Genomic DNA, 576716 nt, shown 5'->3' with positions numbered 1-576716 from the left:
ACAGTTTTATTGGTCCAGGCACGGCTGCTTAGAGGCTTTGTTTATTTACCTTCCCCTTCACATTTGAATGCATCTCAATTACCCTGCTTTGATGCTATACACACTCTTGCTATGATTGACAGCTCATCCCCATATCAAAAGGAGATAAGTGTTTTCTGTTGGAAAAAAAGGAAGTGAAAGCACTTAGCTCATTTTGATATGGTGAAGAGCTATTACTCATGAAAAGAGTGTTTCTAAACATTGTGGTTTGCATCAATGGAGGGTATTTAAGCCTGAAGGGAAAGATAAACAAACTCCCTGCATATCTGTGTCTGGACCAATAAAACTGTCAATCACTGGCTAGTGAAATGTATTGCTGTGTGAAAGTGAATGGAAGATTTGCATTTCAAAGGCTGTCCAGGGATTTGAAGTCCTTTGACTTGTACTTGGCATTCAAGGAAGCCTCTGACACTTTTAACAGCTGCTGCTTTAAACACCTTTGGCTGAGACAGCAGATGTTAGGGAAGGGTAAGTGAAAATGTAGTGATTTCTCCCTACTGCTTGGACTCTGTAGTTTTCAGACAGGGATAGCTGATGTGGGTTCCAGTTGGGGGTTCCCATGGGGAGTCTCTGATGGTTGTCCCTGATGGGAGTCTCTCTTGGGGGTCTCTGATGGGGGTCTCCGATGAGGGTCTCTATTGGATGAGTCTGAAGGGGGAATCTGATGGGAGGGTTGATGCTGGGGGTCTGATGAAAGAGACTAATGGGGGTATGATGGAGGTTTTGATGGGGTACCTGATGGGGGGATTAGGGAAAGCAGTTGGATCACCCTCATATGGACATGCTGTTGGGAAGGGATGTGATTTGTTATTCCCTTGGTGGGGGAGAGGTAACTCCTATCTTTCAGAAGACGGGGGTGGGGTGCAGGATTTGCATTGTGCAGGGGAGGGGGCCCTGCCGCCAGACCTCAGTACTGGGCACCTGCTTAAAATTGCGGTCCAAAACCGAGATTGCAACAGAAACCAGTGAGTTCTCCCCCATGCATAAAATAGTGTGGTGAAGGGGAGAGACTCGCATACTGGGCCCCACTCATAGGGCCAGCGGCCAGTAGCGATTCTTCGTTGGTGGGAGCACTTAGAATGGAGAATCGTGGCAATAAAGATCTTAGAGGGTTTGACATGGTAAATGTTAAGATGGGAATGTACTAGAGGGGGAATGGGGGAGCCCGTATCTTCCAACAAAGCAGGAGGCATTCATGCCAACTCAGTCTCCAGGAGCCCCGAGGGAATTAAGTCTCTAATTAGCACTGGGAATCCTGTCGCCAGGGCACCTGGATGTATGGGGTTCAATTACTTGCTGTTGTTCCTCAGCAGGACAGACATCATCCTCCCGAAAGCTGCCAGCAGATCAGAAGCTGGCAGCTCCCCATTCCTGCAGCACCACAGGAAGTGGTGGCTGCTGTCAGTAATACACTTGGGCCTTCACCAGGAATTATCGTGGGATCCCGAGAGAAACATAAGTGGTGAAAGTCACAGGGAGCAGTACGCCAGAGGGATGGGAAGAGGACCGGAAGCAAGGCGAAAAGGTACTTCTCATTGAGCCCTCCACTTCCAGATGGGGGAATGCTTGATCAGGCACTGTGTTTTTCCACCACCCCCAACTATAATTAACTCATCAGTGTTTGTTTATTGGACTTCTTGTATGGCAAGTCCCTTGCCCGCCACTAATTACATACTAGTGGCAGTAAGATAAAGGGCATCAAAAGACCACGATTTACCATTTTGCTGCGGGCTAGCAAGAAGCCGGCATAGAGCTTGCACCTCTAGCTGCTGATACGGCCCCCAGCACTTCCGGGTCAGAGGCCACGAATGCGCACTGCAGCGGCCTGCAGCGGCTGCGCCGTGCTCCATGGCTGACTCAGCCCGCGGACCTGGACTGGCAAAAGTAGTGCCCCCATTGGCCACTCGCGCACCCTGGACGACATTGCCCCCAGCCCCGAATGAAGCCCCCCTGCCTGCCGATCCGCCCTCCCCCGACTATGGCGGCCTCAGACTGTGTCCGCGGCTGCCTCGCGAGGTTCCTGTACGGCTGGGACCATGAGAGTCCACGTTGTCGGGAATTCTGCTGGTCGGCAACGGAGCATCGCGGGGCAGGCCTCAGGCAATGGCCTGAGGCGGTGGATACGCAGCATGGCATACTCTATGAGTACGCTGATTTTCGGAGGGCAGAGAATTTAAAAACCGGCACCGTTCCCGATTTTGGCGCCAAAACGGATTCTCCTCCCCATCGCCGAACGCGATTTCGGCATTGGGAGGCGGACAATCCAGACCGAGGCCTTTAATGTGATATTAATTGCCCACTTAAGGGTATCTGAGCGGACAGGTCAACCACAAGCCCTGGACTTAATTAGGCGGAGGTGTGGGGTTCCCAATTACACCTTGCCTCTCGATGAAATGGAAACCCCGCTTCAGAGCTTACCTCTTGGAGGGGGTGTACTAAATTGCACCCTAAGAACCTGTCCCCCTGGAAGGAGAGTCTAAAACTAGGGGGCATAGGGTTGAAATTTCCATTCAGACTACAAACTCGTGCCCATTTGGAGTCCACAACCCAATTCATTCCTCAGTGTGCCTGTTGGGAGTTGGTTTGCTAATTGGCTGCCTCTGCACTCTCCTTCCCTTCAACAAGATCCTGTGGTTGGAGGTGCAATCAGAGAGCATGCAGCACTAGATGGACGGCAGCTCCATGGGAGGGGTGGGTTCTGCCAAAGTGAACTTGCCTCAGCACAGAGGTGTCTGCAAATAAAGTGACCCGCCCCTTCCACAGGTGTGGTCAAAATTGTCAGAAATTAATGAAATGAATGAAAATGAAAATCGCTTATTGTCACAAGTAGGCTTCAATGAAGTTATTGTGAAAAGCCCCTAGTCGCCGCATTCCGGCGCCTGTTCGGGAAGGTTGGTACGGGAATTATGGAGCCAATTTGCAGAGGGATAGGTCCTACAAGCAGCAATGTGATAATAGTCAGATCATCTGTTTTAGTGAAGTTCGTTTAAGGATCATTGTTGGTTGAGACACCAAGAGAACTCCTCAGCTCTTCACTGAAAGGTACCATGGGATAGTGGATATTCATTTGGGGTGGCAGATGGGCCTTTGTTTAGCATCTCATCCAAAAAACAGCACCTCCAATAGTGCAACCTTCCAGAACTATTCCACTGGAGTGTCAGCCTATATTTTGTCTCAAGATGTGATATTCAGATTGAGATATTCAGAGTTGATGGACAGAGATTGTTCCCACTCGTGGAAAGACTGAGAGGCAGAGAATACAGATTCAAGGTAATTAGCAAAAGAGGGAATGGTGACTTGAGGAAAAACGTTTTCACGCAAAGAATATTTAGGATCTGGAATGCACTGCCTGAGAGTGTGGTGGAGTTAGGTTCAATCGAGGCATTCCAGAGGCCTATTATCTTTTGATTTGATTTGATCTATTATTGTCACATGTATTAGCATACAGTGAAAAGTATTGTTTCTTGCATGCTAAACAAACAATGCATACCGTACATAGGGAAGGAAGGAGAGACTGCGGAATATAATGTTACAGTTATAGCAAGGTGTCGAGAAAAGATCAACTTAATACGAGGTAGGTCCATTCAAAAGTCTGATAGCAGTAGGGAAGAAGCTGTTTTTGAGTCGATTGGTACGTGACCTCAAACTTTGATATCTTTTTCCTGACGGAAGAAGGTGGAAGAGAGTACCCCTGGGGTGCATGAGGTCCTTAATTATGCTGGCTGCCTTTCCGAGGCAGCGGGAATTGTCGACGGAGTCAATGGGTGGGAGGCTGGTTTGCATGATGCATTGGGCTACATTCATAACCTTTTGTAGTTTCCTGCGGTCTTGGGCAGAGCAGGATCCAGACCAAGCTGTGATACAACCAGAAAGAATGCTTTCTATAGTGCATCTGTAAAAGTTGGTGAGAGTCGTAGCTGACATGCTAAACTTCCTTAGTCTTCTGAGAAAATTGAGTTGTCTGAAAAGGAAGAATGTGCAGGGCTATGAGGAGAAGGCAGACAGTGGCAGGAAGTGAATTGCTCACTCAGAGAGCCATCACTGATACAATGGGTCAAATGGCCTTCTTCTGTGATGTATGCATTCTATAATTCTGGAATGGACCTCAAACCCAGAACTTTCTGACTCACAGGTGAGAGTGCAACAAGCTGAGCATGTGGGTTGACAATGAGCAACTTCATTGAAAACTGCCTGTGAAGAATTTCTACCCCTTTGACTGTTTTTAGTTTAGTGAATCATTGTGAGGTTCACTTAAATTTGAGGCCTTGTCAGTGACAATGAATGTATTCCACAGAAGCTCAAAGCATAGCTTCTACTTTCTACTTGCAATTTCTAATTTAGCTTTTCCTATATCATTAGCTCGCTCTGCCTCAGCCCACAAACAGCTTATAATCATCACAAGATTTGAGGTTAATTCTGACATGTATAAATAAACATCACACAATCTCACCAGTAAATCACATTCAGGTGGCTTTATCAATAGGCGATTGTATGGCTTCTGCCTCTGGCATCAAAGTCCAAATCTAGTTCTGACCTATAGAATAGCTTCCTCTATGTGCTGGTTCTAAAGGGTTCAGATTAAACTAAAAGCAGCATACAGTAGTCAGTGCAGTGTGGGCACTGCAGATTCACCAGAGGCATGCTGCATATACGACAGGCATTCTAGCTTTCTAAAATCAATTAACAAGTCTCAACTCAGTTGCTAATGATTCCCTAAGTGGATATTCTCACACAACCAGCTCCAGGGTGGCCAACGGAAGTGATAGAAAAATACCGCACACGTGCATAAGAGCAAAAGCACTGTTTTGAGATAGAGACAGGGTGCATAAAGTAAAGAGGGTTTTAACTTGCACTAAATCAGGCTTTGGCTGAGCTGAGGGTGATTGATACAGCCACAAAAATATCATACTCCCCAGTACCAACCAACATCCCTCACTTTAAGAATTACAAAATTCACAAAATCAGTAATAAAACATAGCCTATCCGGCAATTGTTTAAATAGAACAAGCTGATATAAGTTTATAACAAACTTGAAATTATTGTTAATAATAATCCAATAACATTTTCGTCAGACTTTACTTCACAATTGAATAAAGTGATTATTCATCACAATAATCTGGAGGAGTGCACAGAATACACTTACAATTTGTAAGGGAAGGCTTATGGCAGAGACGTCGAGGGCTCTTAACTTCTCCAACTGTGACCTTTCTCGTGCAAGTGCCCTTTCTCTTGTTCCTTCTCCTTCGTTTTGTCTGCCAAGCACAAGTCAGCTGGATGCCATGAAGATAATTATTTTGTTTTGCCACAAGCCTGATTCCATATGGACAAGCCAAGATTTGCCAGCTGGACTGCCGCCCAAACTAAACCGTTACCATTTTCTCTGAAAACCAAATTCTCATTTCATGCAAATTTCATAAACAAAAGCATGGAAACCATATTATGGCTTCCTGCTTTAACCTTTTCATACACTTCAAGCAATATTTTGTGTTATCTTCTCTCCAGGTGTCTTTCATGGTTATGTTATATAGGTGGAGGTATTATCCTGAGCTTGCTCTCTCGTGCAAAACATGTGGGTGCAGTTAAATAGCTATGTAACCAAATGCTCTATTAATATTAATCAGGTAGAATGCTAGCCAGCAACACACGTGCTGTTCATCAGCCATTGACCTAAGTGGGAGCCTGGAAATACTGTATCTGTGCCGCTATTTAAAGGCCGTGTGCTTCTGTTTGGTCTCCCAGGTCAGTTTGCTGCATTTTCCTGCTGCTGCTTCTATAGCTCTTCTTGTCAGATTAGGATTTCCATTTCCATGAAGGAACAAGAATAATGCCAGAAGTCTTTGAACTGTTCGTAAATGCAAGCATTTTGAAAAAAAATTAAGATGGACATAAACCGTAAGATTCTACTAACAAAATATCTCCTCCAAACCTTTTTGCAACATTACCTGAAAGAAACTGATGAGCCCTTTAAGTATTACTGGAAGTGGCCACCTCCTGATTTGTATTGGCCATGATTAGTGGGTGGGATCAGGAGGCAATGGTGCCAACATGGGCTGAGATTAAAATGGTTCAGTGATCCTCACTGAGCCAGTTGACCCCTATTCATGTATGAGGCCCCTGCCTGTTTCAGGTGGGACACCAAAGTTGCTGAAACTTGGTAAGCGTTCTTAGCTGACACACTATTTTAGTCTTGGGCAGTAAGGACACAAAAATCCCTTTACGGTGTGTTGATGGAACAATGGTAAAATTAGCAGCAATCATCACTGACAATTTTTTGGGAGTTTGTTCCCCTCAACTTCGATCTCGGTTAAGACCTCGAGGATAGGAAGCCCCAGCCGGGCACACTGTTGGAGTTGGAATGCCCTACTAGTGGAAGCAATTGTCATAATATACATCAGTACATTATGGTGCAATCACATACACACACTGATGGACATGCAGTGGGACCAACCAGCATAGACAACACCGCAGCCAATCACCAGTGAGAGCACAAGCACTATAAAGACAGGGGACAGGAGAGTTCCCGCTCATTCTAGCAGCAGCCAGCTCAGAGCACAGAGCTCACAGCCTGCATCACAGACATTCACCATGTGCTGAGTGCCTCACCATAGCTAGTGATAGGAAAGGGTCCACAGTTAAGCTGGTATTGCTTATACCCACGTTTACAGTATGTTAGCACAGTTGAACAGTTAATAAAATAGCGTTACACCACTTCCAGCATTGTTGGCTTGTTTGTGAACCAGAACACCCAACACGACAGCAATGTCACATTAACTGTAAATACAATGTATAAATTAAGGTTATGAAACATTTTTGGATCAATATAACAATATAATTGAGTGAAATACCAAAAGATGCAACTGCAGTGCACACTGTGGTTCTATTTTTAAGCAAGCTCCTAATGCATTGACACCAATCAGTTAACTTAATTGTGGTGAGAAATGTGTTTAACATTAAAGCTACCAAACAGGGATCATCTGCTGTCCAAATGCACTGTTTCTTATTCGGCAGGCATTGTACTTTTATAGTTGAGCTGGAAAGAAGTCAAACATGTAGCAGGTCTACAAATGAAAGATATACTGAGCTGGATTCTCTGTTCCTGAGACTAAGTGTTGGCGCTGGCGTAGGATTCGTGGAGTTCCACAACAGCAAAACTGGCACCGCACCTGAACCGATTCAGCAACGATTAAGAGGCTAGCACAGCCGCCGCATGGAACACATTCGATTCCAATGAGAAATGGTGCCAGATTCGCTGGACTGAAACTCAGGAGGCCGACAAGCTGCAGCCACATGTACACACTTCACTCCCCACACACACACACCATCCCAGCCAACAAGATGGCAGTGTTCTTGTCGGATGGCCTGATTTATATTACAAAAATACCTGTAGCTAAAGCTATAAATGATTTATTAACATTAACTGTGGGTCAAATATTTGCAAAACAACAGATGAATAACAGTCTGAACATTCACAAGCAATCCCTCTCCCAGCTCCCTGGTCAGTCTGAGATCACCTGACTCTGACATTCAATTATATCATAGTGGTCAGTTGGTGAATTACAACACAACCATGATATCACGACATCCCCTTTCTATTGAAGAAATAAATTAATACGTCATCAGTATATTTACATGTGACATCATTACCCTGTGAGTCTAACAGTATTAATTTTTTTCTTTAAATTGTTTAAAACTGGTTTAACAAATATATATATATATATATATATACACACAAGAACAGCAAGCATTGTACGTACAAATAGTCCAAATCTACAAATTGAGTCAATCAGGTTTTCTTCTGACTCTGGGTTGATACTGGGGCTGGTTTAGCACAGTGGGCTAAATAGCTGGCATGTAATGCAGAACAAGACCAGTAGCGCGGGTCCAATTCCCATACCGGCCTCCCCAAACAGGCGTCAGAATGAGATGACTTGGGGCTTTTCACAGTAACTTCATTGAAGCCTACTTGTGACAATAAGCTATTATTTATCATTAATTAATCTTCTCAAAGTTTCCCTTGCTGCTTGTCGTGTTAATCACCCCGGGGTAACACGGACTGCAACTGGATGCAGTTGTACTTGAAAGTAGACGCCAAACTGTGATGTTGGTTCAATACGCTTTACTGAACTGTTAAGCAGTGCACACAGTTCGCTGTGGGTTTGACACTCTACTAATCTAAGCATGCTTGCTATAACTAACTAGACCAGACTAGCTCTGAGCCACGTGTAGAAGGTGCTAACTGATATCTACACCCTGACTGGCACTACAGTTGTCACCAGTGGAAAGAGGCAGAGTGCTGATGCCTCGTGTGTTTTATAGTGGGAGACCACCCTCTAGTGTTCTGCCTGGTGATTGGTTGTGTTCTGTCCTGTGTGTTGATTGGCTGTACTGGGTGTCTGTTACTGCCTGTCTGTATCTCACTATGTACATGAGTGCATATCATGACACTGCTCAGAACTTGTAGATTCAATGTTCTCCATGACATTCTCATGTTCAGGAACTGCTGAACTATCTGACACTGCAGCTGATGTTGATTCTGATGTAGATTCATCATCCATCACATTGTTGTGAAAGCCTTCTCTGCTTTACAAGAGCGTGGAATGAGGTGCTACTTCTTCAAGTACAATGACTTTTCTTGACCAATTGCCTGAATCTTCTACTCTCACAATGTCGTCACTCCTCACAGGTGGTTAAGTTCGTGACACTCTATCATAGAACTGCTTTTCTTTTGCTTTAATGTTTTGCATTTCCTGCAGGACACTGCAATCTCCTCCTTCTTTGCCAAGTATGGAAGTGTAGTATGCAACCTTCTATTCATGAGTAACCCTGCTGGCGATCTACCATGTGACAATGGTGACGCTCTGTAACTCAATAATGCGATATATAGATCAGATTGGCTGTCCATTGCCTTCTTCAACAATTGCTTGAAAATAAGTATACCTTTTTCAGCTTTGCCATTGGCTTGTGGGTACAATGGGCTTGACGTGATTGAAATCGTACGTGACTGCGAAGTGTTGCCACTCTTTACAGCTAAAACAAGAGCGTTGTCACACAGGACAACTTGAGGAATTCCGTGTCTAGCAAAAACTAACTTGGTATGCAGTATTGCACTGCTTGCCATTGTGCTTGACAGTAGAGCCATTTCAGAAAAGTTTGAAAAATAGTCTATGACAGGGGTTTTCAAAGTGTGGGTCGCCGCGGGTGAGTGTCAGAAGGGTCGCGGAGGCAGGATGGAATTGCTGTTCGATGCACCCACCAGCCACCAGTGCAGAGTTTCCTAATAGCAGCGTTCAGAAGCCTGCAGGGAAAATCCGACCTAAAACGTCAATTCAGTCCTCTCCTTAAACAATGACACTGAGGACAGATTTGACAGTTAGGAATTCAACCTTATTGCAACAGATTCATGTTTATTAATTTTGCCCCTTTAATTATTTTAAAGAAGTAATTTCAGTGCACTGTAATTGGATTCAGGGACATAGGAGCTGATGGACATACGTTTATCAGGAAGATCATGCTGGAGTAAATGTAACTCGGGAAGTGAATGTGTGTCAACCACTGTAGGTGCGAACAGAATGGGGCTTCATAGCTTAAAATCTTTCCCTAACCTGTGCTCAGCATTTCTGCCTCGAAATGTAATAAAGCCAGCCACTGATGAGTGAAGGTTGTTTAAGGTGGCATTTGATTAACCTACCAAATTGTAAAAGTACAGGAGGCAACTTCTGTATTGAAGGGCAGGATTGGCAAGATCATAAATATTGTAGTTAATCAATGTATTTGTCTATTGATTAAGGGGGAGAGTCACCAATTCTCATTAAATGATCGAGGTGAAATTACACATTGACTTGGAAGCAAATTTATGTGGTCCTATCCGAAATTATGTTCCAATTGTTGAATACAATTGACCATTGGAACTGTTTAGAAAGATCTACAAATGGGATTCAGACTGTTTTGTGATTCTGCACTTCTGTGTTTTAAATCCCTCCACACCATTGACCACAAAAACTGTCATTCCCATCTCTCCCTATTTTAATTAAATGCCTGCCCATTTGTGCTGATTTCACGTGTCTGTGAAGGCAGACGTATTCAATTGCACAACTCAGCCAGCTAACATAACTCTCAGCGGATTCAACACTTGAAATATGGAAGACACCATGTCGCTGAGCAAGAGGGGACAGGATGACTGAACAAGGATATGCCTTTACTTTCTCTTACCGTTCATTTTAGCTTTGAACAGCGTTTCAAAGTTCAGTGATAAAAAAGAAATGGCTAAACTTTTCAGGTCAATGGCCTTCCATCACAGCCATCAAGTACTGCCTAATCTGCTGATTATTTCCAGTACTGTCTGTTTTAAATTCAGGTATTTTGCATTCTGGGGGTCCATTAGTTCAATTATCCTGTCCTCACTCGGTGTTGACATAAGTTCAACGCACCAGGGGCTAGTCAATAGTGATTAAGAACAGGAAAACTAGATGATTTTCTTTCTTTTCCTTGTCTGGGGAAAGGAAGCGTTAGTGTCCCAATCATGGCCTAGATTCAGGGAAAACTGGGGAAGCGAACGGGACATGGATTTCGAAGGTCTGCCAGCATGGGTCGCGAAGTTTGGCCCGTTAGCAAAAGTGGGTCCCAGAAAAAGAATTTTGAAAAACACTGGTCTATGATAATTAAATAATCTTTCCCTTGTAGGTGAAAGAGATCCATAGCTACTTTCTACCATGGTGCAGTAGGTAAATCAGATATTTGCATTGGTTCTCTTGTTTGCTTGCAATGATGCGTCTGGCATGTGTCACAACAACTGACCGTCCTGTCAATATCCTGGTTTATACCTGGTCAGTAAACAGAGTCATGAGCTCTCCATTTACACATCTCAATCCCGAGATCTCCTTCATGCATTCTCTTAAGTACATCCTTGCGAATAGATTGAGGTATGACTATAGTGTTCAAACGAAATACCACTACCATTCCATTAATGATACTGAGTTCAAATCTTATATTGTCAAACTCCATACATTGACCTCTGGGCCAGTACGAGTTGATGTTCCACATCACCTCTTGAAGAGTTTTATCCTTCTTGGTCTCTTCTTTAATCTCAAATAGTTTTGTATCTGATACTGGGAATTGTGTGGAAGTAAGATTAACATGCAGATCTACATCTTCAACAATTTCACGACTAATATTTTGTACTGGCGCTCTCGATAATGCACCTGCTAAGAACAAATATTTGCCTGGCGTGTAGATGAAATTGAAGCCATAGCTCATCATCAACCTCGGAAACATTTGGTTGAAAATTTTCTTGATGTTGTTAACCAAAGGATGATGATCTGTCTCAACTGTGAAAGTTTGAAGTCCATACACGTAGCCATGGAATTTCTCCAAGCCTACAACAAAACCCAGGCATTCTTTTTCGATTTGAGCGTACCTCTGCTCTGTTTCCGTCATAAATTGTGATGCATATCCGACTGGTTTCCAATTGTCATGCTTGAGTTGCAGAAGAACTGCTCCTCGACCATATTTTAACATGTCTATTGACACTTTAATCTGTTCAAATGCGAGAACTGGTGTGGTGGTTCGTGAAGTCTTGAGTTTCTTCCACTTTTGCTCATGTTGCTCAGTCCAAGTGAAATCCGTTGTCTTGTGCAGGAAATCACGTGTATGTGTTGTTTTTACTGACAGGTTTGGAATGAATTTCCCTATAAAATTGATCATACCCATCACTCTTAAGATGGCTTTCTTGTTGCGTGGTTTTGGCATGTTGAGAATTGCTTGGATTTAGTCCTTGCCAGTTTCAATGCCATGCGATGAGAGCTTGTCACCTCGGAATGTGACCTCAGTTACTCCAAATTGGCACTTTTGCTTGGTGAGCTTCAGCCCATTCCTCCTGATGCTCGTTAGAACTTTAAGCAACCTTGTATTGTGCTCTTCTATGGTGGAGCCCCAAATGATAAATCATCCACATACACACATATACCTTCAATGCCTTCGATTATGTGCTCCATATGTGTTGAAAAATTTCTGATGCCGAAATTATGCCAAACAACATTCTCAGAAAGCAATACCATCCAAATGGCGTATTAAAAGTGAAGTACTTTGTTCCTCTAGCTTTAGCTGTCAGAAACCTTGAGATGCATCAAGTTTTGTAAAGAATTGTACACCAGCTATCTCAGATATGCTTTCCTCATGCTTTGGTATTTGATAGTGTTCTCTTTTGATATTCTTGTTAAGACCTTTGGGATCCATGCATACGCAACTATCGCCATTCTTTTTCTTTCCACATACCATGGAGTTTACCCAGTTGGTAGGTTCTTTTATCTTTCTGATTTCTTTAAATTTTGTCATTCTGTCTAGCTCCTTTTTGAGGTGATCCCGAAGAGGTGCAGGTACTCTTCTTGGTGCCTATATCACAGGTTTTGCATCCTCTTTGAGTTGTATCTTGTAGGTGAATGGTAGTGTACTAAAATCTGTGAACACATCGCTGAATTTGCTGATAATGTTCTGAGAATCATTGGAGTGTTGACCCAATCTTTTGTGGATGCTATATAGCAACTCCATTATACCTAATTCTTCACAAGACTGATCACCTAATAATGAATCCAAGCCCTCAGATACAATACAGAATGGGACAGAATAAACTGAGTTCGTCACCATCACACTCAGGTCACAAGCACCATAACATTTACTGCTTGAACCATTATAATCTCTCAGAGATATTTTTTGATATCTTCTAATTGGCTGAATTTTTAGATTTTTTATATCAGCCATGCTGATTAAATTGGCTTTGGCACCAGTGTCTAACTTTAATTGGAGCAATGCACCATTCACTTCAAGTGGTAGCAGCCATTTGTCCTCATCAACCGCATTTATTTAAATGGAGTATCAGTTTGCATTTTTTTAAGTGCAGAAAAATGTTTTGATGTCTCCAAAAAATTATTCTTCTCTGTTATTACTCTCGAAACAATGATGTTTCATCACTGGAGACTGTGTCTTCCACTGCGCTGACTGATCTGGGGTTGAGCTCAGAGTAACAATTCTGAGCAAAGTGATTTTTTTCCTTTGCATCTGGAACAAAACTTGCCAAACGCTGGGCACTGCCTTAATTTGTGCCTTTGACCACATCTTTTCACTGAAATACTTCATCCTAATTTTTAACCTGTTTGTTGACGTGTGAGGAGCTGCAGGAACTTTCCTGCCTTTTTGGGGAGTTTCCCATCTTTTTGGAAAAAGGCGGCAACGAGAGGCCTTTCCTCCAAGAAGACGCGGCCATTACTAAGAAATATTTTAGAATGCTGCGCTGCTAGCTTGTGAGCCTGAAAAATCTTAACTATTTGTTCCAAAGACAGCTCCAATTCCCTCAACAACCTCAGCTTATTTTCATTCACACCAAACACAATCTGGTCCTGAATCATGGAAGATTGTGCCACAGAAAAATTAGAGGTTTTAGCTTTTAACTTTAAATCAGTGATGAAATGATCTATGGACTCTTCTGTCTTCTGTAAACGTGATCTAAACACATAGCGTTCATGAATTTCATTCTTTCTGGGGATGCAATGTTCATCAAATCTTCGAATCATATCTCTTCATGGTAATTGTCCCGGAGGTTTCAACTTCCAATGGGCAATTGCCCTGCTCCTTGGTGTAACAATACATGTATTGTCAGGAATACAAAGGGTTAACAATAAGATGTTAATACTTCTCACCACCAGATGGAGATAAGGGGCAGTTGTATAAATAGCGTGTGACTCCTGGGATTCTGGGAGAAGGCGGATAGGTGTGAGATAGATTAGGTGCATAGCATAGAGTTCTGTTGTAAGAGATATCGTATTGTTTTATTTAATAACTTATTCCTTGTTGACATGTTAGAATCTATAATTTAGTAGTGTAAATAAATCAGCTTTGTTCAATAACTCACCTTGATGTTTTTTGTTAATACTACGTTCCAAAGGCATCCTGATAGACCCAACAGAGAGCATCAAACTTGGGACCCTCTGCGAATGTCTCCCACTGTGAGTTGGGAGAGATGCAAGGCACTTACTTGAATCGAAGGTGCTACCATGGGCAGGAGTCAGACCTCGTCATACGATGTGGAGCATCAGAGCTCATCACAGAGCAGGTTGTCATCATCCTCCATACTGCCAGTACACATGAGACCTCATGTGGCCCCTCATTTGCATCTCCTCGTCCTTGGCTCATCGGTCGGTTCGCTCTCCATCCTGGGCGGCTGCCACCTGTTCCTCTGTGGCACGCTCTGTTAACGCATGCTCCGCTGTTGCATGCTCCCATGCTGCAGCTTCCTCCTCGAGCAGCGCCAGCCCGTACAGCTGCAGGGCATCCCCCAGGGTTGCGGTGACTAGCAGTAAGGCCACCATTGCTGGTTGAATTCCAATATCCATTGTCTGCAGGGGGCGAATAGGCCGACATGATAACATAGTGCATACTCCTGTGCCCAACCAGGTCCAACACGGTGCCTCCGGTTGGCACTTCGGACTCTGACCCCGCATGTCCTAATGCCATCCAAGCATCACTGGCCCCATCAGTGCACGGCACGATGAGGGGCTCTGGCTCCTGTCCATGATGCCAGGGGTACCATCGGCTGGCACTGCCCTTGCCAGGTACGCTGCATGGCCCCTGCCTGGCACCCACCGGCTGGTGGCGGCCGGGTAGGGGGGCACGGTGGTGAAGGGGGGATGAGGGATTTGGGCACCCATACGGCAGGTGTCACTCTGCAGAACCAGGGGCCAAGGTGGGTGGTCAGTGGGTGTGCAGCAAGATGGCTGCCTTTTAGGTAATGGCAGACCCAGTCCTGTGGGGGGTTACCCCAACCACTCTGCCTTTTCCCCCATCATGCACGCCTCCCCCAGCCCTGGCATAGCCCCCCTTCCACCCCAGCCAGCCCGGCCAGCGTGGATTGGCCATGATAAATTGCCCTTAGTGACCAAAAAGGTTAGGTGGGGTTACTGGGTTATGGGGCTAGGGTGAAGGCATGGGCTTAAGTAGGGTGTGTCATGATATGCACTCATGCACATAATGAGATACAGACAGGCAGTGACAGACACCCAGTACAGCCAATCAACACACAGGACAGAACACAACCAATCACCAGGCAAAACACTAGAGGGGCGTTTCCCACTTTAAAACACACGAGGCATCAACACTCTGCCTCTTTCCACTGGTGGCAACTGTAGTGACAGTCAGGGTGTATATATCAGTTAGCACCTTCTACACGTGGCTCAGGGCTAGTCTGGTCTAGTTGGTTATAGTTAGCACACTTAGATTAGTAGAGTCAACCCACAGCGAACTGTGTGCACTGCTCAGCAAGTTCAATAAAGCGTTTTGAACTAACATCAAAGTTTGGAGTCTACTTTTAAGTAAAACTGCATCCACTTGCAGTCCGTGTTACCCCAGAATGAATAACACGACATGGTACCAGTAGTCTACTTTATCTAAGTGGTTTACCTCGAGTGATTCAGTGACGACCAGCAAGTGCCTTCCAGCGACATGGAGCAGATCCAGGCCCCTCCACAGCTCCGGATCTCCGGCAATTTCGGTGCCAACTGGCGGGCCTTCAAGCAGAGGTTCCTTCTCACATTGAGGCCTCAGGCCTTGAGGATGCGTCCGATGCCAGAAAAATTGGGCTGCTCCTATCAACTGCGGGGGACCAAGCCATCCAGATTTTCAACTCACTTCCTTTTATTGACGGCGAGGACAAGACCAAATTCAAGACCGTGTTTGGGGTGCACTCCGATTCTTTGCGGGATCAACTCCTCAAAATTAAACACATGACCCTGCCAGTCGCAATCGAGACGTGTATAGTGCATGAACAGGCGAGAAATCGGTACTCCCGTTTCAAATCGTCAGAACATGAACAACTTGCCTCCCACGAGGCAGAGAGTGTACAGGCCATCGCCTGGATGCAGCGCCTCAGTATCGATGAAGGCGGCGATTTAGTGCGCTTTTCCCGTAGCCCCACGCATGCGCAGCACGAACGGGAGAACGAAGCGGCCAAAGTCCAAACTGCGCAGGTGCGAACGTCGGCTGACCGCACTGTGCATGTGCGACGACGCACGGAGCATAACGACGTCAACGTCATGACGTGCCCAAACTGCGGCACCGTCCACTTAAAGCGGCAATGCCCTGCAAAAGGCAGGCAATGTTTAAATTGTGGGAAGCCTGGACATTATGCAGCCTTGTGCAGGTCTGCACCACCAGTCAAGGGCCAGCGATCACATTTTCAACGCAAGCGCATTCAATGTGTCCAGCAAGGTCTACTGGATTCTGATCTTGGTAGCACTACGGATCCAGAAGACGACTGCCTGGAGGCCCCATAATGTGTGGGCATCATCACTACATGGGAGTATACCTCCTCAAATTCAGCAAGACGTCTATCTATCCTCAATGTGGATTCCGCGGACGAATGGCATGCTGTCATATACGGAAATCAATGCAGCATCCAGTTCAAGCTGGACACTGGTGCTTCTGCCAATCTCATCTCTCAAGCTGATTTTGACCGCATTAAAAAGCAACCCTAAATTCTTCCGCCAGCCTGCCAGCTCCTCGATTATAATGGCAATGCCATAACTGCACGAGGATCTTGTCATTCATTTGTCTCCAAACAAGACCATCAATGCCACACTGCGATTCAAAATCGTCAAGCCTTATAAGGCATCCCTGCTCGGTGCCCATGCATGCAAGCTACTCAACCTCGTACAGCGAGTCCATGCCATGTCCTCTTCCAATGTGCATCTTCAGGCTGACATTGATGACATCCTTGCACAATACCCGGATGTGTTTAGTGGAATGGGCACTCTGCCATACTGCTACAAGATCCTACTCAGGCCTGATGCCACGCCTGTAATCCATGCACCACGCCGGGTGCCAGCTCCTCCGAAGGACCGTTTAAAGGCACAGCTACAGGAGCTCCAAGACCAGGGCATAATCTCCAAAGATTATGGTCTGTGTGAAGAAGCCCTCAGGAGAGTTGCGGATATGCATAGATCCCAAAGATCTTAACCAGAACATACTGAGGGGATACTACCCAATCCCGAAGCGAGAGGAACTGACCAGTGAGATGGCACACGCCAAATTCTTCACGAAGCTAGATGCATCGCGTGGTTTCTGGCAGATACAACTTTACGAGTCCAGCAGGAAGCTCTGCATGTTGAACACAACATTTGGCAGGTACTGTTATAACCGTATGCCGTTCGGCATTGTGTCAGCCTCTGAAACCTCCCACAGGATCATGGAGCAGATGATGGAGGGCATTGAGGGTGTGCGTGTCTACGTAGATGATGTGATCATATGGTTCACGACCCCCGAGGAACATATATCTCGTCTCAAACAAGTCTTTTGACGTGTCCATGCAAACGGCCTCAAGCTGAACAAGGCCAAGTGCTCCTTTGGCATGTCATCCATCAAGTTATTGGGGGACCAAATATCCCAGCAGGGTGTGTGACCAGATTCGGACAAGGTCAAGGCCATTAACGCCATGAAGACCCCGGAAGACAAAAAGGCGGTGCTCCGCTTCCTCGGTATAGTGAACTTGGGAAAATTCATTCCCAACCTGGCCTCACACAACGGCTCTCAGGCATCTGGTGAAGAAGTCCACTGCATTCCAGTGGCTACCCACACATTAAGCAGAGTGGCTCGAGCTAAAGGCAAAGCTCACCACGGCTCCGGTACTGGCGTTTTATGACTCGGACAGGGAAACAAAAATCTCCACGGACTCAAGCCAGGACAGCATTAGTGCGGTGCTCCTCCAGAAGGAAGACTCCTCGTCCTTGGCTCCAGTTGCTTAAGCGTCAAGGGCCATGACTCCTACTGAACAGAGGTATGCCCAGATAGAAAAAGAGTGCCTGGGCCTCCTAACTGGCACTGTAAAGTTCCATGACTACATCTACGGCCTACCAACCTTCACAATGGAGACTGACCAGAGACCCTTGGTCCATATCATTCATATGGACTTGAATGACATGACGCCCAGGCTTCAGCGCATTCTCCTTCGACTCTGAAGATACGATTTTGTGTTAGTGTAAACACCAAGCAAGGAGCTGATAATTGCGGATGCCCTGTCCCGCTCCATCACCTCGCCCTGTGAACAGGTTGACTTCATCCGCCAAATTGAGGCACAGGTGCAGCTGTGTGCCAGCAACCTCCCGGCCTCAGATGAAAGAGTGACCAGCATTCGTGAAGAGACTGCCAAAGACCCTCTTCTGCAGCGTGTCATGCAGCACCTTGCAAATGGCTGGCAAAAAGGGCAATGCCCTCAGTTCTTTATTGTGAAGGACGACCTGACAGTCGTCAAGGGGATCCTCCTCAAGCTAGATCATATCGTTATTCCTCACAGTCTGCAGAGCTTCGTGCTCAAACAAATCCACGAGGGACACCAAGGTGTCGAAAAGTGTAGGCATAGGGCCCGGCAGGCTGAATATTGGCCTGGGATCAACCAGGACATATCCAACATGGTCCTCAATTGTGTGACCTGCCAGCGTTTCCAACCTTCTCAGGCAAAAGAAACACTCCAGCAACACGAGATCGTGATCTCTCCGTGGTCCAAGGTGGGAATCGACCTTTATCACGCCAATGGGCGTGACTATGTGCTCATCATAGATTACTTCTCAAATTACCCAGAAGTTGTGAAGCTGTCAGACCTCACATCAAGGACAGTCATCAAGTCCTGCAAGGAGACATTTGCCAGGCATGGTATTCCACTCACTGTCATGAGTGACAATGGTCCCTGCTTCCACAGCCAAGAGTGGTCCAATTTTGCCAAGTCGTACCAATTCAAACCATGCCACCGATTTGCCTGTGCTATCTCCGGAAGATGCTGTTCGGATCAAGCTACCTGATGGAGGCTGGTCAGCTCCAGCTGTTGTTGTTCGACAGGCTGCTCCCAGATCGTTTGTCGTTCGTATGGCTGATGGCTCCATTGTCAGGCGCAACAGAAGGGCACTGCGCAAAGTTGCCTGCCCACCACCAAATCTTACTTTTCAAGATGGTGTTATGCCTCCTCCGGACACCTTGTACCACGAGGACACCAATCTGGCAGCAATCCCGCCTGTTAAGGCGCCGTCGTCCCCACCTCCACCTCTCAGGCGGTCGACGAGGATCCGATGCAAGCCCCAAAGATTGGACTTATAGACATTTATCTTGTAAATTTTGTTCTGTATCTGCACGCTAGACACCTTTCATGTACATGTTCATTCACTCGCCATTGAATATAAATAATTATACATGTACATACAGTCGCATATGCTCCAAGCAACCGACAATTTTTTTTTAAAAGGGGGGATGTCATGAAATGCACTCATGCACATAATGAGATACAGACAGGCAGTGACAGACACCCAGTACAGCCAATCAACACACAGGACAGAACACAACCAATCACCAGGCAGAACACTAGAGGGGGGTTTCCCACTATAAAACACACGAGGCATCAGCACTCTGCCTCTTTCCACTGGTGACAACTGTAGTGACAGTCAGGGTGTATATATCAGTTAGCACATTCTACACGTGGCTCAGAGCTAGTCTGGTCTAGTTAGTTATAGTTAGCACACTTAGATTAGTAGAGTGTCAACCCACAGCAAGCTGTGTGCACTGCTTAACAAGTTCAATAAAACGTATTGAACTTACATCAAAGTTTGGTGTCTACTTTCAAGTTGCAGTCCGTGTTACTCTAGGGTGAATAACACGACAGGGTGCACTTTCCAAGGGCCGGTGCAGACTCAATGGGTGGAATGGCCTCTTTCTGCACTGTAAATTCTATGTTAGAAATTATTACAGATTCAATTTCAAGCCTTCTGCTGCTCCTGGTTTGTATGTATGTATGTTTGTGTGTAACTGAACCATACACATACATACCTTTATCACAAGAACAGGTCAAAGGAGGATGGAGGGCAGATCATTGAAAAAGCAGCTGAAGATGTTTGATCCTAGGACACTACCCTGAGGAACACCTGCAACGATGCCCAGGGACTGAGGTGATTGATCCCCAACAACCTTATCCTTTGTGTTAAGTCTGACCACAATCAGAGGAGAGATTTCCCCCTGAATCCCATTGATTCCAATTTTGATAGGGTTCTGTAATGCCATACCTACTCAAATGCTGCCTTGATGTCAAGGATAGTCAGTTTCACCTCACCACATATTTGTGGAAGATGAAACAGAAAAATAAATGAAGATGCTCATTTAGAGATGGGCTAATTTTAGTGAACTCTGGCCCAAAAGTTAAAATTCTAAATTGGGGCAAGGTCAATTTTGATGGTATTAGACAGGAACTTTCAAAAGTTGATTAGGGGAGTCTGTTTACAGGCAAAGGGACGGTGAGTGAGAGTCTTTCAAAAGTGTGTTAACCAAGGTTCAGAGTAAGCACATTATATTTAGAGTGAAGGGCAAGGCTGGTAGAAGTAGGGAACCCAAAAAGGAAAAGGAGGCATGTGACATTCATAGGCAGCTGGGATCAAGTGGATCCCTTGAAGAGTATCGAGGTTGTCAGAGTAGAGTTAATAGAGAAATCAGGAGGGCAAAAAGGGGACATGAATTTGCTTTGGCAGATAAGGCAAAGGAGAATCGAAAGAGCTTCTACAAATACATAAAGGGTAAAAGAGTCACGAGGGAGAGAGAAGGGCCTCATAAGGATCTACAAGGTCATCGATGTACAGATCCACAAGAGATGGGTGAGATCCTAAATGAATATTTATGATCGGTATTTACTGTTGAGAAAGGCATGAATGTTAGGGAACGTGGGGACATAAAAAGTGATGTCTTGAGGAGTGTACGTATTACAGAGAAGGAGGTGCTGGAAGTCTTAAAGCTCATCAAGGTAGATAAATCCCCGGGACCTGAGGAAATTGCTGGTCCCCTAGCAGAGATATTTGAATCATTGACAGCCACAGGTGAGGTGCCTGAAGATTGGAGAGTCGCAAATGTTGTGCCTTTGTTTATTAAGAGCCGCAGGGAAAAGCCTGGAAACTACAGACCAGTAAGCCTAACGTCTGAGGTAGGTAAGTTGTTGGAAGGTATTCTGAGAGACAGGATCTACAGGCATTTAGAGAGGCAAGGACTGATAACGGACAGTCAGCATGGCTTTGTGAGTGGAAAGTCATGTCTCACAAATTTGATTGAGTTTTTTGAAGGGGTAACCAAGAAGGTAGATGAGGGCAGCGCGGTCGACATTACCTACATGCACTTTAGCAAGGCCTTTGACAAGGTACCGCATGGTAGGTTGTTGCCTAAGGTTAAATCTCACGGGATCCTGGGAGAGGTAGCCAATTGGATACAAAATTGGCTTGACGACAGAAGACAGAGGGTGGTTGTAGAGGGGTTTTTTTCAAACCAGAGGCCTGTGACCAGTGGTGTGTCTCAGGGATCAGTGCTGGATCCACTGTTATTTGTTATTTATATATTAATGATGTTGATGAGAATTTAGGAGGCATGGTTAGTAAATTTGCAGATGATACCAAGATTGGTGGCATAGTCAACAGTGAAGAAGGGGGGTTATCTAGGATTGCAATGGGATTTTGATCAATTGGGCAGTGGGCCGATGAATGGCAGATGGAGTTTAATTTAGAAAAATATGAGGTGATGCATTTTGGTAGATCGAATCAGGGCAGGACTTACTCAGTTAATGGTAGGGTGTTGGGGAGAGTTATAGAACAAAGAGATCTAGGAGTACAGTTTCATAGCTCCTTGAAAGTGGAGTAACAGGTGGACAGGGTGTGAAGAAGGTATTCAACATGCTTGGTTTCATTGGTCAGAACACTGAATACAGGAGTTGGGATGCCTTGCTGAAGTTGTACAAGACATTAGTAAGGCCACACTTGGAATACTGTGTACATTTCTGGTCACCCTATTGTAGAAAGGATATTATTAAACTAAAAAGAGTTCAGAAAATATTTACTAGGATGTGCCTGGGGCTTGATGGTTTGAGTTATAAGGAGAGTATGGATAGACTGGGACTTTTTCCCCTCGAGTGTAGGAGGCTGGGTATAGAGGGTTATGGGCTAAATGTGGGCAATGGGGACTAGCTTAGTGGTTTAAAACTGGGGACTAGCTTAGTGGGTAAAAACTGGACGGCACGGACAGGTTGGGCCGAAGGGCCTGTTTTGACGCTGTAAACCTCTAAGACTATGTGAGTCTGAAAAGAGATCTGGCCTAAATGGACTGGAATCAAGCTTTGGCCAGCTAACAGACAGTAAATCAGCAATGGGAGGTCTTCAAGAGAAGAAAGTTCTGATACAGTTCTGAAGCATTGCGCTGGTCAAGGAGACACAGCCTGAGTGAGTGAGACACAGACAGAGCGAGAATTTGGTCATTTGGTGCAGTGAGGTAATTCGGTGAAGAGTGGGAGAAGGTGCTTTTTCCCGACTGTTTTGTTCTCTCTCTTTCTCCGGGCCTAATTTCGGGAGCCGTTCGGAGGAGGAGGAGCAGTCTCTGTGAGTATAAAAACCTAACGGTAACTTCCTGTTTTCCATTTTTTTCCACCAAAAGTGACGTCAGAGGGAAGCTGTGATCTGATTGGTATATAGCAAATCTGCCCCAAATTAAAAAAAAACACAGCTAAACTCGTAAACTTAAATTAAACTAATTAATTAATTAGTGATGGCTGGTCAGGTGATGTGCTTGAGCTGCTTGATGTGGGAGCTGGCAGATCCCATTGCGAGCTGCAGCGACCACATCTGCAGTAAGTGTTGGCTGCTCGAAGAGCTCCGGCTCAGAGTTGATGAGCTGGAGTCTGAGGTTCAAACACTGAGGCACATCCGGGAGGGGGAGACTTACCTGGACACTGTGTTTCAGGAGGCAGTCACACCTGTCAGAGTAAGTAGTTTAAATCCTGCCAGGGACAGCAGGGTGTGACTGCAAGTCAGGCAGGTAAAGGGAACCAGCAGTCAGGAACTCAGGAGCCTCAGCCCTTGACCCTGTCCAACAGGTATGAGGCACTTGCTCCCTGTGTGGATGGCGAACAGGGCTGCAGGAAGGATGAGTCAGCTGACCAAGGCACCATGGTTCAGCAGGCCATTCAAGGGGAGGGAGTAAATAGGCAAGTTGTAGTTGTAGGTGATTCTATTATCAGAGGTATAGATATTATCCTTTGTGAGCAGGATAAAGAGTCCCGCATGGTATGTTGCCTGCCCGGTGCTAGGGTGCGGGACATCTCTGACCGGCTTGAAAGGATATTGGAGAGGGAGGGGGAGGATCCAGTTGTTGTGGTCCATGTCAGTACCAACAACATAGGCAAGTCTAGAAAAGAGGACCTGTTTAGAGATTATAAAGAGCTAGGATTCAAATTAAAAAAACAGGTCCTCAAGGGTCATAATCTCCAGATTACTGCCCGAGCCACGTGCAAATTGGCATAGGGAGGCAAGAATAAGGGAAGTTAACACGTGGCTGAAAGAGTGGTGTGGGAAAGAGGGGTTCCTTTTCATGGGACACTGGCATCAGTTTTGGGACAGGGGGGGCCTATACCGTTGGGATGGTCTCCACCTGAACCGAGCTGGGACCAGTGTTCTGGCGAAAAGAGTTAATAGGGTGGTCAATAGGACTTTAAACTAGAGATTGGGGGAGGGGGGGAGGGAAAGTTGGACTGGGTAAATAATGCTGCCAGTGGACCCAAGGAAAGGGAATTCATTGAATGTATACAGGAGGGCTTTTTGGAACAGCTTGTGATGGAGCCCACGAGGGGACAGGCCATTCTGGACTTAGTGTTATGTAATGAGCCAGACTTGATTAAAGATCTTAAAGTAAGGGAACACTGAGGAGGCAGTGATCATAATATGGTAGAATTCAATCTCCAATTTGAAAGAAAGAAGGTAGAATCAGATGTAAAGGTGTTACAGTTAAATAAAGGTAACTACAGGGGCATGACGGAGGAACTGACGAAAATTGACTGGGAGTAGAGCCTAGTGGGAAAGACAGGAGAACAGCAATGGCAGGAGTTTCTGGGAGTAATTGAGGACATAGTACAGAGCTTCATCCCAAAGAAAAGAAAGGTTATCAGAGGGGGGATTAGGCAGCCATGGCTGACAAAGGAAGGTAGGAAATGCATCAAAGCAAAAGAGAAAGCCTATAATGTGGCAAAGAGTAGTGGGAAGTCAGAAGATTGGGAAGGCTACAAAAACAAACAGAGGATAACAAAGAGAGAAATAAGGAAAGAGAGGATCAATTATGAAGGTAGGCTAGCCAGTAACATTAGGAATGATAGTAAAAGTTTCTTTAAATACATTAAAAACAAACGGGAGGCAAAAGTAGACATTGGGTCGCTCCAAAATGACGCTGGTAATCTAGTGATGGGAGACAAGGAAATAGCTGAGGAACTAAATGAGTACTTTGCGTCAGTCTTCACAGTAGAAGACATGGGTAATATCCCAACAATTCAGGAGAGTCAGGGGGCAGGGTTGAATATGGTAGCCATCACAAAGGAGAAAGTGCTAGAGAAACTAAGAGGTCTAAAAATTGATAAATCTCCGGGCCCAGATGGGCTACATCCTAGAACGATATATAAAGGAGATAGCTGAAGAAATAGTGGAGGCGTTAGTTATGATCTTTCAAAAGTCACTGGAGTCAGGGAAAGTCCCAGAGGATTGGAAAATCGCTGTTGTAACCCCCCTGTTCAAGAAGGGAACAAGGAAAAAGATGGAAAATTATAGGCCAATTAGCCTAACCTCGGTTGTTGGCAAGATTCTAGAATCCGTTGTTAAGGATGAGATTTCTAAATTCTTGGAAGTGCAGGGTCGGATTAGGACAAGTCAGCATGGATTTAGGAAAGGGAGGTCGTGCCTGACAAACCCTTTAGAGTTCTTTGAAGAGATAACAAATAGGTTAGACCGAGGAGAGCCAATGGATGTTATCTATCTTGACTTCCAAAAGGCCTTTGATAAGGTGCCTCACGGGAGACTGCTGAGTAAAATGAGGGCCCATGGTATTCGAGGCAAGGTACTAACATGGATTGACGATTGGCTGTCAGGCAGAAGGCAGAGGGTTGGGATAAAAGGTTCTTTTTCGGAATGGCAACCGGTGACGAGTGGTGTCCCGCAGGGTTCAGTGTTTGGGCCACAGCTGTTCTCTTTATATATTACCGATCTAGATGACGGGACTGGGGGCATTCTGGCTAAGTTTGCCGATGATACAAAGATAGGTGGAGGGGCAGGTAGTATGGAGGAGGTGGGGAGGCTGCAGAAAGATTTAGACAGTTCAGGAGAGAGGTCCAAGAATTGGCTGATGAAATTCAACGTGGGCAAGTGCGAGGTCTTGCACTTTGGAAAAAAGAATAGAGGCATGGACTATTTTCTAAACGGTGACAAAATTCATAATGCTGAAGTGCAAAGGGACTTGGGAGTCCTAATCCAGGATTCTCTAAAGGTAAACTTGCAGGTTGAGTCCGTAATTAAGAAAGCAAATACAATGTTGTCATTTATCTCAAGAGGCTTGGAATATAAAAGCAGAGATGTACTTCTGAAGCTTTATAAAGCATTAGTTAGGCCCCATTTAGAATACTGTGAGCAATTTTGGGCCCCACACCTCAGGAAGGACATACTGGCACTGGAGCAGGTCCAGCGGAGATTCACACGGATGATCCCAGGAATGGTAGGCCTAACATACGATGAACGTCTGAGGATCCTGGGATTATATTCATTGGAGTTTAGGAGGTTGAGGGGAGATCTAATAGAAACATACAAGATAATGAATGGCTTAGATAGGGTGGACGTAGGGAAGTTGTTTCATTAGCAGGGGAGACTAGGACCCGGGGGCACAGCCTTAGAATAAAAGGGAGTCACTTTAGAACAGAGATGAGGAGAAATTTCTTCAGCCAGAGAGTGGTGGGTCTGTGGAATTCATTGCCACAGAGGGCGGTGGAGGCCGGGACGTTGAGTGCCTTTAAGACAGAAGTTGATAAATTCTTGATTTCTCGAGGAATTAAGGGCTATGGAGAGAGAGCGGGTAAATGAAGTTGAAATCAGCCATGATTGAATGGTGGAGTGGACTCGATGGCCCGAATGGCTTTACTTCCGCTCCTATGTCTTATGGTCTTATGGTCTTATGCTCTAGACACATTTCTCTGAGGAAAAAAGAAAGGGCATCCAAAGTTCAAGTTCCCTGGATTTGCTAAAGAAATTCAGATTAAAATCAATCAGAAAAAGGGGGTTTATGGTAAATGTCAGGTGTAGGGATTCAAGCTAAGTGTAGAAAGTGCAGAGGATAAATGACGAAAGGACAATCACTACCCCCATCTCATTCCTTTCACCGTTCTCCTTTAACTACCCTCCGTTTTCCATTAACTGCCCTCTCAGCACAGACTCCTCTCCTTTAACACTCTATTCACTTCCCCCCTCACTTCAATACAATCTGAGGATATGAGACGATTAGCAGCACCCCCACCCTCTGCATGTTTTCCATCTCCTCCCCTTTCTATCCAAGATCCTCAAAGAGACTTTGCTTGCTTTCAAAAATAAACTTTAAAATAATTACAATCACTGTGAGGAAACACTCGCCCTGCTTCACTCTACTTTTATGGTGCTCTCTCTGGCTGTCGGTCTTTCTCGGGATCAGAGATGTCATTCATATTATTCGGTTTTTGCGTTGGAGCAGTTTCAATTCTCAGACTGCTGACTACAAACATTCCAAATTTATTTTACATATTTACAGTTATGGGAACACCCAACATTATCTCTTAATTGTACTCATTCTCCTCAATACTCAGATCATATGAGTGTATGTGATTTCCTTCCACGACACGGCAGACTGTTACAGTTAAGTCTTGGTGGGACTTTGTCTGACATTCTCCATTATACTGCAGCTCCCCCCAAGTCTCTGTCTCTGTCAACTTCCTCTGACTTTGCTAGTCTTTCATTGCTTCATTCTCCTAGTTATTCTCAACAGTTCAATATATTGCAGTCCTCTCGGAAATGTAACCTCTTTTTTACTCCCCACATCAGATTGTGACAATATGTATATTGTAAGAATAATGAAGGGTTAACAATTTATTGTACCAACATCCAACCACTAGATGGTGATCAAGCGCATACACCAGAAACATTCCTCGTCACAATGGATGTCTCGGTACTCTACACTAGTACCTCCCATGATGACGGTATTGCTGAAACAATCTCCAGACGCAATTCTACGACCCTTCCGCTTCGTCCTGGATCACAACGTCTTCACCTTCGACAACAAGTTCTTCATCCAGACACACGGAATAGCCATGGGGACCAAAGTCACACCTCAATTTGCCAACATCTTCATGCACAAGTTCTAACAAGTCCTCTTCACCGCGCAGGACTGTCAACCGACGCTATACACCAGATAGATCAATGACATCTTTATCCTTTGGACCCATGGCGAAGAATCACAGAACGACTACACAATAACATCAATAAGTTCCATCTCACAATCAGACTCACCATGGACTACTCTCCAGAATCGGTTGCATTCTTGAACACATGCATCTCCATCAAGTACTTCGATTTAACGCAAGCCCACGAATAACCTCACGATGATCCACTTCTTCAGATTCCACCCTAAACACACTGAAGAAGCCATTCCCTATGGACAAGCCCTCCGTATACACTGGATCTGCTCAGAAGAGGAGGAACATAACGGACATCTACAGACGTTGAAAGATGCCCTCGTAAAAACGAGATATGGCGCTCAACTCATTGATCGACAGTTCTAAAGTACCACAGCAAAAAAACGCACCGACCTCCTCAGAAGACAAACATGGGCCACAACCGACAGAGTACCCTTCATCGTCCAGTACTTCCCCGGAGCGGAGAAACTACAACGTCTTCTTTAGAGCCTTCAACATGTCATCGATGAAGACGAACATCTTGCCAAAGCCATCCCCACTTGCCTTCAAACAACCGTGCAACCTCAAACAGACCATTGTTTGCGGCAAACTCTCAGCCTTCAAGAGAACAGCGACCCCGACACCACACAACCCTGCCACGGCAACCTCTGCAAGACGTGCCAGATCATCGACATGGATACCACCATTACACATGAGAACAACACGCATCAGGTACTCAGTACGTACTCATGCGACTCGGCCAACGTTGTCTACTTCATACGCTGAGGAAAGGATGTCCCGAGGCTTGGTACATTGGTGAGACCATGCAGACGCTGCGACAATGGATGAACAGACATTACATGACAATCACCAGGCAGGAATGTTCCCTTACAGTCGGGGAACACTTCAGCAGTCAAGGACATTCAGCCTCTGATCATCGGGTAAGCGTCCTCCAAGGCGGCCTTCAGGACACACGACAACGCAGGATCGCTAAAAAAACAGAAATTGATAGCTATGTTCCGCACGCATGAGTACGGCCTCACCCGGGACCTTGGATTCATGACTCAATACATTTAACTACATTTAACACCCCCCCCCCCCCCCCCAACCACCTGGCCTGGCCTTGCGAAATTCTACCAACAGTTCTGGCTTGAGACAATTCTCACCTCTTTAACCTGTGATTATTCCTCTCTCCAGTCGAACCGACTGGATCTGTAAAGACTAATTACCTAAAAAGACCCACATTCAAAGTATCATCTTGCATCATTGGCTTTGTCTTTATATGCTGTGTTTGTGTAACCTACTGCTTGATGAAAGAGCAGTGCTCCGAAAGCTAGTGATTCCCAATAAACCTGTTGGACTTTAACCTGGTGTTGTAAGACTTCTTTTGGAGATCTGAAAAGAGCATTCACAACAGCACCTGTTCTGTCGTTCTTTGATCCCAAAAGCAATACGAAGATCTCGACAGATGCCAGCAAAGACGGCATAGTCGCTGTGCTGTTATAACAGACAAGTGAAGGGCTATGGCAACCCTTGCATATGTCTTGAGAGTGATGACACCAAACCGAGCAGCACTATGCGCAAATTGAAAAAGAGTGTTTGGGTCTACTCATGCGTATGGACAAATTCCATAAGTGCATGTATGGGTTACCCACATTCACAGTTGAAACTGATCTCCGTCCTCTCGGCTCAATTATAAAGAAGTATTTGAACGACATGTCTCCACGACTACAGAGAAAGGTCATGGAGCTTGAAAGGAATGATTTTGAGCTAGTCTACACGCCAGGAAAGGAGATAGTTGTAGCTGATGCACTATTGTGTACAACTGATGATCTAGGGAGGACGACATCGTACAGATCATTGAAGCTCAAGCAACCCTCATTGAAGAGAACCTACCTGTGTCTGACTGCAAGTCGAAATTGATTAAAGAGGAAACAAGTAAGGACAAAACTATCCAACGAGTGTTAAAGTACATGCGGGATGGTTGGCCCAAAGGAACTACCAAATCATATGAGCAGAATTAAGCAGTGTAAATGGGTTCCTGCGCAGGGAAAATCATATCGTAATACCGACTTCTTTACAACAAATGATTCCCAGCAAGGTGCATGAAGGCCACCTGGCGATGGAAAAATGTAAAAGAAGAGCTTGTGAGTCCTTGTATTGGCCAGGAATCAACGATGACATTAGCAACCCAGTTGCACCATGTAAAACGTGTCAGAGAACCAGTCCCATCAGCAGAAGGAAGTACTGATTATGCACAAAATCATCACAACTCCATGGTCGAAAGTAGGGGTTGATCTGTTTTTCTTTCAAGGCAATGCATACTTGTTAGTCATTGACTATTTTTCGAATTATCCTGAGGTAATCAAGCTGCCCAACTTAAGTTCGAAGGCAGTCATCAAGGCTACGAAGGAAATGGCATGATATCCCATTCATCATAATGAGCAACAATGGACCGTGTTTTGATAGCAGCGAATAGACTGAGTTTTCCAAACATATGACTTCCAGCATGTAACCTCCAGCCCACTTCATCCACAGTCCAATGGAAAGGCTGAGAACGGAGTGCATGTTGCCAAGAAGTTACTGAAGAAAGCTTGGGATCCCAACAGCGACCACCAACTTAGCTTTGTTAAGCTACAGAGCAACACCACTTGCGACAGGATACTCACCAGCACAGTTGCTGATGAATCGAAAAATATGAACCACGTTATCGTCTCTTACTACAACAAATCCTGAAAATGAAGACACAATCCAAAAAATCAAACGGAATAAACGGAAACAACAACAGTGCTATATTAGGACAGCAAAAAATCTATCCCCGCTAGAGCAAGGTGATACTGTCAGAGTACAACTTCAGAATGGATGGTCGAGCATGGCACATGTCATACGCCAGACAGATCCACATTCCTATGTAATAGTAACGGAAGAGGGCTCGAGCTTAAGGAGAAAACAGAGAGCATTTCTTAAGGTAAAGAAGACTCAACCCACATTTCCAAACATCACAATAGATACAGAGCTACTCAAAGCAACTCCAACAGAATGTCAGGAAGACATCATTTCAGCAGCAAACACAACAATAGCAGCATTGGAACAAACACAACTGCAAGAAAAGATTGCACTAAGAAGATCCACATGTCTCAGAAAAAACCCCAGACTTAATTTGTGGGGGAAAAAAGAAAGAAAAAATTGTTAACTGATGGGCAATAACAGTATGAAACCATGTGTAGCCTCAACAAGCATCATGTACTGTAAATATGTGGCTGTAAATATGTTTAAATGCATATCCAAATAACTTCAAAGAAAGGGGGATGTGACAATATGTATATTGTAAGAATAATGAAGCGTTAACAATTTATTGTAACAACAGAGAACCACTAGATGGTGATCTAGTGCATACACGTGGATCATGTGATACTTTTGATCCAGGGAGAAGGTTGTTAGATGAGGTAGAGAATAGTCGCGTTATCAGGAGCTCTGTAATTAGAATCATAGGTTTAGTGAATCTGTAATCTTATATATCTCAGCAAGAAAGTCAAATCTATTTAGTTGTAGTGTAAATAAATTAGCTTTGTTCAAAATTTAGCTTGATGTTCTTTGTGAGACACTACACCACAAAGCCATCCTCATTTAGAAAGCAAAGAACATCACACAGGTAAATGTTGTTTTTAATTCTCTCTCCATGTTCTCTTCCTGTTCTCCCATCTCTCTCCTTCATATTCTTTTACATCGATAGGCATGCACAATGTGTCTTCACAAGTCACCTGTATCTCATTCTCCTCTCGTTTGTAGGGAATAAGATCTGGGGCTCACTTTGGGCAGCACGGTAGCACTGTTGCTTCACAGCTCCAGGGTCACAGGTTTGATTCTCGGCTTGGGTCACTGTTGATGTGTTGGGTGTTCTGTATCACATACAGGTCACCAACACTTGAAATAATGCAACACTATTTTATTGAATCATTAACTGTTTAAACTTACTTAGACTGGGTTAATACGATACTAGCTTCAACTAAAGACCTTTGCCTTGTCCTAACCAGTCGATGCACTCAGCACATGGTGAATGTCTGTGTTGCAGGCTGTGAGCTCTGTCCTCCTAGCTAGCTGCTACTCGAATGAGCGGGAACTCTGATGCCCCCTGTCTTTATAGTGCATGTGCTCTCACTGGTGATTGGCTGCGGTGTTGTGTATGTTGATTGGTCTCACTGTGTGTCCATCAGTGTGTGTCTGCACCATGATATACTGGTGTATATTATGACATCCCCCTTTTATAAAAAATGTACCTGCGTGGCAATAAATAGTGTATGGTGAATGTTCCTGACTACGTGTGTGCGAAATATTTACAGGACTATGTACATAAAAACTAAGCTATTTACATGGGAAGGTGTCTGGTGCAGAAAAACAGTGTGTCACAAGAATAACGAGATGAACACTATTTACAAACCACTTGAACGATTAAACGGAAGAACAGAACAAATCAGAAAGTCCATAAGTCCACAAAGTTCACAAATTAAGTCTCTGAGGTGGGCGACAAATTCTGGTTGACCGCCTCAAGGGTGGGTTGGGAGCCGACGGCTGAGGAGCGGGTTGGACTGCATCAGAGTGAGGAGGATGTAGAGTGACTGGAATCTCTGCATAGTCCAGGTCAGGGTCAACAGGAGGGCATGGCAATGGTGGAGGATCACGTAGCGAGCGCAGAACGAGACGAAGGGCACGTCGATTGCAGCGCAGAATGGAGCCATCCGGTAGACGAACCAGGAACGAGCGGGGAGCCACCTGCCGAACAACCAATCGGTTGCAGACCAGCTACCATCCGGAAGATGGAGGTGGGCGTTGTCATCTGGAGCCAGAGCATGGAGATCAGCTGCACGGGAGTCATGAGCCGTCTTGTGCTGTGCACGAGACAGATACATTCGTTGAAGGACCGGAACGTGGTTGAGGTCTGGGACGTGAATGGACAGCACCGTCGTCCTCAGGGTGCGACCCATGAGCAGCTGGGCTGGCGACAGGCCCGTGGACAGTGGGGCCGAGCGATAGGCCAGAAGGGCGAGGTAGAAATCGGACCCAGCTTCGGCAGCCTTGCAGTGGAGCCGTTTGACTATGTGGATGCCCTTCTCCGCTTTGCCATTGGATTGGGGGTACAGGGGACTGGATGTCACATGCACAAAGTTGTACCTGCTGGCAAAGTTGGACCATTCCTGGCTTGCGAAGCAGGGGCCATTGTCCGACATCACACTGAGTGGGATGCCGTGTCAAGCAAAGGTGTCCTATCAGGCATGGATGACTGCAGATGATGTGATGTCGTGTAAACGTACCACCTCCGGGTAGTTAGAAAAATAGTCTACAATCAGGACATAGTCCCTGCCCAGCGCATGGAACAGGTCGATGCCGACCTTGGACCATGCGGTCGTGACCAACTCATGGGGCTGTAGCGTCTCACGTGGTTGGGCCGGCTGGAAGCGCTGACAAGTGGCGCAGTTGAGCACTGTGTTGGCGATGTCATCATTGATGCCGGGCCAGTACACTGCCTCTCGGGCCCGTCGGCGGCACTTCTACACGCCAAGGTGGCCCTCGTGTAGCTGTTCCAAGACGAGCTGGCGCATGCTGTGCGAGATGACAATGCGGTCCAGTTCCAGGAGAACACCATCGACCACCGCCAGATCATCTCTGATGTTGTAGAACTGCAGGCATTGGCCCTTGAAACACCCGACTGTTAGGTGGCGCATGACACGCTGTAGCAAATGGTCAGCCGCTGTCTCGCGGCGAATTTGGTCGAGGCGTTCATCCGTGGCAGGTAGATTGGAGGCCACGAAGGCCACATGGGCGTCAACCTTGGAGACGAATCCCGCTGGGTCACACGGAGTGTTGACTGCCCTGGAGAGAGCGTCGGCGATGATTAGGTCTTTGCCCGGGGTGTACACCTGCTGGAAGTCGTATCGCTGGAGCTTGAGCAGAATACGCCAGAGGCGAGGCGTCATGTCGTTCAAGTCTTTCTGTATTATATTGACCAGCGGGCGATGGTCGGTCTCGACGGTGAATTGGGGAAGGCCGTACACATAATCATTAAACTTGACGACACCGGTCAAAAGGCCCAGGCACTCCTTTTCTATCTGCGCGTAGCGCTGTTCCATGGGGGTCACGGAGCGTGACGCATATGCAACAGGGGCTCATGATGAGGCCTCATCGCGTTGCAGGAGCACTGCCCCAATGCCGGATTGGCTGACATCGGTCAAAATTTTTGTCTCTTTCACTGGATCAAAAAAAGCTAAGACCGGGGCAGTGGTGAGTTTGGTTTTGAGTTCTCTCCATTTGCGCTCGTGGGTAGGAAGCCATCGGAAGTCTGTCGTCTTCCTGACCAGGTTCCTGAGAGCCGTGGTTAGAGAGGCGAGGTTAGGGATGAACTTCCCTAGGAAGTTGACCATGCCCAGAAATCGGAGGACCGCCTTCTTGTCCTCTGGCGGTTTCATGGCTGTGATAGCAGCCACCTTGTCCGCATCCAGCCGCACACACTACTGGGAGATGTGGTCCCCTAGGAACTTGAGTTCTGTCTGACCAAAGGAGCATTTGGCTCTGTTGAGGCGTAGGCCCTGCTCCCGAACGCCGGTTGGGAGAATCGTCTGGGCCACCAAAATTTCCGGGGACGCCGGTCCGACGCCCTCCCGTGATTCTCCCAAGCGGCGGGAACGGCCCGGTCGGGTTTCGGGGGCCGCAGGCCGGAGAATCGCCGGAGACACCGAAAATGGCGATTCTCCGGCACCCCCGCTATTCTGAGGCCCGGATGGGCCGAGCGGCCAGGCCAAAACGGCGGGTTCCCCCCGGCGCCGTCCACACCTGGTCGCTGCAGTCGTGGGCAGTGCGTGAACGCTGGGGGGGCAGCCTGTGGGGGGGCGAGGGGGAATCCTGCACCGGGCTTCACCTGGAATGTGGGGTGGCCCGCGATTGGTGCCCACCGATCGTCGGGCCGTCCTCTCTGAAGGAGGACCTCCTTCCATCTGCGGCCCCACAAGATCCATCCCCCATCTTCTTGCGGGGCGGACTTAGAGAGGGTGGCAACCACGCATGCGCGGGTTGGCGCCGGCCAACCCGCGCATGCGTGGATGACGTCCGTTATGCGGCGCCGGCCACGTCATCTATGCGGCGCCGCTTTTCCGCGGGCGACAAGGCCTGACGCGTGTAGATGACGCAGCCCCGATCCTGGCCCATTGTCAGGGCCTGAATCGGTCGGGACCGGGGCCGTTCCGCGCCGTCGTGAACCTCGACGCCGTTTACAACGGCGCAGCCACTTCGGCGTGGGAGTGGAGAATCCCGCCCAGTGTCTTTGACCTGTGCCGTCAATGTATAGGAACATAGGAACAGGAGTAGGTCATTCAGCCCATCATGCTCCGCCATTCAATATGATCATGGCTGATCAGCCACTTCAATGCCTTTTACACCCACTATCCCGACAATCCTTTATGTTATTATGAATCAGTAATCTATCAATCTCTGCTTTAAACACACTGAATGACTGAGCTTCCACAGTCCTCTCAAGTAGAGAATTCAAAGGATTCGCAACCCTCTGCGTAAATAAATTTCTCCCCATCTCTGCCCTAAGTGGCATCCCCCTTATTTTCAAATTGTGCCCCTTGGTTCTGGACTCACCAACCAAGAGAAACATCTTACCTCCATCTACCCTGTCTGTTCCTTTAAGCATTTTATCGGTTTTAATTAGATCACATCTCATTCTTCAAAACTCTAGAGAATACAGGTCCAGTTTGCCCAATCATGCTTTATAAGACAGTCCCGCCATCCTGGAACAAGTCGGGTTAACCTTTGTTTCACTCTCTCTCCAACAATAATATCCCTTCTTAGGTAAGGGGACCAAATCTGCACACAGTACTCCAGATGCGGTCTAAACAAGCTTCTCTACAATTGAAGCAAGGTCTCACTAGATCTGTACTCAAATACTTTTGCAACAAAGGCTAACATTCCATTAGCCTTCCTAATAACTTGCTGCACCTGTATGTTAGCCTTCAGTGACTTCTGGACAAGGTCCCTTTGTACCTCGACACTTTCTCATTTCTTACCATTTAGGAAATGCTCTGCACATCTGATCCTTCTACCAAAATGGACTGCCTTATATTTTGCCACATTATATAAAATGGTAGGAATCTAATGTCCCACAACCTTCTTCCCTAGAATATCTGGCATAGAGTTAATCCAGCTGCTGGGGTGAAGCTCGATAATTCAAGAGCACTAGTTGAAAATGCTCACTTTTTTTCATTAAATCCTTTACAGTTCAGGCACCTCTCTACACTTCTCCAGTAGCCTTTGCAAGCCTTGGCGTACACGTTGTGTGGACAAATCTAAATCTTTCTGGGAATTCTTGAAATTCTATATTCGGGAATTATGGACCGTTATTTGATATTACAACATCAGGAATCCCTGGACTGTAAAAATGTACTTCAAAGAAATTACCACTGCTTCTGATGTGTGACCATATAATTTTTTCACTTCAATCCACCTTGAGTGGTAATCTATTACTGTTACGAACATTTTCTCTCTCTGCTGTCTCTGCGAGGCGTGGGATCTCCCGGCATCAACTGGCCGTGCCGCACTGCTTTTCGGACACAACACAGCCGGTAGATCGCCCCCTAGCCACCAAACTGTATAGCGTGCTCTGGCTCGGCACTTAAGTGATCCTGCTGCAGGCATTGTAAGATATCAAGTCTGAATTCTTTTGGGATTACTATTCTATCATTGTTTAACAGTAAATCATTGATCACCATCAGATGTGTTCCCTGCTTGAAGTACAGTCGCAATACAGTATCATGTATCTGGTATCTATGTTGGGCATCCTCTAATGCAAAATTCTCTGATCTGCTTACATTCTGCATTTGACTTCTGAGATTCTCGAATTTCACCCAATCTTTGTGTAGTTGCCGGTAATTAGAGCAACCTTGACCTCTTCCACAAATTCAATATAATGTTTTTGAATTCTCTGTTTCCATGCATGATGATGCACCTGCTGTGCTCTGTTGTTTCCCTTGAATATATATCAAATGAGTATCAAACCTCAGCAATCTTCATTTAAACCTTGAACCTTTGATGGCATCGCCGCAAGCTCTTTCAGGTTCATTAGTGAGGCTAGAGGTTTACGATCTGTTTCTGTCGTAAGACATAGTTAGCAATTTTTTGCATGCACACATGGCTGTTAATGCTGCTTTTCGGAATACTGCATATCTCTTCTCCCTATAAAGTTCATAAGCACAATGTAAAATCACTGCAGAGCAGAAGGAGGTGATTCGGTCTGCACTGATCCTCCGAAAGAGCAGTCCACCCCCTGCCCACCTGCCCCACACCCCCACAACCCCATAATGTAACCTACACATCTTTGGGCACTATGAGGCAATCTAGCTTGGCAATCCACCTAACCTACACATCTTTGGACACTATGACGCAATCTAGTGTGGACAATCCATCTAACCTACACATCTTTGAACTGTGGGAGGAAAGTGGAACACCCGGAAGAAACCCATGCAGACACGGGGGAAGGTGGAAACTCCACACGTAGTCATCCAAGGTCGGGATAAAACCCGGTGAGGCAGCAGTGCTAACCGTTATGCCACCGTGCTAGGCCAAATAATCTGGTCCATGTTTTTTATCTCCTGTGGAGGATGCATCCCTTGCTTTAATTGTAGCTAGCTGCAGATTATATTGTGCTCAAATCTCTGATGACATCAACCTCTTCTTGATTTTGAAAGTTATTTTTGATTTGTTTCATCCCAACACCATTCATTGTCTTGGTGTAACAATTGGCATAATGGCTCTGTTTAATTTGTAAAAATGTTTCTCCTTGATTCACCATTCACCATTGTAACTCTGTGTTGTTCCTTGGAGTAAAAATTATCTTATGATTCTGGTCTACAGTGGATCAACCTTTATACCTGCTGCACTCACTGTGTGGCCAGGAAACCTGATTGTTTTCACCCTAATTGGTTGATAGAAACTTATTGGCTCAGAGTAGACAGGAAGAAATATTTCCTCTTGGTAGAGGGATCAATGACTGGGAGCATAGATTTAAGGTAAGGGGCTGGAGGTTTAGAGGGGGTGTGAGGGAAAACGTTTTCACCCAGAGGGTGGTGGGAGTCTGGAACTCACTGGCTGAAAGGATGGTGGAGGCAAGGACCCTCATAACATTTAAGAAGTATTTAGATGTGCACTTGAGATGCCAAGGCATACAAGGCTGTGGGCCAAGTGCTGGCAAATGGGATTAGAATGCTTAGGTGGTTATTTTTGACTGGCGCAGACACGATGGGCCGAAAGGTCTTTTCTGTGCTGTACATCTCTACGGCTCAATGTCTCTATGGTGCAATTTAAATTCAATTCATAAAATCTGCAATTGAAAACTAATCTCCATGGCAGTGACCATGGCAGCCTTCATTGATTGTTTTGATAACCCATCTGCTTCATTAATGGCCTTTAGGGATGGAAATCTTTCAGCCTTACCAAGCCTGGTCTGGACTGGCCTACTTGTGACTCCGGGCCCACAGCAATGTGGCTGAATCTTAACTGGCCTCAGTTCAAAGGCAAATAGAGATGGACGAAAATGGCAGGCTGTGGTAGTAGAGGTATTACGGTACCTGATAGGCTGGAGCACCATTGGTGGAAACTGTATGCTTTCTATTGGTTAAGATGTATGGTAGCTCCACCCTGCTAGGCGGGGTATAAGAGCCCGTGCTGCCCCAGCAGCCTTCATCCTGTACCTGAGCTGCTGGGGGAAACATCAAGCTAATTAAAGCCTTCAGATGGACTACAACCTTGCTTTAGTGGTCTTTGATCTTGCATCAATTTAATAAGCTAGTTTTTTTTTAAAAAAGGATGGAGCTCCGAATCAAGCTGGAGTGTCTGCAACTCAGCCCCCACGCGGCGAATTCAGCAGCAATCTTCAAGCACTGGCTGGCGTGCTTCAAAGGGTATCTCGGGACGGCCGAAAACACACCCACGGGAGAGCAGAAAATACAAGTCCTGCACTCAAGAGTGAGTCCGGAGATTTACACCCTCATCGAGGAAGCGGAAGACTTCGATGCAGCAATAGAGCTGCTAAAAGGACATTATATTCGCCCAGTAAACCAGGTCTATGCCCGGCACCTGCTTGCAACAAGGCGACAAACTCCTGGGGAATCGCTGGAAGAGTTCTACCGTGCACTTCTGGTGTTGGGGAGAAACTGCAGCTGCCCGTAAGTTTCGGCGAGCGAACACACTGGACTCTTGGTCCGGGACGCTTTCGTGCCAGGTATGCTGTCCTCCCAAATCCGCCAGCGACTGCTAGAAAAAGACACTCTGGGTCTCAAGGAGGCACGGGCCCTTGCCGGCTTCCTGGATGTGGCCTCCAGAAACGCCCGCGCTTACATTCCCGACCGCGTGGCAGCCCCTGGGCAGCGTGGAACCCCTCCGCAGCCGACCCCGAGACATCCCCCATTCCCCCACAAGCCTGCGCTACAAGGCGGCCTGGCAACCCCGGGGGGGGGCCCGCTGCTACATTTGAGGGCAGGCCAAACACCCCCACCAGCGCTGCCCGGCCCGGGCCCCTGCAAGGGATGCGGCAAAAAGGGCCATTTCGTGGGGGTATGTCAGGCCCGTGCAGTTGCCGCGGTCTCCGGTGGCGAATGCGGACCGCCACCACAAACCTCTACACGGTCCCCGTGCGGCCAGTGGTCGCCGCCACCTTCCTACTCCATGGCCACGTGCGGACCCCGGGCACCGCCATCTTGTCCCGCGGATGCCACGTTAGAAGGATGGGCGCCGCCATTTTGTGCACCCCCAGCCATGTGCGACCAATGGAAGCCGCCATCTTGGATGAACCCTGATGCACGATCAATGACCACTAAAATGAGGTTGTAGTCCAACTGAAGGCTTTAATAAGCTAGATGTTTCCCCCAGCAGCTCAGGTACAGAATGAGGGCTGCTGGGACGGCAGGGGTTCTATCAGGGCGGAGGTATTATACACTCTAGCCAATAGCAAGCATATAGGTTCTACCAATGGTACTTCAGCCTCTCAGGTACCGTAATATCTATAATACCACATTCACCCCCTGTTAAAAAAAAGTCCGGCGGGGGTGGTGGCCAGCAACTACAAAACATAACAACATGGTATAATTAGTTATGGAGCTACCGTAATACCTCCGTACAGTGTTTAGTAACTATTTACATGTCTGGTCGCTATGTACATTTGGTGGTTTATATTTACAGGTTACGGTTAAAATGAAGCAATCAGTCGATCGGGGGCCCTGGCCGTCCTCTGTGATCGTCGGAGCCTCGGTGGTGACTCCGGTGGAGGCTCGGGCGTCTGTGACTCCGGTAGCGTGGCTTCAATCTCCATGGCAGCTTCGGCACCCCTAGACGGCGCTGGTGGGGAAAGCAGCTGACCTGAGAAGGGAGCGCGTGCGGGGGGCGTCGGTGGGTGGGGGTGCCAAGGCAGGGGCGGCGGAAGGATCTATCCTCCTGTGAGGTGCTGCGGTAGAGGAGAGGGTGGGACTGATTGCTGGAATGTGCGTGGAGTTCCGGCAGGCGCCACGTCCCGTAGGGAGACCGTATCTTGTCGGCCGTCGGGGTATGCCACCTAGGCGTACTGGGGGTTAGCATGGAGGAGATGGACCCTCTCGACCAACGGGTCCGACTTGTGCGCCCGCACGTGTTTTCGGAGCAGGATGAGTCCGGGTGCTGCCAGCCAGGTCGGGAGCGAGATGCCGGAGGAGGACTTCCTAGGGAAGACAAGGAGACGTTCGTGAGGTGTCTGATTGGTGGTTGTACAAAGTAGTGACCGGATGGAGTGGAGGGTATCCGGGAGGACTTCTTGCCAGCGGGAGACTGGGAGGTTCCTGGACTGTAGGGCCAGTAGGACGGTATTCCAGACAGTTCCGTTCTCCTTCTCTACCTGTCCGTTACCCCAGGGGTTGTAACTGGTCGTCCTGCTCGAGGCGATGCCCTTGCTGAGGAGGAATTGACGCAGTTCGTCGCTCATAAAGGAGGACCCCCTATCACTATGTATGTAAGCGGGGAACCAGAACAGTGCAAAGATGCTATGAAGGGCCTTGATGACGGTGGTGGTGGTCCTGTCGGGGCAGGGGATGGCGAATGGGAACCGGGAGTACTCGTCAATCACGTTCAGGAAGTACGTGTTGCGTTCGGTGGAGGGAATGGGGCCTTTGAAGTCCATGCTGAGGTGTTCAAAGGGACGGGAAGCCTTTATCAGGTGCGCTCTCTCTGGCCGGTAGAAGTGCGGTTTGCACTCCGCTCAGATTTGGCAGTCCCAGGTGGCTGTCCTGACCTCCTCGATGGAGTAGGGCAGGTTGCGTGTCTTGACGAAATGGAAAAAGCGAGTGACCCCCGGGTGGCAGAGGTCCTCATGGAGGGCTCGGAGGCGGTCCACTTGTACGGTGGCACATGTGCTGCGGGACAGGGTGTCAGGAGCCTCATTTAGCTTCCCGGGACGATACAAGAGTAGGTGGAGAGTTCAATCCTCCACTGCAAGATCTTGTCATTTTTTATCTTGCCCCGCTGTGCATTATCGAACATGAAAGCCACCGACCGCTGGTCCGTGAGGAGAGTGAATCTCCTGCCGGCCAGGTAATGCCTCCAATGTCGCACAGCTTCTACTATGGCCTGGGCCTCCTTTACGACAGAGGGGTGGCGGATTTCGGAAGCATGGAGGGTACGTGAGAAGAAGGCCACGGGTCTGCCCGCTTGGTTGAGGGTTGCCGCCAGAGCTACGTCGGCCGCATCGCTCTCGACCTGGAAGGGGAGGGACTCGTCGATGGCGCGCATCTTGGCCTTTGCAATGTCTGCTTTGATAAAGCTGAAGGCCTGGCGGGCCTCCATCGACAGGGGGAAAACTGTGGATTGGATCAGGGGACGGGCCTTGTCCGCATAGTTGGGGACCCACTGGGCGTAGTAGCTAAAAAACCCTAGGCAGCGTTTTAGGGCCTTAGAGCAGTGAGGGAGAGGGAACTCCATAAGGGGGCGCATGTGTTCGGGGTCGGGGCCTATAACTCCATTTTGCACTACGTAGCCGTGAATGGCTAGACGGTGGATGCTAAACACGCATTTATCCTTATTGTATGTTAGGTTACGGATGTTTGCCGTCTGGAGAAATTTTCAGAGGTTGGTGTCGTGGTCCTGCTGGTCGAGGCCGCAGATGGTGACACTCTCAACTGCTACAAGACTGTATTCATCAACGGGCACGAGACATCCTGCCTAATCGACACTAGGAGCACGGAGAGCTTCATACACCCCGACACGGTAAGGCGCTGTTCTCTCCTCATCCACCCCGTTAATCAAAAAATCTCCCTGGTCTCCGGTTCCCACTCAGTGGTGATAAAGGGGTTTTGTGTGGCAAACCTCACAGTCCAGGGATGGGAGTTCAAAAATTTCCGTCTCTACGCCCTTCCCCACCTCTGCGCGGCTACACTCCTGGGTTTAGACTTCCAGTGTAACCTCCAAAGTCTAACCTTCAAATTCGGCGGCCCTATACACTCCCTCACTGTCTGCGGCTTCGCGGCCCTTAAGGTCGACCCGCCTTCCCTGTTTGCGAACCTCACCCCGGATTGTAAACCCGTCGCCACCAGGAGCAGACGCTACAGTGCCCAGGATCGGATCTTTATTCGGTCAGAGGTCCAAAGGCTACTGAGGGAAGGGGTCATTGAAGCCAGTAACAGCCCTTGGAGAGCTAAGTAGTGGTGGAAAAGACCGGGGAGAAGCATAGAATGGTCATCGACTACAGTCAGACCATCAACAGGTTTACGCAGCTGGATGTGTACCCTCTCCCCCGCATATTCGACATGGTAAACAGGATCGCACATTATAAGGTCATCTCCAAGGTGGACCTCAAGTCCGCCTACCACCAGCTCCCCATCCGCACTAGTGACCGCAAATACACTGCCTTCGACCTCTACCACTTCTTAAGGGTTCACTTCGGTGTCACCATTGGGGCCTTCGGTTTTCCAGCGCGAGACGGACCGAATGGTTGACCAGTACGGTTTACGGGCAACATTCCCGTATCTCGATAATGTCACCATCTGCAGCCACGGCCAGCAGGAGCACGACACCAACCTCCGAAAATTCCTCCAGACCGCAAAAATCCTAAACCTTACATACAAGAAGGATAAATGCGTGTTTAGTACCGACCGCCTAGCCATCCTCGGCTACGTAGTGCGAAATGGAGTTATAGGCCCTGACCCTGAACGCATGCGCCCCCTTATGGATTTCCCCCTCCCTCACTGCTCCAAGGCCCTGAAGCGCTGCCTCGGGTTTTTCAGTTACTACGCCCAGTGGGTCCCCAACTATGCGGACAAGACACGTCCCCTGATCCAATCCACAGCCTTTCCCCTGTCGATGGAGGCCCGCCAGGCCTTCAGCCGTATCAAAGCAGACATTGCAAAGGCCACGATGCACACCATCGACGAGTCCCTCCCCTTCCAGGTTGAGAGCGATGCGTCTGACGTAGCTCTGGCAGCCACCCTCAACCAAGCGGGCAGACCCGTGGCCTTCTTCTCTCGTACCCTCCACGCTTCCGAAATCTGCGACTCTTCAGTCGAAAAGGAGGCCCAGGCCATAGTAGAAGCTGTGCGACATTGGAGGCATTACCTGGCCGGCAGGAGATTCACTCTCCTCTCTGACCAACTGTCGGTTGCTTTCATGTTTGATATTGCACAGCGGGGCAAGATAAAAAACGACAAGATCTTGCGGTGGAGGATCAAACTCTCCACCTGCAACTACGAGATCTTGTACCGTCCCGGGAAGCTAAACAAGCCTCCTGATGCCTTGTCCCGCGGCACATGTGCCACCGCACAAGTGGACCGCCTCCGAGCCCTCAACGAGGACCTCTGCCACCCGGGGGTCACTCGCTTTTTCCATTTCGTCAAGACACGCAACCTGCCCTACTCCATCGAGGAGGTCAGGACAGCCACCAGGGACTGCCAAATCTGCACGGAGTGCAAACCGCAATTCTACCGGCCAGAGAAAGCGCACCTGATAAAGGCTTCCCGTCCCTTTGAACGCCTCAGCATGGACTTCAAAGGCCCCCTTTCCTCCACCGACTGCAACATGTACTTTCTGAACGTAATTGACGAGTACTCCCGGTTCCCATTCGCCATCCCCTACCCCGACATGACCGCAACCACCGTCATCAAGGCCCTCCATAGCATCTTTGCACTGTTTGGGTTCCCCGCTTACATACATAGTGACAGGGGGTCCTTCTTTATGAGCGACAAACTGCGTCAATTCCTGCTCAGCAGGGGCATCGCCTCGAGCAGGACGACCAGTTACAACCCCCGGGGTAACGGATAGGTAGAGAGGGAGAACGGAACGGTCTGGAAGACAGTCCTACTGGCCCTACGGTCCAGGAACCTCCCAGTCTCCCGCTGGCAGGAAGTCCTCCCGGATGCCCTCCACTCCATCCGGTCGCTACTTTGTACCACCACCAACCAGCACCTCACGAACGTCTCCTTGTCTTCCCCAGGAAGTCCTCCTCTGGGACCTTGCTCCCGACCTGGCAGGTAGCTCCCGGACCCATCCTGCTCCGAAAACACGTGCGGGCGCACAAGTCGGACCTGTTGGTTGAGAGGGTCCATCTGCTCCATGCTAACCCCCAGTATGCCTACGGCCGATAAGATACGGTCTCCCTACGAGACCTGGCGCCCGCCGGAGCCCCACGCACACCCCAGCCACCAGTCCCACCCTCCCCTCCACCAGGGCACCTTACAGGAGGATCGGTCCTTCCGCTGGTCCCTTCTAGGCCCTCCCACCCACTGACGCACCCTGCACGCACTCCCTTCCCAGGTCAACCGTTTTCCCCACCAGCGCCGTCTAGGGGTGCCGAAGCTGCCATGGAGATCGAAGCCACGCTCCGGGAGTCACAGACGCCCGAGCCTCCACCGGAGTCACCACCGAAGCTCCGGCGATCACAGAGGATGACCAGGGCCCCCGATCGACTGATGGCTTCATTTTAAATTGTAAACTGTAAACTGTAAATTTAAATCATCATTAGTAAATAGCTATCAGAATTGTAAATTGTTACAAAACGCTGTACGGAGGTATTACGGTACCTCCATAACTAATTATACCACGTTGCCTTGTTTGTAGTATTAGGCCACCACCCCCGCCAGACTCTTTTTTAACAGGGGGTGAATATGGTAGGAGAGGTATTACGATACCTGATAGGCTGGAGCACCATTGGTGGAAACTGTATGCTTTCTATTGGTTAAGATGTATGGAAGCTCCGCCCTGCTAGGCGGGGTGCCGCCCCAGCAGCCTTCATTCTGTACCAGAGCTGCTGGGGGAATCATCTGGCTTATTAAAGCCTTCAGTTGGACTACAACCTCGCTTTAGTGGTCATTGATCGTGCATCACAGGCCTTGTCAGCAAGGCTCACACCCCGTGGAAAGATTAGCTGACGGGACATTCAGGAGCCCGGACTTCCTTTCTCGCTGCCGATTTGATTCCAATGGGTAGCGAAGTGATTATGGCTTGTAGACGATGCCTATGCTGCAGCTCTCAAACTTAGGCTAACCAGAGCACCTTGGAGGGGCCTTGGCCCGTCTGCCCGAAGCCAATTGAGGATTAAAAATTGACCACTGACTCTCTCAGCTCACTTAATGTGAATATACCTGAGTATATTTGACATGTTGCCCTGCTCCTACAAAACGCCTGACTGGCACCAAGGCTGAGCAACATACTTATATATTTTGGTTATCGACCTTTCACCAAAAATCCTAATAAGCAGCATTATATTGGCTGTAGCTTTAATTAAACTAACTGAAAGATGAAGATTGGGCTACTTGTCACACTTTTGTTCACTGTGAAGTTCTTACTTACACACATTAAGTTTGTGATTCGCATGCTGTGAAAGCGTTCTAATAACTACTCCTTTAAAGTTGTTAATTCTAATAAGTACTTTTTCCTACTTAATCTATTAATGTCAAATTATTTCAATTGTCCCACTTCAATGTTTTCTCTGATTTGTCGAATGATTTGAACAGCGGCTGAGGAGAATATTTTGGAAACTAAATAATGTTATCCAGCAGTTCAGCAGGCAAAATGTGCACTGCTGAGTATAAACATATGGGCCGCAATTCAACCAAAGGATTTCCAAGGGTGCGATTCTCCGGAAAGGATTCTAAGTGTGGTAGTGAGTGGGAACTGCCCTGAGCTTCCTGGTGCTTGGCTTGGCGACGTTAGCAGCTCAATACAATGTTAATTGGTCCACTTAAGGAGGCCCTACAGACTTCATACTGCAAATGAAGGCTCGCCAGCTGATTCGCCGGGACCGCGCTCGCCAGCCCCCCCACTAACAAGGTTTAGCACCGTGAGCTAAACAGCTGGCTTGTAATGTAGAACAATGCCAGCAGTGCGGGTTCAATTCCCGTACTGGCCTCCCCGAACAGGCGCCGTAATGTGGCGACTAGGGGCTGTTCACAGTAACTTAATTGAAGCCTACTTGTGACAATAAGCAATTATTATTATTAACAAGGTCAAGCAGCACTTAAACAGCACTTGCACAGCCAACCCCACTCAGCCGAGATAACCGGTCCCATAATTTGGGGATGCAGACCTGGGAAGGCTCTTAGATGCGCTCGAGGCCAGGAGGGGTATCCTGTTCTGTTCCCCCAAGGGTCTCGGAGGGTGAGCCATGGATCACCCAGTGCCAGCTGGGATGAAGTGGCAGTGGCCATATCCCGGGCAGCATGACCAGGAGGACAGGCCTCCAGTGCAGCAAGAAGGTCAACAACCTACACCGGGCCACACATGTGAGTTGGCACCCTGCCCCCACAAAAACTTCCCACCCCCCATCGCGCACCCCGCCAACCCCTCCTTCACACTCAACCCCTCCTTCACCCCCAATCCTTCCTTCACCCCCCCCAAACTCTTCCATCACCCCCAACCCCACCTTCACCCACCCGCTCAACCCTTCCTTCAACTCCCCAACCCAACCATGGTGAACAATATGTACGGCTAACGATGCCCTCTCTGTGCCTCCATAGGAGAAGCTGCCCGACCATTGGGGAAGGGCCCAGACTGGTGGCGGGGTATCAGACATCAGGATACTCACCACCTTGGAGGAACGGGCCTTGGAGGTTATGGGAGTGGCTAAGGACTGAACGGTCACCAACATGGAGGTCAGTGCACACCACAGAGGTGAGGATCCACCAGGCCCCACCCAGAGGACCAGTCAAATGTGAGTTGCTAATGCCATACAGACTGACCCATCCCTCCCACTGCCTATGCTAATGGGTTGTGCCACATTTTCCGTAAAACCAGCAGTTCCTGTCATTTTATATTTTCTGGTTTTGGCACGCCGCGATGGTACAGTGGTTAGCTCTGCTGCCTCACAGCACCCGGGACCCAGCTTCAATTCCAGCCTTGGGTCACTCGAATTTGTATTTTTTCTTTGTGTCTGCGTGGGTTTCCTCCGGGTGCTCAGGTTCCCTTCCCCAGCCCAAAGATGTGTAGGTTAGGATTAGCCATGTTAAATCTCCCCTTAGTGTTGAGGATGTGCAAGTTGGATTATGGGGTTGCGGGGATAGGGTGGGGTGGATGGTGGAGTGAACATGGGTAGAGTGCTCTCTCAAAGGGTAGGTGCAGACTTGATGGGCCGAAAGTCCTCCTTCTGCACTGTAGTGATCCTATGATTCTATTCTTTGATTCTATGGTCAGCTTAATGTCTCATTAAACGTCATTATCTGGATCATGTCCAACAAGGTGGGTGAGTTGGGCAAGATTTTGCGCCCGGCGCAAAGCCCGATTTGGGTCTCTCCCGCAGTTCACCCGCTGGGTCATGCAGTGGTAGAATTGCATCCATAATGTCCAATGCTTTTGAGAAGAGTTGAAGACCTCAAGTTAAAAAACTTTAATGAGATAGCAAAAAAAGATGAGAACTTAAAAAACAAAGGGCATGATTCAGCGGGCAAATTTCAAAGTCCGGTTTTGGGCATGTTGGGGGGGGGGGATTCTCGAAGGCTGCAGTGTCGACATTAACACTGCTATTCAATGGCACTTGGACATTTTCTGGGGCCTTGGGGAGTTGCCCCCCATCAAGGCCACACGTAGGGCTGGATTTTGCCCGCTGCAAGATCACCACGGGCGGGACGGGGACCATGTAGAAGTCCATTGACCTCGGGAGGGAGTTTCCAGTGGCCGGGCAGGCATGGCCGGAGAATCCCGCCCTTAGGAAGTTTTCCTGCACTGGGAGCTGAGCTCACCAGAAAGACCAGCTCTTCAGAGATCAGAGCGCCATTTTGAAAAGCTGCCCCGATCTCCACAACCGCACTTTCAGGGACCCCCTCCCACCTTCAACCTTTTTGCAGTCCCTCAAACCACCCGCCTCATTTCCCCGCCCCCCCCCCATGGGCATGGCCCTACCAAGCCCTGACTGTTGGCAGTGCCACCCGGGCACCCTGGCAGTTCAATCTGACATTGCCAAGATGCCCAGGTGGCACTTCCAGGATTCCAGGCTGGCAGTGCCATGGTGCTCAAATGCCAAGGAGATTGCCATGATACGACCCTGCCCTGTCCAGGGGTTCCAAAGAGGTCCCACCCCCCCCACCCCCAATCGCCATCACGCCTGGTCCACAATTGTGAAAAACAGTGCTAAATGGTGTCTGGTTGAGGCCTCACAGGCACAGCTATTTAACTCCTGAGCATTGGGATATTTAAATGAAGCTAACAGATCATTATCCTGATCACACGCAGTGTGGGTGCAATCCAGATCACCTTGGGCGCTGTGATTTGGGGGACTCATGTGAGGTTTAACACCTAACGTGGAGCCCGATTTAGGGCTCTCCCGCGATTCACCCTTCGCGGAGCCGGGAGCGGCGCGGTGGGAAAATCACGCCAAAAATTATCCCAAGGCATGATCACAAAAAAATCAATGCAGGACTGTAAACAGAAATATTAAAGGCAGTGAATGGAAATGTGGAATGTAAGAGGTTAGAGGCATAGGGGGACTTCGAGAGGGATTTCCAGCACTCGAGCTTGAGGCAGTTGAAGGCACATCTACAACATTGGGCTGTGATTATTTATGAGCATTATACACAAAGCACCAGAATCAGGGGAACAGTAAGGTTAAGGGGTTGTAGAGCAGGAGGATGTTACAGATATAGGAAGTGATGAGGTCATAAAGAAATGTATATTTTAAGGTAATGGGAAACCAGACATTAACATAAGTCAGGAAGGACAGGGGCGATGGATGGGCAGAAGCTATCCATCATAGGATGCAGGCAGAGGAATTTTGTGTGAGCTGAACTTTACAACAGTAGAGGGAGAATGGCCATGAGTGTTTTGAAATAGCCTGGATGTGAGTAAAGTATGCATGAGACTTTTGACAGCAGATTGGCCTGTCGTGCATCGAGGAGATGTAACAGAGTATGTAGGTTGGCTTGGTGATGGAATGGTTATGATGGTAGATGCTCGGGTTGGGTTCAGTAAAATACCAAGTTTACAAATGATTCGGCCTGAGACAGTAGTTAGAGAGGAAAATGGAATCAGTGAGAAAGGTCTGCAGTTTGTGGCAGACATTGACTATGATGGCCTTGGTATTTCCAATGTTCTTGTAATATATATTTATATTAGCATTTTACCACTTTTACAAATAATGCAACAAACTCTCAAAACTGGTCCTGTAAAGCATAAATACTTCTCCATGCATGAATACAAAAAAAGACAGGAGAATGCCACATAATTGGTTTACGTTATCATGATTGATGCCTCCATTTTTACAAGGAAAGCTAATGAACGATAAGCTGGAGGATGGGGGTGTAGCCATCTGGAATGGCCACTTACAACCAGGAACAGGGAAGGTCGCAAAGCATAGTGGGAAAAATGGACAATGCGAGATTCAGGCAGGCTCAGAGCCTGGAAATGTATATTTGTGAGTGAGGAATGCAGACGGTATCAAAACCCCCAACCGATTAGCATTTGATGGACCGATGAGCATTTGCTGGCCCATCTCCACCAGACAAAGGACTAATACTTGAGCGACCGATACAGTCCCAAACATTTTGGCGCCATTCCCTGTACTAGGGAAGCGTAAACAACAGGGTCAATGACTGCCTGCGACACGCCCAGCCATCAAGGCACCCGCCTATTTATTGGTTCAATTCGAACATAGCGATCAGGGATCACCCAATTAGTGAGGTCCACACTGAAGGACCGCCCAAAAGAGCACGAAAACCCCCAAGCATAAGAAGAGAGTCCACCATGTGTTCGGCCTTTCTTGGGCCTGGCGCCCTGTCAACGTCTACTTCCAAGTGCAGCACCACCAGAAGCAAGTCCAAGTTCAACGCCCGCTACCAGACAGATGAGCCCAGCTGAGCAGCAGTTACTTCTACAGACTCGATAGATCCAGAATCGAACAACGGCCACTGTTCGTCTGACCTAAGCCGGGTGCCTGAAGTTAAGTACAGGTTGTCATAGTCGATAGGTGTAGTTTAACTAGTAGCGTTTATGTTGCGTGATTAATTGTGTGTGTAAATAAAGTACCCTTAACCTTGAACTAACTAACTGGTGTTTGCCTCTTTGATCGATAGCCGGTTGAACCTTGTGGTGGTATCATTTGATACCTGGCGACTCTGAGCAATAAAATATTAATATCCAAAGAAAGGAGGACAACTTCACTGACTGCCATATTTACAGTAGGTAAAAAAGGCAACAGTTATTGGCGACATCTGACGGGACTCGACTCAGAAGTGATTGTGTCACTCCGAGAGAACCCACAAAAGCGTTTGAATTAGAAATCCAAATTAGCAAAGTAAAAGAAACCACAAGCGAAACCAGTATCGATCAAACCTCCAAAATTCAGAAGTGTGTAATTTGCATGCGTACTAACAAAGGGATATAAGGTAACCTCAATAGATTTTGTTGCGTGAAATTTTCGGGAGTTGTGTAAACCGGAAAATAGCTTGAGCCGTACCATGTTTACACCACCGCTTTATTCCCCCTTGGTCCAAATTTCCGGTAAGAGACAGAGATAATCGTTGGGATGGCAATGAAGACAATGGAACGCCTTATGCATCCACAAGAGCCCGAGGTCGCAGCGACCAACAGAGCAGAACAGTGTCCCATATGGGAGGAAGAGATTAGGAAATACCTAAAGGGATGGCTCCGATGGTCAGAATTCTGCACGAATGAGGAAACATGTCCTGGCAGCATAGGACAGACTTGGTGGGACAGCCTGACCGAGATCCACAAAAAGTGTTTGAGTAAGGTTCGTAAGCCGATGGCAATCGTGTCCTGCTTGGCACACTTGCGAGGCACAGAGGAGGTCATGAGGACGCTCCGTAGAGAGCTTGAGGAGAAGGGGAGAAGTAGAGAGCGAAACATTAGCGAATGTGAGAGAGTAAACGAGTAACTCCGGGAGCAGCTAGCGGCGAAGGACAAGGAGATGGATGATGTTAAGAGGGCACATCAATCTTATTTCGCCCACCTCAGCAGCTTCCAGATTCAATACGATAAGGCCTACCAGGACACACAATGTGCTGTACTGGTAAGAGAGGAAACAGAGAACCAGGTAGAACAGTTGAGGAAACAATGCGATGATTTGAAGGCAGCCCTCCGAGCACTCCACAGTTCCACGGAACAGAGGCAGAGTTTGGTGGATCATGCCAAGTGCAGGCAGCAAATTGCAAGATTGCAATCACTGATATCTGTTCAGAATGGGTTCAGAGATACCTTTGGCCCACAGCTAGATCAGGAAGATGGCCCCGATTGGCAGGAACTCAGTGAAACGGCCCAACAGTACGTGAACGGACAGAAAATCAGAATAGAGCCCCCCAGGCCCCGAAAAGGAAAGCACCGCACCACCGACTGCACAGGCAGCACCCAACCCAATGAACCCCATCACTATGCAGCGCAGGGTCACCACGGAAGACTAACCCGATTTTGTGTACACCATCCCACTAACCATCACCCAGTTAAGAGATGCCCGCAATAAAATTGAGACTTTCCACCCCACATCAGACCCACACCACTTTTTCGAACTAGTTAAGCAACAGACCCTCATGTATGGTTTGGTCGAGCAGGAAGAGGTAAAACTCATAGTGATGAGCCTTGACCATCAGTTAGTTCAGCCCTTCCCGACCCACAAAATGTAGGAGGAGGGTGCCTCCAAGACATGAAAACAGCCATTTTAGATGCCATTAGCTACAATAGAGGAGATCCGGTAGAAGGACTTAACTGGGGCAGACAGAAAAAGGGATAGCATCCAACAGCATTTGCTGGATGCCTCTGGACCCACTTTACCACTGTACTCGGTGAGTTAGCCCATTTATCAGCAGATGATACGGCCAAATGGACCCGTACTCTAGTATCCCATGCCACAGAGGCAGGGCAAAAGGCATGTTCCAACTACGACCCCTCAGACCCGGCACACAATGAAGTGTGGGTACTGAAGTGATTATCCAGAGCTTGGGAGCAGTCCCTTCAGAGAAAGACAGAGCAGGAAAGAATAGACGCCACAATGAATCCAGTAAGGGCACACCAATACACCGCATGGGTAAATTAAGGCAGAAGTAACACACAGCACCCTAAAGTGCAGGAATGTTACAATTGCGGACATGATGGACATTATGCCTGAGAATGCAATGCCCCCCGAAACAGCAACAGAATCAGCACACAAATGCCCCCCGAGAAACAATGCCAGACCATCCACAGTGTTAGTGCTCGAGCAGATAATTTGGCCACAAACGGCACCGATTGATGGTGTTCGGGTCCCCAACGTGGGTCTGCGATACCCTTTGGGATAAGTCCGGAAGACCGGTAGTTGCAGGCACAGTCCGGGGACACCCAGTAGAGTTCCTTTGGGGCACAGGAGGGTCCCGAACCATGTTAAACTCCTCCGCGATGTACCAGTGAGATATATGGCCCACTATGAGCACCATTACCCTTAGTGGCTTTACAGGTCACCTCCAGCAGGGACACATCACAGCCCCTGTGGATGTACAGATCGTTAACATTAAAACGAAACACTCGGTCGTTTTGGTAGATTTACCCCTGGCAGCAGAACACATCTTGGGAATAGATTTTATGAGTGCACACAACCTTTCATTCGACCCCGTAAATAAATGTGTGTGGAAAATGGCAAGAGCAGCAGGCGCCCCGCCACGCTCACAGTAGGAGACTACGCACACAGAATTAGCTCAGTTGGAGAGTACTGGTTTGATCCACAATCCATTACCACAGGCAAAACGGTTAGAAAAGATTTGAAAAGACATAAAGCATTGTTTGCCCAGCACAAGCACGATTGTGGGAAAATCCCAGGAGTGGTTAACATTACAGGTCCCGATCCTAAGCCCCAGAAACAATACGGCTTTCCCCAGCAAGCCGAGGGAGAGATAGCTAAAGTAATCCAAGGATCTATTAAACCAAGGAGTGATTCGACTCGTAGTATCAATGAACAATGCCCTGATTTGGCCCGTACGGAAACCAAATGGTTCATGGCGACTGACCATCGATTATAGGGAATTAAACAAAGTGACTCCATTAGCAGCCCCCACCGTTGCCATGAGTCCCGAGACCATGTTGAAACAGGAACTCCAGTCAAAATATTTCACGGTTTTGGACATCAGCAATGGCTTTTGGTCCATTCCATTAGATAAACGTGCCAGTATAAATTTGCGTTCACTTTCCAGGGACAGCAGTACACGTCGACGTGCCTTCCACAAGGCTTCCACAACTCCCCCTCCATTTTTCACAAACGGCTTATCAAAATTTTCCCGACCTGAATGCCTTGTTCAGTATGTGGACGACTTGCTCCTCCAGACTGACATCAAGGAAGAGCACATTTTGCTTTTTTCGGAATTATTAGGACTCCTCACAGAAATTGGATGCAAAATTAACCCCAAGAAGGCCCAAATTCTCCAGGAAAAAGTCACATATTTAGGTACGGTCATCACGCATGGTAAGCGTGAAATAGAACAAAAATGGATAGATTTGATTATAAAATTGCCCTTGCCCCAAAATGTTACAGCACTCGGTCGTTTTTAGGACTGGTCGGTTGCTGCAGGAACCACATAGACGGTTTCGCCACAAACGCAGCCTGACTTTCCGAGCTCCTTAAGAAACAGGCCCATGGAAATGGCTTCCACAGCACACGGATGCTGTGGATGCATTGAAACGCGCCCTAAGCACAGCCCCCGCTTTGCAAGCCCCAGATCCACACTCCCCATACACGATAGAGGTAGCGACCACCGACCGAACCCTTTCGGCCGTACTCCTGCAGGAAAGGTACGATCGTTTAGGACCCGTAGCCTATGCCTCATGAGTTTTAGATCCAGTAGAGCAGGGTGTCATGTGAGAGTGCGTTTAAGAAATGGATGTTTACTCAATGTACCTTTAAGAAAATGCAGTGATGTCAGTGTGTGGGTGGAGCTGGGCTTTAGATCAGCCATTTTGCAGTTTTTAGTTTGGCAGTTTGAAAAGAGCTTGGCAGTGTCTGTGTTTGCAGTAAGCTGGATCTCTGCCAAGAAAGACTATCTCTGGAAAACGCCTCTCCCATAGCAATTGGGGGCTCGTCCGGGATAAAAGTCTATCTATTGGATTGGCTTTTGTGAACTTAAAGACAGTGAAGGATTGTTGCATTTCGGTGTGGGATTTTAGTTTAAGTGGGGAGAGTGTTGTGCGCAATGGCTCTTTCAGAGGCTCAGAAGTTTTTGGGGGTGAAGACTGTCACACGCAGTACTTTACAGACAGAGATGTTACAATTGCGGACATGATGGACATTATGCCTGAGAATGCAATGCCCCCCGAAACAGCAACAGAATCAGCACACAAATGCCCCCCGAGAAACAATGCCAGACCATCCACAGTGTTAGTGCTCGAGCAGATAATTTGGCCACAAACGGCACCGATTGATGGTGTTCGGGTCCCCAACGTGGGTCTGCGATACCCTTTGGGATAAGTCCGGAAGACCGGTAGTTGCAGGCACAGTCCGGGGACACCCAGTAGAGTTCCTTTGGGGCACAGGAGGGTCCCGAACCATGTTAAACTCCTCCGCGATGTACCAGTGAGATATATGGCCCACTATGAGCACCATTACCCTTAGTGGCTTTACAGGTCACCTCCAGCAGGGACACATCACAGCCCCTGTGGATGTACAGATCGTTAACATTAAAACGAAACACTCGGTCGTTTTGGTAGATTTACCCCTGGCAGCAGAACACATCTTGGGAATAGATTTTATGAGTGCACACAACCTTTCATTCGACCCCGTAAATAAATGTGTGTGGAAAATGGCAAGAGCAGCAGGCGCCCCGCCACGCTCACAGTAGGAGACTACGCACACAGAATTAGCTCAGTTGGAGAGTACTGGTTTGATCCACAATCCATTACCACAGGCAAAACGGTTAGAAAAGATTTGAAAAGACATAAAGCATTGTTTGCCCAGCACAAGCACGATTGTGGGAAAATCCCAGGAGTGGTTAACATTACAGGTCCCGATCCTAAGCCCCAGAAACAATACGGCTTTCCCCAGCAAGCCGAGGGAGAGATAGCTAAAGTAATCCAAGGATCTATTAAACCAAGGAGTGATTCGACTCGTAGTATCAATGAACAATGCCCTGATTTGGCCCGTACGGAAACCAAATGGTTCATGGCGACTGACCATCGATTATAGGGAATTAAACAAAGTGACTCCATTAGCAGCCCCCACCGTTGCCATGAGTCCCGAGACCATGTTGAAACAGGAACTCCAGTCAAAATATTTCACGGTTTTGGACATCAGCAATGGCTTTTGGTCCATTCCATTAGATAAACGTGCCAGTATAAATTTGCGTTCACTTTCCAGGGACAGCAGTACACGTCGACGTGCCTTCCACAAGGCTTCCACAACTCCCCCTCCATTTTTCACAAACGGCTTATCAAAATTTTCCCGACCTGAATGCCTTGTTCAGTATGTGGACGACTTGCTCCTCCAGACTGACATCAAGGAAGAGCACATTTTGCTTTTTTCGGAATTATTAGGACTCCTCACAGAAATTGGATGCAAAATTAACCCCAAGAAGGCCCAAATTCTCCAGGAAAAAGTCACATATTTAGGTACGGTCATCACGCATGGTAAGCGTGAAATAGAACAAAAATGGATAGATTTGATTATAAAATTGCCCTTGCCCCAAAATGTTACAGCACTCGGTCGTTTTTAGGACTGGTCGGTTGCTGCAGGAACCACATAGACGGTTTCGCCACAAACGCAGCCTGACTTTCCGAGCTCCTTAAGAAACAGGCCCATGGAAATGGCTTCCACAGCACACGGATGCTGTGGATGCATTGAAACGCGCCCTAAGCACAGCCCCCGCTTTGCAAGCCCCAGATCCACACTCCCCATACACGATAGAGGTAGCGACCACCGACCGAACCCTTTCGGCCGTACTCCTGCAGGAAAGGTACGATCGTTTAGGACCCGTAGCCTATGCCTCATGAGTTTTAGATCCAGTAGAGCAGGGTGTCATGTGAGAGTGCGTTTAAGAAATGGATGTTTACTCAATGTACCTTTAAGAAAATGCAGTGATGTCAGTGTGTGGGTGGAGCTGGGCTTTAGATCAGCCATTTTGCAGTTTTTAGTTTGGCAGTTTGAAAAGAGCTTGGCAGTGTCTGTGTTTGCAGTAAGCTGGATCTCTGCCAAGAAAGACTATCTCTGGAAAACGCCTCTCCCATAGCAATTGGGGGCTCGTCCGGGATAAAAGTCTATCTATTGGATTGGCTTTTGTGAACTTAAAGACAGTGAAGGATTGTTGCATTTCGGTGTGGGATTTTAGTTTAAGTGGGGAGAGTGTTGTGCGCAATGGCTCTTTCAGAGGCTCAGAAGTTTTTGGGGGTGAAGACTGTCACACGCAGTACTTTACAGACAGAGATGAAAAGAAGACTGTTGGGTCTGGCAAAAACATTGCAGTTAACATTACCTGACAAAATGCGAAAAGATGAGGTAATTATGGCGGTGGTTAAGCATTTAAAGTTGCCTAAGACAGAGTTTGACTCATTGGAAATGGCAAAAATTCAGTTACAAATTAAACAAATGGAACATGAGAAAGAATTAAAGCAGCTGGAATACAAAAGAGATAGAGAGGAAAAAGGAAAGGAGAGAGAAGAAAGTAACAAAGAAAGAGATAGAGAGGAAAGGGAAAAAGAGAGACAGTTTGAACTTCGGAACATGGCTCTGAAGCATGAAAATCAGTTAAAATAGGCAGACGCAAAGGGACACGTACAGTTGGAGGAGATGGATGAGGATAAGGAGACAGAGCGTTATAGTCAAAGACGTGGTGGGGATCTATGTAAATATGTCCAAGCATTGCCAAGGTTTGACTGGAAGGAGGTAGAAGCCTTTTTCATTTCATTTGAGAAGGTAGCTAAACAAATGCAATGGCCACAGGACATGTGGGTATTACTGATTCAAACAAAGCTGGTAGGTAGGGCTAGTGAAGTGTTTACATCACTACCGGAGGAGGTATCTGGAACGTATGAGGCGGTGAAGAAATCCATCTTAAGTGCTTATGAGCTAGTGCCTGAAGCTTACAGACAAAGGTTTAGAAATTTAAGGAAAGAATTTGGTCAAACATACTTGGAGTTTGAAAGGCTCAAACAGAGTAATTTTGATAGGGGGATAAGGACTTTGAAAATAGACCAAACGTATGAAGCTCTCAGAGTAATTATACTTTTGGAGGAGTTTAAAAATTCAATTCCTGATATAGTGAGAACTCATGAGGAAGAACAGAGGGTTAAAACTGTGAGATGAGCAGTGGAAATGACAGATGATTATGAATTAGTTCATAAATCAATGATTGGTTTCCGACATCAGTTTCAGCCGGTGAGGGATAGAAACTGGGGACATGAGAAATACTCAAGTGGTAAAGGTAAAGGTGATCTGATGGGAGACAATAAAGAGAGTGTAACTCAGATTAAAAAAGAAATCCAGGTGGGTGGAAAAGAGATGAAAAGTTTCCAATGTTTTCACTGTAATAAACTAGGCCATGTAAAGTCACAGTGTTGGTGGTTGAAGAAAAGCACTGGGAAGGCTTATGTGGTGAAACAGGATAAGACAGTGGGGTTTGTTAGAGTGGTAAAGGAAAGCCCAAGGGAAGCGAAGGAAGAGCAAACGATTGTACAGCCTGTTCAAGAAGTAATTGCTAAGAAGATGTATTTAAAGAATTTACTTGTGTGGGTAAAGTTCATTCATGTGTATCAGGAGGAGCAGGAAAATAAGTCACAATTTTAAGAGATACAGGGTCTAGTCAATCTTTAATGGTAAGAGATGAGGAATTATGTAGTTTGGGAAGAATGTTGCCAGAAAAGGTGGTGATATGTGGAATTCAGGGTGAGAGGAGTAGCCTTCCATTATATAAGGTAAGGTTGGAAAGTCCAGTGAAGAGTGGTGAAGTGGTAGTAGGAGTAATAGATAAACTATCTTGTCCAGGAATACAGTTTATCTTGGGTAATGATATTGCTGGATCGCAGGTGGGAGTGATGCCTACTGTGGTTGATAAGCCAGTGGAAAATCAGACAACTGAAGGGTTGAAGGACGAATATCCTGGGATTTTTCCGGATTGTGTAGTAACAAGGTCGCAAAGTCACAGGTTAAGACAAGAGGAGAAATCAAAGAGTGAAGATGAAGTTGAAGTGCAATTATCAGAAACGATTTTTGATCAGATGGTTGAAAAAGAACAAGAACAGGTGGAGGATGAGGCGGATATTTTTAGTTCAGGAAAATTGACAGAGTTACAACAGAAAGATGTAGAAATAAAACGGATATATCAGAAAGCATATACGAAAGAGGAATCTGAGAGTATACTAGAGTGTTATTACCGTAAAAATGATGTCTTGATGAGAAAATGGAGACTTTACATATGCAGGCGGATGAAAAGTGGGCAGAAGTTCATCAAGTAGTATTGCCGATAGGGTATAGAAAGGAGGTGTTGCGAGTTGCACATGAGGTACCAGTGGGAGGTCATTTGGGAATAAGGAAAACTCAAGCTAAAATCCAGAAACATTTTTATTGGCCTAGACTACATAAAGATGTAGTTACATTTTGTCAATCATGTCACACATGTCAAGTGATAGGGAAACCTCAAGCAGTGATAAAACCAGCACCCTTAATACCCATTCCAGCATTTGGGGAACCTTTTACGAGGGTCATAATTGATTGTATAGGACCGCTTCCTAAAACAAAAAGTGGGAATCAATATCTTTTGACGATAACGGATGTGTCTACTAGGTTTCCAGAGGCCATTCCGGTACGTAATATTACAGCTAAAAGGATTGTGGAGGAGTTACTTCAATTCTTTACTAGATATGGACTACCCACAGAAATTCAATCGGATCAAGGATCAAATTTTACTTCAAAGTTATTCAAAGAAGTTATGGATAGCTTAGGAATCAAATAATTTAAATCAACTGCGTACCATCCAGAATCGCAGGGAGCATTAGAAAGGTGGCATCAGACATCAAAGACAATGTTGAGGGCATATTGTCAAGATTATCCAAAGGATTGGGATAAAGGAATTCCATTCATATTGTTTTTAATTGGGGATGCACCTAATGAGTCAACCAAATTTAGTCCTTTTGAACTAATTTTTGGTCATGAGGTATGAAGACCACTTAAATTGATCAAGGAAAAATCGGTGAGTGAGAAATCGGAAATTACACTATTTGACTACGTGTCAAATTTTAGGGAACGATTAAATAGAGCAGGTGGATTTGCTAGACAACATTTGAAAGTTGCACAAAATGTGATGAAACGTGTAGCGGACAAGAAATCCAAAGTTCGTAGTTTTGCCAGGGGGATAAAGTTTTAGTGTTGTTACCAGTGGTAGGTGAGCCTTTAAAAGCTAGGTTTTGTGGACCGTATCAGATTGAAAGGAAATTAAGTGAGGTGAATTATGTGGTAAAAACACCAGATAGAAGGAAGATGCACCGAGTGTGTCATGTGAATATGCTTAAAAGGTACATTGAAAGGGAAGGAGAGAAAAAGGAGGTTTTAATGATTCTAACTCAAAGTGAAGAACCAAATCCAGATGACTGTGAATTTGACATACCTCAAATTAAATTGGAAAATGAGGATGTTCTTAAAAATTGGGATGAATTGTTAAGTTACCTTCCAGAGGAAAAACAAACTGACCTGAAAGAGTTATTGATATCACATGGGCAAGTTTGTAGAGATAAATTTGGAAGTACTAAAATGGCTATACATGATGTAGATGTGGGAAATGCTGTTCCTATCAAACAACATCCAGATAGACTTGATCCTTTAAAATTGGTACAGGTTAACAGAGAGATTGAGAGTATGCTTAAAAATTGCATAATTGAAGTGGGTTGCAGCCAATGGAGCTCACCCATAATGATGGTACCTAAACCAGATGGTACCCTACGGTTGTGTGTGGACTATCGAAAGATGAATGCAGTTACAAGAACGTACTCTTATTCTATCCCACGTTTGGAGGATTGCATTGGGAAAGTGGGACAATCCGCTTTTATTTCCAAATTGGATTTACTGAAAGGTTACTGGCAAGTACCTTTATCTGAAAGGGCGAAGGATATTTCAGCTTTTGTGACTCCAGTTGGTATATACCAGTTCAAAGTTATGCCATTTGGCATGAAAAATGCCCCAGCAACATTTCAACGGTTAACTAATACAGTTGTTTCAGGATTACCGAATTGTGTCGTATACATCAACGATCTGGTAGTTTTCAGCCAGACATGAAAAGAACATTTAAAACATCTGATGGAGTTATTCGATCGACTTCAGGAGGCGGGTTTGGTGATAAACCTAGCCAAAAGTGAATTTGGAAAAGCCCAAGTCACTTTCCTTGGCCATACAATCGGACAGGGTCGATTGGTCCCACGGTGTGTGAAAACGAAAGTTATTGGGGAGTTTCCGATACCCTCGACACGACGGGAAATAATGCGATTTCTTGGTATGAGTGGATTTTACCGGAAATTTGTACCAAATGTTCGCAGTGTGGTCGGCCCGCTGACAGACTTGCTCAAGAAGCGTAACAAATTCCAGTGGACAGCGGAGTGTCAACAGGCATTTGACGGCCTGAAGGCTGTGTTAACCACTGCTCCTGTGTCAATCATCCCAAATTATACCAAACCCTTCAAAGTGGCGGTTGATGCGAGTGATGTGAGCGTAGGTGCGGTGCTTCTACAAGACGACGATGAAGGGCTAGAGCAGCCTGTTGGTTATTTTTCAAAGAAATTGAATTCCCACCAGAAAAACTATTCGACGATTGAGAAGGAGACGTTGAGTTCGGTGCTGGCTTTGCAACATTTTCACATTTATGTGACCAGCAATCCATCTGACACCATTATATATACTGATCATAATCCTTTGACGTTTTTGGAGCGATTCCGGAATAACAATGCAAGACTGTTTCGCTGGAATTTATTGTTACAGCCATTTCATTTTAAAATAGTACATGTGGCAGGACGGGAAAATGTGATAGCCGATGCTTTGTCACGAATGTGATCAATTGAGAAGCTTTTCGGTTGGAGGAAGAAGAACAAAGAAAAATGGACTATATTGTTATACCTGTTTGCGTGTGTTGTTTTTTCTTCAAAACGAAAACGTATATTTACTGTTTACATTTCTTAGTGGATGGTGCAAAAATGAAAAATGAAGCTGTTGTAGGGAAAAATCCCTTGTACCAGTGCAGTCAAGAGGCCGAGTCTCAAGGCAAGGATCAAAGCGTTGTTCTTTATTGTACAATTACTGAAGCCTTCAGGGAGACCCACGCAGCCAGCTCAGAAACAGTGGCTTGGTCCACGTTGATCTCAACAATTACACATTCGTCTGGATTTTTATAGGAATCCAAATTCGAGCGGGAACATTTGCTCATACATAATAGTTAAAGGGTAGTTTTGATTTAGATCGCTCAGACAGGTTTAAACTGAGAATATGCATCTTTGTCAATTTGCATCTGTATGGTGTGTGTCCGTGTTGATGAGATTATCTGTGCTCGCTCCGGTGTCCCTCCCTTGTCAATTTGCATCTGTATGGAGTGTGTTCGTGTTGATGAGATTATCTGTGCTTCCTCCGATGTCCTTCCCTTCTCTAATGTGTTTTTCCATTATCTCCCTGATGTGTCTCCTTAATTAAATCGACCTCCGATGTCTGTGGCTGTGCTATGATTTTGTTTCTGTGTTTGCTAGATGAGGTGTTAATGTCATCTTTGTCCTGCTATGTGTGTGGGGGATGCTAATCTAATCTATACATTTCTTTTACTCCTTCTATTCTGGTTTCTTTGCCTGCCTTGGCCATTTTATTAATATATTATTTCATTCTTTCATAAGTCTTTGCAATACAGTTGTGCCATATATCCCACTGCCAGGGTCTTGACTCGCAGATATCCCGATCTCCTGGCCATGGGGCCATTTTAAGATGCAGCTTTGTGCTATTGCTGGGCAGAACAAGTGTCTTCCATCAGTGCAGAAGGGGATATAAATGAATGTCCATCCGGGTGTCCCTTCTGCATTGTGGGCAAATTATATTATAAACGGTGCCAATCAGTCCAATAAAACAGTTTCATAAATGTTAAATGGTGCCAATTAGTCCAATAAAACAGTTTCATAAATGAAGAATGTTTGATGAGATGAGATAAAAATATGGTCTTGGAAAATGGCCTACTTCAAAGCCATCTTGCAGTTGATGGTTTATTGTTTTTTCTTGGGGGGGATGTGTCATGTGAGAGTGCCTTTAAGGAATGGATGTTTACGCAATGTATCTTTAAGAAAATGCAGTGATGTCAGTGTGTGGGTGGAGCTGGGCTTTAGGTCAGCCATTTTGCAGTTTTTAGTTTGGCAGTTTGAAAAGAGCTTGGCAGTGTCTGTGTTTGCAGTGAGCTGGATCTCTGCCATGAAAAACTATCTCTGGATCATTTGGGTGATTTAAACTCATAATAGTAAAGCCTTTAACCTGATGTGATTCTGTTTAAAGGTGTTAAGTCTCTTGGAAGTTTGAAGGAACATTTTGAGGAATTATTTACTGTTGCAATATTTTTGGAGTTATCTTTGAAGTAAGGGGTGTTAAGAGATCCAAAGTTTATTTAAGATGTTAAGTTGAGTTCATGGAATAAACATTGTTTTGTGTTTAAAAACCCACGTGTCCATAATTGTAATCCCACACCTAGGGAACAAGCCGTGTGCTAGGAAAAGCAACAAATACATTAAAGTGGGAGGTTGGTTGAACTCCATGATACATTTTGGGGTTCTGAAAATGCCTCTCCCATAACAAGGGATTCTCAGCCTGCGAAAGTCATCTGCTTGCAGTTTTCTGGGCGTACAGTACCTCTCGTACATAACCGGACTCAACCCCGTAACCATTCTGACCGAGCACACCCCGACACAGCTTTTATTAGACAGCAGACTAAAAGACGGCACAGTAAGCCAAATTCGAGCAGCGCGATGGACCCTACTCCTACAAGGACGCGACATTACCGTAAAACGGACAAAAATGAACACGTGTATGGCCGACAATTTACACTATGCAGGAACCCCACATGAGTGCAAGATCATAGCACCCAAGTACAGCACAGGCCCCTTTGTTCCGAAGTCGGTACCAAAAAAGACAGGCATCCGTCCACAGACGGCCCAGCCCACAGGCAAAGCTTTGAAAATGTATGTAGATGGCTCCTCCACAGTCCTTGATGGAAAAAGAATCACAGGATGTGGGATTTATGCTTTAGAAGAGATCGCATTAAAGTTGCCTGGACATTTAGGTTCGCAGGCAGCCGAGTTAGCAGCCATTGCTTACATTGTGCAGCACCCAGATTCGTTCCCGACCCCAGCAGACATATATTCAGACAATTTGTACGTCTGCAACAGCCTGACAGAATTCCTACTCCTGTGGGAATCCAGAGGATTTATATCCGCCGACGGAAAACCCCTACCCTCAGCGTCATTACTCAAACACATCCTCCAGACAGCGAAAGATAGAAACTACGGAATAGTCAAAGTTAGAAGTCACCATCGTTCCTCCCCACCCGCTATTTTTTAAAAGGAAACTTCCCAGCTCCCTACGAAAAGTTTTTTAATTCTTTACCGATCCATGAGGGAATTGTTTTAAAAGATGGTATTTATGTAGTCCCCACCCAGGATAGGAATGAGATCATTTGCAAATTCCACGACGCACATGGACACCAAGGGATAGATTCCACCCTCAGACCTCCCTGCTGGTGGCCTGATTTAAAAACCAACGTATCTCATTACATTGAGAATGCTTGATTTGCGCCCAGAACAACCCGGACAGATATGCGAAGAAAGGCCAGCTAAGACACACACGTTCTGCAAATGGCCCGTGGACAAACTTGTAGTGAAACTATATTGGTCCCCTCCCCCCCCCCCGACCCCTGCAGAAATGGATACAAATATGTGTTGGTCTTCATCGACACATTACGAAATGGGTAGAAGCTTTCCCTTCACGAATGAATACGGCTAAAGCCACGGCAAAAATTCTAACTGAGCAAATTTTCACCAGATGGGGACTCCCCCATAGTATTGAGTTGGACCAAGGTTCGCGCTTTACGGGCAGGGTCATGAAAAATGTCATTACGATTTTTGGCATAAAACAGAAGTTTCACATTGCCTATCACCCACAGTCCAGCGGCATTGTGGAACACATGAATTGGACACTAAAGGCCATACTTAGAAAGATGGTACAGCAGCATAATATGACATGGGACACAGTGCTCCCATTCGCACTGATGTTTATTAGAAACACTGTGTCGAGTTCGACAGGTTACACCCCCCATACTCTCATGACCGGACGACCCATGAAGGGTACCTAATATTTATTTGGACTTGATTTGGCCAGCCCCGCAGTCACCGCCCTGACCCATGAGAAAGCGGTCCACAACATGTTGGAGAATATTAAAGCAGCACAGCTCGCTGCAGCTGTTCGACTAGGCGCTAAACGAAAGCAGAGTAAAGCCGACTTTGATAAGACAGTACACCCGACAGAGTACACAGTCGGACAGCAAGTCATGATCTCCCTCTACAACCCCAGCTCATTCCTCTCCCCTAAATTTTCAGGACCCTATTCAATCTCTGACAAAGTAAGCCCCTCAGTTTATAAAATCACATATCCTAATTGAAAGTCAGGATGGTTCCATGTAAACCAGCTTAAGGTTTATGGAACACAGTGCAGCCACTCGCACTACCTCTCACTGGGAATGGCAGACAACGGAGACCCGCCCACTGACAACGCAATCCCGCCCTCCCCCAGCAGTAACAGCAAATCCACAGACATGACCTTGACCCCGCCCCCAGAGTCAAATTTCACCCTAACGCTTGATTTGGCTGCTAGTGACAGCGATAGCGACAGCACAACTGATGCCCTTGATAGACCTGAACAATGGAAAAACAGACCAGGCCCCAGTCACTACGACCCCGGTGACACCAACCACGATATGTTCAGCCCCTTGGACACAATTTATTTGCCGCTACCAGAACCTGACCCACCACCCGACGATAGCGACACCCCCCTTGCCCCTACCACCCTACAGAATCCGAAACATTGGCACCATGACAATTTATGTCGTCTGACAGGAATGATGAGATGGACCCCACATCGACACGCATTGGCACTAAATTTCCAGGCATGAGTTTGGCACCTGGGAGATGGCATTGACTCAGAGTCTGACTCCCACCATGGTAACCCCTTTGAGACCCTTTTTGGAATGGAACCTTGAGGTGTCCAGAAGATGAGAGAAAGGAACCGGTTGAGATTTAGGGTGTCCTACTCCCTAATGGAACCTGCCCGCTTTCTTCTTTAGTTAGTTTTTTTAATGTTGAATGTTCTCTCTCCAGTACGATTTTGTGTGTCGGCCTCACAAAAATTTCTTGATGCAGTAATGACTACTCTTCTGGCGCCATATGGCAGTTAAAGAGACAGGTTTGCTGAAGTCCATATATCCTCAAATTTTTACCGCTCTTGGAAGGTCACTCAGGCAGTGGAGTAATGGCATTTATCCCCGCCCTGCCTGAGGACCTCCTATACATTTGGTCAGCAAAGCTCAGGTAGTGGAGCAATGGCACTGATCACGGCCCTACCCGGGGATTCCACCCATTCTTGCCCTGCCGCGGATCATACACACCCCATTTGGAGAATTGTTTTCGAAATTCTTTTGCTGTTCTTTTTACATCTGTGGTTTAAAGAATGCACTTTTGCCACTTTCTGGCAACCCTTCAGTTTCTATCCCCCCACCTGCTATTTACATGTTCAAATCACTTGGTTGAAACGAGTTTGCAGAGGATGGAGAAATTGTCCGCCCACTCAGCCCATCAAACACAGGCTGCGAGAGTGCTCGCACTGTGACAGAATTTTTTTTCAGATGTCTAGTCTCCCAAATGGTTGTTTAAAAAAAAAATGAGGAAGTCACATATGGTGACGATTCTAAATGGGAAATTGACAATAAGGAGAAACAGACAGACAGATGAGATATTAACCTACAAGATAATAAATTATATTATGCTTGTACCGCCAGGAAGATACGGAGATACCTGAAGACAGAGAAATGTACGGACAAGATGAAGACGAACCTGATGATCTGCATCATGATCGTCGCTGGATCAATACAGACGGTATCGGAACCCCAACCGATTAGCATTTGACGGACCGATTAGCATTTGATGGCCCATCTCCGCCAGACAAAGGACTGATACTTGAGCGACTGATACAGTCCCAGACATTACGGCGCCATTCCCTGTACTAGGGAAGCGTAAACAACAGGGTCAGTGACCGCTTAGGACACGCCCAGCCATTAAGGCACCCGCCCATTTATTGGTTCGATTTGAACATAGTGATCAGGGATCACCCAATTAGTGAGGTCCACACTGAAGGACCACCCAAAAGAGCGCGAAAACCCCCAAGCATAAGAAGAGAGTCCACCATGTGTTCGGTCTCTCTTGGACCTGGCGCCCCGGAAACATCTGCTTCCAAGTGCAGCACCACCAGAAGTAAGTCCAGGTTCAACGCCCGCTACCAGACGGATGAGCCCAGCTGAGCAGCAGTTACTTCTACAGACCCGATAGATCCAGAATCGAACAACGGCCACTGTTTCTCTGACCTAAGCCAGGTGCCTGAAGTTAAGTACAGGTTGTCATAGTTGATAGGTGTGGTTGAACTAGTAGTGTCTATGTTGCATGATTAATTGTGTGTGTAAATAAAGTACCCTTGACCTTGAACTAGCTAACTGGTGTTTGGCTCTTTGATCGATACCTGGTTGAACCTTGTGGTGGTATCATTTGATACCTGGCGACTCTGAGCAATAGAATATTAATATCCAAAGAAAGGAGGATAACCTCACTGACTGCCATATTTACAGTAGGTAAAAAGGCAACACGGGAGAAGAGGATAAAGCAATTAAAACGTGACAAAATGGTACACACCTTCATGTGTAGAAAGTTCAAGGAGGTGCCATAAAACCTAGGGAAAACATTACAGAAGTAAGTCAGGCATTACCGAACCTATATATTTGAGATAGTGATACTATACTTTTTGGAATTCATCCAATTTATGCAAGTTAGGAACTCCATTGAGTTACATTCCATGATAATTTTATGGCTATTCCAAATTCAAGGATATTTAGCGCAATCCAGGAGCAAAGGTTGGTCTTCCGTGCCATAAAAGTTAGGATATTATACAACCTTTTTTCATTAGCATCAATAATTCTCCTGTCTGGGATCCCCAGAATTAGGAACAGAGGATCAAATTCTAAGACCACACCGAATATCTTCTCAAGATCTTTAAGTGCACCAGAACAGTAGGATTTAATTCCAACACAGGACCACACAGAATGTATGTAGTCTCTCACGATTACCTTGCATTTTTGGCACAGTGAGGATATAGAAGAGTCAAACCAGTGTGTCAAGCTTGGTGTGATATGCAGACGGTGTAATATTTTTAACTGAGTCTTCTTCATTCTATTACAGCATGAAATTCTATTGCCATTTTTCCATGTGTTACTCCAAGTCTCCTCATCAATATGCACTGCAAAGTCTTTTTCCCAAGACCACAGTTTCCAATATACACACACAGGACCTGGAACATCGTGTCATAAAGCTTGCTGAATACTTTCTTAGGTTCTATGGATATCAATATTTTTTCCATTGGGGAGGCAGAAGCATGAAGATGCATAGTTACCTTATTAAGTGTAAAGTATCTGAATTGCAGATATTTGAAAACGGTGTATCTCGGGATATCAAATTGCTGACATAGCTGTTCAAAAGATGACAAGGAGGCACCACTAAACAAACACCTCTATCCCACCAGATATTAAATCCATGGTCCATAAGGCCTGGTGGAAAATCCAGGGTCCCCTGTGTCGTGTTGGGTGTTCTGATACACAAATGATCCAACACGGCTGTAGATGGTACAACTCTGTTTTATTGTCTAAACAACGGTAACAACTAACTGCTGGCTTGGGTACGTGCTTCACCAGCTAACCTGTGGACCCAGCCTTATCACTATCTTAGTGAGGCACTCAGCACATGGTCTATGTCTGAGTGGCGCACTGTGAGCTCTGTGCTCTGAGCTATCTCCTGGTAGAATGAGCGGGAACTGTGGTGTTCCCTGTTTTATAGTGCGTGTGCTCTCACTGGTGATTGGCTGCGATGTTATGTGTGTGTTGGTTGGTCCAACTGCCTGTCCATCAGTGTATGTGTGATTTCACCATGATATGCTGATGTGGATATCATGACACCCTGAATGGTAGAGAGAGTGGAAGTTAATTTTGATCTCCCTTCCAGCTGATAGACCATCCTCCATGCTCTTAGAGTATTAATAATTGTAGGATTTTCACACTTGACAGGCCCAATCTTGAGGTCCCAGTAAAACAACAAGGCCTGCAAGATGTATGCAGATAGACCTGCTTCCATATCAAGTCAAATGAAGGAAGGGTCCTCTCTGGCCCATTCCCGTATGAATCTGAAGTGAGAAGTTAACTGATACATTTTAATATTCGGCACCTCTAATCCTTCTTTGAGTCAGTTTGGTCAATTTCAAGCAAGGTTCATTTTTGTTCCATGGAAAAGAAAATGCCATTGATTTCCTTTAGGACCCTTGCAGGCAACATGATTGGCAGCATCTGTAAAGGATATAATAACCTAGGCAATACATTAATCTTAATCAGTGCTCTCCTGCGCAACCACGATATTGGCAAGCTGGACCAATGCCGCACCCAGTTCCCCTTCAACATTAGATGCTCCTTGCCATCTAAATGAGTTTCTTGTCACAAATTGTGTTAACTTTCTTTTTTTGAGGACTTATATTCTCTTAATAGGATATTGTACACCCGTAATATTCCAGGAGCAAACGTTCAATGCAGCTACTGCTCATTCAGCCAACAAAATAGAGGTTAAGATTTTCGCGCCACGTTCGGGCATCAACTCCAATTATACTAGTGTGATGAATATAGAAATTGATATCTATTATATTTTATATTTGTGGCATAATGTTATTAAAAACGTTGGTTTAAAATACATACAGGCAGTACGTCTGCTAAAGCTGTAATTAAAGAGACATAAAAGGTGAGGTTATCTTTTCTTCCAACCACTTACTTGGTTATAGATAAAGACCTAGTGAAATAGTGTTTTGGTTGTTGGAGGTTCCATGTAGATAATATATGAGGGATTGTATTTATCCCTAGCTAAGCAGGTCATGGAACTTAGTGGGATGCAGATGATTTAATTAATTGGAAGAGCCAGGTCTGTTCATAGTTTTGCAGTCTGATACAGGATTTTAATTTCAGACAGCAGTTTTGCCAAATGAAGCTAGATGGAGCAGAAGTGTACTGAATATGCTTTGAAAGAATATCTCTCCAAAGATCTACACAAGTAAGTAATCTTTTTTTGTTAACTTTATTTATAAGTGGCATTTGAATTGTATTGGATTTCTTACTTGGAATTAGTAGCAGGTGTAGATAGTAAGTTAAACTTTTTCCTTTTATTTCGAACTGATTATTGTAAAGATATTTATTTGAGGTAAATGTGGTTAATTCGGTGTTAAAACTAAACTTTGTTTAAACAAAAGATACCTATTGATCAGATTCATCACTCCTGGGGTGAAGTACAGTGGTTAGCACTGTTGCTTCACAGTGCCAAGCCCCAGGTTCGATTCCCGGCTTGGGTCACTATCTGTGAGGAGTCTGCATGTTCTCCCCATATCTGCGTGGGTTTCCTCCGGGTGCTCCGGTTTCCTCCCACAAGTCCCGAAAGGGAACTGGCTGTTAGGTAATTTGGACATTCTGAATTGTCCCTCTTTGTACTCGAACATGCGCCGGAATGTGGCGACTAGGGGCTTTTCACAGTAACTTCATTGCAGTGTTAATGTAAGCCTATTTGTGACAATAATAATTATTATTATTAAGTATCCTGTCCTCACAGTTTTACAAATTGCAAAATTGTTTGGGGTTCTCGCCCGGTATCCTAACAAAGGTTGAGGTCTGGTCTGATATCCTAACAACCAGAGGCACCAATGACACATTATAATATATTTTTTATCAGATATGAGGCTTCCCTGTAGCTTTGCAGGAACCAGTTAATGATTCTTTAATCACAAAATTTAAAAGAAGATTTGCGAAGTCATTGGTTCCTGACTGATCAGATGTTGTTATTTATCATATTAACAGAGATGTGTTGGTAATGAGCACTACAACGAATGTTTTATCCTTAAGAATACCAGGGACTTCCATTAGTGGGTATTTCTCACTGCATATGAGAGCGTGGGGGGCATTCCCTATAAACTTTCCATCATTACACCCAGGAATCATTCCCCTCAAAAGGGAGAAGATAAGATAGGCCACAATAATGAAGAGTACCGATACCCTTCCTGCATTCTACCTTCACTTATTATGGCTTAAACCACTTGCTCACCTCCCGGCAGTGGCGGTATCCTTTTATTCATCATGATTAAAACAAGGAGACCATAAAACATAGACCACCATCATAAACATTTGGATAAGAAGAAGGAACGATGGATATTTATCACACAACCCTGGTACCATACCACCTACACAGTACATCTCTTCACTACAAGGAGCATGCTGAGGGGTGTTTTCCATTCAAACCAAATGGAAGTCCCTGATATTCTTCAGGATAAAACATTCATTGTAGTGCTCAATTACCAGCACATCTCTGTTAATAATGTAAATAACAACATCTGATCAGTCAGGAATTATAATGACAAGGGATAGAGTCCAGAGCTTACAGTGAACTGCAGATTGTTACTCACAGAAGCCAAGGTATTAACCAGATTGTCGAATGTTATTACAGAATTGTCAAATATCACCCTCCGTGTAACATGATAAAGCAGGACACAGTTCACTCTAACAGCCTTGAGTTATTTTCTAACTTCATCGAAGCCTCTGTGCTTCTGCTGCGTCGCCGCCAAGAGATCTTGGAATAAAGAGAGCTTCACTCCCTGTAGAGCAAGGCCCCGTTACACCTCACCACTTCCAATACTCTTTGGTGATCTCTGAAGTTCTGAAAACGCATAATTATGGACCGGAGTGCTGATTTCCCCTCGGCATCAAACACCGAATACAATGTGCCCTTTCTAACTTAATATGCCCAGCTTTTGTGTCCAGTTTAAGAAAACATGGCAGCCAGCTTCCAAGTATTTAATAGGGAGCTTACCCCCCACTCCTTCTGGCAAATTTACAACCCATGCATTTTTCCTTCAGCCTTGGGTCTCCAGATCATACAGGAATTCTGACACACCTGTAGCTGATTTTACATATATTGCAAGCGGGTCTCAACTGAGGAAGTTACGTTTCGACTGTAAGGATTCTCTCCTCTGTTTCATCTGCAGTTCAACCTCACGAGCATCAATGACTTTAATATTATTTGTAGTCATCAGATGTAATGCCTTCGAAAGAGCTGGATCAAGAGCCCGTTCCAGGATCAAGTCGCGACATTGAAGAGTCGGCTCCATCCCAGTTGCTGCCAACTGCTCAGTTTTGTCGACGGTTTTCTCAGGATTCCTCAGCATTTTGTCACAAATGCTTAGCCATAAATCTTCGAGAGACATATTATTGAGTATTCACTCCCAGATTAGGTTGCTGATCAGGGGCTGTTTAGCACAGGGCTAAATCGCTGGCTTTGAAAGCAGACCAAGGCAGGCCAGCAGCACGGTTCAATTCCCATAACAGCCTCCCCGAACAGGCGGCGGAATGTGGCGACTAGGGGCTTTTCACAGTAACTTCATTGAAGCCTACTTGTGACAATAAGCGATTTTCATTTCATATGGGCTGTGTTGAGCAGCATGGTGGCGCATTGGTTAGCACTGCTGCCTCATGGCACTGAGGTCCCAGGTTCGAACCCAGCTCTGGGTCACTGTCCGTGTGGAGTCTGCACATTCTCCCTGTATTTGCGTGGGTTTCGCCCTCACAACCCAAAGATATGTAGGGTAGGTGGATTGGCCACACTAAATTGCCGCTGAATTGGAAAAAATTAATTTGTGTACTCTAAATATATTTTAATAGTATGGGCTGTGTAAGCATGATAAATGAGAGGATTGAAAGTTGAGTAGCACCAGAGCCCACTCAAATACTGCTTTCCAGTGCTTGCATCACATGACCCCCCCCCCCTCTTTCCAATGTTTAAAGAGGTGCGGCATTGGAGGAGAATAGTGTGGTAGTTGTGTCAAAGGTTGCCGAGAGGTCAAGGATGTACCATGGTCACAGATACAGGGGGTATAATTAACAACTTGCGTTGTCGTAGGTGCAAAATTCTAATGAATTCTAGAGAAATTCAAATACATAGTTGTACAAAAGATGGACTGGATTTGGGAGGAAACATGTTCAAGGATTTGGGAGATAAAAGAAAAATTGCTAACGGTTGCAAGGTCAAAGGGATTGAGGGTATGTTTTTGACGAATGGTGATGTAGGTTTTAATAGGAAGGGTGACAGTGTTAGAGGAGAGGTGAGCATTTACAATGCTATTATTAAGAAGTAACGTTCACTAGTTTAGTAGGAATGAGGCCGTGAGCAGGAAATGGGTCTCATGAATAAGATCATCTTGAGGAAAAGCAATTGGGGGATTGGGTGAGAAACTATTCAATGGACAAAGTCAAATGGATACATCTAATTATGTTCTTGTGCGATATGAAATTTGTTTTCGCTTAAAATATGACTTTGGACAAAAGTCATTTCAGTCATTGAGAAAAATGTACATATGATTTTATTTTGGGAAAGCACTTTCAGTGATTTGTTTTTAGAATAAATGATACAGCATGATGTGGCAATAACAGAGAGCCTTTGAAGATCAGTGGTTAGATTAACAGAGGAAATCCCATGAAAACATCTGCAGAACACATAAGGAAATGTAGGGACTAGGGAAAATTCAGAATTGAAAGAAATTAGTATAAGTAAGAAGATTGTATGAGAGAAATTAATAGGACTGAAAGTTAATACGTCCCTGGGACCTGATATTATGTATCCCATAATGTTGAAAGGAATTGCCTTCGAGATAATGGATGCAATTGGTGGTCACCTTCCGAAATCCTGTCTTCAAAGCCTGGGGTTGGTTTGGCCTTCTGAGCACCTGTCCTATGTTGTCCTGTTCCAAATGTTGGTCATGGGGGGTTAGAAGTGGCCGGGTCATCCACTGACACCCCCCCCCCCCCCCCACACACACACACACACACAGGTTGGAGCCTAGGTTGGTGACCGTCAGGGGTTCTGTGAGATAGCATAATAGAAGTAATGATGTCTTGTGCTTCGATCATTGGAATCCTAAGGAGTGCTCATTGATCCTGATCCTGCCTTGTCCATGATTATTCTTTTCTTTGTACGCCAGTGAAGAGGTCTTTATCATGAGGACTGCCCTGCATCTGAGCTGTTATCTTGGACTATGCTCCCAGTAGATCATGTTGCTATCTGCTCGATGGCTTGATGTTGACAAGTATAAGTGTATAACGGGGGTGAGATGGCCTGTACCATTGTTTTTTCTGATTTAATGAGTGCATAACATGAATATTGCATTTCGGACTTGTGTGCAGTCTTTATCCTAAATTTCTGAAAGGAAAGTCAGCAAAACGAGCAAGGCAAGGGGTGGAAGGTTGGGGTTGGAAGGATTAGCTTGTCCTTGCTTTGATCGAGGAAGGACCCCCAGCTAGAGCTAATCAGTTTGGGGTTTAATTTTATCTTTTCCTTTCAATTTTCTTTTTTGGGGCATGATGCACTATCAATTACGAGAGTAGAATGTAATCGAGGCTTTGTTACACAGAGATGTGTGGCCTCCTACAGCAGCTTACGAAATGGCTGCTGTTCGGAGAGCACACACATTTATACTCGGCCTCCTGGACGGAGCCAACAGGTAGGGATCTACCCCCGTACCTGTAGTACAGGGGCCTTACCGTAATACCCATATATACAATATAATACAACAGTGGTGACTACCACATTCACCCCCTGTTAAAAATGAGTGCAGCGGGGGTGGTGGAAAACTATATACATACAGATTGGTTTTAAAATTACAGGGTTGGTTACAAATTTAGATGATCTGTCGTTGAGAGCGCCGCAGTGCTGGTGGCGTCTCAGGCGTCGGCTTGGTCTTCAATGACTCCGGGAGCGTATCGAAATCCTCTTCATCCCCGGATGGGAGCAAGGGGAGGACGGATTGTCCTGGAGCGGCGATGCGCTGGGGGAGGGGAGGGTGGCGCCGGGGCAGGGGGGTGGGGGACCCAGCTGGTGCCAGATCCCTGAGGGAGACTGTGTCTTGGCGGCCGTCGGTGTACGCTACGTAAGCGTACTGCGGGTTCACATGGAGTAGCTGTACTCTCTCAACCAACGGGTCCACCTTGTTGCGCCACAGGGGCTTGCAGAGGAGAATGGGTCCTGGAGCTGCCAGCCACGTTGGGAGCTAAACCCCGGAGGGGGACTTCCTGGGGAAGGCAAAGAGACGTTCATGGGGGGTTTCGTTGGTCGCGGTGCACTGGAGCGACCGAATGGAGTGAAGTGCGTCGGGGAGGACCTCCTGCCAGCAGGAGGCTGGGAGATTTCTGGACCGTAGGGCCAGCTGGACAGCCCTCCAGACCGTCCCATTCTCCCGCTCCACCTTCCCATTTCCCCTGGGGTTGTAGCTGGTCGTCCTGCTCGAGGCAATGCCCCTGTTGAGCAGGTACTGGCACAGCTCCTCGCTCATAAATGAGGATCCCCGGTTGCTGTGGACGTAGGCGGGGAAACCGAACAGAGCGAAGATGGTGTTGAGGGCTTTGATGACGGTGGCAGACGTCATATCGGGGCATGTGACGGCGAAGGGGAATCGGGAATACTCGTTGACCACATTAAGAAAGTACGTGTTGCGGTCGGTGGAGGGGAGGGGCCCTTTGAAGTCCACGCTGAGGCGTTCCAAGGGGTGGGGGGCCTTCACCAGGCGCGCACGGTCTGGCCGGGAGAAGTGCGGTTTACACTCCGCGCAGACCTGGCAGTCTCTGGTGATGGCCCTGACTTCCTCGATGGAGTAGGGCAGATTGCGGGCCTGAATGAAGTGGTAAAAGCGGGTGACTCCCGGGTGACAGAGATTGTCATGCAAGGTCCGGAGTCAGTACACTTGTGCGCTGGCACATGTACCTCGGGATAGGGCATTGGGGGGCTCGTTGAGCTTACCGGGGCAATACAAAATCTCGTAAATGTAGGTGGAGAGCTCGATCCTCCACCTCAAGATTTATCATTTTTGATCTTACCCCGCTGTGTGTTGTTAAACATGAAGGCAACCGACCGTTGGTCAGTGAGGAGAGTGAACCACCTGCCGGCCAGGTAATGCCTCCAATGTCGCACAGCTTCAACGATCGCTTGGGCCTCCTTTTCGACGGAGGAGTGCTGAATTTCGGAGGCATGGAGGGTGCGGGAAAAGAATGCCACGGGCCTGCCTGCCTGGTTGAGGGTGGCGGCCAGAGCGATGTCTGATGCATCGCTCTCGACTTGGAAGGGGAGCGTCTCGTCGACCGTGTGTATCGCGGCCTTGGTGATGTCGGCCTTGATACGGTTGAAGGCCTGGTGAGCCTCGGCCATCAGTGGGAAAGCAGTGGATTTGAGTGGGACGGCCTTGTCCGCATAGTTTGGGACCCACTGGGCGTAATACGAAAAGAACACCAGGCATTGTTTGAGGGCCTTGGGCAGTGGGGGAGGGGGAGTTCCATGAGGGGGCGCATGTGGTCAGGGTCGGGCCCTAGAACTCCGTTCTGAACCACATAGCCGAGGATGGCTAATCGGTTCGTGCTAAACACACACTTCTCCTTGTTGTAAGTTAGGTTGAGGAGTGTGGCGGTGTGGAGAGATTTGAAAGGTTAGCGCGTGGTCCTGCTGGTCGTGGCCGCAGATGATGACGTTGTCCAGGTATGGGAAAGTGGCCCGTAGCCCGCACCGGTCAACCATTCGGTCCATCTCCCATTGGAAGACCTGGTGACGCCGAAGGGAACCCTCTGAAAATGGTAAAGGCGGCCGTCTGCTTCAAACGCAGTGTATGGGCGCTCCGCCTTACAGATGGGGAGCTGGTGGTAGGCAGATTTCAGGTCCACTGTTGAGAAGACCCGGTACTGTGCAATCTGACTGACCATATCAGATCTGTGTGGGAGGGGGTATGCGTCGAGCTGCGTGTACCAATTGACGGTCTGACTGTAATCAACGACCATCCTGTTTTTCTCCCCGGTTTTCACCACTACAACTTGGGCTCTCCAGGGGCTGTTGCTGGCCTCGATGATACCTTCCCGCAGCAACCACTGGACCTCAGACCTGATGAAGGTCCTGCCCTGGGCGCTGTACCGTCTGCTCCTGGTGGTGACGGGTTTGCAATCTGGGATGAGGTTTGCAATCAGGGAAGTCGGGTCCCAAACTATGCGGACCTTAAGGGTCGCGAGGCCGCAAACAGTAAAGGGTGGTAGGGGCCTACCAAATCTCAGGGTTAGGCTCTGGAGGTTGCACTGGAATTCCAGGCCGAGTAGCAAGGCAGCGCAGAGGTTGGGGAGGACGTAGAGCCGGAAGCCCCTGAACTCTACGCCCTGGACGGTGATGGTAGCGATGCAGTACCCCCAGATCGCCAAGGATTGGGATCCGGAAGCCAGGGAGATTCTTTGGTTAGCGGGGTGTACCGCGAGGGAGCAGCGCCTTACCATATCAGGGTAGATGAAGCTCCTGGAGTCCCGAAGGCAGGATATCTCGTGCCCGTCGATCTTCACCTTTGTCGAAGCGGTAGAGAGGTTGTGCGGTCGAGACGGGTCGATCGTGACCGAGGTGAGATGCGGCTGGTCGGCAGCGGTTGCAGGCGACCCGATGAGGGCTCGATGAGGTGCCCGACGGGCAGGGGGCCTGAGGCGGGTAAGCTGGCGGCGCCCACGGGCCGCACGTGTCCTGGGGCAGGCAAGATGGTGGCGCCCTCGGGCCGCATGTGACCTGGGGCAGGCAAGATGGCAGTGCCCATTGGTTCTGAGGCAAGCGAGATGGCGGCGCCCATGTGCCGCACGTGTTGTGAGTGGAGCAAGATTGCGGCACCCATGGGCCGCACGTGGTTAGAGGTGAGGAAGATGGTGGCGCCCACTGGCCGCACGTGGGGGGTGCCGGGACAATAGAGGCGATTGAGCGGGCCTGGCACTCAGCAGCGAAATGTCCCTTCTTGCCACAGGCCTTGCAGAACGCGTTTCGCGTCGGGCAGTGCTGCGGGTGTGTTTCGTCTGTCCGCAGAAGTAGCACTTGGGTCCCCCGGGGTTGGTTGCCTGCCGCGCGGCGCAGGCGTGGGGTTGGCTGAGGGCAGTCGCTGATGGGGTCCACGATGGGGAGCTTGCTGTCGGTGTCCATGATGCACAGGTGAGGGTGGGCCGTGCAGTCGGGGGCATAAGCCTGTACGTTGCGTGAGGCGACCGTGAGCGAGAGCGCTAGTTTCTTGGTCGCCGCGAGGTCAAGCGTGACCCCTTCTAAGAGACGCTGGCGGATGTAGTCAGACTTATGCCCGTAACAAACGCGTCTCTCATTAGCAGGTTCGAATGTTCAGTGGCCGAAACGGCCTGGCAGTTACAGTCTCTCACCAGGGCGAGCAGGGCACGCCAGAAATCTTCCACAGACTCACCGGGAAGTTGGTTCCGCGTAGATAGGAGGTGCCTGGCGTAGATCTTGTTGGTCTGCTGAGTGTAATTCTCTTTCAGTAGCGCCATGGCCTCTGCGTAGGTCGGCGCGTCCTGGACGAGGGGAAAAACATTGGAGCTCAGCTGCGTGTACAGAATCTGGAGCTTCTGTGCTTCTGAGATCGGGTCTGGCGCAGACCCGATGTATGCTGCAAAGCAAGCTAGCCAATGTTGGAAGTCCTTTTTGGTGTTGTCTGCTTGAGGATGCAGCTGCAGGTGGTCTGGCTTGATGCGGAGGTCCATCTCTGAAAAATCTCTGTGTAATAAATTGAAGCACTATCAATTACGACGAGACAAGAGTAGAATGTAATCGAGGCTTTATTACACAGAGATGTATGGCCTCCTACAGCAGCTTGCGAAATGGCTGCTGTTCGGAGAGCACACACATTTATTCACCGCCTCCTGGGCAGAGCCAGCAGCCAGGGATCTACCCCCGTACCTGTAGTACAGGGGCCTTACCGTAATACCCATATATACAAAATAATACAACAGTGGTGACTACCACAGGGAATCCATGCTTTAATCCTTTTTGGGCCCAGGCAGATGACATGTCATTGTGATGAGGACTGGGTTTAGCTGATTAGTGTTACAAGTTAATCATTTCTCTCAATATGGGTCGCCCTCTTTGGCCATTTTACCTGATGGGTGGAGTCTGGTAACCCGGGTCTTTATTTCTCACTTCTTGCTCTTTTTGTGATTTTCCTATCTCACCGAGGGTCTGAGATTTGAGGTCTGAGTTTTACTTGAATGTGTAGTAACAAGCCGGCTCTTTGTAGTATTGTAATCATATGATGGTTGTCTGTTCTGTCCTCGGCCATGATAGGGGTTGGATTGCGTGGTGGGGTAACATTGTAATGTAATTCCTCTCTAGCCCTGGGGCTCTCATGGTCTTTTCTCCTCTGTTGATTTCCTGTGAAGTGATGGTTTGGTGTTACTGTTGTTGACAGTATCCTGTTTTGGTGCAGCTATGTCCTGTATCAATGAAGGAAACATGTTGGGGATGTTTGTAATGACTCCTGTTATGTATTGTACTGGCTTTATATTGATGCCTATGGGGTTTTTTCTCTTTTTCCTTGTTTTCCTGCGATGTTTGTAAAAATTTGAACATTTCAATCAAAATATACTTCTAAAAAAGGGACAGAAGGAGATAACAGGGAACTACAGATCTGTTAACCTTATAACAGTAGCAGGGAAAATGCTGGAATCTATGATAAAGAATGTGATAAATGGACACTTGGACAATCATGATTTGATTGGGCATAGTCAGCATGGATTTATGAATGGAAAAGCATGTTTGACGAACTTGTTGGAGTTTTTTGAGAATGTTATTAACAAAATTGATAAATGAGAGTTGATGGACTTAGCATATATGGATTTTTCAGAAGGCTTTGGATAAAGTCCCCCACAGGAGATTAATTAGAAAAATAAAAGCAAGTGGGAAATGAGGCAATATACCGGCATGGATTGAAAATTGGCCAACAGGCTGAAAACAGAGAGAAAAAACAGGTCATTCTCATGTTGGCAGGCTGTAGCTCGTGGGGGACCGCAAGTACATGGAACCAAGCTGTTCACAATATATATCAATAATTTGGATGTGGGGGACCAAATGTGATATTGCCAAGTTTGCGGATGATACAAAGCTAGGTGGGAAGGTATGGTGCGAGGAAGATGCAAAGCAGCTGCAGGAAGATTTAGACAGACTTAGTGAGTGGACAAGAACATGGCAGATGGAATGTGATGTGAAAAAATGTTTGGTGATCCATTTTGGTAAAAGGAACAGAGGCGCAGAGTATTTCCTAAATGGTAGGAAATTAGGAAATGTCGATGTAAAAAGGGAACTGGGGGTCATAGAATCATAGAATTTACAGTGCAGAAGGAGGCCATTTGGCCCATCGAGTCTGCACCAGCTCTTGGAAAGAGCACCCTACCTAAGCCCACACCCCCACCCTATCCCCGTAACCCCATCTAACCTTTTTTGGACACTATGGGCAATTTAGCATAGCCAATCCACCTAACCTGCACATCTTTAGACTGTGGGAGGAAATCGGAGCACCCGGAGGAAACCCCTGCAAATAAGGGGAGAACATGTTGACTCCGCACAGTGTCCCAAGCCGGGAATCAAACCTGGGACCCTGGAGCTGTGAAGCAACTGTGCTAACCATTGTGCTACCGTGCTGCCCATGGTCCTTGTCCATAATTCAATTAAGGCTGACATGCAGGTGCAACAAGCTATTAGGAAGACTAATGGAACGTTAGTCTTTAACACAAGAGGTTGAGTACAGAAAGTGAGGCCTTGCTTCCATTGTATAGAAGCTTGACTAGACCGCACCTGGAGTACTATGGGTAATTTTGGTCTCCTTACCTCAGAAAGGATATTTTTGCCATAGACGAACCGCAATGAAGGTTCACCAGACCTGTTCCGAGGATGGCGGGATACTCTCATGAGGAGACATTGGGCAAACTCGGCCTGTATTCTCCAAGGTTTTGAAGAATGAGAGGTGATCTCATTGAAACCTACAAAAATACTTAAAGGAATAGACAGGATAGATGGAGGTAAGATGGTTTCCTTTGTTGGGGAGTCCAGAATAAGAGTGAGAGTGAAGCTACTTAGGACCAAGATGAGGAGAAATATCTTTACACGGAGGGTTATGAACCTTTATAATTATTTACCCAGAGGGCTGTGGAAACTCAGTTGTGTATGTTTGAAGCAGAGATTGATAGATTTCTGAATACAAAAATGTAAAGGGTTATGGGAATAGTGTGCAAAAGGCATTTAAGTGTCTGATCAGCCATGATCATATTGAATGGCAGAGCAGGCTCAATGGGCAGAATGGCCTCCTCATGTTCCTATGTTTCTAGTTGCTATATGGACATTCATAGATTTGAATTCCTGTATTTACATTTACATAGCTGTTTTCATCTCAAAATCTCAAGATGCTATAAGTTAAAATGAATAATGGTGTGATAGTTTCACTGCATTGCTGTTCCTGCCACATTGCCATCTCCACTTCTGACATGTCTTTCTTTAATTCTTTCATGGATGTGGGTGTTACGGAGACCAAAACTGCGGGCAGGCCAAAGTTGCACTGTAGAACCTGCTCTGCAATGCACAAGTACAATGGTAGAGCACAGAGCTTCCATCCCATGTGGCTCAATTCTCATGTTAAGAGAGAGCTGGCAGAAGTGCTGCTTTTCTCCTCCATTCATAAAATTTGAAGTGTAAATTATACTCTGCCCAGTGCAAAGCCCAAGAGATGTGTGCCTCTCTGATAGAAGAGATCTTACCCTCTGCACCTTCTGCACACTCAGCTGCTGGTAAAGTGCGTACACCCAAAACCATCTGAGAATTCTGTGTTCCTCTGATTCTGCCACTTGTGCTTTCCATTTCACCCCCTCCCCCACCACTCCCTCGCCCTAATATCTGTCCCCTGCCCCAATATCTACAAGCTCCCATTCATGGCTCTGCTTTCTACCATCTATGCTCCACTCTCTGGAATGTCCTCACGAAAGCTCTCCACTTATAACTATCTCTTTGACCAAAACTTGCAGCCATTCTTTCTAATATCTGTTTCATTGGCGCAGTGTTCATTTTTGTCTGATCAAGCTTCTGTGAAGCATCAACCTTGAGATGTATACGATGTTAAAGGTGCCTTATAGATAAACATTGCCATTATTTTTAAGGTCAAAGTTTTCTGTTTTCCAATGCGAACTGATTTGCTGCAAATTTCCAGTGTTTCGTTTCTTTTTCTTGCGATCTCGTGTTTGTGTTTTATCATTTTAAGTCTCCGATTTATTGTTAACTTCTATTCTCCACAGTAAAAGAGTAACTTTCTATGTGTATCCCACAACTTATAAAACAAGATATATCACAATGCTCTTCAATAAATGTGCATTGTTTGATCCATCACTATATAATTTATTTATGTTACCTCCTTATTATATAGAAACAAGTGAGGGGATATAATACCCATGTGATGCAAGGTGGCGCCGGAGCGTGACAATTCTCTGCGAGCTCTTCCCCATAGATCCTCTTCCTACATCTATTTTAACCATACTAACGATTTAAAATTTAATTCTAACACTAACCATGCTCTTTTATGTTTACTTACAGGCCTGGAGATCCTCCGATGTTCATGGACCGGCCCACTTGACCTGACACGACCTAGCAGGACTCTTCCAGTGACCCGACCATGATGGACTGAACTGACCCTACTGTGTAGCACTACACTCCATGCTTCATCTGATGTATGTGTATATGTATTTACATTTTACATTGTGTATTTATCGTATGTCCTATGTTTTTCATATTTGGAATGATCTGCCTGGACTGTACGCAGAACAATACTTTTCACTATATCTCGGTAAACATGACAATAAATCCAAATCTAAACTAAAACCTAAACCGTAGGATAATGTGGCCATACAAGGAATAAATAGATTACAATACAGTTGATCATTGTGAATACGTTTTATTCAATGAAAAAAATATGGTATAGGAAAAGTGAAAAAATGCTACGTGTTCAGAATTCCAGCAAGACCTTAGTTAGGGATTATAATGAACACTCAAATATATTCAAAGAGTGTCACATCCTCAGCACCTAACTGGAGAAAGCATCAAAGTAAATGTTATTACTGGTGCAGAAACATTTGGACATGTTTGTCTTTGCTTTCATGACCGCCAGGTCTGGCCTAGAATAAAATTGTCAACTTTCACCTTGAGGGGGCAGCACGGTGGCGCAGTGGATAGCACTGCTGCCTCATACCACCGAGGTCCCAGGTTCAATCCCAGCTCTGGGTCACTGTCCATTTGAATTCTCCCCGTGTTTGCGTGGGTTTCACCCCCACAACCCAAAGATTTGCAGCGTAGGTGGATTGGCCATGCTAAATTGCCCCTTAATTGGAAAAAATGAATTGGGTACACTAAATTTATTTGTTTTTGAGAAAAAAAAAACTTTCACTTTGATGCTGAACTTCGGAGGAGCTGCCCAAAGCCTTAACCCATAAAAACATTGGTGATATTTATAATCCCACTTTGGGTGTGTAGGAACGCTCAGACCATGGTTAAAAACAAATCCTTCATTACATTTGACATTCCTTTTACATTTAATTTATTCTCTCAAATTTGATGCATTGCTGGCTGGAGTCCCACATTCTACCCTTTGCAAACTTGAGGTCATCCAAACTTAGCTGCCCATCTCTTAACTTGCAGTGAGTCCCACATCCTTATCCCCCTTATGCTCACAGATTTGCATTGGCTCCAAATGTCTCAAATTTAAAATTCTCATCCCAGTTTTCATTCTGTAATTTCCTCCCTGCCCAAAAACTCTGCAATATCTGCACCCCTCTAAATCTGGACCTTTGTGCATTCCCAGTTATAATTGCTCCACAACTGGTGATCGCGCCTTCCGTTACTCCGCCCCAAGCTCCCGAATTCCCACTCTACACCTCTCTGTCTCTCTTCCTCCTGCAAGACACTCTTTAAAACTTACCTCTTTGAGCAAGCTTTCAGACATTTAGCCTACTATATCCTTCTCTGGCTTGGTGTCATACTTTGTTTTATAATGCTTTTTTGACGTGCCTTAGGGCGTTTGATTAGGTTAAAGGTGCTAGATAAATATAAATTGTTGTTGAACCATTTCATCAAAATTAATAAACGGAAAATTGAATCATAATCATGATTTGTTGAAGAGGTTGCTACAAAGCTAAATGGCAAGATTACTTTGTGACTCATGCAGTGTGTATCAAGCGAATGAGTGGCACCTATTGGAAGCATAGCCTAGTCACCAACATTTTTACGCAGCGCAAGGTCAGAGATCCCTTACTTTCCAACTAGTTTCAGAATAGCATTTTTCTTTGGCAATCAATGCATTTGGCGATGGGGAGGGGGTGGGTTAGGGTTAATACTGCGGATCATTTAACACAAATACTCTCTCACAAGTGACTTTCTACTAATTCTTCTATGCATTATGCAACCGCTGTTTAAACCTGGACATAGCTGACCAGTGGCGGCGGGTGCCCGCGTGGAACAGAATCCCCACAGTGAATCAGACCCCAGGGTCTGGAGATCGCCGGCAAAAGTCAAAGTGAAAGACTCTCACTCGGTCGCTGAATGGCGCTGTTGTCAAATTTCTCCTCCCTAGCCTGCACGCTGTTACCGTCTGTGTATCTCCAGTTTGATACACATCAAGCATTGGGGGGGGGGGGGGGAATAAGACTTTCTTACAGAATTGGACTACATAGGGAGCAATTTTAAATCATTAAAATCACTATTCCGCATAGGGCTGGGGAAGAAGTGATCACACCAGTTTTGCACATTTGTTGGCAGACACGCTTTAAGTAAGTGGAGAGGATCCTCAGATGTTCAGAGGTTATACCAGCTACCCTCGAAATCACTATCCCCTCAAAGGGTGGGAGAGGGATTTTGTGTGTGTGTGTGGGTGGATGGGGGGTGAAATATAACCCACCTTTAAATAGTTGGATATGGACTGCTGACTAACTGCCTCCCGCGCTGTATTTATGTACACACACTTCCCGTGAACTTATCCCTAGCGTTTCCCATAATGTGTCACATCGGAAGCCGGACTTGGAGAAACAAACATGTTTATCAGAAATCATATCCTGGGGCTTATCAAATAAACTGCAAGCGGACTGGAATATTAATGTCCGTTACCGCTCTTCCGATTGAAGAAAGGGAAAGGGAGGGTGAGAGGGGGTGAGGAAGTTCCTGGTATCCACGCAGCGTTGTCAGTCAGAGTCGGTCTCCTCATCATCCGGGCTGACGAACATAATGCAATTCAAGGAGTGCTTGGTCGGGAATGATGAATTTTTCGAATAGCGTTAACACGTTTCCAATTAAAGAAACGCCAGGGTAATCCGGTGGGACCGATTACATCTGCAAATAGTCAGTAAAAGGCTGGGAAAGATCTAACTAAAGTTTCCGAACAATAGGTTGCCAAGTGGACTTTTATTGTTTACCACCCACCTCAAGTCGATAATATCATATTGAACTACCACATGCATCATATACTATATAAGGGCCTGCGCTTGGAGGCACAGCTGAAATGGTGTAGTTTATGGAATAAAGTGCACACCAGCAGAAATTATTTATTGTGTGACCAAGTTTCTACCTTTTCCGAGCGGTGACGGCTACAAGAAGGGAGGACGCGAGTTGCCAGGAGAGGCAGCTGGCTCTATATTGCCCGGTTGGAAAGGTAAATAAATGCGTGGAATTATTTATTGTTTTTAAATTTCAGATTGCTATGCCGCGTTTCAGACTTTGGGGATGTGTTGCTGCGGGTGTTGCAAAGCAGAAAGTGCTGGTCGCTCTCCACCCACCCACCCGGTCCCGGATTTCCCAGCCGCCCCTTTGCGAAGTGTAGGAAGAGCAGCAGAATTCTGCTCACTTTTGCCACTTTTACCAAATGTGCATCTATTTTAAAAGTTTAGGCGGGGGTTGGTGGGGTGTGTGGGGGGGGGGGGGGGGCTGCTGTGGCCATTTAATGTCCATCCCCAATAAGTTGCCACCCTCTGCCGTCGGCTTTTAAACCACAGGAGAGTTGGTTTGCCAGTCCGGGGAAAGCAATAAAGTGCTATCTGCAAATGACAGTGAAGGGCGCGCTGGTGAATGGCTCTGCAATAACGGAGCGCTGATCTAACTACAACGCTGCTTGGAGATCACCATGCCGCTCTCTTTCCTCTTCTAGTGCTACCGAGTCACGGCCGGGGGAGGCTTTAACCTGATCTCAACAGCAATGAACGGACTGAGGTCGCTCTTCTTCGCTGGACTTGTACTTCTGGTGATCACAGCTGGATTTTGCCAGGAGAGGACAGATCTCACAGAGTTAGGGGAAAACAAACCCCTCTTTAACTTGATATTGGAAATCATCAACCAGTTACAAAAACAGCACGGGGAGCAAACCAACGAGGTGAACTATTTCCCGCAAGGTGTCGACTACACTTTTGATTCTCAGGAATTGCCTGACAATGATGTCTACCATAAAGAGGGGAGGGTTGGTGAGTGCCTTTGCTCCATTCCCTCAGTTAAGATCGCGCATAATGGATGGCAATTCATTTGTCCTGTATTCAATAGAACCGGAAAAGAGTATTGAGTTGCCGGATCCGCGGTACGGGCTATTGGGATCTGGGCACGGGTTGGCACAACCGGTTGTGGCCCTGGTGCCCCTGGGAACGCGAATGGTCAATGAGTTGGTTCGCTTTCGCGCGAATGTTGCTGGTTTAGAGTAGAGGGAGAGAGGGCGCTGGCCCTGTGGAACACGGAATGGCAATCCAAGCAGGATTCAGGGAAGGAACGAGACCAGCAGGCAGCTCATTACAACGACTGGGCTGACCGTCTGCTTTTCAGCGGATGAGAGTGTGAGCCATTGTGTTCCCTAACCAGGGCAACGCCACATACTCTCTCCTGCTTTGTCTATCCAGACTGGTCGACATGAGGACATTGACCAAACTGCCCCCGGACTAATTGTTTTCCTCTAATAATGCCACTTGTGTTAAATGTGTTCATCTGCTGTGGGCAGATACAGAGGGTCACACACACGATTGGCGATCCCTCCAAAATATGAGGCAATTAAAACACACAGTCGGCTATAATAACATTGGGAGCGACACCGTGATCCCTGTCATTCTTGACTTGGAGCCATCGTTCCGAATTTCACAAAAAATAACTGGAGCTGTGGGAATTCTCCTCACATCCGAACCAATGTACAGCTCTTCCACTTGGCTCTTTCGCGCGTTCCTGCACATCTGGCGGGGGCGGTAATGACGGTCAACAATTTATGAAGTTGCTGCGGGAAGAACTACCCGAGACCGTCCTTCCCACACACACGTCTCAAAAGAGCCCGCGCAGACAGCCTTAAAGCGCCCTCTCCGACTGAGCAGGATGGCCAAGTGTAGTGGATGTGTGTGTTACCGTGCTCACAGCAATGCCATTAATCTGTATGTGTTCTCCAACAGAGATAGTGCCCAGAGATCTGAGGAAGATGAAAGACAAGTTTTTAAAACACTTAACAGGTAAAGGGCTCTTACCCTTCCACTGTGCGAGTCCTGTGTGTGTGGGGGGCGCAGAGGGCGATTTTAACACGTTTCTGACTTTCTTTCCAGGTCCACTTTACTTCAGCCCCAAGTGCAACAAACACTTCAATCGGCTGTACCACAACACCAGGGATTGCACCATACCAGCATGTAAGTGCGTCTCAGCCAGCCACAATTGTTACAAGTTACAATTTACCTGTTACAATTAAAACCCTGTTACAATTTACACTCAAACTGATCGCTGCAGCCATTCGCCTTTATTTGAGTTTAGCGGTTGGCAATTTGTGGAAAACTCCGCGGCGCTGGATATCTGCAGTTCAAAGCAGAATCTGCAGGAAACTCAGCAGCTCTGCGGGGGAGAGAGCTAGCCCTTCATTAGGACGACTTGCTTGCTCATTACTCGGGCGGGTCACGGGACCCAGGCTGTGGAGTTTGTGTTATATAGAAGCTGCCTGGGTAGGTTTTTGTCCAGCGGGGACACGGTTTGTATTGGTTTGGGTGCAGGTGTCACAGAGAGGCGATCCTGCCCCCACTCCTCAGCCCCAGGCCCACTCACAGCAGCCCATTGACAGCACTGACACCCCGAGGGGCGCCTTTCCTTTGTGGGAGGCAAGCACTTTATTTAGATCAACATTTAAGCTGTGTCAAGTTGACGTGAATCTGCAGTTTCTGAGGGAGATGACAACGCAGCTCAAATAGAAGCACAACTAGCAAGTGGGGGGGGGGGGGGGGGGGGCAGTGTGCCGTTAACAGCTTGCAGGTCTTAAACTTCAGTGAGCGCCGGTTCTAGGGCGGGGGAGGGGGTTACCACGTGGATGCAGCGAAGGCAGAATGAAGTGTAGGCTGCACCGAAAGGACTGTGGCGACTTGTTGCAATGGGCTCGATGCAAACTTTCCTCAGGCACCCCCCTCCGCCAGTTGTCAGGTAAAATGCAGCAGCATGCCCGATCGGATCAAGTTGAGGGCTGGGGCTCAGTTAAAGGACACACAACCCACACTTGCAGTGACAGGCGCTCCAACCCCATTCGGCTCATGTTTTAGTCCATGGACCGTCATACTCGAAGAATCGGGATTTTAACCGCCCTAAAGTTTTCTTTAAGTTTAAAAATACGATGAGCATGAAAATCATGCCACAATCAGACTGAGACACCACCGTTGAGCGAGTGTTGCCGTTTTGCACTGTTTCTGGGATGTTTTTAAATGCAGACAGGTTACAAGACCAGGTTGGACAACTAGAATTGACATTTCTGGTTACGTGCATCCTTCTGGATTCAGGCAAAGCCTCAATACCTCCATAAATAGATCCCCGTGGAAGGAATGCAGATAACAGTATAGTCAATTTCCACTGGTTTTACGAAATAAACACGCTTGTAGAATCCAGCGATTTATCAGAGGTCAGGGGGAAACTATTCAGTGCTGTGAAAGATCGAACCGCACTCTTTCCAAAGGAGATACTCAGGCAGAGAGGGCACAGCGAGTGCATTTCGGATCGTGTTTCTATCCGATGTTTTGCAATTGTCTGACCACATTCTCTTCTTGTAGATTATAAACGGTGTGCCAGACTGCTCACAAGATTGGCTATCAGTCCGATGTGTGTGAAAGGCTAACTTTGATTACTGGTAAGTGTTATTAACTTACTGACACCCTGTGATATTGAGGGGAGGAGGGGGGCGGGGAGCTTTACAGCGAGAGGAGGTCATCCGAAAGTTTCTGTTGTGATATTTGGGGGGGATGAGGGCTGGAGGGATTAAGAGGTCTCTGCTGGAGAGGGCTGCTTCAGAAGGAACTATTCCGTCAGTGAATGCATTTTCTTACCACCACATGTCCATCGCACAGTTCAAGTGTAGCTCTGTCATCCAGCCAAAAATCGATTAGCTGCGAAATGCAGCACTTTAATTCACGTCCATTCCAGATAGATCTCACATCGTTACCAGTAAAACACACCCTAGCTGCTCACCCTGCACGTTTCTTATTCACGTTGGAAGTTCCGCTGTGACACACTTCAAACATCTTTTGGGGGCCATAATCAATCCAGATGGGTTTTTAAATGACTCCCAATATTTGATCACTGCTAGATGCTCTAAAGGTTGTGAGTCCTCACTCAAAACCCGTGCCTCGCTTAAGAAGGAATAAAGCTAGTTTTGCTCTCTTCTATTTACAACTGAACCAACATTGACATTAATTAGATTGTTGCTCACAATGTAAATCGCGGCAGTGTGAACGGTCTCTTGGCAATGTTTTGCCATCTTTCCTGGTTTACTGTGCGAAACGCGGCCATACCAATTGCCATGGCTACGACTTAATTGGAGATGAATGGAGCTGCCAGCAATCGGCGTCCACATTATTTTGCAAAACTTCATAAATCAATACGGCGGCCTATGAAAATGAAAGAGCCAGCCCTGAGTAATTAACTTCCCACTAATCGGCGGCACACACGAGTGCTGAAATGCATGGGTTAGGAAAAAGATACACAAGACACCTAAAGAACCTGTATCCCAGGAGGAAACTGGCAGTAACCACCATTCACATTCGGAGCAAAATAACAGGCGTCATGTACACACGACTTACTTCCATTCGGGCAATTTCCCGTACCAGCCTCCCCAAACAGGCGCCGGAATGTGGTGACTAGGGGCTTTTCACAGTAACTTCATTGAAGCCTACTAGTGACAATAAACGATTTTCATTCATTTCATTGCATTTCATTTCATTCATTTCAGGCTCCTGTAACAAACACCCGGCAGATTCACAGGGTAAATAGGAGGTAGCATTGCAGAAATACAGATGGTCATACTGTTCGAGGAAGTGCATAATTCAGTGCGAAAACAATAAGTTCCTTTCATCATTGATTAATCATTCTCTCCATTCACTCAGCTTTATGACAGAGCAGGGATAGAATGTTTCGGCTGTCATACAGAACTGGACTCCCGGTTCTGATTTGCCTTGGTGAGTTCCACCAATGAGTCAATATTTCTACACCAGACATTTCTCCTTTAGATTTTTAAAACCGGTTTGAAGTTTCTCGGAATGCTATTCTTCCCTTAAACATTCTGTCCGTCAGGAGGGTGCAAAGGGCCGATCATGAATTTTAGTTGCAATAATTATATGGCCATTAGTCTGAAGGAAATATTATTCAAATGTAACACCTGGGAATGTTTTCCCTTAATCTGCCACGCCTCACCTTCGTGTAACTGTGCAGCTGGTAAAACCCACCCACCTTCGGCAAATTGGCTGAGGAGCCAACAAATTAGGAATTCAAAGCTTTACATAGGAATGCAATATTTAACCAACTCCTGCCATTAAATAGCTACAATGGATGGGCAGAAACAATATACCATACTTACCCGGTACTTTATGTAATGGAACTGTTAGTATAAAGCACTAAACTGTGGCTGTTATATTTATTTTTTGTTATCAATATTTTTATTAAAGTTTGCATTTTTATACTGTACAAGAAATGGATGAAACAGTTATAATTTACAATTTACTCATTGATCCTTTTCGGTACGCACCCCCTCCCCTCTCCTCTTTTCTGCTGTCTCCAGGTCCTTTCCTAGGCCCTTTCCTTCACCGTAGATGGTTTGTTTTGCCGGTTGTTTAACTACTTTAGCATTGTGAGGGACCCTCCGGTCCCCATGTCGGTCTCTCCCTGGGTTCCCCTTTGGCGTTTCCTTGGGTCTGTTCCCCCTGTTGCAACAGCCCCCCACCCCCCCCAGTTCCTGCCTGCTACATTAATGGCACTCGGGGAAACTTGCAATCCACTCATGCACCACAGTAATGTGGGACTACATGAGGTGGAAGGACGGGAGCAACAGAAGTCTGATCACATAATTGGGCATTCTAAAGGTGCACTCTATTTAATGGAAGTGAGCTCTGCCATTGAGCATTTACAAGAAACAAAAACAATTACCCAACGTCACATGATGGTGAAAGGCACCAGAATTTGCCATCATTTTCACAACATAAAGAATTGAGCACACTCTTGAACTAACCTGGAAAATGAATCAGATCATGGACAAAAATGTAACTAGGGCAGCACGGTAGCATTGTGGTTAGCATAATTGCTTCACAGCTCCAGGGTCCCAGGTTCTATTCCCGGCTTGGGTCACTGTCTGTGCGTAGACTGCACGTTCTCCCCGTGTGTGCGTGGGTTTCCTCCGGGTGCTCCGGTTTCCTCCCACAGTCCAAAGATGTGCAGGTTAGGTGGATTGGCCAAGCTAAATTGCCCTTAGTGTCCAAAATTTTGCCCTTAGTGTTGGGTGGGGTTACTGGGTTATGGGGATAGGGTGGAAGTGTGGACCTTGGGTAGGGTGCTCTTTCCAAGAGCCGGTGCAGACTTGATGGGCCGAATGGCCTCCTTCTGCACTGTAAATTCTATGCCTATGTAACAATTTTGCACAACTTGAAAATGACTCATGTTACTTAAAAAAAAATCCCTGAAAAGTACACAAAATGCAACAATCTTGTTTTACAGGTGACAACATTAAGTTAAGATATCCCCAGAACCAAGAAAAGTGCCTTGGAAAACAACAGGGAAACACATTGATCTCAATACCTTTATAACATATTCCATTGTGAATAAAGATTTATTTTTGCAAACTGATGGATTACCTCCATAAAACTCCTTAATGTGCATTTTGTATGTTGTCAACATTATTTCTGTAATTCTGTACATTCATATAAATAACTGCCAATGTTACAAAGGCTGAACATTTAAGAAAATAATAACACTTCACTGTTTTCTGTGTAATGCTGCCAAAAATTGCACAAATGCTTTCTTGTTCAACAACCGGTGTTTGGAACATTCTTTTGTATTAAATATTGAGACACTCAGATACTGTTCAAGACAAGGCTAATGTATCCTAAATTTACTGTAGGATTTTTTCATGCTTCAGAGTGCTGGTTATCTTTGCTGTCATATGTAACGCTTATGCAGTTTAAAACCATTTGCTGTGTCATAACACAGCAAAATATTGATATAATAGAATGCTTGGGGTTGCCCTCTACTCCAAGAGATAACTTATGGTTTGCATGACATTTTTCTTGCCTTTGTCTTTACAAAATTTAATATTTTAAAACTACACTGTTAGGTTAGTACATTGTTGGTTATGTTTACATTCTCTGAGCTGAAAAAAAGAAGTTTGTGAGCAATTATCTTTTCTCTAACACAGTGGAGTGTCATTTACACAGAAATATACAAGATAATGTCATTAGTCACTGTACATTAAGATTTATAAACATTCCAGCTAACATGTGCAATATGTATATATTGTAAAGACCTGAATATATATCAGTTATAAAATAAAGTGTTTGGTATTTGACACAGACTAGACTGAGTGCTCTTTGTATACATTCTTAGGTTGTTTCTATTAGATTTTAAACAACTTTTTCCAATCATTGATTCATGATAACATATGTCCGTTTTTGTGAACTCCAGACAGATCTTGGTTTACCCAATCATTGCACGTCTCCAAAGGTAATGCAGATAACGAAAGTGCACAATATTCATTTGGGAGGCAATATATATGATGTGATCGTATTCGCCTGTACAACATTTAGGATGCGTCATTCTGAATAAGTGGTCAAAATCTACTTATAAAAAAGCCTGATGAAAGCAGTTCCCCAAGAGAGGATGACACTTTGGAGTCATGTTTCATAGTCTAATTTTAGTTCCAATACTTGATACATTTGTATTTAATAGCCATTTTCAATTCTACATTTCTGTCCACTGTCACATTCTGAATCAATTTAGTCTTCTGCTTTTTACATTTTACCATTATACATCAGATTATCAGCTATTATTGGAACCAACATTAATAATTAATAATAATGGTTAATAATATCCCAGTCAAATTGCATGTCTGGTGTGATTTTTAATGAAGAATTAGCAACAAATATGCAGTAGAATGTTGCTTATTCCACAGAAATTTAACAATGGTGATGGGATCACGTGGAAGATATAATCTTGCATTGCCTCAGCTTGGTTTTGTTAATAATAATCTCACTTATTGAGTCACATGGTTGTTGGTATTTACCCACTTCAAGACTTGAACATGGAGTTAATGTTGATTCAGTGCCGCATGTAAGGAAGGGCTGGATTCTCAGAAGCACCATTCATGGATGATAAATGATTGCATGTTTAGGTGGTTTTTAACAAGTCCATTGCACTTTTTGAAAAAGGGAAGGGAATTCCAATGATCTATTCAATGTGCCTTTCTTGGTCAATCCTCAAAACAGATGAACATGTATCTTGTTACTGATTGTGGGATCTTGCAATGTATGTAGTGCTTAACCTCCCCATTCGTCATTGTAGTTTAAAGTAACTCATGTTATGTGATGCATTTTGAAATATTTCTTGGAGTTGTGTTGAGAGGAACTATGTAAAAGCAAGTTTTGAAAGTTACGCAGCTAATCCACTGAAAAGTCAATGCTTAAAACTTTAAAGAGCAAAGTATGTAAAACTACTCACCCACCGGCAGTACTACCATTTGATTTCTAATAACTGATAAGAGATAGTTATCCCATCAGCTCTTCTCAATCACCAGAGATCTTATAGGCAATTAAGTGCTGAGAATGAGCACGCCATTATTGCCTTTTTAAACATCACTCATAGAATGAGTCATAGAACAAGGTCAGCATTTGTTGCCCATCCACATTGCCCTTGAGAAGGTGGTGGCGAGCTGTCTTCTTGAACATCTAGTCTACACATTGTAGGTACACCCACAGTGCTATTAGGAAGGGAGTTCCAGGATTTTAAAGACACAGAATGGTGATATGGTTCCGACTTAAGATGGTGTGTAACTAGGAGAATACTTGCAGGTGATGCTGCTCCCTTGCATCTGCTGCCGCATTATCACAGGTGATCAAGGTTGAGGGTTTGGAAGCTGCTGCAACAGGAGGCTTGGCAAGTTGCTCCAGCCCATCAGAGAATGGTGCACACTGCTGCTGTTGTGTGCTGTTAATGGAATATTTAAAGTGGTTGATGAGATGTCAATCAGGCAGGTTTCTTTGTCCTGAATGGTGTTCAGCTTCTTAGCGTTGCAGCCACACAAGCGGGTGGTCCAGCACACTCCTGACTTGTGCATTGTAGACGGTGGACATTCTTTTGGAGTCAGGAGATGAGTTGCTCACTACAGAACTCACAGCCTCTGACCTGCTCTTGTAGGCACAGTATTTATCTTGAGGTGAAGGACAGTTACTCTCCCCTCATCTCTTCAATTCAGCTTCTTGGCAAAAGGATGTATTTGGAACTGGAGCTGACCAAGCTGGCAGTTGTACTGAGTAAGTGATACTTCATTGAATTATGGATAACATTTTCAATCACTTTGCTGATGATTGAGATTAGTCTGATGGGGTGGTAACTGGCTGGAGTGGATTTCCATAGAATCCACAGAATACCTACAGTGCGGAAAGAGGCTAATTGGCCCATCAAGTCTCCACCGGCCCTTCGAACAGCACTTTACCAATACCCACTCCCCCACCCTATCCCCACAACACCCTTACCTAACCTGCCCATCTTTGGACAATAAGGGGCAAATTTGCATGGCCAATCCATCTAACCTTTTACTAAATTCATTTACAGGATGTGGGTGTCGCTGGTCACGCCAGCATTTATTGTTCATCCCTAGTTGCCCTTCAGAAGATGGTGGTGAGATGCATTCTTGAACCGCTGCAGTCCTTCAGGTGTCGGTACACCCACAGTGCTGTTAGGGAGGGTGTTCCAGGATTTTGACCCAGCAACAGCGACAGTCAGCAACAGTCTGAGTCAGGGTAGTGAGTGACTTGGAGGGGAACCTCCAGGTGATGGGGCTCCCAGGTATCTGCTGCCCTTGTCCTTCTAGATGGTAGTGGTCATGTGTTTGGAAAGTGTGCTTATGGAACCATGACGAGTTCCTGCAGTGCATCTTGTAGATAATACACATGGCTGCCACTGTTCCGTGGTGGTAGAGGGTTTGAATGTTTGTGGAAGGGGGAGCAATCAAGTGACTTGCTTTGTCCTGGATGGTGTCGAGCTTTTTGATTTGTCGGAGCTGCACTCATCCATGAAAGTGGAGAATATTCCATTACACTCATGACTTGTGCCTTGTCGATGGTGGATAGGCATTGGAGGGTCAGGAAGTGAGTTATTTGATGTAGGATTCCTAGCCTTTGACCTGCTCTTGTAGCCACAGTATTAATATGGCTAGTCCAGTTCAGTTTCTGATCAATGGTATCCCAGAACATGGATTGTGGGGGATTCAGCAGTGGTAATGCAATTGAATGTCAAGGGTCGATGGTTAGATCCTCTGTTGTAGGAGATGGTCATTGCCTGGCACTTGTGTGGAGTGAATGTAACTTGCTACTTGTCAGCCCAAATCTGGATATTGTCCAGGTTTTGCTGCATTTGGACATGGACTGCTTTATTAGTGGAGGAGTTGTGAATGGTGCGGAACATAGCAATGGTGCTGAACATGTATATCTTTGGACTGTGGCAGGAAAGCAAGAGCACCCGAAGGAAACCCATGCAGGAGGACCCATGGGTAGAACATGAAAACTCCACACAGGCAGTCACCCAAGACCAGAATCAAACAGTCACCCAAGGCCAGAATCAAACCCGGGTCCCTGGTGCTGTGAAGTAACAGTGCTAAACTTTTTGTGGATGTGACATAACGGATCAAATTTCCACATTGTCGGGTAGATGCCAGAGTTGTAGCTGTGCTGAAACAGCAAGGTTAACAGTACAGCTAGTTCTGCAACACAAATCTTCAGTACTGCAGCTGGGATGTTATCAGGGCCCAATGCCTTTACTGTATCCAGTGCGTTCAACCACTTCTTGTTATTTTGTGGGGTGAATCGAAGTGGCTGAAAACAGGTATCTGTGATGCTGGTGATCTCATCCACTCAATACTTCTATCTGTAGGTCATTTCAAATGCTTCCGCTTTGCTTTTTGGACTAACAACCTGGATGCTCATGAATGAGAATGGGGATATCTGTGATTCCTCTTTCTCCATTAAGTTGGTTAATTGTGCACCACCATTTATGACAGGGTGTGACCGAAATACAGAGCTGAGATCAGATCCATTGGCTCTGAGATCACTTGGCTATCTAGCGCATGTTGCTTCAGTAATTTAACATATAAGTAGACCTGTGTTGTAGCTTTATCAGTTTGGCACCTCCTTTGTCGGTATGTCAGGTGCATCTGGCATGCCCTCCTGCACTCTTTATTGAACCAATGTTGGTCCCATAGCTTGATACCATTGGTAGAATGAAGGATATGGCAGACCATGAGGTTATAGATTATGGTCAAAAACAATTCTGCTGTTGTTGATGGCCCACAGTAACACAGAGATGCCTGGTTTTGAGTTCCTAGGTCGGTTCTGAATCTATCCCATTTAGTACTGTGCTAGTGCCACACAACACAATCGACGTGAAGATACAACTTCATCTCTACAAATACTGTACAATGGCCACTTACTGTCATGGACCCGAGACAAATAAAATTGGTGAGGATGAGGTCAAGTATTTATTTTTGCTCTTGTTTTCCCAATGTCTGCCTTAGGCCCAGATCATTCCTTCAGGACTGAACCAGCAGTGGCTACTAAGCTACGTTCAGTGATGGATATTGAAATCCCCCACCCAGAGTACATTCCATGCCCTTGTCACCCCCAGTGCTAATTCTATTTAATGTTGAAAATGGATTAATGATTCATCAGTTAAGGAAGGGGAAGGGTGAAAGGTGGTAATCAGCAGGAGGTTTCCTTGCCCATGTACTATCTGATGCCATGTGACTTCATGGGGTCCAGAATCAATGTTGAGGATTCCCAGGGCCTGTCCATATACAACTGTACCACCACCCCTGGTGGCCCATTGACTGTAAGGTATGATGTTATATTGTATGGCTGTATAAGACTGTTGCATGATATTTCTGTGGGACAGCTCTCCTAATTTTTCTCCCCTGATGTTATTGTGGAGAAGATTGCTGGGTCACTTGGGTAGAACATAGAACATAGAACATAGAACAATACAGCGCAGTACAGGCCCTTCGGCCCACGATGTTGCACCGAAACAAAAGCCATCTAACCTACACTATGCCATTATCATCCATATGTTTATCCAATAAACTTTTAAATGCCCTCAATGTTGGCGAGTTCACTACTGTAGCAGGTAGGGCATTCCACGGCCTCACTACTCTTTGCGTAAAGAACCTACCTCTGACCTCTGTCCTATATCTATTACCCCTCAGTTTAAAGTTATGTCCCCTCGTGCCAGCCATATCCATCCGCGGGAGAAGGCTCTCACTGTCCACCCTATCCAACCCCCTGATCATTTTGTATACCTCTATTAAGTCTCCTCTTAACCTTCTTCTCTCCAACGAAAACAACCTCAAGTCCATCAGCCTTTCCTCATAAGATTTTCCCTCCATACCAGGCAACATCCTGGTAAATCTCCTCTGCACCCGCTCCAAAGCCTCCACGTCCTTCCTATAATGCGGTGACCAGAACTGTACGCAATACTCCAAATGCGGCCGGACCAGAGTTCTGTACAGCTGCAACATGACCTCCCGACTCCGGAACTCAATCCCTCTACCAATAAAGGCCAACACTCCATAGGCCTTCTTCACAACCCTATCAACCTGGGTGGCAACTTTCAGGGATCTATGTACATGGACACCTAGATCCCTCTGCTCATCCACACTTTCAAGAACTTTACCATTAGCCAAATATTCCGCATTCCTGTTATTCCTTCCAAAGTGAATCACCTCACACTTCTCTACATTAAACTCCATTTGCCACCTCTCAGCCCAGCTCTGCAGCTTATCTATATCCCTCTGTAACCTGCTACATCCTTCCACACTATCGACAACACCACCGACTTTAGTATCGTCTGCAAATTTACTCACCCACCCTTCTGCGCCTTCCTCTAGGTCATTGATAAAAATGACAAACAGCAACGGCCCCAGAACAGATCCTTGTGGTACTCCACTTGTGACTGTACTCCATTCTGAACATTTCCCATCAACCACCACCCTCTGTCTTCTTTCAGCTAGCCAATTTCTGATCCACATCTCTAAATCACCCTCAATCCCCAGCCTCCGTATTTTTTGCAATAGCCTACCGTGGGGAACCTTATCAAACGCTTTGCTGAAATCCATATACACCACATCAACTGCTCTACCCTCGTCTACCTGTTCAGTCACCTTCTCAAAGAACTTTTTTTTTTTTTTTTTTCCCTTCCCACAGTCTGCACATTTCCACAGTTTCTCCATGGTGAGGGCACTTTATGTCTCTTCCGGTTGAAGCTTTGTCCACACAAACATGTGTTTAATTTCTCCCTGCAGTGAATGATGTGATACTTTTTTTGAGGCTGTGTAACTGGTTAAAACTCTCTCCACAGTCAGTGGACTGGAAAACTCTCATTGGGGGTGGGTCTCGGTGCTTTTGCAGTCACACTTCTCCTTCCAAATTCAAAGACTGAAGATATTGGGCTCTTAATGAATTAAGTGACTGTCAGATTTCGATGTGATGTTTGGTTTGAATTTTCTGTCGGTTAATCCTCCACTTCCAATATTCTGTAAAAGGAGTTTACAAAAGTCATCACTGTCAATCCAGGGTATAAATTCTGAACAGACAATTCTCGTTTTTCTGGAACATTTTTTCCTCTCTTGTTCCCCCAAAGCTGTAAATCCCCGTCCCACACACTCTCCCTCCTCCCTGGGCTGAAATCCAAACCCATCTGCACCATTTCTTTCCTCCACTCCCAGTTTTCTTCCTCCCTCTCCTCTGCCTGGGTTCAGTTCTCCAGCTCGTGGCTGCAGACTGACAATAAAATCAATGGGTCTTATTGGGGGGTTTGGGGTTCGCACCATTGTCCCCGCTCGCGGCGGCTCTCACTCAGCCTCTGGAAGCCGCACTCCAAGGTAGTTTATGCCTTCATTATTTTGGATGCCTAGGTCGATTCCACGTGGCCCAAATGTTCTTATTTGGCTTTTATGTCAAAATTTGATACAGCAGGCTTACATGGCCATTTACAGAGGTCAGTTAAGAGTTAATCACATTGCTATGGGTCTGGATTCAAATGTAAGTAGCTTGTCCAGGTAAGGATGGCCGATTTCCTTCCCCAAAGGACATTAGTGAATTAGGTTTTTATTATGACAATCTGATAGTTTCATGATCACTATTCATAATGACAAGGTTTATCTGTGCTCCTCTAATTCTGGCCTCTTAGCGTGCTCAATTTTAATTGCTTCATCATTGGTGGCCATGCCTTCAGTTGCCTCGACTCCAATGCCTAGAATTCCCTCTCTACATACCTCTGCTTCACTTGCTTCCTTTAAAATGCTCCTTAAAACGCTTTGACCAAGTTTTTGATCATCTGATCTAATATCGCCTTCCATGGCTCAGTTGTCTAACGGTCCTGTGAAGTACCTTGAAATATTTCATTATGTTCAAGGCACTATATAAATTGTTTTCATTCTTGAATTGAATTTATGTTCCACCACATCTTCAGAGCAATTGTCTTCAGCTGTTCCAGGAATATTATCAATGTTCCAACATGCACATAAATTCGCAAAACATGGAACTCCATAATCATCAGGGAGGTTCATAACATAAGAACACCTTTAATGTTCTTGATTTCCATGTATAATCTTCTTTGCCGGTCGGCTTAAATTTAGCTTGTTGAAAATCGAACCTGCAATCTCCTTTGCGACTGGGAATGCTGGTGGAGTCAGTCTACTTTTTGTGACTTGAGTCTGTGAAAGAGTGCACAGAAACTCCATAACTATTTTAATGGTTTATTCATACACTTCCCGTCTTTGCCAGAGGGGTATCTGTTGCCCATCATCTGTCCTAATGGCTGCAGTTTGATATGGTGATTATTCCTGAAACAAAATCATTTAGGAAGACAATAATATGCTATTTTAATTGCACCCTTGTCAACATGCTCGTATTTTTTATTCAACTGGCCAATTAAATAAAATGTATTTTGTTTTAAATTTAGAGTACCCAATTTTTTTTCCCAATTAAGGGGAATTTAGCATGGCCAATTCACCTACCCTGCACATCTTTGGGTTGTGGAAGTGAGACCCACACAGACACAGGGAAAATATGCAAACTCTACACAGACAGAGACCCAGAACCGGGATCGAACCGGGTCCATGGTGCCGTGAAGCAGCAGTGCTAACCGCTGCGCCACCGTGGTGCCCTTGAAATGTATTTTGTAACTAGGTAACAGTTTTTCTCCAAAATATAACAGACGGACATTGTTGGACCTGGGGTGTTCCATGGAAGCTTCAGGCATTTTCTATTTCTTTAAGTCTCTGCACAATTGATAGATTTGTTTCAATTTGAAAGATGGATTTCGAATTTCCTTTCTTCTACTCAAACTTCATATTGAGGGAATATATCCTCAGTTCATCATTATAGAAAAACAGAAAATACTTGAAACACCTAGGAGGCGGCGTCTGGGGAGTTAACATTTTGTCAGAACTAGAAAAGAAGCTGTAACACATTTAAGCAAGTCCAGATAGAGGAAAGATGGGAAAAGATGGATTTGGGGTAGTGGGTGGAAAGGGCAGCAAAAAATAAAGGGGAAGATCATGGTCATCAATTATTTTGAGGCCACTAAGAGTAAGACTCGAGGCAAGGGTGGGTGGGGAGGTGATGGTGGACAATGTGGAAAAATAATTTCATGTAAAGGTATCATTAAGGGATCTATTATTAACTGTTCCATCTTTACTGCTTTCAATGTGAGGAATAATTTAACTGCAACTGTTACTTTTGATAAACCTATGCTCTAGGTTTATAGCCCAGACTAAGTTGAGACACTGTTTACTCTGAAATAAAACAGAAAATGCTGAAAAAGCTCTAAAGGTCAGGCTCTGAGGAGCAATAAACTGTTAACGGGCCAGATTCTCCGATTCTGAGGCTAAGTGCAGAGGATCCGTGATGTTTTTTGTGGGAGGAAATCGGCGGCGCCCCCTCACCGATGCTGCGTCCGGTGAAGAGCTAGCAGCTGCGCCACGTAAAATGCCCGGCCTGCAGGAAATAAACGGCCAGTGAGTTGCCGGGTCCGTGGCCGCGCCGGCGCACGGCGACGACCTGCAGCGGTTGCGCCTACAACATGACGCCGGCCGTGCGTTGACCCGACCTGTCAGATAGTGCCTCCCTGGACACCCCCAGACCACCCCCACCAGTCCCCCCAGCCCTCGCCGAACATCCCCGGCCAGCAGCACGGCTCCCGCCAGACTGTGGTGGCGTTGGACACAGTCCGCAGCCGCCATACCAGGTTCCCGCACGGCTTGGACCACTCGTCCCCCACGGTGTCGTGAACTCGGCCCATCGGGGGCGGAGCATTGGGGAGGGCCTTCAGGTGCCATCACGGCGAAGCTGTTTCGGAGGGGTGGATCATGCGAAACCTGCGAAAAACAGGTGCTGCCCCCGATTCCGGCGTAAAAATGGATTCGCTGTCCAATCGGCGATTACAAAATCGGTGTCGGGAAACAGAGAAGCTCGCCCAACAATTCAGGTCAATGACGTTTCGTCAGAAGTGACAATTCACCTACCCTGCACATCTTTTTGTGTTGTGGGGGTGAAACCCACGCAGTCACGAGGAGAATGTGCAAATCCACACAGACAGTGACCTGGGGCTGGAATCGAACCCGGGTCCTTGGCGCTGTGAGGCAGCAGTGCTAACCACTGTGCCACCATGCTGCCACCAATTGTAATTACTTCTTGAAACATACAACGTTTTGCCCTCAACTACTTCCTGTGGTAACAAATTCCACAGGCTCACAAGTCTCTGGGTGAAGACATTTTTCATCATCTAGGTCGTAAATGGCCTATCCCGTGTCCTCAGAATGTGACACCTTGTTCTGTGAACCCCCACCATTGGAAACATCCTTCTTTTAAAAAAAAAAATTTTTTAATTCAAGGTTTTCATAAAATATCAAAAACAAAATGAGAAAGAAAAAAGAACCCAACAGGGTTCAGTGCAAAACACAACCAAAAAAAGCTACCCCCCAAACCCCTCCCCCCCCCCGTACATAAATAATAAATTAACATTAACACCCCGACTTAACACAACAGGTGTATACACCCCTTCAGACCTTGCAGTGTAAATAACATAAACAAAAATAAAGTAAACCCCCCCCGCCCCCGCCCCCGAGCTGCTGCGGCCATTGACCAATGTCTATCGTTCTGCCAGAAAGTCTAAGAACGGTTGTCACCGCCTAAAGAACCCTTGTACCGACCCTCTCAAGGCGAATTTCACCCTCTCCAATTTAATGAACGCTGCCATATCGCTAATCCGGGATTCCACGCTTGGGGGCCTCACATCTTTCCACTGAAGGAGAATCCTTCGCCGGGCTACCAGGGACGCAAAGGCCAGAATTCCGGCCTCTTTCGCCTCCTGCACTCCTGGCTCCTCTGCCACCCCAAATATTGCGAGCCCTCAGCCCGGTCTGACCCTGGATCCTACCACCCTCGACATCGTCCTCGCTACGCCCTTCCAAAATTCCTCCAGCACTGGGCATGCCCAGAACATATGGGTGAGATTTGCTGGGCTCCCTGAGCACCTAACACACCTGTCCTCACCCCCAAAGAACCGGCTCATCCTTGTCCCGGTCATGTGTGCCCTGTGCAGCACCTTAAACTGTATGAGGCTGAGCCTCGCGCACGAAGAGGAAGAGTTCACCCTCCCTAGGGCATCTGCCCACGTCTCCTCTTCGATCTCCTCTCCCAACTCCTCCTCCCACTTACCTTTCAACTCTACCACCGAGGCCTCCTCCTCCTCCTGCATCACTTGGTAAGTTTCCAAGATCTTCCCCACACCCACCCACCCCCCGAGAGCACCCTGTCCTGTACTGTGTGTGGCAGTAGCCGCGGGAATTCCACCACCTTACCTGTAAGTACCTGAAGGTGTTCCCTGGGGGGAGCCCGTACTTCTCCTCCAGCTCACCCAAGCTCGCGAACTTCCCGTCCACAAACAGGTCCCCCAACTTTCGTATCCCTGCCCTGTGCCACCCCGAAAACCCTCCACCTGTTCTTCCTGGGGCGAACCGGTGGTTCCGCTGTAATGGGGTCCACGCCGAGGCCCCAACTTCCCCCCTATGCCGCCTCCACTGCCACCAAATTTTGAGGGCCGCCACCACCACCGGGCTCGTGGTATACCTCCTTGGAGGGAGCGGCAGCGGCGCCGTTGCCAGCGCCCCTAGATTCGTACCCACACAGGACGCCGTCTCCAGCCTCTTCCATGCAGCCCCCTCCCCCTCCATCACCCACTTGCGCACCATCGTCGCATTGGCGGCCCAGTAGTACCCACAGAGGTTGGGCAGCGCCAGCCCCCCCCTATCTCTACTCCGCTCCAGGAACACCCTACTCACCCTCGGAGTCCCTCGCGCCCACACAAACCCCATTATACTCTTGTTAACCCACCTGAAAAAAGCCTTCGGGATAAACACGGGGAGGCACTGGAACAGGAACAAATTCCTTGGGAGCACCGTCATTCTGATTGACTGCACCCTACCCGCCAAGGACAGCGGCAACGCGTCCCACCTCTTGAACTCCTCCTCCATTTGCTCCACCAGCCTTGTAAAGTTAAGCCTATGCAGGGCCCCCCAGCTCCTGGCCACCTGGACCCCCAAATATCTGAAGCTCCTCTCCGCCCTTTTTAGTGGGAGCTCGCCAATCCCCCTCTCCTGGTCCCCTAGCTGAACTACGAACAGCTCGCTCTTCCCCATATTGAGCTTGTACCCCCAAAAGTCCACGAATTCCCTAAGGATCCTCATTACCTCTGGCATTCCTCCCACCGGGTCCGCCACATACAGCAGCAGGTCATCCGCATAAAGCGACACCCTATGCTCCTCCCCACCCTGCACCAACCCCCTCCAGTTCCTCGACTCTCTCAGTGCCATAGCCAGGGGTTCAATCGCCAGGGGACACCCCTGTCTCGTCCCTCTGTGCAACCGAAAGTACTCGGACCTCCTCCTATTTGTGGCCACACTCGCCATCGGGACCTCATACAACAGCCTAACCCACCTGACAAACCCCTCCCCAAACCCGAACCTCTTCAGCACCTCCCACAGGTACCCCCACTCTACCCTATCGAAGGCTTTCTCAGCGTCCATCGCCACCACTATCTCCGCCTCCCCCTCCCTCGCTGGCATCATGATAACGTTCAAAAGCCTCCGCACATTCGCTTTCAACTGTCTCCCCTTCACAAGCCCCGTCTGGTCTTCATGGATGATCTGCGGCACACAATCCTCAATCCTCGTGGCTAAGACCTTCGCCAGCACCTTGGCATCTACATTTAGCAAGGAAATCGGTCTGTAAGACCCACCTTGCAGGGGATCCTTGTCCCGCTTCAGGATCAAGGAGATCAGTGCCCAAAACATCCTTCTTGCATCTCCACTGTCTAGTCCTGTTAGGCTTCTATGAGACCGCCCCTCATTCTTCTGAACGTAAGTGAATACAATGCTACCTGGTTCAATCTTTCCTCATATATCAGTCGTACCACCCCAGGAATCAGTCTGGTAAACCTTCTCTGCACTCCCTCTATAGCAAGAACATGCTTCCTCAGATAAGGAGACCAAAACTGCGCACAATATTTCAGGTGTGGCCTCACCAAGGCCCTGTATCATTGCAGCAAGACATCCCTGTTCCTGTATTCAAATCCTCCCGCAATGAAGGGCAGCATTCCATTTGCCTTCTCTCCCACCTGCTGTACCTGCATGCTTACCTTCAACGACAAGTGTATGAGGACACCCAGATCTCAATGCACATTCCCCTCTCCGAACTTATGACCATTCAGATAATGGTCTGCTTTCCCATTTTTGTTTCCAAAGTGCATAACCTCACATTTACACTGCATCTGACATTCATTTGCCTACTCACTCAATTAGTCCAAATCACACTGAAGGATCTCTGCAACCTCCTCACAGGTCAATGCAAGCATTGAAACAAAAGATGAGTCCAGAAGTCCTATCTGAATAGTCACAGTAGAATAACAGATGAGGAGGGGAAGCTTGGAAAACCTAGCCAAGGGAGGAGGCTCTCATAACAGGGAATGTGGTCAGTGAAAACAGGTAGACTCCAGGATGTTGATGTCGAATAGAGGATCCTCTCCCTTCCACCCCACCCCCCATCCCGAAAGATCAGGAAAGGGCTCCTGCCAGTAAACTAAATATTGCAACAAAGTTTCATGTCTTTAAGAAACACTACATTATTAAATACTGTATATATACAAAACCAGACATAAAGAAAAGCTATGTTTCAGTTTGCAGGAAGTGAGGGTTTGTTATAGCTTCAGTCTGAGGACAAAAGAAATATGAGAGTAATGACCAGTCTGAGATGGAGAATAAGGGTTACACAAATGGTCAGTGAACAAATACAGCTATAAAAGAAAAGTAGAAAAAGGGATTTAAAAATGAAGGACATAAATAACTATTAAAGACTAATTAAACTACCGATACAGCGATGTACAGAGAATCCAAAATAAAATAGGGGAACTGGACAGGGAAGTGGGTGGCATAGTACCATTATCATGGGATAGTAATCCAGAAACCCAGGGTAATGCTCCAAGGACCTGGGTTCGAATCCCACCATGGCAAATGGTTATAATTTTAATTTCCAGATATTTAATCTGGAATGAGAAGTCTTATGATGACACCATTGTCGGTTGTTGTAAAATCCTATCTGGCATCCTTACCTGGTCCACGACAATATGTAAGACGTGACTCTTGGAATGATCTCTGAAATGGTCAAGCAAGTCACTCAGTTTACGGATAATTAGGGATAGAAAATAAACGCTGGCCCAGCCAGTGACGTCCACATCCTGCGTCGGAATTTTAAAAAATCTGTAGTGAGGTTCCAGATGTAGTAGTAATAATTGAAACATGGCTACACAAATAATAGGACTGGCAACTAAATAATGTTGGTTATAATATAATCAGAAAGATAGGGAAGAAAGAGACGTGGTGATGAGAAACAACATAATGACAGCAGAAATAAAGGGCATGACTAATAGAAGGTTAAAAAGGGAATCCATATGGATTGGGATAAAAAGTGATCAATTAACACTAGCCGGGGCACACTACAGACTAACAAATAGTGAAAAAATAGCATAAGACAATATATGTAGTGAGTAAAGTATGTAAATAATAATCATAGCAGATTAACTACCCGCATGTAAAGGCACTTGCAAGAAGAGGTAATAAAAGGGGTGAAGGAATTGAGCTTTTACAAAGTAAATCGTTTGTTAGCATTTTTGCATATGCATTATTCTCGTATCTAAAAAGGCCGACAAGAGAGGGAGTACTGCTAGGTCTAGTAATGGGAAATGAATCAAAATAACTAAGTGTAGGGGAATATTTAGGTAGTAGTGATCACAGCACAATAAGGTTTAAGATAAAGGATGAGGAAGACTGAGGCTAAAGTAAATACGAACAACAAGTCTGATTTTAAGGGGATGAGAATGGAATTAGGTAAAATAAACTTGAAAAATTGACCGATGAACCAAAAACTAGGGCATCAGTGAGTAACATTTAGAAGAATGATCAATCAAGTCTGCAAAAAATATATTCTACTAAAAAGCTGGAGCAAACAGCCAGTAATGACACATCATACATAAAGTGATAAATAAGAGAAAAACTGAAACAAAAATATAAGATATTAATTAAGATTAAGACCAGAAAAGCAAAAATGAGAAACAGGAATACAAAAAAAGACAAAAAATAAAACAATTAGGAAGGCAAAGATGGGGAATATACAGTAAATGGCAGAAACCTTTAGTGTATTGATAGGCAGAGGGACCTGGGTGTACAGGTGTACAGGTCACTGAAAGTGGCAAAACAGGTGGAGAAGGTAGTCAAGAAGGCATATGGTATGCTTGCCTTTAGCATCCGGGGCACGAGTTTAAAAATTGGCAGGTCATGTTGCAGCTTTATAGAACCTTAGTTAGGCTGCACTTGGAATATAGTGTTCAATTTTGGTTGCGACACTACCAGAAGGATGTGGAGGCTTTGGAGAGGGTATAGAAGAGATTTACCAGGATGTTGCCTGGTGGAGGGCGTTAGCTATGAGGAGAGATTGGAGAAACTTGGTTTGTTCTCACTGGAACGACGGAGGTTGAGGGGCGACCTGATAGAAGTCTACAAGATTATGAGGGGCATGGACAGAATGGATATTCAGAAGTTTTTTCCCAAGGTAGAAGAGTCAATTACTAGAGGGCATAGGTTTAAGGTGCGAGGGGCAAGGTTTAAAGGAGATGTACGAGGCAATTCTTTACACAGAGAGTGGTGGGAGCCTGGAAGTAGATACGATCGTAACTTTTAAGGGGGGTCTTGACAAATACATGAAATGGATTGAAATAGAGGGATATGATCCCCGGAAGGGTAGGATGTTTTAGTTCAGACGGACGGTCGGTGCAGGCTTGGAAGGCTGACGGGCCTGTTCTGGTGTTGTAATTTTCTTTGTTCTTTGTTCTTTGTTCAAAGGGTAACTACAAAATTAAATCATCAAGAATTACAAAAAAGTAAAGTATTCTTCTTCAGACACATAAATAACATAGCAATGCAAGATTAGAGGCAGGAATAACCCTTCAAATCAGATCTGTAATTCAATAAGATCATGGTTGATATTCTAACTCAACTCTTCTTTCCTGCACTGTCCTGATAGCCCAAATTCCCTTAGTACCCAAAAGTCTATCGACCTGTGTCTTGAATATACAGCTTATGTAGCCACAGCTTTCTGGGGTATGGAATTCCAAAGATTCACAATAACTTTGAGGGAAGGAATTTCTCCACATCTCAGTCCTAAATAGTCAACTCCAGTTTGACACTGTGACCCCAAAGAGGGGGAATGATTTCTCAGTATCTACCATGCCATGTTCCTTAAGAATTTAAATGTTTCAATTCGGTCACCTCTCATTCTTCTAAACTTCAGGGAATTTAAGCCTAGTCAACCCCGTGTCTCTTCATAGGACAATTTCCTCAGCCCAGGAACTAGTTTGATGGACTTTCATTGCAGTCTCTTGAGGGCAAGTATGTCCTTCCTTAGTTAAGGAGACCAACATTGCACACAGTCCTCGAGATGTGGCCTCTCCAATGCCCCATCTAATTGTAGTAAGGGTTCTTTACCTTTTTACTCCTATCCTTTTGGAAGAAAACTAACTTACTATTTACCTTCCCAATTGCTTTCTGTATCTGCATGTTAACATTCTGTGATTCATGTACAAGGACACCTGGATCCCTGTGGATGCAAACATTTCCCAATCCCTTGTCATTCAAAAAATATCCTACTTTTTTATGTTTCACACCAAAGTGGATAACTTCATGATTCACCACTTTGCATTCCATTTGCCATCCTCCTGTTATCTCTATATTCCTCTGCAGCCTCTTTGCTTCTGCCTCACATCTTAGTTTCCCATCATCAGCCAACTTGGATACATTATACTCAGTCCCCTCATCAAAGTCATTAATAGAGTTTGTAAATATCTGAGCTCAAGTATTGATCATTGTAGTACCTCACTAGTTACAGCCTGTGAACCAAATTTATCCAGGGCTGGATGCCTCGGTCGCTGAACTTGTGTTCGGCGATCGGCTGGGGAATCAATGTTCCCGACTAAATCGGGGGCAGCGCCGCTTTCGCGATGCTCCACCCCCTCCAAAATGGCATACTCTGCGAGCACGCTGCACGACGTATCGACGGCCTCAGGACGTTGCCTGAGGCCCGCGCCCTGATGCTCCACCCACGACCGTCCGAGTTCCCAACGGCATTGGTCGCGCGTGGTCTCATCTGTCAGGAACTCGGCGTGGCAGCTGCAGACTCAGTCCAGCGCCGCGAAAGTCGGAGGAGGGCAGGAGGGGACTTTATTAGGAGCTGGGGGGACATAGCCCCAGAATCGGAGAATCCAGCCCCCTATTCCTATGCTATGTTTTCTGTCCATTAACAATATTCAGTGCAGGTGAACGTATTAATCCCCATCCTGTGAATACTTATTTGGGGAAATAAACGTCTGTGCGGAAGCTTATGAAATGTGTTTTGAAAATCCAAATACACTATTTCCACTGGTTCACACTTTAGCTATCCTTTTAGTTTCATCCTCTGAAAAATCTATATGATTTCAGTTTCATAAATATGTTTTGACTCTGCTTAATCATATTATGATGTGGAGGGCCTGCCCCCATTTCCAACAGGTAGAATTTTTGCGAGGGAGTTGTAGGTGAAAGTGGGTGGGGTATGATGCACACCAAAGGAAAATCCAATCTCAGCATTTTCATGTGAGAGTACCTTTAACAAATGGATGTTTCAGCAATGTACCTTTAAGAAATGGAGCTGATCATATCACTGAAGTGATGTCAGAGCGTGGGGGGAGCTGAGCTCACTTCTGCTTTTGGTTTCAGTTTGAGGAGGCAGTTGTGAGTTTCTGTGTGTTTTGCTGAGAGCTGCAGGAAGAAAACACAGAGCTGGTCTGTTGATGTTTGCAAATCCAAAGATTATAAATATATTGAATGTAACCTCATGTCTGTTGTTGAAGGTTTGAAGTCTTTTGGATGTTTAAAGGAACAGTTTGAAGGATCATTTAGTGTTATAGTCTTTTGGGGTTATCTTTGAAGTAATGGGTGTTAAGATAATCAATGTTTGTTTTTAACAGATTAAATTGAGTTCATAGAATAAACATTGTTTTGTTTTAAAAACCATTTGTCCATAATTGCTGCATCACACCTGGAGAGTACATTGTGTGCTCCCCACACCACAATCTATTAAAAGTTGTGGGTCGGTTGAACTCCATGAAACACTTTGGGGTTCTGTAAACCCAGACCCAAAACAATTGGGTGCCCGTCCAGGATAAAAGTCTATCTATTGGATTGGCTTAGTGAACTTAAAGACAGTGAGGGGTGAGCATATTGTGGTTGCTTTTCAGGTGTAGTATTTTAGTTTAAGTGGGAAGTGCGTTGTGGACCATGGCTCTTTCAAAGGCTCAGAAAGTTTTTTTTTAGGGTGGAGACGATCACACGCAGTGCCTTACGGACAGAGACCAAAAGCGGTCTGTTAGATTTGGCAAAAACATTGCAGTTAACATTACCTGACAAAATGTGAAAAGATTAGGTAATTATGGCGGTGGTTAAGCATTTAGAGTTGCCTAAGATTCAGTTTGGTTAATTGGATATGTCAAAAATTCGGTTGCAAATTAAACAAATGGAACATGAGAAAGAATTAAAGCAGCTTGAATACGAAAGAGAAAGAGCGGAAAAAGAAAGAGAGAGAGGGGACAAAGAAAAGGAGAGAGAAGCAATGAGAAAAGAAAGAATAGCCGAACAGAACAAAAAGAAAGAGAAAGGGAGATACAGATCAGGGAAAAAGATAAAGAGAGAGAGTTTGAACTTCAGAAAATGGCCATGAAACATGACAGTCAGTTAAAATTGGCAGACGTAAAGGAAAACGTACAGTTGGATGATAGTGATGAGGATAGTGAGAAAGAGCATCAAAGTCGAAGGCTTGGTGGGAATCTATTTAAATATGTCCAAGCATTGCCAAGGTTTGCCGAGAAGGAGGTAGAAGCCTTTTTCATTTCATTTGAGAAGGAGCTAAACAAATGTAATGGCCACAGGACATGTGGGTATTACTGATTCAAACAAAGCTGATAGGTAGAGCTAGTGAAGTGTTTGCATCACTACCGGAGGAGGTATCTGGAATGTATATTGTTTCCATTCATATTGTTTGCAATTGGGGATGCACCTAATGAGTCTACCAAATTTAGTCCTTTTGTACTAATATTTGGTCATGAGGTATGAGGACCACTTAAATTGATCAAGGAAAAATTGGTGGGTGAGAAATCAGAAATTACACTATTGGATTACGTGTAAAATTTTAGGGAACGATTAAATAGAGCAAGTGAATTTGCTGGACAACATTTGAAAGTTGCACAAAATGTGATGAAACGTGTAGCGGACAAGAAATCCAAAGTTCGTAGTTTTGCCAGTGAAGATAAAGTTTTAGTCTTGTTACCAGTGGTAGGTGAACCTTTAAAAGCTAGGTTTTGTGGACCGTATCAGATTGAAAGGAAATTAAGTGATGTGAAATATGTGGTTAAAAACACCAGATAGAAGGAAGACTCACCGAGTGTGTCATGTGAATATGCTTAAAAGGTACTTTGAAAGGAGAGAAAAAGGAGGAGGTTTTAATTATTCTAACTCAAAGTGACAAACCAAATCCAGATGACTGTGAATTTGACACACCTCAAATTATATTGGAAAATGAGGATGTTCTTAAAAATTGAGATAAATTGTTGAGTTATCTTCCAGAGGAAAAACGAACTGACCTGAAAGAGTTATTGATAGCACATGGGCAATTCTGTGGAGATAAATTGGGAAGTACTAAAATGGCTATACATAATGTAGATGTGGGAAATGCTGTTCCAATCAAACAACATCCATCTAGACTTAACCCTTTAAAAGGTTAACAAAAAGATTGAGAGTATGCTTAAAAATTGCATAATTGAAGTGGGTTGCAGCCAATGGAGCTCACCTATAGTGATGGTACCTAAACCAGACGGTACCCAACGGTTGTGTGTGGACTATAGAAAGGTGAATACAGTTAAAAGAACAAACTCTTATCCTATCCCACGTTTGGAGGATTGCATTGAGAAAGTGGGACAATCCGCTTTTATTTCCAAATTGGATTTACTTAAAGGTTACTGGCAGGTACCTTTATCTGAAAGGGCGAAGGAGATTTCAGCTTCTGTGACTCCAGATGGTATATATATCGGCGATCTGGTAATTTTCAGCCAGACGTGTAAAGAATATTTCAAACATCTTATGGAGTTATTCGATCAACTTCAGGAGGCGGGTTTGGTGATAAACCTAGCCAAAAGTGAATTTGGAAAAGCCCAAGTCACTTTCCTTGAGGAGTTTTCGATATCCTCAAGACAAAGGGAAATAATTCGATTTTGTGGCATGAGTGGATGTGATCGAACATTTGTGCAAGAGTTTTGTAGCATGATTGCTCCACTGACGGACTTGTTGAAGAAACGTATAAAAACAGTTCAATGGACAGCGGAGTTTCAACATGCATTTGACTGCCTGAAAGCTGTGGTAACCGATACTCCTGTATTGGAGAATTGCAAGGGACTCTGTGATCAGATTGAACTGAAGTATCTAACTTTAAAGAGAAATGCCGAGGCGTAGAGGAATGGATGGATCGTGCAGAGACTTTCTTGTCCAAAGAGACTGTCAATCGGGAAGGATTTTGGTTGGAGAAAGAAGAACGAAAAAAGAAAAAATGTACTCTATTGTTATACCTGTTTGGGTGTGTTGTTTTTTTGAACCGGTAAAGTGTTTTTACTGTCTGCATTTCTTAATTGATGGTGCAAAGGTGAAAAATGAAACCACCTTGAAGTTGATGTGTTTTTTTTTCTTACGGGGGAGGTGTCATGTGAGAGTATCTTTAAGAAATGGATGTTTAAGCTATGTACCTTTAAGAAATGGAGCTGATCATATTACTGAAGTGATGTCAGAGGGTGGGGGGAGCTGAGCTTACTTCTGCTTTCGGTTTCAGTTTGAGGAGGTAGCTGGGAGTGTCTGTGTGTTTTGCTGAGAGCTGCAGGAAGAAAACGCTGAGCTGGTCTGTTGATGTCTGCAAATCCAAAGACTATAAATATCTTGAATGTAACCTCATGTCTGTTTTTGAAGGTTTGAAGTCTTTTGGATGTTTAAAGGAACCGTTTGAAGGATTATTTAGTGTTGTAGTCTTTTGGGGGTATCTTTGAAGTCATGGGTGTTAAGATGTTCAATGTTTGTTTTTAAAAGGTTAAATTGCGTTCATAGAATAAACATTGTTTTGTTTTAAAAACCATTTGTCCATAATTGCAGTATCACGCCTGGAGAGTACGCCGTGTGCTCCCCACACCACAATCTATTAAAAGTTGTGGGTCGGTTGAACTGCATGAAACACTTTGAGGTTCTGTAAACCCGGACTCATAACAGCATGGCCACTTTTGAGTGCAGTGCTGACCCCATTTTGACAAGTCCAAGGGCCTTAAGCCTCAGCGTGCGAGACGTAGACGTAAAATGCTCTTCAAAGTCAAATAAGGTCTGTAGAACTGCCATGACCTTGATCGCTTCTGAAATATTCAGGACAACATTCCAGACAACTGAGGCGGACCTTCTAACCAGCCCACATCATCATTGAATCTCCCCTGTGGCTGCCCATCCTCTGCTTCTGGGGTCAGTGGACCCAACTCCACTCTCCCTCCACTTCAACAATCCCCCATCTCCCCCCACCCGCCACCCCCCTCCTCCCCTCAGCAAAACCCATGCAATTTGGTTTCCTTTTTAACCAAGGCATTCCAGATTCCAGCAGTTGGGAAAATTGCCTACTCGAGCTACCCACCTCAGTAGCGAAAGTCTGGCTCTATATCATTGAGCAAACCTTTCCTGTCACCCCTCCTAATAATGTCCCATGTAACTCAATGCCAAATTTTGTTCTGGGCACCACATTTTAGGAAGGATGTGAAGGCACTTGAAAGAGAGCAGAAGAGGTTTATAGGAAAGGCTCCAGGGATGAGAAACTTAAGTTATGAAGATAGATTGGAGAAGTTGGGGAATTTTTCCTTGGAGAAGAGAAGGCCGAGAGGAGATTTGATAGAAGTATTCCAAATTATGAGAGGTCTGGAAAGAGTAGACTTGGCCAACTAAAAATAAAATGGGTGTCCAGCCCACTGCCTTGCCACCCTCTCCTGACCTGTCCCTTATATTATGCTGGGAGGAAATAACCTCAACCAGCCCACCCAGCCACCCTTAGGCCTATTAAGGCCCTTAAGTTGCCAGTTATAGGCGACTTAACGGCCTATTTCTGCCTCTGCCAACATATTATGGTGGACGGGGGGAAAGCGGGAGTAAAGTGGCCAGCCCATTACTTTCCAAACTTGGGGTAAAAGATAGTACATACCTCCTTTAGGGGACCCATTTGTCCATGAGGGGCAGCCCACCTCCCCAAGATGGTATTTCCCCCCCCCCCCCCGCTATTGTGCCTCCTGGCCCTGGCCTCTCAAACTGACCCCTCCCCGAGCATAAACCCTGGACCTATAAGTCTTCCTGTTCTCTTCACGTTAGGATACCCTTGTAGTTGGAGCAGCGGCCAATAATGTGGTCGAGTGCTGCTGGGACTACACTGCTGATGGTGAATCAGATTGGTTGACAGCTCTTGAAGCCAGGTCTTCCTAACCCTGAGGGGCAGAAGTCCCATTCTCCGCTCTTTAAGGCCGCCCACCGCATATTATCGCTGCGGGGCAGCCTTTTCTAAAGTTGGCGAGCTGTCGACTGACCTTTCAACTGGGGAAGGAGTGAGAAATTCGTCCCCCCACCCCCCCCCCCCCCCCCCCCACCCAAAACCTCCTCCCACATAGAATTCACCCCAACGTTTCACGTCAATCATCTTTCCTGGGAAAGCATTTTCCATTTTCATTCCAAACAGATAGGCGCCATGCTTAGGGAATCTTTCAATGTTGCGAGCACCGTCTTTCTCATGTGTCCCCATCTACACTGTCAGGTGAACATAAAAGTTCCCAAGCAGAACTGAATGAAAAGTTGAGGCTGTTCCCCAGTGTCCCTTCAATATTTCCCTTCAACTGGCAATGTATCCCACTGCTGTTTATAAGAGCCTGCTGTGTACAAATTGGCTATTTTTGTTTCTGGCATTACAACAGCACCAACACTTCAAATTCAAAACAATACAAAAAGTAATATTTAAATTTTGAAAACAAATCTGTGGAAATGTTAATACAGTGAGAGAGTGGTGAATCTCTGGGGCAGGTTTCCTCGGGCATAACAGAAATAGGGGGCTGGATTCTCCACTCCCAGCCCCATGTTTCTCAGTGGCACACCGCACACTGGCGGTGGGATAATAATATTTATTTGTGTCACAAGTAGGCTTACATTAACACTGCAATGAAGTTACTGTGAAATTCCCCCAGTCGCCACACTCCAGTGCCTGTTCGGATACCCAAGGGAGAATTCAGAATGTTCAATTCACCTAACAAAACACGTCTTTCGGTACTTGTAAGAGGACGGAGGAAACCTACACAGACACAGGGAGAACGTGCAGCCTCCGCGCAGACAGACCCAAATCGGGAATCGAAGTTGGGACCCTGGCACTGTGAAGCAACAGTGCTAACTGTCATAATATACACCAGTATATTATGGTGCAGACACACACACACACACTGATGGACATGCAGTGGGACCAATCAGCATACACAACACCGCAGCCAATCACCAGTGAGAGCACACACACTAGAAAGACAGGGGATAGGAGAGTTCCCGCTCATTCTAGTAGCAGCCAGCTCGGAGCACAGAGCTCACAGCCTGCAACACAGACATTCACCATGAGCTGAGTGCATCACCTGGTTAGGACTAGGCAAGGGTCAACAGTTAAAGCTGGTTAAAGCACAGTTCAAGTATGTTAATATCGTTAACCTTATAATAAAATAGAGTTGCACCACTTCCAGTGTTGGTGACCTGTTTGTGATCCAGAACACCCAACACATCACTAACCACTGCTGTGTATTCACTGCTCCCGCCACTTGACAATGGGATTTCCCATTGAAGCCACTCCCCATGTTGGGGATGCACTGCTGATGGGAATAGTGAGTCACAATGGCCGGAGAATTCTGACCAGGTAGTATTGATTTATTCAAAAGTAAATTAAACAATTTTCCTTCAGAAATAATATTTTGGCACACTCTCAGCAATTTGAGGCAATGGCATGATAATTACATCATGTCTCAGAGCAATAGGTCTATTGTGCTTAAGGTTCCAAAAGATTTCCACTCATGATGATTTTCTTGCCTCATATCTGGGTGTATTCTGGGTTAATTGGCAGAGATCACTTGCTATGAATATTCAACAACTCTATTATGTTATATCACACAACTGCCAGATAGAAGTGAATTAGATTAATCTAAATCTTTGAACATTGATTCTTCCACACCTAAACTCACTCAACTTCTTCAGGACCCGCTTCACAGATACACTGCACTCCTTTCAGCCACCCACACTCTCAAAGCTTATTCTCCCCCGCTCCCCATCAATTCAACTTGATGTCCTTTTCCCACTCTACCTTAAACAGACACTCTTCCATCCACATACAACCATGCTGGCACTCTCTTTCATTCCCCACCACAAAGCCTTCTCTGATTTTTTTCTCCCTTGTTTCCAGATTCTGCCGTCTTCCCTCTAGCACTTATTTCCAATTTTATTGTCATTCATTGATACCCTTGAAGTGGGAAATGGTTCAGAAGGGCACTTGGCACAGAAGATGGCTGCCTGACACAGAAGATGGAGACACAGAGAATAAAGCAGACATAACTGATGCCTGGAGCCCAGCGGGGTGCCAGTGGGACAGATAGGAACAGATCCAGGACAAAGGGAGCCAGGCAGGAAGATTAAGAAATACATAAATGCGGGACACCACTTGAATAAAGCTGACTTCAGCCAAGGTGTACACAATGATATGCTAATACGAATGTCTTGGGCCATTTCCTAAAACAAAGGGACAATCGATACTGCTTTCCTGCTGCTACCTGTAACCTGCAAAACCTCTTTAACCATAACCATGTGTAAATGGCAAAACGCTTACAAATAGCGATGTACAATCTATAAAATGGTTAAAGATAACAAGGTGATAATTGTTTTGTATCTGGGCTCATTGTGAACCCAAAGTATAAAATGAATGACTGCCATTCAAACCGGGAGAATCATGGCTACTGTACCGCGGGGTACGTACGCTTCCTCCCGAAGCTTCGTGTAACAATAAACTGCACTAATTGGACACATCAAGTCTGACTCATGAAGTGGTTGATTTTTCCCACAACATATTGGCGTAGTCTGGCAGGATCTTACTTCTGATGAGTTCCGATCGAAGGCCTCGATCAGAAAGCCGGGGTAAAGATCGTTTCGAATCTGCAGGAGTCAGACAGGTCAAAAGGTGCAGTTTAAAATAAGGTACCTATTGTGATAAGCATAGTGATATACGTCTTGACTGTATAGTGACATGATAATAGATCAGGTTTGGTACTAACTGCTGATAGTATTAAGGATTTGTGGCTTGTGCTGATCAACAAACAGACAAGGTAGTGCTGCCCCAAACGCACAGACTTAGACTGGCTGTCAAGAGGAGGAATCTCCCACGCGAAGGTCAGGATTTGAAGTGGGTATTGAGGCACCAAAGTCACTAAGGATTGTGAAGCACAAGTGGCAGAAATCGGCTAACCCCGAACTCTGTAGTGGCGAACAAACGCAGAGTTCTTGTATGAAAGTAGAGCATAAGTTGGGTACTGGGCTGTCCAATGTCTTATTCGCGGTATGGAAAAGGAGCTGATCAACTCTGACCTAGAGCCGAACTCCGGTGGAGAAGCACGTTGCTGAGGGGGTAATAGTGGACACCGTGAGTATAAATCAAGCCCTGAGTGACGGTAACGATAGCGCGGCGCTGGAATAGTAATAGTGGCTGGGGGGTAGTGAAGTCCCTTCAGTAGAGAGCACACTTTGCTAGGACGCAGCTGCGGCCGTACAGACGGTGCTAGGGTAGTAATAGTGGCTGGGGTGTAGTGAAGTCCCTCCAGTAGAGAGCACACTTTACTCATAGTAACCGGGGGTATTGAAGTCTGCGAGATGGCAGGCACTAATATAAAAAGGGGATCTGCAGGTTCTCTTATCGAGACATATATGACAGACAGATGAAGATGAAGGACGGCTGGGACACTTCCCAGACCTTAGAACAACAGAGGAGTTGGATAGACAAAGAGAAGAGAAACAAGACTAAAAAGACATTGATAATGTTAGTACATCAGTTAGCAGGACTAATTGAACAAGTAGGCACCTCTACTGAAAAGTGGAAGGAAGACAAAAAGAAGATCAGGGAATTAGAATCTAGAGTAAAGGAACTGGAGAAACACAATCACGTGTTGAGAGAACAACAAGGGAGGGGGGAAACTGATCCCCGACCCCCTTACGAGCCCACACAGCAGGGGCCAACCGCCCCTCCGGCAGGGTGGGGTGCGTTAGAATACAATTTAGCGCCAGTAACCCGAGGGGGAACAGATGCGCAGCCAAAAGCGAATTATAAACCCTTCACCCCAGGTGAGAGACAGCAGATAATGGCTTCCCTGGGCAAATTACAACCTAGAAGCGCAAACACCAAATTCTGGGAAGAATTAGACACAATCTGGGTAGGACAGCAGTTACACCTAAGAGACGTACACCAGCTGGTCAGGGCAGCCTGTCCAGCAGATAAGTGGAGGCAGGTAGCTGGCGGACCCGCCACTCCTGCAGCCCAGGATTATAACGGGGGACGGTGGGCACATGTCGTCGCTTTAACAGCAGAGATAGATGCACAGCAGGACCCCTTCGCCCAATTTAAAACAGAAATCCAGAGAGTGTTAGGGAACGTTCCCACTAACTGGAGCAAGATCACTACCACAAGTCAGCAGAAAGGGGAAGGAGCTTCTGAACATGGGGAACGATTGTTCCACGTGTACCAAGAGTGCTCAGGGCAAGGGAACCCATGCCGTGGGGATCGGGCGTTCATCCAAGCTTTTAAAGATGGACTCTCTAGTGCCCACCAGGCTATCCTAAAACTGGGAGTGATTATGTCCCAGGATTACGAGTTGGTAGAGTGGGCTAGCGGTGTACAAGTAGAGGAGACATCCCAGGTCAGAGCAAGACCAGAAAGAGTAGCAACCCCCAGTAACGGGAACTGGGCCAAGCCGAAACTGACCTGCCACAATTGTGGCCGGCAAGGGCACTATGCGAGGGATTGCGGGGCTCTACAGAAAGGAGACAGACCAGGGGACAGTGGGAAGCATTGCAGCCACTGTAATAAGTATGGCCACTCAGAGGCAGTGTGTTGGGAGAAGCATGGGAGACCCCCGACCGGATCCAGGACCACCACAGAACCGGAGGGATCACGGAACCTCCGACGTCAGCAGGACTGACTGTCTGCAGCCCCCACTCACAAGGGTAAAAAGGAGGGAAGAATTTATGTGTCTGCGCTAGTAGGGGGCAGACAATGTGAGATGCTAGTGGACACAGGAGCGTCCATATCTGTTACCAACCTACCCTTACCCCATACAAACAAAATGATTCACCTAACCGGGATAGGAGGGAACAAAACACCCGTCTACCTGAGTGAAACCACGTTAGTAGAAATACATAATTTGTATATACCCATGAATGCCAAAATAACGAGGGTACAATAATGGGAAATGATTTAATGAAGGAATATAAAGTGTTAATAGATTGTGGAAAGGGAGAATTGATTTGGCCAAGACAGGACGGTCGGAAAACTAAAATAGGGAAACTTACAAATCACTTGGAAACCATAAGGTCAGGAAGGATTGACAGAGGTCAATCCACGCAAGTAGCTGAACTAGTGGCACTCACACAGGCACGAGAGTTATCTGAGGGAAAAACCGTGAACATATACACAGATAGCCGATATGCATTTGGAATTATACATGATTACATGACAACATGCGGAAGGAGAGGGTTCATAACCACTGGCGGAACCCCTGTCAAACATCAGCAAAGAATTAAGGCGCTATTAAAAGCCAGTGAGAAACCCCGAGAAGCCGCAGTAATCTAAATTAAAGCGCACCAGAAGGAGCCAGGAAGAGACAACCTGGATTGGTTGAATTTCAAAGGAAACCAAGCAGCTGATGCAGCAGCACAACTGGCTCTAGAACAAAAAACGATTAGCGAGCTACCAATAGCAGCTACAGAACCAGTAGAAGATATAGATATTAGGGAATTACAGGAGAACACCCCAAGTGAGGAGAGAGAGAGATGGGAAGCGCAGGGTGCAGCCAAAGGGGCTGATAATGTTTGGAGACGAGAGGATAAGGTGATAGCACCGGAATGCATACAAAACACCCTATTGGAATTACACCATGGGCTCTCGCATGTGGGTAGAGAGGCCATGATAACCAGCTTAGGAATAGGATGGTGGTGGAAAGGGATGGGAAGAGACGTAGCCCGACACTGCCACCGATGCGTGATATGTGCACAACACAACTCTGGTAAACCCATAAAAATTAAAATGGGACACCAACCCAGACCCAAGGGACCCTGGGAACACCTGCAAATGGATTTCACAGGGCCACTACCACAATTCCATGGAAAAACTTATTGTCTGGTCATCATAGATCAATTCACCCGGTGGGTAGAAGCATTCCCTACCAGAAATTGTACTGCTACCACAGTAGCCAGAATATTGGCAGAGGAAGTAATCCCTAGATGGGGAGTGCCCCTACAAATTGATTCGGGCCAGGGGACACACTTCACTGGGAAAGTGATGAAAACAGTATGTAAGCTGATGGGGATAAAACAAAAATTCCATATCCCCTATCATCCACAGAGTTCTGGGATGGTGGAACGTATGAATAGAACACTTAAGAATACATTAGCTAAAGCCATGCAAACATTGTGAAAAATGTGGACAGAGGTATTGCCCACTATACTAATGAGGCTAAGTGCAACTACAAACCGGACAACCGGATTAACCCCTTATGAGCTAAGGACAGGACGGGCGATGCAATTACCAGAAAGCATCATAACAGGTGGGACCGATGTAGGTCCGCTAAAAGACAGAATCAAGAGATATGTTTCGGAACTGAGCACCCAGCTAAAAGGGATGCGCAAATTCGTAAAAGACAATCAGGAACAAAAAGACACACAAAGGGACCTTGAAATATTCCCTGATGTCTCAGCAGTGGGAAGTCACGTCCTAATAAAAACACTACCTGTTAAGCCAGGATTTGCCCCAAAATGGAATGGGCCATATGAAGTCATAATTAGTGGAGACACCTGTGCCTGTATTGACATAAGAGAGAATGGAACATGGAAACACGACCCAGCTAAAATTGTATAAACCTGAACATGAATGAACTAATCCGATTGCTTTCCCCCAAACACAGGAGGAGACCGCGAGCGAACGACCAGTGTACTCGGAAAGTGTAGAACAATTCTGTAACCAAGCATACAGACAGATTATAAACTATAGTGTTCGAATTGATACTTGCTCATTGTAAAAATGTGTGTAACCACAGATGTGATTATGATACTTTGCTTTGTCGTGACTGTAGATTTGACTGAGCTAGAGGATAATCTATTTTACAAAGCCCACATAAGCTTACACGGGAATCGAACTGTATGCTACCCATTAGCGCAGTTGGTAGAAGCCCTATTTGTAGCCACCCCTGGGTGAATCCCGAGCAATTTATATACAGTTGATACATCAGGTGCACCCTGTAAGGGAGAAATCGAAAAGTATAAAAAGGGGATACAGGGGAGATGTGTGAAACTTGTAAATCCCACCGACTCTGGGGGCGGGGAGCTCCAAAAGGAGGGAGCGAAAGCTGGTCAAGATACAGCAAGCTATCCGCTTTGTTTTACAGGGCAGGGATGGGGATGTGCCTATGCCCTGGTCCCCACAAATAATCCTGCATACAGACGCAGTGCATCCGCCAGCATTGTCGGGTTAATAAAGGACAGTTTACTTGCACCTGCAATGAACTAAAATGCATGAACATAACCGCAGGAAGACAGCTCATGTGTGGGCAGTGCAATGGGACTCACGTAAGCTCAGCCACATGGACATACCCGTTTGATACTTACCAGGTGGTGGAATCTAACGGGGGGTCAGGGGAACCGAGAAATTGGGAATACAGGCAGACTCTTAACCAGGGCACTACATGCTACCGGGCAAAGGAGGGATACATCTTCCTCTTCAATGGAACGTACGCGACAGAAACACTACATCTCCCAGGCCTTTTTGCAGTGGGAACCATAGGACCACTCACCGTACCATGCCCTCAGAAGGGACATATTCGGAGAAGAATAGTGACCCGGGCTATCAGCAAGGAATTCTGCGCTGATTGGGAAACCCCGGGCACATTAGGATCATCCCTGGGGTACCGGTTTCTCGGGACTCTATCTCTGGGGGGAGCAGCAGGAGTGATTAGTGCTAAGAACAGAAATGTAATTGTTTGTGGATTAACAATCTTGGGAAACAGTACCTCAAAAGCGCTAGAGGCTGTCAATGAAGAAAGGGCTGAACACAGATTATATGCACAACAGACACGGTATGCAGTAGACTACCAGTTAGCCCAACAAGGGGGAGTGTGTACAATCATAGGAGATAAATGTATAACCTATGTCATAGACAAATCCTATAATATTACAGAGGCCATTCACAATATCAGGGAACAACTGGATAACTTCAGACAGGGACCCACAAAAGGAAGTAGCTGGCTAGAGTGGCTAGTGGGAAATACCTGGGGACCCTATTATATACACGGACTGGTCATGTTCATATCGGTCACACTGGTGTGCTGCCTTAGCTTTGGGTGTCTAAAAATCTGCTGTAGTACCTAACAAAGGTTGTGTCAGGACCCAGTGTCACCCTTAACGAAACCAAGATTTTCCCCGAAGACTCCAGGAGATGCGGAGAAAGACGGGAAGTTGCGGACCTGTACCTATGAGTGGAAACGTGGTGTTGGTCTACGGGGCTGTTGGGGCGACAACAGCTTGGATCAAAAGGAGGGGTTGAAGTGGGAAATGGTTCAGAAGGGCACTTGGCACAGAAGATGGCTGCCTGACACACAAGATGGAGACACAGAGAATAAAGCAGACATAACTGATGCCTGGAGCCCAGCGGGGTGCCAGTGGGACAGATAGGAACAGATCCAGGACAAAGGGAGCCAGACAGGAAGATTAAGAAATACATAAATGCGGGACACCACTTGAATAAAGCTGACTTTAGCCAAGGTGTACACAATGATATGCTAATACGAATGTCTTGGTCCATTTCCTAAAACAAAAGGACAATCGATACTGCTTTCCTGCTGCTACCTGTAACCTGTAAAACCTCTTTAACTATAACCATGTGTAAATGGCAAAACGCTTACAAATAGCGATGTACAATCTATAAAATGTTTAAAGATAACAAGGTGATAATTGTTTTGTATCTGGGCCCATTGTGAACCCAAAGTATAAAATGAATGACTGCCATTCAAACCACGAGAAAGGCTGGCTACTGTACCGCGGGGTATGTACGCTTTCTCCCGAAGCTTTGTGTAACAATAAACTGCACTAATTGGACACATCAAGTCTGACTCATGTAGTGGTGGATTTTCCCACAACACCCTCTATTACCATCCAGTCCCCAGCTTCATGGTCATCCATTCCACTTGCCCATTTACCATCTTCCATTTCCCTCATACTAGTTTCCACAATAGAACATTGGATAATCCTCTGGAACAAATTCTATCTCCCTGTGCCGCTCCCAATAACTAGACAGAATACGGTCCCTATACGCGGTAAAGCAAAATGACCGTTCATGCAAGAGTTTCTATTGACAGTTCGAAATACCAATCATTAGTGTTGAAAACAAGTTGGATGAAAGGATGCGTGCCTGGTTAACTACCAAAATCAGGATAAATATGATTACTGAGAGTTGGTGGAGGGGAAGCGGGAAGTGGGCAAGAGCCCTGACTTTATCATAAATAGAAATTCCAGTGATTAGAGGGATTCAAACATGGAGTTCTGAGAAAATGGGCATTGAAGGGACAACACATTCAAAGATTTTGGAGGGAAAAGATGTTTGGAGATGGGCACAGTAGTTTGCTGGCACCAGTGGGACTCTGTTCATCCATGATCTGTTTAAATGGAGGGGCCAATTGCCTATTTCTTTTGCTATGTCCCTTGATATGAAGTATTTGTAAGAGTATATCTTAAATACATTCAGTGACTTGGCCTCCACAGCCTTATGTGATAGGGAATTTCACAAGTTCACCAGAAGTTAAGAAATGTCTTCTTATCTCAGTCCTAAATAGCTTAACCCATATCCTGAGGCTGTGACCCCTTGTTCTAGAGCCCCCAGCCAAGGGAAACATCATCCCTACATCCAGTCAGTGCCACCCTGTCAGAATCGTGTACCTTTCAATGAGTAAGGACTGCTTCAGTGTCTGAGGAGTCACAAATGGTGCCAAACGTTGTGCAGTCATCAGCAAACACATCCACGTCCGGTCTTATGATGGAGGGAAGGTCATTCATGAAGCAGCTGAAGGTTGGGCCTTGGGTAATACCCTCAGAAACTTCTGCAGTGATGTCTTAGGACTCGGATGATTGACCTCCAACAACTACAGTCCTTTATGCAAGGTTAGCGGTTCCCAACTTTTTCCTTTATGCGGACTATAGACCATCATCAAAAGATTTTGCGGATCACGATGTATGTCAAACATTATTTTTCACATAGCCTATGGCTGATGGCAGTTAAACCTATATATCATTGGGTATTAAAAAATGTAGCTATTTCTAATAGTTTATGATGCGCACTCACAAATACATTGCCGATTATATCACACAAAGATGTTTGTGAAGCAAATTACATTGCGAACCACTGTGCTGGGTAGAACCCAACTAATAGAGGGTTAACCCCGATTCCAATTTGCTTCAGTTTTGCTACACTCGGTCAAATGCTGCCTTGATGTCAATGTCAGTCACTGTCACCTCACCTCTTGTGTTCTGCTCTTTTGTCCATGTTTGGAGCAAGGCTGTAATGAGGTCAAGAGCAGAGTGCCCCTGGTGGAATCCAAACTGACCTTTGGCGAGCAATGTATTGCTGAACTAGTGCCATTTGATAGCTCTCTCAAAGACCTTTTCCATCACCTTGCTGATGATTGAGAGTAGCCTGGTGGGCTTGGATTTGTCCTATTAATGTGAAATGACATACCTGGGAAATTTGCCACTTTGTGTGGTAGATGCCAGTGTTGTAGCAGGCGTGGCCGATGATAATCTGCTGCAGGTTTCCTTGCCCATGTTTGACCTGATGCCTTGAGACATTGTGGCGCCCAGAGTTAAGTTTGAGGATTCCCAAGACAACTCTCTCCTGATGGTATACTCCCGTGACACCACCTCTTGTGGTTCCATCTTCGAGGTAGGACGCGACATACCAAGGGATGGTGATAGTGGCATGTGGGGCATTTCTATAAGGTGTGAATCCACGTGTATGACTCAGGCTGTTGCTTAACTAGCCTGTGGAACAGCTCTCCCAATTTTGGCAAAAGCCCCCAGCTGTTAGTTTGGAGAACTTTGCTCGGTGGATGAGCCCCTGTCATTTTCAGTGTCTAGATACAATTAAATGACATTGGGCTGGATTCTTCCGCCTCACCCGCCACAAGAACGCCACGGGCGAGCCATGGACAATGGAGAACTCCATTGTCCTCGGGGTGGATTCTCCGGTCGCCGGGAGGACGCGGCTGGAGAATCCCGCCCATGGTCTTTAGTGAACATTAACAAACAAAAAACACAACAGTAGTTCCTCCAAAGCTAATCATTTATGAAGTTTTCAAATGTTTAATATTTGAAAATTATCCTTATGATGTGAAGTAGATTCAGAAGACTGTTTTCTTTTACTGAAATGTCAATCAAAATGGAAGAGGGAGTGGCTATGATTAACATGGACAGCAACCAATCAGAAAGAATCCAATAGTTCAACCTAATCTTTCATTGGGTATAGATCATTTGAAAATAAAATTTAAAAGTTCTTCTATTTTTTGACTGCAAAAACATCTGTTTGATAACTAATCATTTTTTCTATATCTGTTTCATATATGTCAGCAGAGAAGCTACAGGGCGGCATGTGGTGCAGTGGTTAGCACTGGGAGTGTGGCGCTGAGGACCCGGGTTCGAATCCCAGCCTTGGGCCACTGTCCGTGTGGAGTTTGCACATTCTTCCCATGTCTGCGTGAATCTCACCCCCACAACACAAAGATATGCAGGGTAGGTGGATTGGCCACGCTAAATTGCCCCTTAATTGGAAAAAATATAATTGGGTACTCTGAATTTATATTTAAAAAAAACAGAAGAACAGTCAATCACAATTTTCTGTTAAGGAAATTGGCTGTTAATATATGAAATGTGGTACTTAACTGAAATAAAACTTTGTGAAAAAGGTCAAAAAAAGCTCTTGAATCCCCACAAGGAGGAGAGGCACATTACTGATTGAATTCATAAACCTTGTGATGCACGCTGCAGGTCCTCAGCGAAGGAAATGAACAATCCCCTTTCAAATGTTCTGGTAGAAAAACCATTGTCAAAACTCAGGCTTTCAAAACAACCTGAGACCTTGAAGCAAAAAGTTGTGCTACAGACTTACTCAAATTAGTCATTCAATTTATAATCAAATACTTAAAAAGAAAAAGAAATAGTTATATTTATATAGGGCTCGATTTAGCCAAATAGGAACAAAGTACCCGAGCGAGCGTATTTGACCACCTGTTTCCCGGCTCTCCCCGTGCCGAGAAATGCATGGCTATTCAACGTGACTCGCATTGTATCAAGGGTATCCAGTTGGGGTGGGCGGGTTAGGGTTCCAGCACGTCCGGCACGGTGCAAGCCGTCAGCCCTGCGCGACCCAGCAATTCTCCGGCCGTTTTCCGCGCAATCTGTGAATGGTTCACATGGCACCAGTGCTAGCCCCTCACCAATACCAGAATTAGTGAGGGATTCGCGCTGATTTTTCTGGAGTGAACCACCCGTGGATTCCCCGTTGGCGCTGGCACTTAGCCGCAGGTATCTAAACTCACCTGCTCTCGGGAGCTCTACCGTTCCTTCAGTTTCTCCATACTGGCAAACGCTTCTTCCAGATACAAATCCCTCACCTTAAGCAGCCCCACTTCTCTCCACTTTCTATACATGCCATCTATTCCCCCCCCCCCCCCCCCCCCCCGCTCATAGCTGTGGATTTTGCACAACGGTGTTAACACCCACATCCCCTCTGTCCTAAAGTGGCTCTTCAGCTGGTTCCAGACCATCACCATGGTCTACACTATAGGGCTCTCCGAGTGTCTCCTTGGCACCATTGACAATGCCGCTGTCACCATACCCCTCAAGCTGGACTCCCTGTTTGCTTGCATGACTGTGTACCCACAGCTTAAAGAAACATTCAAGGTAACTTTATGTAACTTGCATCTGGGCTAAATTCAGAGAAGGCCTTTTTTTTTTGACTCACAAAAAGGTCAGTGTGAATAGGGCAATTTTACCTGACGAATGTAAATATATTTCGATATACATTATTGGTGGATAACTTTGCCTTACGTTTTACTATTAAATGAAGAAAATTATTCCCTCTGTGCGAAAGCTTAAGTACTATAAACAAATATTGAAAAATGTTCCTCTCTGTAAAGGAAACATATGGTAACAGATAAAACTGTTGTAATCTTCTGGAACAGTGAATTAAAACAATTTTAGGAAAAAGATTGAAACAGTCTTCGAATTGGTCTACCTAAAGTGCCTGGTACAATAAGCGAGGTCAAGCATGAAGTTTTGATACTTTGTTTGCAGGTGTAAGAGCAACAAATATGATGGACTTTGATGGGAAGGAAATGATTATCACAGAAACTCATGCGTTCAAATGGGTCAGATGTGAGTTTGTAACGGATAAAGTTCAGGTCTTACAAATAAATAAAAGCTTAAGCTTCCAGGCATCTTTTATTAACCATGTCAACATCAAAGGTTCTCCAATTGAAACAACAAAATGGAAGTGGAAGTCAAAACATTATGGGCCCAATTTTCCCAAAAAATGACTAAGGGCTGGATTTTTCAGCCGCGCCCACCGTAGGACCGCCACGGATGGGACGGGGAACATGTAAAGGTCCGTTGACCTGAGGTCGGAATTTCTGGTTGCTGGGTGGGAACGGCTGAAAAATTTTGCCTATGTGTAATTTTGGGCGGTTTTCGCAGGGTGATTCCCACCGATTGTTTGGACATGATCCAGATCGCTATTCACCCAGACATAGTCATTTTTTTCAGAGCTTGGGGAGATCCCCACTGAATCATCCCAAGTTGAAAAAAATTTCTGAAGTGGGGAACAAAAGACGCCGGCAAGACGAGCCGTTAAAGAGCTCAGGGCGCCCTTTTTATAGGGTGTCCAGACCTCAAAGTTAGGTTGAGACTCCCCCACACACCCCCAACCTCAGACATCGCGTCTCCACAGTGTCTGAGAATCCTCCCCACATCTTCCACCCTCAGGCATTGTGCCCCCACAGTGTCTGAGAATCCCCCCCCCCGCCACCCCATCCTCAGACATTGCGTCTCCCCAGTGTCCTTAAGGAAATTTGGCATGTCAGCTACGACCCTCACCCACCTCTACAGATACATCATAGAAAGGATTCTTTCTGGTTGTATCACAGCTTGGTATGGAGCCTGCTCTGCCCAAGACCGCAGGAAACTACATAAGGTCATGAATGTAGCCCAGTCCATCACGCAACCAGCCTCCCATCCATTGACTCTATCTATAATTCCGCTGCCTCAGAAAGGCAGCCAGCATAATTAAGGACACAACGCACCCCGGACATACTCTCTTCCACCTTCTTCCATCAGGAAAAAGAGACCAAAGTTTCAGATCACGTACCAACCGACTCAAGAACAGCTTCTTCCCTACTGCCATCAGACTTTTGAATGGACCTGCCTTGTATTAAGTTGATCTTTTCTCTACACCTTGCTCTAACTGTAACATTATATTCTGCAGTCTCTCCTTCCTTCCCTATGTACGGTATGCATTGCTTGTACAGCATGCAAGAAACAATACTTTTCACTGTATACTAATATATGTGACAATAATAAATCAAATCAAAAAGTCTGAGAATCCCCCACACACCCCCGCCTTTAGACATTGCGTCCCCCCAGACATGGGCAATACCCCCAACCCTCGACCCCGGAGAGGCAACCTCCTCCCAACACCAAATGTCCACGTGACCCACACTAACCAGGCATTAGGGTGATCCGGCCCCGCCCCATCCATCCTCACCGGCGCTGGGTCAGCGCCCCCCACCCATCCCAAGTAAGCATACTTCCCTCCCGCTGAGGGCCCCCCACCTTTAAGGCCACTCTCCCTTTCAGTCCCCCCCCCCCCATGCTCCTGCTGAGAGCCCACTCTTCACCCCCCCACCTTTCATAACCCCCCCTTCATACTCTTCATCGACCCCTTCATCACCCCCCCCCCCCACCCTTCATATCCATTCTTCACACCCCCACCCTTCATACATACCCTCAAGAGTCTAATCTCCATCATCCTGCCTTTCATGGGCATAGCTTCCCTCAGGCTCTGCCCTTTGGTAGTGTCCCATGGCACCCAGACACTGCACCTGGCACCCCCGCAGTGCCAGGGGACCAGCTTGGCAACATCAGGGTGCCAGGTTGGCACTGCCTGGTTGACAGGGGCCATGCCAATTGACCTGCCCAGTCCCTGACCACCGGGGGGGCTCCAATGGCCTCCAAGCCCACTGGTGTGGCCAACACATCTGGTTTCTGTTTTTGGAGATCAGCATTAATTCACAGCTGCCTCAGGCTGCGCGAATGGGGCCAGTGAACCCCGGGAGCCGGGAAACCCCTGTCTCGAACTGGCTGCACCTATTTGAATGAGTTTAATGCCTCATTTGAATATGCTGAACTGGATTACACCTCACCGGGCACGGCAGGTTTGGTGCATTGCGCTCAATGCTCAGCACCCAGCGCGAGTCCCGTTTTTGGCCTCTCCCGCTATTCACCCGACACAGCGGGATCGCTGCTGGGTGCAACTTGGTGGGAAAACTGTGCCATTTGTTTTCAAGAAGGAGTTAGATATAACTCTTGGGGCTAAAAGGATCACAGGATATGGGGGACAATGGAAACAGGTTATTGAGTTGGGTGATCAGCCATGACCATAATGAATGAAGTAGCAGGCTCAAAGGAGGACAGAGATCAGGAGGAGGGACTGAGCAAACAGAAGAAAACTGCTTGCCTCTCACAGCAGTTTACGCCAGGTATTGGAAGGTTTGTCAGGGAGTTTCAGCTAGGGTGGCCACTGCTGGAGGCCATGAATACTGGACATCAGATCAGCAACCCTGGAGCACGGGGGATGACATCCTTGTAGGTCTCTCATTCATAAGCCCACAATTTAAAAATCAGTTTTTCTGAGTATAATGTCTTGAAATGAAAAATGAAATGAAATGAAAATCGCTTATTGTCACAAGTAGGCTTCAATGAAGTTACTGTGAAAAGCCCCTAGTCGCCACATTCCGGCGCCTGTTCAGGGAGGCTGGTACGGGAATGTCAAGTCTTAATGTCAAGTGAAAAAATATTGATGAGAACAGCAAATTAAATCACACTGTTACCTGGCTAGTCATTGTCTTTTAGACTCCTGTCTTTTGCAAATTTAGTTTAAATTAGTTTAGGTGCAGGCCTCTTTAAATAATCTTTTGTCCCAACTCTAGTATGACGGACAAAGGGGCGCCCAGTAGCGGATAGTAGGCAGACCAGCTAAAGATCAGACTGTTCGCTATAAGACCGGACAAATAGCTACCCTAGCTTCAGCTCCCTGGCTGAAAGTATGAAGCAATTTGCTTCAGTTTTTGTGGTGCCACCTTGCAGAGTATCAGCACTTAATAGTCCACTTTGGTGAATATGACCATTTCTGAGGACAATGCAGACACAAGGCCAACTTCAACAAATACTCACAACACAAGTCAATTTTCACAGCCTTTGCAGTTTCTGTGGGAACTAAAATGTGTGTCTTGAAAACTCGGGGTTCAAACCTATGCTCTGTATTTGAGGGATAGACGTCCACCTTGAAGAGATTGGTGAAACATTTTGACATGGGATTTGAAAGCATTATGTATCTTCTGCAGTCTCTCCCCTCATGTATCAATGGAAGTGGTAATCTCAGCCCCTTTGGGAATGACAATGACCCTCTCTAAGGATATCAGCTTTGTCACACTTCCTAAACACGAAAGTCAGCTGGGCCAGACTGCTCTGGCAGCCGCTTAACAACCAGAGTAACATAGAAACATAAAAGCAGGAGGAGGTCATCCAGCCCTTCGAGTCTGTTTCGCCATTCATTATGATCATGACTGATCATCCAACTCAATAGCCTAAACCCGCCTTCCTCCCATATCCTCTGATCCCCTTTGCTCCAAGTGCCATACCTAATTGTTTCTTGAAAACACACAATGTTTGGCCTCGACTACTTTCTGTGGTTACAAATTTCATAGTTTCACCACTCTTTGGGTGAAGAAATTTCTCCTCATCTCTGTCCTAAATGGTCTACCCTGTATCCTCAGACTATGACCCCTGGTTCTTGACACCCCCACTATCGGGAACATCATCTTGCATCTACCCAGTTTAGTCCTGTTAGAATTTAATAGGTTTCTATGAGATTACCCCCTCATTCTTCCAAACTCCAGTGAATACAATCCAAACAGACTCAATCTTTCCTCATACGCCAGACCCGCCATCCCAAGAATCAGTCTGGTAAATCTGTGCTGCCCCTGCTTACTATAGCAAGAACATCCTTCCTCAGATAAGGAGACCAAAATTGCACACCATGTTCAGGTGTGACCTCACCAAGGCCCTGTGTAATTGCAGCAAGACATCCCTGCTCCTGTACGCGAATCCTCTCGCAATGAAGGCCAGCATACCATTTGCCTTCTTTACCTCCTGCTGTACCTGCATGCTTTCCTTCAGTGGCTGGTGTACAAGGAACCCAGGTCTCATTGCACATTCCCCTCTCCTAATATATGGCCATTCAGATAATAGTCTGTCTTCCCATTTTTTGCTGCTGAAATGGATAACCTTGCATTAATCCAAATTATACTGAATCTGCCAATCATTTGCCCATTCGCTCAACTTACCCAAATCACACTGAACGATCTCTGCATTCTCCTCACAGCTCACCCTCCCACACAACTTGGTGTCATCTGCAAATCTGGAGATATTTGTTCCCTCATTTAAATCATTAATGTATTAAGAATAGCTAGGGTCCTAGCTCCGATCTCATTATTCACTTCCACTAATTTGAAAAAGGCCAGTTAATTCCTACTCTTTGTTTCCTGTCTGCGAACCAGTTTTCTATCCATGTCACTACACTACCCCTAATCCTATGTGCTTTAATTTTGCAAAAGCCTTCTGAAAGTCCAAATAATCCGCATCCACTGGCTCCCCCTTGTCAACTCTACTAGTTACAGCCTCGAAGAATTCCAATAGATTTCCCCTTCATGACTCCATGCTGACTCGGTCCGATCCTGCCACTGTTTTTTAAGTGCTATGTTATAATATCTTTGACAATGAATTCTAGAATTTTCCCTACTACCGACATCAGGCTTACTGGTCTATAATTCCCTGCTTTCTCTCTACCTCCCTTTTTAAATAGTGGAGTTACATTAGTTACTTTCCAATCTGTAGGAACTGTGCCAGAGTCTATAGAATCCTGGAAGATGACCACCAATGCATCCATTATTTCTAGAGCCACTTCCTTAAGTACTCCGGGATGTAGATTATTAGGCTCCAGGGATTTATCAGCCTTCAATCCCATCAATTTCCCCAACACCATTTCTCTACTAATATTAATCTCCTTCAGTTCCTCCATCTCAGTAAACCCTGCGTTCCCCAACATTTCTGGTATCTTATTTGTGTCCCCATTTTGAAGACCAAAGCAATGTACATATTTAGTTGCTCAGCCATTTATTTGTCCCACATTATAAATGCCCTGTTTCTGACTGTAAGGGTCTTACATTTGTCTTCACCAACCTTTTTCTCGTCACGTACCTATAGAAACTTTTACAGTTCAATTTTATGTTCCCTGCAAGCTTACTTTCGTACTCTATTTTCCCCTTCTTAATCCTTCTTTGCTGAATTCTAAACTGCTCCCAATCCTCAGATCTGTTGTATTTCTTTGTATGCTTCTTCCTTGGATTGATTACTGTCTCTACTTTCCCTTGTAAGCCATGGATTGGCCACTTTTCCTATTTTACTTTTGAGCCAGGCAGGAATAAACAATTTTGCAGTTTCCCCATGTGCTCCTTGAATGTTTGCCATTGCCTATCCACAGTCACCACTTTAAGTAACATTTCCCAATTGATCATAGCTAACTCACGCTTCATATCATAGTAGTTTCCTTTATTAAGATTATTAGTCTCAGAATCAACTACTTCACTCTCCACCTTGATGAAAAATTCTATTATATTATGGTCGCTGATCCCCAAGGGGTCTCGCACGACTAGATTGCCAATAATTCCATTCTCTTTATACAGTAAATAGGCTAAATTAGTAGCCTATTTTGAACCCATTGAGCATTAAAATATGGTAAGACTGCTCTTAATGCTGATTTGTCTAACAGTGGTTTGTATTGGATGTGATGTGCAAGGTGATGTGGTATGCATGTCATTAACAGGTAACCTTTAACCACATTAAATAGTTCAGTTGGCACACACCAGAATGTTGGTGCAGTTGCACTTAACCTTTATCTCTAGGTTATCTGCTCTGTCTCATTAATGTCTACATCAGTGGAATAGTCCTAAAATTGCTAATTATCTCTTTTCTTACCAGCATCGTTAAAGCACTCTTTACACGCCACGCTTCTGTATTATGAGTGTTTTACAGTTTTATAGATTAAATGCGGGGGATCTGAGCTACTCATCCATTGAAAAGAGATCCTTCAACCAAAAATGTTTGAGAATCACTTCTATATTTTCTAGCAAGTGTAGTCCTTTAGGGGGCAAAGGTTAAACATTATTCTGGAAGCTGCAACACTGTTAAGTAGATTCTTGACATCAATCTTCAAATCCTAGATTCAATTATTTTGGCTCAATATTCTATAATGCAAGTAGCCATCAGCAAAGGTAATGGAAAATAAAGGTTTCTGAGATGGTTGTGACCTTCCCTAGAATCCTCACAGAAATTAAGAGGGAAACAAGTGAGAACTTGGTTAATATTTTTGTAAATTCCGGACATACTTTCACAGGCCACGGAGAAAGATGCATTTAACCACCCATTTCAGTTGCATTTAACCACCCATTTCCTCAACATCTTTTAAAAATAAATGTATGAATACACTTTAAAACATAACATTTTAAAGCAATACAAAATACTACATATGTTGGAAATCCAAAATAAAAACAAAAATATCTAGAAATACTAAACAGGCTTGTCAGCATCTGTAGAGAGAGAATCAGTGGCCCTTTGTCAGACTTTGATGATCGAGGTTCACTGACCTAAAATGCTAATGCGGGTTCTCGCTCCATGAATGGCGCTTGGTATGCTGAGTATTTTCAGCATCTTCTGTTTTTATATAAGAGTAATCCTGAGAAGAATGATCAAAAATCCCAAAGCATGACAACGGTTTTACAATTTTAGGACACCCATTCCTCTGAACAAAGCCCTCTGCAACTGGGTGGTAGTCACCACTGATGTATATATTAGGTGATTTGTGGTAAGGCCCTGTACTACAGGTACGGGAGTGGTTCCCTGCCTGCTGGCTCCGCCCAGTAGATGGAGTATAAATATGTGTGCTCCCCATACAGCAGCCATTTCGCCAGCTGCTGTAGGAGGCCACACATCTTAGTGTAATAAAGCCTCAGTTGCATTCAATTCTCGTCTTTGTGTAATTGATGGTGCATCAATTTATTACACTAAAGTTTTCAGAAGATGGACCTCCAAACCAAGCCAGATCGCCTGCAGCTGGATCCGCAATCAGGCAACGCCAAAAAGGACATTGAACATTGGCTAGCCTGTTTCAAAGTTTACATCAGGTCTGCACCAGACCCAATTCCGGAAGCTCAGAAGATTCAGATCCTCGACACGCGGCTGAGCTCCAACGTCTTTCCGCTTATCCAGGACGCGCTGAACTACGACGAAGCCATGGCGCTACTGAAATAAAACTATGCTCAGCGGACTAACACACTTTACACCAGACACATCCTCTCCACGCGCAGTCAACTCCCTGGTGAGTCAGTAGAAGACTTCTGGCATGCTCTAATTCCCCTAGTCAGAGACTGTGACTGTCAGGCCGTCACGGCCACGGAACACTCGAACTTGCTTATGAGGGACGCTTTTGTTATGGGGATAGGGTCAGATTACATCCACCAACGCCTTTTAGAAGAGGCCATGCTCGACCTCGCGGCAACCAAAAAGCTTGCGCTCTCGCTGATGGTCGCCTCGCGCAACATCCAGGCCTACACCCCCGGCCACGCGGCCCACCCCTCCTATGCATCGTGGACTCCACAGATGCCCGCCCCATCAGGGACCCTACTCAGCCAACCCCACACCTGTGCCACGCGGCAGCCAACCAAACCCGGGGGCCCCAAATGTTACTTCTGTAGGCAGCCTAAACACCCCCGACAATGCTGCCCGGCCTGGAGCGCCCTTTGCAAGGCCTGCAGCAAGAAGGGGCACTTTGTGGCGATGTGCCAGGCCAGTTCAGTCGCCGCTATTGTTCAGACCTCCCCCCCCCGTACGGCCAGTGGGCGTCACCATCTTCCCCTCCTCGGACAACATGCGGCCCGTGGGCGCAGCCATCTTGTTCAACCCCCACCACGTGTGGCCCGTGGGCGCTGCCATCTTGTCCTCCCCAGGACAAGCGGCACCATCTTGTCTCCCCCACGGCACGTGCGGCCCGTGGGCGCTGCCATCTTACCAGGACCCATGCCCCCCGGGCACCCCATCGTTTGTCACCATCGACGATCAGCCGCGTCTCGCCTCGGTCACGATTGACCAGTCTCGCCCACACAACCTAGCAGCCGCCTCTACAAATGTGAAAATCGATGGGCACGAGATCTCCTGCCTGCTGGACTCCGGGAGCACCGAGAGCTTCATTCATCCCGATATGGTAAGGCGCTGCTCCCTCGCGGTTCACCCCGCCAATCAGAGAATCTCCCTCGCCTCCGGGTCCCACTCCGTGGCGATCTGGGGATACTGCATAGCCACTCTCACTGTCCAGGGCATGGAGTTTACCGGCTTCCACCTCTACGTCCTCCCCAACCTCGGCGCTGCCTTACTACTCGGCCTGGACTTCCAGTGCAACCTCCAGAGACTAACATTGAAATCCGGCGGGCCCCTACCTCCCCTTACTGTGTGCGGCCTCGCGACCCTAAAGGTCGACCCACTTTCACTATTTGCAAACTTAACCCCAGATTGCAAACCCGTCACCACCAGGAGCACACAGTGCCCAGTGCCCAGGACAGGACCTTCATCAGGTCCGAAGTCCAGCGACTGCTTCGGGAAGGCATCATCGAGGCCAGCAACAGCCCCTGGAGAGCCCAAGTGGTAGTGGTGAAAACTGGGGAGAAGCACAGAATGGTCGTGGACTACAGCCAGACCATCAATAGGCACACGCAGCTCGACGCTTACCCCCTCCCATGCATATCTGATATGGTCTATCAGATGGCACAGTACCGGGTCTTCTCAACTGTGGACCTTAAATCCACCTACCACCAGCTCCCCATCCATAAGGCGGACCGCCCATACTGCCTTCGAGGCAGATGGCCGCCTTCACCACTTTCTCAGGGTTCCTTTCGGCGTCACCAACGGGCACTCGGTTTTCCAACGGGAAATGGACCGAATGGTCGACCGGTACGGGCTGCGGGCCACTTTCCCGTACCTTGACAATGTCACCATCTGCGGCCACAATCAGCAGGACCATGATGCCAACCTTGCCAAATTTCTCCGCACTGCCACTCTCCTCAACCTCACTTACAAGAAGGAGAAGTGTGTGTTCAGCACGAACTGCTGAGCCATCCTCGGCTATGTGGTCCAGAACGGAGTTCTGGGGCCCGATCCCGACCGCATGCGCCCCCTCATGGAACTCCCCCTCCCCAAGGGCCTCAAACGTTGCCTGGTGTTCTTTTCTTACTACGCCCAGTGGGTCCCAAATTATGCAGACAAGGCCCGCCTACTCATCCAATCCACTCTTTGTCCCCTAACGGCCGTGGCTCACCAGGCCTTCAACCGTATTAACGCCGACATCGCCAAGGCCGCGATGCACGCAGTCGACGAGACGCTCCCCTTCCAAGTCGAGAGTGATGCACCAGACGTCGCTTTGGCTGCCACCCTCAACCAGGCAGGCAGGCCCGTGGCATTCTTTTCACAAATCCTTCATGCCTCCGAAATTCGGCATTCCTCCGTCGAAAAAGAGGCCCAAGCCATAGAACATAGAACATGGAACATAGAACAATACAACGCAGTACAGGCCCTTCGGCCCACGATGTTGCACCGAAACAAAAGCCATCTAACCTACACTATGCCATTATCATCCATATGTTTATCCAATAAACTTTTAAATGCCCTCAATGTTGGCGAGTTCACTACTGTAGCAGGTAGGGCATTCCACGGCCTCACTACTCTTTGCGTAAAGAACCTACCTCTGACCTCTGCCCTATATCTATTACCCCTCAGTTTAAAGTTATGTCCCCTCGTGCCAGCCATATCCATCCGCGGGAGAAGGCTCTCACTGTCCACCCTATCCAACCCCCTGATCATTTTGTATGCCTCTATTAAGTCTCCTCTTAACCTTCTTCTCTCCAACGAAAACAACCTCAAGTCCATCAGCCTTTCCTTATAAGATTTTCCCTCCATACCAGGCAACATCCTGGTAAATCTCCTCTGCACCCGCTCCAAAGCCTCCACGTCCTTCCTATAATGCGGTGACCAGAACTGTACGCAATACTCCAAATGCGGCCGTACCAGAGTTCTGTACAGCTGCAACATGACCTCCCGACTCCGGAACTCAATCCCTCTACCAATAAAGGCCAACACTCCATAGGCCTTCTTCACATCCCTATCAACCTGGGTGGCAACTTTCAGGGATCTATGTACATGGACACCTAGATCCCTCTGCTCATCCACACTTTCAAGAACTTTACCATTAGCCAAATATTCCGCATTCCTGTTATTCCTTCCAAAGTGAATTACCTCACACTTCTCTACATTAAACTCCATTTGCCACCTCTCAGCCCAGCTCTGCAGCTTATCTATATCCCTCTGTAACCTGCTACATCCTTCCACACTATCGACAACACCACCGACTTTAGTATCGTCTGCAAATTTACTCACCCACCCTTCTGCGCCTTCCTCTAGGTCATTGATAAAAATGACAAACAGCAACGGCCCCAGAACAGATCCTTGTGGTACTCCACTTGTGACTGTACTCCATTCTGAACATTTCCCATCAACCACCACCCTCTGTCTTCTTTCAGCTAGCCAATTTCTGATCCACATCTCTAAATCACCCTCAATCCCCAGCCTCCGTATTTTTTGCAATAGCCTACCGTGGGGAACCTTATCAAGGAATAAGAAGGGTGCAGTCACAATGTTGGGGGTATACTACAGGCCTCCCAACAGCCAGCGGGAGATAGAGGAGCAGATAGGTAGACAGATTTTGGAAAAGAGTAAAAACAACAGGGTTGTGGTGATGGGAGACTTCAACTTCCCCAATATTGACTGGGACTCACTTAGTGCCAGGGGCTTAGACGGGGCGGAGTTTGTAAGGAACATCCAGGAGGGCTTCTTAAAACAATATGTAAACAGTCCAACTAGGGAAGGGGCGGTACTGGACCTGGTATTGGGGAATGAGCCCGGCCAGGTGGTAGATGTTTCAGTAGGGGAGCATTTTGGTAACAGTGACCACAATTCAGTAAGTTTTAAAGTACTGGTGGACAAGGATAAGAGTGGTCCGAGGATGAATGTGCTAAATTGGGGGAAGGCTAATTATAACAATATTAGGCGAGAACTGAAGAACATAGATTGGGGGCGGATGTTTGAGGGCAAATCAACATCTGACATGTGGGAGGCTTTCAAGTGTCAGTTGAAAGGAATACAGGACAGGCATGTTCCTGTGAGGAAGAAAGATAAATACGGCAATTTTCGGGAACCTTGGATGACGAGTGATATTGTAGGCCTCGTCAAAAAGAAAAAGGAGGCATTTGTCAGGGCTAAAAGGCTGGGAACAGACGAAGCCTGTGTGGCATATAAGGAAAGTAGGAAGGAACTTAAGAAAGGAGTCAGGAAGGCTAGAAGGGGTCATGAAAAGTCATTGGCAAATAGGGTTAAGGAAAATCCCAAGGCTTTTTACACGTACATAAAAAGCAAGAGGGTAGCCAGGGAAAGGGTTGGCCCACTGAAGGATAGGCAAGGGAATCTATGTGCGGAGCCAGAGGAAATGGGCGAGGTACTAAATGAATACTTTGCATCAGTATTCACCAAAGAGAAGGAATTGGTAGATGTTGAGTCTGGAGAAGTGGGTGTAGATAGCCTGGGTCACATTGTGATCCAAAAAGATGAGGTGTTGGGTGTCTTAAAAAATATTAAGGTAGATAAGTCCCCAGGGCCTGATGGGATCTACCCCAGAATACTGAAGGAGGCTGGAGTGGAAATTGCTGAGGCCTTGACAGAAATCTTTGGATCCTCGCTGTCTTCAGGGGATGTCCCGGAGGACTGGAGAATAGCCAATGTTGTTCCTCTGTTTAAGAAGGGTAGCAAGGATAATCCCGGGAACTACAGGCCGGTGAGCCTTACTTCAGTGGTAGGGAAATTACTGGAGAGAATTCTTCGAGACAGGATCTACTCCCATTTGGAAGCAAATGGACGTATTAGTGAGAGGCAGCACGGTTTTGTGAAGGGGAGTGTGGTGTTGGGTGTTCTGACACACAGATGAGCCAACACAGTTGCATATGGTACAACACTTCTTTATTTAAACTCACTATTTACAACTTGGTCTTTGCACTCTGCACGTGGGGGGCTCCCTGCTTGTGGTGTTTCATCAGCTCTTTCTGTTCCCTTCTCCCCAGACCTCCTGACCTCCAGGTGTCGTGCTCGTGCTTTTTATGTGGTTGGTGTTCTTGTCTGTGATTGGTTGTGGTGTTGTGTACTCTGATTTGCCTGTTAGTGTGTCCATCATGATGTGTGTGTTTGAATATCATGACATCCCCCCTTTTTACAAAGATATGTGCCTACGTGGTAATAAATATGATCGTGACGTGAGTGCATCTAAGAGTGTGTGTGTGTCGTGTGCAGCATGTGTCTATGACGGAACTATGTACATGGGGCGATGTCGAGTGCGTCACATGAATCCAGTTGTACCATAACATAACAGAAATGCGAACGAGAGAAGAAGAAAAAAAAATTTGATCAGTTGTCCAGTCAGACGACATCTGGAACGATAAACAACAACAGGTTATCATGTAAAATTGTCCAACTTATTAAACATATGAACTGTATTATAAGTCCATTCTAATGGGTTTGCGACGAATTCGGGTTGACCGCCTTAAGGGTGGATCAAGAACCACCGGCTGCTGTGCAGGCATGGCCATGGGTGGCGATGGAAAGGGCGTGATGTGCGGCAGCTCCACAAAGTCATCCTCGGAAGCCTGTTGAGGATCTGGCGTGTTGTGTGGCTGTGAGCGTGGAAGTCGGCGAAGGGCGCGCCGATTGCGGCGACGCACGGAACCATCCGGCATGCGAACCAGGAACGAGCGGGGAGCCACTTGTCGGAGGACTTCGGCCGGTGCTGACCAGCCACCATACGGTTGATGGACGCGTACTTTGTCTCCGGAGGACAGGGGGGGCAGGTCCGTCGCTCGTGTGTCGTACCGACCTTTCTGGCGATCACGCTGCAGTTGCATGTTCCGAAGAACCGCCTCATGGTCTGTTGTCGGTGCCAGGACGGAAGGTACCGTCGTCCTGAGGGAGCGACCCATTAGTAGCTGCGCTGGCGAGAGGCCCGTGGATAACGGGGCCGATCGATAGGCCAGCAAGGCAAGGTTAAAGTCCGATCCGGCATCAGCCGCCTTGCACAGGAGCCGCTTTGCGATGTGGACACCCTTTTCAGCCTTCCCGTTCGATTGTGGATGCAGAGGGCTGGATGTCACATGAGTGAAACCATATGCTGCGGCAAAGGACGACCATTCACGGCTGGCAAAACAAGGTCCATTGTCTGACATGACAGTCCTTGGAATGCCATGGCGAGCAAACGTTTCCTTGCAGGCCCCAATGACTGCGGACGACGTCAGATCATGGAGAGGCATGACTTCCGGGTAGTTTGAGAAGTAGTCTATAATAACAATGTAATCTCTGCCGAGCGCGTGAAATAGGTCAACACCCACCTTCGCCCAGGGGGACGTCACCATCTCGTGTGGTAGAAGTGTTTCCGGAGGTTGCGCTGGCTGAAACCTCTGACAGGTTGTGCAGTTGAGCACCATGTTGGCTATGTCTTCATTAATACCCGGCCAATATACCGCCTCCCGGGCCCTTCGTCTGCATTTTTCGACGCCCAAGTGGCCTTCGTGTAGTTGACGAAGAATCATCTGGCGCACACTGTGTGGAATGACGATCCTATGCGATTTCATAAGGACCCCGTCTATATTGGTGAGATCATCTCGCACATTATAAAACTGGGGGCACTGCCCTTTTAGCCACCCTTCCGTCATGTGGCGCATCACTCGCTGCAGCAGAGGGTCAGTCGCCGTCTCTGCGCGTATGTGGGCCAGACTAGGATCATCAGCTGGCATATTTGCTGCTGTCAGAGTCACGTGTGCCTCAATTTGACGCACGAACCCCTCTGCATCTGGTGGTGTGCTCACTGCTCGGGAAAGAGTGTCCGCCACGATGAGTTCCTTCCCCGGAGTGTAGATCAGTTCAAAATCGTACCTCCTGAGTTTGAGTAAGATGCGCTGGAGGCGAGGAGTCATGTCGTTCAGGTCTTTGTTAATGATGTTGACCAGGGGGCGGTGGTCAGTTTCGACCGTGAATCGTGGCAGGCCATACACATAGTCGTGGAACTTGTCCAGTCCAGTTAACAAGCCCAGGCATTCTTTTTCGATTTGCGCGTAGCGCTGTTCGGTAGGGGTCATGGCTCGTGAGGCATACGCAACCGGGGCCCATGATGACGTGCTGTCTTTTTGCAGGAGTACCGCTCCAATACCAGATTGGCTGGCGTCTGTTGAGATCTTTGTAGGGCGAGTCGTGTCAAAGAAGGCCAGCACTGGTGCCGTGACCAGTTTGTGCTTGAGCTCCTCCCATTCCCGCTGATGCGACTGGTGCCAGTTGAATTCCGTCGATTTTTTTACGAGATGGCGCATGTTTGTTGTATGAGAAGCCAGGTTGGGAATGAACTTCCCAAGGAAGTTGACCATGCCCAGGAATCTTAAGACAGCCTTCTTGTCAGCCGGTCGTGGCATGGCTGTGATGGCGCTAACCTTGTCTGCATCGGGACGGACCCCGGACCTTGAGATGTGGTCCCCGAGGAATTTCAGCTCCGTCTGGCCGAAAGCACACTTCGCACGGTTGAGACGCAGGCCATTTTGCCGTATGCGGGTGAAGACACGTCGAAGACGATGCATGTGTTCCTGCGGAGTGGTGGACCAAATGATGATATCGTCCACATATACACGTACCCCTTCGATGCCTTCCATCATCTGTTCCATAATGCGGTGGAATACTTCAGATGCCGAAATGATGCCGAATGGCATCCGGTTGTAGCAGAATCTGCCAAAAGGGGTGTTGAATGTGCATAGTCTTCGGCTGGCCGGGTCCAGTTTGATCTGCCAGAATCCTTTGGACGCATCCAATTTAGTGAATATGTTGGCTCGCGCCATCTCGCTGGTGAGGTCTTCTCGTTTCGGGATGGGATAGTGTTCCCGCATGACGTTGTTGTTCAGATCTTTTGGATCTATACATATACGGAGCTCGCCAGAGGGCTTCTTTACACAGACCATGGAGCTGACCCATGGCGTGGGCTCCGTGACCTTGGATAGGACCCCTTGGTCCTGAAGAATCTGCAGTTGTGCCTTGAGGCGGTCTTTGAGAGGCGCAGGAACCCTGCGAGGTGCGTGAACGACAGGGATGGCGTCCGGTCTGAGTCGAATCTTGTACGTGTGTGGCAATGTCCCCATGCCTTCAAAAACCTCCTGGTTGTGAGCGAGGAGGGAATGGAGATTCGCGTGGAACTCAGCATCCGGGAAGTCGGATATCTCATCTGGAGAGAGAGACATGATGCGCTGTACCAGGTGAAGGACCTTACACGCTTGTGCGCCCAGTAACGAGTCCTTTGATGAGCCCACAACTTCGAAGGGGAGTGTGGCCGTGTACCTCTTGTGAGTCACCTGTAGCTGGCAAGATCCTATGGACGGGATAACGTTCCCGTTATAGTCAACCATCTTAAGCCGGGATGGTGTGATGGGTGGTTTGACCTTCATGGCCTGGACTGCAGAGTAAGCAATCAGGTTGGCGGATGCGCCGGTGTCCAGACGGAAGGCGACGCGCGATCGGTTGACCGTCAGGGTGGCACACCACTCATCGTCTGGATTGATGGCATTGACCTTGTTGACATCAATGACGGCAACTCGGAAGTCATCCTGGTCATCTGCATCACTTGATTGGAAGTCTTGATGCGTGGGCTGGACGGTCCTGACTCGTGTGCGAGGTTGTCGAGGATGCGCCGGATCCATGGGTTGAGCCGCACGACAGCGGGCTGCGTAGTGGCCTATCATGGCACATCTGTTGCACTGTCGGTATTTTGCAGGACATTGCCCTTTTAAGTGTAGACCTCCACAATTTCTGCACGTCATGACGTCACGGCGTTCGTTGCGCCACTGCGCATGCGCAGTGCGATCTTGTGGTGGGCGCGCCTGCGCAGTGCGTCCCTCGTTGTGGCCGTTATTTTTGGCACGCACCTGTGCGGGAGACCGCGAAAAGCGCGGGAAGCGGCCGCTGTCGTCCGGGCCGTGGGGCGGGAAGAAATCGACGGCCTGGATGCGTTCAACGTCGTGGGCGGCCTGGCTTGCCGATTCGACGGCTGGGGACCCCCTCCGTGCCAACTCGGACGCCTGAAATCGGGCAAAACGGCAGGTAGCATTTTCATGGAGGACACAGGCTTCCACAGCAGACGCTAAGGTGAGGCTCTTTATTTTAAGAAGCTGCTGGCGTAGGCCACTAGAGGCAACGCCAAAAACAATCTGGTCCCTGATCATGGACTCTGTAGTGGTGCCGTAACCGCAGGACTGCGCTAGAATCCGGAGGTGCGTCAAAAAGGGTTGAAAAAGCTCCTCCTTACCTTGCAGGCGTTGCTGAAAGATGTATCTTTCAAAAGTTTCGTTTACTTCAGTTTGAAAGTGCTGGTCCAGTTTGAGGATGACCGTGTCATATTTGGCCTGGTTTTCGCCTTCTTCGAACACCAGTGAATTAAAGACATCGTTCGGGTGGGGGCCTGCGTAGAAGAGGAGCATTGCAATCTTCGAATCATCCGAGACATTCTGTTTTTCGGTGGCACGGATGTACAGGTCAAATCGCTGCCTGTAGAGCTTCCAGTTGGTGCCTAGGTTCCCCGTGACTTGCATCGGCTGCGGTTTGCCGGTGTGGTCCATGTCCAGAATGGCAGGTTAGTAGGCAGGTATCGATCCACTCCTGTACCATGTGGTGTTGGGTGTTCTGACACACAGATGAGCCAACACAGTTGCATATGGTACAACACTTCTTTATTTAAACTCACTATTTACAACTTGGTCTTTGCACTCTGCACGTGGGGGGCTCCCTGCTTGTGGTGTTTCATCAGCTCTTTCTGTTCCCTTCTCCCCAGACCTCCTGACCTCCAGGTGTCGTGCTCGTGCTTTTTATGTGGTTGGTGTTCTTGTCTGTGATTGGTTGTGGTGTTGTGTACTCTGATTTGCCTGTTAGTGTGTCCATCATGATGTGTGTGTTTGAATATCATGACAGGGAGGTCGTGTCTCACTAACTTGATAGAGTTTTTCGAGGAGGTCACTAAGATGATTGATGCAGGTAGGGCAGTAGATGTTGTCTATATGGACTTCAGTAAGGCCTTTGACAAGGTCCCTCATGGTAGACTAGTACAAAAGGTGAAGTCACACGGGATCAGGGGTGAACTGGCAAGGTGGATACAGAACTGGCTAGGCCATAGAAGGCAGAGGGTAGCAATGGAGGGATGCTTTTCTAATTGGAGGGCTGTGACCAGTGGTGTTCCACAGGGATCAGTGTTGGGACCTTTGCTGTTTGTAGTATATATAAATGATTTGGAGGAAAATGTAACTGGTCTGATTAGTAAGTTTGCAGACGACACAAAGGTTGGTGGAATTGCGGATAGCGATGAGGACTGTCTGAGGATACAGCAGGATTTAGATTGTCTGGAGACTTGGGCGGAGAGATGGCAGATGGAGTTTAATCCGGACAAATGTGAGGTAATGCATTTTGGAAGGGCTAATGCAGGTAGGGAATATACAGTGAATGGTAGAACCCTCAAGAGTATTGAAAGTCAAAGAGATCTAGGAGTACAGGTCCACAGGTCATTGAAAGGGGCAACACAGGTGGAGAAGGTAGTCAAGAAGGCATACGGCATGCTTGCCTTCATTGGCCGGGGCATTGAGTATAAGAATTGGCAAGTCATGTTGAAGCTGTATAGAACCTTAGTTAGGCCACACTTGGAGTATAGTGTTCAATTCTGGTCGCCACACTACCAGAAGGATGTGGAGGCTTTAGAGAGAGGTGCAGAAGAGATTTACCAGAATGTTGCCTGGTATGGAGGGCATAAGCTATGAGGAGCGATTGAATAAACTCGGTTTGTTCTCACTGGAACGAAGGAGGTTGAGGGGCGACCTGATAGAGGTATACAAAATTATGAGGGGCATAGACAGAGTGGATAGTCAGAGGCTTTTCCCCAGGGTAGAGGGGTCAATTACTAGGGGGCATAGGTTTAAGGTGAGAGGGGCAAGGTTTAGAGTAGATGTACGAGGCAAGTTTTTTACGCAGAGGGTAGTGGGTGCCTGGAACTCGCTACCGGAGGAGGTAGTGGAAGCAGGGACGATAGAGACATTTAAGGGGCATCTTGACAAATATATGAATAGGATGGGAATAGAAGGATACGGACCCAGGAAGTGTAGAAGATTGTAGTTTAGTCGGGCAGTATAGTCGGCACGGGCTTGGAGGGCCGAAGGGCCTGTTCCTGTGCTGTACATTTCTTTGTTCTTTGTTGTTCTTTGAACGCTTTGCTGAAATCCATATACACCACATCAACTGCTCTACCCTCGTCTACCTGTTCAGTCACCTTCTCAAAGAACTCAATAAGGTTTGTGAGGCATGACCTACCCTTCACAAAGCCATGCTGACTATCCCTGATGATATTATTCCTATCTAGATGATTATAAATCTTGTCTCTTATAATCCCCTCCAAGACTTTACCCACTACAGACGTGAGGCTCACGTGTCTATAGTTGCCGGGGTTGTCTCTGCTCCCCTTTTTGAACAAAGGGACCACATTTGCTGTCCTCCAGTCCTCTGGCACTATTCCTGTAGCCAATGATGACATAAAAATCAAAGCCAAAGGTCCAGCAATCTCTTCCCTGTCCTCCCAGAGAATCCTAGGATAAATCCCATCAGGTCCCGGGGACTTATCTATTTTCAGCCTGTCCAGAATTGCCAACACCTCTTCCCTACGTACCTCAATGCCATCTATTCTATTAGCCTGGAGCTCAGCATTCTCCTCCACAACATTATCTTTTTCCTGAGTGAATACTGACGAAAAATATTCATTTAGTATCTCGCCTATCTCTTCAGACTCCACACACAATTTCCCATCCCTGTCCTTGACTGGTCCTACTCTTTCCCTAGTCATTCGCTTATTCCTGACATACCTATAGAAAGCTTTTGGGTTTTCCTTGATCCTTCCTGCCAAATACTTCTCATGTCCCCTCCTTGCTCGTCTTAGCTCTCTCTTTAGATCCTTCCTCGCTACCTTGTAACTATCCATCGCCCCAACCGAAACTTCACACTTCATCTTCACATAGGCCTCCTTCTTCCTCTTAACAAGAGATTCCACTTCCTTGGTAAACCACGGTTCCCTCGCTCGACGCCTTCCTCCCTGTCTGACCGGTACATACTTATCAAGAACACGCAGTAGCTGATCCTTGAACAAGCCCAACTTATCCAGTGTGCCCAACACTTGCAGCCTACTTCTCCACCTTATCCCCCCCAAGTCACGTCTAATGGCATCATAATTGCCCTTCCCCCAGCTATAACTCTTGCCCTGCGGTGTATACTTATCCCTTTCCATCATTAACGTAAACGTCACCGAATTGTGGTCACTGTCCCCAAAGTGCTCTCCTACCTCCAAGTCCAACACCTGGCCTGGTTCATTACCCAAAACCAAATCCAACGTGGCCTCGCCTCTTGTTGGCCTGTCAACATATTGTTTCAGGAAACCCTCCTGCACACACTGTACAAAAAACGACCCATCTATTGTACTCGAACTATATCTTTTCCAGTCAATATTTGGAAAGTTAAAGTCTCCCATAATAACTACCCTGTTACTTTCGCTCATATCCAGAATCATCTTCGCCATCCTTTCCTCTACATCCCTAGAACTATTAGGAGGCCTATAAAAAACTCCCAACAGGGTGACCTCTCCTTTCCTGTTTCTAACTTCAGCCCATACTACCTCGGAAGAAGAGTCCCCATCTAGCATCCTCTCCGCCACCGTAATACTGCTCTTGACTTGCAGCGCCACACCTCCCCCTCTTTTGCCTCCTTCTCTGAGCTTACTAAAACACCTAAACCCCGGAACCTGCAACATCCATTCCTGTCCCTGCTCTATCCATGTCTCCGAAATGGCCACAACATCAAAGTCCCAGGTACCAACCCATGCTGCCAGTTCCTCTACCTTGTTTCGTATACTCCTGGCATTGAAGTAGACACACTTCAAACCACCTACCTGAACACTGGCCCCCTCCTGCGACGTCAAATCTGTGCTCCTGACCTCTACACTCTCATTCTCCCTTACCCTAAAACTACAATCCAGGTTCCCATGCCCCTGCTGCATTAGTTTAAACCCCCCCAAAGAGCACTAAAAAATCTCCCCCCCAGGATATTTGTGCCCCTCAGGTTCAGATGTAGACCATCCTGTCTGTAGAGGTCCCACCTTCCCCAGAAAGAGCCCCAGTTACCCAGAAATCTGAATCCCTCCCGCCTGCACCATCCCTGTAGCCACGTGTTTAAATGCTCTCTCTCCCTATTCCTCATCTCACTATCACGTGGCACGGGCAACAACCCAGAGATAACAACTCTGTTTGTTCTAGTTCTGAGCTTCCATCCTAGCTCCCAGAAAGCCTGCCTGACATCCTTGTCCCCTTTCCTACCTATGTCGTTCGTGCCAATGTGGACCACGACTTGGGGCTGCTCCCCCTCCCCCCTAAGGACCCGGAAAACACGATCCGAGACATCACGTACCCTTGCACCTGGGAGGCAACATACCAAACGTGAGTCTCTCACCCTCCCACAAAATCTCCTATCTGTGCCCCTGCCTATAGAGTCCCCAATTACTAATGCTCTGCTCCTCTCCCCCCTTCCCTTCTGAGCAACAGGGACAGACTCCGTGCCAGAGGCCCGTACCCCATGGCTTACCCCTGGTAAGTCCCCCCTCCCATCGTTGAAGCTGTGCAGCATTGGATGCATTACCTGGCCGGCAGGAGATTCACTCTCCTCACTGACCAACGGTCGGTAGCCTTCATGTTTAACAACACACAGCGGGGCAAGATCAAAAACGATAAAATCTTGAGGTGGAGGATCGTGCTCTCCACCTACAACTACAAGATTTTGTATTGCCCCGGTAAGGTCAACGAGACCCCCGATGCCCTATCCCGAGGTACATGTGCCAGCATAAAGGTGGACTGGCTCTTACTCTGCATGACAACCTTTGTCACCCGGCAGTCACACGTTTGTACCACTTCACCAAGGCCCGCAATCTGCCCTACACCATCGAGGAAGTCAGGGCAATCACCAGAGACTGCCAGGTCTGTGCGGAGTGCAAACCGCACTTCTACCAGCCAGACCGTGCGTGCCTGATGAAGGCCTCCCACCCCTTTGAATGCCTCAGTGTGGACTTCAAAGGGCCCCGCCCCTCCACCGACCGTAACACATACTTCCTCAGTGTGGTCGATGAGTACTTCAGATTCCCCTTCGCCATCCCATGCCCTGATATGATGTCTGCCACCGTCATCAAAGCCCTCAACACCATCATCGCTCTGTTCAGCTTCCCCACATACGTCCACAGCGACAGGGGATCCTCATTCATAAGCGATGAGCTGTGTCAGTTCCTGCTCAACAAGGGTATCGCCTCGAGCAAGACGACCAGCTATAACCCCGGGGGAAACGGGCAGGTGGAGAGGGAGAATGGGACGGTTTGGAGTGCCATCCAGCTGGCCCTACGGTCCAGAAATCTCCTGGCCTCCCGCTGGCAGGAGGTCCTCCCCGACGCACTGCACTCCATTTGGTTGCTCCTATGCACTGCGACTAATGACACACCCCATGAACGTCTCTTTGCCTTCCCCAGGAAGTCCACCTCCGGGGTGTCACTCCCGACTTGGCTTGCAGCTCCAGGACCCGTACTCCTCCGTAAGCACGTACGACTCCACAAGGCGGACCCGTTGGTTGAAAGGGTACAGCTATTCCATGCCAACCCGCAGTATGCCTATATAGCATACCCCGACGGCCGCCAAGATACTGTCTCCCTCAGAGACCTGGCACCAGCTGGTTCCACACACACACACACACCCCTCCGACCCAGCGACACCCTCCCCTTCTCCGGCGCACCCCACCGCAGCTCCCGTCCCAGGACGCCCGAGGATTTCGGCATGCTCCCGGAGTCACCGAGGACCAGACTGACACTGGAATCGCCGCCACCATTGCGGCGCTCCCAACGGCAGATCAAGGCTCTGGACCGACTGAAACTGTAACTTGATCGGGACTCCATTTTTTTCTCTGTAGTTAAAACATGTACTTGTATATAGTTCTCCACCCCCCCGCCGGACTCAATTTTAACAGGGGGTGAATGTGGGAGTCACCACTGATGTATATGTTAGGTGATTTGTGGTAATGCCCTGTACTACAGGTACAGGGGTAGTTCCCTGCCTGCTGGCTCCGCCCAGTAGGTGGAATATAAATATGTGTGCTCCCCATACAGCAGCCATTTCGCTAGCTGCTGTCGGAGGCCACGCATCTTAGTGTAATAAAGCCTCAGTTGCATTCAACTCTCATCTTTGTGTAATTGATCGTGCATCAAACTGCCATGCCTCTGAGTCACAAGGTTACAGGTTCAAGTCCTATTCCGAGGTTTGAAAGCAAAGAAATCAAGCCTGACACTCTGGTGCAGTACTGAGAGAGGTGTCATCTTACAGCCGAGATCCTGTTCTGCCTGTTCGGGTGGATGTTCAAGATCCTATGGCAATATCTCGAAGATCAATGGGATCATCCTGGCCAATATTTACCCCTCAACCCACATCAACTTAATCAATGAATTAGCAATCGCCGTGTGTAGCAGTTTGCTGTGTGCAGATTGGCTGCTATATTTCCCACATTACGACAGAGATTACACTTCAAAAGTACTCATTGACTATAAAGCGCTTTGAGACGTCTGGTGGACTTTACAATTGTTATTTAAATGCAAGATTTATTTTCAATATAATAATAATATTTTATTGTCACAAGTAGGCTTATATTAACACTGCAATGAAGTTACTGTGAAAAGCCCCTAGTCGCCACATTGTGCCATCTGTCCGGGTACACAGAAGGAGAATTCAGAATTCTCAGCCAGTACGGGAATTGAACCAGTGCTGCTGGCCCTGTTCTGCATTTCAAACCAGCTGTCTAGCCCACTGAGCTAAACCAGCCCTGTACACATGTCTGAAAGGTCACTGGAGTCAGGGAAAGTCCCAGAGGATTGGAAAATCGCTGTTGTAACCCCCCTGTTCAAGAAGGGAACAAGGAAAAAGATGGAAAATTATAGGCCAAATAGCCTAACCTCGGTTGTTGGCAAGATTCTAGAATCCATTGTTAAGGATGAGATTTCTAAATTCTTGGAAGCGCAGGGTCGGATTAGGACAAGTCAGCATGGATTTAGTAAGGGAAGGTCGTGCCTGACAAACCTTTGAAGAGATAACAAATAAGTTAGACCAAGGAGAGCCAATGGATGTTATCTATCTTGACTTCCAAAAGGCCTCTGATAAGGTGCCTCACGGGAGACTGCTGAGTAAAATAAGGGCCCATGGTATTCGAAGCAAGGTACTAACATGGATTGACGATTGGCTGTCAGGCAGAAGGCAGAGAGTTGGGATAAAAGGTTCTTTTTCGGAATGGCAACCGGTGACGAGTGGTGTCCCGCAGGGTTCAGTGTTGGGGCCACAGCTGTTCTCTTTATATATTAACGATCTAGACAACGGGACTGGGGGCATTCTGGCTAAGTTTGCCGATGATACAAAGATAGGTGGAGGGGCAGGTAGTATGGAGGAGGTGGGGAAGCTGCAGAAAGATTTAGACAGTTCAGGAGAATGGTCCAAGAAATGGCTGATGAAATTCAACGTGGGCAAGTGCGAGGTCTTGCACTTTGGAAAAAAGAATAGAGGCATGGACTATTTTCTAAACAGTGACAAAATTCATAATGCTGAAGTGCAAAGGGACTTGGGAGTCCTAGTCCAGGATTCTCTAAAGGTAAACTTGCAGGTTGAGTCCGTAATTAAGAAAGCAAATGCAATGTTGTCATTTATCTCAAGAGGCTTGGAATATAAAAGCAGGATGTACTTCTGAAGCTTTATAAAGCATTAGTTAGGCCCCATTTAGAATACTGTGAGCAATTTTGGGCCCTACACCTCAGGAAGGACATACTGGCACTGGAGCGGGTCCAGCGGAGATTCACACGGATGATCCCAGGAATGGTAGGTCTAACATACGATGAACGTCTGAGGATCCTGGGATTATATTCATTGGAGTTTAGGAGGTTGAGGGGAGATCTAATAGAAACTTGCAAGATAATGAATGGCTTAGATAGGGTGGACGTAGGGAAGTTGTTTCCATTAGCAGGGGAGACTAGGACCCGGGGGCACAGCCTTAGAATAAAAGGGAGTCACTTTAGAACAGAGATGAGGAGAAATTTCTTCAGCCAGAGAGTGGTGGGTCTGTGGAATTCATTGCACAGAGAGCGGTGGAGGCCGGGACGTTGAGTGTCTTTAAGACAGAAGTTGATAAATTCTTGATTTCTCGAGGAATTAAGGGCTATGGAGAGAGAGCGGGTAAATGGAGTTGAAATCAGCCATGATTGAATGGTGGAGTGGACTCGATGGGCCGAATGGCCTTACTTCCGCTCCTATGTCTTATGGTCTTAAGAGTTGGCTGTTGTGACCAGAGTGGCTTTTTGGCCAAGAGTAAGTTCGAAAACAAGAGAGATTTTGATCTCTAATCAAAGCTTTGAACCTACTCATGTTTTCCCATCAGAGTAAAACCACTGGAGTACTGGACACAATGAAGCGGCTAGTGCATGATTCCCATTTCATTCCTTATGCTCTTGTATTAAGCCTACATTTTTTTTGTGCTCAAGTGCTAAGATAACCTCATAAACAATGGGATGTAAGAGAACAAATGTTAAAACGTCACAACTGTATTACTAATTAAGCAAAATTGTACAGTGTGGAAAGATCGAGAGAATGAGGAACATTCAGAATAGCAGGAGTTTATCAAATGTTACATGCTGACTCAACCAATCATGAATCACCACTATCCAACATTTATAATCTCTTAACAAAATTACTGAACACAGAATTAATCACAAATATATATGATCACAAAAATGCTTAATGAACATTAACTTTTCACGGTGGTGTAAATCACATCTAAGAATTTCTGCAGAATATAAGAATGGAGACTCCAGGAAATGTAGGTGGTTATTATCAGAAGTAAGAGTCAGTTTATTGTAATAAATAATTACCCACCTTGTGTAGCTTCTTCATCCATCAAACAAAATATACTCTCTGTGCAATTTAGGAATAACGTTCAAGCTCAGAAAGATTCTCGGGAAATCCTGCTGCACATGTTTTTTTATTAATTTACATGATGTGGACGTTGCTGGCTAGACCAGCAATCATTGCCCATCCCTAATTGCCCTTGAGAAGGTGGTGGTGAGCTGCCTTCTTGAACCACTGCAGTCCATGTGGTGTAGGTGCACCCCAGTGCCATGAGGGAGTTCCAGATTTGACCCAGCGACAGCGAAGGAATAATGATGTATTTCCAAGTCAGGATTGTGTGTGACTTGGAAGGCGAATGTCCAGGTGGTGATTTCCCACATATCTGCTGCCCTTGCCCTTCTAGATGGTAGTGGTAGATGCAGATAGAAATATGATGTTGCAGGTAGGTGATGCGGCACAAGATCTATTTCGGTATCATATAATGTCTTCGAGCATTATACACTATGGTTCCTTCATTTTGAGCACAAGTTAAAACAATTCATTTAACATTAACGTTCTCACTCCATGATGTAACTTTATTATAAGGGATTTCGAAGTAAAATTAAGAAAAAAACATAAATTATTTTGTTCTGCGACTATATGTCATTTGACTCACAACCACACAACTTGTTTTTTTCTACATGGAGTTATTTGAACATCCCCTGCAAACATGGACAGATGTGAGATACAATTTTATCCTTTTATCAGGCTTCAAGAGCTCGAGAAGTATGAAAAACATGGGACTACAAAAGTATCACATTCTGCATCAAATGTTTTCCAAAATAATATTCATATGGTGTTTTACTGTCATCAAACCAAATTATGTTTTTAAGACAATAGAGTTTCCCCAAAATATTCAGTTCCTTGCTTTATTTTTGCCACTAAGAAGGCCACGAGGGCCCTCATGAGACACTTGCGAAGAGTTACTGAAAAGAACCTATTATGGGCCAGGGTTTAGAAAACTCCAAAGTATATCATGGAGTTCACCTGACCCACAACTTTTAATAGATTTTGATTATGGGGAGCACAAGGCCCACTTTACAGGTGTGCTGCAACAGAGGTCTAAAATATGTTTAAACAAAAACAGTGTTTATTCTATGAATCCAGAAAACATTTTATAAAAACACAGTAAACATCTTATCAACTACCATTACTGATAATCCCCACAGATACAATACTCTGTAGGTCACCCTTAATAACTTTCCTAACAACATCCATAAGTCAAAAACCCTTTTAAACAAAGACAGTAGGTTTGCATTCCTTACAGAAACAGGTATTACTTTGAAATCATCAAGTGATTTGGAGACATTCTTTAGTAGGCACAGAGCGAGAGAGAACACATCCTTGGTTTGAATGCAGCCCCCTAACTGGAAAGTGAAACTAAAACTCAGAGCCAAAAAACAGCTTCCAGCTCAAACCAAAAGTAAAAATCCAGAAACACAGCTCAGCTCCACCCACACAATGACATCACTGCAGCTATTTGATGAACACACTTTTCTTAAAGGGACCCTCACATGACAAACCACAAATTTTGGACGTGCTTTTTGTTTGTACATTTATATAGGGTTTTGTTATTATATTTTAGTATCTCACTTTTCAATTTAACTAGCTTTAGCCTGTACACATTGTCTGGTGATGTGCTATCTTCACCTTTGCACGTGGAAAGAGAAGATATTGGGCAGAATCAGCTGGAATACTGAATACAGTTCTGGGCACCCACCATAAGGTAGATGCGAACGCATTGGAGAGAGTTTAGAAAAGGTTTACAAGAATGGTTCCAGGGATGATAAACTTCAGTTATCAGGATAGATTGGAAAGGTTGTGACTGCTCTCCTGGAGAGAAGAAGGTTAATAGGAGATTGGACAGACATGTTCAAAATCATGGGGGTGGGGCTGGACAGAGTAGATAGCGAGAAATTGTTCCCGCTCGTAAAAGGGCCGAGGACGAGAGGACACAGATTTAAAGTGATTTGCAAAACAAGCAATTGTGATGTGAGAAAACACTTTTTTACAAACAGTGGTTCAGGTCTGGAATTCACTGCCTGGAAGTGTGGTGGAAGCAGTTTCAATCGAGGCATTTAAGAGGGCCTTAGATGATTATTTGAATAGAAACAATATGCAGGAGTACGAAGAAAAGGCAGGGAAATGGCACTTAAATCATGTTGTTAGTTTGGAGAGACGGCGCAGACACTTTTTCTTTTTGAAAATCTTTTTATTGGCGTTTCTCATATTTATAAACAGTTGTTGCTTATATACATTACATTTTTCTTGCCCACGCTAATTTGCTTTATTTTACAGAGGGTTTGTCCTTCGTTTGACTAACTGTACGTACATTTTGCTGCCCTCTGGCTCGGTCTATGATATCCCCCCTTCCTCCCCCCCCCAACCCCCCATTGGGTTCAGCACTCTTCATCTTCTCTTGTGGTTTACCCATCCACCCCCCCCCTCCCCCTGGTTGCGCAGTCCTTTGGTTCTTCATCTTTTTTTTTCACTGGCTTACTCCTTGTTACTGGCCTCGAACAGGTTTTGGAACAGGCTGACGAACTGCCCCCAAGTATTCAGGAAGTCTTCCCCTCAAGTGGCGTACTTAATCTTCTCCAGGTGGAGGAATTCCGAGAGCCAGTCTGCAGCTTTGGGTGGTGCTGCCAATCGCCAGCTGAGCAGGATTCTCCGGCGTGCGATTAGGGAAGCGAAAGAATGGCCCCCTTCGCCATGTGTAGCTCTGGCTGCCCCGATACTCTGAAGATTGCCAATATTGGGCATGGCTTCACCCTCACCCCCACAACCTTGGACATTGCCTCGGAGAAGGCTGCCCAGAACCCAGCACGCTAGGGGCAAGCCCAAAACATGTGGGTGTGGTTGGCCAGGCCCCTCTGGCACCGCTCACATTTGTCCTCCACCTCCAGGAAGAACCTGCTCATTCGGGTTCTGGTCAAGTGCGCTCTGTGCACCACTTTGAGCTGCATTAGGCTTAGCCTTGCACAGGAGGAGCTGGAGCTCACCCTGCTCAGTGCTTCGCTCCAGAGTCCCCATCTCACCTCTGTCCCAAGGTCGTCCTCCCATTTTTGTCTGGTCCCGTCCAGTGGTGTTCAAGCTCCGTCCAGTAGCTGTCCGTTTTTTTCCCACATAGCCCCCCCCCCCCCCCCCCCCCCCTCTCGCTGCTTGTGCCTATCAGGTCCTTTAGTAGTGTGCTTTCTGGGGCCCCGGGGTACCCTACTGTCTTTGCAGAGGAACAGAGGAAGTGCTTTATTTGGAAGTGTCTCATTTCCTGTCCTTTTGCTCGTTTCCACTTCCTCGTCGGTTCGTTCAGTGTCGCCAGTCTGTGCCCTATGTAGAAGTCCCCGACCGTCAGTGTGCCCCCGTCCCACCTCCATCTTTTGAAGGTGGTATCCAGCATGGCTGGGGGAATCTGTGTTTGCCGCAGATGGGGGCCATAGGGGACATTTTGGTTATCCTGAAGTGCTGTCTCAACTGGGTCCACGATCTCAGCATGGCCGCGACCACTGGGCTTTTTGTGTACCTTGTTGAGGAGGACGGGAGTGCAGCTGTAGCCAGGGCTGGGAGAGTCGTTCCATTACAGGATGCCTCCTCCATTTGTACCCAATCTGTGTCGGGTTCTTGTACCCATCCCCTCACTCTTTCTGCCGTTGCTGCCCAGTGGTAGTATTGTAGGTTCGGTGGAGCCAGGCCCCCTCTGACTTTCCCTCTTTGCAGTGTCGGTTTGGGAATTGTTTGGGCCCTGTCTTGTTCCTCTCTGTAGCTGGAAGTATTCAGAGCTGGTGGTGTTAGTTCGGACACTCGCTTTGGGAGCCTCACCCAGGCGGTAAATCCCGCTCCCAGCCCAACCGTTCCAGTACCTCGAGGAGGTAGCTCCATTCGACTGTCAAAGGCCTTTTCTGCGTCCAGCGAGACGATCACCTCGGGTATTCTCTCCCCGGGGGTGGGGGGGGGGGGGGGGGATTACACATTCAGCTGCCACCTGTAGTGAGCTGTGAGCTGCCTATCCTTGACAAAGCCCGTTTGGTCCTCTGCAACCACTTCCGGAACTTGGCCAGGACCTTTGCGAGTATTTTCGCATCCACGTTCAGCAGTGAAATGTGTCTGTATGATCCACATTCCATCAGGTCTTCATCATTTTTGATTATCAGTGAGATTGTGGCCTGCGCTAGCATTGGGGGCAGGGTGCCCCTTGCCAGTGAGTCTGGGAACATGTCCCTTAGGTGTGGGGCCAGGACTGGTGCGAATTTGTTGTAGACGTCCGCCGGGAACTCGTCAGGTCCCGGTGCCTTCCCTGTCTGCATGGAGCTGATGCTCTCCATGATTTCTCCCACATCTGTTGGTGCTTCCAGCTCCCTCTGTCTGTCTTCCCCCACCACTGGTAGTTCCAGTCTGTCTAGGAACTGTTTCACCCCCGTGTCCCCGTGGGGGGCTCGGAGGTGTACAGCCCCCGGTAGGTCTTGAATGCCCGATTGACCTCCTTTGGCTCTGTTACCAGTCTGCCTCTGCTATCCTTTACCTGCGCTATTTCCCTCGTGGCTGCCTGCTTTCTCAGCTGGTGAGCCAATAGGCGCCAGCCTTGTCTGCGTGTTCGTAGAAGGCCCCCATGTCTGGCGGAGTTGGTACACTGCTTTCCAAGTCAATAGCAGGTTAAAGTCCATTTGCAGCTTTTTCCTCTCTGCCAGCAGCCCTAAGGTCGGGGCCTTGGAGTATTTTCTATCGACTTCCAGAATGGAGTCCACCAGTTGTTGCCTGGCCACCCTCTCTTCCCCATCTCTACTTGCCTTGTAGGCTATGATCTCTCCTCTGATCACGGCCTTCAGTGCCTCCCAAAACGTGGAGGGTGAGACTTCCCCGTTTTGGGTGTTACTAACGTAATCGCCTATGGCCTGCGATATTTTTTGGCAGAAAGCCTTGTCGGGCAGGAGGTCCGTGTCCAGCCTCCACGTGGGGCGCTGGGCCCAGCCTGTCTCCAACCTCACATCCATATAATGTCGACCGTAGTCGGAGATAACGATCGCAGAGTAGTCCATTCCCATGATCCCTGGAAGCACCGATTTCCCCACTGCAAAGAAGTTGAGAACTCCCTTTCTCCCGGGTGCAGGAACCTCCATGGGTCCACCGCCCCCATCTGTTCCATGAAGGCTCCGAGCTCCCTAGCCATGCCAGACGTTCTGGGATTTGATTGGTCGGTCAGTGGGTCCAGCACGCAGTTAAAGTCGCCCCCCATAATCAGTTGGTGTGTGTCAAGGTCGGGGATTTCCGCCATGGTCTTCTTTATGAATTCTGAGTCGTCCCAGTTGGGAGCATACACATTTACCAGTATGACCGGTGCCCCATCCAGGACACCGGTGACCATGACGTACCTTCCCCCTGGGTCCATAACTGTCCTGGTTTCCGTAAACCTTGTCCTTTTGCTAATTAATATTGCTACCCCCCTAGCATGAGTGGTACGCCTGTCCCACCCAGCCCTTCCTTACCAGCAGTCAGTCCTTCTCCCTCAGGTGCGTCTCTTGAAGGTAGATTATGTCTGCTTTCAGGCTTTAGGTGGGCGAACAATCTGGATCTTTTCACTGGGCCGTTGAGTCCCCTTTTATTCCAGGTAACAATCCTGGTGGGGGGTTTCTGACCCCCGGTCCTGTGAGATCACCCATACTTACCTGGTGGACGCGCCCCTGCACTCCGGGGTTTCCCTTTGCTAGGGGGCCATCCAAAATGGCCAGGGTCGTCGCTGTCATCATTGGGTCGGGCCCCAGCGCTCAGGGGGTTCCCTTTGCCCAGGGGACACCTAATGTGGCCACCAGCTGTGTGTATGCCACGTGGGTGCGCCCCTGCGCTCCGGGGTCTCCCTCTGCCCTGATGCCCTCACGAGTGGCTGTTTGCGGCACCCTCTTGGTTCCTCGCCCTGCTTCATGCCCGCCGAGGCCTATGTCTATACTGCTTCACTATCTCACCCTTTTCTTTGCTTCTCTTTTGTTCTGCGTTCTCCCCCAGACTCCTCTCCCCCCCGAGCCCTGTCCCTTTGTCCCCCCGCCCCGTGTTTTACCCCCCCCCTCGACGGTGCAGACACACTGGGCAAAATGGCCTCCTTCTGTGCTGTAACAATTCTGTGATCTTCCACTCCCATCAGCAACTGGAAACTTGGTGGGAAGGGAAACTTCAGTTGGCATGAGGCCAACAATTAGTTTCTCGATGGCGGGATGAGCTTTTGTAATTATGTTCTCAGGACTTTAACAATGGTGGGAAGCCCTTTTGCATGCATTAACAAGTCATGCATGCTCACTGAAAGGCCAGCTAACCAGGATTAAGATCACCCTCCAAATTAAGTCCCCACCAGTCAGAAATCAGAACACTCACATTTAAAACTGCATACAAATGACATGAACCTTGGCAAGGTTGCCTTCTTCCCGATTGAAGTGAGTAGTCGCTTTTTTGGCCTTCCTGGGGTCTGCTCTCAAATGTCACCCACTTGATTAAGATTGGGTACAGGTAGGCCAAACTGCACGAAGACTGGACATCGGAGGCAGGGCCAGCGTGGGAGGATGTTTGTGGAAGGAAGACAGAATGTCCTGGGGAGGGAGTGAAGGAATACAAGGGTGCAGGGATGTGGGAAGGAAGGGTCTGGCTGCTTGGATCTATTGGTACTTTATTTGGTGGGGGGCTGGTGGGAAGGCGGACAGCGGTTTCCGGGTAGGAATGGTGGTAGAGAGATGGCCCTTGACGGCAGAGTTGACGCTGTCTTGGGGTCAAACTGAGGGTACTAGGCAACTGAGGGACCAGTGAGGGGTGGGGGAAGGTGGGTGGATGGGGGAGTGGGATGCGATAGGATGGCAGGTCCAGCGTAATAGTTGGGTAGCTGAAGGTTTCAATGGGGGCATCATGGAAATGGACGATTAGATGATATAGGTGGCTCAGATAATGGGAGGGGTCAAGGTGAGCAGGGGGACAATAACAGATAGGCTCAGATGGGAGGGCAGGCACGTGGAGTGTGACAGTTATAGGTGCAAGGCTAATGGGGAGAGGCTCAAAAGTGACAGAGGGGAAAGGAATGCTTACATTGGGTGGGCCAAACGTGATGGGGAGAAGTTGGCTGGTGACAGGAGGTGGGGTGGGGTGGGACGGTAAAGGATGATGGAGCAAGTCTGGAATGTTATATATTCTGTTATATAACAATGGAGTTTTGAAACAGCGATCCCTCTAAGTGGGAGAAGGATCTTTCCTGGTGGATGGAGGTCAAAGTCAGCACAATTAGCCGATTAAAGACACACCCTAACCATCTGAGGCAACTGAATGAGAACCAGGGGGCAGCACGGTGGTTAGCATTGCTGCCTTACGGCGCCGAGGTCCCAGGTTTGATCCCGGCTCTGGGTCACTGTCCGTGTGGAGTTTGCACATTCTCCCCGTGTCTGCGTGGGTTTCACCCCCATAACCTAAAGGTGTTCAGGGTAGGTGGGTTGGCCACACTAAATTGCCCCTTAATTGGAAAAAATGAATTGGGTACTCTAAATTTATTTTTTAAAAACTGAATGAGAACGAGGCTCAGTTGTGTTCTCACTTTGGTGAAGCCGACAAAGGAGCAAGTTTTGCTCTCTAACTCATGGATCTCATTTCATCGAGATCCCAGCAGGTTCTGAAGCTTCCATTCACTCTGTTTGATTTGCCTTCTGCATCTGTCAGAAGCAGGGATGAAAGGAGGGAGATGGATGCTTTCAAGGGGCACAGCTGGTGAACAGTAGCCAACACGTGGCCCCAAACCTCTATCCTCCCAGGTGAATGATTATGGCTGACAAGGGGTCATATGGTAAGTCTTTCAATGCTGTCAAGGCAATGGTCTCTGTTTAACGTCTCCAGGATAATGGAGGCAGAGCTGAATAATGTCCGAGTGTGGGTTCTCGCACGTGACTGCAATCACAGTGGTCAAGGAACAATGTCACCATGCACAGCCATGAATGAACGGTCTCCTTCAATTGGAAGGAGTGGGATTGCCATACTAGATGGAAGCCAGTCACAGGGCTTAGCACTGTCCTGGTGCTTCTAAGGAGGCGGCAAATCTGAAAAGAACATGCTCACTAGATTGATTACTGCAATTCATTCACAAATCTTCTGAGGCCTAGATAACACAGATTTCAGGCAACCCTCTCTTGCTATGTGCTTTCATCCAGATGAAGAGGAGGATAAATTGGCACAATTGGCACAGGGTCAGGAGGAATAACAGCCTGAGTGGCAACGGACATTGGGCTGAATAGTGGCCATCATTGACCTGATCATGGGTTTATTGCGGGCGGTACACCTATCTACAGATGAGAGAAAGGCAGTGCAGGAGGTGTCTTCAGCTGTCCCAGAATGTGTTGCTCACATCTGCCAGCTTCTCCATGAGGATCTGTGTCCACAAGAACATGGAGGCAATCCCATACTGATGGCATTAAGGGTCATTGCTTTCCTAAATATCTGTTCCAGTGGCTCCTTCCAGGGCTCCACTGGGGACCTGTGTGACATCTCCCAGTCAGTGACACACAAGTACATCTGGGCGGCGTCAGCTGCAATCTTCAGGAGAGCCCACTAATTTGTTCAATTCTGCCTGGATCCCGAAAACCAGTCTCCAAGAGCGTTGGCTTTTGCAGCAATAGTAGGTTTCCTGTAAGTGCAAGGGGCTCTTGACTGCGCACATGTTGCCTTGAGAGTTCCCTGGCAGCAGCTAGTCACATTCATCAATCGGAAAGGTTTGCACTTTTTTTGATGTGCAGCTGATATGTAATCACAAAAGACAAACCCCTCCTGTTTGTAATTGAATTCCCGGGAGCTCTCATAACACCTATATTCTGAACCAGTCCCAGGTGCCACAAGCTTTTGAAGGACCTCAGCGCTTGCAAGGCTAGCTCCTTGGGGACTGGAAATATGTCCAAAAGACGTGGCTGAGGACCCCAGTTCGCCATCTGAAGAGTGGAGCTGAGGAGAGCTACAATGCCGCACATACTCTACAAGGTCCACAATTGAGCAGCTGATAGGCCTTCTGAAGATGAAATTCAGACTTGTGAATTGCTCAGGAGGGGCTCGCCAATATTTCGCACAAAGAGTGTCTCGCACCATCATTGTCTGCTATGCCCTGCACAACATTGCGCTTCAAAGGGGGATGTCTAGGCTGAAGGAGACATGGAGGACCGAGAAAGGAAAATAAGGACCACGAAGTGGGTGGCGATGATGAGGGCCAGGATATTGCAGAGGACATTGCAAGGCTATGACATCATAGAATTGGGGTTGGAAAAGATGGAGCTGTGACTGGTCTCAGTTGTGCACCTTCCACAAAAGATTTAGTGAATGCCCAAGAAGACTCCTTAATCACATCAATGGGTTACTCTATGGGAACATCTAACAACTGCAAACTGGAGGCACCCACACTTGCTTTCTGGGGGCAGTTTTATATCGTCTTCAGCACATGTATGGTCCTGCTTGTCCCCGGCAAGCTCAGCGGCCTCTTCCTCAAAAGGGATGAGGATGTGAATGTCCAGAACGTTGTTTCCATCCTATTGTGCGTGTTCTTGTGCTGCAGAAAGACAGGAGGATTGTCACCCAATGGAGTGTCACCCATCCAGTTTAGGAGGATGCATGCCTAAGGCAGCTCTTGAGCCCTGCCTAGTAGTGGTTAATAAACAGGATGCACTGCAACTGAGAAACTTTGAGAGCAGGAAGTGGCTGGCACACATTCAGTGCACCCATGTCCCATCTGCTGCTGAGTCCTGTAACACAAACTGCTGTCTGATATCCTTGTGTACACTTACACTGCCGGTGCCCTTAGGAGTGTCACATTGTTGTGAGTAGATGATGCTACATCCTAGCAGAACAGAGCAGATTGTCCATCCTTTTCCTGAATTGCCGCCTAGTTCTTTTGTGAGCCCTAAGGGTGTTAACCTCCAGTACAATCTCCTCCTTGACTCTTGTGGTCAGACAGGAGGGCCGCCTGCTGCCATTCTTGGGAAACAGCACTGCCCGCCTTTCCTGGAAGACAGGGAGGAGAACCTGAAGGGAGACTTTGCTAAGCTATGGGGCAGATGCTGCCTGTTCTGTGACATTGTGCTTGATGCAGAATCTGGTGCTTCTGGATTGCAGAAAGTGAATGGCTGTCCGGGTGCCCTTTAAATATGGCATCTGGGTTGTTGACTGCAATGAAGTAATTTTTTTTGTTAGCATTACAGTGCAGAAGGAGGCCATTCGGCCCATCGAGTCTGCAGTGGCCCTTGGAAAGAGCATCCTACTCAAGCCTCCACCTCCACCCTATCCCCGTAACCCCAGCTAACCTTTTTGGACACTAAGGGCAATTTAGCACAGCCAATCCACCTAACCTGCACATCTTTGGACTGTGGGAGGAAACCCACGCAGACACGGGAGAATGAGCAGACTCCGCAGATAGTGACCCAGGCCGGGAATCGAACCTGGGACCCTGGAATTGTGAAGCAAGTTCTAGCCACTGTGCTACAGTGCCACCCAATGGTGGGGGGAAGTGTTCAACCTCATGAGCTAATGATTTCCTGCCCACTCTGCTGCGAGAATCTGTGAACTTCTTATGGATGCATATGTAATGAGCTGAACAGGGGAGGATCATGCATGGTTAGCCAGAGCAGAAAATACTTTCACTTCTTTGCCCGCCATCAAATTTACACTCCAGAACGGAAAGTTCCAGCCCTTGGATATTCTGTGTTTCTCCAGTAAGTGGTTTACCACACAATTTGGATTAACTGTTTAGCCTGGACAATCTAACTTGTCCGTGGCACCACTAAGGATGCTGATTTCAGTTCAAAGCAGATTGCTCAGTTCATAAAAACCATCAGCTCGCTGTGAAAACAAGAACAGGGGCGAAATTCTCCGGAAACGGCGCGATGTCCGCCGACTGGTGCCCAAAACGGCGCAAATCAGACGGGCATTGCGCCACCCCAAAGGTGCGGAATGCTCCACATCTTTGGGGGCCGAGCCCCAACCTTGAGGGGCTAGGTCGGCGCCGGACGAATTTCCGCCCCGCCAGCTGGCAGAAAAGGCCTTTGGTGCCCCGCCAACTGGCGGGGAAATGACATCTCCGGGCGGCGCATGCGCGGGAGCGTCAGCGGCCGCTGACAGCTTCCCATGCATGCGCAGTGGAGGGAGTCTCTTCTGCCTCCGCCATGGTGGAGACTGTGGCGGAGGCGGAAGGGAAAGAGTGCCCCAACGGCACAGGCCCGCCCGCGGATCGGTGGGCCCCGATCGCGGGCCAGGCCACCGTGGGGGCAACCCCCGGGGCCAGATCGCCCCACGCCCCCCCAGGACCCCGGAGCCCGCCCGCGCCGCCTTGTCCCGCCGGTAAGGTAGGTGGTTTAATTTACGCCGGTGGGACAGGCATTTTAGCGGCGGGATTTCGGCCCATCTGGGCCGGAGAATCGAGCGGGGGGGCTCACCAACCGGCGCGGCGCGATTCCCGCCCCCGCCGAATCTCTGGTGCCGGAGACTTCGGCAACCGGCGGGGGCGGGATTCACGCCAGCCCCCGGCGATTCTCCGACCCGGCGGGGGGTCGGAGAATTTTGCCCCAGATGTTGAAAAAGCCTGACTTACAATTCCCACCCGCACTCCAACAATCCTTGTATGGATTGGATGCTTATGATCACTGCTTGGAGAAGATTTATTTTTAAAATAAAGATGACTAGAAATAGAAAGCTTCTTCAGTTTGCATTCTCCAAACACCAGAAGCAGAACAAGTTGGCACCAATTTGGGAGGGTGGGGGTGGGGTAAGGAAGCAAGCTCCACAGTGAAGAAATTGTAACACCAGCTGTCAGGATCAATCTGCTAAATACAATGTCATATGTCACAGTTACATCTAGATGGTAATCTTTAGTAAAAGACAGGACCAAACTTAATGAAGAAACATATAATCGTGCAATGACGGGTGGCGGGTCAGAAGATTGGACAGAATATAAAGAACAAATGACAAAAAGATTACTAAGGAGGGAAAAGTTAGAATATGAGAGAAAGCTAGCTAGAAATATAAAGATGGAAAGCAAGAGTTTCTATCGATATTTAAATTAAAAGCTAAGTGAGCATTAGACCTGTACAAAGTGAATTTTGGAAATTAATAATGGAAAATAAAGAGATGGCAGATGAATTGAACATATATTTTGCATCAATCATCACTATAGATACAGGTAAAATCCCCAAAATAGCTTTACATCAGGAATTGGAAAGGGTCGGGGGAAAGAGAAGGAACTCAGGAAAATTACAATCACCAGGGAAGTGGTATTTAGCAGATTGTTGGAGACGCAGGCTGACCAATCCCTGGGTCCTTACGGACTTCATCCTAGGACCTGAAAAGAAGTGACTAGTGAGATAGTTGATGTGTTGGTTTTAATTTTCCAAAATTCTCTAGATTCGGGCTGGATTTCATTAGGTTGAAAACTATAGGTCAGTTAGCTTAACATCTGCCATAGGGAAAATACTGCAAGCTATTTAAAAAAAATGTCATGGCAGGGCACTTTAACCAATGTATCGGATTTTTTTGAAGGAGTCATGTGTGCTGTGGATAACAGGCAACCAATGGATGCACTGTACTTAGATTTCCAGAAGGTGTTTGATAAGATGCCATTTCAAAGGTTATTGTGGAAAATAAAAGCTCATGGTGTAGGGGGATAACATGTTGGCATGGGCAGAAGACTGGCTCGCTAACAGAAAACAGAGGGTAGCCATAAATAGGTATTTTTCTGGTTGGCAGGATGTAACAAGTGGCGAGTCACTGGGGCCTCAACTTACAATTTGAATAAATGACTTGGATGAAGGGACAGAAGGTGTGGTTGCTAAATTTGCTGATGATACAAAACTAGTTAAGTAAGTTGTGAAGAGGACAGGGGGCTACAGGGGGACGTAGTCGGTTAAGCAAGTTGGCATAGAACTGGCAAAGAGTATAAAATGGGAAATTTTCCATTATCGCTGGAAGAATAAAAAGCTTATTATATAAACAATGAGAAATTGGAGAGTTCTGAGATGCAAAGGGGTCTGGGTGTCCTAAGTGCATGAATCACAAAACAAGTAATTGGGAAAGCTGATAGAATATTATCATTTATTGCAGGGGATTGAATATAACAATGGTGGCCACTTTTGGAGTACTGTGTACAGTATTGGCCTTATTTAAGAAGGATATAAAATGTAACAAATCAGTTCAGAGAAGTAATACCAAACTAATACCAGGGCTAGTTGTCTTATGAGGAAAGATTGGACAGGCTAGGCTTGTATCCATTGGAGTTCAGAAGAGTTAAGACGTCACTTGATTGAAACATACAAGATCCTGAAAGGTCTTGACAGGATGGATATGGAGAGGATGATTCCTCTTGTAGGAGAATCTAGAACTAGGGGTCACTGCTTAAAAATAAGGGTCCCCATTTAAGACAGAGAACAGGCTTGAAGGACCTGGCCAAGGAGTTGGAAGGGGCCTGTGGCTAGTGGAAAAATGGTGGAGGGGGAAGGGTCAGTACAAGTAGCAAAGCCTCAGGTGGAACAATTGATGGCCTTTATTAAGGAAGAGTTCTGCCAGTGCAAGGAGATGCGGAAGGATAATTTGAAGGCCATTGAAGGGGCTGTGGCACCTGTGAAGGGCTCGATGGAGAAGGTGGAAAAATGTTTGGAGGCACAAGGGTTGCAGATCTGAGAGATGGAGAGGGTGATGTTGGACCACAGTGCTCAGGTGGTGGCATTAGAGGCGGAGCTCTTAGGAGAACTTTGTAAATGTTAAGAGCAAAGATGGAAAACAGTTCGAGAAGGCAGAATCTGCAGATAGTGGGCCTGCCTGAAGGAGTGGAAGATGCGAGTGCCACGAGGTACGTTTCGAGGATGCTGGCGGGGCTGGAGGCGGAAGGGGTGCTGGACAACGCCCAAGAGTGGATAGAGCGCACAGTTCTCTGAAGAAGAAGCCAAGAGCTGGGGAGCAGCTGATTGTGAGGCTCCACAAGTTCGTGGAGTTGAATGTTCGCGCATCAGTTACGAAGGCAGGCTGTGTCCAGGGAAATCTTGAAGATACGCACTGGGGCAGGGGAGGTGGTGCCTGTGCTGGGGAAGATAAGCCGAGGTGTTTAGGGATTATTGAGGAGCTGTAGTAGTGGTTAGCACTGGAACTGCAGCACTGGGGAACCAGGTTCGAATCCTGGCCCTTGGCCACTGTCCGTGTGGAGTTTGTACATTCTCCCCATGTTTGCGTGGGTTTCAGCCCCACAACCCAAAGATGTGCAGGTTAGGTGAATTGGCCACGGTAAAAAGGTTTGTAGGGAGTTCCCCAGGTTGCCGAGGTACACCCAGTTGGAGTGACTGCTGTTTCCGGATGTGGTAGGGGAGGCTAGGATTGGAGACATGTACTGGTGGCTGGGAGAGCAGAGAGGTGTGCAGGTGGTGAAGATTAAGAAGTGGGAGTGGGAGCAGGGAGGGGAGATAAACTGGGGAGTATGGAGTGAAGCGCTCCATCGACATGCGACATCCTCATGCGCAAGTATGAGCCTGATACAGTTCAAGGTGGTACACAGAGTACATATGACTCGGGCAAGAATGAGTGGGTTCTTCGAGGGGGTGGCAGACGAGTGTGAGAAGTGTGGGCGGACACCAGCGAACCACACACATATGCTCAGGGATTGTGAGAAGTTGGAGAGATTCTGGATGGGAGCGTTTGCAACGCTAACAAGCATAGTGGGGAAGGAGGTTGAGTCGGACCCTTTGGTTGTGATATCGGAGAAGCCGGAGCTGATGAAGGGGAGGAATGCCGACGTTGTGGCCTTCGCCTCTCTGATTGCCTGGAGAGGAATTCTTTTGCAGTAGTGGCCAGTAACTCCACCTGGGGTGGCGGCTTGGCTGGGGGACTTGTATGACTTTCTTCGGCTGGAAAAGCATTAAAGGGATCAACGGAGGGCTTAAGAGGCAAGATGGGGGATGTACGTCGCCATGTTGGAGGAGCTATTCGTCGTGGGTGCGGAAGAGGGGGGTGAAAATGGGAAAAATTTGTACAAACTGCATAGTTGTGCGTTGGGAAGTTTAGTCTCCGAATTGTTTATGTTTTGGAAACTTTTATATAAGTTTGGAATAAAATACACTTAAAAAAATAGCAATAATTTTAAGGAAGGTCTTAAAGGAGGAAAGTGAGGCAGAAAGGCAGCAAGGTGTAGGGAGGGAATTCCAGAGCTTGGGCCAAGGCAAGTGAGGACATGGTCACCAATGCAATTAAAATCGGAAATGCATAAGCGGAATGCAGTTTATGAGGGATGTGAGGTTAGAGGAGGTTACAGGGATAGGGAGGAGTAAGGCTATGAAGGGGTTTGGGATCAAGGATAAGAATTTTAAAACAAGACTTTGCTTGATTAAGTCAGCGAGCACAAGAGAGTATAGTTAACGGGACTTGATACGACTTAAGGGGCAGCAGACATTTGGGTGACCTCAAGGTTATGGAGTTTAGAATATTGGAGACCAGCCAAGTGGATTGAATTTAAATAGTCGAGTCCAGAGTTATGGGCATGAATGAGGTCTTTTTAAAAAAAAAAATTGTTTAAAGAGTACCCAATTCATTTTTTTTAAATTAAGGGGCAATTTAGTGTGGCCAATCCACCTAGCCTGCACATCTTTGGGTTGTGGGGGCGAAACCCACGCAAACACGGGGAGAATGTGCAAACTCCACACGGACAGCGACCCAGAGCCGGGATCGAACCTGGGACCTCGGCGCTGTGAGGCAGCAGGGCTAACCCACAGCGTCACCGTGCTGCCCTTGAATGAGGTTTAAGCAACAGATGAGGCAGGAGCGAAGTTGTGCAAATTTATGAAGATGGAAAAAGGAGGCCTTAATGATGGCATGAATATGAGGGTGGAAGCTCATTTCAGGATCCGCTGTGACACAATGGTTGCAAACAGGCAAGCTGAATCCCACACTGTTGCTAGGGAAAGGGATGCAGTTGGTAGTTCGGAATTGCGGTTTGCAATGGAGACCGAAAACAACAAGTCTTCATAGAATGTACAGTGCAGAAGGAGGCCATTTGGCCCATTGAGGCTGCACCGGCTCTTGGAAAGAGCACCCTACTTAAGTCCACACCTCCACCCTATCCCCGTAACCCAGCAACCCCAACTAACTTAATGGCAATTTAGCATGGCCAATCCACCTAATCTGCACATCTTTGGACTGTGGGAGGAAACCGGAGCACCAAGAGGAAACTCGCGCAGACACGGGGAGAACGTGCAGACTCCGCACAGACTGTGACCCAAGCGGGAATCGAACCTGGGACCCTGGCGCTGTGGAGCCATAATGCTAACCACTATGCTACCGTGCTGCCTCAATCTTCTGTTACAATTTCTGTCGAGACCGTTAACTTTTTAAAAATAAATTTGAACTTTTGAGTCAGTAGCTGAAAGGGTGACAAGATTTCACGTTTTAAGACATTTATTGTAACAAGACTAAAAGAACCTTGACTAACTAACACTGGACGGGATTCTCTGTTTCCCATGCCCCGTATTTCTCGGCAGTACACCATTTGCTGATGGTGGGATGTTCTACTCTCAGCACTTGTCAATGGGATTTCCCATTGAAGCCAACCCATGCCGCCGGGAACCCGTGGGTGGGGTGGTGCTACCGGCCGGAAAAATAATTCCCAATGGCCGGAGAATTCTGACCACTATCTTTGTTGGCAACTTATACTTTAAACCACAAAACAGAATACATCCCTTATTTTTAAACATAATCGAAAAAGTATACTTCAGATATGATTTACGCTGTCTTCCAGCCTCTAGATGTTCTCTTTCCTGGACCATGGCAGACAAGTCGGTCTGTGATATTCAGTGATGTTTTAAGAGCCTGCAACCTGATATCATAATGGCTTCATCTGTACTGACCCCATCACCATGGCAACATGAATTACATGAGTCTTGAACTCGGGTAAAGATTCTGATTAATTATCCTTGGGAGCCCAACACTTTCGTCTTGGAACTAAATGGATAGCTTAAAGCATGGTAGCATAGTGGTTGGCACTATGGCTTCACAGCGCCAGAGTCCCAGGCATGGTTCCTGGCTGGATCACTGTCTGTGTGGAGCCTGCACGTTCTCCCAGTGTCTGTGTGGGTTTCCTCCACAAGTCCTCAAAGACGTGCCATTAGGTAATTTGGACATTCTTAATTCTCCTTCTGTGTACCCGAACAAGCACCAGAATGTGGCGACTAGGGGCTTTTCACAGTAACTTCATTGCAGTGCTAATGCAAGCCTACTTGTGACAATAAAGATTATTATTATAAGCACAGCTGTTTACAAGCCACATTCTCAAACATTTTCTGGGACTTTGGAGGCTCATAATCTAGCACATAGGATGCTGCCATCATCTCCAAGTATCAACGCGATGCACCCTCTTCCTGGTAAAACTATCTGGCCCCCCCTTTAATCTCTAACAAACTATCCAGACTTGCTGTCAGGCAGACTTCAGAACAGATCATATACAAATCCCGAAAGACGTGCTGCTAGGTCAATTGGACATTCTGAATTCTCCCTCGGTGTACCCGAACAGTCACCGTAGTGTGGTGACTAGGGGCTTTTCACAGTAACTTCATTGCAGTGTTAATATAAGCCATCTTGTGACGATAATAAAGATTATATGATACACTTCATTTTACCTCAAATTCAAGACACATCCAAAACATACTACAGTATAAACCTCATAACATGACTCTTCCAAATTATTAATTGGGTGTGGTAGTGTGTGCACAGATGCAAAAATTAATGGTCTTCATTTGGATGATGTCACCAAGGGGCAACATGTACATGAGAAATAGGATGGGACCGAGAATAGATTCTTGGGGGACACCTGAGGCAATGGTGAGGGAGAATGAAGAGAAGCCATTGCAAATGATTCTCTGGTTACGATTAGAGAGATGAGGTGAGAGCAATACAACCCAGCTAGATGATAGTGGTTTTGGAGGTGGGTGGCATGGTCAATCATCCCAAATGCTGCAGCTAGGTCGAAAAAGACGAGGGATGAAATTTCACCTTTGCCACATTCAGATGGGATATAATTCTTGAACTGTTTCAGTACTGTGGCAGGAGCATAAACCTGATTGGAGATATTCAAAAACAGAGCCCTGGGACAGAAATTAATGGATATGCGAGGTGACAGCACGTTCAAGGACTTTGGAGATTAAACAGTTAAAATGTCTTAATCTGAGCCATGTAATGCTGAAAATCCTACTGTGTAACCACACTACACTCAGCATATATATGTAGTTCTGTGGAAATTTATGATTCGTACCAACATTTATCAGCTTTATTTGCTAATTTCATGGGGTCGGTTGGCTAAGTTCGTGCTGCAGAACGACACCAACAGCGTGGGCTAAATTCCCATACCAACTGGAGTTATCCATGAAGGTTCTGCCTTCTCAACTGTGCCCTGGTCTGAAGTGTGGTGACCCTTAAGTTAAATCACCACCAGTGTCAGCTCGTTCTCAAAAAGGGGAGAGCAGCCTATGGCCCTTGGGTGACTATGGCGATTTCCATTTCATAACCTTAAAAAGAAAAATATTTTTTGACAGCGCATCCCGAAAAAGACAATCTTTAACTAAATCTTCTTGAATTCAATTCTCTGTCGTTGGCTGGGGCAAATGTTTTTGATGACCGAGGAATCTGAACAAGTTCCTCACCCCGTTTTTGCTGAAGTACAGCTTAAACGATTTCACCAGAACAAAATCCACAGAATATATTCAACTTCCTTGAATTTCTTTGCTAGTTTCCTAACAGCAGAAGTTGGCTCAAAAATCTTCAAAATCACTTCTAAAACAGGGAAAGCACACACGCTCTGTGAGCAAAATCCTCTCAGTTGAGCGAAGCAGTTGGCTTAGTTTAAAGGCTTTTCAGCCTGTCGCTTTTAAAGCCTCATTAAATCCAAAAGTTGTGCTCATGCCTTGCAGACCCCGGTGAGTTTCAGATACCCCGGGAAAGCTGTGCTCGAGCAATTAAAGCCAGAATCCAAAGTTGAATGCCCAATCAATTGGTTCTTTTAAATGTATTTTAATTGCAAATCCCTCCCCCCTCCGCTCCTCTGTCACCAGCCCAGACCAGGCCACCCCTCACATCCATCCGACAGAACAGCAAGGCAGGCTGTAACATTGTGCACAAGTGTTTAATGTGAATATGTGAATACATATCTCTATCATTAAACTGTCTCCTGCACCCATGCCAACTTAATGCCAGTAAATTTTGAATTGCTTCTTTAAATGTTTTCCACTTTAATGGCAGTAAATAAACAGGGGGAAACATTTAAAGAAGCAATTCAAAATTGATAAAAAACTCAGCAAGATCGATCTACCCATGGCTTAATCATTAAAGGAAGAGTCTCATCAAGTTGCAAAGGATAGTAACAAATCGGAGGATTATAAGTGCTTTAGAAACCAGCCAAGGACCACCAAAATGTTGATAAAAAGGGAAGGAAATAGAATGCATAAATTATCAGAATATTGAAACAGATTGACAGAGCTTTCAAAAGTATAAGGAAGAAGAGGGTAGCTGAAGCAAAGATTTGTCCCATAAAAGCAGAGACAGGTAAAATTATTATGGGGAATGAGGAACCAGCAGAGAATGAACATAGTGTGTCTTGCTACATTTGTACAGGGCTTTGATAAGACCACATCTAGAGCTTGTGTGCAGGTTTTCTCTCCATATTTAAGGAAGGACATATTTACATTTGAGTCAGTACAAAGCATAGACTACGAGAAGGCATTTGATACAGAGTCCAACGTCAGAAATTAATGGAGTGGAGTCCAACGTCAGAAATTAATGGAGTGCTCAAACAGGAAATTGGTAGAAATGACAAAAGAATAATTCGGAATCTTTATGGGAATCTATCAAGTGATGAGACTGGATAGTGGCTGGTCAGAAAGCTTTCCAATCAAAAGTGCACCAGGGACATGTCCTCATCTGCTTTCCTCTTTTGAGGTGGAGACTGGTGACGATTTAATCGGTGGATCACCAAACCTCAGGCAAGAGGTAAGGTTGAGAAAGCGGAGCCTTCATGAATTGCCTCAGCGAGTACGGAAATTGAACCCGTGCTGTTGGCCTCTCTGCATCACGAACCCACGGTCCAGGCAACTAAGCTAAACCGCTCCTTTTTAAACATCTACTGTTGTACAGACTGGAGACTTCCCCAATACCCAACACAGGATGGACATATAATCAAGGTTACAAAAAGCCACCACACTGCCACAATGAAGCAGGTCCTACAGTTTAATTCAAATCAGGAATGCAAAGCCACATAACGTCCTGTCCAATTGCAAGGTCTTTCTTTCTATGCCTGTGCCCGGCATGCTTTCTCCAGAACTAGGGTGCACTTCTAAAAATGATAGAAGAATGGAATTACGAAAAATGACTTGCAGAAAATTGCCACACAAAGGAAGTAAAACTGCCACAGAAAAGTAGCATAGTGAAGAAAAGCATTTTATTGTAGATGGCATCAATCAAACCAAATATCTGCTAATATAAGATCGTGTTTTCTCACTGCAGTTCAACATCATTTTGGATCAGTCAGGAAATTGGAGTTTTAATTTTAAGGTAGTTCCAGCTTTCATACAATAATTACAATTTAAAAAAAAAGTATAATTGTAAAGGACAACCCTTTAGCTATTTTGAAATGTTGTGGAACATTAGGTTAGTATAATTCAAGATGGTCACTATGCAACTATAACAAAAGATGTAGTATATTATACAGTGAAGGAGGTATTCATAAACACTAACATCACAAATTTTGTCATGCACATTTGTTCATTATTTCTGAAATACAAATCAATTTCTCCACCATGAGAAAATCAAGTTGACAGCAATACTCTTGACACAGTGCCATACTGTCCTGAAACTTCTCACTGGTAGTCCCCAACAGCAGACCATCATTTACAAGTTTGAATGGTGAATTTTTCTTTAAATTCATGTGGACGAATCCACATTCACTACGGAGACAAACAAATCATCTCTCCTGTACATTGTAAATGAAATATTCTAGTTAATGCAATTTTTAAAAAACTATTTAATTTAATTTTCAGAGATGAGTTTTCTGCAAGGTTGAAACCAGTGATATTGGCAAGATTTGTAATCATTTAAAATTATTTTTCCTAACACATGATAGAACAGTCCTTTTCACAGTTATGTGGAACCCTCAAGGAATGCTGTGCAACATCTTAAACACTGTTGGTATACGTCTTCAAAATCCGCATCATTTCCCTGGGAATAAGAAAACAAATTAAGATTTTTTAAAAAACCGCCAACAGACTCATTCATTATTAGCACAGAAAGTGGGAATAGAAAATACTTCCACCCTTCTGCATTTTTGAACATTTTAAACTCGGTGACATTTATAAATTCTGTATATAAATAAATTAGATGTTTTCACTACTTACATAATAGGGGTCTTGTATGATAAGGTGATTTTCTGGGTCAAATGATCCAAGAAGCTTTATTTCGGACTTGTAGTTCTTCACCTTGTCAGCCATCCTTTTTAAATCTCTGAAAGTTTATCAAATAAAAACTTGGTTTCTTCTGCAGGTTTAAAATGGTTCATTTCAACAGTTTTAAGTTCTCCCCCACCCCCATTCTTTAATATCAGAAAAGAAAAAATGCAGCACAACTTCGCAAACACTAAAATTGACTTTTGATAAAATGGTTACCTGAAGAGTTAAATCTTAAATTAATCATACAATTTGCCACTGAATAACAAATCTATTACTTTCTTTTTTTCCTGGGATGGCAGGACTGACATACGGAGGAGAGATTGAGTTAGGATTATATTCGCTGGAATTTAAAAGAATTGGGAGGGGGGGGGAAGAAAGATGTCTATAGGAACCGATAAAATTCTAACAGGACTAGATGGCATAGATATTCCCGATTAGGGTAAGGGAAATGGGCATCCAGAACCAGGGATCACAGTCTAAGGATGCAGGGTAAACCATTCGGACTGAGAAGAACATTTCCTTGCCCGGAAAGTGGTGAGCCTGTGGAATTCATTGTCACAGAAAGCAGTTGAGGCCAAAACATTGTATTAGAAAGGGATCAAAATGTTATGGAGGGGTGGGGGGGGGGGGGGGGGGGGCAGGGAAAGTGGGAAAAGGTTAGAGTTGGATGATCAGCCATGATCATAATGAATGGTGGAGCAGGCTCAAAGTGACAAATGCCCTTTTTACTGTATTTAAATTGAATTGCATAGTTATTTCAAGGTTAAAATGCAAGATAATGAAGGCTTCATGCAACCATAAGTGAAATACAGCTACTGTCACATTCTGGAATTCGGCCAGTGGTCAGGGACAGGAGTGTGAGACTATTATAGAATCAGATTTTACAGTGCAGAAGGTGGCCATTTGGTCTATCGAGCCTGCACCGGCTCTTGGAAAGAGCGTTCTTCAGCCCACGCCTCCACCCTATCTCTGTAAGCCCACCTAATCTTTTTGGACACCAAGGGCAATTTATCATGGCCAATCCATCTAACCTGCACATCTTTGGACTGTGGGAGGAAACCAGAGCACCCGGAGGAAACCCACTCAGACATGGGGAGAACGTGCAGACTCTGCACAGACAGTGACCCAAGCCGGGAATCAAAGCTGGGACCCTGGAGCTGTGGAGCAACTGTGCTAACCACTGTGCTATGATTGAATTAGGTCAAGGGATCCAAGAGGTAGGGTTGCAGAAGCTTCAGCCCTTGTCCATCAGATTCAAAATTCTTGCTCCCAATGTGGATGAGAGTGGGCACTGTGGGGGGCCACAGCATCATGGGGATCTATTCAAGTTAGGGGGGGGGGGGGGGGTAGAGAAAGAGGGAGAGAAAGAGAAAAGGAAAGACAAATCCCCAAAAGGCAAAATTAACAGATCAAAAGGCTCAAGTTTTCATAACAGGTCCATAGCAGGAGGGTTGAGAATATCCTGGGGGCTCATTAATTGGGGGAGGGCGATTTCCCATGTGGGCTTGGTCTGGTGATTAAAATAGTTACGCTGTTAGCATCCAATTGACAAGGTCCTTTTCAAATCCCCCAATAAACAAAATTAACAGATCGACAGGCTCAAGTTCTTATAACAGGCCCACAGCAGGAGGGTCGAGAATATCTTGGGGCTGATTCGATTTTCCGTGTGGGGCCTGGTCTGGGTGTTTAAACGCTGAAGTTAGAAGTGGTTTTATTTCTTCTAACTCGTTCAGAGTAACTATAGGTGTAGAGCTGGCAGAACCATCCGAAGTTGGTGATTTAAATCACTTTGTTGGATGGTTGCCAGCGCAGTACAATTGTCAAAGGGGAAGTTCGCACTTCTGGACAATTGCCGGGTAAAGCCTTACCTGGGAACTTCCGAGGGCGATTCCCCAGCTCATCTCTGGGGTACCTCCGAAATGCGCTGCTGGGGAGCCCGGAGGTAAAGGACCAATTGTGTTTTTAAACATATTCTGTTTGAGTGCAAATATCAAAGAAGTTTACAAGTGGAGAATAAAGTCAGAAAATGCTGGAAACATGCAGCTTTTTATTTCAGATTTTCGGTACCTACAGTATTTTATTTCTGTATTAAAGTAGGAAATTAGAGACAATTTTATAATTTGGTAATACTCATCACCGCAACTTTGCTCCTGTTGAGATGCGGAATTGTTTTCTAAAATTGTTTTCTTGGGTCATTCTCCATTCCTAAATGCGCTCAAGGTGGTGGTGAGCCGTCTTCTTGAACTGTTTACAGTCAATGTGGTGTGTGTACACCCACAGCACAAGTGCTGTTAGAAAGGAAGTTCAAGGATTGTGACCCAGCCACAGTGAAGGAACTAAAGGTGTCTGACTTAGAGGGGAACTTGCAGGTGGTGGCATTACCATGCATCTGCTGCCCTTGCCCATCTAGGTAGTAGAGGTCGCAGATTTGGAAGGCTCTGTCGAAGAAGCCTTGGTGAGTTGTTGCAGCGATCTTATCTGAGACACACTGCTGCTACTGTGTTGGGGGTGGAGGGAGTATGGTGTGCCAATCAAGGGGGTGGAGGGAGTAAATGTTTGTGGGTGCTGTGCCAATCAAGTGGGCTGCTTTGCCTGGACGATGTCAAGCTTCGAGTGTTGTTGGAGCTGCACTCGTCCAGCAAAGTGGAGTGTATTCCATTACACTCCTGACTTGCGCCTTGTAGATCAGGCCTTTTCAAAGTACGGGTCGCGACCTGCGGGTGGGTCGCGGGTGTATGTCAGAAGGATCACGGAGTTAAGGGTCGTGCTCTGCACTTTAGTTAAACAGGGAAGTGTGGGGGGATTCGGGTATATGGACACACAGACCTATCCCTCGAACAATCCAGTGAAAGTGAGGGAGTGTGAGAGAGAGGCAGAACTGTGACAGAAGAGATGGGGAAAATATCGAAGCAAAGGATAGTCAAGGAGTTCACTTATTCAACCACGTGCAAGTGAATGTCTTGTGCTTGCTGTGCGCCGCCTCACTTGCTGCCCTTAGCCCAACTCCTGACTTGGCCCCACTCCTGACTTGTTGCAACTGCGAGTGAGTTGCTGTCACCAGAATCCATTCACCTGGTGTTTTATTTTGACCCACACTAAAGTACTAGCCCCTCAGCACTTTGAACCATACCAGAAGTGGAGCCTAGAAATACTCAGTGACATAGCGCCCCAAATCGGTGACCTCCGCTTCGCAGAATGATAATGGCAGCAGGTGCATGGTAACTTGAAGATTGCTATCCAAATTTCATGTTTATGTCTAAACTTTGGAATGGTGGCAGGAAGGATAATATTTTGAGCACTGAAGTAGGAAGTATTTTTTAAAAAGTATCCAATTTGTAAATATTTCATAACCTGTAATGGGTTTTCTGATATCTGAGTGCAGTCTTTCAACCTTCACAAAAAAAAGTTCCTTTGGTTTCTCACAATTGCTAGGCATGTGGAAATGCATTTTGCTTGATTATCGTTGGAAGTCAAGAGGAAATTTTACAGAACTTTCTCTACAGAGTTTAACTTTGAGTCCACCGTGGAGTAGTGTATCTGAACCTTCCTTCATAGCATTTTTTTGTACTGATAACACAAGGCTAATATACCAAGAGCTACTGCAAAGTGATTATGAACAGGAAAAACAGACGATTAGGTTTCGGTCCCTTACCTGGGGCAAGAAAACTTTAGTATCCCAAACACTGCCTTGACTCAGGATAGACTGGGCAAACGAACATGGCATGGGCCCCGAAGGTCAGCCAGCTGGCAAAAGTGGGCCCCGAAAAAAGTATGAAAACGCTTGTTGTAGATGGTGGACAGACTTTTTTTTGGGGGGGGGGGGGGAAAAAGAGAGTCAGAAAGAGAGAGTGAAACTCCACAGAATTCCTAGCCACTTGATCTGCTCTTGCGCAGCCAGAATATGTATATATGGCTCGTCCAGCTCAGTTTCTGGTCAATGGCAATCCCCAATATAGTGATAGTGGGCAATTCAGTGAGGGCAATGCATGGCACAGTACTTAGCACTGCTGCCTCAGTGCCAGGAACCTGGGTTCAACTCTGGCCTTGGGTGACTGTGTGGAATTTGCACGTTCTCCCAGTGTCTGCATCAGTTTCCTCTGGGTGCTCTGGTCTTCTCCCACAGTCCAAAGATGTGCAGATTAGGTGGATTGTCTATGCTAAATTGCCCATTAGTTGTACAAAAATATGCAGATTAAGTGCGGTTACATGCATAGGGTGGGGAAGTGGGCCTGGGTGGGACGCTCTTTCAGATTCAATGGGCCCAATGGCCTCCTTTTGCATTGTAGTGATTCGATGGGATTGAATGTCACTGACACTTCGCAGCCCAAGCCTGAATGGTGACCATGTATTTTTCCCACATTGTATTCCATCTGTCAAATTTTTGCCCACTCACTCAATTTGAGCAGTATTCCCACATTTCCAGATAGATGCCAGCAATGTTGCTTAACGAAGCAGCACGGTAGCATAGTGGTTAGAACAATTGCTTCACAGCTCCAGGGTCCCAGGTTCGATTCTTGGTTTGGGAGTCTGCACGTTCTCCCTGTGTGCACGTGGGTTTCCTCTGGGTGCTCCGGTTTCCTCCCACAGTCCAAAGATGTGCAGGTTAGGTGGATTGGCCATGCTAAATTGCCCTTAGTGTTGGGTGGGGTTACGGGGATAGGGTGGAGGTGTGGGCTTGGGTAGGGTGCTCTTTCAAAGAGCCGGTGCAGACTCGATGGGCTGAATGGCCTCCTTCTGCACTGTAAATTCTATGAAATGAAAAAAGCAGCTTGGCTAATGGTGCAGCTAGTTCTGGACCACAAGTCTTTCGTACCATTGCTGGAATTTAGCCAGGTCCCAGGGCGTCTAGCTTTTGCAGTATCCAATATCTTCAGCGGTTTGTTGATATCATGTGGAGTGAGCCAAGTTCGTTAAAGACTGGCATCTGTGATGCTGGTGACCTCAAAAAGAGGCTGAAAATGGTTCAGCCACTCAGCACCTCTGGCTGAAGAGGCTGCAAATGCTTCACACTGGTTTTTGTACTGATGCACTGGGCTTCTCCATCATTGAGAATGGGGATATTTGTGAAGTCTTCCTCTCCAGTATGATGATAATAATAATAGCTTGTCACAAGTATGCTTCAATGAAGCTACTGCAAAAAGCCCCAAGTCGCCACATTCTGTGGGCACCTGTTCGGGGAGGCTGGTACGGGAAATTGTTTAACTGTCCATCACCATTCATAACTGGATGTGGCAGGACTGCAGAGCTTAGACCTGATCCAATGGTTGTGAGATTTAGCATGGCAGTGTGCCACATAGCATGATGGTGGGCACCCGCAATGTGAAGACAGAACTTGTCTCCACAAGGACTGTGGCGGTCAGTCCTACCGACAGTGTCATGGACAGATGCGTCTGCAACAGATAGATTAGTGAGGACAAGGTCAGGAAGGTTTGTTAGTCTGCAAAGCTAAGACTATGTCAGGCTGTTGGTTGGGTAATCTATGGGATAGCGCTCCCAATTTTGGTACAAGTCCCCAGATGTTAGTAAGGGAGAGTCAACAGAGCTGGGTTTGCTGTTGCCATTTCTGGTGCCTAGATTGATAGGGAGTGATCTGTCCGGTTACATTTCTGTGTCCGGTTACATTCTTTTTCATAAGTTTTATAGCAGCTTGATAGCCAAGCTATTTCACAGGGCAGTTAAGAGTCAACCACATTGCTGTGGGGTTGGAGTCACACGTAGATCAGAGGGCAGCAGTTTTCCTTCTCTAGAAAAAAAGGAAATTTGTCAGCCAGGTGGATTTTCACAGCAATCACTATTACGGAGACTAGCTTTTTAAATTTCAGAATGTATGAATGGAATTTAAATTCCACCAGCTGCCAAGGTGGGATTTGAAGCTGCAACCCCACATCAGCCTAGGCCTCTGGATTACTGGTCTGGTGACATTACCACTGTCTCGTCAACAAAAATAAACCTTTATGATAACTGGAGGCTGTGCATCAAGCATCATTAATAAATAAAATACAATAAATGTAAACTGAAAGTCCAAATCATTTAATATCAAGAAACAGAAATCTCAATTGAAAATTTGAAGCACACTTAAACTAGGACAATGGTTGACAATAATATTCTACTCACCTCAAATTGCTTTCATCCATACATAGCATGTAATCAAATGTTAAGAAATCATTCTTGGTTACCTAGGAGTTTAAAAAAGCTTAATGTCTGATTCTTTTTAAGTATTATGTACTGTAATGGAATCATTAAGTTGATTATCAACAGATATGTTTCAAGGAGTCAACCCGCAAAAAGCCAGTGATAACATTTCAATTTGTAAACTAATTATTACTATCAACAGGCATTGCTAAGCTAGAATTAATGAAAAACTATTCTGCATCATATCAAGCCAATGCCAGGTAGATATTTGCATCATTTTCACTCATGTTAGAAGTTATCAATTCACGTTTCACCTCGAGACTGAATCTTGGCTGATACTCCAGTGCAATATGGAGGGTATGCTGCATGTCCTCTTTCAAAGGAGACGTTAAAGCAAGAACCTGTATTTTATTGGGACAAAATATTCCATGGCACAATTCAAAGAGCAGAGGAGTTCTCCTGATCTCATGGTCAACACTTGTCCCTCAACCAACACCACGGATTGTTTAATTGGCCAGATCTCATTGTTGTTTGCCGTGCACAAATTAGCTGCCGCCTTTCCCTGTATTATAATCGTGACTACCCTTCAAAAGTAACCAATTGGCTTTATAGACTGTCATAGAAAATGCTTCATGTGCAATTTATTTCCTCCTTTCTTTAAGATGTTATTACAGACAAAAACAAACATACTAAAACTGTGCATGAATAGTGGTTAATCTCTTTTTTCATTGGCAGTCCATCAGGACAGAGGTGTGGGTCCTGAGGTGACTAAAGAGTCCAATGCTGGACCTGCGCACACTATCACAAACAAATAACAAATTAAATTCTGATACGAAGAGTTATCCTGTTCAAAAGCATCTTTTTATTTTTAAATTCCTATATTGCACTCTTAGTTTTCAAGAATATAACATCAAATGCCCACTCAGCCTTCACAGTTCAGGTACATAAACAGACATTGTGGCATTATGCAGTTTCTTCCTGTGTAACATTCTGCCAAGGAAATCAACCCATCTGCCACTGAAAACAGACATTCATGCTTTTGTCACCTCGATACTCAACTATTTCAATGTTCTCATGGCCAGCCTTCTTTCCTTCAAAAACGTTTAAAAATACAAAGTCACTGGCAATGGTAATGAGACAAAAAAAAACCAAAAGATGTGTCTAGGGGAGACGTGAATAGAAAGATCTGAACAGATGTCCAAAAGCAAAAGGAGATGAGAGGAACAAAAAAAAAGCTAAGCTACCAAAGAAATAAAACAAAATGGGGGCAGAGATTCCGATCTAAAACTGTTGAACCCAATGTTGAGTCCAAAAGGCTGTAAAGTGTCAAGTTGAAAGAGGAGATGCTGTTCCTTGAGCATTCTTTTGAATAAACAAAGATGCTGTCATTGCAAATATATACATTTTTAAATATACAAGAATGGAAATTATATGCCAAGTCAAGAATATATCTTTCTTAAAACATGGCTGGAACTTAGCTGTTTCAGCAGCGGCCCTGGAAATGGGCAACTTAGTGGCAGGGACAACTGGCCGACTACAGTTATGTGGCAGTTGGCCAAAAGACAGAAGAGGTGCAGGCTCCCGGCCAATTATGCAGGAAGGAAGCTTCTTAAGACAGTGTCAGGTGATGGCATGGGAGGTCCAAACATCATCATGCCTGCAGTGACAGGGCAGCAAGCTTTGATATTTCAGAGGCAGCTAGGACTCTGCAGAATGGACATCCAAAACCTTCTTCTCTGCCACTTAATCCCATCACCCAGACCTCTAGTGATTATTTGTCCTGATCAACGTCAAGAAGAGAATGCCCAACTTGTACATGGCTAAACCAGACAAACGGATGGCACCATGGTTCTGTGTCTGCCTGCAGGTTCTCCTCCAGGCTGCCAGGGAGCAGCAGCCTCCCTGTCAGACCAGGAAGCCTGGATGGAGATTGCAACGGGGTTAGCAGCCATGGAATCTACAATCGTAATTCAGATGCAACGTAGATCAGAGCTTCATGACTTCCCCTCACCATCAGGGTAGGTTTGGTGGGATAGTTAGAACATGTGACTCTCATGAGGACAACAAGCAATGACTCACAACTAGGTCAGGCAGACAAAAGAAACCTAAATCTCAGGTGTGAGAAATTGCAGGCTCTTTCCTCCATTGTTGTACAAGGGCTGTGAGAGAGAGAAGGTGGATGGGACAATTGGAAGGTCCATTATCTGTCAGAGAGAAACATGCCAATAAGGGCATTAATTGTCCATCGAGTGGAAACTCATTGTCCCTCTCTGTCACCGGAGAAAATACAATAGAGAACAGGCAACGACGGGTGTATCAGAACGTCTACAACTGTAGAAAAGGTTGTTGAACTGGTCGGAGAGCAGGGGAGCCAAGCAATTACAGACTTCAAAAAGAGTGCAGAGAGGCAAGATGAGGAGGCCTTGAGCTTGATATAAACCACAATGCAGAAAGGAGACATGTCTGAGGGATGGGAAAAGCAATTGTGAACAAATTTAACCTAGTTCTAACTTTAGTACAAGACTTCATATTCCTGAGAGAGCCTGCTCCATCATCCATGGCTCTGCAATGCATCACAGGGCAGGAGGGGAGAAAATTGCTTGGACATCCTTCTAGGTGCCCCTCCCATCTCCAGTGATAATAATAATAATAATCTTTATTAATGTCACAAGTAGGCTTACATTAACATTGCAATGAAGTCACTCTAAAAATCCTCTAGTCGCCACACTCTGGCACCTGTTCGGGTACACGGAGGGAGAATTCAGAATGTCCAATTCACCTAGCAAACACTCGTGGGAAGAAACTGGAGCAGCCGAGGAAACTCACGCAGACACGGGTACAGAATGTGCAGACTCCGCACAGACAGTGACCCAAGTCGGGAATCGAACCTGGGACTCTGGTGCTGAGAAGCAACTGTGCTACTGTGTAGTCAAGGAGGTGCCATTGTACAAAAGGAGGAGGAGTACCAGTTTGTTTCTTCTGGGGACTCTTCTCCACACTTCAAGGGTAATACTAGTGAGGCAGCAAACTCCAGTGGCAGGAGATTATAATGAATGACATGGGTCAATACAGGTGTTGACTGAGCAGACCATAGGTTTGCTGCAAATGAGATTCCACAGCCTGGACATGTTCTGGCAGAGCTCTGTAGTATGCAGCTCAGTGGCTGTCAAGGAGTATCATATTCTGCGATGCTTTGCCCATCATTATCAGCAGCCATGTCTTAGTGGATAGCCCATGTTGCCCAGAATCCATCTGTGAAGTAGCCACAAACTACTTTGACACCTGGTAGTAGAACGGAACACAATCATTATGAGAGCATCCTGGGAACCAAGGGACCGTCTCCTGTGGCCAAACACCAATTGAACGTTAATGAAGTGGAACAAACTCCTTTCTGTTGATAAATGCCCCAGGGAGCCCCGATTGCCACACGTGTAATCGCGACCCCCTGAACTGGTGATTGCACCGAGGCTCAAAAATATTTCTGCTCGGCTCTCTGGAACAGGGCATGCGTGTCAGTGATGAGTGGTTGCCAGTGAGATGCCTCACAAATCCCCAGTGGAGCCTGCGAAGGAGCTGGCTGGCATTGGAATTTAATGCCACTATCACAGGCTTGAGCTAACTCCAAATCACAGTACACAGGCCAGGGGCAGCCTCCCAAGAAATCGGCAATTGTTGCAAACATAGTTTTGTTGACACTGGAGGTGGTTGAGGCGACACCTGTATACTCTGGGGTGTGGTACTGATCTTCGTCTGACTGAGACCCGATTGGTTCACATTTAACCCAACCATCCTCAGTTTGAACCAGCTGCAGGCTCTGTCCATTGATGTCCACCAGCCATTTGTGCATGTAGACCCAGTTCTAGCCCTTCTCTGCACTGTTCCTGCTCCATTCGGGTTTCAGGAACACAGAGTGGACAACAACCACCTCCGCCCAAAGAAACACAAGCTGCACTAGAAGGGATGTGTCTTTGTTTCGGAGTTGGAGAATCACCGCAACTATTTCAATTAAATGTAAACTTTTGTTGGCTCCAAAAGCCCCGACAAGGGTAGGTTCCCCACTTGGCCTTCAGAAAGCACAGCTAACCGTGTTTGACTTCCACAGTGGTCAAGCTCTTACAGCCAGTTAAATCTGGTCTTGTCCTCCCCGTGATGACTCTGGCACTGACCCTTCTCCCCCTCCATGGTGAATCACAGCATCCTTGCCCCTCTTTGAAGAAAATGGCTGAGTTGTAACAGGGAGCTCCAATAGCTCCCTTTTGCTTGTTCACTGCCAGCTTTAAATTGCTGTGGAAACAAAGGCCTACAATCCCCATATGTCTCACACTAAATTTAAATCATAATGTTAACGAGCGATAATGATATAAAAAGACATTGAAATTACCTTCCCACAGCTTGGTGAGGGTATTGCTATCCTGGTTCCTCGCCATTGGCAGGATAATTCGGGCCTTTCATTCCGAAGAACTGACATAGCACCTCCCACAAGATTCAAAGATGTGCGTATGGCCATCAATGACAGAGCAATGATTGGGTGCACAGGTCAGAATTAGAGAAACACAGATTTCTCAGAGGGTTGTGAGATTACAGAGATAGGAAATGGCATAGTCATGGAGGGATTTGAAGACGAGATGAAAAATTTACAATCAAGATGCTGCTCGACAGGGAGCCAATGTAGGTCAATGAGCACAGAGGTGATTGGGGATGTCCTGTCACGAAAGCGTTTTCAAAAAATTTAATAGATTCCCTTTGGGTCGAATGTCAAAAAATTACGGTTACCAAAAGGTCTGCAGTCCAGGAACCTACATTTAGCTGAATCTTCAAATATATAAACCATAATCCTGGCTAATTTACAAGACCTCCACTTAGATCCTTCCCACATGAGCACAGTTAAGATTGTGAATTGTGCAGCGAGGAAAAATCATTAATAATTTCCTTCACTTAGAGATACTACAAGCTATTATACACTACCATTGTGGCATCCTATAAAACAGAGGTTTTCCTATTTTTAAAAATTTGAACAGTCAATTTTAATATTTCATTGTTTCCAGTTTTTAATTAAAGGAGTAACTGACTGGATAATCACTTTGAACAACCTGCGAAACACTTGATTCCTCCCCGTGCATTACCAGTCTGAAATCAGCAGTAGTTATAAAAATCAATTAATTTGATCACTCAGAATTTCAGTGGCTGCCTTGCAGTTTGTTTAAAGATTATACCTGTAGCATGGTATTGTAGCCACGTAAAATGGCTGCTTCCCGATTAATTTGGCCAAAACCCGATTTAAAATGGCTAACCGGAAAGGCTGATGGGAAAAGCAGGTAACAAGACACAAACGGACAGCTGCAGGCAGAATATCATATTCGGCTCTGGGAGAGTCGGCCCAGATCAATACTCAGGGCTATTAACAGCCCATCAACCCAGACATCTGCAGTTTAATCGGCTATCCCCGGCGCCTGCAGTGGCCAAAACAAAGGCAGGTGAACGACCACCCCCGATCGGGGAATCGCCTCGCAATTGGACGTATCGAACCCAGTGATTGGGAAAAAGTCCAATCACTTGGGACGCAGGGTCAAGGGCCGCCCCAGGAGGCGGGAAGCCCCTGGGCCCTATAAAGTGAGGGGCCAAGTTCAGATCGCTCTCTCTCCCTTCTTCGCCTGCTCGAGACCTTCGCAAGACCATCCACCGGCAACTGTAAGTTTGAATCCACCGATCGCTATCCGATAAAGACTCCTAGCCATCGACCTGTATCAGCCTTTTGAATCCCGCGGGCCAGATCCGATTCGATAAGCCATTCGTTTCCCTGACCTGGTGGGCTCTTCCTAAAGTTAAGTATTGGCCAGTAGTGATAGGTTTATTATATAGATAGTAGGATTATTGTATAAACATTACTTGTTGTATATAATAAATGACCGTTGATTTCAATCTTACTAAGCGGTGTGCTGACTTATTAATCATAACTTGAACTTGAACCACGTGGCGGTATCAGAAAGATACCTGGCGACTCGTGAGCAAAGGTGACGTAATCCGAGCTAATAAACTAAGGCTAAAAAGAGCAACATAATTGGCGACTCCGCCGGGACCCGACATAGAAGTGGAAAACCACTCCGGGAGAACCCCAACAATTTGAATTAGAATCCAATCGGAAACAAAAAAAAAAAAACCCCACAAGTGTTCAAGCGGTTCTGGTTAATAATTCACAATTCGGAAGTGTGTGTATGCATGCGGAACAAACAGGGTTATAAGGTAAAACTGATAGATTGTGTTGTGTCAAAACTGTCGGAAGTCTGTATTTTCAGAAATTAGCGCAAGCCGTACCCGCATCTACGACACCACCTTAGCTCCCTGTTCCAAATTTGAACGTTAACGAGCAGATAAGAGAGATAGCCATGCAGGCAATGCAGCGCCTCATGAACCCCGAAGAATTTGCGGTCGCAACAATCAGCAGCGTTAGAGTGGGACAGTGTCCCATTTGGGAAGTGGAAATTCGCAAATTTCTGCAGGGCAAAGGATGGCCCGTGTGGAGCGGTTTCTGTAATAACGACGACTCAGGTCCTGGAAGTATAGGGCATACTTGGTGGGAGAACCTGAGTGAGATCCATAAAAAGAGCTTAGCAAAAGCGCGCAAGCCGATGGCAATCGTGTCCTGCATGGCACAATTGCGAGGCACAGAGGAGGTCGTCAGGACGCTCCGAAAGGAAATAGAGGGCATACATCGTATGAGTAAAATCGATGTATGCGAAATGGAAAAGGAAAACCTGGAATTGAAAAGGCAGTTAGAAGCCAAGGACAAAGAGGTGGCTGACGCCCAACGGGGTCACCAGTCTTGTCTGGCGCATTTAAGCAGTTTTCAATCCCAGTATGAGAAGGCTTATCAGGACATGCAGCGTGCCATCCTGGTTAAGAAAGAGACGGAGAAGCAGGTGGAGACACTACAGAAGCAATGTAGTGATCTCAAGGCAGCCTTGAGAGCACTCCACGCTGCAACCATGGAACAAAGGCAGAGTACCTTGGACCATGCAAAGTGCAGAAAGCAAATTGCAGACCTGCAAGCAATGCTTTCTGTCCAAAAGGGATTCCAAGACACCTTTGGGGAAGGTTTAGACCAGGAAGACGGCCCTGATTGGGAAGAACTGCAAGAGACAGCGCAGAGATATGTTCAGGGAGCATGCGCGCAGGGAAAACCCCAAAGGAGGAGAGCACCCCCACCCCCCACACAGCAGATAATACAGGCTCCCATGAACCCTGTAACAACCCACCGCACCGCAACAGCAGACGAGGCGGAAGTCTTATATTCCACCCCCCTCACAGTGACCCAATTACGGGACGCGTGTGCTAAAAGCGCACCATTCCTCCCTGCTTCAGACCCACACCATTTCTTTGCCACCGTCAAACACCAGGCGACCATGTACGGCCTGGATGAAAAAGAGCAGGTAAAGCTCACGGTCCTCAGCTTCGACCCATCGGTCGCAGCAGCCCTTCCCGACCCACAGAATGTAGGAGGAGGCACCCTTGCAGAAATGCATACCGCGATCCTGGATGCGATCGGGTACAACCGGGGCGACCCCGTAGACGGTCTAAATAAATGCAGACAGAAAAAGTCTGAACACCTCACAGCGTTCGCAGGACGCTTGTGGATTCACTTTGAAGCCGTTTTCGGCAACGTAGACCGTGCCCATTTGTCCGCAGATAATATGGCCAAATGGACCCGCACCCTTATCTCCCATGCCACGGAAGCAGGACAGAATGCCTGTAGTAATTATGACCCCTCGGACGAGGCTCACAATGAGAAGTGGGTGGTCAAAAGATTGTCCCGCGTTTGGGAACAAGCGGCTCACGGTAAATCCGCAGCTAGAACCCCTGAGGCAAACCAAGCCGCCGCAGACGTGCAGGCAGTAAGAACCACTCTCCACAACCCCGCCTGGGTAAACGAGGGAAAGAGCAGCCCAACCGCAAGAATGCTACAATTGTGGACAGTTGGGACATTTTGCCAAAGAATGCAAGGCCCCTAAAAAACCACAGAGAGCCCAACAGACAGGCACTCTCAATAAGAAAAAGGCAGAGCCCATACATAGCGTTAGCGCCCAGTCTGATTAGACAGACTTGACCGGAACGAACTGACGGTGTACAGGCTCCCCCAGCTGGGTCTGCAATACCCTTTGGGATAGGTCAGAACGACCCGTAGTTGCAGCAAGGGTTAGGGGACAGCCGATCGAGCTTCTCTGGGACACAGGAGGGTCCCGCACAACCTTAAATTCCTCCACCCTTGGTAAGGACACGTGGCCCACCACAGCCACTATCACCCTCAGCGGCTTCACAGGCCACTCACAACAGGGTCATATCACAACCCCTGTACCCATCCAGATCGGAACTATTAATACAAAACACCCCGTAGTGTTAGTCGACCTGCCCCCAACAGCAGAGCACATTTTAGGGATCGACTTTATGAACTCTCACCACCTCTCTTTCGATCCAGTCAACCAGTGTGTCTGGAAGATGGCGAAATCCACTAGAGCCCCCGCAACACTCAATATAGGGGATTATATGAACAAAATTAGCGCAGTAGGCGAGTTTTGGTTCAACCCCACCACACTCAGCACAGACCGCCAGGTTAGGGCAGTCCTGCAAAAGAACAGGGCAGCATTTGCAACCCACAAACACGACTGTGGACGGATGACCGGTTCCGTACAGATAATCGGACCGGACCCAAGACCCCAGAAACAGTACGGATTTCCCCTAGAAGCAGAGGGAGAAATCCTAAAGGTCATAGAAAGCTTATTAGAGCAGGGTGTCCTAAGATCGGTAGCCTCGACTAATAATGCCCCGATTTGGCCAGTAAGGAAACCCGACGGATCATGGCGCTTGACCATTGATTATCGGGAACTCAATAAAGTCACCCCCGCAGCAGCCCCCACCATTGCAACAAGCCCCAAGACCATGCTCAAACAGGGACTCCACGACCAATATTTCACAATTTTGGACGTCAGTAATGGGTTCTGGTCCATTCCATTGGCAAAGGCGTGCCTGTATAAATTTGCCTTCACTTTCAGAGCGCAGCAATACACGTGGACATGCCTGCCACAAGGCTTCCACAACGCCCCCTCCATTTTCCACCGACAGCTGGCAAATGGACGAGCAAAATTTTCTCGCCCCGAATGTCTGGTACAGTATGTAGACGATCTACTACTGCAGACAGACACAAAGGAAGAGCACATTGAGCTTCTGTCCGAACTCCTGGAATTACTACACTCCATTGGCTGTAAAGTCAACCCCAAAAAGGCCCAAATATTGGAAGAAAAGGTGATATATTTGGGTACTATCATCACACACGGCAAACGCGAGATCGAGCACAAAAGAATTGACTCGATCGCTAAATTGCCCCTTCCCCAAAACGTTTCAGCCCTCCGGTCGTTTTTAGGACTGGTTGGCTACTGCCGAAACCACATTGACGGTTTCGCCAGCAAGGCAGCGCCCCTCTCAGACCTCCTAAAGAAAGGAGCCCCCTGGGAATGGCTTCCGCAGCATACAAATGCTGTGGAATCATTAAAACAGGCGCTCATAGCCACCCCCGCACTACAAGTTCCCGACCCGCTTTCCCCATACGCCATAGAGGTAGCGACCACAGACCGCACCCTTTCAGCCGTGCTCCTGCAGGAACGGCACGACCAGGTAAGACCCGTCGCTTATGCCTCCTGGATTTTAGATGCTGTGGAGTAGGGATTCGCAGCCTGTGAGAGGCACCTGCTCGCAGTTTTCTGGGCAGTCCAGTACTTCTCATACATTACCGGACTGAACCCCATCACCATTTTGACCGAGCACACTCCCACCCAACTTTTACTAGACAGACGGCACCGTCAGCCAAATCCGCGCTGCTAGGTGGACCCTTCTCTTACAAGGACGGGACATCACAGTAAAACGGACAAAGACTCACACATACTTACCGGACAATCTACAGTACCCCGGAACCCCCCATGAGTGTGAAATCATCTCGCCCCACCATAATACAGGTCCCTTTATAGCTAAAACACCGCCCAGAAAACTAGCCACTCCATCCCAGGACCCCCCCTCACCCGGACACGTGTGACCCCATTAGGATTTATGTGGATGGATCTTCCACGATCCTGGATGGGCAACGCATAACAGGTTGTGGGATTTATGTGGAGGATGCGTAGGGACGCGCCCTCGAGGAAATCGCACTAAGATTACCCGTACACTTAGGCGCGCAGGCAGCAGAGTTGCGGCCATCGCTTACATTGTAAGCACCCAGATTCCTTCCCCAGCCCAGCAGACATATATTCAGACAGTCTATACGTCTGCAACAGCCTCACTGAATTTCTGCCCCTCTGGGAAACAAGAGGATTTGTTTCCGCGGATGGGAAACCCCTCCCCTCAGCCCCATTACTCCGCCATATTCTGGAAAAAGCCAAGAACAGGACTTTTGACATTATAAAAGTCCGTAGCCACCATCGTTCCTCCCCCCCATGAAATGTAAAAGCTGACGCGCTGGCTAAGGCAGGATCCAGGCATGGGTATTTTTGGAAGCCCCCCAGAGAGCGCCCCAGTGAGTGCGCCAGTGAGTGCAGTTCAGGTCGCGCAGACTAGGATCGAAGATCTAGTAGAGGCCCAGAAGCAGGACAGCGCTCTCACTGAAATCGCGAAAGGGAAGTTTCCAGCCTCATACGAGAGGTACAGAAATACAATAACCACACATGACTGTGTGGTGCTAAAGGACACCCTCTACGTAGTTCCTGAGCAGGACAGGAATCAAATGATCTGTTTATTCCATGATGGTCATAGACACCAGGGAATCGAACCCACCGCAGCCCCCCTCAAACAGCTTTGTTGGTGGCCAAGTCTCAAGGAAGATGTATCCCATTACATTGAGAATTGCCTCAGCTGCACTCAGAACAACCCAGATAGATATGCCAAAAAGGCCCATCTCAGCCACACCCGACCCGTTAAAGGCCCCTGGACTAACCTCCAGATCGATTTTATAGGTCCATTGCCCCCCTGCAGGAATGGCTATAAATATGTTCTGGTGGTCATAGACACTTTTACAAAGTGGGTGGAAGCATTTCCAGCCTGCACCAACACCGCGAAAACCACCGCCAAAATCCTAACCCACCACATCTTTACAAGATGGGGACTCCCCCGCAGTATTGAGTCGGACCAAGGTTCTCACTTTACGGGACGGGTCATGCAGAACGTCCTCACGATATTTGGCATAACCCAAAAATTTCACATTGCGACCACCCTCAGTCGAATGGTATAGTGGAGCGCATGAATCGGACCCTAAAAACCACCCTTAGAAAAATGGTCCAGCAGAACAACACCACTTGGGATTCGGTCCTCCCCTTTGCGCGGTGTTTTTGCGTAACACTGTTTCCACCTCCACAGGTTTCACCCCACACACCCTCATGACCGGGCGCCCCATGAAAGGGACAGAGTACTTGTTGGGTTTAGACCTGACCAGCCCTGAAGTTACGGCCCTCACCCATGAGAAAGCCGTTGAACAATTACTTATAAATGTAAAAACGGCTCAGTGAGCAGCCTCTGTTAAACTGGGCACTAAAAGAAAACAGAGCAAGGCCTGTTTTGCTAAGGCAGTACATGCAACGGAGTTCAATATAGGACAACAAGTGATGTTGTCCGTGTATAACCCCAGCACATTTCTGTCTCCGAAATACTCGGGTCCGTACTCCATTACGGATAAAATAAGCCCATCGGTATACAAAATCAAATACCAAAATGGTAAGACTGCATGGTTTCACATAAACCAGCTAAAGGTTTATGGAGAACAGTCAAACCACTCCCACCACGTCATGCTTGACGCAGCAGACCAAACCCCGCCCACAGCCAACGTAACCACACCCACCCCTTCTACGTCCAGCCCAGACACGGACTCGCCCCCGACTCCACCCACAAACTTTACGCCCCGCCCCGGAACGCTCACAGATTGCAGCAGCACAGACAGCGACTGTGACGACTGCCACAGCACGCCTCCCTACTATCCTGGTCCCACACCCAGCAACTCCGACTTCGACTCCAGTGACCCCTTCCTCATCACTTACTTAAATAAACCACACCAGACCACCAAACCACACGGACGACCCCGACTTTGTCCCCAACCAACTCGACCCTACTCATTGGCACCGCGACAACTCCTGCAGACTCGTCTGCAACGACGAGGACGACCCCAACTCACACCACACAGCCCTTTCCACCCTAATTCACTCCAGAGTTTGGCACCCGGGAGAAGGTGACGACCTCGGGTCTGACTCCCAAGCCGCCAACCCCTTTGCGACCCTGTTCGCAACAGAGAACTGAGGTGTCCACATGATGATTTAAAGGAGATACTTGGTGAAAAGTGTGGTCCTTCCTGATGGAACCTGCAGAATGTTTCCGTTGTTTGTATGTTTGTTTAATGTTGTTCGTCCAACAGGAGAATGTTCTCACCGCCACACACCCATTCACCTGAACTTTTTCCCCACTGACACCCACCGCGGCCACACGCCCATTCTGCCGAAACCTCTGAGGACTTGCCTCAGACACCCACCACCGCCACATGCCCATTCGGCTGATACCTCTGAGGACTTGCCTCAGACACCCACCGCCACCAGACGCTGGTTCAGCGGAACTCACTTTTCAGCTGATACTTGTTCGGGTATCAGACGCCCGATCGTAACTGCTCTTCTGATTTGATGGAAGATTCAGAACAGCAACCCCACCATGATGACTACATTTTTGTGGTTGCTCAGGCAGTGGAGAAACGGCGTGAGACCCCCCCCCCCCCCCCCACCGGTTGGTCAAAAACACTCGGGTAGGGGACATACGGTATTGGTAGCCGTCCTACCCGGGGACTCCATCCAAATCTTACCCGTCGCGGCCCATATGCACCTCATTCGACCTTTTCCTTTCAAAAACAGTTTTATTTATTTAGGCAACCTTTGGGTTGCTGCCAAATGCTATTTACATCCTAGAACATTTGGATGGTAAACTTAGCACTGGCCCACCATTGGGAAGTGTGCCTAACATTTGTTTTGAAAAAAAGAAATGGGGGAGAAGTCACATATTGTGACCAATTATAAGGGTTTAATTGGCCCCAAGAAGGACAGACACACTAACACACCGGATATTAAACCAAGGTAGTTACAGATACTATGCTTGTCTTACAGAACTTCAGAAGCTCCAGGACCGGAGAAAAATAGCGAACACAGAGAAAGAAAAGAAAGAGGACAACCATGAGGACTTCGGTCATCATGCTCAACATCTTTTTGGACATTTGGTTGCGCGGGAACGCGGACCCCATTACTCCAAACCCCCCTGCTGTTAATGTTTCACTCCCCCACAGTACCGAGGGCCCAGTCACCAGCCACGCTGCATTATCCTGGTGTGCCAAGTTCATAACTTGGTACTCCTTATCGTACGTCATTGAGGCACTGTTAGCATTGGCTATACTCAGCTGTGCAGTACAGACCATGCGCCTCTGCAAGTGGAAAAGGAGAGTGTACCGCGCTCGAACCCCAGTATATCGGATCCGATCCCCGATATTCGGCTATGTCCAGACCCCAGCGACCTATAAAGAATAAAGAGTATTCACTTGCGCTATTACTGTAAATAAAGAGATGTACAAAACATTTCATTGAAAAAAAAAATGTATGATCCTGAGCTTGACTGCCAAGCCAGGAAAGAGTATATTAAATGTTGTGATTGTTGTTGTATGTTTTAGGAAGATAGGATAATGCAATCTTGAGTGAGTATAGAGTATTGAGGTAAAATTAGAGGTTCCCAGTTTTACTTTTTTTGATACATGCCCCTGCCTGACAGAGCGCCCTCAAGAATTGTTTAGGTAAATTTTTGTGCATAGCTAGGGTCAGAATAGTGGCCATGTAGGAGGTGCCCCCCCCTCCGGTCAGGGAACGAAAAGGACAAAATTTATGCGATCTTTCACGCTTCGCGTTAGGATCACAAGGCGGGAATGTAGCCACGTAAAATGGCTGCTTCCCGATTAATTTGGCCAAAACCTGATTTAAAATGGCTAACCGGAAAGGCTGATGGGAAAAGCAGGTAACAAGACAAACGGCCAGCTGCAGGCAGAATATCATATTCGGCTCTGGGGAAGTCGGCCCAGATCGATACTCAGGGCTATTAACAGCCCATCAACCCAGACATCTGCAGTTTAATCGGCTATCCCCGGGAACAATTGCAACATATTAGCAATCGAATATCGGGCCAGACCTGTCGGCGCCTGCAGTGGCCGAACAAAGGCAGGTGAACGACCACCCCCCGATCGGGGAAAATCGCCTCGCAATTGGACGTATCGAACCCAGTGATTGGGAACAAGTCCAATCACTTGGGACTCAGGATCAAGGGCCGCCCCGGGAGGCGGGAAGCCCTTGGGCCCTATAAAGTGAGGGGCCAAGTTCAGATCGCTCTCTCTCTCCCTTCTTCGCCTGCTCGAGACCTTCGCAAGAACATCCACCGGCAACTCTAAGTTTGAATCCAGCGATCGCTATCCGATAAAGACTCCTAGCCATCGACCTGTATCAGCCTTTTGAATCCCGCGGGCCAGATCCGATTCGATAAGCCATTCGTTTCCCTGACCTGGTGGGCTCTTCCTAAAGTTAAGTATTGGCCAGTAGTGATAGGTTTATTATATAGATAGTAGGATTATTGTATAAACATTACTTGTTGTATATAATAAATGACCGTTGATTTCAATCTTACTAAGCGGTGTGCTGACTTATTAATCATAACTTGAACTTGAACCACGTGGCGGTATCAGAAAGATACCTGGCGACTCGTGAGCAAAGGTGACGTAATCCGAGCTAATAAACTAAGGCTAATAAGAGCAACATAAAGTAATCAGAGCTAATAAACTAAGGCTAAAAAGAACAGTATGTCACCATTAGATTACAGGAGGTGATTTTGTATTCCCATTTATAGAAAGAGAGAATTAAAGACACACAAAAGGTGTAGCCATGATTAAGCACTAGAGTTATATCGTGTCATGATTTTCAGGTTTATTTGGTGGATAATCCTTTCGGTCAGCGTTTTGTCATCATTTCAAATATGGAACTAGGATTTTGCACAACATGGTGTGGACCTTTTACGACCCAATATCTCAATAAACAGTGTTATGATCAGACAATTGTTACAATAAATATATCAGCAGTAATAATACTCTGTAAGTATCGCCGCATCAATCTTGGTCATCAGAGGCAGACTGACAACTTTCAATCAAACCTTTACATTAAAACACATGATGAACAACATACCAGTTTTCACAATGAGAGCAATCCATTTTCTACATTAGTTGATTATGGAAAATTAAGTTGCAACACCCCATCATAAATGTACATTTACTTTTCCGACCTTTCACTGGAGGTATTCAACACTGGTTCAGAACTTCTTTAAAATGCAGGAAACTTTCTGCTGGCTCCCTGCTGGATAATCATTCATTCCAGCTTGGGAGAGAGCAAGAGACATGTCACCTGATCATGTCGACAAGATGAGGATCCACTGCACTTGCCCATATTAGCCATTAAATTCCCCAGAGCAGATTAACTGATAAAATTGATTTGTTACTTGTGTAACAATTGAAAATTGAATTGTTTCAGTCAAGATCTGAATCAATACTTTCTTGTAACAAAATTCACTGTAACTATTACAAAGAGGAAACTATTGAGAATCAAATTTCTGTACATTAGATATCTTAAAAATCAAAATTCACGATTTACAGCAAGTAAATTTAAATCACCATATATTTAGACAAGCAAGAATTGACGTGTTTCATTAAAGGATCAACATTATTTGTCATATACACAAACATTATTTGTATTATCTTTGAACACATGGCATGCTTATGTCCAGATTTAACTGTTCTTCAATTAACATGATATGATTGCTAAGTGTGTCCTTTGTGCACAGTTCATTGTGCACCTCTGCTGGGATCACGCTGTTGCTCGTCTGGACCCTTCTCAGCTTTCTGGAAGACTAGTTTCCTTGCCAGTCTTTTGTGTCTTAGTCTTTTGACATGATACGTCCTGAAGACCGATATACATGTTGGCCATGCATGCGTCTTCAGCTTTTGTGTTACCAACTTCTTTTGTTTCTTTGCGTGAAATTTTTTTCTGCCGCATAGTTGTGTGCCTTTTGGCCTGTCGGCCACATTGCCAATGTTTTCTTGCTTGGAGTCATTGGTGGGACTCAGGGTATTCCCCACATTCCTTTTCCTCGTTGTTTTTGACAACAATTTTGTGACTGCTCCTCTTTTGGCTCTGGTAGCACCCATCTTGCCACTGGCCTGCGCCATGGAAGCAGTAGTTTGAGGGGCATTTACAGAGACGTCTTGTGCTGGCGTGCTTCTGAGGGACTGTACAATGGTGCTCAAGTCTGCACCTTCAACGGCTGGCTGCAGAGCCTTGCACTCTTGTATCTGGGTCGGCTTGCACTCTGGTGTCTGGGTTGGATTTGCAGTCCCAGCATTGGGTGTTGTCCCTATATCTTGAGCCCCCAGGTGATGGCTCCTCGGCACTCGAAATTACAATACAGAGGTCCTCTGTATCAGAGACACCAGGTGGTGACTCATCCCCATCTTTCGATATTATATACATATCGTTTATCGTCGTAGAGCTGCATACAGATAATGATACACTGTTACCAGACATGGCTGTATCAACTGTTGTGCAGCTGCATACCGATGCTGCCAGTGGCTTATCCTCGCCTTGTAATATATTATTTATACATTATCCGTCGTCGCGGGATTGCATATAGATACTGACATCTACAAAGTCTGGGCGTCCCTTCTGATCACCTAGTCATTCCCGCCAAACCACCGGCGTAGCGCTTCACAGGCTCCCTCACTGAGTTTGCAATAACTCCTGCAAAACAACCTTACCAGCGTTTCATATTCATCCTCCTCCGGCTCATCCTCCGAATCTTTACTTTTTTCTTCGTTTTCATAAGTATCATCGTGCTACTCATCATCGGAGTCAGTATCATCTGCAAAGATTTCTCCTGTAAAGTACAACATTGCTCATGGAATTGTGTGTTCACACAGGAGGCGACCGACTTCAAAGTCAGCAGCGTGTCTTGCTGCAGAACCTTTATTCAACATTCCATGCTGTGGAGCTTCTGGAGGACTGAAGAAATTAAAGAATGAGTCATTTGGTACAATTTTCGTAACTGTTTTGGAGTGCTCCGACGATTATGCTTCGGCTTCATTTTAGTGGTTTTCAATGTGACATTTGTTCCTTTCTTCCAGTCGATCTGGCACCCTGTGCATCCTGTGATTTCTGGTTTGTCACAGAATGAGAATTCACACTCGTCAGGCCGCGATTCCGGCTGGTATGCTTTCGTAATTACCGAATTTGTAAAATACTAATTTGGCTCAAACTTAAACTCCAGAGTGAAGCGTATTGGCTGTTCATGCTCTGATCATTTACATCTTGTAGATGCTATAATATAGGCTCATCATGCTCCTGTGTCATCCCACTGAGTATATACGCTTTCTTGAAGACCATTCACCAGAAATCTGGAATTCCCTTTGGCTTTCCCATTGCTTCATCGGATTTGTTGTCTTCCGCCTGGACTTTTGCTTGCTTCTCATCGAGCAAGTACAACAGTTTATCTCGTTGGCCACTCATTGTCTAGACCATGCAGCCGCTTACGACTATTCTTATACGTACATAAAAAGCAAGAGGGTTGCCAGGGAAAGGGTTGGCCCACTGAAGGACAGGGGAGGAAATCTATGTGTGGAGCCAGAGGAAATGGGCGAGGTACTAAATGAATACTTTGCATCAGTATTCACCAAAGAGAAGGATTTGGTGGATGTTGAGTCTGGAGAAGGGTGTGTGTGAAGGGTGTGGAGATAGACTGGGTCACATTGAGAAGCAAAAAGACGAAGTGTTGGGCATTTTGAAAAATATTAAGGTGGATAAGTCCTCAGGGCCTGATGGCTTCTACCCCAGAATACTGAAGGAGGCAAGAGAGGAAATTGCTGAGGCCTTGACAGAAATCTTTGGATCCTCAGTCTTCAGGTGTTGTCCCAAAGGACTGGAGAATAGCCAATGTTGTTCCTTTGTTTAAGAAGAGTAGCAAGGATAATCCAGGGAACTATAGGCCGGTGAGCCTTACGTCAGTGGTAGGGAAATTACTGGAGAGAATTCTTCGAGACAGGATCTACTCCCATTTGGAGGCAAGTGGTCGTATTAGCGAGAGGGGGAACGGTTTTGTGAAGGGGAAGTAGTGTCTCACTAACTTGATAGAATTTTTCGAGGAGGTCACAAAGATGATTGATGCAGGTAGGGCAGTGGGGGCAGTGGATGTTGTCTATATGGACTTCAGTAAGGCCTTTGACAAGGTCCCTCATGGTAGACTGGTATAAAAAGGTGAAGTCACACGGGATCAGGGGTGAGCTGGCAAGATGGATACAGAACTGGCTAGGTCATAGAAGGCAGAGAGTAGCAATGGAAGGATGCTTTTCTAATTGGAGGGCTGTGACCAGTGGTGTTCCACAGGGATCAGTGCTGGGACCGTTGCTGTTCGTAGCATATATAAGTGATTTGGAGGAAAATGTAACTGGTTTGATTGGTAGGTTTGCAGACGACACAAAAGGTTGGTGGAATTGCAGATAGCGATGAGGACAGTCAGGGGATACAGCAGGATTTAGATCGTTTGGAGACTTGGGTGGAGAGATGGCAGATGGAGTTTATTCCGGACAAATGTGAGGTAATGCATTTTAGAAGGTCTAATGCAGGTAGGGACTATACAGTGAATGGTAGAACCCTCAAGAGTCTTGAAAGTCAAAGAGATCTAGGTGTACATGTCCACAGGTCATTGAAAGGGGCAACACAGGTGGAGAAGATAGTCAAGAAGGCATACGGCATGCTTGCCTTCATTGGCCGGGGCATTGAGTATAAGAATTGTCAAGTCATGTTACAGCTGTATAGAACCTTAGTTAGGCCACACTTGGGAGTATAGTGTTCAATTCTGGTCGCCACACTACCAGAAGGATGTGGAGGCTTTCGAGAGGGTGCAGAAGAGATTTACCCGGGTGTTGCCTGGTATGGAGGGTATTAACTACGAGGGGAGGTTGAATAAACTGGTTTTTTTCTCACTGGAACGAAGGAGGTTGAGGGGCGACCTGATAGAGGTCTACAAAATAATGAGGGGCATAGACAGAGTGGATAGTCAGACTTTTTCCCAGGGTAGAGGGGTCAATTACTAGGGGGTATAGATTTAAGGTGCGAGGGGCAAGGTTTAGGAGGAGATGTACGAGGTAAGTTTTTTTTTTTTTTTTTTATACACAGAGGGTAGTGGGTGCCTGGAACTCGCTGCCGGAGGTGGTGGAAGCAGGGACGATAGTGATGTTTAAGGGGCATCTTGACAAATACATGAATAGGATGGGAATAGAGAGATACGGACCCCGGAAGTGTAGAAGATTTTAGTTTAGATGGGCAGCATGGTTGGCGCAGGCTTGGAGGACCGAAGGGCCTGTTCCTGTGCTGCACTTTTCTTTGTTCTTTATTCAGTAGGATGTCATCACTTTTCTGATCAGACTGCTCTGGTCCTTGGTTGAAATCTGATCAATGTGATCAATGTAGAACTGTTTTCTGGGGGCCTCTCATCAACTGCGCTAATTGCTCGGATTTGGCCTACTGCAGGACACGAAAAACATTATTCTGCGAATGGATTTGTACAACCACACCTGGAACATACTTTTCCATAAGTTAGACATTGCCCTTGGCCATGTCGATTGGGGCGTCACGGCAGCACAGTGGTTAGCACTGTTGCGTCACAGCGCCAGGGACCTGGGTTCGATTCCCGGCTTGCGTCACTGTCCGTGCAGAGTCTGTACCTGCACGTTCTCCCCGTGCCTGCGTGGGTTTCCTCTGGGTGCTCCACTTTCCTCCCGCAGTCCAAAGGTGTGCAGGTAAGACGGATTGGCCATACTAAATTGCCCTTAGTGCCCAAAAAAGGTTGGATGGGGTTACTGGGATAGGGTGGAGGCATGGGCTTAAGTAGGGTGCTCTTTCGAAGAGCTGATGCAGACTTGTTGGGCCGAATGGCCCCTTCTGCACTGTAAATTCTACGATTGCTACATTTCTGGCACAAGATGGCGGTTCTGGTCGGCCGCTCACACGGAGGCCACGCTTCTTATTGAACTGCGTCACAGTGCTGTTGGCACTGATATCTTTCTGGTATAAGTTGGCGGTTCCGGTCGGCCGCTTAAACTGGCCGCCCACATTTCTTATTGAACTGCATCACACTGCTGTTGACGCTGGCGTCTTCTTCCAAGTAGATGCCAAAATGTTTTGAGCTGACGGTACTGATTTGCTGTCCAGCCAACTCATTCGCACAGCAACTCTTAATTGTATTTTCCAATTTCAGGTCTTCTTACCGCAGCAATCTCCCAAGGAGCTCGTCATTTGATCTGCCAAATACTATTTGGTCGCAAATCATCGAACAGTTTAGATTGCTGAAATTGCAGGACTGTTCCTTCAGCCTCATGTCGGTAACAAAACTGTTGAAAGATTTGCCTGTTTTTTGGGTGCACGTACAAAATAATGTATCTTTCAAATGGTTTTTTCCCCCCAGAGAGCAATGCCGATCGACGTATTTTATTACTTCATCGTACCTCTTGCTTTCCTCTTCGCTATCAAAAGCAAAGGTATTGTAGATTTCTATTGCTTGTGAACCTGCCAGCGTGAGCAGCAACGCAATGCACCTCTCGTCAGGCTGTGGCTGCAGGCCAAGGGCTGAAACATAGAGCTTAAACTGCTGTTCGAAAACACGCCAGTTTTCATCCAGGTTACCAGTGACTTGAAGCTGCTGGGGTGCCTTAAAACCTTCCACCTCGAACTTCACCATCGTTTATTGCATTGCTCTACCCCGACTGCTCTCCCGCACTCGACAACATAATTTGCATGTTATTGCTCTCAACAACCTTTTTAACCATTCTTCTTTATTTAGTTATAACCAGAGTAAACCTAATCAGGCATCAGTGGATATAGTTCTCCCAACCCGCAGAACGTGTGGTAATGCATCCTCTCTAACATGGTCCAGCCCAGGAGGTGAGAGTAATTTTAACTTTCCAGGACAGGTGGGCTTACTGGGGTTGAGAAGTTTAAAACAATTCGAACCCATCCACTTCTGGTTTTAATGGAGGAATTAAATCTCTGCATTGTTATCAGGGCCAAATCTTTAGTTTGTGCCAGTTGATGGCTGTGAAAGACTTCTACACCACTTGATATTTTACAGAATCATGAAGTAATAAAAGCACAAAAAAGTAGATCATACCAAGTTTTAAAATCGACAAAACTACTATTTGCCTTGCTAGATGTTTAATTTGCCTTCCATTGGCAGAAAGCCACATACTTCAATTTATATCTTTATAACCTATCAATAAACCGATCTTTAATTCCTCACTTGTCTGTGCATACTGTTATCCCATGATAAATTTTCAAGACATGTATAGATTGTAGTTGTCCCTTTTTCTGTCAATTCATGATCAGACATTCCTCAAGATACTTAAATCATGACCATGTGAGCTGTCTTGCATGAACATTTCATAAATAGCACGGGCTGGTCAGCTGTTGCTAAAAGGCAACACAAGGATATCTATATAGGTTTTGGAATTTGATTTTTTTGCAGATCTTAAAATTGTCAAAAAGTAACAAAAATATTATATTTGTGAATAGAGCTAAAGCAAGCACTTAAAGATTTTTGACTGTTAAAGAGATATAGCTTCCAAAGTTCAGACATGTTAATAGCAAATTTTATGTAACATTTACAATATCATTTGTAACAATGTAATAGACAGCACCCACAGTTGAAGGTTTGGGAGACATTTTTTGGACTATGTCAAATAAACATCTTTTTTCACGAGGCACGTGTGATTTTACGGATTACAAGTTGTTCATTTGGAAAATACAGAACATCTCATTATAAGTATAGCCCTATGATACAGAAATTATATATCTGTGGAGCGGTCTCTTATAAAACTCACACTTTACATAATTGAAATACACAAAATAAAAATTCCTCCCACCCTTGCCTAGTTATTAAAGTTACAACCACTTCCAAAAAAATGTTGATCTTGACTAATGCAGGTGTGAGTTGTGATTTTAGAGTTCCATTTGTACATGTTCAGGAAAAACCACAGAATAGGTGTGTTGTTATTCACTAAACTAATTTGTCAAACTGCTTTCCACAACAAGGCTTCAGCTTACTTCAACTTTAAGGCATACTGGACTGACAGGCACTAAACAACTCAACTGTGTCGGTCCTTGGGGAAAGGAAGAATAATGTCATCAGCATGTCAAAGATTTACATTAATCCTGTTGAAATGCCACAGAAAATTAAGTTACAGATGAATAACTCATAAGATGAATCAAATGTAGCAGTAAACTATGTAAACGGAGATAATACAAATGTAATAAACCAGTTATCAACAAAACTACCAAATGTTAATCATGTACAGAAGGAGGCTATTCGGCCCATCGAGTCTGCACCGGCCCTTGGAAAGAGCACCCCACTTAAGCCCACACCTGCGCCCTATGCCCGTAACCTCACCTAACCTTTTTTGGACATTAAGGGCAATGTGGCATGGCCAATCCACCTAACCTGCACATCTTTGGACTGTGGGAGGAAACCCACACAAATACGGGGAGAACGTGCAGACTCTGCACAGACAGTGACCCAAGCTGGGAATAGAACCTGGAACCCTGGAGCTGTGAAGCAATTGTGCTAACCAGTAATATTATTTTGGTGGTTAAGGATTCTTATCATTAAAAATAAAATTGACAGGTTTAGCCCAGTTCTTATACACTAAACATTGCAGATCCAAAAACAATATTCATTTGTATCAGATTTGTAAAATTGTAAGGTATTGCCCACAGAGTCAGCGATTTCCCCGAGATGATTTTTGCAAAGTAATTATTCAAGACAATTTAACAATATAAAGCTGATTAATGCAAGCATTACTTCCAAATTATAAACAATTTAACTTCCTGAGAGACAAATAATTAAAATACAGTGAAGCACTTGGAAATAAAAAAAAGTTTTTTGCTGCCAAGCAAGAAACAGTTAGGTCAGGTTTGTCTCTCATTTGCGAGGTAGAATAGGTTTATATGATTGTGTTGTGCAACAAATAATTTTTCTTCTTTATTCTTTCATGGGCATCACTGGCAAAGCCAGCATTTGTTGCATATTCTTAATTTCTCTTGATCTGAGCAACTTGCAAGTCATTTCAGTGGACAGTTAAGAGTTGACCACAGATATCATGGTTTAGAAGCAGATTTTTTTCTTTGAATGACAATCGTAAACTAGATGAATTCTTATAACCATCGATTATAGTTGTCATGGTCACTAGCTTGATTTCAATTCCAGGTTTTATTATTGAATTTAAATGCCTCAGCTGCCGTGGTAGGATTTTAACCCTTGCCCCCACAGCATTGGTCAGGGCCTCTGTAGTGCTAGTCCACTGACATTAACACTGTGCCAACTACTGGGGAGACGGTAGCAGATAGATTTGAGGAGCAGGCACTGTTATCCTTGGAGGAGAGAGCTTGAGAGGAGATTTGATAGAGGGTCCAGACAGAGTAGACAGGGAAAAACTGTTTCCATTGACAGAAGTGTCAAGAAGTAGAGGGCACTGACTTAAGGTGATTGGAGCAACCAGTGACAGGAAGAAAATCTTTTTTTTTTTTAATGCAAAGAGGTTCGGATTTGGAAAGCACTACCTGAAACTATGGTGGTGGCAGATCACGGTTTTCAAAACAGAATCAAATTGTAAGAAGACATAAAATTTGCAGGGCTACAGGAAAAAGAGAGTGAGGGAGGCACTAGGTGAACTGTTCTTGCAAAGAACCAGCACAGGCATGACAATCTGAATGGTTTCTTCCACGCTGTATAACTATTTAATGAAAAATAGCGATTCAATTATTTGAGAATGTAATGTTTAAAAGCACTTAAGATTTGCCCAAGAAGCATGTTAACTTGTTCTTCGAAATGACATAATTTGATGCAGCAACCACCCTCTGTAATTACACAAAGGTCCAATACTGAAGGTGAAAACAATTCAATTCAAAATTGTATGTACTTAGTGATGAGTCAACTGAACTGTTATGCACCTTCTAATAAACAATTGAAGACAGATAAAGCGATCCAAGAGCAGACATTTACCTCCTGTCGTGGATAGAAACCACGACATCCTGGTAGAATAGAAAGATAGAGAACACAGAATAAAATCCAAAATGGTCATATCCCATCTTCATCCATCGAATTATATGTAACAGGCTCGAGCAATAAAGAAAAAAAAAATGTGTAGGTTCCTGAAATCAGATGCACATACAGTATGTTGTGATTTCCAGCATTTCTTTGGCATCTTGAGAGAAAGCGTGTCTGCATGAGAAACAGGCTTTTTCCAGTCTGGTTTGGAGTTGGGAATGCAATTTTTGGCTAGTCGGATTTCGTGCTCAGGCACCCGAAGAGTCACTAGAGAGTGCATCCCTGCCCATCACGGCAGCCTTGCAATTGTTCAATGCTCAAAGGTGCATTATTTTGGCTGGGGAGGAAGTCTCGCCTTAGTGTTGCTGGCCAATGTGATTAGTCGCCTAATGTGAAGAGGGTCCTTGTGGGAGGGAGACCCCAACCTCTTCATGCCCGAGGCTTGGGCATGCTGATGGTTGGGCATTTTCTCCATGCCTTGCCCCTGTCGTCTTCCTGCCAGTCTCAATATGGAAGCCAGGTGGGCCTCAACTGGGATGAGGACAGGCAGGCAGCCCCAGTCCTTGTCCACTTTCCACAAAATTGTTGCCAGGTCGCAGGCAGACATGATGAGAGCAGGAGGGCCATCTGGGAAATGTTATGGGCCACCCCTGCCAATAACCCCACCGGCAAGGGACTGTAAAATTCTGTCCATTGTTTCTTCGGGCAAGACTAATTTGTAAGAGATTTAGGACTGAGGTCAGGAGATTTTTTTTACTGTTACATGGGCAGTGAGGCTGGAAAATGCATTGCTAAATTTCAACTATGTCAACATTAAATAATGGGGGAAAAAATGTTGGAACAGGCCAGGCACATGGGATAGGGGAGTACTCTTCTTTTGGAAAATAAACATCACCATGGACCGAATGGGCTGAAAAGCCTAATTTCCTTGTATTTTCTAAAAGATTCAAAAGGAATAAGACAGCCAACTCACATTTATAAAACACTTTTCCATATCTTTCAAAGTAGCCAAAATTGCTTCATATAGTAGAGTTAATTCAGTTCGTTATTTTGGTAAAAGCCTGATAAAAAATTTAAAATGTACACACTTTAAACATCTTGGATAGTGAAGATACTGATTAATTAATGTGGAAAGTTCTTAAAAACATGGATATGCAATGATCTTACCATATGAAAAATTGCTTCACTAGGTGTTAAAGTAACAAAGTGAAAAGAAAGACTTGCATTTGTACAGCGCTTCTTATGACCACCTCTCAAAGCACTTTACAGCCACTGAAAGTACTTTAAGTGAAGACAATATTGTAATGCAGGAAATGTGGCAGCTAAATTTAACCCACAGCAAACTCCCACAAATTGCACGGTGATGATGACCAGATAATCTGTTTTTGTGGTGTTGATTGAGGGATAAATATCAGCCAGGAGAACAGAGATAAAACACCACATTCTGGAGTGGTCAAATTAAGAAACAGAATTTGGAACTGAAGAGACAATGGCATTGTAATAATATCACTGGACAAGTAATCTACAGGCCCAGGCTAATGCTCCAAATCCTGTCACAGCATATGGTGGAACTTAAAATTAATGATTAAATCAGAAATATAAAGCTAGTTTCAGTAATGGCGACCGTGACAACTCCTTGATTGTTGAAAAAAACAAAACGCCCATCTGGTTTATGAAAGCCACTTAGAGAAGGAAATATATTGTCTTTACCCAGCAAGTGACTTCAGACCTACAGCAACCTGTTTGACTAACTGCCTAGCAAGCCACTCAGTTAGGGGACAATTAGAAATGAGCAACAAATGCTGGTCTTGTCAGCAACACCCACAGCCCATGAAAGTATTTTTTAAAAATCTCAATTTTTAAAAAAATTAAACAGTACTCAATCAATTTTAAGAGAACAGATGTACAAAAATATCACAAATTTGCCACTGAAACCCAAACATGAATGATTCATGCAAACATGAATGAGGAAACTATCTTGAAAATCTGTTTCAAAATAGGTTAATTTTAGAGATGTAACTGGGAATTACAATCTAGAATGAAAACCAGACAACAGTATTGTCTTCTATTAATTTGTGTGTATACTCAATTACATATTCAAAATCTCACAAATTCTCAATGGTATTTTCAGTGACACACTGAAGAAAAGTAAAAAGAAATTAATTTGTGAAGTACAGAGAAACTCTCCAGTAGAAAATACCAAAGCCACAATAGCTACATGTACAACTCTTAATTATCCATCCCATCAATCACACATGGAATCTGACCAGCAGCCAGAATTGCAGTTAAATTTTTAATTTTATCGCTTAAATGGTTACAGAACACCCCTTCACGTCCACCCTATCCCCGGAACCCCACCTAACCTTTTTGGACACCAAGGGCAATTTAGCATGGCCAATTCACATAACCTGCACATCTTTGGACTGTGGGAGGAAACCCACGCGGACATGGGGAGAGCATGCAGACACCACACAGAAGAGTATAGTATATTTTGTATCTAATATAAACAGGGCAGCGTTTCCACTAATTAAATCAGCACGATTTGAGTGCAATCAGCTCAAAAGATCTCAACATTTCTGCAATATTTTTTGCTGGTTCAATCCACTTTGCCAACATCCCAGCTCATAGGAATCACTTGTTACCCTTAAAATCTATTCATGAATAAAACGTGTGCATAAATAAATGAAAATGAACTAATCATACGAATGCTCTTCAAGGTACATGACAGTGAAAATATTTCAGAGAAAGAAATCACCATCAAATTTTACACTAGCCAGACTGAAATAACCACTCACATTAATTAAAATCAATCCAATTTGTTACGATCCTCGAATAGACCAAAAGAAATTTGATCTTCCAGGTAATAGCTGAATAGATAACACAACTACAGAACTGAACTTATACATCTTAACACAACCCACTCTCAGATATCTGACACACCTGTCTTTAAGTGGACATTCAATTCTCCCAGAATCTGTCCAAAAGCCCTGAGTGTTTATTTGTAATCTTCTCATTTTTCCAGTTGGGAAGCTTAATTCCATAACAATCCTTCATGGTCCACGTTTTCCCAGGAGACATCTCTTTTTAGCTGACCCTAGGCAAATCACCCAGCTTAGTTTTAAATCCTTACGAATTTGGTCTTTATATTTAGATGTGGTGAACCATAGAGACGTTAACCACTCGCTTCTCTCTCCTGGACTTGGGTAGACTAATGGTGTCTGTGAATTCTCAGGGATATTTTTGAAAACCGTTCCATTGTAAAGCCCAAGTCCATGGCAACTCAAATGACATGTACCTTGTACCCAGGTAGAAATGCTGATCAACTATCTTTCAACTTTTTGGAACTAAATTGGCTGTTTATGGCACAATATTCCCAGTCTATCAACTATTAGTACACATGCTTCTGTCATGGTCTCAACGTACACCTTCTTCTCAGTAAAATAATCTAGGCCCCCTTTAATTCCCAACAATTAAACCACCCAGAGGCTTGCTGTTTGGCAGACTTCAGAACAGATCACATAACCCTGTTCATTTTACCTTACAAAAAGTCCCATAATATGATTTTACAATCCCCATAATAATGTTCTTAAGGCCAGGACAGCAAAATGTTTGCAGAAAACAGTCCTTACTATTTGATCTTCAGCCTCATTCTGTGAAATCTTCTCAGTGGCTTTTATTGGAACACCATCCCCAGATACTCAAGACCTGATTGGCATTACTCAAATTTAGGAATCCATTATGATTGCTCACATTGCTATCTTTATTTGGTTCTAAATATGGCGGTCAATATGGTCACCTTCCTTAATCCTAATTAAGTTTGCTTTAGAGTCGCCAGGTATCTTTCGATACTGCCACAAGGTTCAAACACGAATACTGATCAAAGAGCAGATACACCAGTTAGTTAGTTCAAAGTCAATATTATTTATTTACACACAGTAATATCTACTCATGCACAAAATACTACAAACTAAACTATCTCGAACGCTAACGCCTATACTTAGCTTCGGGTGCCCACTCAGTCAGAGGTACGATGGCCGTTGTTCGGATCTGAGGCTGCTGGGGTCGAAGTGGTACAAGAGAACAGCTAAGGTCGTCTGTCTGGTAGCGAGCGTTGACCTTGGACTTACTTGCTTCTGGTGTAGCTGGTGGAAAGGTCTCTCCGCTTTGAGAGCCGATTCCAAAAGAGCGATTCTTTCTCAGGGCGTTCTTCTTGTACCCGAAGCGGCTTTGCACACTTTTGGGCGGGCCTTGAACTTGGCCCCAATTAATTGGGCCGTATCTTGTCCACTCGTATTGATCATGCCCAATAAAGGGATGTGTGCCCTGATGGCTGGGCGGGTCCTATGTAGCCATTGGCCTTGCTTTGTTTACGCTTTTGGTTTGGGGAACTGGCGCCGATATCTGGAGCTAGATCGGTTGCTGGAGTGTCTTTCCCTTGTTCCCGGAGATGGGCCATCAATATGCTAATAGACCTACAATTTCAGTCTCGTCTGGGAGCTGCGGTTCCAATATGCATACAGGCTCTGTGCCTGCTTGCTTTCTTAGCATTGTCCATAGTTCCCTACAGTCTTTGCAAACATCCATTTTGTATTCTGGAAGTGGCCACCCCAGATGGCTACATGCCTCATGATAAATTTTAAATTTGGGATTATGCAAATTCATCTAGGTGGAAACCGTGGTATTTTTAAAGGATAGGTTTGCAGACCACAAAAAGGTACAAACACACAAGAGCTTTACTGGAAAGGTATCTTCTCTATAGGCTGCTGGACTAGACTGACCGTTAGCCTCCCAAACTGCTGATGATGTCATCAATAAGTCAAGTTCCCGTACCAGCCTCCCCAAACAGGTGCCGGAATGCGGCGACTAGGGGCTTTTCACAGTAACTTCATTTGAAGCCTACTTGTGACAATAAGCGATTTTCATTTTCATTTCATTTCATGTGATCAAACTTAAGTGACCTTGTTCCAACTGGGAACAAGAATACACAACAGAAGCTTAAAACAGATTTAGTACAAACTTGATACTTATACTATTGTGCTTTTAACAAACAGTGCACCCTCTGACTGACTTTAAGCTGTCACAAAAGGTTTGTGTGACAAGTTATGATGCGTCAGTCTTACTTTGACTGTCATAAATGCCCATTGGTGTGTCAACGCACCATTTGAAGATACATGTGCTAACTTTAGAATTACATTGAGAAGTTGATTATTTACTTCAAAAGTAGCTCCAGTCAGAAATAAGCTTTTAAAAATCACACATGTTTATGTACTGCAAGATATAAAAAAGATGATCAGGTGTTTGACCATCATGTAGCACATTCTACAGAAAACAGAAATCAGCCTGGTACTTTTTCCAATGTAAAAACATATGCAACAAGAAAAAGGTAATTTGCCTCTTCACACTCACTTCTCCAAAAGTGCCAAGATTCCCTACAACAGGAAATGCTGTAAGTATGTTGCAGTTTTCAGTATCTGAAGGCTGTCATCTGAATGTATCACTAGAAAAACAAACCTTTTCCAAAGAAGGTGCACTCCAAAACATTAAACTGAAATGTTCTTTCAGATGTAGGCTGCATCCTGCCACCTCTGTTCATTCTAGACACATTGGGCTGGATTCTCCGCCCTGCCACATTTCCGTTTCACCCCACCGGCTGGATGCTCCGTTACGCCTGCCGGTCAATGGGGTATCCCATTGTGGGCTGCCCCACGCCGTCGGGAAACCCCCGGGCTGACGGCAAAACGGAGCATCCTGCCAGCGGAGAATCCAGCCCCTTGTGTATGCTGGAAATCAGGGCTTCTATTCATCTTCCAACTTTCCTCTCTTATGGACCCAGTTCATTAAATCTCCTGAGGAATCTCCGGAGGTGGATTAAGCTCTGTAACACCTCTGCTTAACGTTTCAAGGAAAGGAAGAACTTGCATTTCTATAGCATTTTTCCACATTCTCAGGATATCCCAAAGCAATTAAGTTTTGGGAAGTAAAATCATTGTTGTAACATAGAAATTTTGCAGCCAATTTGTATAAAGCAAGTTCCCCCAAAAAGCAATGTGTTAGTGACCAGAAGTTGTTTCAACAATGTTGGCTGTGGAATAACAATTGACAACACCAGGGATGACTCCCTTATTCTTATTTTAAATAGAGCCTCAGGATCTTATACATCAACCTGATATAGATGCAGCCTTTTAAGTCTCATCTGAAAGATGACACTGCGAGTATCAGCCTATATTTGAGTTCAAGTCTTTGAACACCTGACTCAGAGGCAAGAGTGCTATTTATTGAATCATGAGGGCACCATAATCCAAGTCAACCAGCATTACGCAATTCTATTTTTATCAAGCACATTTAATGAGTATGCAAAGAGTAATTTGCACTAGAAATGGTGAATATCCAATGTTATTATTGACATTAAACAATCTAGAACATTAAAAAATAGGACATTTCAAAAGTTAAAAAAGGCTGGTTTGTCTACCTGTCTTGCCTTATGTGTTGTCTCAGTGCCATGCTGTCTTATACAGTTTAGAGCCCTTGAGTCTGGGGAGTTCCCAACATTGAAGTCAATTACACCAGCACTGTCTATCATCCACTGTAATAAGAAAGAAAATTGATAGCCCACAATAAAACAAATAAAAACTGGGATACAGTACCTGTCTGGCAATATGATTCGTGGTAATGCCATGTTTCATCAGACACCTCTGGCCCCGTTGGTCAGCAGGATTCCCTATTTCATACGTTGATGTTGCTGCACTGTCTATTTTCCACTGGAAGAAATACAAGTGCCATGCTGTTTGTTTCCCCATGCAGTCAGTTTTAATGATGTTAGCAATTATATGAATTAAGATTTTAAAGTGGTATTATTTCCCAACTTCACGAGAACCAAGCTTCAATATAATTATTGCATTAATTTGGTGAAAGTCCAAATCATTATATTTTCATTCAAATGCAGCAGCTACCACAATAACAGCATCATTGTTGAACTTGCACTTAAAATCAGTTGAATCATTGCAAACTTTGTTCAGACAGGATTGTGACATGAATTTCTCACTTCAAAAAAAACATTAAACGGTGATTTGGTGTTGTCCCAACATAACTAGAATATACCTGTGTCAATGTGCCAAAGAATGCTGTTAAGTATAAAAGTTAAATGAAAATTTTGAAACTTTTAAAACATATTTTCTAGCTCTAGAATCACAAAATACAGAGCTAAAATGTATTTGAACTAATTTTTGTAAAGCATAAATGAGGCGATACAAGGAAACATATTACGGTGTTCACTAAATGTAAACCACGGACAAAAAAGGTGAAAGATGCTACATGAAGTAGTCAACTGGCAAATGAGAAGTAAAAAAGCTTTGCAAGACCTTGAATTCTTTTTCCAACATTAACAACAGCAAGGATAGACAAGAGCAATGTCACGGACGTGATTATACATAATTTTGAAAATGTGATCTTGGAATGAGAACTTCACTGTAAAAGGTCAGCATTTATTGCCAAATGTTATTTGTCCTTGATCAGATGATGGCAGGCCTCTTTCTTGAAACACTGCAGCTCATGTGGTGTACAAACACAGTGTTGTCATGGAGGGAGTTCTAGGGTTTTGACCCAGCGACAGTAAAGGAAGCATAGTTTCAAGTCAGGGTAGTGACTGGCTTAAGGGGAACTTGGAGGTGGTGGTGCTTCCATCCATCTACTGCCTTTTCTTCTAGGTTACAGAGATTGTGGATTTGGAAGGTGCTTATGAAGAAGCTACTTCAGTGCATCCTGTAGATAGTATACACTAGTATGCCAGTGGTGTAGGGAGTGCATGTTTAAGGTAGTGAATGGGGGCAGATCGTGAGGGCTGCTTTGTCTTGTGTAGTGTGAAGCTTCTGGAGTGGTGTACTCACCCAGGCAAGAGAAGAGAGAGTATTTCAACACACTCCTAATGTGCACCTTGTAAAACTCCTCTCAGCTCACCAAATTACTCCCCTGAAATGCTCACCACAGAAATCCCAACCACTGACCTGCTCTGGTGGTTACAGTACAGTGTGTCCAATTAAGCTTCTGGTCAAAAGTAACCAATAGGGATGTTGATGGCGAGGATTCAGCAATAGTAACACAATATAGCCTTCCCTTCACTGTCACGGAGTAAAAATCCTGGAACATTCCTGCCTAATAGCACTGTGGGTATATTTACACCACATTGGCTAGAGTGGTTCAAAACTGCAGCTCACCACCAATAGGGGCTGGGCAATATAGGCTGGCATAGCCAGCGACACCCACATCCCAAGAAAAATAAAATAAATAGCTACAAGTCAGGTGTGTGGCTTGGAGTGGAGCTTGCAGGTGCTTGTATTTCCAAATGTTGCCCTTTTCCTTTTCGCTGGTAGAAGTCGTGGGTTTGGAAGGTGCTGTCAAAGAAGCCTTGGGGGAGTTGCTGTACTGTGACTTATAGGTGGAACACACTTTTGCTACTGTGCGTCAGTGGTGGAGGGAGTGACTGCTTAAGGTGGTGGATGGGGTGCCAGTGGGCTGCTTTGTCCGGATGGTGTCAAGCTTCCTGTGTTGTTGGAACTGCACTCATCCAGGCAAGTTGAGTGTATTCCATCACATTCTGAACTTGTGACAAGCTCTAGTAAGTCAGGATGCAAGGTATTCAATGGAATTCCCAGCCTCTGACTTGCTTTTGTAGCCAGTGTGTCTATTTATGCTTAGTCCAGTTCAGTTTTTACAAACATATGAAATAGGTCATTCAGCCTCTGATGCCTGCTCCACCATTCAATATAATGGCTGATCGGTTTGTGTTGAGTTTCACATTCCCCATCTACCCGCAATATCCTTCGCCCAAGAATCTATGCCCTCTGCCTTCAAAATAGTCAGTGATCCTGTTTCAACCACCTTTTGATGCACAGTTCAAAAGTTACACAACCCTCTGCAAAACAAATCTCCTAATTTCTGTCCTAGAAGGGCAATCCCTAATTTCAACAGTGTCTCTTCCCCCTCCCCCCCCCCCCCCCCCCCCCCCACCCCCTCCCCCCCCCCCCCCCCCCCCCCCACCCCCTCCCCCCCAAATGTGTCCTGGACTCAACCACAAGAGGAAACATGCTTTCAACATCCACCTTGCCAATACGGTTCACAAATCGTTTTGACAAAGTGTCATCCAGACTTGAAACATTAGCGCTGTTCTCCTTCCACAGATGCTGTCAGACCTGCTAAGACTTTCCAGCATTTTCTGGTTTTGTTTCCTTTCAGGATCTTATACTTCACAGAATCTCTGCAGTGCAGAATGAGGCAATTCAGCCCATCGGGTCTGCACTGGCCCTCTGAAAGAGCACTATAACCAAGCCCAATCCCTCACCCCATCCTTGTAACCACCTAGGGACAATTTAGCATATCCAATCCACCCAACCTGCACATATTTGGACTTTATATATTTAAATCATGTCACCCCTCACTCTTCTAAACTCCAGTGGAAACAAGCCCAGCCTTTCCAACCTAACAAGACAACCCACTCATTCCGGGTTTCAATTTCATAAACCTCTTCTGAACTTACTCCTTTAGATCCTTCCTGAAGTAAGGAGACCAAAATTGCATATTTGAAATGTGGTCTCACCAATGCACTGTATAACTGAAGCTTCAATTCCTCTTGTAATAAAGGATAGCATTCCATTAGCCTTCTTGATTACATGCTGTATCTGCATACTAACGTTTTGTGACTCATGCAATGAGAACATCCAAATCCCTCTGCACCTCAGAATTCTGCAGTCGTTCTCCATTTAAGTAACACTGCTTTTGAATTCTTCCTGCCAAAGTGTACAACTCCGCACTTTCCCACATTATGCTCCACCTTCCAGAATTTTGTCCACTCACTCAACCTATCTATATCCATCTGCAAACTCCGTATGTCATCTTCATAACATACTTTCGTACCAATCTTTGTGTTGTCTGCAAATTTAGCTACTATGTCTTCGCTCCCTTCATCCAAGGCATTGATTGATGTAAATTGCCCCAGCACAGACCTCTGTGGGATTCCATTCAGACAACGATCCATTTATGCATACTCTGTTTTCTACCAGCAAGCCAATCTTCAATTCAGGCTAATATGATACCACCTATACCATGAACTTTTAATTCTTTCCAATAATCTTTGATTATGGCACCTTATCAAATGCTTTCTGGAAATCCAAGTAAGGTACAGGCTCCCTTCTATCTACAGCTCAAGTTACCCACAGAAATCCAATGTCGTTTAGAGAGCAAAGGGGTAACAGGGGGACAGGAATATACACAGGCAACAGAGTTTTGGATGACCTCAAGTTTTTGGAAAAATGTGGGACATCAGCCAGCAGTGTGCTGCAATAAGTGAGTCTAAAGATAATTAAGGCATGGAATGAGGGTTTTAGCAGATGAGCGAAGGCCAAACAAAGACAAACAATCCTTGAGAGGATCATTATCACTAAGGACGTAGTGATGGGCAAGCTAATGGGGCTAATGGTATACAAGTCTCCTGGCCCTGATGGAATGCATCCCAGAGTGCTAAAAGAGATGGCTAGGGAAATTGCAAATGCACTAGTGATAATTTACCAAAATTCACAAGACTCTGGGGTGGTCCCGGCGGATTGGAAATTAGCAAACATGACACCACTGTTTAAAAAAGGAGGTAGCAGAAAGCGGGTAATTATAGGCCAGTTAGCTTCACTTCAGTAGTAGGGAAGATGCTGGAATCTATCATCAAGGAAGAAATAGCGAGGCATCTGGATGGAAATTGTCCAATTGGGCAGACACAGCATGGGTTCATAAAGGGCAGGTCATGCCGAACTAATTTAGTGGAATTTTTTGAGGACATTACCAGTGCGGTAGATAACGGGGAGCCAATGGATGTGGTATATCTGGATTTCCAGAAAGCCTTTGACAAGGTGCCACATAAAAGGTTGCTGCATAAGATAAAGATGCATGGCATTGAGAAAGTAGTAGCATGGATAGAGGATTGGTTAATTAATGGAAAGCAAAGAGTGGTGATTAATGGGTGTTTCTCTGGTTGGCAATCAGTAGCTAGTGGTGTCCCTCAGGGATCAGTGTTGGGCCCACAATTGTTCACAATTTACATAGATGATTTGGAGTTGGGGATCAAGGGAAATGTGTCCAAGTTTGCAGACGACACTAAGATGAGTGGTAAAGCAAAAAGTGCAGAGGATACTGGAAGTCTGCAGAGGGATTTGGATAGGCTTAGTGAATGGGCTAGGGTCTGGCAGATGGAATACAATGTTGACAAATGTGAGGTTATCCATTTTGGTAGGAGTAACAGCAAAAGGGATTATTATTTAAATGATAAAATATTAAAACATGCTGCTGTGCAGAGAGACCTGGATGTGCTAGTGCATGAGTCGCAAAAAGTTGGTTTACAGGTGATTAAGAAGGCAAATGAAATTTTATCCTTCAATGCTAGAGGGATGGAGTTTAAGACTAGGGAGGTTCTGCTGCAATTGTATAAGGTGTTAGTGAGGCCACACCTGGAGTATTGTGTTCAGTTTTGGTTTCCTTACATGAGAAAGGACGTACTGGCACTGGAGGGTGTGCAGAGGAGATTCACTAGGTTAATCCCAGAGCTGAAGGGGTTGGATTACGAGGAGAGGTTGAGTAGACTGGGACTGTACTCATTGGAATTTAGAAGGATGAGGGGGGATCTTATAGAAACATATAAAATTATGAAGGGAATAGATAGGATAGATGCGGGCAGGTTGTTTCCATTGGCGGGTGAAAGCAGAACTAGAGGGCATAGCCTCAAAATAAGGGGAAGTAGATGTAGGACTGAGTTTAGGAGGAACTTCTTCACCCAAGGGTTGTGAATCTATGGAATTCCTTGCCCAGTGAAGCAGTCGAGGCTTTTTCATTCAATGTTTTTTAAGATAAAGATAGATAGTTTTTTGAAGAATAAAGGGATTAAGGGTTATGGTGTTTGGGCCGGAAAGTGGAGCTGAGTCCACAAAAGATCAGCCATGATCTCATTGAATGGCGGAGCATTAGGAGGATGGCCTACTCCTGCTCCTAGTGCTTATGTTACAGGAGATGGAAAGAGGCAGTCTGAGTAATGATGCAAATGAGGTTGGACGCTCATCTCAGAGACAAATGTGACCGCAAGATTGAGAACACACAGGTTAAATTGCTAACTGTCGTCAGGCAGAGAGATGGAAACGATAGCTCAGGAGCGAAGTTTAGAGTGTGGCACAGAAAACAATTACTTAAATCTTGCCAACATTTTAACTGGAGGAAATTTCTGCTCATTCAGTACTGGATTTCGGTTAAGCATCTGATAACTGAGCAAAAATAGAGTTGTGAAAGAGGTGGTGGTGAGGTAGAGCTGGGCATCATCAGCCTATATGTGAAAACTAGTGCTGTGCTTTCAGAAGATGTCATGGAGGAGCACTATGTAGATGAGACATAGGAGGGAGGGGCAAAGGATAGACCCTTGGGGGATACCAGAAGGAACTCTGTGGGAACAGGAAGAGGAGCTATTGCAAGTGATGCTCTGGCTGCGATTAGAAAGAAAATGGGGCAGTGGAGCAAAAGGATATTGGAATACTGATACACAAGTTGTTAAAAGTAGAAGTTTGATATAGCCATAAGGACTGCAAACAAAAGCAGAGAGATAACCTTAAAATGTATACAGAGCCCAGGTTAGGCCACACAGAGTGCACAACACATTTCTGATCTGCATAATACAAGATGATTAAAACACTGGAATAAGTGCAGAATAGATTTACAAGGATGTTACCAGAATTGGGAAGATGCAACTATGCTAAAAGATTGATTAGGTTGGGACTCTTTTCTCTGGGAAAAAAGGCTAAGAGACCCGAAAGAAGACTTCGAAACCCCGAAGGTTTCAAACAGTGTGGATGCGAAAAAACCTTTTCTAAATGTGGTTCAGTCCAGAGCAACTGGGCATCAATATAAGCTAGCTACCAATGATCAAGTAAAGAATTTAGGACAATTTATTTCTATAGAGAATGGCGAGGATGTGGGATCCACTGCCATATGCAGTGGTTGACACTATTGACACATTTAAGGGAATCTTTATGTATACATTTTATTTTTTTATAAATTTAGAGTACCCAATTCATTTTTTCCAATTAAGGGGCAATTTAGCGTGACCAATCCACCTAGCCTGCACATCGTTGGGTTGCAGGGGCGAAATCCACGCAAACACGGGGAGAATGTGCAAACTCCATTCGGACAGTGTCCCAGAGCCGGGATCAAACCTGGGACCTTGGAGCCGTGGGGCAACAGGGCTAACCCACTGCGCCGCCGTGCTGCCCGTCTTTATATATACACATGAGAAAGACTGGAATAGGGGAACAGTGGGACAGGATGGAGCAATAGAGTGAGTGGAGTTTGGCGTAATATGTTTAAACAGTGGCATTGACCACTTGGACAAAATGGCCCATGTCTTTGCTACAGAATCAATGCACGAAAATGCTTTTGGAAAACAATCAGAAATATAAAACTTCTATATTATTGTGATTTAAAAGTACATGATATGTAAAGTAAATAGTGTTGCATGAAAGATTGTTTTTTACATAACACAATATTCACTGTATCAGCAGTATGAAAATTAAATGCACGCTTGAGACCATATATGCCATTTTCCACTATGGAATAAAATCAGAAATCTTGCACGTGTTCACTGCTAATAAATCCACCAGTGCAGATTCAGCAGAGTGACAGCAGGGAAATAATATGAAGCACAATTAGTGACGCAGCAAACCTATGCTCTTGATTTGGTCACTTATGAAGGATTATTTATTTAGAAATTAAATAAGTAAAAAATGAGTCGGACTTACTTTGTTTATGATACCCTGGTCTGTTGCCAGCTTTCTGAAGATAGCTTCAGCAATTGGAGATCGGCAAATGTTGCCTTAAAAAAGGAGAGTTTAAAATATGCAAATGTTATATTTTGCTATCATAGGTCGCACAGTTTAAAGTATATAGAATTCCTGTACTTGAGAAGAGCTAAATAGATTGAGTTCCATGCAAATTTGAATTCTATACAGCTCCAATTGTTATGGATATTAAAAGTGCATATGGAAGAAACAACGTTTCTCAACAGAGGGAAACTTCTTAAGCAGCAATTTATACACTTCACTTTGCAGGCAGAATCACTGCATAAACCATATAACTTCACTCACCAACAACTACTGCCCTATGAAAAAAACAATATCAGCAGTGTCTCTTCAGCACAAGTCTACCTCAGACAAAGCCAATTGTGGTTTACACCACTTGTTTTTATTCAGATGTTGCCGGTTTGACAAGATGGAATTAGATCTTTTAACATTTACACCATCAGGTGACAGGTCATAGGAAAAGGAGGATGCTATTTAGTGCTTTCAATGTTTTTTCCAATGGATAATTCAGACCACAGCTGATCCTGTCCTTAAATCTATTTACTCATCTTTTATTTCTATCTTTTTATACTTAAAGTATTCAGCTATAAGCCAGAACCATTTAATGGAGGCATAAAGGAAGAAAGCATTTTTTTTACAAATTGAATCATCACTTGTCTGTGTAGCAGAAGGGTTGGTGACCAGAGGAGACAAATCCAAGGCATAAAGTTCAGAGAGGATGCAAGGAGATTTTTTTTTTTTTTTTTTTTTAAACATAGTAAGTTGTGATATGCAATGCACTGCCTGAAAGGGTAGTGGAAACATACTTATTAGTAACTTCCAAAAAAATTGGATACTTTAAAGAGATAAATTTGCAGGGTCTATGAATAACTTGAATTTATATATCATCGTTAACCACCCCAGGGTACTTTACAAACGTGTTATCAAAAAAAATTTGATACCGAGGCTCCCTGACAGGGATTATCAGGACAGATGACGAAAGCTTGGTTAAAGAGATAGACTTTTAGGAGCATTCTAAAGTAGAAAAGAGAAGCAGACAGGTTTATGGAGGCAATTCCAAGGTTTACAGCCATGACAACTTAAAAGGCATGGCCACCAATGGTGGAGGAATTAAAACGTGCTCAAGAGTCCAGAAGTGAAAAGTGCAGCTACCTTAGAGACTTAAGATACTGGAGGTGATGACAGAGAAGCAAATTAAGGGATTTAAAAATAAGGATGAGAATTTTAAAGTTGAGATGTTGTTTAACTGGGAACCAATGTAGGTCATCAAGCACAGGGCGTGAATGGGATTGGCAAGAGTAAGTAGGACACAGGCTGCAGAGTTTTGGATAACCTCAAGCTACGGGGGACACAACGTGGGAGGAAAAGTCAAGTCTCGAGATAAGGTTTCAACAGCATCAACAAAGGTGGAAATGGTTGGTCTTTGTGATGGTGGAGAGGACAGGATACAAAAAGGAGCTGGAGTAATTGGAACTAAAACAGAAAACACTGGACAATCTCAGCAGGTCTGACAGCATCTGTGGAGAGAGAAGGGATCTAACGTTTTATTAACTCCGTTCACTGTGCACAGATGCTGTCAGACCTGCTGAGATTGTCCAGCATTTCCTGTTCCAGCTTCCAGCAGCCGCCCTAATTCGTTTTTATCTTGGGAGGCATTGGCTGTTTGCACCAAAGAGTTGGCGGAGGCATGGCGGACCGAAAGGCCTCCTCCTGCTCGGCCTGATTCTATCAAAGGAGAGGCAATGTGGATTACCAGATGGAGTGGTGACAACGAGGTCGCAGCGTTTAAACCCTCTTCAGGGCGAGTGAACCTCTTTCTGGTGACCGCGGCAGGAGTGAGCCCAACATCGACCGGCCGGGGAGGGCGCCAGGCACCCGCCAGCCCGCCGCGCGCTATAACTGTCGTTGGCTCAGGTGACTCTGCGGGCAAATGGGGCAACAGCTTATCCCGAGGGCCGGCTCGAGCCGGGAGGGAGCACTGCACACACGCACTCACCCAGACAGACGAAGAGAACCGACTGCTGACCATCCGCCATCTTCACCGGGTCTTCGCGGGACACCGCGTCATCCGCTTCCGTCTACTCGCCTGCCTGTTGTGCCAGTGATACTGGGCTTCGCTCGCTGCAAATTATATATACATTAATTATTCTAATTTTCCAAACTAAGGGAACTGAGTTAAAATCCGATGCATTGTCGAGATGCGGAAGTGTCCTAATTCCTTGGCACATCCGCAGACAGCTGCTAGATAGGTCCATTGAGAACCTATTAGGAAGTGGGCAGGTGTAGGAGTTCAGGTGAATGTGCAGGAAGTCAGATTAGAATGACATTGTGATAGATCGCATTCAAAGTTTTAGAGGATCATTATATTTGAAAGTAAGTTTATTTTCTTTTGTTTCTCATTATTAGATTGGTACACATTTTGGGATAAACACCTTGTGTGACTTTTTGGTGCAACATGTATGTTGGGTGACAGTTCAGGCACATTTGTCATTGACATATGGTGAAATCATTTCATACAATCATGGAATGATACAACACTTGAGCCATTCAAGCCACAGTGGTTAGGTCGTTTAAAAAAAAAAAATCCAATTTATCTCATTCTCTTGCTGCCCGCACCCACTAAATTTTTCCTTTTCTAGTATTTCTCCAAATCCATTTTGAAAGTTATTATTGAATCTGATTTCACCACTCTTTGGGTGGGGCATTCTAGATTATAATGCACTCGGCATTTTACCCCCTTATCGATCTCCCTTCTGGTTCCTTTTGCCAATTAACTTAAATCTGTGTCCTCTTGTTACTGACCTTACTGTCTGTATTTACTCTTTGATAATTCCATGAAATCTACATTTAACCTTCCAGACTCCAGGAAGAAAAATATCAGTTTCTCTAATTTCTTCATGTAAGTGAAGTCTTTCATCCTTGGGGTGCAATCCTAGTAAATCTTCTCTGCATCTTTTCTAAGATCTTTCAAAGATGTGCTTAGAGATTCCACAATGATCTAGTTGGCTTCTAACCTGTGATTTCTAAAGGTTTAGCATGAGTACCCTGTTTTCACTTCTATTGACATAAGGCTCTCTGCCGTTTTGTTTTAAACAGCATTTGTGAATTGTGAATGTATACCTCCAGGTCTCTGAACCCTCCATCTTCTTTAAAATTAGACTGTTTAGATTATTTTGTCTCTTCTCATTCTTTCTACCACAATAAACCACTTTACACCTTCTAATATTTATCCTGAGAATCTCTAACTGCAAATTAAAATAATTTTGTTGTAGACATATAGAAGACACTTAGCAAACAATGTCTTTATGTAAAATCTATGCATTTAGAATCTATATCAAATAGATGATAGTTGAGAAAATTATTGACAACAAATTATGATTTAGAAATGTATTTTTGTACGGAGATATAGTGAAACAGATACAAATAAAAATTATAAGAAAAAAGCAAAACCGATTTGCTGAGAAGCCAATGATGCAGGGCTTTATCAACTTGTTTAAGTAATTAGATCATGAAAAACACCAAACTAAATGCTTTTATAATTCCTATGTTTTCTGATCGTGATGCTGTTAATTGTAAGTGCCTGAATATAGGAGGGATCACATTGAAAAGTGTGAGAAGATACTGGGTCAGCTGAACAAAATCTTGGTTTTAAGGAGTGCCTTAAAGGAGGAACGTAGTAAGAAGTCTTAAAACACCAGGTTAAAGTCCAACAGGTTTGTTTCATAAACTAGCTTTTGGAGCACTGCTCCTTCCTCAGGTGAAGGAGCAGTGCTCCGAAAGCTAGTGTTTGAAACAAACCTGTTGGACTTTAACCTGGTGTTGCAAGACTTCTTACTGTGCTCACCCTAGTCCAACGCCGGCATCTCCACATCTTAAAGGAGGAAAGTGATATAGAGAGGTAGGGAGGGTATTCTTGAGTATGAGGACTATACAACTGAAGACATGGCCAACAAGACAGAAAAACACACAAGGGAAGAAAGGACTGAAACAGTAAAAAAGCAAAAGTATTTGTTTCAGATGGGTATTTCCAGTACCAGCTCCTCTTCAAACTTTGCTTTCAGTTAGAGGTTTTCACTGTAGCTTCACTCAGGTTTTAGGAGTACGATACTCTCAGCCTTCCTGGAGAGAGAGGAAAAAGCAGGTCGTTGTATTTCTGTATCCAGGAGTCAAACTGAAACTCCCTGGGCGCGATTCTCCACTCCCACGCCGAAGTGGCCGTGCCGTCGTGAACGCCGTCGAGGTTCACGACGGCGCGGAACGGCCCCGATCCCGACTGATTCAGGGCCCGAAAAAGGGCTAGGATTGGGGCCGCGAGAACCTCGGGGGGGGGGGCGTTCCGCGAAGGCCGCGACGTCACCGTGCGACGCCCGAATGACGCACCGCTGCGTCATAAACTGCGCGAACCGCGCACAGAGGACCCGGAGGAGAACTGAGGAGATGGCTGAGACCCGAAGAGCCGCACCGAGGTTCCGGGATACGGACCTGGACACCCTGGTGGATGAGGTGGAGCGGAGAAGGGACACCCTCTGCCCAAGACTTGGGCATCGCCAGCCATCCAGTGCGGTGAGGCGCGGCTGGCGGGAGGTGGGCACTGCAGTCAGTGCTGTGGGGCAGACCCCCCGGACGGGGGCAAGACAGCGCATAACCAGCGGGAGCACATGAGAACCGGAGAGGGTTCTCCGGTCCTGCACCTCCTAACCATTCACGAGCAGAGGGCCCGGGAGGTCGCGCCATGCCAGGTCGGAGGCGCAGAAGCAAGTGAGAGAACCCTGCAAGTCCTCTCCACCCCCAACCCGTCATCGCCCCCCTCACACTCTGGCCACTGCACCCCAGATCCCATCCCCCCTCACACTCTGGCCACTGCACCCCAGATCCTATCCCCCCTCACACTCTGGCCACTGCACCCCAGATCCCATCCCCCCTCACACTCTGGCCACTGCACCCCAGATCCCATCCCCCCTCACACTCTGGCCACTGCACCCCAGATCCCATACCCCCTCACACTGTGCACCCACCACCACCATACACCCGGGCCACAGTGTCTAACGAACCCCGAATCTTTTATGTTCCCCAGGGCCATCCGCCGAACCTTTAGGGACGTCTCGCCAGGAAGCAGCGCAACGCCACCCACCGCAATGGCACCCAGGGACGCACGCCAGAGGTTGGCAGTTGGTCGGACAGGAGGGCAGACCTCACAGTCTGGGACACAGGACCGGGACGCTGAGACCTCCGGGACAGACATTAGTCAGGGGCACAGGGTGGACAGTAATGCCGAAGCCCACATCACGGCCACACACCCGCTGGATCGAACTGGAGGTCAAGACGACATGGCCCGCATGGAGCTTGCGCCTGGCCATGAGGGGGAACAATACACACCAGACTTCTTGACGGATGATGACCTCGAGCTTGCGGCACTGCTGTCTCCCACACCGTTCACCATCGCAGAGACACTCACCTCGGTTGGGCATATAAGTGATGAGGCTCCCGGGTCACGGTCTGGTGCGCACCCCACAGCCGAGCCGGTACAGCAGGTGGAGTTTGGAGCAGCCGAGGGGCTGGGCGGTCGGAGGGCAGCCCAGGCCCAGCAACCAGCTGCCACCCAGACGGTTCCCGGGTTCCTGGATGTAATTGACCCACCCGGACAACTGATGCGTATAGACACCCAGGGACTGAGTAACGGGATGAGGGCCATCTTCCAGGACCTGCACACGCAGCTGGAGGAGTCTATCCGCGTCCAGGAGCAGGGAGTGGTGCCGCTCATCGCAGCCACCCAGGCCGACACCGCACGGGTGGCGTCCGCGATGGAGGCAATGGGTGAAGGGGTTTTGGCCATGGGTCAGGTTCTGCAAGGTGTTGGGCTTCACGTGCACGCGTCATCCATGGCCCAGGAGCGGGCTGCCCTCTCACAGGTAACCGTGCACCAGAGCCAACACAACATTGCCGCCGCTCTCCGGGCCCTGGCTGAGTCTCGCCATGGCCCAGTCCCAGCAAGAGATGGCTCAGTCCCAGCAGTCAGTCGCGGAGAGCATAGACCGCCTGGCACACGTAATGGATGGCGTAGCGCACTCACAGGTTGAGATAGCACAGACCTTGGCAGGAATGTCGCACTCCCTGGGCCCCGTCTCGGCGAACAATCGGACCGTGGTCGATACCGCTGCAGGCCTCCAGGACTTGCAGCGCCAGGTGTCGGGGGTGCGACGGGGCATGTCTCCGAGCGCATCTCCGTCTCACAGTGAGGCCCGGGGGCCACCGGGCTCCCCGAGGGAGGAGGAGGTTCTGGGGCCCGTCCTGGTAGCTCCACCAAGGGACGTCCCGGTACACTCGGCCTCCCCCCGTTCCGTCCCTGGCGCATCTGGTGGGGAGCGGGCAGGTCAGGGTGGCACCACGCCATCCAGCACACCCGCAGAGCAGCCTGGCCCATCGAAGCCGGGCCACCCCAGGAAACGTGTGCCGTAGGGGAGCCATGTCGAAGGGCGTGATTCACAACAGTCCGCCTCCACTCCTGCTGTACCATCTGGGAACACACCTAGACGTAGTGGGAGGGCCCTTAAGGCAAAGTCGTTAGGCACATAAGAAGTTGGCACGGGTGCAGGCACAGTCTAGTTGCAGTGGGTAGGGCACCTATGTTCACCACACGAATAAACGCACTGTTAAATTTGACTTGCAAGACTGTGTGCTATGTCCGGTGCCAGGGGGCCCGGGAGGGTGCCCGATTGGCGTCGTGGTATACGAGCCGTTCAAGGTCTGTTCCGGATGTGGTGACCCTCCCCCCCCCCCCCCCCCCCCCCCCCCCCCCGCCCCCCATAATCGGACACCGTTGTCCTCGGTACACCGACGCCAGGCACCCCACACGGACATGTGGTGAAATATCCGTCACGAAGGCTGTGACCACCGGAGTGCAAGGTTCAGCTATAGCCATGAGTCAGACCTCGGCTGGCGAATCTGAGCTCACAGCTCATCGCAGAGCGGGCTGTCATCATTCAACATGGCACTGTTCACACCCGCTTACCCAATCATCAATGTTGTGCAATCCCGTAGTGCCGCAGTGGTAAGGTGATGTGGAATTGTTGCCGTGAACGCGGTGCGGGGGGGGGGGGGGGGGGGGGAGGGGGGGAGGTGGTGGGTGCTGTGTGGTGCCCGTGTACAGGACTGACGGTGCAAGTGGCAGTGTTCAGCGAATCCCACCCCCATAGTGCGTGAACCATGCGGCCACCAACGCGTCGCGTGCCTGCTGTCCGCGGCAGTGCCATCGCGCAGCCTCCTGGGCGTAACGAGCTGCCGGGCAGTGTCTGCGTCCTGCGCCCCTCCCCTCCATCCTAATGCGCCCCATCATCCTCCTCCTCCGCATCCTCCTCTTCCCCATCCTCCTCGTATGCGTTGGCTCCGGTGCCGTCGGGTCCTCCCTCCGACTCCTCCACCAGGGCATCTCCTCTCTGCATGGCAATGTTGTGCAGCGCACAGCAGACCACAACCATGCGACCGACCCTGTCGGGCCGGTACTGCAGGGCCCCTCCGGATCGGTCCAGGCACCTGAAACGCATCTTCAACAGCCCGAAGCACCGCTCCACCACACCCCTGGTTGCTGCATGGGCCTCGTTGTATAGGCTCTCCGCATTGGTGTGAGGCCTCCGTATTGGAGTCATCAGCCATGACATCAATGGATAGCCCTTGTCGCCCAGCAACCAGCCCCTCAGCCGGGGGGGGCATCCATCGAACATTGCGGGGATGAACGACTGTGCCAGAATGTAGGCGTCATGCACACTGCCGGGGTACTTTGCACACACGTGCATGATCTTCATGTGGGGGTCGCACACCACCTGAATGTTCATGGAGTGCGCACCCTTCCTGTTCATGACCACGTCCCTGCTGTCTGCAGGTGGGCGCATGGGGACGTGCACACCATCGATGACACCCTGGACCATCGGTATCCCGGCCACCTTGGCGAATCCACGTGCCCGTGCTTCCTGCTGTGTTCGGTCCTCGGGGAACCGAATGTACCTGTCCGCGATGGCGTACAAGGCGTCGGTGACGGCACTGATGCACCTGTGGACCGATGCCTGTGAGATCCCGGATAGGTCCCCGCTCGGCGCCTGGAAGGAACCGGTAGCGTAAAAGTTTAGGGCCACCGTCACCTTGACGGAGACTGGTATCGCGTGTCCTCCTCCCATTCCACATGGTGCGAGGTGCGCCACGAGCTGGCATATGTGTGCGACCGTCTCCCTGCTGAACTGTAGTCTCCTCCTGCATGTGATGTCCGGTAGGGCCTCGAACGACATTCTGTCACGGTACACCCTCGGCCTTGTTGGACGCCTGTGGCTCCCTGGCACCACCATCAGTGGCTCCTCGTCCTCCTCCTCCTCCCCCCCAAGCACTTCCTCTGCATTCCTCGCCGTCTGGCGGTCAATGTTCCCCTCGGCATCCCCCTTTACATTCGGGTCCTGAGCGCCTGCGGCCTACGTGTCGACGATGGGTCACTCCGCAGCCATCCCCTCTGCTGCAGCAGCAACTGCTGCATCTGCAGCCACTGTGGGCCGTCCGACTCTACGCTGCCGGATGGCAAACTCCAGAACTGCAGCGCCAACCACGGCAGTAAACATCGCTGTCTGGTTGGCATACATGGTGACCTGCAGGAGGGTGGTGGGGGGCAGAGAAACGACATGTTACACGGAGGTTCTTCCACACCTTGTCAGCCAGGCTGCATGGGATCCCTGTGTGCCCCGGTGACCTGGTCGCGCTGCAGATACGCAGCCAGCCTAACACCTGGTCACTGTCTGCGCCCAACGGTCACTTCACACCGTACTGCTCACCAGTGTGCCACTCGCCTGTGCCCATCAGCCACACGCACCCTGCGGCCGTGTCCTCGTCACCGTCCTGCCATATCAGGGCGGCTGACATGTGGCATCCGCGGATGGACAATACCATCCACACTCTCCCTCACCCCCCTCCCACCTGCACGGCGCTCCCTCAACCCCCCTCCCACCTGCACACTCTCCCGCATCCCTCCTCCCACCTGCACACTCTCCCTCACCCCCCTCCCACCTGCACACTCTCCCTCACCCCCCTCCCACCTGCACACTCTCCCTCACCCCCCTCCCACCTGCACACTCTCCCTCACCCCCTCCCACCTGCACACTCTCCCGCACCCCCCTCCCACCTGCACACTCTCCCTCACACCCCTCCCACCTGCACACTCTCCCTCACCCCCCTCCCACCTGCACACTCTCCCTCACCCCCCCTCCCACCTGCACACTCTCCCTCACCCCCCTCCCACCTGTACACTCTCCCTCACCCCCCTCCCACCTGCACATTCTCCCTCACCCCCCCCCATGCACACTCTCCCTCACCCCCCTCCAACCTGCACACTCTCCCTCACCCCCCCCCCCCACCTGCACACTCTCCCACCCCCCCTCCCACCTGCACACTCTCCCTCATCCCCCCCACCTGCACACTCTCCCTCACCCCCCTCCGACTTGCACACTCTCCCGCACCCCCCCCCCCCCCCCTCCACCAGCACACTCTCCCGCACCCCCCCTCCCACCTGCACACTCTCCCGCATCCCCCCCGTTGGCCGCAGCCTGCTCGGGGAAGCCGACCCGGTCTCCGGGCGCTGCGCTACAGTCCGCTCACCTCCTCCCTGCTCAGCGTCAGCCAGCACGACTGGCTGACGACTTTAAATAGCAGGTGTGCATGGCGACGGCATGAACTGGGGTCACGCCGTCGGGACTTCGGCCCATCCGGGCCTGAGAATAGCAGGGGTGCCAGAGAATCGCCGTTTTGGGTGTCCCGGGCGATTCTCCGGCCTGCGGCCCGCGAAACTCGACCGTGCCGTTCCCGCCGCTTAGGAGAATCGCGGGAGGGCGTTGGACCGGCGTCGCGGGAAATTCTGGCGGCCCAGGCGATTCTCCCAACCAGCATGGGATAGGAGAATCGTGCCCCCTGTCACTCTGAACCATTCCACTGAGACAGGATCCAATCACTCTACCGGGCAGAGTATGACCTTTTAGGCCAATTCATTTCCCCCCAGCCGATCAACCAAACTGAGTTCTAGTCCCTCTCTGTCTCTGGTGTCGACAAACCTGAAACTAGTTCAAACTATCCGAAACTTACAGAATGTTTTCTCTGGTAATTTCTGAATTCCTCATTCTCTCTGCTGCTTAGAACATAGAACATACAGTGCAGATGGAGGCTATTCGGCCCATCGAGTCTGCACTGACCTACTTAATCCCTCACTTCCACCCTATCCCCATAACCCAATATCCCCTCCTAACCTTTTTGGTCACTAAGGGCAATTTATCATAGCCAATCCACCTAACCTGCACGTCTTTGGACTGTGGGAGGAAACCGGAGCACCCGGAGGAAACTCACGCAGACACTGGGAGAATGTGCAGACTCCGCACAGACGGTGACCCAGCGGGGAACCAAACCTGGGACCCTGGTGCTGTGAAGCGACAGTGCTATTCACTTGTGCTACCGTATCTTTCACTGAAAGATACATGTCCATTAATCACCTATCAATCAAAAATGATAAAGCAAAATAAAAGAAAGGGGAAATAATGGAATAAACTGGAAGGACCATTATAAGTGGTTATGGACTCTTTGAAGTGGGAATATGAATTCCCGTGGTTGTTTTGATAAAGGATTCTACACTTGAATGAAATGTAGAAATAAGGCTTTTTGTGGTAAGAATGTAAATTCGTTTTTATGAATGAGAGGCCTCCCAGCAGCATGGAGGTGGAGGACTGTCATTGCCTTTTTCAATTCCTCCAACATAGTGTGTGCTCCATTTTTAGTTTACGAGAGTATGCCTTTTTTTGTACTCAATTTTTTATTTGAATATTTCCACTGTTGATCTTGTAACCTGTTTGCTATTTTTTCTACTAATGATTAGATCCTTCTTATCTTCTTGACCTTGTTATTTTCCAATGGCACACACCTTTAGCTTTCACTCATTGCTATCCTTTCCTTCTATTCAATTTAACTATCTTCGAGATTTCATTTCACATTTTTTTTTAAACCTTTGCCTCAATATATTTGTTCCATTTAATTGCCCCAACTAAGTGGGGTCAATTAGTCTTTCCTTTAGGAGCTTTAGGAGTATTCTTGAATGCAGTCTGTGTAATATATTCAACCAATATATTGATTTTTCCTTTGTTTAACTTGGGATGGTTAAAATAATCAAATGCTTTTGCTCTGCTGTACTTGCATGTCTCTCTGAACTGTTTACAGATCTCCACCACTATCTCATCTACACTGTTTGGTGGTCTGTAATGCACACAGAGAATTGTATAATTTTACTTTGTAATTATTTGGATTTTGCATTTGCTGCCTGAGCTGGTTTAAAAAAAAACGTAAACTGTTTCTCTCCACATCTTTTCTTAACAAAAAAACTGAAACCAAGGGTTTGCCATGGTGAGTTGAAATGTTTATTCATAAGCAAAAGCAGGAGGAGCCTCACAGTCATATTGATGGATAGCACATTTGATTCAGTGGACGAAGACCCTCCATTTCACAGATTTAAAGCAGATAACCTAGGTCAGTCTATGGTTGTCAATGTATGTTACTTTCTATCTGTGGCATATATAACCAGATGCTGTGTATGATGTTTACTAAGTTTAGATCAACTAATTTCAACAACTAATTGAAGGAAGGAAAGTCAAACTAGAGGGAATGAGCCAAACTTCAACTAATCAGTAAAATTGCATCCTTATTGTATCAGAATATTGATTGTCCTCATTGTGAAAACTGTGTACTATACATTCATGCAACTAACATAAAATAAATCAGTTATTGGTTTTAATGCACACTGAGGGTTCTCTGTTTTGATACAAGAAACATAATACCATTTAACTAGATATTATGTATTTTCTAGATTGTAATTGATAATCGCTTATTGTCACAGGTAGGCTTCAATGAAGTTACTGGGAAAAGCCCCTAGTAGCCACATTCCGGCGCCTGTTCGGGGAGGCCAGTACAGGAATTGAACCCGCGCTGTTGGCATTGTTCTGCATTACAAGCCAGCTCTTTAGCTCACTGTGCTGAACCAGCCCCTAGGTGTACTGACAGGATGGACCATTTATGCTTCAGATCCAGCACAAAACTCCAAACATTGTAGCCCCTTCCCATTATTTTCTTTTTCCTCTTTTCCTCATGGCTTTGTCACGTTTGCTTTATTTTGTTTCTGCATGCTGATTCCTTCCTTCCTTCCCTGCCACATTAAATGAAAGCATTTTCCACAAAGAAGTTGTTCTTTTTGTTGGGAAACTGGTTGAAGCTATATTCGGATGAATGTAGCTTTCTTTTTAAGATAGCTCCTATTCCCACAACTGATCTCCGTGCCAAGGAATGTTTTCACCCGTCAGTCTGTTTATCTGGAAACGATGTATCTCAAAAAATAATGGATGGATTTCAACAAAATGTGGTACACGTATAGAGTGTGGCCCAAGGAAGAACTGATTAGTTTTTGGAGAAGATACGGGTCCAGATCTTGCAAATTTTTTAAAGGATCCGTTAATTTTGGGAGGTCGGAAACATTGACCTTTTTTCACAATGCTGTGGGTTTTATTTAGAATGTTGTGGATTGTCTCAGCTGTTGTGGTGGAATTTGTCACAGCTGTCAAAATGCGAGCAGAGCTTTCAGAGCAGGATGTCAATTGGTCTAAAGCCTCTTTGGTGAGGTGGAAGCTCTTTTCAAAAAAAAAGATTTCCTCTTTTAGCTTTGTCGCAACGGAGCATCAATCAGTCAGAGAAAAGCCTCAAGGAAGAGCTGTGTAATTATAATAAATTTTGAGTTAATAGAGCTGTTTCTGCTCTCCGCTTGTTCTTGTTTGTTTCCTGCAGAGGTTTTTTTTTAACATTGAATTTTGAAAACATCTGAAATTTCCTGCCTCCCTGTCCACTCCTCTATCCCTACCTTTCCTCGCTTTCACTTACTTTTTAAGGTTCAAAGAACACAAAACAAAAGTTACATCAGGTCAATAATCAGAATGCTTTTCAAACGTTCTGTTTTTAAAACAAAGGCTCTAAATATGTAAAACAATGGCCCATTGTTTTTCAAAAATAATTTGAAGAAAAGCTCTTTCTCATAATTTGTCATGAGGTAAAGGAAAATATCCGATGCCATGACAGGTAGTGATACATCCGGAGACATTTGGCGTATTGTGATCCAAATCAACTCAGACTTTAGTCTCTGGGCTAAAATATAAAATCTAAGTACAGGCTTTTAAACAGGCTATGACCATCAAATGTTTGGAAGAGGTTCAGGCATGAAAAGCACAAACCATGTTTGATAGATGACTATAATTATGAAATTGTGAGATGTGTAATATTTTAGCTTTTTGTTAAAATCGCATTTTGACTATCAGACACATCAGTTACTGAAGGGAACAAAAATAACTTGAAACAAATTTTCAAGAAGTATTTTGAACAATTTGAGCTTGGTGGCTGGTTTCTACAGTCTCTGCGTAACTGGAAAATTACAGTTAGTGTGTCAAAAATGCCTAATTTGAGCACTATTTATACAAGGTACTGTCATTACTTGCATTTTGAATGAAATCTGCACACCACGCATCTATTTCAGGATATAATAAATCAATATTAAACTCACTAGTTTGACCATGTCTTACAGAATGTGTTACTGCTGTGACCGTCAATTCTAAACAAGCTAATTTCTGAATGACCTTGGAGGTGTGGTAGAGTTTTCCATTTCCTAATTTCCTCCCACTGTATTTCTTGGAGATTTATTTATATATGATTATGAAGGACATATCAATGTTACACTGAGTGGTTGTTTCTCCAGCCTGGGGATTCTAAAACATGGAACTCAGTAAAGTCCTAAAAATAGTTTAGTAGGGCATAGGTTTAAGGTGAGAGAGGAGAGATACAAAAGAGACCAGAGGGGAAATGTTTTCACACAGAGGGTGGTGAGCATCTGGAACGGGCTGCTTTTCCTTTAAAAGCAATCGATAATTACAGGAGAATTTGATTTGATTTATTATTGTCACATGTATTAGTATACAGTGAAAAGTATTGTTTCTTGCATGCTATACAGACAACACATACCGTATATAGGGAAGGAAGGAGAGACTGCAGAGTGTAATGCGACAGTCATAACTAGGATGTAGAGAAAAGATCAACTTAATACGAGGTAGGTCCATTCAAAAGTCTGCTGGCAGCAGGGAAGAAGCTGTTCTTGAGTCGGTTGGTACGTGACCTCAAACTTTTGTACCTTTTTCCTGACGGAAGAAGGTAACAGTGAGAATGTCCGGGATGCGTGGGGTCCTTAATTATGCTGGCTGCCTTTCTGAGGCAGCGGGAATTATAGATAGAGTCAATGGATGGGAGGCTGGTTTGCGTGATGGACTGGGCTACATTCACGACCTTTTGTAGTTTCCTGGGGTCTTGGGCAGAGCAGGAACCATAGCAGGAACCATACCAAGCTATGATACAACCAGACAGAATGCTTTCAATGGTGCATCTGTAAAAGTTGGCGAGAGTCGTAGCTGACATGCCAAATTTCCTTAGTCTTCTGAGAAAGCAGAGTCATTGGTGGGCTTTCTTAACTATACCATCGGCATAGGGGGACCAGGACAGGTTGTTGGTAATCTGGACACCTAAAAACTTGAAGCTCTCGACCCCTTGTACTTCGTTCCCATTAATGTAGATAGGGGCATGTTCTCTTCTACGCTTCCTGAAGCCGATGACAATCGCCTTCGTTTTGTTGACATTGAGGGAGAGATTATTGTTGTTGCACCAGTTCACCAGATTCTCGTATCTCATTTCTGTACTCTGTCTCGTCATTGTTTGAAATCCGACCCACTATGGTGGTGTCATCAGCAAATTTGAAAATCGAGTTGAAGGGGAATTTGGCCACACAGTCATAGGTGTATAAAGAGTATAGTAGGGGGCTGAGGACACAGCCTTGTGGGGCACCGGTGTTGAGGATGATCGTGGAGGAGGTGTTGTTGCCTATCCTTACTGATTGTGGTCTGTGGGTTAACAAGTTCAGGACCCAGTTGCAGAGGGAGGAGTTTGGAGATGAGTTTTGTAGGAATAATAGTGCTGAAGGCTGAGCTGTAGTCAATTAATAGGAGTCTGGCATAGGTGTCTTTGTTATCTAGGTATTCCAGTGTTGAGTGCAGGGCCAGGGAGATAGCGTCTGCCGTGGACGTGTTGCAGCAGTAGGCGAACTGTAGTGGATCAAGGCAATCCGGGAGACTGGAGTTGGTTCGTGCCATGGCTAACCTTTCGAAGCACTTCATAATGATGGATGTCAGAGCCACTGGATGAAAATCATTAAGGCACGCTGCTTGGCTTTTCTTTGGTACAGGGATGATGATCGTCTTCTTGAAGCAGATAGGGACCTCAGATTGTTGTAAAGAGAGGTTTAAAATGTCTGCGAATACCCCCGCCAGCTGATCCGCGCAAGACCTGAGTGCTCGTCCGGGTACCCCTTCCGGGCTAGTTGCTTTCCGTGGGTTGACCCTCGAGAAAGCTGCTCTTGACATCTGCAATGGTGATCTCAGATACAAGTTCATCAGAGGCTTCCAGGGTGGAGGGCATGCTCTCGCTGACCTCTTGCTCAAAGCCGGCATAGAATACATTGATCTCATCAGGGAGGGGTGCGTTGGAGCCGGCGATTTTATATGCCTTCATCTTGTAGCCCTTCATCTTGTAGAAGACTGCGTATAGAGAGATATGGGCCAAATGCGGGCAAGTGGAACTAGCTTAGTGATAGAAACTGGGCAGTATGGACAAGCTGGGCCAAAGGACCTGTTTCCATGCTATAAACATCTATGACTCTATGACTGAGGTGAGGGGAAATTATTTCACTCAAAGCTTTGTTTGTGAATCTTCGGAATTCTGTAATTCTGCACCCCGAAAGGATTGCGGATGCTTCAACATTAAATGTATTTAAGTTCGGGATAGACAGATTTTTGGTCTCTTGGGGAATCGAGGAACATGGAGCGAGTAGGAAATTGGATTTGTACCCCAATACCAGTCGCAATCATATTGAATGGTGAAGCAGACTCGGTGAAATGTGTGATCTACTCCTATTCCTTTCTTGTGTGGATCAAGCTTGAAAGTTTATATAAATGGGTTTCTGTTGTTGTGTATTCTTTTGTTTGAACTGATGTGACTTTTCAGAAATGTCTTCATTTAGTTGTCAGGGGTTCTCAACATGTTTTGCTTTTGTGACCTCCCACACTGCCCCCTCCCATGTCATAATCTAGACATCTCCCTTCGACATTCAATAGAATTATCATCAGGAGATCATTGTATCATAAGGTTGAGGGGGTTAGCTTTGGAAAAAGACAATGAATAATCCAAAGTAAGAATAATTGATTAGACGAGGATCAATTTCAGTGGGGTGAGAATGGATCAGCCAGGCAAATTGGAATTAAAGATTGGCAGATTAAACTGTAAAGGATTAATGAACTGCCTTTAAAAAGGAGATTGTTTGGGTATAGTTAAGGTACATTGCAACAAGGGAGAAAGATAAAATAAACAAAGTCAGAGCTTCCTGCGTGGTGAAAGAAATTGAGCCTCAAATGAAGCAGAAAAGTGTGACAGATGGCATGATAACAATAGACATGAGAACTTGGAGTTATATAGGGAGTTCAGAAGGGAAATGAAAAAAAGAAATAGGAAAGAGAGAGACTAACAGTTGATATAGATGGGAATCCAAAGCTCTCTACAGGCATATAAATAGAAAACATTTTGTGGAAAGGTGGGGGTAGGGGATAGGGCTGATTGGGGACAAAAAAGGGGATTTATGTATGGAGGCAGAGGGCATGACTGAGGTACAAAATGAGTACTTTGCATCAATCTTACCAAGGTGCAAGATGCATGCCAAAGTAATTGTGAATGAAGAGCTATTAGACTAGCTTTACTTAAAGTTACTAAGCCACCAGAACCTGATCAAATACATTTGAGGCTCCTGAGGGAAGTAGGGTGGAGATTGTGGCGTTATTGACCATAATCTTCCAATTCTCCTTGGATAAAAGGCTGGTGCCAGAGGACTGGAAAATTGCAAATGTTACACCCTTGTTCAAAAAAAGGGTTCAAGCTCAGCAACTAAAGTCCAGTCAGTTTAACTTTGGTGATGGGAGAGCTTTTAGAAATGACAATCCGGGACAAAATTAACAGTCACCTAGACAAATGTGGATAAATTAAGGAAAACCAGCATGGGTTTTTAAAGGTAGACGAACATGATTTTTTTGATGAGGTAACGGAGGGGATTGATTAGGGTCATGGAGTTGATGGGATGTACATGAACTCCCTAAAAGTATTTGATGAAGTGCCACATACCAGGCTTGTTAGCAAATTGAAAGGCCATTGAATATAAGGGACAATGGCAGCATGGATAAGAAGTTGGTGAATTGATAGGGATAGTGTGTGGTTGTGAATGGCTGTTTTTTGGACTGGAGGAAGGTATACAATGCAATCCCCAGGGATTGATTCTTGGAAAACAGCTTTTCTTGATGTATAGTAGTGATCTAAACTTGGGTGTCCAGTGCACAATTCCTAAATTGATTACAAGAAAATCCGAAACCTATTAAACAATTGGGAGGGCAGTAACAGGCCTCAGGAGGACACACTCTGGTGAAATGGGCAAATGCATTACAGATGAAATTTAACAAACACGAATGATGCATGTTAGTGCAAAGAATGAGGAGATATTAACTAAATGTGCAATTTTAAATGAGATTGCAGGATCAGAGAACTGGGGATCTATGTACAAAAATCGTTGCAGATGGCAGGACAAGTTGGGAAAACTTTTTGAAAAAAGCACGTGTGATTCTTGGCTTCATTAATAGAAGCATAAAGTACAGAAGCAAGGAAGTTATTCTATAACTTTATAAACACAGTTTAGGTCATGGCCACAGCAGGAGCATTTCAGTTCTAGGCACCACACTTTGGGAAGGAAGTCGAGTCTGAGGAGAATGTGCAGAAGAGATTTTCTCGAATGGTACCACAAATGAGGGACGTCAGTTTTGTGGAGAAGCAGGGGTTGTGTACCTTGGAGCTGGGAAGTGAAGAGGAGATTTAACAAAAATTTTCAAAATTATGAAGAATTTTGACATAATCGAATAAAACCTGTTTCCAAAGAAGATGGGTCAATAACCATAGACCCCAGAATTAAGGGGATATGCAATAGAACCAAAGGCGACATGAATTTTCTTTTTACATTGTGAGTTGTGATCCAGAGAGTAGAGGCTGAAATTATGTTGAAAGTGGATTCAATAGAAGCTTTCAAAAGAACATCGGATGAATACTTGAAGGAAAGGGATTTGCAGCACTGTGGGAAAAGAACAGGTAAGTGTGACTAATAGATAGCTCTACCAGCTGCATGAGATACATTTATGCTGTATCATTCTATGATTCTAACTTTTGGGATCGATCTGTGTTCAACAATGTATAACCTCTGAAACATCCATAATGAATACAATATTAAAATGTAAGTTAAAACCAATGATAAGTATTTGCTTCCCAACAACGAATGCTGCAGTAGACCTCAAAGCCCCGAGTAAATTAAATTTTGTGGTTCTGATAATCTTCTGTGCAAATAAAGGAAACTATTGAGAAGTAGTTTCAAAGTTGGTCTCATTGGATGTCTTGAAGTAATTTTGGGAGGATGGCTTTGGTTTATGTACTAGAATATATTTGGGATTAAATAAAAACTCTTCGTCCTATGTGCTCTCATCTCTTTCCACTGAGCCTCATATTAAGTGATTCTCGAAAAAGGAGAAAAGAATGCCAGTTAGTAATTTCAGCAAGCATAGTGACCATTGTCCGAAGCTGAATGTAACCGTTAGCAACTTTAATGTCTCTTTTGTCCTTGAGTTGAGCTTCTGATCCCTACTTTTTCCATCAGCGAGAGCAGCTAATTCCATTTCTGTAACTTCCCCCTGCTTCAGTTTATCTGCTGAAACCCTCACCCATGCCTTGGTTATCTCTACACTTAATTATTCCAATATTGTTCTGGCTGGCCTCCCGGCTTCCATCTTCTACAAACTTGAGCTTGTGTAAAACTCTATGGTCTGCATCCTAACTCTAAGTCACGTTCAACCATCACAGTTTTTATTGCTAACCTCCACTGGCTTCTGGTTGATTATTGCCTCTCTGTTTTAAAATTATCATGTTTGCTTTCAAATTCCTTTTGGGGGTTCCCTTCTCCCTATCTCTGTAATCTTCAACAAGATCTCTGTATTTATCTAATTCTGACCACATGTGCATCCCTGACATTTATTATTCCACCATTAGTGGTTATGCCTACAGCTGCCTTGGCATTCCCTCCTTAAATATCTCCGTCTCTCTACCTTTAGATGCTCCGACCTTTATGACCAGTCTTTTGATCACCTGTGTCGATATCTCCTTTGTGTGGCTTGTTGGCAAATTGAATTTATAATGCTTCTGTGTTGTATTGGCGAATATAGTAGCGGTGTCATATAAATGCAAGTTGTTAGCCCTTCTCACCTAATGTGGTCAAGCAACAAAGAGTTAAATTGTGAAAAATTAAAGGTTCTATTTAGGCACTATTCTTTAAGCTGTCAAATCAGTTTACCACAACTGAAAATCATTTATCCCCGACTGGTTTAATAAATGATGTGAGAGCAACAAAAGTTTGCCTCAGGGGCACTTGGGGCGGGATTCTGTGATCCTGAGGCTAAGTGTTGGCGCCATCGGAAATGCCATTGCATTTCTCGATGGCATCAACATGGCCTCAGGATCAGAAGGGCCAGCACGGCACTGGAGCGGGATCCGTGCATGCGCAGTGGCACCGGCGCCAACGCGCACAACGCAGTGGTACCATGCGCCAACACGCGCATGCGCAGTGGCTTCCTTCAACACGCTGCCCCGACGCAACATGGTGCGGGACTACAGGGGCCGGCTCAGAAGAAAGGAGGCCGCCAGCCAGAGATGCTGGCCCGCCGATCAGTGGGCCCTGATCGTGGGTCAGGCCACATCGGAGGTCCCCCCTGGGGTCGTGCCCCCCCACACCGAGTTCCTGCTGGCTGAGAGCAGGTGTGGACGGCGTCGGCGGAACTCGCTGTTTTTACAACGGCCGCTCGGCACATCGCGGTCCGAGAATCAGCGGGCCGGCCGCGAAGAGCGGCCCCCGACCGGTGCCGCACCAACCACGCCGGCACCAATGGCGCCAATTCTCCGCTCTGCGGAGAATCGCGTGCCAGAGTCGGGGTGGCGTGGCACGATTCGCACTGGTCACTGGGATTCTCTGGTCCGGGGCGGGCTGAGAGAATCCCACCCCCGATCTTTTGAGAGTAGCCATATAGTAGCGATGAGTATTTACATTACTGTTTACAAACGACACCTAATACAGAAATAAAATACTGCAGTTACTAGAAATATGAAATAAAAACTGAAAATGCCAGAAATACTCAACGGGTAAGGCAGCTTGGATGAAATTATACCATCTGGGATGGACAGTTGATGTGCCAATTTAATTACAAAAGTGATTGTTCAGAGTGGCCATTTAGGACATAACTCTGCAAGTTCTTACATATTGCTTCTATTCATACAATTTCTTATCTGGCTCCAACCTTTGTATTGATATACATTGCATTAAGTATGAATCTATAGACACCATTATTGATTTTCACTTAGATAATTAGCTCCAGATAGGTAGCGTGAGTTTGAAGGAGAACAAAGCTATTTCGTATATACACATGAACATCAGATTCAGTTCCTCTTTTCATATAGGTTTGCCGAGGAAAAGATAGCTTTAATTTTTCCTTCTCTGCTAAATTGTATAACTAGGCCAACATCTGTTGTTGGCTGGGACAATTATCCTGCAATTTGTTTTGTCAAATAAAAACCTAGTGTATTATGTCAAAACAATATTGTTCCTCCACCTTTCATAAATTAAATCTACGTTTATGATTTTGACAGACGTCCAATGCAAACATACTTATTCTTAGTTGCTTTGAAAGATTACAGAAATTACTTTTGGCTATCTGTATCACAGTATTTTTTTATTGTATTAAAATAAAATTTTAATTACTTGTTGCCTACGGTCGAGATGGTATTTGTGCTGTTCTAATAAAGGTTACCAAGTTCAATGATTATTTTTGCTAACATTTCTGTCGTTGTCCTGAGATTCACGGTGCTATTTGCTAACTACATCAAGTAGCTGTGTTAAGTTTAAGTTTCTGAAATTGACCATACCATTGTTCCAGTACCTTAAGGTGGCTCAGTTCCCTTCCATGTAAAGCCAGTTTGTACCTATTGAGATTTGCACATTTCTCAGGAAATGTAATTTTAGACAACCTGGATGCCAAAGAGGTTTTGTTTGGCCTTTTAAGTTGGATTTATTTCCAAGTGAAATTCGTAGCATTTATACATGATCTCTATGACACAAAAATGCTAATTTTTATCTAAAATGCCCAAGTGAATTGGCTTCATTTTCACTGTCACTGTGGCCTTTAAAATTAACTTCATTTTCAGAAAAATGAATGTCCGGAATGACAAATAACTGCAGCCCTTTCAGTTTGAGACACCTTTATAAGGCCACAAAGAAGTCCCCACCGAGCAGTCCAAAGAAACTTACTTTACTTACCATAACTATTATATACATCACATAGATCCCAACTGTGTCTGCCTTGCCGATGCCTAACTGGTCAGCTTCATATATCGTACAACTAGACATTGTTTACAGGTCCCCTGCCCCCTTACCGGAGGAGCTCATATTCTGCAAGGTTCACTGGGAAGTTAATTGTTCTCACCCTGTAAGGTACTTGCGGGTTATAACGTGTCTCCCCTCCACAAAGTCAGAACAACCCCCCCTACGTGTGTGGTAGGAGGGGGCCGGACTCCCTTTGCGTCTGGTTGGACTTTGCATCACACGGATGGGGCGGCGTGAACCTTGAAGGCGAACGTCTGAACCACCAGATCCGCTAAATCATTAGAAGCCCGGTGGTACGTGGCAGTACAAATGTGTGGTAACCGATTTGCCTTCACTCATGAAAGGGGTCCCGTGTCTGTAATGAGCACTTCTGGGAAGCCATGCATGAAAACGACAATCGCGACTTCTCAATGGTTGTCCGGGAGGTGGCCAATATCACCCTGTGGACCCCCAGCCATTTTGAATGGGCGTCCATTAATAGGAGGAACATTGAACCCTGAAATGGACTGGCAAAGTCCGCATGCATATGTGTCCACGGCTCTCCTGGCCATTCCGAAGGGTGAAGGGGCACAACCGGGAGGAGCTTCTGCTGCTCTTGACAGACGGAACATTACTCGGCCATCTTCTCAATGTCCACATTCAGGCACAGCCACCAGCATAACTGCATGCCAACATCTTCACTTTGTACACCCTTGGATGTCATAGAATCACAGAATTTACAGTGCAGGCCATTTGGCCCATCGAGTCTGCACCGGCTCTTGGAAAGAGCACCCTACGCAAGCCCACACCACCCTATCTCCACAACCCATTAACCCACCCAACACTAAGGGCAATTTTGGACACTTAAGGGCAATTTAGCATGGCCAATCCACCTAACCTGCACATCTTTGGACTGTGGGAGGAAACCGGAGCACCCGAAGGAAACCTATGCACACACTGGGAGAACGTGCAGACTCCGCACAGACAGTGACCCAAGTCGGGAATCGAACCTGGGACCCTGTAGCTGTGAAGCAACTGTGCTAACCACTATGCTATTGTGCTGCCCACATATCCTTCAATATGAACTCGACCTTTTTCTGGAACGATAATGTGCGTAGCCCAGAACAGTATACCATCCACTCGACTGGTAGCTGTCGATGCTGACCTCCATATAACATAACGTGTTGAACTTTTGTGAGAATCAAGTCTGTCGAGTCCATTCACGGATTCGAGAGCCGTGACGGGCATTGTGTCCATGACGTTTAGTGTGGCGATCACTATGTACGCCCGGGGGTGGGGGTGGTAAATGTGGGGCTAGTCAGTAAAGGCAAACCGCTCAGTGCATCGGCATTCGCTATCTGGGTCCCTGACCAATACTTGAAAGAATATTCGTAGACGGCCAACAGCAGGGCCCAGTGCTGGATCCTCGTGGAGGCAGTGGGCGGGATCGCCTTGTCCTCCTTAAAAAGACCAAGTAAAGGCTTATGGTCCGTAATAATAGTGAAATGGTGGCCGTAAATGTACTGGTGAAATTCTTTCACTGCGTAGACCACCTCCAGACCCTCCTTATTGATCTGCACATATTCCCATTCCGCTACAGCCAGCATCTGAGAGGCAAAAGCAATCGATCGCTCCTCGCTGTTCTCCATCCAGTGTGACAGGGTGGCCCCGATACTATAAGGCGATACGTCACACGTGATGAGTAAGCGTTTGGCGGGATCGTAGTGGGCCAGTGACCCGGCAGACGATAACTGCGCCTTCAGCTGCAGAAAAGCTGTTTCCTGCGGCTTCCTCCATGTCCATATTTGATTCTTTTTCAAAAAGAGATGGAAGTGGGCCAACGGGGCTGCAAGGTTCAGGATGAACTGGACTGGATTGGATTGGATTTGTTTTATTCTCACGTGAACCAAGGTACAGTGAAAAGTATTGTTCTGTGTACAGTCCAGACAGATCGTTTCATACATGAGAAAAAAATATAGGACATACATTAGTACACAACGTAAATACAGAAGCACAGGCAAAGGGTGAAGCATACGGAGTGCAGACCTACTTAGTAGAGAAGATATGTCAAGAGGTCAGATCAGTCCATAAGAGAGTCATTCAGGAGTCTGGTAACAGTGGGGAAGAAGCTGTTTTTGAATCTGTTAGTGCGTGTTCTCAGACTTTTGTGTCTCCTGCCCGATGGAAGAAGTTGGAAGAGTGACTAAGCCAGGTGGGAGGGGTCTTTGATTATGGTGCCCGCTTTTCCCAAGACAGTGAGAGGTGTAGACCGAGTCAGAAGATGGGAGGCGGGTTCACGTGATGGACTGGGCTGTGTTTACGATCTCTGTAGTTGCTTACAGTTTTGGGCCGAGCAGTTGCCATATCAGGTTGTGATGCAGCCAGATAGGATGCTTTCAATAGTCATCTGTAAAAACTGGTGATAGTCAATGTGGACATGTGGAATTTCCTTAGTTTCCTGAGGAAGTATGGGCGTTGTTGTGCTTTCTTGGTCGTAGCATCGACAGGTGGACCAGGATAGATTATTGGTGGTGTGCACATCTAGGAATTTGAAGCTGTCAACCATCTTCACCTCGGCACCATTGATGCAGACAGGGGTGTCAATGACCAGCTCTTTAGTTTGCTGACATTGAGGGAGAGATTGTTGTTGTTGCATCAATCCACCAGGTTCTTCCCTCCTGTACTCTTGTTTACTATTACTGATTGTGGTCTATGGGTCAGGAAGTCGAGGTTGCAGAGGGAGGAGCCAAGTTCTAGGTTTTGGAGCTTTGACATGAGCTTGGCTGGGATTATGGTGTTGAAGGCAGAGCTGTAGATCTGACTTCGGAAGCTGTGACGGTAGGTATGGCTATGTCCGAGGCTGCTAGGACAGTTGACAACGGTTTGCTGGTTTCCTGCTCAAACCGAGCATAGAATGCAATGGGTTCATCGGGGAGAGGTGTAGTAATAGTTAGCAAGAACTTGCCATAATAGTTATCAAGTCCTAAAAATTAAAGTTCTGAGGTGCCCGTCGGATGGGGGACTGCTGAGTGACATGCCCCTCAGACACGGGGAGAACGTGCAGACTCCGCACAGGCAGTCACCTAAGCCAGGAATCGAACTGGGACCCTGGTTCTGTGAAGCAGCAGTGTTAACCCCTCTGCTACTGTGCTGCCCATAAGGAATAACTGTACACTTATTTAATGAACTATGAATAAAGTATTTAGAGGGGACACAGGTGTGTGATTGTCACTGTGCAAAATCCACTTCTTTCAGCCAATTTCAAGCCCAGTTATAAGGGACCAATAGCTTCTGAGAAAAATGAATAGGCATCAAAGTATTCCTTATAAGCAAATATCTTAATTAACCTTTCTTGGTAGCAGTCGATTTGTTTCCACTTGCTAGCCACTTGTGCTACTGTGCTGCCCATCTTTGGATTGGATTGTCTGGGAAGTAAGGACTTGCTTTTGGATTAAAGCTCTGAACGTGGGGGGAAAATATCTGAAATGGAAAACAAAAAAATGTAACTAATTTCTCACGACTTACATTGTTCATACGAGCAGGTGAGGTAGCAAAGAAATGGCACTCAGCATTATCTAATATCGTATGAGTTAATTACAAAGGTCTAATTCTAAGCTTATTAAGTAGCCCACTGTTCCAGGCAGTTCAATAAGTAATTACTTGCTGCTTGACAATTTAAAAAGCTGAATTCAGCCAAGGTCGGGTCTTGGAAACTGTTTTAATCAGCTTTCAGTTCAACTTAAGGTGTTAAAATGTAATTATCTTAGCAGTTGCATCAAGCACCTCATAATTAATAATTAGAGGCCATTGCTAACTGAGATGTACTGTTTTATTGTGACACTATGTGGGTAACTTACCTCTTTCGGTTTTATTGTAGTCAGTATTTAATGGATAAGTTACATTCACACCAACTTACTTTGTGTCCTCCGTGTTAGTGGCAATTTTACCTTTCCCTATTCTTCCAATTTCGAAATCATCTCAGTCAAGGTCCTCTAATTTGGACAGATTTCCCAGTTATTTCCAAGTATGAAGGAAAGAAGGTTAACTAATTGAGGCATTTAAGATGATGGAATGTTTTGGTAAGATCAAGGGGAACTATTGCCTCCGGTGGAGGAGTACTGAACCAGGCACATTACCCTCAAATTGGAGTTAGGCGGACCATGGGTCAGAAAAAAGAACTTGCATTTATGTAGTGTCTTTCACAACCTCAAGATGCCAAAGCAGTCAATGAAGCACTTTTGAAGTGTAGCAGCACCTTCACACATGAAAAGAGAAATCTGTAACTCGCCCCAAAAAAGGCTGAGAAAATTGCAAATTTTAAACAAAGATTAATAGAGTTTAATTGGGTAAGGGTATTAAGATATACAGAATCAAACCAGGTAAATGGAGTTAAGATAGACATCAGCCATGATCTAATTTAATTTTTGGAACAGGCTCGAGCGCTGAATGACCCACAACTATTTCAAGTCCTTATAATTTCTTGGAACAATTGGAATGCTCAGAAAGCTATTTAGTTCTGTTTTGGAAATAGTACAAAGTACAATCCCACTATAATTTCTCCAAGCCTAATTCATACTCCATGTCATCACCCTGAGGGGATCATGGGCAATTATTTGTGAAGCTGTAACTGAGTCCTGGAGAGAGAGAGTGTCCAACACTGTTTCAGAATTACAATTTTTGTATTTATAACTTGCTCACATTATTTATATTAGAATGACCTGTTTGTGGCATGTTTGTAAAAATGTTAATGTTTAGACAAATAACAGATAAAACCATCACTGAGCATATGCAGGTCTTCAAAGGACTGAGTATAAAATGTTGTCACATTGTAAGTAGAGTATTAATACACATCAGTCAAAGAAGATATCAAACTCAAATCCACAATCTGCATTTTATTTTACCTTTCATCTGCATTCTGCCAGAAGGTGGTCAGAGGAACTTGTATATCTCCTGAGAAAAGAAAAGCCACGGTGAAGAATTAATTGCCCTATAGTGAATTTTAGTGCCCGAAGAGTAGAATTAGCCGAAACCTGGGAGTGTATTACCTTCATTATCACTGCTAGGTTGGTAGGGAACCTAATAAGTCCAGAGAAACAAATATGAAAATTAAAGACATTAGCAAATTAATATATAGAGGGAAAAGCAGAATTATTGACCAGTTGTGGAAGATAATAATAATCGCTTATTGTCACAAGTAGGCTTCAATAAAGTTACTGTCTAAAGCCTCTAGTCGCAACATTCCGGCGCCTGTTCTGGGAGGCTGATACTGGAATTAAACCCGCGCTGCTGGTCTTGTTCTGCATTACAAGCCAGCAGTTTAGCTCATTGTGCTAAACCAGCCCCTATGGTGGTAATTGGGCCTGTATCCTCTCGAGTTCAGATGAATGAAAGTTGATCTCATTGAAATGTACAAGATTCTGAAGGGATTTGAGAGGGTAGACATTGAAAGGTTGTTTTTGTTGACTCGGGAATGGTAAACGCGGGGGCACAGTCTCTGTATAAGGCACAATCATTTAGGATTGAGGGAAGTAGAAATTTCATCAGTCATAGAGTTGTGAAACTTTGGACGTCTCGAGAAGCTTGTGATAAGAACATAAGAACTAGGAATAGGCCATCTGGCCCTTCGAGCCTGCTCCGTCATTCAATAAGGTTATGGCTGATCTTTTGGTGGACTCAGCTCCACTTTCCCGCCCGAACACCATAACCCTTTATTTTTCAAAAAACTATCTATCTTCATCTTTATATTTCCATTGTTGAATAAATTTAAGTCTGGGATTGATGTATTTTTGCATTCTCAGAATCAAGGGATATGGGGAAGGGGTGGAAAATTCAAGTTGACACTCATGATCATGTTGAATGGTAGAGATGCTCTAGGCTGTGGGTTCTACTCTTGCTCCTATTTCTTGTGTTCTTGTCTCCTTGATGGAGTTCAATCGTCTCAGTCTCGGCATGGGCAGCACTGCAGCATAGAGGTTAGCACTGTGGCTTCACAGCGCCAGGGTCCCAGGTTCGAGTCCCTGCTGGGTCACTGTCTGTGTAGAGTCTGCATATTCTCCCCGTGTCTGTGTGGGTTTTCTCCGGGTGCTCCTGTTACCTCCCACAGTCCAAACATGTGCAGGTTAGGTAGATTGACCATGCTAAATTGCCGTTAGTGTCCAAAAAGGTTAGGAGGGGTTTTGGGTTACGGGGATAGGGTGGGAGTGAGGCTTAAGTGGGTCGGTACAGACTTGATGGGCCAAATGGCCTTCCTCTGCACTGCATGTTCTATGTTCTATGTTGCTGAAGGAGGACAGACCAGTCCTAGGTTTTGACATGTTCAGCTGCTTCGTTAATGACATTCCTTCCATTTGAAATTCAAATCTTTGGTGATGACTACATAGTGTTTAGCTCCATTTGCAGCTCCTTAGATAATGACGCCGTTCCTGCTTGCATGCAGCAAGACCTTGACAACATTTCGTCTTGGACTGATAAGTGGCAAGTAACATTCGTACCACACAAGTGTCAGGCAATGGCCATCTCCAACAAGAGAGAATTTAACCATTGCCCTGTGGCATTCAAAGCACTATCATTGCGGAATCTCCACCATCAAAATATTGGAGATCACCATTGACCAGAAAAGTAACTGGACCAACTCTATAAATACTTTGGCTACAAGAGCAGGTCAAAGTTAGAAATTCTGTAGTGAATATCTTTCACCTGACAAAAGCCTGTCCATACTGTACAATACAAAAGTCAGGACTGTGAGGGAATGCTCTCCACTTGCTGGATAAGTGCAGCTCCACAATGCACAAGAGACTCAACACATTCCGGAAGCTCAACACCGTCCAAGAAAAAGCACTCCACTTGAGGCCACTCCATCTACCATCTTAAACATTCACTCCCTCCACCGTTGGCGGGCCGTGGCTACAGTGTGTACCATCTGCATGTAAACTTGGCCGACTCCAACAGAGCCACCACTATCTCAGTGGGGATTGGGGTCAAATAAGGCTGCTTCATCATGGAAACGCTTATTTCCATTTTCCTCGCTGCAATACTGCACCTCAACACCTGTGCACAATCACCAGGCATGAAGATAATTGATAGAACAGACAGAAACTATTCAATCTACACCATCCTCAATCCTAAACCAAAGTCACTCCAACTTTAGTCATTGAGCCTCAGTATGCAGATGACGCTTGTGCATGCATTCACTCAGAAACTGAGCTCCGGATCATTCTCAATTCTTCCCTGAAGCATATTCCTAAACTTGGGGAAAATTTCGGTCCTCTTCCAAACAATTTCCACAGCAAAAAACCTCCCCCACCCCTCAATGTCAATGAAGATCAAAGATGAGAACATGGAAAATGTGGAAAACTTTTCATACTTTGGGAATTTCATCTCAACGAAGGCAGACATAGGTGACAATATTATTGCCTCTAATGTGCCAGCTCAACCTTTTGCTGACTGAGGAAAAGAGTATCTGAGGATCAGGATCTCAAACCTGAGACAAAGGTCATGTTTCACCAGTGAGCAGTGACCCCGCACTTATATGCTTTGGAGATTTGGACAACCTACAACAGGCATCACAATCCACTGGAATAGTGGCCTTTGCAAGATCCTCCGTTCTGGTGGCAAGAAAGGTGGACTAATGGCAGCGGACTCTCCCAAATCAAAATCCCCAGTATTGGGGTGTTAGTCACTCAAACATAGCACCACTGGGCAGGACATGCGGTTATTACTCCTTACACCAGACTTCAAAACAATTGCTCTACTCAGAACTCCGTTCTGGCAGGAAACTTCCAGGGGGATGGGAAATGTTTCAGGGACGTCCTCAAAGTATCTCTGAAGAGTTCAAACATCTCCGTTGACACATGGGAGTGGCTTGTAGGAATCTAAATGGAGAAGGTTCATTTGGGAAGGCTCCAAACACCATCGAGAATCTATGGGCGTGATTTACGGCCGGGCCCACCCGACGACCAGAAATTCTCACCCGAGGTCAATAGACCCTTACATGGCCCGTGATGATCTTGCGGCAGGTGCGGCTGAAGAATCTAGCCCTTTGTTAGAAACATGCTATGGCGAAATTATAGCTTCAGAGAGAGTGCACAAATCTCTAAACAATTCATCTACCGGCCCTTCGAGCACCACCTGCTCACCTGTGGCAGAGGCGGTAGATTGTGTATTGGACTATCGGCCATCGAACTGGAGTTGAAGCAAGTCATCTTTGATCCAGAGCGACTGCCAAAGAAGAAGAAATGCATCATCTACAAGATGCACTGCAACAACTTGCCAAGGTTGCTTCAAAAGAACTTTCCAAAACCTTGACTTCTACCACCTAGAAGGGCATGGGGACATCACCTGTAAGTAAGTTCATCTTCAAGTCACACACTATCCTGACTTGTCAACATCCCCTCACTGTATATGTCTGTGTCATATGCCAGAGGTTGTGGCTAGTTTCAAAGTAATGGCAGTGAACGCGGACAGTTGCATCATTATTATAATCACACAATACAGCTGACATGGTTAACATTGGTTTTAGGATAGGTTTTTCAAACAATTTTGAACGATCTTTCATGTATTGTTTGGAAAGGCATAACTGAAGAAAAGGAAATTTACATTGGTGTAGGAAGCATTTATCTGACTTGGAGCTATTTTTCAAAAGTGAATATTGTCATGCTGAATGGGAAATATACTTGATATATACCGGACTCATTGTCTTTCATTTGGGCACTAACCCTCTGTCCTACCTCACTTTTTGTTGAACAGAATCCGTTGATTTTGTTTTGTTTGCAATAGAATGGCCACACAGAATTTTCCCACTGTTTTTCCCTTTTTAAAGCTGCTTGTTAAAGATAATATCATTATATTTGCTAAAATAATTCTCTCATTTTTTTTCTGGTGTCAATTTCTCTGTTTGTTTTTCCACGCTCTTATTGCTTTCATAACTGATATAGAGACCATTAACTATTTCACTCTGTTTTCCTTTACAATCATCTTTTAACTTGACCTTATCCTTGATTTATTTCAAAGTAAACTTCATGCCATTATGGCCTCTCTATCCCACTTTACCCTCAATTTTGCCAGATTCCTCTAATCTTCACAAAAGCATAAATAATATGATCCTCTTTGTGTTGCAAAACCTCGTAGCTGGTAAACTCTGAAAGTGAGTTGAGAGGACAGCGCAGATCACTGCATTGAGAGCTTCTATTAAAAGAAGTAACATTTTGTGGATGAAAGTCAGTCTGTTAGTCTAAATCTTGGTAGAGGTCTGATATTGGGCAGCAAACATTGCAATGGTCAGGAAATGAGCGGTGGAGGAGTGGTCGGTGTGGGGGAAGATGGAGGCGGCCTCATGTAAAGGGACCGATTCGAGGACACTATTGCTGGTGCCCCTTCCGTTCTTGCCAGCCAGGTACTCCACGAGCCCGGTGATAGTATTAGCGTTGAGGGTGTGGAACTAATGCCGGCATCATTTTATAATGGAAGACATGTCCCTGTGGGCGTTGATTTGCCCCAGTGGATTGGACGCGAGAGTCCGGGGGTGGTGGCAGGTGTGGATAGAATATTTTAGGGATACATTTGTTGGAGGGAAGTTTGCAGGCCTGCAGGAGCTGGAGGGGACAATTCAGTTGCTGAAGGGGAATGGGTTCAGGTATTTGCAAGGAGTGGCCTTTATTAGGAAGGAGGTGCAATCATTACGACACTGCCACTCCCAATGCTGCAGGACGAACATTTGTCCAAGAGGGAAATAAAAGAAGGGCAGGGTCACGGATATATATGGAGAGCTGTTGAAGACAGTGAGTGCCCCGATGGTGGAAGTTAGGTGCAAGTGGGAGGAGGAGCTGGGGGGGGTGGGGTGGCGGCGCTGGGGACTGGAGTATGGAGTGAGGCTTTGCGGAGGGTTAATATGTCCTTGTTTTGTTCAAGACTATGTCTCATCCAGTTTAAAATGGTACATAGGGCCCACAAGACGGTGTCCAGGATGAGTCGGTTCTTTTCAGGGATGGAGGATAGGTGAAAGGTGTGTGCGGGGTTGCTGGTAAACGATGGCCATTTGGTTTGGTTTGGGCGTGTCCAAGGCTTGGAAGGGGCGGGATGGGTTTTGGACAGGATTTGCAGATTTGGTGTCAAAGAATTTGGGAGTAACGGTAGCTCTGAGTCCGGAGGTGGCAATATTTGGAGTGTTGGAGGATCCAGGAGTGCAGGTGGGGAGAGAGGCCGCTGTATTGGCCTTTGCGTCCCTGATGGCCCGAAGACGGATTTAGTTGTGCTGGTAGGACTGGGAGCTCCCAAGCATAGGGGCGTGGGTGAGTGATTTGGCACGCGTTCCTGCACTTAGACACAATCAAATTCACCATTAGGAGTGTAGAGGAGGGGTTTGCCTCGAGATGGCTGTTCGTCAACTAATTTGAGCAGACTTGAGTCATCAGCGATGGGGGTGGGGGGGGGGGGGGGGGGGGGAAGGTTTTAATTTTCTGTTCAGGTTGGGTTAAAAGTAAAAAAAGGGGTGACATGCGCCAGCGGTGGTGGAGGAGAGATGGTTGCGGAGGGTGGGAGGGGGTGCGTGAGGAGGTTGAGGTATTTGCTGTTGCAGCGGTTTTTGTTTGTGTTTTTTTTATTTGTTATGTATATATTTGAAAATGCCTCCCAAAAAATGTTTTTGAAACAAAATAAACACAGGGGGCGAAATTCTCCAGTATCGGCGCGATGTCCGCCGACCGGCGCCAAAAACGGCGCTAATCAGTCCGGCTTGCGCCGCCCAAAGGTGCGGAATCCTCCGCATCTTGGGGGGCCGAGCCCTAACCCTGAGGGGCTAGGCCCACGCCGGACTGATTTCCGCCCAGGGTACCCGTAATAAGTTCCCACGCATGGCACCACCTGCGATTCTACTTGTAGGAGAGGGTTCAGGGCATCCTAGTACTCTGCCACAAGACTTCCCACGCTAAAGATTGGTTGCAGTCTGCACCTAACCTTTTTATTGCCTTGTGTTCACTTAGCCGATGATGGTTTTTGCATGTATTCAGTTTTTGGATTTATGGATAAAGGAAACTCGGTCCATATTCCGTTTTAAACTGGTTAATGGCGCTTCACGGTCTCTTCGAACCCATTCAACAGTGGAGTTGTGCTGCCTAATGGCTTTTTGGAACACAAGTCTGTGGCACAGAAGTGTGCACAGTTTCATACATTTAATACCAAATAGGCAATAACTGCTAGAGAATGATTCATGTGGGAGATCTAAATATCTTTTGGGATATTCTTCTTCGGTTGGTATTAAAGCCACTGTTGAAAAGGACTAAAGGAAATTTAGATCTACATCATTGCCTTGGAAGCGGTTGGAATTAAAATTGGGTCTCAATAGTAATAATGTTCTAATCATTTGGTATCATTGAACTTGATGAGCACAGCATTTTCTTTTTGCTGTAACTTTGAGAAAGTTATCTATTGGGAAGGGACTATTGGTTTAGCTTACACCATGTTGCTATAAGGTTGGATATAGTTTTCAAATGGTTAATTCCAAGAGACACTGACTATCTATGATAATTACAGCCATTGTTTGGAATATGAAATAACCTGACTATCAAACTTTGTATGTTTTCAAATGAAATGAAAATCGCTTATTGTCACAAGTAGGCTTCAAATGATGTTACTGTGAAAAGCGCTAGTCACCACATTCCGGCGCCTGTTCAGGGATGCTGGTACGGGAATTGAACCGTGCTGCTGGCCTGCCTTGGTCTGCTTTAAAAGCCAGCGATTTAGCCCTGTGCTAAACCAGCCCCTGATGTCTAAATGACTATCAATCTTGAAATGATGGGGAGGTATGCACAACATTGCAGACCTCTTACTGTAATGCTAGAACGATCTTCATTCTTTGTGCCTAGCAGGGACTTTGGCTAAACAGTCATTAATTTACTGCACTCCCACTGCAAGGGAGGGAATTTCTATTTCTCGGTAAGGATTGGTGGGTCAATAAGCCAGTTTTCAGCACAAAATATGGAAGGGAGAAAGTGACAGATGGAAGGGAGAAAGTGTTAATGGTCAATTCAGAAATTGCTGACTTGTAATTTTTAGAACCAAAGAGCTGAATTGCTCACCTTTTCAGAATATGAAACGCGATGGGAAAGAGGTAAGTCTGGGTGTGAAAATGCCTTCTGTTCAGTAATGTATTTCAAGTTGAATAAATTAGTTTAATCTTCACCTCATGATTCTTGATTTCATCGGAGTCCTCGTCTGCTTTCTGAAAAAGAGTAGGAAAACCGTAGGATCCACTAAAGCAGCACGCATTGACCAGGCAGGTAGAAAACAAAGATGATTTATTTACAATATTATACTCTCCACTCCCCGAAGGGTTTCCCTTCCTGACCTGCTCTCAGGTCGGGGTTTATCTACTCGAGGTCTGTTTTCCCCCAATTAAGGGGGAATCCGAGCCCCCTCATTACCGGGGGGGGAGCTCAAATTCAGAGGTCACCTGGAATTTTATTGTCCTGATACCGTGTCCTCCTTCATGGTTATAACAAAAACAAATATTGAAGTATGTGATATTAGCTTTCAGTTCACATAATGAACAAAATTTATATTACCCTGGGATCAGAACAATATAATTTAATTATAAATTTGGCTCCAAAGGCACTCCATTTCTGAAGGTATATGGGTATGTTTTTAGGAGTAAGCAGGTGAGCAAAATAAAAAAATATCTACAGCAGATACAAACTTATCATGCTTTCAAAGACATAGTTTTTTTAAAAAAAAATATTTTATTGAAAATTTTTGGTCAACCATCACAGTACATTGTGTATCCTTTACACAGTAATATAACAATATAAATAACAATGACCTGTTTTATAAACAAAGAATAAATAATATATAACGAAAACTAAAACTAAATGGCAACTGCCTTGTCTCAGATAAACACTCTCCAAAAATATGATTTAACAGTCCAATATACAATTATTTATAGCAACGACCTATACATATTATACATATATATTAACAACCCTGAGAGTCCTTCTGGTTCCTCCCCCCTTCCCCCCCCCCCTCCTCCCCCCCCCCCCCCCCCCCCCCCCCCCTGGGCTGCTGCTGCCTTCTTCTTTCCCATTCCCTCTATCTTTCTGTGAGGTATTCGACGAACGGTTGCCACCGCCTGGTGAACCCTTGAGCCGATCCCCTTAGGACGAACTTAATCCGTTCCAGCTTTATAAACCCTGCCATGTCATTTATCCAGGTCTCCACACCCGGGGGCTTGGCTTCCTTCCACATCAACAGTATCCTGCGCCGGGCTACTAGGGACGCAAAGGCCAAAACATCGGCCTCTCTCGCCTCCTGCACTCCCGGCTCTTGTGCAACCCCAAATATAGCCAACCCCCAGCTTGGTTCGACCTGGACCCCCACTACTTTCGAAAGCACCTTTGTCACCCCCACCCAGAACCCCTGTAGTGCCGGACATGACCAGAACATGTGGGTGTGATTCGCTGGGCTTCTCGAGCATCTCGCACACCTATCCTCTACCCCAAAAAATTTACTGAGCCGTGCTCCAGTCATATGCGCCCTGTGTAACACCTTAAATTGAATCAGGCTTAGCCTGGCACACGAGGACGATGAGTTTACCCTACTTAGGGCATCCGCCCACAGCCCCTCCTCAATCTCCTCCCCCAGCTCTTCTTCCCATTTCCCTTTCAGCTCATCTACCATAATCTCCCCCTCGTCCCTCATTTCCCTATATATATCTGACACCTTACCGTCCCCCACCCATGTCTTTGAGATCACTCTGTCCTGCACCTCATGCGTCGGGAGCTGCGGGAATTCCCTCACCTGTTGCCTTGCAAAAGCCCTCAGTTGCATATATCGGAATGCATTCCCTTGGGGCAACCCATATTTCTCGGTCAGCGCTCCCAGACTTGCGAACTTCCCATCCACAAACAGATCTTTCAGTTGCGTTACTCCTGCTCTTTGCCATATTCCAAATCTCCCAACCATTCTCCCCGGGGCAAACCTATGGTTATTTCTTATCGGGGACCCCACCAAGGCTCCCGTCTTTCCCCTATGCTGTCTCCACTGTCCCCAAATTTTCAAAGTCGCCACCACCACCGGGCTTGTGGTGTATTTCTTCGGTGAGAACGGCAATGGGGCCGTCACCATAGCTTGTAGGCTAGTCCCCCTACAGGACGCCCTCTCCAATCTCTTCCACGCTGCTCCCTCCTCTTCTCCCATCCACTTACTCACCATTGAGATATTGGCGGCCCAGTAGTACTCACTTAGGCTCGGTAGTGCCAGCCCCCCCCCCCCCCCCCCCTATCCCTATTACGCTGTAAGAATCCCTTCCTCACTCTCGGGGTCTTCCCGGCCCACACAAAACTCATGATACTCTTTTCGATCCTTTTGAAAAAAGTCTTCGTGATCACCACCGGGAGGCACTGAAACACAAAGAGGAATCTCGGGAGGACTACCATTTTAACCGCCTGCACCCTCCCTGCCAGTGACAGGGATACCATGTCCCATCTCTTGAAGTCCTCCTCCATTTGTTCCACCAATCGCGTTAAATTTAACCTATGCAATGTACCCCAATTCTTGGCTATCTGGATCCCCAAGTAACGAAAGTCCCTTGTTACCTTCCTCAGCGGAAAGTCCTCTATTTCTCTGCCCTGCTCCCCTGGATGCACCACAAACAACTCAGTTTTCCCCATGTTCAGTTTGTATCCTGAGAATTCTCCAAACTCCCGAAGTGTCCGCATTATCTCTGGCATCCCCTCCGCCGGGTCCGCTACATATAACAACAAATCATCCGCATACAGAGATACCCGGTGTTCTTCTCCTCCTCTAAGTACTCCCCTCCACTTCTTGGAACCCCTCAATGCTATTGCCAGGGGCTCAATCGCCAGTGCAAACAATAATGGGGACAGAGGGCATCCCTGCCTTGTCCCTCTATGGAGCTGAAAGTATTCAGATCCCCGTCCATTCGTGACCACACTCGCCACTGGGGCCCTATACAACAGCTGCACCCATCCAACATACTCCTCTCCAAAACCAAATCTCATCAGCACCTCCCACAGATAATCCCACTCCACTCTATCAAATGCTTTCTCGGCATCCATCGCCACCACTATCTCCGCTTCCCCCTCTGGTGGGGGCATCATCATTACCCCTAGCAGCCTCCGTATATTCGTATTCAGCTGTCTCCCCTTCACAAACCCAGTTTGGTCCTCATGGACCACCCTCGGGACACAATCCTCTATCCTCATTTCCATTACCTTGGCCAGAATCTTAGCGTCTACATTTAGGAGGGAAATAGGTCTATAGGACCTGCATTGCAGCGGGTCCTTTTCCTTCTTTAGGAGAAGCGATATCGTTGCCTCAGACATAGTCGGGGGCAGCTGTCCCCTTTCCTTTGCCTCATTAAAGGTCCTCATCAGTAGCGGGGCGAGCAAGTCCACATATTTCCTGTAAAATTCAACTGGGAATCCATCCGGTCCCGGAGCCTTCCCCGCCTGCATGCTCCTAATTCCTTTCACTATTTCCTCTATTTCAATCTGTGCTCCCAGTCCCACCCTTTCCTGCTCCTCCACCTTGGGAAATTCCAGCCGGTCCAGAAAGCCCATCATTCTCTCCCTCCCATCCGGGGGTTGAGCTTCGTATAATTTTTTATAAAATGCCTTGAACACTCCATTCACTCTCTCCGCTCCCCGCTCCATCTCTCCTTCCTCATCCCTCACTCCCCCTATTTCCCTCGCTGCTCCCCTTTTCCTCAATTGGTGGGCCAGCAACCTGCTCGCCTTCTCCCCATATTCGTACTGTACACCCTGTGCCTTCCTCCACTGTGCCTCTGCAGTACCCGTTGTCAGCAAGTAAAATTCTACGTGTAGCCTTTGCCTTTCCCTGTACAGTCCCTCCTCCGGTGCCTCCGCATATTGCCTGTCCACCCTCAGAAGTTCTTGCAGCAACCGCTCCCGTTCCCTACTCTCCTGCTTTCCTTTATGTGCCCTTATTGATATCAGCTCCCCTTTAACCACTGCCTTCAGCGCCTCCCAGACCACTCCCACCTGGACCTCCCCATTATCATTGAGTTCCAAGTACTTTTCAATGCACCCCCTCACCCTTAGACACACCCCCTCATCTGCCATTAGTCCCATGTCCATTCTCCAGGGTGGGCGCCCTTCTGTTTCCTCACCTATCTCCAAGTCCACCCAATGTGGAGCGTGATCCGAAATGGCTATAGCCGTATACTCCGTTCCCCTCACCTTCGGGATCAACGCCCTTCCCAAAACAAAAAAGTCTATTCGCGAATAGACTTTGTGGACATAGGAGAAAAACGAAAACTCCTTACTCCTAGGTCTGCTAAATCTCCACGGGTCTACTCCTCCCATCTGCTCCATAAAATCTTTAAGCACCTTGGCTGCTGCCGGCCTCCTTCCAGTCCTGGACCTCGACCTGTCCAGCCCTGGTTCCAACACCATATTGAAATCTCCCCCCATTACCAACTTTCCCACCTCTAGGTCCGGGATGCGTCCTAGCATACGCCTCATAAAATTGGCATCATCCCAGTTCGGGGCATATACGTTTACCAAAACCACCGTCTCCCCCTGTAGTTTCCCACTCACCATCACGTATCTGCCCCCGCTATCCGCCACTATAGTCTTTGCCTCAAACATTACCCGCTTCCCCACTAATATAGCCACCCCCCTGTTTTTCGCATCTAGCCCCGAATGGAACACCTGCCCCACCCAACATTTGCGTAGTCTCACCTGGTCTATCAGTTTCAAGTGCGTTTCCTGTAACATAACCACGTCTGCCTTAAGTTTCTTAAGGTGTGCGAGTACCCGTGCCCTCTTTATCGGCCCGTTCAGCCCTCTCACGTTCCACGTGATCAGCCGGGTTGGGGGGCTTTTTACCCCCCCTCTGTCGATTAGCCATCCCCTTTTTCCAGCTCCTCACCCAGTTCCCACGCAGCTGTGTCCCCCCCAGGCGGCGCCCCCCCGCCCATCCCACCCCATGCCAGCTCCCCCCTCTCCCCAGCAGCAGCAGCCCAATAATTCCCCCCTCCCACCCCCCCCCCCCCGCTAGACCCCCCACTAGCGTAGTTACACCCCCCGTGTTGCTCCCAGAAGTCAGCAAACTCTGGCCGACCTCGGCTTCCCCCCGTGACCTCGGCTCGCACCGTGCGAGGCCCCCTCCTTCCTGCTTCCCTATTCCCGCCATGATTATCATAGCGCGGGAACCGAGCCCGCGCTTCCCCCTTGGCCCCGCCCCCAATGGCCAACGCCCCATCTCCTCCACCTCCTTTCCTCCCCCCACCACCCCGTGTGGAAGAGAGAAAAGTTACCACATCGCAGGATTAATAACATATAACTCCTCTTTCCCCCCTTTTTACCCCCCTCTTCGCCCCCCATACTCACCCCACCACTTTGTTTCAAACGTTCTTTTTTTAATAACCCGCTCATTCCAATTTTTCTTCCACGATAAAAGTCCACGCCTCATCCGCCGTCTCAAAGTAGTGGTGCCTCCCTTGATTCAAAGACGTAGTTAAAGAAACTTGTATTTAATTGTTTACATTTTGTATGTGTTTGTCGCATTTGTTAAAAGCCTGGTGGTCATCAAATATTACCCTGGCATTGAAAAAAAAAAAGTGATTTGCATCAGGGAATTATACACATCAATACAGAAACAAAATCTTAGGCGGGATTCTCTGATCCTGAGGCTGTGTTGACGCCGTTGTAAACACGACGGCGTCAACATGGCCTCAGGATCAACAATTCTGGCCCCTACAGGGGGCCAGCACGGCACTGGAGCGCCCCACGACGCTCCAGCTGCCGATCCCGGCATCAACTGGGTGCCGCAGGGTCCACGCATGCGCAGTGGCACCGGCGCCAACACGCGCATGCGCAGTGGCTCCCTTCTCTGCGCTGGCCCCGATGCAACATGGCAAAGGGCTACAGGGGCCGGTGCTGAAGAAAGGAGGCCCCCAGCCCGAGAAACCGGCCCGCCGGTTGGTTGGGCCCCTGTCGCGGTCCAGGCCACAGCGGAGGCCCCCCCGGGGTTGGAACCCCCTCTCCCCCACATGCCGCCCCCAGACTCTTCCACGCCGAGGTCCCACTGGATAAGACCACACATGGACGGCGCCGGCGAGACACGGGTTTGTTGTTACGGCCCATCCCGGGCCGGGAATCGGCGGGGGGGGCCGCGTAGAGCAGCCCCCGACCGGCGGCGCGCGGACCATGCCGGCACAATGGCATAGCGGGGAATCGTGTCCCGACGCCGGGGTGGCGTGGCACGATACACGCCGATTCTCCGGCCTGGCCCGGGCTGAGAGAATCCGCCTCTTGTGTTTGAAGGAAATCTGAAATAAGATCAGAAAATGCTGTCAATACTCAGCAGGTCTAGTAGCATCTATGGAGAAGGAGACAGAGTTAACCTTTTATTAACTGAAATCTTTCAGGAAATCAGTGATTTGGAGATCTGTGGAAACCTATTGTGAGCTCCATTTTCAGTCCCTCTATAAATGACATGCTGCAAAGTGCAAATAATTGTGTGCAATGAGGCGGCCAGCATGGGAAAAATTGATAGCAGTCAAAGGCGATCATAGACAAATTCATTGGATCATCAACGGGGTAAAAGATGTGGTTTAATAAAGATATAAATGTACAATATTGGTTAAGTTAGCAATTCATCGGAGAGAGCAAATCCAATTACAGTGGATGCAATCAATGTACTGGCTGCCCCTATGGGGAGATTTGTGGACACTTCTTGCCTGTAGAAACTGAATATTTTGAAGGTTTAACACAACTACATAATTGAAATTAGATCAATGAAATTAAGTGGGATTATTGAGCAAACATCAAGTGATGTCCATTTGTGGATTTTTGTGGTGAACTGCACAGAGTGAACAATAGACATCGCTGTTGGTATCACGGAATAATGACTGAACGCTGACAGTTTTGCATCAATACACAAAATTGCAGATTGAACAAAAGTAAAACCTGTACCAAAAAAAAGGTGTCCACTGTCAAAAAAATGGGAAATTCACTGAGAATATTTGTGAAGCGACAAAATTGCACCTTTGATGCACATGCTTTTCAGAATAGACCTGATATTGATCAGAAGTACTTTTTAAAATAAGCAAAATACCGCAAATGATGGAATCTGAAACAGGAACAGAGGATGCTGGAAAACTCAGCAGGTCTGGCAGCATCTGTAAGGAGAGAAAACTGAGTTAACGTTTCGAATCATTTTGGCCCTTCGTCAGAACTAAAGAGAGGGAGAATGTGTTGGATATTAAAATATAGCTATGCGGGATTGTACAACATGTAGCAATTTTAAGGACAAAATACATGACCTGGTTGGGGGGTTGGGGTAGGGAGGAGGAGGACCCAGTGCTTTGCAGTGAGACAATATATGTGTGGGATAGTTTTTTAAAAGGGTTTAAAATGGAGGAGTAAAGTCACAGTGTAAAGCTGCTGAACTCCATGTTGAGTCCTAAGGGCTGCAATGTGTCGAACCAGAAGATGAGATGCTGCTCGTCCAGCTTGCACCAGGCTTCACAGGAACGTAGCTGTAGGCCAAGGGCGACATAAAAACATAAAAAATAGAATCAGGAGGAAGCCATTCGGCCCTTCGAGCCTGCTCTGCCATCCATTATGATCATAGCTGATCATCAAATTCAATACCCTCAGCCCTCCATTCCCCCACACCCCATATCCTTTTATCCCTTTAGCCCCAAGAGCTATATCTATTTCCTTCTTGAAATTACACAACAGTTTGGCCTCAACTACTTTCTGTGACAGTGAATTCCACAGATTCACCACTCTGGGTGAAGAGATTTCTCCTCATCTCTGTCCTAAAACATTTTCCCCTTATCATCAAACTATGACCCCTAGTTCTGGAATCTCCCACCATCAGGAATATTCTTACTGAATCTCCCCTGTCTAATCCTGTTAGAATATTGGAAGTTTTGATGAGATCCCCTCTCACTCTTCGAAACTCCAATGAATATAACCCTCACCAACTTAGTCTTTCCTCACATGACAGTCCCTCCATCCCAGGAATCAGCCTGTAAAACCTTCACTGCACTCCCTCCTTAACAAGAACATCGTTCCACCAAAACTGCACACAGTACTCCAGGTGTGGCCACACCAATGCCCGATAAAATTGCTATAAAACATCTCTATTCCCAAACTCAAATCCTCTCGCTGTGAAGCCCAACATGTGGGTATGAAAGCAAGAAATACATTTTTGTACATTGAAAGGCATTTGACTTTTGCTCCACTAATAACCTTACATTGTCTATTTACTTATCATGAGGCATTATCCAGTTATTTCAGTTGCATAATATGATTTCCTGGTGCTGAATTTAAAAACAAAAACCCTTCATTTTTATTATGTGTCATTCAGCTCACTGAGTGACTGCTATGAAGTGTAAACGTGTTTTCAGAGTGAGTTTTTATGTTCCAAAATATTGCTAAAAGTTGTATTGGTACACCATTGACATCAACATGTAATGGTTTTGAATGTCTAATATTGACATGTTTTTCACTTTGAAGAGGCTAAATGTGTTGAAATGATATACAACAGGGTCTCCAATCGTATTTAATGATTTATATTTGTAATCTTCATAGTTTTACCATGTCTTGCATTGAACTAGATTGTAGTAATTATTTAGTTTATGTTCAAACACTGCCTTTAAAAGAAATAGAGAAAAAAGGTAATGTTGCAATGATTTATGCTGGGATAATTTGGAAAATTAATATGATGTGATTAGCGAATACACAACTGAGAGTAGGAACCATTTCCCATTTCCAATTCCTATTGCGTGGAAGAGGTATCAAGTCCATGTGAGTCATTCACATAAACTACACATAAGGTACAATGCAAAAATTGACCAAATATAATTTGCAAACATCTGTGGCAAATGCCTCAACAGACACTAATTTGTATTGTGACTGGGAAGAACCCATTAACATGATCGTGTCCAGGTGTGAAGACTAGAGGGAATGAAAATGTATTTGTTTTTTTTTAAGTTTGGTCAAGGAGTTCATGATGCATGTCACAGAATTGTTCATTGATCGCTAACTCATATGAAGGTCAAAACATGCACGATAGAGGGTATTAGATCAATTATGCACATTTCTTTTTTGCTAGTTTTCTCCCGTGCTTTCTCCCGTGCTATAATTTTGAAGGCATTGTTTATTGTTTGCAAAGGTATTTGTTGACAGTGCCCCAGCGACCATTATTACATGTGCGCCTTGGAAATATGTATTGACAAGCTATTCAATTTGCTGAAAGTTACACATTTGAGTATCAATCCTCTTGTGGAATTACACATGCACTTGTCCCTACATGCACTCTCCCTCTCTCTCTTTCTCTCTCTCCCCTCTCACTTTTTTATGGTGCACATACAGGCACATTTATACTTCTAGCAGATATAGCACATTGTAATTAAAAGAGAAAATTTGGTTGGTTCTTTCTTATTTTCTATCTCGGGTTTTGCAACCACCATAGAGTTGAGATCAACTAAACTCAATACAGACCAGGAAGATGCATTTCAAGCTGTCATCCGGCGCCTTTACAGCAGCCCAGATTTTGCAGTCAGGAGCGAGGCGACAACACTCCCCGCTGACTTTGAAGAAAACAACCCACACAGATCTAGTGATCTCTGTGTCATGGGTTTCCATGTGCATGACATCAGTTTTGAATGTGGCAGACAGTCAAGAGAATTTCCAGGCAACAGTAACAGTGATGTCATCAATCAGCGTAAACAGCCAATTACACTGATGTATTCTCACAGACCGGAAACAAAAGTTGAATTTTTCACGTTCAATTTAAATTTTACATAGAGTGAAATAAACGACTGGGATTTGCACATGGAACTAAGGTAGAACTTAAAATATCAGAAACTTAAAAATATTTTTATTACAATGGCGAAATTTAATATTCCAAAAATATAAATTTAGCTTTTCATGGTCAGTGATGCTGTGAATTTAGTTATGAACTTCTGAACTCAATCGATCAGTTGCAACGTTTTTTAGGTTTTTACAGGAAAGCTTACAACAAAAAATGAAACAGTCCAATCGATATCCTTAAATGGGCAGTACATACCCAATTAAGGGCCTATTCCCACCACCGTTCTGATAGACCTGCAGCACCAGCAGTAACCACTAGTCCTGCTTGTCTCTGCCAGTGTGCAGAGCTGCAGTACTCAAATTGTCCAGCAACCCCATGAGGCAAACCTCCCTCCCATGAAGTGGAAGGAATTCCTGCCTCTTAGTAATTAAAGGACCATCGCCCAAAAAATGAAAGCAAGGTGAGGCAGGCTTTCCCCAGAGATCTATACTTGCGTTTGGAGGCTGTCCTCAGCATAACATTGTGCTGAAAGGTTTTTGAATTTCTTCCTGCCTTTGAACAGTCAGATAATAAAGCAAAATATCAGACATCTAAAAGGCAATTTAATTTTCACAGCCTGAAGCTCCAATAAAAAAAGATACAAAAGAAGATGTCAGGTTGCTTAGGAAGTTTTCTATTTGTGAAGGAGGGTGACCACTGAAATTGTGCCCATTATTTCCATTTTTTTACACCATGCAAAAACAAGTTGTACCATTAAACTAAGGGAATCTGTCCAGAATTGTTACCTAGTTCGTGGAATAAAGCAGCTTAACATTTCTTTTGCCATTCTTGGGGCCTCGGCATCGCTGGCATTTATTTCTCTCCCCAGTAGCCCTAAGTTTCATATGGGTTGCTATCTTGCTAGGCCATTTGGAGTTGGTGGGACAGAAGGCACAATCAGCCAGACAGGATAAGGATGATAGGTTTCCTTCTCTAAAGGACATTTTTAACCCAGTTGGGTTTTTAGTAGTTTGATGGTCACTAGCTTTTAATTCCAAAATTCTCATATTAGAATGGTGGGATTCGAACTATGGTTCACCACGCCTCTGAATTACTCGTAACGTAACCACTCTATCAACCCTCTCTCTTAAAAAAGGAAAAAGAAAGACTTGCATTTATATAGTGCTTTTCACTTTGATGCACTTTGTGAAAAGTAGAACAGCTTTTTCAGCCATCTTTGCCACATTTGTTCCACTTCACCTAGATCTGGTAACTAAATTGAAAGAGAATATGGCATCATCATAAAGGAAGAATGGATAAGAATCTCTTACGTTGGTACCACATTCTGAAGTTTACTGACAGTATTTAACTTTGTTATCTGTGTTGAAAATGAAACAATTTATCAGCCCACAATGATTTATTCGATGTTTGTTTTTTATGTGAGTAACTAGCCACACTTGAGAAAGATTTTTGCTAATGGTATGTCAGGGTCATTGAAAATGAACAATAAAGGCTGAAACTATAATTGTTTTGACTCCCCGTCCCCAAATAATTATGACAATAACAACTATTTATCCCCTGCGGAAGCCTTATAAATTATAGCCAGGCTGAAATGATGGAATTGATTTGTGTACACGTATTAATATCTAAGAACAAAAGTGATTAAAAAAAAAAAAAAAAAAAAAAAATGTTTTCGCAACACAGCAAATGAATTGCATTTGAAGTGCAGACACTAACTGGAGAGAATAATAGTGACTAATTTGCACTCACGGCAAGGTCCCAGAAACAATGAAATAAATAACCAATGATTTCCTTTTTAGCAATGTTGAGGGATAACCACTGGCCAGGAAAAAAAAAGCCTTGTTGGCTTCTAAGAGTCCCATAGGATCTTCTAAATAGAATCATAGAATTTACAATGCAGAAGAGGCCATTCGGCCCATTGAGTCTGCACCGGCCCTTGGATGATCAGCCTACCTAAGCCCACACCCCCACCCTACCCCCGTAACCCAGTAACCCTACCCAACCATACCTTTTTGGACACTAAGGGCAATTTAGCGTGGCCAATTCACCTAGCCTGCATATTTTTGGACTGTGGGAGGAAACCGGAGCACCCGGAAGGAACCCACGCAGACACGGGGCAAAAAGGGCAAACTCCGGACAGGCAGTGACCCAAGTGGGGAATCGAATCTAGGACCCGGAAGCTGGAAAGCAAGTGTGCTAACCACTGTGGTACCATGCCCCCCCAAACAGATGGGGTTTTTGGTTAAGGCCCCATCTGAAATACGATACTTATTTCCAACCGTATAATCTTCCCTCTGCCTGAAGTCTCCATTTAAATTATGCGCTAAAGTCTTTTGAGGAGTACTTATATATTGGAATCTTTATATTCACCATTACATTCCTACAGTCTTTTTTAAAAGTTACAGATTTTGTTCTTATTTTTGTATTTCCATTTTATATCCTGATTTCCAAAGCTACAAAGGAAGGAAACAGCCCAAGAAAAATGTGTCTATCTGAAATTCATATAATCACACAGCACAGAATGAAGCTATTCAGACCATCTTCGAAAGAGCTATCCAATTTGTCCCATTTCCACAATAATAAATAAAAACAAAATACTGCGAATGCTGGAAATCTGAAATAAAAACAAAGTGCTGGAAAATGTCAGCAGCATCTTTGGAGCGAGAAACAGAGTTAAGGTTTTGAGTCATATGGCACTTTATTATTATTACTTTATCAGAGTTACAAAGCCAGAGCTCAAGTGTGGACAGGGGCAAACCCCTAATCTAGCTCCTTGCCTGCTCCAAAAACCAATTCAAATTGAATCCGATTCATGGTCCCCACAAGAGAGACATACCAGATCCAGGCATTTCACCTGAACTCACGCTCATCTTAGCCAAAAGGCCGATTGCCACAGAGAACACCTCTAGCAATCAGAGTCCACTTGTCAACCAATCAGTACTCTCATCAAATGGAGTATATAGTTCTTGTTTCCTTTGACATTAGTATACTTGGAATTGAGCAGTTAGTGCAAGATGAAAAGCTGCAACAAAATGGTTTTTTTTAGCAATACTCGAGTTCTGGACTCTTTACCAGTATTAGTAAGAAGGTTGTATTGGAGAAATTAATGGGATTGAAGGTTGATCAATCCCTTGGACTTGATAGCCTACATCCCAGAGCATTGAAAGAGGTAGCTATGAAGATAGTGAATGCATTGGTGATCATCTGCTAAAATTCTCCAAATTCCTGCTGATTGGAAGGTAGAAAATATCACCCCACTATTTAAGGGAGGAAGAGAGATTAAAAAAAACAGCCAACTATGGACCTGCTATCCTTACACCAATATTAGGGAAAATGTTTGAATCTATTCTGAGGGATGTGATAAATGGACACTTGGATAATAATGATCAGATTGGTGTCATGTGAGAGTACCTTTAAGAAATGGGTGTTTATCAAATAGCTGTAGTGGATGTACCTTTAAGAAATGGGTGTTTGTCAAATAGCTGCAGTGATGTCAGAGAGTAGGTGGAGCTGGGCTTTCTGTCTGTTTTTACTTTCGCTTTCAACAAAAGCTGGTGTGTGTCTGTGGATTTTAGTTTCATTTTGAGAGCTGGATAGCTGCAGGCAAAGCAAGATCTGTATAAGGATCTCTCTCTACAATCTAAAGACTGTCTCCAGATCGTTTGAGGATTTAAAAGTGCGAACTGCTCTCATTAGAGAATTTAAACCTGATGTCTGTGTTGAAGAGGGTATTTGTCTAATGGATGTTGCAAGGAAAGATTAAGGGTTACTTATAGAGTACTGTATTCTTTGGGGGGAGTATTTTAGTTTTAGTGTTTTAGTTGATAGTTGCTAAAATGTTTACTATGTATGTTTAAAAATGTTAATTGGATCCATAGAATAAACATTGTTTTTTGTTTAAAAAACTTTTAGTTCTCTGTTGCATCACATCTGTAAAGTGGGCCCTTGTGCTCCCCATAACCAAAATCTATTTAAAGTTATGGGTCAGTTGAACTCCATGATACACATTGGGGTTCTCTAAACGCTGGCCCGTAATACTGGCATATTCAACATAGATTTATGAATGTGAAATCATGTTAGACAAACCTGTTGGAGCTTTTTAAAAGATGTTATCAACCAAATTGATAAAGGAGAGTTGGAACTTGGATTTTCAGCAGGCTGTCGATAAAGTCTTCCCCAGTTTGCAAAATTAAAGCACGTGGCATAGAGGTAATAAATTGGCATGAATTAAGGATTGGTTAACAGGCAGAAAACAGAGTAGGAATAAACTGGTCATTCTTACATTGGCAGGCTCTGTTTAGTGGGGTACCAGCTGTTTACAAAATACATCAGTGATTAGGGTGTGGGGACCAAATGTAATATTCCCAAGTTTGCAGATGACACAAGGCTAGGTGGGAATGTGTGTTGTGAGGAAGATGTAATATGGCTGCAAGGGGACCAAATGTAATATTCCCAAGTTTGAAGATGACACAAAGCTAGGTGGGAATGCGTGTTGTGAGGAAGATGCAATGTGGCTGCAAGGGGATTTGGACAGACTTAGTGAGTGGGCAAGAACATGACAGATGGAATAGCATGTGAAAAAAATGTGAGGTTATCCACTTTGGTAGGAGCAGTAGGGTATTTCTTAAATTTTAAGAAATTAGGAAGTGTAGACTTGCAAATGGTGTCCTCGTCAATAAGTCACTGACAGATCACAAAGGCGCAGCAAGCAATTAGGAAGGCTAGTGTTAATCCTAATTGCAAGGGGATTTGAGAACAAGATTAGTGAATTACGTGCTTCAGTAACCAAGTATAGAACTTAGACCGCACCTAGAGCGCTACAGTTTTGGTCCCCATAACTTGGATATTGTTGCCAGTGAATGATTGTTACGAAAGTTCACCAGATTTTTTTCCTGGGATTGCAGGGCTCTCCATCGAAGAGAAATTGAGGAAATGGCCCTGTATTCTCTAGAATTTTAAAGAATGAGGGGTGATCTAATTGAAACTGAAAAATACTTAAAGGAATAGACATGGTAGATGCAGGTAAAATGTTTCTCTTGGTTGGGGAGTCTAGAACCGGAGGCACAATTATAAAATAAAGGGGAAACCATTTAGGACCAAGATGAGGAGATCTTCCTCACTCAGGGGTGAGAATTTGTACAATTCTCTGTCCTAGAGGACTGTGTTCAGCTCAGTCATAGAGTGTGTTTAAAGCAGAGATTGGCAGATTTCTAATATCAATGACACATGAGGATAATGTTGGAAAAAGACATTTAAGGTGATGATCAGCCATGATCATATTTAATGGCAGAGCAAGTTCGATGGGCTGAATGGGCAAATCCTCCTATGTTCCTATGACCCTTCTTTGGCTGTCCCACCCATGTCCTTTCCCCGTGGCCTGAAAATCTTCCCGTACGTATTTATTCAAACCCCTTTGAAATTTACTTTGGAATGCACTTCCACCTCCCTTTCAGGCACTGTATTTCAGATCATTATATCTCACCGAGTAAAAGAATTTCTACTCGGTTCGCTTCTCGCTCACTAATCACCAAAAATTTGTGTTCTCCAGTATTTGAACCTGTGGCACTAGAAATAGTTAATCCTTAATTACTCAAAACCCTGGATGCTTTTCAACAACTCTATTGAATTTTCTCTCAACCTTCTGTACAAAGAAAAATAACCCACTAATCTAATTTCTCCACTTTTAAAGTCCCCGGTACCACTCTAATACATTGCTCTGCATCTTCTCTAAGGCCTTGACATATTTCCTAAAATGTAGCACCATGGAACATGGAACATTCCACTGGATCCTAATGAGTGATTAGGTTTAACGTAACTTCCTTGTCTTTATATTCTCTGCCCTGTTTACAAAGCCAAGGATCCTGCAGTAAAATGAAAGCAAAATACTGAGGATGCTGGAAATCTGAAATAAAAACAGAAAATGCTGGAAAAACTCAGCACCTGTGAAGAGATAAACAGAGTTAACCTTTTGTGATGCTTCTTCAGAACTGCTGGCTTTTTGACCGCTGTTCTCAACTTGTCATGCCACCTTCAACGATTTCTGTACGTACATACCCTAGACCTGTCCATTCCTGCAACAATTTTGAAATTGTGTCATTTAGCTTATATTACCTCTCCTCATTCTTCCTATCAAACCGTATCACTTCACGCTTTTCTGCATTAAATTTCATCTGCCATTGACACCATCTTCTGATGGAGACATTGCAGCATCATTACTGGAAGATGGGTGTAATCACAGCCTGACAAGGCCACATAGGCAGTTTCAAAATAGGGAATGCATAATGAAAAACAAATTACAAGAACTGAATGTACCTTTATAATATTATCAACAATTTGCATCTCAAATAAGGTCTTTAGCATACAACATTCTAAGGTGCTTCACAGGATTGCAATTGGCAAGAAAAATTGTCACAGGAAATACTGCTCTGATTGACAAAGGGTCAATCGTATTACTGAAACCAAGACTCTTGCACTCTAAATCGTTTTTTCCTGAAACTTCAAAACCCTGCTTACTATATTGTCATGAAAAATTAAGTATTTTTATAGCAGATACGCACAATAAGCTCCTCCAAACAGCATTGTCATGCCAAACAGCATTGTAATGAGGGCATCCGTCAGACCCTGCCGATGGCATATGGCACTCTGTATTCAACATCATCTGTTGCCGTTGTAGAGGCCAATTAGCGAGTGCCAGTTGCAGAATTATTGATTTGAGGTTGACAATGTTTTTACCTTCCGATGGGTGCAGTTTTCCGCCACCTGGTTATTTATTTTGTCCTCTGCTTTTTCCATGTCCTCCCTGACTGCTCGTCTCCAGGCACTCTGGTCAGCAATGTAATAATGACTGGATAATCTTCCTTTTAAAGTGATGTTGATTGAGGGATAAATATGAGCCAAGACATTGAGGATAACTCTCCTCTCTTTGAAATAATGCATAAGATCTTTTGCATCCAGCTTAGATAGCAGACAGGGTCTCAGTGTAACTTCTCATCCCAAAGATGGCACCCTCAATTGTGCATCACTCCCCCAGCACTGTCGTGTCAGCCTGGATTTTTGTGTTCATGTTTTTTGGAGTGGGACTTGAACGTGCAACTTTCTATTTCCGAGGCAATAATATGACCAACTCTTTGGCCGACACTAATGCAAGTATTTTATTTTTAACAAAATATTGTGCCTTTCTGGATAGAGAATACCATTTAGGATAAAACAAGATACTGGAAATACTCAGCAGGTGAGGCACCATCAGTTGAGAGAAAAGCAGAGTTTTCTGTTCTCTCCCCACAGATCTGAATATTTTCAACATTTTCTGTTTTAATTCAGATTTCTGGCATCTGCAAAATATTTCTTTTGCATACCATTTAGGATTTTGCCAGGCACTTTACATTCTTAATTTAGATAAGAGTGAAGCATTTTCCACTATTGTTGCTCACTGCACACTAAGCACCTTAGTGTCACATCTAGCAAGAGATGGTGGACATGTCTGAAGATACAACTACTAATTTCCACCAGTACGATTAGTCCTGTTCAACCACAACCCCACCCTATCAGAGCATTCAGTTTTATAATAATTAATTTAAAACAAATTCTCCTAACTGTCACAGGCTTTCAGAGTTTGCCTTTGAGTGATGTGACACACTCTGCCAAACATTTTTTGTGGACCATGGGCTAAAACTGTTAGTATTTGTTTCAGGTGGGACCTTTTTGCAAGAGAGATCACAAACTCTTATCCCATCAATCTGAACTGAATTTGAATCCTGCTTCTATAATGAATTCACATAGTGTTCTAATCTGCCTATATCAGTACCATTGGTGCCCTTTAATATTGTGTGTGTCACTTTTAAAAATGACAGAAAAACATTTTAGAAACAGATGTTTGAACTTTTTTGTATCGGTATTCATTTTAAAATGAATGTTGATTTCAGTTGGGAATTTTTCAGCTAGGATGTAGCAGTTAATTGCAGTACTTTGTAAAAGAACGGCCCTATGGGATCTAGTGGTCATGTATGCTATTTTCTGCAATGCAATTCACCTCAACGTAATTATTAACTGATAAGCTGTGTCAAAGGGATTGAAGTTTTGATTGATTCATGAATTGGATCAATTTCTATAATTTGATATAACTAAATTACATTTAACTATGTTATGAGACAATGTTTCAAAGCAGAAAACTTTGAAATGTTTAGCTTTTACAATATTTCAAAATATTTTTCTGTGAATTTGATAAATGATGTATTCATATTAGCTGGGACACCAACATCTGTTTCACTCATAGTTAATTTTTTTTTTATCACTGCCTTGCGATCATAAATTGTCACAGTTCCATATACGATTCCAAATAACTTGATGGATAACTATTGTTAAAAAGTACTGTAAACCATGAAGCACCATCATGGTATTACATATTTTGCACCAATTTGAATTTTGTGTGTCAGAAGTAGTCTTAATAAAACGACTGTGTTATTTACAGTGAATCCAATTCCATCAAACCTCAAGTCTGAAGCCAAGAAGGCTGCAAAAATATTGAAAGAGTTTACTGAAATAAGTTCAAGAAATGGACCTGATGTAATCATACCAGGTTAGTAAAATATTTGTTTGATGCTCTGTTAACTGATCAGTGTATTTGAATACTTACCTGTATTCATTCGGAAACTAAAACATTAAGGTGCCCAGGGCTGGGTACTGAATATTCAAGGGTATTTGTGCCATGTTGAAAGTTATAAAAAGAAAGTAAAAGAATGTGGGTAGCTCTGTCAATAAAGAGTGTTATTAGTACAGTAGTGAGAAATGGGGCGGGATTCTCCCCTATTTGGCGGGGCGGGGGGTCCCGGCGGGACGGAGTGGCATGAACCACTCCGGCATTGGGCCGCCCCAAAGATGTGGAATCCTCCGCACCTTCAGGGGCTAGGCCCGCCTTGGAGTGGTTTGCGCCCCGCAAGCCGGCGGGAAAGCGGCTTTGCGCTACGCCAACCGGCGCTGAAAGTCCTCCACTGGCCGGCGCGAATTGGCGCATGTGCGGGAGCGCCATCCCCGCGCATGCACAGAGGGCTTCGCTTCTGCACCGGGAATGGCAGACCGGTACAGCCTCCGATGCGGAAGGATAGAGTGCTCCCACGGCACAGGCGGATCTGTGAGTCCCGATCGCGGGCCAGGCCACCGTGGGGGCACCACCCGGGGCCAGATCCCCCCACGCCGCCCCAGAAACCTCGGAGGCCGCCCACGCTGCCAGGTCCCGCCGGTAAGGGATCTACTCCAATTTACGCCGGCGGGACTGGCAAAAGACGGGCGGGACTTCAGCCCATCGCAGGCCGGAGAATTCGAGCAGCCCCTGGGCCCATTGAGTTGCGTCGGACCCCGCCATTCTCCGAGGCGGGCGGCGCGGCTCACGCCGGGCCGATTTGTGGGGGCCCGGAGAATTTGGAGGACGGCGGGGGCGGGATTCACGCCCACCCCCGGCGATTCTCCGACCCGGCGGGGGGTTGGAGAATCCCGTCCATGATCTTTATTCAGTAGCCAAAATATAGAATCACTTTCAGTGGAGATGAAAAAGAGCAAGGGAAATAAGTCATTGACGAGAGTGGTCTATAGGCCCCCCCCCCCCCAACAGTAACTACATTTTAGGACCAAGTATAAATCAATAAATAATGGGTGCTTGTAAGAAAGGTACTGCAATAATCATGAGCAATTTTAATCTTCAGATAGACTGGGCAAATCAAATTGGTAAAGGTAGTCTTGAGGATGCTTGTGTAAGAGTGTATTCAGCAGAGTTTGTTAGAAGAGTGTGTTGTGGAACTGACCAAGGATATTTTAGACCTGGTAATGTGTAATGAGAAAGGATTAATTAATGATCTTAAAGGATCCTCTTGAGAAAATTGATCACACCATGATGGAATTTCTCATTTAATTTGAAGGGGAGAAACCTGCGTCTGAAACTATTGTCTTAAATAAAGGCAATTACAAATGTCTGAAGAGAGTTGGCTAAAATGTACTGTCAAATAGGTTAAAAAAGAAGATTGTGGATATGCATTTTGTAGGTTTTGAGGTATAATATCGTTCTAATTAACCACTCGAGTCCAGATTCTTAATTTCTAACACTCTAGGCCTCAGTTGTGTTTGACCTACAAGGTACGAATAACCAGTATTTATGAATCGAGTAGAATTAATTAAGCAAGATTTCATATATACTTGACACGAATGAGTCGCGAATGGTGCTGAACATTGTGCATTCATCTGCAAACATCCCCACTTCTGATCTTATGATGGAAGACAGGTCATTGATGAAGCAGCTGAAGATGGTTGGGACTAGAACACTACCCTGAGGAACTCCAGCAGTGATGTCCTGGAGTTACTAACTGTGCCAACAACAATTACGATTTCCCAACTTTTAGCCCCAGATTCATTATTGCTCCTCTTTTATTCTGGAAATAGTCCAACTTAACCTCTTCCATTGGCTTAGGATGCAAGTCATCTCACATCATCCCACCTCTTTAACTAGTTACATATAGACTGAAGCCAAGCATTCATCCCTTGTTTCCTTAGATCGGTCAGGAGTTTGCATTCCATTGCAAACACTTAATACATTTCCTTCAGATACAGAGCAATCACATCTTGTTGTCAACGATTAACCCTTCATAAATATCAAAACCATTAAGTGCAAATATTAAAAACACATCCTGTCATAATATCAGAAAATAAATGTTTCCTTTTGGTACAGATCAATTAAAGCAATGTACGGTTTGCTGAAACTTAAGTTTTCATTCTAAGAACAAATTACTTTTAGAGATTTCTACAAACAGAATTACTGAATACAGATTCAACTTAAGCTGTAAACCAATAAAATGTTGTTTCTCATAAACAACACCAGCCAAGTATCCCAGCTGCCTTGACTGTCCATTTTCTTACGAACAGAAATTCAAACTAACCCATTGAAAAGGTGGTTCAGGAATAAAATCCATAGATCTTCTAGACCAACATTAAACCTTAAAAATTAGTAGCATTATCAAAATCTTACAATTGGCAGACATTTAATGAGATACTTTGTAACACTTTGACGCTGTGAGAAGGATCAACTATCCATGGTTTACTGAGGAAGTTAAGGATGGGATCAAATTGAAAGAAAAGGTATGCATTGCTGCAGAGATTAGTGTTGGGGCAGAAGGTGGGGAAATATTTAGAAGCCAACAAAGTATGACTAAAAACATAATAAAGAGGGAGAAATTGGAATGTGAGAACAAACTAACAAGATATATACATAACAGAAAGTAAGCTTCTAGAATTATATAAAAAGGAGTGCAGCCAAAGTAAATGTTAATCCTTATGATAATTAATAATGGGAAACAAGGAAATGGTAGAACCTTTGAATAAGTATTTTACATTTGTCGTTATGGAAAAAACACGAAAAGCATCCCAAAAATACTCGAAAATTAAGGGGAAAAAGGGAGGAAGGTAACTTGAATCAATTGCGATCACTGTAGAAAATGTATTAGGTAAAGTAATGGAACTAAAGGCTGACAAGTCCAGTGGATGTGATGGCTTACATCCTAGGATCTTAAAAGTGGTGAGTGCACAGATAGTGGATGCTTTGGATCTAATCTTCCAAATTTCTTTATATTCTGATAAGATCGCAGCAGATTGGCAAACCCAAAAGGCAGAAAGCAGGAAATTATAGACCACTTAGCTGAACATGTCTCGTTCAGAAAATGCTGGAATCCATTGTCAAGAAAGTAATAGCAGGAAATTTAGAAAATTATAATACAATCAAGCAGAGTGAGTATGCTTTTATGATGGAGATATAAGGTACAATCTTCCCTAAATTGCACAGTGTTGCATCAGATGAGAAAAACTGGTGTTTAGAAGAATGAGAGGTGTGTTTATTGAAACATAGAAGATTCTGTGGGGACTTGCCAGGGTATATGCCTGAGAGAATGTTTTGTTAGTAGAGGAATTGTCATGTGAGAGTACCTTTAAGAAATGGATGTTTAAGAAATGTACCTTTAAGAAATGGGTGTTTATCAGTGATGTCAGAGTGTGGGTGGATCTGGGCTGTCTGTCAGCTTTTTACTTTCGTTTTAGGCTGTTTGCTGCAGGGTGTGTTTTAGTTTCGTTTTCGGAGCTGGATAGCTGCAGTCACAGCCAGAAGGGGTATTAGTCTCTCTCTCTGTAATCTAAAGACTGTAAATTGATCCTTTAGTGAGTTAAAACTAATAACTGCTCTCAGCAGTGACTTTAACCTGGTGTGCTTCTTTTTAAAGGTTTTTTTAAAAAAAAGTCTTATGGATGTTAAAAGGACAGCTTAAGGATTACTTAGTGTTGTATTCTTTGGGGGTTGTATTTGAATTAATGGTTGCTAAGATGTTCACTGTATGTTTTTAAAAGGTTACCTTGAGTCCATAGAATAAACATTGTTTTGCTTTAAAAAATACTTTTCCATTTCTGCTGTACCATACCTGTAGAGTGGGCCGTGTGCTCCCCATACCACAATCTATTAAAAGTTGTGGGTCAGGTGAACTCCATGATACACTTTGGGGTTCTCTAAACCCTGGCCCATAACAGAATCTAGAACTAGGGGATACAGTTTCAGCATAAGGGGTCTCCCATTTAAAAATAAATAAATTTAGAGTACCCAATTATTTTGTTTTTCAATTATGGGGCAATTTAGTGTGACCAATCCACCTAACCTGCACATCTTTGGGTTGTGGGGTGAAACCCACGCAGACACAGGGAGAAGATGTCAATTTCACACAGACTGTGACTTGGCGCCGGGATCGAACACGGTGCCTCAGCGCCCTGGGCAGTAGTGCTAACCACTGCACCACAGTTCCGCCCATGAGGGGGGGGCTCCCATTTCATCGGGCGATGAAAAGGAATATCGTCCAAGGGTTGTAAATATTTGAAATTCTTTACCTTAGAGATCAGTGGATGGTAGATCATTGAATATATTCAAGATTGTGTTTGGCAGACTTTTAATCTACAAGGGAATTAAATGTAATGTAGGACAGGCAGAAAAGTGAAATTGAGGCCACAATCTTATGATCCATGATATTCTTGAATGGTGGAGCAAACACGAGAGGCCTCATGGCTTTTCCTGCTGTTATTTTTTATGTTCTTATATACCCAAGTCAGGAAGCATGCTTGTCATGGAGATCATATAGGATTTCCCCCCAAAACATTTATTTCCTCCCATATGTAAATTCATGACTGCTGTCAGCGCCAGAGCTACTGACGCTTATCAGGAACATACCCTTGGCAGGCTCAAATATTATCACGTAGCTGGATTCTACCAAGTCCAAAGTGGTGTTGATACCACCTATACTCTATTAAAGACCCCAACGGCATATGCCTTGAATTTCATCAGTAGGATAGATTTTTTGCAACAACAACTTGTATCCATATATTACCTTTAACATTATAAAATGTCCCCTGTCACTTATTGAATGAATAAATAAGCAGCTTGTTAGTGATGCTCATTCTGGTTTGCTAACTTACGAGTGTGCTGTTGTGTCATCGTTCTGTATGAGATTGTGATTCTTTTGTTCTCTGTCTGTAAAAGACACTTACATTTTTCGTCAAAGTAATGTGTCAGGGCAGTTGCTTGGAGACCAAGGCTACCCGCCTCAACCATGGCTGATGAAATCATCCCATCGTCAGAGGACAGATGGTGACAGCAGGTTTAGTTAAGTCCTGCATGTTACACACAGCAGTAATGAACAGATCTTAGGAACTCTGAAGTCTCATTTTCACTGTCTAGACAGCTCGAGACCAGCAAGCTGGATGCAGCATAATTTTGCATTTATGAAGGGATTGGATCTTACACTTGCAGAAGTTGAGGGAAAGAAGATGGAGTCCAACAGCATCCTGATGAACACTTAAGATACCCGGGTGAGCGAGGCGATGCAGCACCACACAAGATTGGGTAGAAACACATACACTGCTTACAGAAGAAAGGAGATGCTCTATCTTCAGAAACTATAATGTCATAGAATCCCTACAGTGCAGAAGGCCATTCGGCCCATCAAATCTGCATAAAACCTCTTTGAAAGGGAACCCCACCCAACCTTCGGACACTAGTGGCAATTTAGCATAGCCAATCCACCTAACCTGCACATCTGTGTGACTGGGAGGAAACCGGAGCCCCGGAGCATGACATATGTTGAGCCCTTACACTGTTATTTCAGTCAGAAATACTTCACATATTTTTCATGGTAAGGACATTCAAAACCATAATCAATCAAATTAAAAATGAACTGAACGTCTCCATTTAAAATAATTCCCAACACATCAATTTGCCAAAGAATTCCACATTTACTAATCGGCTTAATTTTGTTATTTTGCTATTACTTATGATTGTTGCTGGGCTGCACCAGTGCCTCATTGCGCCGAGGACCTGGGTTCGATCCCGGCCCTGGGTCACTGTCTGTGTGGAGTCTGCACCTTCTCCCGGTGTGTGCGTGGATTTCCTCCGAGTGCTCCGGTTTCCTCCCACAGTCCAAAGATGTGCAGGTTAGGTGGATTGGCCATTCTAAATTCCCCTTAGTGTCCAAAATGGCTAGGTGGGTTACCGGGATAAAGGGTGGAGGCGTGGGGCTTACGTTGGGTGCTCCTTCCAAGGGCTGGTGCAGACTCGATGGGCCGAATGGCCTCCTTCTGCACTGTAAATTCTATGATTCTATGATTTTGCCAATGGAACCTTTTGAGGAACGAAAGTATCACTGATGAATGAAAATGAAAATCGCTTATTGTCACAAGTAGGCTTCAATGAAGTTACTGTGAAAAGCCCCTAGTCGCCACATTCCGGCGCCTGTTCGGGGAGGCTGTTACGGGAATTGAACCGTGCTGCTGGCCTGCCTTGGTTTGCTTTCAAAGCCAGTGATTTAGCCCTGTGCTAAACAGCCCCTAAATGAAGTTACTGTGAAAAGCCCCTAGTCGCCACATTCCAGCGCCTGTTCGGGGAGGCTGGTACGGGAATTGAACCATGCTGCTGGCCTGCCTTGGTCTGCTTTCAAAGCCAGCGAATTAGCCCTGTGCTAAACAGCCCCTAATGCTGATGTCCTTAAGCTGGTTTTAATGTTGGCAAGCTTGGGCATCCATTATCTATTGGACCAAGGCCAGAAAGTCATTCCAGTGTTGTCATTCAGGAGGACTGGCGTGATCTGCATAACCTTGTTATTTATAATGAGAAACAGCCAACACAGGTGCCCATTCTTTAAAGCCGTTTGATGCTAGGCTTGGAGTGAGTTGGGCCAGTGATCTCCATGAGACCAAATGGAATAGTTTGAATTAAAGCCCTGGTGCTATTGCAAAAAATTAGACTAAGTGTGTCGTATCTGTCATTCCAGAAACAATAAGTACTCTTAGATGCTGCGGAAATTGCTTCAACTACCGTGATATCCAATGAGTTTTGAATATCGGACATGCTTCTTGCATTGTGTTGCCAAATACAGGTTTTGGAATTCCTCCAACTTATCCAGCACCTGAGAGGAGACTCTCAACACACAGGATTTATGCTTATGAATCATGATTTGTTTGAAGAATGGTTTCTTGAGAACTTGGTCCCCGGGCTCCTCTGCTGAGGCTAGTCACTGCTGCTTTTCCCCTTGCGCTGTCTCCTGCCACTGGGATGGAAGGTTGATTCCTCCTTATCCGTTCCACGTTCCCACTGCTTACTGATCTTGTTTGTTTCTTCATTGATGGTGTAGAGATGGGTCATAATAATATAATAATCTGTATTGTCACAAGTAGGCTTACATTGCAATGAAGTTACTGTGCAAAGCCCCTAGTCGACACAGCCCGGCGCCTGTTTGGTTACATGAAGGGAGAATTCAGAATGTCCAATTCACCTAACAGCACGTCTTTAGGGACTTGTGTGAGAAAACCGGAGCATTGCATATTACATTGTGATCTGCATGGGTATCCAGATTTTCATACACTTTGGACATTGTGGATTGCTGTTTTTGTGGTGGTTAAAGGGCACCTTATTCTCTGTTTACTGCTGCACCATCCTTTTCGGAGGCATTCTTTCCTGAGTGACAAGCTCTGGGGGTGGGGGTGGTTTAATTGCCTGGTAGCCACAATATGCAGGTGATGTCACTCAGCCTCCTTGCCTGAAAATAAGACTGGTTGACAGGCTTGTGTTGTCTGTGCCCTTCAGACAATTTGACTAGTTACTTTAAAACTCTTTTATCCATGTGCCCTTACTCATGAGACAAAAGAGTGAAATCGTAGTTCAGCCGATTTTACTACTAAATCTTATGATCCAAATTCTATTCACACAACAAACTCTAAATCCTTAAACTAACTTATTAACACTATAGTCGAACTGCGATTCAGATGCTACTCATGCAGTTGAACTTTGTCAGGCTACTCTGCTGTGTACGGCTCTTTCCTGAGCTCGACTGATTCCGATGACCTTGGGCGGGATTCTGCGGGAATCGGCGGGGCGGGCAACTGCGGCGCCGAGGAGTGGCGTGAACCACTCCGGCGTCGGGCAGCCCCAAAGGTGCGGAATCCGGCGGGGAAGGGGCTTGCCGCAACGCCAACCGGCGCAGAAGGGCCTCCGCCGGCCAGTGCGAGTTGGCGCATGCACGGGAGCGCCAGCGTGTGCTGGCATCAACCCAGCACATGTGCAGGGGGGGTTCATCTCCGCGTCGGCCATCGTAGAGGCCACAGCGGCCGACGCGGAAGAATAGAGTGCCCCAACGGCACAGGCCCACCAATGGATCAGTGGGCCCCGATCGCGGGCCAGGCCACCGTGGGGGCACCTCCCGGGGCCAGATCCCCCGCACCCCGGAGGTCGCCCGCGCAGCCAGGTCCCGCTGGCAAATACCTGGTGTAATATACGCCGACGGGACTGGCTGTCAACGGGCGGCCACTCGGCCCAACGCGGGCTGGGGGGGGCAACTGCCATCGGCCGCCAACCGACGCGGCCCGATTCCCGCCCCCGCCAAATCCCCAGCGCCAGAGAATTCGGCAGCTGGCGGGGTCGGGATTCACGCCGCCCCCCGGCGATTCTCCAACCCGGCGGGGGGTCGGAGAATCCCGCCCCTTGTTTCTGAACTCAGGGCCTTCTTTGCGACATGCTCTCTCCTGTCATTGCCGTGTCTTCTCTTCGCAGGGTGGAATTTTCACTCTGAATGGAGTCTTCACTGGGGGTGGCTTCCAGGTGTCTTTTCTGCACCTTTCTGAAAAGTTCTCTGCCTTCCACCCAATGAGGTTACTGGAAGCGGGCTGCAGCACCCAATGGGATTGCTAATCCCATATATCTAAGACACCAAGAGCCCCTCAGGGGTCCATTCTCATGAGTACGGAGTGCATGTAGCCCTTCCTATATATGGTATTAAGGGGCCGTTTAGTCTGATTGATACTGGACCTAAGGTGCTTGTGAGTCTGGCCGATACTAGCCAATACCCAAAATACTGATCTTATTTGGCCAAGGTCTATGATGTCCGGTCCCAACTTGTCCTAGGACAAGTTCAGACTTGCCCTTGTTCACCTCGAATCAGTGACTATTTTATTAGGCCTGTCTGAATTACCATCAGGCCTGGTGGTTCAAGCTGTGGCTGCTGTTGAATTTAGATTGTCCAATTCAGCCTAGATTTTGGGCTGCTGGCCATTTTGTTACACTTGGCTCCCAGTTAAGTGGAGAATGCTGAAGAGAAGCCGCAGCAGGCCGGGGGCAGAGAGAGCTAGAGGTCATTGTGGGGTTGGGGGTACGAGATCTGAGGGCCAAGAGGTACAAAGGTGGGAAATCCTGAGTGTGAAGTAGGATTGGATGCTTGAGAAGACCGGGATAGGAAATCCGAGAGATTGAAGGCGGAGGATGGGGTGGGTTTCAGACAAGTACACCAATCCAGCTGATAATTGGAAATGCCTCCTGGATCTAGAAGTCTTTACCTTCCTGGGACTACTGGAGTTCCCCAGGCCAAGGAAACCTGGCGATCCACAGTTAAATTGAAATTGTGGATAAAAATGAGGCACACAGCCTCTTTTAGAATACTATAAATTGCCAACCTGCTTTTGGAAGTGGGCTGATTTCTCACTGTCCTGTCTGGCCTTAGTTAAAATCAGAAGTGGGCAGGTTGGTGTTCGGATTCAGATTTTCAACACTTCAAAGACCCACCCTACCTAAACCTATGTAAAATTTAATCTTTGAGCTGAAGGGTGAGGGGTTAAAAATTGAATGGGGCACATCACGAGACACCTCACACCAGAAAATTCTGGGCCATTGTGACGCCGTATGGTTACTCTATGTCAATGGTAGGTCAAAAATAAAAGAGTGTTTATGTACATGCTCTCTGTATTTGCTCTGAAAATATGGACATTTATACTGGCAGAAACCTGGGGCGTCATTCTCCGCCGGCGGGAGTCTCCGTTTTGCCGGCGCCCGGGGGTTTCCCGACGGCGTGGGGCTGCCCCACAATGGGAAACCCCATTGACCGGCCGGAGTTACGGAGACTCCCGCCGGCCGGTCGGGGCAGAAATGTGGCGGGGCGGGTAGGAGAATTTCGCCCCTGTTATGTTACGGTAATAAAAGATATGGGGCTCGATTCTCCGAGCCCCTGCCGTGTCGCGAATTCTCCGCCACCGGATATTCGGCGGGGGCGGGAATCGCGCCGCGCCGGTCAGCGGGAATCCGCCGGCGATTCTCCGGTCCGCGATGGGCTGAAGTCCCGCCGCTGTCAACCCACGCCAGCTGCCGTGGATTGAACCACCTTTGGGACGGCGGGACACGGCGGCGTGGGCGGGCTCCGGGGTCCTGGGGGGGGCGCGCGGGGCGATCTGGCCCCGGGGGGTGCCCCCACGGTGGCCTGGCCCGCGATCGGGGTCCACCGATCCGCGGGCGGGCCTGTGCCGTGGGGGCACTCTTTTCCTTCCGCCTTCTCCATGGTCTCCACTATGGCGGAGGCGGATGAGACCCCCTCCACTGCACATGCGCGGGGATGCCGTGAGCGGCCGCTGACGCTCCCGCGCATGCGCCGCCCGGCAAAGTCATTTCCGCGCCGGCTGGCGGGGCACCAAAGGCCTTTCCCGCCAGCTCGCGGGGCGGAAATCAGTCCGGCGCGGGCCTAGCCCCTCAAGGTGAGGGCTCGGCCCCTCAAGATGTGGAGAATTCCGCACCTTTGGGGCGGCGCGATGCCGGACTGATTCGCGCCGTTTTTGGCGCCGGTCGGCGGACATCGTGCCGATTACGGAGAATCCCGCCCATGGAATGAGCATGTTTTATGTTGCAGTTACAATTAAATTGTTTTGAATATCTGAGACAACCATTGAATAATGTATAATCATATCAGTAATACAGATTGAATATTAGACCAGTCTGTTAATATTTTCTTCCTTTAGATAATTAATCTCAATTCGACTAATTATATTAATCGAGCATATGAGACAGCCCATGCAATCCATCCATTCTTGATTATTTCAACTATTGAAAAGATGAAGATCAGTTTACGTTCAGTTCTTGTTTATATCAGCCCTCAGGGTTGCTGAATTCTACATTCAAAAATTGTAGTGAACTCACCCTCACCCTTCTTTGCGACATGCTCTCTCCTGTTGTCGCCGTGTCTTCTCTTCGCTGGGTGGAGTTTTCACTCTGGATGGAGTCTTCACTGGGGATGGCTTCCAGGTGTCTTATACTCTCTCCCTTCTCTCTTTTGCACCTGTATGATATTGCATTTACCTGACCACTAACTGGAACTAACTCTGCGTTGTTCATTTTGAGAGTGTGGTGGGGGTAGGATCAATTGAGGCTTTCAAAAGGGAATTGGATCACTATCAGAAAAAGAAATAAAATGCAGGGCTACAGGGAAAAGACAGGGGCATGGCATTAGGTGAATTGCTCTTTCAGAGGGTCAACACATGCTCAATGGACTGAATGGCCTCCTTATGTGCTATAACCATTGTATGATGCTATTTAACAATGGGGCTTTGTGAAGCTGGTTTTGAAATTTGACTGAATGTTTTAGCACAGCATTAAATTGCTTCTATTAACTGAAGAAAGTTCACTATTGTAGTTGTTTGGAAGTAATTCCTGTGTTTCTTTGTCCCCGTGTCCTGTCAGGAAATTTTAAACATTTTGTTCGTATAGGGAAGGGTTGAGAGACAAGGCTGGATTACCCCATACTGTTCAAAATGAAGGGTTTTGAGAGGAAACTCCGGTCCATGAAAAGTATTTAAAAAAAGTCTAGAACATAGTCGAGAACATAAGCAAGTTCATAATTTTTGTTCTGCCTCACCAAAGTTTGCATGGCCAAAATAGTTTGTTTGGGAATTATGTATGAAATGGTGAACTTTCAGGCGAATGGAGCTTTTTTTGTTGGTGATTTGTTCAGCAATTGTCCCTAATCCTTTGAAGGTAGGAGTGTTTACAGGATGAATTTTAGAGTTATTTACGAAGTATATTGATCAACATTTTCTTTTAAAGAGTGACATGAATTCACACTTGATTTTCTGTTAACTTTAAAGCTCACGTGATAGCTAAAGCACAAGGACTTGCTATCCTCTCAGTGATTAAGGCTGGATTTTTAGTAACTGCTCGCGGAGGCAGTGGAATTGTGTTGGGCCGCCTGCCAGATGGAAGTAAGAGTATTCATTACTTGATTTTTAAAAACATATATTATTTTTGACAGCCTTTCAATTAAAAAAAATAAAAGGGAAAATTATTCCCGGAGAAAGATAAAAATGTTGACTGCAATATCGATTTGGGAAGTACATCCCTGTTTTTAAACATTCAGAACAAAACTTAATACTATGCCAATCATAGAAATGTGATCTAAGGAATAGAGAGTATGATTTTCTGGGTGTGGTGCCTAAGGGAAAGAACATTGCAATGTAGGCTATTCTTTTATCATCACCTTCCTAATGTTGATATAAACTGGTGGTCCCAACAAGTGAGAGCTGGAGCATTAGTCTGGCAGCTTTCTACCTTGTTTGTTAAGCTTTGCCTTCTATAGTGACTGCAGTATAAATGCAGTATCGTTGCTCTTATCTGAGAGTATTGTGCAGATTTGGCACAGGATTGGCTACTGTGATTAAACCTATTCCTGGAGATTTCATCACATGACTTATCCCCACCCTCCAATCATTAGTCGGCCAACACATTATCCTTGTGACCTTCCCATACCAATTAGAATGCAAAAAGACTCATTATCCAATTGGATGGTGCTTGACAGCATCCACCACCAGCCCCCCCCTCCCCCCCCCTCCAAATTTTCAGTATTTTTATAATAAAAGCAAAATACTGCAGATGCCGAAGATCAGAAATTTTAAAAAATAGTGGCGGAGAACCTCAGCAGGTATGGCAGCACTGCAGAGAGAGAAAAAGAGTGCATGTTGTGAGTCCTTTATGACTCTTCTTCAGAACTCTGTTTTTAATATTTTTATAACTGGTAAAGAGAAATGTTCAAAGGAAATGACAAAAAAACTTTTTAATGTTGATATGATTTTTCACCAGCGTTTCACACAACCATGTCCTGGAAATTGGTCTTCAATTCCTGGAGGCCCCAGGCCTAATCTTGGAAGGCTTGCATCCAAATTTGGCAGTTATTGGTGGGACAGTTACCTGTCCAATATTAAACTGCCAATATTATTGCAATGCGAGACCGATATTTTATTTCACACTTTTACATTCAGTCTCTTCATTTTTTTTACACATCTGGGGGGAAATTCCCCCGAAACGGCGCGATGTCCGCCGACTGGCGCCCAAAACGGCGCCAATCAGACGGGCATCGCGCCGCCCCAAAGGTGAGGAATGCTCCGTGGATCGGTGGGCCCCGATCGCGGGCCAGGCCACCGTGGGGGCACCCCCCGGGGCCAGATCGCCCCGCGCCCCCCCCCAGGACCCCGGAGCCCGCCCGTGCCGCCTTGTCCCGCCGGTAAATAGGTGCTTTAATTTACGCCAGCGGGACAGGCAATTTATCGGCGGGACTTCGGCCCATCCGGGCCGGAGAATCGAGCAGGGGGGCCCGCCAACCGGCGCGGCACGATTCCCGCCCCTGCCGAATCTCCGGTGCCGGAGACTTCGGCAACCGGCGGGGGCGGGATTCACGCCAGCCCCCGGCGATTCTCCGACCCAGCGGGGGAGTCGGAGAATGACGCCCCTGAATTCAAATACATTTATGCAAGTACAAAGCATCCTTTTTTAAAAATAAAATGTTAATTAGTTAGAAATGCTACCTGTCTTCCAAAGTCTCATTCCAATTTGAACAAAAGACATTAACCATAACTATCCCTCACCATCGAGAAGTGGTACATTTAATATAAACACCAAGTGTCAAAGGTGACCAAAGGCCTATATAGCAGCTAGTATTAAACATCTGAAACACTCCTCACATGTTAATAGGGAGCAAGATTATTTCCCTGCTGTTGGTTTGTATGGACTTTTCTATTGTTATTTGTACAAGGTTTCAGCACTTCAAGGAAAATGTTGCTTATGCGCAGTTTTAGCATTGATCTGGCTGCTCTAGAACCTTGTTTAGCTGCAAACCCGGAAGCTGACTCAAGCAATTTGTTTCAGGTTTGAAAATGAATAAAGGAAAATTAGCAAGATCTTCTGGCTGTTCATGCTGGCAGGATCTTCCAGTCCCGCCGACGGCACACCCCGCCACAGGTTTCCCGGCGGCGTGGGGTGGATTCAATGGGAAATCCCATTGATGGTGGCGGGACAAGAAGATCCCACCGCCGGCTAACGGCGGGCCACCTTCCGCCGCCGAGAAACACGCCACGGGAATTCCAGAGAATCTCGCCATATATTTTGTTTGAGTCCAAACAGTCATTCTATTGCTTTATTCATGATTAAAATATTTTAAATTCATTCAGGATGGTCTGCTCCCTCGGCAATAGGCATTGCTGGTCTTGGTGGGGGTTTTGAGATTGGAATTGAGGTAGGTTGCTTTTTTTTTTGTCAACTTTCACATAAAGATTCTACCTGCAACAGGTAGAGATGTGGGTGTTTTTTTCTGTTAAAGTGAAACCAGACGCTATATAACAAACTTTTCTCCATGTGTTTCCCTTCACGAAATTGCAGTACAATGAAACATAATTCATACAACAACTTTAAAACTAATCCAGCTATAACTGATGTCCAAATTTTACGCTTCTGCTTACAGAGGTGCAAACAAAGATTCACATTTCAGTGTCCTTCACAATTCTGTAATTTCTATACCCTGATTGGTATATTACGGAATGTCCAATTTAATGTCACTAATTTGTTTCAATTTTAAGCTCTCTCTGCTAGAAGCAAGTGAGTGCATGTAAGTCTGACGTTTATTTGAGTGTTGCTTGGTACCTTAAGCAAGTGAAGCGTGTCAGAATTTGAGCCAGCTTTAAAAGTATATGATCCTCTCCAACATAAAATGAAATGCTTGAAGCTCCATAAATCACATTCACTTATCTGAAATTCAGATTTTGCCATAAATTTTTAAATGTGTCTTGTCTTTGTCTTTGTTTGAATTCCTTTTCAGTAATGGGCCCATAAGGGCAGCAGAACACTGCAGCGAACTTGTAAACATTCTAACATTTGAAAACTGACTACTTGCCTTAATAGCTTCGTGTTTTCATTTGGTTTTCACCAAATTTGGTAAAGGAACTTATCTTCATTCTTATTTCCTTTTGTTATTAGGTGACCTGGACACTTCCTGGCTGTGTTTACATATTCATAAATACAGACTCGTTAGCTGTATAAGATAAAGAGCAGTCAGTTTTCATCAATCTTCAGACACTCTATTTGTTTTAAATGAGTAAGCATTGGGGAAGCATTTATCCTTGTATGACTCAGTTTAACCCTTTAAAGAGGCCCAAATTACACTGTTTAAAAACTCCAAATCTAGGACTACTGTACAATCTCATTTTAAAACTGACACCAATATATTCAACAAATAAGCTGTAAAACATGTTTTCTGTTTGCATCCATGGCTCTGCTACTTTATATGCCCTTTTTAATGTTTTTTTCTGTACTTCGAATAGTTCATTGATTTCCATGGTTATATTATGAACCGTTTTCAGAGCTGGTGGTCCTGATGAGCTTTACGGATCTTATTTTAGTTGAATATTTGTGCTCTTGAATAAAATAAATAGAATCTTATCCCAATGATTTAGAAAGTAATACATTTTACATTGTAGAATAATACTGGAAACTGGATATTATTATTTTTTGGTTTTCACTCTGGCTTTTTACAGAATCCATTTTCTTTTCTAAGGATTCAAATGTATTCCTCTAAACCAGGGCTTTCCAAACTGCAGGTCCTGAGCTGTGGTTGGATCGCGAGCGGGTGTCGGGAGGGTCACGGAGCGATTGCTCGCAGACTTCACGATTGCAGCAGAAGCGCCTAACAGCCATGACCGACTTTTAAGATTCCCGCCCGTGACCGGCTTTTAAGTTGAGAATGTCGGCTGTGACTTGCCTGTAAATGCAAACTATGGAATCTTCCCACCAGAAGCGGCAGTAGACAGCAGATCACTTGCCCGCCACGTACACTTATGTTATGCGCCCTGTACATCCGTGCTTTTGGCATAAAAACATGAGTGGGCCGGCCAAAACAGGATTCCAACCCATCTCCCCCTCAACCATTGTAAAACACCAACAAGGCAAGCATGTGGAAAAAAGAAACATTGGAAAATATTATTTTTAAAAAACCATCAAAAACTCCATTCCCCCATCAACCCGTCTCCAAACTACGCTCTTTAATAAAACTGTGTGTCTCTTCAGGCGACATAAAATAATGCTCCTATCTCTTAAAAGCCACCCAAAGTTTGGCCGGATACAGCACGCCAATCCAAACTGTATTTCGGAAGAGCACCACCGTCGCCCAATTGAAGCCAACCCGGCAGGTCAGCACCAAAGTCTTGGTATATTTGGATCCACTGGCCCCCCCAAGTGCACTTTCTCAGCGTCCTCGCCCACCTCAAGATCTGATCCTTCACCTGGAATTGGTGCATCCTCACTACCGCCCTCGATGGCTCTCCTGCTCTCGGTTATGCCGTAGCGATCGATGTGCCCAATCCACCTCTGGGGCCTTCTTGCAGACCCCGCCATCCACCAACTTCGCCAACATCTTTGACACATAGACTGTGGCACTTGTTCCCTCCACCCCCTCCGAAACATTCTGTTGCCTGGACCGGTTCTCCTGGTCGTCAACCCTTGTATTCAGCCCTTTGCAGGCTGCACCCAGCATCGTCACCTCCGCCTCCAACTCCACAATCCAATCACTGTGGTCCGTGGCCGCCCTTTCCACCTCTTTAATAGTCATACCTTGCGACTCCAGGCACTTCGGCACTCGTTCCATGGCATCGCAAAGAGGAGCAACTGCTCCCTCACTCGCCCACGACCAATCCTCCTGTATCTCTATCCAATGCTGCAGAAGTTCTCTTTTAATCACTCCCATCAATTGCTCCACTGGCAAAGGGGTGGACAGTGATGAAGCCCCAACCGCTTCCATATCTTCTGCAACTGTGTCATGTAGACCCTCCATCTCCAACACGACCGCCTCTTCGACCTCTGCTGTGTAAAATAACCCATCGCTCTTCCACCGCGGAGGGTAATTCGCTCCCCAACACTTATCCTTCAACCTTCCCGACCAAAGACGAAATTGGGCAGAAAAGGCCACACCAAAATCTTCAAGCAGGAGCTGCCCTATGTGCAAACGATCAGCATATGGTCGCCACTGGAAGTCCCTGATTCAAGAAATAACAATGACCCTTAGTTACAGTAATGTCCTTAAAGCAATGACAGTAGTCTGCACTACAGTACTCTTTTCAGACTGGAATGTAAAAGATAGATCACGGGCGGGATTCTCCGTAGCCCAAATCCGAAATCGCGTTCAGCGATTGGGTGGAGAATGGACTTCGTCTCCAAAATCGGGGCCGGCGCCGGTTTGACGGCGGTCAGCCATGCTCCGCCCCCTCCAAAATGGCGTCATGTGATGCGCGTCGCATGTCATTTCAGTGCCATTGGCGCATTATCGGCCTGCCCACCTGCAATGCTCTGCACCCGATGGGCCGAGTTCCTGATGGCGCGGGACACGTGTGGTCTGAGCCGGTGTGCTGGCTGCGGACTGTGTCCAACGCCGCCACTCTCGGCCAGGATCTGTGCTACTGGCCAGGGGGGCATCTGGTAGGGCTGGGGGGACTGGTGGGGGGTGGCTAGGGGTTGGGCTGTGGGGGTCACGGTTTGTGGGTTAGGTTACATGCTCGGCAGGCGCCGTGTTGTACACCCGACCGGTGCAGGTCGGCAGCTGTGCGCATGCGCGGCCTGGGACATGGCCATTCTCCCGCCATTGTCTGTGCAATCTGCGGGCATTTCAAGGGGCGCCAATGCTAGCCCCTCTCCGAACTCGAATCGGTGAGGGGTTCACGCCGATTTGCCGGTTGTGAAACACCATGGGTCCCACGTCGCCATCGGCACTTAACCGCAGAAATGGAGAATTCCGCCCCATATTTTTATATGTTTCAGTAAAATGAAAATATGAAGACAAACTAATTTGACAAATGCTATTATACTTGCATTTAATTTTCTAATGTCAAAACAGAATTGGTACCCTTTTCAAGTAAAATCTCAGAAAAATAACAGTGTGAGGAATAGCAAATTCCCCCTTTTGCCATCTAAGTGTCTATGGATTTAAAATCATGATATACATAATAAAATTAAGCAACGTGAATTTTTTTTTAAACAAATGGTTTATTCAACAGGGAACTGTTGAACTTAAAACAGTTAAAAAAAAATATTTTCCTTTTCCTGGCTGAAAATGGTTCGAAGACAGGGTCTTTATCTTCAGTGTTGTTATTTGATTCCAACCATTGACATTGACAGGCATTTATAGGTCTTGCATTTGGGAGCATCACAGGTTAACCAATTTTGTGCTTAAGCCAGCTGGCAACCAAATAGCTGGATTTCCATGAACATTATTTTGATTGCTGGAAAGGATACTGGTTTGTAATTTTTGGCATCTATTTTTGGGATTTCTTGCAGACAGGCATGTTGTTTGTTGTTCCAGTATAAGTAACATAATACTAGTTGACAGTTAAAATCAACGAGGCAAGGAAGCAGTCCATAATTTTACTTCTGTCTTATCACATTGAAGTTAACTGGGGGCTCTTCAGACCTGGGATTATAACAGAGTGATTTTTCAACAGAAATCGTGTTTAAAAAGTTCCACCTTATCTGTGATGCGACGTTGCCTTACCCACTCTCTGTTTAACTGTCCTTTTAAATATTCTCAAAAAATATTCAGTGAACTAGTCTTTTTTACACTTGGAGTCGTATGGAGTTGGGCTCTTTTATCCTTTCAGTTGCTGATCTTCCCCATACTATAATATTGCCAGGGTTTTGCTAAACCTGTGGCAAAAATAGAACACTGCGGTGAACCAATCGGTGTGTTTCACTAATTGCATGGGTATAGTTCTCTAGAGCACTAAATATGATTTCTTGTTGCAAAACCAGAAATACCTGACGCTCTCCGTTAATAGGATGCCATACTGTGCTGGTTTTACAGGACTTGTTTTTTTTTTCACAGCTCCAATAAAAGATTGCTTGGATGGAGTGTAAAATAGAATGGCAGTCGATGCTTTGTTGGGTACTTTTGTGTGATCTAATTATAGGCATTACCTTCATTCAGAGAGTGAACCAGGCACATGAAACCATTAGAGACAGTAAAAACACTACGGTGATCTGTCCCATTATCTATAGTTGGTCTGGGTATATGACTAGTCACTGCATTAATTAGTAAAAACAGAAATGCTGGAAATACTTAGCAGGTCTGATAGCATCTGTGAAGCGAGAAAAATTTAGCATTTGGAGTAAAATATGACTTCTTCAAAAGAGACCACTTCTAGTAATTTCACTAATTTAGCAGCACGGTAGCATTGTGGATAGCACAATTGCTTCACAGCTCCAGGGTCCCAGGTTCGATTCCGGCTTGGGTCACTGTCTGTGCGGAGTCTGCACATCCTCCCCATGTGTGCGTGGGTTTCCTCCGGGTGCTCCGGTTTCCTCCCACAGTCCAAAGATGTGCAGGTTAGGTGGATTGGCCATGATAAATTGCCCTTAGTATCCAAAATTGTTATCAGTGTTGGGTGGGGTTACTGGGTTATGGGGAGGGGGTGGAGGTGTTGACCTTGGGTGGGGTGCTCTTTCCAAGAGCCAGTGCAGACTCGATGGGCCAAATGGCCTCCTTCTGCACTGTAAATTCTATGATAATCTATGATAATTTCTGTGCATCTCCACCCTACAATCCCATTTGCTTCTCTACCGCATTTAGACTCTTAGGTAGAATTTTCCAGCCCTTCACGCTGGTGGGATCTTCTGGTCCTGCCGATGTTAAAGGAACTTTTGATGGCTTACCGGCCTCGCTGTGGCGGGAAACTGCAGCGGGGCCGGCCGACGAGCCATTGAAATCTCTTTTCACATCAGCACGACCAGAAGATCCCGCCAGTGAAGGGGTGGAAAATTCCTGCCTTGTTGTCCAAATACGAATTGGTCACCTTATCGCTCCTACCACCTCACACTCACCTATATTGAAATTCATCTGCGAAATAAATGGCTGTTCTGTAAGTTTATTAATGTTGTCTTGTATTATGTCACATTATTTGTTGGTGTTAACCAAGTCCCCAATTGAGTGTCACCCACAAATCTTGAAATTGTACTTTTGAAGCCCTAGACCAAATTGTTTACGTAAATGGTGAACCACAGTGGCCCCAGCACTGATCTTCGTGGAACACCACTTCTCACATTTTGCTAATCTGAGTAATTACCTTATATCTATCTTTTTTTTTGCAGGCAACTTGTTATCCATTCTGCCCCGTGTCTCCTGATCTCATGTCCTTAACTTAGTCATAAGTCATACTATGCACTAACTTATTGAAGGTCTTTTGAAAATCCAACTATATTACAACTTTGCTCTTCTTTACCATTTCTCCTACACGTTTAAAGAATTCAATAATGTTGCTCAAGTGTGACATTCCTTTTCGAAATTCACTATAATGTTCGGTTTGAAATGTATTCCGTTATATTTAAAAAAAATATATATTTTTATTCTTGTCCTTTTCCACATTTTCTCCCAAATGTACGCCCACCAACAATAAACAATAATCAGTAACGAATGCAATGTCAATCCCCATATCAATAACAACAATCCCATCCTCCCATCAAACCCCCATACAGCAGCCCGCATGTTAACATAAAGAAATAACAAAAAGGAATCAGGAATCACCCATAGTCACCATTAACACATATCGTCCCCCTCCCCCAACCCTTCCAACCCCCAAATGTTCGATGTAATCCAATTCTCGAAAGTGCATAATGAATAACGCCCATGAATTGTAGAACCTCTCCATCCTTTCCCTCAGTTCAAATTTGACCTTCTCAGGAGTCAAGAATTCCAGCAGGTCCCCCTGCCATGCCAGGGCACAGGGTGGAGAGGTTGATCTCCATCCCAATAGGATCCACCTTCGGGCAATCAACGAGGCGAAGACTACAACATCTGCCTCCGCACCCGTTTGCAACCTCAGCTGGTTCGACACCCTAATTATACCAACAAAAAGGAAGGACGGTAGAAAGAGGGAAAATCGACCATGGATATCTAAGGAAATAAGGGAGAGTATCAAATTGAAGGAAAAAGCATACAAAGTGGCAAAGATTAGTGGGAGACTAGAGGACTGGGAAATCTTTAAGGGGCAACAGACAGCTACTAAAAAAGCTATAAAGAAGAGTAAGATAGATTATGAGAGTAAACTTGCTCAGAATATAAAAACAGATAGTAAAAGTTTCTACAAATATATAAAACAAAAAAGAGTGGCTAAGGTAAATATTGGACCTTTAGAGGATGAGACGGGAGATGTAATAATGGGAGATGAGGAAATGGTTGAGGAACTGAACAGGTTTTTTGGGTGGGTCTTCACAGTGGGAGACACAAATAACATGCCAGTTACTGATGGAAATGAGGCTATGACAGGTGAAGACCTTGAGATGATTGTTATCACTAAGGAGGTAGTGATGGGCAAGCTAATGGGGCTAAAGGTAGACAGGTCTCCTGGCCCTGATGGAATGCATCCCAGAGTGCTAAAAGAGATGGCTAGGGAAATTGCAAATGCACTAGTGATAATTCACCAAAATTCACTAGACTCTGGGGTTGTCCCGGCGGATTGGAAATTAGCAAACGTGACACCACTGTTTAAAAAAGGAGGTAGCAGAAAGCGGGTAATTATAGGCCAGTTAGCTTAACTAGTAGGGAAGATGCTGGAATCTATCATCAAGAAATTGTCCCATTGGGCAGACGCAGCATGGGTTCATAAAGGGCAGATCGTGCCTAACTAATTTAGTGGAATTTTATGAGGACATTACCAGTGAGATAACGGGGACCAGTGGATGTGGTATATCTGGATTTCCAGAAAGCTTTTGACAAGGTGCCACACAAAAGGTTGCTGCATGAGATAAAGATGCATGCCGTTAAGGGTAAAGTAGTAGTATGGATAGAGGATTGGTTAATTAATAGAAAGCAAAGAGTGGGGATTAATGGATGTTTCTCTGGTTGGCAATCAGTAGCTAGTGGTGTCCCTCAGGGATCAGTGTTGGGCCCACAATTGTTCACAATTTACATAGATGATTTGGAGTTGGGAACCAAGTGCAATATGTCCAAGTTTGCAGACGACACTAAGATGAGTGGTAAAACAAAAAGTGCAGAGGATACCGGAAGTCCGCAGAGGGATTTGGATTGGTTAAGTGAATGGGCTAGGGTCTGGCAGATGGAATACAGTGTTGACAAATGTGAGGGTATACATTTTGATAGGAACAATAGCAAAAGGGATTATTATTTAAATGATAAAATATTAAAACATGCAGCTGTGCAGAGAGACCTGGGTGTGCTCCTGCATGAGTCGCAAAAAATTGGTTTACAGGTGCAACAGGTGATTAAGAAGGCAAATGGAGTTTTGTCCTTCATTGCTAGAGGGATGGAGTTTAAGACTAGGGAGGTTATGCTGCAATTGTATAAGGTGTTAGTGAGGCCATACCTGGAGTATTATGTTCAGTTTTGGTCTCCTTACCTGAGAAAGGACATACTGGTGCTGGAGGGTGTGCAGAGGAGATTCACTAGGTTAATCCCAGAGTTGAGGGGGTTGGATTACGAGGAGAGGTTGAGTAGACTGGGACTGTACTCATTGGAGTTTAGAAGGTTGCGGGGGGGGGGGGGGGGGGGTTCTTATACAAACATATAAAATTATGAAGGGAATAGATAGGATAGACGTGGGCAGGTTGTTTCCACTGGCGGGTGAGAGCAGAACTAGGGGGCATAGCCTGAAAATAAGAGCAAGTAGAGTTAGGACTGAGCTTTGGAGGAACTTCTTCACCTAAAGGGTTGCGAATCTATGGAATTCCTTGCCCAGTGAAGCAGTTGAGGCTCCTTCATTAAATGTTTTTAAGATAAAGACAGATAGTTTTTTGAAGAATAAAGGAATTAAACGTTATGGTGTTCGGGCCGGAAAGTGGAGCTGAGTCCACAAAAGATCAGCCATGATCTCATTGAATGGCGGAGCAGGCTGACGGGCCAGATGGCCTACTTCACGTGCACCACTTTAGAGATTACCCTAAAAACCTCCTTCCATTAATCCTCCAGCTTTGGACAGGACCAAAACACATGAACGTGGTTTGTGGGACCTCACCTGCAATGTTCACATACATCTTCTCCCCCCTCAAAGAGCCGGATCACCCTGGCCCTTGTGAGGTGTACTCCATATACTACCTTCAGCTGTATCAGCCCCAACCTTGCGCACGAGCTGGAAGCGATCACCCTCCGGAGCACCTCACCCCAGAACCCCTCCTCCATACCCTCTCCCAACTCTTCCTCCCACTTTGCCTTGATCCCATGTTCCGTTACATTTTTGAGTAAATATTCCATTTATCTATTTTTAAACACTGACATTAAGCCAATTGGTCGACAGTTTCTTGGATTATTCTATGTGCCATTTCATATCTAGGATTAGCATGAGCCGTCTGCCAGTCCCTGCCACTATTTTCTTTTCTCGTTAAATTTTATACATGGGAGTTCACACCTCTGCTATTTCTTCCTTTCTTCTCGAAATGCAATCCATGTGGGTCATGGGTTTTCTCTTTACTAGTGTTTAGTTTATCAATTATTACGTCCCCTTTATCTCAAATGTCTTCATTTTTTAAAATCTTTTCTAATGTCTTGTCCACCTTTTTAGTCTCTTATAAATATTGAGACGAAATCACAATTCAATATTTCTGCCGTTTTGCTGCCAGCACATGTAAATTTATCTTCTGATTCCCTCAGTGGAAGTATCCCCAACTTGGTTTTTCTTTTTTATTTGTGTGTTTGTGGAATACTTTACTATTTATAATGCTATGTCTTGATTATTTAATTTTGTACTTCCTCTTTCTTTCCTAATTATGTTTTTTTTAAACTTCTGATCATTATAAGATACATCTTCCCATCTATGCAACTGGCAGATCTTGGTCTCTCCCTAACGACATCTTCCCTGCTCTTCATCTTTCTTTCTGTCTATAAATCCTTAGAAACGTTCTCAAATTCCAATGTTGCTACTCAGCATCCCTCCTACTCTCTCCCTTCTTTGCTTGGTGCCCTTTTCTTTACATTTAATTGTGAACCAACTTGTGATGCTAAAAGTTTAGCAAAATGCAAATTTTTATTCAAAGTTTTGTCTGCTATTTTATTTCATTCAAATGATTTTCAAATAAAATCTATAAGACAAATACGTATGAAACAAAACCTCTGCCATTCTGCAAAATGGATTATCATGATATTGATTGTTTTATGTTAGTGGTGCTTGCATAAAACTTATATTGGCCGAATCCTCCTTTTTTTTTTTATGTCTGAGCTGTACATTGGAAATTTCTCCTGTTGCATTGGTGCTATTCACCCGTTTTCTGTGCATAAATGAGAGGAAAATAGGTGGAATTGTGGTTTTCCACTTCAAAAATGCTGCCATGGGTCTAAAAGACACAGTGTGCACCATGGCAAATCATGTCAGGCAGTCTGGATTTGTAGCAGTGCTGTTTGTGTTAGGGTGTGTGACATACAAATGCCAGGCAGAAAATTTGCAAATAACTACGATGAGGTGTGAGTGGCAGGGTTCAAATAACCTTTTTTTCCCCTTAGCATTTTATATCATTGAAGATATTTAAGAGAATCTCTTCAGTTCATGCTTGAAATGATTTTGCGTTGATGAGATCTGGGCTGCGATTTAATGAAAATTCCCGTTTTGGGCGCGTTTAGCGGGGTGCTTCCTGGTGCTTGCAGTGCTGAGAACAACCCTGCTATTAAATGGGACTCTGCTTCATTTTTGGGCCTCGGTAGGGAATGTCCCACTGAGGCAGCACTTAGACCCATTTTCTGCACTTAACAAGCTCAGCTCACCAGTGCAGGAAGAGAAATGGCGCCCAGATCTTTGCCCCCCCCCCAACCGTGGCCTCCGGACTTCACCAACACCCCAACAAGTGCCCCAACTTACCAATGATGAGGTCATAGAGTTACCGCACCCCTGATCCCCGGCATGGGCAAGATGTCATGGGCAAGATGTTACCTGATCACATTGGCACTTCCAGCCTGGCATCCTGGCAGTAGCACTGCCAGGGCGCCTGGGTGGTACTGTCAGGGTGCCAGGCTGGCAGTGCCATGGTGTCCATGTGGCATCAGGGGTGCCAGAGTATCACCCTGCCCAGAGCCCAACTAGGTGCCCCTGATCACCTGGCGATCCCCCAAGTGCTGGTACACCTGGTCCACATTTGTGAAAGCCAGTGCTAAATGGTGCCCTCTCAATGTCTTTTTAAAAATAATCTTTATTGTCACAAGTAGGCTTACATTAGCACTGCAATGAAGTTACTGTGAAAAGCCCCTAGTCGCCACATTCCGGCACCTGTTCGGGTACACTGAGGGAGAATTAAGAATGTCCAATTCACCGAACATCACGTCTTTCGGGACTTGTGGGAGGAAACCGGAGCACCCGGAGGAAAACCCACGCAGACGCACGGAGAACGTGCAGAATCCGCACAGACAGCAACCCAAGCTGGGAATCGAACCTGGGACCCTGGCGCTGTGAAGCAACAGTACTAACCGCTGTGCTACCGTGCTGCCTTTTGAGGCGAAGCCGTTAGATTCTATGCCTTGGGTAACTCTGGCGCAAACATATTCAAGTGAGAATAACTATCCAATTGAATATGCAAATCTGGATCCCACCCTTTGAAGGCGGGATCCAGATCGCAACAGCTCATGAGATCTTGTTAGATCTCACGAGGCGCAACGAGAGTCTCTTGTGAGATTTACTGGCCTGGTCGTGACCAGAATCAAGTGCGGTGAGGTCGTTAGATTGGGTCCCTGATGTTTTCTGTATGGACAGAGTGCTGTTTACATTTGCCTTGATGTTGATCTTGGACACTACAGTTAAAACTTGTCAGGCCTGAACAACAGAAATTTGCTTTATAAAAAAAAAAAAATCTTGCCTGGTATTGGAAAATAACGAGTTAAAAATCCACCAGAGAAAGGAAGTCAAGTAAATATCTGGAATACGTGTTTAAATCAAGAAAAATTAATAATAAGCGGGTAATTCTCTGATTACTTTGCGCCTGGCATAAAATCCATTTTGTCGGGAGAATTGTGGGAGAACCCCAAAACAGGATTTGCGCCAGGCGTAAAGCAATTTCCCATTTTCCAGGCCAATTCCAGGTGGCGTGATTAGGATCTCGCCCATAAAGGGTGAGAACCTAATCACAACTCATTCGCATTTATTTTAATCTAATTTGAAAATCATTGGTGTCTCTCCCAGCATGTCAAGTTCGAAGATCTATCAGATGGAGTTCAAGGACTTCTCTCTGATGTGTTGGTAACCTTTGAAGGCAGTTTCATTTCCCTTTAACTTTTTCAAGCCTCTGAGCTTGCTGAGAAGCCTAAAGCTTTAAACTGTATTGTTTACATGTATATTCACGGGCCTGTAACACTCATTTTAATTGACAGATCCAGGCTATTTCAAAGGAGGAATTAGCTTTGTTTTTATAGCTCTACACGGTTCATTAACTCTGAAGCACATACTCATTTGAATAGGTGGTATACCTAACTGCAGATGTTTCATAGAGGCTTTTCCTTTGTTCTAAAGTGCTTTGAGCAGCTGTTGTTTCTAACTGCAGTTTTTTTTTCTCCTGGGGTTCCCTCCATTCTGAAGTGCTTCCTAGAAAGAGCAGGCGCTCTGTATGAGTACTTTTTTCTCCACAGTGGTTTTTTTCTAATCTGAAGTGCTTCCTAGAAAGAGCAGATGTGCAGCCTGAGAGCATTGTTTTCGACTGGATCTTTTTCAACTCTGGTGCCTGAATAGATGCTTGACCAGCACGCCTATACTAGAGGAACTTTACCACTGCGGGGGGGGTTCAGCGAACAAAAGTTAAAGTCCACTTTTGGACGCAATTGGCATGGTGTTCACGTTGGCTGCATTGCCAAGATTGGGGCCTGCATTCAACGGCACTTAGGCCCAAAAATGAGCCCCCATGTGAATCTCAACATTCCTGGCTGCCTCGCCATCTGATTTGCCAAACTCGCGCCTCTGCTGCTCGCCACTAACAAGAGTGAGCTGCTTTTAAACACTCCATTACCACACACTCCCAGTCAACACACAAACATGGCAGCGCGTAGACCTGCTCCTCGCTTGCCGATGCCGAGGCTTCTCCACGCCATCCATGAGAGGCGGGGCACCTTGTTCCCCTGAGGGCATCGGAGATCCAGCAACAGGGTCAGCAATGACTGCTGGGAGGCAGTGTCAGAGGCTGTCAGTACAGGCAGCATGAACAGGACAACCGGTGTCCAGTGTCGGAAGCAGACAAACCACCTCTAATGAGCTGTAAGGATATGTGACCTCTCTCCTGGAATCAGTTCCACATGACACCCCTCAAATTCCCAAACCCCCCGCCCCCCCCCCTCTCCACCACCCTTCCCATATCCTATCTTCAAGCTTGTTCCTCAGAATCCCCTGGCACTCACCAGCATAGCCACCTCATGTCTAGGTGTGGTGCCCACGCATGCCACCTGCTATAGACCCCTCTGACCCATCAAGCTTTTGGCTCGCAATACCCTCTCTTTGTTCCCGCAGGAGAAGATATCCCATAATAAGTGGGAAAGGGCGAAGATGGGGGTGGAAGAGTCCCAGAGATTCGAGTCCTGAACCCATATCCACAAGGCCCTGGAGATCGCGGGGTTGTCCGAGGAGAGAGCAGTCACCAACAGCGAGGTTGGCCTGCGCTAGAGAATGAGGATCCACTGCCCCTTCACCCAGATGACCTGTCTCAAGTGAGTTGTTTATGTTCCACAAAACGATCCTTCCTCTCACTGACCACATGTCCATTCTCTCCCAGGATTACCATCTGATGAGGCCGGGCCATTCAGCTCTGACGATAACACCGGCAATGCTTCAAGGCAATCTCCCCCCTCCTCCGCCAATTCACTCCTCGGTGGGCGACATGAGTGGACAGGCTTTGGGGCACGATCTGGTGAACACCAAATGTCAGCTGATGCACATCAGGTGGAGGCAGGAACATCCAAAAGAGACAGCAGTTGGAGTTCTGTTGAATTCCAAGACACCTGGGTTCTAACCAGATGCCAAGGTTCTCCTGAGCTGTTGCAGATGATAGGACAGAGCAGTGACATTCCAGCGACATTCCAGTGATTTGGAGGAATCCCAAAGCCTTCAGCCGCAGGAAATGGTGTCGGCAATGCGTGACACTGAGTCCAACACTGCTAATGTCGCGGCTGCAATGGAAAACCTGTAGCATGACGTCCATGCCTTGAGTGGTGGTGTCCAAGGCATGGCTCAGTCTGTGACGACCATGATGAAGGCTTTGACATCATGTCCTAGTCTGTGAGGAATGTGTTCCAGGTGGACATTGCCGAACCACTCCAGAGTGTGGCCCAGTCACTGAGGAACGTCACTGAGGCTGTTGATGCCATTGCAGACAATGGGGGACTTCCAGGACTGGCAGAGCCAAATGATTCAAAAGGTTTTGGAGCTCACTCCAGCTGCTCGTCCATGCCATGGAGTCCATCAGGGCCCTATGCGCACCCAGGGAGAAGGAAGCGCTGAGGCCAACCCGGGGCCTGCCACCAAAGAGACTATGACTGTCTCCAGTTCTTCTGAATTCCCCCCCCTCCTGACACCGGCGAATCTCCAGGGCAGCGGGCAGAACTGGGTGACACGGCAACACCTGTAATACAGGTAAATCAGCCAGGGTCCTCCAGAGGACATCCACCAAGGGGATCAAATGCCACAGGGCATGGAAAGTAACAGGCTCCCTCCATCTCTGATGTGCATCCTGGGGACACACCTAGACGTAGCACTAGACCACAAAAGAGCAAGAAGAGGGAGGAGCATTTACTGGGCATTGGTTAGGGCAATATTTGTAGTTAGGGTGAATGGAAATCTGTCACATTGAAATGTTCACCATTAAAACATGGTATGCTGATACGTATGAAGCTTCTGTTCTGTTAATATCCACAGCGGGCCTGCCTGCACACCCAACAACCACCACCATCTGGGCAGAAGTGGTCCAGGTTCAAAGGCCCCCGATATAGACCCGCTTCAGAAGATGGGTGTGAGCGGAAAGACAGGAGTCAGACTTTATCAGATCCTGAGGAGCACCAGAGCTTTCCTCACAGTGAGTTATCATCACTCTCCTGCCTTGTAGAGTGATCCGCTGACAGTAGCAACACAGGCCCATCACCCTGCAGTGATGTGTCCCCCTGAAGGGGGAAACAGAGTGGTCGGGTAGGGGTGGAAAGGGAGGGGGTGGAGTTGAGCTGATGGGCACATCTTCGTCCTCGGAGAATCTGAAAACAATGGGGGCCTCCCTGGTCCTCCTCACATGTCGAACCTTCACCGCAGCCTGTCCTCCATACTCCGGCTCATCCTGAGGCTCGTCATCCAGCCCCTCCTGGTCCATCTCCTCAGACGAGACCGCATGTTCCTCCCCCTCCTCCTCCCCCCTCCTCTAGCATACCGCCCCTTTGCTGTGCAAGACTGTGGAGGGCACAGCAGACCACCACAGAGCAGGAGATTCTCTGGGGGCGTACTGTCGGGAACCGCCAGAGCGGTCAAAGAATCGGAACCATATTTTCAGCAGCCTGATACACCGCTCAATGATAGCGCGGGTGGCACCGTGGGCCTCATTATATCGGCTGTCTGTCTCGGTTTCAGATCTCAGGCCTCCCACTGTCATTATCAGCCATGTCCTCAGCGAATACCACTTGACCCCACAAGCCAGCCCGCCATCCTGAGGTGGTCCTTTAATCTCCCTGTGCCCACCGGAGATCTCAGTGCCCAGGATGTAGCTGCCATGCAATCTCCCAGGGTAGCAGGTACAGACGTGCATGATTCTGAGGCAGTGGTCGTACAAGATCTGAACACTCAGGGAGTCGAAACCCTTCCTGTTAGCACAGGGCACTCTTTAATGCTACTGGGGCATCCCGGTGATGGTGACAAATCCTGCAGCCTGGGCACCTTAATGGGCCTGGTTCAGGACGAAGTTGATATAGTCTGATGCCCCGGTATACAGAGCATCTGTCACCTCACGGATGCACCTGTGGGCTGCAGATTGTGAAATGCCCCACAGGCCCCTGCTCGAGTCCTGGCATGACCTGGTGGTATAGAAGTTTAGGACTGCGGTACCTTCACAGCTAATGGGAGCGAGTTTGAATTGACTTTCAGTAGAGAAGCTGAAGCATGGCTCTGTCTTGGAAGAGTTTGCGAGAACAGACGGGCTGCAACTATGGTTACCCCTTTTCTGGGTTTCTACAATAAAGATGTCCGACCAAACACCCCTCCGACCCACGACCTTGGAAGTTCCAGCGCCCTGAACCACCTGATTCTCCTGAAGTCATCCCCCACCCCCCCTGTTTTGCACCTATTTCCTGTTTTAGAAAAGGCGGACCACACAACGCATATGTGGGGATTCGGGCAATTCCCGGGAGGGTGCGGTATTCGATTTCAATCTCGTTAATGAGATTGTAATGAATGCAAATTCGGATTAATGATATCCTCGCCATTTTTGGGTGAGATCAAGAACTTACCATCGTAAATCTCAATTTCTGTCCTCTCCCGCTATTAACCCGGCGTGCCTGGATCCCCGGTGGGTGCATCGCAATCGCTGAATTGCACCCACCACAGAAGCAGCTGGCATCACTCAGAGATTGAAGTGCAAGGGTTCCTCAATGAGGAAATTCTTATAGCCACTGTTGAAATCTCTGCAGCGATGTGATGACCTTGCAGGGATGCTCGGAGGCCTTTGTATCCCCTGGGTGGTCAGGGACCTGGCTGGACAGTTGGCGCTGCCATGGTGCCAGGGAGTAGTTCCAGGTTTGCAATGCCAAGGGGCAGGGCCTGAAGGGGGGTCCCAGAAAGCAGGGGTGGGGCGAGAGGAGGTTGCTTTGGTGAACCAATAACAGGCTGTAACTCACTTGAGGGATTGCGAGTGGATCTTTGTGAGCGATTTTGGGGGGTACTGTAGGGTTATTCTGAGAGGGTGTCCTGATCCGGGCTTGCCGGCTTCTTCGAGTCCCCTGGCAAGAATCCCTCCTGGCTCCAAAGAAAGTGCCAAATGTGAGTGGATGTAGTTCTTGGGCAGAATTCTTCGTTGCAGTGGATAAATGCCGTCGCCAACAGAGAATCCTCGGGTGTTTCACGACAGGAAAATTGGCGCGAATCCCTTGATGATTCCGGTACCAGTGAGAGGCTAACACCAGCGCGGCGTGAACCACCCGTGGATCGCATGGAAAACGGCCGAAGAATGGCCAGGTCCCGGGCCCCGCATGCGCAGGGCTGACGGCCTGCTCTGGTCGTGCCGAAAAACATGGTACCTAACCTGCCCACCCCGATCCCACAGCCCTAGCAGAAGCTCCCCGGCCAACAGCACAGATCCCGGACGGGTGTGGCGGTGCTGGAAATTGTGCCACTGTGGCACGCCGGATTCTTGACCGCTGAGACCACATGTGGCTCGCGCCGTTGGGAACTCAGCCGATCCGGGTCGGAGTATCGCGAGAGGGCCGGCCGATGACGCGCCAACGGTCTTGCAACTGCGTGTGTCGCATGTCCTGATGACACCGGTTTGGACCGGACATCGCGGACCGGTGTCAAACCGGCACCTACCCAATTCTGCTGTCGGAATCCATTCTCCTCCCGATCGCCGATCCCGATTTCTGCGTCAGGCTACAGAAAATCCAGCTCCTTGTGTTTAATTGTATTCTTAATAGCATCAATAAAAATTCAAGGTTGCTTGCTTCAATTCATTGCATAACATCACCCCCTTCCTCCATCATATATTTTAGTAATGTCTGAACCTTTATAAATCATACATTCCATCACCATTTCCTCTCATCCACTCAAATAGCATCAAGTATTTATGAACTTCTTTTAAATTTTCACCAGTGACAGCAGGGAATTCAATATTTATCTGTTGTCCAGAAGTAAATTTTGATTTTGCCATTTAGAAGTAGTGTTGGTAATTTGGGCACGATTCTCCGAGCCCTGCGCCGGGCCAGAGAATTGCTGTAACCGCGCCACGCCGCCCCGATGCCGGGATGCGATTCTCCGAGATGTGGAGAATCGGCGCCATTTCCGCCGCCGCATTTGGCGTGGCGCCTGTCACAGGCCGCTGTAAGAGGCTGCAGATTCTCCGGCCCGGAGGCGAGCGGCTGCGCGGAAACGGCAGAGTCCCGCCGGCGCCATTCACCCCTGGTCGCTGCCGGCAGGAACTCTGCGCGAAGGGTCTGGTGCGGCCTGTGGGGCAGGGAAAAGCACTCCTTCACCGGAGGGGGGGTGCCTCCAATGGGGTCTGGCCCGCGGTCGGGGCTCACCGATCGGCGGGCCGACCTCTCCCTCCCCGGGCCTACTTTGTTTTCTGCTTCCGGCCACCATGTTGCGTCGGGGCCGGAGCGTTAAAGAAATCCCTCGCGCATGCGCTGGTTGGCGTGGCCCAACTGCGCATGTGCGGGTTGACACGGCGCCACATTTGGCACCGGGAAGGGAGGCTGGAGCCGCGTGAACCGCTCCAGCACCATGCTGGCCCCCTGTGGGGGACGGAATCAGTAGTCCCCGCGGCCATTTCGCACTGTCGTAAAACGCGACGGCGTTCACGACGGCGTGAACACTTAGTCTCCATTTTGGAGAATCGCGCCCAGAATTCTGTGTATGTAATCCATTTCATGTGCTTTAATATATTTAAAAGCATGTTTGTGGATTTCCATTGTTATTACACACTTCTGTCTCATTAATTACATGTGAAATCCTGGGCACATTTCATACAGCACACTTGTTAACGGCCGTTCAAGCAAATTTCTTTTTCATAAATTGATTTCAATTGAACAGCACCAGCAGCAATCAAAACCCAAAAGTACAAGTAAAACCTCTTTCTTTAATAAATTTAGAGTCCCCAATTATTGTTTTTCCATTTAAGGGACAATTTAGTGTGGCCAATCCACCTACCCTGCACATCTTTTTGGGTTGTGTGGGTGAGGCCTGCACAGACACGGGAAAAATGTGCAAACTCCACGTGGACAGTGATCCAAGGCCAGGATCAAACCCAGGTCCTCGACACTGTGAGGTAGCAGTGCTAACAACTGCGCCACCGAGCCGCCCCCAAACTACAAGTACAAACTTAAGCAGACATAAGACCAAGAACTAATCTACAACCAATCAATTCTAAAGCATACTCTTAAGTTGTAATAGAATATACAGTGCAGAAGGAGGCTATTCGGCCCATCGTGCCTGCACCGACCCACTTAAGCCCTCATTTCCACCCTATCCCTGTAACCCAAAAACCCCTCCAAACCTTTTTGGACACTAAGAGCAATTTATCAAGGTCAATCCACCTAACCTGCACGTCTTTGGACTGTGGGAGGAAACCTGAGCACCCAGAGGAAACCCACGCAGACTCGGGGAGAACTTGCAGACTCCGCACAGACAGTGACCCAGCGGGGAATTGGGCTTCGGTGGAAGCGATCTGTGTGCCCTGTCAATCTCCGGCGGTTTGGGGAGGCTGTCCCTCCCGACCAGGTTACCCAGCATTTGGGCCGCATAGTCCATCGGGTCCCTGCCCTCAATCCCTTCTGGCAGGCCCATGATCCATATATTCTGGTGTTGGTGCCAGTTCTCCTGGTCCTCGACCTTCGCCTTTAGGCTCCCCGGGTTGTCAACAACCTTTTAATTTCAGCTTCCAGAGCAACAATCCTTTCGTCCTGGTCTGTCGATGCCTTCTCAAGCTCCTGGATCTTCTTCCCTTGAGCTTCCAGCTTCTTCCCCAGACCGTTGATCGCCATCTGCATGGTGACCACGCCTCCTTCACAGCCACCTTGGCCACCACCTGGATCTCCAGCTTTATTGCCTCTCTCATCACCAACAGTCCCTTGGTGAGGAACGTCTTCCATCCATCTCCAGGCGAGTGGGAAGGGGTTGGGGAGAGGCTGTTGTTCGAGTTGTTAGTCTCCCGCTTTCTCTTTTCTGGGGTGGCCGGGGACCCCTCCCCTTGTGGATCCGCCGTCTCGTCCACTCGCTGCTCTTGCATAGCCTTTTCCTTCACTCCTGCCATCCCTGCGTCTTCTCGATCTCCCGTTTGCTATCATGTTGTTATTCCTATTCTCTCCCTTTCTTATTGATGGGTGAAAGAAGTCTGAATTTTGGGGCTAAATTTGACTAAAAGTGCCTGTTTGGAGGAGAGCCATCTGATGCGTGTCTGCTCAGCACATCACCGCCACCTGGTTAGCTTTTATCATCTTGTGTTTGAACATTTATTTTGAACATGATAAAATAATAAAATACTACAATTCACAGTACATAAATAAAGTAAATACCAAATCATCTTCATTAATTATATTAATCATTTTTAATGTAATGCCCTCCACTCTTCCTATATACTCTCCCCTTCTAAAATCAGAACACTTGAGGACTGGCATTGACTGCAACCCAGCAAATTCAGGTTTCTGTTTTTACAAGACAAATGGTAATTTCAGAGAAAATGTCCTTTTAACTGTAAAATGCAACATACATAATTATTACTTTAAACAAAACTTAAACGAAAGTGGAAGGCAAAGAAATAAATCACTGTCCCTTACTATTTATAATATTCTGAATTGTAGTGCTAATTTTTTTCTGGTATATTTTCAGTACATTAGGTGTAGTTTAATTCACTTGAGAAAAAAAAATATTACTGGTGTGCATTTTATCAATTGCTACATTATACACCATTACTGTGACTTTTGAAATTACTGTGTGTGATGTTGATGTCAGAGTGTTGAGCACATTCATATGACATTAGTGTCTTACAATGAGAGGTGCTCATTTGTTTCAAATAGATTAGATCAGGCATTGTCAAACTCGGGGGTGCGACCCACGGATGGGTCACGGCCGTGTGTCGGGAGCGTCGCGGAGCTGTCCGTCACGGCGATCCCAATCGCGCAAATCCATGCGTAACAGCCGCAGCAGCCAGCTGTTAATAACACCGGCTGCAAGTGGCCTTCAAACTGGCCGTGAACATGTAAAGAAAATGCGGCCGCACTGCGCATGCGTGCTAGATCATCGGTGCGCATGCGCAGAACTATGCACGTGCGCAATGCGGCCGCTTTGTTTTTTAAGCGGTCGCAGCGTTTTTGTTTTACAAGTTCGGGGTGGTTTCATTCATTTTATTTTATTCATTTATTTTATCCATTTTATTTTTATTTTATTTTGTAAGTTTGGGGGGTTTTATTTGATAAAATTTCACAGGAAAAAAATGCAGAACTTTGGATAGATGGAGGCTCCATACTTTCCGAAACCGGAAGGCTGCACCTTCATCCAACAGGTTCCATTGGAGGAGTGTGTACGAGAGCCAAAGGGACCCAAGACCATTTCCTCCATTTTCTTTCAGCAGCAAACAAGGTAAGAGAAAATGGGGGTCAAGCAGGTCAGCTGGCGTAGGCTACGAAGGTTGGCCGGCATGGGTCGTGAAGGTCAGCCGGTGTGGGTCGCGAAGGTCGGCCAGGTTGGGTCCCGAAGGTTGGCCGGTTGGTAAAAATAGGTCCCCAGAAACAAAGTTTGAAAAACACTGCATTAGTTCATGTCTTCAGTAGAGGACAAGGTATTGTCATACAAGAGCATTAAGCATTTGCATACATGAATGTTTAAACTGTGAACTCTGAACTGGATCATTCCCTACAGGATGTACTGCAGTGACTCACCAAACTTTCTTCGTGTGGATGTATCTAAATTCTAATTTCTCATTTAATTTCTTTTACGGACACCATTCAGTCACAGAATATACTAATCATTAAATGAAAGAATGTAAACTCTGCTTTGACTTTCCTTTTATGTTTGTTCAGCAAAGATATTTTTTCCCTCTACAACTGATGTTTATGCGCAGTGTGAGAATTCTCCTTGTATTTCCACCGATGTCAAAGCAAAGCCTCTAGAGATCTTGGTAACATTTCACAAGCCAAAATAACTAAACAACAGTTTTTGCTTAGTAAAACACACTGAGTTCACAGTAAAGACAAATTATCAGACCACTGCTGCCCTACCCTGCCCCCATGCACACACTCTGCCCCAGAGCTCAAATTTTTGCTCCAAATTTCGATGTTTCACGAAATCCAAAAAATTATTCTCATTAGACCAGTATCCATACACCTGCCATAGCTTTTTAAAAAAATAATCTAGTCCAACTGGGTTCACCAGCCCTCTGTGTGTGGGACTTTACAGATATTAAAATTCACAGATTATTTATCACAAGCTGTTTGGACAGTTTGAACTCTTGTTGGCTTGCAAAAGAAAGCAGAATATGGTAAATACAAGATCCTCTGTTTGGGAAAGCAAAGAGTAAAATCCCTCGTGGTTCTGTTCTGTATCAGTTCCCATTTATACATACTTTTCATAAATGAAATGGTAGAGACTATGCAAATTTACTGATGGAAACCGTTAAGTGAGGTGTAGAAAGCTGATTTATAGCCGATGTAGGATAAAGTATGGGAGGTGTATTACGTGGATAAATAAAAGGTAACTCAGAATTCAACAGGAAACCTAATGAAGGTGATTCATTGCTGAATGGTTAATTGCTAAAAAGTTGATGGATGTGTTTCGTCCTGTTGACTTTTACTGACAATATTCTGGAGATATCATGCTGTTGCTGTGAGGTGTTGTAGTAGACCAAATTCTAGTCTTGAATTGCTTGTTGACGAGGCAGCATTTGCAATATTGTTCTGTAATTTTGGCAACTCATTCATGGACTGGATTTTAAGGCTGCCGATCAATACGTGTTCCCCAATCTCCCCCCCCCCCCCCCCCCCCCAACCACTCCCTCCAGATGTAGTTGAAATAGCATATGATGTAGGATTGGCAATAAAACATCACCATTCCAGTCTCCTAGATCATGGAAGGCGAGTGGGTGCAGAAATCAGAAACCCATCTGCTGGTTTGAAATAACTAATTCACAAGAAATGGAATTGAGCTTGTAAACATTCCAGTCATCTGCAATTTTTCGTGGGCAGCTATATTTTCTGACATCAGGGACTGGATTCTCCGGCCCTCATCCGTGTGTTTATCAGCGACGCACCGTTCACTGGTAGCGGGATTCTCTCTTCCTGCCGCTTGTCAATGGGATTTCCAATTGAAGCCACCCTTTGCCACAAGGAAACCCGTGGGCAAGGGTGCACTGCCGGCAGGAAAAGTGATTCCTAACGGCCGGAGAATTTGACCCAGATGTGAAAAGGATTAAGGGCGCTTTGTAGCTGCTATGACAAGGGCAGTTGAAATCAGCAGTTTCTGCTGAGGAAGGTGGCATGAGGGTAATGTAAAGTATTTTAACCTTTTAGAGCTTGCCGTAAGGGATAAAGAAAGATTGAGGGAGCAGAGGGCCTTTAAATCTTTACCTGTGACCGAACTCCTGTTAATGGCATGGCGTCCTGGCATAGACTCCCGATTGGACGCAGAGCTGCCTTTCTCACTGCTAAATGATCGCCTTCCCCCTGACGACCACTAATAGGCTATCTGACACTTGATTCTACAATCTGTGATTTCAGGGACAGAACCAAATGTACCTCTCACTTTCCATTCCTCCTCCCTGACTCTCTCAGAAACATAAATTCCTCACCCGTGAAATGTAAAATCCATTCCCATGTGTCTGAGAGGGATCAGAAGACAGGCAATGATGTTACATGATAAAGATGAATAAAAAATGTTTTCAAAGAAGCAAAAGAATTGTTACAGAGGTAAATATGATTCAGTACTTTCAAATGATGGGATATAATGAAGATCACAAGATATTTTAGAATAAACTGTGAACAACAAAAATGAGTCGGCACAAAAGGGTAACTAACAAACTAAGAATTAGAAGAATTATTTCCCATCTTACAAAGTAGCAAGTTGCCATACTAATTATACTATACTCATTATGTCCTTTGAAAGTGTTGAATATAATGGACTTTGGGTCCACAAATGCCAGATTGGAAGGGGCAGTGAATCTTTTACTCACACACTCCTGATATCTGTGACCCTGCTGGAAATCCTGGGGTGAGGTTATTTTAAATAATTTTACATAATTAGTGCACAATTGAGGTGCCAATGTGTGTCTAAGGTAAGCTTGTGGTTAGGGGAGTGTTGGATCTGAACTTTTCGTTTATATATTTCTGTGTCGCCGTACATATATTAATTGAACAGAACTTGAGACTGAACTTAAATTGGGTTTTAATATCAATTAGCCACTTTAATTTGTGTGTCTACTGAAGATTCGTTTTCTTGTACAAAATATTAAGACGTTTCCAACTTCGCCCTGCTTAGTCGAAATCTCTCGCAATTACAGATTGAATTCAAGATACAGTTCAACTCAAATATGCACAGTACATAGTGTCATGAGAATGTCGCTTTAAGAAATGGTTAGCTGCTCATGTTACTGCAGTGATGTCAGAGTATGGGTGGAGCTGAGCTCTGCGTCTGCTTTTTAGTTTCACTTTGAGATAAGCTTGGGTGTGTCTGTCGTTTTGGTTTCGTTTCTCAGTATGTTGCAGCTCATGTCAGCCAAAGCAGCTGTATTGTTGAGCTCTCTACCATGAAGGACTAATCATTTGGTGAATTCAGAAATTCAAATGTTTTCAGTATTGAATGTAAACCCTGATGTGCTTCTGTTTAAAGGTTGTTAAGTCTTTTGGATGTTAAAAGGACAGCTTAAAGGATCACAGTGTTGTATTCTTTGGGGGCTATCTTTGAATTAATGGTTGCTAAGATATTCACTGTTTGTTTTAAAAAGGTTAACTTGAGTTCATAGAATAAACATTGTTTTGCTTTAAAAAATACTTTTCCATTTCTGCTGTACCATCCCTGTAGAGTGAGCCGTGTGCTCCCCATACCACAATCTATTAAAAGTTGTGGGTCAGGTGAACTCCATGATACACTTTGGGGTTCTCTAAACCCTGGCCAATAACAATAGACAACTGCGCAGTTTAGATTAGAATAACGACTTCACAGCACAAGCAGATAGCATAGCATGATAGCACAGCAGAAAGAACTGTTCTTTCATCCTGAAACCTAACTTTTTAAGGGAATTATTATCTGTTATTTTCTATGAAGTCTCAGTCCCTTCAAAGTCCCTTACAGAAGATTTCAACCATTGGCTGAGTCATATTAATAAACATGAAAAATATTTAAAATAAACAGTTCAATCAAAAAACCTTTAATTCTTTGACCTTCAGAACCCAACTGTAAGTAGAACATTCCATAATTGGAGGAAATCAATGGCTAATCTTTGCGAAAAAAAAGCTTAACCTGTTTCTTCCATCTAAGTAACAACACTTTGTTTTCAATTTTTCCCAACTTTATCCAATGCATTAATTTATGCAATGTTTCATGTAACACAAATATCTGTGAATTGTGCTTTTAGCAGTTCCTCAAAATAACTGAAGTATTTCAGTAAAGTACTTCACATCAATTTCAAATCCTTTCTCAGCAAAATTTCTGATTTTATTGTAGTTGTGTTAAATGCTGTGTGGATACACCCGAAGTTCTTCAGAGTTACTCATTTTTAACAGAAGTGGCCCTCGTTGTGCATTGCAACTCCATATTGTACCATATCTTCAACAGCCATTTTTTTTCTGTTTAAGATTTCTGCTTTATTTTGGCCAACAATTTCAGATTACTAATCTTTATTATTGTAAAGATTATTGAAGATTATTGTTGCTAATCTTTATTATTGTCACAAGTAGGCTTATATTAACACTGCAATGAAGTTACTGTGAAAATTCCCTTGTCGTCCCACTCCAGCGCCTGTTCGGGTACACAAAGGAAGAATGCAAAATATCCAATTCATCGAACAGCATGGGCTGGATTCTCCAATTTTGAGGCTAAGTCCACACGCTAGTGTAGGAACTTCAGCGTTTTACGATAGAAAATATGGCGTAAAACGGCCACCGATCCTCCGTTTGGCCGGGGGCTAGCATGCCGGCAGTGTAGAGCACATGGTTCTAGCTGCCGATGTGGGCCAGAGAATTGCCAGGTTAGTGGCCGCGCATGCCAACGGCAGCTGCCTGCTACATGGCGGCGGCGGCTGCTCGCAGACCCGGCCCGCGATATAGTCCCCACCTTTGGCTGGCTTGCGCGCCCGGACCACACCCCCACAGTGGCTCCAGCCTCTGATAATGTCCACTGTGCCGGCGAATCACCCCTCCCCCGACTGTGGCGGCGCTGGACTGGGAAGAACATCGGGGAGCGGGTCTCAGGCAATGTCCTGAGGTCGTCGAGACGTCGGGCAGCGTACTCTGCGAGTATGCCGCTTTGGAGGGGGCGGAGCATTGCGATAGCGGCGCCTCCCCCGATTTGGTCGGGAACTGTGATTCTCCGGCCGATCGCCGAACGGGTTTTTGCCATCAGCGACCGGAGAATCCAGCCCCATATCTTTTGGGACTTGTGCGAGGAAACTGGAGCCACCCGGAGGAAACCCACGCAGACACAGGGAGAACGTGCAGACTCTGCACAGACAGTGACCCAAGTGGGACTCGAACAGTGCTAACCACTGTTCTACCGTGCAGACCTTAAGGGCTGGATTATCTGTTCTGGAGACTAAGTGCTGCCGCTGGTGTAGAATTCTGGGAACCGCATACTCCTGCTACGAACACCGGCCCGAAGAAATTAAGGTCATGAAAATGGACCAGCACACTGTCCATGTGCACCTGTCCAATTCCCGGCCCCACAGTCGTCAGATTCGCTGTGGTCGAGAATTGCGTTAACATCCTGACAAGCTGGAGCAGCTTTTAAGCGCTCCACTCACCACGGACTTTCATTCCAGCTGAAAGACCTGCTTCAAGGTCCCAGGAGTCAGAGACCTACTGAATGCTGGATGCAATTTTCCCCAGGTTGGGACGAAGACACAAGCCCGCCATTCTCAAAAAGGCCTGGGATGTGGTAATCAAGGCTGTCAGTGCTGCCAGCCTTACCAGGAGGACCAATACACAGTACAAAAGGAAGGTGAACTGTCTGCTTAGAGCAACTCGGGTGAATAACTACTTCTATGCCGCTGGCATTACTCCCGTCCCTCACTCCTCACATCAGCCCCCAGTCCCCTAGAGGCCAATAATATCTCATCTGTCTGCATCTCCCTTACAACCCACCCTCCACGAATCCACAACACATGTATTGTCCTCTTTGGCCATGAGCCTTCCACACCCATGCCACCAGCTACAGCGCCTCCTACAATCCTGCCTCCCTGTGTCTCACTATATCCTTTCTGTGTCCCCAAGGATAAAGTGGCCCATAATTGCTCGAGGCACCAGAAGGGAGGGGGGCATACCAGATATTCGGGTCCATGCCCCCTCAGAAAAAAGGGCCTTGCAACTCACAGGGGAGGCCAAGGAGAGGGCAATGGTTGCAGTGAAATTCAGCTTGTGCCGAACAAGTGAGTGTCCAATGCAACACAGATGTCCCGAGAGCGAGTCACTCGTCTCCCACAGACCAGTCCTTCCCAATATCTCACCCTATGTCATTAGACTTGTAGGATCTCCATCAGACAAGGCCAGGCCGTCCAGGATCTCTACCCTCCATCCAGACCCACCGAACACCCTGGAGCATGACTCCAGGGAAGACGTCTCGGCACTGCTTTCACCTGCACATCCACCATCAGCGGGACTCTCACCTTGGTCAGGCTCCTGCAGCACATCAGTTAAAGGCAGAGACTCCTGAGGGACCAGACGGTTAAAGGGCTGCCCGATCCCAGGGAACAGCTATTCTCCCCCCCCCCCCCCCCCCCCCCCCCCAGACAGAAGTTGCACTTCTGTAAAGTATGATCCCATCACTGGTGCAGAAGCAAAGTCCGAATCTATAGGAAGGGATGTCAGCAATTTCAGCACCTGCATGTTTAGCTGGAGGAGTTCAGTCACATTCAGGCGCAGGAGACGGTGCTGACATTGCGTGGCACCCATGCCAACACTGAAAGGGTGGCATTGCGGTGTAAGGCCTGGGGAAAGACATCACAGCCATGGTCAGGATGCTCAAGGCTTCAGGCACACTATGCGGTCGATGGCAGATGCGCAGGATTGGAGAGCCCAGTCACAGGCGGACATGTCCCAGGTGCACATGGACATTGCTCCAGAGCTTGTCTAATTCACAAAGGATCATGGCTGAGGGTATGGAGAGCATTGGCTGGGCGCTGACTGACCTTAGCCAGTCACCGAGGGACACATCCCAGTCTCAGAGGGACATGACTCAGTCTCACTGCACCATGGCTGAGGGTATCGAGACCATGGTTTAGACGAGGGCGGGCCTCCCTGGCGGTGCGAGGTGACACTGGCGCTTCAGGAGCTCACTCTGGCCTCCACTCCGTCCGATGGAGTAGCCCGGGGCCCAGTGAGCACCCTGAGGGAGGAGGAAGCGATCGTGCCTCCTACAGGGGCAGAGCAGGAATACCTCAGCCTTCCAAATCCCCCCTCCTCCCATCTTACACTACTGCCTCTCATGGGCAGCGGCCAAAACATGCTGACATGTCATCACCAGTGACACCTGAACGTCGGCTGAGGCCCTCCAGAGTTTGACCGCCAAGGGCATTACAGGGCTGACGGCGAGACAAGCAGCAGGCCGCCTCTACTTCTGACGTGCTGCCTTGGGTAACACCTTGAAAAATCGGTAGATCATGAAAGAGTAGAAAGATAGATGACACAAGTTGGCAGGGGTGTAGTAGATAGTAAGTGGGAAGGGCACACTTATTATAAAAACTCAATATTAAACACTTCTGCAGCACCAGTCCGACCTGCCTCTAACCTCGCTCTCATGGATGTGAAGGATGGGCAGGGGTGGGTGGGGGCGACGGGGCTCAGGACACCCAGGGCATATGAACGTCCCACATGGTTACACCCTCAGATAGAGGTTTCAGGGCATGGGAGCAGCAGTGTGAGCCCACATTGTATGACAGCATCCCTACCCATGCATCTTCTCCCGCTTTGGTAGTGGAAAGGAGGGGAAGGTGGAGTGAAAGGGCGGAAGGACTGAAGGAGAGGGAACCGCTCGATGACACTTTTGGTTACTGCATGGAAGTCCTTATAGAGATTCTCTGCCCAGGTCCGGGGCCTCTGCACAGCTATGACTCAGCGGGTAGTCTTGTTGCACACTAGCTAACACCTCAACCAAGTGAGAACCGAGAACCGATGAGTATGCCAGGAGGTAGATGTTGTGCACGCTGCCTGGATATCAGGCACAAACGTGCATGATGAACAGCTGGTGGTTGCTGCCAACTGCGCATTCATGGAGTGGAAGCCCTTCCTGTAGATGAAGGGCACCCCTTGTCGAACCAGTAATCAGAAGGCGACATGCATGCCATCGATCGCCTCATGGACCTGCCACGATATTGGTAAATCCGGCTGCCTGGGCACTTTCTTGGGCCTGGTCCAGGTAGAACATGATGTAGTCGATACCCAGGTACATAGGGCATCCGTGACAACCCAGATGCACTTGCTTGCGGATGTTTTCGAGATCCCACACCGGTCCCAGCTCGAGCCCTGGAATGAGCAAGAGGTATAAAAGTTCAAGGCGACAGTCACCTTGACGGCACTAGAAGGAGGTGTCCTCTTCCATACCCCCGCGGTGCCAGGTGTGCCACCATCTGAATCAGGTGGCCTATGGTTTCACTGGTTAGCCAAAGTCTTCGGCAGCACAGGCAGTCCGGTAGCTCCTCGAAGGACAGGCGCTGATGGCATACACATGGCCGAAGCATCACCTCTTTCGCACCTCCTCTTATGTCTATTGGACAGACAGCATTGGCCCCTGCTCTTCTGGGCAAGGCTCCTCTTGTGCAGGGTCCTCCCTGGCCCTCTCGCTGCCATGCATCTGCAATGGCACCAGTGACCACGTAGATAGCAAACATAACTGGCTGTTGTCCAAATCCATGTCTCTGCAGGTGGGAGGGAGAGACAGGGAATGTCAGCAAGATGAGGATTCCCTTGACCAACTAATGCCATCAGGTTACCTTGTCACCCTGAATGTACTACCACCCTCAACATGCCTTTCCCCCACATCCCCCCTCCAGCCCCTTCGATGTGTTAGTCCGCACTGCAACCCTGACCCCATCAGTGACTGATACCTGGCCTGTGAAGTGAGGAGCTTCCATCCTCACCACCCATCCCTGCCAACAAGGGTATGTCACAACTGGTGTTAGCGATAAGCTCTATTACCCCTATCCTGTTTGTCCCAATGAGATCTACTGTGGGTCTCCTGATGGGTTATCCTTGCGCTATCCGGCCAGGAGGGTGGCAACTGCTCTTGTGATCAAGCGTTCGTGCTGTGTAGCCATCCGTCCTCATGTGTCCTTCGTTTGGGGTGAGTTCTGCTATTCTCCTAATTCTTCTGCTGTGGGGCTGCACTTCTGAGAAGTGCCAACGACTGGTGGGCTGGTGATTGAGCATGGCCATGGCCATCCCCTTGATGATACTGCTGGGATATGAAAGTTTTCAGAGGTGCGGGCTGGTTGGGGAACCACATGACCAGAGCCCTCAGAGCACATGTAGCATACCATGAGCAGTCTCAACAGCCAGGAGGCTATAAGTTGCAGCTAGGGGGTGGGTTCAAATGATTGTATAGCTACAATAGGGGTCTCAGCTACGACACCCCGCTCCTAAGGTGGACACCCCGAGTCCACGCGCTTTTAGCCAAATTACTCCCCGCTACTCCCTGAGGTCCAAGCATTCACCCCCCCAACAAACCCGAAGTTTGAAAAGTTTTTTTAACTTCTTGCTCCACCTCAATGGCCATGGTGCCTGGGCCCACTCGTAAATACTTGCACTTATTCACGCCCGACTGATTCCCGGCTAAGAGGGCTGGAGCAACGCGGAGGGGTGGAGCATCTGGTTCCCAGCCCGCTAATTAGATTAAAATCCATGCAAATCGCTTTTTGCATGGTGCTGCTGGCGTGGATTGTGTAGGTCGTGCCGGGAGGGGGGGACCAGAACATCAGAACGGGTTCAGTGCCCCGCGCTGATCCCGTTTTTCGGTCAACGCTCCATTCTCCGCAGGATTGGAAAGCCCGCTAACAATGGCAGTAATGGAGAATCCGCCCTTAAATCTTTTTTTTTTTAAAACAAAGACTTATCTTTTTTTCAACATACAAATAGCACCTAAAAAGGGAAAAGTGATATTGTTGTGTTATACACAGGAAAATCCTTTTCTCCTTTTCTGCACCTGAGTAGCAGTGCCCCTGAATTTCCCATATGGCTTTTCAAGGTGGTTTTACTTGAAGAGGATGAAGTCATGCATATTACATGCAAATGAATGTCAGATGCCTCTGTACACAGATTTCCTGCAGGATGCAGTTCAAAGCAGACTGCTTCTAAAAAAATCTGGCACGATTGCTTTAGAGCTGCCATTTCGGCACTAACTATGTTAAAGGGACATTCTGGTATTGTCAAGAACTCTTGAATTCTGTTTTTTGCTCCTTGTTGCTGAACGATACCTGTCCTTTTAATCGTCTTGGAGAGCTAGCATGTAGAACAGTGTATTTCAACCTTTTATCCTGGGACCCACTTTTGGCAAGTGGCCAACCTTCGCGACGCACACCAACCGAACTTTGTGACACATGCCAACCGACCTTCATGACACATGCACTCCATGTGCACTTACTTTTTTTTTCCAAAAGGGGAGCCTGTTTTGTTCTCATGATCTCACTTGAGTACGGTTCAAAAGAGCAGAGGGCAGTGCACATATCAGGTGCAAACTCCAGCCAGTTCATTTGTGCTGTCTTCAACTATATGAAAATGGAAAATCCAAACATATGTAGGTCATCGTGAAGCGCAATATGCGTGTGGATACTCAGTACTGGATACTCCTGGGAGATGCTACACCAGAATGCTGACACCCTCGTGGGTTTCTGGCGAGTTTCTAATGTGGTATTACAGGTAAGCTGCAGCAGCATAGTGTTTTAATTTGGAGTCAGCTAAATGTTAATAACTGACTCTGGGGTCTCAACCTCAATAATAATTTTTCACACACTGCTTCTCTTTCAAATTCAGAAACCTTTCTAATTTGCCAGTATTTCTCTGCATATAACACACGGCTTAGCCTCCTTATTTACATTGTCACAATTGACAAAACCAGACCTCAAGAAATCACCTTTATACATCTTTGTTCCAAGTTAAGTTTATTTAACCAGAGGCCCTGGAGTCCAAACATGAGTACTGCTCTGTCCTTCCCTGGACTCTCCTGAGCATCTCTCTCTCTCGCAAATTCTGTTGTGAGATCCTCCCCAATAGTTAAACTGCCTATTTGAATCTCTGGCCGTCTCGTACTTAAAAATAAAGATTGATTTTCATAGTTCACTTGCCTTGCTTACCAGCAGTTGCAAAATCAAAGCAACTCTGCTCCATGCTTTGGTACCAAAAGCACGCCCCTGGGTGGCACTTCACACCAATTTACGTGACCTACTCTCTGCTGCCGCTTCTGGCCAGAAGATTCCACAAGCAGCATAATCTGTATCTCCATTTAAAAGGAGGCAACGGCCGCAATTCTCCATGTAAAAGCAGGTAGCGGCTGTTCGGCGCTCCGCAGCCCTCCTGACACTCGCCCGCGACCCAATCATGGGTCGTGACCCTGAGTTTGAAAAGTCCTGGTTTAGAGCCGTGGATCTGCCGATGAACAGGGACAGATGTGGGGAAGACTCTGTCTAGAAGATGAGGTCCTCCTTCCATAGCTATGTGGGGGCCAGAACTTGGTGCCTAATCTTTAAGATAAGGATGCTGTCTGAACATGTATAGTAGTTTGGATTATTCGTTGCTTTACCCGGAACAAATGGCAGCTATGTCTGGAAGAGTCCAGCAACTATATGAGGGAAGTGCCGAGGGTAGAGTGACAATTCTAGGACCATCTACTACCCTTGCCAGGCAGATCGCGTTGAAGGCCAAACCCAGGGTTTCACTATTGTAATTCATTCGGCAAAGTTATCAGTTAACTCCTCAAAGGGAATGTGAGATCATTTCCAATATATGCTGCTTTCCCGTATGAGATACAAATGGAAGAATAATGATTGTTACACAGTGAATGCTAGTGGTTACCAGCACCGACTTCTCCCCCCCCCCCGGCCCAAACATTCCACCCCTCACTGATGTGTCATTGACATTTGCTTTGTAAGAAATAAGTAGATCTTTTGCATGGGAATCTTATGCAAGCTTCGAAATGTTTAACACAGGCTGTGCTTGCTCTGAGGGGAATAACTGGTGTTCAAGAAAGATGTCAAAACTGAAGTCAGAAGGCTTTCAAGCCCATACAGAATGTAGATTGTGAGGGACAGAATGCAATGAAATGCAAACAATAATTGCTTTATCCTTGTGCAAAACATTGGGAGACAGTTCCATAATCTATTTCTTCTGATAAGGTCAGTGAACTTTTTTTTAGCGCTGCATCTATGGTGCTGTATGATATTACCTGATATTCACTGTCGATATACAGATCAGGACCCTCAGGAAATTTAAGTGCTAATTTCTTCCTGTGGCTCAGCACACTTCTGTTGTATTGCACTATGATTCCACTCACACATGCAAGCCCAGGAAAATCTATCCTATAATATTTAAAGGTCTGTGCATTCTTATTACTTGCTGATGAGTGTGCCTCAAAAAATAATTAATAGACTCGTTATTTTGGATATTGCAAATCCCAAAACTGTGTTGCATATTTTCCCCATAACTTCATTTCTGTGCCTATTTTGAACTTCTGCATGAGGATAATTCACAAGTAGACGAAAACTTGATTCCAGAATGTTTGAAAATGAATTACACAATCCGTACTGGATATGGAGCAACTAAATTGCCTTGTATTAATTTTAAGAGGTAACAGTTTCACTTTTATGTGCAGGTGGGTGGTTTTGATTATTGAGATAACACTAATGATGGAAAGCTATTTTATTAAATTTGCAACAGACCTCAGAAGTCTGGAGAAGAAAATGGCTGGGAATGTAATAACAGCATTTGTATTGGTGTCCCAAAGGTTGTACAAATCAATTCAGTATAAATCGTGGACAAGAGAGACACAGGTAGAATAAATCAACCATTTTCTGGCAGGTAATTTGCTTTGCTGAATTTCAATGAATCTCAATCCCTTCCACTTCCCAACAATAGCGTACTGAATTAGGTAAAACTGTTTGATTCTGTAAGTTTCTATTCCTGTTTAAAAATCACATTTTGTCAAAAGAGGATATTGCTGATAACTTTTCAGTTTCTATTACGTGTTTACAGATCATGATGATCTCCTTGACAGTTTTAAAATAACTACTTGGGTACTGTATATTAAGCGAGTAGCTAGGTAATGCAAGGAGAAGGGTGAGAATATTTCAGTATCTCTCTTTTACTATTAGCTGCTCACACTTTAATGCGTGCCTCACCTCGAAACACCTTGTATACTGGTGGACAAAATCCAGAGATACAGGGTAATCCTCTGGCAGATGGTGAAATTTGAATTCAATACAAATCTGGAAATAAAAGTCTAATGATGACCGTGAAACCATTGCCGGTTGTCGAAAAAACCCAAATGGTTCACTAATGTCATTTAGGGAAGGAAATCTGCTGTCCTTACCTAGTCTGGCCTACCTGTGACTCCAGACCCACAGTAATGTGGTTGACTCTTAATTGCACCCTGAAATGGCCTAGCAAACCACTCAGTTCAATGGCAATTAAGGATGGGCAGAGTCGGTGTAGACGTAGTGGGCCGAATAGCCTCTTTCTGAACGGTAGGGATTACAAGATAAATACTGGCCCGTCAGCAATTCCCATGTTCCATGAACAAATTTTTAAAAAACATGGAGGACAGTGGAGTAAGTGAGAAAAGCAGGCTGTAAGGAAAAAATATTCAGGAGACTTCTTGTAAACATTTAGACAGTTCATGATATAGCAGTCTTGAGCAAGGCAGTTAAAGAAGCCTAGGACACAGTGACTGAATGGATGAAGAAACAAGGTATGAACAGGTGTTGTGGAGTTCATGTAAGGATGTGCAATTGAAGAAGAGAGCATGCTCAGGTGGACTGGAGAAAGGCCAGGGAAAGACTTGAAGGTGAGGATAAACATCTTTATTATTTCACCCACAGTAGAGAGCCACTAGAACGTGATGAGGGCAGGGATGATGAAATCTGATTTATTCTCTTTTAGAAATGTCCCCACTTGTGAGCCTACTAAGAGCCTGGCAGTTGGAGATGCTTTTAAACGCTCCATTCTCCGCACACTTATTGCAGACATGAAGATGGCTCAGAAAGATCAACCCCCCAATTACAGAAGTCCGAGGTGGACCCACTGCCAATGAGGAGAGAAATGACACCCTCTTCCCCAGGATGGGCCGAGACTCAAGCCTGCCCCCCTGAACAGCGCCTGGGAGGTGGTGGCAGAGGCAGTCAGTCCTGCCAGCCTCACCAGCAGGAGACAGCTTGAGATCCTGAGAGTTGGGGGTCAGTTGTGAGGCCTCTGAGACGGGCAGAGTACCAGGGAGGGTTTGAAAGGCCACGGTGCAAGTGTCCTTGGTTAAGGTGTGCCTTGCTAATCCACTGCTTCCTCTGCAGTGGGTCAGCACTTCTGGGGAGTGCCAACACTTGATAGGCCACTGATTGTCCATCCCCTTGATGATACCACTGGGGCATTAGTGGTTCCAGAGGGGTGGCCTGTGTGGGTTGTCACATCACCACAGGCTCTCTGAACATTTACAGGATACAGTGAGCAGTCAGCAGTGTGAGCAGCCAAAAGCCTATAAGTAACACCAATCGGGTGCGTTTAAATCCATATGCTGATCCCGAGGAGGAGGACACGCCGAGTCCACAGACGTGGCACAAAGTTGTTCCCTGCTACCCCCGCCGCCCCCCCCCCCCCCAACCCAGACAGCAAGCCCAATACTTTTTGAGAGTTCTTGAGTTTAATTCAACTTGCATTAATTTTCGCCCGTATGACATCCACCTAAGAGGAGCGGAGCATCGCAGAGGGGTGGAGCATTTAGTGTCCAACCTCCAATGAGATTTAAATCTATGCAAATGATGATTTTGCATGGATCCGTCTGCACAGGCGACGGAATCAGCGGCGGGCGCAAATTGTGATTTTTCTATTGTGCACTATTCTCCACCCAATCGTAAGTTCGCTGCTGGCCATAGGAAGGGGAGAATTCAGCCTGAGGTAATGTATGACTGGTAAAAGAAAGTTTGGAACTATGCATAAAATATTTGGAGCACACAGGTGAGTGGGACTGTCCTTGATATCAAGGCAGCATTTGACCGAGAGTGGCATTAAGGAACTCTAGTAAAAAGCAGAAGTTATTGGGAATCAGGGAAAACTCTGTTGTTTGGAGTCATACTTGGCACAAAGGAAAATGGTTGTAGTTGTTGGAGGCTTTTCATCACAGCTCCAGGACATCACTATAGGAGTTTTCCAGGGTAGTGTTCTAGGTCCAACCATGATCAGCTGCTCCATCAATGGCCAGCCCTCCAGTATAAGGTTAGAAGTGGCAATGTTCGCTAATGATTGCACCATATTCAGTTCCACTCGCAACGTCTCCGATTCTGAACCAGTCCAGGACCATGTTTAGCAAGACTTGGACAACATTCAGACTTGGCTGATAAATAGTACCCTCCCTTAGAGAGAATCTACCCACCTCCCTTTGACATTCAACAATATTACTGTTGCTGAATTCCCCACTAGCAACATCCTACGGATTGCCGTTGACCAGAAACCGAATTGACCTATCCATATAAATACACGGGCAAAATTCTCCGTTTGGGAAACTATGTTCTCCCTCTGGAGCTGAATTGCACCAGATTTGCACTCCCGAATCCCAATCCTTAACCAGGTCTTTGAGCTACAAACCTTTCATTCATTTCTCTTTGATATTGATTTTATGAGGCTGTGATTAACAACTTCATACACACAGCTGTCAGCTTTGCTCCACTCATCTTCCTTCACACTTGAGTAACTCTGAAATGCTCTAACGAATGTTTATAAACATCAACAAACATTGACAGGTCCTGGACCACTTCAAACAGAATTGAGTGCTTTCGAATCACCTCCCATCACGTAGGTGTGATTTTGAAATGGTCAGCTGGAAACTGACAGCACTTAACTCTGTTTAAATTGGTCCATTTGCATCCTCCCATTGACGTGGGCGTGAACCTCGGAAAGAGGTGGCGAACCCATTTTCTTCACGATACTGGATTCTCTACCTCTCTCGGAACTCTGTTACCGGCAACGCTAGGTAGAGAATTTCACCCACTGGCTACAAGAGCAGGTCAGAGACTGGGAATTTTGCAGTGAACAACCCACCTCCTGACTCCCCAAAGCACAAGCTAGGAGTTTCATGGCATACTCTTAATTTGCCTCAGTGAATGCATTTCCACCAGCACTCCAGAATCCAGAACAGAGCAGATTGCTTAATTAGTACCCCATCTACCATCTTATTCATTCACTCTCTCCACCGCTGACACACAGTGGCAACAGTGTGTGCCACAAACAATATGCACTGCAGCAACTTGTTAAGGCTCCTTCGACAGCATCTTTCAAACCATTTTGACCTCTGCCACCCAAAAGGACAAAAGAAAAAGATTCATGGGAACAACTTCCCGTCAAGCCACACACCATCCTGAGTTGGAGGTATATTGCTGTTCCTTCCTCGTCACTGAGTCAGAATTCTGAAACACCCTTCCTAATAACATTGTGGATCGATCCACACCAGATGAACTGCACTGATTCAAGAGGGCAGTTCACCACCCTTTCTTGAGACAATTAGGGATGGACAGCAAATGCTGGTCTTGCTTACATCATGTGAAAGAATAAAATAAAGAATAGGACCAATACTTCTAAACTATAAGGTGACCGCATACTTTTTGATGCACCTGGAATCTGAATATAAATGATAACCCAACTATTACTGAATATGAACAAATATAATAGAATTCCTGTAGTACAGAAGGAGGCCATTTGGCCCATCAGATCCGCACTGACCCACTGAAAGAGCAGTGCCTAGGACCACTCACCCGCCCTATCCCTGTAACCACACCTAACTATACATCCTTGGATAATAAGGAGCAATTTAGCATGGCACATCTTTGGACAGGGGGAGGAAACCATAGCACTCGGAGGAAACCCAGGCAGACACCCAAAGCTGGAATTGAAACTGGGTCCCTGGCGCTGTGAGGCTGCGTTAACGACTGTGCCGCCGTAAATATTTCACAGATATTTCCAGTCATGCTTCTCTTAACTGGTAAAGAAAAATGGCTGAATGTCCAAAGCTTTGTTATGATTGAAAATTATCAAAAGTGACTTCCGGTTGCGGTGATGCCGAGCTAGCCGCACGTTTTGGCGGCTCCAGCTCCGACGGACCTTCGGGCTCTTTTAAGAGCCCCAACGGGGAATTTTTCGACGACGCGACCCGGTGTGGGGTGTGTGGGAAGGGAGTCCCCCCCGAACGAAGAAGGAATAAACCGGCGGCGGCGGCTGCAGCCCGAGGAATCATCGAACAAAAGGTCAGAGGGAGAGAAATACAAGATGGCGGCGGAGAAAGCGCAGGCGACATGGGGGCCTGAGCAGGATGAAATTGTGAGACGGTGCGTGGAGCTGCTGAAGAGGGAGGTGCTGACCCCGATGCTACAGGCAATTGAGGGGCTCAAGGAGACATTAAAGACCCAGGAGACTGAGCTCCGCGTGGTGGAGCAGAAGGTGACAGATATTGAGGACGAGATCCTGGGCCTGGCGGTTAAGACTCAGACGCACGAGGCACTTCATAAAAAGTGTACTGAAAGGATCGAGGCCCTAGAAAACGGAGCGCGAAGGAAGAACGTTCGGATACTAGGTCTCCGTGAGGGTGTGGAAGGAGTGGACTGTGGAGCGTACGCAAGTAAGATGCTGAGCTCACTGATGGGTGCTGAGGCCCCTGCGGGCCCCATGGAGGTGGAGTGGGCAAACCGGATTCCGGCGAGAAGACCAAAAGCGGGAGAACCACCGAGGGCGATAATCGTGCGATTTTACCGCCTTAAGATCAGAGAAGAGGTCCTGAGATGGGCTAAAAAGGTGCGGAGTAGCAAATGGGAGAATGCGGTGGTACGGATATACCAGGATTGGAGTGCGGAGGTGGCGAGAAGGAGGGCGAGCTTCAACCGAGCCAAAGAGGTGTTGCATAAAAGGAAGGTGAAGTTTGGGATGCTGCAGCCGGCAAGACTATGGGTCACGTATCAGGAGAGACACTATTATTTCGAGACGGCGGAGGAAGCATGGTCCTTCATCAAAGAAGAGAAATTGGACCGGAACTGAGGGACTGATGCTGCAGGAAATGTTATTGTTATTGTTTTTGTTAATGTTACGGTGGAAGTTAATTGAGAAGTAAACAGGGAAGGGGGGAGACATTGGGGAAATGTGGGCACCGGTGAGGGGGGGGAAAGACGGGACATAGTCGGAGAATGGGGAAGGAGAGGGGGAGGGGAAAGAGAGCTGCGCCATAAGAGGCGGGTCAGGTAAAGGGATGTTCCCGCGCCAGAAATAATAAGGCGGGAAGACAGGCGCAAGGCGGATGGGAGTTCCCCCACACGGGGGGGGGTCGAGGAGTGAGCAGGAGCAGCCGGGGTCAGTTGAAGTCAGCTGACTTACGGAAGTGATATGGGGGGAGCAATCACGCTAGATAGGGATCTAGCGGGGGGGGGGGGACAACTGGGTTGCTGCTACGGAAATCCAAAAGGAAATGGCTAAAGAGAAAGTGGGTGGGCGGGGATGGTGTGCGACGCTGGAGGAGCGAGCGGGAGCGCGGAGGCGGGATATGGGACTGGCCTAGAGAAGGTAATGGCTAGTCGACACGGGAGGGGGGCAGGTAGCCCCCTAGTGCGGCTGATCACGTGGAACGTGAGAGGCCTGAATGGACCGATAAAAAGGGCCCGAGTGCTCGCGCATTTGAAAGGTCTAAGGGCAGACGTGGTTATGCTCCAAGAGACGCACCTAAAGGTGGCGGACCAAGTTAGGCTAAGGAAAGAATGGGTGGGACAGGTGTTCCACTCAGGACTGGACGCAAAGAACAGGGGTGGCCATCTTGGTGGGGAAACGGGTAGCATTTGAAGCAAAGAACATCTTAGCAGATAGCGGAGGTAGATATGTAATGGTGAGTAGTAGGCTGGAGGGAATGGAGGTCGTGTTGGTTAATGTGTATGCCCCAAATTGGGACGATGCGGGATTCATGCGACGGATGCTGGGGCGTATACCGGACCTGGAGACAGGAAACTTGATTTTAGGAGGGGACTTTAATACGGTGCTGGACCCGGGCTAGATAGATCCAGCTCAAGGACCAGAAGAAGGCCGGCAGCGACCAAGGTACTTAAGGGGTTTATGGACCAAATGGGGGGAGTGGATCCATGGTGATTTTTTAGACCTAGGGCTAGGGAGTTTGCCTTCTTCTCCCATGTCCATAAAGTGTACTCCCGGATAGATTTTTTTGTTTTGGGAAGGTCGTTGATCTCTAGGGTGGAAGAAGCGGAGTACTCAGCCATAGCGGTTTCGGATCATGCCCCACATTGGGTGGACCTGGAAGTAGGAGAGGACAGGGAGCAGAGAACACTCTGGCGAATAGATGTGGGACTGATGGCGGATGCGGGAGTGTGTGCAAGAGTGCGGGGGTGTATTGAGAGATACCTGGAGGTCAATGACGACGGCGAGGTCCCTGTGGGAGTGGTCTGGAAAGCATTAAAAGCGGTGGTCAGAGGAGAGCTGATCTCTATTGGGGCCCACAAAAGGAAAACAGAGGCCAAGGAAAGGGAAAGATTACTGGGGGAGATTTTAAGGGTGGACAGGGAAATTGCAGAGACCACGGAGGAGGAATTGTACAGGGAGAGGAGACGACTCCAGACGGAGTTTGACCTTCTGACCACCAGAAAGGCGGAGGTACTGTGGAGGAAGGCACTGGGGAGGAGGTATGAATATGGGGAAAAGGCTAGTCGCCTGTTGGCGCATCAATTGCGAAAGAGGGCAGCAGCGAGGGAGATAGGAGGAATTAGAGACGAAAGGGGAGACACGGTGCGAAGGGCAGGAAAGATAAATGAGGTGTTCAAGACCTTCTATGAGGAACTGTATAGGTCTCAACCCCCAGAGGGAGAGGAGGGGATGCGGCAGTTCCTGGACCAATTGAGGTTCCCGAAAGTGGAGGAGCAGGAGGTGGCAGGCCTGGGGGCGCCGATTGAGGTGGACGAGGTTATTAAGGGACTGGGAAGCATGCAAGCAGGGAAGGCCCCGGGGCCAGACGGGTTCCCGGTGGAATATTACAGAAAATATGTGGACTTGTTGGCCCCGTTGATGGCGAGGACGTTCAATGAGGCCAGGGAAGGGGGGACTCTACCCCCGACGATGTCGGAGGCGACGATATTGCTAATTTTGAAGAGGGACAAAGATCCGTTGCAGTGCGGGTCCTATAGACCTATTTCACTATTGAACGTGGACGCCAAATTGCTGGCAAAGGTACTGACATCGAGGATAGAGGACTGTGTTCCGGGGGTGGTGCACGAAGACCAGACAGGGTTCGTAAAAGGGAGACAACTGAATGTTAACGTGCGACGACTATTAGGGGTGATAATGATGCCCCCAGTGGAGGGGGAGGCAGAGATAGTGGCGGCAATGGACGCAGAGAAGGCATTTGATAGGGTGGAGTGGGAGTATTTATGGAAAGTGTTAAGGAGGTTTGGGTTTGGGAATGGGTTTATTAGCTGGGTTAGACTTCTTTATGGGGCTCCAACGGCAAGCGTAGTTACAGGTCGACATAGATCGGAGTATTTCCGATTATATAGGGGAACGAGACAGGGATGCCCGCTGTCTCCATTGTTGTTCGCGTTAGCAATTGAACCTCTGGCCATGGCGTTGAGAGACTCCAGGAAATGGAGAGGGGTGATTAGAGGGGGAGAAGAGCACCAAGTCTCGTTATACGCAGATGACCTATTGTTATACATGTCGGACCCAGCGGGGGGGATGATAGTGGTTATGCGAATTTTGAGGGGGTTCGGGGAATTCTCGGGTATAGGCTAAACATGGGGAAGAGTGAATTATTTGTGATACATCCAGGGGACCAGAGTAGAGAGATAGAAGGCTTACCGCTAAGGAAAGTGGAAAGAAACTTCCGATACCTGGGGATTCAGATCGCTAGGAGCTGGGGAACCTTGCACAGACTTAATCTGACACGGCTGGTAGAACAAATGGAGGAGGACTTCAAGAGGTGGGACATGCAGCCTCTATCGCTGGCGGGCAGGGTGCAAGCAATTAAGATGATGGTCCTCCCGAGGTTCTTATTTGTATTTCAATGTCTCCCTATACTAATCACCAAGACCTTTTTTAATAAAATAGATAGGAGCATCACGAGCTTCGTGTGGGCAGGGAAAGTTCCGAGAGTAAGGAGGGGGTTCCTTCAGCGTAGTAGGGACAGAGGAGGACTGGCACTACCGAACTTGGGTGATTACTATTGGGCCGCCAATGTGGCAATGATACGTAGATGGATGATGGAGGGTGAGGGAGCGGCGTGGAAAAGACTGGAGAGAAAGTCCTGTAAAGGGACGAGTTTAGAGGCGCTGGTGTCGGCGCCGCTACCGTTCTCACCTAAAAAGTTTACCTCGAACCCGGTGGTGGCGGCAACACTGAATATCTGGGGACAGTGGAGGCGACAGAGAGGAGTGCGGGGAGCCCTGGTGGGGTCCCCTATCAGGAACAACCATAGGTTCGCCCCAGGAAGAATGGATGGAGGATTTCAGAGCTGGTACCAGTTGGGAATTAGGAAGGTGGGAGATTTATTTATAGATGGGACTTTTGCGAGCTTGGGAGCATTGGAGGAAAAGTATAAGTTGCCCCGGGGAAATTTTTTGCGATATATGCAGGTGAGGGCGTTTACTAGACAACAGGTGAGGGAATTTCCATTGCTCCCGACACAGGGGATACAGGACAGGGTGCTTTCAGGGGTGTGGGTCGGAGAGGGCAAGGTGTCAGAGATTTATAGAGAGATGAGGGAAGAGGGGGAGGAGTCGGTGGGCGAACTAAAAAGAAAGTGGGAAGAAGAATTAGGGGAGGAGATAGAGGAGGGTATGTGGGCTGATGCCCTAAGCAGGGTAAATTCCTCTTCCTCATGCGCCAGGCTTAGCCTGATTCAATTTAAGGTGCTACATAGAGCACACATAACGAGGGCAAGATTGAGCAGGTTCTTTGGAGTGGAGGACAAATGTGGGAGGTGTGGCGGGAGCCCGGCAAACCACGCACATATGTTTTGGGCGTGCCCGGCACTGGAAGGGTATTGGAAGAGAGTGACGGGAGTGATTTCGCGGGTGGTGAAGGCCCGGGTCAAACTAGGCTGGGGGTTAGCTCTATTTGGAGTTGCGGAAGAGCCGGGAGTGCAGGAGGCGAAAGAGGCCGATGTCGTGGCCTTTGCGTCCCTAGTAGCCCGGCGCAGGATCCTACTCATGTGGAAGGAGGCAAAACCCCCCGGACTGGAGGCCTGGGTAAACGATATGGCGGGGTTCATTAAACTGGAGCAGATAAAGTTTGCCCTGAGAGGATCGGCTCAAGGGTTCACCAGGCGGTGGCAGCCATTTCTCGACTACCTAGGGGAACGTTAGAGGGAAGACAGATGACCAGCAGCAGCAACCCAGGGGGAGGGGGGGGGGGGGGTGGGGGTTAGTTTAGTTTAGGTCAATAGATAATGGGGTTTTGTTACTTGTGTATCATTAAAAATCTCTGTTTTGTTATTGTTTCGTTTGCTTTGTAAGAGGGAAAAATTGTTGTTTGGAAAACAATTTCAATAAAATATATTTAAAAAAAAAAAGAAAATGATCAAAAGTGATCTGATTATGAATGAACATGGTCAGGAGTGGCCCATCGCCCTCTTGCTACTCTCACTGTGGCCACGGCAACGTTCAGTGGGGCTTACAATTGATCACCAGAGTGGCCCACTGAGTCAGATCATAGGCCCAATTAAGATGAAAATCAGAACCAATGACATCCACCTATTCTAAGCATCTGAATGGATCTATGTTCTTCATCTAAATATTCTAATATTGTAGGATTCAGTGCCTGCAACACTGAAATTTCAGCCACATCCAGTAGTCTCAACGTAACAAGCAAGGTCTGACCCTCGATTACAGACCAGGCCTCCTCCTGAAGGGGAATGATGGGAACATGTACCAATGTGCCTGGAGCTAATTTGTAAATGTATGTTTTTATTCCCCTTGTTAATCTCATATTATGCTTAGTTAATCTGAAATAAATGTTTAAACAAACCTGATAGTAACTTATGAAATAAAGTCTTAAATGGGTCCAAAATATGTATTTTACTTTTTAGAAGGATTTGAATGGAGACACATTTACTGGGCCTAGTTGAACAATTTGGCCTCTTTGTCGAATCATAAGTATTATAATCCTTTTGTTAATATGATTTTGCTCATTTGGTCTTAAAACTTGCTTTGCTGTAGTTTTTTCTTTCCCGTGGATGACCCCTTAATTTTGGAACTATATGAGACATGCTTTTCATTAAATGAGCAAAGATGTGTAATTTGGTGAGTTAGCATTAGATCAATCATTTGGGGCAAAAATAAAGTAACCTTTCAGTTATTCACACATGATTGATTGCCATTGTCAATTTGAAAGCCAGTGGTAAGATTAACTTATCGGGTCAGCATTTTAGCTTGACTGGTTGTTAGTATTTTGCTGAAAATGAAAGTGGCAAAGGAGCTGTAAATTTTAGTCTGTGGTCTTGAAAATTATAAAGAGTAAAATAAATCAATAAATTCTACGTCATTGAACACAGATGACTCATCTTTTACTCTTAACTCTTAATTCTTCAGGGGCTTCTTTGCACAGTCACTAAAAATAGTGCGACTAATAACCTGTCATACCATTTCTATGACTAACAGACAATTCAGTTTCAGCATTGATATATGCTTTGTATTGAATGTATTGATTTTAGGTGAATAATCCTGCTTTCCCAGTTGTGCCTACTTAATTTTGGGAAAGTTACGAAAAAAACTAAATGCTTAAATGAAATTAAAACAGTTAGGGGTTTTGTGAACAGCTTCGTTGCAGGTTTATGTTTCCAAAGTTCGCACATGCTCCAGTGAATATTATGCAATAAAATTCATAAATGACTACGGGATAAATTTGAGAAACAATCTTGATTATTATTTTGACACTGAATAAGTGTATTTTAATCTGCATTTTAATCATGAGGCACCAGAAAATTAACGTGTTCAATACCCTCATTGCCTTAACATTTGTTATCACTTTCCAATTAATCCTGTTGGTGGTTTAGCCCTTCAATTTCTACCTGTCTTTTTCTGCTTTCAACCTGTAGCTTTTCCAAAAGCTAATATTTAGTGAGTTTGAAGTGTGAGTTTTCAACTCTGCACCTCAATCCTTAGTAGTCTGAAACCTTTGAAAGCTCATTCAACCTTCCTCTATTTCAAACATCTTCCACATACAATGAGCAAAGGTTTTTTTAAAATGTATTTGCGGGATGTGGGCATCGCTGGTTAGGCCAGTATTTATTGCCCATCCCTAGTTGCTCTTCACCAGGTGGTAGTGAGTTGCCTTCTTGAACCACTGCAGTCCCTGAGGTATACCCACAGTGCTTTTAGGGAGAGAGTTCCAGGATTTTGACCCACCAACAGTGAAGGAACGGTGTTATGTTTCCAAGTCATGGTGATGAATGACTTGGTGGGGCACCTGTAGGTGCTGGGGTTCCCAGGTACCTGCTGCTCTTGTCATTGGTGGCTGTGGGTTTGGAAGCTGCTGCCTAAGGAACCTTGGTGAGTCATTACAGTGCAGCTAGTAGATGGTACACACGGCTGCCGCTGATCGTCGGTGGTGGAGGGATTGAATGTTTCTGGAAGGGGGAGCAATCAAGCAGGCTGATTTGTCCTGGATGGTGTTGAGCTTCTTGAGTGTTGTTGGAGCTGCACTCATTCAGCCAAGTGGAGAGTATTCCATTACACTCCTGACTTGTGCCTTTTAGATGATGGATAGGCTTTGGGGGATCAGGAGGTGAGTTACTCGCCATAGGATTCCTAGGCTTTGACCTGCTCTGGTAGCCACAGTATTAATATGGCTCGTCCAGTTCAGTTTCTGATCAATGGTAACCACCAGGATGTTGATTGTGGAGAATTCAGCAATGAAGATGCCATTGAACATCAAGGGGCGAAGGTTAGATCTCCTCTTGTAGGAGATGGTCATTGCCTGGCACTTGTGTGGCACGAATGCAACTTGCCACTTGTCAGCCCAAGCTTCTTGGATATAGTCTTCAATCTTTTGGGGTACAATAACTGAGGAGCAGATATCCCTTTTAATTATTCCCGCATTCACTTTAATTATGTCTCCTTTTCCCTTATCCTCCAGATTCATTACCCTACTCTGGCTGCATTTTAGTTCCTCTTTCCCCAGCTCCAACACACAAATCTGTAACTTTATGGGTGGGATTTTTGGTGGCGGAAGCAGTCTGCCAGCAGGATTTACTGACCCCGCTGTTGTCAAAGGGATTTTCCAGTGACTGTACCCATCGTTTCCGGGAAACCCGTGCGCCGGCATGGGACCGGAATTTCGCACCAGCGTGAACAGCCGGTAGACCGCGCCCTTTGTCTCCATTGTGTGAGAGCAGAGTCTTTTATTTTATGTTTGTCAATATGCTAGAACTTTAAGCTTGACAGACATCAATTAGCATCACTTTATTTGTCTTGGACCTAAATCCTTGTATTGTTTGAAGCCAAAGTTTTATTTTGTTTTACTGTTGGTGTCATTTAGTTCATGCTAATGCCTCGTTTCAAAGGTTTTTGATCCTGGGGGTTTCCTTATAGTCTTTAAATTTCAGTGCATTCTCATTAACCCGTAGAAGGACTCACAAAGACCACAAATCTAGCTGAGATGGATCTCCATTGCTTGTTTCTTCTCTCAGCTTGTCGGGAACCAAAAGCTTCCAGTTTAGAACATAAAACATAGAAAATACAGCACAGAACAGGCCCTTCGGCCCACGATGTTGTGCCGAACTTTTGTCCTAGATTAAGAACAAATTAATCTACACCCCATCATTCTCCCGTAATTCATGTACCTATCCAATAACCGCTTGAAGGTCCCTAATGTTTCCAACTTAACTACTTCCACAGGCAGTGCATTCCATGCCCCCACTACTCTCTGGGGTAAAGAACCTACCTCTGATATCCCACCTATATCTTCCACCATTCACCTTAAATTTATGTCCCCTTGTAATGGTTTGGTTTGTTCTACCCGGGGGAAAAGTCTCTGACCGTCTACTCTATCTATTCCCCTGATCATCTTAGAAACCTCTATCAAGTCTCCCCTCATCCTTCTCTGTTCGAATGAGAAAAGGCCTAGCACCCTCAACCTTTCCTCGTAAGACCTACTCTCCATTCCAGGTAACATCCTGGTAAATCTCCTTTGCACCTTTTCCAAAGCTTCCACATCCTTCCTAAAATGAGGCGACCAGAACTGCACACAGTACTCCAAATGTGGCCGTGACAAGGTTTTGTACGGCTGTATCATCACCTCATGGCTCTTAAATTCAATCCCTCTGCTAATGAACGCTAGCACAGCATAGGCCTTCTTCACAGCTCTATCTACTTGAGTGGCAACTTTCAAAGATCTATGAACATAGACACCAAGATCTCTCTGCTCCTCCACATTGCCAAGAACCCTACCGTTAACTCCATCTGCCACTTCTCAGCCCAGCTCTGCATCCTATCTATGTCTCTTTGCAGCCGGCAACAGCCCTCTTCACTATCCACAACTCCACCAATCTTCGTATAGTCTGCAAATTTACTGACCCACCCTTCAACTCCCTCATCCAAGTCATTAATGAAAATCACAAACAGCAGAGGACCCAGAACTGATTCCTGTGGTACGCCACTGGTAACTGGGCTCCATGCTGAATATTTGCCATCCACCACCACTCTCTGACTTCTATCGGTTAGCCAGTTCGTTACCCAACTGGCCAAATTTCCCATTATCCCGTGCCTCCTTACTTTCTGCATAAGCCTACCACGGGGAACCTTATCAAATGCCTTACTAAAATCCATGTACACTACATCCACTGCTTTACCTTCATCCATGTGCTTGGTCACCTCCTCAAAGAATTCAATAAGACTTGTGAGGCAAGACCTTCCCTCACTGGAGGGAGTGCAGAGGAGATTCACTAGGTTGATCCCAGAGTTAAGGGGATTAGATTATGACGAGAGGTTGAGTAGACTGGGACTGTACTCATTGGAGTCTAGAAGGATGCGGGGGGATCTTATTGAGACATATAAAATTATGAAGGGAATAGATAGGATAGATGCGGGCAAGATGTTTCCACTGGTCGGGGAAAGCAGAACCAGGGGGCATAGCCTCAAAATAAGGGGAGGTAGATTTAGGACGGAGTGCAGGAGGATCTTCTTCACCCAAAGGGTTGTGAATCTCTGGAATTCCTTGCCCAGTGAAACAGTTGAGGCTCCTTCTTTAAACGTTTTTAAGAAAAAGATGGATACCTTTCTAAAGGATAAAGGGATTCGGGGATATGGTGCACGGGCCGGAGAGTGGAGCTGAGTCCACAAAGATCAGCCATGATCTCATTAAATGGCGGAGCAGGCTCGAGGGACCAGATGGCCTACTCCTGTTCCTAGTTCTTATGTTCTCACATATCCGTGCTGACTATCCCCAATCAAGCAGTGTCTTTCCAGATGCTCAGAAATCCTACCCCTCAGTACCCTTTCCATTACTTTGCCTACCACCGAAGTAAGACTAACTGGCCTGGAAATCCCAGGGTTATCCCTATTCCCTTTTTTTAACAGGGGCACGACATTCACCACTCTCCAATCCCCTGGTTCCACCAACGGCTCTGCAATTTCATCTCTTGCTTCCCATAGAATCCTTGGATATATCCCATCAGGCCCGGGCGACTTGTCTATCCTCAAGTTTTTCAAAGTGCCCAACACATCTTCCTTCCTAACAAGTATCTCCTTGAGCTTACTAGTCTGTTTCACACTGTCCTCTCCAACAATATGGCCCCTCGCATTCGTAAATACTGAAGAAAAGTACTCGTTCAAGACCTCTCCTATCTCTTCAGACTCAGTCTCCCGCTACTGTCCTTGATCGGACCTACCCTCGCTCTAGTCATTCTCATATTTCTCGCATATGTGTAAAAGGCCTTGGGGTTTTCCTTAATCCTACCCGCCAAAGATTTTTCATGTCCTCTCTTAGCTCTCCAAATCCCTTTCTTCAGTTCCCTCCTGGCTATTTTGTATCCCTCCAGCGCCCTGTCTGAACCTTGTTTCCTCAGCCTTACATAAGTCTCCTTCTTCCTCTTAACAAGGCATTCAACCTCTCTTGTCAACCATGGTTCACTCACTCGACCATCTCTTTTCCTACCTACGTCATTGGTACCAATGTGCATCACGTCTTCTGGCTGCTCCCCCTCCCCCTTAAGGATCCTGAATATACGATCCGAGACGTCATGGACCCTGGCACCCTGGAGGCAACAAACCATCCCGAGAGTCTCACCCGTGCCCACAGAACCGCCTTTCTGTACCTCTAACTATTGAGTCCCCTCCAACTATTGTTCTCTTAATCTCCCCCCTTCTCTTCTGAGCCTCAGAGCTGGACCTCGTGCCAGAGACCCGGTCACTGCAGCCTACCCCTGCTAGGTAATCCCCCCCAACAGTATCCAAAGCGGTATACTTATTGTTGAGAGGAACGACCACAGGGGATCCCTGCACTGACTGCTTCCTCCTCTTCCCACCTCTAACTGTTACCCAGCTACCTTTGTTCTCAGGTGTAACTATGTCCCTGTAGCTTCTATCTATCACCCCCTCAGCTTCCCAAATGATCCTCAGTTCATCCAGCTCCAGTTCCCTAACACGGTCTGTGAGGAGCTGGAGATGGCTGCACTTCCCGCAGGTGAAGTCAGCAAGGACACCGGTGGTCTCCCTTACCTCAAACATTCTGCAGGAGGAACATTCCACTGCCCTAGCTGCCATCACCTCTACTTAGTCTCCCAGTAAAAAAGAAAGAAAAAAAAAAGTAAATAGCTTACCTGCTCACAGCACTTGAGTCTTTTTTTTTAGGTTAGAGGAGGAGGGAGGGTGGGAGACACTACATGTGTAGTGTCTCGGGTTTCTTCACCGTTCAAATTTATTGGGTAATACAAACCTTCCCAGGTCTCCCCACGGCCGACTTACGGTTTCCCGCTGCTCTGAGAAAAAAAAAGCTCCGAAAAAGTAAGTTTAAAAATCAAAAACTCAGCTTACCTTCCAGCTCTCTCCTCCAAAAATCGCTCCCCTCTCTGCCCGCTCCACTGGAAGAATGATTTTTTTTGCCAGATCTTCGAAGAACTGAGTAAAAGTCAGAAGTTGCGCTTTTATTGAAGGCATTAATATCCTCTTAGAAAGGTGATCATTGTCATTGGCGGTTCATCTTTGCTGCAGAGGTTCCCCAGAGAAGTGTTCTCAGCTCAACCATCTTCATTAGCTGCATCATGAAGTCAAAAGTGGAGCCCTTTGCTGATGTTTCCACAGTCCTTAGCTTCATGAACAACTCTTCTAATCTAGAATTACCCCATACCACCTAAATCAAAGCTTGAGCTGACAAATCAGCTGGTAGCACTCTCACCATGAGTCTGATGATGATTGTCTCGAACAAGGAAAAGTCCAACTGCACCAAAGACATCGAAGCAGAATTAGACCACTCGGCCTATCATGTCTGCTCCGCCATTCAATTATGGCTGATATTTTTCTCATCCCCATTCTCCTGCTTTCTCCCCATAACCCCTGATCCCCTTATTAATCAAGAACCTATCTATCTCTGTCTTAAATACACTCAGTGATTTGGTCTCCACAGCCTTCTGCGGCAAAGAGTTCCACAGATTCACCACTCTGGCTGAAGAAATTCCTCCTCCTCTCAGTTTTAAAGGATCATCCCTTTAGTCTGAGATGATGTCCTTTGGTCTAGTTTTTCCTACAAGTGGAAACATCCTCTCCACGTCCACTCTATCCAGGCCTCGCAGTATCCTGTAAGTTTCAATAAGATCCCCCCCTCATCCTTCTAAACTCCAATGAGTACAGACCCAGAGTCCTCAACCATTCCTCTTACGACAAGCTGTTCATTCCAGGGATCAGTCTTGTGAACCTCCTCTGGACCCTTTCCAAGGCCAACACATCTTTCCTTAGATACGGGGCTCAAAACTGCACACAATACTCCAAATGGGGTCTGACCAGAGTACATCCCTGGTCTTGTACTCGAGCCCTCCTGACATGAATGCCAACATTGCATTTGCCTTCCTAACTGCTGACTGAACCTGCACGTTAACCTTAAGTGAATCGTGAACAAGGACTCCCAAATCCCTTTGTGCTTCTGATTTCTTAAGCATTTCCACAATCCATCGCGAGTCCCCAATCATCTATACTTTTGATCATCAGAAGCTTAACTTGAGGAGGGGACCTTTTGTCTTGGTAACCCACAACTGTCCAGATTCCATGCTTCAGCAATCAAGTACTTAGAATTGGAATATTGGATTATGAGCTGGAGTAATGCTTAATAAACTGTATGCCCGATAAGTAACAGCAAAGAGATGATACAGCGGGTCTAAATGTGAGGAACTGTTTAGAAGAAGGGACTGATTTTGGTGAAGTGTAAGTTGAGAGGATTTTGTGTAAACTAAAATCTGAAAATATGGGAAAGTCTCATGCCTAACCAGCCAGCATCTATGGAAATAATAGTTTTCATTTTGGATGTGAATCTTTATCAGAACAGGTGAACTGCATTTTAAAAGAAGCACAATAAGTGGAAGAGAATGTCTCACTCACTGCAAACACTTCATCCTGTTGTAGAATCACATTTGAGATACTGAAGGAAGTGATGAAATGTCTCACTTGGCCCAGGTGTTGTGGGTGTAGACCAACAGAGTAAGAGCTGTGGAAATGTGCTGCTGTACTCATGACGTGTATATATGTTCCAGTTCAAAGTACAATAAAGAAGCCGAGTATTTGTTGTCTGTTGTTTGTATTCCTGTGACTCCGCTAAGTCAAACACGAAAGGAGCAAATAATATAAAACTCCCTGCCTGTTAAACTGTGGACAACATTTGGCAATCAACACCCCTCCCATCTGTCCCAAATTCTCCCCCCCCCCCCCCCCCCCCCCCAACCTAACAAGACCTACTCCAGAGGTCTTCACTGGTGACCTCCTGGGCACGCCCAGCTGGTGTCTGCAGCTTCTCTGCCTGGTGAATGACGCCCAATTCCAGTGCACAGAAATAATTTTGCGGCCAGTGTCTGAATCGCTGAGAAGGTATTGAAGAAGGAGCCTGGGAACAGGTGAAAAGCAGGTCAACGCTGAGTGCTGCACTGATAGATAGCTCACAGCATGTAACCAACTTTGCAGTAGCAGTAAGGAAAGCTAACTGGACTGTGTTTAAGCTTGTGAATCAGATTACATTATTTAGGCTTAGAAATTAATATCCATAAAATGAATATAAATAGTTGTGCTTAATTTTTGTTGCACATTTTTATTACATATTAAAATAACTTTATCATTGACAGAATTATCAATGGTGCAGTTGTAACTATCCTGATAAATCAATAGGTACCCTCAGTTTTCATGACTAATCCCATTTTTTGTTTTGGTAAATTATCAAGAAGCAGCAGCATAATTCCTTGGTGATATGTAATGCAAAGTTGGATTGCAGTTCCACCAATTAAATCCCTTTTAACTGTTGTTATAGGTATCTGACTTGGTAATAATCCTGAATCAGAAGCGTGCAGTTGATGCTTTTGCAAAAGGGGGAAATCTCACACTAGGTGGAAATTTTACTGTCGCAATTGGACCCATTGGCAGGTGAGCTGTTACTTGTTTTGTTGGTATCTGATGAATGGTTTAATATTCTTTGATCACAAAATGTTTTTGTCACCGAAATGTTAACTGGGTGACAAATCCCCAGGACCTGAAGGTTTCCATCTGAGGGTGTTAAAGGAAGTAGGGGAGCACATTGTAGATGTCCTAACTATAATCTTCCAGAGTTCCCGAGATTCAGCAGTAGTCCCTGTGGATTGGAATATTGCACATGTGGAGTGCCACTCTTTAAGAAGGATGAAAAGGGGAAAGCAGGAAATTACAGACCAGTTAGTCTCACATCTGTGGTGGGGAAATTGCTGGAGTCTGGAATCAGGAATGGGGTAACTGAAAAACTTGCAACATTTCGGTCACCAGGGGTAGCCAGCATGGATTTGTGAAGGGACGGCCATGTCTGACTAATCTTATTTAATTTTTTGAAAAGGTTACTAAGGTAGTGGACAGGGGAATGTCTCTGGATGTTATTTACATGGACTTCCAGAAGGCATTTGATAAAGTCCCACATAAGTGACTGTTAACTAAGGTGGAAGCCCATGGAGTTGAGGGAAATTATTGACATGGTTAGGAATTGTTTGAGTGGCAGGCAACAGAGAATGGGATAATGGGTAATTACTCTAATTGGCAGGAAATGACTATGGTGCGCCACAGGGATCTGTGTTGAGGCCTCAATCATTAATCATTAATGACTTGGATGATGGCACAGAAATTCATGTATCCAAATTTGCTAATGATGCAAAGTTAGGTGGCTTTGTCAATGGCCTAGATGATAGCATACAATTGCAAGGATATATTAACAGTCTTGGGCTAATGGGCAAAATTGTGGCAGATGGAATTCAATGTAAACAAGTGTGAGGTTATTCATTTGGGACCAAAAAAGGATAGAGCAGAGTACTTTCTAACTGGAAAGAGGTTAGGTACAATGGATGTCCAAAGAGACTTGGAGGTTCAGGTTCCCTTACAATGCCACGAACAAGTGCAGGAAATAATCAGAAAATCTACTGGAATGCTAGCCTTTATATCTTTAGGGATATAAACACACAGGGGTTATACTGCAGCTACATAAAACCCTGGTTAGACCCGTTGAACGTACTGTGAGCAGTTCTGGGCACCACACCTTAAGAAGGATATCTTAGCCTTGCAGGGAGTGCAACATAGGTTTACGAAAATGACTACAGGGGTTAAGTTATGAAAAGAGAATACACAGATTAGGCCTGTTTTCACTAGAATTTAGGCAGTTAAGGGATGATCCGATCAAAGTATTCAAGATATTAGTAAGGAAAGACAGGGTATATAAAGATAAACTCTTTCCACTGGCTGGAGATTCTAAAACAAGGGGGCATAATCTAAAAATTAGAGCTAGACCATTCAGGAGAGATGTTAGGAAGAGCTTTTTCACTCAAAAAAGTAGTAGAGGTTTGGAGCTCTCTCCCACAAACAGCAATTGAAGCTCAAACAATTGTTAATTTTAAATCTGAGAGATTTATGTTCATCAAAGATATTAAGGGATATGGGCCATAGGCAGGTATATGGAGTTACACCACAGATCAGCCATGATCTTATTAAATGGCGGGACAGCCTCGAGGGATTGTTTGGCCCACTCCTGTTCCTATATTCCTATATGCTTTTGACATGATTGACCACATTATTCTCTTTCAATGCCTCCCTATTGTCATCAGGTGGGCAGAACTACATTCACCTGATTTAATTCTTATTATTCCATCTGCAACCAAAGAATCATCTGACCTGGCTTCCCTTCCTTGTCTTGCACTGTTACCTCTGGTATCTTCCAAGGTCCCCTCCTATTTCTCAATTATATGCTGTTCCTTGGCAACATCATCCAAAATTACGACATCACATTCCAAATACATGCTGACAATACCCATCTCTGCCTCACTACCAATTATCCCAACACCTCCAGTGTCTCTAAATGGTCAGATTGCTTTGACATAAAAGTCAAATGCTGTGAAGGCTGGAAATCTGAAAAACCCCCAGATAAAGTTAGTAAAACTTAGCCAATCTGGCAACATGTGGAGAGAGAAGCAGAGTTAGTGAGCGCGATCTACCTAAATGGGAACAGAGTCCCAAAGCACATGATTAGCCGACTATTTCCTGACACTCGGGCTGCCCACAAATACCATGCTATCGAACGGCCATTCGGGCCGAGGGCCTCAGCAGGGAACGCTGAACTGAGGAACTCTGCTCGCTGGAACTGATCTCTCAACCCCTCGACACAATACCCCAAACCCCCCAAGCCCCAACTCCCCTATAAGGGTGTCGTCCTTCCCTCCCAGCATGAACAAGGCACGCCCGAGGTCTCCAAGGTGAGAGCTTTAGATCCCACGACTTGGTTAGATCTTGGGAATGCATATTAGAGTGAGACTAGCTACCTCACTCTAATATGCAGATTTGCCAGAAAGTGTTCCCTCTACAATGGGTAGGACTCACATTGCAACAGTTTGCAAGATCACATCTACTTTCCACGCCGCACTGCTTTTTGGGTGCAAAGCAATGTTTATGTTGATCTTTCATCAGAACTGGAAGAAGTTAGAGTTATATCAGGTTTTAAGCAAGTATAGAGGGAGGGCAGGGAGATCAGGGTAGGGGTGGGGGGGGGGAAGTGTGGTGGTGGTGGTGTTGGGGGGGGGGGGGCGGGGGGGCAGTGGTGGAGTCCAGTCCTGCGGTAATGGATTAGAGTCCTTGCTGGAAACAGAGTAGGAGGAAGTATAGCCAAGGTAAGTGTGCGAGTTGATGTGTACTTTCCTTTATTCTCACCTTCCACATCACCAACCTCCATATTCAATGGATCATCTTCTGCTATTTTTGTCACCTTATGCAAAATGCTACCACCAATCACACCTTCCCCTTTATTCCCTTCCCCTTACAGCATTCCATATGCCAATTCCCTTCAATATACTGGTTTACTCCTCATTGCTATTCCCTTCCCATCCCACCGCACCTTCCCATTTAGATGATTCAACACCTGTCCTTGTGCTTCCTCCCTTCTCACCGTCCAACACCCGAAAACACACCTTTCAGGTGATACTGAGATTAACTTGTTTAAATTTAATTTGCTGTACTCACTGTTCACATTATGGTCTCCCCTTTGTTGGGAATAATAAGCACAGGTTGGCTGACCACTTTGTAGAATACACCCGGTCAGTCTCAAGCTTGACCCCAAACTTCTGTTCACCTGTCATTTACTTATTTACCCACTCTCACTTTAGATTATCTGTCCTCAGTGCCTACAATGTCCCAATTAATTCAATGTAAGCTAGAAGACTAGCACCTCACGTTTTGATTAGGTACTTTACAGCTTTCCACACTCAACAAGGGGTTCAACAAATTTCGTTCATAGCCTCTCACCGTAATTTTTTCACATGGTGACACTTTGAGATGATTCTTCTATGTTCATTTACAACTCTTGCAAACACACCTTTTGTTTCTTTGCTTGTCTCATGATGATCTCTTTTACCTTGCACTATCATTTGTGTTATTATTTAATCTCTCCTGTCTTCCAATCTTCTCTTTGTTCTTTCCCAACACCCCTACTTTCTTAGCCTCTACACATATTTAAAACAAATGCTTTTCAAATTCTGCTGCAAGGTCACGAACCTGAAATGTTAGCTTGCCTTCTCCCTCCCCAGATGTTCCCTCACCTTCATTTCAGGAGTATTATCTCTCAATGTTGTTTATGTTTGCTAAGAATTATGAAATATTTATTTAAATGTTAGCCATTGCTTATATAACACCATGCCTTTTAATCTAATTTTCCAATCTACTTTAGCAGCTCACCCCTTATATCTATGTAATCAACCTTACTTTATGTTTCTGTTTAAGATGCTAGTTTCAGACTTTGTCCCTCTTGAATGCTGTTTGAAATTCCGCATATTATGATCACTCTTCCCCTGAGAATGTCTTACTATAAAATTACTAATTAACCATGTCTCATTATACAAGAATGTACCGAGAATAGCCTGTTCCATGGTTGGTTCCATGACATTTTGCTCTCAGAAGCTCTCTCGAACCATTCCATGAACTCATCCTCCTTACTTTACTTTTGCCAATTTCATTTCCCTAGTCTATATGAAGATTAAAGTCCCCCCACAATTATTGCATCATCTTTCTTCTTGAATAATAATAAACAGGATATCTATTTCTTGGAGCCTGAATACTACTCCCACCAGTGTTTTCTGCCCATTGTCATTTCTTATCTCCACCCAGGATTCTACTTTCTGATCTTCTGAGCCAAAGTACATCCTCACTGCTGTCCTTAGGTCACCTTTAATTATCAAACCTACAGTCCCCTCGATGCACCCTTCCACCCACTCCCAGCTTTCCATTTTGTTTGTCAATTTGAAATGTCAAATACCCTAGAGGATTCAATTATTTGGTCATCATGCAACCATATCTCTATAATGGCTATTTTGTCAAACCTATTGAACTACATTTATGCCATAATTCATCTAATTTATAATTGTTATGAATTATTTGTGCATTTAGATGAAGTGACTTTAATTTTAACCTTTTACCATTTTCCCCTAATTTGATACTGATACACTATTACCATTAAATACACTGCCCCATCCTAATACACTCTACATAACTTTACTCAAAATGCTACACAGCTCTCCGGCCCTGATGTTTCTCTTTCGATTTATAGCTCACCTATATGACCACCGTCCAATAAAAGTAGTAACAAAGTAACAACTTTATACTTAACTGTTCAAAACAGTTCTTAAATAAAAGGGGAAAAGTTTTAACACTACCTACACCTGCCATTATATATTCCAATTAAGCAAACTAATAGAGTTTCAAAGATCACTTATAAATAAAGTTAGCAATCAGGTTTACTTGCTTTCTATGAAGAATCCTTGAAAACCTTTCCAGAGCCAACTGAAGAGCTGTCTTATCTGACACTTCTGTGCAATTTAAAATCCTACAGCAGAATGCAAAATTAGAGACAGGCCTGGCTCCACCCATTAATTACATCATAAGGAATTCTTCGGTCTCCTCCTTCTACGATTCCTCCCCCCAAGGTGTCCCATGACCTGCTTAGCAAGGACTGAACACAATTCCTCAAATTGTCTACACCCCAGAGATCCTCCAAAATAAAAACAATGTTCCATTAGCCATCCCTCTTTAAACAATGGTTACCTCGTCTTTATGATCCTTAATCACAGATTTAGCAAACATACTGCCTGTATGTATTTGAACCCAGGGTTTTTAATAATATTACTGCAGCAAATATAATATGTGGCAATGTCCTACATTTATCACAACCCTCATACCTGCCTGACTTGCAGTCACATCTTCCTGCCCATGACCACTGACCAATTTGAAATTGCTACATAACCTGGCAGGTGTGATTGCCTCTTGGATCAGTTCTGAGATAACTCTCCCATGTTAAGAATTTGTTTTATTGCTCATTTTTCATCAGCTAGTCAATCACAGCTTGGATTTCCTGTAGAATTGAAAGGTACTTGGAAAAGTTAAACTTTGATTCTATTAGTTTCAAAAATGGAAGGAGAATGAAAAGATAAAGCTTCAGAGTTTTGAAATTATGGGTTTTCTTGTTAGTGCCTGAGCATTAATTAGGTGCAGCACAAAAGGAAAATCCAGTGGGTAAGGTCACACACCTGTTTCAGACCCCACTCCATTTTCTACACTCCACCCAGGTAAAGTTTAATGCCCAAGTTGTGAAGATTTGTATCTTAACTTAGATAGCTGGAGACATTCTGCTTTAAGCATCCTTGTATTTCACTCGGTAAATATTTAAGTTTAACTTTGTAGTTCTAGTTTGATTCCTATCCTCAGCTGATTTTTGTGGAGACATTTTCACAGTTTAGGTACCGTGTTGAATTCAGTGAGGCATACATGGAAGGCCTGCATTCAGTAAAAACCCTGACTATGTTTAACTTTCATGGACCAAAGATCAAATAATGACATTGCTTCTTGAGTGTATGGGAAATGTTTTCATTACATTGTCTGCTGCAACACTGGTTTCAGCGCTGTCTTGTGATTTTTCACCTTTTCTTTTGACTAAAGCTAATTGTATACCATCTTAGATCACTATAACAGCTTTGGCATAGCAACACATACAAAATCACTTCATGGTGGCTACAGTTAGGAGTAAGTTCAGTGGAATGAACAAAAACATTGTCAAAGAGAGGTTTCCAAGAGACTTTTGAAAGAGAAGAGAGAGAGAATACAAAATGAAGGTGGTTAGGTACCGTCACTGAGGTGAAATGTAGGTGATGCAAAGAATTCCAGATGCTGGAGAAGAAGGAAATATGTTGACAGATGGAGTTGGAGAAAGTTTCAGAACCAGGGAAGAGCAAGGCTGTGGAGGTACTTGAAGATGCAAAGAAGAATTTTACGTTTTATGGAGTTTAACAATCAAATGGAATTTCTCGAGTCCAGTGATAACATGGGAGCAAAGCTTGTGAGATGTGCTGTTGGTGGCATTTTGCACAATCTGCAGCTTCACAAAGAATTAATGGAGCTTTGGACAAGCTGTAGTATGTGAAGAGCAAAAACCAAGACCATGGTGAGGAGATCGTTTCAGGAATTGAGCAAGTCAGTGGTGATGGAAGCTTGTCTTGGGTGGAAGAGAGTTTTGTTTTGTACATTTACTGCATATGGGTGTCGCTAGCTAGGTCAGCATTTATTGCCGATTCCTATTTGCCCGAGAAGGTGGTGGTGAGTTGCCTTCTTGAACCACTGCGCCCACGTCGTGGAGGGAGGGAGTTCCAAGATTTTGACCCAGCGACAATGAGGAACGGTGCTTTATTTCCAAGTCAGAATGGTGAGTGACTTGGAGGAGAAATTCTAAGTGGTGGTTGTGGAGGCCTGGCAATGGTGAGTGAAGGCTCTTTGTGTGAACAAACAGAGTTTATTGATACCAAAAAACAGTGGTATGTAGACCACCGGCCTCGCTGCCATGGAGCAACATAGAGCTGCTTTCCCAGCCTTTACATCTTTACTACATGGCTCTCCGGTGTATTCTTCCTTGGAGGAGATCCCGTTCTCTGGGGTGATCACCAGCTCTGGGTCCCCATTGGTGCCCAGAACCATGTGACTCTCCTCTGCTGTGCTGTCTTAAAGAGACAGTCACCTCAATCCACTACATCCATTTCCCTTTAACATTTTTAATGCAACCTTCAAAATTAATCTACTCAACCCAAATTCTACATGAACATTAGATACACAAGTTAGACATTTATAAATTCATGTAGCGATTGTTCAATGGTGAGATATTGAGGCTTGCATTTAACAAGATTTGTATCAGCAGGCTTCAAATGTAATCTTGTATGGGACTCTTCCATTCAGGCTTTCTGCTTTCCGAATTATGTCCTAGACTGCGCTGACCAAGGAATTTACTTTGTAAATCACTCTACAGTCCTCCTTTGGTCCTTTTATCTGTCAAGTACCTTACTCTACAATACATGCGGTACCGTCATCACAAAATACAACACAGTCTTATGTCTTGACAGCTCAATCAAGAACTCGGTTTGTCACTTGTGAAGTCGTTGGCCATGGTACCCTGTTTCTGGTACATGGGTTGTATGATAAAGTCCCTTCTCATTCTAGCGTTTCCATTCGCACCTTTCCCATATAACCATCTTAGCTCTTATGCATATCTATTAGTGGTCACGACCTAATGGCCGCGCTGTGCCCGAGTCTGGACTCGAAGAGGCTGGTAAATCTAGCCTCGTTAGCGATGAGGTGAGATCTGGATCCCGCCCATTGTGGTCAGGACCCAGATTTGCATATTCAAGTTAGCAGTTAGTCTCCTTTGAATATGGGACCTAACCGTCTCACGTTGGATACCCTGAGCAGGTGCCAATTAGCACAGATTCCCACAAACATGGACCAGGCGTACTGGCACTTAGTTGGGTTGGGGGCTGGGGGGGTTCTGGTGGCCACAGTGCCAGGGTGCCCAGGTGGCACTGCCAGGCTGGCAGGGGCACTGCCAGAGTTTCAGTAAGGCAGTGCCAAGGTTCCCTTGTGGCATTATGCCCGTGCTGGGAATCGGGCCCAGGGTGCCCTTCCTTAATGAGGTGGGGTACAGGACGCTCGATGACCCCCTGAAGGCCGCAGTGGGGGATCTAGAGATCAAATGGCACCCCGATCTCTTCCTGCACTGGTCAGTGAAGCTTGTCAGCAGGAAATGGGACCAAGTGCGGCATCGGCGGGGCTGCCAATGTCGGGAAACACTCGGTAAAACATGCTCTACACGGGACACTGTTTCATCTCCATTAAACGGCACCCAGTGTGACAATTTCAGCAATCTTGTTCTGGCATGTCATCTAGTTTCTTCAGTCTACTGCACCAACTAATCTTCTGCTTGGGCATGAAAAAGTCTTTCTGCCATTCATCTGCTTCCTCATCTACGCCAAATTTTTTCTTACTCTGACTCCAGCAGTTGTAGTTTTTTCTGAGCCTGTTCCAACTCCACCTCCCGCAGTTGGTTTACCTGTTTCTTTAACATCTCCTTTTCCTCCTTTTAATAATCATCTGAAGTACCTTAGGATGAACCGGCAACTTCATGTGGCCCCTCAGTTTTCATAGACTTCCTACAGTGCAGGAGGAAGCCATTCGGCCCATCGAGTCTGCACCGACCCTCTAAAAAAGCGCCCTACCTAGGCCCAATCCCCCACCCTAGCCCCATAACCCCATCTAGGAGCAATATCCAATCGATCTTGCATGTTAAGAGAGTTCTCTGCAGTAACTGCAGTCTTCAACCTGTTTCCAAATTTGTTTCAGCTGAACTTTATCTCTGAACCGTTGCCTTCCCAAACTCTCACTCAATTGAGAGCTGATCTGTCTGTATCCGATGCGTCAGCTGTTCCCCTTGGTTTCTTATCCTTCTCCTCAGCGTGTGTTAGTTTTACCCTTAGTCGACTTCCGGTTGCGGCTATGCGGAGCGAAGTCGCACATTCGGCAGGTCCCGACAGAAACGGACTTTTGGGCTCTTTTTAGGGCCCCCAGCGGCATTTGTTCGACAGTTCCCAGTGTGGGAAGGTGAAAGTAGCATTTCCCCGGCACTGTATGGATTGGACCAGGAGTGGAGCGGTGAATAAAGTAGTTTTGGAGCAGCGAAAAGTGCGAGGGAGTAAAATCAAGATGGCGGCGGGTGGAGAGCAGGCAGCGTGGGCGCAGTGGTCACAGGAACAGTAGGAGTTTCTCCAGCGCTGCTTCACGGAATTGAAGGCAGAGCTGTTGGAGCCGATGAAGGCTTCGATAGACAAGCTGCTCGAGACCTAGAAGGCCCAAGGGTCGGCGATCCGGGAGGTGCGGCAAAAGGCCTCGGAGAACGAGGACGAGATCTTGGGGCTGGCGATGAAGGTAGAGGCGCACGAGGCGATGCATAAGAAATGGCAGGAGAAGTTCAAGGACATGGAGAACCAGTCGAGGAGGAAGAACCTGCTGATTCGGGGTCTCCCGGAGGGAGTCGCGGGGTCGGATGTTGGAGCATACGTGGTCACGATGTTGAACACGTTGATGGGCGCGGGGGGCCTTCCCAGGCCCCTGGAGCTGGAGGGGGCCCACCGAGTCCTGGCGAGGAGGCCCAAGCCCAACGAGCCGCCGCGGGCGGTGCTGGTGCGGTTCCACCGCTTCGTGGACAGAGAGTGTGTCCTGAGGTGGGCAAAGGAGGAGCAGAGCAGCAGGTGGGAGAATGCAGAGGTCCAGATATACCAGGGCTGGAGCGCGGAGGTGGCCAAGAAGAGGGCCGGGTACAATCGGGCTAAGGCGACTCTGCATCGGAAGGGGGTGAAATTTGGAATGTTGCAGCCGGCGTGACTGTGGGTCACTTTCAAGGACTGCCGGGTTTTTCTCCCGCGCTAGGGAAGGAAGGGGGCGGGGTCAGGGGGAGGGGTGGTGTGGAGAGGAGCGCCCGCTGATGTACAGGAGGGGGTCGTAGATTCTCACACGGGTGGTCGATGGAGTGGCGGGAGCGGCCGGGGTCAGCAGGAGTCAGCTGGCTTACGGGAGTGCTATGGGGGGAGCAACCAAGCTAGGGGGGGGACCTAGCTGGGGACGGGTCAGGGGGAACTGGGTTGCTACTGCATTGGCCAAAGGGGAGCTGGAGCCTGAAGAGATAGTCGGGGAGGGGGTCTTCCGCTTGGGGAACGGAGAGTGCGGGAGGCGCGGGCACGCGGCTGGCCTAGAAAGGGAGATGGCTAATCGGCACGGGGGGTGCGGGCAGCCCCCTGATCTGGCTGATAACTTGGAATGTGAGGGGCCTGAACGGGCCGGTCAAGAGGGCCCGTGTGTTTGCGCACCTGAAGGGACTGAAGGCAGATGTGGTCATGCACCAGGAGACGCATTTGAGGGTAGCAGACCAGGTTAGGCTGAGAAAGGGGTGGGTTGGGCAGGTTTACCACTCGGGATTGGACGCAAAGAATCGAGGGTTGGCGATTCTGGTGGGGAAGCGGGTGCCGATTGAGGCGCTGAGCATCGTGGCAGACAATGGAGGTAGGTATGTGATGGTGAGTGGTAAGCTGCAGGGGGTGCGGGTGGTCTTGGTGAATGTGTATGCCCCGAATTGGGACGAGGCCGGATTTATGCGGCGCATGTTGGGCCGGATTCCGGTCCTGGAGGCAGGGAGCTTGATAATGGAGGGGGACTTTAATACGGTATTGGGTCCAGCATTGGACCGCTCTAGATCCAGGACGGGTAAGAGGCCAGCGGCGGCCAAGGTGTTTGAGGGGGTTTATGGACCAGAAGGGAGGAGTGGATCCATGGAGGTTTGTTAGGCCGGGGGCCAGGGAATTCCCTTTCTTTTCCCACGTCCATAAAGCCTACTCACGGATTGACTTCTTCGTTTTGAGCAGGACGCTGATCCCGAGGGTGTGGGACATGGAGTATTCAGCCATAGCCATCTCAGACCATGCCCCGCACTGGGTGGAGCTCGAGCTAGGGGAGGAGAGCGACCAGCCCCCGCTGTGGCGCCTGGAGGTGGGTTTGCTGGCGGATGAGGTGGTGAGCGGGCGGATCCGGGGGTGCATTGAAAGATACTTAGAGGTGAACGATAATGGGGAGGTGCAGGTAGGGGTGGTCTGGGAGGCGCTGAACGCAGTGGTTAGGGGAGATCTAATCTCCACTAGGGCCCACAAGGAAGGGAAGGAGAGGAGAGAGAGGGAGAGGTTGGTGGGGGAGATTTTAAGGGTAGATAGGAGGTATGCAGAGGTCCCCGAGGAGGGACTACTCAAGGAGCGACGAAGCCTCCAGGCCGAGTTCGACCTGTTGACTACCAAGAAGGCGGAGGTGCAGTGGAGAAGGCGCAAGGAGCGGTGTATGAATACGGGGATAAGGCAAGCCGGATGCTGGCACACCAGCTTCGGAGGCGGCGAGGGAGACTGATAAAGAGGGGAACACAGTGCGGAGTGCGGTGGGGATAAATGGGGTATTTAGAGACTTCTATGAGGGGCTGTATAGGTCTGAGCCCCCGACAGAGGAGGGGGGGATGCGTCGTTTTCTGGACCGGCTGAGGTTCCCGAGGGTAGAGGAGGGGCAGGTGGCGGGGCTTGGGGCACCGGTAGGGCTGGAGGAGCTGACTAAGGGGCTGGGGAGTATGCAGGCAGGGAAGGCACCGGGGCCAGATGGGTTCCCGGTGGAATTTTACAGGAAGTATATGGACCTGTTGGGCCCACTACTAGTGAGGACTTTCAATGAGGCGAGGGAGGGGGGGGCCCTACCCCCGACGATGTCCAGGGCACTGATCTCGCTGATCTTGAAGCGGGACAAGGACCCTTTACAGTGTGGGTCGTATAGGCCAATCCCGCTCCTCAACGTGGATGCGAAGCTGTTAGCGAAGGTGTTGGCTACCAGAATTGAGGACTGTGTTCCGGGGGTGCTCCACGAGGACCAGGCGCGTTTCGTGAAGGGAAGGCAGCTAAACACCAATGTGCGGAGGCTCCTAAATGTAATCATGATGCCTGCAGTGGAGGGGGAAGCAGAGATAGTGGCAGCCATGGATGCAGAGAAGGCCGTCGATAGAGTAGAGTGGGGGTACCTGCGGGAAGTGTTGAGGAGGTTCGGGTTCGGGGAGGGGTTCGTTAGTTGGGTTAGGTTACTGTACGAAGCCCCCGTGGCGAGTGGCCACAAATCGGAGGAGGTCGGAATACTTTCGGCTGTACCGGGGGACGAGGCAGGGGTGCCCCCTATCCCCCCTGCTATTTGCGTTGGCAATTGAACCTTTGGCGATGGCTTTGAGGGAGTTCAGGAACTGGAGGGGGCTGGTACGGGGGGAGGAGGAACACCGGGTATCGCTGTATGCAGACGACCTGTTACTGTATGTGGCGGACCCGGCGGGGGGGGGATGCCGGAGGTGATGCGGATCCTCAGGGAGTTTGGAGACTGTAGCGCACAAAGACTCCGTGAGACGAATAGAGTGAAGTTGATGAGGCTTTATTAAGCGTGTCTGTTCTCCCGCAGCTCGATAGTAGAATGGCCTGCGGGGGAGGACTCCGGCTTCTTATACTCTGCCTTCAGGGCGGAGCTAGAGGTCAACGGCCAAACAGGACCCGGGATCTGTCAGCCAATGACATTAGGGCTTCCAGTCCCACATGACCCCTAATACATACTACCACATTCACCCCTTGTCAAAAATGAACCCGGCGGGGTGATGCTTCGCATGGTGGTAAGGGTTTATAGGGCTGGTCCTGGGAGGAAAACATTCATATGGCAATACAGTATGTACAATTTTGTCTTGTTTCAACTATTTACAGAAGGTATCGGGAGAAAAGCAAAATGTTCTTGTGAAAAGTCCATATATTGATTTAGATCGACGCCACGAGTCGGTCGGGCGGTCTGGTCGTCCGTGTCGATCGCCTCGGCCCCGGTGGTGGTGGTGGTGCTTGTACCGGTGTTGTCGTCTCCGGGAGCCTTACGGTTTCAGCTTGGGCTTTATTCTTGGTTGGGCCTGAGGGGAGGGGAACCGATCCTCCTGGGAAGGTGGCGATCGCGGGGTGCAGCGGTGGCAGGAAGGGGGGGGTTGGGTGAATGGTGTCGGGGGGGTGTGTGTGTTGCCAGCGGGCGCCAGATCCCGCAGGGAGACCGTGTCCTGTCGGCCGTCGGGGTACTCCACGTAAGCGTACTGCGGGTTCGCATGGAGGAGGTGAACCCTTTCGACCAACGGGTCCGCCTTGTGTGCCCGCACATGCTTTCGGAGCAAGATGGGTCCTGGGGCCGCCAGCCAGGTCGGCAGCGACGTTCCAGAGGAGGACCTCCTAGGGAAGACAAGGAGACGCTCATGAGGCGTTTGATTAGTGCTCATACATAATAGCGACCGGATGGAGTGGAGAGCGTCCGGGAGGACCTCCTGCCACCGTGAAACTGGGAGGTCCCTGGACCGTAGGGCCAGTAGGACGGTCTTCCAGACCGTGCCGTTCTCCCTCTCTACTTGCCCGTTCCCCCGGGGGTTGTAGCTGGTCGTCCTGCTTGAGGCTATGCCCTTGCTGAGCAGGAACTGGCGCAGCTCGTCACTCATGAAAGAGGACCCCCTGTCGCTGTGGACGTATGCGGGGCAACCGAACAGTGTGAAGATGGTGTTCAGGGCTTTAATGACTGTGGCCGCGGTCATGTCAGAGCAGGGAATGGCGAATGGGAAACGGGAGTATTCATCCACCACATTAAGAAAGTATGTGTTGCGGTCGGTGGAGGGGAGGGGCCCTTTGAAATCGAGACTAAGGCGTTCAAAGGGGCGGGAAGCCTTAATCAGGTGCGCACCATCCGGCCTGAAAAAATGCGGTTTGCATTCCGCGCAGATGTGGCAGTCCCTTGTGACTGTACGGACCTCCTCTAAAGAGTATGGGAGATTGCGGGACTTGATAAAGTGGAAAAACCGAGTGACCCCCGTGTGGCAGAGGTCCTCGTGGAGGGTTTGGAGGCGGTTAATTTGTGCGTTGGCACATGTGCCGCGGGATAGGGCATCGGACGGCTCGTTCAGCTTTCCGGGACGATACAAAATCTCGTAGTTGAAGGTGGAGAGCTCGATCCTGCACCTTAAGATCTTGTCGTTTTTGATTTTGCCCCGCAGTGCATTATCGAACATGAAGGCTACCGACCGTTGGTCGGTGAGGAGAGTGAATCTCCTGCCGGCCAGGTAATGCCTCCAATGTCGCACCGCTTCCACTATGGCTTGGGCTTCCTTTTCCACTGAGGAGTGGCGGATTTCTGAAGCGTGGAGGGTTCGAGAGAAAAAGGCCACGGGTCTGCCCGCTTGGTTAACGGTGGCCGCTAGAGCTACGTCGGAGGCGTCGCTCTCAACCTGGAAGGGGAGGGACTCGTCGATGGCGCGCATCGTGGCCTTTGCGATATCCGCTTTGATGCGGCTGAAGGCCTGGCAAGCCTCTGTCGACAGAGGGAAGGTCGTGGTCTGTATTAGGGGGCGGGCCTTGTCTGCGTACTGGGGGACCCACTGGGCGTAGTATGAAAAAAAACCCCAGGCAGCGTTTCAGGGCTTTTGAGCAGTGCGGGAGGGGAAATTCCATGAGGGCGCGCATACGTTCGGGGTCGGGGCCTATTATCCCATTGCGCACTACGTAGCCCAGAATGGCTAGCCGGTTGGTGCTAAAAATGCACTTGTCCTCGTTGTACGTGAGATTCAAGGCTTTGGCGGTCTGGAGGAATTTTTGGAGGTTGGCGTCGTGGTCCTGCTGGTCGTGGCCGCAGATGGTTACATTGTCGAGATACGGGAACGTGGCCCGCAACCCATGTTGATCAACCATTCGGTCCATCTCCCGTTGGAAGACCGAGACCCCGTTTGTGACGCCAAATGGGACCCTTAGGAAATGGTATAATCGCCCGTCTGCCTCGAAGGCTGTGTACTTGCGGTCACTTGGGCGGATGGCGAGCTGATGGTAGGCGGACTTGAGGTCCACGGTGGAGAAGACTTTATATTGGGCAATCCGATTGACCATGTCGGATATGCGGGGGAGAGGGTCCGCGTCTAGTTGTGTGTACCTGTTGATGGTCTGGCTATAGTCTATGACCATCCTTTGTTTCTCCCCTGTCTTCACTACTACCACCTGTGCTCTCCAGGGACTATTGCTGGCCTGGATTATGCCTTCCTTTAGTAGCCGCTGGACTTCGGACCGAATGAAGGTCCGGTCCTGGGCGCTGTACCGTCTGCTCCTACTGGCGACGGGTTTGCAATCCGGGGTGAGGTTCGCAAACAAGGACGGGGGTTGCACCTTGAGGGTTGCGAGGCCGCAGATAGTGAGTGGGGGTATTGGGCCGCCGAATTTGAACGTAAGGCTCTGTAGATTGCACTGGAAATCTAATCCCAGTAAAGTGGGGGCGCAGAGTTGGGGAAGGACGTGTAGTTTGTAGTTTTTGAACTCCCTCCCCTGCACCGTTAGGGTAACTATGCAGAAACCTTGGATCTGTACGGAGTGGGATCCTGCAGCTAGGGAAATCTTTTGTGCGCTGGGATAGGTGGTCAAGGAACAGCGTCTTACCGTGTTGGGGTGGATAAAGCTCACCGTGCTCCCGGAGTCGACTAGGCATGGTGTCTCGTGGCCGTTTATTAGCACCGTTGTCGTCGTCGTCTGGAGTGTCCGGGGCCGAGCTTGATCGAGCGTAATTGAAGCGAGCCGTGGTTGTAGTAGTGGAGTGGGGTCCGTTGTTGCCGTCCAAGATGGCGTCGGGGATGAACAAAATGGCTGCCCCCATACAACGCACATGGCTGGGGGGTCACAAGATGGCGGCGGGGGTGGACAAAATGGCTGTCCCCACGCGTCGTACAGGTCTGGGGTGGTCCTTGATGGCGGCGCCCTTCCTCCCCTCGTGGTGGCCGGGACCCAAAATGGCGGCGTCTGCGGGTCGCACATGGGGCGCTGGGGGGGTTGGGGAACGTTAGGACCGCGCGGGGCTCCCTCATCTCTGGGGACAGCGGTGGTCGGGACCCAAGTAGGTAGCGCCGGCGGGTCAGACGTGGGGCGCGGGGGGGGTTTGGGGGGCGTTAGAGACGCGCAGAACTCCCTCTTCTCCGGGGAGAGCGGTGGTCGGGACCCAAAGTGGTAGCGCCGGCGGGTCATACATGGGGCGCGGGGGTTGGGGGTTGGGGAGCGTAAGCGGCGTGCAGGGCTCCCTGTTCTCCCGGGACCGCGGTGGTCGGGACCCAGAGCGGCTGCGCCTGCGGGTCGTACATGGGGCGCTGGGGGGGTTGGGGAGCGTAAACGGCTTGCAGGGCTCCCTGTTCTCCTGGGACAGCGGCGACCTCGCGGGACCGGCACACAACCGCGAAATGGCCCTTTTTCCCGCAGCTCTTGCAGATTGCTGCGCGGGCCGGGCAGCGCTGCCGGGGGTGTTTCGCCTGGCCGCAGAAATAGCAGCGGGCGCCCCCGGTGCGACTTGGCGTTTGGACCGCGCAAGTCTGTGGGGTGTCCGGGGGGGGAGTGGGTTTGTCGCGACGGGTACGTACGGAGCCCAATGGGCTGCCGCGCGGTCGGGGCCGTAGGCGCGGGTATTACGCGCGGCCACGTCTAGGGAGGCTGCTAGGGCCCGGGCCTCTGAGAGTCCTAGCGACTCTCTTTCTAGAAGTCTTTGGCGGATTTGGGAGGAATTCATACCTGCCACAAAAGCATCGCGCATTAACATGTCCGTGTGTTCATTTGCGTTCACCGAAGGGCAGCTGCAGGCTCGTCCCAAAATCAGCAGCGCGGCGTAGAATTCGTTCATCGATTCTCCGGGACCTTGCCGTCTCGTCGCGAGCTGGTAGCGAGCGTAGATTTGGTTAACTGGGCGGACATAGAGACTTTTCAGTGCTGCGAACGCCGTCTGGAAATCCTCCGCGTCTTCGATGAGGGAGAAAATCTCCGTGCTCACCCTCGAGTGCAGGACCTGTAGTTTTTGGTCTTCTGTGACCCGGCCGGTGGCCGTTCTGAGGTAGGCCTCGAAACAAGTCTGCCAGTGCTTGAAGGCTGCTGCCGCGTTCACTGCGTGGGGGCTGATCCTCAGGCATTCCGGGATGATCCTGAGCTCCATAGTCCTTTTTAGGCACGCTTAATAAATTGTAGCGCACAAAGACTCCGTGAGACGAATAGAGTGAAGTCGATGAGGCTTTATTAAGCGTGTCTGTTCCCCCGCAGCTCGATAGTAGAATGGCCTGCGGGGGAGGACTCCGGCTTCTTATACTCCGCCTTCAGGGCGGAGCTAGAGGTCAACGGCCAACCAGGACTCGGGATCTGTCAGCCAATGACATTAGGGCTTCCAGTCCCACATGACCCCTAATACATACTACCACAGAGACTTTTCCGGGTATAAGCTCAACATGGGGAAGAGTGAGCTATTTGTGATACACCCAGGGAATCAGGGAAGGGGGAGAGACGAGCTTCCACTGAAGAGGGCGGAAGGGAGTTTTCGGTACCTAGTAATCCAGGTGGCCAGGAGCTGGGCGGCCCTACACAAGCTCAACTTCGAGGCTGGTGGAGCAGATGGAGGAGGAGTTTAAAAGGTGGGATATACTGCCACTCTCCCTGGCGGGTAGGGTACAGTCGGTGAAGATGATGGTGCTCCTGAGGTTCCTTTTTATATTCCAGTGCCTCCCCATCCTGATCCCTAAGGCCTTTTTTAAGCGGGTCAGCAGGAGCATCATAGGGTTTGTATTGGCGAAAAAGACCCCGAAGGTGAGAAGGGTGTTCCTGGAACGGAGCAGGTACAGAGGAGGGCTAGCGTTGCCTAATCTGTGTGGGTACTACTGGGCTGCCAGTGTGGTGATGATACGCAAGCGGGTAATGGAGGGGGCGGCGTGGAAGAGGCTGGAGATGGCATCCTGTGTGGGCTTGAGCCTGAGAGCGCTGGTGACGGCATCACTGCCGCTCCCGCCGACAAGGTACACCACGAGTCCAGTGGTGGCGGCGACCCTCAAAATTTGGGGGCAGTGGAGACGCCACAGCGGGGAGGCAGAGGCTTCGGTGTGATCCCCGATCCGAGAGAACCATCGGTTTGTCCCCGGGAGAATGGATGGGGGGTTCCTGAGCTGGCACAGGGCAGGTATTAGAAGGATGGGGGACCTGTTTTCAGATGGGACATTTGCGAGCCTTGGGGCGCTGGAGGAAAAATTTGGGCTTCCCCCCCGGAAATGCCTTCAAGTACATGCAGGTAAGGGCATTTGTAAGACGGCAGGTGAGGAAGTTCCCACTGCTTCCAGCACGTAGGATCCAGGATAGGGTGCTCTCGGGGGTGTGGGTTGGAGAAGGCAAGGTCTCGGCGATCTACCAGGAGATGCAGGAGGAGGAGAAGGCCTCGGCGGAGGAGCTGAAAGGTTAATGGGAGGAGGAGCTGGGGCAGGAGATAGACGAGGGTACGTGGGCGGACGCCCTGGGTAGGGTAAATCCTTCCTCCTGCTGAGCCAGGCTTAGCCTGATACAATTTAAGGTTCTGCACAAGGACGCACATGACTGGGGCAAGGCTGAGTCGGTTTTTTGGAGTGGAGGACAGGTGTGTGAGGTGTTCGGGGAGCCCAGCAAATCATGCCCACATGTTCTGGGCGTGCCCAGCGCTGGATGGGTTCTGGAGGGGCGTTGCGAGGATGGTGTCTAAGGTGGTAAACACCCGGGTTAAGCCGAGTTGGGGGCTCACACTATTTGGGGTATCGGACAAGCCGGGAGTGTAGGAGGCGAAAGAGGCCGGTATTCTGGCCGTTGCGTCCCCGGTAGCCTGGCGGAGGTTTCTACTACAGTGGAAGGATGGGAGGCCCCCAAGCGTGGAAGCCTGGATCAGCGACATGGCAGAGTTAATTAAATTGGAGAGGGTAAAATTTGCCTTAAGAGGATATGTGCAAGGGTTCTTCAGGCGGTGGCAATCGTTCCTAGACTTTCTAGCGGAGTGTGAGGAGGTGGTCAGCAGCAGCAGCAACCTGGGGGCGGGGGGGGGGGGGGGGGGTGCGGGGGTAGGGAGTACTTAGTGTTCATGACTGTGTTTATTATCGTTTAATGGGGGGCTTGTATATTGGGGGAATACGTGACATAGCTATAAGATGTTTATTTGTGTTCTTTGTTTTTTCTTATTTCTGTAAGAAAATATTTACCCTTCGTCTATTTATCTCATGGAAACGATGTTCCATCAGCATGCTGATCTGGACTTCCAACTCTTTGCAGGAAATACTCAATCCACTGTCATTTTCCACCAGCTTAACACTCTTGGTGAACTCAGTGTTCTTCCTCGATTACTGTAGCTTCCTTCTGGCCATAATAACTTTCTCTTGCCGAAAAAGATCACAACCATTCTCTAGTCCTCAGCTCTGCCTTTGCAATCTGTTCAGTTTATCCATCTTTGAGTCTCTTTAAAGATGAATCCAACATTCTCTTCGAGCAATATTTGATAATGGTCTCTCCCTTCTCATGCTCTGCATGGTTCTGGACCCTTGCTTTTGTTATGGTTGCGTTGAATTCTACTTCCATGTTCAGCATTTCTTCCTTCTTCTTCTTCTGTTTATTAGACAGTTCTCCTGAATTGCTAACTTGTCCCAAGAGCTATGTTCTTCCTTTGGACTTGCCCACTGCTACATTCTTCGCAGCACCCTCAAATGCTGGGCAGTTTTCGCCTCTCTGCAGAATGCCCATTTCTCAAGCTCATTTGTGTTTTCCACACAACTGGTAGTTGATCATTCGATTGAATCTCCAAAGAATTCCCAACAATGGCTCTTGTAAACTTCCATCTGCTGAAACTCCTCTTCCCGATAGTCAGTACTCAAAGCTCCATGAGGCTACAGTCTTGGAATTTCATCTTCTAAATCCCTAATATTTCTCTCCAGTGAGGCCACCTTGGTATCCTTTATTCGAAGTATGGCAGCTCTGTTATTTAGCAGTGAGTGATTCTTTGAGAACCTCAATATGTTGTTTACAATCAGAATTTTGATTGTTCAATGTTTCAAGCTTGGTTTGTAAGGTAAGGAGTTCAGATTCCTTCTTGGGCAAATCCTGTTTTAACTGGTCAATCTTATTTTTCATGAATTTCGAATGACTTTTTATTTACAGGATGTGGGTGTCGCTGGTTAGGCCAGCATATATTGCCCATCCCTAGTTGCCTTTCAGAAGGTGGTGCTGAGTTGCCTTCTTGAACTGCTGCAGACCTTGAGGTGTAGGTACACCTAAGGAGGGAGGCAGTTCCAGGATTTTGACCCAGCGACAGTGAAGGCACAGCAATATATTTCCAGGTTGGGTTGGTGAGTGACTTGGAGGAGACTCTTGCAATAGATGATACAGGATGTCCTATATGAATGGCATGGATTATATCTTTGATGTATTTCACCCTGAGACTGGCATTTCCCTCACTCATCGTAAAACTGACAGTCTCCATTACAATGGGATTTCCTTGGCACTACTCAAGTTCCATTCTGACCTCTGTCATTGAGCTCTGCTTGTGCTTTTCTCTCAACCCCCCCTTTCTTTTCTTTCTGGCTCTAATTCTAGTTGCACTTCCGCTGGCTGGTGAATGTTGTACTGTTTCTCACTGGCCTTGATAGATTCCATAGCAACTTCCACCTTTGGCATCGTGACTTTGATAAAGATGGGCTGTTTCTTTTTTAGACCAGGGGCAAACTTTTAACTCATTTCCTATTTGCTGCAGTCTCCGGGTAGGTTTACCCAACTCTTTTCTCTTCAATCTTAGCTCTCCTTATGCTGCGGCTGGTCTTACGTTCTGACTGATTACAGCTTTATCGTTTCCTTGTTGTTCATTGCCAAAACTTCCAAGGAACTTCTCGTTACAATACAAAGGGACGGAATGCAACTGAATCTCGTTGCTCCCTATCCCCGGGGTCAGGGTCGACCTTGCTCCATCATCTTTGGGGTTTCTTTTACTGCCTTTCTGAGTCTGGCATTGCCTCTCCCTTGTGGACTTATTACCTCCTCCGAACACCAGTGTTGCCTTTTCCTCAAGGTCTTCACTACCTTCTCCGAGGTTGTCAATTGCTTATGAAACCTCTTTTTAAAGTTGCCCTCTTTCTGGGGTCTTCTCTGACTTTTCTATTCTTTGTTCCTTCTGGTGGTTGTTGTTCCTTCTGGTGGTTGTTGTATTAATGTTGCACAACTTTAAATGCATGACTGCTTTTTTTTCTTTTAAAAAAAAATAAATTTAGAGTACACAATTATTTTTCTTTCCAATTAAGGGGCAATTTAGCGTGGCCAATCCACCTAACCTGCAGATCTTTGGGTTGTGGGGATAAAACCCACGCAGACACGGGGAGAATGTGCAAACTCCGCACGGACAGTGACCCAGGGCCGGGATTCGAACCCGAGTCCTCAGCGCCGTAGTCCCAGTGCTAACCTCTGTGCCACATGCCGCCATTGTGCAAAAGATAATGAATGGCTTAGATAGGGTGGATGTAGGGAAGTTGTTTCCATTAGCAGGGGAGACTAGGACCCGGGGGCACAGCCTTAGAATAAAAGGGAGTCACTTTAGAACAGAGATGAGGAGAAATTTCTTCAGCCAGAGAGTGGTGGGTCTGTGGAATTCATTGCCACAGAGGGCGGTGGAGGCCGGGACATTGAGTGTCTTTAAGATAGAAGTTGATAAATTCTTGATTTCTCAAGGAATTAAGGGCTATGGAGAGAGAGCGGGTAAATGGAGTTGAAATCAGCCATGATTGAATGGCGGAGTGGACTCGATGGGCCGAATGGCCTTACTTCCGCTTCTATGTCTTATGGTCTTATGGTCTTATTACTGCTTTAAGACTGTCAAAACCTGTTTTGGGCTCACAGCTACTGTTTCTCTCTCTTTCTGTCTGTGCTTTCCCACGCTTCAGCAGATTTGGCGGGAACCTGCAGCTCCTCCTTATGGATACCCGACTAAACTGTTTCATCTCTCTTCCTTCACTTCTCTTTTCTTTTTGGTGGAAAGCTTTCTCAATGATCTTCACAGCTCTCTTCTAAGCCTCTCAGCTACCTAAAAAAAAGTAAGTTTTCTCCTGATGTACCGTTTTATTTTTTGTCAGGTTCATCAACTGATCCAGCGCACTCAATATTCACAGGGCTGTATTTTGGAATTCTTCTCTGCCAAAAATCTAAGGCCTTTGCTGCCTGCAGTCCACCAATTCAGGGATCACAGCCTGGACCCCCTCCCCTCACTACAGGCTCTGTTCAGATATGGAGCCTAGAGTCTCAACCTCTTCACTTTCCCACAGCATTGGGACCAGGTTCTGCAGTTCCTTGAGGCTTTTACTGTTAACATTGCTCCTTGTGCTCACTTTTCCTTGTTTTTATCAGTTCCCTTTTTCTTAAACTTGGGATCACACCTCTTGCTTCTGAGGATAATATTCTCTTTGTTTTCTTTTTTTTTACATTTCATCAAACTTCTGACTGTCTTAGCCAATTCAATATTTATCTGAGTCTGTCCCTTAGGGCCTGGCATTAACTATTCGCCTAACAGATATTCGGGTGAATCTTTCCTTCGTTCAGGCTTCAGTTTAACTGAATATTCACATGTCTCCATAATTGTTTTTATCCTCATCGCCAATGTGGTGGCTTTGCAACCAAGAGGCGGCGGCTCTTCATATGAACAAACAGAGTTTATTATTGATAACAAGGAACAATGGTACAGAGACCACTGGCCTCGCTGCCTTTACATCTTTACTACATGGCTCCATGATGTATTCTGCTCGGGAGGGGACTCCATCCACTGGGAAGATCACTGGCTCTTGGTACCATTTGGTTCTCAGAGACAGGCACATCTACAAGTGGTGTTCCCTGGTATCTGCTGCCTTTGTCCTTCTAGGTGGTCATGGGTTTGGAAGATGCTGCGTAAGGAACTTTGGTGTTGCCCAGGTAGAAATAAGCAGTCGTGGTGGGAGCTGCAACACGGGGTTTGAATCACAAAACTTCATGATTTTTGCAGTGTCAGGTTCGGCCTGAGCAGAACAGATGGCTGGGGTGTATCCTTTTTGGCAGAAACTGCAAAGGATTCCTTTAACCTTGATTACTTTTGGTTGATGAAAGTTCTTACTGATCCATGACTTTAGGTCAAATGAGCAGCTTGATAGCAAGGCGGTGGTGTAGTCTTAAGCGGTAGCATTAATAGGATATTGGGAATTAATTTATAGCAGTAAATTAGACCAGTGACATAATTGCGGTGTCCTACCATCCTTACAAGATTCATGAAATTCTTATGAGACATTAAGTATTATTAAAAAGAAAACTTGCATATTCATAACGCATAATTATATATCCTGTGCCAAAGGTCTTGAACATTGATTCATTAAAGAAAGAACTTGCAATTGTTTAGCAACTTTCAAGACCTCAATGCCTCAAAGTGTTATACAGCCGTTAGTTGTTTTTTAAATGTAATCAATTTGTCATGTAGCGAAACATGGAAGCTAAATTTCGCACAGCATGATCCCTCAAAAAAAACAATATGATGACCATCATATCATCTGTTTTAGTCATGTTCGTTGGTGCCATGGAATCTTTTATATCCATGTGAAGGCAGATGGTCTCAGCTCGACACCCCATCTAAAAGAGAGTACTCCCAACAATTCAGCAATATTGCGATAATAATACGCTCAATTCTCTGGAATGGAACTTGGAACATGTTGACTTGGAAGCAATACTGAGTCAAGGCTAACATAATTGTGACTGACCACAAAGTGAAATAGTGCCACCCCGAAGCATTTTTCAATTTGATTTATTGTGCTGTTTGTAAACATCTTGTAAAAATGTGTTGTTTTCCAGAAACTTAGAGGGAGATGTAGCTATAAGAAGTTCAGCTGCAGTGTACACCTACTGCAAGTCACGAGGCTTGTTTGCTGGAATTTCATTAGAAGGATCTTGCTTGATTGAAAGAAAAGAGACTAATCGCAAGTAAGTTGCAGTTAGACCCAAGAAGTGTTCATTGTTCAAAGTACTGTATTAGTTATGTATAACATATTGCACAAAAATCCAATTACACAGTTATGTTGGCATGCTGCATCACAAGAGTAACAGAATACAGGTTCTGGTCTTGGATCTATTCACACAGTGAGCAAGCAATTTCAGAAGAAGATATAAGAGAGACACCAAGTGGTGACAAAGCACAGAACAGTTAGACTTGCTGTCCAAAAAGGAAAATACACTTTTTCCATGTGTTAACTGTGTCACGATATCTTGTACATTCTTGTGTTATATTCTTTATGTTTTACATGCATATTTTCATCTGGCACTATCTACCTATAGATAAAATCTTTATTTTGCATTTGTTCTTAATTGTAAACACTTTTTTCACTTCTGATCAACAAGTGTTATTGAATTAAAGTTTCACTTAGCTGGTGAATAATCATCAGCATTGTTGATGTCAAAAAGGAAGGGTGAGAGAAAACAGGAAACTATAGACCAGTGAGCCTAACGTCAGTAGCATCATAGAATCCCTGCAGTGCAAAAGGAGGCCATTCAGCCCATCGAGTCTGCACCGGCCCTTGGAAAAAGCACACTACTTGAGCCCATGCCTCCAACCTACCCCTGTAACCCTACCTAGCCATTTGGACACTAAGGGGGAATTTTAGCATGACCAATCCACCTAACCTGCACATCTTTGGACTGTGGGAGGAAACCGGAGCACCCGAAGGAAACCCACGCAGACACAGGGAGAAAATGTAAACTCCACACAGACAGTCATCCGAGACCAGAATTGAACCCGGGTCCCTGGAGCTGTGAGGCATCAGTGCTAACCACTGTGCCACCCTGCTGCCCTAGTAGGGAAGTTGCTGGAGTCCATTATCAAGGATGTCATAGCACAGCAATTGGAAAGCAGTGGTATTATCAGACAAAGTCAGCATGGATTTACAAAAGGGAAATCATGCTTGACAAATCTACTAGAATTCTTTGAAGATGTAATGATTGGAGTTGACCAGGGAGAACCGGTGGGTGTTTATTTAGACTTTCAGAAGGCTTTTGACAAGGTCTCACAGATTTCCGTTGATACTGTTAGACGTTTTAGTTGCTGTGATATGAAGAGTCTAAAGTTCTGTTCCTTTTTCACAAACACACATTTATTTCCTTCCAACAGCCTCTGCACAAAACTCTCACTATACATCACCTGACAGAGGCCACCTGAAGCCCCTTTACATATCAGTGTCAATTAATGGATACTGAACATAAATGAGACAACTAATTGCAATGTCTCTTAACCCATTACTTAACAGATACTGTACATTTCTATAATTTGATGTAGACTTACTTCCTTAACTAAAATATATGAGATGACTTTTACCTCTATGTGTTAATAACTCATTAAAAATATAGGCCGGAATTCTCCAGCCGTTGGGATTCTCGGTTCCCACTGGCAGCGCACCCCTGCCCGCAGGTTTCCCAGCGGCGTGGGGTGGCTTCTATGGGAAATCCTATTAAAAAGCGGTGAGAAACCTGTTGCCGAGTAATACACAATGGGGGACTGGAGAATCCAGCCTACAATGTACACATGCCGATAATGTACTGTTTGAATTTTAGGTTAATTTTTCAATGTAAAATAATTCCACATTTATGCAATAGTGTATAATGCAGAATATTCTACTTATCTGTGAAAATATTTATAAAATAGGTTTTACTGCCAGGACATCCGAGCATGTTCAATTTTGTATGGAGATGTCGAGCCTCCAGCTGTAGCCCAAGAACTGTATGAAATACTGGAGATTTTCACCGAACAGTACCAAAAGGAAGAACAGCGTGGGAATAAGAGAAAAGTAACAAAAGCACAAGCAAAGGTTTGTGATCTGTTTTGTTACTTACAAAATAGGAGTCCTTTTTTTCATTCAGCCATCAGTCCGATTTCTCTGCCAGAGTCAAAATAATGATTTCGCATGAACCAGCTGCATAGTACCTTCGATGTATTGGATTGTGACCAACTGTCCTTAGGAACTTTATAATGGGGAACGTGTTTTAAAAAATTGTATTTTAGACTGCTTCTCCATTAGTAAATGTCACAATGTTTAAAACACAAGTTGTTGCAAGGAGTTTTGTAGCTACAAGATAACTTTACTTAATCCAAATCCTGATGAATTAAAATGTTGCCTATCCTCCTTCAAGCTATCTTAAGGATAACTAACTCAGAGCATGTAGAAAAAACATTTCTCTTAGTGCCATTTACATTAACTCAGGCTTGGGGCAACACGGTAGCATTGTGGATAGCACAATTGCTTCACAGCTCCAGGGTCCCAGGTTCGATTCCGGCTTGGGTCACTGTCTGTGCGGAGTCTGCACATCCTCCCCGTATGTGCGTGGGTTTCCTCCGGGTGCTCCGGTTTCCTCCCACAGTCCAAAGATGTGCAGGTTAGGTGGATTGGCCATGATAAATTGCCCTTAGTGTCCAAAATTGCTCTTAGTGTTGGGTGGGGTTACTGGGTTACGGGGATAGGGTGGAGGTGTTGACCTTGGGTAGGGTGCTCTTTCCAAGAGCCGGTGCAGTCTCGATGGGCCGAATGGCCTCCTTCTGCACTGTAAATCCTATGTTAATGTTAATCAGTTGGCGGTATTCTCCCTCCATCTGAGTCAGAAGGACATGTGTTCAAGCCCCATGTCCGAGACTTGAACACATGATCTAGGCTGATGCCAGTGTAGTAACTAAGAGAGTGGTTCATGCTGGAGATGCTGCCTTTCAGATGAGATGGCAAGCCAAAGCCTAATCTGCCCTATCAGGTGGGCGTAAAAGATTTCATGGCATTATTCAAAGAAGATCAGGGAAGTTCCCCCAGCTTCCTGGTTAACATTTATCCATCAGCCAACAATCTCTAAAATTGATTGTGGTATTTGGGATCTTGCTGTGCCTGAATTGGCAGTCCATTTTCCTCCATAATAAAAGTGAGTTCACTTCAAAAGTACTTGACTAACTACAAGGAGCGGAGAGACATTTATGTAGATTACACTTATCCAAAGTTTATAATTATCCCGCATTCTCAGCACAATATGCCTTTCGAACAAGTTTCACTGGTTAGTCAGCAAAGCGTTTCCTGGTCAATTTGCGAAAGCTGGTTCTACCTATCTTTGAAAATAATCCTTTTGAGATCCTGTGCGATTCTGCACCATCTATATCCCTGAATCCAAGGTCATTTCAAACTTCATTTTTTTTCTGGGCTCACAGTAACCCAGTGGTACCACAATTTCCATTTTCTGAAGTTTACCTGAATAAATTGCCACGCCAGTATTTGTACTATTTTTAGTATTTTGGCCAATTCAAAGCCATGCTATCCCTAAATATTTCCCACATCCAAAATGGGGGGCCATGGATTGTAGCTGAAAAGTCCCTTAAATTGACCTATGTTCCTTTTACTTTCTCAGTGCATAACTTGACCTTTGTTATTAAATGTGACATAATTCGTAATTTGAAGAATGACCAGAACAATGACAACTAAAAAGATATTTAACAAAAATCAACAAGTATGTTTAAGTTTAAAATTAAATTTATCTTTATTTTAATGTCACTGTGAGTTGCACAATAAAAAAACATGGAGGTCAATTTTCACTATTAGCACCTGGGCCAAATGAAGAAAGGAGAGCTGATTCACATGCTCCTAACAGAACCCATTGGATTTAATTAATACCATGGAAGGCAAATCGGAATTTTTATGTTAGCAGTATTCAAATCTGTCCACCGATCGATCATCTTGTGCTCTGCCCAGGTTCTCAAGGCGAAAGTCTAGTCTACACTTCCAGCACTTTCCTTAATGATTTGAGAAAGTTTTGAATTTGTTTTCGACACTGTTGAGCAGTAAAATGTAAGAAAAGAAAGTATATAGAGTTCATAGCATGTTCTCAGAATTTCACAAAGTGCTTCACAGGCAACAAATTAATCTTAAACTGTGGTTGCTGTTGTGTAGGGAAACTTGGCATTCAATTCACGCAAAGTCCCATAAGAAGCAAATGTGGTAAGAGTTGATCTTTTTGATTATGTTGGTTGAAAGATTAGTGTTGGTCGGATCATCAGATCAACTTCTGTGCTGTTCTTTGAAAAGTGCTGAGGCATTTTTATGTCCATCTGAATAGGCAAGCAAAACCTTCATTTAACTTCTCAAGACACTTCCAACAATGCAACACGCCCTCAGGATTGCACCGAGATATCATTTTGGAATATATGCTGAAGTGCATAAGTGGGAACTGAACCCACAACCTGATGCTTGTGAGGCTTCAGTTTTGACAGATTAGCCAAGTTAACCCCACTTAAACAGTTTATCCAGTTTATTGGCCCTAACTGTCTTCTTTACACCATGGCCATCCTGCCTCTGCATCTTGATCCCACACCAGGACAGTTTGAGGGCTTGCTATTTCATCATCTTTGAATGGAGGTCCAATCACTGCCCTTCAACCACCATCACCGGCCCTCTGGCTGAAACTGTTCTCACGTAGAACAGTTTCTCCTTTGACTCCACTCACTCCCTCCAAATAAAAGGTATTGCAATTGAAACCCATATGAGTCCCAGCTATGCCTGGTATTTTTTGTGGGTTACTAGAAACACTATTTGTTCCAGTCCTATTTGGGACCCGATTTCGCCTATTTTTCTGGTACGTTGATGACTATATTGGTACCTTTTCGAGCTCTTATCCTAAACTTAAAGTCGTCAACTTTGCTTCCAATTTTCACCTAACTTCACATGGTCCATCTGGTGCCGTACTCAGTCAAATGCTGCCTTGGTGTCAGGGTCAATCACTCTTGCTTCATCTCTGGAATTCAACTTTCATAATTGAATAGAGCTGTAATGAGTCTGGAGCAGAGTCTCTGAGCAGAACAGAAACTGAGTTCCGGTGAAAAGGTTATTGAATAAGTGCCACTGTTGACGACATTTTCTATCAATTTGCAATTAACAAAAGAAAGTATAAACTTTAATCACATATCCTTTCCTTCAGGCTCAGGTGATAGCAGAAGCCTGTATCTTTCCAGGAGGCTAATGGGGTATCAATTGGCCAGATTGGATTTTTGTGCGTGAATATGCCTGGGGAATTTTCCACTTTGTCAGCTGGTTCTGGAGCACAAGTCAATTCCCGTTGGTTGGGGAGTCTAGAACCAGGGGTCATCGTCTAAAGCTTAGAGCCAGATCTTTAAGGAGTGAACTTAGGAAGCACTTCTACACATAAAGAATGGTAAAAGTTTGGAACTCTCTAATGCAAATGATATATGATGTTACATCAATTGTTAATTTTAAATCTGAAGTTAATGGTTTTTCTAAATGTATTAAAGGAGATGGGACAAGGACCAGTTATGGACTTAGGATACAGATCAACCATGATCTCGTTGAATAGTCAAACAAATTGGTTAATTAGCCAATCTCTCTTGTTGTGAATATCTAGTTTATTGTTGATGTTAATATTTCAGAGGTAATGTTTAGTTCTGGCAAGATTATTGTTGTGACGATAAGGTAATTAAAGTGCTGGACATTAATGATTGCGAGAACATCTAAAAAAAATGGCAGTTCAAAAGGTTACCCATATTTTTGACTAGACTCAGTGTAGAAGAGAGAGTTATAAAGCAGCATGTGGGCTTACTTCATTGGACAAATTGTAAACGAGGGATAATTAGCTTAAAGTTCAATTTGAGGGTAGACTAGAGCCGGCTACGACATCACAGAAATTATGTGGAGATGCCGGCGTTGGACTGGGGTGAGCACAGTAAGAAGTCTTACAACACCAGGTTAAAGTCCAACAGGTTTGTTTCAAATCACTAGCTTTTGGAGCACTGCTCCTTCCTCAGGTGAATGAAGAGGCATGTTCCAGAAACATATATATAGACAAAGTCAAAGATGCAAGACAATGCTTTGAATGCGAGCATTTGCAGGGAATTAAGTCTTTACAAATCCAGAGATAGGGGTAACCCCAGGTTAAAGAGGTGTGAATTGTCTCAAGGCAGGACAGTTGGTAGGATTTCGCAAGCCCAGGCCAGATGGTGGGGGGTGAATGTAATGCAACATGAATCCAAGGTTCCGGTTGAGGCCGTACTCATGTGTGCGGAACTTGGCTATAATTTTCTGCTCGGCGATTTTGGGTTGTCGCCTTGGAGAGCGCTTACCCAGATCCGGGTCAGAGGCTGAATGCCCTTGACTGCTGAAGTGTTCCCCGACTGGAAGGGAACATTCCTGTCTGGCAATTGTCGTGCGATATCCATTCATCCGTTGTCGCAGCATCTGCATGGTCTCGCCAATGTACTATGCTTCGGGACATCCCTTCCTACAGCGTATCAGGTAGACAACGTTGGTCGTGTCGCGCGAGTATGGACCGTGTACCTGGTGGGTAGTGTTCTCACGTGTAATGGTGGTACCCATGTCGAAGATCCGGTGCGACTTGCAGAGATTGCCATGGCAGGGTGGTGTGGTGTCGTGGTCACTGTTCTGAAGGCTGGGTAGTTTGCTGCAAACAATGGGTTGTTTGAGGTTGCGCGGTTGTTTGAAGGCAAGTAGTGGGGGTGTGGGGATGACCTTGGCAAGATGTTCATCTTTATCGATGACGTGTTGAAGGCTGCGAAGAAGATGTCGTAGTTTCTCCTCTCCGGGTAAGTATTGGACGACGAAGGGTACCTTGTCGGTTGTGTCCCGTGTTTGTCTACTGAGGAGGTCGGTGCTGTTTTTTGCTGTGGCGCATTGGAACTGTCGATCAATGAGTCGAGCGCCATATCTCGTTCGTACGAGGGCATCTTTCAGCGTCTGTAGACATCTGTTATGCTCCTCCTCATCTGAGCAGATTCTGTGTATATGGAGGCTTGTCCATAGGGGATGGCTTCTTAATGTGTTCAGGGTGGAAGCTGGAGAAGTGGAGCATCGTGAGGTTATCCATGGGCTTGCAGTAAAGCAAAGTGCTGAGATGACCGTCCCTGATTTAGATGTGTGTGTCCAAGAATACAACCAATTGTGGAGTGTAGTCCATGGTGAGTCTGATGGTGGGATGGAAATTATTGATGTCATCGTATAGTCGTTTCAGTGATTCTTTGCCGTGGGTCCAAAGGAAAACAATGTCATCGATGTATCTGGTGCATAACGTCGGTTGAAGGTCCTGTGCGCTGAGGAGGTCTTGTTCAAACCTGTGCATGAAGATGTTGGCATATTGAGGTGCAAATTCGGTCCCCATGGCTGTTCCGTGCGTCTGGATGAAGAACTTGTTGGCGAAGGTGAAGGCATTGTGATCCAGAATGAAGCGGATGAGTTGCAGAATTGCGCCAGGAGATTGGCAGTTGTCAGTACTGAGGCTGTTGCAGCAATGCCGTCGTCATGGGGGATGCTGGTGTAGAGTGCCGAGACGTCCATTGTGACGAGGAATGTTCCTGGTTCAACTGGTCCATGGGTGCTGAGTTTCTGTAGGAAGTCCATTGTGTCGCGACAGAAGCTGGGCGTACCTTGCACGATGGATTTCAAGATGCCCTTGATGTAGCCAGAGAGGTTCTCACACAGGGTCCCATTGCCTGATACAATAGGCCGGCCTGGTGTGTTGGCCATGTGTATTTTCGGGAGGCAGTAGAGATCTCCAACGCGGGGAGTACGTGGGATGAGAGCATGTAGGTGCTCTGAAGGTCTGGATCCAAGGTCTTGATCAGTCTGTTGAGTTGGTGAGTGTGTTCCTTGGTCGGATCTGCGGTAACTGTCTGTAATGTCCCTGGTTGTTGACTTGTCGGTATACTTCTTTGCAGTAGTCCGTTCTGTTCAGTACGACAGTGGCCCCTCCTTTGTCTGCTGGTTTGATGACGATGTTGCGATTGGTCTTGAGAGCGCGGATGGCGTTGCGTTGTGCTTGGGTGACGTTCGGGGCTGTCTTGTGAATGACGAATCTGGCATTGACGCGACTCCTGACGGCTTGAACATACATGTCGAGTCGAGGGCAGCGCCCTTCCGGGGGGATCCAATTCGACTCTTTTCTCTTTGGTTGCTGCACCGCAGATCTCTCGGTCTGCTGTTCCGGTTCATTGGTTATCTCATTGATTTCGCTGTAGGCCTCTTGGGGTCTGTGAAAGAACTCCTAGAGCCTCATTCGCCTGATGAATTCCTCCGTGTCTGCCGCGAGACTGATGGGGTCCATTTTGGTGGCGGTGCAGAAATTGAGTCCCCTGCTGAGGATTCTTCCCCAACCACTCGAAGGCCGAGACCAGTTTATCCACTTTGGCGAAGAATGATTTAGGAAGGAAAATCGGGAGCGACCGATACACAAACAAAAACATTAATTTTTATCGTCTGCACTCTCTCCGCCAGGGAGAGAGGGAGTGAATCGCACCTTCACAAGTCCCCTTTCACCTCTTCCACCAAGCTGGCCAGGTTCACTTTGTGGAGCCGGGCTCAACTGTGGGCTATCTGAATCACCAGGTACCTAAACTTAGTTTGGGCCAACTTGAACGGCAGCGCTCCCAGCTCTGCATCCCCTTTCTGGGGTTTAACCGGGAAGATTTTGTTCTTACTCAGGTTTCGTTTATATCCTGAGAAGGCTCCAAACTCCTTCTGGAGCTCTATTATCTTTCCCGTGCTGGCTAAGGGGTCCGAGACACAGAGCGGCAGGTCATCCACATCGAGGGACACACTATGCTCCCTGGCTCCTCTCCCAATGTCTCTCCACCCACCCGATGGCCTGAATGCGATCGGCAGTGGCTCAATTGCCGGAGAAGACAGAAGCGAGAACAACAGGCACCCCTGACTCATTCCCCTATACAGTAATCTGCGCTCATGGCGTTCACCCAGAAGCTTGCCATGGGAGCAATGTCCAATAGTTTCACCCATGAGATGAACACTGGCCCAAACCCAAACTGTTCAAGTACCTCAAAGAGGTACTTCCACTCTACCCATTCAAAGGTCTTTTCTGTGTCCGTGGAGATGATCACTTCTGTTGTCTCCTCCCTGGGTGGCAACATGACAAAGTTCAGCAGTCATCTGATGTTCACCAACAGCTATCGATCTGTGACAAATCCAGTCTGGTCCTCCAAAATCATGTCAGGCAAGCAGCTTTCCATGCGTCTTGGCAGAACCTTTGCTAAAAACTTTGCTTCGGTATCCAGAAGTGAGATAGGTCTGTGTGACCCACACACACCTGGTCTTTGCCTTTCTTTTGAATCAATGAAATCAAAACCTGTGCCAATGCTGGCAGCAAGGACCCCCCCTTGACAGCAAATCATTGAACACCCCAGCAAGTGTGGTGCCAGCAACACCGCAAACGTAGAGGTTCACCGGGAATCCATACGGTCCCGCCGAACTTCCCGGATTGCATGGATTTGATATACTCCATGACCACCTCCAGCCCTTCTGGTCCCTGCCCTTCCCTCCTCCACGGGGAAGTCTAGTCCCTCCAGAAATTGTGTCATCTCCGAGTTTGCCTCCGGGGCAATGTATGTACAGCCCTCGGTAGAAGGCTCCAAAGACACTATTGATCTCTTCCGGAGCTGTGACCAGGTCCCCCTCCACCGGTCCCTGATTTGTGCTATCTTCCGTGCGGCCGCCTGCTTCCTCAACTGGTGGGCAGCAGGCAGCTAGCCTTGTTACCATGCTCATAGAAGGTCCCACATGAATGGCGGAGCTGGCTCACCACCTTCCCGGTTGAAATCTGCTTGAACCCGATTGGGAGGTTTTTTCTCTCCGCTGGAAGCTCCCAACGTCGGAGCTGCGGAGTACTGCTGATCCACCTCCAGTATGGAGTCGATCAGCCACTGTCGAACTGCCCTCATTCCCCCCCTTTCCCTGTGTGTCCTGCATGATACTATCTCCCTCCCTGATCACCGCCTTCAATGCTTCCCAGAATGTGGAGGGTGAGATCTCCGCGTTCTGGTTGTAACTCACGTAGTTACTGATGGTCAGTGCCAATTTTTCACAAAATGCCTTGTTGGCGCGGAGAGCCATGTCCAACGTCCACGGGGGAAGCTGGGTATGACCTGCCTCCAATCTCACATCCACATAATGTGATGGGGGGGCATGGTCTGAGATATCTATTGCCCTTACTACCACTGGAAGCACATATTTCACCACTCCAAATAAGTCTATTCGGGAATAAGCCCTGTGAACGTGTGAGAAGAAGAACTCCTTCCTTGGGCTGAACCTCCATGAAGACAATCCAACCCTTCGCCATTCCCGACCTTGCACATGACCTGGGATTTGACCTGTCAACCCTTGGATCCAGGACACCGTTAAAGTCACCCCACCCCGCCATGATCAGTTGGTGGAAATTGAGGTCAGGGATCGCCGCCAATGTTTTCTTGATAAACTCTGCATCATCCCAATTCAGGGCGTACAATTTCTCCAGTACCATCGGAGCACCCCCATAGCCCCACTCACCATAATATTGTCCCTCCGGGTCTGTCACCGTGTTGGCAACCGTAATAGTTACCTGCTTTTTAGACAGGATTGCCACCCTTCTCGCCCTCGTGTCAAAATTTCATTGGTACACATGTCCCACCCAGCTCTTCCTCACCCTCATCTGGCCTTAGCCCTCAGATGTCGTCGAAGACTCCGGCTGAGCAGGGAGACAGCGCGACGTATCTGCCAGACCATGCGTACCTGTCACCACGGGGGAATATGGGAGGACACCCGCTCCCGGTGGCCGTCAAAGTGATGGTTTCTCTGAACTTTTATACCACCGGGTCCTCCCAGACGCCAAGTGGGGACATTTCCGGGATCTCACTCAGCTCGGTGTGCAGGTGCATCCCCACAATCTCAGAGGCCCAAATGCCCAGTCGGCTGAATATATCCATTTCAATGTGGACCGAGCTCACCAGGATGCCTGGGCAGCGGGTTTTCGCCGCAATTGCTGAGGTGCCCTGGGTCCAGGGGATGATCAACGGGATGCATGTCCCCCACGAGCACCTGCAGATGACAGGCCGCTCGACACAAACCGAAAGGGGTTGCACTCGATGAACGTGCAGCTGACACGTGACCATCAGATGAGCATCATGGACGTCTGTGGCCGATACCCGGACAATGTGCATGACGGCTTCATCCTGGCACATTTGACGATTCTTGACATGTTCCAGACGCCCCGCCCCGGCTGGGGGGTTGGCTCCTGGGCAACGGGGTTATCCACTGCGGTCGTGGCTGATGATGCCAATCCGGAGGCCACAGATCGACACAGAAAGCTGCTGCAGCGACCATGGGCATGATGAAGCGGTGCTTCGGCATCCTGAAGATGCGGGTCAGGTACTCTCTCCAGTATGGCACTGAGAGGGTCGCCCGCATCATGGCGGCCTGCTGCGTACTCCACAACATCGGCCACAATAGCATTTTCTACCGACCACCTGGGTGCATGCGAACTGGTCAATCTATCACACGGTCCCATCAGATCCCTGGGGTTGCGATTGTGGGGACGGTCGCGGTGTGGGGAGGGGGTGGGTAGGGTGGATCACCCAGCCCACCCACAATGTTTGCCCATCTCCCCCACCGTCGTGCTCCCTCTCTGGCCCGCCCAGACCAACCCATCCCTCACACTCATTTGACAGAGCACTGAGGCAGGTTGTAACAGTTCAACATGCACAAATATATGCATATACGTGCCCTCGCGCCTATAACCAAATTGTGCCCTGCACCCATGCCACCTGAACTGGTGTCTAACCTTCTGGCCTTACGAACCCTAACGCTACGTCTAGGTGGATCCCCACACAGTATTTCAAGAGTGGAGGCGGCCTTCTGTGATTCCCGCCCCATGACCTGGGTCCCCGTGAGCGGAGCTATCCCATGAGGTTCACCTGCCACCTGGCGCTGACAGTCCTGGAGGCCCGCTCTCACCTTGGCCAGGGTCTGCATGCTTGCGCATGGAGCACAGGGAGTGGACCACCTGCGCCACATCACGCTTTGAATGTGCCACCACATTCTGGGTCTGTCACATCAGCCAGTGACTGCGCCATCTCCCTTTGGGACTGGGCCACTTTCCTCTGGGTCTGCACCACGTCGGCCAGTGCCTGGGCAATGTCGCCGACGTTCCCAACCATGGCCTGCTGTGACGGGCCACGCTCAGGAGCACCGCTGTAATGTCCAAGTGGCTCTGCACATGGTTCCCTGTGAGACGGATGCACAGAATGCCTGAGGCCTAGGACATGCTGATCCATGGCCAAAACCCTTGCCACCAGTGCCTCCACCACGGACGCCACCCATGCACTGTTGGCCTGGGTGGCACGCATGGCTGGCACCACCTCTTGCTCCTGCACGCAATAGGACTCCTCCAACTACACCTGCAGGTGCTGGATGCTCGTTGACAACCCCTCATGTAGTGCCTTGGTCTCTGACTGCATCGTCACCATAGATGGTACTGTCCGTTCCAGAAGTCCAAAACAGTTCTGGATGGCAGCTAGTCCCTGGGGTCGGCCTGCCCTCCGAATGTCCGCCCCCTCGGGTGTTTCTACCTCAACCTGAAGTACCGGAGCAGCTGTGTGGTGCACACCAAAGGGTGTACTAGGTGCCTCTTCAAGTGCCCAACCAAGGTGAGTGTCTCTGGGATGGTGGAGAGTATTGGAGACAGCTGTTACGGGAAGTCCAGTTATCCTCGAGCTCGGGGGTGTCCAGGGTCTCGCGTTGATTGCTGCTGTCCTCGTCGCTATTTGGCACACGTGTGGGACTCCGGCTGTGGCACTGGCTGCGGGGGACACCAGTTGGATTCGCCCCATCACCAGCAGGTCCTGCAAGACACAAGACAAGACGCATGATTAAACTGCTGGCCGGGGAGGAGTGGGGGTGGTAGGGGCGAGGATGGGGGTGAGTGTGAGGATGGTGTAGGGGTGTTGTTTGGGGGGGAGGGGGGGATGATTGACACATGGCTTGGGGAACCACAACTAAGCAGGGTCTCATTTCCTCGCCCGTGGCTGACCTCCACTCCGGTGACTTCCCTTTCCTCGGGGCTGCCGAGCAGGTCCAGGGCCCTCTGCCCAGCCATGATGAGGGTCTGCAGGTCCTGCAGACCCCCTCCAGTTTTCTTCCGCTCCCGGCGGTTTGGGCGGCGTTCTCCTGGGGATGGGAACCAAAAACGACAACAGGCAGTGTTAGACAGTTCAACGTATGCAGCACAGGGCACCTGGCCAAGTCGGCTGGTATGGATGCCAGCATGTGGTGCATGTAGTGATCTTTACATGGGTATGTACAGACGGGGTTGATGGGAAATGGGAAGATCACTAGGGGGCAGCACTGGCGGGTATAAAAGGAGAAGCAAGCAGCCCTCCGGGCTCTTTGGCTGACTAGACTGTGAGGAGAGCAGAAGCAGAGATTTAGCTCAGGGCTGCTAGTGTGGCCAGGCCTGGTTGTTGTATGTAAAAGTTGTAACCTTTCTACTAGTATAGTTCTTAAAGTAAGAACTCACGCTGTTGTTAAGTTCTGTTACTCAATAAACCTTACAAAAACCTCTGGACGACTTTGAGCCTTCTTCCGGAAGCTTCTGCTATAACAGGATTGAGTAGCACATGTTACCTACCACACAGGTAACAAAACATGGCTAAGGTTGGCTTTAATTGAACAGTACGAGATAGATTAGTTAGAGACAAGAAAGGAAACAAAAGGTAAAGGGCCGACTGCTCAACTGTGGAAGACTTCGCAGCATTTGGATCCCAGCCAACCAACCGACGCAATGGAACACATGCCACTTCCACGGCCGCTGAAAACGACCGGTAATTTAAATAGTAACTGGAAAATGTTTAAACAGCAGCTTCAAATATACATGGCAGCTAATGACTTTAATGTAGCCTCCGACGGGAGAAAGATTGGGCTGTTACTAGCAACGGAAGGCTAGCAAGCTGTAGATATTTATAACTCTTTCACTTACGGTGACAATGAAGACAAAACTAGTGGATGGCGTAATACTGCGAAATGACAGAATCGTCATTCCACTGGCGCTCCGATCAGACATGCTCCGCAGGATTCATGAGGGACATCTTGGAATCGAGAAGTGCAAAAGAAGAGCACTGCAATCCGTGTACTGGCCTGGGATAAATGAGGACATAACAAACATGGTACTCACATGAGTTCTTTGAGAAGGTGACCAAACAGGCGGATGAGGGTAAAGCAGTTGATGTGGTGTATATGGATTTCAGTAAAGCGTTTGATAAGGTTCCCCACGGTAGGCTACTGCAGAAAATACTGCAGAAAACTGCATGGGATTCAGGGTGATTTAGCAGTTTGGATCAGAAATTGGCTAGCTGGAAGAAGACAAAGGGTGGTGGTTGATGGGAAATGTTCAGACTGGAGTCCAGTTACTAGTGGTGTACCACAAGGATCTGTTTTTGGGCCACTGCTGTTTGTCATTTTTATAAATGACCTGGGGATGGGCGTAGAAGGATGGGTGAGTAAATTTGCAGATGACACTAAAGTCGGTGGAGTTGTGGACAGTGCGGAAGGATGTTACAAGTTACAGAGGGACATAGATAAGCTGCAGCGCTGGGCTGAGAGGTGGCAAAAGGAGTTTAATGCAGAAAAGTATGAGGTGATTCATTTTGGAAGGAATAACAGGAAGATAGAGTACTGGGCTAATGGTATGATTCTTGACAGTGTGGATGAGCAGAGAGATCTCGGTGTCCATGTACATAGATCCCTGAAAGTTGCCACCCAGGTTGAGAGGGTTGTTAAGAAGGCGTGCAGTGTGTTAGCTTTTATTGGTAGAGGGATTGAGTTACGGAGCCATGAGGTCATGTTGCAGCTGTACAAAACTCTGGTGCGGCCGCATTTGGAGTATTGCATGCAATTCTGGTCGCCGCATTATAGGAAGGATGTGGAAGCATTGGAAAGGGTGCAAAGGAGATTTACCAGAATGTTGCCTGGTATGGAGGGAAGATCTTATGAGGAAAGGCTGAGGGACTTGAGGCTGTTTTTGTTAGAGAGAAGAAGGTTAAGAGGTGACTTAATTGAGACATACAAGATGATCAGAGGATTGGATAAGCTGGACGGTGAGAGCCTTTTTCCTTGGATGGTGATGTCTAGCACGAGGGGACACAGCTTTAAATTGAGGGGAGATAGATATAAGACAGATGTCAGAGGTAAATTCTTTACTCAGAGAGTAGTAAGGGTGTGGAATGCCCTGCCTGCAACAGTAGTGGACTCGCCAACACTAAGGGCATTCAAATGGTCATTGGATAGACATATGGACGATAAGGGAATAGTTAAGATGGGCTTTAGAGTGGTTTCACAGGTCGGCGCAACATCGAGGGCCAAAGAGCCTGTACTGCGCTGTAATGTTCTATGTTCATGCGACACGTGTCAAAAACATCAACCGGCACAAAGCAAGGAGCCACTCCAGCAGCATGAGATGGCTACGTCACCATGGGACAAAGTTGGCATAGACTTGTTTCACTCCATGGGTCGAAACTATGTTCTTATCATTGATTATTACTCCAACTTTCTGGAAATAATGAAACTCCCGGATCTCACATCTGCAACAGTTATCAAAGCCTGCAAGGAAACCTTCTCGAGGCATGGCATCCCACAAACAGTCATGTCCGACAATGGTCCTTGCTTTGCAAGCTGGGAGTGGGCAGAATTCTCCAAGAAATACAACTTTAAGCACGTGACACCGAGTCCACTTTCCCCAATCCAACGGCAGGATAGAGAAAGGTGTACACATTATTAAGCAACTCATAAGCAAGGCCACTGACTCGAATTCCGACATACGCTTGGCTCTATTATCATATCGGTCAACACCGTTGATCTCAGGGCTACCACCGGCTCAATCGAGATGTGAGGACAACGTTAACAGCGTTACGCTTCAGCAATCCGGATCACTCGCAAGTGCTGGACAAGATGCGCCACCAATGTGACCCACAAAAGCAGCACTATGACCGACATGCAAAATTGCTGCATCTGTTAGCGATCAATGACATGGTTCGCCTGAGACAGCCTGGTGGAGGATGGTCCAACACGGCAATGGTGCTACGACGAGTCTCGCCACGACCGTACATTGTGAAGTCCAACGGGGGTGTGCTGTTCAGATGCAATCGACGAGACCTGCTGAAGCTTCCACCTCATCAACCTGTCTTTCCGACGTTAGATCTGCAGGACTCTATCGTTCGACATCCCACGACACCATCAGCCAGTGGCCAGATGGACATTAAAACCTCAGGGTCTCCATGCCCACTTAAGAGATCAACCCGAATCAGACGAGCACCCAACCGTCTGAACTTGTGAACATTGGACTGATGCAATCATTGGTTTCTGTAATGTATTTGTGCACGACACCAATTGTGTTTGTTCCATTTAGTTACAACACTGCAACTATGTAAAAAAAAAAGAAAAAGGGGGATGTGGTGATCTGTACATGGGTATGTACAGAAGGGGTTGATGGGAAATGGAAAGATCACTAGGGGGCAGCACTGGTGGATATAAAAGGAGAAGCAAGCAGCCCTCCGGGCTCTTTGGCTGATTAGACTGTGAGGAGAGCAGAAGCAGAGATTTAGCTCAGGGCTGCTAGTGTGGTCAGGCCTGGTTGTTGTATGTAAAAGTTGTAACCTTTCTCCTAGTATAGTTCTTAAAGTAAGAACTCATGCAGTTATTAAGTTCTGTTACTCAATAAACCTTACATAAACTTCTGGACGACTTTGAGCCTTCTTCCGGAAGCCTCTGCTGTAACTGGATTGAGTAGCACATGTTACCTACCACACAGGTAACAAAACAGTGCAGGGTGGGGATTCATACGCCCTCTGGGTAGGGGGATGGGTCAGGTTACGCGTGTGTGGGACAAGGGTTGGTGCTAGAGGCACAGTGCTGCCTACTCACCCTGAGGAGGTCGTGCAGTCTCTTCCTGCACTGCAGGCGTGTGCGGATGGTGTTAATTACGGCATTGCCACCTGTGCCCATGCACGGCGAATTATAGCATCTGGCAGCCTCCTTCCCAGGCCGGGTTGGAGGCTGACCTGCCTCTCTTCCACCGAGTACAGGAGGAGCTCCAGCTCGGCATCACTGAAATGTGGTGCTGCTCTCTTTGCTGCCATCTTGTTGGCTGGGATGTTGTGTGGGAGTAAAGTGTGTATCTGCGGCTGCAGCTTGTCAGCCTCCTCATGTGTCAATGGCGAAACCGGTGAATCCCGCACCGTTTCTCATTGGATTGTGTTCTTTGTGGCGCCTGCGCTAGCCCCTCAATCGTCACTGAATCGGTCTAGGTGCGGCGCCAGTTTTGTGTTGTGGAAGTCCCACGAATACTGCGCTGGCTTCAACATTTCGTCTCAGGAACAGAGAATCCAGCCAGTGGTGTCTGTCTTATGAGAGATTGAACAGTTTAGGCCAATAGCTCTCTAGAGTTTTGAAGAATGAGGGGGGAATTGAGTTATGTATCATAACAAAAGGTATGGATAAAGTCGCCATGGAGCAGATGTTTCCTCCTGTGAGGCATTCTAGAACGAGAGGTCATCGTCTCAGGATAAGGGGATAGCAAATTTTTAATGGAGATGAGGAGAAACTACTTCTCCCAAAGGATCGTGAATCTGTGGAATTCGCTACCCCAGAGTGCGGTGGATGCTGGGACAGTGAGTCAATTTAAGGAGGAGTTAGACTGATTTTTAATTAGTAATGTGTTGAAGGGTTGCAGAGAACGGGCAGGACAGTGGAGATGAGGCCAGGATGAAATCAGCCATGATCACATTGAACAGTGCAGCAAGTTCAAGAGGGTAAATTGCCTACTTAATTTCCACAATAGAACTATTCTGTCTGATTCCACCTTCCAACTCTTGGTCTGTAGCCATGTAGGTAACAGCACCCAAGCAGCATCTCAATCTGGTGTTTTTTTGATTAATAAAGGGATCAAGGGTTATGGAGAGAAGGCAGGAGAATGGGATGAGGAACATATCAGCCACGATCGAATGGGGCAGCAGGCTCAATGGGCCGGATGGCCTAATTCTGCTCCTATATCTTATGGTCTTATGGCCTGGTTTGAAGCTACTGGGATAATCTACAGTAGCCCTTATCAGTCTCTTACTGCAAAAGAAAATAACCAGCAGATTAACTTGATGAAACCTAGAAGGATTGGAAAAATGATTAACGCCTCCACAATATTGAGATATAATTGAAAGTTTTACATCCGAGAATAGCTGAAGTTGAGAACATTCTTCAGAGGGATTGTGCCGTACTTATGAGTGGTCCCGAGAGAAATAAGTAACTTTTCATAGATTCATAGAATCCCCACAGTGCAGAAGGAGACCATTCAGCCCATCGGGTCTGCACCGACCCATCGAAAGGGCACTTTACCCATGTCCACTCCACCCTTTCCCCATAACCTCACCTGCAAATCCCTGGACACTAAGGCACAATTTAGCATGGTCAATCCACCTAATCCACACATTTTTGAACTGTGGGAGGCAACCCGATCACCCAAAAAAAAACACGCAGACACGGAGAGACCGTGCATACTTTCCAGATAGTGACCCACGGTTGGAATTGAACCCGGGTCCCTGGTGCTGTGAGGCAGCAGTGCTAACCACTTTGCCACCGTGTCATCCCCCCCGCCCCCTTTTTAAAAGATTTATGTGTCTGATAAGATAATTATTTGGGGCGAGGGGGTATGGGGGTGGCGGTAGAAGGAAGCAAATCTGAGTGCATAACCATGTCGTTAAGTTGATATTACTTGCTTTGTTTAATTCTTTTATATGCATGTTTGTTTTGTTTTTTAAAAAGTGAAATCTTGTGGTGTAGTTCTTTTTAAAAAATAAATTTAAAGTATCCAATTCATTTTTTCCAATTAAGGGTCAATTTAGCATGGCCAATCCACCTAGCCTGCATATCTTTGGGTTGTGGGGGCAAAACCCACGCAAACACGGGGAGAATGTGCAAACTCCGCACAGCTCCCCAGAGCCAGGATCGAACCTGCGCGACCGTGCTGCCCATTGTGGTGTAGTTCTATTGGTTAAACAGGATATTCAGATATCTTTTTAAATGTTAACATTCCCTAACTGGATCGTAACATTTTTCCTATATTACCACTTAGTCAGAATGTTGTCAGGGCCCATAATCTTTGCTGTATTCAATGTGTTCAGCTAACGTATGGGGTAAATAGAATTGGCTAAGACTGGTATCTGTGGTAGTGTGGATCTGAGAAGTAGACTGAGATAGATCATCCAGCCGGCCATTCAAGCTGAAGCTCTTGGAAATGCTTCAGCCCTACCTTTTATCCTCACATGATGGGCTCTACCATCGCGGAGGACATACAAATGTAATTTCATCATTTTCTTTCATTTTACAGATCAAAGAATCACAAAGGCCTTCATCCAGACCACAGCGTACACTGCAACCTGTGAATGGAGGATTAGGAGGTATCTCTAATGGTCTCATTATAATGTGTTGTATTTCAACTTGCCTTTTGTGTTTGGGGAAGAGGAGTGTATGTCTGATCCGTCATAAATGCCTCCACATAGACCATGGTTTGAATTCATAATCAAAGCTGACACACTCCAATGCAATGCTACATGATGACAAGTGCAGTCCTTGTACTGAGGTTCCATCTGACTTAACTCTGGGAATGTTTGATGATCTTGCCCTCTAACTTGAACTATATAGGGTGTTCCCCTGACAACATTCCTACTTCAGTCAATACCATGGACAAACTAATGACCTGATCTTTTATTTTATGGCTGTTAGTGGGCCATTGCTAACACCAAATGGCTGCTTTTGCCTCTGCAACAGCAGTCATTGCATTTACAAAGTAATTTGGTGTTAATTAACTTTTTGGAGGTGAGAAGTTCCTGTGCGATGTAAATAAGACAATGACTGGAGCCCCCACCATAGTCAATGTTGCCTGAAACAGTTCCCTCCTTCTAGGGAGAAACTTAACCCATGGTTAATATATTAATATATTTATCTGCAGTGATGTGTAACTATAATCACACCCAAATATGAGTTATTCAAAATATGATGGTGAAACTTATGTAAATACAAACATATGAATAATAAATCATGGGTTATTCTATTTCATTTACCAAATTATGATAATACTGAAAAGAGAGAGATGTTGTGGAAACTTTTCATCAAACACAAGAATGTCAAATTGCAAATGATCACAGCAATTTATACTACAGGATAAAAGGGTCTGATTGACTGGCAAGTCAGATCTGATTGGCCAAGGCATTGCCATGGAGAAGGCAATGGGGAACAAAAGGCCTCCCAGGTAATTAAAAGAAAGGCGCAAGGCTTGAACATATTCCTTTTGTTTGCAGGGAACACATTCCTGCATATGAATGTATGTCATTTCTAACAAGAGTAAATGAGCCATGTTATGAGCTTGACTGATTATCTTAAATTGTTTGTTAGTGTAGCTATTTGTGCACTCATGATTATTCAGTATATGCTGCCCATTCACAGAATCACATCTAACCGTGGACATTTTCTGGGGGTTTTGCAAGTGTGAGCTGGTTGAGGACCAAAGGAACATGCTGTTTTATTGCTAGGACATATGGCCTACCCACCTGGCATCACATGAATATTGAAAATTATACATAACTTTGCTCAAATTGTGTGATAGGCAGAATGTCCTTTTGGATTGGGTACCATTCTATTCGTGGAAAATACCACTCTTGTAGCCACTGCACCGTAGCAGCATAAAATGGCTTTTTAAAACTATTGTTCAAATTGTTTTGAGACACTTTAATACCTTCCCAGGATAATTTAAGGTAGACCGGGTACTTTTCAGATCTGAAAGTGCCAGCCATTGGCCCATTTGCAAGTTTCTGTGATTCACAGTGAGCAATGATCTGATCAGGAGAGACATAGGAATTAGGAACAGAATTGGCATTTCAGCCCTCGAGCCTGCTCCGCCATTCAATCAGATCATGGCTGATCTCTTTCTGGTCTCAAATCCACCTCACTACCTGTTCCCCATATCCCTTTCACCCATTTAAAAAAAATCAGAAATATGTCTATCTCCCCACATTTAATGACTCAGGCTCCACCGCACGAAGGGGCAGTGAGTTCCACAGATTCGCCATTCTCTACGATAAGTAGTTCCTCCTCATCTCTTTTCTAAATCTGCCATCTCTCAACCTATAAATGACCTCTCATTCTAGATTGCCCTTTGGTCTATGTTTACTTTATCAATCCCTTTTAGTGTTTGATCCCCTCTCATCCTTCTAAACTCCAGCGAGTATAAGCCCAAACTGTTTAATCTCTCCTCATGTGTCAACCCTTTCATCCCTGGAATCAATCTGGTGAACCTCCTCTGAACTGCGTCCAATGACACCACATCCTTTTTCAAATAAGGAGATCAAAACTGGACACCATACTCCAGATGTAGTCTCACCAATGCCCTATACAATTGCAACACTTCTCTACTTTTATACTCCAGTCCTTTTGCAATAAATGCTAACATTCAATTTGCCTTTTTAATGCTATACCTGCAAAGTGACTTTCTGTGATTCATGTGTCCAGCTTCGAAGGTAAGCTGGTGCAATGCCAGACACAGACCATGCTCAACCTGCCCGAACTTGCAATACACATGTAACAGATTATATACTGTTACATGTGATTCCATGATTGTGCAGCCATTGCTGCACAATCCTGAGTGCAGTAATAGCTACACCAACAAACACAGGCACAGTGGTAGCACTGCTGCCTCACAGTGCCAGGGACCCAGATTCAATTCCGGCCTTAGGTCACTGTCTGTGTGGAGTTTGCACTTCTCCCCGTGTCTGCATGAGTTCCCTCCGGGTGCTTTGGTTTCCTCCCACAGTCCAAAGATGTGCAGGATAGGTGGATTGGCCATGCTAAATTGGCCCTTAGTGTCCATAAAGATGTGTAGGTTAGATTAAGAGGTTAATGGGATAGGGCAGGGGAATGTGCTTGGGTGAAGTACTCTTTCAAAGGGTCGGTGCAGACTCGATGGGCTAAATGGCATCCTTCTGCACTGTAGGGATTCTAAATAATTTAAGATAGTTAAGCTCATAATGTGGCACATTTACACTTGCTAGAAGTGACATATATCCATAAACAAGGACCAATTCCCTGCAAAAAAAGGAATATATTAAAGCCTTGTGCCTTTTCTGAATTACCCTGAAGTCTAGAGGGCCTAAAGTTAATCATTGTTTCTCCATGGCAATACCATTTCCAATCCAATTTGCTTTGCCTACCAATCAGCTCCCTTTTCTCCTGTCGTATAAATTGTTAAGATGTGGAGATGCCGGCATTGGACTGGGGTGAGCACAGTTAGAAGTCTTACAACACCAGGTTAAAGTCCACCATGTTTGTTTCAAACACTAGCTTTCGGAGCACTGCTCCTTCCTCAGATGAGTGAAGAGGTATGTTCCAGAAATATATATATAGACAAAGTCAAAGATGCCAGACAATGCTTAGAATGCGAGCATTAGCAGGTGATTAAATCTTTACAGATCCAGAGATGGGGTAACCCCAGGTTAAAGAGGTGTGAATTGTGTCAAGCCAAGTCAGTTGGTAGGATTTCGCAAGCCTAGGCCAGATGGTGGGTGATGAATGTAATGCGGCATGAATCCCAGGTCCCGGTTGAGGCCTTGGAGTCGCGTCAATGCCAGATTCATCAGTCGCATTCACAAGACAGCCCCGAACGTCACCCAAGCACAACGCAAGCCATCCGCGCTCTCAAGACCAACCGCAACATCGTCATCAAATCAGCAGATAAAGGAGGGGCCACTGTCATACTGAACAGAACGGACTACTGCAAAGAAGTATACCGACAACTCAACAACCAGGAACACTAAAGACAGTTACCCGCAGATCCGACCAAGGAACACATTCACCAACTCAACAGACTGATCAAGACCTTGAATCCAGACCTTCAGAGCACCCTACGTGCTCTCATCCCACGTACTCCCCTCATTGGAGATCTTTACTGCCTCCCAAAAATACACATGGCCAACACACCAGGCCGTCCTATCGTTTCAGGCAGTGGGACCCTGTGTGAGAACCTCTCTGGCTACATCGAGGGCATTTTGAAACCCATCGTACAAGGTACGCCCAGCTTCTGTCGCGACACGACAGACTTCCTACAGAAACTCAGCACCCATGGACCAGTAGAACCAGGAACATTCCTCGTCATAATGGACGTCTCGGCACTCTACACCAGCATCCCCCATGACGACGGCATTGCTGCAACAGCCTCAGTACTCAACACCGACAACTGCCAATCTCCAGACACAATTCTGCAACTCATCCGCTTCATTCTGGATCACAACGTCTTCACCTTCGACAACAAGTTCTTCATCCAGATGCACAGAACAGCCATGGGGAGCACATTCGCACCCCAGTACGCCAACATCTTCATGCACAAGTTTGAAAAAGACCTCCTCACCACACAGGACCTTCAACCGACGTTATAGATACATCGATGACATTTTTGTCCTGGACCCACGGCGAACAATCACTGAAACGACTACACGATGATATCAATAAGTTCATCCCACCATCAAACTCACCATGGACTACTCTCCAAAATCAGTTGCATTCTTGGACACACTCATCTCCATCAAGGATGGTCACCTCAGCACTTCGCTTTACCGCAAACCTACGGATAACCTCACGATGCTCCACTTCTTCAGCTTCCACCCTAAACACATTAAAGAAGCCATCCCCTATGGACAAGCCCTCCGTATACACAGGAGCTGCTCAGACGAGGAGGAGCGTAACAGACATCTTCAGACGCTGAAAGATGCCCTTGTACGAACGTGATATGGCGCTCGACTCATCGGTCGACAGTTCCAACGCGCCAATGCAAAAAACCGCACCAACCTCCTCAGAAGACAAACACGGAACACAACCGACAGAATACCCTTCGTCGTCCAGTACTTTCCCGGAGCGGAGAAACTACGACACCTTCTTTGCAGCCTTCAACACGTCATCGATGTAAGATGAACATCTTGCCAAGGTCATCCCCACAGCCCTACAACTTGCCTTCAAACAACCATGCAACCTCAAACAAACCATTGTTTGCAGCAAACTAACCAGCCTTCAGAACAATGACCACGACACCCCATAACCCTGCCATGGCAATCTCTGCAAGACGTGCCAGATCATCGACATGGATACCACCATTACACATGAGAACACCACCCACCAGGTACACGGTACATACTCGTGCGACTCGGCCAACGTTGTCTACCTCATATGCTGCAGGAAAAAATGTCCCGAAGCGTGGTACATTGGCGCGACCATGCAGCCGCTGCGACAGCAAATGAACGGACATCGCGCGACAATCACCAGGCAGGAATGTTCCCTTCCAGTCAGGGAACACTTCAGCAGTCAAGGGCATTCAGCCTCTGATCTCCGGGTAAGCGTTCTCCAAGGCGGCCTTCAGGACGCGCAACAACGCAGAATCGCCGAGCAGAAACTTATAGCTAAGTTCCGCACACATGAGTGCGGCCTCAACCGGGACCTGGGATTCATGTCGCATTACATTCATCCCCCACCATCTGGCCTGCGAAATCCTACCAACTGTCCTGTCTTGAGACAATTCGCACCTCTTTAACCTGGGGTTACCCCTATCTCTGGATCTGTAAAGATTTAATCACCTGCTAATGCTCGCATTCTAAGCATTGTCTGGCATCTTTGAATTTGTCTATATATGTGTTTCTGGAACATACCTCTTCATTCACCTGAGGAAGGAGCAGTGCTCCAAAAGCTAGTGTTTGAAACAAACATGTTGGACTTTAACCTGGTGTTGTAAGACTTCTGACTGTATAAATTGTTGTAATTAGTGCATTTCTGATAAGTGCAAGACAGCATGTCTCTCTTTTCAACAATATGCAAGCACTGTGCAGCCAAGCAACAACTTATAATATATTGTGTATCACACAATGACCTGTATCAGATAATGACACTGTAAAAAATAGTAGGGACAGGACAAGGAACGGTAAAAGGACTATCCTTACGTTTTTGTTCCTGAACACACGGAGCATTCAAAATAAAATGGCTGAATTAGTTGCACAGATAGATGTAAAGAGGTATGATATAGTCGGAATTATGGAGACATGGTTCCAAGGTTAAAGATGGGAACTAAACATTGAGAGCTTTTAGCGAGTTTTTAGGAAGGACAGACAGAAAGGAAAAGGTGGTGGAGTTGCATTGTTGATTATAGAAGATATTGATTCAATATTGATGAAAAATATTAGCACAAATGATGTGGAATCTGTCTGAGTCGAGTTAAGAAACAGCAAGGGGCTAAAAATATTTGTAGGGGTGGTATATAGCCCACCAAACTGCAGTGGTAATGTTGGGAATAGCATTAGACAGGAAATCAGACATGCATGTAATAAAGGAACATCTGTGATTATGGGTGACTTTAATCTGCATATAGATTAGGTGAGTCAATTTAGTCACAATACAATAGAGGAGTCATTTCTGGAGTGTATACAGGATGGTTTCCTGAATATGTTGAGGAACCAACAGGAGAACAGGCCATCTTGGACTGGGTGTTATCATAGAATCATAGAATTTACAGTGCAGAAGGAGACTATTCAGCCCATTGAGTTTGCACCGGCTCTTGGAAAGAGCACCCCACTTGAGCCCACGTTTCCACCCTATCCCCCATAATCCAGTAATCCCACCTAACCTTTTGGACACTGAGTGACACTGAATTTAGCTGAGAAATTGTGACTCTTGCAATCAGTTTACCAATGTTGGCAGACCTGTAACTGGGTGCTGAGTGTAGAATCTGTGTAAATGTATTTTGGTAGCGAGGCTAGCATCAACCAAACAAAATATGCCATACTAGATAGGTTCAAATATTGTTGCAATGGGTGGAACTGGTTTGTTCCATTATGAATCCTGACTGGCAATTTTTTTTCCATGATTCAGAGCAGAAGCCCACCAGCAATCTTTACCCTGATCTGCCCAGAAACGAGAGTGGTAAGTGTGGAAAATTAGTTTTGAAGCTAAAGATACAGCTAACTCTTGTGCATTAAATGTAATGTAGCATTTGTGAAATCAAGTTTTCTTCTGACCAAATTACAACATCTTAACATCAACCTGCAAATATGAGTGCCTTTAGTATGTAAAATGTCCCTTCATAGGATCACTATGAGACAAAAAATGTATATAAAAGAAGATACGGGGTAAGACGAGTAGGTGAAAAGGCAATTTTTCAGGAGAGTCTTTGGGTGGAGTGATTTGTTAGCCAGTGAGCACTGGTGAGGCGTGAACAGGACTCAGTGCAAAATAGGAATTTGGCTTCAGAGTTTTGGATTAGTTGAAGGGTTGGATTTTATGGGTGAGACCAGCTAAAAAGTTGGTTGGGTGGCAACAGCAAGATAAAATTCAGCCTCAAGATTTTGGAAGATGAATGACAGAATACCAACTAGGAGAAGACTGGAATAGTCAAGCCTGGAAGTGACAACGACGTCGATGCAATTTTTCACAGAAGGTGGACTGCACCAAGGCAGATGGGTGTGATGCAGTGGATGGGAGATTGTGTGATGGGAGAGGAATTGGGGTTATTAGTTCAGCCGTGGGTCAAATTGGACGGCAAGGTTGCAAAAAGTCTGGTTCAACCTCAGAAAATGGGAAATGCAATTGATGCAAATAAGGGCAGCATGGTAGCATAGTGGTTAGCACAACTGCTTCATAGCTCCAGGGTCCCAGCTTGGGTCACTGCCTGTGCGGAGTCTGCACGTTCTCCCCGTGTGCACGTGGGTTTCCTCCGGGTGCTCCGGTTTCCTCCCACAGTCCAAAGATGTGCAGGTTAGGTGGATTGGCCATGCTAAATTGCCCTTAGTGTCCAAAATTGCCCTTAGTGTTGGGTGGGGTTACTGGATTATGGGGATAGGGTGGAGGTGAGGGTGCTCTTTCCAAGAGCCGGTGTAGACTCGATGGGCTGAGTGGCCTCCTTCTGCACTGTAAATTCTATGATGTTGAGGGGGTGGCGACGAAAACACTAACCTCAATCATCCCAGTGTTTTACTGGAAGAAATAGCAGCCCATCCAGGAACAGATGTCAGAGAAGCAGTCAAAGACAAGCAGTGGATGGGTCGGTGGTACAGCTGATATCATGGTTGTAAATATGAAACCTGACCCCATGTCTTAAGCTGATGTTGCCAAGGGTCAGCAAATAGATAAAGAAGTTGAGGGAGTGAGGATTTGATCCTATTGAGATCTACAACTGTAGAATATTTAAGGTGCATTATACTGTTCCCTAATATCCATGCAGTTTCAATTAGTTTTGCTAGTGCAAGAATATGGCTGTGGGCTGATTGCCATTGATTCTGATGGTATACCTCAGCTGAATCTATCATATTTCTTCCTTTGACAGCATATTTTATTATAGCTGTATGTTAAATTAAAAAGCACATCATCATCTTACCTATAGCTGAAAAATACTTAATAATTCTGTTTTTTTGTTCTTTCAAATTATTCAGAACATTGATTTAAGCAACCTGAATGATAAAAGAAATGTATTAATTTAGTTTGCAAAAATTGAATTATCAAATTATTTGTGCCAAGTGACTTTGAATTTGAAGAACAGAATGTCCATCAATTGAAATTAAATAGGATCTTAACAATGAAATCACCTGTTCTAATAATACGTTAGAGCACTGAATAATTTTGCTTTTGGTAATGTTGTAGTTTTACTATGGAGCATTATCCATAATAATTGGTAGAAATACTTTGGGAAGTACACGTCCCAGCTGTACACTTATTGAACCTATTTATCAATTTAAGTTATTAAAAATCATCCTGTTCGACTTCCGGTGAGGCAGGCAGGAGGCAGCCGTGCGTTGGAGGGCTCCCGTTCGGGAACGTCATTGTCGGGGGTTAACGCCCGGTCCTAGGGCCAGCGAAGGCAGTAAAAGTCGGGAGACAGCATAGAGGAGGGGAATGTCGAAGACCAGCAAAAAAACGGCCGTGAAAAAAGCAGCTGAAAGTCCGTCGGGGAGTGGAAAGGTCACCGCGGGGTCAGTAAAGAAAATGGAGGCTGGAGCACCAGGGGAGGCCGCATTGCTTACGGCTGAAGAAATAACTAAGGTGATGGCTGCGGAATTCAAAAGGCAGTTTACAAAATACATGGAGACAATGAGGAAGGAGATGAGGGAGGTTTTGAGTGCGCTGGTGGAGGAGGCGGTTTCCTCGGTGATGACGGCGGTGGCGAGCGCAGTGGCGGAGGTGCGAGAGCAAGGGGAGGCGCTGAAGGAAGTGGAGGAGACATTATTGCAGCACGGTGATCAACTTGCCTCGATGGGGAAGGAGATGCGGAAGGTGATGGACATTAGCAAGGATCTGTGAGGAAAAATGGAAGACCTGGAAAACAGATCCAGGCGACAGAATTTGAGGACTGTGGGGCTGCCCGAAGAAGTTGAAGGACCGAAGCCGACTGAGTATTTTGCCGCAATGCTGGCAAAACTATTGGGGGAGGGGGAGGATCCCTCCCGATATGAACTGGATCGGGCTCATCGGTCATGGAGGCCTGTACCAAAGGCGAGTGAGCCGCCAAGGGCAGTGACTCTGCTTCCGTAGGTACAGTGTGAAGGAGAAGGTCCTGAGCTGGGACAAGCAGAAGCGGGTGGTGCAGTGGGCTGGAGCTGGTATACGTGTATACCAGGACTTTACGGTGGAGCTGGCGAGGAGGCGGGCTGCCTTCAACCGGGTGAAGAGGGCACTGTACATTAGCAAGGTGCAGTGCGGCATTGTATATTCAGCGAAGCTGAGGGTGACTTATAAGCTCAGGGACTTTTATTTTGGAATGGCGGAAGTAGCGGAGGAGTTTGCGAAGGCAGAAGGACTGTGGCAGAACTGACAAATTGAGAAATGGCCATGTGCCGATATAACCTCATGACTGTATTTTCTTCTTTTTTGTTTCACTGCGTGCGGGTGTATGGGCTAAAGGAGCCAATGTTGTGTATATTTGGACAAGGGAAGGGATGGGACTTTCACTCGAAATGAGGGCTCTTTGGGGTGTAGGTGGATATGCGGGGTTTGTGTGCTAAAAGGGGATCTCTGGGCTTTCCGAGGGCCGGGCAAGGGGGAAAGGGACCCAGGCGGGGGCCTCCACGCTGGCCGGTTTAAGCCGGCCAGTGAATGGGAGTGAGGTGGGGGGAGGGGCTGCGGCCATCGGAACCTGGCAGAACAGGGTCCGAGTGGTCTAGCTGGGTGGAAAGTTGGGGAGAAGGAACCGAGGTTGGGAGGAGGAGTTTTACAAGAGGCAGTGGACGGGAGGAGCTGGAGACTTTGGGGGGGGGGGGTACAACTCTTGGGTATCATGTATGGTACTCTTTCAGAGGTTGAATGGCGTTGAGTGTAGTGGGGGGAGGGGGAGTGGACTCTATAGGTCAATGGTGACCATGGGCGGTCCCGGACTCCTTTTTCTTTTTCTCCTTTGTTTTTTGTTTCCACCGTGGGAGGGGGGAGGGTTTGGTTTATGGGATGCATATATTGACAGGTGGGCCGTTGTTTGGGGTGGTGGGAGGATGGGATCATTGGTATTGTTAAGGGGATTAATTTTGTATTTGTTACCGTTTACTGTTTGTAGGTGGGGTGTAAATCTTGAAGGAAAATGTGAAAATGTAGAATTTAAAAAATATATATATTTTTTAATCATCCTGTTCCACCTGTCTCTGTCCCATGGGTCCCTTTTATAGTAATCACTGAAATCCCTTTCCTTTCGGAGGTCTACTGTCACTTGTGCGCGTCTACGTGGTGCAAAATTACTGCTCACCTGAATGCTAATCAGCAGCTCATCTGGTATTATATGCATGGAGGGCATTTACGTCTGAGGCTCACCAATCTGAATGAACATAAAACATTGGGCTCATGTGAACATATCTGAGTATTGACTCTTCCAGACTTGCTGACCATCTTTTACGGTTTCAATAAGATGCTAAGCCCAGGTCCTATCTGCTCTCGCAGTTGGACATTACATTTCAATTAAAATATCACATTGACCATCAAAGGATAACTTGAAACACTGGTTTTTCGTGGTGCATTTTTGTTTGGAATGATGTGAGGAACAATGTACAACCCAGTGGGGAACAGTTCAATCATTGTGTAAACAACTAATAAAGAATATTTTTAAAGAAAAGAAAAACCATGACAAAAGACTTATGTACACTATAACACTTAAGTATATGAATAACTAAACACAGTTTATCTGAAGTTATCTCTTGTTCCCAAAATATACCGACATTCCCTGAATTCACTGAAACATCCCGGCCGGGATTCTCCGAGTCTGCGCTGGGTTGGAGAATCGCCGGGGAGGCGTGAGAATCCCGCCACGCCTCTCTGACGCCGGACCGCCAATTCTCCGGCGACCGGAGAATCGGCACCAATCGTGCAGGCTGCACCGGTCGGGGGTTATTGAAAGCAACCCTGCGGCGATTCTCCGCGCTCAACGGGCCAAGTGCCCGCTGAGTCCCGCCGGCGTGGTTTACATATGGTCCGACCCAGCGGGACCTCGGCGTTCTGGCTGTGGGGGCCGTCCTGGTGGGGGAGCGGGGGAACTGACTCCGGGAGGGGCCTCTACGGTGGCCAGGCCCGCAATCGGTGTGCGCGTTCATTCCAAGGGGGGGGCCTATGTTCCTCCACGCCAAGCCCCATGGGCCGGCGCGGAGACAGCAACCATGCGCATGCACCGGCGAGGAGGCGGCCGTGGCACCCATGCGCAGACCCACACCGGCTGTGGCGCCCATGTGTGGACCCGCGGCGGCCGTGTAGGGCCGGTTTGCGGCGCCAGAGCAGCGCACAGCACTCCGGCACCGTTCTAGCCCTGAAAAAGAGAATTACTGGGACTGGAGGCCCGATGACGCCGGTGTCGCTCGCACCGGTTTTGACGCGGCGTCAACACCTGGCCGGGATTTTGGAGAATCTCGGCCCCCATTTCCCAAACAGCACCCTATTGCTGGTTGTCCGACCTCCTCAGGATGCAGGGTGCCCCTCCTCTCATCCACTGTGTCGAGAAGCCTGGCCAGGTCAACGGAACAGAGGCGGGATTCTGCGACCCGCCACCCCCATTTTCTGGTGCAGCGCATCTCTGCCAGCAGTGGGATTCTCTTCTCCCGCAGCCAGCCAATGGGGGTTTCCTATTGTGGGCCACCCCATGCTGTGGGTAAATGCGCGGGCGTTGGTGCGCTGCCGGTGAATCCCGCCAATGGAGAATCCTGCAGCAGATCTCTGTGCTGCCAGCCTGTGTTTTGACTAAGAGTGAGTGCTGAGGGAGCATTTAAAAGCAGGCCTCGCTTGTTAGCAGTGAGCAGCATAGGCGCGGGTTTAGAAAATCAGATCGTGAAGGAGTCATGCATGGCGAGATTCAGATGGGGCTCGTTTTTCTGTACTAAATGCAGGTGAATACTAGAGCAATCTCACCAATACAGCTGACGCAAAACACCCCCCAAACCCGGCCAAAATTACATTTAATAATTTTTTGGGTGAATCGGCGCCCAATGTCTCTAGACCCTTGCTAATCTTCTTACTTTCCTGTTATTTTCTTTTCTTTTCAAGTTCACTGTTAATTCTGCTAACTTTCCACAATTCTGACATGACCCCTCTTTTTAAAAATGAAGCATCTTAATTTGAAAGATGCTTTCGCTTCTCAATCATTTCTTAGCTGTTCTACCTTATCAACCATTACAAAGATTTAAGTGCATGCATGAATGAAATTATAGCCCAGAGAATTTTCACCCAGTGTTCCCTAAAGTCTCTTTCATACTTGTGATAAAGCATCTGCAATAACATTTTCTTCGGCCACATGAATGATGTTTAAATTAAATGGTTATTGTAACTGGCTCCATCGGAAAACCATGCTGTCCCAATCTTGAAATTTTCCATAAACTTTAGGGGGTTATGGTCCGTATGTATGACTGTTTCTGCGGAATTACTGGCAATACAAATCTCAAAATATGCGAATTGGAGGTCTGTCAAAGGCCATTTGGCTTGGTTCAGCCTGAAGTGCTGTTCCCTTTAAAGTAAACTCAGCTGTTCAGGTCCCACATGGCCTAACCTAGAGCGGCTCTGAAAGATATTGGAGGTATATTGTTTACCTCTGCAAGGGAATAAAAATCAAACATGCTGAACAAGTACGTCTTTTAAGGGTTAGTTGGGGAGAGTAAATAAATAGTACTCCTATGTAATTCTCTTGTCTCTTTGAGTAACTATATACATTCATGTGCATGTATCAATTTTGATCAGGTTTCCAAGTAAGCATGATTGTAGCTTGTGCATGTTATTTGAAGTTGATTGCAACTTCACTCAGATATCAAGAGTAAAAATGTCATTATCTGTCCTTGTGGACTCAATCATATTGCCCTATTTCAGCACAAATCTCACTTGTACCTGGATGTTGCTTTTGTTTCTGCCCAGATGTATTGTTTCTTGTCAAACCAAATCTGGCTTGTGGATACTTTGGGGGAAAAAATGGCATCTGGCATTAATGTGATGCTTTGAATAATAAGATAATGGTGCAACAATCCAACAATATAGCAGTAACTAATAATAAGCCAAAGGTGGATATATTAAATCTGTTTTGAATTTTGAATTTACAATAAATACAACCATGAATTTCACTTAATAGTTTTATCTGAATGTATTTTAACAGTCAAATTATGAGAGAAAAGTTAATAAATAGTTACAGTACATAAACCCTATAACATAGAAACAGGCCATTTGGCTTAAATTGTCTATGCTGATGTTTTATCACCTTTCCTCACCTACCCCCATATTCCTCTGGTCCCATGTCTTTTGGATACATCAAGCCTTCACTTGTACCAATGCTATTCACTTAAGCCATTCCAAATGACAGTAGGCTGGGATTTTCCAGGCCTGCCAAAGTCTATGGGCTTCTGCATGGATTACCCTCAGCGACCCCATAGCAGGGTGCCCTCACTTGGGGGGGGTTAATGCACATGTATATGGCGGAGGACATTGCCCGTGAGTGGGGGGAACCCTCAAGCTCACTTAGAGATCTGGCACCCTTTCAAAATGGTGGCCCGATCTCTGAGGAGCCGGTCTGGCCAGTGAGTTCAGCTCCCCAGTGCCAAGAGCATTCTAAGTGTGGGGTAACCTGGAGAGAAACTTCCCAGGGTCCGAAAGACTGACTAAGTGTGGTTTGATAGCGGTGGGGAACTCGCCGACAGAGACTCCCAGCCAAATCTGCCTGAAATTACATTTTAGTATTCTAGCTTGAGAAAGTGAAAAACAGCAACTTAGCCTAAACAACAGCTCTGCTGGCCAGTACTGAGAAAACACAAGGGGCGTCATCAAACTGCCTCGTCGTGCCCGATTTGGTGACACAACGAGCCGGTAAATCTCACGAGAGGCCTTGTGAGATTTGCGACGCTCGGAAGACCCCACGGGACCTAACACAATCTCATGAGACGTCACAGTCTGGATCACCCCTCACTGGGCGAGATCCAGACATACATATTTAAATGAGCCATAAGCCAGGGACGAATAGCCTTGCCTGGAAGACCTCTCCATGGCGCCGTTTAGCACTGGTCCACACAAATTTGGACAAGACATAGCGGCACCTGAGGGGGGTCTCCCAGGCCACTGGAGACCCGAGGGTGGTCAGGGACAGGGCAGGATGGCACCCAGGTTCGCCCTCTGGCACTCGAGCACCTTGGCAGTGTCAGACTGGCACCTTAGCACTGCCATCCTGGCACTGCCAAGCTGGAGGGGCACTGCCACCTGGGTAGCCAGGGCCTGAGGAGGGCCATGCCCATTAAAGGAGAGGTGAGGGGAGTATGAGGGTCGGGGGTGAAGGGCAGGTAAGAAAGGACCTCCTAAAGGTTGGAGGTGAAGGGGGGTGCAAATGGGGAGTGGGTGGCCTAAAAAGGGGGGCCCCTCAGTGACCCAATAGCAGGGTGTCCTCAATTGGGGGGTTGAGAGGGGGTTGACATTGCCCATGGGTGGGGTTATGGGGGACCTTCATGCTCACTTAGAGATCGGGGCACTCTTTCAAAGAATTCAGCTCCCAGTGCTGAAAACAATTGGTATCTGTGAGCTAGACCGGGGAGAAACTCCAGAAAAATTACTAAGTGTAGTTAGATGGCATTGGGGATCTCACTGAAAAATCTGGCGAGAAACACCATGTCAAACTCGCCTAAAATGACACTTTTTTCGTTAAACTGCGCACAAGATCTGGAAAAACAGATTACTACTGATTATCATTGATCAATTAATCAAAGCATAATCGGAGCTTGGTTAAGATCTGTGTCTATCAGGTGAGAAAATGACTTGAAATATTTAAACCTGAAGCAGAGCAGAAATAAAATGCAAAAATTAGAGGCTGCAGGCCCATAGGACACCTTTCCTATGTCGACCCTGGGAAGCAGGTATAACTCGAGTGGAGATTAAATAAATCCATTGGAGACTCGGGCCTTGCCCTCATTTTCTGTGATTTACAAATGACCGGTTCAAAGGAGTGGCCAGCATTGCAAGGGGAGGGATATGCTAAATGGTTGATGATGACTATGCAGAAATGAGGTTAGGATGCATGGTTCAATCCTCTCTTATAATAAAATCTCATGCCAGCTTCCTTAGATGCTTGTTCTCATTGTGGTCAGGATACAGCCTGCCCATGTACAGCAGCAATGACACAACCTGCTGAAGAGACATCCCAGGACTCTAGTGTGGCACCTGGATTCGAAGAAACTCATGGTACCACAGTGCTTTCAAGCATCACTGGTGTCCCAGTACAGTAGTTAACTAGATTTGGAAACAGTGCAGAAGAACAGGGGCAAAATTCTCCGGTATCGGCGCGATGTCCGCCGACTTGTGCCCAAAACGGCGCAAATCAGTCGGGCATCGCGCCGCCCCAAAGGTGCGGAATGCTCCGCATCTTGGGGGATGAGCCCCAACCTTAAGGGGCTAGGCCCGCGCTGGACGAATTTCCGGCCCGCCAGCTGGCGGAAAAGGCATTTGGTGCCCCGCCAGCTGGTGCGGAAATGACATCTCCGGGCGGCGCATGCGCGGGAGCGTTAACGGCCGCTGACGGCATTCCCGCGCATGCGCAGTGGAGGGAGTCTCTTCCGACTCCGCCATGGTGGAGACCGTGGCGAAGGCGGAAGGAAAAGAGTGCCCCCCATGGCACAGGCCCGCCCGCGGATCGGTGGGCCCCAATCGCGGGCCAGGCCACCGTGGGGGCCCGCCCGCGCCGCCTTGTCCCGCCGGTAATGTAGGTGGTTTAATCTACGCCGGCGGGACAGGCATTTTAGCAGCGGGACTTCGGCCCATTCGGGCCGGAGAATCGCAGGGGGGGGGCCCGCCAACCGGCGCGGCGCGATTCCTGCCCCCGCCGAATATCCGGTGCCGGAGAATTCGGCAACCGGCGGGGGTGGGATTCACGCCACCCCGGCAATTCTCCGACCCGGCGGGGGGTCGGAGAATCTCGCCCCAGAAGTAGACACAAGAAGCTTTGAGAAAAATGTATGTGCATGGACAAAACACCGATGTAAAGTCCGGTATTCTGAGGCGTCTTTGTTTTCTTTGTGTTTGTATGGCTGGAGGTCAGTCTACAGCAAAGGACAAGATTCTTCGATCTTGAGCATAATTGAAGAAGCAATTTGATCGCGAGGCACAGGTGGCAGGATACTTCCTTAGTCAACCACCTTACCTTTTAGTGTACCTTTGCCCTTTTCTGCAGAATTAAATGATGGCAGGCACAAATCTAATATAAAATTTTTAGGCAACAACATTTGCCCATCTGAACCAGCACACATCCAGGCAAGTGAGGAAAATTCCATCACACACCTGACTGGTGCCTTGTAGTTTCTGAACAGACTTTGGGGAGTCAGGAGGTGCATTACTCCCTGCACAATTCTCAGTCTCTGACTCAATTTTACAGTGACATTTTATATTGCTGGTGCAGTTAAGTATATGGTCAATGGTGAGCCCTAGGATGTTGAAGGATGTTTCATGCTTCAGGGCACCCACTAAAATCGATCAAAGTTAATTATGCATCTGTGCTATTCAAATCTTGGAATAACATTGGGTTAGTCCTTACTTAGTGCATAAATAGTAATTTCCAGAAAACACCTCAAAATTGATGTTTCATTTATAAAAGTCACAGTCACCTTTTTTCATACTTCACCCTGTCAATTATAAAATTGCTTATGACATACTCAGTTATGGATTCCTTTTCGCAATCCCTATGTTTGCAGCACATAATAATCTTTATTGTCACAAGTAGGCTTACATTAACACGGCAATGGAGTAGGCTGAGTGGGAAGCATTAAAGAAAATTATCACCGCAAAGTAGAGCTGCACTACTGGAATGTCAAAAAACAAGAAACGCCCACCCTCAGCCCCTCCGTCCCTGCCTCTCCACGCCTTGCTTGAAAATAGAAGAGATGGATTATACATATTAATGTATAATCCATACTAACAATGGAGTTACCAAAGGAACTTTTTTATCAATACACTGATTTGCTTTTTGTTAATCAACAGTCAAATGCCATGTGCCATTTGCCTTTTTCACAGGCCAAACTGGACTGTTTGATGAGCTGTGTATTTTGATCAATACCCCTCTTCTAACTGTTTTACTATAGGCAAAATCCCTTCAATTGAGGACGAGTTGATAGGGTATTATTTGGTACATGGTGGAGCGCTACCAGTGAATGATGCTGGTTCCATATGTAATAATCGACAGTCATTGTTATCTATGGCCCAGATCAGGTGTTTGTAAAGCTGATCTTTCCTGAACATTCTAACTGCCCATGTAATTTTCCATTTTCAAAGCTTAGGGAAGAATTCAGTTGGGATGGAATATCTGAACCCAGAATGGCCTGATCCACTTCGCCTACCCAGACTGTGGAAATTAATACATGAGGACCAAATTCTATTGACATAGGTTTAGTTCTTTTAATAGTTACTCGATCTCCCATATTCCATGAGCCACAGTCTGTTGTAATCCAAAAGAAATATCCTTTCAAATTCCGACGGAAAACATGTTAACTCTGCACCTGTATCGAAGAGGCAGTCCACTTCCATACCTCCAACCTCATTAATATGTATAATCCATCTCTTCGATTTTCAAGTAAGGCGTGGAGAGGCAGGGACGGAGGGGCTGAGGGTGGGCGTTTCTTGTTTTTTGACATTCCAATAGTGCAGCTCTACGTTGCGGTGATAATTTTTTTTAATGCTTCCCACTCAGTCTAATCCTCCTCAGAGCGGGGTGGTGGAAATTGTGGATGATATGTAGGTGTGCAATTGGGAGCAGGAGCCGAGTTTGTAGCCACATATTGTTCTTGCCGTTCTTGTAATCTAGCTCAGCATGACCTAGCCCAGTGTCCCTCTTTCCCACAAAAATAAAATTTCCCTCTTTTAATTTTTGATTTTTGAGAAGCATTTGAATTATATTGGGCATTTTTTTCTGTTTGAACTGCTTATCCTTAGGTTGCGTCTGTTTGAAAAACATGGAACTGGATTCACCGCAGTCCCACGCCAAATTGGGCCTGGCACTGCTCCGGCAATTCTCTGGGCCCCGAATATCCGCGCATTCGCGAATTACGCCGCGCGGCTCGGGGGCCATTGCCAGAGGCCCTCCCAGAGAACCTCAGCTCCCAACTGGCCGGTCGGGTGTCTCGCGTGGCTGCTGCGGACTCAGTCCCCTGGTGGGGGCAGGGGGATCTGGCACCGGGGGGGCCTTATGGGCAGCCGGGGGAGAGATCGGGGGGCCCAGTTTCTTTGTGTAGGTCAGGGGTCCGAGTATGCCATGGCGCCATGCATGCGTGGAGTAGGACCCGGACGTGGGGTCTGCATGTCTGCTGCCAAAGCACTCCGGGTCCCTGCTAGCCCCCTGAAGGTAAGTGAATCGGCTTGTATTTTTTTCAGGAAAGTCGGGAGTGCAATGCCTGCGTTTTTACGCCGGTGTGGGGACATAGCCTCATTTGGGAGAATCCAGCCCATAGATTTTAGAATCTAAATCTCTATCAATTTGAGCACATCAAGTTACTAATGGCGTATAAGTTGTTATCCCTTTTTAATGGAATCATCGGAGTCCGATGAGGAAACACCAGTTTCAATGCGTTGGAGACTTTTATTTTTAAACCAGCAAGGAATGCAGACTTTAATGGTCCAAAAGTGCTGTCATCCCATGACTCCAGTTCTCCTGGTAACTCCATTCCTGAATGTTTTGTCCACACTTTCATAAATCTCTGTTCGTACTCGCAAATATCCTCAGATTTCTTTTGTTGACAATCAGCAATTTTAGTCCAATCAGTTCTCGGTGGATTATACTTTAATAACCACTGTTTGATTACCAGACATCCATCATGCACTAAATGTTCATCAACCCCAAATGCTGTTTTGACTTCTCTAACAAGTTGGTCACTTTCTCGTTTGGGGATTATTACAGTCAGAACTTGAACGCCATCTACTGGATGGAGATTGTAAATCGTCTCAATCTCCCAAGCCCCTCCCATGTTGCCATACCACCTTTCTTTGGGTCAATCCTATATGGGTCAGCAGGTTTATGGACTGTACGTTGATTATATTGGGCTCGAATTATCCTGCTGTCTCCTTCAGTGACTACTTCTACTGTCAGTTTTATACCGCTTTGACTTTAAGGGAGCTAGCAAAACATCTTTTTTTTTAGCTTTGGATCTTGTGTGTCTCTCAAGCATTTCCCTCTTGAATTCTGCTTCAGGATCATCGGGACTCGATGATTCCATTAAAAAGGGATTTGTAGACATGTTTGTTTTTTTCTTTCTTGAGACAGCATGTTTAAAATCGGGGGCTGTCCCAGTTATTTCACTGACACGTAGGGGCATGCTTTCTGTGCAAGTGACATACTGTTGGTTTGTGGGTGTGTGAGATATATCACAAAGATGTTTTCTTGCAGTCAAATATTCTACTGATCTTCTATTTTTAAACTCTCGAATCGCATTTAAGGTTTGCTATCTCTGGTTTGAATCCAGCATTTTTCACCAATAGTTCATTTTTTTCATATCGTAACCCATTTTTCACTAGGTTTAGACTATTTATCTTGCTTTTAAATCTAGCATTTTCTTCTTCTAATATCTCCAAACGCTCAATCTCTCATCGTTGTCAGTTAATTCTTCACAAATTGTTCGCATCTGCTCTTTCAGTTTTTTAATCTCACGGTCATAATTCGTGGGCGGGATTCTTCACCAGCGGGATTCTCCGTTTTGCCAGTGCCCGGTGGTTTCCCGAGGGCATGGGGCTGCCCCACAATGGGAGACCCCATTGACCGGCCTGCGTAACGGAGAATCCCGCCCAAGGCAGAAATGTGGCGGAGCGGAGAATCCAGGCCCGTATTTTGAATGTTCACATTCCTTTTGCAAATCTGATTCATTATAATCAAGGTCCATTTCATTTGCTCTTTATCTTTCTTTTTATTTATGTGTTTCCAAGCCGTTCAAATATCTTCAGGAGACCATTATCCCTTAGCATCTTGTATCTTTAAAATTGTCTGTTCAATGTTCTTGCTGAACTTGGGTAAATCAAGGCATTGCTCTATATAAATTTTCGCTGTCTGAAATATGTCTTCCAAAGAAATCTCTGTTGGACCCTGCGTGCTACCAGAGTTCCCCATTTTTCAATCACACCAGACACATTCGGTTCGTAAAGAAAAGTTAAGGAATCACCCGATTTCTGTATGGTCACAGATTTGTAGATATCTTACCTCACCTCCGTTCTTCCGTGTCCAGTACACCAGAAAGGTATCTTTTCCTTTGTTCTCATCGGCTTGGTTCACCAGTAAAATTCGTCTTATCTCTCGCTCATAGATAAGTCAGTCCGGTTGAATGAATTTCAGTAATGTTTATTTATTTAAGAACACATTTTGGTACATTCACACGAGATTCACTGGAAAATACATTTTTCCTGTGTCTCTCGAAATGTCCTTGAGACACCAATAAGTGGAAGCAAAAAAATCCTCAAGATAAAAGTGACTTCCGATTTACAAAATTAAAAGTAATTTCAACAAGGCCTTTCAAAGGAATTTTTACCAATGCTCCAAGGATTCTCCGACGGCTACAATTTCTCTGCTAATCCGTTAGACGGATCACATTCTTAAGGGAATCCTTATCTGGGTTTAGCCTCTTAGTTTCATTGGTTCTACTTCTCAGCTGAGACCCCCTTGATTCGTTCAGGAAAGTGTCAGTCACTAACAGGTGAATGATTAATTAGACATTAATCAATTACTCCAAATTAATTAATTAAATGTCCTACGACTGTTGTCCCATGTTCAAGCTCCCTACGTCACGTCTGGTCTCAGTTATGATATTGTTTCAAACTTGTCGAATGTGCCTTCATATCAGTACTTGTAGTACATTATTCGTATCATTTGAGACTGTCGTGGACAGTATTCAAACGATTATAACTTACTCATATTTCTGCAAATTCAGTAATTTTTAAGAATGATTTTAGCTAATATTTTAAAAGACCCCCCCTCTATAATTGTTGAATCCAACGTTGGCGAATGTGTTTTTCTGGTATAATGTGAGGAATGATGTACAGCAAAGTGCTGAGGTGACCATCCTTGATGGAGATGACACCCTCCAACGCCGACATCTCCACATCATCCCTCTCTCTCGTTAGGTTTCTACAGTTATACTGTTCCTTTCATTTTGATATTCACCCTATGGAGTTGGCTTTTGGCAGACACGTGTCCATTTCCTTATCTTTCCACTGTGGAGTTACCACCTCTGTAGTCCCATTGTTTTCTCTAATCACATATGTAAAATACTTGTTTTCCATTAATAGACAAATTGACATCACTTTATTTCTCCACCGTCTGCTTCGAATTAATTCCCTGTTTTACTTTGTTTTTTAATCTTAATTGTCCCCAATTCTTAACAGGACACTATGTATAAACATCCATCTGGCGTGCTTGGTACAATTGCACAACATGTCTGAATTCCAACAGTTAAAGCAGGCAAAAGGAAATCCCAGAAAATTATGTTCAGAGACTGTTTTGATTATTTTCTCTGTATGCCTAAAATAAAAATTCTGTATGTGTACCATTTATTTTAAAATGCATTCTTGAAAATATGTCTAAAATTAGGAAATCATAATCTGAGGTAGTAAAATTTATATAAAATTCATAAAATTGTTTCTAAAATTAAGGTTTAAGCAAAAACCAAGCAAGCAATTAGTATGCAGTTCAAAAACTAAGACGATTTAAAACACAGCAGATTATGGAGTTGGGAGCATGATAACTGTGAGCAATGCATTTTGTACTTCCATTGCAAAGGTTTCCTATATTTTTATATTTTAAGTATGTAACACTTTATTATAGTATAATTGACCTGTTTGAAAACTTAAAAAAATAACAATTAATCATTTCTGATCAGTAAAAGCTCCATGCTGCAAATTAAGAGGAGATTTTATTACATTTCACTCCGACAGTGGAGTGTTTATACACGCCAGGAATTTAGGCATTGAAGTAAGTAGGCTCTGGCGGAATTAAAATTAATGAACAGAAAATCTTGCGTGTAACAGGAGCCTCTATGGATAAATTCCTGATATGCACTCCCAGCCTACTTAGATGCACATCAGCGACATAGGTTTGTTGAATCTATCTTTTGCTGCTTTTTGATGCCTTTTGATTTCAAAGATCCATTTTAGTCATGCTATAAGTGTACCGACAAAGCTGTTAAAATGGATGAAGCAAAAAAGTTTATGTTTTTGTTTTAAAATCCTCACTCCCTGGAAGAAAATGGCACCTTTACAAAATGCCCTTCACAGTCTCAGGATGTTCTAAAAGCCCTTCACGACCAATGAAGTACATTTGAAATGCAGTGACTGTAATGTGGGAAATGGGACGGCCAGCTTGCACACATCAAGTTCCCTGAATCAGCAATGTGGTAACCAAATCATTCTTTTTGTAGTTTTGGTTGAAGGATATATATTGACCAAGACACCAGGGAGAACACTCCTGCTCTTCGAAATAGTACCTTGGCGTCTTCCGCCTATGAGAGCCAGACAGTTCCTTGGATTAACATCTCAACTGAAAGATAGATTCCCTTACCCAAGCCCTTTGCCACTGAATACGATCAGAAATAATTTATGGTGCATACCAAGAAGCCTTAGAAAAGGGCCCACAGGACATGGGCAAATCTGCAAAGGGAACACTAATTCAAAAAATAGTGACAGGGTGACAGCTGTTTTGCTGTTTAAAAGTTTGTAAAGTTTAGTTGGAATGGAAAGCTGATAGAGGTAAGAAGGTTCACAGTTTTCAGGCATTGACAAAAATAGCATTGATTGTGAAGCAGTGCAATGAATTTTCATTTTAACAGATTATCAGAAAACTCACAGGGTTATTAAGAGTCTGTAATTCACTGGACAGTTTTAAGATAATTGACAATTGTGAGTTATGTGACATTCTTGCTTGGTAATAACATCAGGACCCTGAGATGTGGTGAACTTCACAGCCCAAATATTTTCTTGCCTTCAATATGCAACACATATATTTGACTGAGATTTCTATTCAAATTTCTGAACCTATATTTGCCCATGTTCACTACTTTGATTTCAGTCTCTCTTTACACTATGTGAGAAGAGGAGTTCGCGGTTATGACAACAAACAGATTTAACTGAAAATAAAATATTATTTCTTGATAGAAAGAGGATATATTTTTCTGTAAATACTCAGATTCTGCCAACCCTACCACCAGTCTGTTTTACAACCCAGTGAACCAATGCCAGAATTCCTGGGTACAGGAAATTAGAAAGCACCATGGTTCATAGTCCCAATTATGAATGAGCATTCCTGAAGGAAATGGCTGTGTGTGGATGTTGGGATGGTATCTGGGATCTTCCTGCTCCCTGTTCTTAGTAAGTATTTTCAGATGGTGCAATATTATTTCTGTAAGGAGCACTGAGATGTTAGAGATTACTTAAGACACTAATTATGTTTATAAACCAGCTATCAATCTATATTAGTTTGTGTTCGGAAGAAAAAAAGCAACTCCTCATTTTTATACTCGTTGTGTTGTGGACAGGGCCAGGAAGGAAGTGAAACCTTTGTACTCTTTCCCTGACTGTACAATACCAGTGTGTTTTTTTTTAAAGGAAGATGTGTGTATTTGTAAGCCCTAGGAGGGTATTATGTGGTTAATTTAAATAAAAGCAGTAAGCAGTCGTGGATTTAAATGAATGCAATTTTTTTTTAGGCATACACTTCGATACAACACACAGATACAAGAAAGAGAGAGTTTGAAATGAATTCAGTTTTGCAAGTTGGATAATAAACGATGTTGGTATTCAAAGCTAGTTTAAATCACATGATCAACTATTATTGTCCATCCTAAATGGTTTAAAGATGGGAAATGGAAGATATTGCGATATAATGAAGATATGAGAGGCATTCGTGCCTACTTATAGTTACCTGGTTTTCTGCCCTACTCCTTTTGTTAAGTTGCAAACCTGGAAACATGAAGCCTGGAAGTCCACTGATTTTGAGTTTGGAGTAAACCACAAACAATGGGATGTATGAATTCCATAAAGGGATTCCACTTGTGTATTAAAGTTCAGGTGTTGAGGTTTAAATTTCCTGTTATACTGAATTGTCAGTGCTTCCAGTACCAGATATTTGCATGTCCTAGGTAGTGGCATTGTAATGCTGTGTTCCTCAACATTATCCATTTAACATTGCTTTTCCATTGGAGCAAATTCCTCAGCATCTCTGATCCTGGCTTAAATCCAGCACTTCATCCATCCATACACATGCCTCCAGAAAATGATGGTATTATGCTGCAATGGAACACATGCAGTCGGAACAGACGAAGACCTTTCGCCTGCCAGAAAGACACAGGAAAAAAATAAGGAGCAAATGGCACAGAACAGCTTGAGAGGAGAAAGTAGAAGAGACATTTAAAAATAGGCAAAGCAGGAGAAAGAAACAGAAGACAAGGACAGAGGGGAAGGAACAGAAGAAAATAGTAAGTTCCAGAGCAGACTGAGTGAGTGTGTGAGGGAAGCAGAAAATAAAGGAAGCCAAATGGCAATGCAGGGCATAAAAGACAGATGAGAGAGGACTTGTATCTTGGATATATTTGCGTTTGTACACCAGAGAAGACCAGTAGTGAGCAACTCACCAACAGCTAGCAAAAAGGGTGGCATTGTGATTAGCACTGCTGCTTTGCAGTGCCAGGGACCCAGATTCAATTCCGGCCTTGGGTGACTTTGTGGAGTTTGCACTTTCTCCCCATGTCTGCATAGGTTCCCTCCAGGTGCTCCGGTTTCTCCCACAGTCCAAAGAAGTGCAGGCTAGGTGGATTGCCCATGCTAAATTGTCCCTTAGGAATTCTATGGTTCTTAGAGAAATGGGAATACTATAACAAATGCTTGTTTAAATCTTTAAGATCATCATGTTGTTTAGTCAGCAGCTACACAATATTAATAATAAGGGACATTACCTTCTTGTATTGAGGCCAATGTAATACTCAGGTAGACATTACTCAAGGGATCAACAAACAAAGAGGAACCAAGCGGAGCCCAGATTCTCCCCCACTGAAGACACTGGAATTTCATTCACAATATTTTCAACAAATTAACACTCCATTCATGTCAATGTTTTGAGCTTTTTGGTAGAGGCATTCAGTGGCTATTCACTTCATCAAATATCAGTTGCCATCCATGGAGGTAGGTGAATGCAATGAAGATTTCCTGGTGTTGTTCTCAACATTTTTCTTGGATTTGTCTGGCAACAAAGAACATGTCAGAGATTCCTCTAGAAGGTCTAAAGCCGCATTGTGTCTCTGAGAGGATTACCTCAGCCACAGGGAGTAGGCGATTCAGGAGAATGCATGTCAGGATTTTCCCTGCTATGGACAAGAGGAAAATAACTCAATATTTTCAATAGCATGATTTATCTCCCTTCTTGAAGGTAGTTACAATTGTCACACCTGAAGTCAAGAGAAGTTATGTTTTTCTCCCAAATCTGTAGAATGATTGCTGGAGGTCTTGATGTGAGCAAAAGCCCATCATGCTGGAATTATAATAATAATAACCTACCATCACAGGTGTAGGTTTTGTGGTTTTCCTTTTTGTTTTAATGAACAATTTTATTGAGGTATTTTTGGCATATAAAACAATGACATTTTATAGTACTGTACAAAAATAAGAAAAGCAAATAACGCATAATACAAACCGCAACTCCATTCTCGCAAGGACCTGCCTAAACCTAAACCACCCCCTACTCAACCCTAGCCCCCCCCGCTGACGGGTTAATTCTCCGTGACAAAGTCAATGAATGGCTGCCACCTCCGGGCGAACCCCGACAGTGAACCTCTCAAGGCGAACTTAACTTTCTCTAGACTGAGAAAGCTCGCCAGGTCCAATAGCCATACTTCGGTCTTCAGGGGCCTTGAGTCCCTCCATGCCAACACTATTCGGCACCGGGCTACCAGGGAAGCAAAGGCCAAGACGTCGGCCTCCTTCTCCCCCTGCGTTCCCGGGTCCTCCGACACTCCAAAGATTGCCACCTCAGGACTCATTACCACCCCAGTTTTCAAAACCCGGGACATGATGTCCGCGAATCCCTGCCAGTACCCCCTGAGTTTAGGGCACGACCAGAACATGTGCACATGATTAGACGGCCCACCGGGTCTGGCACACTTGTCCTCCAGCCCAAAGAATTTACTCATCCGGGCCTCCGTCATGGGGGCCCGGTGCACGACCTTAAACTGAATCAGACTGAGCCTGGCGCATGTTGCGGTCGTGTTTACTCTGCTCAGAGCTTCTGCCCAAATACCGTGTCCCCCACCCGCCGAGCTCCTCTTCCCACTTAAGCTTCAGGTCCTCAGTCTGTGTATCCTCTGCTCCCCTTAGTTCTTTGTAAATATCTGAGACTCTATCCTCACCTACCTCTCCCCTTGATACGACCCTGTCCTGCCTCCACTTTGGCGGGAGGCGTGGGAAGGACGGCACCAGCCTGCACACGAAATCCCGCACCTGCAAGTATCTAAAGTCATTCCCTCCCGCCAGCCCAAACTTCTCTCCAACGCCCTCATGCTCGGGAAGCTCCCTTCCAAGAACAGATCACCCACCCTCGCAATCCCCGCCCTCCGCCACAGTCGATACCCACCGTCCATGTTCCCTGGGGCAAATCGGTGATTGCCGCAGATTGGGGTCCACACCGATGCTCTCACTTCCCCTATATGCCCCCTCCACTGGCCCCAGATCCGAAGAGCCGCTACCACTATAGGGCTGGTGGAGTGCCGCTGGGAGCGGCAGAGGTGCCGTAACCAGGGCTGTCAAACTGGTGCCCCTGCACGAAGCAGCCTCCATCCGCTCCCAAACCGACCCCGTACCCACCATCCATTTCCTCATCATCGCTATGTTGGCCGCCCAGTGGTAGTGCTGAAGTTCGGCAACGCCAGCCCCCCTTCCCCTCTGTTCCTTTCGAGCATCACCTTTCTCACCCGCGGGGACTTTCCCGCCCAGACAAATCCCAGGATAATTTTATTCAGCCTCTTAAAGAAGGACCTCGGGATGAAAACGGGGAGACACTGAAATATGAACAAGAATCTCGGGAAATCCTCATCTTAACAGTCTGCACCCTCCCTGCTAGTGACAGCGGGAGCGCATCCCAACTCCGAACCTCCTCCCTCACTCGTTCCACCAGTCGGGACAGGTTGAGCAAATGCAACTTGCCCCAGTCCCGTGCCACCTGTATTCCCAAGTATCTGAAGCTTTCTCCTACCAGCCTGAACAGCAACCCCTTCAGCCTACTCTCCTCCTGCCCCCTGGCCTGAATTACGAACAACTCGCTCTTAGCCATGTTCCGTTTATATCCTGAAAACAGGCCAAATTCCCTCAGGGTTTCCATGATACCGTCCATCCCCGCCATTGGGTCCGATACGTATAACAGCAGGTCATCCGCGTATAACGAGACTTTATGTTCCACTCCCCCCCCGCCCCCCGCCCCCCCCCCCCCCCCCCCCCCCCCCCCCCCCGGGCCAGCCCTTTCCAGTCCCTTGAAGCTCTCAGAGCAATTGCCAGGGGCTCTATGGCCAGCGCGAACAGCAGTGGGGAGAGAGGGCAACCCTGTCTTGTCCCGCAGTGCAGTCTGAAATAATCTGATGTCGTCCTGTTCATCCTTACACTAGCCCCTGGGGCCTGGTATAACAGCCTAACCCAGTCAATGAACCCCTCCCCGAACCCAAACCGTCCCAGCACCTCCCACAGATAGTCTCACTCGACCCGGTCAAAAGCCTTTTCCGCATCCATAGCTACCACTCTCTCTGCCTCCCCGCTCTCCAGGGGCATCATAATCACATTAAGCAGCCTTCTTAGATTGGCAACCAGTTGCCTACCCTTTACGAACCCAGTTTTGTCCTCCGCAATTACGTCCAGTACACAGTCCTCAATTCTAGTCACCAAGATCTTGGCCAGTAATTTAGCGTCTGCGTTGATCCAAGAGATCGGGCTGTAAGACCCGCAAGCCTCCGGGTCTTTATCCCGTTTCAGAATAAGCAAAATAGTTGCCTGTGACATCGTCGAGGGTAGAACCCCCCTCTCTCACCTCGTTAAAAACCCTGACCAGCACCGGCCCCACTATCTCGGCAAACTTTTTATAAAACTCCACCGGATACCCATCCGGGGCTTTACTCGACTGCATGACCTTCAGGCCCCCCCAATACCTCTTTGATCCTGACCAGGGCCCCCAGTCTGTCCACCACCCCCCTACCCACTCTTGGGAAGGTCAGTTCGTACAGGAATCACCTCATCCCCTTCGGTCCCCTGGGGGGTTTCGAAGTGTACAGCTTACTATAAAAGTCCCTAAACACCTTGTTCAGCCCTGCCGGGTCCCCCACCAGATTTCCCTCTCCATCCGCTATCCTTCCTATCTCCCTAGCCGCTTCTCTCTTCCTTAGTTGTTGCGCGAGCATTCTGCTGGCCTTCTCTCCATGCACCTTTTGCCTTTCTAAGCTGCTCTACGGCCTTGCTTGTAGTCAGCACCCCGATCTCGGCCTGCAGCCTCTGTCGTTTCCTGAGTAACTCTGGCCTCGGGGACCCCGCGTAGCTCCTGCCATCCATAAAATTTCCTTAACCAGTCGGTCTGTTTCTGCCCTATCTGTCCTGTCCCTATGAACCCGGATTGAGATCAGCTCCCCTCTCACCACTGCCTTCAGCGCCTCCCAGAGCACCGCTGCTGAGACTTCTCCAGTATCATTGAACTGCAGGTAATTCTGCATGCATCTCCTGAGTCTCTCACGCACCACCTCGTCCGCTAGCAATCCAACTTCCAGTCTCCATTGTGGGCGCTGAAAGCTATCCTTACAAATCTGTAGATCTACCCAGTGCGGAGCATGGTCCGATATGGCAATTGCCAAATATTCTGCCCCTACCATCCCGGCCAGCAAGTCCCTACTCATGATAAAGAAATCAATTCGGGAATACACCCTGTATACGTGGGAGTAGTACGAAAACTCCCTCGCCGACGGCTGGCTAAATCTCCACGGATCAGCTTCCCCCATTTGCTCCATGAACCCTATCAGTTCCTTTGCTGTCGCTGGCAACCTGCCCGTTTTTGAACACGACTGATCCAGGTTCGGGTCCAGGACTGTGTTAAAGTCTCCACCCATGATCAGTTTGCGCAAATCCAAGTCGGGGATCTTCCCTAGCAACCCCCTGATAAAATCCACATTGTCCCAATTAAGGGCATACACACTAACCAATACTATTCTCACCCCTTCGAGCTTACCCCTAACATAACAAGTCTGCTGCCCCCATCCGCAACTGTACCCTCCGCCTCAAATTGAACCCTTTTATTAATCAGGATCGCAACCCCCCCTAGTCTTAGTGTTGAGCCCCGAATGAAAGACCTAACTAACCCAGCCCTTCCTCAGCCTAACCTGGTCTGCCACTTTCAGGTGCGTCGACTGCAGCATTACTACATCCGCCTTCAGAACCCGCAAATGCGCGAACACACGCGCCCTCTTCACTGGCCCGTTTAGCCATCTAACATTCCAGGTGATCAGCCTGGGTTGGGGGCACTTTGTTGCTCTGTTTATCTGGTTAGAAATATGGCGGTCAATATGGTTGCCTTTCTTAATCCTAATTATGTTTCTACTTTCAGAGTCGCCAGGTATCTCTCGATACCGCCACAAGGTTCAACCCGAATACCGATCAAAGAGCCAATACACCAGTTAGTTAGTTCAAAGTCAATACTATTTATTTACACGCACAGTAAGATCTACTCATGCACAACAGTACTACAAACTAAACTATCTCTTAACGCTAACGCCTATACTTAACTTCGGGTGCCCACTTAGTCAGAGGAACAATGGCCATTGTTCGGATCTGAGGCTGTTGGGTTTGAAGAGATACAGGAGAACAGCTAAGGTCGTCCGTCTGGTAGTGTGCGTTGACCTTGAACTTACTTGCTTCTGGTGATGCTGGTGGATGGGTCTCTCCGCCTGAGAGCCAAGTCCAAGAGAGCGAATCTCTCGTGGGGGTTCTTATACTTGGAGGGGCTTTGCGCGCTTTTAGGCGGGCCTTAAACTTGGTCCCAATTAATTGGGCAGCTTCTCGGTCATTGTTATCGATCTTGACCAATAAAGGGTTGGGTGCCCTGATGGCTGGGCCTGTCGTAGGTGGCCGTTGGCCTTGCTTTGTTTGTGTCTTTCTGGCGCCGTGATGTCTGTAACAGTATCAACTACCTGAGTGTTAGTCCTTTGTTCCTCGGAGATGGGCCATCAATATGCTAATCAACCCAGAGTTTCGATTCCGTCTGTAACTGCTTCCCAAATATACATTCAAGCACTGTGCCTGCTTGTTGTCTAGTATTGTCTACCTTTCTCTACATTCTTTGTGAGCGTCCATTTTGTATTCTGGAAGTGGCCATCGCAGATGGCTACATCTTCGCCCCCCCCCCCCATTGCCGATCAGCCATCCCCTTTCCTTGGCCAGCCCCCCCAGCGTGTGTCGCGCATCCTCTGGCCCGCCTAATGGCCAGCTCCACCCATGACCTCCCCACTGTTGCCATGTCCAATTTCCATCCTCGTCAGCAGATCACCCCCCCCCCCCAGCAACACCATCCTACCATTCAATCCCTGCTCTAATCTAACTATATGAACACCCCCCCACCTGGTTTACGTTGACTAGTCCACCCAGCTAGCCTGGTGGCTCCCAGCTTCGGCGCCAGCACGTCTCTCACCTATTGTTCCCTGGCTCCCCTCCCCCCGGCCCATCCATACCACTTCCCCAAACACAGTCCTGCTTAAACAAATACTCTATACAAGTCAGAAACATCCCCAACAATAGTGCAATTTAAATCAAACAAATAGAGATAAGAAGTACCAGGCACTCTCAGCCCTTCCCCTCCAAACACAGAAAAAGATTGCAAAGAATTCCCCCGAAACCCCCATCATAACCGCACCTTTTAAATTCTTTTCTTTTTGATATTTTCCCCCTACCAAAACTCCAACCAAACAAGTAACCCAAAAAGGAAACCATGAAAAAGAACAAGAAAAACACATCGCAACCAAAATACATCTACCTAAAAAGGTCGAAAAAATGAAAAGAACGGACCCAAACATGCAGGCATCTCTCACAGCAAGAGAGAAACAAAATAGACTTAAAAGTTCTACCAAGAGTCCTCAGCTCAGGACCAGCCCTTGCTTCTTAACAAAGTCCATCGCCTCCTCGGGTTCCTCGAACTAGTGGTGCTGACTCTCATACGTAACCCACAGTCACGCCGGAAAAAGCAGCCCGAATTTCACCTTGTTCTTATACAAAATCTCCTTCACCTGCCTGTAGCCTCCCCTCCTCCCGGACACCTCAGTACTCAGGTCTTGGTAAACACGCAGGGTGCTATTGTCCAATTACAGCTTCGTATGCTCTTGGCTCATTGCCGAACCCGCTCCTTGTCCAGGTACCTGTGGAACCCGACCACCATCGCTCGTGCGGGACCCCCTCGCCGCGGCTGCCTCACCTGCACTGTGTGTGCCCTGTCCACCACCGGCGAGCGAGGGAACACCTCGTTCCCCAGCAGCTTCTGAAACATACCCTCCACATACGCAGCAGCATCCAGCCCCTCAGCCCCCTCCGGGAGGCCAACGATCCTTACATTCTGCCGGCGATATCTGTTGTCCAGGTCCTCCAGCTTTTCCAGGAGCATTTTTGGCTGATCCCTCAACCTCCGATTCTCCACGTCCGCCATCATTTGAAAGTCGACCTGCGCCTCCACCGTCTTCTCCAGCTTCTCAGCCTGATCATCTAGCCTTTTTTCCAATCGGTCCATCGACTTCTGGAGCGGCTCCAAGTTATCGCGCTTCAGAGCTAAAAAGCCCTCCTGCATGGCCTGTAGCAGCTGCTCCATTGTAGGCTGGGCTGTCGGCAACTTGCTCTGGTCATCGGCCATCCAAGAAGCGCTTGACCACTTCTGCTGTTTACGGTCTCTCCGGCTTCTTAAGTCCATACAACTCTGTATGGGTTCAGTGCCTGAATACTATTGCTTTCCAGTTCCACGCTCAAAAGCGCAAAAAAGTCGGGGGAACAGGTCCAAAAGTCCGACCGAAATGGGAGCCACCAAATGTGCGACCTACTCCCTCAGCCGCCACCGGAAGTCAGGTTTTGTTGTTTTTCATCCAGTTGATTGCTTATTGCAAAGTTCCCATTCATGGTCATTCACTCATGGATCCTTCCACAGGTCGTGCAAGTAAGCCTGGACAGTATCAGGTGACACAGTGCATTGACGATTATGCTGTTGTTGAAAATATTCTTTTTTGTACGGCATTGTCATCCTAAAGAAGGGAAATAGCTGTAAGGAAAACATATTTTGTCCATTTGTGCCTGCTCTGTGGCCTTGTTGACTTAAAGAAATTCTTTCCGTGGATTTCCACCTTGGGCCATGGAGAGACTTGTGTACTCCGATGATCCTTTGAGCATAGCCTTTAGGAGCTCGTTGCACCTGGAAGGGCCATCCATAGTTGCTAGCCTGAGTGGAGGTGCCAGTCAAAGTGTAATCCAGAAATCCTCAATTTCAGAACAGGTCAAGGATGACTCACCAGCTCTGAGGTGGAATAAGACTGCAGTGGTAGTGGCCCTGTTAATCTGACCACCAACCCGTCAAGATTGTGTGGACCATGAGAGTGCCAGACGGTCACCATGTTGAATAAGTCACACGCAGCCTTCTACCAGGATCCATTTGCCAAGTCCTGTGGCAATGAAGAATTGGCATCAGGGTCAGACCTGTAAATCTGACAGCCCTCGTCAAGAACCTTGGATTATCCTTTCCTGAGACCAAGTGCGCCTCGAAGACGCCGGGAATCATTGGCTGCGCCAGGATGAAGGCATTGTGCGCACCACCCGGGTATCGGGCACAGACGTGCATGATGCGCATATGATAGTCATATATCAGCTACACGTTTAACGAGTGGAACTCCTTTCAGTTTGTGTAGTGAGGTCTGTAATCTATAGGTGTTTGTAGGGCAACATTCATCCCGCCAATCGCCCCCTAGACCCAGGGCAGCTTGGCGATGGCGGCAAACCCCGCTGCCCGAGCATCCTGGTGTGCTCGGTCCACATTGAAATGGGTGTTTTAATGACGGCTGGGCAAACAGGGCTTCTGTGATGACGCAGATGCACCTGTGCACCGAGCTCTGTGAGATCCCGGACAGGTCCCCACTCGGCGCCTGGTAAGATCCCGTGGCATAAAAGTTCAGGGCACCGTCACCTTGTCGGCCACCGAAAGCTGGTGTCCTTCCCCCATTCCTCCGCGGTGCCAGGCTTGCCATGATCTGGCAGATACGACACACTGTCTCCCTCATCAGCTATGGCGCCTGTTTCATGATTTTTTAAAGCACAAGTGAACCTCGCCACCGGGAATTTGCCTTGATGGAGGCAGAGAATCACAGAGGCCCCGAAGAATACCGGGTCAGGCCAACGAATGATATGCCAACGCCGTTTACTGTACGTGCGGGATGGGCGCATTGACGGCGAGGCGGTGGGCCGTGAAACTGGCACCCGCCACAATTTCGGCGTCAAAATCGATTCTCCGCCCAACCTCATTTTCCAATTTTGGTGTCGGCTGACAGAGAATCCAGTCCAGGATATCTGTGTTAGGACAGAGGTGGCTTTCGGCAGCTGCATCTGTAACTGAGCAAGCTCTTCAGTCTGCTTGGCCGAAATGGGAAGGGGGCGAGAAAAGGTGACCCCAAAAATAGGCTGTCACACTTGAACCTGACTGAGAAACTACACGCTGTGTGATCACCATCTTCATGGCCAAATAAAGAAAACAAACATTTGCTACTTGGGAGGTTAGATCACTTAATTATAATCTCAAGAGTGACTGTCATGAAAGAAAAATTGACACCACATCACGTGAACTATTATGACTCCAAAGCAGCATTTTTGCCCTTGGTGAGACCTGCCTTCCAGGGAGGAGCAGCTGAAGGAATAAGCATAAGGACTTATTTTATTAGAAAGGAAATGTTGATCGCAAATGAGGGGCGTCATTCTCCGACCCCCCAGCGGGTCGGAGAATGGCCGTTGGCCGCCCCCGCCGGTTGCCGAAGTCTCCGGTACCGGAGATTGGGCGGGGGCGGGAATCGGGCCGCGCCGGTTGGCGGGCTCCCCCGCTCAATTCTCCGGCCCGGATGGGCCGAAGTCCTGCCGAGAAATTGCCTGTCCCGCCGGCGTAAATTAAAGTAGGTATTTACCGGCGGGACAAGGCGGCGTGGGTGGGTTCCGGGGTCCTGGGAGGGGCGCGGGGTGATCTGACCCCGGGGGGTGCCCCCACGGTGGCCTGGCCCGCGATCGGGGCCCACCGATCCGCGGGCGGGCCTGTGCCGTGGGGGCACTCTTTCCCTTCCGCCTCCGCCACGGCCTCCACCATGGCGGAGGCGGAAGAGACTCTCCCCACTGCGCATGTGCGGGAAACTGTCAGCGGCCGCTGACACTCCCGCGCATGAGCCGCCCGGGGATGTCATTTCCGCGCCAGCTGGTGGGGCAACAAATGCCGTTTCCGCCAGCTGGCGGGGCGGAAATCCCTCCGGCGCCGGCCTAGCCCTCAATGTTGGGGCTCGGCCCCCAAAGATGCGGAGCATTCCGCACCTTTGGGGCGGCGCGATGCCCGTCTGATTGGCGCCGATTTGGGCGCCAGTCGGCGGACATCGCGCCGTTGGGGGAGAATTTCGCCCCTAGTGTTCACGGAGTTGGTTTTGCCATCTGGAATTGGATGTACTGCCAGAACTCTTCAATTGTATAAATGAAGGACTCATGACACATACAGCTCAGCTGTAGTCAATGTGCCAATGTCATCAATGCTTATGCCCTGACCCATGAGAAATAGTTCTATTTTGACCTTGCTGAAGTCCTTACCACTACCCCAAAAGTAGAAAATATTACTTTTCAGGGGGACTTTAATGCCAGGATTGGCCTTGACTCCAAATGTTTAGAGTGGGACCATTGTGGAAAAACAGGGTGGGAAAGGTCAGTGCTAATGGTGTTATCCAGCTGTAAAAGTGTGCGCATCATGGCCTCACCATGACAAGCATCACTCTTGCCAGAAGGAGAAATATAAAACCATTTGTTGGTATCCAGGATCAAAGCATTGGCACTTCCTGGATTATGTCATTAATGGGGCAAAGATCTAACTGATGTCTGTATCACTCAGTCTGTTCAGGGGACTGATGCCTACTGGACAGATCATTGACTTGTTGAATCATTCATGAACATCCTCCTTGCACCAGAATATAAATAACCTTTATTGTCACAAGTAGGCTTACATTAACACTGCAATGAAGTTGCCACATTCCGGCGCCTGTTCGGGTACACAGAGGGAGAATTCAGAATTCTCAGCTGGTACGGGAATTGAACCCGCGCTGCTGGCCCTGTTCTGCGTCACAAACCAGCTGTCTAGCCCGCTGAGCTAAACCAGCCCTGCAAGACGCAAAGCTCCAAGAGGAAGAAGATAAATGTCTCCGCCCTAAAAGCAGCATGTCCAAAGAGAGGAATTCCAAGTGCAGCTCACAATCACTGGAAAATTTTACACATCCAATTGAATTCCAGAATTTTGGGATCAAAATTAAAGAAAATGTCAACTGTACTAGGTTTTTGTGCCCTGACCATTGAGTTCGGGCATCGTCGTCACCTGAACTGGCTCAACGAAAACAACACTGAAATATCTGACCTTCAATACCAAAAATGAGCAAGACAAATGTGGAAGATAAAGGACAAGTGGTGGAAAGAGGAAGTCCAACACATCCACATGCTGACTATCGTATCATGTGAAGCTTTTTTATTGTTTTATCTGGGTTCCACAAGATTTATTTTCCTTTCTGTTCATAGGCTTGCCTCAGTTTAATTCCTCAACACGCAAGGTTCTCTTTCTCTTTTGTGCAGTAAACAAGTAGTATGTGCCACATCGCAGAATAATGAGTGTTTCATTTTATACACTTGAGAGTAATTGGGAACACATTGGAGGTATATTTAACTTCTATCACTTGGCAATAGCAATGAACCCGCCTCATTATTTCCATTGAAGTGAAAAGTAGGCCAGCAAACTTGAGTTATTTAACAGACCATCTGACAATGCCGCAAAGATTTGAAACAGCATCTGGCAGATTGTGACTAAGTTACCGTGCATCAGTTTCCATTCTGAAGAATTACTTGGATAAAAGGTTGATTGGAGAAGGCAGACATTAATTCTTCTCCCCTCTTGCATGCAAGTCTGTAGCAAAGGTAGAAAAAGCGATAAGGATTTTTGTACGATTTTGATAGGATTGAATTTTGTTTATTGTCACGGGTACCGAGGCACAGTGAAAAGTATTTTTCTGCGAGCAGCTCAACAGCTCATTAAGTACATGAAAATTTAAAAAAAGAAAATACATAATAGGGCAACACAAGGTACACAATGTAACTACATTGTGTACCTTGTGTTTTATTTGTTGTGATTTTTTGTTATTCTTTCACATTTTCCAGTCAACATGTAACTATTAGCAGGAGTAAATTAGTTAAATTATGTCAGCATTTAACTACATGGTTAGATTATTCAAAATATGGATTTACGTTAAGTGAAAATCACTCATTTGGTGCACAATACAGTTTTTTGCTGATGTTATATGTGGTGCAAACTTGCATATGTTTCTATGCTCTTTTTCCAATTTCCAGGAGTATCAGAATGAATGCCCATTTTATGTGGATCTGCTATTGAAATCAAAATATTGCAATATCAATCAAAAACCCATTTCAAATGGTGTCCATGGTTGCTAGGGTCTGGGATGCGAGTCAAAGTATTTAGAGTTGCAACAACGTGCATTTATATGGTTCCTTGAACATAGTAAACCATCTCAGAATGTTTCACAGAAGCATTATTGGGAAATTATGACTACAGAGCCATATAAAGTGATGTTAGGGCAAACTTGGCCAAAGAGATGAGATTTAAGGAGGGTCTTAAATCAGGAAAAATGATTTTAGGGTGGGAATTACAAAGCATTGCGCATAGACAAGTCAAGGCATACAATCAGTGAGTGAGCATGCAGTGGGCGATTCTGTTTACAATGTATACAAATGATTTAGAGCTGGAGACATGAAGCTGTTTAAGTGTAGTGACAACAAAATGGGTGGAGTTTCAAATATTTCATAGGAGACAAACCAAGTAGGAAGTGAAGTGCATAGTTTGTGAATATAGATGGATGTGTAGCAAAAGGCAAATCTTGTGGACAAATGCAAGGGGCTGGATTCTCCAAAGATGGGGCTATGTCCCCACGACGGCGTAAAAACACTGGCATTTCACGCCAGACTTTCCATATAAAAATTTACAGCGATTCTCCTACCTGCAGGGGGCTGGCTGGGCCACGCAGTGCTTCTCGCAGCTCTGGCTGCAGACACGGGCCCCCGCACTGCCGGTCGGGAGTCCGTGCATGCGCACGGCGCGCCCGCGGATCCGAGCCATCCCGCTGGCCCTGGCCGCCCATGTGCCCCCCCCCCCCACCCAACCGGGCTTGATACCCCTGTTTCCCCACCAGGGCGGTCACGGACCACCCGAGGTTCCCGACCGGCAATACGTGGTTAGAACCACGCTGTTGGGATCGCGACCAGTTTTGCCCGGAGAATCCCGGGGGGGGGGGGGGGGGGGGTGTTTCTGTCAATGGCCCCCCAGCCGCGTCATGTAATCTACGGGAGAGCGATTTTGGCGCGTGGCTGCGGAGAATCCCGCCCAAGGGGCGCGATTCTCCACCCCCACGCCGAAGTGGCCGCGCCGTCGTGAACGCCGTTGAGGTTCACGACGGCGCGGAACGGCCCCGGTCCCGACCGATTCAGGCCCTGACAATGGATCGGGCCTCAGAATAGCGGGGGTGCCGGAGAATCGCCATTTTGGGTGTCTCAGGCGATTCTCCGGCCTGCGGCCCGCGAAACACAACCGAGCTGTTCCCGCCGCTCGGGAGAATCGCGGGAGGGCGTTGGACCGGCGTCCCTGGAAATTTTGGCGGCCCAGGCGATTCTCCCAACCGGCGTGGGAGTGGAGAATCGTGCCCAAGGTATTTACAATGAAAGAGGAACAACGCTACAAACACGATGGAAAATGCTAGACCCTCTCAGTAAATTGTGCAGCATCTGTAGAGTGCTGAAAAGTTGACATTTTGGTTCTCTGGAATTTTACAGAACGTCCAGATCAGAAAAGTTAAATCGTTTGTCCTGCTGAGTATTTCTAACATTTTCTGTTTTTGAGGAAAAGGAAGCTAAAGGATGTTTTCAAAGTTCTGAAGGAAATAAGTACTTGAGCCACAGTAAAATATCAAAGATTTCTACAAACGACAGAACCATGGACATAAGTTAAAGCTGAGTGAACAGAACAGCCTGGAGGTAGCCTGCTGTTTTCTGAGCACTGTGGCATTTGTCACTGTGGCATTGTCCTTGGCAGAGGTCCTGCGGAGGACCTGGAGCCAGAGGGTCCCGGCCGACATGCAGATGTCGTCGTGCCACCCTGTTCTGCCCGCTGACCTTGGGGGGGGCGGGGGGGGGGGGGGGGGGGGGGGGTGTTTGACGGACAGGAGAAAACAAACAGTTTCAAGTTTAACTATGTTCATGCAGAAGTTGATAAATATGTGGCATGAATTACCTAGGATGGCAGCGAACACTGACCATGTGGGGAAAAAATGAAGGGTAGATTGAATGGTTATTTGAGCTAGTAGATAATTAGGAGATATTGGCCGCGATTCAATAGATCAAAGTTAAATTCTGGTTAGAGCGCATTTGGCGGAGAAAACTATGACAGCCGAATGGACGGGATGGTGGCCCATATTCAATAGTATTCATTACCATAAAGGATTCCCCACAAGATTCTCGACATTGCTGGCTGTCTTACCATCTGATTCGCCCAACTGGTACCTCAGCTGCTCGCCGCTTTTAAACGCTCCCTCACCACTCACTCCCGGTCAACACATGAGCATGGCAGCATGCAGACCTGCTCCTCGCTTTGGGGATGGCGACTCTGAAGGCTTCTCAACGCTGTTGATGAGAGGCAGGGCACACTGTTCCCCCAAAGGGGTCGAAGGACCAGCCACCTCGGAGGCAATGGCACTGGCTGTTAGTATGGGCAGCATGGCAAGGCCGTCCAATGTAGGAAGAAGAGCAGCAACCTTCATCAAGCTGGAAGGGTAAGTTACCATCTCTCTCCTAGCATCAGTTCCCCCTACCATCAGATTTCTAACCAGAGAGGTGAGGATCCACTGCCCCTTCATCCAGATGACCTGTTCATTTCAGGCAAAATGATCCTTCCCTCTCACTGACCACATGCCCATTGTCTTGCAGGATCACGAACTGGTCAGCCAGGGCCGAACTGAGTCGTACTGGAGTCATCCCCACCCCACCTGAGGAAGGAGCAGTGCTCCAAAAGCTAGTGATTTGAAACAAAGCTGTTGGAATTTAACCTGGTGTTGTAAGATTTCTTGAGTGGTGGTGTCCAAGTCATGGCTCAGTCTGTGACTACCATGGTTGAGAGCCTCCACACCATGTTCCAGTCATTGAGGGACATGTCCCAGACACAGGTGGACATTGCCAAGACACTCAAGAGTATGGCCCAGTCACCAAGGAGTATCGCTGAGGGCTTCAACACCATGGTGCAGTCCAATGGGGGGCCTCCAGAGGCCTCTGGAGCTGACCTCAGCTATCCCATGGTGGCCCCAGAGTCATACAGGCGCCCTCCGGGTCGAGGAAGTGCTGTAGGCCAATCCGGTGGAGACTACAGAGGTCTCCAGTCCGTCGAACACCCCCCACCCCCAAGGGCAGCGGGCAGAACAGGGTGGCACAACAACATCTGTGACACCGGTATGTTGGCCGGGGCCCTCTGGCTCCAGGTCCTCCGCAGGACGTCTGCCAAGAACAATGCCACAGTGACAAATGCCACAGTGCTCAGAAAACAGCAGGCTGCCTCCACTTCTGAAGTGAGACACACCTAGACATAGCACTAGATCACAGAAGATCAAGAGTAGCACTGAGTGGGCACTGGTAGGGTCACTATCTGTAGCTAGGGGGAATGGAAATCTGTCAAAGTAAAATGTTCACTATTAAAACATGTCACATCTCAAACACGTGTAGCCTCTGTCATGTTAATCTTCACAGTGGGCCTTCACAGCTCTCCGCTCAAGCCCTGGAATGACCCGGTTTCCTTAGAGTTTGAGGGCTGCGGTGACCACAACCGCCAACAGGAGCACGGGTCCTCTTCCACCACAGCGTGCCATGTCCGCGGTGACTTGGCACAGCTACCGCACTGTGTTTATGCTGAGACAGAGTCTTCTGCGGCATATCAGCTCATGCAATGACCAATGACGCCTATGCAACTTGGACCATTGCTGGCCTCCCTTTCTGGCTCCCTCGTCAGTCTGATGAGCGGTCGAGTCTTCAGGGTGTCTGGCTGCTCCCTGCATGTGGGGATCCGCCTTGAGCCTGCATTGTCGTTGCTGCCTGCTACAGCATCTGCCCGCCTCGACTGCCACAAGTGCAGCGAGGGCAGCCTCGCAGCAACCATACAAGCAAACATAGTTTTACCTGGAAGAAATTGGAGAAGGAGAGAGACTAACAATCCATTAGGTCTTTCATTCCAGGACCCTAAAATCCCCCAAACCGCCCCCACCCTTACCATGAGTGTCCCACCATCTCTCAGAGTGCCATCCAGTGAGCCAGTTGTGCTGGCAAACCTCACCCTGCTCACTCACCACATCATCAGGAGCCGTTAGATCCCAGACCTCTGCCAGGAATATGAGGGAGGCTGTGCTCAGCTGCCCTCCCCCATCCACACACACTTTAGCCGCGAGTGGATCCTCAGTGATGAAGCCCTGCCCTTTTGAAATGATTGTTGGCAGCTGCCTTTATTATGCTGACACTCCTAGAGTACAGGCACACTGTGCTGGCATCATGCACCGTTGCCATTGAGCTGCATGCTAGAAAATGGAAATGGCTGCTCACCTCCTCGATGCCCCTTAGTAGCCGTTGTGTCTGTTTCATGTTTTTGTAAAGGAGTACTAAATGACGCCTCTATGACTCTATGGGGGGTCGGTCAATTTCCGGGAGGCCATTGCATTCGACTTCAATCTTGTTAATAAGATCGAAATGCATGCAAATTAGGGTTAATGATATTCTCGCCATTTGTAGGTGAGACCTGGAATTCTATATCGGGAGCGGGCCGGGGGAATCGCAAAATGGTTTGTGCCTGGCGCGAATCTCGATTTTGCCCTCTCCCGCTTATCACCCAGCGTGTCCCGATCCACGTTGGGTGTTACGCGGTCGCTGAATCGCGCACATTCACATTCAGTTTGACATTGGTCAAATGGATTGTGGTCTTTTTGGTTTTTTGCTTTTCTATGTTTCTAACTATGAATCAAGTTAATTAACTGGTTCTTAACCCACAATTGTTGCTGGAGGAGGGGCTAATCTCTTTTGGACTTAACCGTGGTAATATGAGGATGGTTGGATATTTTGGAGTTCATTTACTCAAAGTTGGTAATTGGAATATTATGAAGGCGTTTCTTTTAAGAAGCTTTCATGGGTCAACTACAGTCCAGTATAGAGATGTTTACACATGGCAGGGGGTTCTCCATCAGTAGCATAGTTCCAGATGAGGCGGAGATCTCGAGTTTGGCAAAAATCAGGATCGGCGATGCTTCGGTCCCCTACTGGCAGCCATTTGAACGCATTTGCATCCTATTCAGAGACTAGATACCGGATTTTTCATGCCTCGGTGGTGCTCCGGCTCTAAGGGCTGGGATTCACATGGGCTTGGATTGGTGCAAGTATTTGCCAGACTGGCTCTGATGCAGTGGACCACACGGTGGGCCAAGGGGGTGAGAATTTAACGGAGGTGCCTCAAAGGCAATCGGTGGGTTCCTTCCCTCCTTAAAATGCAAATCCTGCCACCCCACCCCCAGCCCCCAATCCAGAGACCCCTCATATCAGAGACCCCACATATCAGAATCACTGTGTTTCTACTAACCTGTCCCTTACACCTGCCTCAGACAGAGGTGTAGAAAGCAGCAGCTGTAAATTCAGTTCCATATCACAAGGTTTTAAACCTCCTCAGACCCTATGATCTGCAAGACTTCTATTCACTTTCAAAGATGAAAAGCTTTTAGTAGGCTGTAATTGACAAGGTAATAGCTTCTAGGCAGCCAGGTGTCTGGATTGCTTCTTTTCATTTCCCTTTGTGCATGAATGCATCTCAAGTACCCTGCTTTAAACCTAATCTCATGTTTATGAACATCTAGCTATGATTGACAGCTGCTGACCACATCAAAAGCAGTTAACTGCTTTCTGCTGATAAAAAGAGGAAATGAAAGCACTTCGCTCCTAGATGTTAAAAGCAAATTACTGCGAATGCTGGAATCTGAAACCATAAGAGAAAATGCTGCAAAATCTTAACACGTCTGGCAGCATCTGTAGGGAGATAGCATCTGGAGGAATAGCATCTTATCTTCCGGATAGGCACGCTACAGCCTTCCGGTCTCAACATCGAATTCAACAACTTCCGATGATTAGCTCTACCCCGCCTCGACCCATTTTAACTGTCTTTTACCACTTATTTCTTTCTTGTCGTTATTTATATATATATTTCCCCCTCCTATCTTATCTATCCTTTCCTTACCTTTTCTCCCTTTTGCTTCCCCCTTCCCCTCGCTTCCACCCATGTCCCCCCACATCTACATCTGTCACAACTTACCCTCTAATTTTAGTTTCACTGCTGTTTAGCCATTCTCACCTTTTATTCTGTCTGGGGACTGCCATTACCACTCTACTCCCTTTCTGCTTGCTGGGGGGGCGGGGGGGGGGGGCCTTACACAAAGGCTGAGGGGACTGGTGGGGTTGGCCAGCTGGGCACTACCTGGCAGGTTGGGTCCGCGCACAACCAGCGCCATGTTTTACGGCACAAGTGCTGCAGGTTGTCGCTGTGCACATGCGTGGCCGTTCTCCAGCCATTTTTATCGTGGGAGCCAGGAGTTTTACTCGGCGCGGCTGCTAGCCCCTCACCAGTCGCGGGACAGGTGAGGGGTCAGCGCCGATTGTTTTGACATAAAATGCCACAGTTCCTCCGCACTTAATCTCAAAATCGGTGAACCCAGCCCATAGTCTTCTAAACGGAGCATCCTGTGAAGAGTCAGCTTGATGGTTCTTTTCTGATTCCTTGATTTATGTTGAAACATTGCGAGAGAAAATACTCCCCTATACTTATATCCCTCACTTTAATATCCACTGAACATTTGTTATGTGATTCAAAACAACACGGGAAAAAAATAATGCTGTTCCAAATCCAAGTAACAGTGTCTGAAGTGGACTTAGAAGCAAGATTAGGTCATTTCGCCCCTCAAGCCTATTCCTCCTTGCCATGAGATGATGGCTAACATGATGGCTAACATGCAGCCAAATGCCATATAACCATCTTTGTCCCATATTCCTTGATACCCTTAGCTAACAATAAAAAACTATCATTCAGAGTTTTGCCAATTGCCACTTGCAGGTGGGAGTTCAAAACTTTTGCATCTCCTTTTGTGAAAAAGTATTTTCTAATTTCACTCCTAAAAGTTTTGTCTTTTTTTTGATTATTCCTACTAGCCCTAGACTGTCCAACTAAAGGAAATAATTTCTCTCAATCTATCCTACTTCTTCCCTTTAATATCTTGAAAACTTGAATCAAATCACTCTCAATCTTCTAAATTCCAAGGATTTCAACCTTAGCTTGTGTAATCTTGTCTTGTAAAATTTAACTCTTGCAATCCATTTATTAATCGAGTAAGTATACACAGCTAGATATACCAGCTATCTAGTATATCTTACATCCCAAAGCTATCGAGGCCAACCTTTTTTTTTATTATTCATTTATGGAATGTGGGCATCGCTGGTTAGGCCAGCAACACCCTAGTTTCCCTTTGTGGTGGTGAGTTACCTTCTTGAATCACTGCAGTCCTTGCGGTATAGGTACACCCACTGTGATATTAGGGAGGGAGTTCCAGGATGTTGCCCCAGCGACAGTGAAGGAGCGGCAATATATTTCCAAGTCGGGTTGTGAGTGACTTGGAGGGGAATCTCGAGGTGGTAGGGTTCCCAGGTATCTGCTGCTCTTGTCCTTCTAGATGGTAGTGGTCGTGGATTTGTAAGGTGTTGTCTAAGGACATTCCATTAGCCCTTTCTGAATGTTTTACAGACATGTTTGACATTTCAATGATCTGTGTACCTGAGACCCCAAATCTCTTTGGACCTCCACTGTTTCTAGTTTTCCATCACGTGGAAAATATTCAGTTCTTTTGAGATCAAGTAGACTATCTCACATTTGGCTACTTTGAAATCTCTTTCCCATGGTTTTGCCCACTCCTCCTTATTTAATCTGCTAATATCTCTTTGTAATTTCTGATCTGTACTGTTTACAACACCGCCTATCTATGGACCGCTACTGAGCATAAAACTTGTAATCGACTCTGCTGTATTACTGATATTGTGCTGGATTCTCCATCTCACGCCGGAGTTCCTGATGCGGGTGAGAAGCCAGTGTCGGGGAAAACAATGGGTGTTTCTGATGCTCTAGCTCCCTGCTGGCTTCGGGATCGACATTCGCATCCCTATTTGCATCCCAATTCCCGGGCCAGGTGCCATATTCTCCGGGTCCTCACGATTCTCCGGTCCTCTGGGCAAGAATTGGTGCTGGTCCTGACAAGCATGTATTTGATGCTGTAGACCTCGCAGTGGGCCAAGGGGTAACTCTTTAATGGATGTGCCCCCAAAGTCCATCAGAGGGCCACCCCCCCCCCCCCATGCAAGACCTGCCATCCCCACCAGACCCCTGCACCATCCCCCCCCACCGGTGACCCCTCACCCACACAGAGACCCCCTAAATAAAGAGACTCCACACTACAGATGCACCAGAAGAGACGCCCCCTGTCAGGAAGCCCCCCAGAAGAGGAGCCCCTGTCAGGAAGCCCCCAGGAGAGACATTCCCTGTCAGGAAGCCTCCCAGAAGTAAGGGCCATGTCAGGAAACTAGAGAGCTGTCCAGGTAGGAAGTGAACAAGATTGCTGCTTTAACAGTCACCTGGCCAATACTGACAGGGGGTCTCTCTTCAGGGGGAGGGGTCTCTTTATTTAGGGGTCTCTGGGGGGGGGATCTCTTTATTTGGTGGGTAGCGGGGGGGGGGGGTTCAGGTCACCCCCGTACTGGGTGGGGTGGGGGTTTTGGACCCTGGAAATCCCAGGGGGGGGGATGAATTGCGCTGCAGGGGAGGGGGGCTGAATTGTGTTTCATGAGGTGGCAGCCGCGGGACCTCGCTAACGGGCCGCCCGCTCAAAATGGTTCCCCAATAGTGGGATTCCCTAGGGAATCCCTCACAACCACACCATGCAAAAACATGCATAGCTCTGGATTGGGAATTGCATCCTGATTTGTGCTCCCAGCAGGATTGCAAATCAGGTGCAATTGAGCTGCGGTGGGAGAACATAGTCTCCCAAACGGATATTCCTGCCCATCATTTGATGTATTTTCATGAAGATGTTTTGCAAAAACTGTTCCTCATTCCGTTAGAAGTTAAATGCAGCAAGTGATGGTTGTGGCAAGAAGGCTAATGTTTTAAGAGTCTATAAACAGAGTGTAGGTTTTGACTGAAGTTTCACCTGGAACCATGTAATACTTTATATTCCCCCAGCAGCTAAAATACTAATTGCTGCAGCCATCTCCTGAATTTGTGGGTGGACATTAGGAGAGAGATGTGGCAATTCATTTTGATCTTATTCTGTGGGGGCGTGTGCTAAAGTGAATTTAATCAGCATTGGGCCCAGTTCTCACAGGCAAACTGCATGTTGCTGCAATCTCAGAATACATCAACTTCACAGCAGGTTCAAATTTGACAAAAGTGTAAAGGCCATATCTATTACCTGCCATCTCCTTGGAGAGTGAAAGTTTGAGCATTTCTTTTTAAGATTTACTTGTGAACTTGGCAGTGACTGTGCTACCACCTAGTGGGACTCCTTGTGAAATTTGGAATTGAATTTTTGTTGTGCTTTTTAGCAAAGCAATGTCTCCTGTGTATGCAATTTCCACGAACAATTACTGTACCTTTATTAATAGTGTTTGCACTGATTCAGTCACTTCAGCTCCAATGTAATGCACAGACTGATGAAAAGGCATATTCGCACGGCTTTATTGGTGATATTATTGTGTCAGCCTGGTTATGATGTCTTCAATAAGTCTTACAAATATTCAACATTAGTGCATCAACCCCAGGGAAACATCAATTAGATACACTCTGCTGGTCAGTAAGGAGTTTGTGATCACATTACCTGATATTTTTATTTTCTACTTTATTTATTCACTGATGTGGACACCACTGGCAAAGCCAGCATTTATTGCCCATCCCAAAATGCCAATGAGGGTGGTGAGTTGTCACGTTGAACCACTCCTGCTGCAATCTATGTGGTGAAGGTCGACCCAAAATGGTGTTGGGTAGGAAGTTTCGAAATTTTGCGTGACAATGAGGGAAAAGTGGCTTCATTTCCAAGTTAGGTTGGCGTGTAATCTGGAGTGAAACTTGAAGGTGGTGGTGTTCCCATGTGTCTACTTCCCTTGTTCGTCTAGATATTAGGGTCATGAATTTGGGAGGTTTTGCTATTGAAGAACGGCGAGTTTCTGCAATGCTTCTTGTAGATCACACACTATGATTAGAGGGTACTGGTGATGATGAGAGTGAATGCTAAAGGTCAAAGAAGCATATAAAATTGGAGCAGGAATAGGCTATTCAGCTCATCGAGCCTGCTCCTACATTCAATGTAACCATAGCTGATCTTCTATTTCAATACCATACTCCCACTCTCTCCCCATACCCATGACACCTTTACTGTCTGGAAATCTATTTATTTCTCAAATACATTAAGTGACTTGGATCCACAGCCTTTTGTGATCGAAAATTCACCATGCTCCGAGTGAAGGAATTTCTCCTCATCTCGGTGCTAAATGGCCTACCCAGTATCCTGAGACTGTGGCCTCTTGTTCTAGATCCCCCAGCCAGAAGAAACCCAGTCTGCCCATCCCTGTCAGAATCTTCTGTGTTTCAATGAGTTCTCCTCTCATTCTTCAAACTTCTGAGTGAGTACTGACCTACTCTCTCTTCATACGACAATCCTGCCATCCCAAGAATCAATCTGGTGAACATTTGCTGCCCTCATATCTTTTCTAAGGAAAAAGGGCAAATCTGCACCCAATATTTGATGTGTGGTCTCACCAAGGCCCTGTACAGCTACAGTAAGACATCCTTGCTCCTGTACTCAAATCCACTTGCAATGAAGGTCAATCAGTGGATTGTTTTTTTTTCTGGATGGTGTCAAACGTCTTGAATGTTACTGGAGCTACATATTCCTGCAGGTGGAGAGTAGTCCATCACACCCCTGATGTGTGCCTTGTAAGTGGTGATGGTAGGGGCGGGGGGCTCTGGAGGAGAGTTATCTACTACTGAATCCGACTCTGGCCTGCTCTGTATTTAGGTGACCGGTGCAGTTAATTTTCTGTTCATTGGTGACCCTAGGATGTTGATGGTGGGGTTGGATTTAAAGATAGTAACGTTATTGAATGTCAAGTATATGTGGTTAGATTCTCTTTTGTTGGGAGGTGTTCATCACCTGGAACTTCTGTAGTGTATGAATATTCTCCTGGTCTTGCTGCATGCAGGCACGGACTGTACATTTCCTAAGTTGTTGTGAATGAAACTGAACAGCATGGAAACATCAGTGAACATCCCCAATTCTGATCGTATATTGCATGGAATATCATTGTTGAAGCAGCTACAATCATTGGGTATAGGACAGTCCCTTGAACAATTCCTGCAGCATTATCCTGAGGACGAGATAATAAAAATATTCATTATTGTCACAAGTAGGCTTACATTAACGCAGCAATGAAGTTACTGTGAAAAGCACAGTCATCTGCTTTTGTGCTGGGTATGTATATCTTCAGCCGATGGAGAGTTTGCCCCCAAGTTCCCACTTTCTCGAATGTGGAAAAGAAAAAATACAACATGTGAAGTCAATTTCAGTAACTGCATGCAGTAGCGTCAAGTCTTATTCGTTGCTCCCCAACATTCTTAAACAAATGAAGCACTGGATTTCTGCACCATGGCTTATGTGGAAACCTGAAACTAGATATTAACCTGGAAGAATAGAATTTGTAGTATTTTAAAGTGTTGTTATACTGTTAGATTATTAATATCATGACAAACATATTCTATATGTGCAAGGCAAACGCCTGAATGATATCTAACATTTATTTGCAAAGTTTTGAAAAGGCTTTTTGTCAGTGGATTTTTTATGTTTTGTCACAAATTAAGAAAGGGATTAAGAAAGTACACCTATATAATTATGAAAACTGCTTGCACTCTTGCTGTCAGTTGCTCCTCTTATATGCACTACATCATAAAGATGTAAGTCATGCACAATTGTCTTTTGTAATCTCACTGCTTCTAGCCATAATCCTAGGAATACCTATGCTCCTGGCCTCACTCCAGTAAGGCTCTTCCAGATTAGTATTCCCAGTTAACAGGATGGACCAGGCTGCACCATGATTCAACTTGAGCCTTATGTTTTGCTCTATTCCTGCTGTAGTCAGGATTCTCAATCAGAGGTCTGTGGATCTCTAGGGATCTGCGAGAATGTTTCACAGGACCTACCAAATCTTCAGATTGATCTTAAAATTGACTTCACAGTGACTTCACATAGAGTAGAATAGAATCACAGAAAAGTTACAGCACAGAAGGAGGCCATTCAGCCCATCTTGTCCATGCCAGCTTGAGGACACCCAGGTGCCCTTTCTAATCCCACCTTCCTGCACCGGTCCAAAACCCTGTAGCTGAGACCACTTAAGGTGCAGATCCAGGTATCAGAGTTTAGGGTCTCTGCCTCCACAACCAACTCAGGCAGTGAATTCCAGACGTTCACCACCCTCTGAATAAAAAGTTTATCCTCTACACATTCTGTCTCTTATCTAGATTCTATGTCCCCTGGTTCTAGAATTCTCAAATTACATTATCTTTGGTGATCACTGAGGGCATCACTTTCAATGATGCAGTCCCTTTGAATTGATCACCATTCTGGGCAGCCATGGGGTTCAAAGGATTAAAAACTGCTGGACATTTTGATACCAGGCATGGAGAATATTCCAGAACTATCATTAAATAATGCCAATATCCTGGTTGGTGTCCCACATTTCAATGTTATTGAAATATCTGGTGAGCTGGAATGATGTTTATGTGCACTTGTTTCAAAGTTTTATACCTGCTCTTTATAAACAGATTCATGATATTGTTACACAGAGTATTAAATAAGTATTTCTTCCAGGTGAACAATTTGAAGGATGATACCATTTGATTTCAGACTGTAAAAAAAAATAGAATCAACTTCCATACAATCATAGAAGACAGAAGGAGGCCAGTTGGCCCATGGTATCTGTGGCGTTCTCTTTGTTTGATGGTATAACTACTTTTTGTGCAGAAAAATATACTGGTATGACAGGGATCTGTGGAATTATTGTAACACAGGAGGGGAACCCCAGAAACACAAACACTAAGAACCTCACCCTAGGTCCCTCTTTGCTCTACTGCTCTGCCTGCAGCTGTTGCATTCTCTTGTGACTGTCACTCGTGGTTTAATTTCCCACCTAACCATTCCACTGTCCCTAATCATTGTTCCATGCTACCCATGAGCAATGGCATGGGGGTTTTACTGTTGGTTCTAGCATTGTCAGTGGCTGTCCTTTCATTCAAGGATAAATTCCACTAGGGTGACAAATTTCTGCAATGAATATTCATGTGACTGAACAGACCGATTCTCTACCCGTAGATCTTTGGACACGTGGGGCAGGATGTCCCACAAGGTAGTGGGATCCAGAGTGCAGGATTTGCTTCCTTTTCTTTCCTTCACTCCTGCTAATTTGACTCATCTTCAAGACATTTTGACTCTAAGCATATACAGCTTGATGGACCAGTTATCGCCATTTAGAATGAATGGTAGCAAGTGTTTTTTTGTTCTGTCCTCCCTTACAATATTTACCATTTGAGAGGTGACAGAACATGACCTGCTGGGAGAGAGAGCTTTCAGCCATCCAACTGTTATGATCCCAGCAGATATTATTACTGAACAACTCCGATCCCAGAATGGAATCTGGCTTTATAGATCATAATTGTTTGTTTAAACCATGGAGTGTATGTACTGAACAGATTCACAGGAGTCTTTTATTGATTTTTTTTAACAAAAAGATAAAATATTTATCAAAAAAGGAACATTACCTGGGGCTGGTTTAGCACAGGTCTAAAGAGCTGGCTTTTAAAGCAGACCAAGGCAGGCCAGCAGCACGGTTCAATTCCTGTACCAGCCTCCCCGAACAGGCGTCGGAATGTGGCGTCTAGGGGCTTTTCACAGTACCTTCATTTGAAGCCTACTTGTGACAATAAGCGATTTTAATTTAATTTCATTTTCATTTCAACATTAACTATATTATGCTAAATAACAAAAGTGTTGGAAATATTTCAATAGGACACCAAGGCAAAAATGATTCAAACTCATGTTATCCCTTTTTTCCCAGCAACACCCTTGCAGACTCAACCCTCCAGTGAAGAGGTCCCACTATTTCCACACCAAGGGAAGAGTTGGTTCAGTTGAAGGAGCTGAACTTTTCAGGTGGACTTCTGGGTTGGAATTCCCCTGCCGACAGGATTCTCTGGACCTGCCGGCAGCACATCTCTGCCCATGGGTTTCCCGGCGGCATGGGTAGCTTCAATGGAAATTCCCATTGACAGCAGCGGGAGCAGAGAATCCCGCGAACTGCTACTGCCTCCCCCTACCGAGAAACACGCGGCTGGAATCCCACCCCTGTGTTTTCATAAGATGTTCTCCCACAATAGGTATTTCCCTTGAGATATAGGAAACTCACTCTAAATTAATTTTCACTTTAGAGCAATCTCTATGAGCTCTCTCAACTAATTTCTTCAGCTGTCTGGCATCATTTTCAGCTTTCTGTCGTCGCACTATGATATATCCATACCAACTGAAATGAAAACTGATTTTCTTATCCCTCCCTGTCTCTGTGTGGGTCTTTTCTCAGATCCCCTGTCATTTAGGCAACAGCAGCATTTTTACCTGCTTTTTGTGTTTGTTTTAACTTCCGTAAACTACTGACCCCTTGGTAACCCATCTCTTCACTTCATGGGTCATAAAACATCATTAAAAAATGCATGTATACAAACGTGCCTGGGGACGTCCTGGCTCCATTTTACAAAAACTTTGAATTGAAAATGGAAACCCAGGTTTCACCCTTTTGAACAAACAAATAAAAAAATATAAATTAAACTTTAATCTATATCTAGTTCCTAACACCCACAAATACAAATATAATTTACTTCACACAATATCTAGTTCCTAACAAGAAACTGTGCCCAATCCATCAGATAGATTTTGCAGGAGTTGTGCTGGGTTCAAGAAGGACATTAGTGTTTGTTCACCTGTTCTCTGTTAAATCCAGAGGATGCGGCGGTGACATTGCTGATGGAATTTCTCTAATGCTCTAATGTGTCGCTGATGCACAGTCCAGGTCTTCCTGCAGTTCAGGAGTATGGTGACGATAACTGCTCTGTACATTAGGAATTTTGTTGACTTGCAGAGGTCTTTGTTGTGAAACACTCATTGCCATAATTTGTAGAAGGCTGAACTGGCACAGGTGATCCAGTGTTGGTTCTCCTGGTCAATGGTAGCCCTTTGACAGAGGTGGTTTGACTTACGGCCTCCAACTCCCAATTGTCAATGTTCTGATACAGCGCCTTGGAACATAGATTATTGCTCAATTTTAGCATCATGGATTGCTGCCTTAAACACTTAAATTAGGGTTAGTCCAAGTTTATGATTCCCAATGATGTTTTCAACACTCCAAAACTGCCATATTTGACTTTTGTCTGATTCACTCTGAAGTCACTTGAATGTAATTCAATTGCTTAACTGTTGTCTTTTCCAAGAGACCATATCAATATTTAAAAACAAATTCACATGTTAAAACAGCTACATATCTTAGATTGTTAGATTATATGTTGAATACAACTTTAATTAAATCAACGAGTTTAGGATTAAAATTAAACGAACCAGAAATCAATCTTTTAAAATTCTTTCACAGGGCGTGGGCATTGCTGGCTAGGCCCGCATTTATTGCACATCCCTAATTTACCTTGTGAATATTGTGCGATGTTATTCAGTAATTAGTTTATATATTCTGGACCTTCCCTTGGATTGCCACCTTGCTGTGGTGGAGAGGTTTGATTGTTCCATTGATCCTGAGAGCAATGCCATTGGGAGTCTTAAGCTCCTGGCAGGGTCACCCATGATAGCAAGGTCAGAGGGGAGTAACCAGACAAAGTTCAATTCAAAACAAGTCCTGAATGGAGGATCAGGTGGAAGATACTCGTATGGTATAAACGGCTGCGATAGCGGATGAAGGCTGCAGCAGTAGGGAGATCCCCAGTCGTCAAGGTTCCCTTGCCTCTGGAACTGGACCTACCCTCTGTCAAGGACCAAGTGTCGACTGATGTGCAATGGCATACCCACATTAAAAGATGTCCCACATCAGGCGTCTACCTAGAGGAAACCAACACACTCCCCACACAGATGAGCCTTGCGGTGATAGGCTAGAGTTAACGAGGACAGGACCCTGAGATTTGGAAGTCCCTAGCTTCGGACCAGCATGTAGGTGGTGGAGTTTGATTCAGTTGTCTCGCTTTTGGAATAGGAACAAGAGAACGTTTTGGCAGCTTTCCTCACTGAGCAGCCCTCTTCACGATCTACTCTGCTCACCCTACATGGGGAAAGGGCTAGAAAAGATACCCAAAAAATTATCTGTTCCATCCCCAGCCTGGCTGGGAAATCGCATCCAGCAGGTTCATCTATGTTTTGTGACATGATGTCATAAAATCAAAGTTAAACTGAATTTCAGAACCTGGAATGTATGGACCCTCGTGGACAATGAGCAAAACAATTGACCGAAATAGCCCTTGTTGGCCCATGAATCTGGGCACTTCAACATCGATGTCACTGTCCTGCAAGAGACCAAAGAGTCGGCGAAGGGCAGTTGAGGGAAGATGACAGTGGTTACCCCTTCTTCTGGAGAGGAAAACCCAAGGAACAGCCCATGGCGCACAAACTCATCAACCGACTCTTGGAGCTCCCTGTCGACTTGAACGAGTGCTTCATGACCCTCCATCTACAACTTGTCAAGAACCAGCAGGCCTGGTTCAGTCATGAGTGCCTATGCCCCAACCTTTGATGAGTCCAAGAAGGCTCACACCTTCAACCTGGACACCATACTCTCCAATATTCCTCAGGAAGATAAGATCATCCTCCTTGGGAACTTCAATGCCAGGGTTGGAAAGGACTGCCAAATCTGGAAAGGACTGCCAAATCTGGAAAGGAACCATTGGGAAAGAAGGAGTTGGGAATTTCAACTCCAGCAGGGGTCTCCTGCTTGCTAAATGCGCAGAACAGCAGCTTGCCATCACTAACACACAGATCCACCAAAAAGACAAGTTCAAAACGTCCTGGAGACATCCACGATCAAAGCACTGGCACATGATTGACTTTGTCACCATCCCATTCCAAGATGAAAAGCATGCCCTCATCAGCAAAGCGATGACCAGTGCAAATGATTGCTGGACAGACCACAGCTAATTCACTGCTATGCCCATCAAACTCCAACAGAAACATTGGAAGATGAAGAAACAGCTCAGAAAAAAGATCAACATTGAGCGGCTTCAAGAGCCAAGCATGCTAGTGAATGTCCAACAATGTCTTCAAAATCTCAAAAGTGTGTATTCTAATGGGGTGGTGGAAAACTGGAAAGAGTTAAAGACAGCCATCATTTCAAGCTGGGAAGAAACCATCAGCTACAAGGTCAGGAAACACCAAGACTGGTTCGACGAGACCAAACCGATGGTGACCACACCATCCAAGACCCCATCGACAAGAAGCTTGGTAAAATGACATAATAAGCAAGGCAACGAGGAGAGCTCGTGAATTAGCCATGGCGAAGGGACAAAGATGAACTGGGGAAATCCAGAATTAATGGTGGACTGGGAAAGCTAAGGAGCTGCAACTCCTTACTGGCAAGCGTGACTTGGGCTTCTTCAGTGCCACCAAGGCAATATGGAACTAATAGCCTAGGCCTCAAACCGGTGTTAAGTAAGAACTGAATCCCCTTGCGAGACAGAGAAAACTGTCCTTCAATGAACAGGACATTTCAAAGAACTCCTAAACTGTGTTACAACCATAGATAAGGACGGGTTTAACAAAATCCCCCAACGCCCATCAAAGATGATCCTGGACGCCCACCAAGTGTGAATGAAGTTGAAGCCACCATTTAACACATGAAGAATGGAAAAGATGCTGGAGTGGATGGAATCCCAGTGAAGATGTCCAAACTTGGAGGAAAAGAGATCACCAGTCATCTCCATTAGCTGTTGCTGAAAATCTGGGACAGAGAAGAAATTCCTGCCGAACTCAGGGATGCCATCTTCAAGAAAGAAGACAAAGCCGACTGTGGGAACTGCCGAAGAATCTCCCTACTGTTCATTGTCGGGAAGATCACCACCCAAATCTTTGTTGCCCACCTTCTCCCAGTGCCTGAAGAAATCCTTTCGGAAAGCCAGTTTGGGTTCCAACCAAACCGTGGAACAGCGGACGTGATTTTCACTGCTCAGCAACTTTCAATAGAAATTCCAGGAGCCAACATCAACCACTACATGATCTTCTTCATGGATCTCCACAAGACTTTTGACTCAGTCAAGCAGGAAGTGTTATGGGAGACCCTGTCAAAGGCCAGCTGTCCAGATAAATTCATCAACACCCTCCCAACTTCTCCATGACAAGATGTCGGTGACAATCCAAACCGATGGAAATAAGAAAGAAACCTTTGAGGTCAAGGCTGGAGTCAAGCAGGGATGTGGCATCGCCCCTACCTTTTTCGACATCTTCCTCACCACAGTCCTTTACCTTGTCAAGAGCAAGCTTCCCAGCAGAGTGGACATCGTCTACAGGATGGACAGAAAATGTTTCAACTTCAACCAGTCGAAATCCAAGAAGAAAACGAGACTGACATCGCTCGTGAAATTTCAGTATATGGACGACATCGCCATCTCCACTCTCTCAGAAGAAAATCTCCAAAGCCATTTTTGACTCCTTCGCGGAATCATACCAAAGAATCGGTCTCAGCCTCAACCTCAAGAAGATTCAAGCCCTTTACAAACCCGCCCCAGGCAAGATCCAGTCTCTCCCTCCATCAAGATCAACGGAGAATTCCTACCAAAAGTGGAACATTTTGCATACCTGGGGAGCCACCTCTCATCTAGGGTTGACATTGATGTGGAGATCTAATATCATATCCAATCTGCGAGTGCCTCTTTCGGACGCCAAAGGATGAGATTCTTTGACGACCCAATATCCAGGTTGATACCAAGATTCTCGTGTACAAGACAATCATCCTCTCAACTCTTCTATATGGCTCAGAAATATGGGCAGCGTAAAGACGCCACCTCAAGGCCCTGGAGAGGTACCATCAACGCTATCTGAGACAGATTCTCCACATCAGCTTGGAGGACAGGAGTACTAACTTCAGTGTCCTTGAAGGAGCCAAGAGCACCAGTGTCAACATCGTGATCAACCAAAACCAACTCCGCTGGGCCAGTTACTTGCTTAGGATGTCAGAGTCCTGATTGCCAAAGCAAATCTTCTTTGCCAAGGTCAAGGAAGGCTTCCAAACAAGAGGAGAACAAAGAAAGGGCTTCAAAGGTAGCCTGAAGGCTTCCCTTAAGAATTGCAACATATATGTTGATTAATAAGCGGATCAGCGGTTATGTGGAGAAGGCAGGAGAATGGGGATGAGAAACATATCAGGCATGATTGAATGGCGGAGCAGACGTGATGGGCTGAATGGCCTAATTCTGCTCCTATGTCTTTTAGTCCTATGTCAATGCCTGGGAGACCCTTGCTCAGAAGAGACGCACGTGGAGGAACCTTCTGAATGACGGGACACAATTTCTCAAGGACACCCCACGACAAGAGGAATATCAGCAATCTAGATTCAAGGACCAGTCCCACTCTCCGGAACCAACTGTCAAGTATGCGGCCGAAGATGCGGCTCCCAAATCAGGCTCATCAGCCATGCAAGAATCCACAGTCCCTATGACCAGTAACACTGAGTTCCTTAGGTGGGCAATCAAGTGATCTCCAAAGAAGATATTCTGGATGTCTTTTTCAGTAAATGGTCCCAAATGCTGTACGTTATCCAGAGGGATTGTGGAATAAAGCGGAAATCTAATACTTTGGAAACTGTGTTCCAATTGAGACTTGTAAAATCTGTTTCTATAAAGTTAATAGTGGGCAGAAAGAAAGTACCTCTACAAGTCCGTTGGAAATTATTTGTGGGAATATTTTCTCACAATTTACACATTCAACCATGACAGTCACATCACCAACATACATTGCACCACACTCCCTGACACACCTCTCTCTCTCTCTCGCAGGACAAGATGGCGCATAACCAAGATGACGCAATAGTATTGTCAGTGGACTAGTAATCCAGAGACACAGAGTAATTCTCTGCAGACCCAAGTTCGAATCCCATCACAGCAGATCGTGAATTTTGAATTTATTAATATTCTGGAATTAAATGAAACTGTTGTTGATTATCAAAGAATATAGAACAGACTTCCGGTGGCGTGGGCGAGCAGGGCGTCCTCAAAAAAAAGAGCTCCCGCCGGTGACCGCGATTCGCGGCGATTTCGGGGAAATCCCCGCGACCCCACGCACTCCTCTACTATCGTTGGCCTTTGGGGCCGCCACGAGCAGCCAGCGGGGCCGGCTTAAAAGCCGGCGAAGAACCTCGCGCGGGTGTCGGGCGGCTGAGGTGCCGGGCCCGGCAGGTCGGAGCAGCGGGGGCGGAGCTTGGAAGAGGTCGAGGCGGCAGGCCCGAGGCGAGCGCCATGTAGGGAGGGTGCTCCACGTCGGATGGCTCCCAACTAGGAAGAAGAAGGTTGAAGCCTGGTCCCAGGTGAATGTAGAGGAGAAAGAAAGAAGATTTATGGAAGTTTGGTAAAAGTTTTTTTCTCTCTCAAAAAAGAAGAATGTCAGGTTGATGGAGGGTGAAGGGGGAGAGAGGAGAAAGGAAAGAAGATTAAAAACAATAAGCCGCTAAAAGATGCGAAAAGCAGCGTCAAAGAAAGGAGGAAACGCAGGTTCGCCGCCGAAGGAGAAGATGAGCAAAAGCAAAAGTGTTGACAGGATGGCGGAAGCCGAACTGCTAGGCGGGACCGCACTACTTACGGTGGAGAAGATGACCGAGGTGATGGTGGTGGAGCTGGAATAACGTTTGGTGAGGCACATGGAGATCCTGAAGAAAGAGATGGTGGTCGTGGTGAGGTCATTGTTGGAGGAGGCAATCGGCCCGATCAGGGTGGAGGTGGCAAAGGCATTGGCCGAGGTGAGAGAGCAGGGCGAGAAGATGAAGGAGGTGGAGGAGGCCGTGACACGACACAGCGACCAGGTCACCTCGATGGGGGACGAGCTGCAGAAGGTGGTGGAGGTTGACAGAGGGCTCCGAGCAAAGCTGGAAGACTTGGAAAACCGCTCAAGGCGGCACAATTTGAGAATTGTGGGCTTGCCCGAAGGGACAGAGGGCCCAAGGCCAACGCAATACTTCGCTAAGAAGTTGGCAGAGCTGATGGGGGAGGGTGAGAACCCCACCCTGTACGAGCTAGACCGAGCTCATCGGTCATTAAGGCCGAAGCCCAAAGTGAACGAGCCGCCAAGGGCAGTAATTATCTGCTTCCATAAATTTTGCATGAAGGAGAAAGTATTAAGCTGGGCGAAGCAGAAGCGTGAGGTGCTGTGGGATGGTACTGTGGTTCGGATCTACCAGGACTGGACGGTGGAGTTGGCAAAAAGATGAGCAGTGTTTGGGCGAGTGAAGGCGGCTTTGTACAAGAAGGGGGTGCGATTTGGTGTGGTGTATCCGGCGAAGTTGAGAGTAACATATAAAGCCAAAGACTTTTATTTTGAGACAGCGGAGGCGGCTGAGGCGTTCGTGAGGGCAGAAGGCTTGGGACAGACGTGAAGAGTGGAACTGGAAGAAAGACTGTGGACTGTGTTTGAGCGGCTGGAAAATGTACAAATGTTACAACTTTCTTTTTCCTGATTTGTATTGAAATTTGAAATTTACTTCTCTTTGCATTGTTACAGAGTTCAAGTTTATGGCGTTCTGTGTTGCGACGGTTAAATGTTATGTTAGTGAATTGTAGGGGTTGGATTGTTGGGTTTGTTTTGGTGTTTCTTTCTCTGGGACTGGGCGGAAGGGGGCGAGAGGTATTGGCGGGGGGGAGCCACCCGCGCTAGCTAACTAGAGTCAGTTAGTGAATGGGGGTGAGGTGAGAGGAGGACTGCGGACGTTGGAGCCTGGATAGCAGGCTTCAATGGGCCTACGAGGCGAGCAAGAGGGGGTGGAGGGAGGGATGTTGGGGGATGTTTTTGTAGGGGGGGTTCTTGGGAGGGGGGGAAGGAGTTCGATGTTAACAATGGACAGGGGCGGGTCAGGCTTATGGGGCAGGGCCCGGTGGTATGGTGATGGTGGATAAGAAAGGTGGGAGGGGGTGAGAGACCCCCAGTAAGGATAATCACGTGGAACGTGAGAGGGCTAGGAGGTCCGGTCAAGGGTGCTTGCACATCTTAAAAGTTTGAAAGCCGATGTAGCAATGCTGTAGGAGACTCACTTGAGGGTGAAGGACCAGGTGAGACTTAAAAAGGGCTGGGTTAACCAAGTGTTTCACTCCGGATTTGATGGAAGGGCTCGAGGGGTAGCGGTGCTGGTCAGCAAAAAGGTACGCTTCCAGGTGGAAAAGGTGGTGGCAGATCAGGGGGGTAGATATGTGATTGTGACGGGGGCATTGGAGGGGAGATTAGTGGCGCTGTTAAGTGTATACGGTCCCAATTGGGACGATGTGGGATTCGCGAGGAAGGTGGTTGGGGCTATTCCCGACTTGGACACGCATGAGCTGATTGTGGGGGGGGACTGGAACCTGGTGCAGGAGCCAAGGTTGGACAGATCACCGCCGCGCTCGCTGGTCCCATCAGGGGGGGCGAAGGCGCTGGCTGGGCTAATGGTGGAAATGGGAGGGGTGGACCCTTGGAGGTTCCTGCACCCAAGGGAACGGGAGTATTCGTTTTTCTCAGCGGTCCATAAGGTATACTCGCGGATCGACTTTTTTGTGGTGGAGAAGGCTTTGCTGGCTGGAGTCAAGGGGTCGGAATACTCTGCAATTGCAGTGCCTGTTCACGCTCCACATTGGGTGGATATGGTGTTAGAGAAGGGGGCAGCGCAGAGACCGGGGTGGAAACTGGATGTGGGGCTTTTGGGGAACCAAGTATTCTGTGAGAAAATTGACAAGGTAATTAAGGAATATGTAGGTTTCAATTGTACGGGTGAGGTGTCGAAGGCAGTCGTCTGGGAGGCTCGAAAGGCGGTGGTGAGAGGTGAGGTAATTTTGTTTAAGGCTAGGGTGAATAAGGAGGAGAGGTTGGAGCGGCAGAGGGTAATAGATGAGATGTTGGAGGTAGACAGGAGGTATGCAGAGGATGGGGACCCGGCGAAGCTGGAAAAGAGGAAGGAACTACAGGCGAGCTTCGACCGACTGTCCACCAGGAAGGCGGTGCGCCAACTGAGACGAGCAAGGGGTGCAGTTTATGGACATGGAGATAAGATATGTTAGCAGGTCAGCTCCGGAGGGAGGTAGCGGCAAGGGAAATTCTTCAGGTGAAGTATAGGGCAGGGAAGTTGGTGGTGGCCCCAGTGCTGATTAACAAGGTTTTTGAGGAGTTTTATGAGAGGTTGTACAAGTCAGAGCCACTCGGAGGAGACCGTGAGATGCAGGAATTTCTCGATGGGTTGGAGTACCCGAGGCTAGGGGAGGGGGACAGGGCTACATTAGAAGGAGCAATAGTGTAGCAGGAGATAAAGGATGCGATTGGGAGGATGCAGTCGGGGAAGGTGGCAGGGCCGGATGGGTTTCCGGTGGAATATTATAAAAAATTTAAGGATAGGTTGGCACCCCTGATGGTGGGGTTGTTGGAGGAGGCGATAGGGAAGGGGGTGTTGGCGCAAACCTTGGGGCAGGCATCGATTTCCCTGTTACTAAAAAAAGATAAGGATCCGCGGAGTGTGGGTCGTATCGGCCCATATCACTTCTGAATGTGGACGTAAAAGTGTTGGCGAAGGTACTGGCGGGTAGACTGGAGGAGTGCCTTCCGAAGGTAATAGGGGAGGATCAGACGGGGTTCGTGAAAGGGAGGCAGCTGTTTTAGAACATTAGAAGGGTACTGAACGTTGTTATGGCACCGGCGGAAAGAAAGGAAACAGAGGTAGTTGTGGCATTGGACGCCGAGAAGGCGTTTGATCGGGTAGAATGGGGGTACCTGATGGCAGTGCTGGAGCGGTTTGGGATTGGACCAAGGTTTGTGAACTGGGTAAAGCTATTATATAAGGAACCGAAGGCGAGTGTCCGCACAAATAATATCAGTTTGAGATATTTCTCTCTCCACCGTGGGACGAGACAGGGATGTCCTATGTCCCCCCTGCTGTTTGCACTTGCGATTGAGCCGTTGGCCATTGCATTGAGAAGTTCGGGAGCATGGAAAGGAATAGTGCGGGGGGGGGGGGGGGGGGGTGATAGAGCATAGGGTGTCCTTATATGCCGACGACTTGCTGCTGTATGTGTCGGAGCCAAGTGCGTCGATAGGAGGAATATTGGAGCTACTGGGGGTATTTTGGTCTTTCTCGGGGTACAAGTTGAACCTGGACAAGAGTGAGTACTTTGTGGTGTCTCGGCCGGGGGTGGGGGCAGGGGTGGGGGGGCTGTCATTCCGTAGAGCAGGGACTCATTTTAGGTATCTGGGGGTGCAGGTTGCCCGGGAGTGGGGGAGGCTTCGCAGGTACAACATCACTAGTTTGGTGGGGAGAGTGAAAGCCGATCTGGCAAGGTGGGACGGCCTTCCTCTGTCACTGGCAGGTCGGGTACAGGCGGTTAAAATGAATGTGTTGCCGCGATTCCTGTTTATTTTTCAATGCCAACCGATTTTCCTGCCAAAGACTTTTTTCAGGGAGATTGAGGGAAGGATTACCTCATTCATATGGGGAGGGAAGGTGGCCAGAGTGAGAAAGGTGCTGCTACAGAGGGGAAGGCAGGCAGGGGGTTTGTGTCTCCCGAACTTGTTGTACTACTACTGGGCGGCGAATGTGGAGAAAGTGCGGAGCTGGTTCAGAGGGGTGGATTCTCAGTGGGTCAGAATGGAGGAGAGTTTGTGCAGGGGGCTGAAGGCACTTGCAACAGCGCCGCTCCCGATAGCTCCGGGGAAATATTCAGGGAGTCCGGTAATAATAGCTTCATTGAAAATCTGGAGGCAGTTTCGCCAACACTTCGGATTGGGTTTAGGGTCAAGGGAAATGCCGATTCGGGGGAACCACAGATTTGAGCCAGGGAGGTGAGATGGAAGTTTTCGGAAATGGGAAGAGAAGGGGATTAAGACGCTAAAAGATTTGTTTCTTCGGGGTCGGTTTGCAGGATTGAGGGAGCTGGAAGCGAAGTATGGGCTAGAGCAGGGAGAAGGGTTTAGGTACATGCAGGTTCGGGATTTTGCCAGGAAGGAGATACAGAGCTTCCCAGAGGAACCGGCCTCCACATTGCTGGAGGAGGTGTTGACGACAAGAGGGCTGGAGAAGGGGGCAGTGTCAGCGGTGTACGGAGCTATTCTGGAAGAGGATAAGGCACCACTGGAAGGGATCAAAGCAAAGTGGGAGGAAGAGCTGGGAGAGGTTATAGAGGAGGGGGTCTGGTGTGAGGTACTCCGGAGAGGGAATGTGTGAGGTTGGGGCTGATACAGCTGAAGGTGGTATATAGAGTGCACCTCACGAGGGCGAGGATGAGCCGATTTTTTGAAGGAGTAGAGGATGTGTGTGAGCGTTGCGGGGGGAGGCCCGCGAATCACGTTCATATGTTTTGGTCCTGTCCAAAGCTAGGGGAGTACTGGAAGGAGGTGTTTCGGGTAATTTCCAAGGTGGTGCGTGTGAAACTGGACCCGGGTCCCCAGGAGGCCATATTCAGGGTGTCGGACCAGCCAGGGTTGGAAATGGGAGCGGAGGCAGATATCATAGCCTTCGCCTCGTTGATCGCCCGAAGGCGGATCCTGCTGGGATGAAGAGCAGCCTCTCCACCCAGTGCCCTGGCGTGGCGGGGGGACCTGTTGGAATACTTGACCCTTGAGAAGGTTACGTTCGAACTGAGGGGAAGCTCGGAGGGGTTCAACAAGTCATGGGCACTATTTATTATGCACTTTCAAGAACTGGATAACATCGTACATTAGTTTGGGGGGGGGGGGGGGTGCTGTGTAGATTAAGGATGACTATGGGTAATCCCTGATTCCTTTTTGTCATTTGTTTATGTAAACATGTGGGCTGAGGTTTGGGGGTTGGTGGGCGGATGGGATCGTTGTTATTATGGGGAATTGACATATCTTGCTGATTATTGTTTATTGTTGATGGGTGTAAATGTGGGAGAAAATGTGAAAAAGGAGGAGAATAAAAAAATTTTTTTAAAAAAGAATATAGAACATACAGTGCAGAAGTACGCCATTCGGCCCATCGAGTCTGCACCGACCCACTTAAGCCCTCACTCCCATCCTATCCCCGTGATCCAGAAACCCCTCCGCACCTTTTTGGACACTAAGGGCAATTTAGCATAGCCAATCTACCTAACCTGCACATCTTTGTACAATTTTCATTGTATACTTCCTTGTTAAATTACTCGTTCCAAAGTGTATCGCCTCACAGTTTTCAGGGTTAAATTCTATCTGCCACTTATCCGCCCATTTGACGATCCCGTCTATATCTTCCTGTAACCCAAGACACTCAACCTCACTGTCACTCAACCACCCAGCCAATCTTTGTATCACCCACGAACTTACTGATACTTACTGAAACCTATCTGGGGCGAGATTCTCCGACCCCCCGCCGGGTCGGAGAATCGCCAGGGGCTGGCGTGAATCCCGCCCCCGCCGGTTGCCGAATTCTCCATCACCGGATATTCGGCGGGGGCGGGAATCGCGCCGCGCCGGTTGGCGGGCACCCCCCGGCGATTCTCCGGCCCGGATGGGCCGAAGTCCCGCCGCTAAAATGCCTGTCCCGCCGGCGTAGATTAAGCCACCTACCTTACCAGCGGGACAAGGCGGCGCGGGCGGGCTCCAGGATCCTGGGGAGGGCGCGGGGCGATCTGGCCCCGGGGGGTGCCCCCATGGTGGCCTGGCCCGCGATCGGGGCCCACCGATCCGCGGGCGGGCCTGTGCCGTGGGGGCACTCTTTCCCTTCTGCCTTCGCCACGGTCTCCACCATGGCGGAGGCGGAAGAGACTCCCTCCACTGCGCATGCGTGGGAATGCCATCAGCGGCCGCTGACGCTCCCGCGCATGCGCTGCCCGGAGATGTCATTTCAACGCCAGCTGGCGGGGCACCAAAGGCCTTTTCCGCCAGCTGGCGGGGCGGAAATTAGTCCGGCGCGGGCCTAGCCCCTTAAGGTTGGGGCTTGGCCCCCAAAGATGCGGAGCATTCCGCACCTTTGGGGCGGTGCGATGGCCGACAGATTTGCGCCGTTTTGGGCGCCAGTCGGCGGACATCGCGCCGTTTCCGGAGAATTTCGCCCCTGGTTTCTAAAGCTGCCACCCTCACCTGGTCTGGCCTATGCAGAGGCGATTTACCAGAATGTTGCCTGGTATGGAGGGAAGATCTTATGAGGGAAGGCTGAGGGACTTGAGGCTCTTTTCGTTAGAGAGAAGAAGGTTAAGAGGTGACTTAATTGAGGCATATAAGATGATCAGAGGATTATATAGGGTGGACAGTAAGAGCCTTTTTCCTCGGATGGTGATGTCTAGCACAAGGGGACATAGCTTTAAATTGAGGGGAGATAGATACAGGACAGATGTCAGAGGTAGGTTCTTTACTCAGAGAGTAGTAAGGGCGTGGAATGCCCTGCCTGCAACAGTAGTAGAATCGCCAACACTAAGGGCATTCAAATGGTCATTGGATAGACATATGGATGATAAGGGAATAGCAGATGGGCTTTAGAGTGGTTTCACAGGTCGGCACAACATCGAGGGCCGAAGGGCCTGTACTGCGCTGTTATGTTCTATGTTCTATGCATGACTCCAGACCCATAGCAATGCAGTTGACTCTTAAATGCCCAAGAGCATTTAAGAATAGGTAATAAATGCTGGCCCAGCCAGTGATCACAGAATACTACAGTGCAGAAGAGGCCCTTCGGCCCATTGAGTCTTCACCATGAAAGGCCTGCCCATCTAATCCCACTTGCCAGTACTTGGCCCGTAACCTTGAATGTTCACTTGGCTCATAGCATTGAGTGTTATGCCATGCCAAGTACTCATCCAGATACTTTTTAAAGGACATGAGGTATCCCACCTCTACCACCCTCTTAGGCAGTGCATTCCAGACCATCACCACTCTCAGGGTGAAAAGGTTTTTCCTCAAATCCCCCCTAAACCTTCCACCCCTCACTTTGACCTTGTGCCTTCGTAACTGACCCTTGAACTAAGAGGAACAGCTGCTCCCTATCCACCTTGTCACTGCCCCTCATAATCCTGTACACCTCAATCAGGTCACCCCTCAGTGTTCTCTGCTCCAGTGAAAACAACCCAAGCCTATCCAACCTCTCTTCATAACTTAAATGTTCCAACCCAGTCAACATTCTCGTGAATCTTCTCTGCACCCCCTCCAATGCAATTACTTCTTCCTATAATGTGGTGACCAGGACTATACTCCAGCTGTGACCTCACCAAAGTTCTATATAACTCCATCATGGCCTCCCTGCTTTTGTAATCTATGTCCTGATTGATAAAATCGAGTGTCCCATATGCCTTTTTCTCCACCCTATTACCTGCCCTTCTGCCTTCAGAGATCTATGGACAAACACGCCTATGTCCCTTTGTTCTTCGGAACTTCCCGGTGTCAGACATTTCATTGTATACTTCCTTGTTAAATTACTCCTTCCAAAATGTATCACCTCACACTTTTCAGGGTTAAATTCTATCTGCCACTTATCCACCCATTTGACCATCCCGTCTATATCTTCCTGTAACTCAAGACACTCAACCTCACTGTCACTCAACCACCCAGCCAATCTTTGTGTCATCCGCAAACTTACTGATCCTACACATTGTCATCTATATTGTTTATATAAATGATAAACAATAGAGGGCCCAGCATGGATCCTTGGGGTATGCCATGGATCACAGGCTTCCAGACATTAAAGCAGCCGTCTATCATCACCCTCTGTCTCCTACCGCTAAGCCAATTATGAGCCCACCTTATCAAATCACTCTGTATCCCATGTACATTTGCCTCAATACCCACATCCCTGAATGAATTTAAAGAAACCAAAGGCAGCAACAGTTAATTGGAAGGGGATAGGCCCAATTGCATGCTGGCCTTATTGGTAAGAACATATTATCCTCTCTCAATTACAACATCTAACCACCCACTGCTGCCACTCCACTAGTGCCTTTGCTATTGTGTGGTGAGACCATGGCGAGATGGTGTAGTCTAAAATTGGTTCCAGAACTGCTCCAGAATGTCCTCCACTGAAATTCAGCAACTTTCCATCAGTCATGCTGAAGCCATTGGGATACCCCTAGTGGCAACCTTAGGATAGGAAAAGGCACAGAGAAGATGGGCATTAAGGCAATGCATGAAAATGATTGGTGTCTTCCTGTATGCAATGTGACTTGCTTTAATTTATAATTCTGAATTTTTGTGTTAACTATTATTTTTTCAGGGGGCTGGTCTGTGTCAGAGGGAGGGTAAGGAGTGTGGTTCGATCAGTGAACTGGGATTGAAATAACTAAAATTGCTCTTAGATTAGTTATGTACATGCCGGCAGGGCAGAAAGGGACTGTTTCAGATGTGTCTTCCCCTCCTTCTTACTGCCTCCTCTTCCTTCTCTTTGTGCTCCTGATCTTCAGCTTCTCACTGATAAGATAGTGGTGGAAAGGGTTGTTTCTTTGTGGTCACAGGTTGAGCAGTATGCACCTTTCAGAACATTCAGGACTGCCTCCGTTAGGTTATGCAGGGCTGCTCCAGAGGAGTGTGGGCAGCGGAATTTGTGTTTCAGGAGATGAATGGTGGGGTTCCCTCAGATTTCCTGTGACAGCTTGGCCTATGGTCCTACCCTGTGGTCCTACCCTGTGATCCTACCCTGTGATCCTACCACAGTGGTCCTATCCTGTTTAGCTTAGAGTTGTGGCTGCAGCTGGTGGAAGATTTTGCTGACCACCTCTTCAGTGATGCGCAGATGTCTCAAATATTTTTCATCAATAAATTTCAGGTATCGGAATTATTCTCTGAACACCTTGGGTGGATATAGCTTCCTACCTCTCCTCCCCACCCCCCTCCACTTCACTTCTCTGTCTAGCCTCTGTTCATTTTCCAAACAAACAAACTTATCTTCATTAACCACTCAAAGACAGCTAATTCTTCAACAGCCTCTTTAAACAACCAACCAAATTTTAAACTTAGCGCCCCCCACACCCACAACTCTCCACCCCCTCCATAAATATAGGCCGCACTGTGGTTAGGTCCCTTAGGACAGTGTAAATAGGGTCTATTTGATTTCAGGAGTTTTCAAATGGCCCTGCTAAGTTAAGGATTCCCGCCTCTGATCCCTGCCACACGCCCCATCCATGCCTGCAAAAATTGAATCTATCGGAAATGGAGGAGGGACTTCTGCATCTGGATCCCATCATTTAATTCCCACTTACCATTTGTAGAAGAGTCTGGTGTAGACCCAACTCAGCAAAAACCCAACCCATCATTTCAGGTCAGGGTCCTCACGTTGCTGTCTGACCCACTAAATATTTCTCGCATTTTTTGTTACTACCGTTTAGCACCCTGATGTTTTCCTATAGTGGCAAGGCTCGACAGCCTCTCTAACTCCTGCAGCAACATTTGATGCTGATAAAGCATCCTTTTCAAAAGTAAAATGATTCCCCTGTGGTTTGGATTCCTGCTGCCATCAGTCAGAATAAATTATGAGTTAAAATCCCAGACAACTGGTTCCAGCTCTTCCTCCTGCCATCATCATCTAATCCACCTCACTCACACTCATGTATCATCCAGTGTACTCCCCTAACCTAGCTGTCAGTATAAGTAGTGCTCGGAATGGTAAGATGGAGCTGGGGCTGCTGTTATATGTGAAGTTCTGTCTTGCTTGCTGTGTATCAGTAGTCCCAGAATCGGATTTAGCTTCACGTGGCGTCCTTGAAGAAAAGGATGTTATGGGGGAGCCATGTGGCGCAGTGGTTAGCACTGGGACTGCGGCGCTGAGAACCCGGGTTCGAATCCCGGCCCTGGGTCACTGTCCCTGTGGAGTTTGCACATTCTCCCCATGTCTGCGTGGGTTTCACCCCCACAACCCAAAGATTTACAGGGTAGGTTTGGCCAGGCTAAATTGCCCCTCAAAAATGGAAAAAAATAATTGGGTACTCTAAATTTATTTTAAAAAAGGAAAAGGCTGTTATAGTTGTGTATTAAGTCGAATTTACAGACATTGTTTTCAGGAGAAAGATGGATGGGGATTGTACTGCAGGTTATGTTATAGAGCTGGAAAATGAATAAGCAAATAGCATGGGGTAAAAGGGCAGTGGAAGTTTACTGCAGACCTTCAACAGAGACCATGCTTCCTATTTTTATATCTCTCCTCAGTGGCCTCTCTGCTGAGGGTCACCATTGTCATGATATCTCCATTAACATATCATGGTGCAATCACACACACACACTGATGGACAGGTAGTTGGACCAACCAACACGCACACAACATCGCAGCCAATCACCAGTGAGAGCACACGCACTATAAAACAGGGAACACCACAGTTCCCGCTCATTCTACCAGGAGATAGCTCAGAGCACAGAGCTCACAGCGTGCCACTCAGACATACTCCATGTGCTGAGTACCTCACCAAGATAGTAAAATGGCTGGGTCCACAGGTTAGCTGGTGAAGCACAAACCTCAGCCAGCAGTTATTAGTTGTTATTGTTCAAGACAATAAAACAGAGTTGTACCATCTACAACCGTGTTGGTTCATTTGTGTATCGGAACACCCAACACGACATGATACCAGTAGTGGAAACTAGCCAGCGACTGAGACCTACTTGCACCTTCTCAGAAATCCGCCATCCTGCTCCATGGAAAGCATCAGCCCGCCGCAGCCGCTCCGAATCGCTGGAAATCTTGGCATCAACTGGAAGCTGTTTAAACAGCGCTTCCAGCTCTTCCTAGAAGCCACAGACAGGGAGAATGCATCGGACACCAGGAAGATCGCCCTCCTCCTCTCCACGGCGGGGCAACACGCCAACCACATCTACAACTCCCTGGCATTCGCGGAAGGAGAGGACAAGACAAAATACAAGACGGTGCTTCTAATGTTCGAGGAAGTTAATGAGAGCTTCGAGAGGTACCTCTTCCAGCAGCGCCTGCAGGGTAAGGATGAGCCTTTTCAATCTTATCTGACACACCTCCGTATTCTCGCACAGTCCTGCGGCTATGAGGCCACCTCCGACTCCATGATTCGGGATCAGATAGTTTTTGGGGTCACCTCGGACACCCTACGCCAGCAGCTCTTCAAAATAAAGCGCCTCACCCTAGCGACTGCCATCGAGACCTGCATCCTCCACAAGAATGCGACCAGCCGGTACTCCCAAATCCAGGCGGCCGAATCGGCACAGCAGGGGTCCTATGAGCGGAGCGGGTCCAGTCAATCGAGTTCCTCCCGGCCCGCGGCCCGGACGAGGGCGGCCATTTCGCGCGCTTTCCGAGGCCTCCCGCGCTTGTATGTGCCAAAAGAGGGGACGTCGACGCAGAGGGACGGGATGCGCAGGCGCGCTCTATGCAGGCCCGCACCATGCCTGCGCGATGGCGCAACGAACGCCATGACATCACGCCGTGCGGCAACTGTGGCTCCGCCCACTTAAAGCGGCAATGTCCAGCCAAAACGCGACAATGCCTCCACTGTGGCAGAATGGGCCACTACGAAGCCTGCTGTCGAGCAGCTCAACCTGCCAACTCTCAACAATTCCGCCAGCCTCGCAGGAACGTGCGGGCCATTTATCTCCCATACACTGAGTCATATCCTGACAACATGCAGACCAGTGATACCGACGACAGGGAACCCTTCCGCATTGCGGTAATAAACAAGAACCGATGTCCCCAAGTCGGAACTACCAGCCGATGCCAGTGCACAGCATGGATCCGGGCGATGAGTGGTGTGCCACCCTAACGGTCAACCCGAATTCGTCGCCCACCTGATAGACTTGACTTATAAGACTTGACTTATAAGCCTGTTAGCACATTGGACTCACTGAATTGTTTTACAATACTGTTAACGTGTTCCTTTCTTGTCGTTCCAGAAGTTCTCTCTCGTCGTTTGCTGATTGCACTTGTTCTGTTATTGGTACAACCTCGTTGCTCTGTTGCACCTGACACATTCCTCTGTATATAGTTTAGCCTCATGTACATGTTGTAAATATTGCACACACATACTTAGATACACTCAGTACACACTAATATTTATTAGCAAGTAGGCACATATCCTTGTGAAAAGGGGGGGATGTCATGATATCCACATTAGCATATCATGGTGCAATCACACACACACACTGATGGACAGGTAGTTGGACCAATCAACACACACACAACATCGCAGCCAATCACCAGTGAGAGCACACGCACTATAAAACAGGGAACACCACAGTTCCCGCTCATTCTACCAGGAGATAGCTCAGAGCACAGAGCTCACAGCGTGCCACTCAGACATACACCATGTGCTGAGTGCCTCACCAAGATAGTAAAAGGGCTGGGTCCACAGGTTAGCTGGTAAAGTACGATCCTCAGCCAGCAGTTATTAGTTGTTATTGTTCAAGACAATAAAACAGAGTTGTACCATCTACAACCGTGTTGGTTCATTTGTGCATTGGAACACCCAACACGACAACCATGGCTGATTCCTTTGCAGGAGCACAAAGATAGATGGGAGGGCCTTGTCTCTTACGTGTTCTCTCACTTGTTAAGCATTGGCTTCCAAGTGTAAACTTGGGGAGCAATTGACAGTTGCCAGGAGGGCATACATGAGAGCATGCAGTAATAGTAATTGTGAGCATGTACCTTGCAAGTACAACAGTTGTTAGAGGGAGAAACATGTGAGAGAAGGAACCTTTGGAAGAGAAAGATTTCTGCCTCAGAGTGCGTATAGCACAGATTATACACAAAGCTGCCATGAGCATAACCCTGCTGTACAGTGAGAAATAACTGAAGTACAAGAAAACTGTGTGAGGGAGGAGGTAGCTTTGTGTGTAATCTGTGCTTTGCACACTCTGAATATTTTGTTTCTTTGATTTATGTCATTATGCTTCTTATTGTCTCATGTCTCATTACTCCTGCTTTGTAACCATTTTCTACTCTCCAGTTAAATACTTTGCAGGTTATTTGATTCCTTTATCAGTTTGTGTTGCTTTTTTCTCCTTATCCTATTCCTTGTTCTTATCCTTTATCAATACTGTTCATCTGTAATATCTTCAGTTCTGATGAAAAATTGCCTGCCACCTCACAGAGGCTAATTGGCCTGCTGAATGTTCCCCATATTTGTCTGCATTGTTCCCTTCACTTGGAAGATTTGTCTGTGCTGTTGGACAGAATGCACCGTCGCTGCCCCATGGGGTGGGTCCGGGTTGGAACACAGCATTCCCTCCTCCCGATTGGTGCCCATAGGGCCATTGGGGCCGCCTTGGGATGGAGGAGCAGCTGGTTCAAGCCCTCTGGCTGCCCTTGCATCATCTGGCTCTGCCAGACCTGGCGGCTCCCCGATGCCTGCACCATTGTGTCAACACCCTCGGCGATGCTCATCAGTGACTGGACCGCATCCCCCTGTGACTAGGCCACGCTCTGCAGGGCCTCGGCAATGCTCATCTGCGACTGTGACAAGCTCTGCAACGCAACGGTCATTCCTATCTGAGAGCGGGACATGTCCCGCAGATCTTCATAAAGCTCGGCCTGGTACTGGGTGACATCCCCCAGTGAGGCAGTCATACTGTCGAGACCCTCCGCCATGGCCGGCGCTGACTGTGCCACGCCTTGGACACCTTCAATAATGGTTCACCAGACTCTCCATAGCGGGCACCACCCTAGCAGTGTTCACCTCGGCACCATCTCCTGTGCCCGTAGCCTCTGGGACTCCTCCAAGCTGCTATGGATCTGCTGGAGTGTCGCTGACATCTCCCTCTGAATGTTCTGGCCACGCCCTAACATCTCCATCGGCTCCGGGTATCCCACTTCCAGAGGCTCAGCATCAGGCTGGGACCCAGCTGGGTCCAGGTATCCGGCAGACCTCCGACTACTGTCTTGCCTGATGGTTCCTGCCTCCACCAGATTTGCATCGTCAGTAGTGTGGTGCTCACCAGGCTGTGCCCCTGACCACATGTCCCGCCGAAGTGTATGTATCTGCGCTGGCAGAGGGTGGGGCTGACAGCTGTGCCGCAACGAGAACAGTTGCATCCTCGGAGCTCTCCTCCAAGCTGTTTTCCTCGGGGTCAGGACAGGGTGCCGCTCAGGATGGGCCAGCGCCATTGGCTGTTGGCTGGAGAATCTGCAGGAGAACGGACATGTGGTCAGTGGGAGGGATGTGTCAGTCAGTAAGGCGATCAGTACTCACATTTGATAGGTCCTCCGGGTGGATCCCGGTAATTCCTCACCACTGGGGCGTCCGCCAACCTCCACATGGGTGACCGCACTGTCCTCGGTCACCCCTCCTCGAAGGAGGTGAGGATTCTCAAGTCCAGCACCCCACCGCCAATCTGGGCCCTCTGCCGCTGATTATGGGAGAGCTTTTCCTGAGGAGACACAGAGGGGGCATCGTTAGCCATATGCATGGTTTAATGTTGTGTTTGGGGGGGGGGGTGCGGTGAAGGGAGGGTTGGGGGGCGGTGGGGAACGTTGGTGTCTACTCACTCGTGCTGCCCGGTCAGTATAGGTTGAGCACGGTCACGGCGAATCAGCTGGCGAGCCTTCATTTGGGGCGAGAAGCCCGTGAGGCTTCATTAAGTGGACCAATTAATGTTGAATTTCGTTGCCGGCCTCACTGGGCCGAGCACCGGGAAATTATAAATTGTTCCAGAGAATCGCGCCCTTTATCTCCTAACATCATGTGTACCTTCCGAAGAGGTACTGAGCAGAGTGGAGACATTGCATTAGAGCAAAATTTTAAAAGGATCAAGAGGCAAGTCACTCAGGGCAACTTTTGTGCTCTTGCTACTTGTTAATCAATAGTATTAGGAGAAGCCTGAAAACATCAAACTCGTTTGCAAATGGTGGAACAGAATAAAGGGAAAGAATGAATACGTTTAAAAGGGCATCATCCACATGGAGAATGTGGCAGACCTTTTTTTCGCTTTAACATGGGAGAACCACCATGTTACTTTTGCCAGTAAGAAGTCTTACACCAGGTTAAAGTCCAACAGGTTTGTTTCAAACACTAGCTTTCGGAGCACTGCTCCTTCCTCAGGTGAATCAGGTAATTTTGCCAGTAATGGCTCAACTAAACTGCATGACTGAGTGTCAAACTGTTGAGGGCAAAAATTCCTGCTGTCACTTAATCTGAAATGTGGCTGCAATGTGGCTAAAAAATGTGATAATCTTTGAAAACAAAGCCAATTCATAATTCTATAAATTTGCATAATTTGAATAACAAACTTGGCAATACAAAATAGATCAAATTCAATGCACCAAAGTATGGCAGCCGGTGTTTCTTTAATCTCCGAAACATGTTTAGTCAATATGATATTATTACTCATTGGATTACTTTTAAGTGTCACTATTGCACTGTAACTGGATTGCTTGATATGCTTTAAACAATCTGGAACACAGCTTTTTGTTCCAATGTAGTATAACTATAGTGGTTGGCCCTTTCCCTTTTAAATTATAACCTGAGATGTATCAACTTTATAAATACGTTAATCATTTAATTTATTTTTTATTTTCAGCTTTTCCACTTGTTGCTAACTTTGGTTGGCTCTTAATTTGTTGCCCGTTGGGTCTTTACTGAATTTGCTCTGTTTCTATAACCTTTGCTCTAGAGTCGCCAGGTATCTTTATGATACCGCCACGAGGTTCAAGTTCAAGTACTGATCAATAACTCAACACACCAATTAGTAAGATTCAAATCAAAACACATTTATTATACACTGTAACTCACTACTCATGCATACTCTACTTACTAGACTATTCCTATCACTAAAAGGCCTATACTTAGCTTCGGAACTGGCCACCAGGTCAGGGGAACAAATGGCCTTTCGTTCGATCCTGAGTCTGCAGGATTCAAAAGCTGGTATGGACTGGTAGCTAGGAGCGCCTATCTCGTAGCGTGCGTTGACTGGAGACTTACTTGGTTGGTGCGGCGGCGAGGCAGGTCACAATCAGTAAGAAAGGGAACTCATGCTTGTGAAATTGTTGCTGAAGTAGTAATGACATTTTTTACCAAGTTTCAAAGGACATTTTTGGTCTTTTTCTATTTCTGAAATTAAAAATACTGATCCGAATAATTGATATGTGTCATTTAAGGAATACACCTATCATTGATACATAGAATCATACAGCATAGAAGAAAGCTATTCAGCCTATTGTGCCAGCGCTTGCTCTCTGAAAAAGCTACTGTTAGTCCCATCACTGCTTTCTCTCCATATCACTGCTGAGCTTTCTTTTATAATTAGAAATTCTGTTCACTTTCGAAAGTTACTGTTAAATCTGTTTCATCCTTTCAGCCATTGTATCTCCTCCTTCGCTTTTTTTGCCAATCATTTTAGCTGTGATCACCTGCCCTCCTGCGACTAAAATCATTTTTCCCTGTTTGCTCTATCAAAACCCTCTACAATTTCGAACATCTCCATTAAATCTTTTCTTAACTTTCTCTGTTCTCTGGAGAACAATCCCAGTTTCATTAGTCTTCCATATATCCGATTTACCTCATTCTTGAGACCATTCTGCTAAATCTCCACTGCATTTTCTCCAGGGCCTTGATGTCCTTCTAAAGTGTAGTGCACAGAATTGCACACAATACCCTATCTGAGGTTGCCTCTTGCCAATTTTTCTTCCAAAATGCATCTCTTTAAACTTAGCACTGCATTAAATTTCATCTGCAAGGTGCCTGCTCATTTCACATATCTGTGTAGTCTCTTGAAGTCTGCTTCTGTCCTCCCCATTATATAATACATTTCCAAGTTTTGTGTCATCTCTACTTTTATTTCAAATTTCAAGCATCCCCCCCCTTTAATCCCATGGCCTCCAATTGGCAACATTTGCTGCACAAATGAAATACGTTCTGGAAGGAACCAACGTGTATTCTATTGCAAGCAATTTCTATTTAAAGACTGTCAGCTCAGGTTAAATAACTGTTAGAGTACATATTGCTGTCAATGTCATTTCTCTATTTTCAGAATAACAGTTTAGAGAAGAAAGAAAAAAAAGGCACATTTAAACTAGGGGTCATGAATATAAAGACAAAGGACTTGGAGAACAGGTCGAGGAGACAGAACCTCAGAATCAGTGGGTTGTCGGAGGGGGTGGAGAGCCCGAAGCCGACTGAGTACTTTTCTCAGATGTTTTCCAAGTTTTGGGGGGGACGGTCTATTATCCCCTCCAGAGTTGCATCAAGCTCACCAAGTACTCCGGCAGAAGCCTCAGGTGAATGAGCCCCTGCGGGCAGTGGTTATTGGATTCCACAGCTTCCAAGTGAAAGAGCGGATTCTGCAATGAGCCAAAGTGAACCGGGACCAAAGGTGGAGAGGAGTTGGCGAAGCGGTGTACAGCTTTTAATACAGCTTTCCAGTCGAAAGATCATTTTTTCAAGACGTCGGAGGAGGCGGAGGCATTTGTCAAGGAGCAAGGACTTGGACTTGATTGAATGGATTTTAAAAAAAATTTAGAGTGCCCAATTAATTTTTTCCAATTAAGGGGCAATTTAGTGTGGCCAATACACCTAAACTACGCATCTTTGGGTTGTGGGAGCGAAACCCACGCAAACACGGGGAGAATGTACAAACTCCACACGGACAGTGACCCAGAGCCGGGATCGAACCTGGGACCTCGGCACCGTGAGATAGCAGTGCTAACCACTGCACCACCGTGCTGCCATTGATTGAATGGATTTGATTGGGACTTTAATAGGGACGGTTGGGAGGGGTTGATTTTAGAGGGGTTGCAGTTTGTATCTGTTGTATGTTTGGGATTGAGGGGGCTACGGTTGCTGGGGGATAATAGGGCAACGGAATGGGGAATATATGGGCCCCGGGGGGTGTTTATTGTAAGAGTGTTGGGTTTTGGTTGCTCATCCGTAGCCGATAATGACTGGTAGGCATCGTTTTTCTTTGTTCTTTGAGCATAGACTCTGGGTTGGGGGGTTACCTTTGCGAGCTAAAAAGTTTCAGCCAGTGAATGGGAGTGAGGTGGGGGAGGATGCGGCTTGTTGGACCTGCTTGAGCAAGATTTGGTGAGGCTAGGTTAGTTGTTTGGTGGAGGGAGGCAGGGGGAGAGAGGAGGGAGCTGTTTTTCTGGAAAGCTTTCTTCAGGGTTATCGGGGAGGGGGGGCTGAGGGTGTTTTTTTTATTCTTCAAGGATAGGGGCTTGTAAATTATATTTCATTTGTATGGATTTGTTTATTTTGTGTTTTATAACATGAAAACTTTAATAAAAGTATTTTTAAATAAAATGCATTTTTAAAAATTTATTTTATGGGATGTGGACATCACTGGCTGGGCCAACATTTGATACCTATCCCTAATTGCCCTTGAACTGTATGGCTTGTTCAGCCACTTCAGAAGGCATTTCAGAGTCAACCACATTGCAGTAGATCTGGAGTCACATGTAGGCCAGACCAGATAAGGATGTCAGATTTACTTTCCCAAAGGACATGAGTGAACAAGATTTTGTTTTACGACAAATGACAATGGCGTCATGGACTTTTAGTTCCCGATTTTAACAGACTCAGATTTCACCATCTGCCGTGGTGGGATTTGAACCCATGTTCCCAAAGCATTACCTCTGATCTCTGGTTTACTAGCCCAATAACAAGGTGAAGCTTGTAATGTGAAATTGGATAAACAGATGAGGAAGAATGGAATAGAAGGACATGTTAATTGGGTTATAAAAAGGATGGGAGGTAGCTGACGAGGAGTATAAATATCAGCATTGGACCCTATGGCCTGTTTCTGTGCCATATACATTTTGTAATATGGATGCCGAATTAAATTTTATCTATGTAGCAGTAGATTAAACAGTTTCCCTCTTATCAAGAGATTAACAGATTTCAGATTTTAGCACAATATTTTACCTATTTAATGTTAACAATTATAGTTTAGATTGTCAATTTTTCTTCTTTAAATTCCAATATCCCAGATACAGAGTTATAAATGATAAACGGCCTCTACTGCTTTGTAATTGATATGCAGAGACAGATTTGAAAACCCATCTTTCAATGTACCTGGCTTGGCCATATCCCTTGTTATTGATTGGTGTGAACTAATCAACATTGCAAGAATGAACGAGGGGAGCTTCCTGCACGTTTATTTTGTTTTACATTTTCCAATTAAGGGGAAATTTAGCGTGGCCAATCTTCCAACTCTGCACATCTATGGGTTGTGGGGGTGAGCTCCACGCAGACATGGGAGAATGTGCAAACTCCACACTGACAGCCAGGATTGAACCCGGGCCCTCGGCGACGTGAGGCAGCAGTGCTAACCACTGTGCCACCGTGCAGTCCATCCTGCACGTTTTAATGAGCATAAATGTGACTGCAAGGAAACAGGCTCGAGATTAGAGCTGATCATAAAATAACACCTTTGGACAATACTTTTATCAATTAGTATTATTATTAATCAAATGTTGCATGCAGTTACCAGTTCCAGCTTGCAAGATGAGTCCCCTTCTCCATTAGTAGCGATTGTTTGAAGTATGTTTTGAGATTTGTGGCAGTAAATTTCCAATCAGAATCTTACTATTTTGCTGACATTGTTTAGAACTTATTAAGGTTGGATTCAATAAAAGGCTCACAGGCTTTGACTTGTTTCAGTTCATGGAAAGAAGATTGAGAAATAAATATCATTTTGCTCTTTCAAATAATGAAAGACATGATTAATGATGTAAAGTTGTTCAGTTCACTTCACAAAGGAGAGTACAAAATTGATGAGGCGCAAGGCATGATGCAAATATTTTTTACTTTGATCTCTTCCTCTTGTAGTGACTTTTACCTGTTTCAGCTACTTTATGGACCATTTTTTTCTACGGAGTATTTGTCATTTCCATAGTCATCTATGTAATACAACTGATCTACAATGTGCTATTCCATTGGTTTCCTGGAACTTGCAATTATTTTCACAGTCAAAACTTAGGGTGAAATCAAGCTATGTGATATTAGTTCTGCATGTCTCCCAATCAATTATATTAATTAATAAGTTTTATATTTTAAAAGAGGTCAGTGAATAGCGGGAGAGGCCAAAAACGAGATCCGCGCAGGGCGCCAAACAGTTTACGATGCAACTGGGCCTGCTCCCGTAGGCAAAATCCGGATCTCGCCCACCATAGTGTGGCGAAAAACCAATTATCACCACTTAAGCCCCATTTCCTTACCATTAACGGGAGTCACCCCACATCTAACGACCTCCTGTCATTCAGCGGCTTCCCCAGCAAATGGTCACGCTGGCGCCAATTACTACACCTTTCGAAAAGTGTGAACCTGGCGGAAGAATTTCTGTGGGGAGCCGAGGAGAGGAGTAGCCATCTTTGCTCACAGGCAAAGAGCCCTGGGGTGCTGGGCCTGCCACCCAGATGGGGAGTGGGGGATCCTCTGCAGGGATGGACCACCATGGGAGGGTGGGTGGAAGGCGCTGGGGGGCAGCTGCTCATGGCACCACCATGCCAACCCCTGGATTGTGTTTACCGGTTCCGGGGAAAACCCTTGTCCCTGTCTGTCTGTCCCACTGACCATCCATAATCCCTACCGAATGTCGAGGCCTCTGACCGCGCAGGTGAAGGCTATTGTTAATGGTGTCTACTCACTCATGCTGCCCGCTGTGGGTCATTGACCTTCTCCCTGCACTGGAGGCCAGTCCTCCTGGTCGCACTTCCGGCGTTCACAGCCTCCACCTCGTCCCAGGCAGGACTGCCGGTCCTATGGTTAACCCTCCTGGACCCTCGGGGGCACAGGACATCCCTCCTGGCCTCTACTGCGCCTTGCAGCCTCCCCAGGTCAGTGTCCCCGAAGCTTGGGGGCTGGTCTCGCGCCATTGTTGCGAGCTGGGTGGGGTTGGCTGAGCAATTATTGCTCAAGTGCTGCTCGATCTTGTTAGCGGGGAGCAGGTGAGCGCGGTCCCGGCAAATCAGCTCCGAGCCTTCATTTGAGGCGAAAAGCCATAAAGCCTCGTTAAGTGGACCAGTTAACACTGAATTGCGTTGCCGGCCTCGCTAGGCCGAGCGTCGGGAAGCTCGCAGCAATTCCCGCTCGCTAACTCACTTAGAAATCTTTCTGGAGAATCGCGCCCATCATCTAAAAGACGCACATGAGTCTCACCTCCGGTGCCACCGGTATATATTGTAAGACGCATACTTATATTCTTCTCAGTATCAGAATTGAAGCTCACAAGAGTGTTTCAACCTGCTTTCACGATCTTAAGAGATTGAAGAAAAGTTGATTTTTCCAAGTGAAAAGTAGTTTTCCAAGTAAGGGCAACTTTACTTTGATACTTCAGTCATCATCTAAATAGCAGGACAATGCGGTGTCTTCCTGCGTCACCATTCACCCTCCATTCCTCCTTATATTCCCCTATCCACCCCCCACCCCACCTTACCTCACCGTCCCAAGCTGTGGCAAGGCTGGTGTGGACAAATTCAATGACTTGATCCAAACAATTTGTGCTGGATCAGGCACATTACTCTGCAGCTGTAGGTCCACTTCATGTGGCTGTGGATTGGGTGGGATTGTGGATTTTGCAGGTCCATTCTGTTCATGTAATTATAATCAAATTTGTTTCCTACCTTACAGAAAGTCCATGGGAAATGCCTTCAGTAGTGACTGCAATACACTCATTTGAGGGACAGACACCAGGTGATCTCAGCTTCCAAGCAGGTGATAAAATCACAGTGACATCCCAAACTAATTCTCAGTTTGATTGGTGGGAAGGAAATCTCCGAGGCAATGTTGGCATTTTTCCAGCTAACTATACATCTGTTTCTCAAGACTATTGACCGTGAATCACACATTTAATATTGCCAAATTGTGTCCTTTGGTTTGTTATAAGATTTATAATGTTTGCTATATTGTAAGAACAAATTTGATCCTGAAATATACACAACAAAATAGATAACCTGTAGTTATAACAGTTTCCTATTCATAAACCAGAAGTGCTGAGCCTGCGAGACTCTTAAATAGGGGGTCTCACTACCCTCTGAGCTCCTCACTTTATTTGGTATCAATGACACAAAAGAAACTATGGATACAGTTTCCACTTTATGTGGAAAACCTATATTTGTCCACTGAGCAATGGGTATACTCTTAGAGTACCAGTTTCTTACCAAGATCCGCATGCAGCAACACGTTTCTGGGTGGTCGGGCTGCTGAACGGATTCTTCCGCAATACGTCCCGTGACTGAATCATCCTGTCTGCTGCCACAATGCCCTTGAGAACTGTAGCTTGATATCCTTTTCTGACACTGGTCACTCAGCATAGAAGGTAATGTCTTAATCAAGTCACCCAATTGGATTATCAATCCCACCCATTTCTTGCCCTCAGAAGGGGTTTCCTCCAGATACCTGCCAAAAATAGATGTGAGCTGCAATTCGACTGATTAAAAGCTAAGTGCTGCTGCTAGTGGGAAAACCAGTGTGTTTCCCACTGGCACTGACAGCGCTGCTGAGGTGGGATTCAACGGCACTTTGAAACTTTTTTGGAGAGGGAAAGGTTCTGCACTTGCCTTGAGAGGAGGGGGGCCTAAACGTGCTAACACTTCACGATCTACACCCCGTTACGGACTCACCAAACACTTCCTCCTTCAGGGCCCCCCATTTTAGACCCCCATCCCTTGCCAGTGCCAACCTGGTGCCGTGGACTCCGAGGGGAGCTCTCCACACTTCCCTCCAGGGTGGCGAAGAGGATCCTTCAGGGGAGTTGGGGGGGGGGGGGGGGGGGGGGGTGAAGGGCTGGGCTGGAGGAGCTCAGGTTGACTGTCTTTCCGGGGGTGGGGGCTGTTTGGCAGGTCTTCCCTCTGTAGCTTTAAAAATCATGAAACCGTCTTTCAGCATGTCAAGTTGTAGTCAGGAAAGACCCGCTGGCAGAAACAAAGCAATTCACACATACCCAAGAGTTCCTGTAATCGGGGTGGCTGGTGGTTGGCCATCACCCCATGGCATGTCCTTGCATGTCTGTCTATATGTGTGTGTTTATCCTTGTCCAGCCTTTATTTTTTTTGAAGTTCAATATAAGCCTCAGCATTGATATCTTCGGTCAGAAAACTTATCCCTTTGTCCAATGTCCTAACACCCAGTTTTGAGCTGAGGACATTGGTCCAGCTCACAAGTATAAAGATAAGACAAATTATCAAATTAAAAACAAAAAAAGAAAGGTGGCCTTACAGCATAACAGAAATACACAAAGAGCAGGATTTTCCACTTCCCCCGCCCCCGCCGCACACACACACTTCTGGGATTGACCGGTCCCGTTGACAGTCAGTGGACTTTTGGCGGGCCTGTCTCACCCCCCATGATGAGTCCATCAGGGTGAGGCCAAAAATACTGACCAAAATATAAAAATGCCTTACAGGCCCGAGATGTCCATCAATCTTACATCATTGCCAAGATTAGGTTGCTCACCATTGACACTTTTATTACTCTGATATCTATTTTCTGGAACATGTTTATACAATTAAAACTGATGTTTTTTGAGGATCATCGGGTGCATCTATATAGAACCAAATGGCATTCACAGGAGAAAAGCACATTCATCTGTGACAGAATAATTATATTCAAATTAGAATGGAAGTTGTATATATTAAATCTAATTCTGTACTGTTTAATCAAGGAAATAGGATGGTCGCCAATCATTCGAATGATAAAATAAAAGAATTGCCAAAAAATATATATGTGTTGAAATAATTCTGCCAAATTACAGTTTACAATTGACTAAGTTTAGTTTGAAAATTAGTATTGCACTTTTAAAATTTAAAGTACAGAATTATGGTGGTGGGTTTTTGCAAAATGATTTTAAGGCAGAAATCTGAATATTAAGTATTTAATCAAATGGAACTTGGAGTGTAATAAAATGAGATGATAAAAATTACAAATTTTGCAGAACTATTTAATTATGATTAAGAAACCCCATGTGTGTGTGTGTGTGTCATTTCATGTTTCAAAAATTAAAAACAGCACTTTAATCTACCCCTTAATCCTGAATTTAAGACATTTGAGTTTTTTCCCTCCTTAAAAAGGCATCCTTTTTATGCTTTGAAACAAAGACAAATATTACGGACTCTGTGCTGATTTAGTTGTGGAGGCCTTACATTTCAGATTCTGGCATTTGGATTTGAATCCAGTCCAAGCTGACCGGGATGAAAATTGTTCACTCTGCTAAATGAGATTGGTCAAACTTAAATACATTTCAAGTAAGCATGCAATTACAGTAATAGCTTTCAAATTCTCCTGTGTCGGAAACCCCTTGCAATTATTGACACACTAAATCAAAACAATTGCATCACTGCTGGAAATATTATTTTATGAGTCTCCAGCAGAAGTAACATACCATTAGGTCAATCCAGAAACCTGCGGCAGGTTTCTCCGTTCCTGAGACTAAGTGTTGACGTCGGGGCAGGATTTGTGGAGTTCCACGTCAGCAAAACTGGTGCCGCACCTGGACCGATTCAGGAACTGTTATGGGGCTAGCACCAGCGCCACGGGGAACACAATCGATTCCAAAAAGAAATGTGTTGGATTCGCCAGATTCGCGATTGACACTCAGGAAGCCGAAAAGCTGCAGCCGCATATACTTCACTCCCCACACACACACCATACCAGCCAACAAGATGGTTGCGCTGGAGCGTGCCCATACAGCTGATGGGTCGACTGGGGCTAGAGGGCACTAGAGGGTGGTCCTAAGTTCACAGTGGGCAGTCAGCGACCTGCACAGCTGCATGTTTTGCAGGCTGCGGCAATGGTGTTCCATGCCCATCAACCCCGACCCCACAGCCCACGTCCTGGCCACTCCCCGCTACTCCCCTCGGCCTTGGTAGAAGCCCCCCAGACAGCAGCATGACTGTCAGCAAACTATGATTCTGTTGGATACTTTCCGTACCCCCTCTCTCTCCCTCAGCAGCCAAGGCACCTGTTGCACGATTTTTTAAACCACGAGTCGGGAATTTGGCCCATTGGAGGCGGAGATTCGAGGAGGCCCTGGGGAATATCATTCGGATCCGCTAATGATATGCCAACGGTGTTTACTGTACGTGCATACTGGTAAGCATTGACGCTGCTGTTGAGGCAACGGAGAATTGAGATTTGGCGTAAAATAAGCACCTACTGTGATTTCGGCATCGGAACCAATTCTCTGCCCAATCACCTTTCCCGATTTCGGCATCGGCTGACAGAGAATCCTGCCCCTGATCCTGAAATCCAAGGAAACCTATCATTTCTTTCACAAATGCTATCTCTGTACATAATTCTGCATTAATTAGAAGTAAGAATCCTGCTCTTGGCACCATGAAGTTGGCTTTATAGTCTAGAGTATGTTAACAGCAGGTATTTATTTATATAGTAGAGGGTACAGATATGGAGGTGACTCCAGTCTAGGTCTTTATACATCTCTATCCATCTCTCGACTGACTCCTGACGCCAGCTCAGGGTCATGTGCCTTACCTCAATGTATGGGCGGTACTGTACTCAGTCCCACATTAACTCTTTGTGTATCAAACCATCCTACTTATTTTCAAAGAAGGGAGCGGGTTCCATGTGCAGCTTGTGAGTCTCATGTTTGGGGTCGGAAGAGATTTAGGGTGGAGGTGGCTGCTTCCTGTCCTCTGCCCAATATAAGGACAGTAAACAGCACCAAAATCAAATGTCTACCTGGAGACAGACCTGTTACTCCAATGGAGGTGACTGTGACCCTTGCACTACAAGCACTGTGTAGTTCAATGTTGGCTGAAACATTGGGCGGGATTCTCCCTTCTGACGGCAGAGTGTTAATGCTGTCATAAAAACCGGAGAGTTTAACGACGGCGTCATCAGACTGCTAAGTGTAGCGATCCTCTGCCCTACAGGGGGCCAGCGTGGCACTGGAGCGAGTCACGCAGCTCCAGCTGCCGGGACCGGCGTCAAACGGGCAACACGGGCCTGCACATACGCGCTGCGGCCGGCGCAAACTCACGCATGCGCACTGGCTTCCTTCTCTGCGGCAGCCCTGACGCAACACGGCGTAGGGCTACAGGGGCCGGCGTGGAGTAAAAGAGGCCCCCACCAGGAGAGGCCGGCCCGTCGATCGGTAGGCCCCGATCGCAGGCAAGGCCACGTTGGAGGCCCCCCTGTGGGGTCGGATCCCCCCCCCCCAACCAGGCAGCCCCCCGCAGGATGGACACCGAGGTCCAGCCGGGTAAGACCACATGTGAACGGCGCCAGCGGGACTCGGGCTTTCTTGGCGGCCACTCGGCCCATCCCGGGCGGAGAATCGGCAGGGGGGGGCGCGTAGAGCGGCCCCGACCACGCCGGCGGCAATGGTGCCGATTCGCCGGTCACCGGAGAATTGGCGGGTCGGCGTCGCGTGAATCGCGCCCTGCCTGGCGATTCTCCGACCCGGCCCCGGGGTCAGGGAATCCCGCCCATTGTTTCCCTGTGTGCGCTGACCCATTGACTGCATTGACTAACCTTTAGTTAAACCAACATATATTATTGTGTTCACAGTTTTGAGCCAATGTTGCCAGTCTATCCTAGCCTTTGCAACATTCTTTTGCTGCTCATCCCTGAAAGTCTCTGACTTTTAAAGAAACATGCAACTGCTCAGACAGCTCTGCAAGTTGCTACAGCAGCAAAGGTCACTTGCTGTGCCCCTCGATCCAACTCGTGCCCTCTCACTCACAAAACCCACTATAATTCCCCTTCAGAAGCACCAGCAAACAGACCCCAAATATCCTCAAAGCACTTGAACGCTGACTGCTTTTGCGACCTGGGAAATGGCCTGCCACCCGTCACTTACAACGCAATATTAAGCCACCGAGCTCGTGTTAGTCAAACCTTTCCCTCCCATGGCACACACAAATCATAGCCTGTCCCTCACAATCATTAAGTCACGTGGAGTTCATCTTGTCTCGGGCCACCACTGGCAAAGCTATATTCAATACCGGAAGTTCCTCTGTGCCGTTCTGCACTATGGTAAGGTGAGTGAAATGTGCTGATTACACACAGAACCTGGACTTTTTGTATACAGCATAGCTGGCCAGTGGGGGGAAGCAGGACACATAATACTCCGCAGTCATGCAGCAGCATATAGGCACCACCTGACCACATCATCCAGTTGCCTTTCATCAATACTCATGTGTTTGCTTGCAGGATGCTTCCAATGCCATAGAGTCATCGAGATCTATAGCACAGAAAAGGCCCAACGTGCCTGCACAGGTCAAAACAACCACCTAACTATTCTAATCCCTTTTTCCAGCACTTGGCCCATAGCCTTATATGCCTTGGCATCACAAGTGCACATCTAAATATGTCTTAAATGTTATGAGGGTTTCTGCCTTCACCACACTTTGAAGCAGTGCGTTCCACACTCCCACCACCCTCTGATTGAAAGGTTTTTCCTCACACTCCCTCTAAACCTCCTGCCCCTTACCTGCCCCCTGGTCATTGATCCCTCCAGCAAAGAGAAAAGTTTCTTCCTGACTACTCTATCTATGCCTCTCATAATTTTAGACACCTCAATCATGTCCCCCCTCAGTCTCCTCTGTTCCAAGGAAAACAACCCCAGTCTATCCAATCTCTCTTCATGGCTAAAACTCTTCAGCCTAGGCAACACCCTGGTAAATCTCCTCTGCATCCACTCCAGTGCGATCACATCCTTCCTATAATGCACACAGTACTCTAGACGTGGCCTAACCCATGACTTTATAAAGTTCCAGTATAATCTCCCTGCTCTTAAACTCTAAGCCTCGGCTAATAAATGCAAGTATGCCGTATGTCTTCTTAACCGCTGTATCCACCTGCCCTGCTACCTTAAGGGACCAGTGTACATGCACACCCAGTCACAGAGACACAGCATGGAGAAACTGACCTTCCCCCAACAGGATCTGCCTGCGGTGAGTAATTAACGAAGGGAAACATCTGTCCCCCGCTCCCGTCCGCAACTCCGGCAAGTCTGACACCTCGAATATGGCCCCCAGGGGACTGGGCTCTAAATCCACATGCAAGATCGCCGACATAGTGCTGAAGAACGACCTCCAAAACTTCTCCAGCTTCGAGCAGGACCATACATATACCTGATTGGCTAGGCTCCTCTCACACCGTTCTCAAATGTCCTCCACCCCCTCATACTAACGACTCATCTTCGACTTTGTGAGGTGCGCCCTATGCACTACCTTTAGCTGTATCGACTCCAGCCGTGCACAGGAGGTTGAGGCATTCACCCTCTGCAACAACTTACACCACAGCCCCTCCTCCAGTGCCATTCCCAACTCCTCCTCCCACTTGACATTAACCCCTGCCAGAGACACCATAGGAACAGAGTAACTTACGTGAAAATGACTGAGAAGCAATGCCAGTGGAGGCCGTGTCTTCCTGAGAGGTGTTTGCTGAGCTTTGTGTCCTTCTGCAACAAGACAGCAGCCAAGGAGACTCGAGAGGCATACCCTCCCGGTTACCTTGAAGGTGACTGTCATCCTTGATTTCTCTCTATAGCAGTTCATTTCAAGGCTGTGCAGCTAACCTCTGTGGAATTCCAGTCAGCAGCATATAGTGCATTCATCCGCTCACTGATTTAAAAAAAAACTTAGAGTATCCAATTGTTTTCCAATTAAGGGTCAATTTAGCGTGGCCAATCCCTGAACATCTTTTGGATTGTGGAGGGTGAGATCCATGCAAACACGGGGAGAATGTGCAAACTCCACAACAGTAACCAGGGACGGGATTGAATCTGGGACCTCGGCGCCGTGAGTCAGCAGTGCTAACCACTGCGCCACTCTGCTGCCCCTATCCACTCTGATGCCCTTCTTTTGCCAGGATGGAGCAGTTTGTCTCATTAAAGACAGCTGCTGCATTGCCATCACAGAGGATGACAGGGTTTGATTTAGTTGCAGGCTTCCCCCAGGTGCTCGGTGCGGTCGTTTGCATGCACATAGCGACAAGCGCACCAAAGTGGAATTGTGAAGAGGTACATTAATCAAAAGGCATACCATCCTTTAAATGTCCAACTCCTCTGTGACCACTGCAAACAGTTTCCGCAATGTATGAATCTGCAAACTTTATTGTTACCATGATACATTCTCCCTATGGGAATCTGGGCTGGCACAAATGTTCCATCCAACCCCCCAAGCTGCATGGATGGCAATTTGGGAATAATTATTATCTCCTGAAAATGTTGCTCCTCATACCCCTGCCAACCACAAACCCAATCACAAATGAGGTCCAGCATTAACCACCTTCACACAAGGACAGTAATTGAATTGGTCATTGGCCTACTAAAGAGGTTGAGTTGCCTTGATAGTTCAGGGTTGTACTACAGAATACAATTCACAGAGTACCCAGAATCATTATAACTTGCTGCATGCTCCATAACTTGGTGCTCAAAAGGGACTAAGGAGGAGGAGGCCAAAGAAGGGAGCTCCTCCTTCATAGGATGAGCAGGAGCAGTGGGAGGAGGAAAAATTTCATGTGGAAAAGATAAGGATGAAAGCCAAGAGGAAAGACTACAGGTGAGCGAGGTGATGTTACTGAACAAGCTATGAGGAATCCTTGCGGGAAGCCAACCTGACCAAAGACCTTCACATGATGGGAACCATTCATGGTTGTGAAGGCTGACCTGGATGGTAGAGACACCAAAGGATCAATGAGAAAACTATAGGCCAGTCAGTCTAATCTCAGTGGTGAGGAAACTATTGGAAGCAATTATGAGAGACAGAATTAATCTGCATTTGGAGAGGCAGGGATTAATCAAGAACAGTCAGCATGGTTTTGTTAATGGGAGGTTATGTCTGACCAACTTGATAACATTTTTTGAAGAGGTGACCAGATGTGCAGATGAGGGTAATGCATTTGACGTAGTCTACTTGGACTTCAGCAAGGCTTTTGACAAGGTTCAACATGAGAGACTGATAGCAAAGGTAAGAGCCCATGAGATCCAAGGAAATTTGGCAAATTCGATCCAGAATTGACAGAGTGGCAGGAGTTAGAGGGTGATGATTGAGGGGTGTTTTTCTGACCTGAAGCCTGTGTCCAGTGGGGTCCTGCAGGGATCAGTGTTGGGGCCCTTGTTATTTGTGTTTTATATAAATGATTTCGACTTGCATGTGGGGGGGGGGGCGGGGTTGATCAGACAGTTCGCGAATGGTATGAAAATTGGTGGGGTGGTAAATAGTGAGGAGGATAGCCTTGAATTACAGGACAACATAGACGGGCTGGCCAGATGGGCTGATCAGCGGCAAATGGAATTCAATCTGGATAGGTGTGAGGTGCTGCACTTGGGCAGGACAAACAAGGCAAGGGACAGTTTGACCCTGAGAAGTACAGAGGATGGAGTTCCTGCCCTTGGAAAAGGTGAAATTTGCCCCGGGGGGTGGGGTGAAGGGGTCCATAAGAGATAGGAGGGTTTGTTTACAAAGAACAAAGAAAAGTACAGCACAGGAACAGGCCCTTCGGCCCTCCAAGCCCGTGCCGACCATGCTGTCCGACTAAACTACAATCTTCTACACTTCCTGGGTCCGTATCCCCCTATTCCCATCCTATTCATGTATTTGTCAATATGCCCCTTAAATGTCACTATCGTCCCTGCTTCGACCACCTCCTCCGATAGCAAGTTCCAGGCACCCACTACCCTCTATGTAAAAAAATGGCCTTGTACATCTACTCTAAACCTTGCTCCTCACACCTTAAATCTCTGCCTCCTAGTAATTGACCCCTCTACCCTGGGGAAAAGCCTCTGACTATCCACTCTGTCTATGCCCCTCATAATTTTGTAGACATCTATCAGGTCTCCCCTCAACCTCTGTCGTTCCAGTGAGAACAAACCAAATTTATTCAACCGCTCCTCATAGCTAAAGCCCTCCATATCAGGCAACATCCTGGTAAATCTCTTCTGCACCCTCTCTAAAGCCTCCACATCCTTCTGGTAGTGTGACGACCATAATTGAACACTATACTCCAAGTGTGGCCTAACTAAGGTTCTATACAGCTGCAAGATGACTTGCCAATTCTTATACTCAGTGCCCCGGCCAATAAAGGCAAGCATGCCGTATGTCTTCTTGACTACGTTCTCCACCTGTGTTGCCCCTTTCAGTGACCTGTGGACATGTACACCTAGATCTCTCTGACTTTCAATACTCTTGAGGGTTCTACCATTCACTGTATATCCCTACCTGCATTAGACCTTCTAAAATGCATTACCTCACATTTGTCCGGATTAAACTCCATCTGCCATCTCTCCGCCCAAGTCTCCAAACAATCTAAATCCTGCTGTATCCCCTGATAGTCCTCATTGCTATCTGCAATTCCACCAACCTTTGTGTCATCTGCAAACTTACTAATCAGACCAGTTACATTTTCCTCCAAATCATTTATATATACTACAAACTGCAAAGGTCCCAGCACAGATCCCTGTGGAACACCACTAGTCACAGCCCTCCAATCAGAAAAGCACCCTTCCATTGCTACTCTCTGCCTTCTATGACCTAGCCAGTTCTGTACCCACCTTGCCAGCTCACCCCTGATCCCCTGTGACTTCACCTTTTCTACCAGTCTACCATGAGGGACCTTGTCAAAGGCCTTACTGAAGTCCATATAGACAATATCCACTGCCCTACCTGCATCAATCATCTTTGTGACCTCTTCAAAAAACTCTATCAAATTAGTGAGACACGACCTTCCCTTCACAAAACCATGCTGCCTCTCACTAATACGTCCATTTGCTTCCAAATGGGAGTAAGTCCTGTCTTGAAGAATTCTCTCCAGTAATTTCCCTACCACTGACGTAAGGCTCACCGGCCTGTGAGGATCCAAAGATTTCTGTCAAGGCCTCAGCAATTTCCTCTCTAGCCTCCTTCAGTATTCTGGGGTAGATCCCATCAGGCCCTGGGGACTTATCTACCTTAATATTTTTCAAGACGCCCAACACCTCGTCTTTTTGGATCTCAATGTGACCCAGGCTATCTACACACCCTTCTCCAGACTCAACATCCACCAATTCCTTCTCTTTGGTGAATACTGATGCAAAGTATTAATTTAGTACCTCGCCCATTTCCTCTGGCTCCACACATAGATTCCCTTGCCTATCCTTCAGTGGGCCAACCCTTTCCCTGGCTACCCTCTTGCTTTTTATGTACGTGTAAAAAGCCTTGGGATTTTCCTTAACCCTATTTGCCAATGATTTTTCGTGACCCCTTTCTAGCTCTCCTGACTCCTTGCTTAAGTTATATTATATACTATATGGTAACCAATTAAGGAGTTACCGTCAGCTGCTGGGGGTGTGGGGGTGAGAGGGAAAGGTGGGGTGGAGGTTAAGTTGGTGGGGGGGGGGAGACGGTTTGGGAATTTTGTGTTGTTTTTAGTTTGCTTAAATATTAAAAAGTTTGAATAAAAATACTGTTTTAAGAAGTTACTCTGTTCCTGTCGAGCTTTTCAGATGGGTCACCAACCACATGCCTCCTCCTGTCCTTGGAGAGCAAGATATTGTTCTCCATGAATATGGAGAACAAGACATTTCAGACTGCTGGTGTTGCTGCACGTGTGCCTCTGTGCACTAAACGTTGTCTAATTCTGTACCCGTGACAAAATAAAGATTTGTGAAGGTGTTCCTAACTGGTGAAAGCTCAGAGGCTACAATGGAGTTCCAAGATGGTAGGGCTGCAATTGTGCTGGGTGTAGCGTGCAGAGACTCATTTGTGCACTTCCCCCACCCCACACTGGCATAAACCCTTGGCTTGCACAGTTGAAAAAAACACTGGAATAAATTGCTCCATTCCAATTCAGCACTGTTCCCAGCCTGGCACAAGTGGTCATATCTCAAATGAGGAGACCAGGGGCGAGATTCTCCGACCCCCCGCCGGGTCGGAGAATCGCCGGGGGCTGGCGTGAATCCCGCCCCCGCCGGTTGCCGAATTCTCCGGCACCGGATATTCCACGGGGGCGGGAATCGCACCGCGCCGGTTGGCGGGCCCCCCCCCCCGCGATTCTCCGGCCCGGATGGGCCGAAGTCCCGCTGCTAGGATGCCTGTCCCGCCGGAGTAGATTAAACCATCTACCTTACCGGCGGGACAAGGCGGCGCGGACGGGCTCCGGGGTCCTGGGGGAGGCGCGTGGCGATCTGGCCCGGGGGGGTGCCCTGGCCCGCGATCGGGGCCCACCGATCCGCGGGCGGGCCTGTGCCGTGGGGGCACTCTTTTCCTTCCGCTTTTGCCACGGTCTCCACCATGGCGGAGGCGGAAGAGATCCCCTCCACTGCGCATGCGCGGGGATGCCGTGAGCAGCTGCTGACGCTCCCGCGCATGCGCCGCCCGGAGATGTCATTTCCGCGCCAGCTGGCGGGGCACCAAAGGCCTTTTCCGCCAGCTGGCGGGGCGGAAATTAGTCCTGCGCGGGCCTAGCCCCTTAAGGTTGGGACTCGGTCCCCCAAGATGCAGAGGATTCTGCACCTTTGGGGCGGCGCGATGCCCGACTGATTTGGACCGTTTTGGGTGCCGTTCGGCAGACATCGCGACGATACCGGAGAATTTCGACCCTGGGACTGGAATTTCCGCCGTGCCGCTCCACATTTCTGTTTCACCCCACTGCCGGGATGCTCCGTTACGCCGGCTGGTCAATGGGGTTTCCCATTGTGGGGCAGCCCTAAGCCTCCCTCAGTGGCAAAAACCTTCCTCGGGGGACAAAGATTTGAGGAACTGGAACAGAATCAAGAATCCTTCTCCAGCTGGCAAAAACCATAGCCCATGTCATAACCAATAGAACTCAGAGTAAGGTGGTCAGTGGTTTAATAGAATCAATATTTGCCTGAGTTCTGAAGGCTCCATCTCCACGGTAATCAGAGACCCAAGTCTACATGTGGTTGGGTTTATCAGTTCTATCTAGCTCAGTGAACACAGGAATTTGTTCATGCACGATAACTGCTAAAAGCAGCTCACAAGAATTTGAATGCCCTGATCTCTACTGCTCAATTTTATACTGGAATAAACGTGGCAGGTCACCAGGAGGACATTCAAAACAAAACAAGATTCACTTCTATCAGTTGATAACCTAAAAACAGTTTGCTGTCCTTGTGGTTGTCCTTTCAAGAATTCCAATTCAATTACAATGTCCTTGGGTTGGATTCTCCATTGCCGGGATTCTCGTGCTCACGGATTTCCCAACGGTGTGCCAACCCCATTGGCCGGCTGCCGGAATGGAGAATCCCGCTGCCGGCGTGGGCGCGCCGCATGAGAAAACGGGCGCGGCGGGACGAAGAATCCTGCCCTTTATACTTTAGTCCTAACAATGGAATCATGACATGTCTGCAATTGTTTTCTTTAAACCAACATAGCTGCTACTACTGTTCCCGTACCAGCCTCCCCGAACAGGCGCCGGAATGTGGCGACAAGAGGCTTTTCACAGTAACTTCATTTGAAACCTACTTGTGACAATAAGTGACTTTCATTTCATTTCATTTTCATTTCACGACTACTTGTTTGTTGTCTCATGTTGAGGAAAAATACATCCAACTTGTATGTTTTTCTTTGTTCTGTCAAATAAATAACAATTTCTAGATATTCTGATGGAAACTGGATACAGGACATATCAGCTAAACTAACATCTTAAATTAAGAGTAAAATGTGAATTACCTCAGTGCTATTGGGGCCATGAGATTTAATTTTTGCATCACCTGTCTGCTTACAAAGAAGAATAAAAATCAACAGCAAAATGTACTGATTGATGCTGAGAGGATTTTTGTTTGGATACCACTATTACCTATTTACTTGCATTTATAAAATGTTATAACATAGAAATGTTATGTTATAATTATACAATATTATGAGCCAGGGTTTCGAGAACCCCAAAGTATATCATGGAGTTCACCTGACCCACAACCTTTAATAGATTTTGGTTATGGGGAGCACAAGGGCCCACTCTTCAAGTGTGATGCAACAGATAACTAAAAGTATTTTTAAACAAAAACAATATTTATTTTATGAAGCCAGTTAACATTTTATAAACACACAGTAAACAGTTTATCAACGACCAACCCTGACCACCCTCCAAAAGATACAGAGATACAGTACTCTATAGATAACCCTTAATAACTCCCCAAACAACATCCATAAGTTAAACACTTTTTAAATAAAGACAGCAGGTTTAAATTCTCTACAGAAACAGGCATTACTTTGAATTCATCAAGTGATTTGGAGACAGTCTTTAGATTACAGAGGGATATACAGATTCTTGTTTGAATGCAGCTCTCCAACTCTGAAAACAAAACTAAGCACACTGCAGCTGCCAGCTCAAAACAAGCTCCTCCGCGACCTGGAAGAAGATCGGGCCTAAACCGGAAGTGAAGCCCCGACCTCGATTTGGAGCCGACCCAGACCTCGGAGCACCAAACCCGGCCTAACTACCGACGCCAGCCCCCGGATCGCCTTTCCCAGTCCCCGGAGCTCCTGACCCGACCCCCGACGGCAAGACCCGGCCCAACGCGACCCCCAGAGACCCGACCAGCGACCCGACCCAGAGAGGCCCGCCCAGCGACCCGACCTCCTGGTGATGGAAGAAAGAAAAATCCACGTGGGGGCTCGACCGGGCCTACTTCAAGATCCGACCCCAGGAGCGCTCAGGGAACGAACAGACCACGGGACCCAGCCCAACCTGCCTCAGGATGCCCCTGCCCACGACCCAGGACCCCCAAAATGGCAGAGACCGCGCACGAGGACCCGAACGTGCTGCAAGGTATTCCCGCGCCCGCAGAACGCCAGGACCCATCCAGATCGCAAACATGCCCCCCTAGCAATCCCTCTACCTCAACCAATGCCCGGGACCCTGCCAGACGCGACCCCAGATACGTAAAGAGCACCCGGGTCCCCGCCAGCACCCTGGACCCCGCCAGACGCAACCACCTACCTTCCACAAGACCTGACATCGGCCATCAGATCCCAGGATCACCCAGCAGCAGCCGCCGACCGAGGAAGCGAGGGAAACGTGGCGGTCTGCAGGTAAGACTGAAGCAACGCGGTTTCAAGACCCCTCTCCCCAGCATACTCCTGGCAAACGTCCAAGCAATCGAAAACAAGCTGGATGAACTTAATGCCAGACTTACCTCTCAGAGGAAAGTAAGAGACTGCTGTGTGCTCTGTTTCACAGAGAAATGGCTCACCCCTGCCTCACCGGACTGTGCCATACAACCTGAAGGCTTCTCAATTCACCCGGCGGACCGCACGGCATCATCAGGCAAAGCGAAGGGTGGAGGGGTTTGCCTCCTCATCAACTCCTCCTGGTGCTTGGATGTGGCGACTCTGGCGACCTACTGCTCCCAGACCTGGAATACCTGACCGTGAAGTGCCGCCCATATTATCTTCCACGTGAGTTCACTTCAGCCATTATCACAGCGGTCTACATCCCACCCCAGGCAGTAGTGAGGAAGGCGCTGGACGAACTATACACAGTAATAAACAACTACGAAACAGAACACCCGGAGGCCTTATTCATCGTGGCCGGAGACTTCAACAAGGCCAACCTCAAGAGTGCACTGCCAAAATTCCACCAGCACATCTCCTGTCCCACCAGGGGCGACAACACTCTTGACCACTGCTACTCAAAAATCAAGGGCGCCTACCGTTCCATCCCCCGACCGTACTTTGGGAAATCAGACCATAAGACGGTGCTCCTTCTCCCGGCATACAAGCAGAAACTCAAGCGGGAGAATCCAGCTAAGAAGGTTGTGCAGTTCGAGGAGACAGAAGAACTCTTACCTGACTGCTTAGAGACAGTGGACTGGTCCATAGTTAAGAACTCAGCGACAAACTTAAATGAGTATGCCACCACCGTCACAGACTTCATCAGCAAATGTGTGGACGACTGCGTGCCAAAGAAAGCAGTACGTGCGTTCCCCAACCGGAAACCATGGCTCAATCGCGAGATTGACTCCCTACTGAAGGACAGATCTGAGGCATTCAAGGCAGACGACCCTGACCTATTCAAGAAATCCAGGTACGACCTCCGCAAAGCCATCCAGAATGCCAAGAGAGAATATCAAACCAAGCTAGAGTCACAGACAGACTCTCGGCGGTTGTGGCAAGGACTAAACAACATAACGGGCTACAAAGCGAAGGCGAACAGTATCTCTGGCAGCAGCGCAGCCCTCCCCGATGAACTCAATGCATTCTATGCCCGGTTCGAGCAGGTAACCAACAATCCGCTGGCAAGTGCCCCAGCAGCCCATAATTCACCCATACCCACCATCACAGCTTCCGAAGTCAGATTGGCCTTCCTGAAAGTGAACCCTCGGAAGGCGACGGGCCCAGACGGGATCCCTGGTCGTGCACTCAGAGCCTGCGTGGACCACCTGGCAGAGGTATTCACGGACATCTTTAACCTGTCCCTACTCCACTCAGAGGTCCCCACCTGCTTCAAGAAGACCACTATCATACCGGTACCAAAGAAGAACCAGGCAACGTGCCTCAATGACTACCGACCAGTGGCCCTGACTTCAGTCGTAATGAAGTGCTTCGAGAGGTTGATCATGAAGCGCATTACCCCCATACTCCCAGAACGCCTTGATCCACTGCAATTCGCATACTGCTGCAACCAGTCCACATCAGACACCATTTCCCTGGCCCTACACTCATCCCTAGAGCATCTCGAAAACAAGGACTCCTACATCAGACTCCTATTTATTGACTACAGCTCCGCCTTCAACACCATAATCCCAGCCAAGCTCATATCAAAGCTCCAAAACCTAGGACTTGGCTCCCCACTCTGCAACTGGATCCTCGATTTTCTGACCAACAGACCACAATCAGTAAGAATGAACAACAACACCTCCTCCACAATAGTCCTCAACACTGGCGCCCCGCAAGGCTGCGTACTTAGCCCCCTACTCTACTCCCTGTACACACACGACTGCGTGGCAAAACGTGGTTCCAACTCCATCTACAAGTTTACTGACGATCCGACCATAGTGGGTCGGATCTCGAATAATGATGAGTCCGAATACAGGACGGAGATAGAGAACCTAGTGGAGTGGTGTAGTGACAACAATCTCTCCCTCAAATGCCAGCAAAACTAAAGAGCTGGTCATTGACTTCAGGAAGCAAAGTACTGTACACACCCCTGTCAGCATCAACGGGGCCGAGGTGGAGATGGTTAGCAGTTTCAAATTCCTAGGGGTGCACATCTCCAAAAACCTGTCATGGTCCACCCACATCGACGCTACCACCAAGAAAGCACAACAGTGCCTATACTTCCTCAGGAAACTAAGGAAATTCGGCATGTCCACACTGACTCTTACCAACTTTTACAGATGCACCATAGAAAGCATCCTATCGGGCTGCACCACAGCCTGGTATGTCAACTGCTCGGCCCAGGACCGCAAGAAACTTCAGAGAGTCGTGAACACCGCCCAGTCCATCACATGAACCTGCCTCCCATCCATTGACTCCATCTACATCTCCCGCTGCCTGGGGAAAGCGGGCAGTATAATAAAAGATCCCTCCCACCCGGCTTACTCACTCTTCCAACTTCTTCCATCGGGCAGGAAATACAGAAGTCTGAAAACACGCACGAACAGACTCAAAAACAGCTTCTTCCCCACTGTCACCAGACTCCTAAATGACCCTCTTATGGACTGATTTCATTAACACTACACCCTGTATGCTTCATCCGATGCCAGTGCTTATGTAGTTACATTGTATATTGTGTTGCCCTATTATGTATTTTCTTTTATTCCCTTTTCTTCTCATGTACTTAATGATCTGTTGAGCTGCTCGCAGAAAAATACTTTTCACTGTACCTCGGTACACGTGACAATGAACAAATCCAATCCAATCCAATCCAAAAGTAAAAGCAGAGCCAGAGCTCAACTCCACCCACTCAATGACATCACTGCAACCATTTGATAAACACCCATTTCTTAAAGGTACAGCCACCTGACAACAATCATTTGGATTCCCTTATCATTGCCTATTTGGAAATTCTTTCAGATAATTTCTGTCCTTGAACTTTTATTTAGTTTCTATTCAGATTCTAATAAAACCACTGGGTTTACTTTTACAATTGTGTTGTGACGTCAAGGGTATGACCCATAAATCTGTAGAAACGGAAAAGGTACAACAATTATGAAATATTTTGGTTTTATTGAAACCAATAGCATTGGTAACAACCGACAAAATAATCAAACCATCTGGAAAAAAAATTTCAATCCTACAAGGGAAAGCATTAATGAGGGAACTCAATGTATTAAACTGACCGATAACGAAAACTCAACAATTGCAATGATGAAGGTAGAAATCACAAATTTAGTTCCGTGTCTGCGTGGGTTTCCTCCGGGTGCTCCGGTTTCCTCCCACAGTCCAAAGATGTGCGGGTTAGGTGAATTGGCCAATGATAAATTGCCCTTAATGTCCAAATTGCCCTTGGTGTTGGGTGGAGGTGTTGAGTTTGGGTAGGGTGCTCTTTCCAAGAGCTGGTGCAGACTCGGGGGGCCGAATGGCCTCCTTCTGCACTGTAGATTCAATGATAATCTATGATTAATCTAGGACAAAGGTTCGGCACAACATCGTGGGCCGAAGGGCCTGTTCTGTGCTGTATTTTCTATGTTCTATGTTCTATGTTCTGCAGTTTTAAACTTCCCAACAGAATTTTGGAAAAGAATGGGCTGAATTTTGTAGGTCGTGGCTAAGCAACGGCATTCATCACTGACCTCAAATAAAACATTCGAGAAAGATTTTGTGGCATAGATTTCCCCTATCCTGACATCAGATTGAACTTGACACTCAATCATGCGGACCTCCAGGTTTCCAGCAGCAGTGATATCATCAAGTGAGGTAAGCAACTAATCACATTGAAGTATTCCCACAAACAACAAACAAGGAAGCAAAAACCACATTTCAGTCTCAATTCTTGCATTTAACAGAAAGCAAAATAAATGATTGGAAAATACACCTGACATTAGGTTGGAAGCTAAAATGTAATAAATTTAAAAAAGATGAAAAATATTTTCCATAGAAATGTTTTAATTTCCCCTCAAAGGGAAATTTAACATTCAAGAAAAAATATGCTGACTCGGGGATTTTCACAGTATCTTCATTACAGTGTTAATGTAAGTCTACTTGTGACACTAATAATGATTATTAGATTCAATTAGTGCTAGTGAGGTTGTTTAACAGTAATTCAGAACTGTGTAAGCCATTAAAAACACAATTACACCTCATTCAATAAGGTACTACTTTTTCAAGGCTTTTTACAGTGAAACTAAAAACCTCCAAAGGGAAGTTCTCAACAGTTGACAGATTTCTTATTGGTTGCAGGAAAAGCGTGGAATGGCGTACAGTAGTTTTCAAAGTTCTACATTTAACCATGCCTGTGCAGACTGCTGTAAGGGTTCTTCCTGCTTATTCCCCCATTCTTTTATTTTGCCGTTATCATTTTTGATCCATGGGTGAATAATGAACATGTATTTTAAGTCAAGCAGCAGAGAGAATGAGGAATTCATAAATTACCGGAGGGAAAATGTTGCGAGGTTGAAAAGGAGTTTCAGACTTGCCGGCACCAGAGAGAGGGATGGGCTGGAACTCGGTTTGATTGATTGACTGGGAGATCAATGAATTGGCCCAACAGGCTGTACTCTGCCTGGTAACAGGTGTTGATTCGATTTAATCCCTATTGAATGGTGGTTCTCAGACACCTGAAGGTTTCAGTTTGACTCCTGGACACAGAAAGACATGACCATGCTTTCTAGCTTTCTCCAGAAAGACCGTGAGTGCTGTATTTCTGAGTCTGCAAAGATCCTGGATGAAGGAATCTACAGGAAAACATGCTGCAGGCAAAGACCAGAACTTACTCTCTCCAGAAATGCTTTGAGTGCTGCATTTCTAAAAGAAGCCTCAATGAAGCTGCAGTAAAAATCTCAAACGGAAAGCAAGGTTTGAAGAGGAGCAGGACACTGTAAACACCCATCTGAATCAAAGACTCTTTTTCTTTTTTACTTACTTTTTGTTACCCCTTCCTTCCCCTCTATTTTTCTGCCATGTGTGTGTGTGAGTAGAAGTTAAAGCAGGGAATTAGATATTAGTTAACCAGTTGTATTTGCTGCATATTTCATTATAGTTATTGTTATAAATGAGCAGTAGTAGTATTTCAATCTACAAACCTGGTGACTGTAATTATTGGACAGCTATGGGCCAAAGATTGCAGGTATTTTTCTAAGAATTATTAGTTAATTCACTTCTGCTGTGACAAACGTATGCTGAATTTGAAAGGGTTATCAGAAAAACTTTAATAGACAAGTACGAGCATTGGGAGTTGCAATGACCTATGAGACTCTGGGAGGTCATTCTCTTAGAAGAATTTCAGAATTCCCTGCCTTCTATAATAAGAATCCATGTTGACTACCAGAGGATGAAGACTGCTAGACGGGCAGCAATTATGGCTGATTAATATTAGCTGATCCATAAATTTAAACCTTTGTTCTGTCACCCCCATAATTTTGAAATGGATTTGGTTTTCCCTCCAGAGAGCTCAGGTATTGGTGAATGGGGTAGGTGGAGATTATATCCCAGTTCCGTTGTATAAAGCACAATTGGAGTGCAAGTTAGTGTCAGGTACAGTAGTTGTCGGGGTTATTAAGAAATAATAATAAAACTATGTGGACAAAATCAGAATTTTAAAGTGTTCTGCATAAACTGCCTAACTGGGAAAACAGTGTGTATCGGTTACTTAGGAGAGCGCTGTATTAGAATGCTCTCCTTGTAAGAGCTTAATTAGAGAAGAACACCATTTTTGAGGGAGCGGAGCATCCAAAAAACAGCACCACCCCCAATTTCAGTGTAAAAATGGATTCTCCAGCCAATCGCTGAACTCAATTTTGGGTCAGTGATCGGAGAATCCCAGCCCCTGTTTTCCCACCGGAGATGAATCACCATTGATTTGTGCTCGTGGTGGGAGCACAAATCCAGAATGATTCACTATCCCTTGGCATGCAAATTTCTGCATGACAGGGATTGCGAGGGATTCCCTCGTGAATCCCACTATCGGGCCACCATTTTGAGCAGGCATCCCAATAGCAAGGTCCGGCGGCGGGGGCCCCTTCCTCCACAAGCAAAGCAATTCCGCCCCCACCATACCACAAGTTTTCTTGGTCACTCGCCCTCTCCACAGTGTGAGGGTCACCCTCCCTCCCCCTCACCGCCCCTCACCAGAAACCCCCCATGACAGACCCCCACCAAAGACCCCCATATACAGAGACTGCCACCAAAGACACCACTAGAGAGATGCCTGCCTGGAAGCCCCCCATAAGAGAGACCCCTGTCCAGAAGTCCCCCCATAAGAGAGACCCATGCCTGAAGGTAGAGAGCAGTCCAGCCAAAGTGAAAAAAAATTGCTGTTTAAAATTCACCTGTGTAATACATCTGCTGGCTCAGGCAGAGGAAGCAGAACTTGTTTATTCCTGGAAAGAGAAAACCAGTCAGTTGGATTTAAACCTGTCAGATCTTTGATCTGCAAGCGTTTCATCCATACTTATGTGAAGCTTTTACTAGACTGTGATTGTCAGCTTCCACACACAGCCAACTATCTGCATTGTTTAATTCATCTCCCTTCCTGCTTAAGTGGGATTTCAAGTAGTCAGCTGTAAAATTAACCGCAATATTTATATACAGCTATGATTCACAGCTCCTGGACCACATCAAAGACAGTTAAGTGCTTTCTGCAGAGACAAGAGGAAGTGAGAGCACTTACCACTTATAAATACCTTCACCAATTCTTGCCCAGGTGAATCCCAGCGCAGCCTGTTAAAGCATGCAAATGGGTCAAATTCATCCATTTGCATCCTCTCACTAGCACGGGGCATGGACCTCAATGCCATCACCAGTGGGGGACTGGAGCATCGGAATGGGCGGCGATCCTATTTTTTGTTAGATGCTGGTTCCTCAACTGCATCAGGGACTTTGCCACTGGCAGTGGGCGGTGGAGAATCAAGCCCGTTATTTCAACCCTCAACATTGCCGTTGTTGACATTTAATTCATACTCTCAGTTTTCTGTTATTTAAGGCAGGCTCAGATAGTTCCAATCCCATGGAGTTGTATTGTGTAATAATTTCATACGTGACATCTTATCAAATCAAAGATGTTACAAAAATATAAAATGTATTTCCCTGTCTTGCATACTAATGATTTACTTTCAGCTCTCCTATCATCAATCAATTGCCTTTGAGAAATTATCCAAAAAGATCACATTGGGTTGCCTCAGTGTCACCAACAAGAAAGAGCAGATTTGCACATGCCCTACCACTTTTTTAAAAGGGAAACTACTAATGAAGAAACTTAAATATAGGATGGCATTTAATGCACTCCCCCCCCCCCCCCCTTATCCCCCCAACATTCAACCACTCCCCCTCCACACACACACACACCCCTGGGAGCAGGCTGGAAAGCTTGGCGGTCTGTATAATGTGGTGACAGGTTTTGGAGTGGAGAGTGTACTACTCCTCCACTCCCCCCAATTAAGACTGGCATGGAAGGGTCAAGAATAGCCTTCCCACCCAAAGGACAATTGAGGCCATTAAGTGGCCACAATTCACTACCATTGGTATTCTGTCAGCAGCACTGGGTTGATGGTGGTTGTGGTGGTGGGAGCACGGAACAGGGGGTAATCTAGTGGTGGTCCTCAACATATGACCAGACCACCTAGCATACCCTGACAGGCATGCCAGGGTCTATCCACCATACTTGACTACTCTCCATGGGTCCAGAAACAATCATTCTGCAGTATTGATCATGGCCACTGCTTTTGGTGGCGCTGTTGGTACCCATGGTCTGCTGGCCACTGATCGTCCGGCAGCTCTCATAGGTGGAAGATTTATCCTTCAGGGCCCAGAGGCCCTGGCAGCAGATTGCCTGATTGGGGCTAAATCTTGTTGGTGCTACCAGAAATGGCCACGGTGGTTTTCCCACTGGCACACAAGTGCGATCATTGCATCCTGCCCATAACATAGAGTTTTCAACAAAACAGGGAATATATCAAACTGAAAGATAATGTTGTTGCTTTTTTCTCCAAGACATCAATAATTGCAGTGCCGACAGGGCAGCAATGAATGTGTCACCTTTATTTTCTATCTCTGCTTTTTCACTTTCTCTTTACGAACCCCCTTTCAATCAAACTTCCTGAATCTTGTCTCTGAGAATCATAGAAAGTCTGCATGTGCAGAAAGAGGCCATTTGGCCCATTGAGTCTGCACCGACCCTCTGAAAGACCACCCTACCTAGGCCCAATCCCTCTTCCCCCCCCCCCCCCCCTCCATCCTATCTCTGCAATCCCACCCTAAGGGGCAATTTAGCATAGTCAATCCACCTGACCTGCACATTTTTGGACTGTGGGAGGAGCATGCAGAGGAAACCCATGTAGACACGGGGATAAAGTGCAAACTCCACACAGACAGTCACCCAAGGCCGGAATTGAAGCAGGGTCCCTGGCGCTGTGAGGCAGAAGCACTAACCACTGTGCCACCATGCTGCCCTCTCAGGCACAGAATTTATGACAATAAAACACATGCCTGACATTATGATCTATTGAGGCATTTGGCCATGCTACGGTTTCAAGACATTTTGTTGGGTGGGATTCTCCATCCCGCTGCACCAGATTTCTGGTGCAACGCACGCCCGGGATCCTCCGTCTTGCCAGCCGGCCAATGGGGTTTCCCATTGTGGGCAGCCCCACGCCATCGGAAATCCCCGGGCTGCTGGCACAACGGAGAATCCCGGCAGCGGAGAACCAAGCTCATTGTCTTTGTTTGGCATCTGGTTTCTTTTCCTGTTTCCTCTATCGTATTTTTTTTGTCTCTCTTTTCAAACTTTTGCTTTGCATTCCCAGAACATTATTTATTTGTCTCCTCTTTCCCTGTGCGCCTTCTCTCTGACACTTTTCTGTCTAATTTTCTGACTCTTTCTTTAACCTATTGAAATGGCAGCTGTGAAAATTAACTGGCCACATTTGAATAAACCGTTTGCACAGTGACAGCATTGGGGAGTTTTCTGAAGAATTACAATGGTTTAAAGAGGTTTTCTTCAGACTTCAGTCCAAGCTGGGCTTGTGGAAGGAAGTGACATTTTTATGGACCATTCTTCCCATTTTCGTATAGCTGTCTTGCAGATTGCAATAAATGTGTTTGGTGCCACGAACGGCACTTCAATGCAGACCAGGTTATTGGCATAAAAGCATAAAATGCTGGAAAAACACCGCAGCTCCAGCAGCATCTTTGGAGAGAGAAAAAGTAATTTTTTCAGGCCTGTGACATTTCTTCCGAAACACAGCCCTGAGTTTCATAGATCTTTCAAATACTATGGGCTGGAGTCTCCTTTCTGGAGTGTAAATGCTGAAGCCAGGACTGGATTGGTGATGTTCTATGATCCCGATAGCGGCACCAGTGCCAAAGCAATTCAGGACATGTAAATGAGCTAGCATCGGCGCCACGTGGAACTGGTGCAATATCAACCTTTGCCTGCGTTGGATTTGCTGCGTTCGGCATTGCCACTCGAGAGCCGGTCAAGCTGGAGCTGCATATAAGCACTCCATTCCCCACACACTCTCATACCAGCCAAGAACAGAGGCCCCTAGATTCACTGATGCAGAGCTTGAGACATTGCTTGATGCCATGGAGGAGAGGCAGAACACCCTGTTCCCTGGCCGGGAAGGAGGTTGCCACCCGCGGATGTCAATTGGGCCTGGGCGCAGGTGGCAGAGGCCATGAGTAGCTTGGGCCCCATCGCCCGGACCGGTTAGCAGTGCACGATCTCCTCAGGTGGCCTGGATGAGTCAACCCTCCCCTGCCCCTGGCACCACTCCCACAACCACCTCTCCCCCCCCACCCCAGCTATATAAAAGAGGCCCCCACCAGGAGGCCAGGTGGGTATCGATGGGTGAGAATGTGCAGCCCCCCCCCCAAGCCAGACATTGTGCGCCACCACCCTCGGGCTCTTGGCACCACTCTAGACTCACACACCTCATCCCGTCACTCCCCACTCCCATAGTACGACTGAACTCTGCCCGCCAGCAGCTCCCTCGCACACCACCCTGCATCATGTGCCAACGCCCATACTGCCCACTATGGCCGGGTGCCCCGCGCACACAGGTCACCAGCTGCTGACCCCCGTGTCTGAGTGTCTCACACTATGCATTATATGCCCCCCACAATGGCTGGTAGCGAGAACAGAGCAGAGGGGGCCTGCCGGGCCTGTGGCCTCTCTCCGCGGTGGAGCAGAGGACGTTGGACCTGGTCGGCAGGTGGCAGAGCGAGCAGTCGCTGAGGCACAGGTCGGCATGGGGCAGCCAGGTGAGCCCCAATACTTTGCAATGTCCCGATGATACGCGAGGCACCCTTTCAGACACAATGCCCACCTGCGGTTCAACCATGCATCTTATTGTGTCTTGCACGGTCACCGCCAGCTAATGAGTGTAGCGCACAAAGACTCCATGAGACGAATAGAGTGAAGTCAATGAGGCTTTATTAAGCGTGTCTGTTCCCCCGCAGCTCGATAGTAAACTGGCCTGCGGGGGAAGACTCCGGCTTCTTATACTCCGCCTTCAGGGCGGAGCTTGAGGTCAACGGCCAACCAGGACCCGGGATCTGTCAGCCAATGACATTAGGGCTTCCAGTCCCACATGACCCCCAATACATACTACCACAATGAGGAACCAATTAGTTTTTCTTCAGCTGATATCTGTGGTATAAAATGTACATCAGAAAGTTAAAGTGTTTAATTTTCCATCAGATTTAATAATCGACACAACTCAATTAGTCGGCTGTTGATTTTATTTAAAATTTGTATTCAGAAACAAAGATTTTCACAGTAACTTAATTGCAGTGTTAATATAAGCCTACTTGTGACGCTAATAAAGATTATTATAAGATGTTCCCAGCTCCCAGCCATAACCCCGTGACACCCCGGAGGCCGAGTCTGGGTCAATATTGACTTCAGGTCACAGCTGTCACCAACACCCTCCACCATCCCAGAGACGCTCACCTCGGTGGGCATTTTCGTGAATGGACTCCTGGGACACTATCTATGTGCCCCAAACATATGCAGCGGTACATCGGGTGGGGGTAGGAACCCCCAAGGGGGTGGACGGACGGAGGGCAGGACTAGCTGCCGTCCAGACGGGTCTGGGGCTTCTGGAAAGGGCAATCCCATCAATACTGGAGATGCAGTCACACAGTCGGGGACTACATGAGGGGTCAGAAAACATCCAGCATCTGCAAGTGCAGTTGAACGAGTCGAATCGCCTGCAGGGGCAGGAGGTGATGCCTACAATGCGTGCCACCCGAACCAATACCGAATGGGTGGCAACTGCAGTGGAGGATGTCATGATATGCAGACACACACATAATGAGATACAGACAAGCAGCTAATGGACACAGAGAACAGGACATGACCAATAAGCAGGCAGGACACTCAGGGGTGGGATCTGACTATAAAAGACACGAGGCACTCACACTCTGCCTCTTTCCACTGATGAACATCTAGAGAGTCAATCAAGGGTGTTGTTACAATCTCACACCTCCACCACATGGCTAAGAGCTAGTCTGGTTCAGTCAGACGGAGTAACGACACTTAAGTTAGCAGAGAGTCGAACTCACAGAGAACTGTGCTAACTGTGCTATTAGTTCAATAAACCTGATTGAACTAACTTCAAGGTCTGGAGAATCTTTCTGATCTAAACTGCATCCAGTTGCAGCCGGTGTGAGACCAGTGTGCCTAACATGACAGAGGCCTTGGGTGCGAAGGTTTCGGCCATGGGTCAGAATGTCCAAGGCCTGGGGCGCAGTGTACCTGTGCAGTGGCTGAGTCACAGGACAGGGTGGCCCTGTCACAGACAGCCATGTACCAGGGCCACCTGGGCATTGCTGCAGCGCTCCAGAGCTTGGCCTGGTTACAAGGAGTCATGGCTGTGAAAGCCAAGAGCAGTGGCCTGGCGCTGGCTGACCTGAACCAGTCACAGAGGAACCTAGCATGGTCACTGAGTGACCTGGCACAGTCCCAGAGGCACATTCCCAGCCGCTGTGCTCCATGGCCGCGAACATCGAGTCCCTGGTCAACCAAGAGCGGGTCTCCAGGACTGGCAGAGCCATGCGATGGTGGTGCCCCTGGAGCTCGCGCCAGCCAGAACCCTGTCCCAGGGAGTAGCTCAGGGGCCATTGGGCAGACTGTAGAAGGACGGGGTAGAGGGGCAATTGCCAGTTTCTTCCACAGGGGAGGTCCCGGAGCATCGCAGCATCTCCGAATCCCTCCCCCTAACATTTCCTTGGCACATCCAATGGACAGTGGATAGAAAGGTTGGTACCATGCCACCTGCGCACCTGGCCGGGCTCATCCAGGTTTGGCCACTCCGCAGGGCAGGAAATGCAGCACACTGCCTGCACATCTGATGCACCGCCTGGAGGAGCACCTAGAAGGAGAATTAGGGCACGTAAGGTTAGAAAGTTAGACACCAGTTAGGTTGGCACGAGTGCAGCCCATCGGTTAGTGATAGGGGCGAGGGCACAGTTATTGGATATATCACCATCACCAATAAACACCTGTTCACTGACATTCCGACCTGCCTCGGCCCTCTGTCCGCAGGGTGGGTGGGGGCCTAGGCCACACCCTAACTCTGGCCCTGCACCATACCTGCCTCTGGAAGGTCTGTGGACCCGTGTGGTGGGATGGCTATCACACATGCAGGGGTCACCCGGGAAGACAGTGGAATGTGATACTGGGGCCGGGGTCAGACATTGTACAGCACCAGAGCTCATCATGGAGCGGGTCATCATCAACCTCCATTCCATGGAGCGGACCCACTGGTAATGCCGACTGAGGGACTGCACCCTGTGGCGCAGCTGATGGGGAGCGGGGAGGGGCGTGCTTGGGTGGGGTGGATGGGGTGTAGAGTTGGGGGGTGTCCATTGGAGGAAGGGGGATTATGTGGGGGTGGGACAGGTTGAGCTGCCTTCGGCCACGCCCCCTAATCGGTGAACCTGGAGACTACCAGGTTGTCCCTTGCGTGACGGCCCTGGCACACATGCTGATGGGCCTGCTGTGCCTGTCTGAGCCCCATGCCCGGGTCCCATGACCTGGCCCCTCTTTCATGACCTCCTCGTCGGACGAGGCATGTCATTCCTCCATCTCTTCCTCCAGCATGTCGCCCCTCTGCTGTGTAGTGTTGAGTAGGATGCAGCAGGCGACCACGGTGCAGATGGCTCTTCCTGGGGTCTACTGGAGGGCCCCTCCAGAGTGGTCCAGACAGCTGAACCATGCCATCAGGATGCCGATGCACTGCTTGATCACCCCCACCCCTGCTCATTGCATGGGCACTATTGTAGTGGGTCTCTGCATCGTTCTGTGGCCTCCAGATAGGCGTCATCAGCCATGGCCTCAGCGGAGAACCCTTGTCTCCCTGCAGCCAGCCCCTCATCCGGCTCGAATGTCTCTGTCACCGACAAGTGCGCCAGGATGAAGGCGTTGTACAGGCTGCCTGGCATCAGGCGCACACACCAGCTGCACGTTGAGGGAATGGAATCCCTTCCTATTGATGGAGGGCACCCCTCATGCGCCTGTGCCCGCAGAGGGACATGTGTCCCATCAATCACCCCCTGGACCTGGGGCATGTCGGCGATCGTGGGCTCGGTCCACACCGGAGGTGATATAATGCACCAGCTAGGTATACAGGGCATCAGTCTCGGTACGGATGAACCTATGCACGGAGGACTGGGAGATCCCTGACAGGTCCCTGCTCGCCGCCTGGAAGGACTCTGTTGCGAAGAAGTTCAGGGCGACCGTCACCTTGACTCTCTCATACCCCCGCGGTGCCAAATGCACCTGGCACAGGTGGTACACAGTGTCCTGGCTCAGCTGGAGCCCTTGGTGGGGTACCCAGTCTGGCAGGTCCTCATATGAAAGGCGCTAGTTACCAGTATACAAGAGATCTGATGCTGGACGGCCGGCTCTCCATCGGCTGGCTCCAGCTCTCTGGAGCAGACTCCTGTTCTGCAGGGTCCTCCCCGGGCAGCTGCTGCTCGTAGAGCCTCAGGGCAGCCACCAGGTCTGCGGCAGGTAGGCAGATGCCAGCAACACCTGGCTCTAATCAGAAATCCATTTTATACAGGGGGTAGAGGGCAGACATGTTGGCATGGTGAGTACACTCGTGCACTGCGGCCCCTGACCCACATATCCCATCCCCTCATCAACTCCCTCCTTCCCGGTCCTAGCCCTGCCCTCAGCTGTTGCCCTGATGCCCTGCCTCCTGCACCTTGTCCCTGGACCCACCGGCATCACTCGGGGGCTGCCAGCACTACACCTAATGACCCCTGTCCCATGCCCTCCTGTGTGATCTGTTGTCGGTGCCCCTCTTTGGCTGGCTGTGAGATACCCCGCTAGCTGGGTGGTGCCTAGTTGGGGGGGTGGGGGGGCTGGTGGGCACCCTGGCTCTGCTGCGCCGTGGGTCCTGCGTGCGGCACACTGGTTCTGCCATCCTGTTCTGGGGTGGGATGGGTCGGAGCAGGGGGCAGGACTTGGTGGCGGCCGGTGTTCCTGTGGGGTGGGATGGCCGATGGTGCTACGGATGTCGCGTCTGGGGTTAGGGGAGGGGCACCCATGCGGCCGGTGGTGTTCTGCACATTTACGGGATATAGTGGGCAGTCAGAGGTGTGTGCAGCCAGATGGCTACCTTGCGGGCGCAGCAATGGCAGCCCATACGCTGCCACCCTGGTCCTGGGGTAGACACCCTGAACCCACGGCCCATCGCATGCCCACTTTGGTGTGCGGTATGGAACGCATTCACGCTGCTGTCGAGGCAGCGGACCATGGAATTCCATCAGGCACACGGCGCCGGCCTCAATTTTCCGCTGATGCGCAATTCTCTGCCCAATCGCGTTTTGTGATTCTGGCGTCGCTGGGCAGAGAATCCTGTCCATACATTTCTGGGCTTTATTTGAAAATTTGGAAGCTGAAATGTTAATACTAATCCGTAATCTTAATGAATCGGGCCTGTTTCTAAGCCATCTGAACTGCTATAAATAAGAGTTGGACCATGGTTTATTGGAAATTCCTCTCATGTTCCATTATTGTCTGAAGCACCTAATGATTTATTGGCACAGCTGCTGTAGCAGTGAGCTTGACTCATTCTGCTTCGAACAAAATGCTCCACTTGACAACTGAGGACTTCTTGATGAAGATCCACAGAATGAGATTGTCACACACAAGATGGGATGTGATTGACCAAATTACACAGAGAAATAAAGGTAAAACATCGAGTACATCATGCTCTATGAATTTCCATTATTCTGAGTCTTAATAAGGAGTTACTGGTGTGTTAGCGTGGAAAATAGAAGACAAGAACTGGATTAGATTTTTATAACATTCAACATCCTCAGGACACCCAAAGCACTCCACAGCCAATAAAGTGCTTCAAAAGCCTGGTCACATTTGAAATGCTGGTATATTTGTCATCTGATTTGTGCACAGTAAGTTTCCACAAAACAATGAGATAAACCATCAGTCCAGGTGTGGTAATCATTAGCACTGTTTCACATTCTCATCAGAGTACCAGGCTGGAGTTCTACCACCTTATGAGGCAAACTCAAACCTGTCAGAGATTACTCTGCATCATAGAATCCCTATAGTGAAGAAGGAGGCCATTCAACCCATTGAGTCCACGCCGACCCTCTGAAAGAGCACCCTACCTAGGCCCACTCCACCGCCCTAGCCCTATAATCCCACCTAACCTATACATCTTTGGGCACTAATGGGCAAATTTAGCGTGGCCAATCTACCTAATCTGTACACGTTTGGACTGTGTGAGGAAACCGGAGCACCCGGACACATGCAGAGAAAGTGGTATCCCATCTTGTGGTTTTACTGCTTTGGTGGCGATGCTGTTGCCTCTGAGTCAGAAAGCTGTGGGTTCAAGTCCCACTCCCAAGACGTGAGCACTTAACACGAGTGAATGCAGCTCTTGTTGAAGGTGCTGTCTTTTGGTTGAGCTGCTAAACCTCGTCTGCCGTGTCAGACAGATGTAGTAGATCCCATGGCACTGTTTTGAAGAAGGAAAGGGTAGTTCTTCTCACTATCCTGCCGAATATTTCTCACTCCTCCAATGCTTGAAAGGAGCAGATGATCTGGTTTGTATCACATTGCTATTTGCGGGATTTTGCTGTGCACCAAATGGCTGTCATGTTTTCAACATTACAACAGTGATAACCCTTCAAAACTACTTAATTGGCTTTGGGCTTTGGATCATCCTTCAGCAATGAAAGGTGCTGTGTAAATACTGCCATTTTTATGTTGATGCTGTCTCAAAACCACTTTTCACTGAGTGAAAGTGACAGTATAATTGTACCTTTAAAGTCCATCTGCTCTATAAAATGACATTTTTAATGCATTGGAAATAAATGGAAAGTTTCAGCTTTTATGACATACTATTTACACTTGTGACCTAGTATCTACTTTGAATAAAATGCAATTTACCTTCTGGCTACAATATAATTAATTTCAAAGTTCGAAAGCTACATATAAATTGATTTGATATGCTCAGCTGTTGCACATATGGACGAAGAATGCTGTTTTGCATGAACATCATTGTACTGAAACCGTGGCTATTTGGCATGCTTATATTTAATTATTGTGCACAAACAGACTATCCGGCGCCAGGGATGGGGGCCATCAAGCTCGCTGGGCGGGCGAGCTCACGGAGGTGCAGTGGGGGGTGTGCATATGTTTGGTTCAGTAAAGTGGTTGGATTACAGAGTGTTGTTACTAAGGGGGTAAATGTTCTGCTGACAAGGGAGGGGCTTGGGCTAAGGGACAGAGAGGGGGTCGGGGGCGGAGGCTGCCGGTGGAGGCACGGAGCATGGGCTGGAGACGGGCCCAATAAAGGGGATGGCTGATTGGCAAACGGGGGGCCAACGGGGAGCCCCCCAACTAGGCTGATCATCTGGAATGTTAAATGGGCCGGTCAAGAGGGCACATGTGTTCACGCATCTTAGGGAACTGAAGGTGGACGTGGTAATGTTGCAGGAGACGCACCTTAGAGTAACTGATCAGATTAGATTGAGGAAAGGCTGGGTCAGTCAGGTCTTTCACTCGGGGCTAGGTTCAAAGACTAGAGGGGTGCGATCCTGATCAATAAGCGGGTGGTGTTTGAGGCGGGTAAAATAGTCTTGGACGTGGGAGGTCGGTACATTATGGTCAATGGGAAACTGGAAGGGTTGCAGGTGGTATTAGTAAATGTGTATGCGCCAAATTGGGATGATGTGGAGTTTATAAAGAGGATGTGGGGAAGATACCGGACCTGGACTCGCACAGGTTGGTCATGGGAGGGGACTTCAACACAGTTATTGACCCTGGCTTGGACCGGTCAAGCTCAAAAACAGGCAGGATGCCAGCAATGGCAAAGGAACTAAAAGGGTTCATGGAGCAGATGGGGGGGGGGGGGGTAGATCCATGGAGGTTCGGGAAGCCGGGGACGAAGGTGTTCTCCGTCTACTCTCAAGTGCATAAAGTGTACTCCCGGATTGATTTCTTTATTTTGAGCAGGGCCTTGCTGGTTGGGGTGGTGGACACGGGGTACTCGGCGATCATATTCTCAGACCATGCACCGCACTGGGTTGACCTTCAGGTTAGTAAAGACAGTAACCAGCGCCCGCACTGGAGGTTAGATGTGGGACTTTTGGCTGACGTAGGAGTCTGCGTGCGGCTGCGGAAATGTATTCAGAACTATCTGCAGGTCAACGACACGGGAAAAATTTCAGCAGCGATGGTCTGGGAAGCACTGAAGGCGGTGGTCAGAGGGGAGCTGATCTTGATACGGGCCCATAGGGAGAAGGTGGACAGGGCAGAGACGGACCGACTGGTAAAGGAGTTACTACAGATTGATAGGAGGAAAGCGGAGACCCCAGAGGAAGGGCTTTTAAGGGAACGGCGGAGGCTACAGGTGGAGTTCGGCTTGTTAACCACAGGGAGGGCGGTAGAGCAGCTGAGAAAGAAGAGGGGGCGATCTATGAGCATGGAGAGAAGGCCAGCAGAATGCTTGCACAGCAGCTTAGAAAGAGCGACGCAGCCAGGGAGATAGAGAAAGTAAATGACGGAGGTGGGAACCTGGTTGGAGGTTCAGCAGGGGTGAATCCGGTGTTTAGGGATTTCTACAGTAGGCTGTATAGATCGGAACCCCCTACGGGGCCGGAGGGGATGAGGCACTTCTTGGAGGGGCTGAATTTCCCAAAATGGGTCTGGGAGCTGATAGAAGGACTGGCGGCCCCGATCGGGTTCGAAGAGATAGTGGAGGGTCTGAAGGCCATGCAGTCGGGTAAAGCCCCGGGGCCGGATGGGTTTTATAACCCAGTGGAGTTTTATAAAAGGTTCTCTGGGATATTGGGGCCGGTGTTGATGAGGATGTTCAATGTTCAAGGTTGTTAAACGTGATCATGATGCCCCCGGAAGGTAGGGAGGTGGAGGTAGTGATCGCAATGGATGCAGAGAAGGCTTTTGATCGGGTAGAATTACATTATCTGTGGGAGGTGCTGGGACGGTTCGGATTTGGGCGGGGCTTTATTGACTGGGTCAGGTTGCTCTATCAGGCTCCTGTGGAAAGCGTACGGACGGATAGGACAACATCGGACTATTTTAGACTGCATCGGGGGACGAGACAGGGATGCCTGCTCTCCCCACTGTTGTTCGCGCTGGCTATAGAGCCGTTGGAAATTGCTCTGAGAGCCTCAAGGGGCTGGAAGGGGCTGGTCCGGGGTTGGGGGCGGGGGGGGGGGGGGGGGTGGCGAGGGGGGGGCGGGGGAGCACAGAGTCTCGCTCTGTTCAGATGACCTGATTCTGTATGTATCGGACCCAACCGTGGGGATGGAAGAAATCATGAGGATTCTAGGAGAATTTGGCCGGTTTTCGGGGTATAAGCGAAATATGGGTAAAGGCCGACGTTCTGGCCTTTGCTTCCCTGATAGCCCGGAGACTGATACTATTAGCATGGAGGGACTCAAAGCCCCCAAAGTCAGAGACCTGACTATCGGACATGTCTAGCTTTCTCTGTTTGGAGAAAATCAAGTTCGTCTTGAGAGGGTCACTGTTAGGGTTCGCGCGGAGGTGGCAACCGTTCGTCGACCTCTTTGCGGAAAATTAATTGTCAGCAGAAGGGGGGGGGGGGGTTAGTTTAGCTTAGAGTAGGGTGTTAATAAAGGTAAGGGAGGGAGACGGCTTTTGCACTATGTTTATAGTTTCATGTACATTGTTTATTTTGTTGTTGCTATAATACCAAAAATATTTCAATAAAATGTTTATTGAAAAAAAAATTATTGTGCACTAACTGGAAGCAGGCATTGCCATAAGTTTGTGAAATGTGGATTATATAATCGACCTATGTACATTTTATATAATCGACTTATGTACATTTTAAGAACTATTTTATAGGCTTTGAGGAAATATTGAAGACTTTGTCAATGAGTACTTTACAAAGGTTTTTTATTTTCTATAACAAAGTCGACCCTTGGGAAATCCTGGCCATAATATCACCCAGTAAAATATTATTTTACCATACTTTCCTGAAAACTACTTCACTGTTTATCGTATTCCTTTTCAGTTCTTACTATCAGGATTTTTACCAGATTAGTACCAGAGATGTGGGCATCCATTATGTGGAGACGCAAGCGAGCAGGATCTTTTTCCTTACAATATAAAAAATTGAAAACAGATCTGACAGAGATGTTCAAAATGATCGAGGGTTTCGATAGACAAACTGATTTCTGTGGCAGCAAGGTTGCGAACCAGAGGACATGTATTTAGCAGGTGGGACTTATTCAAACCAGTGGTGACATGAGGATTTGTTTTGTTTTATGCAGCGCACTGTTATGATCTGGAATATATTGCCTGGAAGAGTAGAAGTAGATTCAATAAGGTTCAAAAGGCAATTGGGTAAATACCTAAAGTAGAAATATTTTCATGGCCATAGCGAAAGAGGAGGGATAGCTCTTTCAAAGAGTCAGCACTGTCACAATGAGCTTTACAGCCTCCTGTGTTACAGCAATCTGATATTAATGCCTGAATAAAAATTGGAGATTTTTACATATCAAAGCAGGAAGTGGCCCTTAATTGGTCCCTTTAATGGCTCAATTGGCCACCCATTGGGTAGTAATGGATCTGGGGTTTCCACCTTTGACAATGAGGCAGCAGGAATAGTCAGACTTCCTTCTCAATGCCTTCCTGCCACCATATTCCCAGCCGACACACCTCCAAGTCCATTCTGGTTAACATGCTGCCTGCTTTAGAAGCAACAACGGAGGTAAGCCTGCATCACTATTCCTGGGCCTATTGTCAGGCTCTGTCCAATGTCACGCTTCATAAGTCCACAAAATGTCAAGGAACATGGAACTTTAATGAGTAACATAGCAATTCTACAACCTATTTTATCTGCACATATACTAGCACTAACAAGACATTTTGGCACTCGACCACACTAATTCTGCAGATGTAAATTGAACACGGGTAAATTCAAAGAATTGGGCAAACTGGACTTTGGGTGTATCTTGCATCCAGTTTCTTTGTCACCTTAGTAATGATGGAATATTCCTACAAAGATGGATCTTCCCACCCCTTTGTAAGCTCTATTTAATTCAAAAATTACTTACGTATATCTGGATGCATCTATTCCCATTTGCACACAAACTGCTATGGACTTTACCTGCATGCGAATCTTAACCCAATCCTGTTGCCTTCCACACATAAATACAAAGCAATTGACATTATATTGGACGTAAACCAGCGTCTGTCAGAATGAGTTATCAGGTAAACATAATCCTGCAATATATCAGGACTGCATCACCTCTTCAAATTTTCCAGTCATTTCAGATGTTTATATTTTTTATATTTTAGGCATTACGTCATACATTACATGCGGAAGAAATAAAGACAAAACAAGCAAATTTGAGCAAAAGTCTTCTTGTTCTTTAGTTTTCATTTTCAGTTTTTTGCTCATAGCAAATGTAAAAGTATTCACGAGCAATAGTATCCGTTTCACTTAGAACAGTAGAACGTTGGCCGAATAAACAATTTCAACAAGTTAGCCATCTCCGATTCTCTTGATAATGCAGGATGTTAATAACCAGAATTACTACGGGTATAAATGTGGAAATGAAATTAGACACTAAATTTGGAAGAAGAGGGTGTGGCGGTATCCACTTATATTAAAGGCTGATCAGAGTTGAGTTTATATTATATCATATATTCACTCTATATTAAAAACTGATCAGAGCTGATGTTATATTAAATCATGTAATTAACCCTATATTAAAAGCTGATGACTGATGAAGTCATTTATCTCTTGTAAACCATTACTTATCGCAATAATGTTTTTCAACAAGTGTTACAGACATTATCTTTGTAAGCGTCCAGATGCAGTGAACTCATTAAGTCTTGTGGCCTTGTCTGGAAATAAGCTCTGCCAACTAAGGGAGGATATCACTTCTATAGTGGCCTTGCCACAATGGAGGCTACTGCTTGGCAAGGTATCAACCTCGTATCTTTAGGAACAGGTGCCTTGCTGGACCTCCCAAGAAACCAAGATCTTGCCGACCAAGAGAGAGACTGTTCTTTGTCTCGAAATAACTGGGGAGTCAATCTATCTTTCAGAAGCTGATGCTCTGTAAAAGACTTCCTAGAACTCCCTAACTACAAAAAATATATAAATGTTTAAGAACAAGCTGCAAAAGTTAGAGTTTCGCTTGGAGAGCTGTTTAGGAGATTGCTGGGTGTTTATCTGACCAAGCTGCTATCTCGACTCGTAGAGTTCTGCTCTTGATTGAGTATCGAGCTCCGAGACTACTATTCAATGTAAGTATGAGATGTTTATAGCTTAAGCAATTATGTAGTTAGGGAGGTCACAGGCTAACTCATCACCTATCCTGTATTTGTCAAACTGTATCATTTATCAAAAATACTTGTATTACCTTTTTTCTTTAAATATATTGTGTATATATTGTACCATACAGATCCGCGTCTATTTTAATAAATAAGAGTGACATTTAACTAAGACTCATCATATTCTCACCCTTTGAGGTTATCTGAAGGGTTACTTGCCCTTGCCTGGCTCTCAAGAATTAGAAATATTTAGTCGACGTTAAGGAAATGAGAGCATTTAACTCACAGTCTATCCTGTACACTGAAGGTAGTGAACACAAGGCACATTGTAGATACTATAATTAGAACTCCCAAATAGCGAGCCTTACTTTAGATATTCACAAGACCTTGTCTGGTAGCTTACAACCTCGACTAATCGGGAAGATCTTAGATAGAATACTCCTCAACTGTCACAAGGGATAATATTGGATTCAAAATGTTAATTCTGGGCGGAATTTTCTGGCCCCTCTGCGGTGTGTGTTCTGGTAGCAGAGGCACCTCGCCATGTTGCCCAGCAGCAGGATTTTCCGGTCCCACTGAAATCTACAGTGGTTTGCATGGCTCACCCGCCAGCAGGCATGGGGGGGGGGAGGTGAGTCTAGTGGGGGTGAAAGGCGCGGGGACGGGGTGGGCTCGAAGATCCCGCTGGCCAGAAGCGCCAGAAAATCTGTCCCTCTGTTTTTCTTTCTCCATAGATGCTGCCAAGCTTGCTGAGTTTTTCCAGCAATTTCTGTCTTTATTCCAGATCTCCTGCATCCACAGTGTTTTTACGTTTAAGTCAAAATGGTGACACGGATACTGTCATCATTTTAATTTCCTAAGTAGGCCAGGGAGGGTGTGCCAACATCTTGTAATGGTGCCCCTTAATCTGTCTTGTCAATCCTACTTCATTCACACCATTCCTTGTATCCAACTAAGTTTCAGAGCATCTATCATTCTGTTTCTGTGCACATCCTTACCTTCCTCTTCCTCCATCCACCAGTATAACTCAGCCCAATCTTAATGTAACAAGAATATAAGGACTTAGAGCAGCAGTAGATCATTCTGCCCTGCTCCAAATGTGTATGTTGGAGAATATTACGTGACATAGCTCGTTGTACCTCCACATCAAAATTGTGTTCTAATCGGTTCTTGTATCAAGTTTGTGAAATAATTCACGTTAAGAAGCCTGGTTAAGGTCTTTTTTATTTTGGGTCGAACATTAGGAAAGGTAAATAATTGCCGATTTTCATGAGTGAATGAAAATTTTTAAGCTAATAGTGTGGTCTCTGGAGTAGTCGGGCTAGAAAAACTGTGCACACTCAGATTCCGGTCGTAACACCTTCATTTCTATTGATATTCCGAGAGATGAACAATCGATCCATCTCAGCCTTGAATATATTGAATGATGGAGCATCCACAATTCCCTGGCATAAAACGTTCCAAAGGTTCCCAAGGCTCTGGGTGATGACAGTTTTCCTCATCTCTGCCCTATGTGATCCTCAGACTGTATCTCCTATTAAACCCAGGTCAGGACAGTTTGGGTTCTGTTAGGGTCACTGAACTGCTGACCTCATTACAGCCATAGTTCAAAGATAGACAAAAGAGCTTGGGCGGGATTCTCCGACCCCCCGCCGTAAATTGGAGTAGGTCCCTTACCGGCGGGACCTGGCGGCGCAGGCGGTCTCCGGGGTTCTTGGGGGGGCGTGGGGGGATCTGGCCCTGGGCGGTGCCCCACGGTGGCCTGGCCCGCGATTGGGGCCCACCTATCCGCAGGCGGGCCTGTGCCGTGGGGGCACTCTATCCTTCCGCACCGGATGCTGTTGCGGTCCCCCATTCCCGGTGCAGAAGCGAAGCCCTCTGCGCATGCATGGGGATGATGGCAGCATGCGCTGGCACTCCTGCGCATGCGCCAACTCGCACCGGCCAGCGGAGGCCCTTCAGCGCCGGTTGGCACGCCGCCAAGCCCCTTTCCCGCTGGCCGGCGGGGCGCAAACCACTCTGGGGTGGGCCTAGCCCCTGAAGGTGCGGAGGATTCCGCGCCTTTGGGGCGGCCCGACGCCGGAGTGGTTCACGCCACTCTGTCCTGCCGGGACCCCCCACCCCGCCGGGTAGGGGAGAATCCCGCCCAATAACTCCAGATGTGACATGAGAGTAGCTGCCCTTGACATCAGGGCAGTATTTGATCAAGTAAGGCATGAAGGAACCCTTGCAAAACTGGAATCAATGGGAATCAGGGAGAAAATTCTCCAATGTTTGGAGTTATACCTAGCACAAAGAAAGATGGTTGTAGTTTTTGAATGTCAATCATCTCAGTCCTAGGACTCTGCTGCAAGAGGTAGTGTCCTCAGCCCAAACATCTTCCGCTGTTTCATCAATGACCTTCTTTCCATCATAAGGTCAGAAGTAGGGATGTTCTCTGATGATTGCACAAAGTTCAACACCACTTGTGATTTCTCAGATACTATAATAGTCTGTGTCCATTTGTGTTGAGATCTCTGAATGATGCAACCTAATGAGGAAGAGTGCCCATTAGCTTTGCCCATCCCTGAAGCAGAAAGCAATTGTGCCCTGTAACATCCTAGAGACTCATGCTCATCAAAATAATTGGCCATCAAGAATTAACTCTTAACAATGTCAGCTGGCCACAGGTTCAATCTCAGGGATGCCCAGTGGGCACTGCAGGAGCTGGTGAGCTATATCGACCCTCTTAATTGTACTTTATTTTGATGCATTTAAGTTGCCATTGATCTTTGTTTTATTTGGGCTGTGCCCCTATCAGTTGCAGCCCTTTTTGATTTGTCCCTGAGTTTGTTTCTTTGCGTATATTTGTTTGACCTCAAAAGATATTCAAACTCAGTGATGCCCGGTGGACACCGCAGGCTTTATGGACCTTTTTAATCATATTTTAGTTTGAGTTTTTAAGTTTCAGTAGATCTTTGTGATGCGCTATCAATTACGACGAGACGAGAGTGGAATGTAATCGAGGCTTTATTACACAGAGATGTGTGACCTCCTACAGCAGCTGATGAAATGGCCGCTGTTCAGAGAGCACACATATTTATACCCTGCCTACTGGGCAGAGCCAGCAGGCAGGGATCTACCCCCGTACCTGTAGTACAGGGGCCTTACCGTAAAACCCATATATATATACAGTATATTACATCAGTGGTGACTACCACACTTTGTTTTTGATTGGTGCCACTTGGAGATGGAGAACACCCTGCTCCCTGTGGCTATGAAGGTCATGGCAGCCCTCAACTTTTACATTGTGGGGCTGGGCCATTCCAGGGCTTCACGGGTGACCTTTGTGGCATCTCGCAGGCATCTGCCTGTAAATGCATCTGTAAGGTCACAGATGCACTCCACGCAAGTGCTTTGGACTTCACGCATTTCGACCTGGACCAGGCCCAGCAAGACAAGAGGGCTACCCAGAGGGTGACTGAACCCTCACCACTGCCAATCAGTGTCAGTGAAAAAACTTTGTCCTGATATGGAGAAGCGCTCTGTCACTGGGAGGAGGGTTCAAGAATGTGAGGCATTAAGGTGGTCTCAGGAAGAGGAGACTCAGAATTGCTGGGCTCTCTCAGGGTGGAAAGTCCCGAGGCGCTCCAGCAGATCATCCTCCCTCCAGGTGCACGTCTGCCCCTGGGTTACTCCATGGGACAGAGGGGCAACTGGAATGAGCTCCAGAAGCCTGAACATCATCTGGCACTGCCAGTCATACATGGTCTACGCAATGATGCCATGGTCTTCAGGGATTCAGTCATGCTTCAGAGATCTCCAGTCTTGGATTTGACCTCCTTACCCAGGATTTAACTGTCCGGATCGACCAGCAGTACTGGAAGAAATTGCACAACCTCCTCAGGGCAGCCAGGGTGAGTAGGCGTGCCCCTGTCACTAACCCACATCCCACACACCCGTAGCCCTAAACCTCCCCCCCCCACCCCAACCCGGAGGGCAGCTGAACCCCTACCCTTCACCACATGCTGGCACCCATACCGGCCGCCATGACTGGGTACCTGGCCATTGGGGCCACCAGCTACCCACCCCCTGGGCTGCATGATTCAGACCGTCTATCACTGTCATCCCACAGCACCCTCAATCTACAGCACCCCAACCCCTAACCCTACACCACCCTCACCCCCACATCATCACACACCCTACCACACCCACATGCCCAACCCACTCCCTCCAGACCTGTGGTCTAATCATGCATCTTGTCTTGTGCCTTGCAGGTCCGCTGCATCGTGGAGTAACTCAGGAGCCATCGGGCACCCCGAGGGAAGAGGAGGTGTTGGGGCCTATGCCGGTGACTCCCACAGAGGAGGTGCTGGAATATCGCAGAACCTCGAACTCCCCCTTCCTCCTGCCCCTGGTGCATTGAGTGGGGAGTGGGCAGAATGGAGATGCACCACGCTACCCGGGACACCCGAGCAGCAGATGGGCCCATCCAGGCCCGGTCGCCCCGCCAACGGGGACCCAGGTCGCAAGGCAGGAATCACAGCAGGCCACCTCCACTCCTGCTGTACCGTCTGGGGACCCACCTAGATGTAGCATTCGGGCCCATAAAGCCAGGAAGTTAGACACTAGTTAAATTGGCACAGGTGCAGGATACAGTTTAGTTATAGGGTCTAGGGTACAAATCTGTATATATTTGTGCACATTAACCACTTGTTGCCACCGTTAAAACCTGCCTAGGTGTGGCAGGTGGACTGGTCTAGGCTGACCGGGAGGGGTGTGGGGAGTGGATGGACTAATGTTGCAGGGGAATGGGCCTGTGCTCCACACCACTCCACCCCCCCCCCTCTGTCCCCATCACCGCCACCCCAGGGATTCAATGGGACCAACTCGCATGCAGGGATCTCCCAGGTGGACGGTGGAAAGTGCCACCATGGGCAGGAGTCAGAAGTTGTCAAACGATGTGGAGCACCGGAGATCATCCCAGAGCGGGATGTCATCATCCTCCATCCCATGGACCAGACCCGGTTACTGCCAACCCAGGGCCTACACCCCGTACTGCGACAGGTATGTATCACGGAGGGGGTTGCAGGTGGGGGAGGCTGGTGGGTCCATTGGGGGGGGGGGTTAAGTGAGCGGGTGTGGGGGTGGGATACGTTGTCCGTGCCCCTGGCCAGTCTCCTCCCTCCACTGCACCGCCCCGGCGGTGAAGCTTGAGTTGATCTGAGTGTCCCCTGCATCTTGGCCCTGGCGCACACGTTGTGTGGCCTCTCTTGCCTGCCTGGGCCCCATGTCCAGCCCCATCCACTCCCTCCCCCTGCATCCTCCTTGTTGGACGAGGGCTGGTGTTCCTCCTCCTCCTCCAGTACATCGCCTCTCTGCTGCGCGATGTTGTGGAGGGCACAGCTGGCCACCACGATGCGGACGACCCACTCAGCATCATACTGGAGGGCTCCTCCGGAGCGGTCCAGGCACCTGAACTGCATCTTCAGGAGGCCGAAGCACCGTACGTCTAGAACATGTCAAGAATTGACTTGTCTGCCAGGATGAAGGCGTCGTTCACACTGCCCGGGTATCAGAGACATATATGATTTGCATCTGATGGTCACATATCAGTTGCACGTTCATCGAGTGGAACCCGTTTCGCTTGGTGTAGAACAGCCTGTCATCTGCAGGTGCTCGGAGGAGGACATGCATCACATCGATCACCCCCTAGACCCGGGGCATCCTGGTGTAGCCCACGAATCCTGCTGCCCTGGTATCCTGGTGGCCTCGATCTACATTGAAGTGCATGTATTGAGCCACCAGGGCACATAGAGCCTCCATGACAGCACGGATGTATCTGAGCACTGAGGTCAGTGAGATCCCAGAAAGTCCGCCCTCGGCGCCTGGAAGGACCCCGTAGTGTAAAGGTTAAGGGCGACTTTCACCTTGATGGCCACCGTGAGCGAGTGTCCTCCCCTATACCCCTGCAGTGCCAGGTGCACTATCATCTGGGAGATATGTCACATTGTTTGTCTGTTTAGCTGGAGTCTTCGATGGCATGCCTGGTCTGGCAGGTCCTCGAATGACAGGCGGTGCCAGTACACACTAGGCCTCATGCGGGGCTTCCTTGGCACTTCCCCCTCTTCGGCCTATTGGCCGGCCGGCTCTTCAACCTGGGTGACTTCCAGCTGTCCCTCTGCTTCTGCCCGCTCCACTGCTGCAGCTTGCTCCTCCTCCTCGAGCAGCGCCCGCTTATACAGCCACAGGGCATCCCCCAGGACTGCGCCGACTAGCAAGAAGGCTAGCATTGTTGGTTGAATTCCAATATCCATTGCCTGCAGGGGCCGAAAGGCAGACATGTTAGCATGGTGTGTACCCCCGTGCCCAACCAGGTCCAACGGGCTACACAGTGGCAGTTAGCACTGTGGACTCTGCACCTGCATGTCTCTCCTCCCCCCCAAACCCCCCACCCCCGCACCCCTGACCCCGTCGTTGGCCAGCACAATGGGGACCAATGGCCCTGGCTCCCATCCCTGATGCCGGGGTACCATCAGCTGGCACTGCCTTCGCCAGGCGTTCGTACAGGGGTCCCCGTAGGGCCTAGTGGATGGGCCACTGGTGGGTGGCGACCAGGTAGGTGGGGGGTGTGGTGGGAGGGTGTGGCGGAGGGTGTGGTGTGGGGGTCGGGACGCCCATTTGGCCGGTCTCACTCTGCAGAACCAGGGCCAAGGTGGGTGGTCATTCGATGCGCAGCAAGATGGCCATGGTAATGGCGGTCCATGCCTGTGCATCGCTGCAGCCCGGCCTGTTCCCCCCTACCCCCTCCCCCTGCCCTGGCAGATTCCCCCCCCACCCCAGCCAATCCGGCCAGTGTCCAGCCAGCAATCACTCCTCTCTGTGTCCTACCTCGTCTCTCTCTCTCCTTCATCAGCCATCACACCAGTTTCCTGATTCTTGAACGCACAAGTTAACAGCGCCGTCGGGAACACAACCCATCGGAGGAGGAGAATCCCGGAGGCCCAGGAGAATACCGGGTCGGGCCCGCTAATGATATGCAAATGGTGTTTACTGTACATGCGTTCCGGAATAGATTGACGTCACTGTTGAGGCGACAAAGAATCGCGATTTGGCATGAAATCGACACCTGCCACAATTTTGCCGTCAGAAACTATGCTCTGCCCAATCGCGTTTCGCGATTTCAGCATCAACAAACAGAGAAACTTTGTGGGAGAATCATAGCTATAAATTGCTAAGAACCGGAAAACAAAATACATAAAAGCTAAGATGCAAAATCAAAATCCTGACTACAACTCATGTATTCTAAAAGCTAAAGGAGATTTCAGCTCCATGGCAGCATCAGCAAAAATCAGAAAAACAAATTCAGACAGCAGAGCTGAACTGGGTGGGCTATTAGTTTTCAATTTCAAACTGCAATTAATAATAAATTCACATTTTACTCCACACTTATCCAGCAGTTCAAATTGCTGTTGGCCATCTGAAATCAATGTTGTATTTTCCAATGGGTCAAACCCTGCACATCTCCCAGGGATAGCCATCCCACAGAGAGAAAAACCTGATCCTGGTTTGCCTAATTTGCAGATAAATAATTGAAACACGGCTGTTGACATCAATCACTGAGCAACTCCCTGAGGCCATCTATGATAGTGCAGGAGCTCCTCAGATAGTTTCCTGATGGAACCTAGTTGCCCAAGACAAAACATTAGGATTATATCTTGAACAGTTCCTGGCTTTGTAACAATTATAATTACCTTTATTTTTAAGACGAAGGCTCCGTTAGATTAATCAATGCCATTAAAGCGTGACAAATTATACCTGTATTTGCAAACCTTCCAAATGAAACATTCTAACTGATTAATTGAACCAAATTCAGCGCATGATATTCTACAGGGATGATTTGAATATTTTTCAGCGTCCTCATATAAATTCAAAAAACAGCCCAGATCTTCTGATCATCAGAACCAGATGGACCCCACAAGATCCACGTTGGGGCTACGCGGAAGTCCCGACATGTTGATTCCGTTGTAATTGCCCGGAATTCTGAACTTCCTGGGCAATGCCCATGCTCCCTGGGACACGATGAAAAAGCCTCCAACTCTCAATTAGAGAGTCAGAAACGTCAGATGGTTTCAAACCAATCTGGCCGAACCTCATTTACATACCCATCTGCCACACTCCCCTGCTGCCATCTGACCCACCTGCCATGTTACCCATCTGCCATGCGATCTCCCCACCCACTTGCCATCTACCACCCTACCCCTTTACTGGACAAAGGGGGGCGGTTGTAGGATGATGAATTGAGACCTCACATAGAAATAAATAAGTACAATTTGACAGCCTTTACAGGGACATAGCTGCAGGAAGACATGGATTAGGATCCATGGATTGGGGCGGCATAGGTGCACAGTGGTTAGCACTGCTGCCTCACAGCCGCAGGGACCCGGGATCAATTCCGGCCTTGGGCAACTGTCTGCGTGGAGTTTGCACTTTCTCCCCGTTTCTGTGTGGATTTCTTCCGGATGCTCCGGTTTCCTCCCACAGTTCAAAATAAATGTTCAAGTTAGGCCATGCTAAATTGCCTCTTAGTGTCCAAGGATGTGCAGGTTAGGTAGGGTTATGTGGTGACGGGCATAGGGCGGGGGAGTGGGCTTAGGTAGTCTGCTCTTTCAAAGGCTTGATGCAGACTCAATGGGCCGAATGGTCTCCTTCTGCACTGTAGGAATTCTATGAGGATGATTATTGAAGGATACAGGAGATTTAGGAAAGACAGAAAGTGAGGAAAACTGGAGCAATGGCTGTTAGAGGTCATCCCTCTTTCATATGCTAATACCATCATAGTTAATGATGGTATTGGCATGAGAGAGAGGGATGATCTAAGTTAAGGAAACCAGGATGAAGAAACAGTTTGGGCGGGATTCTCCGCTACCGGGAAAAAGTGCCCGCGGCGTCGTGAACGCCATCGCGTTTCACGACGGCACGAACAGGGCCCGGGCACGACCTATTCTGGCCCCCACGGCGCTGGAGTGGTTCACGCCGCTCCAGCGTCCTTACCGCCGCGCCAACCCGCTCATACGCAGTGGGGGCAGCCCAAACCTGCGCATGCGCAGTTGGGCCGCGCCATCCTGCGCATGCGCGGGGAACTTCTTACGCGCGCTGGTCCCTCACCAACATGGTGCCGGTGTTCTGGGGCCGCTCGTGGAAGGAGGTAGGCCCAAGGGGGTAGAGGCTGGCCCGCCGATCGGTGGGCCCCTATCGCGGGCCAGATCCCGTCGGAAACCCCCCCCCCCTGGTGATGGAGCCCCCCCTACCCCCCCACAGGCTGCTCCCCCAGCATTCCCGCCGGCAGCGATCAGGGGTGGACGGTGCCGGCAAGAACCTGTCATGTCGTAGCAGCCGGCCGGCCCATCTGGGCCGGAGAATCGCCGCTCGCCATTTGCGGCAATTCTCCGAGCGGCCCGGCGTGAATCGCGCGGCGCTGGTTTCGGGAGGGTGGGAGAATCGCGTGTGGGGGTCGGGGCGGCGTGGCGCGATTCACGCGGCGCGCCGGTGATTCTCCCCCCCCCGGTGTGGGGGGGGAGAATCCCGCCCTTTGGGTGGAGATGAGAAATGGTAAACGCAAGAAGTCACTTGTTGGAGTCCTGTACAGGCCCCCTAAGGGTAGCTACATGGCAGGGTGGAGCATAAAGGAAGAAATAATTGGAGCTTGTCAGAAAGGCACAGCAAAAATCATGGGAGATTTTAATCTACAGACTGGAAAAGTCAGATGAGGAGTTCATTGAATATTTTCAGGATAGCTTCTTAGAACGGCATATTTTGCAACCAATCAGAGAGCAGGCAATATTAGACCTGGTATTCTGCAACGAGATGGGAGTAATTAATGATCTCATAGTGAAGACGCCTCTAGGTAACAGCAACCATAATATGATTGAATTTTACATTCTGTTTGAGGGAGAGAGGGTTAGGTCTGAAACCATCACCGGAATGGCAGCAGGATTCTCTGGTCCCGCCGGCAGTGGGCCCCCGCTCCAATGGGAGCTGGGTAAAGTGAATTGATAAATCAGGTTAAGGTCAATAGAGGTGCAATGCAAACATTTGGGGGCGATATTTCAGAATACACAATACATTCCAACGAGCAAGAAAAAGTGCACAGGATGGACGCATCATCCATGGTTAAATGGAAAGGTTAAAGATAGGATCAAACTTTTTAAAAAACACATATAATTGTACAAAGACAGGTCAGAAGATTGTACAGAATAAAAGATTAATAAGGAGGGAAAAATTAGACGCGAGGGAAAGCTAGCCAGCAATATAAAAAGAATGTAAGAGGTTTTATAAGTATTTTAAAAAGAAAAATAAACAAAACAGCATTAGTCCGAATGAAAGTGAGTCTGGATAATTGATAATGGAAACAAGGAGATGGCAGATGAGTTGAACAGGTATTTTGCATCGAGGATACAAGTAAAATCCCAGTAGCAGCAGTAAACCAAGAAATGGAAGGGAGGGAGGAACTCAGGAAAATTGCAGTCCTCAGAGAAACGGTACTGAGTAAATTACTGGAGCCTCTAGCTAAGAAGAGCCCGGGCCCTAATAGATTGCATCCTAGGGTTTCAAAAAGAAGTGTCTAGTGAGAGAGTTGAAGCATTGGTTTTATTTTCCAAAATTCCCTCTGCTATAACCCCAGTGGAGGTCACAGGATATCCGTCCATTCACAATGGCAGGATTCTCCGGTCCTGCTGTACTGAACGGGAGATTCGGCTGAGCGCGAAATTCTCCATCCTCCCTAGCAGCGGTAGTGGAGCAGACTCGCAATGGAAAATCCCGGCCACTGTGTTTAAAGTTAAAAACTTCTTATCTCCTCTCTGATTTTTATATCATTTATCTCAAATTAATGTCCTCTGCTACTAACCCATCCATCATCCTTGGATTCTTTCTTTTCCTCAACTGCATAATACCTCTTGACAATATCATTCAAACAAGACCAACATTTACACAGACCGTAAGCAAGATTCAGTTTGTTTCCCAGGAATCAATCTTGACTCATTGATCAAAGAACAAAGAAAGAACAAAGAAATGTACAGCACAGGAACAGGCCCTTCGGCCCTCCAAGCCCGTGCCGACCATACGGCCCGACTAAACTACAATCTTCCTGGGTCCGTATCCTTCTATTCCCATCCTATTCATATATTTGTCAAGATGCCCCTTAAATGTCACTATCGTCCCTGCTTCCACTACCTCCTCTGGTAGTGAGTTCCTGGCACCCACTACCCTCTGCGTAAAAAACTTGCCTCGTATATCTACTCTAAACCTTGCCCCTCTCACCTTAAACCTATGCCCCCTAGTAATTGACCCCTCTACCCTGGGGAAAAGCCTCTGACTATCCACTCTGTCTATGCCCCTCATAATTTTGTATACCTCTATCAGGTCGCCCCTCAACCTCCTTCGTTCCAGTGAGAACAAACCGAGTTTATTCAATCGCTCCTCATAGCTTATGCCCTCCATACCAGGCAACATTCTGGTAAATCTCTTCTGCACCCTCTCTAAAGCCTCCACATCCTTCTGGTAGTGTGGCGACCAGAATTGAACACTATACTCCAAGTGTGGCCTAACTAAGGTTCTATACAGCTGCAACATGACTTGCCAATTCTTATACTCAATGCCCCGGCCAATGAAGGCCAGCATGCCGTATGCCTTCTTGACTACCTTCTCCACCTGTGTTGCCCCTTTCAATGACCTGTGGACCTGTACTCCTAGATCTCTTTGACTTTCAATACTCTTGAGGGTTCCACCATTCACTGTATATTCCCTACCTGCATTAGACCTTCCAAAATGCATTACCTCACATTTGTCCGGATTAAACTCCATCTGCCACCTCTCCGCCCAAGTCTCTAGACAATCTAAATCCTGCTGTATCCTCAGACAGTCCTCATCGCTATCCGCAATTCCACCAACCTTTGTGTCGTCTGCAAACTTACTAATCAGACCAGTTACATTTTCCTCCAAATCATTTATATATACTACAAAGAGCAAAGGTCCCAGCACTGATCCCTGTGGAACACCATTGGTCACAGCCCTCCAATTAGAAAAGCATCCCTCCATTGCTACCCTCTGCCTTCTATGGCCTAGCCAGTTCTGTATCCACCTTGCCAGTTCACCCCTGATCCCGTGTGACTTCACCTTTTGTACTAGTCTACCATGAGGGACCTTGTCAAAGGCCTTACTGAAGTCCATATAGACAACATCTACTGCCCTACCTGCATCAATCATCTTAGTGACCTCCTCGAAAAACTCTATCAAGTTAGTGAGACACGACCTCCCCTTCACAAAACCGTGCTGCCTCTCACTAATACGTCCATTTGCTTCCAAATGGGAGTAGATCCTGTCTCGAAGAATTCTCTCCAGTAATTTCCCTACCACTGAAGTAAGGCTCACCGGCCTGTAGTTCCCGGGATTATCCTTGCTACCCTTCTTAAACAGAGGAACAACATTGGCTATTCTCCAGTCCTCCGGGACATCCCCTGAAGACAGCGAGGATCCAAAGATTTCTGTCAAGGCCTCAGCAATTTCCTCTCCAGCCTCCTTCAGTATTCTGGGGTAGATCCCATCTGGCCCTGGGGACTTATCTACCGTAATATTTTTTAAGACACCCAACACCTCGTCTTTTTGGATCACAATGTGACCCAGGCTATCTACACCCCCTTCTCCAGACTCAACATCTATCAATTCCTTCTCTTTGGTGAATACTGATGCAAAGTATTCATTTAGTACCTCACCCATTTCCTCTGGCTCCACACATAGATTCCCTTGCCTATCCTTCAGTGGGCCAACCCTTTCCCTGGCTACCCTCTTGCTTTTTATGTACGTGTAAAAAGCCTTGGGATTTTCCTTAACCCTATTTGCCAATGACTTTTCATGACCCCTTCTAGCCCTCCTGACTCCTTGCTTAAGTTCCTTCCTACTTTCCTTATATGCCACACAGGCTTCGTCTGTTCCCAGCCTTTTAGCCCTGACAAATGCCTCCTTTTTCTTTTTGACGAGGCCTACAATATCACTCGCATCCAAGGTTCCCGAAAATTGCCGTATTTATCTTTCTTCCTCACAAGAACATGCCTGTCCTGTATTCCTTTCAACTGACACTTGAAAGCCTCCCACATGTCAGATGTTGATTTGCCCTCAAACATCCGCCCCCAATCTATGTTCTTCAGTTCCCGCCTAATATTGTTATAATTAGCCTTCCCCCAATTTAGCACATTCATCCTCGGACCACTCTTATCCTTGTCCACCAGTACTTTAAGACTTACTGAATTGTGGTCACTGTTACCGAAATGCTCCCCTACTGAAACATCTACCACCTGGCCGGGCTCATTCCCCAATACCAGGTCCAGTACCGCCCCTTCCCTAGTTGGACTGTTTACATATTGTTTTAAGAAGCCCTCCTGGATGCTCCTTACAAACTCCGCCCCGTCTAAGCCCCTGGCACTAAGTTAGTCCCAGTCAATATTGGGGAAGTTGAAGTCTCCCATCACCACAACCCTGTTGTTTTTACTCTTTTCCAAAATCTGTCTACCTATCTGCTCCTCTATCTCCTGCTGGCTGTTGGGAGGCCTGTAGTATACCCCCAACATTGTGACTGCACCCTTCTTATTCCTGATCTCTACCCATATAGCCTCACTGCCCTCTGAGGTGTCCTCTCGCAGTATAGCTGTGATATTCTCCCGAACAAGTAGCGCAACTCCGCCTCCCCTTTTACATCCCCCTCTATCCCGCCTGAAACATCTAAATCCTGGAACGTTTAGCTGCCAATCCTGCCCTTCCCTCAACCAGGTCTCTGTAATGGCAACAACATCATAGTTCCAAGTAGCAATCCAAGCTCTAAGTTCATCTGCCTTACCCGTAATGCTCCTTGCATTAAAACATATGCACTTCAGGCCACCAGACCCGCTGTGTTCAGCAACTTTTCCCCATCTGCTCTGCCTCAGAGCCACACTGTCCCTATTCCCTAGTTCTCCCTCAATGCCCTCACCTTCTGACCTATTGCTCCCGTGCCCACCCCCCTGCCATACTAGTTTAAACCCTCCCGTGTGACACTAGCAAACCTCGCGGCCAGGATATTTATGCCTCTCCGGTTTAGATGCAACCCGTCCATCTTATACAGGTCACACCTGCCCCGGAAGAGCTCCCAGTGGTCCAGATAACGGAAACCCTCCCTCCTACACCAGCTGTTTAGCCACGTGTTTGTCTGCTCTATCTTCCTATTTCTAGCCTCACTGGCACGTGGCACAGGGAGTAATCCCGAGATTACAACCCTCGAGGTCCTGTCTTTTAACTTTCTGCCTAGCTCCCTGAACTCCTGCTGCAGGACCTCATGCCCCTTCCTGCCTATGTCGTTAGTACCAATATGTACAACGACCTCTGCCTGTTTGCCCTCCCCTTCAGGATTCCCTCTACCCGTTCGGAGACATCCTGGACCCTGGCACCAGGGAGGCAACATACCATCCTGGAGTCTCTTTCACGTCCACAGAAGCGCCTATCTGTGCCCCTGACTATAGAGTCCCCTATTACTATTACTCTTCTGCGCTTTGACCCTCCCTTCTGAACATCAGAGCCAGCCGTGTTGCCACTGCTCTGGCTGCTGCTGTTTTCCCCTGATAGGCTATCCCCCCCAACAGTATCCAAAGGGGTATATCTGTTCGAGAGGGGGACAACCACAGGGGATTCCTGCACTGACTGCCTGCCCTTTCTGGTGGTCACCCATTTCTCTGCCTGCACGTTGGGTGTGACCACATTTACATAACTGCGATCTATGACGCTTTCCGCCACCTGCATGCTCCTAAGTGCATCCAATTGCTGCTCCAACCGAACCATGCGGTCTGTGAGGAGCTGCAGTTGGGTGCACTTTCTGCAGATGAAGCCATCCGGGACGCTGGAAGCCTCCCGGACCTGCCACATCTCACAGTCAGAGCACAGCACCCCTCTAACTGACATTGCGTCAATTAATTAAAATTAAAATTTGTCTTTTTTTTTTAAATACTTTTTTTTTAAATTGCAAAGTTACTGTCAACTATCTGTTTCCTAGCACTAGATTTCTAATAGAAATGCGATAGCTAACTATAATACTCTCCGATCTCTGGCTTAGATATCCTCTAAATTATAATTAAGTTATTATGTTTAATTAGTTCCCAAATACTCAAATTTTTTTTAAATTTAGGTTAGAATCCCAACCAACCACTCTGGCCACAGCTTTTCTGTGATGTCACTTCAGTTTCCCCCCGACACACACAATTTGAAAAAAGGTATAAAAGTAAAAATCACTTACTTACCTTCTTACCTTCTGAGTGTCTGAGATGTTCTCAGGTTCTCTCGCTGACAGAGACTGCTCCTCCACCTCCGATCCTTGACCTGCACAATGCTAATAATATAATAATATAATATGGCACTTACCTTACACCAATGGGTCTTATTATTAGGTTAGAGGAGGAGGGCGGGTGGGAGACACTACACGTGTCGTGTCTCGGGTTTCCTCTCCACCAGAATTTATTGGTTGGGGGGGGGGGGGGGGGGGGACTTGCCAGAGGTCAAACTTCCTCTTTTAATCATTGAACTTCCTCAATTAATCATTTTCAAGTTGTGTATGAGGGGCAATTTCCATCGATTCAATATTAAGAAGACAGAAGCTATTCTGCTCAATTCTGAAACTGGAGCAAGGAATGCTTACAGGAGATTTAACAGACTTAAACAGATTTAATGTAAGAGGGGTCTCAATACCATGAATAGGCAAACACTATTTTCTCAGATGGAGTATGAGCAAGAATGGAGTTATCAATTTAAAATTGTCAATAAGGTGAGAAGAGTGTTCAGGAAAAATTGCATTGTGCAGAAATTCATTGGGATAGTGAATGTTTTCCCAATGGGAAAACTACTGATTTTATTGAAAAGTTGGATAATAATTGAATGATAGGAAGAGTGGTGAAATTGCTTTTGAATTGCTTGGTAAAGAACCAGGCACAAGAGGCTGAACGATCCCCTCATTCTCTGTAAATTCTTGTGGTTTATTGTCAACTGGATTGTTCTGACTGAAGTGTGGATGTGCATGAGATGTGAAGATTGAGCCATAGGTTGTATTGAGACGGCAAGGCTGTGGTGTACACATGAATTGCCATGCTCCTTAATTACCCAATCACTCTACAGCAAGCCTTCCTCTTAATCCTCTCTCCTCCAAAGTCACCTCCAATGACAAGTTTGAGGAACTTATGCTTTCTTTGTCTCCAAGATTGAGACCGTCTTATCAGCTGACTTTTACACTTTCGTCCTTTTCCTGGATCACTGGGTCAAACTTCTTCTCAGCAGCCCCCTTCCCCCACCCTCGCACCTTCCATGCTCCCTTTCCAAATACATGGGGCGGGTTTCTCCATCCCGCCGCACCAGATTTTTTTGTGCAGCACGCCGTCGGGATTCTCCATTTCACCGGCTGGTCAATGGAGATTCCCATTGTGGGGCAGCCACACGCTGACTGGAAATCCCCGGATTGCAGGCAAAACGGAGAATCCCGATGGCGGAGAATTCAGTTCATCATGTCCATAATGCCCACCTCCTAGTCCCTTGATCCAATGCCCACTAAACCATTGACCACTTGATTTCCCTTTTCGGCTCCCCTAATAGCTGAGATTGTCCTAGGTTCATTTTTGGCGTGGGAGCTGGGAGCTTTACTTGGCACGGCTGCTAGCCCCCAAACGGTCCTGGAATCAACACAGCTGCTGCACCATTTTTTCTGGCATAAAAAGCCACTGTTCCCATGTCATGTAAGCACTTAGTCTGGAAATCGGAGAATCCAGCCCCTTATCCATCTAATTCTAACCAGAGAAGGTTAGAATTCCTCCCATTCCCACATCATTATTTCTGTTATCTCCCTTTGGCACCTTTTATTTCTCATCTAAATGCTGCCTGTTAATGATATCATCTGAGAACACTAAGATAAAAGCAAATTACTGACATGGGATGCCCCTGGACTCAGCTGAAGGTGATTCCGGCTCGTGTGCAACATGTGGGCTTCGGTCTAGGTGTACCCGCAGGCAGCACGAGGGCCAGTGCTCCAGGCACCCCGGCCGAGGTAGGCGTCAGCCTGGGGTCGGGCCTTGCATCTGGATGACCCAAAAGAGGCAGACGATGAGGCTGAGGTGCAGTTAACCTCTTTGACAGCGCCCTGTGTGGCCCCCATTCGAGTTTCGATACAGGTGAATGTTCATATGCTCCAGATGGAATTGGATACGGGAACTAACATTTTTGCGGTGGCGCAGAGAACATTTAATCTTAGTAAACGGGGTGTGCACACTGTGACTTTGACTGACACGGCTGCTTGGTTGGCCACCCATACTGGGAACGATTGAATAATGTGGAGTCTCCTTTCCCTCAATGTTGTGCAAGGAAGCGGCCCTAGCTTGTTGGGTTACAGCAGTTGCAGTTGGATTGGCAACATATCCTCCAAGTTATCCTTTGGCCATTGGAATATTTTAGAGTCCATTATTAAAGATGAGATTGCAGAATAATTGCAAGTGCATGAAAAAATAGAAATGAGTCAGCTCGGTTTCGTCAAGGGGGGTCATGTCTGACAAATCTGTTAGAATTCTTTGAGGCGGGAACAAGGAAGTTAGACAAGGGAGAACCAGTGGACGTGATCTATTTAGATATCCAGAAGGCCTTTGACAAGGTGCCGTATAGGAAGCTGTTAAATAAGTTAAGTGCCCATGGTGTGAAGGGTAAGATCCTGGCATGGATAGAGGATTGGCTGACTGGCAGAAGGCAGAGAATGGGGATAAAGGTTTTTTTTTTCAGGATGGCAGCCGGTGACTAATGGTGTGCCTCAGGGGTCGGTGTTGAGACCACAACTTTTCACAATATACATTAATGATCTGGAAGAAGGAACTGAGGGTACTGTAGCTGAGTTTGCAGATGATACAAATATATGTAGAGGGAGAGGTGGTATTGAGGAAACAGGGGCTGCATAAGGACTTGGGCAGGCTAGGGGAGTGGGCAAAGAAGTGGCAGATAGAATACAATGCGGAGAGGGCAGCACGGTGGTGCAGTGGATAGCACTGCTGTCTCACAGTGCCGAGTTCCCAGGTTCGATCCCGGCCCTGGGTCACTGTCCATGTGGAGTTTGCACATTCTCCCCGTGTTTGCGTAGGTTTCGCCCCCACAACCCAAAGATGTGCATGCTAGGCGGATAGGCCATGCTATATTGTCCCTTAATTGGAAAAAATGAATTGGTACTCTAAATTTATTTTTAAAAAGAATACAAAGTGGAGAAGTGTAGGAAGAATGGAGGCATAGACTATTTTATAAATGGGAAATGTTTAGGACGTCAGGAGTGTCATGATATTCAAACACACACATCATGATAGACACACCAACAGACAAATCAGAACACACAACACCACAACCAATCACAGAAAGATATAAAAGCACAAACACGACACCTGGTGGTCAGTATTAGCTGGAGACGAGGACCAGGACAGACCTGCTACACGACACACTCAGGGAGACAGCACATGCAGAGTATCCAGAACGAACTGTATATGAGAGTTAAAATAAAATAGAGTTGTACCACATACAACTGTGTTGGCTCATCTGTGCACCAGAGAACCCAACACCACATGGTACAGGAGTGGATCGATACCTGCCGGCATACCTCAGTGTACAGAGACAACCAGCAGTGCCCAGGCAAAATGATAGAGCTCCCGGTTCCGCAGCCGCTCCAGTGCCACGGCGATCTCCGCGAAAACTGGCGGTGATTCCGGCAAGTGTTCGAATTGTTCCTGGTGGCAGCTGAACTCCAAGACCTGGATGATAGCGAAAAAATTGAATTTCTCCTCACCATCGCCGGTGCAAGGGCAAGAGAAATATTCACAAGGTTTAGGTTCTTCAGGAGGCAGCAAAGGTACGATTACCAGGCAGTCCTGGACAAATTCTCCAAGTACTGTGAAGAAAACGCAATCCAATCGGCAAGTAAAGGTAAGAAAAGCGGCAGTACTCACCACGTGGCCGGGATCCCGGAGCCCGAATTCCCAGAGGCCGAAATCCCGGGCCTGAGAGAGGGCTGGGTCGAGGTCGGCGGCCATCTTGCTAAAGGTATTGCGCTAGCACAGTTGCACGAGCAGTGCGCAGAACCGGAAGTTTCGTTTGCGCATGCGCGAGATGCTGCGCATGCGCAGTCAAGAAAACGGCCATCGGTAAAGGAACAGCGATCTGAGCATGCGCAGTCACTTCCTACGTGCTACATACCGAGCGTCAGGATGTCAGAGGCCCCAGACCGCACCAATTTAAAGGGGAAACGTCCCAAATCCAATTTAAAAGGGAAACGTCCCAAATCAAAAAAACAAAAATCTGTTAAAGCTGTAAAACAACCTTCCCTCACCTGGAATGACAGCACATTGCCGCAAATTGACCCAGGAGATGAATTTGACCTCCGAAGAACCCTCCGACAAGCAGTTACCTACGCACAAGCCGATGATTCCGACCTCGAATACTTCGATGACGATCTTTACAGTGTTTCCGGACCTCGCGAGCCCAATGATAGCTCCGTGGTCCTATACGACTATGACTCGGACAAACCTTTCGTGTTGCACATTGGCGGCCCCCACATTGAATCCGACGCAGATGCGGATTCATTTTTCGGATTTGAGGATCTTCAATCCAGCAGATATGACGTCCCAACTTATCAGTGCCGGATGATGCTGCAGCCTGACATTAACAGACAGGGAGTGGTGCAAGCACACGGAGAGCGCCCTGCTGCCACACAGAGCGTGGTCCACGTCCCGCTCAACGTTCCCGACTCTATGAAAGAAGACATGCAAGACTCCAGAGGGTGCTAAAGAAATTAATTGAATGTTTAACTTGCAAGGAGCAGACTGAGAATTGCCAGTGTTTTAGTACGGATCGAAAAAATGGACAAGACATTGATCCTCAGGTAATGGAAATAACACAACCTGAATCATATCTACAGCAGGGACAAATGTCTCCCTTCAACACGACGCTGCAAAGTCCCAACTTCGGAGACCAGCAGTTAGTCAGTAATGACTCTTCAAACCTTGAGGGGAACATTAATTGCATTGAACCTATACACACTCCACTGATTATTGAGCAGAACATTGGAGCAAGAATCCTGAGGACAACGACATTGAGTAGCCAGATAACGAATTTAAAACCCGCAGCAGTTTCAAGTGAACCAAGTGTGCTTTCCACTAATGGTGAAGATGCAGATAAGGTCGACCCGATTATCCATTGTACCACACTAACCCCAGTGATTAAGCAGTTATGTATGGGGAGTATAATGTGGGCAATTGAGAACAGTAAAAGAGAGACTGTGACCATGCCAGTCCCAGCAAAATCAGACCCAGAGACCATGAAGGCATGTACATTCGACAAAGATACATATGAGGTACCTGAGAAGAAAAGTGAAACGGAATGTTCTTTGGAAAATAATACAATGTCGATAGAAACATTGGATCCTATATTCGAGACCATACATATGGGAGAATTTGGGGGTAATAAACAAGGTTCTGCAATGTCTGGGGAAGATTTAAAATTCCAAAGAAGAAAAGCCCAAATGAAGGACAACGGCAAGACAATGACAGTCCACCGACATGGTGTGCACCACCAGATGAAAACTCTGACAATTTACCCAACCCTAGTGAACAGCAAGCTGCTAATGAGGATCTATCCACGGGATGTGAGACGAGTGACGACAGCATTCCACTTCCCATGCAAAATGTGCAAGGTGACAGACCTCGCCTAGTGCGTACCGAGGCACTCGACGATCACGGTGGGACCACTGACGACTGCGGTGGCGGCGCACCGCTTCCACCCTCGATGGCTCGAGCCTCTCCACTGGTCGGTGCATTCCTGCATGTTCCGACTCCAGAAGTGCAGCTTCAGGGAATCTCGGCTGCCTCCAGTGAACCTGTTGGGACTCCGGACGGGGAGCATCGACGGAAGGCAGACCGGACTCCAGATGGGGAGCAGCCAAGCGCCGACTCTGATTCGCGCACGCCAGACCTTGCTCTGGACGGGCGGTGTCGCGGCCTCGGTGATGGCACGCTCAGGGTGATGGCGGATGCCACGGCGACAGGGAATGGATCGCGTGGCAGTCCCACTGGGTCGGCAGTGGCGACCAGCACCGGCGGTCCAAGACGGACACACCAATTCGCGCCATCGCCAGACGTTGATGCGAGCAACAATTCTCTCTCCAAGGCGACATGCTTCGACATTTCTCTGCGGAGTCGCCCTTCCGGCACAGCAGGTGGCCGGAACCAGCGTGCACGGTCTCGGCCAACTTCCACATCTGGCACAGTCATCGCCTTGCATGATATTAGTGATGGTGCTTCTTCGATGGCAACGACCCATCGGCTACAAGATGTCGTCCACCACAAACATAAAAAGAAAAATGACTCCACCTTGTTCCTGGCATGCAGGGCGGATGGATTGGGGCATAGGCGCAATCAGCGAGCTTTGCGCCACCTTCCACGCTCGCAACTGAACCGTACGCACACGCCGGATCCTCCACTGGTTCCCAAGGATGACTGCGTGGAGATGCCACGGATCATCGCCACCAGAACCAAACCACAGCCAAGGCAACACTAACAAAGATGTTGAATGTTATATTTGCACGAATGAAAAACCAAGCACTGCACGAAGTACAACAAATGGAAAAGTAGAGACTTCGGCAGCAGCATCACCTCCAACAGTCCAAGGTGAACCCGTGTGAACCAAAATCTCCACAGCTGAACCGGCTTGAGGACCAGCCTATTCTTGAGGCGGTCACCCATTAGACTGGACTTATAACGCTGTTTATACGTTCAAAAAGTCAAACACTTCTGTATTATAACCTGTTGTTGTTTATCGTTCCAGATATCGTCTGACCGGACCACTGTTCAAGTTGTTTTTTTTCTCGCATTTATGTTTTGTTATGGTACAACCTTGTTAGTGTGACGCACCCGACATCGCCCCATGTAAATAGTTACGTCATATACACACGCTGTACGCAACACAAACACACACTCTTAGATGCACTCACGACACGATTATATTTATAACCACGTAGGCACATATCTTTGTAAAAAGGGGGATGTCATGATATTCAAACACACACATCATGATAGACACACCAACAGACAAATCAGAACACACAACACCACAACCAATCACAGAAAGATATAAAAGCACAAACACGACACCTGGTGGTCAGTATTAGCTGGAGACGAGGACCAGGACAGACCTGCTACACGACACACTCAGGGAGACAGCACGCGCAGAGTATCCAGAATGAACTGTATATGAGAGTTAAAATAAAATAGAGTTGTACCACATACAACTGTGTTGGCTCATCTGTGCACCAGAGAACCCAACACCACAAGGAGCACTAAGGGACTGAGCACTCCCTGTTCAAGATTCTCTTAAGGTTAACATGCAGGTTTAGTCAGCAGTTAGAAAGACAAATGCAATGTTAGCATTCATGTCAAGAGGGTTAGAATACGAGAGCAGTGATGTACTTCTGAGGCTGTATAAGGCTGTGGTCAGACCCCATTTGGAGTATTGTGAGCAGTTTTGGGCCCTGTATCTAAGGAAGGATGTGTTGGCCTCGGAAAGGGTCCAGAGGAGGTTCACAAGAATGATCCCTGGCATGAAGAGCTTAGCTTATGAGAAGCAGTTGAGGACTCTGGGTCAGTACTAGGTGGAGTTTAGAAAGATGAAAGGGGATTTTATTGAAACATACAGAATACTGTGAGGCCTGGATAGAGTAGACGTGGTGAGGCTGTTTCCACTAGTCGGTAAAGCTAGAACAATGGGTCACAGCCCCAGACTGAAGGGATGATCCTTTAAAACAGAGATGAGGAGAAATTTCTTCAGCCAGAGGGTGGTGAATCTGTGGAATTCTTTTCCATAGAAGGCTGTGTTGGCCAAGTCACTGAGTGTCTTTAAGACAGAGATTGAAACGTCTTGATTAATAAGGGGATGCGGGTTTTTTGAGGCTTTAAATTTTTTTTCCGTGTTTTGGGACATTTCCCCTTTAAGAGGGCATGGTCTGGGGCCTCTGACGCATTGAAGCGTGTGACGCAGTGCGTAGGAAGCGATTGCGCATGCGCAGATCGCTGTTCCTTTACTTGGGGCCTTGTTCTCAATTGCGCATGCGCGGCTTCATAGAATTATTATAGAATTTACAGAGCAGAAGGAGGCCATTCGGCCCATCGAGTCTGCACTGGCTCTTGGAAAGAGCACCCTACCCAAGGCCAACACCTCCACCCCATCCCCATAACCCAGTAACCCCACCCAACACTAAGGGCAATTTTGGACACACTAAGGGCAATTTATCCTGGCCAATTCACCTAACCTGCACATCTTTGGACTGTGGGAGGAAACCGGAGCACCTGGAGGAAACCCACGCACACACGGGGAGGATGTGCAGACTCCGCACAGACAGTGACCCAAGCCGGAATTGAACCTGGGACTCTGGAGCTGTGAAGCAATTGTGCTATCCACAATGCTACCGTGCCTTCTCGCGCATGCGCAGACGGACCTTTCCGTTCTAAGCGCTCTTCGCACAACTGCACTGTGCAGCATCTTTTCCAAGATGGCTGCAATTCAAAACTGCCGTTCACTGCTGAAAGCCTACCTCGCGTTGAGTTTTGGCATCTCTTTTACCTTTTTTTCTTGTATGTTCCTCGCAGAATTCTAGGAATTTGTCCAGGACTGCCTGGAAATCGCTCTTGTTTTGCCCCTTTGAGTATTTGAAGGTCTGGAAGATTTCAGCTGCTTCTGGACCCGCGATGGTAAGATGCATCTGGCACACCATCTAGGTCGGACACTACCAGGTAGATCTCAAAATCTCTGCCTGGACCAACACCAGTTTTCACTGAGATTGCCTTGGTACAGGAAAAGTATAAGTTGCCCCGGGGAAATTTCTTGAGATATATGCAGGTGAGGGCGTTTACTAGACAACAGGTGAGGGAATTTCCATTGCTCCCGACACAGGGGATACAGGACAGGGTGCTTTCAGGGGTGTGGGTCGGAGAGGGCAAGGTGTCAGAGATTTATAGTGAGATGAGGGAAGAGGGGGAGGAGTCGGTGGGCGAACTAAAAAGAAAGTGGGAAGAAGAATTAGGGGAGGAGATAGAGGAGGGTATGTGGGCTGATGCCCTAAGCAGGGTAAATTCCTCTTCCTCATGCGCCAGGCTTAGCCTGATTCAATTTAAGGTGCTACATAGAGCACACATAACGGGAGCAAGGTTGAGCAGGTTCTTTGGAGTGGAGGACAAATGTGGGAGGTGTGGCGGGAGCCCGGCAAACCACGCACATATGTTTTGGGCGTGCCCGGCACTGGAAGGGTATTGGAAGGGAGTGACGGGAGTGATTTCGCGGGTGGTGAAGGCCCGGGTCAAACCAGGCTGGGGATTAGCTCTATTTGGAGTTGCGGAAGAGCATATTTAAAAAAAAAAAGATTGCCTTGGTACCTGAGCTGCTGTGGGACCGGAATCTCGAACATCATCTTGCCTTGCTGCTGTTGCTGATAGTCACTGTTTGCTGAGTTTTAACTATATGGATTGAAACAGTTCACTCCTGGAACCATGTTTTGTTTTGCTCTTGTCGTAGCATAAGCTGCTTCCTTGATGTGCACTCTGACAAAGGAAGGTTCAGACTTGGAGATAGCTTTAACACGTTCATTAAACTATTAACAATTCTCCTACTTGGATACGACACTACTGTTAATCCTGCTATAGCTACTCAGACTGATGAACCAGTCTGCTACAATCCACATGGTGGGTGTGATGTTCAATCAACCCTGTGTCTGTACTCATTGAGTGTCTCCACTGGAAAGAGACGGTGCATGTGTGATGTGTCCTTTTATATGGGTTGGTATAATGCCCTCTTGTGGTAGTGTCACCTCTGTGTGTATCGTGACTGCCCATTGGTCGTGTCCTATCTTACTGACCTATTGGTTGACTGTCTGTGTGTCATGTCTCTGGTGCTCCCTCTAGTGTCTAGCTAAGTGTAGTGTAGTACATTAACCCTTTGTGTACTTACAGTGATGTATATCACCACAGGTTATGGGGAGAAGGCAGGAGAATGGGGTTGAGATAAATATCAGCCATGATTGAATGGCAGAGCAGACTTGATGGGACAAGTGGCCTAATTCTGCTCTTATGTCTTAAGTTCTTAGGCCCAAGTGGGATCAGGTGGCTTGAGAGGTTCTGATCAAGGTCCTGAGGTTTTTCATCCTGGCTTGGGTACAATTAAAGGAGCCATAGCCAAGATCTAGTTGGACCCAGAAGCCCAGCCCCAAAATTGTGGTGCCTGCCTTAGTGGAGAAAGTTAAGACGGAACTTCGTCGCTTGGAGAGTTTGGGCATCATTACAAAGAAGAAAGAACAAAGAAATGTACAGCACAGGAACGACCTGTGCGCTTCACCAATTGGGCAGTGCTGGAGGTCCCCGTCATGAAGCCAGATAAGACAGTCCGCCTCTGCAAGGGCTATAAATTGATAGTGAATGCAGCTTCGAGGTTTGAACGTTATCCTTTACCCCGCATTGAGGATCTTTATGCTACATTGGCTGATGGCTGCACATTTACAAAATTAGACGTGACAAATTCTTATCTACAGCTGGAGCTCAATAGGTCCTCACGGAGGTATGTCACGATCAATACACACAAGGGTCTCTATGAGTATACCTGACAGCAATTCGGAGTATTCTCGGCAAGTGCAGTCTTTCAGCACGTAACGGAGAATATCCTGCGTGGGTTGCCGCACGTTGCGGTTTACTTAGACGACGTGTTAGTCACAGGGACCACAGACCAGGAGCATTTGCAGAACCTCAAAGTGATGTTGCGGCGCTTTTCTGAATATGGGGTCTTCCTGCACTGCAGGAAGTGTGTGTTTCACGCAAAATAAGTCGCCTATTTGGGGTATCAGGTGGGCCGAGAAAGCCTGCACCTGGTCGGCGAGAAAGTGAGAATCATCAAAGCCCCGCCATGCGAGGTGCTTTGCTCTTTTCTTGGACTGGTCAATTATTATTGTAGATTAATTCTGAATTTGGCAACAGGCCTGCCCCACCTCCATTTGCTCCTCAAGAAGCACCAGCCTTGGGTGTGGAGCAATAATAATAATAATCGCTTATTGTCACAAGTAGGCTTCAATGAAGTTACTGTGAAAAGGCCCATGTCGCCACATTCCGGCGCCTATTCGGGGAGGCTGGAACGGGAATTGAACTTTTGCTGCTGATCTTGTTCTGCATTACAAGCCAGCTGTCTTGGCCCACAGTGCTAAACCAGCCCCTGGGACTAAAGGCCCAGGATGAGATATTTCAAAAAGTGAAACGGCAGTTGTCCTCTTCGGGGGGGGGTTTCCATCCTTCGAAACCATTGTTTGTCACATGTGATGCATCGCCGTATGAGATTGGGAAAGTCCTGTCTAACCAGATGAGCGAAGTCCGTGCATATCTGCTCGCCTTTGCCTCCCGGACGCTGGCTGTGGCTGAGCGTACGTACTCTCAAATAGAAAAGGAAGGTCTGGCCGTCGTATTCGGGGGGGGGGGGGAAGAATTTTTTTAATCCCCTCTGGCTTTCTTCATTATCACCAATCACAAGCCGCCATTGGGCCTCTTCTGGGAAGACAAGGTGATCCCACCAATTACGTCAGCGAGGATTCAGCATTGGACCTTGTTATTGGCTGCTCATAAATACTCTTCTGAGCACCGCTCAGGCGCCGAGATTGCTCATGCCAGTGCTTTGAATTATCTTCCTCTGCAAATCGAGTCCGCAAACCCTCCTGTGGCAGACGAGGTGGTCGCTGTCCTGAATTTTATGGGCTCCTTGCCCGTCACTGCATCACGTATTCGTGACTGGACGCAGGAAGACTCCGACTTTGATAAGGTGCAGCATCTGGTGCTATACGGGGGCCAGCATCAACAGCTACCAGGTGAGTTGAAGTTCTTGGAGCTGAACATAGAAGATGGTATCCTACTGTAGGGCACGAGGGTTGTTGTTCTGGTGAAGGGACAGGATATCGTGTTAAAGGATCTTCACAACGGGCAGCCAGGAGTGCCCAAAATGAAGACGTTGGCGAGTGACAGATCTGGGAAAAAGTCAAACATGGTGAAGGAACTGGGCAAGTTCGTTGAGCAGATGGGGGCAGTGGACCCATGAAGGTTCACACACAAAAGAGATGGAGTTCTCTTTTACTCACAGGTACACAGGGTCTGCAGCAGGACTGGCTTCTTCAGAGTGGGGAAAGCGGTGCTTCCAGGGATAGTGGGAGCGGAGTACTCCGCAGTAGTAATCTCCATGCACACAGGCCGGGCACAACACCCCCATGGCGGTTAGACACGGCCCTCCTGGCTGATAAGGCATTCAATGAACGGATATCACAGGCCATAGATGGGTACGTTACCAACAGCTAGAATGGGGAGGTCTCACCCTCCACATTCTGGGAGGCGCTGAAGGTAGTGATAAGGGGGAAAATTATTGCACACATGACATGCAGAGATAGGAAGGAGAGGACGGCGAGGCAAGAGTGTGGTAAACCACTGTGTTCCTATATTAAGGGTTGTACGGTAGAACCTGCACTACAGGTTCACCTGGGCCCCTGCATGCTATCTCCGCCCAGGAGCCGGGTTATAAATATGCGTGGCCTTCAGCTCGCAGCCATTTCGTCAGCTGCTGTCGGAGGCCACACTTCAGATACTAATAAAGCCTCAGTTTGAATTCAACTTCGTCTCCAGCCAAATTGATCGTGCCTCAATTTATTAGTATCTGATTCAGAAGATGGACCTCCGGATTAAACCAGATCGACTGCAGCTGGATCCACACGCAAGCGACGACAGAAAGGACTTCCAGCACTGGCTAGCTTGTTTTGAAGCGTATATCAACGCAGCGCCGACCCTTGTTCCAGAGGCTCAGAAGGTTCAAATCTTGCACTCAAGACTCAACTCTAAAATCTTCCCGCTGATCCAGGATGCGCCCAATTACGCTAACGCTATGACTCGACTCAAAGAGAGTTATGAGCAGAAGACGAACACGCTCTTCGCCAGACATGCACTCGCAACGCGTATTCAACTACCTGGTAAGTCAATCGAGGACTTCTGGAGGGCCCTGATCCCACTAGTTCGGGACTGTGACTGCCAGGACGTTACAGCTAAGGAACACTCAGATCTCCTTCTGAGGGACGCTTTTGTAACTGGGACTGTGTCCGATCCCGACCGCATGCGCCCCCTTATGGAGCTCCCCCTCCCCCACTGCCCCAATGCCCTCAAACGCTGCCTGGGGTTCTTCTCGTATTACGCTCAGTGGGTCCCAAACTATGCGGACAAGGCCCGCCCACTCATACAGTCCACTCATTTCCTCCTGACGGCAGAGGCCCAACAGGCCTTCGCCCGGATCAGAGCTGATATTGCCAAAGCTGGAATGCACGCTGTAGACAAAACACTTCCTTTCCAAGTAGAATGCGATGCATCGGATGTCGCCCTTGCCACCACCCTCAACCAGGCAGGCAGGACCGTGGCATTCTTTTCCCGCACCCGCCATGCCTCCGAAATTCGGCACTGATCCGTCGAAAAGGAGGCCCAGGCTATCGTTGAGGCTGTGCGACATTGGAGGCATTACCTGGCCGGCATGAGATTCACTCTCCTCACTGACCAACGGTCGGTAGCCTTCATGTGCAACAACACACAGCGGGGCAAAATCTTGCGGTGGAGAATCGAGCTCTCCACCTATAACTATGAGATTAAGTATCACCCTGGCAAACTCAACGAGCCCCCAGACGCCCTATCCCGAGGTACATGTGCCAGCGCACAGGTAGACCGACTCCGGCCCCTGCACGACAGCCTTTGTCACCCGGGTGTCACACGGTTGTACCTCTTCATTAAGGCAAATAATTTGCCCTACTCCGTCGAGGAAGTAAGGACAATCACCAAGGACTGCCAGGTCTGTGTGGAGTGCAAACCGCACTTCTACCGGCCGGACCACGTGCACCTGATGAAGGCCTCCTGCCTCTTTTAACGCCTCAGCGTGGATTTCAAAGGCTGCCTCCCCTCCTCCGACCGACACACGTATTTCCTCAGTGTGATCGATGAATACTCCCGTTTTCCCTTTGCTATCCCATGCCCCGACATGACGTCTGCCACCGTCATTAAAGCCCTGAATTCAATCTTCACTCTGTTCGGCGTCCCCGCCTACATCCACAGTGACAGGGGATCCTCATTCATGAGTGATGAGCTACGCCAGTTCCTGCTCAGCAGGGGTATCGCCTCCAGCAGAATGACGAGCTACAACCCCCGGGGAAACGGACAGGTAGAAAGGGAGAATGGGACGGTTTGGGGGGCCGTCCAGCTGGCCCTACTTTCCAGAAATCTCCCGGCCTCCCGCTGGCAAGAGGTCCTCCGTGATGCACTACATTCCATTCGCTCATTACTTTGCACTGCTACTAACAGTACACCACATGAACGTCTTTTTGCCTTCCCCAGGAAGTCCACATCCGGGGTATCACTCCCAACTTGGCTCACAGCTCCAGGAACCGTGCTTCTCCGTAAACATGTGCGGCTCCACAAGGTGGACCCGTTGGTGGAAAGGGTGCACCAGCTCCACGCAAACCCACAGTACGCCTACGTGGCATTCCCCGACGGCCACCAGGATACCGTCTCCCTCAGGGACCTGGCACCAGCAGGTTCCGCCCCCACACCACCCCCGTCACCCCCGGCGCCAACCCCCCCTCCCCCGCAGCCCCCAGCACCCCCCCTAGGACTGCCCTCCCCTCCCCCCCTGCCCACCCCCCCTGCCCACCCCCGTTGATGAAGAGGATTTTGGCACGCTCCCGGAGTCAACTTTGACCACGACAGCACCAACATCGCCGGCTCCACTTCGTCGATCCCAGAGGATGATCAAGGCGCCGGACCGGCTGAACCTCTGACCGGCCCACCGGATGACCAGAGACATTTTTTTTTCACTGTTCTGTAAATATTAAAGATTGCGAATTGTATATAGTTCTCCACCACCCTCGCTGGACTCAATTTTAACAGGGGGTGAATGTGGTAAACCACTGGGTTATTATGTTAAGGGTTGTACGGTAGAACCTGCACTACAGGTTCACCTGGGCCCCTGTATGCTAGCTCCGCCCAGGAGCCAGGTTATAAATATGTGTGGCCTTCAGCTAGCAGCCATTTCGTCAGCTGCTGTAGAAGGCCACACTTCAGATACTAATAAAGCCTCAGTTTGAATTCAACTTTGTCTCCAGCCAAATTGATCGTACCTCAAAGAGCTGATCAACTCCATACTGGAGGTGGACCATAGAGCTAGTGGCAGAGAGGAAGTGGGCAGCATGGTAGCAAAGTGGTTAGCACTGTTGCCTCACAGCTCCAGAGTCCGAGGTTCGATTCCAGGCTTGGGTCACTGTCTGTACGGAGTCTGCACGTTTTCCCTGTGTCTGCGTGAGTTTCTTCCAGGTGCTCCAGTTTCCTCCCACAGACCAAGGATGTGCAGGTTAGGTGGATTGGCCGTGATAAATTGGCCCTTAGTGTCCAGAAAGGTTAGCTGGGGTGACTGGGATGCGGGGATAGGGTGAAGGTGTTGGGTTGAGTCGGGTGCTCTTTCCAAGGGCCGATGCAGACTGGATGGGCCTAGTGGCCTCCTTCTGCACTGTAAATTCTATGCATCTATGAAGAAGCTACAATGGACTTTGACCTGTGCTCAAAGGAGAAAGCAATGCACCAGTTCTGCCAGACGCTGCGGGCCTTCTACAAACACGAGGACAAAGTCAGCCGCCTGCTGGTTCACCAGATGAGAAAGCAGGCAGCCACGAGGGCAATAGCTCATATCAGGGACAGCAAAGGCAGGCTAGTCAGCATGCCAGAAAGGGTCAACGAGGCCTTCACGACCTTCTACCGGGGGCTGCACACCTCCGTGTCCCCTGGGTGGGCTCAGGGACGAAGCAGTTCTGTGGTGAATGTACTTCACCTAATGCATGAGCTGTCTGTACTGCCTGTATAATAATGTGACCCATGACCTGGAAGTGATGACACAGGCTACTTCCAGGTACTGTACTGGAACCCCGGTGGAGTCCGCCTCTGGCTCCACCCTAACCAGGGTCATATATAGTCCGGACACCTGTGGGTGGCACCCATTTGTACAGCCGACTCTGGCAGGCGGGTTCATGGATATTAAAGCCTAATGTTCACTCGTTCTCATGGTCTCACAGCGAATTGACGGTATCACAAGTTCCTTGTCAGACCTGTTGGAGGGCATTTTGTGATACTGGACTATGATATAAATTATAGGTGGCCCTGTAACTTCATTTGTGCTCCTATATTACTTTTGAATAATTCTGATGAAACAAAAGGTACTCATTGGCTTAGATGCCTGTTTAGAAGAGGCAGTTTGTAGAAATAGATAGTGTATACACAATGCTGTTAATATCAGAGAAGACACAAAATGGCTGTTAGCTATTTTGTGATATTAAAGACACAAAATGGCTGAACAAGCCACATTCCCTGTAAACTGTCTCATGAGAACCAAGCGTGGGTATGTATAGAGAGTGTCCCAACAGCCGCTGATAACAGCTTCACAGAACAAGACATGCAATGTATCCTTAATAAAGCTCAAGGTCTACAGCTGTACACAGGACACATTATTATGTTAGTTTTGAATGACTTCTGTATGAAGTTAGGGGCGGGCGGGTAAGACAACACCCACTTTAACCATATATGTGATAAGTGGGAAGCTAGGAAAATTGATTGACTGCATGTAACAAGTGTGACGCGAATATAGTTGATTGATTGTATGTAAATGAGAATACAAACTAATTCCGCCCCTTGAATCTGTATATTAAGCCGTGTGAGCTTTAGCTCAAGTGAGAGAAGGTGCTGTCAAAGGCTTCGGAGTCTGAGACCTCCTCTCCCAGAATTCTGACATAACAAACTGCTTTTTTTACTTATACTCAGGACTTTGTGTGAATATTTTCACCCCTAACATACTGAACATACCGGTCATGGGGGAGAAGAGAAGAGATGGGGCTGGAAGCACCGTTATGACTGAGAGAAGTAATGGAGAGCATCAACCCCATGCAGTGGGGAAGGCCTCAGGGCCAGATGGATTCCCAGCAGACTTCTACTGGCCCCGCACCTGCGGGAGATATTCGTAGACTTGCTAGTAAGGGGCACCCTGCCACCAACACTGATGCAAATCTCAATATCGCTGTTAAACAAAAAGGACAAAGGCCGATCTAGCTGTGGGTCTGACAGGCCCATCCCGCTACTCAATGTAGGTGCATAGATCCTGGCAAATTCCCTGGCAAAGCGGCAGGAGAGCTGCCTGCCAGAGGTAATCGCGGAAGACCAGACGGGCTTTGTCAAGGACAGGCAGCTAACGTCGAACATCAGGCATTTGCTAAACTTGATAATGACCCCATCCGGGGAGAGAACACTGGAAGTGATCGTCTCCCTGGACGCAGAAAGACCTTCAACAGAGTCAAATGAAGTACATCATCGAGGTACTGGAACGGTTTGGGTTCGGGGCAGGGTTCACCTCCTGGGTAACATTACTGTACAGCGATCACAGGGGAAGCAAACAGACAAACACCACCAGCTCCAAATACTTCCAGCTGGACAGAGGCACGAGGCAGGGATGCCCGCTGACCACTCTGCTGTATGCTCTGGCAATCGAGCCACTGGTGATCACCCTCAGAATGGTGAAGGGGTGGAGAGGTATCCAGAGGTGGGACAGAGAGCATAGAGTTTCACTCTATGCGGATAATCTGCTCCTCTACATCTTGAACCCCTGGTCCGGCATTGAAGTGATAATGAAACTTCAAAAGGAGTTCGGAACTTTCTCGGGCTACAAACTTAACCTGAGAACTTCCCGGTGAACCCGTCGGGGGCAGGGACAGAGCCCAGACCAAATTCTGATACCTGCGGATCCAAATAGCCCATGACTGGACCCGGATCCACAAATAGATCCTGGTGAGTCTGCTGGAGGAAGGCAAAAGGGACCTACAGAGGTGGGGCCCACTCCCACTCTTCCTGGCAGAGTGATCAAAATGAATGTACAGCTCAGGTACCTCTTCCTGTTCAGATCCCTCCTGATCCACATCCCCAAGGCCTTCTTCAACATGGTAGACCAGCTAATCAGGGTGTTTAGGTGGGGGGACGGGTGGGAAAACACCAAGGATCCAATTACAGTTCCGACAAAGGAAAAGAAACATGAGAGGCCTGGCCTAACCAACTCTACAGTACTACCAATGGGCAGCCACAGCAGAAAGAGTGAGTGAAGGATACGGGAGCAGAATGGGTGAAGGTGGAGGAGCGTTCCTGCATAGGGACATCCCACCGAGCCCTTATCACAACCACTCTCCCATCTCCCCCGAACAAGTACTCAAGCAGCCCTGTGGTGGTAGCCATGCTCCGAATGTGGTATCAGATGAGACATCACTTTGGTCTGACCAAAATGTCCACCATGGCCTCTATCTGCAACAACCACAGGTTTACTCTCACAATAATGGACGCCACCTTCAAAAGGTGGAGGGGACACTGATGGTTAGGGACATGTACACAGGCGTCAGAGTAGTGACCTGGGAGGAACTCACAGAGAGTTTCCAATTTCAAAAATTGAAAAAACTAAGACACATACAGGTCAAGAACTTCCTCCATCAGGAAACACCAACATACTGCCAGATACCAGGACATTCACTAATCGAGGAACTGCTGGATGTGGGCGACCTAGGGAAGGGAAACTGTGGGGACCTGTACGGGTGAGTGCTGGAGGAGGTACGCTCCCCCCTGGATGAGACAAGGGTAAAATGGAAGGACTAGGCATAGACGTTGGGGGAGGGCGAAGCACTACACAGGGCCAACTCCAACTCCACATGCGCAGGGCTGAGCATAACACAGCTAAAGGTGGTTCATAGAGCGCCCCTAACCAGAACCCAAATGAGCAGGTTCTCTCCAGAGGTGGAGGACAAATGCGAACAGTGCCAGAGAGGCCCGGCTAACCACACCCACAGTTGTGGGCCTGCCCAGACTTGTCGGGTACTGGACAACCGTCCTAGAGGCTATGTCCAAGGTTGTGGGAGTGAGGGCGGAGCCATGCCCAAAAGTGGCATACTTCAGGGTGTCAGATCAGCCAGAACTCTTAATGGGGGGGTCTTTGCCTCCCTGATTGTCCTTCGGAGAATCCTGCTCCACTGACAATCAGCAGCACCACCCAAAGCTGCAGACTGGCTGGCCGACCTGGCGGAATTTCTCAGGCCGGAGAAATTTACCATCCGGGGGTCGGAGAAGGGCTTCCACAGGATGTGTGGACGCTGTTCACCAACTTGTTCCAAGATCTGTTCAGAGCCAGCAAATAGTAGAATACGGGGTGTGGGGGGGGGGGGGGGGTGGTGGGGGTGGGGGGGGGGGAGAGAGGGGGGAGGGGAGACACAAATGAGCCACAGGCAAAGAGGAAAAGGAGAGAGGGGGGAATGGGGGTGGGAGGGGGCGAAGGCACGCAAAGACAGCAAGAGACAAGGAACAAAGCTGCAGCAGACTGGTCCAAGGGAAAGCTGAAGCCAAATCAAACTGTAAATAGAAACCTGCTCGGGACACACTGGGGATGATAACAGATGGAGGCCGACTAAAGGAGCGCCACGGCGACAGTAGGAGGGAAGACAATTGGCAGTAAATATATGTGCCGATTTCTCTTTGTCGTTTTTATTATCCCATTTTTGCACGGCTTTGTAATATGTAACTTATGAATTGTGAAATATAAGATGTGAAAATCCAATATAAACACTTTAAAAACATATTGAATTACAAAATCATAAAACCAGAACAGCATGGAGGAGGAAAAGGTCCGAGGTTAAAAATGTAATAAAGAATTAAGTTATTTTATCAATTGACTCAAAAATAAATCACAGGTTTGTGGTTCAAAATGGATGCAAAGAATTAACAGTTCTAACTTTCATTGTGGTTTGTGATTGTATCAAATATATTAATAAAACGTATGTATTTTTTAAATCTGAAATTACTTGACTGACTGACATCTTTGCATCCTCATTGGTTACAGATGAGATCCCAGAGGACTGGAGAATAGCTAATGTGGGACCGCTGTTTAAGAAAGGTAGCAGGGATAATCCAGGAAATATAGGCCGGTGAGTCTCACATCGGTAGTAGGTAAATTATTGGAGAGAATTCTCAGGGACAGGATTCATACCCATTTGGAAACACGTGGACTCATAAGCGATAGACAGCATGGTTTTGTGAAGGAGAGGTCGTGCCTCACTAACTTGATTGAGTTTTTTGAGGAGGTGACAAAGATGATTAATGAGGGGAGGGCGGTGAATGTTGTTTACATGGACTTCATTGACAAGGTTCCTCATGGCAGACTGGTACAAAAGGTGAAGTCACACTGGATCAGAGGCGAGGTGGTAAGATGGATATAGAACTGGCTCGGTCACAGAAGGCAAAGGGGAGTAGTAGAAGGGTGTTTTTCTGAATGGAAGGTTGTGACTAGTGGTGTTCCACAGGAATTGATGCTGGGGCCTCTGTTGTTTGTGGTGTACATAAACGATTTGGAGGAAAATGTAACTGGTCTGATTAGTAAGTTCGCGGATGACACCAAGGTTGGTGGAGTGGCAGATAGTGTTGAGGCTTGTCAGAAGATACAGCAGGACATAGATAGGTTGGAGATTTCGGGCAGAGAAATAGCAAATGGAGTTTAATCCGGACAAATGTGAGGTAATGCATTTTGGTAAGTCTAACATAGAGGGGAAATATACCGTAAATGCGAAAACTCTTAGGAATGTAGAAAGTCAGAGATATCTGGCCGTGCAGGTCCACAGATCTTTGAAGGTGGCAACACAAGTGGACAAGGTAGTCAAGAAAGCATACGGAATGCTTGCCTTCATTAGAGTGGGCATCGAGTATAAAAATTGACAAGTCATGCTCCAGTTGTATAGAACCTTGGTAAGGCCGCAGTTGGAATATTGCGCCAATTCTGGTCGCCACGCTACCAGAAGGATGTGGAGGCTTTGGAGAGGGTGCAGAGGAGGTTTATCAGGATATTGCCTAGTCTGGAGGACGTTAGCTATGTGGAGAGGCTAAATAGACTCGGACTGTTTTCATTAGAAAGACAGAGGTTGAGGGGTGACCTGATAGAGGTCTACAAGATTATGAGGAGCATGAATAGAGTGGATGGGCAGGCCCTTTTTCCCAGGGTGGATGGGCCAGTCACCAGGGGGCATAGGTTTCAGGTCCATGTGGCAAAGTTTGGAGGAGATGTACGAGGCAGGTTTTTTATGCAGAGGGTGATGAGTGCCTGGAACGCGTTGCCACGGGAGGTTGTGGAAGCAGATACATTAACGGCTATCAAAAGACATCTTGTGAAACACATGGATAGGATGGGTATAGAGCACAAGGAAGTGCTGAGGGTTTTGGCAAAGGTTGGTAACATAACCGGTACAGGCTTGGAGGGCTGAAGGGCCTGTTCCTGTGCTGTATTGTTCTTTGTTCTTTAAATAGAAATACCAAGAAAGGAAAATAACAGAATAGACATGTACATCATTGTTTTTCAGTTCACTTTGGGAGGACCTCATTGTGCAAAGAATGCTTCACAGTGTCACACGTCCAACGTCATGGCACATCTGCTGGAGTGGAATGAGATAAGTAGCCCTATAGACCATGCATACTTAGAGTCAATGACCACATCATAACACTCTGAAAAAGACTCTTGCTTGTTTATGATCAATGAAGTGAGCAAAATGACCATGAAGTTAATTGGCTTTGACTGCTGCTCCAAGCAGTGTTTCATAGTGATCACAGAGTCGAAAGCTTGTATTGCTACATTATTAGTATTTTAGACGCAATTACATGGTGAAAGCTTTTCTCCTCTATGCATACGAATGCACATGGGTGGCATGGTGTCTGTGTGGGTTTCCTCCGGGTGCTCCGGTTTCTTCCCACAGTCCAAAGATGTGCAGGTTACGTGGATTGGCCATGCTAAATTGCCCCTTAGTGCCAAACAATTAGGTGGGATTACTGGGTTATGAGGACAGGTTAGAGGATGGAGAGGTGGACTTAAGTAGGGTGCGCTTTCCAAGGGCCGGTGCAGACTTGATGGGCCATATGGCTTCCTTCTGCACTGTAGGGATTCGATGGATCGCTGAGTGAAGTATTATGGGAGGGATAATGAAGCAACTGTCCAATGTGGCTGTGTTTTCATGCCTCAGTGCCTTCCGCAGTGCTAAATAGAGGTTGGGATATGGTGGATTCTGCTGTTAGTGTGGATTTGAATTGGACACAGAGAGCAGGGATTTTCAAATGGGACAGGGTTGAGATTACAGGTGAGCAATTTTGAGCTGATGGCGTTGATGCTGGTTCTCCTTGACCATCCTGACTCTTAGTTATTTTCATTGAAGGTGTCTGAGAGTCGGAGCGGCTGCTTGCTGGGCAGCAGTGGCCAGAAATTCAGGTAATCGTAAGATGTATGGTAATTACAAGATCTACTGACACTCCGTTTCCATGCCGACTGACATTTTCAGTCAGCGATGGTGGTAGCCAACGTTCGTCCAGGCTCCAGGCCTGGTGACCCCCTCATAGTGAGTTGGGGCTTAGGGGGGGGTGGGGTCCGGTATTGCGTCCTGGTCTCTCGCTGTACCGAGGAGTTCAGGTGAGCTGAGCTCCTCAGTGCAGAAAACGGGGCGAGGTGCAGCCTCAGCCGCTCATTCCTCGCTGAGGCCCCCTATCTAACAGGGGGCATGTTAAATAGCGGAGTGTTTCTTGCCGCTGTGAGCGCTGGGAAACATGAAGCTAAATGCGCTCGCTATGGGACTTTGTTCCCATTTAGTTAAATCTTGTCCAAAGTATTTTCCTTCACTCAAGCAAATATGTGTGTGCAGCATTATCACAGACACATTACATGAGATGTTCGGAAATTTGTTGTGATGTAACAATTTCTTATTGATGAATGTACATCTAAGAATAAAATAGCGGGCTGGATTCTCCTGTTCCCCCAGCTGCGTGTTTCTCGATGGAACGCCATTCGCTAGCAGCGGGATTCTCTGTTCTGTCGTTGTCAATGGGATTTCTCATTGTAGCAATCCACGCCGCCGGGAAACCCACGGACAGGGGAGTGCTGCTGGCGAGAGCACAGAATCCCGACGATGGAGAATTCCGGCCAACATGTATGATTTACCAGAATCAGAAAGATCACAATGTACTGGCTCCCTGCTCAGAATATTGTCAACCTCACCATTATTCTGGCCATGTAAGGATATCGGCCCCCAATGCAACACAACCTCTCCACTGCAGTCAGTTGTTTTACGTTGAGTTCGATTTGGAATCAATCCACACACTAAACTTGTTTCTCAGAATTTGACCATTAACCAGTTAATTCATTAATTGGTCTAAATTACTTACTGTTTTGAAGAGAGTGAACATTAATGTTTCGCAAACTCAGCTTCTTCTCGTTTCAAGAAGGTGAGTTTTGCCATGGTCAGGGAAGTTCTTCTACTCAAGAGGGTCTTTTTATATAGATCACCGCTCAAGCTCCGAGTTCCTTTAAATGAGACTGCCTTAATTCAGCGCACTGTTGTTCAATGATACATTTATATGGCACAAAAATAGTTTTGGATTTATAATGATCAGTTTATATGGTCAGATAATTCTGAGTAATAAGATGCATTTCAACTTTCATCATTCATCATAAACTGGGTCAGTGTTAACTAATTGAAACCAGGTTGTTAAGTTAGCAGATGTGTGTTTGGACCGATTAGTATTTGAATTCCTCAGGGTCAGATTCTCAGTGTGACCTCAATATGTTCGACCTTAAACACTTCACACTTACTTGTAATAAAGCATTGCTGTAAATCATACAGATTATTGTGCTATTTACTCTCAATAAACATCTACAGAATAAGCATAAACTAATTTATTACATGAGCCTAATCTTGGGCGGAATTCTCTGATCCTGAGGCTAAGTGTTGACGCCGTCGTAAACGGCGTCACATTTTCCGACGGCATCAACATGGCCTCAGGATCAGCAATTCTGGCCCCTACAGGGGGCCAGCACAACCCATGCTGCTCCAGCTGCCGATCCCGACGTCAACTGAGCGCCGCTGATTCCAGTCGCGGCGATTCTCCGGCCTGGCCCCGTGCTGAGAGAATCCCGCCCCTTGTTTCTAGCGGCCTGTACAAAATAGCAGTTCTTGGAGTATAAATAAAACTAATGTCATGACCTGCGAATCTGATGGTCACTTGGGGTGGCGTGGTGGCACTGCTGCCTCACAGCGCCAGGAATCTGGGTTCAATTCCAGTCTCGGGTGACTGTGTGGAGTTTGCACATTCTCCCCGTGTGTGCGTGGATTTCCTCCGGGTGCTATGGTTTCCTCCCACAGTCCAAAGATGTGCAGGTTAGGTGGATTGGCCATGATAAATTGCCCATTAGTGTCCAAAAGGTTAGGTCTGGTAAATGGGTTATGGGAATAAGTGGAGGCGTGGGCTCTTTCTCAGGGCCAGTGAAGACTTGATGGGCCAAATGGCCTCCTTCTGCACTGTAAATTCTATGATTCTATGAATAGGGTGCACGTGATGCAATTGTGACACGTGATTCCGTTGCACACAACATTCATGCTGCCTGTAGATATTAAATTGCGCAGATGTGCTCCCAGCCTTACCAGCACTCGTCATGAACTGTACCATTGAGCTTTCAGCTCTCATGTTCTTTATAGAATCCTTACAGTGCAGAAGGAGGCCACTTGGCCGACTCCCCACCCTATCCCCATATTCCCACCTAACAATGTATATTCTGGCTCCATGTACCAACACAGAATCATAGAGTTGTAACAGTGCAGAAGGGGTCCATTCGGCCTATCGTGTCTGCTCCAGCTCTCCAAATGAGCATCATGAATTAGTGCCATTTTCCCGCCTATTCGCTCGACCCCTGCATATTAATGACCTCTTGAATGCCTGAACTGAACCTGCCCCCACCACACTTCCAGACAGTGCATTCCAGACCCGAAACACTCGTTGTGTCAAAAAGCTTTTATCACATGCCATTTTCTTCTTTTGCAAATCAATTGAAACCTGTGCCTTCTCACTCTCTTTTTATAAAAAATATTTTTATTAAGGTATTTGAAAATTTTTATAATAAAGACAATAACAATGACATAAACATGGTATCATAAACATTTCCACACCCACCCCTATCTTCACACACCCCAACCATAAAGCAACAGTCCGGCCCTCTTTCCCCCCCCCCCCCCCCCCCCCCCCCCCCCCCTCACCCCCTCGGAATACTGCATCTGTTGACAGGTCCAGGAGGCAGAATCTTAGAATTGTCGGCCTCCCTGAAGGCAGTGAGGGATCAGATGTGAGGGGTTTATGTGACGGACATGCTGGAGAAGTTGATGGCGGCTGAGGCGTTCCCTCGGCCCCTGGAAGTGGATAGAGCTAACAGAGCCCTCGCCAAGAAGCCTCGAGCGAACGAGCCACCGCCGGTGATGGTGGTACGCTTTCACCGATTCCTGGACAAAGAACACGTTCTGAGGTGGGCCAAGAAGGAACGGAGCAGCAAGTGGGAGAATTGTGAGCTGTGCATTTCTCAGGACCTGGGCGTGGATTTGGCCAAGAGGCGAGCTGGGTTTAATCGGGCAAAAACGACCCTCTTTAAGAGGTGGGTGAAGTTCAGCTTCTCCTGCATTCTTTTCTGGCGGTCGTTCATCATCTCCACCTTGGTCTCCAGCACGGTTATGTATTCCTCATGCTCGGACACCTTTTTCTCCACCTCCATGGATCGCTCTTCCGTGGGTCTCTTGATTCTGCACAACTTGATCAATCGAAACCTTAATCGGGTCCAGCATGTCCTTCTTCAGCTTGGCGAAGCAATCTTCGAAAAACTTCACCAGTTGCTCCGTCGACCATTGTGCCGTCTCCCCGCGGCCCTTGCTCTCCGCCATGCTGTCCGGCGTTATCAACTCTGCTCGCGTCTTCCTTATAGGATTTTGTCTTCTCACACGGCCACTTCTGGTCCAATTCTCCATATACCGGAGGGGGATTTCTCCTTGCTGTCTCACTCTTCACTGATTTATCCCATAAAATCTGGAAAAAACCGGGGGAAAAAGATCCAAAAGTCCGTCACAGGTGGGAGCTATCAAATGTGCGACCTACTCCTCCATGGCCGCCACCGGAAGTCGTGCCCTCTCATTCTCGTTTGCGAGTGAGAACAGTTTTTCCCTATCTACTCTGTCCCGACCCCTCTTGATTTCGAACATCTCCATCAAATCATATCACATCTGACTGTAACATTGCTGAAGGAAGCAGTGAGATGGACCCAGTGTTCTCCAGTACTGCCCTGGAGCGGCTTGGCACAGGTAGCAGACAGTAGGAGAAACAACCTCTTCCCCACAAGGGGGCAGCAGCTGCTGAGCATATGAGAGTCCCCAGGATAAATCTCTTAATCTGTCTTGCAAATGCATCAGCTCAGACATTGGCACCATGCAAACTTTAGAAACATATTGTGGTATTATCAGGTATTACAGTCCGAGAGGCTGAAGACCATTGGTTAAACCTAGGAGTTTACCATTGGCTGTTTGGTACGTAGCTCCACCCTGACAGGCGGGGTATAAGAACCGGTGCCATCCCAGCAGCCCTCATTTCTGTACCGAAGCTGCTGGGGAACAGTTCTAGTCGGTTAAAGCCTTCAGTTTTGATACCACTTCGTCTTTGATTATAATTGATCGCGCATCACATATAAATACAAAAAATAGCAGCAGGAGGCCATTTGGCCCTTCGAGCCTGCTCTGCCATTCAGTATTGTCATTCCTGACCCTCTATCTCAATGCCATACTCCAGTACTCTCCCCATACCCCTTGACACCTTTAGAGTCTAGAAGTCTATTTATTTTCATCTTAAATATATTCAGTGACTTGGCCACCAGAGCCTCCTGTGGTAGAGAATTCCATAGCTTCAATGCACTCTGAATGAAGAAATTTCCCCTCATTTCAATCCTAAATTGCCCAACCCATATCCTGAGAATGACCCCCCCCCCCCCCCCAGCCAGAGGAAACAACATCTCTGCATCCCGTCCATGTTAGAATTGTATACGTTTCAATGATATACCCTCCCATTCTTCTAAATTCCAGGCCCAGTCGACCCAATCGCTCCTCATATGACAATGCTCCCAGGGCAACTGACTGTGTGGAGTTTGCACGTTCTCCCCGTGTCTGCGTGGGATTCCTCCAGGTGCTCCGGTCTCCTCCCACAGTCCAAAGAAGTGCAGGTACATGGATTGGCCATGCTAAATTGCCCCTTAGTGTCCAGAGGTTAGGTGGGGTTACAGGGTTATGTGGATATGGTGGGGGCATGGGCCTAGGTGGAGAACTCTTTCAGCAGGTCGGTGCAGGCATGATGGGCCGAATGGCCTCCTTCTGCGCTGTTGGGATTCTGCGATTCTTCCTCTTCCTCCCTCTTGGGCCGTTGAAAGTCTTTTTACCTGCCAAATCGGTGTTCATCTTTCCTGGAATTCCACATCTGAATCCCTCCAATCAGGTTATCCTCTGCCAAGCTGCTGTTATCAAAGTCACATTTGACATCCTATATGACTGTGATAAAGGAAGCCATTCCTCCTTGTCCTTCGCAGCGTGTCTGCGGACTTGGATATGGTTGACCATACCATCCTCCTCCAATGTCTCTGCACACTTGTCCAGCTGGGCGGGGCTGCTTCCATCCGTTTTCATTCTCTACCTAAGCATATCCAAAGTATCACTTATAATGGCTTCTCTTCCTATTTCTCAGCTTCATACTGCCCCTCAGCAAAATGATCCAAAAAACATGGTGCCAGTTTTCACATACATGTTGGTGACAGCTATTTTGACTCCACTGCTACCTCTTTTGACTCCACAGTCAATAGATTCCCAGGCTGCTTATTTGGCATCCAGTACCGGAGAGGCCGAAATTCCCTGCAATCAAATATTGGCTCCACGCCCAGAATTTTACATTCAGGGGTCAGGCACGGGATCAATCAGGTCGAATGTAAAATATTGTCACGTGGCATTGGAGCGTGCTTCCCGATACTATTGTGTGCGTGCCCGCCGACCTCAATTGTATATATGCAAATCAGATGTGTGCCCGCCGACAATTAAAGGGCCAATTAAGGCTATTAACTATCAAATAGGCAGCGATTTCATGCAGCCCCATGCGATTTTCAGCTAATCTCACACGCAAAACAGGTGGGCGCTAATCACGATTTTTGCCTTTCCTCATCCGATGGGAGGGATAAAACTCCCCTGGAGCAGCAGCACTTTCCCTGCCATTGTGAGTTCATCACCATGTGGGTACAGAGTTTCCCCCAGTTTCCAGCAACTCATAAACCTTTCAAGCCTGCTTTTCAGCATTTCAGGACCTCAGCTTCCCGAAGGATTACAGCACAGCGATCCCTCATTTGCAAGGCACTGGTCCTCTGCATCTGATCCACTTGGAGGAGGTCTTCTGCTGGTGTGACCTCCTCTGAAGAGGTGGAGAGGGGCAGGAGGGAGAGGAGGGCAAGTGAGTGCAGGCCCCGCCCCAGGGAGCGACCCTTGTGGAGAGGCACTGGCTCAGAATGTGCAGGGCCAGCAGGGAGGCCAAGGCTGGGAGGGAATGCAGAAGATGCAACGATCAAGTGGTGGGAGTGTACAGACAGCGCTCCAACTACCTCCAAATGTCTGAGGTCCAGTTTCAGGAGGCTACTCCTCTCCAGGGACGCAGTGACATCAATAAGTGACATGATAGGTCTCAAAATCATCTCCAACTGTGTGGGCGGGCACCCCATGCTGGTGGCTTTGAAGGACACAGTGACCCTTAACTTACATGCCTCCGGTTCATTTCAGGGCTTAGTGGGGGATGTGTGAATCAACCACATATAGTTGTGTCAAGCTGGTGACTGATATCATTTTTAGACACTACATTCATCCACTACCGAACAGACGGTACCAGCCAGGCAGAGAGAGCATGAGGCATCATGGCAAGACCTAGGTCCCCACATCTAGGGTGCTATTCATGCGGCCATCATGAAGACAGTGTGAGCTGGGAGCTTTCCTAAACAGGAAAGGGTTCCACTCAATGAATGTGCAGATTGTCTGTGACCACAGGACACACATTCTCCAAGTTTGTGCCGATTAACCACGGAGCTCACACAATTCTTGCTCTTGCGACACTCACAGGTACCAATGCTGTTTGTGACTCCTGTACGATTGGATGGATGGCTCCTCGGTAACAAGCGCTATCCCCTGAAGAGGTGACTGATGATCCCACTCTGTCACCCAAGAACTGAAGCTGAGGAACGATATAACAGAGGTCATGCCCCCATAAGAGCAGTAGTGGAGACTACCATCTGGTTATTGAAGATGTGCTTCAAATGCCTGGACAGATTGGGTGAGTATTGCAATGTCCTCCAGTGCATGTCTGCCTCATAGTTGTCACATGCTGCGACTTGCACAACCTGTCTCTGGCAAGGGGGAGGCCTAGCGGAGGCTGAGGAAAGTGAAGATGTCTAAAGTGCTGGGTCTGATGAAAATCCTGGGGAAGCACAGGGTGAAGACATTGAAGCAGACGACAAGAACATTCGGGGACACAAGTGATGTTTTGATCTAGCCAGCCTTCAGCTAGACATCCAAGACATTGATGCTTACTGAAGTCAATGGCCCTGTCTCCTTTGCAAACAATAATTAGGTGAGAGCCCAACCTAGAAGGCCAGCACCACGCAATGCCATTACAAACCTGGACCGCATCTGATAACTATTCAAGGCATGTAACCCACTCAGTCCATTAAAGTAAAGAAAATGTTTATGTTAGTTCAAATTAACAGGAAAAGAGCATCCAAAGTTCGCACACCTAACAGAAACTTCAAAATAATAAATGCAAAATAATAATGCCACCCGTGACGCACTCCTATTGTCCTCGTTGTGCCATAAACATATATCTGTGAGTGCTGGGTCTTGGTTTCGTGCCCCACCCGCCCCTGCCTTGCTGGCAGCGGCATTGGGGGCAGCCTGCTGACTTTGCTTTCTGGTGGCTGCCATGACCCAGGTGGTCGGCCCTGGCTGCCGGAGCCTGAGTTGGCTCCGTTTGGGAGGGAGCACACAGCCCCATTACTGGGAACTCTGCAGTCATCGCAGCAGCAGCAGATGCAGTGGCCACTGGCAGAGGGGTAGTGGAGCTGCTGCCCTCATCCAGAGCACCATGAAAGGAACCCACAGAGACGACAGGCGCTCATCCGCCTGTGTGAGGTGCGTTTACACCTCCCTGCTCACCATTGATGGATGGGCATCGAGCAGAGAGACGAGATGTCTCATCCAGCTTTCACACTGACAATGACCTCCTGTGGCCACAGCCAGTATGTTGGATTGCAGGTCCAAGTGCCACCCTTGCAACCCCTGATTCTACACCTGGAGCTGCCTCTCCTTGAGAGTTGCCTCTCTCTCAATGATGGAGAACATGTGCTCGGTGCACAGTGCTCATGTTCTGCATGGACTCCTCCACAACAGAAGCTATGGCATGCAGACGCTCAGGTATCTCGCCAGATCTCCCTGCATTTCCTGCTGGTCATCCAGCATCTGCCAGCTGATGGACATCTCCAGAGTTTCATCATCTTCCTCAGACCCAGCATGGTCCTGGTCTCCAGCAGTACCCCTACTGTCGATGCCCTCCGACCTTTCTGCCTCTGCTACATCTTCACGTGAGTAGGACGTTCCCTCACCCACTGTGAACTACCCACGGGGATGACGTCCTAATGCCCACTGGCATGTGAGTATCTGCACCGGCGCTGATTCCGATAGACAGCGTGGCATAGGTGCAGGAGCAATGTTTTCCTGGCTCCTTAACAGGGGACCCTCGGGGTTCGCCTGCGGTTCCTGTGGATGGTGCATCTGTGGAAGGAAGAAAATGATCATTGTCACTATGTGTGCTAAGCAGCCTGATGAGACAATGCAGATATGCTGCAAGGTGCCATCTGCATTGGAACCTCAATGGGGACTCTGGCTGTGACAGCTCACTTTCCTTTAAGAGGAACCCGTGAGCTGACCAGTGGCATTCCAGTGCAAGAGCATCACCTCCGTTCTTTGTGAGCTACCAAAGATGTGGGAGTCCCCCGCTGCTTGGGTGGCACACTGCCGCATTGTGATTAGGCTTCTCCTGACAGTAGAAATCTTCATTAGTGTTCCATTTTCCTGAAGGTCCATTCCAGATTACCATCCTGCCGCCTGGGCATTAAGCGGGACATTTCACTGTGGCACATCTACTGCTCCAATGCAAGGACGCCTATGGTGCTGACAGCCTTGGCAGGGCGGGATTCAGAGTTGGCATTGACACTCAGACTCCTGAGCACACAGGAGAATGGGCGTGCAAAAACACTTCCCCATACAGATCAATGCCACCTCTGCATATACCCTTACCATCCGCAGGAGATCGTTGAACCTTTGGTGGCACAGAAGCCAGGTGTGATGCACAGCATCGTGCCCATTTATCCGGATGGTGACCTTTGACCAGGTTGGGCAGCCTTATCTTTGCTGTCCCTGGGCATCAGAATGTGTTGTCAGGCACTGACCTCCTGAACTAGGAAACCCAGACACTAAAGGTTAGGAGGGGTTATTGGGTTACGGGGATAGGGTGGAAGTGAGGGCTTAAGTGGGTCGGTGCAGACTCGATGGGCTGAATGGCCTCCTTCTGCACTGTATGTTCTATGTTTTATGTGCCCCACCACTCCTAGCAGCCTTCAGGGAGTTGCCTCCTCTGGTTTCAAATCCCCTCCACCATCCCACCTAGCTGGGTCCCAGCCAGATGCCGAGCCTATGGAACAGGTTTACCCGGAGCTGATGGAGACGTTTGGGAGTGGACGGGACATTCAGATGGAGATGTCAGCGGCACTCCAGCAGGTCCAAAGCTGATTGGAGGAGTCCCTGAGGGTACAGTCACAGGAGATGTCGCTGGCAATACATAGCACCGAGTCCACGGTGGAGACGTCCAAGGCATGGCGCAGTCGGTGATGGCCGTGGGAGAGGGCCTCAGCAGAATGTCCGATTCGCTGGGGGATGTGACCCAATACCAGGCTGACCTTGATGAGGATCTGCAGGACATGTCCTGCTCTCAGATGGGAATGGCCGAGGTGCTGCGGAGCTTATCCCAGTCACATATGGGAATTGCCGAGCCGCTGTGGAGCTTGTCCCTGTCACTGAGGAGCATCATCGAGGGTGTCGACACCATGGTGCAGACATTGGGGAGCCGCCAGGGTTGGCAGGGTCAGATGAGACAGGGGCAGCCGGGGCTCGAACCAGCTGCCCCTCTGTCTCGAGGTGAACCCCGGGGCCCTATGGACACCAAGTAGGAGGAGGGGGTGCTGGGTGCCAGACTCAAGGAGTGGGGATGGTGGCCACCAGCTCCCCCGGGTTCCACCCCTCCGGTGAGGCCGCATCTCAAAGTCAGCAAACGAGACAGGTGTGCCATGGCCTTCCGACCTCAGAGCCCCCAGAGGATGCCCGCCAGGGGCATCAAAGGCCATAGGACATGGTAAACAGCTGGCTGCCGCCGCCTCAGATGTGAATCCTGGGGACACACCTAAACATAGCAGTAGAGCTAGGAAAGCAAAGCACATCAAGGATCACTGAAGGCACCCCGCTCGGGCCCTGGAAGGATCCCGGTCAGGGCTGCGGTGACCTATTCGGTCTCCGGGAGTGGGTGTCCTCCTCCTCCATGTGGTGCCAAATCCGCGAGGATGTGGCACAGGTGGTGCACCATCTCCATGTTGAGGCAGAGCCTCCTGTGGCATGCGCTGTCTGTCACCTGTTCGAATGACCATCGATGCTTGTACACCCTGGGCCATCGCGGCACTCCCCCTCTGGGACCCTCCCTGGCATGATGGGCGGCCGGGCCCTCAGGGTGTGGGGTGGGATCCAGCACATGGCCCACCGCTTCGAGCATCTGTAGACGTTGCAGGTGCCACCGTCTCTGGCATCTGACCGCCCGGGCTACCAGCAGCATCACTAGGGCCGGTTCTATGGGGTCCAAAATACCTTCCATACTGTACCATATCTGTAAGGAATTGGGAGAGGGTGTTAGACTGACAAACAGCGGTGGCTCCCACCGTGACACCCTCCATCCCCCATTATTGCCTCCCCCCAAACGCCCTGAATAGCTTGCCCATGCACACCTGGCCGCAGCGAGCCCCCCTCAATGGGCTCCAGACTCTGTATCCCTGACACCCGCACATAACGTCACCTGGACTGAGCGCTCGTCCCCTCCCACCCTCCGGCCGTGGACATGTTCCCGGAGCTGTGACCCATTCCCTGGATGTTCAGAAGTTGGCTGCTGCGTGTGTGGTGTTGCCTCCCGCAGTGTTCAGACACAGTTTCTGGCATCACGGTGTGTTTGGGATGCTAGGTAATGACCCCCCACATGCTACATGGCCCGCCCACCCACAGGAATCCACTTGGGTTGTGTGAAGTGCTCACTTAACCACAATTGCCAATTCCCTATTAGCAGTCACCTTCAGCCTCACAGCCCGAGGCCTCGGCAGTCAGTGGGGGTTATGGGTGGTCAGTGGAACAGATGGGCAGAGGCAAAGTATACACACGATCCAGGGGTTGGCATGATGGTGCGACGCGTGTTTTCCCCCAGCGCCTCCCCTTCACCTTCTCATGACGGCGCACCCCTGCGTAGGTTGTGTGACCCCCCCCCCCTCCCCAGCCTAGGGTCTCCCATCCCCCACCGAGGACAGGGGCGGCAAGCCCTGCCGGGCTCTCTGCCTGTGAGCAAAGATGGCTCCTCAGCTCCTCGGCACCCCACAGAAGCCCTTCCATCAGGTTGAAGTTTTTCAAAAGGAGTACTAAACAGTGCCAGGGTGACCACTTGCTGGGGAGGCCAATGAATGATGTGAGGCTGTTGCATATGGGGTGGCTCCAGTTAATTGTATGGAAACAGGGCTGAAGTGGTGATAATTAGTTTCTCGCCACGCTCTGGCGGAATCCCGATTTTGCCTACGGGAGCGGGCCAGTTGCATCGCAAACGTTGTTGGCTGGCGTGGTTCTCGTTAACGGCCTCTCCAGCTATTCACTGGCCTCATTTCGCTCGAGCAAGAGCGCAACGAGGTCGGGAATTGGGCCCTTAGTCATTTTGGGGGAGAATCCCACCCACTACTTTTCAGTTCTGTACCCAGAGAAATAAATCCCAATATTTTATTAGCATTTTTATTTATGTGGCTGACCTGAAATGCTGCTTTTAATGAATTATTCACTTCTATCACAAAATCAACTGATCTACTCCCAATGGTTCCCAAACTGAGGTTGTCAGCCTTCTATGGGCAGTACCGCAGGGGCAATTGTCCCATCTTTGAGAACGCCCTCCACCCTCTCTCGCACGGGTAATCTCTGTTTAATATCAGTCGGGCGCTGCTCTCCTTTGTTTACAGTGATACACAACATGGAAACCACTTAACAGTTATTCAGACAGTAGTAATCCATAGAATTAATTGGACAACTTCACTTTCAGGAAATGAAAAGAATGTTTCCAAAATTCTGCTGACTGCTTTTCCTCATTTTACTGTAACATACATTAAAAGATAAGGGGTGGGCTCTCAATCACAGACATTAATGGCACTGTGGGCAGTTTAAGAAAAGCGCCTTCAATACTTGACAGAATCATTTGATCAAGTTTTAACTTGATTGAGTTAAGTGGAGCTGCAACTTGCTTTGTCAAGACAGTTCAAAATTAAAAGAAAGGCTAGAAATTCAGAACATAACGAAGGTCACGACTGACCAGATATTATAGGAGGTGGTGCAGGCAGGTCACAAATGTGCTAGAATATTCCTTAGGTTGACATGTTCAGCTTTTAAAAAGCAATCTTTGTTTGTTGTTACCTAAACTTTCCCCACCTTTTGCAGTACCGTCACCCCTATTCTCCAAGATGCTAGTTTTAATATTTACAAAAGTTTTTTTGGGGGGGAATAATTCATGTTATTTTAAATTTTGATATCAGTTATTTTATTGTGGAATTCTCCACTTATTGTCACTAACATCTCAGGCTGACTGATCTGGTCCCTTTGTAAAATTGATGGTTTTCATTAAGGTTACACTGATCCCAACTTAAATGTGAAATACAACTTGACAAAGGAGGACTTCCGGTGGCGGCTATGAAGGACTAAGCCGCACATTTGATGGCTCCCGCTCTGGGAAGACTTTTGGACCTTTTCCCCCCATTTTTTAACGGACTTGAATGGTAGAACGGGTGTCAGTGGCAATTCTCTGCTGAATTCCCACTTCGGTGCATGGAGAAAAGGACTAGAAGTGTTCGTAAGGGCAGAAACAAGAAGACAGAGAAGACTTGGGCTGTAGTTGCAACAGGGGACAGCATGGCGGAGGGGCAAACCTCTGGCTTGTCGACCCAGCAGCCTATGGAGCAGCTGATGCAAGTCATCCAGGCGGGCTTTGCTACGCAGAAACGGGACGGCTTGGACCCGATAAAAGCGTTGAGTGAACGGTTGGATCTCAGGTTGGCCACCCAGGATTGGGCGATCCAGAAGGTGGAGAAGGTGCTGGCTGAGCAGGAGGAGCATCAGACTGCGGTGGGGCTGGAGGTGGGGATGCTGAGGGACCAGCAAAAGAAGCTTCTGGAGAAGGTGGAGGACCTAGAAAATAGGTCCCGCCGGCAGAACCTAAGAATCGTCTGGCTCCCGGAGGGGTCCGAAGGAACGGACGCTGGGGCATACATTGCAGGCATGTTTGTGAAGCTGCTGGGGGATGGGCATTCTCATGGCCATTGGAGGTGGATAGGGCTCACAGAGCACCTATGAAGAAGCCGCGAATGGGAGATCCCCCGAGGGCAATGGTGGTGAGATTCCACAGGTTCTCGGATAAGGAGCGCATTCTACAGTGGGCCAAGCAGACACGGAGCTGTAAGTGGGACAATAGCATCCTGCGGGTTTACCAAGACCTGAGTGTGGAGGTGGCTAGGAGGAGAGCAAGCTTCAATCAGATCAGGGCGATCCTTTTCAAGAAAAAGGTGAAGTTTGGACTGTTATGCCCAGCCCGTCTCTGGGTCATGCATGAGGATCAGCACTTTTACTTTGAGTCGCCTGAGGATGCGTTGGACTTTGCAAGAAAGAAAGAACTGACAAAGGACAGAGAACTTTTGAATTTGGCTGCAACGTTCGTGTTTCTGTTATCTCTGTTTTGTCTCTCTGTTTTTGTAACAAGTTTCTCGTTTTGCTTGGAACCAGCAGTAGAGCTGAGTGAGTTTAGGTTTTCATTTGCACTGTTGGGGGATGGAGGTGTGTGAGTTTTGAACTTGGTGTTTTCCGGTTGGGCAATTATGTGGGGATTGTTTGATGTTGGAGTTTGTTTGTATGAGCGGGGGGGGGGGGGGGGAGGGGGGGGGGAACAATAGGTGGGGGACTATCTGGTGCCGGGGTTGGGGGCCACCAAGCTAGCTGGGCGAGCTAGCTCCCAGAAGAGCAGTGGGGGGTGTGCATATGTTTGATTTAGGAAAGGGATGGGGTTACAGGGTGTTGTTGCTGGGGGGAGGGGGGTGAATGTTCTGCTGGCGAGGGAGGGACTTGGGCTGAGGGACAAAGAGGAGGTTGGGGGCGGGGGCTGCCGGGGGATGGACCGGTGGAGGCGCAGATCACGGGCTGGTGGCAGGCCTAAATAAAGGAGATGATTGATCGGCAGAGGGGGGTGCAATGAGCCCCCCAACTAGGCTGATACCCTGGAATGTTCGAGGGTTAAATGGGCCGGTCAAAAGGGCATGCGTGTTCGCGCATCTTAGGGATTGGAGGCAGACGTGATAATGTTGCAGGAGATGCACCTTAGAGTTATGGACCAGGTTAGACTGAGGAAAGGCTGGGTCAGTCAGGTGTTTCACTCGGGACTAGATTCAAAGACTAGAGGGGTCGCGATCCTGATCAAAAAGCGGGTGGTGTTTGAGGCGGGTAGAATAGTCTCGGACGTGGGAGGTCGGTACATTATGGTCAGTGGGAAACAGGAGGGGGTGCAGGTGATATTAGTGAATGTATATGCGCCAAATTGGGATGATGTGGAATTTATAAAGAGGATGTTGGGGAAGATACCGAACCTGGACTCGCACTGGTTGGTCATGGGAGGGGACTTCAGTACAGTTATGGACCCTGGCTTGGACCGGTCAAGCTCGAAAACGGGCAGGGTGCCAGCAATGGCACAGCAACTAAGAGGGTACATGGAGCTGATGGGGGGGTGGATCCATGGAGGTTCGGGAAGCCGGGGACGAAGGAGTTCTCCTTCTACTCACACGTGCATAAAGTGTACTCCCGGATTGATTTCTTTATTTTGAGCAGGGCCTTGCTGGTTGGGGTGGTGGACACGGGGTACTCGGCGATCATATTCTCAGACCATGCACCGCACTGGGTTGACCTTCAGGTTAGTAAAGACAGTAACCAGCGCCCGCACTGGAGGTTGGATGTGGGACTTTTGGCGGATGAAGGAGTGTGCGAGCAGCTGAGGAAATGTATTCAGAGCTACCTGCAGGTCAATGACACTGGGGAAACTTCGGCAGCGGTTGTTTGGGAAGCACTGACGGCGGTGGTAAGGGGGGAGCTGATCTCGATCCGGGCCCATAGGGAGAAGGTGGACAGGGCAGAGACGGACAGACTGGTAAAGGAGTTACTACAGATTGATAGGAGGTATGCGGAGACCCCAGAGGCAGGGCTCCTGAGGGAACGGCGGAGGTTACAGGCGGAGTTTAGCTTGCTGACCACAGGGAGGGCGGTGGAGCAGCTGAGAAAGACGAGGGGGTTGATTTATGACCATGGGGAGAAGGCCAGCAGAATGCTTGCACAGCAGCTTAGGAAGAGGGAGGCAGCTTGGGAGATAGGAAAAGTAAAGGACGGTGAGGGGAACCTGGTTGGTGATTCAGTAGGGGTGAATAAGGCGTTTAGGGATTTCTACAGCATGCTGTACAGGTCGGAACCCCTATGGGGCCGGAGGGGATGAAGCGCTTCTTGGAGGGGCTGAATTTCCCAACGGTGGACAGGGAGCGGGTGGAAGGGCTGGGGGCCCCAATTGGGCTGGAAGAGATAGTGGAGGGCTTGAAGGCCATGCAGGCTGGTAAGGCCCTGGGTCTGGACGGGTACCCAGTGGAGTTTTATAAAAAAGTTCTCGGGGATGCTGGGGCCAGTGTTGTTGAGGATGTTCAATGAGGCAAGGGAAAGAGGGGTGCTGCCCCTGACATTGTCACAGGCAATGATTTTGCTGATTCTTAAGCGGGACAAGGACCCGGAGCTGTGTGAGTCCTACAGGCCGATCTTCCTGTTGAATGTAAATGGCAAGTTGCTGGCCAAAATCTTGTCCTCCGGGATTGAGGACTGTGTCCTGGACGTTATTGGGGAGGACCAGACGAGGTTTGTTATGGGTAGGCAGTTGGTGGCCAATGTAAGAAGGCTGTTAAATGTGATCATGATGCCCCCGGAAGGTAGGGAGGTTGAGGTAATGGTCGCAATGGATGCAGAAAAGACTTTTGATCGGGTAGAATGGGATTATTTGTGGGAGGTACGGGAATGGTTTGGATTCGGGCAGGGCTTTATTGACTGGGTCAGGTTGCTGTATCAGGCTCCTGTGGCAAGAGTGCGGATGAACAGGACAACTTCGGACTATTTTAGACTGCACTGGAGGACGAGACAGGGATGCCCCCTCCACCCACTGTTGTTTGCGCTGGCAAATGAGCCATTGGCAATTGCTCTGAGAGCTTCAAGAGGCTGGAGGGGACTTGTCCGGGGTGGGTGGAGCACAGGGTTTCGCTCTATGCGGACGATCTGCTTCTGTACGTTTTGGACCCAGTACAGGGGATGGAGGAAATCATGAAGATTTTAGGGGAATTTGGCCGGTTTTCGGGGTATAAGCTAAACATGGATAAGAGTGAGATGTTTGTGGTTCAGGCGAGGGGACAGGAGGGGCGACTGGAGGAGCTGCCGTTTAGGTCAGTAGGGGGTAGTTTTAGGTACTTGGGCATCCAAGTGGCACGGGAATGGGACCAACTGCATAAATTAATTCTGGCCCGGCTGGAGGATCAAATGAAGGACGATTTCCGGAGATGGGACGCGCTCCCGTTGTCACTGGCCAGGAGGGTACAAACAGTGAAAATGACGGTCCTCCTGGGGTTCCTATTTGTATTTCAATGTCTCCCCATTTTTATTCCGCAGTCCTTTTTTAAGCGGGTCAACAGGGAGATCACGGGCTTCGTCTGGGCGGGCAAGACCCCATGGGTAAAGAAGGAAATGCTCGAGCGGAGCCGGGGAGAGGGGGGCTGGCGCTGCCAAATTTTAGCAACTATTACTGGGCGGCTAACATAGCCATGATCAGGAAGTGGGTGGTGGGGGAGGGGTCGGCGTGGGTGCGTATGGAGGCGACTTCTTGTAAGGGCACCAGTCTGGGGTGGTAACTGCTCCTCTGCCGCTCCCGCTGGCGCGGTACTCCACCAGCCCCGTGGTGGTGGCGGCCGTGAGAGTTTTGGGCCAGTGGAGGCGGCATGTGGGAGCATCGGTTTGGGCCCCAATTTGTGATAACCACCGGATTTTCCCAGGGAGTATGAATGGGGGTTTCCGGGTATGGCGGAGAGCAGGGATTGAGAGGATGGGGGATATGTTCACAGAGGGGAGCTTTCCGAGTATGGGGGTGCTGGAGGAAAAGTTTGGTCTGGCGAGGGGAAACAAATTCAGATATCTGCAGGTGCGTGACTTCCTTCGTAAACAGGTGGCAACCTTCCCGCTCCTACCCCTGAGGGGGATTCAGGACAGGGTAGTTTCCAGAGGGTGGGTAGGAGAGGGGAGCATCTCGGACATCTATAAGGAGCTTATGGGGTCGGAGGAGACGCAGACCGAGGACCTGAAGCATAAGTGGGAGGAGGAGCTGGGAGGTGAGATAGAGGATGGTTTTTGCAGACGCGTTGAGTAGAGTCAACGCATCCGCAACATGTGCCAGGCTCAGCCTGATACAATTTAAGGCTGTGCACCGGGCTCACATGACAGTGGCCCGGATGACCAGATTCTTTGGGGTGGAAGAGAGGTGCACAAAATGAGGACCAGCGAACCATGTCCACATGTTTTAGACATGTCCAAAGCTTTGGGGATTTTGGCAGGGGTTTGCGGACGTCATGTCCACGGTGTTAAAAACAAGGGTGGTGCTGGGTCCAGAGGTGGCGATTTTTGGGGTGTCGGAAGATCCGGGAAACCAGGAGGAGAAAGAGGCAGACGTTCTGGCCTTTGCTTCCCTGGTAGCCCAGAGACAGATACTGTTAGCATGGAGGGATCCAAAGCCCCCAAAGTCGGAGACCTGGCTATCGGACATGGCTAGCTTTCTCTGCATGGAGAAAATTAAGTTTGCCTTGAGAGGTTCATTGTTAGGGTTCGCCCGGAGGTGGCAACTGTTCGTCGACTTCCTTGTGGAAAATTAATCGTCAGCAGATGGGGGGGGGGGTTCATGTATATTGTCTATTTTGTTGTTGTTTCTATACCAAAAATACCTCAATAAAATGTTTATTAAAAAAAACTTGAGAAAGGAGCAACAGGCCATTAACATGTGAAACGTTTTAATTGAGTATGTTCAGACTTAGAGGGAGCAAAACACTCAAAGTAACTGCGTAAGCAATCCAATTTTAGATGTGGTTGATGTTGAGAGCAATATCTGGAAGAAGGGGCAGGTTCACTTAAAAAGTGAATGTGTTGTATAGTTTGCAAGGACAGTGGTAATGAAACCAAGCGACCCTGAGTGTTGGGAAATGTATTTCCTAAAACCGGCCTGGAGTAAGTTTGCTTCTCGGAAAAGTAACTAGGCACATTCTTGAACTTTGCAGTATCTGAAAATGTTTCTGGGAATTGTCAAATAGGAGGGAATTATCAAAATTAGTGGGGTGCCTTAGTTATTAATAATAAATTCAGGGCAAATTAATGAGTCTGTCTTCCTATATTTAGATGAAAAGGGGGCTGGGGATGTGGGAGGTGGGGAGAGAGGGGGGAGGAGAGGCCTGTTCTGTATCCAGTGAAATTCAATAAGCCGAGATATGCTAATCTTTCACAATTTATTTCTACAATGTCCTTTTGAACATAGGAACAGGTGCAGGGCACTTTGATCCTCAAGCCTCTTCTGCCATTCAACAATGGCTAATCTGTGAGCTAACTCCATCGACCCACCTTTGCCCATACCCTTAATACATTTGGCTACACACAAATCTATCAACCTCAGATTTACAACTTGGTTCATTGAATGGTAGAACATGCTTAAGGGTCTATGTCATCTACTTCTGTTCCTATGTTTTTAAATTGACATTTATTATGTATAAATTGCAGTTTGTGGAAGAGAGTTCCAAAATCCTAACACCTGCTGCATGAAGACATGCTTCCTTATTTAATTTCTGAAGGACCTGGTTTCATATTTCAGGCAACGCATCCTGGTCCTGCACTCCTCAATCTGTGCAAATAACTTCTTATCCTATCTGTTCTTCTCAATGGGCATAATTTTTAATTACCTACCGTGGGTTTGTAGGTATGGTGTGGGCCGTGAAACTCCTCGGATGGCCTTTCTATCAGGTTCCTGCCCACTCTGACCTCTCTGCAATTTTACCCTGGGATGGGTGAGGCCTAGGATAGCCCAACTGGCTGCCCTTGCCCCAATTTGAGGCCCTTAAGAGACTAATTATTATCATATTTTAAAATATATTTTATTCAAGATTTTTTGGCTAAACATAACAGTACGTAGTGTTCCTTTTAAACAACAATAAAGCAATATAAATAACAGTAGACAGTTTTAAACAAATAAATAAATAATATATGAACAGAAACAAAAACCAAACTAAATGGCAACTGCCTTGTCAAAAATAAATACTCTCCAAAGATACAATCTAACAGTCCAATATACATTACCTAAAACAAGTGCCTATACATATACAATAACATCCCTGAGAGTCCGTCCGATTCCTCCCCCCGCCCCTCCCCCTCCCCCTGGGTTGCTGCTGTTGTCTTCTTCTTTTCCATTCCCTCTATCTTTCTGTGAGGTAGTCGACGAACGGTTGCCACCGCCTGGTGAACCCTTGAGCCGAACCCCTTAGTACGAACTTAATCCGTTCTAACTTTATAAACCCTGCCATGTTGTTTAACCAGATCTCCACACCCGGGGGTTTGGCTTCCTTCCACATTAACAATATCCTGCGCCGGGCTACGAGGGACGCAAAGGCCAAAACATCAGCCTCTCTCGCCTCCTGCACTCCCGGCTCCTCTGCAACCCCAAATATAGCCAACCCCCATCTTGGTTCGACCTGGACCCCCACCACCTTCGAAAGCACCTTTGCCACCCCCGCCCAAAACCCCTGTAGTGCCGGGCATGACCAGAACATGTGGGTGTGATTCGCTGGGCTTCTCGAGCATCTCGCACACCTATCCTCTATCCCAAAGAATTTACTGAGCCGTGCTCCAGTTATATGCGTCCTGTGTAACACCTTAAATTGTATCAGGCTTAGCCTGGCACACGAGGACGATGAGTTTACCCTACGTAGGGCATCAGCCCACAGCCCCTCCTCAATCTCCTCCCCCAGCTCTTCTTCCCATTTCCCTTTCAGCTCATCTACCATGATCTCCCCCTCGTCCCTCATTTCCCTATATATGTCCGACACCTTACCATCCCCCACCCATGTCTCTGAGATCACTCTATCCTGCACCTCCTGCGGCGGGAGCTGCGGGAATTCCCTCACCTGTTGCCTCGCAAAAGCCCTCACTTGTATATACCGAAATGCATTCCCTTGGGGCAACCCATATTTTTCCGTCAGCGCTCCCAGACTCGCAAACGTCCCATCTACGAACAGATCTCTCAATTGTGCTACCCCTGCTCTTTGCCATGCTCCAAATCCCCCATCCATTCTCCCCGGAACAAACCTATGGTTATTTCTTATCGGGGACCGCACCGAGGCTCCCGTCCTTCCCCTATGCCGTCTCCACTGCCCCCAAATTTTCAATGTAGCCACCACCACCGGGCTTGTGGTGTATTTCTTCGGTGAGAACGGCAACGGTGCCGTCACCATAGCTTGTAGGCTAGTCCCCCTGCAGGACGCCCTCTCCAATCTCTTCCACGCCGCTCCCTCCTCTTCTCCCATCCACTTACACACCATTGAAACATTGGCGGCCCAGTAGTACTCACTTAGGCTCGGTAGTGCCAGCCCCCCCCTGTCCCTACTGCGCTGCAAAAATCCCCTCCTCACTCTCGGGGTCTTCCCGGCCCACACAAAACTCATAATACTCTTCTCGATTCTTTTGAAAAAAGCCTTCGTGACCACCACCGGGAGGCACTGAAACACAAAAAGGAATCTCGGGAGGACCACCATTTTAACCGCCTGTGCGCTACCTGCCAGTGACAGGGACACCATGTCCCATCTCTTAAAGTCCTCCTCCATCTGTTCCACCAACCGTGTTAAATTAAGCCTATGTAATGTACCCCAATTCTTGGCTATCTGGATCCCCAAGTACCGAAAGTCCCTTGTTACCTTCCTCAACGGTAAATCCTCTATTTCTCTGCTCTGCTCCCCTGGATGCACCACAAACAACTCACTTCTCCCCATGTTCAATTTATACGCTGAAAAATCCCCAAACTCCCCAAGTATCCGCATTATCTCTGGCATCCCCTCCGCCGGGTCCGCCACATATAGCAACAAATCATCCGCATACAGAGATATCCAGTGTTCTTCTCCTCCCCTGAGTACTCGCCTCCACTTCCTGGAACCCCTCAATGCTATGGCCAGGGGCTCAATCGCCAGTGCAAACAGTAATGGGGACAGAGGACATCCCTGCCTCGTCCCTCTATGGAGCCGAAAATAATCAGACCCCCGTCCATTCGTGACCACGCTCGCCATCGGGGCCCTATACAGCAACTGTACCCATCTGATATACCCATCTCCAAAGCCAAATCTCCTCAGCACCTCCCACAAATAATCCCACTCCACTCTATCAAATGCTTTCTCGGCATCCATCGCCACCACTATCTCCGCTTCCCCCTCTGGTGGGGGCATCATCATTACCCCTAGCAGCCTCCGTATATTTGTATTCAGCTGTCTCCCCTTCACAAACCCAGTTTGGTCCTCATGAACCACCCCCGGGACACAATCCTCTATCCTCGTTGCCATTACCTTGGCCAGAATCTTAGCGTCCACATTCAGGAGGGAATTAGGCCTATAGGACCCGCATTGCAGCGGGTCTTTTTCCTTCTTTAGGAGGAGCGATATCATTGCCTCTGACATAGTCGGGGGCAGCTGCCCCCTTTCCCTCGCCTCATTAAAGGTTCTCATCAGTAGCGGGCCAGCAAGTCCATATATTTCCTATAGAATTCAACTGGGAATCCGTCTGGTCCCGGGGCCTTCCCCGCCTGCATGCTCCCAATCCCTTTCACTACTTCCTCCGTCTCAATCTGTGCTCCCAGTCCCGCCCTCTCCTGCTCCTCCACCTTAGGGAATTCCAGCTGATCCAGAAAGCACATCATTCTCTCCTTCCCATCTGGGGGCTGAGCTTCATATAATCTTTCATAAAATGCCTTGAACACTCCATTCACTCTCTCCGCTCCCCGCTCCATCTCTCCCTCCTCATCTCTCACCCCCCCCTATCTCCCTCGCTGCTCCCCTTTTCCTCAGTTGGTGGGCCAGCAACCTGCTCGCCTTCTCCCCATATTCGTACTGTACACCCTGTGCCTTCCTCCATTGTGCCTCTGCATTAACCGTAGTCAATAAGTCAAATTCTACATGTAGCCTTTGCCTTTCCCTGTACAGTCTCTCCTCCGGTGCCTCCGCATATTGTCTGTCCACCCTCAGATGTTCTTTCAACAACCGCTCCATTTCCCTACCCTCCTGCTTTCCTTTATGTGCCCTAATAGATATCAGCTCCCCTCTAACCACTGCCTTCAGCGCCTCCCAGACCACTCCCACCTGGACCTCCCCATTATCATTGAGTTCCAAGTACCTTTCAATACACCCCCTCACCCTTAAACACACCCCCTCATCTGCCAATAATCCCATGTCCATTCTCCAGGGTGGACGCTGTTCTTTTTCCTCCCCTATCTCCAGGTCCACCCAATGTGGAGCGTGATCTGAAATAGCTATAGCCGTGTACTCCATCCCCGTCACCTTCGGGATCAGTGCCCTTCCCAAAACAAAAAAGTCTATCCGTGAATAAACTTTGTGGACATAGGAGAAAAACGTAAACTCCTTACTCCTAGGTCTACTAAATCTCCAGGGGTCTACTCCTCCCATCTGCTCCATAAAGTCCTTAAGCACCCTAGCTGCAGTCGGCCACCTTCCGGTCCTGGACCTCGATCTGTCCAGCCCTGGGTCCAGCACCGCATTAAAATCTCCACCCATTACCAACTTCCCCACCTCTAGGTCCGGGATACGTCCTAACATACGCCTCATAAAGTTGGCATCATCCCAGTTCGGGGCATATACGTTCACTAAGACCACCGCCTCCCCTTGCAATTTGCCACTCACCATCACGTATCTGCCCCCGCTATCCGCCACTATGGTCTTTGCCTCAAACATTACCCGCTTCCCCACTAGTATAGCCACCCCCCTGTTTTTTGCGTCTAGCCCCGAATGAAACACCTGCCCCACCCATCCTTTGCGTAGTCTGACCTGGTCTATCAGTTTCAGATGCGTCTCCTGCAGCATAACCACATCTGCCTTAAGTTTCTTTAGGTGTGCGAGTACCCATGCCCTCTTTATCAGCCCGTTCAGCCCTCTCACATTCCACGTGATCAGCCGGATTGGGGGGCTTTTTACCCCCCCCCCCCCCCTTGTCGACTAGCCACCTCCATTTTCAATCCAGCTCCTCACCTGGTTCCCATGTAGCCGTATCTCCCCCCAACGGCGCCCTCCCACTCCGACCACCCCACCCCATACCAGCTCCCCCTTCTCCCCAGCAGCAGCAAACCAGTTAACCCCCCCCCACCCCTCCCACTAGATCCCTCACTAGCGTAATTGCACCCCCCCATGTTGCTCCCAGAAGTCAGCAAACTCTGGCCGACCTCGGCTTCCCCCCGTGACCTCGGCTCCCACTGTGCGAGGCCCCCTCCTTCCTGCTTCCCTGTTCCCGCCATGATTACCATAGCGCGGGAACAAAGCCCGCGCTTCCCATTTGGCCCCGCCCCCAATGGCCAGCACCCCCAGCTCCTCATCCTCCCTCCCCCCCTCCCCCACGGCATGGAGAAGAGAGAAAAGTTACAGGGTCGCAGGATTAACAACTTGGGAAATCATCTCTTCCCCCTTTTCCCCCCCTCTTCACCCCACATATTCGCCCCACCACTTTGTCCCAAACGTTCTTTTTCTAGCCCGTTTATTCCAGTTTCTCCTCGACAATAAATGTCCACTCCTCTTCTGCCGTTTCAAAGTAGTGGTGTTTCCCTTGATGTGTGACCCACAGTCTTGCCGGCTGCAGCATTCCAAATTTAACCTTCCTTTTGTGCAGCACCGCCTTGGCCCGATTAAAGCTTGCCCTCCTTCTCGCCACCTCCGCACTCCAATCTTGATATACGCGGATCATCGCGTTCTCCCACCTACTGCTCCGAGTTTTCTTTGCCCATCTGAGGACCATCTCTCTGTCCTTATATCGGAGAAATCTCACCACTATGGCTCGTGGAATTTCTCCAGCCCTCGGTCTTCGCGCCATAACTCGATAGGCTCCCTCCACCTCCAACGGGCCCATCGGGGCCTCCGATCCCATTAACGAGTGCAGCATCGTGCTCACATATGCCCTGACGTCCGCCCCTTCTGCACCTTCGGGAAGACCAAGAATCCTTAAATTCTTCCTCCTCGCATTATTCTCCAGCACCTACAGCCTTTCTGCACACCTTTTGTGTTGTGCCTCGTGCATCTCTGTCTTCACCACCAGGCCCTGTATGTCGTCCTCATTCTCAGCAGCCTTTGCCTTCATGACCCGAAGCTCCTGCTCCTGGGTCTTTTGCTCCTCCTTTAGCCCTTCAATCGCCTGTAATATCGGGGCCAACAGCTCCTTCTTCATCTCCTTTTTAAGTTCTTCCACGCAATGCCGCAGGAACTCTTGTTGGTCAGGGCCCCATATTAAACTGCCTCCTTCCGACGCCATCTTGCTTTGTGCTTGCCTTCCTTGCCGCTGCTCTAGAGGATCCACCGCAATCCGGCCACTTTCCTCTCCTTTTTCCATCCGTGTCCAGGGGGGATTCCCTTCTGGTTTACCGCACAGTGTTTTTAGCCGTTAAAATTGCCGTTGGGGCTCCTATCAAGAGCCCAAAAGTCCTTTCCACCGGGAGCTGCCGAAACGTGCGACTTAGCTGGTCATCACCGCACCCGGAAGTCCAAGAGACTAATTATTGAGTACTTAATGACAGTTTTCCATCCAACCTCAACCAGGGGCACAGTGTACAAACTTTCATAAACATTGGATCAACCATCCAAACCCACGTCCACCATCATCTAGAAGGACAAGAGCAGCAGATAACTGGGAACTCCACCACCTGGAGGTTCCCCTCCAAGTCGCTCACCACCCTGACTTGGAAATATAGTGCCATCCCTTCACTGTCACTGGGCAAAATCCTGGAACTCCCTCCCTAACAGCACAGTGGGTGTACCTACACCTGAAGGACTGCAGCGGTTCAAGAATGCATCTCACCACCACCTTCTGAAGGACAACTAAGGATGGGCAATAAATACTGACCTAACCTGCGATGCCCACATCCCGTAAATGAATTTTTTAAAAGCCTCAAGGGGAAGGATGTGAAGGTTTTAGAAAGAGCGCAGAAAAGATTGACAGGAACAGTTCCGAGGATGAGAGACTTCAGTAATGTGGAAAGATTGATGAGGCTGGGGCTGTTCTCCTTGGAGTAGAGAAAGTTCAGAGGAGATTTGATAGATGTGTTCAAAATCATGAGGAGTTCGGATAGAGTGAATGGGGAGAGACTGTTCCCATTGGCAGGAGCTTGAGAACGCTAAAGTGACTGACAAAAGAAGCAGAGGCGACATGAGGAAAAACCTCTTTGGATCTGGGATGCACTGACTGAGGTGTTGATGCGACCATCAATTCACTCAAGGACTCGTGTCGGAGTAAAACAGTGGTTTTAATTAACTATCAACTTTGCCTGCCTGCGACTGGTACATACTGAGGACAGTCCCACAGGCCAGCTACTCTTATACTCCTTCAAAGGGGCGGAGCCATGGGCGGAGCACGTACATGCTCCAACATCTCCCCCTGTGGGTGAAGCCATACAATGGCCCACAGATAAAACCCACAGGGTTAATAACATAGAACATAACTGGTGAATTAACTGTATTTACATTCACCGCCTGTAAAAAAATAAAGTCCAGCGGGGGTGATGGGTCACAAGTTCAGCCGGTCCGGCACCCGGATTGTACGCTGCGACCGCCAAAGCACTGGTGTTGCAGCCGCTTCAGGTGGCTGGGGAAGTGGGTCCGGTGCAGCCCAGGGGTGTACTCCGGGAGCGGCTCTTCCTGAGCTTCATTCCTGCGGACTGGTGTGCCGGGTGGAAGGGAGCGCGGGAGCCAAATGGGCGCGGGGGCGCTCGGCATGGGAAAAAGAGCAGGGTACAGCGGGGGGGCTACTGTGGACGTAGTGGTGGTGGAGCCTGCGGGCGCAAGGTCTCGGAGGGAGACGGTATCCTGTCGACCATCGGGGTGCTCAACATATGCGTAGTGTGGGTTTGAGTGCAGGAGCTGGAACTCTCTACCAGGGGGTTGGTCTTATGGGATCGAACGTGTTTCTTATGGGTCCGAATGGTAGTGAGCGATCTGATTGACCATGTCTGTAATCCGGGGAAGGGGGTACGCATCAAGTTGCGTAAACCGGTTAATGGTCTGGCTGTAATCAACCACCATCTGGAGCTTTTCCCCGGTCTTGACGACCACCACCTGAGCTCTCCAGGGGCTATTGCTGGCCTCGATGACTCCTTCCCGCAAGAGACGCAGGACCTCAGACCTAATAAATATTCTGTCCTGCATGCTATATCGCCTGCTGCAAGTGGCTACTGGCTTGCAATCAGCGGTGAGATTAGCGAAGAGGGATGGAGGGTCGAATTTCAGAGTGGCTAGGCTGCACACAGTGAGTGGGGGCAGGGGTTCGCCAAAGCTATGCGTCAGGCTCTTGAGATTACATTGAAAATCGAGCCCTAAAAGGAGGGGGGGCGCAGGGGTCCGGGAGCACGTACAGCTGGAAATTAGTGTACTCAGCACCCTGTACCTTTAAGGTTACCGTAGTGCACCCTCGCATTTATACCGAGTACGACCCGGAGGCGAGGGAAATTGTTTGTTGCGCTGAGAATATCGGGAGCGAGCAGTGCCTTACCAGATCCGGGTGGATGAAATTCCCGGTGCTCCCGGAGTCGAACAGGCAAAGTGTCTCGTACCCGTTAACCCGGACGGCCATCATTGAGCTCTTGAGATGCTTGAGTCGCGACTGGTCCAAGGTGACTGCGCTGAGTTGAGGGTAACCGGCGGCGTGGTCGGCTGGCCTGGGGCGGCCCCCCGGTGACTGTCTGAGCAGGTCGTACGCGTCGAGCGGCGTAGCAGATGGCGTCCAAGCTGGCGGCCCCCGTTGATCAAGCGTGGCGGGCGTCGAGGAAGATGGCCGCCGCGTGGGGGAGAATGGCCAAAATGGCAGCCCCCATGAGTCTCACGTGCTCTGCGGAGTCGGAGTCGGCAGGCACGCTGCCACATTGTGAGGTCTGCAGGCCTGAGAGTCAGTAGTCCGGGTCTGAGAGTTCGCGTGCTTATGCTTGGCAAGGCAGTCCTTGGCGAAGGGCCCTTTTCAGTTGCAACTGTTGCAGTGCGTGTCGCGGGCCGGGCAGTGCTGTCGAGAGTGTTGAGGCTGGCCGCAAAAATAACAAGGTCGGGAGCCCATGAGGGGGTCGAGTGTTCGGCCGGAAATGCAGTGAGGCTCTGGAAAGCGACCTCCAGTGAAGTCGCCAGTTTCACCGTCTCGTCCAGGTCCTGGGCCCCTTTCTCGAGCAGTCGCTGCCGCACGTAATTTGATCTGACCACCACAACGTAGACATCTCGGACGGCGAGCTCCATGTGCTGAGTGGCCATAACGGCCTGATAGTTGCAGTTGCGTGCAAGGGCTTTGAGGTCGTGCAGATAGTCGTCGAGTGATCCGTGGGGCGCTGGCGTCGAGTAGTGAGAATATGTCGCGCATAGACCTCGTTCACAGACCGCACGTAGATGCGCTCGAGGATTGCAAGAGTGGCGGTATATGAGGTGGCCTCTTTGAGTTGCACAGAAATGCAGTGGCTCACCCGTGTGTGGGGGAGACTCAATTTTTGTTCATCCGTGACGGATGCCGTTGACGACGCGGCAAGGTAGGCCTTGAAACACCGCAGCGCGAGTGAAAAAATTTCCTTCGCCTCCGCGGCCTGTGGATCGAGCTCCAGTCTGTCAGGTTTGAGGGCTGACTCCATAATCATTTTTGTTCAGATAGTTAATTAAATTGATGCGACCATCAATTCACTCAAGGACTCGTGTCGGAGTAAAACAGTGGTTTTAATTAACTATCAACTTTGCCTGCCTGCGACTGGCACATACTGAGGACAGTCCCACAGGCCAGCTACTCTTATACTCCTTCAAAGGGGTGGAGCCATGGGCTGAGCCAGTACATGCTCCAACATCCTCCAACATCTACCCCTGTGGGTGAAGCCATACAATGGCCCACAGGTAAAACCCACAGGGTTAATAACAGAACATAACTGGTGAATTAACTGTTTTTACAAACATAGAACATAACTTGTGTGAATTAACTGTATTTACATTCACCACAGGTGTGATGGAAACAGATTTAATTGCAGTTTTCAACAGGGAACCGGGTAATTATCTGAAGAGAAAAAATCTTACTGGGCCACAGGGAACAGGTCGAAGAATTGGACTAGCTGAGTTGCTGCTGCAGAGAACTGACAGAGACAACATGCAGAACGGCCTCCTTCTGTGCTGTAACCAGCCTATGATTCTAGTACAGATTTATTCAAGGAAACTGCCAAATATATGAACAGAAAAGAAGTTAAAGGTTACTCTGATAGTGTGACCAAGAAGGATGGGAGGACGCTTGCGTGGCACATAGACGTCAACATAGATAAGTTTGTCAAATGGGCTGTTTCTGAGCTGTAAATTCCATGCAATGCTGCCAGCGGATAATAAAAACACTCTACTGTGTTTCACATCATCAGACCATCACGGCCAAGGAATTGATAATCAGCAGGCAAACTCAGTCTGTATTTTTTTTTACAGTCAGGGAACTGGTACAGGAGGGTTTACTGCTGTTGCTGTTGGGCCCTGCCTTCCCTCCACCAGGCTACACAGCTACACCGTGAGCTCTGGACATTCTGGCCCACTCTTGCTATTGACCTGAACTCAAACTTCAAACTTGCCCTTGTGCCTCACATAATAATGCAGGTAGAATGCACTCGATATTGTCCACGGGCCATCGGTTTCTGTGCCATAAGTCACGCAGCCCCGCATGATTGCGAGACGATTTCCATCCAGTCCTGATTGTGGTCATCAATGAGCCACATTCTCCTGCATGTACTGTTCCTGGAAAAATAGATCTTCAAAATTGGAGGCAGCTAGGATTAAAATTAACACTAATCTGACAGTCAGATAATTAATGGTGTGGATTCCACTGGGAATCCTCCGAAATCTCTCCCACCCCCCAACCACCTCCCTCCCCACCCAAATCCTCCCTATCTTCAATCTAAAATTTGTTAGTGCAAAATCTCCAATTTATTTCCTCCATTTAAAATTGGCTTTCATGTACTTTGGGACAACCCGTGATTGTGAACTGTACTAATGGAAATGCACTTTTTTAATATAGAGGCAACTCTAGTAAGGCCATAAAAAAGATGGAAGGAGAGACATGCCGCTGTCCGGTCGAGATAGGAAGAATCTTTTCCCCTTAGTAGAGCGGTCAATATCCAGGGTCATTGATTTAAGGGTAGGGGCAGGAGATTTAGAGGGGATTTGAGGAAAGACGTTTTCACTGAAAGGGTGGTGGGAATCTGGAACTCACAGCCTGAAAGGGTGGTCAAGGCAGAACCCTCACATCAGTTAAGAAGCATTTAGATGAGCACTTGAAATATCATAGCATACAAGGCTACGGACCAAGTGCTGAAAAATAGGATTAGAATAGATGCGTGCTTGATGGCCAGCACAGACACAATGGGCCAAAGGGCCTCTTACTGTGCTGTGAAACTCTATGGGCGGCGGTGGCACAATGGTTAGCACTGCTGCCTCACAGCTCCAGGGACCCGCGTTCGATTCTGGCCTCGGGTGACTGTCTGTGTGGACTTTACACTTTCTCCCCGTGTGTGCGTGGGTTTCCTCCGGGTGCTCCGGTTTCCTCCCACAGTCCAAAGATGTGCAGGTTAGGTGGATTGGCCATGATAAATTGCCCTTAGTGTCCAAAGGTTAGGTGAAGTTACTGGATTAAGGGATAGGGTGGGGGCCTGAACCTATGTAGGGTACCCTTTCCGAGGGTCGCTGAAGGTTCGATGGGCCGAATGGCCTCCTTCTGCACTGTCGTGATTCTATTCTATGACAGCCCCCAGTAAGACCCGGTCACAGTGCTCTCACTCATGAAATGTTTGAACACACGGAGATCAGTTCAATCAAACACAACAGGCAGGTTTTAACATTTCTTACCATACTTCTACCAAGAGTGACAGAGAAGAAACTCTGAAAGGAGAAAGGGACAAGTTGACCAAATGGTGACAGAGAATAGTCAGTACCAGGACCTCCTCCAGTTTTTGACCTCAAACTAATTCCAAAAGCTGCACTAGACCAGCCAGCTTTCAAGGGTCTGTGCTGAAAGAACTATGATCGCCCAATCCGGCCCGAATCCCCGTCAAATCCCAATACTCAGCTCAAGTCCCACTATGATGCCACTCCCCCGCCCCGCCCCATCGCATCCCCGTACCTGACCCAAATCCGATTTAAACTTTGTGATTTGTGTGATGATATGCATGTGCACATAAATATGTATAGTTGTATATCAGTGCACATAGCTAGCGGTATGACCTCCGACCAGCAGGTGGTGTCAGACATCCATTGCGTGACTGGAGACTTCTGCCAGTTGGTCGCAGGACCGACAACAGGATAATCACACTCAGAATAGCTCCAAGAGAATTCACAGAATTTATTTAGCAACTTTGTCTGTATAGTAATCTGTCAGTTATCTTTCCACGTTTGCTAATAAATCATCTTTCTAGTTAAAAAAAACTAGATGTTCTGTGTACATCATTACAACAGTGGGATCACAGAACACAACAATTTGTTGGTGAGTTTTTTTTAGAAACTCTGCCTACATCCCTGTGAAAGTCATTGCATTTTCCCTGTGGGAGCAGCAGAACTCAGTTTAGACATTCCCTTACGCGCAGTGAGGGAATGTCAACATCCCTGCGTGTCTCCCCAAACCCCCGGCAATGGGTGAAGTTGAACTGACAGAATGGCTTCAAAAATTGTATTCTCAGCCTGAAAATTGTAATTTTTTTTAAAGCCGGCCTGTCGGGCTCTAATCTATGGCTCCACAGCCTGAATGACAAGAATTTGGTTTAAAAAACTGAATGGCCAGGTCCCCACCCTCTTAGCCCCCAGGCTCCAGTGTTTGGAAGCACCTGCAACACTTTCTCCCTGGCCCTGCATGGAGGTACCTGAACGGTGCTTCAGTGCATTCCAGCAGCTCTAAATCCCTGGGGGAGCTTCCATTAGCAGCCTCCTTTTAACATCTGGTGTCTCCCGCCGTCCCTCCCAAAAGGACTGACCATTTGCAGATCCTCCCTCCCCTCCCTTGCCTCTCCACCAACAATTCCACCTTACCCTACTCTTTCCATTGGATCTAATTTCCCCACCTTGCCTTCAGACCCTCAAAACATACCTGATCTTGGCTCCTGGGTCTTAGTCTCCAGAGACCTTGTAGTCCCAGTCCTGTCCATTGCAGCTTCAGGGACTGTTGGGATTGCCAGCACCTCTCTGAGGCAGGAGTTCCTTCTGAGTGAGAGGGTGGAAGTCCTGCCCCCCAGCCAATTGACACAGGCTGGAGCATTAAATGGCTGTAGCGCAGGCAGTGTTGTTCTCCGCCGACTTCTCGGATGGCTGGAAGGGAAAACTCGCCATGCTAAAAATCCTGGCCAATACCTTGAAACCTTTTTCCAAATATGCCCTTCACCATTAAAATCCAGGGAATATACTCCTAGTTTGTGTAATCTCTCCTTGTTGTTAGCCTTGCGGGCACCATCTACCCAATGGAACAGTGTCCCGTAGCGGGTGTATTTAGCCGGGTGTTTCCAGGCGCACAGAGCACTGAGAAACACCATGCTATTGAATGCCCATTCGGATAGATACGGGGCCTCAGCAGGGAACTCCCCGAAAAGGCCGCACCTAGTCCCGTTTTCTGCACTGATGGACTCCACTCGCCGGAACTTCTCAGTACAGAAGAAGATAGGGCCACCATTTTTAAATGCATGACACCTGAACACCCCCAACGCACCCATAAGGAGGTTCTTGTACCTGCGCAGGGTACCCCTGGGCCCAATCTGCAGCATGGCAAAAATGCCAGCTTCGCACCTTGGCACTGCCAACCTTGCAGTGCCCCCACCAGCTCGCAGTGTCACCTGGACTGGCACCCAAGCGATACTGCCAGGGTGCCAGTGCCAAGGTGTCCAGGTGGCACCAGCAGTGCCAGGGTGACATCTTGCCCAGAGGGAAATTACCTGGGGGCCTCTGATCCCCTTGGAGACCCCTGTAATGATATGTATACGTGTCTATAACTAAAGGGTTAATTATAACATCTAGTTGTAACACTATCACTAGAGGGCGCCACTAGATCCACCTATAAGTATCAGCTTCTAGAGGATCTTGAAACCCAGGAGAGTTAGTAAGCAGTTGTGTATAATAGATAGCTCTCAGTATAGTTAGTATTTATAGTTGTGAATCAGTTAATTCAATCATATTTAATTACTTGATTTCTAGAGATAGTTCTGTAGAGTGTCAAACTCAGATATAATCAATCGTTCGCAGGATGTCGGATTCCTTAAGATGCGTAGATAGGACTCACAGTTACTGGGTTCCAATCCTGGTACTATGTCGTGTTGGGTGCTCTACTACATAGATGAACCAACACGGTTGCGGATGGTACAACTCAGTTTTATCACTAACAATAACAACATCTATAAACTGGTTACTGTGGTTCGTTCATTACCCTCTAACCTGTGGACCTAGCCCTAACATTATCTTGTAGTGGCACTCAGCACATGGTGGATGACTGAGTGGCTTGTTGTGAGCTCTGTGCCCTGAGCTGTCTCCTGCTGGAATGCTCAGGAAGTGTCGTGTTCCCTGTTTTATAGTGTGTATGCTCTTGCCTGTGATTGGCTGTGATGTTGTGTGTGTATTGATTGGTCCGTTGATCTGTCCATCAGTGTGTATGTATGTTTGCACCATGATGTTTATCTGAATATCATGACAGTTACTTTAATAAATTAGTTTGCTTAAGTTGAAGACTCATGGTTTCCTCAGGGTCACACCATCAGACCATCTGCATCAACAGCAACTAGTAACGATACATATTACTAGACCCAGTAATATAACAACACCCATGAGTGCCGTTCCATCTGGTCCCCATTTGTGAAGACCAGCACCGAACGGTGCTAGCTGTCTCACTCTAATATGCAGATTTTCGAAAAAGTGATCCAGCCACAGCTGGCGGGATTCACATTGCGACAACTCGCGAGATCGCTTTAGATATTCCAGCATCGACCGGTCATATAGCGCCGAGCTGCGCTGCTTTTAGGTCATAAAATGGCAAGTAGATCATGCCCTTAGACTCCTACCGGCATGTAGAGAAATTTGTGAAATGTTGGTGTACCTCAGCTGTTTGCGATTCACTGGGTATGGAACAAAACTCTCTCTCCTCAGTTTCACCTAAATCCTGGAAGACCACCCTCTCAGTTTGCTCTGAATATACCATTAATAATTAAGGCACCCTAATTCTGATCAATCCTTTATATTTGACATTTCCCAGAAACATTTTCACATACTGAAAAATTCAAGAATGTGGAGGGCTATTTTTCCCAATAGCAAAACAAATTTACCTCATTGCATTATAGTCATTGCAATTCCCAGACTGGGAATTGTTCTTTTAACCATTGTTCCTGCAAATGACAACACTTCCACTTTTTACGTGAATTTTATTCTTCCTCCAGACGCATCATTTTTAATGGATGCTGTTGTACATAACAGCAACACATCTAAAAATAGGATTGTTTACGCAGTTGTTGTGAATATTTGATTTCCTCCGGGTATGATTGTTTTAGTTTGAAACATTTCACATTTTAATGTCTCTGTCATTCTTCGTCAAGTTGTGGGTTTGAGATTTAAATTGGGATTGATCTTTACTTCAGGGAAAGCATTAAATTATAAAGCGACCTGTGTCAACCTGTGAAGTTAGTGGAATTGTGTGGAGAATTTCTTCATAAAATTACTGTTTTCAAAATATAACTTGAATTCCTTCCAAAAATATTGTGCAAAATGCTTGCACAAGATAGGGGAAAGGACACTACAAATGATGGGAGAATCTTGGGCAACAAAGATCTGGGGCGGGATTCTCCGTCGGCCGACGCAGGAATCGCAAAACGCGATCGGCCGGAGAATCGGTTTTGATGCCAAAATCGTGACCGGTGCCAGTTTCACACCAAATCACAATTTTCCGGTGCCCCGACAGTGGCATCAATGCAGTCCAGAACCAATGTACAGTAAACGCCATTGGCGCACCTTTAGCGGGCCCGATCCGGTTTTCTCCAGTATCTCAGCCTTCACTGGGATAAATTCCCGATGGCGAGGTTCGCTTGTGCTTTTGAAAATTGTGAAACAGGCGCTGTGGCTGCTGAAGGCGAGAGAGTGGGTACAGAAAATGTCCAACATCGCCATAGTTTGCTGACAGTCTTGCCGCTGGCCGGGGGGCTTCTGCCAGGGCTGGGGGGAGGAGCGGGAATCGTGGCCAGGCACCGAACACAATTGCCGCAGCCTGCAAGGCAGCCATATGACTGCGCACACCACTGACTGTCCACTGTGAACGTAGGGCCACAGGTCATATGGGTATCCCCCCAGGCCATCCCCCTAGGTCCTCTGGTCCCAGGCAACCCAGCAGCGGGGTGAGCTCCAGCGCTACCAGTGCCATCTTGTTGGCTGGGATGAATGTGTGGGGAGTGAAGTGTGTCTCTGCAGCTGCAGCTTGTCAGCATTCCGAGTGTCAATCTCGGACCCGGTGAATCCTGCACTGTTTCTCATTGGAATTGATTGTGTTCCACGTGATGCCAGTGCTCGCCCCTCAACGGTCACTGACCAGGTGCAACGGCAGTTTTGTTCTCATAGAAGCCCACGAATCCTAACCAGGCGTCAACACGTGGTCTCAGGAATGGAGAATTCCACCGCTGTTTTTTCTTTATAAAGCTAAAAATATAAACTTATGAATATCCTGCAATAGTCTGCCAGTGGTGATATTTGTTTTTTATTTTTTAATCACTGTATATTAACAAAGCTACTGGCAGCCCAATTTAACAACAAATTTAAAGCTGATTAAATGCTACCAGCGAACCCCAAAGACTTTAATTGATCGCAGTGCCATCAAGCCAGCCACTGGGAGTCCATATCTGCAAATGTAATGCAAACTGCAACAGGTTGCAGCAAAATGGTGGTGGAGGTTGTGATGGGGGAAGGAATGTGGAGTTCTTCCTCCCTTGCAGGTGAAAAACAGACAGATTCCTCTAGGGAGCTCCATTGGAAATTAAAGCAGAGTTTTAGTTGCTTGCTCATTTCATCTCCTGATAATGAAGTTGCCCAGTTATTTTTCTGCATTGTCAATGCCAGGATAGCTGTTGAGTGGTTTCCATATTGTGCATCATTGCAGATGAAGAGGGAAAAGCTTAGGACTGATAGTAAATGGTGGATGCTCGTTGATGTGATGCAGACCAGAAGGTGGTGGCACAGTCAATAGTGGTGTGGTGCAGTCCCAGATGGAGATGGTCTACTCCTTGTGCTCCATGGCCACGAGACCAGATCAGGCCTCGAGGACTGGCAGCGGCAGATGGTGGGGGAGCCTCAGGGCGTAGCTCCGCTCGCACCCCGTCCCATGGAGTAGCCTGGGGACCATGAAGCACCCGAGGTAATGGGGCCCGTGACGCCCTCAAGGGAGGTGCCAGAACACCGCAGCTCCTCAGAATCCTCCCCCTCCTGTACCTGACCCATCTGGTGGGCAGTGGGCAGAACAGGGTAGCGCCACGCCACCTGAGACAGTCAGGCCCTGTTGCCCCAGCAAATGGCCACCAAAGGGGACCCAGGTCACAGGGTGGGAATCACAGCAGGCTGCCTCCACTTCTGCTGTACCATCTGGGGATAAACCTAGGCCCAGCGTTAGGGCCCATAAGGCCAGAAAGTTAGACACCAGTTAAATTGGCACGGGTGCAGGGCAGCGTTTAGTTATAGTGGCTGGAGCACATATATGTATATATTTGTTCATGTTAAACACCTGTTAACACTGTTACAACCTGCCTTGGAGCTCTGTAAGATGGGTATGAGGGATGCGTTGGTTTGGCAAGCTAGAGAGGGGCTACGGGAGGGGGAGTAGGGTGGGGTGGGGCAGGGGGAAGAAGGGCAGACATTGTGGGTGGACTGGGCTCTCCACTCTACCCCTTGACCGTCCCCACCACCGCCACCCCAGGGATCCAATGGCACCATGTGATGGAATGACCAGCTCGCAGGCAGGGGTCACCCAGGTCAATGGTGGAAAGTGGTACTATGGGCAGGGGTCAGACATTGACATATGATGCGGAGCACCAGAGCTCATCGCAGAGCGGGTTGTCATCATCCTTCATCCCATGGACCAGGCCCAATGTTGCTGCCAACCCAAGGCCCACACACGTGGTGCAGCAGGTATGTATCACAATGGGGGTTGCAGGTGGAGGGTGTGCTGGGGGCGGGGGGGAGGGGGGGGGGATGTCCATGCTCCTGACCAGTTCCCTCCCACCCCAGTAGGTGAACTTGGAGGCAATCAGAGCATCTCATGCACATTGGGATCAAGGGATATGGGGGGGAAGGTGGGATCAGGGTATTGAACTTGATGATCATTCAGGATCATAATGAATGGCGGAGCAGGCTCGCAGGGCGCAATGGCCGCCTCCTGCTTCTGTTTCCTATGTATGTTTCTGTGAAACCTTGTTTTGCTGAGTAGTCACTTTCTTCAAATGGGTGGGGAAGCCGCTCGTGTATCAACGCCAGCTGCCTCGCCAGACATTCTAAAGTTGTGCAGACAGCTCTGCTTCTTGAAATTATTGAACCACCTACAAATAGCATTGAAACTTTCTTTTTTATAAATATTTTATTAAAGGTATTTTGCATATGTACATGAAAATATCAGAAGACCAAACATCAACCGAAACAAAGAACACAGACCCCCAACATTCCCTGATACCAATCGCCAACCCACCCCACCTTGTTAATTTACCCCCCCTTATATCCCGCCCCTCCCCCCCCCCCCCCCCACCCCCCAACCCCCGCTACCAACTTGAAGAAATCGGTAAACGGCTTCCTCCTCCGGGTGAATCCCTCCTCTGCCCACGTAAGGCAAATTTGACCTCCTTCAAATGCAGGAATTCTGCGAGGTCGCTCACCCACATCCCCACGTTTGGCGGCTCCGAGTCCCGCCAGCACAACGCGATCCATCGCGGGGTTATCAGGGAGGCAAAGGCCAATACATCGGCCTGTCTCCCCACCTGGACTCCCAGATCTTCCGACAGGCCAAATATCGCCACGTCCGGACTCGGGGCCCCCCCTACCCCCAGGATCGCCCCCCCCTCCCCCCACACACACACACCGGAACACCGTCCACACCTACCTTCCACCCCTATCTTCCACGGCTCCTCTTCACACCTGTTATATGGGCTCTATGCACCACCTACAAACTGGATGGGGCATAACCTCGCACACGACAAGGACACGTTCATCCTCCGCAGGGCTTCTTTTCACGTCCAGGCCCTCACCTCCCCACCCAACTCCTCCTCCCATTTGCTCATGATCTCCGCCGCTGGAACACCCGCTCTCTCCATCAACTCTCCATAAATGTCTGACACCCTCCCCTCCCCAATATCATCCTCCAACATCTTGCAGCACTGGAGGTGGCAGCTCGGGAAGGACAGCACCTCTCTCCTCACAAAATCCCCTCACCTGCAGGTATCTGAAACCATTCCGCTGAGGCAACTCGTACAATTCCTCCAACTCTTCAAGGCCGGCAATCTTGTCACCTATAAACAAATCCCAGAAGTACTCTATCCCAACTCTGTGTGACCTGAATTCTTAGATACTGAAAACCTGACCCCCACCATGAGGCTCCGACTCATACAACTTGCTGTAGAAGGCCTCAATTATCCCATTCACCCCATCTGGGTCCAACATCACCTTGCCTCTCTCATCCCTCACCCTACCAGTCTCCCTCATCACTTCCTTCCTCAGTTGATGCACCATCATCCTACTTGCCTTTTCCCCGTACTTGTATACTGCCCCTCTGGCCGTCCGCAATTGCCATACCGCCTTCCTCATGACACCAGCCCATCTGGGGCCTCTGCCTCTTCTTTAATAGCCCATCCTCTGGCACCACTGAGTACCTCCGATCCACCCTCAAAATCTCATCCACTAGCCTCGCTCTCTCCTCTCACTCCACCCTCTCCCAATGCACCGGATCGAGATACATTCTCCCCGAACTACCACCGTTAGTGCCTCCCACAGCACTGAGGCTGTGACCTCCCCCATGTCATTCCGCTCCACATTCACTTGAATGTCTGCCCTCACCCTCTCGCACACCCCCTCATCCGCCAACAACCCCACGTCCAACCCCCACTGCAGCTACTGGGCCTCCCCCTGAACCACCCGCAAATCCACTCAATGCAGCACGTGGTCAGAGGCCATGATTGGTGAATACTCAGAGTTGGCCACCCCCGCCAGCAGAGCACAAAAAAATCGATCCGGGAGTACACCCGGTGCACATGTGAGAAGTTGATCAACTTCATTCATGGCGTCCCAAACCTTCATAGTCTGCGCCCCCCCCCTCCCCCCACATCCCATCCCCATAAGCTCCATGAATCCCCTAACAACCTGGGACAGGACCGGTCCATCCTCGGATCCAATACCGTGTTAACATGGCCCCCAATTATCAACCAGTGCAAGTCCTGATCCGGGATCTTCCCCAATACATGCCTCATAAAGTCCATGTCATCCCAATTCGGGGCATAAACATTCACCAGGACCACCGACATCCCCTCCAGCTTCCCACTGATCGTCATATATCTACACCCCGGATCGGCTGCAATACTACCCACCTTGAAAGCCACTTTCACATCGACCTGCACCGCCACCCCCCTCGTCTTCATGTCCAATCCCGAGTGGAACACAAGCCCCGCCCATACTTAGGCGGCGCGTGGCACAGTGGTTAGCACTGCTGCTTCACAGCTCCAGGAAGCCAGGTTCAATTCTGGCCTCAGGTGACTGTGTGGAATTTGCAGTTTCTCCCCGTGTCTGCGTGGGTTTCCTCCGGGTGCTCCGGTTTCCTCCCACAGTCCAAAGATGTGCAGTTTAGGTGGATTGGCCCTGGTAAACTGCCCCTTAGTGCAAGAAAGGTTATGTGGGGTTACGGGGATAGGGTGGAGATGTGGGCTTAAATAGGGTGTTCTTTCCAAGGTCCAGTGCAAACTCAAAGGGCTAAATGGCCTCCTTCTGCACTGTAAATTCTATGATTCTATGGTCCCTTCCTCAGCCTCGCCTGACCTCCCAACTTCAGGTGGCATAGAAACTTTCTGTCTGTCAACTCGCACCCAGCTCATTCTGTAAGGCCTTATACTGTACTGGCTTTTGGCTTTTTCTTGGATCACCATCCACTTAAATGCACCTGGCGCTGGATTTGGTCTTTGATCCAGTCTTTCCATGCTCTCCATAAAGCTGCTCCAATGCTGACTCACCCCACCAGCACTTAAAGATGTAAGACTTAATGTTGTCAGCGCTACCACAGATTGTTCCCATTGTCATAGGGAATAGCCCAAGCACTCGCACAACACCGACTGTGCCTTCTCCTGCATCAAGCCAATTTCAAGCATCTTTTCTTGATGAGGTTGATGGTTTATTTTGATTTTTTTGGCAGCAGGAGGTTCCCCACCACCAGTTCCTGGGTATTTCTTGCTGAAGGTCAGACGGGATCACAGGTGTGGATTAATGTTCTGTACAGTAAGTGACTTTAAAACTGCTGCTTTGCCTGCAGACCTCTTCTTTGCAGAGATCTCTTTAAAGCACCAAGCTTGCAACAGGTTCCTCGAATACGGGTACTGTACAGTACAGTAAAGAGCAATACTCTGGAATAGCGAAGAATCCTTCCTTTTCGAACAGAAATCCGCAGCAGTTCCCCAGATACGTACTGTACAAACAGCAGTATTTGGAAAGCAAGGTTTACAGTACAGAGTCTGTACTCCTTACAATACAGCAGAATTTATTTTAAAGTACAAAGAAACCCTTAACTGGTACAGGGTAAAGTGCAAAAGTTCAAAAATGGGGAGGGGGTACCTGAAAATGCAGCATAAGATCAATGTTCCTCAAATGGACAGTAAGGACAAAATGGTGCCAACACAATCACAAGCCAGCCTCCTCTCTCAGAATCACTGGGACTGGTCGCATAGTGATTCATCACATCAGGCGTGCAACGACATCATCACAGTGCTCTCATCCGTAAGTGGGGAACACTGCACTTTAAATGGCACTCAGATATAAAAATAAAACCCTTTAAAATAAAACCACGTTGTAATGATATGTAGATAGACATGTAACTAAAGGGTTAATCACACCACCTAGCTGGAGCACTACCACAAGAGGGCATTACTAGATCCATTCTATAACTGAGTTCCCAGAAGCTCTAGCCCTCTTTCAGCTCTTATTTCCATGCAGGAGTTACCAGATAACAGCAGTGTAGCAGAGAGAATCTCAGCCCAGACACCACGTGTAGCTTAGATGCAGTTTGTACAGTTAGTTATCCTTACTTTATTGCTAGAGTTAGTTCAGTGGAGTGTCAAACTCATTTATTAGTTTTATTGTTACTTAATAAATTCTTTCAGTTTACTTCGAAGACTCGAGTGTTCTTCAATATCATCTACAATTAGTAACGACATATATTACTTGTGGTAGTATGTATTGGGGGTCATGTGGGACTGGAAGCCCTAATGTCATTGGCTGACAGATCCCGGGTCCTGGTTGGCCGTTGACCTCTAGCTCCGCCCTGAAGGCGGAGTATAAGAAGCCGGAGTCTTCCCCCGCAGGCCAGTTTACTACCGAGCTGCGGGGGAACAGACACGCTTAATAAAGCCTCATCGACTTCACTCTATTCGTCTCACGGAGTCTTTGTGCGCTACAATTTATTAAGCGTGCCTAAAAAGGACTATGGAGCTCAGGATCATTCCGGAATGCCTGAGGATCAGCCCCCACGCAGTGAACGCGGCAGCAGCCTTCAAGCACTGGCAGACTTGCTTCGAGGCCTACCTCAGAACGACCACCGGCCGGGTCTCAGAAGACCAAAAACTGCAGGTCCTGCACTCGAGGGTGAGCACGGAGATTTTCTCCCTCATCGAAGACTCGGAGGATTTCCAGACGGCGTTCGCAGCACTGAAAAGTCTCTATGTCCGCCCAGTTAACCAAATCTACACTCGCTACCAGCTCGCGACGAGACGGCAAGCTCCCGGAGAATCGATGGACGAATTCTATGCCGCGCTGCTGATTTTGGGACGAGCCTGCAGCTGCCCGTCGGTGAACGCAAACGAACACACGGACATGTTAATGCGCGATGCTTTTGTGGCAGGTATGCAATCCTCCCAAATCCGCCAAAGACTTCTAGAAAAAGAGTCGCTAGGACTCTCAGAGGCACGGGCCCTAGCAGCCTCCCTAGACGTGGCCGCGCGTAATACCCGCGCCTACGGCCCCGACCGCGCGGCAACCCATTGGGCCCCGTACGTACCCGTCGCGGCAAACCCCCTACCCCCCCCCCCCGGACACCCCACAGGCTTGCGCGGTCCAAACGCCTAGTCGCACCGGGGGCGCCCGCTGTTATTTCTGCGGCCAGGCGAAACACCCCCGATAGCGCTGCCCGGCCCGCGCAGCTATCTGCAAAAGCTGCGGGAAAAAGGGCCATTATGCGGTTGTGTGCCGGTCCCGCGAGGTCGCCGCTGTCCCGGGAGCACAGGGAGCCCTGCAAGCAGTTTACGCGCCCCAACCCCCCCAGCACGCCATGTACGACCCGCAGGCGCAGCCGCTCTGGGTCCCGACCACCGCGGTCCCGGGAGAACTGGGAGCTCTGCACGCCGCTTACGCTCCCCAACCCCCCTCCCCGCAGCCCATGTATGACCCGCCGCCGGCGCTACCGCTTTGGGTCCCGGCCAACACTCTCCACGGAGAGGAGGGAGCTTTGCGCGTCCCTAACGCCACCCTAACCCCCACCCCGCGCCCCACGCCTGACCCGCCGGCATCACCTACTTGGGCCCCGACCACCGCTGTCCCCGGTGAGGGAGCTCCGCGCGGTCCTAGCGCTCGCGGTCCTAGCGCTCGCGGTCCTAGCGCTCTCCAGCCCCCCCCAGCACACCATGTGCGACCCGCAGACGCTGCCATTTTGGGTCCCGGCCACCACGAGGGGAGGAGGGGCGCCGCCATCTTGGACCACCCCAGACCTGTACGACGCGTGGGGGCGGCCATTTTGTCCACCCCCGCCGCCATCTTGTGACCCCCCAGCCACGTGCGAGGTATGGGGGCGGCCATTTTGTCCATCCCCGACGCCATCTTGGACGGCAACAACGGACCCCACTCCACTACTACAACCACGGCTCGCTTCAATTACGCTCGATCAAGCTCGGCCCCGGACACTCCAGACGACGACGACAACGGTGCTAATAAACGGCCACGAGACGCCATGCCTAGTCGACTCCGGGAGCACGGAGAGCTTTATACACCCCGACACGGTAAGACGCTGTTCCTTGACCACATATCCCAGCGCACAAAAGATTTCCCTAGCTGCAGGATCCCACTCCGTACAGATCCAGGGATTCTGCATAGTTACCCTAACGGTGCAGGGGAGGGAGTTCAAAAACTACAAACTAAACGTCCTTCTCCAACTCTGTGCCCCCACCTTGCTGGGATTAGATTTCCAATGCAATCTACAGAGCCTTACGTTCAAATTCGGCGGCCCCATACCCCCACTCACTATCTGCGGCCTCGCAACCCTCAAGGTGCAACCCCCGTCCTTGTTTGCGAACCTCACCCCGGATTGCAAACCCATCGCCACTAGGAGCAGACGGTACAGCGCCCAGGACCGGACCTTCATTTGGTCCGAAGTCCAGCGGCTACTAAAGGAGGGCATAATCCAGGCCAGCAATAGTCCCTGGAGAGCGCAGGTGGTAGTAGTGAAGACAGGGGAGAAACAAAGGATGGTCATTGACTATAGCCAGACCATCAACAGGTACACACAACTAGACGCGTACCCTCTCCCCCGCATATCCGACATGGTCAATCGGATTGCCCAATATAAAGTCTTCTCCACCGTTTACCTCAAGTCCGCCTACCATCAGCTCCCCATCCGCCCAAGTGACCGCAAGTACACAGCCTTCGAGGCAGACGGGCGATTATACCATTTCCTACGGGTCCCTTTTGGCGTTACAAACGGGGTCTCAGTCTTCCAACGGGAGATGGACCGAATGGTTGATCAACATGGGTTGCGGGCCACGTTCCCGTATCTCGACAATGTAACCATCTGCGGCCACGATCAGCAGGACCACGACGCCAACCTCCAAAAATTCCTCCAGACCGCCAAAGCCTTGAACCTCACGTACAACGAGGACAAGTGCGTTTTTAGCACCGATCGGCTAGCCATTCTGGGCTACGTAGTGCGCAATGGGATAATAGGCCCCGACTCCGAACGTATGCGCGCACTCATGGAATTTCCCCTCCCACACTGCCCAAAAGCCCTGAAACGCTGCTTGGGGTTCTTTTCATACTACGCCCAGTGGGTCCCCCAGTACGCAGACAAGGCCCGCCCCCTAATACAGACCACGACCTTCCCTCTGTCGACAGAGGCTTGCCAGGCCTTCAGCCGCATCAAAGCGGATATCGCAAAGGCCACGATGCGCGCCATCGACGAGTCCCTCCCCTTCCAGGTCGAGAGCGACGCCTCCGACGTAGCTCTAGCGGCCACCCTTAACCAAGCGGGCAGACCCGTGGCCTTTTTCTCCCGGACCCTCCACGCCTCAGAAATTCGGCACTCTTCAGTAGAAGAGGAATCCCAAGCCATAGTGGATGCTGTGCGACATTGGAGGCATTACCTGGCTGGCAGGAGATTCACTCTCCTCATGGACCAACGGTCGGTAGCCTTCATGTTCGATAATGCACAGCGGGGCAAAATCAAAAACGACAAGATCTTAAGGTGGAGGATCGAGCTCTCCACCTTCAACTATAGATTTTGTATCGTCCATAAAAGCTGAACGAGCCGTCCGATG

The 576716-nt window shown here is 47.1% G+C and overlaps 3 protein-coding genes across 10 annotated transcripts; 2 read left to right on the top strand and 1 right to left on the bottom strand.

Annotated features, from left to right (window-relative positions):
• The first annotated feature begins 84191 nt into the window (after window positions 1–84191).
• On the top strand, window positions 84192–91802 carry LOC140410503 (ALK and LTK ligand 2-like). The gene is made up of 6 exons (XM_072498663.1): window positions 84192–84641; window positions 85134–85443; window positions 86401–86457; window positions 86548–86628; window positions 88021–88097; window positions 90950–91802. The coding sequence occupies exons 2-5, from the start codon at window positions 85182–85184 to the stop codon at window positions 88083–88085; spliced, it is 465 nt and encodes a 154-aa protein (XP_072354764.1). The 5' UTR covers window positions 84192–84641; window positions 85134–85181; the 3' UTR covers window positions 88086–88097; window positions 90950–91802.
• Window positions 91803–172501: 80699 nt separating this feature from the next.
• On the bottom strand, window positions 172502–219896 carry acp1 (acid phosphatase 1). Of its 5 annotated transcripts, none has more exons than XM_072498658.1 (6): window positions 219754–219896; window positions 217698–217771; window positions 210531–210644; window positions 179641–179702; window positions 173476–173581; window positions 172502–173299 (listed from the first exon to the last, which is right to left on the bottom strand). In XM_072498658.1, exons 1-6 carry the CDS (start codon window positions 219791–219793, stop codon window positions 173222–173224), a joined length of 474 nt encoding a protein of 157 aa, XP_072354759.1. In that variant the 5' UTR covers window positions 219794–219896; the 3' UTR covers window positions 172502–173221. The 5 variants fall into 5 exon arrangements, with proteins under 5 accessions (XP_072354759.1, XP_072354760.1, XP_072354758.1 ...); XM_072498659.1 differs by lacking the exon at window positions 210531–210644 and adding an exon at window positions 210365–210469; XM_072498657.1 differs by lacking the exon at window positions 210531–210644 and adding an exon at window positions 210356–210469 and having other exon boundaries at window positions 219754–219895.
• A 119-nt stretch (window positions 219897–220015) lies between these two features.
• Window positions 220016–460005, top strand: sh3yl1 (SH3 and SYLF domain containing 1). 4 transcript variants are annotated; one of them, XM_072498653.1, is made up of 11 exons: window positions 220019–220130; window positions 247524–247722; window positions 269651–269758; window positions 281638–281751; window positions 283990–284054; window positions 336363–336475; window positions 360169–360297; window positions 362009–362171; window positions 379543–379612; window positions 386112–386162; window positions 458881–460005. In XM_072498653.1, the coding sequence occupies exons 2-11, from the start codon at window positions 247704–247706 to the stop codon at window positions 459081–459083; spliced, it is 1035 nt and encodes a 344-aa protein (XP_072354754.1). In that variant the 5' UTR covers window positions 220019–220130; window positions 247524–247703; the 3' UTR covers window positions 459084–460005. The 4 variants fall into 4 exon arrangements, with proteins under 4 accessions (XP_072354755.1, XP_072354754.1, XP_072354757.1 ...); XM_072498656.1 differs by lacking the exon at window positions 458881–460005 and adding an exon at window positions 454283–454302; XM_072498655.1 differs by lacking the exon at window positions 458881–460005 and adding an exon at window positions 389914–390122.
• The last annotated feature ends 116711 nt before the right edge of the window (window positions 460006–576716 follow it).

The sequence above is a fragment of the Scyliorhinus torazame genome, chromosome 4, assembly GCF_047496885.1.
Source record: "Scyliorhinus torazame isolate Kashiwa2021f chromosome 4, sScyTor2.1, whole genome shotgun sequence".
Taxonomy (NCBI): Eukaryota; Metazoa; Chordata; class Chondrichthyes; order Carcharhiniformes; family Scyliorhinidae; genus Scyliorhinus; species Scyliorhinus torazame.
The sequence above is the reverse complement of the archived record's forward strand: the minus strand, read 5'-3'. Positions and strand labels throughout refer to the sequence as shown.

Coding starts and splice junctions, on each gene's coding strand:
- LOC140410503 (XM_072498663.1), top strand. CDS start 85,182: ATGAACGGACTGAGGTCGCTCTTCTTCGCTGGACTTGTACTTCTGGTG. Junction 86,458..86,547: donor GTTTTTAAAACACTTAACAG/GTAAAGGGCTCT, acceptor CTTTCTTTCCAG/GTCCACTTTACTTCAGCCCC. Junction 86,629..88,020: donor GGATTGCACCATACCAGCAT/GTAAGTGCGTCT, acceptor CTCTTCTTGTAG/ATTATAAACGGTGTGCCAGA.
- acp1 (XM_072498658.1), bottom strand. CDS start 219,793: ATGGCGGATGGTCAGCAGTCGGTTCTCTTCGTCTGTCTGG. Junction 217,772..219,753: donor GGTTCTCTTCGTCTGTCTGG/GTGAGTGCGTGT, acceptor TCCTTTTTTAAG/GCAACATTTGCCGATCTCCA. Junction 179,703..210,530: donor CGAATCATATTGCCAGACAG/GTACTGTATCCC, acceptor TTAAACTCCTAG/GTAACCAAGAATGATTTCTT.
- sh3yl1 (XM_072498653.1), top strand. Junction 281,752..283,989: donor GGGCCGCCTGCCAGATGGAA/GTAAGAGTATTC, acceptor AAATTCATTCAG/GATGGTCTGCTCCCTCGGCA. Junction 336,476..360,168: donor GCAATTGGACCCATTGGCAG/GTGAGCTGTTAC, acceptor GTTGTTTTCCAG/AAACTTAGAGGGAGATGTAG.